The sequence below is a fragment of the Seriola aureovittata genome, chromosome 23 (genome assembly GCF_021018895.1).
Source record: "Seriola aureovittata isolate HTS-2021-v1 ecotype China chromosome 23, ASM2101889v1, whole genome shotgun sequence".
NCBI classification, from domain to species: domain Eukaryota; kingdom Metazoa; phylum Chordata; class Actinopteri; order Carangiformes; family Carangidae; genus Seriola; species Seriola aureovittata.
Window position 1 is genome coordinate 7,463,564 of NC_079386.1, and position 528,520 is coordinate 7,992,083.

Sequence of the window (528,520 nt, forward strand, 5' to 3'; positions counted from 1 at the left end):
TGTAAGTCCAATATTCACTCTCCCTTTAGCTATGATCGGTCTGCCTCCTACTTGGTGCTGGGCAGGTAGCATGCAGTGTAATTATCAGAGCTTTTTTTGCTTCAAACAGCTGTGTCTGTAAACGAAGTCAACGGGAGAGGTGAGACGAAGCTCAAAGTTGGGGTCAGAAAAAGAAAAAACAAATGAGCTTAAAGAAAAGTTTCATAGAGCTAAGGGGAAAAGTTGGGTGATCATTTTTAGTGGGTTTGTCACTACGTGGGGCCACCTTCACATTACACATATAGTTATTTAACAGACTTTAATATAAAAGATGATGGTTGCAGCTTTAAGTTTGCCTTCAGCGGTGACAAGAAGACAAAGTTTTATGTATTCATTACTATGCAGCATAAATTGAAAATTCTATAAAAATCCTGACAAACTTCCCAATTGGATTTCCTCTTCCTCTCTATTCCAACATCAGGCTTGGTCAGATGGCGGAGAGACAGGATTATACAGTCAATGCATCAATAATATTGTTATGACACAGCTCTTAACTGCTGATGGCCTCTACCAATTGAAACATGAAAAGCCAAGCCGTGGCCTCAGTCATCTGCTGAATCCTCCCTGAATCCCAGCGACACCGCTGGTTCCACACTGCTGCAGAAACACTCGAGAGTACAAACACTGGGATAACTTATCAGGGATAACTACTCTACTGAAGGGGCATGCATAAACACAACCATTCAGAACTTCTCCATTATACACCTTGGTATGTATGCAACACACACAGGGAGGCAAAAGTACACGTACACACCTCCCCTCCTTGCTCGGTCCTCTCTCTGGCCCCAGGATTAGGGCAGAGGATTGTGCACAGCTGCTCTCCAACATCCCTGATAAAAATCAGGCAATTTCACAGTCAGTGGCATTCTTTCATCCCCTAATCCACACCCCACATACAGTATAGATGAACCTCACCGCGATGAGAACAAGCTGCTCTGAGCTGAACCCGGTCAATGTGGACACCTTCGATAGGCTATAGACATTGAGACATTGACCGTCCAAACTGTAGGGTGCAGGAGAAAGAAAGAAGTGTCTGGTCCAATGCTGCATATTGACATTCACTTCCTCATTAGCCACCAATTAGATGTGTCCGACCTACAGGCATCAGCCTTGCAACCATATCTTAAAGCTATTAAAGAATAAAATAAGAAAATTGTGTGTTTCAGTTGACAATAGTGTCTGAGATTTAACTAATTTAACTAATTTAACAAAGATTTTTTCAAATCACTATCACCAATTGTTGCTGCTTCAAATGATTTTAAACCACTTTAAGTGGTTGATAATAGCTGATAAGAGCTAATTTCCTAGTGCACTTATATAAACAGCCCACCCCTAGTAACAGGCTTGACAGGAGTAGCCATCATTTACATAGATGTTATTTAATGCATTTCCTTATTCATTGCATGCCATTATTCTTTATAGTTTTTTCCCTTCTCAAGTCAGACCCTTTACCCATTTTGTCTGACCCCAACCCCCATTTGCAGAGCGATTCTTCACTGAAGTTCAAACAGGGGACAAAAAGGTACTTCACAGCAAAAAGAAAACGAAAAAAAAAGTATGAATCAAAAGGCAAGGAAATGGAATTCACTGTACAAACGTCGAGGGAATTTCAATGTCCGCTGAGGCACAGTAGAGCTCTGTTCAGTCCTCGCAGGCTGTGGGGTGAAAAGAGCAACAGCCACAGCAGGGTACATCTATTCTGACAAGTCCTCACACACACTGAAAAGCCCGAGCAAGGTTTGTTTGTTTAAAAGGCAATAGAGCCAGCTGAAGGATGCTGAAGCTTTAACACGATAACAGGATAATTTTATGGTTTTGCTTTTGGATGATTTGACGGAAAATAAATAAAATGGAATGTTTCCTGTTGCCTATTTAAGCATTAACACTTCAGGAAACTTCATTATAGTTTTTGATTTTATAAAAAACACAGAGTTGTGTCAAAACAAACACATATTAAAAACACAAACTTTTTTAGAGACTCAAATTCCACTGGAAATAAAGGTGATTGGACCAGACTTTAGATGTGAATGAGTATTCTGGCGAGATAGGAGCAAGCCTGTGTTCACATCCTGGGAGTAAAATGTTATAGCATGAGAAAACCACTGCTTTCTGTTGATGAATGACTTGAGAGCACAGAGTTGCCATCTTCTCCCTTCTTTTAATTCTGATTTATTCAGAGAGTTTGGAAGCTTCTCTCAAAGAGGGCAGCACCTTGACAATATTTCCAACACAAATTCCTTTTTGCACACATTACTTTGAAATGGTTGATGGATATAGATAATATTAACAATGTGATTCTTTTTCTTTATCTCTGGAGTGAAATTCTGGTTTCCCTTAAGCTCCTCCGCAAAGGTCAAAGGTCACTGTTGGATTCAAAACTGCACCCATGGGACTAGTAGAGAACTGGTCTTACTCGAAGACACCTCGTGAAAATGCTTTCTATTACCAGGGTTTAGAAATAATCAGATTACATTAGTATTATGTTACTGATGATAAAATATCCAGCCTACTGCGTATGAATTATATTAAATAAGACCATGCATGTAGTATAGATTTATTGCATACAAGAAATAAATTATTAAAAAGTTTTAAGAATTAAAATTAAGCCTCATTTGGTATCTACTTTTGTGGAGCCCCCTGTAATTTACTGCATTTCTCTGTGAATTATGTCTCTATGGTGTCGCCATATTTTTTAGCAGAGCAGAGGAATATTTCTCTAACTTTGTGTTGGGTGCCTGTGTAAGAAACTGTTGTTGACTGCTATCAGTTAATTGCATATAATGCATCTATATTGTCTGAGGCACGGAGCCCCAAGCCCACTGGTTTCTACTAGATGTGTAATTCTTTGAAAGGGCCTGCCAAGGACCCTTGTCCGTGGGGCCCCAGGCACCAGAGAAAGCTGACAAATATATAATGTCATTAAAAAGTTGTGTCCTAAACTGTAATTTTTAGCAAACGATTAAATAGTGCTTGTGTTGGGGACTATTTTCAGCCGCGGATTAATACACATAAACAAATATTCTGAATATTTACTTCAGCAGGGAGATGTATGTATGACTGAGTCAAAATAAACTACAGTGCCCATGTTCATCATAATGAAGAAACCCAGTCCAACAGTGTGGTTCACTGATGGGTGTTTAATAGTTTTTGAACAATGGATCTCTATATTACAGAAGAATAACACGGACGACACTTTATTTTCATTTTAGACTTTTCATGGGATTTGTTGACAGTAACAATATAGAGTATCACCAGACTCATGATTAAATGTGTATATCGCATTACATTCCCCAAATTATCTGTAAGATTAAACAAATGATAATACAGTTGCTCCCAAAAAGCCTCAGGGTTGTTCATTTCATGTCATTAGAATAGTATTTTTGTATATGAAAAAACAGGCACTGTTGGGAAGTGATCATTTTGTCCTGTTGAGCTCCAACAAAGACTGGGAAAAAAATGACTAAACACGCCTATTATTCTTCAATATTTGCTCAGACCACAAGCAAGTAAATGATTTACACCCATAATGTAGATGTTGTGCTGTCAAGTATTATCACTTCATGTATCAAGAGATCAAACTGATACTAGAACTATGTCTCTACATGATAATTTGAACAACAAAGACAACAGTGAAAGCAAAAGTGGTGCCACAGGTGTTGTTTATTCATTCACGTTGGGTCTTGAACACCAGAGACAGCTGCAGTGCTTTCAGATCACCTTCCATCTATCGCCTCTTTAATGATGGAGAAACAGCAGCTACATCCTGATTGATGTTGTGGAAGGCCAGCAGCACCAGGACTGATCCTCTCACCTCTCCCCGGAGCACGCCTCAGCCTGGCATCTGCTAAAGGGCACAGGTACACCGTCCTGTGCCCTTGTCCCGCCCCCGCCTATTTGATCGGGGGCCAAGAGTGACCCCGTGGAGCTTGCCAAGGACCCCTGTCTGTGGGCCCCAGGCACCAGACTCAGGGGCCCACACTGACTCCTCTGCTTTTTGAGGCTTTGGGAAGATTAATAGGCCTCCTCTGTAGAGCGCCTTTGTGAGGCAGCGCCCAGGCGTGTTCAAGCTGTTGGGTTTGCAGGAGACGAAAGGAGCAGCGGCTAATTCCTCTGCAGGTCAGTTTGTCTGTAGCTACTCTGCATTTTCAATGACTCGGAAAGGTCACATCCGCACTGGATAAGCCAGTGCGGGAGCCCCACAAACAGCACCAAGTTAAGAAACACACCCTGAGATCAGAACTGTTAACATTTCTGCTTGGTCTGATAGAGATAAGTAGAAATAAGAATTCTACGTCAGGAAACAGCAGAAATAAAATTCATCTTTATCAATCCTGCAGTCGTGACCCAAAGCTCCTTTCTGCACATATTAACCCAATGGATGATCCTGCAACCGCAGCTGAGCAATCAAACACACATCCACACAATGCTGTTTACCAGCAGTTTAGTTTGGATTATGGATTAATGGTCAAATGAATGACAACAAACATGCAAATGTACATATCATATTTGCACAGCCGTTTTCAGCAGGGGGTGCTAATCATACGCAAATACATGGGTCACCATGGTGAGTTGTGAGCATCACCGCAGCTTTGTCTGTCTCACACAAACTCGAGCCCTGCAGATTTCAGTCAGGAGGTTTTTCTCCTCACATATTCCCTCACACACCTGCTGCAAATACCAAAACCCAAGCCAAGAATTTTCTTGAATGTACGTCAAACTTTGAATTTAACAGCAGGAGAAAATGTTTTTTAAACTAAAAGTTTCTGGATTTTATGCAAAGGCTTTTGGCCTGAAACCATTTTAATGATTTTTCTTCTCACTTGGTTGCAGGTGAGGGCCTTTGATTCTCGTCAAGTCACACCTCCAATAGTGCAGCCACCAATAACAGCCTCTCTCACCCTCTTCCTCTCTCGCACCCACACACACATACATACACACACACACACTTCTGGCTGGTCCAGGTGCCAGGGTGTGAAGGGATCAGCCAATCCCAGCACTCGTCTGAAGCTGGATGGTGGCCATCATGTTATTAAAAGCTACGGGTGAGCTTTGCTGCTCGCCTCTCCTCTGCACTCCAAACACTTTATGAAAAAATACCTCATGAAACAAAACAGTGTTGGGTAGTGGGTAAGCTTCCCACAGGGAAAGAATAAATTTGAGTTTTCTGTTAGTTGTTTAATAAGCCAATGCACTGAATCATTCTTACCATGGATGAGCTGATAAGGAATCAATTTATGGGTCATCATTAAATGATTGATGTCTCCATCTCACTGCTCTCTGTGTCCAATGATAATCTTTAGTGATATTATTTCCATAAACATCATTATCAGATTGAGGCATACTATCTCCTCACTCAGGACTACTGGGAGAGCTGAAGTGCCTTTGATGAGATGAGATCACATTTTAGAGGGGGCTGCCTGCTCTCTGCCTGTAGCCAAAAACAGCCTAATTGTGTTTTGTCCCATATGTGAATTATTATTAACGACGATTCATTTACTACACTTCCTTTGCCAATTTCCTAAATTAAAAAAATACCATGTTGAGATTTACAGCGCACCCCCCCATTTTCAGCACCGGCTTCCAGCGTCACCATGGCAACTTCCAATCAGCAAGGATGCTAGAGCCTGCCGGCCGTGTGTTTGGCGCGAGGCTCTGAGAGGCGCAGGTGGAGCACATATGGAACAATGGCCTAGTGAAAAAAAAAAAAGAAACACCCTTCCCGCCTGTGTGCCAGCAGTGCCCATTTTAATCCCACCGTTACCTTCTAGTGCTCTCTGATGGAGACGTTCTGCTGCAATCACAGCCTAAGACTGCTGCTGGGCCCATGCCAGACTTCACTTGACAAAGCCAGACCCAGTGCGCTTTTGTAAAACAATGTCTCCAAGAGTCGTGGATGCACCATCTCTTGATCATTCAGTGTAATTGTTCCTTGCTGTTCTTCACTGAAACATCGCTGACCTTGGCTGATCTTGATGAAGAGAGATTTTTCTTCCAGATTCCAGTCCCATGAAGCTTGGTCATGTTTTTTGGAAGTTAATCTGCAGTGTAATAAATGTTTTACTGTATGTCAGTACATTTATGGCCATACATACATTGAGGCTGGCTGTTAATGACTTTTGTGCCTCATATGGCTAGTAATTGGGGTAGTAATGTTATGGAAATCACTAGCATGTGCAGTAAATAAATCAATCATCCAAGGGGCCTTATCTATCACTGCACATTTAAGCAGTCAGCTCCTATGTAGGTTAATTAAAGCACAATGGCCGAGGAGAGGACCTGGCACCCGTCCTGCTTATGTTTAAGCCTTCTCTAGGCCCGCTGGGCTGGAGCTTGCTACAGCCAGATGAAATTTGCCCATTTTATCCACCCCCATCCCCAGCTGAATACATAAATCATCTGTAAGGGTCTCAGCTTCGACCCTAAATTCCATGAACAATGACGTTTGTCCACAAATACCACACATAATTGCTGGATACTCTTCAAAGCAGAAATCGTGTTTCTTTGCACTTATCTAGGGGCATATAGCGCAGATTTTTGTGAGTCACTTCATCTGGTTTTGGAACAAATCAATTAAGATGTTGTGCAACATCCAGCATGGTTATTGGATAAAGTGTGCCACCACTGATTTGCTTTTATGTTTGGTCTGAGCTGTGAGATAAGAATGAATGGCATCTGTGTGTAGGGGGAGGTTGGTTGGGTAACATAGACATGTCAAAGTTCAAACAAAGGTATATTTCAAATCAAAGCTCAAAGTAACACTTTTTTCAGCAACAAGTAGTGAAGGGGATTACAATTTCAGATTTAGTATTTACATTACATTTACTTACCCCAGGTAATCCTTCATAATTTCAATATTTTGGGGGTTTTATGGATGATTGATCTGAATTTCACCTCTGTGCTTTCAGACGACAGACTGCTGCAAGAGGCATTAGCTTGGTGCAGGGGCTTGAGGTCTGGAGAAAAAAAGCGGGAAATACACTTCCTTGTAGCTAAAAATTTGTCTCATTTAAGCAACAACTTTTTAGTAATCTGCTGGCTAGCCCCAAGCAGCTATATCTACATGCAGCTGGTGAGTCTGTAGTCAAGAATTACGCTATTTAAGCTAACGTTTGCTGTTGACGGTCAGTAAATACCTTCGGCCTTCTTCTTAAACCACATTGTCTTGTTTTTTTTTTTTATTTCTTTATGTGTTAAATAGAGACAATGTGATGCGTAGGTCTTTAAAGGCACCTTTGACGGAGCTAATGTAACAAATGAATTTTATCAAGTAGTAAAGTGATTTAATAACTTTTTTTAAAGACTTTTGGTTGACTGGGTATACTCCATATCAAACTGCTAACAACTGGTCCCGTGAGTGTAATTGTAGTCAAAAGCAGGTTTGTCACCTCTTCCCTGACCCACTGGATCAACTGATTCTTTACGATCTGAAATTCATGTCATATCTCCTCTCATTTTATATTTAAGACAGTTAAATCATACTGTATGTTGTTTCTATGAAGACAAAATTACAAAAGGCTTCATGTCAACACTAGCATCATCCCAATCTCCTCTCTCACCCTGGGAGGATCAGAGCAGAGGCACCGGGCTGATACAACTCCTCGTGGCCCTCGGCTGTCACTGATAACAACTGTATCTCATTATCCTCCTTGTGGGGGCCACGAAGGTAGCGGCGACAGTAAACACCATCCTCCTATCCTTCCACAATGGGCTGTTCGCCGACAAAAGGCACTCTCGAAAGCTTGAACCCGAGCCAACAGCTCTATTCATGTTGCCATGAACAGCAGATGTCTCGGTGAGCCTATGGAAGGTTACAGATCTATGTCGCTCATACAGACAACTGCAACACAAGTCGGCGTCTTGAGGCATCTGCAGTGTGAGGAGTAGAGGCATTTTAATTTTTGGTATTGATATGGGTTTTTCAGTTTGTTTAATTAGTGAGTAGGAGTTGGAAGAGACAGTTTAAGACAGTAAAAACCTGGGCCTTGGTAAGAAAATCAATATGCCTTTCAGTCTATAATATCTGTCTGTGGCTGACTTGCAGACCTTTGGAGGGGTATTCAGTACATTCACATCACTAATTATTCTTTTTATAGCCTCCCATTGATTTCTTTAGCACATTACTCACTCTTTATTCAAAGACAAATTGTAAAATCACCACAGACTATTTACTTAATATTGCGATTCTCTTTCTGTGTGTAACTTTACTGTTGTTTTCTCTGCACATACAACATCCTCTGATGCTCTTCCTAAAAAAATTTTTTTACCCCATTAATGTTTTTTTGGAGGCAGTTTCCCCCATGTTGTTCGTTTGAGCTATACCAAGAAAATAACCATATACTTAACCAATTACAAAGTAACTAGAGAGCATCTTGCAATGCAATCACACCAGCTGCAACGCACGTCAACATTATGACGTTCTGACCCATGAGTACTCAGCAGTCATTACTACATTATTACATGGGCACTCAGTGGTCATGGGTCAGACCACATCCATCGAACCCAGCCTTCACTTCGAACACGTAAATATTTTGATCCCAACTACACACCTGTAAAGTTTTTGTGACTTAATCTTGCACGGGGATTGACGCTACCATGGTGCCAAAATCTATCCACAGACAGACCACATTTTGCCATGAGGACACACACACACACACATATACAAGGTGAAAACAATGCCAGCCCCACTGTCACAGCTTGTAATAAAGAGACTAACTGATAATGGAAATGATCATTCAATTAAATTAAAGAAAATGAATCTGTTATTCAGTATCCATTAATTTTCTTTACTTGCTTATTTCTGTTGAGGGTCACATGGGGTTGAGTGCATCCTGGGTGACAGTCAGGGAAACAGTTTCACCAGTACACATGCTGTGTATTCATCCAAACAAACGATGATTCCAGTTTCCAGTTCACCTAACCTGGATGTGTTTTGACTGTTCATAGCACCTGAAGAAACCTGCGCGCACAGAGAGAACAAGCAAAACTACACGCTACAATGATTCTTGCGTCAGTAACCAACTGAGACATGAACAAAAACCAGGATTATCTACCGGTCATATCAGAAGCTAAACTACAATAACAGTAGCATTAGTGTTTGGTGATGTGAGTGACAGCGTTCTCATCCTCCATGTAGTGTGGATGAGAACATTAATAACTGTATAAAAACACTGTTGAGGAAAATTCATATCAAGAGGTAGCAATTTATGAAATTCAGAGAAGAATAGCATCATGATCAGCACACAGTTAAACACCTTCGTCAACAGCTCGAGCCATTATTAAGAGAGTGGACAAATCAATCACTACTGAGTGTGGTACCCCTGCTTTCATTAGAAAATCATATAGATTAAATGTTAATCATAGCTAACTCTATACCAGTGGGCTTCTGCCAAGATGACAGATGGACCATTAATGAGAATAATGAGCGAATCTTAGTCTATACACGGATATGGAGATGCAACAACAAGAATAACACCACACTTGGCTTTCAAAAAACTGTTATTTAGACAGAAATAGAGGAGGATAATCAGTATGCACAAGCAGAATTGGTGTTTTCCCAAAGTCAAAGAGTATGTGTTAAAAATGTGTGAGATCACTACAATGTGGATGCACACGTGTTTTAAGATGTTTTCATAGTGGGCGCTGCCACAAGAGACTGAGGGAAATTGGTGGTAACACCTGTCACACACATTCAGCATCAGATATTAGCATCCGTCTCTTTAACTGGTCTGTGAACGATGAATAATTACTCTTGTTTAAAAATCTGCCTATTAGCACTAACCAGGTTATATTGGACATCTGTCTCAGAGAGCTGACTGATATAATTGGCTGCCATCATATTGTGCTGCACTATAGCGAAGAACACTGGCATGACAGGCGTTGAGAAGCGATGCTGCTGTTACACTCTGGCTTGGTGACGTAGCTCCCACATGTCAGTTTCACCAGTGAGTCAAATTAAATTGTACGAGATGAAAGTTGCGGAGAAAACAGAACACATATGTCCATGCGTGGCGCTCAGTGGCATGTTATTGGCACTGTGTTTTCATCAGGTCTGATAACATATGTTTAGAACTCAGGAGGCTTTGGGCAGGAGGGAATTGTGTGGTGTTTGAAGTCAACTGCCGCATTAAGCAGAGAAGCAGCACAGTAGTGTGGAGATGCTCTCTTGTTCAAAGGGATGGAAGGAACCGCTCCGGGGAGCGTCCAACATCAAGAGCTGACCCCGGCACTGTTTCCCGCTACCTTCTGCCATGCGTCCCGCCGCCGTATGCTGTGATTCCCAAAGACCGGCAGGCCTGTGCCATCTGGCCTCACTTCGGATTCCCCGGACACATATTGGGAATCCAAACTATGCCACCTCCCCGTCTCTCCCTTCCCTCTGCGCTCTCTCCCTCTGGGTCGTCTCTGCGCCTCCACTTCATCCCTGCTTGAGTGTTGGCTCAAGTGGAAGGGGTCTGCTCTCCAAGTGATCCCAGTTGCCCTTTTCCTCTTTAATCCCCTTCTGATGGGATCCAGTAGGAGCCCTTTAAATTCAGAGGGAAACGGTCGATAGTTTTTAAGATGAAGGAAAATCCCCTGAGGGATATCTACCTAGTTTACTCCGTCTCTGTCGTAGGGTGCTTGGTTCGTTATATTACCTTCAGATTGCTTTTACCTGAACTGCTGCTCTTTAAACACACCTAAAACTTCACTCCGCCTCAGTCAAAAATCCAAGATTCATACACTTTAACACCTCAGATTAAGAACCTTATGTTAGATATTGGGTTATTGCTATTCAAATCTTTACCAACTTTTCCATTTCAGAGGACTGATTGTGGTGTAAACGTGTTTATAGACACACACAAAGGAAGAAGAGGCTCCAGGAAGAGAGCAGTGGTGGGCTGTACAGTATGTTCTGTAGCACTGCCACAGATTTCACACTCTTTTTGTGTGTCTCTTTCTCTTCCTCTCCTCTGGGCGTCGCCTCAGTGGGGAATTCGATTCCCTAATAACTGGGGAATCAAAGTTGGACAGCACCACTGCTGAGAGTCATAAAGGAAGCAGTGGAGTGGCTGGCCATTCATTCATCCAGGCCCTTTACAACATATACCAGATGGACGCTGCACGTCACCGGGTGACATCTCAAGACAGCCGCGGCCGCCTGCCTGCCCAGCTTGGAAAAGATGAAAGTTATGAGGGAGACGGGAGGCAGGTTGCGTCAAACAGAGACAGATCTGATCAACAACTGCACAGAGATGAAATCAAAGTGGTTGAAGCATGTGGCGTGAGGCATCTGGTATTCTAGCAAACAGAAGCTAGCGTAGCTGCCAACGCTTTCGGGGGAGAGTTCCCTCCCCCGCTCAGCGGCCTCAAGCCAGTGGAAATGTAACCGGCTTGTGTTTTAAATCCACAAGAGGTGTGTTGTTTGGCTGTGTTTTACTAATGTTATTTTTTTGGAGGGGAAAGGAATTTTCACAGGGAGTACAGAGACACGAGACAGACGTGTAACGTGTAAAGGTCCTGGGCTGAATTCAAACCAGGAAGTTATGTTTACATGGTACACACATTTTAGACCACAATGCTGCCAGGACGCCCCTCTATGCTAAGTTACTAACACAACAAGTTTAAACAGTAGCTTATTTATTCAAGGTAAATCAGTAGCAAAGGTGACATTAGAAGTCTGGGCCTGTCGGAATGACGCCAACACATCTGCTCAAACCCTGGGCCATTTTCCTCATCTGCAGAGGCAGCCAAGATCTGATAACAGATTTTTTTAAATGCTCTTTTGGTTTGTTTTACATCAGCAAATATTACATTTTCATTAGAGATACTGGATTCTTACAAAAGACAAAATAAGGTATCTCAACAAATCAAAACAGAGTTTATGTAATGTGGGTTTATGTGCTGTGTAACAACATTATAAATGGTGTATCTATGTACATCTGTACGTCAGGTGTTAACAGCCCGTCAAGCCCTCCTGGCATTGATTTTACATTTCATACTACTTCCTGCAAAGAGTGCTGTGAGCATCTGATCCTCTAATCTCAGAATGCCAGCTTTCACTCAATGTCATCTGCCAATGAGCTGCAACCAGGCGCCCATCCTGCCTCTGGCACCAGAACTGCACCCATCCAGCTTGTGTGCTCTAATACCCACCGTTGCTAGGCTACAACGAGAGGAATCAAATTTAGGTGGCTTCCACAGCTGCGCTGTACTGTTGTGCACCGAGGGATATACATGGCAGCGTTCCCAGTATGCACCTGGATGGAATGAAACAGGAAGAAGTGGAGAACTCTAATCTACTAGGCACAGTAGTGGCTGTCTGTCCTGCGTTTGTCCCGAAAGTATGTCCGGAAACAAGAGGAAATCACATTTCACATTATGGATTTTCAGATTTTTTAAAGAAGCCATGCACTACTGACCAGGTAAATGTGTTTTACTGACAGCAGGAAGGTTAGCAGGGGGACTTAAAAGAAGACTATTGAGAAAAGTGGGGTTTTATCTGGAAATTGTCAGCTTCTGGTCTTAATGCAAGCAGTTTCAAAAATGGTGCAACAAGGTGCTTAACTGAGTCATGTATTCAACAGAAACATGTTTTTTTTAGTAAAAGTTGGAGGAATTTTTGATCTAAAACAGTCAGGTTTCCTCTATGGAGTCGTAATACTATTTTCAAGCTTTCACTTATCATACTTTACAAATGCTGTGATTTCAGCCTCTTTTAATCACTTCATTGCATCACTGAACTCTCTTTGCTCAGATCTGTGAAACAACAGAGTTTTGAACATTTGGCTGCAAACAGTCTCTCCAACATGCCAAAACCCATAAAGGGCTTCTCCACAGCTGACTTCCTGCATCTTAGTTACAATGTAATCGGCGAGCCACGCTGCTCAGACATTGTTAATTTCAGAGGGTTCACACAACTATAACAACATCTTAACAATCATGTTTCGAAAGAGTTGTGTGCCAAAGGCTGAATTATTACATCTTGGAAAACATGCCAGGCTAACATTAACAAGACACTTAAAGCAGGCATCAAAAAGCAGGCGTTAGCTGAAAGACATTAAACATCTTTGTGGAGCGTGGTGAGTTGTATCCATCACACATTATGTTGAAATTTCTGTACAGCTCAAAAACCTGTGCTTAAAGGAACACCTCTACATTTTGAGGAATGGCTTTCTTGATAAGAGTTTGGTGTGAAAATTGCAATGTCTCTTAATAAATTTGAGGCTACAGCCAGCAGCCAGTTAGCCTAGCTTAGCATAAGGCCTGGAAATAGGGGGGAACAGCTCACTACAGCAGCAATATGTTACTTAATGAACTTATCATGTGCTTGTATGTGGATTTTGTTACCATTTGACAGAGCCAGGTTAACTGTTTCCCTCAGATATTTGACATGTGACTGCATCATATCAGAGTGATGGCAATCTTCTGATCTAACTCTCACCAAGGAAGTAAAATAAATGTATGTCTCAAAATGCCCAACAATTTATTTAACATATAATGGCAAGTAAATGCAAAAGTTGTGACTAATACATAACTGTGGACATGCATCTAAATATAGGAGGTTCAACATAATTTAATTAAACTCTAATGTACCAACTCTGTCTACATACCACAAACTTTGCATTGAATTCTTTGTTAAAGCCACCATCCCTCAAGTTGCTTGTTTGACTCAGAGAAAAAATGAAAGTGACTGCAATCAGCGAGAGTGTATTCAATTTAGTCTTTTACTCTGCCTCGGCATATATGGACATGATTGGTAATCCTTTCACGTGTGACTTCAAAGCTGGACTTAACCAGTGGGTGGAGAGCAATCGTTTAACGCAGCCTGTCAATGCAGACTAATAAATGCATAAATACACTTTCATTTGAAAAAGATCCAAGTTTCTGGACTTTGGATCCACCCACTCTTGGATAGATATACACCTCCTGTGCTGCGTTTTCTGCACCCACACACACACACATACACACACAAACACACACACAAACCTCATCTTGGAGCTGCATTGTGGTATCAAACAAAGCACAGTCATTATTTTTGCCATCATCTCCGAAGGATCCAATCGAAGCAACATATCTAAACAATATTTTGTCCCAAAAGTGCTAAATACATCATTTCCTCCCCTCTGGCCCCTCCTTGCCACTGTGAGCCAGAAACAGATGCTGGTGCCACCATGTTGCCAGCTCTCCCAATGGCAGAGTAGATGACAGGAGCTGCCAAAAATTCAGTCTCCTTCAGTGGAAGAGGCTCAAGTGATGTTCAAGTGCATCCTCTCAAGGAATTGCCTCATATGTTAAATGAATGGAATATTAATGTGGACATATATGAAATAATACTTCTACATGTTTGGCATTATCATCAAAAAAGTCCTACTTTGAAAAGAATGTGATTCATTCCCTGCGTTAAGTTTATCCTCACCTCCCTCCTATCCTTGCCTCTCTGCTCCAACCTACTTTTAGGTAGAAGTTGAGTTGTCATGACCAAGGAGGAGGAAGTGAGAGATTATTCAGATACATGTGAGACCTTTCCTCTCATCTGCACCCGTAAGTAGGAGTGGGTTCTTTTTTAGCGTTTTGAATGGGATGGGTGAAATGGGCAGGTGAAGGAGAGCTGGCAGAAGGAAGCAGTGGGCTGATGTTTGCTCTGTTGAAATGTGGCAAAAAGGGAGTTATGGAATCAGTTCCTTGAAATGACTTGAAATTTATTAATGTGCATAACTATTTTTTTCCACACACTAAAGCAAACACCAGGAATAGAAAAACTGCATGTGTAATCAGACATAATTGTCTGAGGAGAACTGATGGGAAGTAACTAAGTAGTTTTACTGAAGTGCTTCACGTTATCTGACTACATCTATTTTCATTTTATGCTACTTTATAGTTACTTTCTGCTACATTTCAGAGCAAAATATTGTACTTTTCACTCCACTAAAATTATGTGACAACTATAGTTGGTAGTTACTTTAAAGATCAAAATTTTACCAAAAAAAAGGCACATGATTTGCTTATAAAACATTATGGATTATTATGGATTAAAATCACCAATAATATTTAAAAAAAAAACAAGTTGAAATTAAAATCACTTCATCAGACTGGAGCATAAAAATACATCAATACCATAAGTCTGATACTATAATATTTGCTGTCTAATGAGTACTTTTACTTCTTTCTGATACGAGTACATTTGTACCCCAATACTTTTTAACTTCTACCAAAGAATAATTATTGATGCAGTATCTTTGCATTGTGATATTGATACTTTTACTTCTTCCATCACTGCTGAAGAGTGAAGTGAAGAGTGGCCACACACAGTAGCACTGTGCTCTGGCCAACAAGATGGAGGAGGTGGAGACACTGGAGTGGTTTTCAACTTTAATGAAGCAAATCATAAACGTATGAAGTGTTCATAGTTTTACAAAAAACTGATGTATTTTTTGTAACTTCCTGAATGAAAATCAGGTCACAGGTTGCTCCCTGTTGGTCTTTTAAATTAAACAACACCTCAGCTTTTGTTTCAAACTACTCTAAGGCTGTAATACCAACTTTAAAAAAAAAACAAAATTGAACTAAATCAGAAGAATGAGGCAATCGGAAGAAGAAGAAAATCAAACATGGCTGAATGTTGTGGAGGGCGGAGGCATCTTTAACATACACTAACTGCTGTTGAAAGGCTTATGAAATCAAATAGCTATATATTGCCTGTGGGAACTGGCATATCTGAAGACCTACAAGCTTCTCATTCACACACACACACACACACACACACACACACACACACACACACACACACACACACACACACACACACACACACTCTGTCTCACGCCCCATGTGAACACTCATCTTTAACGAGGGGAGAGCTGAAACCATGCGTGATTGTTTTAGAGAGGCTGCCCTAAAGGCACGTTATCACTCAATGTGGGACTGCTTCTCCCAGTCATACATCCTCTCTTGTTGATTGTGCAGCGCAGCAACAAAGGCATCATTAGTGGGGCTTTGGTCCCCACCAGGCCTGGGCTAATTATGAATGGGGGGCCCGGTAATAATTCAAGGGCCCATCGGTGCAGCTTGAAACTGAAGAGAGAACTTCACAGATTCAGTGGTGGCGTATTCGGCCCATCTGCCTCCATTTCCCAGCCACCTGCCTGAAGATCTGACCCACGTCAGCCACGAGGATGGAGCACCATTACACACAAGAGAGAGGCACAGGAAACATATGGGATTTATACATCGCTTTAATGAATGATTTGCAGTGGTCATTAAAAGCTTTGGACAATTACCTGGTCAGAGCATGATGGCCTGCCTGGTAAACTGTCTAACAATGGTTCATTTTGCATTCTCTTTCCAGGATCTGGGGTTAAATTTTCTCCCTCCTCTCACATGCTGCAGCTAGGAGAATGGTGTCCACTGTTCATGTAGAAGCTTCTCACAAACTCTCACTAAAATTCAGCCATATGTGCAATTGAAATTATAAATTTTGGAAAAACAATATGGACAGAATCAAAGGAGAAGCCTGTTATTTTTGTATAAATCTGCACAACTTGAAAATTTTGTTTTTATTTTGTATTGCTCTGATTACTGTAGTAAATGTGTAATTGCTATGGATCCATAGGGAAGCGATCATTGTTTCTGCCAGAAGAGGGCAGTATCCATTTTCTTAATCACATCTCAAGTGATTTCCCCCTTGGCCAAAGCAAGCACAAACATTGCTCCAATTCCAAACCCACAAAAGGGGGAATTTGAAAGTAAACAAATGAGCCCGATGGGATGATCAGCATTCTCAGATTCGCAGCATAAACTCTTTTCCCATGGAGCTTTCTCATAATTTCAACACAAGCCTCAGATTTATCTCTCAGTGGTTGATTCATTTGGTGACGATGAAGCTCTGATTTAAAACGACTCTCGGATTTGACATCTTTTTTTTTTTTTTTTTTTTTTTTAGAGGAGATTGGGAAAGAGTAAAATGCAACTTATAAAGTAGCTGCAGGGTTGCGAGGAACCACAGTCACTCACATTATTTATAGATGCTGAAGTGTATATTGTATCATTTCACCGTCGGGTCAGACACTGAAGTAAGTTCAACTAATTTGAAATGTGAGCCATTTGGTCAAACTGAAGCCATAAAGTATTCATGAAATCATGATGTGAGGTGTAGCATAAAGTGGGGTGACTAGAATGCAAATCAAGGATATGGTTTTCCTTCCAGATGCTGATGAATAACATGGTCAAGCATACAGTATGTTCAGCGACTCTGGAGCGCTGCTGATGTGAAACCTGATAAAAATCTAAATGTCATTTTCAGGAAGTTATCATCCACTGAATCTCCCAAAATTAACCACAGTGCCATGGAGTTTTGATTATAAGCCATGATGGAAAGCCATCCAGCTCACTTTCAACAATATGCTCCAAATCAAATGTGAGTATGTTAAGTATTACCAGTCTGTCCAGGTCAGCCATTAATATGCAAGCTCTAATTTGGGCCTCCACATGTATTAGTCCTTTCTGAATGGAGCAGCTAATTTGAAAATAATCTAGAGTGGCATATAGCTTTTGTCAGCGATGACATCACCCTGTGGATTATTCACGCAGCTTGCAAAGAAAGTTTCCCAACGATGGGTTCACCGCCATTTATAAGTGCTGCCTTGAGGCAATGAGTCCCACTCTTTTGTTTTCTTTTGTTTTCTTTTTTTTTTCAAGTTCAAGTCCGGGATGTTCTGTAACTGCTCCTCTGTGCGTAAATACAACACGATTTTGTTATAAAAATTTAATACCTGAACACACACTATGTTAGGATGTCGTGCTCTGTACAAGACTGGCGGCGACTCAAAAGAGCTGGCCATATTTGTGGCTTATAATGCAGAGCTGCGGTGAGGATTTTCCTCCCGTCTCAGTTCCAGAAGCAGTAAGGGACTGATTGTGAAGAAAAGGAGAGCTGAACACTGAGTCACAAAAACATAGGGCTGGTTTTGATCTGGATTCAATGGCCTGGAATAACTGGCCCCTGAAGAGCTCTTGTGTCAAATGGTATCTGTGACAGGGAACAGAAAAGGGGGATAAACATGCTGCATTTAACATGTGGACATAACACCTCCCCCTCACACCATCTGGAAGAAAACAACCGCATCTACAACTACTGAAGAAGATCTTGTTTTAGCTGCATTTCATAATCTTCAACTTGAAACTGATTCTGATGCAACAACTGGTACTGACGGTTTCTGAATAAGGCTAATTTTCTGAAGGAATTGTTGCAAAAAGCTGCCGACGCCACAATATGAGCATCAAAATCTTCCCTTTTAACAACGGACATACTATCATACTCGCAGTAAAGACGCATCGACAAGTTGGCTGACTTCCCTCTCCCTTTGAATCGTCCTCTGCTTTGTAATGTGAGGGTGTTTGGAGGCAGGTCAAAAGGCCCTTTCAACCCAAGGCCTCACCTACTTCCTAATGAATTCCCAGGGTCCATCAACCTGCAGGCGCTCCCATACAAGCTAACCAATGATTACACCTTGAGGGGGAGAGGAGGCGGGTGGAGGAGGAGGAGGAGAGGCTGGTGAGATAGAGCATCCCCAGTACACACACAAACACACAAACACACACAACCTTGCAGACAACCACCACCACCACTACCATCACCCCCCAGATTGGAGGCAGGTGCAGCAGCAAATCAAGCCTCATTAGCTGCACCTTCTGCTAGCGTATACTGTGGACAGATGGAAGCTCGCCCTCACATGTTACCTCACATCAGATGGCAGTTGGAAGAGGGTGGCTAGGGGGTAACAGGGAGGTACACTTGCCCCCTTCTGCCGGCACTACTTCCTCCGAGTTACAAGATGCCCCAAAGCGCAGACCTAGCACCAGGATGCTCCTTAACCTTAATCCTGCGGGCAACTACTAGTTCCCAGAGAATATCTGACATCAGATCAGTTGTAACTTATTCCCCGTCAGGACTGGACCTGGTTAGAGAGGTGCATTCCTGGCCCAAGGAGGATTCGAGGACCCACAGAGGCCCCTGTGGCTTTGTTTCTGCCGAATACATGTAAAAAGAGCTGGGAGCGTGTATGCATTAGCATGCTCAAGCATATGATATGCTAAGACACACCATGGGGCCACCAGGTAAGTGACAGAGCCTCACCTGCAGGGTATCATATCACCCCCTTGTCCTCATGGCTCTGACATTAGATCCTGAGCAGCTAATTGAGGCAACGGTGCAATTCATTGGTGTTAGGCCCAGTATCAACACCTTCTTCAAGGTAACAGCAGATTTATCCCCATTCCACTAGGGATGTGGGCAAAAAGTGTCAAAGGGAGGTCATGTGCAAATTGATGCTGTCTGTGTGATAAGAAATATTGCACATGTGCTTTTCAACACAGAGAAAGGCTGTCAGAACTGGATGGGCTTAGGATACTGAACGTTCCTGTTGGGCCCCTGGAGGTGTTGTGGGTGTCATTCAGAAACATGCGTAAAGAAAGATGACAGACAGAACCCCACCACGATTTCCTCAAATATCAAGTGAGAGGGTTTCTGCTTAAAGGAGTCCAAAAATAGCTGGACAGACCAAAAGAAAGCATTATCTACAGAAACTTCATCAACTGAGAGTCGAAGGTGGAAGAAGTCACAGGACTGGACACATTGATTGGAAAGTGCAATGCATTAATACCACAGGTAACTTTTTAAGTGCATATCCAGATAATGAGGTCAGGCACAATTTTATGACTCAGATAAGTGGTGTTTTGGCAGCTCATTGTGTACAATGAATCAAAAATATATATTCTCAAATTTAAATGTGGGTTTATATGACTAAATTTACATTGAGGTTTGAAGGGGTGGGGATAGGGAAATTCTTGAAAGGGTGTTGGTGGTGTTGCAGGAAGAATAAGGGCAGTGGTACAATGGGTACTTTGTCTAGACTTGGTAGCTAGCAGAGGGAGGGGTCACTGCGGTGGGAATGGAGCTACAGCATTAATGGATTGAACTTAAGTAGATGGCTTGGAAGTACATGCAATCCTCAGGTTTTGAGGTCTTTCTAGCATGAAAAATACAGCTGGATATTTATTCCTTACAATCCAGAGAACCTTGTATGGCAGAATTTCATATTTAAAACGCTATATATCCTGGAAGATAATCTACCTTATAGCTGCTCTCAATATTTTTATATAAACAATGGATCAAATGAGCATGTCAAATGTAAAAGGTGCCACTCGTCAAAAACTCTGCAGTTCCCCTCAGCTATACAGAGTGTAATGTCTTTCAGCTCATTATGTTGGTTCTGTGTCCCGTGACTTTAATGTTAGTGTTCACTCAAAGAGAAGCTCTCATTAACCCACTGTATGCACCACTCAAAGTTAGTAAAGCCTGGAAATATAGTGGGGCATTCAAATGATGAAAAGCCAAACATTTCCCTTAGAAGTTACTGGTTCCCAAAACTGAGCTACATGGAAAGTGAATATTGAACTTCAAGTCATCAAGTGAAAATAAATATGACTCCAAGTGAATGCTAATTGCTAACATGTTTGCCATATCAATTTGTTAAAGTGATAATATGTCAAATTTGTGTTCACAGCTCATTGTGCTGTCCCTAAATATAAATGAAAACAGGATTCATTTTGAGTAATAAAAGGAATAACAGGAAATATCTAACTGAATTATGTTCCGAATGGATATACATGCCAGGAATAAACAGTTCCAAGCTGTATCTTGCAGTAAAATTCTCAAGGTCGTGTCAGGTTAGCTCTGCGTGGTGCTCACCTCCAATATGCCTGGAAGCCACGTTGTTGGACTGGTCTTAACACGCCCTCCTTCATCTCTTACCAACAGCGATGTTAGCTAGAAGGAAGGAAAGTGAATCTTTCAACTTGAGCTAAAAAAAACCCACATATATTTCATAAATGTAAACCTTATTTTCTAAAGACAATGTCAAGATCTCTGCGAACATTTATGCTTGTGATGTCAAGTCCTTGTGTAAATGAGCTGCATCCATCTTGACATTTTTAACCATATTAATTTCAATCAAGCTGCTGAGGAGGTACTTCTGTTTGGCTGGGAGCTAATGAAGAAAACAGACACACATATGGGACTTCTTTTTTTTTTTTTTTCTTTCCTCGTCTCATCCTTCGATCTGCACCCAGATCCATATGCCATATGGGAAAGTGTGGATGAGAAGATCCGAGAGCTCGGTGCATGTTCAGTCTCTTTCCAAATGCAGCTGAAAGAATCAAAAAGTCTCCCTCTCTTGTCTTGTTCGCTCCCCTGGGCACATGAAAGTGAAGGTTACACTTGCAGCCCTTTTAATGATGGTCCTTTTTTTTGAGGGTTTTTTTGTTTCATTTAGAGGAAATCTTCATTGTTAATCCATTGCCTGTTGCCAGGTTTGAACACAAAATGCCATATGTTGTATGCTGTCTCGCTACCTTACTTCTAAACCAAGGATTTCAATTTTGTCATTTTTGATGTGCTTCACAACCAGACAGCCTCTTCCAGGTGGGCTGATGGTGTTTGTTAATGTTACAGTTGCAGCACTAATACATTTGAAAACTAAAATGCAGCACTGAGAAGGGCTGGGGGACGTGTATGATTGAAACCCCGGGAGATATTGCCTTAATCTTGATGGTAAAAGCCTTTAGAAATGTTTAAAACGAGAGCACTCACACAGTATCAGTCTTACCTCAAACATACAGACATTTCTGAGGAGAAGTCGGACACGGTTTCGAGCTTCAGAGGAGAGTTCTCGCTCAATCATGGCGATGTGCTTCAGCCAAGACGAAGTCTGGAAGCTATTAACAGAGAGTATAGCAGTGCTTCAGCAGAAAGTACAGTAAATGTTAAGCAGGTGAGGGATTCGAAAGCTATAATGATGTGAATTTTTCTCATCAATCTTCTAGCAAAGATTTTGTAAAGTCTGCAACTTTATTTTCAAGCTTGGCACCATTTAAAACTTCTTTTTAATCTCACACACTGGAATATATCTGTTGACACTCTTTAAATGTTAACTGAAGCATGCTGCAGGAATGATGATCCTTGCCGGGTATGTGCACAGCGGCAGTACCGTATGGCAGTATGTGGCTATGTTTAGGGGGCTTACATGAGGCAGATGTTTATGGATACCATACTTAAGATACCAACACAGCACTGCCTGCATTATATAAATAAAGAGGCCTTTCCCCAACATAAACAATTATTCCAGCCAGTATTTTCACAGGTGGGAGCGCAATATTACTGTGCCAGAGTCTATACATTGCACCATTCATCACATAATTAGATTTCCATGAAGTAGATTGCCTCCTTATTGGCTGTCACTTCGACTCTATGCTGTCAATGAGAGAAGCCCCTCCTGTGGTCTGCTCCATCAGCCCCATCTTTACTTTGCATACCTGCCAACACAGCCATAAAGAAATTACCCTAATCATCACCGCAATTAACATCAATAATTATTGACAGTGCCACAGACGGGAGGGAATGACGGACAAAAGAGTTGTTCTCTTCGTTGAGCGTTTTGATGCCAGTTTCCTGGAAGTGGCATCAGTTTCGCTGCTTAAAAAGTCTGTATAGAGCGAGGTATAGCAGGCAGGTTGACATCATATACTCGCTAATGTAGAGTGCCAACCAGCAACAGCAGGTGACCCCCCCACCCCCACTCCTCCCTCCAGCCTCCCCCAATACACACACACACACACACACACATACACATGCACATGCACAGACACTCCAACACTGCCACCCCCCTGCATCTCCTCTCTGTTTGCCAGAAGTGCACCTGCAGCTTATTATCCAAGCCTTTAGCTTTATAATGTAGCGCAGGTGCTAAAGTGCCACAGCACCATTGTAACACACACACACACCCACGAGTCAACAAACATAACAGGCACCGAAATGGGCATACACACTTACAGATGTGCAATGATTAATTAATACTATGGTAGGTAAATCTGAAACATTGTTCCCTCCCTGTGTTGGGAAACACAGGGAGCACATATGAGAAGAGTCAGATTAAAGGGGAAGACCACTCATTTTAAGAATTTATGAATTTATGTATAATATTTTATTAGCTTCAAATTGGCTGTTGGAATAAGGTGATGTAAAAATTAAGAGATTCAAGTCTCGCATATAATGTCTTAAAAGTAGATATATTTTTGTTTTCTTCATTTGCATGTATATGCAGCAGTGGATATATTATGTATGAACAAAATGGCAGTGTATATTTTTACAAACTCACACATGCACTCTCAGGGAAGTGCTTAAAGAATGACTGATAATTTCACAGTGAAAAATCTGTACAGTAAATTCAGGAAATGGATTGTTTTGACCCTGACTAATGTGTTACAGACCAGGGAAAATAGTGTTCATAATTTTTTTTTGAGTAGTGACTTCCTCGTGTTACCTCCAAAGCTGTGTTAGCAATGAGAATATCATACTTTAGCAACTTTAAAACATCTTAAAATCACTTTATGCGCACCAGTATATACCGGCATACAAACCCTGTCCCTCTCGGTGCCTCTGTTGACCGAGGAGATGTCTCCTTTCACTCCTATACGTGTTTGTGCACACTACTGATAAACTGGTGATTTGATGTGGTTTAATGTGATATAAAAAAAAAATTTAAAAATGAGGGAAAACACTCACCTATTGTAGCGAGGTGTTGGCTCACAGGCAAACAAAAAAAAGCATTTGCATTTGTTTTAACTGACGGTAAAATTTCAGCAAACAGCCTTCTTCAGGATAGGAACAACACCTGATCAGCATTTACACTAACGAGGTCAGGTGTTACACAGCAAGGCAATCAACTGGAGGCCTATCAAAGACCTGACTATCTGAATATCCGTTCACATTATCAAGAAAACAACAAGCACAAACCAGCAAAAAAAAAAGAAAAAAAAAAAGAAAAAAGGACAAAAGTCAAAACAGCTTTCCATTCCCTCTCTTTCTGTGTGTGTGAAGTGATGTGATAATAAAACGTGGCACAAATATGGAAATCATTTGCTCTCCCTCGCAAAGAGGTCAAAGAGCAGACTCATGTCCAGAGCAGCAGCCCTCGAGCTGGCAGGGATGCATTGTGTTGCTCAAGGACACTTCAGCGGTGTGGATGCTTGAACCAACACAAGGGTGTTATGGATGGTTACACTGTTCTCTGTGACATTTACCTAAAAAAAAAAATAAACAAAGTGAAAAAAATATTTTTTTTTTCCTTCTTGTGAACTGGGCCTGGGCATATGCACATTATGGTGCTAAACTAACAAAGCTAGTAACTCCATTCATTGTCCGGCAACATTTTTACAACAGGTGACATGTCTGAAGTCTTTTCATTTCTAGCAGTTTCTTGATATTATATATGCTCAAGGAAATAGAAACGTACAGCGATTTAAAAAAAAAAAAACCACAGGAAGCTACAGACGGGCTGAGACACTGACCACAGGCACCCCGATCCAGACTCAGGGACAGACCTTGTGGTGACATCTGCTTTTACTCAGGGAGAGCATTCAGCACTTAATAAAGCATGTAATCACACTGTTGTAACTTGGGAGCAGACAAAGCAATGCAGGTGCACACGGAACGCTTCATACACCGACTTTTCCTTTTTCAGAGATGTCTGTTTCTGCTTATCTGATTTTAGTTTATCAGCTATTTTACATTAAGACACAAATGAAGACAAACAGCTACTTAAAGCCTTTATGATAGAGTACAGGCTTTTTACAGCACAAGCAAGAAGGCCATTTAAAAGCAAAAATACTACTAAAAAGGTGTTGGTCTCTTCTCCTACATACACCTGCATGCAATTTTCTACATCCTAGTGGACAGGAAAAAGGAGGGAGTTATAATTTTTAATCCATTGTAATTTAGGAGGGTGAAAGTTGCATGTCACAACTAACAAAAGGAGGTTTTGCGGGCGTCATGACAGCTGGGTTGCAGTTCTTTATTGTTCTCGCCCAACAGGATATGTTGATGAGGCGACATTGCCACATTGCTGAAATATTTTGCCATCCAAAGAGTAAAAAAAATAAATAAATCTCCCAGGTTGTCTCTCAGGTTTTGCACAGAACAAATTTTTAACGCTGCACCAGCTTTGCAGTGCACAGGCAGGCTAAACTGAAACTCACTTTGAGTGTGTTCTCTGCATCTCTTCTCATATTTCAGCTAAACTGCCTCCTCGCCAGGGCCAAGGAATGCATCAAGCGCCATAAATCAGGGGCTTGATAGGAACTTGGCGGCTGGACAACAGTGCAGAGAGCTGTGTTATGTAGCTACAGTACAGTAAAGATGTTTTAAGGTGAACATTACCATCTTGGAGGAAGAGAAAAACGAGGGGGAGGATACTTTGATTCAGGGGAGTTTTGTCCAAATGACAGAGCAATGAAAGCCCTTCTCACCTCCTTCAGCCCTGTGCATTCCTTTACTTGTGAATCACTATGATCACCGGGAGGAATACAGGCCTCAAACCCCAGTCTGGCGCTGCCTTTACATTTATTTATACTGTACAGTTTGGACTCAGGAAGGAGGTCATTTATGGTGAAAAGTGTGCGCAGGTGGGTTTGCTTGAGTTCTATATTGTGACTCTTTCTCATCATGGCGAGAAAGAGGGAAAGAGTTCATGTAAAGGAGGCAGCCGGTGCTGTGTGTGCCAGGTTTGTTTGTCACATCTCCGCCTGTCTGCGCCTTATGCAAATGGGCAGGGGGCTGGGAGGGACGGCTCCATGGGAAACTGCTGGTGCTAATCCAGCATGTTGAACAGGGGAGGAGAGGAGTACTTTTCAATAAAGCACCCCCACCCCTCTGTCAAGTCATACACACACACACACACACACACACACACAAACACACACGTACACATGCGCACACACATGAACGGCGTGTTCTCATCCTATGTGCGTGCGGACAAACATCACAGGGAAAACACAAAGACACACACATGAGTTCGCTCGCTCTCTCTCTCTCTCCCACACACACACACACACACACACACACACACTGAACACCTGTTTCTTTTCTGCGCATCCAAACAGACATGCTTTAATATGTGAACAAATCCCACGATCTTAAGACCCACTCTCAATCCACTGGGTGTAATACCAGGGTGCTTTCAATGAGATAACAACAACCCTCAGTGTGATCGGAGTGTACTACCACCTAACGATAGACTAATAACACGCTCCAGCCACAGTCCATGTCTTAGACTATGAAATGTATGCAAATTTGTGTGGGAATACGCAGAGCTGAGAGTACTATTTAAGGCTAGTGTGTTTTCAGACAGGCCTCTTTTATTCCCCAAGCTCTCTTCAACAACATTTTTGCAAACAGACGCAGGCTGTTGTCTGAGATCTTGCGTGTTCCTTCATGAAGGCTGAAATTTCTTGCCCATTATAAATCTCCAAAATCTCCAAAACCTCCAAATACATTTTAATAAAGCGCCGTCATCACTGTGTGATTAACTATTTGAAGAAACAGTTTGAGATGCTGGGAAACACACTTGTATTCACTTCCTTGCCTGGAGTTTGATGAGAGGATTTATGCTACTGTCATGTCTGTACGCTAAATATGAAGCTACAGTCAGCAGCTGGTTAGCTTAGCATGGCATACAGACTGGAAACAGGTGGAAAAGCTAGCTACAGCCGCCACAACTCGAGAATAGATGAAACACTTGAGATATAATGCGTTGATTATTGATGTTCAGAGGAGCTGCTGTAGGCTGAGTTGTTTCCAGCGGACACAACCTCGTCCTCATCATGAGATAAGCTGTGCTCTCTCAATTTTAGCTTCATATGTAACGGACAGATATGACAGTGATTTGTAACTTCTTGTCAAACCTTCAGCAAGAAAGCAAAATGTTGAACTACTCCTTTACTCCTGAAATATCTTCCTTTGTTGCTTTATTTTCAAAGAGAAATATGACAGATTGCATTTAATTCAAAAAGGTTTATGTTTTATTTCCTTTTTTTGTATTGAAGTCATGAGCTCTACCTTGTCTGCACCAAACACCAACAATATAAATCTTCCCCTTAGTCATAAACCAATGAAAAATCTGCACAAATTCGGCTTTAATCACTTCCTGCTAGATAAAGTGCATTATGTTCTGACTTTGATGCCAAAAGACGAAAAGGATCAGATTAATTCATTACCTGATTCCAGCAGCATACAAGATGAATATTACATTCCTCCCATAAAACTTGGGGGATGTGACAGAGCTCTTTGTGCTGGCATTGGCCCGTGTCCAACAGCCCAGTCCGGCCTCTGCACTCACAGGTTTGTGTGAGAGTACTCACTGTGCTTTCCCCCCTCTCTCCATCCTCTCTTCAGTACACAGTCAGACGCACGTCAGAGAACCACAAGGCGCCGTTACCTCTCCTGTATCCATACGGGTAGAAGAAGAAGAAGAAGAAGAAGAAGAAGAGAAGAAGAAGAAGAAGAAGGAAAAAAAAATAGACAAACACAAAGGCAATCAACAAATCCCCTTTGCTTGAGCCCTGCGAAACATAATAGGACCAAATCATCATCTATTTAGCTTCGTCAAATCACTGACAGCAGGCCTTGATAAAAGAGAGTGGAAAATATGTAGGTTACAAGACGCTGCCAAGACCCTCACCGACTGGAGCCCCCTATTGAAGCCAGATGTTGACTCAACTGGCCAATTTTGATAAATGGCATAATGATTACCATTATAGATCGGGTAATTTTATATCAGCGTGCCACATTGTTGGTCCTCTTTAATGATAGCCAAATGAACTCTGGTTTGTGCCTGAGGCCAGGTGGAGTTTTCTGTGTGTGTGTGTGTGTGTGTGTGTGTGTGTGCACCATGCAGTGCCTCAACCGGCCATTAGGAGGGCAGCACCCCTGCTGTGGACAGGGCACCTGGTCTTGTGGGCGCCACTGGCAGTGCCCATTGTTGTCATCAAGTTTCCTGCTGAGCCCTGAGCCCATCACGCAGATCCATAATGAGACTTAATTGGCGCTTTAGCCTGACTTTTGCCCCCTTCAATGTCCTCAATCCCATTAGAAAGGCTTACTAGATCAGAGCTTCATGTACTTGACACAGTGACCCAGATGGATGTTACCTCGTATGACCCTCCCAGGTCCCAGCAGACTGATGCTGCTCTGGTCCAAACACTGTAGTCTGTCTCCCATTCCTCAGGGATTGGGGTATTACAGTAGATTAGCTGGAGTAATACCACGATGGAGCACGGGTATGTGGGGTCATGAGATCACTCCAGGATATGAAAACTAATGTTTGCTTTCAGGGAAAACTGTCACAGACACACTTCTGAGAATCAACGAAATCCAATTAGTATAATACTTAAAGTCAAATAGTCGTCTTTCCTCTGATCTGACACTGTCCTTATTCCACCCCTGCAGCACTTTCTAAATTTGTTTTCCTCTTTCAGCCTGATTTCAGAGACTCTCCTGAGTGAGGTGATACTCCTGAATAAAGAGCTGCTGAGTTACACAAGCACAGGCGGCAGTTCTGTGACAATTAAGCCCAGCAGTATTTCCCCCAACCCATGCATTCCACTTGATAAAAACATAAATGAATTATATCAGATGATACTATAGCCTGATCAGATGACTGTCTGTCTGTCAAAATCAATTACATGATGCTTGATTTGCATGGCTGCATGTGCTGAAGATGTTTTTTTCCACTGTTACATATCGAATTGAAAGCCATCGTTGTGATGACACCATTTTATGTTTTTGATGATTTTCCTGTAATAAATCTCCCGAGGAAGAGCTGAAGGAGCCTTGAAAAGATTCATACACTTCACGAGGGAAGCGCAACTCTTCCTTTTCTCTGACCCACTGATCATTTTCTTAGTCCATACTATAACCCTGCAATTTCCAGTCAACTGGCTTCAACGCAGAAACCAGACAGTGAGGCAGTTTAGCTGTGAGTCAGTTAACAACACCTCAGACAGGAACCTTTATATTCAGGTTTCATTGCAATCATTTAAAGTCAAATACAAAAAAAAAAAACAACACAAGAAAGAGCCATAACATAAAAGTCCTTTTGTAGCATAGCTCATTTTATTGTTTAAACAGTTTTGCATAGGAAATATATCCACTTCCAGTAATTGACTGCAGTAAAAACAGCTGCTAGCAGTATAGGCTGGATATAACAGTAACAATCACAAAAAGTTGAGCCTTTATTTACACTGATTTTAATCTTGTGGCAATTTTAGCCCCTGCACCAAATGTAACCAGCTTGAAGGCATCGCCTAATGCTTGGCGTTTCTAAAATCAATAAAAGAAGGGATATCAAGGCCTTCGCTATACAGTTCACAATGGACACCTGTGACTCCTAAACTGTAAATGAAAAGATAAAAAAAAAAAAAAAAAAAAAAAAAAAAAAGGTTTCCAAAAGTCCTCTAAAACGTACATTCAGATACATACATACACCTTTGCACACACTTGCAGTGTAACTACGATCACTACTGGAGACTGTTTACATATTGTTTTGTTGGTGTTGTTGTTGTTGTTCGTTACATAGTAATTCCAACATGATTCATAAAGTAGAAATGTGTGCGCAGAGGGAAGTAAAAGTGCCACAAAAAAAATCAGCCCTGCAGAGAAAACTGGTGACTAATTTTTAAGAAAAGACATTATTTCATCTTTTCACTGCGCTTATGTAGCACTGACATCCACCCCCCCCCCACCCCCCACCCCTGCCCGACCCAGCCCCACCGCCCCGCTCCCCACTCCCCGGAAAAAAAGAAAGATGAACCTCAAACCTTTCCTCTCAGATTCTGAACAAGCTTGATGTGGGCATTGGGTGCTGACATAATTAGAAAATTAATAAATCACAAAAAAAAAAAAAAAGCTCCAGAAACATCAAAGAAGTAATTAAGAGCATATTTCCAGATGAGTTTGCCACATTCTGTTCTGTGTGATGCTGTTTGTTTTTTTTTCCTCATCACATATGAAAGTAAGTCTATCACATTTTACAATTATATACAACAGACACTTGGACAGCTTGAACAGGCACTGCATTGCTATCTTTTTGTCTTCTTTTGGTGCATGTTACATCCTGTAAAAATGCTGGTTTTCATGTTTTATAACAACCTGATGCCAAGTGACTAGCAGCTAGCCAAAAGTATGGAAGGTGTGTATTGCTCATGTAGGATGAAAACGAAAGTGTTAATGTTTCCTTAAAGTCTGCATGTATACACCCTCTTAGTCCCTACACCATGTGTGACATTCAGTTAAAGAGGAAAATCACACATATTGCATGAGTGCCACAGGTCCTCCTTGCATATAGTTGTTCTGTTTCTCAATGATCGTAGCGATCAGTGACATAATACTTTCTAAAATAAGGTTGTAGTGAGTGTGCCTTTAAATAAGGCTCTTGAAGCTGCTGATGGGTGGAATACTGATTCGAATTTCAAAAAGTTTCAAGAGCTTTTTTTTGACAGGCTACATTCACACCCTGCGTAGCAATAGAAACACGTAACCATGCTCAAATACACTACCTATTATCAGCTGGAAGGTACAGTACCCTATTCTGAAGCACCTGCAAAGTCATGTTTGTTTGTAGTGTGAACTGAGGGTTTCCTACAATACATCAGGCATGTGGAAAGTGCAAAATGAGTGATGCCTTGATGCTTTCACTGATCTTTTAAAAGATTAAGTCCAAGAAGAACAAAGTAGACGGCTCAACATTGGCCAGTCGAATCAGAAGTATGGCGAGATGTAGCACCAATCGTCTTGCAACATTTCCTCTGAAAAGAAGAAAACAAACAAAACAACAACAAAAAAAAAAAACAAAACAAAAAAAAACGATCTGATAGATCCATTGAGGACGTTTTGTCACTGCAGATTTTACCCTGCTTCTCTCTTAAGGTCAGGTGCAATCTGGGGCCTTTTCTACTGGTTAAGTGACATCACCTCCCAGCTGCTACAAGAAACACACTCACACCACGATCTTGTTGGACAAGAATTCACACCCATTTTCAAAAAAAAAAAAAAAAAAAAAAAAAAAATCACATCACACTCGCTATGGCCACACTAATGAAAGAAACAACAATTCAAAATATTCATGAAGTGTTTCCCAAATGTAAATATCTACGCAATAACCAAGTTCAGAAATAATAATATTAATAATAAAAAAAGCCTTCATTGTTGTTGTTTTTATATTTATGGATCCGTATAGAACATTTCCCCTCTTTTTTGACTTTACATACAGGAATACAACAACTGATGAAAACACTTTAGATTCTACTGCTCGGGGAAACCTGGAGAGTTCTAACTCAAATCCAGCTTCCAATACAAACAAACAAAACCCAAATTAAATTTGTTTTTCCTAAAATGGAATTGACTTCTTTTCCCCAGAATTGAAGATTTACAAATAAGGGCTTCAGAGAAGAACTCTCGACAAAGTTTACAGTGTACAAACTCCTGTCCTACGGCAGGCTTTTTTTTCCGATAGACAGACCCTCATCTTCTCTCATTGTGTAGTGTCAGAGGCACTCGATCACAAATTCACACACACACACACACACGCACACGCGCACACACACACACACACACACAAGCGCATGCACACGAACACTCAAGCTGCCAAAGCAGAGTTCAACCCCACAGACTACTGCTATCGACGCAATCAGGATATTTACCTTTATGTACAGTCTCCTATTCAAATAAACACCAACAGCACAGTGACCCTGACACATGTTTTTATCTCACACTCATCCACACACACACACACACACACACACACACACACACACACACACATACATACACAAACACGCACACAAACACTCACAAACACACTTGGGGACAATGCACTTCAGTGGGGTTTCCAATGGCCAAAGGCTGCAAAGCACTTGTAGTTTTTCTTTTAAGAGAAAATTTCCAAAAAAGAAAAAAAAAAGAAAAACAAAAAAAAAGAATAAAAAGAAAAAAAAAAAGACAGAACAGTGCACATAGAACGGGGTGACTTTTTCAGTATTTTTTTTTCCTGCATAAGAAATCTGGGTGAAGACGGAGAGATTGAGCTTGACTTGAGGATTATTTTTCAAAAATGTTTTCTGCTTCTTAGCCCTCTGCTCGCGTCGGAGAGAGCTCCCGTCAGTACCGTCTCTCCGAGGGAAAACGTTTCTTTCTTTCACGATTGTGGGGGAAAGAGTGCAAAAGGTGTCATAGCAGCATCAGAGATGCTGCTCTCTCCGTGAGAAAAGTCTTTTATTTTTTATTTTTTTTACATTAAAAATGATAAGATAATGATTGATATAAATAATGCCCTGTAATACGCCTGAGAGATTCCGTTTGTGACTAGGCTCAAAACACTGTATGGGGAAGAAGACGATTGCCTATGTGCTATTTAAGTGCTATATTTTTTTCTAGTGGGTTCTATTTAAGCCTCTACTGGACCGTTGGACATGAAGTAAGAAAACACCACGCTTCTGTGGTCTAATATTTACTTCTCTATGGGACTCTCTGCTGGGGAAGTATCTCAGGAATTGACATATGTGCATATCATATATACATTTATACAAATCTACTACTTATAAAATACTTTCTAAAGGCTTGCTTGAGCCTGTCTGGAACTGATTTGGACAGGTCTCACGAGCATTAGTCGGTGTGTGATTGTTGCGCAGGTCACAGGCCACTTCACTGATGTGTTTAAGGCATCTACTTGGGAATTGCATTCGGTGACGTCTACAATAGTACGGCGTAGGATTCGACAGAAGCGCGCAACGGTATCCGTCCTCGAGTCGCGGCTTCGAGGGATCTACGACAGGGTTGGGATTCTACGCAAAAATGATTTCTTAGAGTGATTGTCATACTCAAGTCAAGCCTTCTCTCCTGTGAAAAATTAGCTCCTTCAAGGTTCACATGCTAGCACCCCAAGTGGAAAGTTGAAAGTAAGAGTCACAGTAGACCAATCAGTGACTTTGCAGCCGTAAAAAGACCAAGGGTGCATTTTTTTTTTTTTATAAGTACTTCTAGAAAAATACCGCCCCTCCCCCTAAAACTCCCAAATTTAAAATACACTGGAACATGTCTCACCGTCATTCGGTAGGCCTATGAGCTAAAGAAAGAAAAAAAAAAAAGACCTTGTCATACACTGCATAGAAAGCAGTCCCCACTTTGGTCAATAAAAAAGGAAAACACCCACAACAACAACAACATCATCAACAACAACAACGACAAACAACGATATCAACAAAATAAATGCATTACAATATTGTCTATCTCCAAACTAGCCTCTAATAATTGACGCATCTATAAGCACTACCTACATAGGCAAAACTTGGTATTGCATAATTTTCATAATTCTGAATTTCACCCTCCACAATAGTAACTGGAAGATGAACAAAATGAGCACTGAAGAAATAAGGAAAACAAAAGATGACAGGTTATTTGAAAAACCACCAAAATACTGAGAAAAAAAAAAAAAAAAAAATGCTGGTTGATTACAAACTTTAAAACGGCAACTATACACAGCCTTGATATGCAATGTAACTGTGAGATAGAGTAGTACATGAAGTTAAAAATCAACAATTTCATTCAGAGTACAAAACAATTCTTATTCATAAAAATGTTAATTTTTTTTCTATAATGATAAATGCAGCAAAAACAAGTGTAGTGATGTCTCTATATTCAAAGGCAAGGCACGTAATGTGGACTATATGTCATCGTGCAAATTAAGAGTATTGGAGAGATTTTCCTTGTATAAATATGTCTGGACTGGAGAGGCAATGGCTGCGAACATGCCATGCACAATTCTAGATTTCAGGGATCTGCCACCACCTGGATCATAATTTCAGTTTTCAACCTCTTCCACTGCAGAGTTAACCTTGCACAAACTGTAGCTTTACACATAAGCCTGCTGTACATTTGCATGAATTGTACATTTCATGAATTAACACTTTGCATTCCATATATTTTTTCTGTAAACATAAGCTTTAGAAGCTGATGGCCAAATACATATGCTCTTGATCTTATCGTGAGCATTTTAGAAAATGAAATACCATTTTTTTTTTTTTTTACACACTATGTGTGTCTCATTTCTTTACTTATGTTTGCTTATTTTTTTTCCCCCAAAATAAATAAAAAGAAAACTCCCCATAATGACGGGAAGGGCTCAAAAGAAGTGCTGGTTTCGCTCAGCGCTGCACAGGTAGCTTAGTGCTTGCCTTCAAATGCCTTTTGCGCTTGATGTTTTTCTCATGTGAGGAGACGGATATGCAACTGAAATCAAATTCAAATGCTTTCTTAAACATTTTACCCATAAAACCATTTAATATTTATCCCCCTTCCTTTAGAGTCTTAGGGCTGACAGACTGATAGCTTCCCTTCAAAAATTCAATTGCACTTGCCTCTGTCGAGATTTTCTTTTTCTCCGTCTTTTTTAAATCCTTTTGTAAAGGAGTTGCAAATTCTTTAATGAGGGGTCCAATCTCAAGCCGAACTTTTAGTGTTTTTTGAAACCGCATTAAGAGTTCTCAACTCTTACCATAAGTGTTTACATTAATTCTTGAAGTAAGTAGCAGTAAAGAATAAACAAAGTCAACACATTTTCTGAACAAAGAGTCATATCACAGTAAACTGAAATCAAACGGAAGAAGAAACACTCTGAATTCACAATTTTTTGTTCCTATGGTGTACACAGTGAATCGTTTGACATGGGAAAGCCTCTTTTCAAGAGGTCTGAGTTGGAGAGCTTAGAGTCTCAGAGCCATCCACCAGGCAGAGGTTGTTGATGCGCAGACCTCTTCACTTGTGTGTTTGAGAGTGTGTGTGTGTGTGTGTGTGTGTGTGTGTTGTGTGTGTGTCCGTCCCCATTTGTCTGTGTGTGTGTGGATCATGATTTTACATCTTCCCCTAACATGGAAAAGTAGTAGGAATTGCCGCTAAGAGACTAGAATGTCATGCAATAAAACATTAAGGCATCTATACATCACAGTATTTGAATGGATTGAAAAGTTCTGCAAACACAACAACTGACTGGTGGGTGGTGGATGTGTGGGCTGGGCTTTTTCTTTTTTTTTCTTTCCTTTTTGAACCAACCCTCGTCTTCACTTCACGGCCAGGGTCCATCATGGGGAGGGACGGGAGTGGGGAGGGAGATGGAAGGGTCAAGATCTGGGTTGGGGGAGAGGGCCGGGTGAGGAGGAGGGGGGAGGGGGGAGGAGGGGGAACGATTGTGCAGCTCGTGCTGCTTTGCTGGTTTCATCCATGGCTGCGGACACCTGTAGTGCTAGCTCTGCACCACCAACACCCCCACCCACCCATTCACCCTGGGGGTCATCCGGGCCTCTGCGTGTTCAGTTCCCTGTCTCAGCGGGGACCAGGGGCTCACCAATGATGTTTATGCTGTAGTTCTGGTGGACATTTGTTGGCAGAATCGGAGTCCCGTTCGACACTTGGAATGGAACTAAGCTCGCCCAGGTACCAGGACTGCGTGAGACAAAAAAGACACAGAGAGACGGAGAGATTAGTCACATGCCATTAACTTGTTTGTGCAGCATGAAATAAAAATTAGATTCTTTCTTTCAATTATCCTGAACACTGAACACTAATGACCAGCATCACTGAACTGCTGACAGTCATCAAGGTTCAAGGTCTTATTTTTGTTTTGTTCAGACAAAGAAGAGTAAACAAAAAGAAAAATAGCAGCAGTAGCTCATTAATCTAAGCTGAGATGAATCCACTTGATTCCCAGTGAAGGACATCATGTGAGCGGGCTGTGACGCAGGCCCTCCTCTCTGCATTGATGGCAGTATAGAAAAGCACGGGGGGAGAGTGTGACTGGTGGTGGTGGTGGTGGAGGAGGGTGGATTGTGGAGAAAAAGTGGTGGCGGTGGTGGTGATGGGGGTGGTGGGGGTGGTGTGGGTCCCTACACAAAGCTGTCCCATCCCTATTCATCTCACGCTAATGGCAAAACAACACAGTGATTGTTCCTGGGGAGCAACGGTGCTAACTGAAAACGCGAGCGGGAACAAACAGCATGTTGTTCCCGAGGGGTGCTGCGCTACGTAGATGTCAGATAATTAGCCCACCACCCCCCACTTCCCTCCCCCTTTTCTCCCCCACAGGCCCCCAGCGTGCACTCATCTAAACACCCTCCCACCTCTCACATCACCGCCGCTAAGTCTGAGAATACCTGTGTCACGCACTCGCTATCTGATTTCACCGATACAAACTTTTCGCACCGTACCAAAGCGCGGTGCTGCAGCGGCTAAAACCTGGATAGAAGAAGAAGAAGAGGAATGAGGGATGAGCGTGGGACGCAGTGAAAGTGAGGACATGAAGAGGAAAGTGGACAAGAGATGCTGAGGGAGCAGATGAATGACAAGAAGCAGAGAAACAGAGGTGGAGCACAGACTCGACTCTTTGTGAAGCTTCACGATTAGACAACAATGTCTGCGTCCGTGAAAGCAACTCATCAACCAGTCTGAATTTTATACAAATCACCAGTCACTGCTCTTTTACTTAAAACAATGGAAGTGCAAATTCAATTCACCTCGTGGCCTAAAAGAGCCAGACACTTTGAGAAAGAGTGAATGAAAGAAAGACAGAGAAGAGAAGATGTGCTCAAAATAAAAACAAACATCATTCAAGTTTCAGATTTCAGTGTGCAAAGAGTTAAAAACAACCTCAAGGCTAAGCCTCTCTAGCAGATTTTTTTTTTCCTGTCCAATCCGTCCTCATGCTATCCTCTCTCCTGCTTTCTTCCCTCTCTCCCTCCCTCTCTCTTTCGCCCTGCCAAAAATCATCGGACAGGAAACGGGGGATTAAGTTTTTCCTACCTTGCTGAACAAAGAGCGCACAGAGCGGCCAAGGGCTGCAGCTTTTTCTTTTTCCCCATTCGCTTTCTTTCATTTTCTTTCTTTCTTTCTTCCTCCCTCCCTCCTTCCATCACTCTGTGTTTGTCTTTCCTTATGAAACTTCTCTCAGGTAATGGCTTACATTAGGGGGACCACACAGCTACAAAAGCGGACTCGAGGGCCTTTGTGCGCACTAAACCGGCAGATCGGTTTTAATCTTGTTAAAATCGATGGATGTCAGGACGTATCTGCATCCTATAACCTAAAGCTGCGCTCCGCTGGAGTTTTATGTAAAGAATACTTCTCTGATCAAGCTAAATTTACAAAGTGGGGGGGACTGAAACCATTCCATCACTGCTGAATAAGACTTGTAGATTAGAATGACTTAAAATACAAACTCTATCCGAGTGAGGGCCCCATTCAATGTGAGTTAGACCCACCAAAGATAAATATTTCAGGCTCTGTACGAGCCCTGCTGGAAATCCATTTTTGATGCCATATTACAGGAATTCTGAGTATTGTTGTTCAAATTTGTCAAACAGGTCCCTTTTGCTGTAATCTGGAGCTGCCAAGATGCGAGCAAGGCTTCAAAATCCCTCTATTTCCTCTCCTTACAAGTTTTTGCTTCATGTTTTTGCACTCGAAGCAGCTCTAAAAAACCTGACCTCCATCGCCGTATTTCCTTAGGTAACCTTCAAGATGGCCTCCCCTTACCCTGTCCAGCTCCCTAACCTCACTAATTCTACTCCCTGCAAGCACAGCCCGGGCATACAGCGTGCTTCGTTTAAGGATTAGCTCCCTAAATTAGATTATCTAATGGCATCTTAATGGATTGCTGACCCATTTCCTGCACAATGGCAACATGCGAGTCTGGCAGCGTTTTAATTTGGGGCTAGTACTGAAGAGGCATAGTGGAGCGCTCCGTTTAAAGGGCAAGCAAAGATAAAAGAGAAATCCGACTGATTTCATCTGTACGTTGAACGGTTTTGTGTGTATAATCCATCAAAGAGGAAAAAATATAATAGAATTACCATCCCATCCTTGTAACAAAATAAACTAAATCAGTTGGGGTCAATTTTATCTGTGCTCATTACTGTACACTCACATGGAGAGAAGTGGAGGAGTTAGCTGCTGTGTGAGTGGAATAAGAGACTTCGAGCTGCTGCAGGGGACATTTTTCTCTGCTACCTCCACTGGCCTATTAGGAGGCCTGTTGAAGGGGGTTCTGCTGTGTGCATGTGTGTTTGTAAAAAAGAAAAAAAGTCTGTAACTTCAGCGGGCGCAAAATGAGCTGTACACACACACACACATACACACACACACACACACACATACATACACACATACATACACACACACACACACACAGATGCTCTACACTTCCAAGGAAAAGGGGAAAAGGGAGACGTAACAGGAAAAGGCTTAGCTCAGCTTGCTCCACGGTGAAATGGTTCAGGTTTTTCCCCCAGAGAGGGGGGAGATACAGTATGGAGGCAGGGGGGAGATGAAGGGGGGACTTTCTGTAACTTTAAGTTAAGGAGAATAAAGCATGACTTCAGCACAAAATCAAACAAAGCTGAGCTTGTTCAAATGTGGAACGTAAACGGCTACAAATTCTGACCCGAAATTACTTTGATTCTACAAGATTAGACTTCATTTGTCCTACTTACCCTCACTGACGTTTGTATTATTAAATAAGAATATTGTGTTTTTGTTGCATGTGAATCCTTGAGGAAAGCTATGTTTCAAAAGCTTTGTCATCTTACGATAAAGAATAACAGAGCAATGAAATACAATCCTGATGAATTTGACTCAAATAAAGTTCCTATATTTGCTGCTTTCACCAGACAAAACAAGAAATATGAAGTTTCTACTTTCCGAAAGCAAGAGTTTAGTTTATTTTATGATGTATTTAAAAAAAAAAAAAAAAAAAAAACGCAATTCATACACACTGATAGCTGAAGAATTCTGTAACAGGATAGAGACAGATCAAACCGAAAATATAGCTCAACCAAATCTACCACAGTAAAAACTCTCAAAATTACTGGGAAAGGTGGGAAACAATTACAGAGAGGAAAGGACATGAGGGAACAAAAAGGACGGAAAATAAAACACCAGAGACACGAGGAAAGGTGTGTTACTTATATCAAAGAAAGGAATGACCCCATCTCAAAAGTCCAAAAGGTGAACTTGTCTGACAGACTACCCACTACAGGAATAACAGTCACAGCTACTGAGCATTTAATTACATTTATATGTAAAATGTGTGAATTTATTACATGTGAGAAGTAGACAATCAAGAAAATCATACATTATATGGCATTATCAATTGTTGAGCGTGTGTATCTGTGTTTGTGTGTGTGTGTGTGTGTGTGTGTGTGTGTGTGTGTGTGTTGTGTGTGTGTGTGTGTGTGTGTGTGTGTGTGTGTGTAGATGTCGTGTAAGAGAGACAGAGAGACTGCATGATGAAAGAATGAAAAGGTTACCTTTGCCAAGTAATCCCCAAAGTGTCGTCAGTGGCACTGGGGCCATAATGCCTGCCGTTTTGAGTCACGCTCCAGTCACACTTCCTCAGCTGTCAATTGAAACCTAGCAGTCAGATCACTGGGCCAAGACAACTTCCACTTCAGATTACACTACAACTCAACACTGTATACACACATGCATGCAGAAGAGCCTAGAGCAAGAGCAGCACAAATAAAAATGACTCCAGAATGAGTCCTAACTGTTACTGACAATATGAAAATAGTGAATGGAATCAGTAAATTATCAGTTAAATCAAAGCTATGGCAAAAACAGACACAAAGAAAAAGCATGCAATCACAGTTAGTGGTAACAGCTAACCTGAAAGTAAGAAGTAGTTAGTTAGAAAATGTGAGTGGCATCATATTTGTAGTTCATCTGTGAGTGGTTACTGCTTTTGTAGCTGGTTAGCCAGTGAAGCCATGCAATCCACTGGATGCATGCACCCTGTCGATAATCACTGCTTCACTGTGAGTGCACTTTCAGATTCAGGACGGACTACGCATGCCCTCAAGCATGCAGATTTTTTTTTTCATTAGCTAACTGTTTTTATTGATTAGGGGTCAAAATTACAATGAAGTTAAACAGCATACACACACACACACACACACGCACACACACGCACACATCCACACACATGCACGTGCACACAAACCCTTTTCCCCAGCTCTTAATACATGCCAACCTTACATACAGATTACAAATTACTGCAACAAAAAAGCCACACACAAACGGTGTCTCTCTTTGCATGCATTATGCGAGCGCACGTGTCGGCAATCCAGCTGAGAGCTATCTCTGCCAATACCAACCTAACCTTGCCCTGTGGTCAACACATTCATTTAGTAATGCATCAGGATAAAACTGCACTGTTAGCACTCTGCGTGCAGTGGCAGACGTTTTGCTGAGGCTCTTAAGAGGGATTTAATCAGATATACGCATACGCTGAATATTCAAAGCCATTTGCAGCGGTCAAGAAATGTGTTCTATTTCCTGCAATCACCTGGATGAACACATCAAGAGATGATGATGGTTTCCTTATAAAGCCATATTTAAATTCAGTGATTCAGTGTTTTTGTTATGCTCCTTGAATTTTTCTGGAACAAATGTGTAGTAGTGGCGGGAAACAGAGAATTTTAGGTGTAACTACCACAGAAAATGAATGTCAAAAGCTGTACAATGATGTAATAACCTTCCACATAATATATTAGTTTTATTTGATCAATTGCTTTGAATAGCTGCTGAACAAGAAGCAATGCATCTTGATCCTTCCAGTGTGTTTTCTCTGTATTTATCGAAGGCTGGGAGACTAAACCCCCAATGCCGCTCCCGCACTCTCCAGCCTGACAAAAGCTTGGAGAGAATGTGCGGGTTGGGCCAGACGCTCTGTGCCACCGCTCCTCGAGGGGCTCGCCATCTGTCCGCTGGCACCGGCACATCAGAGTGGCACAGGCAGCGGGGAAAAGGGGGACGGAGCCGGGGAACGTTAGCAAACAGATGCGGGCAGATTGTGGATTAGGATCCTTCCTTAGATAATACCAAATGACATCTGATCATGGATCTTTCCCTGCGGAATGCTAGATGGTGGCATTCCCTCGAGGGGTTAACCAAGGCGAGAGATGAATGGAGGGTTTTCACACATTCGCTGCCTGGGAATCGTAGAGCAGGTGTGGGAGCGTGTGGTGGTGTTGTTTTGTTTTGTGTTTTTGATTTCTGAAGCCTACTGTGTGTGTGTGTGTGTGTGTGTATGTGTGTGTGTGTGTATGTGTGTGTGTGTGTGTGTGTGTGTGTGTGTGTGTGTGTCCAGAGACTTCTATTCTAGTGGTGCCACATCTTAAAATAGGCTCTGCTCTGAAAAGTGGGTTGTTTTAAGCTTTATTACCAAATTATCAGGTGACTATTAAATCATTTTATAGTAATGAAACATTATAATTATCATTAATTATCGTTCATAGTTTGGAATTAACACACTGTAGTAGCAGTTAAAAGAAATCAAAGGTGGCTCTGACAGCAACAGAGGCAGATGCAGAGCAAGTCATGGCCTTTATCCATCACCTAAAAACAGACAGACAAAGAACAGTGCACCTCCGTGGTCCAGCCCCAGTGCTGACCACATTTTAAAAACCTCAGCATCAGGGAATCTCTCTACGCATGTGCGTGTGTGACATGTTTCCCTTCCCCTACCCAGCCAGGCGACAAACGGCTGCAACTAAACAACTAGAAGTGTCAGTAAAGCCTTGTGGATCCCACATAATAAACATCCCATCGCCAGATGAGGACAATGACAGAGTACTCAGTGAAAGTGTTTAGTCCTGAGGGACTTGGCTTGGTGTCAGTCCCGCTCCGCGAGGCCAGATCCCAGGCCGTTAAATCATACCACAGAAAACAAAAACAACCATGACAAGCAGAAGTATGATGAATCAATGTGCAGACTGTTTAGAGTTCCTTAAGCCGACAAGAACATTTATTCATCTGGATATAGCATGTAATAACCTTCTAGTGAGGTGTCACTGTTGTGCTTACAAATCTTTCATTTTTTATTTCACATTTAACGCTACTGTCTTTTTGATAAAACTCTCTCCACGCAGTGAGTCCAAAGATGTGTTCGTATTTCTTAAGCCTAAGATAATTTATGTTTTGCCGTGCAATAGGATCAGAAAAATATGTCTTCGGATAATTCAATTTAGGATAATTACAATTTAGCAAATAAAAATAACAGTAAATTGTTTTTATTATATCATCACACTGTTTCTTCTGAAGATATTTATATATCTGGCTGATTTACACCTCAAAATGTGGAACAAAGAGTCCTTATAGCCTCTGGGGGCCAAGCTTTGGACAAAATTCAGCGGGTCATGCAGCTACGCTCAGACTGCTGCTGTCTTGTGTAGTCACTTTGTGCCCCACTGAAAGAAGTAGCAGGGCTACTAGAAAATGTGGAAGACAAACTGTGCAACATCAGCCAAGTGAATCCTCCCTCTCCTCCTCCTTCTCCCCCTGAGTGGAATAAAAGCATCCCGCGACTTCTGATAAACATTTACATTTCTTTTTTTTTTCACCAACTCAGATCAGATTTTAGGGAAATGGGGAAAATGAAAGGCAGAGAGAGAAAAAGAAAGACAGAAAGAGGAGCGAGGAAACAGAGGCCAGCTTTGTCATTTTTACTAAACATAAAAAATAAAAAGCGAGCTGAGGAGAAACCCAACGATCATTATGTAGCCGCGTGCAGATGCATTCAATTAGTTGTGGTTGGAAAAGCCTTGGCCTCAGACCAGCGCTTTCAATAAGATGGGGTGGGGGAGAGCACTCTCTCCCGTCCGACAACACCGCAACACTCCTAACCTCGCAGACACACACAAACACACCCACACACACACATAAGACACACACAAGGTCACCACATCTGTCCTAAGACCACTGCTGGAGCAACCACGTGACGCCAACACTAAATATTCGGCTTGTGTGGCATAAATGAGGGAGTGTACTGATTACATGTGGTGTGTGTGTGTGTGTGTGTGTGTGTGTGTGTGTGTGTGTGTGTGTGTGTGTGTGTGTGTGTGTGTGTGTGTGTATGTGCGTGAGTGTTTCTAAAGTAATGTGCGAGGGAAATACGGTTGAGCACATTACACTCTCAAAGACACCCACATGTCCCATCCATCTTCTGAGTAGTGGCAACACAATGACAGTGAGTTTCCTGACACCTTCATTTCTTTCTTTAAAGTGACCTCAGGAAACAGATGCCTTTCTTTACTCTAGACTGGGATTTAACCTCAAACACACTCACTCAATATGATATCTTACATTTTTATCAAGGCTAAAATTTCAAGAGAAAATGAAGTAGCACTGTTGTTTTGGGATACATAATTTTTATCTTATTTTTATCTTTATTTTGTGTATGTGCTACTGACATGTGGTTAAATCTACATTGCTTACAAAGTGTATTTTTATCTATATACACTGTATGCAATCTACTCAAATTCAGCTAATGGACACTAAAAATAAAAACTGAATCAGAAGTGTTAGTAAGACTAAAACTTTAACAGCAGCATAAAGAGAACAACATGGTAGAATTTAAAGCAAAAAGGATTTGATAATCAGTAAGACTTGCTATCTTTAGCCGTGTTAAGCCTCAGTCCTTTTGAGGGCTCAAAAAAAAACAAAACAAAAAAAAACTCGATATGTTGGTAATTCTTTATGCCAACAGTGAGTGCTATGTTTGACCTCAGCGTACCAGAACTCTGATCTGATCTAAAAGTGCTCATGTCTAACATGACAGTTTAATGCTTCATACAAATCAAATTCAGAGTGTGACTGGCTCTTGCAGAGGGCAGGGACTGCAAATCTGATGTGTGGGGAGATGGGGTTGACAAAAAAAAAAAAAAAAAAAAAAAATGAAAGGATAAGAGTAGCAAGTGAGCTCAGTGCTGGAGGGAGGATAACTCACCTGTTGCTGGTGGAGGAAGGTAGGATCTCTAGGGCTCAGGCCTACAAAACGATTAGCCGTCGGGGTGCCAGGGGCTGAGTAGCCTGGGTAACACACCATCACAAAAACAGAAAGTCATGCTTGATTTACAATTAGCATTTCAGGAATTTACATGCAGCTGTTGCTCTTATCCACAGTGACTTACATTGACTATACATTTAAAGTCATTTATCAACATTAGACAGTGCATGTGGAGTCCCACAAGGTTCTATTTTGGACCCACTCACATTATTCAGTCATTTGGACATTTTGTCAACAAGCATAGTTTAATTTACTACAAATACTGTTTTTTTTTAATATTTTCATTTATGTTTTACACTGTAGATGTTAGAGAGCAACTTAACAAGAGCTGGAACTCTTGACTTCCAGTCTCCTTACAGCAGTGATGTGTACTCAAAGTGCTGATGGGTAGGGTTACAGAGTATACTTACGACCACCCAACTACACCCATCACTGGTGAAAACATAAGTGCAACAGGCTTGACACTTTTGACCAGTGAGGACACAAAAACACTGAAATACTGCTTTTTAGCACTGTATTAAATTACTCTTTAAACATTACTCTCCTTGTTATTATAGGAAGTTCAGATGTCTAGTGGTCTTACAAGAAATTTTGCAAAGACTGAGCTGTCATAGAGCATAAGACGTTAAAAAATGGCAAAGCAAACAATTCAAAATGTCTTCAATTGCAACTGTTAGAAGATGTAGAACTGAAGTTTGCTTGGTGTTTTGTGGATTGGGAGTGGTGGTGATTTGTAGTGGGTGTCAGTAATGGGGAGTAAGCACAACCACTCACCTTCTGCGGATGTGGTGATGGGCTTGGTGTCGGGCATGGAGAGCGAGACGGGTCGCACAGCGCTGTGGTGTGGGGAGGGAGCCAGGACTGGGGTGAAGTGGCCTGGAACCTTTCCTACCACCTGACCACTGCTGTTAGGCTGCAAGTGGAAGAACAAGAGGAAACACCATGTATTTTATTTCAGAGAATAATTCATTTTGTCCAGATTTAAGAGGTGTTCATGACAAACGTGTGAAGTGGTTTACTTCATTTCTGGAGTTTATTATCTTTTGTTTTGCTTTGTTTGGTAAGATGAGAACAATGCCTCGACTCTCATTTAAATCAACTGTAGTGCTGTGTGCTATTAGTGAGAACAAAATCCAGGAAAATGTGCAGGAAAGACCCCTTGATGTAAACTTTAATGGTCATAACTGCCAAATATTGACATCTGTCAGTGACTTGTGCTTGGAAGTCAAAAAAGCTGAATTAAGGCACAATCATGCTTTGCTAAAGGTGCATATACAAAAGCTGCATTTGTTTTGTCTCCCATCAAACCTCTAACCTCATGAGAAGACAGGCAAACTGTGTCCAGTGACTTAGTTTACAAGCTCTTGTAAATGTGAAAATGTGCAGTTGAGCAGATCTCAATAAACCAATACAAGCATGTAACAAACTACACTTTTCTAAAATGGTTAGTACTAAACAAATTGAATGTCCAACCACACCCTTACGTCCTCCTGTCCAACCCCCCCACCACCACCCTCTCACCCCCTTAACTGCTCTGTTTGCCCTCAAAAGCCCACTCACTCATACACTTAATGCTCTGCCTGAAGAAAAGATTTTAGTACTTGCAGTCGCTGTGTTGTCACAGTTATTACTAAAACTCTGGGGGGCACGAGCAACAATAGATCCTCAGTCACTGACGATGGATTTCCTACATGATTTTAAACAATGATTTTAATGGCACTCATAAATGAAATTTAAGAGGACGCGGGTATGAAAAGACAGAGAGAGCTGGAGAGTGACCTGTTACAATGGTGTGAATGTGTGAGTATAGAGAGCGCGGCAGAGAGACTATATATATGGAGAAAGAAATAAAGGAAGCTAGTGGGAGCTACTCTTTCAGACGGCAGGAGACTGTCTGGGGCGTTCATTTCAGGGCCGCCCCAAGTTCAAAACTCAAACAGGCCTTTTTGGAAAAGAATTGTGTCCACAGGGTTCCCTCCGATGTGAATAGAATGTTTAATTAGAGTGTAATATAATCTGCGTTAAAGCAAGCATAAAAACATTCTGGCACTCGTCCATGGGATTATAAGCGCTGTGTTATTTGCTGAGCACCCCCCCACCCACACACCCTGCCCTCCCACCATCCCCCCTCTTCCCCCAGCTGGTCTTCTAGCACTCTCTCTTCCCTACCAGACCCCCCCCCCCCCCCCCCCCCCCCCCCCTTTCTCCAGCACCCCAGCAGAGGGCCAGTTAATTCTGCACAAGAGCCGGGCCCCGGCAACGGCAAATATTTACAACCTTTATCATTCCCCGCGGTTTTTCTCTAGAGTAACAGTCCCCCCCAACCCCCCACCCCCACCCCCCTCTAACCCGCTCCCTGCTCTGGAGATGGAGCCGTCTACGAGGCCTTTGTTTACAGTGAGAACAGCGGGGATATAAAACTCACATAAATATCACACGGCTCTCTCATCTATAGAGACGCCTGCTTTCTCTCTCCAACACACTGGCCGCAGTGTGTACCCAGAATGTATAAAAGCCTGAAGCTATTTGATTTACTTCAGTGTCTTGATACAGTTTTGTATGTCACGTGTGACTGCAATTGCACTAGTTTGGTTGACTATTTTATGGAGTCATGCGGTCGTCACAAATACAAGGCTGGGAATGTACTACAACCTTCAACATGAGCATTATATCCTACAGAAAATATATGTTTCTGTGTCACAAGAAGTGGCCTGCAAAGTTCAGTCTGGGGTCGTCTGCAGTGCAAGTGGTGTAATTTTACTATGATTTAACTCACTGTAAATTATTCTAATAAATTAACTCCTTACAATGACTATTGTAATTTTAAGTTTGTCCCTGACCAATATTATATCGCCACATGAGGGGCAGGCAGCCGAGTGCTAAAATAAGGGGTACAAGGCCATTTAATGGTTCCCCTTAAGGGCTTAAAGTGTCTAATTTGCGGTATGTAATATGATTTTTTGGACTTGTTAGCACTGTGAAAATGCAGTTTTATTAAGATGTCACTGAACCTCAGTGTAATCCACACCATGAATAAAGAGAATGACCAGGAGCAGGTTTAAGATAAAAAAAAACAAACAAACAAGAAAAACAGGATGATGTTTCTCTACTTGCAAATGCACTGACGGGGCAGTAATGAAATAATGACAAATGCATGCTATAATTTATCTAATCTTTAATCTTCTGAGGTCAGATGGGAGCAAAGCCGAACAAGATAACAAAGAACAACCCGAGGCCATGAACGTCGTGCCAAAGCAGCCTCATACTTCTGGCCTACAAACCAGCTTCTTCAAAGACAAAAAGAGAAAAAAAAATAAGACTGACCTGGCTGCTCTGTGGGCTGGACGGGTCGTATGACGGCACGTAGCTCTTGAGGGGATCAGCAGGGTTGAGGTGGGGCGGGTAGCGGATGGTGGTGTGCGAGAAATAGGGCGACGGCGCCGGGGGCAAGATAGCCGAGGCCGAGAACTGCAGGGGCGAGTGTGGAGGGGGGCTCCTCGTCGATATAACTGCAAGAGAGACAGACAGAAGAGGAAGATAAAGACTGAGTGTGTGTGAGAGGGAGTTAGGATAAAGCGATCATCATTGATCTACGGGGCTAAATCAAGTATTGACATAGATTTTTCAACCGTGTTCATGAGGATGAAGTCGATTAGAGCTTTGGATCTCACAAGATGGGGGTTAAGGTTAAACTCACCACTGTGTCCTACACCAGTTAGGCCTGGGTGATGAGGCTGAGGGAAAGTGCTGAGTCGTGGTGAGGAGTCCTGCGGAGAGGTGGGGCTGAACAGCGGCTTCTCTGGCTTCTTCATGGTAGGAGAGGACATGTCTGCTAGTAGAAACACACACAAACACATAAAGGAAGAAATACAGTCAGAAAATGTATATATGCTTAATTAAATATTCTTTTTATTAACTTTTTTTTTGGGCAGACACATTGAAGTGAAGAATTTGTCTCAACGTTTATGTTTCATTGAAAGACAGGGAAGTGAAATCAAATGACTTCACTAATGCACAAAAACAAACATTGCAAGGTTATCTTTTTTTTCCTTTTAATGGTTTGTTGCTGAAAATGAATCACAGCATTTCCCTGTAGTTTCTGCTAATGCTTCCACTTCTCATGAATGAAAGGAATTGAGTGCCAAAACTGAATTACTGTTGAAATTCAGCAGAATTTGATCTGCATGGGATTAGTATTATCAGGGGACCTATTTCTTCTCCAAATGCAGCTGACAATGAAAAATGTACTTTGCAAATTACCGACACTGTAAAGGTTCAAAATCACATATAATCTCTGGAATCTTTACAAATCACTGGGAAATTTAAGTCTTGTGAAAATGTGGCTTTTGTCATATGTGAGCACACAATTAAATCCAGCCAACTGACACACAGTTGTACTATACCACGTACAGTTGGTCACTCAAAGAGGATTCGAGAATTTCAAGACCCTCACGTAATCTTAAATAGAATATAACTGTGTAACATCTGCTCGCCTTGGCCTTACACGCTGTCTGACAAGCTGCTGTAATTCCCCATGAATAATCTTGAAGGTTCAGCAAAAGACATGAAAATTTGTTTAGGAAATTTGTGCAGTTTTATAAAGTAAAAGTATGTGCACAAACTCTTACAAGTAGCTCATTATTGCTTCTCTACACTTTCATGAGCAATGTTCTGCTGTCACGCCTGCGCAGTTTTCAATTTTCCATGGCAGGACACAGTGTCTGAAGGGAACGTGATAACAAATAGATGCGAGGGGCAATGGCCTATGTCTGCTCCTGCTTCTTCTATGAACATTCATCAAGTGCTTTTCTGGTCTGTCACAGATTCTCGAGGTGTATAACTTTCAACTCATCCATCTCTTTCCCTCAGAATAAGCCATATAAACCCTGTTGTTGAGGCATTTCTATAGTATAAACCATCCGTCCTTGTGTTTTCCCACAACAGGGACGGATCCACCCGAGTGACGGGAAGAATCACTCATTTCCAGAGGAGAGAGCGACAAAGGTGGCTGGAATTCAGGGGGATTTCCCAGTCTGAGGTTGCAAGAGGATACAGGCTTAAGTGCTTTCATTTCTGTGTCAGAGGGAGAAATACCGTTGAGAAGATTGATATAGCTGCTTAATGTTTCCATGTAAAAGTAGGAAATATTTTCTGCGGTGGAGGTACTCGGCTTTTCCACTCTTCTGTTAATTAAATCCTTCAGAGAATCAACTGGACTGCCTCGGGGAAATCAAACTGGACAATTAATTACCAGAAATTAAACACTTTAAATACTTCAAATGAAAAGGTCAAATGCATCGAAATCAGATTAGTAGTCTTTTTGCTATCTGATTTATTTTGTATTGAATGGGAGAATGTGTAGCAAAACATAAAAAAAAATCCCACATAGAATTTTTTTTTTAAAGTGTACAGTACTTTCCCAGAGCAAAATACAAGAGAGAAACTATTTCTTCCACTACATTGTGAGGTTTTGTCGAATGACAACCATGTGCGAGAAATGACCGCCTGGCACTTGGGAGGCCTCATATGGGTTTAATATCACCCCACTTCTCATTTATTCTCTCCTGACAGAATAATGGCTGTCTTTGGAGAGTTTCCTACCCACTGCTTTCCCTTTCTCCTCGCCCCAAGTGTCTAAGTTTACGTAGAGCAATAGTCAGGCCTTGTGCAATGGGACATGCTGAAATTTCATGTACCCACATTGGGCTGTGGTTAAATCCCACTAGTGCCATGTCTCTTGTGTATCATCTGGTGTTTTCCTGCCTCAGCCTTTTCTACTTATTATATTAAAATAAAAAAGAGAAATGCAACAAAAGAGGTACGCCCTGCTGAGGAAAGGTTGGGACATTTCCAATCATCTTGTGCCTGTCACAGTCAGATGAAACCTTTCCTATCACCTCTGTCAGTTGGTGTGTGGAAAGAAGTCAGCAGAAAGTGAGAATGATACCGGAAACATGGGACAGTGAGGCCTTAATTAGAAGTGCAATGGGCTCTGTTCTCTGCACCAGGAGACGACATAATGAGACATGCAAGCTGTCCCGCGAGGATCTCGCTGTCTCACACGCACGCAAGGCGGCATGCTTGTTCCTCTGATACATGCATCTTGATCTTTTCATGTTTCCAGACCCAATGTATGAACTTGTTAGGCCAGATTTGTTTTTTGATGCCTGTCTAACTAGTCCTGTACAGTACAAATGTCACATGATCATTAATATTCTACCGATATGGGAATTTCTTTCTTAAGTTCAGCCAAGATGTACAATATAGCCCTATTTCCTGAGGAGAGATCATCTGACACATTTGCCCTGCAGGTTGAATAGCTCTACATCTGGAATTTCTCTAAAACAGCCACTCACAATGTGTTTCAGGTGTCTGCGTGTGAAGATAATCACACACCTGACATTTAAAAACTCAAAAAACGCAAAAGTTTATCAGTAAGTTAAATAATCAGTGACCTTATTTTTGGGACGCTAAGTGTTGAATTTAAGCTGGAACAATTTGTTCTCATTAAGGACACTCTGCATGGTGGAATACAATGTTTCCTTTGTCTAAGCAACAGGTGTGAGAGAATGCAGGTTTACATTCAGAGAGCGGTTCAAATGGGTTTAAACATTTATATGACTGGCGATGCCTGGGGCTATCTCTGTCATGGTATGTATTTTAAGAGGGTTGAACAGGTTCATGTGCAGATAAAACCAGATGCAGCTCATCCGTGATGAAACGGGCGGAGGCACTGACATACAGTAGCTTATGACACGGCTGAGAGTTAAAGAGAGTTCAGCTGCTGGTAAAGAACAATACGAGACGTTTACTTTGATCACATCTATTTGCCTGCGATGAGGACGGAAGATCTCCTACCCTTCGTTAAGTTTTGTCAACACCCTCTCGCGCAACACTGAGCCGTGCAAAGATCCACACTGCGTGTTTGTGTAGCTGTGTGAATGCAGCGCAAAGTGCTGCTTACAACGTGCATCCATGCCTGACATACCTCCCATAGGTAAATAAAGGTGGTCAAATAAGAACAGGAAAATCACCTCCGTCTCTGTCGTGCCAGTTTGCCCGACTGCTGGCCGGTGAGCTGGGTGACGAGTAGAAGTCAGGTCCTGTCGGGCTAGTGTCCATGTTCTCCTCCATATTCACTGTTTTGGGCCTTTTGCTGCAAACATGAAGAAGTGTATGGCTTTAACAGGCAGCCATTTTTTATATCACAATTGTCAAGATTGCGAGATAAAGTCTATTAATTCAGGACAGTTGGAGTTGATGTCTGTCACAGATTAATTTGGGCTGTGTAAAAGTTAAAGGAATAGTTTGACATTTTGGGAAATAATTTCTTTTTCACTTTCTTGCCGTGAGACAGATGAGAAGAATGATACCACTCTCATGTCTTTACGCTACATATGAAGCTAGACCCAGAAACCTGTAGCTTAGCTTAGTTTAGCATTAAAGCTGGAAGCAGGGGGAAACAGCTTGTCTTCGTTTAGTTAACTCTAAAAAATGTCAAAGTGTTTTCACTTTCACTTCAGCTTCATATATAAAAGATATCATGGATGTGCACTGATATTTCTGGGTTATTAATACCATAAAGGAGAAGAATATCATTGCTATGTTACAACAGAAGGACCTTTTCCTCAAACTTTGTCTAAAGAGCTTATTCTGTTGCTGTGGCTTCCACTGACCTGCCGGGAGGGGAGGACAGGGAGCGATGCAGCCCCACACTGGAGTTCAGGTCGTGGTAGTAGGGTTGGCTGGGCATGTCAGCCATGGAGAAGTTTACTGCTGCACCGTGGGTGATGGGCACTGTAGAGGACAAAGGGAAAAACAAAGCGAGACAGTTCATGCTGCAGTCACTGCAAAGAAGGAGTCCAATGTCAGCAGTGTTGTCAGACTGAGTGCAGTCTTTCCCTACTCTTGCATCTAGAGACGCACTATTTATCGCACAATAGCTTGACTAACTATTATTGATGCTTTGTGTTAAGAGGCACTGTGCATCAAATTAAGCGCTCCCTATTCACAGGTTAACTGTCTGACCACTGCAGGCGTTTCTGCTGAGCTCTCTGGTTAACAACTCACTTCTTTTCACATGGCTGTGGCTGCAGGGGAAACCTTTTACTAGTATATTACTGTTATCATAATTATCAATAAGTCCAATTTCAGTCATATGTAGCACTAAGAAGACAAACTGAATATGCACTAAACATGTACTGTAAATGTGCAGTGGTAAGACATGTATTGTTAAATGAGTTATCCAACCATTTGTTGCTCAATAGAATCATTTGTGATGCATTAAAAGTCAGATGAGCTCAGTAAACTTTCAGCTGAATTCACATTGCACTTCTCTGTGGTCCAATACAATACAATACTCAGCAGTTTCCTCACATAGTGATTTACAGTGGAAAAGGTGTTGTTTTTCTCACTGCGGTCAAGGTGAGGGATATTGTTTCAAGGGAGTCCGGGCCAATGTTTACAGAACAAAAGGAGTTCACCACCCATCCTCACTCTCTCCCTCTCTCTCTCTCTCTCTCTATGTCTCTCTATGTCTCTCTCGCTGCAGTGTGTGGCCCGCGAGGCAGCCTGCAGCTTGAGCGGTTGGTTGGTTTGGAGTCGATGAGAGGATGGAGTGTGTGGCGCCGTCTGTTGTGGTCTGAGGTTCACCACTGGCACGATCCCTCCGCCAGCCTCCGCCCTGGCAGCCCACTGTAGCCCTGGCAAAGGCCCCTACCCGCCACTACCCATACCGAGCTGTCTGTGGAGGAATGCATCCGGCCCGAGGACGCTGAATACAAGACCATTGTTTTGCTTTTTCATTCATGGCTGAGGATACCCCCAACCATCTCTCTCTCTCTCTCTCTCTCTCTCTCTCTCTCTCTCTCTCTCTCTCTCTCTCTCTCTCTCTCTCTCTCTCTCTCTCTCTCTCTCTGCTGGTTTCTCGCTTCTTGGCTCGGCACAATATTTGTGATGCCACTTGGCCACCCTGCCAATCATCTCATTTAATAATCTGGGCTTTGACTTTTAAGATCAAAAACACAGTGAATGAAACAATGATGCTGCAGAAAATACAATCTGCACAATGCCTCCTCCAGCAGATTACCTCATCTTACTATATAAGCAGATACGAGAAAATACACCGTCTTCACATATTTAGATCAGCAGTTTCATTTGCCCGTGCATGCCCACGTTTTCTGTTGACAAAATATTTTTGCACTTGGAGTCGAGGCTCCTGTTGCATTAATGAGTGTCCTCGTCGAAATGCTGCATTGCAAGTCAGCCTTGAACTCCGCAGCTCCCTTTGATGGACTTCAAAGAATGTCTCGAGAGCCTGGAGAGTTGGGAGAGAAGCGCGATGACGGATGAGCGGCTGCTTAGATATCTTCCCAGGGAGTGACCGGCTGAGTGAGTGACAATTCCTGTGCGTCCATCGACCTTTTTAAAATTCCAGCTCGACTTCAGTCGGCTTTAGTGAAACCGGGCTCGGTCACATGAGAGCAAACACACCAGCGCAGCGGCCATCTGGTCAGGGGGCAAATTAAACACTAAACAAAAACACAGCCTTTCAAAGGATATTCAGTCTCTGAGCAGTGAAACGAGCAGGTTCTGCCTTTCAGAGCGCGATGTACGAGGCGGTTAAGACGACCTGGTCCATGCTCCTACACTAGAAAGACTTTGATACAGTGGGTAAACAGAAACCAAGGTCGCCATTAAATAAAATTTGTGGCTCCAAATCCATTATACATGTCAACAGCTGCTTATTAGGATCTGTAAGTCCAAAGCAAGTCGACAGTTTAGAGGATGTTAGCTGCATAAAACTTGCACATGAGCAGAAAGTTTTACATTTTTATCCCTTATTTTAAAAAGAAATTAAAGGATAATGTTAATTCGATTATTATATATGATATATTTTCTGTTACATGTGACAAAGACGGAAGCAAATCCTCATATTGGAGAAGGTGAAACCGGAAAACTTTAGGCATCTTTGCATGAAAAATGGCTGAAACAATTCATTGATTATCAGAATAGTTGCGGATTAATTTTCCATCATTCAACTAATCAATTAACTGATTAATTCTTGCAGCCCTAAACTGTACTAGTTTTTATGACTGCAGGAATTCAAAACCAGCCTGAATCTAACCATAGGACCAGAACAACACACAGACAGCACAGTTATGTTTCTTTTAAACACAGGTTGTTGGGGGCGACTGGAGTTATTGCGCACCACAGGCATGTTACAGTTTAGCTAAGAGGCAGTACAGTGTCTCAGAGGGCCTTCAACTATCAGAGGGAAGAAGACTCCAGCTCCTGGAGGAACAACCGTCGACAGCTTTGCAGAGGGCAGACATGTCTATACAGATATACACAGGTTCATGCAGATGGCTTTGCAGTCAAGTATTCTCTCACTGCAAAGCAGACTGGCCAAACTGGAATTACCGCACTACAGTTGCATGGTGGATGTCAGTAAATACAGTAAACAGGTTGGGATTTGTGAAAAAAAAAAAAAAAGGAGCAAGTTAGAGAAATCTTTGTGAATTAAAACCAGACAACAGACAGCGTCACGTCACAGCTTCTGGATCGAGCCATAAAATAAGTTGGTGTCGTGAAATCGAAAAAAGTGTTTTAACCCTTATTTTGGGGCAAAGTCACCTAACTTTCTTTGCAGTTTTTATCAGATTTGATCGATGATTCTATACATTGGCTATACATGGCTCTCTCCCCATTCATTTCCCCATCAGATAGGGGCCTGGTCTTGTTAGCCAGAAATAACTGTCCGGGGACATCGCCAAGATGGCTGCTGCGTGGCAAGACTTGCCTAAAAGGACTTTGGTTGCACCTGTTAGATTAGGGAAACCTACACCTTCAACAGTCTTCTGAGTACATGGACTTTGGTGTCCTCATGTTATTCCCAGCATAGCTCCGCCCAGTTTCAAGCTGAGCTCAGGGCTAATCAGTGATAACTGAAAACATGTACTTACTTCTGGACACTCGCACCAGTTCTGCAACACTGAAGACTCCTGATTTGATGAAGCTGTCTTCCAAGTACACTGTAGAAACACAGAGGCAATAATCATGAGCTTGATCATTGGGTTAACAAATTTGAAATTCTTGTTATTTACTAGATGCACAATTAAAGTGTGTAGATTGTTGAATGTTGTGCATTATGTATTTCTTAGTGCGTTAAATGAAGAACAACATTGGATTAATTGCCAACCAAATAATCTCAAAAATATTGATTCAACATGGACGGGTTGTATTTGTTAATTTTCCATCACTAAATGTGTTTGTGCACGCTAAGAGAAAAAACAATAAAACATTTATCTTCAGCAGTAAAATTGAAAGTGACAGAGCCCCCTTTCAGTCTGAAACATACACAAACCTCTAATGACTTGTTTTCATGTTCTCCTTCAATCTGTCTTTTATTTTACTGAACGCTATTTTTATTTTTAACCTTCATGTTTTTTAGTAAACACCATGAGACGCAGAACCAAAACCTTATTTGATCTTTTCGTCATGATTTCCTTTTCTGTGGACACTTCATTTACTGCGCTTTAAACTAATGCCATTAAACCATTACGTGCAGCGCAGGACAAGAGTGACATGACAGGTGTGTGTGAGGAGGACGTGACATGCACATTGTGAGTCAAACTGCAACTGTTAGTACAACACAAGCGCTGAACTGCAAGGCTCTGCCTCGTCGATCAAACACACACATAAAACTTAATATCTGTCAATATTGACACTGGTATGCTGAGATAGGGCTAGGTCAAATTCTAAACTTTTATGGCATCAACTGAATTTCTACTATCCAGTGTTGAAAAATGCCTTGTCATTCGTTACCAATTTCAATATCTAAGGAAGAGCCAATAAGCAATCTCGTACCAAAGGGGTGACTGGCTGTCTAATGTAACATTACACAAACACGTCGTAGAGGCATGCAGGGAAAATATACATTATGCCGAGACAAAGGGCTTGCTTGTGTGTGTGTGTGTGTGTGTGTGTGTGTGTGTGTGTGTGTGTGTGTGTGCGTGGTATTTTGAGAGGCTTGACTACAGTGTGCGTTGCAAAGTAGGTGTAAATATATCTGACAGATCCAAAGTGTGGCTCCATGTTATCAGGCTTGATGCCAATAGTACATGCAAAAAGGACATACATTTTCATTTCTTGACAACTTCAGTCCGAAGTAAATAGGTTTATTATTTATGTGGTAAAATTGCTTTGAGTGGAAAAATGCCAAGGTGCTGAAACATAAAACTAAAGAGCTGCAGCAGACTTAAAACAAAAAACAAAGTTAAGTTAAACCACATTGTGATAAACAGGTTTATAATTTTTATGTTATGAAACTGCTGTGTGTAAAAATGCGTGGATAAGGAGCTGGAAAATAAAATGGAATGGTATTGGAAACGGTACCAGTATTGAACATTTTTGAAAGGTATCCAGCCCTATAGAAAGATACAGTATCACAGGAAGAAATATTCACTTTACTGAGACATTCACTGTAGTTTTGATATTCTGAAAATGTGCGATTGCTTCACTCTGTCCAGTGTAAGTAAACAGTTTTGAGACTCACTTGGAATCATGAATTGCTTGGAAGGAAGATGAGGTTGTTTCAGCATAGCCAGATTTTTTTTCTCCTGTTTTCAGAAAACTATTTTTAGACTCAACAAACGATGGCAATACCGTATGTTTCTTGTGGTGCCGAAGCATTCGGTGCATTCTGTGTGACCTGCCCAGGACTCAGCAACACTAATCACAGGCTGTCAGTCAAATAAAACAGCCAGACAAGTTATTGACACCCAAATGACTCCGGCTCGGCTTTGAAGCCATGCCAAGGACACTCGGGCCGTGCCAGGAAGATAGGCAGCTTGACTGGCACCTACAACGTCTAATGCCTCCAGTGAGCCAACGGCTTTTGAGGGGGAACTGTGCCACTGCCGAAGGCCTCCCAGGTCTGAGTCATTGGCTCGCTAGCATGTTTTCCTTGGCACTCATATCAGCAGAACCTGCTCTTGAGGTAGAAAACTAATTATACTTCTCAAACTATTTTCATACCAACATTGTGACGACACAGTGCAAGTCAGTCCAGGGGAACAACAGCGCTGTCAGAGAATATTCTCCTCAGCTCGGCTTTGCTGGCTCACCTTGATGCACTCCACTACCAGCCAATCTGCTGTAACACTTTCACGATCTTGCGTGTCTTTTTTTTTTTTTATTTTAATTTTACAGTGTTTGATGTTGCCACTGGGGTGATGACAACTGAAATTTAACGATCCAATCAAACTTTATTCCTCCTCAGTCCATGCAAAGTTAAAAACTGTGGCCTCAGCTAGTGGATGTCTTAATTTTACACCGGTTTAGATAATTTAGTTTAATAACTGAAGTGTTAACATAAACTGGACAGCCAATGTCCAATGTTTCAAAATAGCAGCTTTTACACTTGACAGTGCTGCATGTGGACTACGCCTAGGCTGACAAGCCTTTACTATTACGCAAGTCACAGCAGATCAACACTATTTAAATGAGGTAAGCTATGTAGCACATAGGTTACTGTACAGTAGGCGAGTGCAGAGGAACAATAGAGCAATGACAGAAGGGAGGAGGGAGGATGACTGGTACTGTGCATACCTGGAAGAGGGTTCTTGCCTGGCTCATTGTTACTGGGACTTCCTGACTGCTGCGAGTCTGCAAACACACAGAGAGGAGGGGGGAGGTTAGTATAGCACAAAAATATACCTTCCCACTAAAGCACGATTTTCTTGTCAGCATTGATTACTTCCAGCAAAGATACCAGTATGGTAACTTACAGTAAAAAAGTAAATCAGAAGTCTTACTGTATTTACTAGCATTTATTCACTCCCCAGGCATCTTGAAATAAAGAAATAACTCCTGTCAACACGCATAAAGTGCAGTTCAGGACTCAAGATATTTCCTTCCTGGGTGCCTAAATGTTTTTCCTTATCTACCAGTCACGGAGAGCATACCTACTGTACATTAAACAAGAACAGTTTTGTTTCAACAGCATTATCATTAATGGGAGGGCAAAGGGGAAAAAAAGCTCTGTGTCTGACACAGGATAGCCTAAAATTTTTTACCAGAAGACCTCTGGGTAATTTTTCAAAGGGGCTGAGGGAGTGTTGGGGGATAGAGAATGTGTTCAGTCCTGCTGTGCAAGGTACGAGCACAGAACAAAATGTGGAGTGAGGACAGGAGGGGCGGGAAAATACAAGGAAACATGAGTGGAATTCTTTCCACCGGCAACGGTGCACAGGCTGTGGTATGAGATGGCCCGGACTGACGTCTTTTACCTCAAAGCCTCTCTGGGAGGGGAATCTATCATTCCTCAGTAGCTCCTGCTCCGGTCAATCACCGACAGCCATGAAAAGCCTTTTATCTTTTACACCACGCAACACGAAAAGTTGTGAAACATCAAAATTAAGACTATAACTCAATGTCAGATTTCAATCCGCGCAAAGAGTGATGGTGTTTTTCAAATAAAAACAACTGGCTCAACCTACTGTAGCGAGGCCTCACACCCATGCACGGAGTGGCGCTGAATTGATGCCATGTCTAACAGCGAACGGCGGGGTCTGAGTGGACCCCCCATAATGACTCAAACTGGCCCGAGCCTACACATGCCCTGAGCAGAGAGGGCTCAATGAGAACCAGCAGGGAGATTATCATCTACGCCTTTAACACGAGAGAGCCGAGACAAGAAGCTCGAAACAGTGAACTCAGATACCCTCGCCTTGCAACAACACCCCTTTTCCTGCCACGGCTCTCATGAGCTGTGTTACAGAGGCAATGGAGAGAAGGAAAGAGAGGGGGGTGGGAGAGAAAGAAGAAAAAAAGTTGAAAGATTTATCCTTTTCTTGTTCTCTTTCTATGTCTCTCTCCCTCTCACTCTTGTTCCCCCTCTCCTAAATTTGACTATTAAACAGCACTGCAAAAACAGAATGTTCTTGGCCGAAGCTCAACAATGACAAAGTAGGGAGGGAACAGGACCATACGTTAAGGAGAAAAAAAATCCCCTCTTTTCTGAGTGCTTAGCCCTAAAAACGTACAAGAAATGTACAAGTCATGGTCTTACAATATTATCTCAGCTCAGCTTCCTAAAAAAGTAAAAGCTTAAGCCTGACTTGTCGGGTAGTCCTTCAGGTTTTAGGGGATCTCTGTACACACAGAACAGTTTGAACATGTTTATTTCTGTCTGTTTCTTCGTCTACAAATTGCCTGTCTCAATTTCCCAGAGCCCAAAGTGATGTCTTCAAATTGCTTATTTTGTCTGATGTGCGGTCCAAAACACAAAAGATATTCTATTTACAATGATATAAAACAGAGAAGAGCTGCAATTCTTTGAATTTGAGAAGCTGGAACAAGGCAGCGATTGGCATTTGTCCTTGTTAAATCACTTAAAATGCTAATCAATTACCAAAATTGAAGATTAAGTTTCTGTTAATCATTTCAATACTAACATCTGTGTTACATTGCAAGTTGTACACTCTTGAACATGTTCACGTCATCGTCTGGCCTCAGCGAAATACTTTCCCTTGCCTTGCACCAATAAGCGGCGAGTCCCTTTAGTTGCCCCCGACACACACACACACCACACACACACACACATACATATGCATGCACACAGTCTGTAAAGCAGCTTTTGTGGGTGAGCAGAGGTTTGTGTGGATTTGGCACAGCACATGTCCATAAAGTGATTGCAGGGAGCTCAGTGGCCTTGTCTTCCTGTCTTCTCCCGCCCCCATGCCATTTTCAGAGTCATCCATCAGTCTAGTTGTGACTGCCAACTCCACGTTCGCTCCCCGAGAACTGCTGAGAGGGAAAGAAATGGGCAGGAGTGGGGGGAGGGTGGGGGGGTAAGAGGCACAGGAGAGCGGAGAGGAGGTAGACGCTGAAAAAGGTGATGATGGGAGAAAAAGGGCGAGGAGGTGGAGGTGGGATCCGTGCGCCGGTACGTTCACATCAGATCAGAGTTTTTCATTTTCTTTTTTTTTCTTCTTCTTCTTCGGCGAGGGCTGAACAGGCAACCATGACAAAAAGAGCAGATGGTCGTGGCAATTAGAGATCCCAGGAAGCATCTTCCAGCATGAGGCCCCACTGCAGCACCAGGAGAGACCACCTGGATGACTCAAGGTGGGATGCAAGCATATGGCGCATCTGCCAGGCCTGCCCCGGACCTGGAAACACCTCCCCTATTGCATTACATTTTACCTTTGACCCAAGAAGGGCTGCTTCATGCTTCTTCTTCCAGTGTGATTTTATTATTTAGCACGTTGCGTGCACATTTGTCAGGCTGTGAGTTTGCTCTTTTTATCTATTTTAGACTTTATTTCAAATCTAGTCTGTTTTCTATCACAACAGGTATTCAAATAAAACCTATTTTATAAATTATGGGCAAGTAAAAAAAAAGATAATTCTGCATTACAGAAAGTTGGATTCAATCAGAGATAAATTGACAGTGAATTTTATTTTTAAAAAGGCACCTCAGAAAGTGCCTGAAATAAAGTTAAGAAGTGGGATCTGAGTCCTGGTATCTGTATCTGAAAGGTGTCCTGTGCAGAAGCCTGGTCAATCTGATAATCTTCAAATAAACACTAGTGTAACCTGTAAATAAACAGTTGTGGTCGAGGAGGCTGGGCTTTGCCCTGGAAGCTTGGCAGGGCTTGATCACAGAGCCAGACACCACACACACACTCTCTCTCTTACACACACACATACACACACACATAAACACGCACCTACACACACGGCCCTTTTCCAAAAACAACATTTCTTGGCACCGTCCGTCCCTGCCACTTGTTTAAATAAACAAACCGGTTCATGAAGGAAGTGAAAAAACAGTACCACATATGAATCAGGTCATCCGCTGTTACTCAGCAAAAAAAGCAAGTAAAAAAAAAAAAGCAGCAGAGGGGGCTTGTGGGTATTTTGGATGTGTCCACGAGTTCTTACACCTTCGTGTCCGGTGGGATACTTATCATACCACTGTAACGATTAGGGCAATTAGGGGTAATGGCAACAGAAATCTGGCTCGGGAAGAAAGTTTCTCAGTGCTCGTGAGGCGTCTCCACGCCCATGTGTGTTACTCGCCTGGATTTTATAATCACTTAAACACTCACACACACTCTCCCAAACCCACCCACTCATTTTTTGGCATGATACCCATACTGTTCCCACTAAATTGCGGAACACACATACACATACACATACACACATGCAGTGTGGATTAAATTAGCCACACAGTTTGGGAAACTTTCTTTTTTTTTTTGACAGCGGCGGTGCACGTTCCTAGCCCGCAAACACTTGCAGACACGTACAGATATCCTCCACAAAAAAACAGTGCGCACGCGCGACACGCACACCCTGCAGATGCATACCGCTGTCGACATTTCAGGAGGAGAAGCCTGTCTGGCAGCCATTTTATGCCGAGCGGGGTTCTGTGCACATGTATAGCACTCTGGCTGCCAGAGGCATGGGTCCCGAGCCAAGACGCATTTCAGCAGCCTGGGGAGGCAAGGGGAGGGGAGTGTGGAGGAGAGGTGGAGAGGGGTGGACTCCCAGAGAAGTAGGGAAACAGAGAGAGGGAGAGGGGCAGAAAATATCGACCTAATTACGGAGCAGCTCCGATGCGTAATGTTTCGACAATACAGCTGCTCCTGAGTAAATATTTGATGTGGCCGCGCAGCCTTACTGCTCAGTGTCCTCCTGCTTTTCTTTCCTGTTCTGCTGCAGGAGACTCCAGTTTGTCCTTCATTGAAAATGCACAGCCCAAATATGACTCTGTGTGTGTGTGTGTGTGTGTGTATGTGTGTATGTGTGTGTGTGTGTGTGTGTGTGTGTGTGTGTGTGTGTGTATGTGTGCAGCACAGGGTCATGCAAGTCTTGACAGTATGCATAAATGACTGTACATGTGCCGGTATGTAATGTGTGTGTGTGTGTGTGTGTGTGTGTGTGTGTGTTTGTGTATGTATGTGTGTGTACTTTGTCCCGTGTCCTCCTCTGCTCCTGGTTTCTATCATTCACAGCTTTGTCGATGACCTCACACCACTCGGGCTGGCTTCCAGCAGCCAGCAGAACCTGCTCTCTTCTCCAAATCTCTTTCTTTCTTCTCCTCGCTATCTGTCTATCGCTGTCCCTGTGCCTGCAACAGTATCCGTCCTCTATTGTATCTTTTCATACCCGCCTCTGTGTATATCTACTATTCAGTGTGTATCTGTGACGATATCATCTTATCAAGTGAAAAGTGCACACTATCTTTTTTTGGAATTTAATGATTTTTTTTCACCCATATCCTCTTTTCTTTTTTTAACACTTTTTCTTTCTTTTAATGTTTCCATCTGTGTTGGCGCTCTCCCCCCCCTTGCTGCCTTTTTTTAATGCCCCCTCCGCTCTCTCTCTCTCTTTTTACCTCTTTGTCTCTCTATCTCTCTCTTCTCTCCCTCCCTCACGCTTTGTTGTCTAAACAAAGTGGCCTTTATCAGGATGAGCCGCAACCCAAACAAGCCAAACAAAAGATATGGGCGAGGAAATCTGCCCGCAGAAGAGGGAGGATCTTATCGTGCCAGCCATTGTGTGCCAGCCTGCCAACTGGCGATGCCCCCCACTGCCGACCCCTCCCCGCACTCACACACACACACACACACACACACACACACACACACACCAAATGCTGGCATCTCAGCCCCCCCTCGACCCACCCACCCACCCACCCGGGCTCATGCGCTGCAGTCGGCAAAGGGCTGGCACCTGACCTGGCCGAAAAGAGAGTGATGTTGACGCCAAGGGTGAAGGGAAGAAAAACGCTGCAGCCAAATGGGACGCCATCTTGGGGTGGCAATGTCTCACAGGGAAGATGAGCTTTGACTATGCAGAAAACAAAAACTGAAATGCAGCTAAACTTCTTGGTTTAACTGTTTTATCTGTATTTGGTCGGGCTGGGAGTTGAACTTCAACGCTTTTGTTTTACAGCCTCTTCAATGCATTATTGTTGGATTTATAATGAGTGATACCTCTACACAGACAGACATGGATAGTACTGTTTTCCCTTTGACAAACTGTGGCTATGTTCCACCAGCGGTGCCCATACACTGTGTGACACTGTAATGATTATCTCATAATTGGAACAAGGCAAGTATTTCTTATTGGCTTAAAGGAGCACCTGGTAATCCGGATAGCTACCCTATCAAATGACCGCCACTGACGGGGGAATGCAGGTACAGTAGGATGAGTTACACACACACACACACACAGACACACAGACACACACACTCACACGAAAAATAAAGAAAGGCAGGGAAAAAGTGAGAGGGGCAAAGTTGAAACGTCTGCGAGAACAATGACATTTTGCTTCTTTTCTCCAAGACAGACACCACAGACTTGTTCAATAGAGCAGGAGGGGACACACACACAGACAGACACACACGCGCGCGCGCACACACACACACACACACACACAGACACAGACACACACACACACACACACACACACACACACACACACACACACACACACACACACACACACACACACACACACACACACACACACACACACAGTAGGACTGTCAGAGTTTTGAGACTTATGGAATCAAGTGGGATCCCAGCCCAGACAAGAACAATGACAAGCCATACAGTGTGTGTGTTAGTGTGTGTGTGTGTGTGTGTGTGTGTGTGTGTGTGTGTGTGTCTGTGTGTGTGTGTGTGTGTGTGTGTGTGTGTGTGTGTGTGACCCAGCTCACTTGTATCTCTCTGTGTGCGTGTGCTGCTGCCACCTCGATGTGTATGGGTGCGCGTGCATGGATCATCGGTGTGTGTTTGTTTCTAATCAGTGCATACTAATGCCGGTGAAGAGCGGGCCCTCTTTCTCTCCGCCGAGTCTCTGTGCCTTCTCCTCCGTAAACTCTCACGGCAGTGAAAAGAGGAGAGCATTTTAACCGAGCCGGGAGGACAACAGGCTCCTCATTGAGGTCACCAAACAGTGTGGACGGGGAGGGAGCGCATTCAGTGGCGAGTGGGCCTTGAACAAGGGACTGAATGGCCTGACGGATCATTAGCCACACCGGCCCGGGAGAGGAGAAGGAAGAACCTGGCAAGCACAAAGGGATACACAGCCACAAAACCAAAGATGCAGATGAGGGTTAAGCCATCTAAATTCAACTTCCCCACCTTTTAATTTGTGAAATAAAGTTTACCCACCTCGACACAGACGCACACATCACATGCATATACTGAGCATACAAACACGGAAGCTACAAACACTCAACAGTGTTCGTGCAGGCCTGCTAGATGTGCACACGCACACACATGAATTCACACACACTGACATACATTCGGGCACAAACAGGGGCACACACCCGGCGTCCCGCGGCGAGCTGATCTGTGCTGTACATGTGCGGTGCAGCCAGCGACCGAGGCGCAGGCAAGCTGCACGACACGACAAAGTGGCTCATCTGTCCCATGAAAAATGACCAGGCTGGCCTCCAATCAGCACACTGCGTCCCACTTAATGTTTCCACCTCCTCCCACTCTCTGTTTGTCCTTTTCTCACAATGTGGCCTTTTTTTATTACACTCCCTTTTTTCTTTGCCTTTTACTGTATCGCTTTTCATCCTTTCCTCTCAGCCCAAACTTGTCATCTCCTTTGTGGCACCTGGCACCATCCACTGCATTAAGTGTTAAGATATACCTTTATATCATTATCAAAATAACTTGTGCCAATCAATAACCAACTAGTGGATTGAAAGGAAATCAATTTTGATCATCTTCTTAATCATTTAAGCAATTTATTATTGCTGGTTTCAGCTTCTCCAAAGTGACGATTTGAAACTTTTCTCATTTCTTTATCATTGTAAAGTGCATCTCTTTGGATTTGCGACTGTTGGTAAGTCAAAACAAAAAATCTGGAGGCTTCACTTTGTGTTCTGGGAAACTGTTTTGACTATTTTCTGAGATTTTATGGACTAAATGATTATCTTATCAACGGGAAAACTGCATCAACAGATTCACTGATAATGAAAATAATTCTTAGATGAAGCCTTTAAATTGTTTACACTTATAAAAACCACATGGATTAGCTGGTTGTCCAAAAGTGTGGGCTCATCATTCACTAGTTTAATCAGCGTCAAGTCTGGCCTGTGAGAAAAAAGAACACTGCATCTGCGTTGAAACAATGGGCCCATCAATGGCCAACCTCGGCATCTTTCTGGTATGCACCAAACAAACAATTAGCTTTGTTGTGGCGTAATTGACTGGCAGGACCGGGTGGCATTTACATTCGCCCGCTGTTGCCACCCTGCCATTCGGCGAGACGGGGTTAAAAAAGAATAGGTCCATACGAGGGTGGAAGGTTGGCCACATCTCTCTGGTACGAAGACACTGCTGTTTTTTTTGTTTTTTGTTTTTTTTTTCCACGGTGGCAAACTTCCAAGCAGGAGCGTTTTTTTTTAATGCATGGCTGTGGAGGAAGGAGGGAAGGGAGGGTGGAGTGAGGACGAGACTATAGATTTCATTATGCATGCGTGTTTTCTCATTCATTGTAGTGGTGGGAAGGGGAGAGGGAGAGGGTAAGGGGTGTGTGGTGGGAGGGTTGGGGGGAGACAAACCAATGACATTCCGTCGTTGTAGTCCTCCTCCTACACACACACACACACACACACACACACACACACACACACACACACACACACACACACACACAAGGAGCAGTCTGGGAGCGAGCCGCTATAGGCTAATGAGGTGACACTCACCGTCTGGAGACTAGCCAAAACAGTCCATTAACTCCTAGCCAGTAGTTAAGAGGAGAAGAAGGAGAAAGGTGGTGGTGGGGAGGGTGGAGAGGAGAAAAGAGGAGGCGGATGGAGGGGGGGGGGCAAGCGGGTGAGGCGGGCGGCTAGCCGATGGGTTGGTGGGTGGAGCATGTGAGGGGGAGAAAAAAAAGAAGAGAGTCTGAAGTCTTTCAGGATGTGAGGGTGGGGGGTATTTCTGCAGTTTTGTAGTTGTGAATGAACCAGCGGGGTGGCTGGTATGGGGGGGGTGCTGTGCACGAGCGTTCACCGTCGGCGATTATGCTCTGTGGAGGCAGCTCTTGAGGAAAAGTAAGACTGTGTGTGTGTGTGATGGAGTAGAGGTGGTGGGGAGGGCGGTAGATGCCATGAAAGAGAGAGGACAAGGGAGATAGATCCAAAACCCCCCAGTCAGGCAGACAGACCTTTGACAGAGGAGCTCTGTGATTCGCCTCTTTCATCTTCAGAACCCCCCTATCCAGTCGGATAATTATGAGACAAATGCACCGGACCCCTGCTGCTTGAGTGGCAATGGGCATGGGAGGCCAGAAACACAGAGAGAGGGTTCAAACCTGCACGTCTCGACTGGTCCAGAGGGAGGGGGGACAGAGGGAATGAGAGATGGCGGGGGTGTTTAGGGGTCTGGGAAATTCCCCACTCTCCCAAGAGAGACAAGTTGGCCCACAGATCATAGTTCAGGGACAGCCTGGTTGTGATACTAGCGAGGCTTAACTGCTTTTAGCCACCAATTTCCTTTCAACTTCAACACACACACACATGCACGCACGCACACACACACGCACGCACACATGCACGCACACATGCACACACGCACACACGCACACACGCATATATATCCAGTTAAGAAATATTGTTTGGTTTTCAAACGTACTTTTCTGAAAATCATCTGAAATAAGCTTCCAGATTTCTGACTTGCAGCTGGTGGAGTGTGCGTCTGAACCAGTTCACAACATGTTGCTTTATTAATGTATTTGATGGTGCTCTGGTCTGCACTGATAAGGGAGCACAGTTACCTACATCTTTATCTCACACCAGCCATGCTTATACCCTGAAGCAAACAGCCTAGAAGAATTCAATTGTATTCAACAAAAAATTCCAGTGAAAATCAATTTGTAAATCTGTAAAACTGCTTTGAATTTAAAAGTGATTTATGTGAAAATAATTTTAAATTTTGCGGAAATAAGAGAAGAACAAGCAAAAAAGCAAACTCTTATTGATGTCAGTACTTTTCAGTTTTAGTATTTGCAGATGAAAATCATTTTTATTCCCTTTTCTTTTCTTATTAAAGTTTCAGAGATGAAGCCACTTAATTTTGACTCGGCCGTGTGTAATACTGTGTCTGTGAGTCATCTGCCAGTGATGTGTCAGTGATTGTCAGCGCTTACGACGGCGTCAGGCCTCAGCCAAGAGGAGTTCCCACTGGCTGAGAGCAGCAGGCCAAGCCAGGGCGACTGGGTGCTCCCTCACAGGGCAAAATGGCTCTCCTCCAGCTGGGCGAGAGGCCACCGAGGATCCCTGCCACCCATTGCCTCTGTTTGCACTCCCTGAGCTCTGCCAAGCGAGCAGCGGTATAAAAAAAATAAAAAAATAAAAAAATAAAAAACGCACACAAACACACACGCACACACACACACACCTTAAACTGGGGACGTGGAAGGAATTATCCGATCATAGAATGCCACCACATCTAAGACCAGATCTTGGCCCAAAACAGACAAAGAAAACAAAGTGTGCACTCATTCAGACGATTTTGCTGGCACTGCTCCCCTGGAACGGGACATAGGGTGGAGAAAGGGGGGAGAATCAACCACAGAGTTTAATGTGTCATTACAAGCATAAAAACAGACTACTGACATTGCCAACAGATGTCGAGCCAGTTTATTTTTGCCATTACAACTGCAGTAGGGAATAAAGCAGCAGGTGCAAAAGAACACAGTCTTGTAGCTTTCTTCTTTACTATCCAGGCTACTGTGCTGCTGCTGCATCATCATTTCTCCTGATCTGTTACTCAGACATGCATTATGGGGTTGGAGCTGGATATAAAACATAAATCCTTCTGTACCTAAATCAGTCCATAGCAGGGAACTGAAACCTGTCGAGTACCAAAAACTGGCACTGAATGATAGATTTGTGATCTTGCTTTCTTATTATTTGATCAAATATTTCCTATTTAAAGTTTCTTACAGGTGCTGAAACTCAAGTACTGTACTGATACCCAGTCCTACATGTGGATTACATATTACTTGTGTACCACATGGGTGAGGACAGTACCTTCTGGCAAAGTGTTGAACAATCTTCAAGAGCCTTAGCTCTAACATGCCCACACTTTTCTTAACTTGTGACTTCCAATAGAGCAGTAATGAGGGAAAGATGTTTTAACTCTTTAGGGTGTAAGTTGTTCAGATGTAAGAGAGGAGCTTGTTGGTGGTTTAAAAGCCGGCTGCCTGCCGCATGGCCAGTAAAACCCCTCCTTTCCTGTTAATGAGCCTGGAGACGGGGCTTTCTGAGGCCCCCAGTCAGAGCTGGCCCGAATCAAAGCATCCGTGGGGATCAAGGCTCGGGGCCAAGAGGGTTTCTTGTGGGAGTGGGCTTCGGGTGTCTCCACTGGCACAAGACCAGCGAGAGAAGCTTTTAGGGCAACAAGGGAAATTACAAGAGTAATTTCACTAAAACCACGATACTTATAAAGAATAGTGTTGGTGGTTCTCGTGGAATCACTGCACCAGGTAAGTGCTCATTTGGTGAGCCACAGTCTGATGCAGAGCAGCGGTTTGAAAAAAAAAAAAAAAAAAAAAACAGCATCATAAAACAGGTTCTCACATAAGTCAAGAGGAAGTGACAGCGGCTGTGCCCGCCACAAGGTCAGAGCGTTGGCAGTCATCCAGAGACGGTGGAGCTCCTCCGCTCCTCGTAGACCCTCCAACTGTCTGGAGATATCCAGCTAACAGCAGTGAAGGTGCAAAACCATCTTTGCTCTTTGTGGTTGTTGGTCCCAGATGCACAATTCAAACACAAACATCCAGAGACTCAATACAGTCAACAGCCCGTCACTTACCACAATAAAGCACCATATAATCATGACAAAACATCTTGGTCTTACAGGAGATCAAAATGCAAATCTAATCTCTCAGGGTTAACAGAGTATTCCCTGTGCCACACCACAAGCGTATGATTTATAAATCATACTTAAGTGCATGCTAAGCGAGATGTTCACAGCCAGAGAGAGAGAGAGAGAGAGAACTCTTCCACATTCCTGGCAAAAAAACAGAGAGCAAATCTGTTCTGTGCTACTAAGGCCTGCTGAGGCAGCCCCCTCTGCCACTGCAGCAATAACAACATGTGGTTTGGCTGCACAGCACCAGTTTACAGTGGGAAGAGGAGAGGCGCGAAATTAATTTCAGATTCTGTTGTTTGAGAGTCATAAACAATGTTTTTGCAAAGACGGCTACAGTGTTTGGTCACATGTTTAGAAGACATTAAATCAGTCGCTTCACATGGTTTTGGGGAAATATATTAGACGTATTACAGATCAAATTTACATAGCAAACTGTGGTCATATTGCACACACTGTATGTGTAGCAGGAATGAGCGCATGCTGTGTCCTCAGGCATCGCAAGCCTAGTCCTTCTTCACTATTTTGGGCGAGAATTAAAAAGGCTTTTGTTTCAAAATTATTTCTGGTTTGTTTGGCAAATCGCTGGAATGATACAGAGAACAAAGACATATGTCACCAGGTCTCACCTGGCAGGTTTCTGTTTGCATGCTGCTACCCTGAACATTGTGGTTTTGTGATTACATGCTTGCTCTGATACAGTTAAGAAGGGAAGGCTTTCTGTTAAAGCAAGTTTAAGTCGGGCTGTCCTCGGAGCTCTGCTTCAGCCTTTCCCACGAGGCTCCCAAACCATAATCTCTTGAAATATTTGCACAGATGACGGCAGCACTCGGCTGTTTTGACATGGAGCGGCATGAGCGAGATCTAGCACTCACTTTTTCCATCACTTTTCAGTTCAGGAACAGGAATTCCCCTTTTCCCGCTTTTCCCTGTTACCCGCTCGCACGCCTCCCACCAACCCATATAACCCTCCCAGCACTCCTTCCTCCACTTCCTCAGCCTGCTAGGATTTGTCCACTCAGGGCCACACCACAGGGGCCTTTACACCCGCCTCACAGCCAGCTCCCACTCGTTCAAGCATGTTGTTTTCACTTTATCTGAGATGCCAAAAGTTCGTTCACTGGGATCAGGGGTGGGTGGGAGGGCAAATAGGGTTAGAGTAAATGCTGCAGGGGGGGGGGTGAGGAGAGCAATGATTCCTGCTCTGCCTGGTCCAGTTCAGGAAGGCAAGCATGGCAATCAGGGCTGTACTGTTTATGTTTCATATGTCTGGCAGGGTCGTCTCTGTGCTGCGAGCAAGAAACTATAGAAGAAAGTGGGTTATGTTTGCATTTGACAGAGACTTGATTTTCTTGTTCATCACAACCGCTCACCCGCACACCCACCGATACTGGTTCAAGCAGCACAAAAACACACTGAACACATGCTCACACACGCACAGATTTTCCATTTTACCTCTCTTAAACTCTTAGTGGTGCCCCCTTAGGCAGTCAAATGTGAACAGAAATATTACACTGCTGTCTTATGCAGCGATGATGTTTGCCTCCAAGTGCTTTTCCATTATCTAAAGTCCAACCTGCTCAGCTACCCAGTCCTTCAATGTGATCTTTCACTTTGCTCCCTTCTTCCCTCCCTCCCAAAAATGAGTCAGACTGGTGACTTTTTTGATAACCAACCAAAAAGGACACTGTCAGTGCTACAAATATTCTATATCATTAGTTTACCCATTAACCTGTCAGTTTAATTTAGCAACAAGCAAACACATTCTCCCAAATCTAAATTCTCACTCTGCTAAATGCCAAACTATACATTATTCAACCTGAAAGTATTTGAGGATTTCAGTCACTTCCCTTTACTATAGTTGCACTGAATTTGGTGTGAAATCTGTCCAAAGGCCATAAAAACATAATCTCCTCATACTAGCCACACTGTTGCATCATGGGAACTGGAAAGAATATCAAAGGGCCACCGCTGGAGCAAACTCTATAATCCCCCTCCTGGCAAGCATCTACATATATACATCTCTTCCGCCTAAGTTTTTTTTTTTTTTTTTTTTTTTTTAAACCCTAACCCTGTGTGCATGTGCATGTAGAAAACCATATCTCTTTACTGACACTGACAGCACAACAGGCTTGTTGCAGTCACAGCTCTCGTAAGGTTGGCAGCCTTGCAGAAACACTTCCCATTTGCGGTGCGGGGCTTAGTCCAAGCCACTTGAACTTGGCAGAGCTTACCTGGAACAGCCTACCCGTAGGACTGCCACAGACTCTCCCCCCTCAGCCAAGGCAGGAGGCCTCACTGTAAACTACAACAGCTGAAGTCGGCCACACCTCCAGAAAACTGGCTACAACTGACTTCCAAGTATTTATCAAGGAAGAAGGAGGTGATAAGTTTTCATCAACCTTTTCCTGTTGAGCTGGTTGAACAGCTTGTTTTCAGCAAGTATTTTTTAATTAGATAATACATGAACTTAGACAGGACTTCCAAATATTATTAGCAGTACAATGTATCATAATTGCAGGAATTGTTTGTGACTGGAACAAAGTTGATTAAATGTACTAGACAGTACATACAGTACAGAAGCTACAGTACCTTTCACAAAGGACACAACTGTTCAAACAAGGTGACTTTCTTTATCAATTGAGAGAGAATTACACAGATCATATGACACCATATGGAATTCTTTTTACACATAATGTATTTCCTTTGCAGGCGCTGTGAAAGGCGAGGCCTACAGGGAGTCCTCTTTAGGAGGAGGGGAGGAAAAAAAAGCTGTATGTATGGTGAGGAGGGAGGGGGGGTGGGGGGTCGAGGGGTTTAGTGGGGCGGTCCAAGCACGCTCAGCGAAAATATGCCTCATGCACTCGTTGAACTTGGGGCCTGCGCGGGCTTCTCTCAAGGTTACAGGAGAGGCCTGTGCGGAGAGGAGCAGGAGAAAGAAACCATGCAGCAGCGGTCCACACGCAACAAGGTTTCCACTGCTTTCACTGTGAGAAACGCTTCATTGTCAGCTTCCCCTGAATGCGAAAACATGTAATAATTGAAAACTTATGTCACAACATTTTATCTAGTGAGTAGTGTCTCAACCACACTGAGTGTCACTGAGTCTTGCTGCGAGTGTCTGTTGCTCAGATAACAGAAGCAGCGAGCGATCGCCTTTGACACCAGGTTTCCTTCCCTCCTCAGAGCCTGCCGGGACCCAGGCCATGTATCCGCTGCCGCACCCCTGAGCCCTCGACCACACAAAGGTAGGAAGCGGCCGCCAGGGCAGGGCGCATTGTGGCGAGGCCACTAAATCACCTCTTGTTTCATCCACCGCTATTTACGCACGTTCCGCCAGAGGAAACCATAAAGACAACAAGGCTTAGTAAAGTGGTTTGCTGGAAAGAAGCGAGCATGGGCGATTAGCTAATTGAATGATATGGATAGTTATGGTTTTTGATGTGATACATCTATGCACAAAGAAAATGATACATTCCCAACACCTGCACAATGCAATCAAATGTAATCGAGTGTAATAGCACTGCAATAAATACAACTTACCAAGCAAACATTGCTGACTCACCCATATAACTTTTGAGTTCATCATTTTTAGTGATGCATAGCATTACATGTACACAAGTACATATTGTAATTTTCTTTTTCTCCATCATACAGCTGAAACAAAATATTAAATCCTCATTTAACACTTACAGTAAACAGTACAACCTCCAAAGTAAAAGCTCTGACACTGTCCCACAAAACAGTAATTCATGGATAAATTGTATTGGATTATACATGTGTTAATATAATGTGTCATTAGGAAATTATGATTTCATGAGTGTAAATCACTGCAATGCACAGTAATTACATATACAGGTTATATATGTGATGGTACAGAGCATTTAGGACTGTAAAATCAACATGTCAGGGAAGGGGTCAAAGGGCAATAGGTAGTAAACGTTCAGCTGAATGAATTGGTCACTTTGCCTTTCCTCAAGAATTAGCAGGCCATTAGCACCTCGTAAAAGGGCCACTTCTCTGTTTTACAACAGACTGGACCTGCTTCCATACAAACAGGCAAGCAAAGTGATTCAATCACATAGAGTATGAAAAACATGGTTCTGGCGTAAATAAAAGCAAAAAGCCACAGTGGAATTATGTCTACATAGCCTACATCAATGGACAGATATTACTTTGATATAAGCTTATTAAAGGGACCAAAAACATTTCTTCAGTCAATCCCGGATAATTTTCCAAAAAAAAAAAAACAAATTAGCATAAGATGAAGTGGGTCATTCTCATGTCTTGATTAAAGTAGGCCTCAGCTTTGCCCAAGTGGCCAAGCAGCAGACTGCAAGTTGGGCTGTGCGCGCTGAAGGCCTTATCGAAGCCGCTTTCATAAACAAGAGGAGGAGGGGAAAAAATAGCCCCATCGAACATAATAAAGGGAGCTTCAAAGCAGCCATAGAAGAGAATCAGTCGGAGTATTAGAAGCCACTTGGGGTTGTCAACGTGATGGCTTAGATGTCACTGGAGAACATCTTCATGGACGTAAAGCGGGCAAACAAATTAAGAGGGATGAGCTCACACTTGGTGGATTAGTTTTAGATTTACGGAGGCAACTTGGAGCCAATGCAGAGCAGAGAGAAAACAAGTCTGTCAAAGCTGAGGAGAAGTCCACATAGTTACAGTGACTAAAGCACCTTTGCATATATGTTAATACGTTACTGAAGTTCAAGCATGTAGCACTGTGTAAGATTTATTATTTATTTAACTGTGGTGTTGTTCCAGTAAAGAGCATCTGAGGTACATTACAAACCGGCTCGACTTGACAGAGCACTTCCCATTAAAGACGATTGCAACCTCATTTCCCTTAGTTAACCCTGGCAACTGTAGCACAGTCTGTTCGGTAAACACAACTGCAGGAGAATGACGGTGTGTGTGTGCGTGTGTGTGTGTGTGTGTGTGTGTGTGTGTGTGTGTGAGTTGTGTGTGTTGTGTGTCCTGATAGCAGGTTATGTGTACTGAGCAGTAGCCCTGAAGCTCATAAGCACTTTATAAAACAAGGGTGCGGTGCCGGTGCTATGCGAGGAGTGTGGTGGAACCTATAGACTGGACTTCAAAGGTTGAGGCCGCAGAGCATGTTTACGTCAGTCAGGAACAATTAACAAATTTTTAAGCTGAATGGCTGAAGGCGAAAAATTCATTTTCTCTGACAGAAGATGGGAACATCCCTCAAATGTTTGCAATGCCTTGACTATTTCAGCAGCTGAATTTCAGTCACGGCTGCAGGGACTAACACGGCACCAGATCCTGAGCAGCCCAAGACGCTCAGCTTCCCAAATGTGAGACGATGGGAAATGCACATGCAAGGGTATTTTTAGGTCAGCGCAATTTTCCTGTGACACATTTACTGCAAAGGACCTCAAGAGTGATAACATGCACAAACCACAGTGTGCTGAGGAGAGTGACAGCGATACTTGGAGCCACAGGAGAGACAGGCCAATTAATGCCAAGAAGTCCTCGGAGTACAGCCCTCTGTATAATCCCACAACCTACTTTATGGGGAACGCTCCCCTCTTTCGCTGATGTGTAGATCATTAATCACATTTCATATCAAACGCCTATCCCCTGCCACAAATATTCATTCCCAAAACTCAGAGCTATGTGTGTCAAATACTCCTCTTCACCAGAGCAAGCTACTCAAACTTTCCATGACCAGCTATCAAGAGAGAAGAGCTGGTTAAAGTGCATAAAATGTTTATTTTTGAAAAAACACCCAAATCTGGAGACATACTTTTTAGCTGAAGTACCTCCACACTAGTATTCCTTTGCTACCATGTGAAAAGACTGAAAATACACTTATGAAAGGAGCTTGCCAACATCATAAAAAGAAGAAAAAAAAAGTATGATGGTTTAAACTTCAATTTAACCAATTTCACTTAAAAGCCCAGCTCTCAAAATTCTCGCTCAGCACGCAGAACTGGCACTTGAGACATGAAAGGGCAGCTGTGACGTTTGGTTTACATTATATCTTAGTGGTTTCCACATTGTGGCCAGGGGATAAGCATCAGGAGAGGTTTATCTCTGTCACTGTGCTCTATGGAATATGTAAACACTATGTGTAATCAGCGCTGCAGTGAAATGGAGTGCAGGGGGGGTGTATGGGAAAGTGAAGTGCTTTAGGAATAAGCCGCCATCTTACTCCGCGAGCTCAGGGAAAGATAAGACACTGCAAGCAAAACTGCAGAACCAATAACAATGTATGTTGGGTTTTTTTTTTTTTCAGTTAGTACAGAAAAAAAAAAAATATTATGTATGATTTTTTTCAGTATTAGTATTGTTAGTAACTTAGGTGTTAACTTTCACTCTGCTGAAGAACTTCACTCTCCTCTGTCCTCATCTCCTCTGTCTGTTGGCTTAACTCTGTCAGAGTGTCTTTGTCCCCGTCACCCACCCTGTGAGGCAGCGCTGCTCCTTTTTGTAGAAGACGGGTGCTCGTTTTAGACGGAGAGGCTCTCTCCCGTCTAGAGCCCAAGTTTTAATATGGTGTCCAATCCAAGTGATTAAGCATTGCAGAGCACAAACAATGCTTTCCCTTAAATCTCTGTGAACCCTCTTTCACTGGAGCGAATGAAAGAGCACTCTGTCTGCAGCAGCAGATGACAGACGCGCGCTTGAAGATAAGTCTTCTCCATGAGCCCTTATACTACGAACACCCGCCGTCCGACCAAATAAAGAAATAAATAAAGAGATTACAAAACGGCAAATACAACAGAATGGGATCTCACCTTTAAAGGCATTGATGGGGAAGTGAAGGGTGCAATTTGCCAGTAAATGTTCCCTTTTACAGCAAAAGTGCCTTGAGATGATACCTAAAACCCAGTGGCACCAGAGAGGCCAAGCTGAGCGAGTGAGCCACCATGGATAACTCAGCTGAAAAGAATTCAGCGGAGTATAAAAGACAAACACAGTCATACATACATGCACATACAAACCACAGTGCAATGAACAAAAGCCCACAAGTATGAACACAACCTCCAGCAGTAAATCAGTTATAAAATCAACCTACTGAAGGACATTATATTTCGCATGAAAAAGAATTCTTCCAAAAAAGTAAAGTTGGTGAAATTTCCCACAAATCATCGCGTCTCACACATAAATTACCAACAATCACAATGCATGATGTATGCCGCATGTAACACAATACCCTGAACTAATGCATTAGATGCACGTGGTTCCTTACGGCAGCATGAAGATTTAAGAAAAGCTGGATACCGGGGGCAGCTAACTAACACTGTTCATATTGTGCCTTTTTAAAACGCCAAGAGCAAGAGCAGTGTTGCAGCTTACAATGACATGACGGCTGGACAAATGTCTCCTCATTAATATAGGATGAACATGAGACAGCGTCGCCTAAATACATGTTTTCACCTCCTGTAATGCAACCTTACATCTGCTGAGCTTCCATTTGTAGTTGGACTGACTGGGGGAAAAATGTGGGCTGAGTACGGTCAGGCCTGAGTTGATATTAGATGTTTAGTCTTCATAAAATATTACATATAATTTTGCTTCATAACATTTGCTTCCAAATAATTAAAATTGCAGCATCCAAACAGCAGTATTAGCAGGGATCTATTAGCCCATATGAGGCACTTAATAACCACATACACATGCAGACACTTTTACAAACTTGAAACAGAGAGAAAAGCAGACAAGCGTCATCACTCAGAGGTCATGAGAGGGAGGAGCTGGCGCTATGACAACAAGACATCAGCCGTCTGCAGCCTGCTGCCGTCAACAAGTCAGCATGAGCACTACCATCTGACTGGGCTTTCCTAACACTGCCCCCATGCACTCAGCCAAAACTAGCTATTGCTGCTGCTGTTACTGGCTCCTGCTTTCAATTTCACTAGAATGGGCCAAGTAATGGCTTCAGCATTTTGTGGTCTGCTGACACATATGGTCCATGTAGCTTTCTGGTCCTGCCCCCACCCCAACACCCCGCCCCAGCCCTTCCATCGATGGTTTTGGGGCTTGTGGGGAGATGTGGGCAGAGGGAGGCAGACATACAGCCCCAGGGGCTGGCCACAGTTATGGGGAGGCATGTATGGGCCTTGTTATGACTGCCATGAGAATTGGGCTCCATCGGGTCACCGCAAAAATCAGAGTGTGGAATCAACCAAATAGTACTTGTTCATTCATACCATCAAGTTCAGGTCTTTTGGAAATAAAATGTGTAGGAGGTGCTGCACTGAAACTCCTGTAATCTACAAAAAGGCCCCCAGTTACACAAGTCTACAAGTTACAAGTCTTACTCTTGGATTTTAACACCCACTGGTTGGTTGCAGAGTGAAAAGTCTTCAGCATCTTTGTGAGGGATACTTTAGTAGGTATGACCATATGAGGAACTGAACCCAGACCTTCAACCAAATGGAGAGAAGCTCACTAATAATGAGGCTAGCCCTCCATTAACCCAAACAGCCTCCAAGAAATAATGTTTACAGTATAACTTTTTCAACTCTTCATAGGAATGACCACATTAACCTTCTCTTTATCACTTACGTCACCACTAATGCCACTGCTGGTAGTCGCTGCTGTTGGCCCTATCTGGCTGCACGACCTAGATTAAAGGTTATTTGCTCAAGTCACAGAGGCAGCTCCTTTGGCTCGCCCTTGTTGGGTTTCCTTATCTGGTTTTGTCTGGACAAATCTTCGACACAAAGCACCCATTTTGTGCTCCTCTCTGGAGATCCTGTTACAATGTTCCAGACACGACGCAGTAAACCAGCAGTGCCTCTGGGAGCACAGCGTTTGGCGGGGTGGCGCGAGTAGCTGCTTCCTCAACTATAAGCATATGATACATGTGCACTCCTCTTACGTCTCCAAGCACGCTTTTGTGCCTTTACAGGGTAAAATGATCAGCAGTGGGGTCAAATTATGTCATACTGTGAGAATTCACATTTAGCAACCTCCCGTCCATGTTACCAACCAAAGAAAATATACAAGTGGATCCAGCAGTGCTTCAGAGTTCCCCAAAGTCCATGTTCTGATTGCTATAATAATTGCAATATTGCTCAAGCAATGCTTCAGCCTGTTACTACTTGAGATATAACAGGTAATTTTCATGTCAGTTTTCTGGACAGTTCAAGGTGGGATGACATGTTACAAAAATAACCCTAAATCAAAACCCGACATGAATGATTGCTGGATTTAACAGTACAATAACCCCCTTGTGGATACTAAGAAAAATATTAGCAAGTTGTTGTTTGTCAGTGGTCCTGCCGGAAACAACCAAGCCTCTCCACCCAGCAGCACACATGCCCGGTGAGCGTGTGCAGATGCCTTGAGGTTGAGCTAGTGGCATTACTCCTCCCATGCTCCAGAAGGACAAAGTACAACTACGAGAGCGAGCGAGAGAGGCAGAGAGAAAATGAGAGTGAGAGAGAAAAAGAGTAGTGTTCGCTGACCTCATTCTGACAACAAGCCCGGGAAGAGCCTTTCCCTGGAACCGTTTCGCAATACCACTGTTGTTTATACAGGTGGTGGGTGAGTCGAGCAAGATATGCAGAGAGCATGCATTTTGCAACACCTCATTATGAATACTAAACACATACAGCATGTCAAATCACACAGGCACACACATACACAAGCACTTTATCCCTCGTCCAAAGTGTGGCTCGAGTTTGATTTTAGTTGTGACATTTGCAGGCAATGCGTCATTTTTGCAGTGCTGCGGTCCATTCATCGCTCTCTGTTTGAATTTCAAAGTCAAGTTCCTTTACGCAATCCAAGAGCTGTCAAACACTACTATCCTCGGGTATCGTCCGGCGAGTGCTCGCCTCCTGGAACGGAGGCCTCTGGTTGGCTCGTATGTTTGGCTGCGGGGCCGTCTCCTGCAACAACATCCACTTGGCCAGAGTTCAGGCCTGTGGAAGGCTACAATAGCCCAAAGGTGGCTGCCCAGACCATTGTTTATGCAACAGCACACTACTGCCAGGTTAAAGGGAAAAGAGCAAGACAGTGAATAAATATGGAGGGCCCCTGCCTGAAACACCGTTATGCTTTCTCGTAATCTTTCCTGCACAAATACAGATTATAATCACATTGCACATTTAAAGTATTATCATCTCTTAAGTTTAACTGGGCATGTTGCTATCTAAGAATAATGTAGGGATCGACCGATTATCGGCCGGGCCGATTATCGCCGCCGATATTCAGCATTTTGACGCATATCGGCATCGGCCTTTTTTAAAATTCGACAGCCGATAAGAGATCAATTTAAAACTGGGTTATTTTGGCTCTGATGCAGCCGCGCCTCTCTGTCTGCTGTCACTACTCTGTCGCCAGCATTGTCCCACCCACAGCACCATCTGATTGGTTACAAGCAGAGCCACGGTAACAGCCAATCAGCAGTGTAAGCGGTGCATGAACAGTCCTTACACACACGGTGGAGAAGGTCCGGAGAGCAAATACTTGTTTTGAAGGTAAGTTAAGGCAGCAGAGTTTCCCGAAATTGTAATAAAAATCCCAGTCCTCTACAACTGACAACTACTAGTAAGATTACTGTGAGCCCATTAACGTTATATAAACATAAGCGGCAGCTCTGCTGCTCGCAGTCCCTCCAGACGTGCCTGTTAATCACTTGAAACAAGGTTGCTGATAATATCGATATGTCCGGTTTTATTGCAGGGAAGCCCGTCGAGGTGAAGGCTGGTTAGCTTTTAGCGTAACGTTAACCCATCGGTCCGCGGCTCTAGATGCTCAGCAGACTGTAGCAATGGGGAGACTGTCTGTTATGGTAGAGAAAAGTGTGTGTTTGTGTGGAAGTCACATGAGAAACTCTACAACTCACGACTACTAACGTTACTGTGAGGCCCAAGACGTTGGCGGCAGCTGTCTGTTCCTACGATAAACACTGATTATTAAAGTGAAGATGCTTTAGGCTATTTAGTGTTTAATCCCTTGAAACAAGGTTACTGATAACATTGATACTGAAATAGTTATAAAAGTAAGAAGTGTGTGTGAGAAAGAGAGACACAGAGAGAGAGAGAGATTGCAGGGAAGCACGTTGAGGGGATGGCTAGTGAATAGTGTGTGTGTGTTTGTGTAAGCCACATGAGAAGCTGCAGAAACTGACAGCAAGTACCGTCTGTCTGAGAGAAAACTGTAGGGCAATAATGGCTGTTTAACTACCAAGTACTTTACCTTTTTCTGTGTTGATTGAGAGATCCCAAGCAGCAGAAAATGACATATTGTTAGATGAAGTGTGTCCTGAAGCTGTCTTTGATAGTTTCTTGTAGAGAGGAGCAGGATATTGCTGTTCAAGACTTAAGACATAATGTAACTGCATCATAAAGCCTACATGAACTGCATTCTTCAAACTGCAAACTTCAGGAACTATTTATTTATTTATTTAAATTTTCAGTTAACTTTATAAGAGATACTGCTGACCCTGGGAACTCCTTGCACTTTTTGTTTTTGTTTGAACTTAAAACAAAGATAAGTGAAAGATTAACATTTCAGTTATATTGAAATTTTGGAAAACTTTATTTACTGTAGAAAACTTTAGTGAGCTATTTATTTGTTTAAGTTTTCATTTAACTTTATAAGACATGCTGCTGAGCCTGGGAGCTCCCTGCATTTTTTGTTAGAATTTTAAAACAAAGATATCTATTGTCTAAGAAAAAAAAACTTTAACATGTTGCAAATCTGAAAAGCTGTTAAATAAACATATGATTAAAGGCATTTGAACAAAGTTAAGTGGAATTTTTCCATTATTCAAAATTTTCACGCCAATATTTTCCCTTTTATTGCAAATAAATATCGGCTCCAAATATCGGTTATCGGCCTCCTTGACTACTAATAATCGGTATCGGTATCGGCCCTGAAAAAACCATATCGGTCGATCTCTAGAATAATGCTCTTCATAAATATTATATTGTAAGTAATGACCAATGATTTAGATTGTGTTTGTTTTGTAGAAGAAGTGGCACAATTTCCCAGTGAGACAAAATGGAAATCTGGCACCTTAACCAAAGCCATTTAACACTCACGAGATCTTAGCCAAACGAAATAGATTTTACGGTTATTTTTCTAACTGGTGAGTCCTGAATACAAATCCATGCACAAGTTAATGTAGCGCCTATCTTATTTTCCCACTAACCAGCGAGGTGAACCAAATCCATTATATCTTATAGAGAGATGTGAAAAAAAAGGATCCACACAACAGCTGTTTGGTAAACATACCAAAGTAATTGTTCCAAATGCCTTACTTTAACACAGATTAAATGCAATTAGAGGCTGTTTATCTAACCACAACAAGTCTCTCTGCCAAATGAAAAACCTCTGTCATTGTTTCTAGCAGTTCTGCTCAGAGGGATTACAGCTGGGAATAAGATGCCTTTTTTTTTCTAAACGTAGCTTCCTTATGTACAGGAAGGAACTTTTATACACAAACAAAGCATATGCTCTTTGCATAGGAAGACTATAGGGGTGGAAAAAAACTGTTGGTTGGCTACAGCAAGGGTCTTCTGAGGTGAATATGAGGAATTTAGGTCAGTGCAGCCGAGACGTTTAACCAGCTCAAGCCGCTGCAGCCTGGGTGGAAATAGCATGGGAGGCCAGGGAGAGGGAAACCAGTGCGTCACAGCTCCCGGCCCGATTCCAGGCTCCCCCCGACGCAAACAAGAGCCATGACTTCCCTAATGATCCCAGATCATGTACGCCTCGCACACGTTCCACCAATAGGGAGCGCTTCCTCCTCACCTTTGACCTTAAAGTGGGTGTGCCTACCTTTGAAAGTTCAGAATGTGCAGGCGTGGTGCTGGTGTGGTGGAGTGAATAGCTAACAAAAAAATTTATCTATTTGGTTTAAATGTGCAATTGTGAAAAACCTTTAATCCGAGTATATATAAACTCTTACTGCAACATTCCTAATATCTTAGAGAAATCCTTTTTAAGACCTGACAAATCTCTTAATATGTTTAATATTTGACAAATCTTGATAATCTGACATACTCTTTGCTTTGGTTTTCAGTTGCCCTGTCACACACAACTGCTCTGTGATTCAGAAGTCCGACACCACACACACTCACACGCACACACACATTGTAAACAGTCTTTATTGAGACGTGAGTGCTTGTATAAACATAGACAAGCCCTATTGAGGGTCCAGGGCTGGGTCGAACAATAAGAGGGGGAAAGTTGCTGGACGTTCCTCACAGACGGTGTGTACAAAATCCAATTATCAGAGCCACGGCATTAACATTCCAGCAGTCTGGCAGGTGACGGCTCCGTCTTTTCAGCCCCCCCTCCCCTACACCACCAGCATGGGATAGAGTCGCCCGGCAGCACCTCGACAATACACACACACACACATGAAGCCCTCTTCAGCTCCTCCTCCACCCCACCCCACCCCACCCCACCCCACCCCCCTCTTCTAAGATCCCCCAAGTATTGAGACATATATAGAGGGAAGAAGGCAAAGAGCGGGGTGGCAGTTGGGGGGAGTGGGGGTCCACCAGCGACACTGGTCTTTTCTTCAGGAGATCAGCACGACTGGCCTAGCAGGCAGTATCAGTCAATGGGGCATTCTTCTCCTTTCTGTCTCTGGGTGAGAACATGTTGATCGCTGATAACATTGCTTTGATTGCCATAATGGGGAAACCACTTTTTGTTTTGAGTGTTTGCCTCTAAACAGTGTGTGCTTTGTCAGCCCTGGGTGATGTTCATGGCATACAAGATGCCGATTAAATAAAGGTTTAACGGTAAAACAAAAACAATGTAGTTGTTCTTGGCTACAGGGCCAGTTGATAATGGATTAAAATAAATTCTGCGCCCACGGGCCGCTCAGTGACAAAAAGCAATTCAACTAACCCAGAGACCAGAACGCTGTACACTTCATTTTAACCCTGCATCCACTTAAAAACTTACAATACTAAAAATACTTTTAAAATCCAGACTTTATAGTCTGTGTTGTTCAATTATACCCTCTAACTCCTGCAATTAGCATATGTACTGTCTTCCAGCAGGCCATCTCAGGCCATCATGCATCAGTAACAGTTGTTCTTTGCTTTACATACAGCGCATATAGTCCTTATCTCTATGGGACGTGGTGTATGTGATATGTAACGCCTCTGCCTGGTGTCCATCCTTGTACCCTTGTCAGGTCCTATATATATATATATACGTACATCTGGCCCCCATTCTGTTTTTTCCATCATGTCATCCTGCCTACATACTGTAAGAGAAGGCTGTGAGAGATAACATAAGTACGGTACATCACGGTACAGTAGGGCTGGAACATATTATTGTTTCCATTATAGGATTTATTATTTTGTGACTGATTATTCTGTTAGACAATAAAAACGTCAAAAAATTGTAAAAAATGCCATAAATCATAATGTCCCACAGCTCCACATTACTTAAACCCAAACATATTCAATTCATAAAGATATAAAAACAGACAAAAAGGCAAATCCCCTCATATCTGATGGCTGAAAACACCAAATGTTTAAATGTTTGCTTCATTAATTGCTTTGACAAACAATCAGTTATCATAACTGAAATAGCTTTCCGTCAACCGACTGATTGATTCCTCAACTGATCGCATCAGTGCTACAGTATAATACATGATCCCTGCAGATTCCTGAGGCCCTGTCAACAAACAGCCTGAACGGGAATTAAAAGTTGAAAGTGTGTTTTTCCCAGGTGCAATGTGAGTGTGCCCATGTGTGTATATTTATTATATTATTCGCATTTCTGGGTAAAAGTTTTGTTTTATGTGATCTATAAACAATGAATATTTAACAGCCTTATGTGCAATTTGACTTTTTATTACTTTTCTATAATGAAGTGAGGAGGTTTTAAGAAACACCTTTTTTTTCAGTTTTTACTCCACTTTTGGTTTCACCTGCCCTCTTTTGAAAGCTAAAGCAGTAACTAAGAACTACTTTGTATTTTGTCCAACAAAACTACTTTTTGTTGCTTCTCTTTCCCCGCTTCTTTGTGTTTCACTGTCTTCCTCTGCGGTGTGAGATGTGAGTCAAGTGTCTTGTGGCTTTCTCCACCCTCACCAGAAGGCCTGCGAGCAGTTAATTATTCTTGGATGGTGGATGAAAAAACCGAGTTCTTTCTTTTTTTTTTTTTCATTAGCTCAGCAGCAGTTTTTCATTCATAATAGTTGGCACTGGTTTCGCACTGCCTGCCAGAGATCACACCCCAACCATTTTCATTTTCCTTCATCCATTTGTTTCATTCATGTCATAGATTTGGCAGGGTCCTGCACCGTTTTCCTGATGGCCGCCGACCCTTCGACACCCTTCTTTTGAGTCTCAAACTCCTGTTTGTGGCTTTGTTTTGCACCAGAGTAAAGAATATGTGGAAACAACAATTCACATTGGTTTGCATCCAAATGACGTCTTGAAAATTTTCGGCTTTGGAATTATCGATTGTAATCTAAAACTGAACTTTAGCAGGGCCACGTAAAACACTGCTGACATACTCTTGGACAGAGAGAAGGACTCCACACATTGAAATCTTTCCTGGGAAAGTGGATGGATATTGTTTGTGTATCTGAGTAGCAGTGTTGGGATTAATCCAAAGTTAAAAAGGACCATTAAGTAAAGAGTGTGGGTTAACATTCCCCTGCCTTCCTATGGTATATTATCCTATACGACTGTGGAGGAAGTGAATGCACTGTGTAAAGCACTCTCCCACACACTTTAAGTACATTCAGCTATCTGAGGCCCCAAGAAACAGCAGTTTATCATCATACAACTACTGGAAATATGCACACTGACAGGAAAGCTAGCTCACACATACACACATACATTCAAACGCACGGCTCCCACCCACCCGTTCAGCACCCACTTTGCTAAACCTATCAGCTGCAGCTGCGTGCATGTGTTTTAATGCATTCACACAAGCTGAATACACGTGAGTTCATAGGTGCATGTGAGTCCAAACGCTCAAATGTACTATGCACACTCTCAGGGTTGCAACCTAATCCCAGCGAACTCCAAAGTGACAAATAAAACCCAGGCTCTTAAACATCGGGGACCAGGATTCCCAACTTGGAAACAAACAAGGTGGCTACCGTGTCTCCAGCCCGAGCAGGACTTGTGGTGTTCACCAGCTCCCATCTGAATGGAGTTAGAGGTTGGCTAGCAGGAGTGCAGAGGAGAAGAGTCTCCTGGGGCAGTTGGCTCAGCAAGCGGGACCAGAGGATGGCTGCACCATGGATTAGGGCCCCACAGTGGTCCATTGTTAATTGGGCGCCATGTGTGAAAGCTACAGAGAGATTAGTTTGTACAGCTGCTGCCATTTGTCATAACTGCCCTTAACAAGACACACATGGCAACCCAAGTTACAGCCAGAGGTTTTACAGAGAAAGGGGAGAAAAAAACTCTTGTGAGCGTCTAATAGTTTGCGAAACAGACCTGCATAAGCAGATAAAGATGTTCCTGGGAAACACCAAGCAGACTCAGCTGGGATCCCATAAGAGATGATGAGCTTGAGCATTACTCATTTAGCCATCTGTAGGTCAACTGGGGTCATTATCATAACTGCTTAAAAAGCTATGTTAAGCCAGTAGAAATCCCAGACCACAGGTTGCAAACAACTCTGTGAAAACAATGAGGGAAGATCAGCTATTACATCATGGCCCAAATGGACAAAGTTCAAATTAGCCAGGGTCTGTGTTTTATTAGCCAAGCAACAGTGGGACACACAGACATGTAGTGACTGTTGTAGCCTGATGACCTCTTGTTGGCTTGATAATATAAGCTACACCATGAGACTTAAGGGATGGTGGAGTCGAGTTATTTTTTGGTAAGAATCCGCAGCATAATTGCAGGTTGTAGGTCTGCGCACATGTTTGAGGCCTAATTACAATCTTGACTTGGTAAATCCGGAACAAGCTTTTAAAGCTCTCTCGCTTTCAGTTTTTGCCCGACAAACGCTAGAGCACTGTTGTTATTGAGGAGCTGCAGTTCTTGGAATCTAAATGCAGTCCTTTGAGGTGAAGTGCAGGTGAGCAATAACATGGTGTATGTATGTGTGTGTGTGTGTGTGTGTGTGTGTGTGTGTGTGCAGTAAAGGAGTTCATGGTTTTCATGCCCATGCCATATATATAGGCGTATGAGTGTAAACATGTGTCCCCATGTGTGCATTTTTGTGTTCGCCTATAAAACTTTGGAAAGGTTTTCTAAAAGTCAGTGCAGCTAAACTACCAGCTGCAGCCTTGTGCCAGTGGAGAGAGTGGGCCAATTTGAGAAAAAATCGAGCTATCTGGAGCCAGATCATATAGGCTTTCAGAACACACCATGGTAACAAGCCCTGTTCTTCCCCAGTAAAAATAATGGGCTTCATTAACCATCCTTGTTAGTGCTGCAGCGGGCCTTAATCACACAGCCCAGACAGCACTGGACTAGCTTGTTCCTAACACAAGTAGTTGCACAGTGGCCAAACAGTTTCATAATTACTAAGCCCACAGAATCCAGTGTTTCCTAATAGATAAAAAATGATTCAAATATTGAAGTTCACACCAAATAAAATTTTGCAAAAGGCATGACAAAAGGGAAGTGACGGTATTGTTATATTTTATACTTCAGCTTAGAAACTAAATCAAAAATTTTCTCTTCCAGAAACTTTTGTTTTGGAATTTCAGATTACAGTTGTTTTTTGTGCATGACGTGTTTATGCCATGGCTAAATTCAATTCTCAAATATTTATGTGGAAATCTCTACAGAAGAAGCTGCATTGCTCGATTTTTCCATTTATTCACTGTGTCACTTCACTGTTTTAATGTAAAGAGACAGCGTGAAAAAAACAGATCTATCTGTCACAATGGAAGCAAGTCGTTCTGTAGAAAATCTGTAACATCTGCTGGTTTGGTGGTCCAGCGATATGAGATTTTCATGCTGTTCCAATCAACAAGGTGTCCATATTTTCTCTCCTCCTGCCATTCCCTCTGTACGGCTCACTTTAATCACATACAGCCCCACCGCTCTAAAATGCTGCCTTTCATAAAAGACAGCATGTTTATGTAAGTGCTAAAAATGTAAATCACAATTTTTCCTACTCCACTTGCCTCTTCTATTGTTCTATAACTTTTCTTACTATATGAGTCAATAAACACAAACAACCACGTTGGGGGTTGTATTGTTTATTACACTGAATATGTGCTGTCTTGTGCTGATCGGGAGTCGGTTTCTAAATTTAGGAGCTTTTTGAGAAGTGAACCTCACATATGTGAGGGAGGAGTGGAAGCTCTTTGGCTAGCTTTGACAACTCAATGGGGCGCTGATGAATCCGTCCCAAGCAGGCTATTCCCAAGCCCCAGACACCATATCCCCACTTTGACCCGCGAACTGACATTAGAAAGAAATCCTCTAGGGATTCACCCACCCACCCCCCACCCACCCCAAACAGCAACATGCCCACCCAAAAGTACATTTTGCACAGCGCTGCAATGGCAGGCCTTTCTTTTTCTGTCCCGCTCAGGTCTTGTCGAGCCGTCACAGTGATGGGACGTACTGTACCGCCAGACAAAAGAAGAGACAACCATCACTCTGGGCCACTGATCGGCCCTGTCTGGACTGAAAAGACTTTGATGGGGCAAAGCAGGCTGGGGGGTGCTGCACAGAGAAGTTAGTGTCTCCTGGGCAACCACTCTGATTGTCTATCCCTGCCCAAAGTTCCCCATCACACCCCACCTACTACCCCTTCTCATTTTTTTCTTCCCTTCATTGGTTCTTAACAAGCCTCCTTCCTGGGTAAAGGGGACTGGCTTTTACATGAAAGTCTCAGTCTGGTACTTGAGGGTGCTTTTCTCCTGGCTGACTGGAAAAAAAATGCAAGGTCAAAAAAGATCTTCACATGAATTCTCTATCTAAAACCTCAGTTTCTCCTGTCTGAACTTTCTCATCCTTCTTTCCACCACAGACCCTACTGTCTAACATGACCAGTGTAGCAAGCAGATGGGACAACTGTAAGTTTGTCTGGCAGTTACGCTCGTACGATGGCAAAGAAGAGAGCGCAGCCACTGGATGGAGAAACTCAGGCAGCAGGGAGAGCCTGCTTTGTAAGGCAGGACAGTGAGGTACAGTGTAGTGCCTGGGATAGGGGGTGAATGTACCCCATTTGTCTTCATTTGGGAGGACCGGCAGACAGGGTGGGGGTGGGGAATCTATCCGGGGAGGTGGGAGGTGCCGGTCCTCCAGTCAAGTGGCCTCGGGGGGATTTGAAATGCATTTGGGGTCCTCCCCGAAAGCCTGGGAAAGTGTGGAGAAGCTGAGATCTTAACCATAGACTAATGACACAAACTGCAGTCCTCAACCAAGTGTAGTCACAAACGCAAAACTGAGTCTCCTGCTGAAATACACAAGAAAAGCCTTTTCAACACAATGCCTGTGCCTCAGAATGTCAAAGAAAGGCCTTGTCTCATTTTTTGATGGATGTAACAGTGCAAACTGTGACACAAGCAAATTAAACACACTGTAGCAGAGCAAAAGAAAGTTGTAAATTTTGTTGAGAAAGAAGGCATCCACATTTCTCAGTGGCCTCTGCTCCGAGTTGCCTTGTTTCCATGGAGATTTATGTACACATGGCACACAAAAGAGGGCTAAGGAGGTAACACGGCCTGTTTAAGCCTTGAGGTATTTGCTCGAGCAAAACCCCGCTGCTAATAACACAAGCTTCATACTGAGCCAGGCAACCTGGCTGCACTGCACCCAGGTTAGTGTTTGAGAAAGAGCAGGAGGGAAAAGAAGGCAGAGGAGAATCAGATGGAGATCACAAACAACCAAAGATCGTGGGGAGAGAGTGAAGACATCATGACAGAAAGAAAGTAAGCAAGAAAGAAAGCAGGAAAGAATAAAAGAAAAAAGATGGAAAGAAAGCAAGAAGTAAGCAAGAAAGAAAGAGCACTGCGAAACATAAATAGCTCCTGGGTTAAGAGAAAAAGGATCGGGAAGACATTTAGTGGGAAGCGGAAATCAATAAGGCAAGCGGTGAAGCTGAGAGGGAGTTCTAAGTGGATTAGATTGAGAGAATGTGTTCGATAGGTTATGGCTCTGAGAGAGAGGTAGCCAGACACCGCAGGCTGTATTGCATACTAATAAGGGAGCCAGAATGGAAGCTAAGCACAGGGTTGTGCAGTTCACTCTGAAGAGTTTTTATCTATATGGCTCTGGAGTCATCGGTTAAGGTCTTTCCCAGGATTTGTATTTTACAGTCTTACTGAATTTGTTCTGCATGTACACTGTTAAAATTCATGTCCAAAAAATAAAATTCCACTCAACTTAGAAAAAAACTATTCCTGAGACTTTTTTTCCAATATCATCTCACTAGACAAACTTAAAATTAAAGCTGAAAAACTTGACTTAACCCAAAAAACAAAGACAAACAGTGGTGTCCTTAATACTGTGTGCTTACAACAAGTTTTGTCTCACACTTCTGGCACAAACCCAGCCACCCTTTCTCTGGCCAAGCGCCTGGGCCTGGGACAGCTGTCATGGTCGGAGTCTCGGGCTTGAGGGAAAGCCAGGGAGTGAGAAAAGAAAAGAGACCCGGAGAGGGAAGGAGTGAGAGAGTCATTTGGCCGGGCTGTGTGCCGCAGGGGTGATTCCTGATGGCAGAGGAGGATAAGGGGATGCAGGGAGGGAGGGATAGATGTTGTGCTTAGTCACAGACCTCCACTGTGACCCAGAAGGTCAGGCCTCCGCACTGGCCGCCTGACCAATGCCTCTGAAGCAGCTGGGCGGAAAACAAGATGCAAACAGCCACCCCACGCAGCGTGGTAAGCAGGCAACGGCCAGTCTTGAAGATAGGGACCAGCCAGACTACCCAGCCTGAGGAATTGGAGAGTGGGGGGTTAAGAGGTGTGGGGTGGGGGAGTCACTGGTGCCTACTCCCCCTCACTTAGGCCAGTGAACCAAGGGACCACCAGCCAAACCAGGAGTGGCGGGGGAGTGGAGAAAAACAGTTGCCAAGAGACCTCCAGTGATACTGCGACCGCCGCGGTTTGACCCCGATTGTGGAGGTCAACAAGGGGGGCTTACGAGCAGCTCCCCCACCTCCTCCCCTGACCACCACTCCCCCAGGCAAAAAGTCTTTCTCCTCCACATGCCCTGGGCCTGCAACGGCGCGTTTTCACTGATCTGATTTGCTCAATTAAACTTCAGAGGACACCCTGCCACATCTCTTTGCAAAGGTCACGACCCCGGGGGCAGAGGTTAAGTCTAGCGCTCGTAAAACAAGGTCTCCATTAACATGGCAGCGTGTATACAGAGGTAATCCGGCCATTTCCACAAACTCTCATGACGGCGTGGAAAAAAAAAAAGTTACGTTATTGGATGGGGGGGTTGTGTGTGTCAAGGTAATGATGTTTTATGGCTGTGTTAACTTTCAGCACCAGAGTAATGGGAAAGCTGCTTGACCTTGACTTCTTTAGTCTCCCACTGGACTACCTCAGCAGTCCCTTTCTGTCACTGCTTATGAGGTAATCCACTTCCCTTTCAAAATGCTAGGATTTCTTTACAGTCATTTCTATTCTCTGTTACCGTTCCCACTTTGTTCCTCTTGTTGAATCATTTACAATTTATGTCGTTTAGGAAAATATACGGCAGATGATTTACATAACATTTTCCAATATTCTTCCAAATTCATTATCTGGATTCCTTGTGTATCTTAATCACATATGTTTTTTTAATTATTTTATTTTCATATTTTATTAATTGCATGCATGCCTAATGAGAACAAGACATTTAAATATTCAAGGCCGAGAACTTTCAGTGAAAACATTACAATAACTACATTCCTGCATTTGTTGAGGAAGAAGTGATGAGCAGCTTAAACCAAATACAAACGAGGCCTGCCGTACTCGAGCATGTCCTAACATGATGATTGTCTACACGCTTTGTTACAACTATTCCATCAATCTGTCAGACTGGATCTGCAAATATGAACCCAGGTGGGGAGAGGCAATGATTCACAGAAGAAAAGAAAAAAAAGAATTGCACTTCTTGTTTTATCAGTTAAAGACTGATATAAGTGCACTGGAGTACAACAGCAGTGTGTGTGTGTGTGTGTGTGTGAGAAGCCAGGGCCCTGTATTGAACACAGCCTGCCAGTTGGCACAATGGATGCCACAACCCCCACTCCCAGCCCCCAGCCTACTTCCCAGCGGGCATTCATCTGGGCATGCACATGGGTGCTACAGTCCTGCCTAGCTAAATGCGTCTGTGCCCCAGAACAAGGGGGCTGAGTGCCCTCTCTAAATTCACCCAGCACACTCGCTGCCAACCCGACGACCTTTCTCAGGCAGCGACCCACCAGAATCAAAAACAAATACACTCAGAACTTTTTGATTTTTGCCACGTAAAATAACAACAAAAAAAATAAATACCGTCGAGTGAATTAACGGCAACAACAAATTTGATGTTACCCAAGCCACTGCCAGATAACAGGGAGAGCAATATCAGAAGCACAGTCCGGACCAATTTTTTCTAGCAGATTGCTCAAATACCAGATTCTGGTTCAGGCAGAGCTGTTTGCTAGTTTCTTTGTGTTCGATTGTATGTTTGTTTGTTTCGTGCAGTTGCAGCAGAACAAAGGCAGCGGCTTCCATTCTGCCACTGTCAAAAAACTTTCCAACGTGCCCACTGCATTGCGGATGCCAACCAACGAATCAAAGGCATGCTGCAAGCAGACAAAGAGGGTTTGATGCCAACCTCCAAACCTCTAACAACCATTACTGGTGATTTGCCTGCCTCCCTGGCACAGTGCAAAACAAAATGGCGCCATGCCGCACGCTACCACAATATGGCTGCATTGTCTGGAGATGGGCACTGCTTGGTAACTTAAAGAAAAGAAAAAGACGACGTAGCTTGCAAAAAACGAAAAGAAAAAAAAAAGCATCGCCGTCTCTGTGATCCCGGTAAAAGAATGCTATTTTGTATTTGCCAAAGTTTCAACAACAAAAATTTTGAAGACAGCGGCAAATAATCGCTGTGATGGCGACGGTGAATCAGCCTGAATTCATCCACCGACAAATGTAAACAGTATGTTTCGGCATCTATTTCAAACACTGAAATTAATCTTCCTGCCAATAATTTGCTCTCCCTCCAGAGCGGAGACATTTTTCTAAAATAAAAGCTGGTGAAATGTCCATCAATAACGTACAATACAGGCGCTAACTTACCATTTAAATGGTGTATATTAAGAAAAAACTGTACTAAAGAACCATTCTCAAGTTGGTGCTGAACAGTTAAAAATGCAGCAGATGCAAACTAGAGAAGCGGTGGCATCCTACAAAAGACACAAAAGAGGGTCTGATGCCAACCCCGGTGCCAGTGGCAACCATTATTGTCTCTGTGCTGTGCCTTCTGCTTTCCCTGGCACTTATCAAACACAAAATGGCGCTCAAGGTTTGATGATAATGAGCTAGCTATACCACCATTTCTCCCTCAAAAGCAAAGCGTTGGTGGTTATTCTGTGCTGCTGCAATAGATTTAATAGAGGGCAATACTATAGGAGGGATTCCTATGGTGACAGCAGATAAAGGGAGGACGTTCAAAACTATGAGAGACATGAAAGACTGAAATTGAATTATGTGCTGTGACAAAACTGAGACACACAATTTAATTTTGAAAGAGTTGGTGAAGGTGTTTAAGTTGCCTTCAATTCTGAAAAAAAAATCAATAGATCTGATGTCTAATTAAAAACTGCATTGATTAGGAAATTTACACCATCTATCTACACAATATTTTCTGCAGAACTTGTGTAATTACTGTTCCTCTTCTCATTAAACTGAATGTGAAATATCAGATTCAAAAGGGATGTTTCTGTCATCAAATACTGGTTGAAAATTCACAATTTCTTTTCTCTAGTTTACAGTTTGGAAAAGAAAAAGAATTTTCTGTGATAGATTTTTGGCTTAAATCATCTCAAATGTTTCAGTGAATGCCAGTATTTTATGAGTGTGCAGCATACTACTGGTTGTATGTCAAGGCAAAAAACAAAATTATAATAATTAATATAAAAAAAACACAGCCATTCAAAAATCTATTCCAATTTTTTTTAACCTCTTATTTCACACTGTGCTGAAAAAAATTCAGTTTTCACAAAGGCTTTCATCTAAAGAAACGAGCTTTTCAGGAATTAAAAAAAGACGCAGGTTTCTCTTTCAGCACAAACTCGCTCACACATTATAAGTATATCGTACATATACTTCAAAACTAACAACGGAAATTTATTGCAATTATTAACAAGGCCCAAAGTTTACTCACACATTCAATGCTGAGCTGTGATGTAACTTCGATGTTTGTGTATTTTTAATGAGGGAAATCTCATTTTAAAACAATTGTGTTCTTATGCGATTTTTGATTGACAAAAAAATTACATGTTACATTATATAATGGGAACTATGGGAATGAAGGTTGGGACGCTCCAGAATGAAGGCCATAATTTAACATAGTACAACCTCAGTTTTTAAAAATATACTGTCAGTATAAACAAATATTGAAATAAAGGAGGCTTAAAGGCAAAAAGGCTCAGTATTTGAAAAATATAAAACTAGTTGGTTCATTTTAATTTAACCACTCTATCCTGCAACTTTCCAATTAATCTCCAGGTGCACAGTGTGTGTGCAGTTGTAAAAGCCTGTGTGACTGTGTGTGTACGAGATAATACACACACTGTCCATTATGGTAGCTGAATAATTAGCGAACATGAGTAGGAGCTGCTACTGGAGAACAGCAGAGCAAGGACACATTTAAAACATGTTCTACATTCAGTATTGATTACAGTCTTTTTGTTTAGTAATGAGCCACATTTGAACCATATAAAATGTACGCTGCACATACACAGTGCTGACTATGATGTTTCTTATATTTATTTGTCTTGCAAATGTAGTGGTGCTTTCAGCCGGTCTCTGCAAGCCTGCCAAAAAGTAACACATGTGACCCTTGACCTTGCCAAGCCATCATTCACACATGCGCGTTAGCTCGCACACAAAGTGAAACAAACACACACAGTATGAGCTTGAACCTACCTTGGTCCTGGACATAGTATGCTAGAAACAAGTCCAGCTCCTTGACCGACACTGTTATGTGGTGTGGCTGGACACAAAGTGCTGGGTTGGTGCAATGTGGAGACTTGACAAGGCGCTCGCCATCTGTACTTTCCAGAGGGATGCCTTTGAAGAGGATGACCATCACCAGGTCCAGTCGCCAAACTTTGTCGGCCTGCCGCAAACAGTCAATCCGGCGGATCTTGCCCTTCTGGTCCGGGTTGGATAGCACACAGCACGGGTGCTTCTTGCCCGTCACACTGAGGACAAAGTCCTCCCGGTACTCCTGCCGAATGTCCTTACGCAGCTTGGCCAGCAGCCTGGATGCCCATTTTTGCTTAACCTCGGGCTTCTCGCTCAGAAGCTCGTCCTTCACCGCACGCTCCTCGTCCTTGGACATCCGCTTCTCGTGCTTCTTGAAGTACTTGCGTTTTCTGGCCTGGAGGTTGAACCATGTGTAGGCGATGGCACGGACGTGAGGAAGAAGTGCCTCGATGAAGGGATGAAATTCATCCTGGAGCATCCAAAGGGACACAGTGAGGAGAGGGGAAAAGAGAAGGAGAGACATATAATCAGAAACTCATGTCATCAAACACGATGAAGAAATATGGGTTTAGTCAGCTACTAATCTGAGACAGAAGGGAAGTCAGACCACAAACAAACAATCCCTCATAATCAGTCACATCACATCTTATTGGCAGTTTCAACAGCTTTGAGTCGAGAAGTTTCTCTTCACATAGCGACACTGGTTTTACCATTCTGGATGTATCTGGACGTAGTACAGGTATGACAAGGAAATTCCACTGTTTATATCAACTGCCAGCACTACAATAGCACCAAGCCCGGTGACTGAACACACTCGTGTCTCCACTCTCATTCCACGAGCATGCTCTGAGCGGGACTCCCGTGCTGCTGCTGCTGCTGCTACAGAGAGCATGCGCCTCTTACAGTTGCATATCTTTTATCAAACTATTCACACTGCAACGTGAACTTATCCCATGTCCATGAGGGATGGTGGATAAGCTGTAGCGACCTGGTGGGCCACAGTCACTAAATAGGAAGTAAGGAAGATTCCCATTCTCCAGTGCATATGCACAGAGCATCATAGGGCTGAATGTACAAAATGAGGTTAACACACGGAATGACACTTGCTCAGCTTCATTCCAAAACCCTGAGGTCAGACAGTGATATTAAAATACCGGCCTGCGTTAAATGTTTCATCTTGCTTTAAATTTTTAGTCTTCTTGAAACGTATTTTTCGGATAAAATGTCAGATATTCATGTCAATATTAGTGAAAATATTTATATGGGTTATCAGTTGTAATCAGTTGAAGTTTTCTGTGTAATTTGCATTAAGATGTAGTAAACTTTACACCACATTATCTTTAATTCTAAACTGAAAAATGATTGCATATATGCGTCAAAAAAGAAAAGTTTTGCAGTTCACATTTGACAGAATTCCTCTTGATCCTTACAACTAAAAAAACGAAACACCAATATTTCCACAGCAGTTCAATGGCCTGCGGGCTTTCACACCAATACCACTCCAGTAATTCTAATACAAATTATCATAATCACTTAATGCTTCTTCTTTGTGGGTGCAGGAATGTGGAGGACGGTGTGAAAGATTTAAGAGTCGTCAGAAATTACAGCAGCTGTGAGAGAGAAGAGGAAACATTAACTTATCTTTGTTTTAGGTCATTAAAATGTCAAATTTAATAAGTAGAAGCAGCGCCTTTTTTGAGCAGGTTTGTGAAGAGTTAAACCACATATTGTCCTTTTTTATAAGCAGCCAGGCAGACAGGCTATAGGAAACCACAGAAATCTACTCCCTATCTGTGACTGCCGCTGGTGCTCCTCTGAGAAGCCACATTTCTGGTCTGCACTTTAGGGCCAATAAAATCCTGCTCTAGTATACTGATGTTATATTATAATCTTTTAACATACAGCATGAATTAACATTTTATTCTCTACAGATTCTAGTTTTGAAATGTTTTATATTTACTATGTACTATGGATGCTATACATATCCACAGTCTTTTAAAGAGGTTAAAAGAAAATATTTCAGAGCTCCTTTTAATGTCACATCCTCACTATAAAGTTGCCAATTAAACTGACAAAAGTTAGCAGTAAATGTGATGTGCAGGAGCTGCTTCCGAAATCTTTTTCACTTCTGGTTTCCTGTTCAAAAACACTTTAAATATTCTGTTAATTTTTTTCAACCAGTCTAAAGCCAAATGCTTTAAAGATAAATGACTTGGCCAGGGCCTATGCAGTGCACTTCAGCTGGGGCCATAAAAGCACAATCCTCTTAAGTACAAACTAAACCACATCTCAGTCAATCACTTACTTATGCCAAGTAAAATATAAACAGTAAAACTGAGTCAGCCAAAACAGTCAGCTACTCTGTCCAAGCCTGAAACAACCTTATCATGCGTTTGATCTTCCTACAGTGAAAGTGGCTTTATCTCCTTCCACCTTCACTTCCCTAAAATATAGGGGTTTAACGCTAAATAAAAATATACACGTGGAAAAAAATATAAACACAGCTCAAGCAAGGCCAGGAAGTGTGTGTGAGGTTATTAGAGGACACAAATAACCTAATTAAGCCTGAGAGATACCTGCACCAAATACCCAGGACTATCAAGAACATCAAGTTTTGGAGTGCTATCTTAAAAAAAATATCACCTTTACGCACAACTTTACGCACACAAAGAACGCAGAGAGATTGGCACTTTACTTACTTTTTAGTTGTCTATAGGACTATTCAATTTTTTTTTCATTTTGACTTTCGGTGGAAATCTAAGATCTCGAAAAGTAAAAATCACCACAATTATGGCACAAACGTGCGCATTAAGGATTAACAACATAAATTCTGGTTCATTTTAACGCCATATTTTCACTCACATGGCAAAACTACGTTATTTGTAAGAGTTGTGAAAGTATTTCCCACGCACAGATGAAAACTACAATCCTGGCGCATACACAGAACTTTCTATTCCCTGACTGCAATTTCATTACAAATATGGAAATCGTAACAATTAAATGTATATTTAAAAAAAGACACAAATACCTGAGTAAGACAAATTGGAGAGTACATGACGAGACGGCTACACAGAGAGTGAATGTACTTGGACTGATTCCTCTGATCACTTTATCGCGCCATTCCTGGACCGATGTGCACCATGCAAGACTGTGGAGCAGCTATCCGCGTAAAACAAAAAGATTATCCAAGAACATCCATGGATTTTTTTGCGATCCAAAGATTGTCGTCTCCGCAGAGAAAATGAGATTTTATGCAGGAGATTTTTTTTAAAGTTGACATGCACAGCGAGCACTCGCAGATTCTACTCGTAGAGCCGGTGCAAACGGGGCTGCTGCGTACTCCTCTCTACTACACGGGCTCTTTGCGCGTCTCGGTGCAGTGATATCTCGTTCATAAAAGCATTGTGGGGAGCTTCAGAGGGCGCCGAGTGTGTGATGTTCACCCCTGCTTTAACCAAACTTGATATGAAATCGACCGGTGCACCTTCGGTCCTGCGCAATTCCAGCAAATCAGACCCAACTTTTTTTTTCTTTTTTTTTTTCACCCACGTAATTACACAGTCACACTCCTCCTCCTCCAAACACACAACCCCTATCTACCACACAGCACCTTCTTCTCCTCTTCGGCTATCTTAATACACAGCGTACAATTCATTTAGCCCCTCATTCCAGCAGAATTATTATAAGAGCCTCGGGGACTTTGGACCACAGCCTCGGTCACATAGACACGGAAAAGGAAAATTCCCCTCCGCGGATCTGGCACCCTTTACCCCCGAGCTCCCTGTCAACAACATGCGCTTACTCCTTTTCTAGTTTAGATAATTCAACGGGGTGTCTGTGGTTCACAGTAAAAACAAACAGTGGGTCTTTTGAGTTTAGTTTTGCCACATAATTGCAGGGGAAACATCATGAACTCAGGTTTGTTTTTTTTGCCTTTAGATTTTGTGAAAAAGTTCCTCAAATTAATTCTGATAAGATAAATAGTATCTAAGACAGAGGATAAGGCACATTTTAATACAAATATTAGATCTTTTTAAATCATTCATTTTATTGTTTACTGCAGGATTAAACTGTACTGTTGATTGGTAAAAAAAAGAAAAAAGAAAGGCTACCTAACTTGAAACTTTGGCACGTTACAAATACTTTGTATGTTTTTAGTTAGTTTTTAAATGACATTTTATGTCAGTGGGCCTTATAACCCTGCTCTACCTGAACACTTGAATGAGTTTTTTAGTGAGCTGTAAAACTCTCATGACTAAGCTGGGTGTGTTGTAACATTGCAGCTTTAATGCTGAAAGGACTGGAAGTTTAACATTGTTACTCTGTGGCTGCAGTGTGTGTGTGTGTGTGTGTGTGTGTGTGTGTGTGTGTGTGTGTATGTGTGTGTGTGTGTGTGTCCTACAGAGCTGTCAACAGTCCACATAGAGTTCATTTGCCAAATTAAGGGGAATGGGATGTTAACATAGGCTGCCGGAGAATCTGTGCCAAGTTTAGTACAATTTTGGCCCGACCGTGCCAATGTTGTGGTCCGTGTTAAGTTAACCCACTTCTCCACATTTCTCAATCGTCGCGAGGACAGGACAGTATTACAAAAAAAATTGGTATCACAAAGACCGTTATCACAACATTTGAAAGCAATAATAATCCATGTTCACGTACCATTGCACTGTACTGCATGGATTAATAGGGAATCCTGGAGCCTGGTTGAAACACACAAGCCGGTAGCTTCACATTTCTCACGTTCAACTTTGTGCTTTGGAGGGTTTTCTCTTGCAGTGCTCGCAAAAAAAGAAAAAAAGTCAACACCGGAAGACAATTCTTGGCAGATAGCGGTGAAAAGAAGTTAGGAGCACCTCGCGTTTTTTTCTCTTTTTTTCTTGTCTTCCTTCCTCTTCGAGTCTTACTTTTTTGGATCGTTTTTTGGGGTTGTTCAGTGAAGTTGAACGTGATCCAGAAGAGGCTGAGTTTTCGGCACTGGGTTGGTCTCCGCCTTCACTTTCACTGTCTGACTGACTGCCGCCCCCCGGCTCTCAGCAATGACTGTCAAGTTGAACAAACTTCAAATAACATCACTTCCGGTATGACTTTTCTAGATAAAAGTCTGTCAATGCTTGTGCAGCCTGTCAGCCAATATTAGTATGAACTGTTCACAGAAAGTAGCTTGGTGAACATTATGTGTAATAAATAGAAGAAAAAGATACAGTTTTTCTTAAATACTTATGTCACTGTCGAATGAAAACCCGACGTAAAAATATAAGCATTTCATGAAAAAGAACCTTTAGCCTTTAGCATTTTTATTTGATTGCCTAACTGAATGTGGTTTTAGACCGTTTTTAAAAAACGTGAGAATTGTCTAAACCCACAAAAAAGCAGTTAATCCTTTGGTTCAACTTCAAGCCTAAAAACCACCAAATATGGAGATAGCTAGCCTACATGGTTTCCATTGTTCAGCGTTTAGCTAGCTTAAAGTTTTTGTTTTGTAATGTCATATCTTAGTGTGGCTACTATCAACTACGTCATTAAGGGTTTACAGCTGTTATAACTTGAATAACGTCTACTGATACCAAAAATACTAATTTTAACCTCAACACATTAACTCTTATTTTGAATTTTCCCAACCACTTATCATGGGTATCATCTAGCTGTTTCTCTGTAGCTTGACACAGCTACATTTTGTAATAGTGTTTGCATTCTTGCCTCTCATTGGCCAGCAGCAGTGGCCCCGGGAGTCTGTACCCTGGGCCCCTCATTTCCGCTCCTCTTACGTGCTGTTTGGGGTTTGACAGAGCTGGACAGTCAATGCTGAATAGCGATGCAGCCACTGACTGATGGTGGAAATCACTACTCTGCAGTAATTATGGCTCTATAATATACAGTAAGGGAAATCAGATTATTATTATTATTATTATTATTATTATTATTATTACTAGCAGTGGCAGTACAAAGCGGAGAAGTGGCAGTAATAAGCTGCTACCAGTATCTGATATTCTCCTCACATATATTCTATTCTATGTACACCTGATCGCTACATTATCCCTATATTATGCTGCTAATTTCATTTACTTTTAGGTTCTCAGAGTATCATGTAACTGTCATTTCCTCAATCTGTCAAATATTAAAATCAGTTTTATAGTGCTAATTACATAATATAAGTAAAAGTAGTAGCAATAACAGTATTAGCAGCAATAGTGAGCAGTGTTATAATAGTAACAGTCATTGTGGCAGTACTGTAGTAAGCTATATAGTAATGGTTCAATATTGCTAGAGCAGTTGACTGATAGGATATTTAAATTGGGTATCCTTGCACTGAATAATCATTCACTGGGTGTCCATTACTGTATGCCATCATAGCAACAATAGAAAATTATTGTATGAATTGAATGGGTAGTCTGACAACAGTTTTTGCTGCTCTTTCATCGTTGTGATCATGACATGAACACACTATTCCCAATATCTAAAAATGTCATAATTGTCATGTTGTCATGTCATGTCCAAACGATTATAAAGTGCTACTCAATCATGGTTTCAAGGACAGTCTGATACCATTGGTGTGCCAAGTCTTTGAGTGACAGCCTTGAGGCAAAGCTATTCGTTGTGTGTAGGCTAAATAGATCTTGTTCTTCTGACTATTAAACCTTTAAAAACACTTATTTAAACCCCCACTAAATCGGAATTTAAAGTACATTCAATACATTTTTGGAATATTTTGTTCCACACTCAGTTTCTATTATCTACCTTTTGTTTTTTCAAGAAAGTTTTACTTTTAGACTTACATCATTTTACTTCATAACTGTTGTTAATGGGTGAGATACCATGTAAGGCTAGATCAGTATCACAAAACAATGACTCCATAATTCATCTGCTTCTATTTATCCAACATTATATCATACCAGTCCAATGATGCACATGGCATGAGCCCTCACAGCTTCATCCCTCTGAATGTGGATCTGCCGCCCCCATGTGGCTACAAACACAACTGCTAGTTGATGGTTTGGGACCCATGGAGAATTAAACCTGAGGTCCTGTACATGTTGAAGTTCTACCTTTAAAAGGTGGAGATGTTTTTGTGGCATATAGGCAGTTTACAACACAAGTTATACACATGCTTACAGGAGAGTCACAAAGTTCACTTTCTCTTTTTCTTTACTTGCTGAACACTTGCACAACTACAGTACTGTTGCAATCAGCATCAGGATGAATGAAAAGACCGGTTCATCCTATGAAGGTCCAGGATTCTTAACGTTGTAATAACTGGCAGAATAAGGACAAATCGCTCTTTAAAATAAAAAGTGCTATCTTATTAGCCAACATGTTAGAAATTTCCCTGCGAAATGAAAATATTAACACTGTTGGATAAAACAACATAATGACATCAGGCTGAGAAGAAAAATGTCATTGTAGGAAGGGATCAGCTGTTACTCTGTTCTTCAAGTGTCCCCAGTAAGACATGGCAGTGGGACAGTGAGCCAGCAGGTACAATAACTCTATTTTTTTATACCATTAGGTGGCAATAGACTAGAACTGCTACTGCAGGGAACACCTGTGTCATTTGGTTAGAAATCTATAATCTAGTACCATTTATTGTATCAGTATGTTTGACATTTAACTTCACAAATCAAAGCAAAGACTGGTCAGAGAATACAAGCTAATTTTAATTCTCAATTTTTTTTTTTTTTTGATGACAGTACAACTGCAAGGCTGCTGCTGCTGGTTTAACCTGAATGTTCTCCTCATGTCGAAATAGTATGTGAGCTAGATTCCCTTCTCCTTTAAGGTTACGTTGATAATTATGCTGTAGGTGGTTTAGTCTGTGTGATGCCATTTCCTACTGTTGCACCATTTCCTATAAGCTTTTCATAATGGCTGTGAGTAACTTTTCATAAGAAGACAGCAGATCAGCTAGTCCCTGCATAAATCCCTCTAATCTAACCTTTAAGATGAACTTTTAATTAACCACTGTTTCTGGCCATGATGTACTTCACATCATGTTCTGTCCCCTGCTCGCTGAAATTGCTCTTAAAATCCCCTCCTGAATTCTTGAAAGCACTAAGGGTCTGTCTTTATATGAACTGGCAGATAATCAGAGTTGAGGCTGATTCTGTTTTGCTCTGTGTCTTCCTTTAAAACAGCATCCGTTAAATGCCTTGAAGACACCACATTTAATATATGTAAACTAATTAATATCATTATAGCATTCAGGCATTGCCACCATGTACACACACTGACATCAAACATGACTGAAACCAGGACTAAATCAAGCAGCAGGTATCAGAGGAAACAGCCTGACCTGAGGAGAAAGAGTCATTTATTTCGGCTCATATGCATGGAGACAGACAGACAAACCTCAGCTCTAAACCCTGGAGATGGAGCACAATAAAAGTGCGCCTGTAGTCTGACAAGTAAATAAATATTCAGAGAGAAATGTCAGCCTGTGTTGCCTCTTCAGCATGGGAAAGGCGCGGGCTGGACAAGGGGTCTTTGTTCCACACTATCAAATCAACACTGCAGAGGGTGCACAGAGAGGTGCACTTGAGGAACGCTCTTATACTTAAGCCATACTGAATACTTCCTTTAGTTATTCATCTCTGTTAAAAATATATATATATATGTATATTATATTTGAAGTCCATTTTGATTACTCCTCACCTTCAAAATCCTCGGTTAACTGGGTTCAATGATCAAAGTTACAACCGCTGGCCTTAAGAATCACATTCCCTTAGAAATGAATGTGCAATGGACACTCTTAAAAATATTTCTAATAACTAAAACCTAAAACAAATAGCTCTTAGCACATAATAGCTAGCTAATTAGTGCTAGCCAAAATCATTCATTATGAAACCTTGTCCACATTATCCCTCACCAAAGCAGTTGTGGTCAGACATGACCTGGGCACGGACAGATATAGACACAAACCAAAGTCCCAAAAGTAATAAAACTGATGGTGCCTCAAGTAAATTCAATTTTGAGAGGGGCTATCAGAAGAATATGATATTTAGCTGATTCAGACAGGGTCACAGTTCCAGACGGGCCATGGATTTTCCAGACATATTTTCCCAAATATTGTCAAAAGTCTGCAACTGTGGCACCACAAAATTTTAGATTTTGTAGATTTATATTATTAGGTTATTACAAAAATAATATCAGCCCTTTTTTAAACAGATTTTTGCCTGATGGTGACGTTCACAACAAATGAAGAGAAGGAAGACATGACGAAAGAGTTCCACTTACCATCCACCACGTCCTGGCTGACATGTCATAACAAAGCTGCCATTTAATGGACCTCTCTGTCAGTTTCCCCGCCATCACTGTGCTCCCGGCTCTCATCGGATGCAGCCCGGTGGAAGATAAGACACCTAATCAAAGGGGCATCAGTGGAGGCATGCTGTGCCACATGAAGGCCAGTCCTTGACAACACTGCATTATGGGAAGAAAAAAAAAATCAGCAACAGCTTGACCAGGGACTTGAACCTGACTGTGGTAATTACAAGAGCCATGACCCTGCAACCCTCACCATCCCCCTCCTACATTAACCTCCTCCCCCTGCTCTCTCCCCCCTCCCCTCTCCCTCTCTTACACTTGTTCTACAAAGTGCTGGAAGTTACAGATGACTTGGAGATTCATTACAACATGGAAATACTTTTTGTGTCAAGAATGCAATAATTATCGTAATTTAGATCTAGGTTTTGTTCATTAAAGGGATTTGATGGACTGTAAAAGAATCAGGTTTTTCTGCCGAGATAAGTAATGTGATTAAATGAACACAAATGCACTCATCTCTTTTAATTTTGAAGTGCCTGAGAACAGGAGCATCATTCTTCTATAAGAGTCAGAGACAAGATGATTTTGGGTCAGTGGTGACGTTTGGCCTGTACCCATCTCTCTGTTTCAACCCTGTTTTTGAGTGAGTAATAAAACCTGCCAGTGCTGGGAATTATCCACTAAAGAGCCAGGGCAGCTTGGTATCACTGCACGGCACTGAACTAAAGGTCACTGAGAGCCTCTTGACTTCTGCATATAAAAAATGCAGTGGTGTGCGGATTGTGTTAAAGGATTATCTAATGTCACTGAAAATTATTGTTCTAATTCAAAGGGGGACTCACTCTATTACCATTCAACCAGTGGTGAAGATCAAGTAGTCATCAAGAGAACTGTTGCATTAAAGTCGCCCTCAGTGTCAGGGCTCCACTGGGAAGCGACTGTATTTTGATCCATGAATGAAGACGTTTGGCGTGTCCATGTAAATGTTATCTGAATGCCAGCTGAAAAGACCTTTTCTCTCCTGCCACATTCCAATCCTCCTCGCTGAGGCCGCTCGGTGGCAGCTGGATTTCCCCACAGGGACGGTGGGTGGACTTAGCAACAGTTACTTAGCATTACTTACAACAAATAGCTCGATGAATGAAAAAAACCAGTGGAAAGGAAGACAATGACTTCACTTGATCATACTGTAGTTTATGGCACAAGCCAGAAGTCACAATATTTTAGCACTTTGGGTTAAATCTCACACAATGCAATAGAAAATTAATTTTAAAAGTTGGATGGAAATGAAGCAGGACTAACTGAGCACCTATCGTGTAAACAACATGCTGTATGTTTGCCCTACATCTGATTGCACTGTATAGCTGCTTTCCATAAGTATCTGTTCAGCATTGACCTTTTCAGCACACCTGACTTTAATAAAGCACTAATTAGGAGCCTAATCAGGAGCTGGCTAATTAAATTGGTTCTTAGACACAGAGAACAATAAAACACTCCACACTCATCATGGAAGGCAAATATCAGCTGGTCACGACAGAGAACAGGTAAACGGATCTTATCTTACTCTAGAGGATGAAAGACAACAAGTGTAAGGTCTCAGTGAGCACTGTGGTTTACATTATCAGAGGGAATCTAAAAACCATAGGGAGGGCAGATAAAGATAAAGCAAAAATACTACAGGAGTTGTGTCTTTGGCGGAAGTCTGTATATTATTTTCAGCATCTTGTGAGACTTTAGGAACAGTTTACCCTGTAGTGGTCATGTGTTTTCACATGTTATTCCTTAACTAATACGTTATACAAGATTTGAAAAAAGTTTAATTTGCTCAAGTGTCTTTTTTAAAAAATGTGCTTTATCCATATTAACGCGAATCCTGGGTCCTCTTTAACAACTCTGAAAAACATACTTAACATTGTTTTTTATTACAACAGAGTAAACAGTAAAGTGCTGCATTAGTTCAGTAAAACATGGTTAAATACAATGGATTGCAATTATTATAAATTTTACACATACAGCTGTGGGGTATGTGAGACCCCTTACAATGAGAAATCAAAGCCTATCTCAACAACACATAAAGATCTACACAGTTTGAAGAATTTTATCACTTGAATTAAAAAAAAAAAAAAAGTTTAGCAAATTAAAGGAAAAAAAAAATTCTGATAGTATTCAGCTGATGCCAAACATGTGATCCACGATTTTGGAAAAAGGAAAATGTTCAGGGCCAAGCTCATGCACAAGAGCCGCATGCACCTTATTGATTTTGAGGGTAAAATCGATACATTTCATCGTCTTGATTGGATTAACTGTTTCAAGTTCAACTTTTAATTGGATTTCTACTTTCTACTATGAGAGCTTATTTGAAAATCAATAGGCCAATCAATACCTCCGTGTTCAGAAAGTTCAGCTCTGGAGCTGAAAATGGAGACAAGTAGCAAACACCTGCTACTGGCAACCTACTCACATGACTTATTGAATTCTGACAAATCTAATCTCACTTTTATGATACATTATATAATGTAAAAATATTAATTGAATCAAATTGTAATCAGAGATTCAGTAAGACATTTTAATCTTAAAGATCTAAAAAGAAGTTCAGATTGTCTCATGTGCCTTTTATGTATACAGAAAATTGGACAGCAACCACTACAACTTATTGCCAGTCGAGTATGTAGGATCTTTACACGAGCCCTACCTCACAAAAAAAAGGCATCAAAGCAAAATATTTTAATCCTGGGGATGATCTTAATCATCCAATCATATAGGAAAAATGGCCCATATGGATTGAAATCTAAAAATGATCATGCTACCCTTAATTAGTGAGGCGATAATAAACTGTATGTTATATAGCGTAGACTTAATCCTTGTCTAGGCTTGGCAAAATGGCAGCAGAACACGCCAAGCCACTAACTCCAATCCTAGACAGGTAAACAGCCCTGTACTTGAGAGATAACTCTTCCAAGCATAGTTTATGTTTATCAAGCATGTGGCTAATTATTTCTTTTGTTCAGCCAGATGTCATAGACCGTAAAACTAGCAGGTGGTCACTTATTTAATTAGTTCAGTTGACCAACCAATTGCCAGAGATTAAGAGCACATTCAACCCAGGCTGCTGCAGGCTGCTATTATCTAGACTGGACTCCTTAAATTTTATCATCCCAAAGCTCAAACTGACAAATTAAATTTCACCCCAGGCACATTTCAACATACTGGGGTTTGAAATGTGTTATTACAAACACTAATGCAGATATTAAATCTATACACAGAATATTTTCTCTTCTCCAGGATAAAGAAAGCACTGGCTGGGACTTTTAGAGTCAGCAGAGACTGATATTAAAACAGGTTGATGTTTAAAAACATGTAACCATTTTTGACAACACACATAGACCGCGTTCACGGATCATGCACACATTACATACGCCTCACTGAGACTTAAGAACTTTTTAGGACAATGGCCATTTGGTATGAGACAACTGAAGCAGCCTTGGGCTCTTATTGTGACACACAGTAATTGTAGTGAGAGAAACAAACAGCAAGTGAAGCATTCATGCAGTGTGACTTTGATGTTTCTGAGTCAGGCATTAACAGAAAACTGGCTGAAAATGTTTTGCTTAATTTTAATATAATCTTGTCAATGGAAGAAAACAACTGCTGTCATTACATAATATTTTACAGTGAAAATCTAACAGCTTATTTTGACATTCTGACGTACCAGGAAAAGCAGGATCATTTTACAATGTCTCAGTCAGGCACATTAATAATAATAATAATAATAATAGTAATAAATGAACTAGAATGATAATAAATCACAGGGGATGCCGAACCAGCGCTTGTGCTTTTGAAGTTTATTTTGCTGATAATATTTTATTTACACCATTGTTTATATTAAGAGATTGCATACTCTTAAAGTTGGGGAGGATTCATAACTGAACAGTGAGTCAAGGCATAAATGTGTGGTTTTGTTTTCTGTAGTTATGGGTATGGAAGCTGAGAACGGTCGTACTTGCAATTATTTTTTTAATGCCCTTATCTCGTAATCACAAATTAATTATTTTGTTACTTTGAGCTTTTTTTTCTTGTGATAAGAGGGTAATTTATCTTCCTATCTCAAGAAAACGAGGTTTGTTACCTTAAGTTAATCAACCCGTTATCACGAGAAAACAAAGGGTTGTTTCCTTTTATTATTCATAGTGTTTATCAGCAATCAGGAGTGCCATGCTAGCATGCAAATGGCATCTTGACAGCTGTGACTGATTTCAGCTAAAGATATCAGATCAAGGAGTAACTATAACTGCAGCAAACAAAACTGCCTTGATTTACTGTTCAGTTATGAATCCTCCCCAACAGTCATGACAGTGATCGTGAAGGCTGTGTGGGTGTGATCAAATAAACCAGACACTCATTTTCAAATTCTCCATAATTATCCTGTGATCTTATTAAAACGTAATAAATCATCTCGAAAAATCTGCCTTTTGTTTTCGCCAGTTGAGATAAATCAACTCATGATCTTGAGATAATGACATTGAAAAATAAATGAAAGTATGGCCATTTGAGGGTACTCCTTGATCTGCCATTTTCAGCTTAAATACACAGTTACTGTTGTCAAGATGCCATCTGTGCATGTGGGTAATAAGAGATAATAACAGGTAATAAGAGACTGTAATAAGAGGAAACAACCTTTTGTTCTCTTGCGATATCAGATTGATTACCTCGAAATGAGGTAGCTGAAAAGGCTGATGCTATAACTAGCCACACAGTCCTCTCAACTGCACACTTTTTATTATGAGCTGATTGGAGGTAGGTATAAAGCTAAAAAAATATAATATTTTCTATTTGTTTTTACACTCACATTTTAATTATTTAACTTGTCTGATAACCTTTTACTACATTTTGTCAGTCTCAGGGTTCCATATTGGTACGGTGGCAACAAGAATAAAGGTCCACTGCTCCTTCCCAGACTATGGTCTCACAGCTGAGGTCTCCATATAATAAAAGCGGTTGATGAAAATACTGACATCGCATGCTAATTTCTCTCTTCATTTCCATAACAGAGAAATAAAAGCTTCAGCTGCAGCCAAGATTTAAGTTGCTAAACAGCAAGTTGAAAAAAGAGAGAGGAATCAGCTCAGACTTATTCAGAATCTAATTTATTAGAATATGAATACCTTTATGATATTTTTTATAATCACAATTGATACACTTTTCTAAGATAATTAACAGATTTTTCTCACAGGGCTTTCTAGATGTAAATAAATGGGTAACATATTTATGGTTTATTAATTTAATTCACAAAACACAACTGTTCCAGTGTTTGAGGTCTGAATCAAACAAAATAAAGCTTGAGAACACATTCCAAAAAACAGCAAATGAACAATGTGAACAAAAGAGCACAGATCCAAACTGAGAGCCCTGTGGGACGCCAGATAGCGGCTGTGGAGGGAAGTGAGTGAGCACAGCTTCTCTGAAACGTTCACACCTCCAGTCTCCTGCAGCTCTTGATTCAACAAAATGAATTTGAGCTTTTCTGTTAGCCTGTTGCTAACAACATGAGGTCCTGTGGCTGACATGTTGTTCATTGGAAAAATGCTTTACAATTACACACAGCAGCTACAGTAGTATTAATCTTGGCTGAGGTTACTGAAGTATTGACAAACAATCAGTTATCACTGGTTAATGAGTCAAGAGTGAAACCCATCCATCCAGTTCATATACTTCACAATACGTATCAGATTTTCACTACTGTTGTAACAATAAAGGTGGCTTCACTGACACACAGCGCTTATTGCTTTCAAAAATTATATATAAAGAAATTCTTAATGAATTCATCAGTACCCCATTCTTTTACCACCAATCACACACATTTACCCACCCACTATCAAACCACAAAAAAATAAAATACAAACATCCAAGAACCTGAATCTGAGTTATAAAAACCACTGAGCAAGGATATCAACACACACTCATGCAAATGCAAACAATTTGATTAGAGGTATGAATTAAAAAAGGGATACACGACAAATAAAATTTCTTCATGTGAAGATTGCAGTGAAACAGACTGTGTGCTAATGCAAAAATCAGTGCATAATATCGAACCGCTACCTTCAGACATTTGGTGAGACATGCTTTTACTGAATGCTTGCTGACTATTGCAACATTTCCCCCGGTCTTTGGCTTGTATGGAGAACAACATGATGATGATGTACTGTGAGAGTAAAAAGAAGACCTCGACAGGCACTTAAAACTACTTGGATATTGTAATGTTTCCAGCACATGGCAAGCTTTGTTTACGTACAGCTTGAGCTAAGTGGCTGCCAAGTATTATAGACGGTGGCAACCACACTATGCTAGCATTGTTATGCACTGAATCATCTTCTTCAGTTAAAGAATTCAATAAATCTCTATTCAGTACCATAGATTTACAGCAAAATCGCCAGTGATGTGTCAAGTGTTAACTAGCTGTATGCCAAAAGTACGCTGATCTGCTTGTGTTTGGGTTGCTTGTTAAGACCTTACTATGTCAGCTGCAGCACTAACATGATAAGTATAAATCACAAATGATTTTGTCAGCAGTATAAAATGAACAATGTATTCAAAAGTCATTTGTGCCAATGCTTTGTAAGTGCTATGGTTGATACAGCAGGTTTATGCTAAACAGTCCGATTTTAAGGAATAGGACGATATTCTGGGAAAATACACTTATTCACGCTCTTCTCAGAATGTCAGACTACTCCTTTAAGATCAATAGAGAGGTTTAAGTGATCTTTGAGGACAGTATGTGAGTTCACAACATGTCATGATATTAATTGACTTTGTAATGTTTGTTATACGCAGAGAAACAACTTGATTATACAACAGATTTGATCACGACAGATACAGCCTAAGATTATTATTGTTGACTTGTTTCTAAATTTGGATTATTGCACCATGGTATCAGGAATTGTTAACTGTCTGCTTGTTATCACACATCTTCGTAACCGGTTGGTTGAGTGTCATCATTATTCAAGTTATCAACTTTGTTCTGTGGCCATGCTTCATAAAACATCACTTCATAGGTAAAACGATCACAGAACAAAGCAAGGAAACATTCATGAATCATCATATGATCACCATTTAAAGATCCCTTCACTATTCACATGAAATTTGCCAACTGGAAGATCAGCAACCAGAAAATATAACGAAAAAGCAATGCTCATGCGTAACAAATAAAAAAAAAGGACAGAGCTAAAAGAAACAAGGCACAAACTTTATACAAAAAATGCCTTTCTAACAGACACACTGGAGTTACCCTAGCTCTGTCTGTAGTTGATTAAAGGTCAGTAGTAAAGGCTCTTTTGATTAAAGTAACCTGAGAGGGGTCCCTTTTGCCAGCTGCTTTCAGGTGCAGACTTCCATCCTTCTGATGCACTTAGCCATTAAAAGTGTTTTCCAAATGCTGAAAGTAGCAGTCACAGTGAGTAAAAAAGCAACATTTTCCCGTCAATCCCAAAGGTGTTTCTTGACCCTGTTTACTGCCAGTCTGGGTCTTGTAGAGAAAGGCAAAAGAAAACAAAAATATTAAAATAAATAAAACCAAAAAAAAAAAAAAAAAAAAAAAAAAAGCTTCCAGTATCCACTGACAAACCAACACTGCTGCCCAGTTCCCATAGCACAAAAGAGGACGGTGAAGGCGAGCAGATGGATTCTTTAAGTGTGTATACAGTGTTTCATCATGGCAGCCCGTACCATCTGTGCAGGCAGGAGGTAGTGTAGCGCTACCGACCTACACGTGGGCACGGGAGTGGTGGCTGGCTTGGAGCGGCTGCCTGTTTCGGAGCGGGAGGAACCACAGGAGTTTCCAGCGAGTGCCGCAAACTTCAGCTAGTGCCCACTGCCAGGATCTCTTTGAGCCGTATCTGCAAAGAAGAGAGAACAGAAAAGGTAATCATTCATGTTGAAATGTGTATTATGCGAGCATTTTAAAGGAATAGTTCAACATTTTGGATGATATGCTTATTTTCTTTCTAGATGAAACCACTGATACCACTTTCATATCTCTGCTTAACATTAAGTTGGAGCCAGCGGCTGGTTAGCTTAGATTAGTTTAGTGTGAAGACTGGAAACAGACTGGAAGCACACTCACATTTCATTTGAGAACTGAGCCATTTTCTCAATGGTGGTAGTATCCTGTTAGGGGCAGAAAGCAAAGGTCAATGCAATATGGGTGGATCATTTCACCATCATGATGATTCAGGGCCTTGATTAAAGTGTCACATGATCAGCCAAAAACAGCATGCATTACATTTATGTGTTCTCCTGCCCCTGTTGACGGCTCCATCGATCGGAAACTTTTATCTAAATCAAAGTTTGCCGTTTCCCATCTGATCATGGAGGCTACGTACAGATGTTTCAAACATTACAGCTTTGCCAAAATGCTTGAAGAAAGCTTGTAAACTACTTTGGCTTATAATAAAACAATTTTGTTATGTCACCAAAGATATTATGAATGCAATTCTTCATATCTTGCAGGTAAATGTGGTCACTGACGGGATGTCCAAACACACTTGCACGCACACTCACACACACAGCCTGACCCCAGACTTTCTCTCGTTTCTTCTCTATTGATCCCTGCATTACTGGCATTGATTGTTTTATTTTTATGTCAAGCCGTTCTGACTGAAGGTTAGTGAGCTGCTGCCTTGCTTGTCTTTGAAAAGACAAAGCCTGCTTTAAACAGGACAAACATACTAAATGATACGACCATCATGCTTATGTTTCAGATCCTACAAAATGACATTAAACAGTTACATGAGCTTGGAAATGTTTGCTACACTCTGTTAAGAGAAGACAAAATTACATTAACATCATTGGAGCAGCAAATGTCATTTGAATCTAGATAATAAGTCCTCTGGTCATTATTCAGTACTCACAGACAGGATGCCCGTCATCTGTGTATAAAACAAGCTGGTCATGCCACCGAACATGACCACACCCATGAGCGCTGAGACTCGCAGCAGAGCCAGTTCATGGCGTGTCATAAACTTCTCCTGGCAGAGGAAGACAGAAGGACAACTCATTGATGTTCAGTGCTTTTATCTCAGTCAAATATTAACTTGTACATTTTACTAGTGCATTTAAAAAGCATTTAACACACGTATTGTGGCAAAGGTGACACATCAGCTTTAAGATAACCAAATAAAAACAGCAACAGTCCAAACTGCTACACACATGTACACAAATGTAGACATTTTTCTGTGAACTGAGGATATCTGTTACTTATATTGCAGTGGAACGTACCTGGTCTAGTCCTGTCAGTGGCTGGAAGTAATAGTATTGGCAGAAGTCCAACACCAGGGTGAACAAACTTAGGACCTGAGCGTAGAAACAGAGCTGCAGGAAAAGCCAGTGGTTGTCTTCTCCCACGCAGTTATTGATCCTGGAAATAAACTGATCTTGTATCAATTTTGTTAACATTCATATATGATATGATACAATATAATCTATCTGCATGTGCAGAAAAACAATATGTTGTGAGGATATTCATCTTTCATTCTGTCAATATTTGTGAAAAAATAATCAGTTTCCCACAATTATTGAAAACAAAATGGATAGCACAAGGTTCATTATACAAAGAAGAAGACAGGTCATTACTGGTGTAAACTAGAAAACGTCTCTTGATATATTATAAGCTACATTAACCTTACCACTAATTTGAATACAAGCGTGCAATCAGAAGCTGTGAGATGTGATATGTATCAGTACAGAGTATACTCTCACCAAGGACAGTGGTGGTCCATCCTGCGTACACAGTGGCCACAACGACTGCAGTGGTGGGACCTTTTAGGTCTCATTAAGTTGCACTTATTGCACAGCTCCCAGTGCTCTCGCTCTGTGACATAAAGACAAAGATGACAAAGTGACACAGTGATAATAACCTTTAAACGTATCGATGTCATCTAAGAATAGATGTTGCTGTTTTTTGAACATGTATGGACAAACAGTAAAAACATGCACTATCGGACACATTGGAACAATAATAGGGGACAAGTTTTAGCTTTATAAGAAGTGGTAAAGCAGTGAGGAAGTAAGGTGAGCTTTTCTGTTTCCGCACCAGAGTGAGGTATGTGGGGGTCCACAGGAAGACGCCCGGGATCTGCTGTCGAAGCTCTGACGAGGGCCGCTATGCAGAGTGCTGATGCTATGTAATAACCTGAGGAAATACAAAATGTTTAATTTACTTGAACAGTGTGATACACACACTTCCATCCAAAATCACTATACTGCATGTTTTAAAGGAGTACTCCTATAATAATTGTATTTTTTGTCTGTGGTTTTACCAGAAATTCTCATGACTTTCAGCAGCCCCTCAGAAATAGGTTAGACACTTCCTTTCTTAATCTCTCATGTGTCAACAAGGAATTGATCCAGTGGAAACAAGGACACTCACAAACAACTGTGGCCCAGGGGATGTGTCCTTCATTGTAGTGTGGAAGCAGAACCAGCTTAGGAATGAAGAACGTGTTGTACAACCAGATCCCAAATACCATGCTGATGCACAGCCAGCCCATGGGGTCCACCACAAAGTGCAGTCGAAGCTTCATGGCTGCAGGGACTGCAGGAAAACCTAAAGTGTACCAAACAAACACATACAGATCGAAATAACCGGTTGATGTTAGGTAAAATTAGTTTAGTTAAAAAAATTAGCTTAGTTAACGTACATACATGTTTTATAGTGGCTGTTGTCATATCTGCGTGTGAGTCATCAGATTCCATTAGTTTGTGGTTATTTAAAATGATGTGTTTCAAATGAATTCTCTATCACAAAGCAGTGACATTTTGCCTTAAGCACTGCTACATGACAGTAACAGATTTCATGTATTAATGACTGGCCGAAAGCAAAGCAGAATGACTGAGAACACAATTATCTGACATGTAGTGAGGAGGAAATATTAGGTCAGGTTTGCTGGAAATTGTCATGAGATTAAACCTTAACATGGGCCTAACTAGTGTGCTATACAGCAGGTGTCTGTAAACGAGCCCAGCATTAATTACCTCCACAAATTTTATATGTATTTTAACATGAGCAGTATCTGCTGATCTCATCCAGTCTAAATCAGTGCAAACTGGCTTCATATCTGCTATTGTGCACTAAAAACCTAGTTATTGTACAGCCTCGCCTGCTCCATCATTCATACAACTGATAACACTGACAGGCGTTACGGGCTTGGCTCTATAGCCTTGCTGTGTTGTTAGCTAACCTCAGCGGGCTAACCTGATTTAATTCACTCGCCGTCATATACAGATTAAATAATACAACGTACGTAGCGTCAGTCATTATTTAATCATTTCAAAATGAAAATATACCTACTTTTATTATCTGTCCTATTCAGCGCACGTATCAGTGGAGCCACTTCCTCATCCGAGCCTCTGTGGGCTGGACAGGACCAGTGTTTTGTTACCTGCAATGAAAAAACACATTTCCGGTTGATTTATTCTTACAAATAAAACCATTTTCAATGGGACGATAGCTTAGCAAAAAATAAATGAAAAATAAAAAATAAAAATTTTACATAAATATAGACTAAAGTATGTGCTACATAGGTACTACATACGAGTACATACATATTATCAAGTTTGATCCACTCATATTATCATCCAGCATTTATCTATCTAGCATTTATCTGTCTATACATTATCTGACATCTATCTGTTCATGAGGGTTCATGTAATAGGCCTAGTTCGTTGTGGACTGCCATATGATTATTTAAGGTCCACAAAGAAACACAATGTTTTAATACAGGTGATTGCTCCAGATGACCATTGCCTTTAGAATATAAAAATAGTGACCTCTTTTGGTAGGACATTATGGATGCAGAGATTCTTGTTTGTTATCACTGTACTCGTTTTTTCACAAACATATTTTAGGCTTTTATTTTATTGTCAACATTCCCAGTTTCCTGTTGTATTCTGCCTGTTTGTGGTAGCTTCATGCAGTGGTTGTGGACAGGTGGGCGGTGGACCCGCTTGGAACGCAGTGCACCACCGCCATCTGACAACCGTCTACTGCCGCCCTGTGGGGAAAAATTGTAAATACAGGCGTCGGCAGTCTGTTTCGTTCCCTTCTGTGATTTTTTGTAATTCTAAATGTATTTCTGAATACACATTCTCGATTGTAATGATTTGAACTTACCACTGCCCATATTTGATTTTAACGTCATGAACAACTATATAATTTGAATGGTGAGGTTAATGATGTGAGTGACGTATTTCAACTTCCGCTAGCATTAGCGGCCGGTGTTTGTTGACAGCAACGCCGCTTAGCATTACACCACTGCGGTAGTTTCGTTGTGTTGACGGGGGGCAATGGCATCATCTAACTCATACAAACTCAGGTGCTCCATCCCGGGCCATGAAATGGACGTTAGAGGACTAACAGCTGCTGTTTTTCCAGAGGGAGCTTTCGTGTCTGTCTCAAGAGATCGAACCGGAAGAGTCTGGGTACCAAACTCAAGGTAGCTAGCATTAGCCTGCTACTGGTTCACTGATTGTGTTGTGTTACGATTTATGCTAGTTTATAAGAAACCCTGTGCTCACGAAAAGTGTTCTGATTAAGAAAAGTAGCGAACCAAATAACAAACCTCACTGAAGTTATTTACTGTTTATAAAATCGTGTTAACATTGGTAGCTAAGTTAGCTAGTAAGCACATTGCTAACGTGTACTTAAATTAGCTTTGTCATTCATTCAGCTGTAACTCAGTTTACACAGCGCAGATGTTGAGTAACTGCTAAAGTTCACCAGATGTACAGTGGTTTATGTATTTTGTCTGGCATATAGTTACTGAGCCTTCTTACAATTATCAACCAGACAACAGTGTTGCACTTTTCCGACACAAGTAACTCTGCTCACTTAAGATGTCTTTGCTCTCTGTCCCCTCGACAGCCCAGACAAAGGCTTCACAGAGATGCACTGTATGTCTGGCCACTCTAATTTTGTATCCTGTGTGTGCATCATTGCACCCAGTGAAACATATCCCCGAGGACTTATTGCCACAGGTGGGAATGATAATAACATTTGTGTTTTCACACTGGACCAACCACAGCCGCTATTGACTCTCAAGGGTCATAAAAATACAGGTAAGCTGTGGTCTACAATACACTCTGAGGACATAAACACACCTATAAGCATCTTAATTGCTCTTAACATCACATCATGCATGTAAACAGTTTGAACAGTTTTCTAACTTTTAATCCTCGCAGTTTGTAGTCTGTCATCTGGCAAGTTTGGGACACTTTTGAGCGGCTCCTGGGACACTACAGCCAAAGTCTGGCTGAATGAGAAATGCATGATGACTTTGCAGGTATGTTGATATATCTGTGATGGTAAATCTTACCCTGATCTTCCGCTAGTAGAGTTTTTCCATAAGACGCAGTTAATTGGGCTTTCTTTGGCACAGACTGTAGTTGACATTTGTACTTTCACGATAATTGATGCCTTTTTCATCTATGCAACTGTAATAAGCAAATACATGATTAGGGAGTGTGACAGAGCATATTGGCTGCTTTTTAATTTCGCTACAGGGCCACTCTGCGGCAGTGTGGGCAGTGGTTATACTACCTGAACAAGGCCTCATGCTGTCCGGATCAGCAGATAAGACCATAAAGCTTTGGAAAGCTGGCCGATGTGAGACAACATTTACAGGTGAGTGTTTTCATTTGGTTAACATGAGTAAATATCATTTTTTGTCTTTGGTTTCTGGTTAGATCTGTGTGTGTTCAAAATTGTGACTGACTTTTGATAGGTAAAATTGCTTAGAGTTTTTCAGGTTAACTTTTTAAGTAAGTAATCGTGTCAACTTTGCCTCTGTTTGCATATCTGGTTATTGTAAGCACTGCACCCTCAAACATTTTAATTGATTTAAGCCAACAAACCTTGTGGAGTATGATAGGAAACAACAGTTATGTCAGAGCAAAAAAAATTAAAATGATAAATCACATCATTCTTTGGTAATAACTGGACATTATGTTAGCAAATCAGGTTAACTAGGTCAATTAGGTTCATCAGGTTAACACAGTCTTTTTTTCTCTTCCACTTTAGGTCATGAGGACTGTGTGAGGGGACTAGCAGTGATCAGCAACACTGAGTTCTTCTCCTGCAGCAATGACACCAGTATCAGAAGGTGGCTGGTGTCAGGCGAATGTGTGCAGGTCTACTACAGCCACACCAACTACATCTACAGCTTAGCTGTCTTCCCAAATTGCGAAGGTGTGTTCATTTTATATTAATAGTTAAAGGCTTATGAAAGATCCAAATGACAGACTTGTAATATGTGTGTAACCAACCACTGGTGCTTGATTATTTATTGAACCAGCATCCATCTGTTTTCCTGCTACTCCTAGCTCACCCTGACCACAGACTGATGTTTTTTTCATTAGATTTTGTAAGCACAGGAGAGGACAGGACTTTGAGGATATGGAGGAAGGGAGAGTGTGCTCAGACCATCCGCCTGCCTGCCCAGTCTGTCTGGTGCTGCTGTATTCTACCTAATGGAGATATAGCCGTTGGAGCCAGGTAACAAAAATGCATTTGGCATGCTTAGCCCATAATCATTTAGCTGATCATGTCCATTTTCCATTTGTCACAGCATAAATATTTAAACACCTTTTTCTATTACGACTGATATCAAATAGTTTTATGTTACAGCACATAACATGGTGTAGATTCTCAGGGGAACATTGGTATTGGAAGTAGTTTTATGGCTAACTTTGGATGCTGACCGTCTGCCCACAGTGATGGCATTATCCGTGTTTTTACGGAAGCTGAGGACCGCATGGCCAGTGCAGAGGACCTACAGGCCTTTGAGGATGAGCTGTCCAAAACCACCATTGACCCAAAGACAGGCGACCTTGGAGACATCAAAATGGAGGATCTTCCTGGAAGGGAACACCTTAACGAGCCTGGTAAGAAAATAGACATATAAAGATATGTGAAAATTTGCTGTGTCTGCTGTTACTGGTTCACACCCCTTTCTGTTTTATGATAAAGAGAAAGTAGCGTTTCTCCATCACGATGGTTTTGTTTGATTACTTCCTCCAGGAAATCGTGACGGACAGACACGGCTGATTAAAGATGGACAGAAGGTGGAGGCATATCAGTGGAGTGTCAGTGATGGCCGCTGGGTAAAGATCGGAGATGTGGTCGGAGGCTCAAATCAACAGACTTCAAAGAGTGTGATGTACGAAGGAAAGGTAAGGCCACAAGCTTAGTGATGAGGGAAGGAACACTGCACAAGAGCAGTCATAAATGACTCCCGATCTCCCCTCAGGAATACGACTATGTCTTCACCATTGACGTGAATGAGGGCGGGCCATCCATGAAGCTGCCTTACAACGTGTCAGAGGACCCCTGGCTGACAGCGCACAACTTCCTGCAGAAGAATGACCTCAGCCCCATGTTCCTCGACCAGGTTGCCAATTTTATCATAGAGAACACCAAAGGTCATGTGGTGGGACCAGCCCAGCCAGCTGGTGGTGATCCATTCACTGGTGAGGCAAAGACATAGTTACCTGGGCTTGTTTTTCTACTTGTGTCTTGTGCTTTCTATACTGCACATTCTTTATATTTTCCTTTCAGTATTTAAAGGTTATTGGACTAAATTATTCACAAGATTTTTTTGCCTCTTTATCTGACAGGAGGAGCTCGGTATATCCCTGGGTCTTCTGATGATAGGCCAGGCTTTGGAGCTGATCCGTTCACAGGTAATATCTTTACAAAAAGGTTTTCCACAATCTTTACATCAGCAGAGAGGTTATATTCACAGCTGTGTTTTTTATTACACAGGCTCTGGTCGCTACATCCCGGGGTCTGGCCCGAACACAAGTGCTCCTGTAGGCGTGGCGGATCCCTTCACAGGTGGGTTACACACTGAAGGAACCAATGAATTTTGCACAACGAAAGACACCACGAACAGGTGACCCAACAGAAAAGACCAATGTCAGTTGCGTGTCTCCTATCTGAGGCACAAGGCAGTTGTGATATGTTTTCAGTTCTTTAATGGTGAGTGTTCGACTCATTGGATCACATTCCTCTCTACCTGGCAGGTGGAGGTGCCTACTCTTCAGCAGCCCTCAGACAGACGGCAACCAACATCTACTTCCCCAAGACTGATGGTGTAACTTTTGAGCAAGCCAACTCCACACAAATCATTGGTAAGCCATTTATAGGCTGATGATGCACAACTGAAATCTACATAGAGCCATGCTGATTGAGTTGTAATGTAGAGTATCACCAAATCCATTTGTTGACCAAATTGTTATGTATTTTTATTTTACCAGCCAAGACAATAGAAACGTTTTCATTTGAAATCATGACGCATTCAAAAACACTTCACACTTATGAAGCATGTCCATGTAGATTCTTCTCAGTCAAAATGAAGCATCTAAATTTCCACTGGACATATAGATTTAAAGATGTGTTGTGCCACCTGACATAAGAACTATATCAGGACAGAATGACAGAACATCTTTAATAACTTTATTAATCAGTTTGGAGATCGTGGAGCCCTGCAAACCTTTTTCCCAGTTTTTACCATCAGTGATGGGTTCCTACATTAATATATTTTTTCTGCCAAAGTTGGAGCAGTGTAAGCTATGTCACATTGAAGATTTTTGTTTCTTTGTGCTCTAGTCGCTGGTTTGCACCAGTCAGGATTCATAGTATTTGGCCATCATATCTGATCCCACAACACCACATTCCTGATGAAGCAGATTAACTTTTTGAAAATGGATTTTAACTTTCCGAGGCTTTAAAAGTTGTGTTGATGAGGATATTGTAACTAAACACCTTTGACTTGGTTCATTAAAGTTTCCTACCTGTGTCAGGGTAAGTGATTTGTTCTTTTCTCACCAGCCAAGCTGAAGGAGCTTAATGAAGGTGCCCCTCAGGAGCACAAGCTTTCTGGGGAAATTCTGGAAAGCCTTGAAGGGCTGCTGGTGTCTGTCTGTGGGCCAAACTCCTCTGAACATCCTCCAAACATCCAACAGATCAACCTACTCTGGAAGGCCTCCCACTGGCCTGAAGGTACAGCAACAGCTTTCTACCCCAATTTATGATTTATTCTTTTTCTGTTCATAGTTCATTGCTTTTAAGTTTCCTACAAAGTTATGAACAATGTTCTCTAGTAAATTACTGTTCACTAACCATAGTACCCTTTGCTTTCCCTGGATTGTAGACATAGTGTTTCCTGTCCTGGACATTATGAGGCTGGCAGTGCGCCACCCGCAGGTTAACGAGAGCCTCTGTGGAGAGGCAGAGGGAGTCCAGCTGTGCAACCACCTGTTGAGCCTGATGAGGCCTGAGGGGCGTCCTGCCAATCAGATGTTGGCACTGCGGACTCTGTGTAACTGCTTTAGTGGCAGGCATGGCCGAGCCCTCCTCATGGCCCAGCGTGAAACGGTGCTGTCGCGTGCTGCTGACCTGGCCACCGTCTGCAATAAGAACATCCACATTGCCCTGGCCACTCTGGTGCTTAACTACGCTGGCTGCCTACACAGCCAACCCGATCTTGAGGCCAAGGCCCAGTGTCTCTCTGTGGCCAGTAGAGCTCTGGAGACGGTACAAGACAAGGAGGCTGTGTTTAGGCTGCTGGTGGCCTTGGGAACCACTGTGGCCTCAGACCAAACAGCCCAGGACCTGGCTCGCTCTTTGGGGGTCAACTCTCAGATTTCCAAGTATTCATCAGTGTCTGATCCATCTAAGGTGGGCGAGTGTTGCCAGCTGGTTTTAAAAGAACTACAATGATGCAAATGAATAGAAAAAAAGGGCACTTCTTTCATACTATTACTCTGTTCTGCTTAATCAGTTGTGGTGGAGACCTAAATAATTGTATGCTCTGCAATAAAAAAGGACAAATGAAATCTGCATAGTCTGTGTTTTTATTAATGCAACTCCATTCCAAAGTCCCTTTATGAATTTGTCAGGTATATGTAGGGTTAATGCTGTAACAATGATGCATAAATGTGAATGAAATGTTAAAAGCACATTATGTAGGGATAAATCTATGTCAAACCATTAACAAGTTTTATTATATAGCCAACTTTGTACCTACACAAGGTTGGCTGTCATGAGTCCTTGCATAAGAATTATACTAACAAGTAATATTTAGCATACAAGGCATATCACATATAAAACAACACCAAATATTAGAGGTAATTACCCGAAGTTCATAGCGTTATGACATTAGACATGGGGTTACAGTCATTGCTGTTACATTACCTTAGCGGAAGTACTTGTTAATAACATCCGGGTAACTTTGGAAAAAATTGGCGGTTTGTTTTTCGAGCTGTAGTGTTTCCTTGTTCCCGATAAGAATTATCTTTGAAATTTATTTTAACAAATGTTACCTCAGTCGTTACTACAAATGGGCAGAGCCTTATAACACTAGTAACTGCTCCATGGCAGTATTTAATTTGACATTGGGTTGTTAAGTGTATGCTGACAAATTCAAAGTTCGAAAGCTAAGTTGGCTAACGCTACCAGTAAACTTTTTGGCTAGCAGCAAAGCTAGCTGGCTAGCTGTTTAATATTAGCCAGGCTGGCTTTTTGAATCAGCACCGGACACTCGCATAGCTTCTACCTATCTCGGAATAATGGCGAACCCGGTATTTTTGCAGAAAAATAATGGAAAATATCTGTGGTTTTCTCTTCTCGGACTCGGATTTCGAACAGACACAGCAATGTCGTCTATCGCCGGCAAAACCAACATTAACGTTAAACACATCAACCTGGGACCGTGAGTCTGTTTTCATTGTTAACGTTAACAGATTTAGACCAACAGATATTAGCCACTTTATCAAGGCTTGTGCTGTTACTGTTAATGTACTATTACTTTCACTTTAAATGACATTAAAGTAATCATTCACTATATCTTCTGCCATGATTCTAAATGTTATGTAATTGCCAACAGGAGTATGTTTGATAGACCAAACAAAGATGCTTTCTACATAGTAACCCATTTCCTGTTGGAGAAACTCAATCCCACACGATATCATGAAGCATACAGGTAAATTTAGACTTAAGCATTTATTGCCACCTCTATAGAAACGTGTGTAAAATTCACTGTCATAAAAATGAAGCCTTTGTTTTTGTTTAGGCATTGCTGGCCTGTTTTAAACCATAAAGCAGATGCCGAGTTCCGCAAAGTTACCTGCGCTTGGCTGCGAGAAATAATGGTAAGAATTTGAGACTGTTTCACTATTCTTTTCAAAGTGCATTTCCCAGATTATGTACTTCAGTTATCTTTTTAAAAATGGGTAATTGTGTCCAACTCCTCTTAATTTGCTGATTCATTCCTTTTGGCTTTCCTTTCATCCTTATCAGCTCCTCAGTCTCCCATTCTCCGCACATGCTTACCATAAAGATTTGTATTTATACAACATAAAAGTGACAAATCTGCATCCAAGTAAATAGCAATGTCCTTCGTTTGAATCTGGTGGGATCCTTTAGTTGCACATCACCCCTTTCTCTCCACACATTTCCAGTCTGCTATACTAAATAACTTATTGACAGTCATGTTTTTAACTGTGTGTAGGATGAATCTGCAAATGCGGGATCCAAAGTGGTTGCTTCCTTGTTCCTCTCCCCTGGAGGCCCCAAGTTTATCAGCTTGATGCTTAATTTGGCCAATCATGTCATGCTGCAAGAAATGAAGACATTCACCACAGGTCAGTCTAGATAAGAAATCTCTTGTTTCTTTGCTACCAGCAGAAAAGTATTCACAATCTGGTCGCAATACTAAAGTGTAGAATGGCTCCGCAAAGGCCAGACTTTCTTTCATCCCATTTAATTGAATTTGTCATGGAGTTGGGATGCAAAAGATGAGAAATGAATCCTGAATATTATCGTTGTCAGATGACAGCTGGGTGCCTGAGGCTGCAGCGATGCCCGCTTCTTCTGTGGACATGGCAGTGAAAAGACTCAACCTGATCAGTAAAAGGTTTTTGAAAACTGCAGTGGATCAAGATCGTTTTCTCCAGGAGTACCAGAGACAAGCCCAGTAAGTTCAGGGCAGTCCAGTTGGACAGAGCTGGTTGTTGTTTATTATAATAGTTTGCTCCAATAAATTAAGGTAGTTACTTTAAAGGTAACACTTCAATGAGTGCAGATGTTTTTGTCATCCCTTTTTATGCTCTGTTGAGACTACTGAACATGTTGAAAATATGAACACTGTTGAATATTGCTTATTCAATAGTTTCCAGACTTAGTTAACTGTATGGCCTGTTACTTTTAGTATGTGGGCATTGTATTTCTATTATTTCTATTGCTTGTTATTCTATTCATGTGTGGTTTTGTTGCATGTCTTTTACCTTATTATTTACCTTATAATTATTTTCTACTATTGTAATTAACTTTCCCCAAAGATATTTCACTTTAACCGTAAGTTGTATTAAATACACTACTCTTGATGTTGCATGTGATTGGCTATTTGTTTCAAGCCCCATCTGTTTGTATTGACTAAGTGGTAAACCCAAGGTTAACAAGGCTAATTGGTGACTGCTGGAAGGTGTTTGCAATCAGTGTAATTAAAACCATGTGCCCAAACACCAACATTATGTTCTTGAGGTTTGCATTTTAAGCATGTATTTGCTGTGGAGGAGTTTGTTTTATGGTACTTTGCTTTGCACATGGAAGTTAGATTCCACTACTGTTGGTCATTTCTTGTTTAAGATGTTTTCTGTTGTTTTTCCTCTCTTGAAGGCTTCTAGTGAAGTCTGTGAAGGATATTGGAGAAGAGGGTACCAAGTATGACGAGCTTCTCAAGTATGTATGATTTGTTTTTCTCTGTCCTTCTGACATATGTTCCTTGGCAGTTTAAACAAAACGGATTATCTACTTTTAGGCGTCATAACAGTGATTCTGCACAGGAGGCAGCTCTTCCAGCTGAGAAGACCAAAAAGGTATCAAATTTATTTGCAAAAAAAACACTTACTATAAAACACAAGACATAATTTGTACTCTCTGTGTGTTAGTCATACATTGTAAGAGCACTGACCACAAGCTTCCTGCTGTTCCAAATTGCTTCATATTATTGCCAGAGGTATGATGGGGAATTCAATTTTAAAATCAAGATGAGTTTTAGAAAGATGTTGTTCTGAGCTGATATATCTGTTGAAAGAATTACAAAAGTACTTTGTTGTCCAAAGGTGCGCTCCTTGTGGTCAGCCATCGATGAAATGCTGTCGACAACCAAAGACGAGCAAAATTCAGTGGAAAGGGTTTTGAAAGGGGATGTAGACCAATACATCCTAGATGGGACCGATCGAGTCCTCAAAATTCCCCAGAGTCTACTGGAGAGAATTGAGCAGCTCCCACATCAGGTGAGAGTGAAGATAATGGTTTAATTCATTCTGTTCACTCGTGTCTGTTAACTTCTATATACAACATATTAGATTCTTTATTTGATTTTTCAGTCTATAGTTATGTTTGGATGCACAATATTTTTATCTAACCATCAAATGCTGTCATATCTTCACCTATGTCTAATTTGTCACTGTTTGTGCTGTCACATTGTATTAATAGGGAAGAGAAGAGAAATTCTATCTATTCTATTGTGACGGAAATTCTATCAATGCGTGACATAATCCTATGTATACACAAGAAATAAAAAGATAAGGTATAAGTAGTGTGGCAACGGGGATACACAACAGCCATTTTCAGGCTAAGCATAGATACACTGCAGTGTGAATCCATAAATCACATTGAGTCTCACAGTAGGCTGTTTTTGTGTATGAATGCCTTCCAGTTGAGCTCAGGGAATGTGTATGAAGTCGGCCAGCTAAACCTCCTGTGTGTGTTGGAGCTGGCAAACCACACGCTGCAGATCATCAGGGAGGAGCGTTGTCGGCTGTCTCATACCCCAAAGCCCCAGCTCAGTCCTCGGGACCTGCAGGTGAAATGTCAGCAGATGGCCCGTGTGCTGCAGGACCTCCAACTCATCAGGTATACATTAACCCACACTCATTTGATAGAGAATACTTTTTTTTTTAAGGTTAGAGCTATTTGTGGTTTGGAAACTTTGTTGGTAAATGGAACATTGGTTATCATGGGGAAGAATTACCTCAAGAATGTCTGCTGATTTAAAGTTTATCTTGAGTATCAGTGTATTCCCCTACTTTTTTCCCTCCTCAGACAGAAGATTTCCAAGGAAGAAATTCCTAAGGTCAGAAGTACCATCGGAGAGTTGGAGGCTGAGTGGGACAGGCAGTGGATAGATACCCTCAAAGTCACACCCCTAGTCTCTTTTCTGAATGAAGATCCTGTGAGTGGTCCTTGGAACTGCTTCAATCCTTGGAACTAGTTGCTTTAGGCAAAGTACATAGTACAAATGTGAGGCTGCTGAATTAGCATGCTTTATATAGGGACAGATGCTGTGTCTGTTGGTGGAGGTCATAAGCCTCACGACATTACCAAAATGTTTTCACTGTGTAGTTGCAAAGATTGATTTTTTTTTTTTTTTTTTCTCCTCCTTTTTTTAAATATATATATATATATATATATATATATATATATATAAATAAAAAATCTTTTTAGGCTCTTGGCTTCCTCTCACCAATGGCTCCACTGTCATTTGAGCCGGCGGTCGGAGCCAACTACAGAAGTAGTGTCTTCTCCCAGTATCCTGCTAAACTTCTTGGTAAGCAGAATCACATTTTGCAGTCTGTACATCAAGTTGGGTTGTAACTTATTTGTTAATTGTACTCAAATAATTGTATACAATTTTTCAGAGGAGAAGCTGAAAGAGAGTGAATCACACAAAGGCGTCAACCCAAGTAATTCTAACCTGAAAAGGTAACGTAATCTATCATTGGACAGCTAGTAAGGGAAATGTGAGTGTAATGAAGACATTTTCGTAGTGTATTTGAAGTGTTGTTTGGTGTATGCCTTGTGTTGGGAGGCAGATACCTGGACAGTCCTGAGCAGTGCTCTGTCCATCACTAGTCCTCCCTATAGCATCCATGCTCTCTGATGACCGCGGCGAATTGAGGGAAATCGCCATGGACAGATACGGAGCAGACACTATTTATTTCTGCATAACTTTAATTATGCAAAAGTTATGTAGAAACATAAAATGAGTTTGAATACAGATTTTAGAGCAGAGGGGAAAGAAAATACCAACCTCATTGACTGATTATGAAATGCTGACATCTACAGAAGACACATACAATAGATTTGTTTGTCATTTAATAAATTGTGAACTGTAAAGGACAATAGGTAAAGCACAAAATATGTACATGTATTTACTTGCATAAAACTAATTCAGCTTTTGTGTCTTTGAAGCAGCTCTTGCCCTGCAGCAGCTGAGAGGACTCAAAGTCCTGCTGTCACCACTGAGGCATCATCGCGAGCGAATACTTCTCTCGACTGGCTTTTTGACACACCTCCTTCCCCTCCTCTGAGGGCTACACCTGTGCCGCCACCTGGGGCTAGTCTTATTTTTTAGCTAACCTCTGTTTTGAGTTAAACTCCTGTTTATTGGATTCACCTTCTAAACCTGTGTGCACCAGATCTTCAGATAACAAATCTGTGCTTGTTTTTAGGCCAGTGTGAAGAAGATAAGTGTTCAGCCGAAGGTGGCTCCCATGAGGACCAAGACTCAGATACTAGACATGGAGTGTGATAACCTTGCTGATCAGGTATAGCAATTACTCTCATTCATGGAAACATCAAAGGCTGTGATACAGGAGCTAGCATTTTTTAATTGGTATCTCTGTTTCTAAGTCTGGAATAAGGGTAGGGAATGACCATGAGATGCATAAACTAGTGCCAGGATTCTAGAGACTCAATCCAGACTAAAATGTGTGCGTGGTGTGTGTTAGTTTGCAGATGCTGTAACTACAGAAGGTATGGTCAAAGGTGTGGACCTGGAGGGTCTTCTCAGCACTCTTCATGGAGATCCCTTCTCTACTCGAAAGCAACTGCCACGTACCCCTGAAAGCCTCAGTAAGTCATGAGCTGTTGTATTTACCTCATGTCCATACATTTGGTAAAAATTCTGTACAAACACATCAAATAGGAAAAAAGCATGAAGGCTGTTTATTAAGAATTTTATGATTGTGGGGTGTGTTCCTCTTTGTTTACACATGACATCACTTCTTGTAGTGAGTAAAATGACTCTTTTTTTGTTTCCTCAACAAGTTATGGATGTGAAAAGCTCATGGCGGAGAGCAATGGAGGAGGACAAAGCAGAGAAAATCAGACGGTCAGCAAAGTTTAATGACAGCATAAAGGGGCGACTCGCTTCCCCTGAGAATCCTCACGATGTGTTGCTGAGCTCTGATGTTCCCTCCCAGAGTGTCTCCTGCAGTATCACTTCTCCTGTCACAAACCACAGCAGCCCCCCTGTCTGCCAGCAGAGGGTCTTACTGAAGTCCTCTCTGTTGTGGGACACCTTCAACACTGAAGCCCTTGACAGCCCAAGTGGCACAGACAGCAGTGCCGTCCAGTTCAGTCTTGACCAAGAAACCCTCCCTGAAATGCCAAGCTGTGACAGTCTGCTGAGCCTTGACGATGAGGCAGTGGATATAAAGAGTGAGGAGGAGGATGAGCTCCTCATCCCCTCCCTGAAGACTGAAGTAAAACATTCGCCACTAACTATGGCTTTTCATCGGGGTCTAATCCAGAAGGCGTGTGATGACGGTTCCTTTATCAAAAGCAGAAAGAGGACACCAGAGTGCCTTGGGTCAGGTCACATGGTTTCTGGTTTGGACAGAGACTGGCTCATGGAGCCTGCAAAGTCAGTGGAAGCCTCAGACAAGGTCTTCTCACTGGACCTAGACACACTAGAGACACCCTCACCCCCAAACAAGCAGGAGTACAGCCTCCCAACACTGATCACATTCTCCCCGATAGATGACATGAAGTGTTAATTGCATTCATATCAAAATCACTTTACAGCCTTTGTCTTAAACTGTCTGCCTTGGTTTTAATAGATGTGTAATGTTACAAATATTTGTTCAAACAACTGTACATAGCTGTGAAATAACTTAACTGTAATATACTAATTTAGTTTTCTGTGCATGAGCTTATTGGTTTTAACTTAAAATAGTGATATGAACTGCTTGAATAAAATTGTTTAAAAAAAAAAAAAAAAAAAAAATTTCCACTAACTTGACAGTGTGGGACAGCATCATGGATCTCTGACTGAGCAGTTTCAAAACAGTTTATTGCTTATTCATTTGCAAGATCTGCTTGTCTGTTAACATAATGGATAGCAGCAGTGTTTTTGAGTGAAATTAAAACATTTACATTGCACTATTGGCACGTATTTGTATGATGCAGGATGCTAAAATGTTTTTTTCTAAGTATGTGACCACAGGAGGAACCGAGCTAAGTCAGGTTGATGAAAGTAGCGGAATTTCCTGAATGTTGGGAGGCAAAAGTATGTGTGCGAGAGGGAGAGTCATACATAGTTTAATATACATGTCACTTTGTTTTATCAAAGTGATAATCAAATGGTTAACTATAATGATTAAAATAAAATGGCTATAAGAAGCTTACAGATCATCCAAACATTTGTTTGTTCTCCTTGTGCATATTTTGGTTTAATTTCCATTTGAAATCAATTTTCTCTTTTCCACCAATTGTACCTGAATTTGTGAATCTGCTTTTCCTGATTGTTGTCATCCACAAACCTACATACATTTGAATTGCTAAAGCTAAAGGATTACCGCAATGATATAGATAATAATGGTATGATTGGAAACTGAAACATATATATTGTTGGTGGATCAAAGGATGAAGTTCTCAGTTGACAATACTATTAATACTGATGTACCTGCTGCAGGGATTAATCACAGAAAACAGCATAATGTTCAGCAAGTGTTAATGACCTGTATTTGAGTGTTAATGGACACATAGAAGCTCAACACCTAAGGATGAAACCATGATCTTTTTTTCCCCCATTGTCCTGTACAAGGTGATTTTTCTCTATAATCTTCAATCATTCCAAGGTGACTCTCAGCTACGGAGATAAAAGCTTTTTTCTCAACCCTGTCTGAGTCCTGCTTCAAACCAGAGCAAAACCAAATCACCTGAGCACTTTGACTGTTTAACATACAGAAATCAGGTTCCTAATAATAACTGGCCTTTTCAGCAGTGATGTGCCTAAAGATTTCTCTTGTACTCTGTGGCCACTTGTGATGTCCTCAGTTTACCAGTTTGTTGAAACAGGCAAGTGGTTGTAGAAGGTTGTAGGTTGATTTTTTATTTTTTTTACTTTAACACCAAACCAAACCCAAACAGGTGAACAAGAGGCTATGTGTGTTTATACTGTAAGTTTTTTTTTTTTTTACCAAAGTATTCAAAATACCACTGTAAAAACTTAACACTAATACCTTCATATGAAATGAAAAGCAACACAAATTAAATTACAATATTCACAATATTTATTTCTGCATAATACATGAAAGATTATACAATTCTGAAAGGTTTACATTAATTACATGGTACAACTGTGTTTACATCCATGTGCTATATAAAATGTGACAAAGTCTTTCTTGACTGTCTTGACTTCTGTACACAGGGAGGCAGATGATGAGTTTCCTGCGTGTCTGCGTGTGTGCGTGTCTGCGTGTGTGTGTGCGTGCGTGCGTGCGTGCGTGCGTGCGTGTGTGTGTGTGTGTGAAGAGCATCCCAAACCCACCAGCACAGAAGAAGCAGAAAGTGAAAATTTCCTCTGTGCGGGAAGGCAAGATGCTCCTCAGCCTCTGGATCGGTGGCTGGAGGGTTGGTTCTTGACTCACTGGCTCTGCAGATACTGTTTGTTGACTGGCAGTGAGTATGGTGCTGACAATGGTTCAGTGAACCCCTTTGGTGCTGCAAGAAATATCATCAACATATTACTGTTAACTTTAGCTCATCACCACTTTATGTGACTGTTGTTACCTGTCTAGTCTCACTGAGGGGATTACTTACTGAGCCCACTGAGACAAGGGCCACCACTCTTCACCAGCTGGTCCTGTGGTCATCCATCCTTCTGTCTGGTCTGGAAGTCGGGTCTCGGTCTTGGGGGAAGTGCTCCAGCCTCCACTGCTCCACCTGTAACAACTAAAAGAAACATCATCTTTGATGGTCAGTGCACTACAATAATTGCAAATGGTGGATTCAAGAGTACAAAAAATAGACCACAGAGAATGAATAACCTATGACATATTCTTACCACAAGTGGTTCTTAAAAAATACAACAAAGTTAGTAAAAAGAATAATCTATGTGATATTAATGTTGTCATTAACTTACCTTTATCTGGTATAGCCAGCTTCACCTCAAGAAGAAAAAAACATTAATTATGAGAAAGTCAATAAATAATCTTTGAATAATTAAATATGTGAAATTAAAACGTGGGAAACTTTTGTTAATGTAGTCATTAGTAAATAACTTCCTCTGTTTCAGACATTTACACTTTACCTATTCTTACTCTTTTCTTAAGAATTCATATTCTCATACTTATACTTAATCTTATACTTATTCTTATACTTACTCTTATTCTTATACTTACCATTATACTTATTTTTATACTTACTCTCATACTTAAATCTTATACTTATTCTTATTCTTGCCAACTTTGCCAGACGCAAGTGACAGCACTTGAAAAAAATGTGACGGATACAAGAAAGTCCTGGTGCAAGATGCTTCACAGGACATTCACAGCCCTGCCAGACGCAAGGGATACCTGGGGCATCATTAGCCCTATCACTTGCAAAGAGTGTCCAGGTTTTAATCCTGCTGCTTCATGTAGCATTCCAGGAGGACATCCCTAATTGGAGTCGCTGTCATCAAGCCACGATGGACAGTCAGCACGACTAAGCCAGGGTCTTCGGGGTGCGGAGGAGCTGAGGCCTGAGGTTGATGGAGCTGACTCCTGAAGGCTTCCATCTACGTCCCATCTGTGCCTCTTGTCACTTACCTGCTCGCTGTGGCTCTCCTCCCTGCTTCTCTTTGTAGAGGAGCTGTGGCCTGATGTTGAGGCAGCAGGGTCTTCAGGTCTTGAGGGTTCGGCAACAGAGCTGCAGGGACCAGCAAGGGGAAGCACCGGGGGCAGTCGCTCGTCAGGAACGTGTGGGTGGGCAACATCAGCAGGAAAGGGAGAAAACTCTTGTCGCCAGCCATGCCAGAACTCTTCTGGGGGGAATTCCTGGATGAGAGGAGAGAGACGTCCGATGTTGACATCGTCGTCTTCTAAGTCTTCCTCCTCCTCAGATAGGGTGTCATAACCAGAATCCTCACTGGTCCAGTGTTCCTCCTCAGACTCCTCCTCCTCGTCACTGCGGTAATCTTCCTCATCATCTCCATCCTCAATAACAATAACCACACTGTCCTCCTCTTCATCTGAAGAGATGACGATTGGGAGATCGTAGTCCACTTCACGGGGGCCATCTTCTGTGGGAGGTTGAATGCCTTCTGAGGGGAAAAAGTTAAAGTAATCTTGATTTCACAGCTTAAGAATGTTTCATATCAGCTCTTTTGGACGGAGTAAGGAAGTCACTCTATAACCATTATGTAAGTAGGACCGCACTACATGTGTTACAAGCTACCCAAAAGCTCCCTCAAATAAGACGCGCAAGTAGACCTATGCTATATGCATTGATCAGCATGCGTCATTACGCACGCTGATCCATGGCTACTAAATCATGCATAACAAACAACAAGGCTTCTCCAAAATAACCACAAAACGTCTGAGATTCTGCGCATACCAAACTATCCGTTTACTACCGAACACTCTCCCAGTTTACGAGAAAATCACGGTGCGCGCGGGAGCCGGTGGTGTCCAGGACGCGGAGCGCGCACATGCAGCGAGGTAAGAAATCACAAGACAAATCAACGTTTTCTCCCTCGCAGATAAACCACTAAATGACAAAGTAAAGCGCATTTCAGTGTGTGAAATACCAACATGTCAAGCACAAGCCCAAGTGAGATGACTAAACACAACAGCTCTGTTCAAGATCCAACAACATTCAGACGCACTTTTCTCCATCACTTGGATTCTTAACGTTGGTCTGTTGGTGCATTCTGAGGAATATTTGCGTCCTGACGTTCTAAAGCTAAAGGTTCCATCGTTTCCAAGGTGCACGAGAAATAGCATATTTTGGCATTTTATGAATTTTGGCCAAGTCGCCATCTTTTTCCCAATTGTTTGGGTGCAAAATTTGGAAAGTTTGATGCCCTCAAACCAAAATAACAGTGTTTTCAAATTAAAACACAGTTGTTAACACACTCCACACATCTCCCGCGATATTTAATACATTCTATCCACAAAACAACCAATTAACACGGAGAAATCGTCGAATAAAAGTCTACTTTCGCCAAATCTATGTTATTTCCAACAGGCCTAATAACATGGTGTCAACTGTCCACCTAAATCTAAAAAGTTTGATTTACTTTTTCGCTGAGGGAGCCTTAGATGATTTTAGGGAGATAAATTATTGACTTTGTAATAAAGATAACATGAATATATTTTTGTCTTACCTGCATGGTGGTCGTCCACCTCATGGGCGACTCCAGCCAGAAGAGGCTCCCCGGTGGGCAGCGGCCTGCTGTCGGTCATGGTCAGGGTGGTGGGTTGTCCTTGGTGGTTCGATGAGTGCGTAAGTCCAAAAGTTGTGTTTAGTTGTCTTCCAGTAGTAGTAGTAGTTGAATTCTCCAAGACTTAGCTTTCCAAAGGTTAGCGTCACAGTTTGTGTTTATTGCAGTAGGTCAACTCAGGTCAGTGTCCAGGTGCAAAGAGAGAGATGAGAATGGTGCTCAGAGCTTTTATAGGCTCGGTCTGGGTCAGGGTTCTGTTTCCATGACATTTACCGAGGTACGTCTGTGCGTCAGATTTTTCTCACGTTTCTTCTATTTTTTTCTTTATTTTCTTGATTTATGATTCTTTATTTGTTTTTTTATGTTAGCTACTATTAAATAATGTGCATTTTAATATATATATTTATTTTACATTAGTTACTATTTAATAATGTGCTTCTTTTTATTTTAGCTACAATATAATAATAATAATGGGTTTTTTTTTACATTCTGAGTTCTAAGTCTGCTAAAAGTCTAGTCTGCTAAGTTTTTCCTGAATTTTAGTCGCCACATGTGAAGTCCCTCTTCCTTCTGCTGTGCAGCCGTCAACAGGCCACACATATCTCCGATCAGCTGTTTGTACTCTGTTTCCCACATGGGAGAACTGGGTAGAAATTTCATGATAGGGGCACAACGTGAAAATAATGTTTCTGTGAAGGCTTCATTAGTTGTTGTCAATAAAAGTAACTCTTTACCATTTTAGTTTAGATATGATTGTATTTTTTTTTTCTTTTGCTCTTTCTTTTTAATTTAAAGTGTCTCACATAAAAGCTGCAGGTGAACATATGTATCATGACGATCGCTCTTTTTCTTCCCTCACACACACCCCGTGCTTATTTTGTTTGTTTATTTAGCTCAGGGCTCCAAGGGTCCATATTAAAATCACAATAACACATTTTCACAAACTGAACACGTCTCAGACGGTTTAACGACTACAGAAGAGGCACTGAATGGACCTATGGCTCCCGTGAAGGTTTTCTCACACCTGTTGCTTTCTTATTTCGGTGTAATTTCTACAAACTTAAGGTGGGGGGCGTTAGACGCTGAGCAAAACCACGGAACAAGAGAAACATTTGAGTCAAGCCAGCAGTCAAACCTCAGAGAAGGCGGGAAGTCAAGGCATTTCACCGTCACAATAAAAAGACAAAACAAAAACACAAGAAAACATTTATGAAAAAACAATTCGTTTTCTATTCAGTACAACCTTCGGTATGCATATGCCATACCCTACCAAAATAAAGGCTTAAACTAAGTCCAGTAACAAAGATATAGAAATATAGGGCACATTGGGCATTAAATTCACGATAAAGACCTGGACCCTTAATGACCTTCCCTACCTATATAAGGTCAGGGCTCTGAACAAGGCCCAAAAAATCCTGGCCAATCCGAGCCTTCCTTTATTCAGGAAGTTCAGACTGCTTCCATCTGGTCGCAGGTACAAAGTGCTAAGATGCAGAACCAATAGATTTAAGAACTCCTTTGTCCCTGCTGCTATTGGTTTCCTAAATAACTAATTGTGATTTTATTTGGCATGCATTACTTTTTACCAGTTGGACCATTGTGTTTATCCAGGAGTTTGTGGTGTCTGTTGCACTGGATTTCTTTTGTATTTGTTGTTTGGAGTATATTTGATGTGCTGTTTTTGTGGACGTGCTGTTTCTGCGGGTGTTTGTGTGAATCGTTGTTTGTAATCAGTTTGGCTACTACTGGCTGCACAACAATTTGCCCCTCTGGGATAATAAAGACATTTCATCCTTCAAAGAGTGAGACATCCAATACAGAAAAGAATTAAGATTAAGACATTACTTTATTGATTACCAGTGGGGAATTTCACATTACAGCAGCACATGAAGAAACCCAAATAAGAAATCAAACAAATTACTTACAAAAGCTGTGTACATATATTGTATATGATAAGTGCATTGTGTAAATAGTAAATATATATATGTTCAGAAATAATGAGTCTAGTAGTGCAACTCCACAGGCCTTACTCAGGTAGAATTGTGGCTCATCTTCATTCATACAGAGGATGTAGGCTAATAAATATGCAGTATATGTATGTATATGTAAATGTAACATACACAAAATAGTATTTAACATGATATGTAATAGTTGTGTTATGAAGTATGGTACTATTATTATTATTATTATTATTATTATTATTATTATTATTATTATAGTAATAGGAAAATGTACGGATAAACACTTCAAACACCCTTCAAGAGTAAATAAATAAATAGCTTTATTCTGAAAAAATGCAAAACTTTTTTGCCATTTACTTTGAAAAGACACACCGGAAAATGGCGGCCTCATGTGGTCAAGCTTCACAGTGCTCCCCGAGGCCAGCCTGTGTCAGTTGCGGTAGCCTCTCCTCTTCTCTGGGCGGTTCCAGTCTGAAAGAGACGTTTAGGGGGAAAGCTCACCAACAAAACTATTCGCTCAGACACAAACATGGCGCCTTCGTCCACCGACAACTTCAGATGAGAGTGTGGCGAAGAAGTGGCCAGCGAAGTTTCAAAGGAGTATTACGGAGTGGCTTTTTTTGTGCGCCGTCCTGGTTTAACCTGTTTCGGTTTGCACAAATTAAATAAATACGGAATATATCAAGCGGCTAAAAACAGCAAGTTGCCTACATGTCAACATTGTCTCTCGCTGCAGTGTAAACAGCTGGTAAGTGCTCATATTTTCGGGTATATGAATAGCTGAGACTAAGCTGAGTTTACTTTAAGAATTAGTAGTTGTAGTTAGTCTATTTTAATGTCACTTTAGCTGTGTATAAGGAAGGACAGCCGCTGAAAAATCCTTTTCCTGGTGTTGCGCTACTGCGGGGCTGCTTACACACTTTTCATCGTGTTATCCAACCGCGGAAAGAGAGACCGAGCCACGTATCACTGCACAGGCTGGTCACAGGAGGACATTTCTTTTGTTATGTCCAGGGCGAGGTGTATTTCCTGCATCAAAGTTGACCGACTTATGGGGTCGGATGCAACAGTTGGGAATATAACACCCCCCCCTCCTCTCCTCCTCCTCCTCCCCTCTCCTCCACGGGCCCTCCGTGACGCCAGATAATCAGACTCTGCTCTCCTGGAGCTAGTCTAACCTTGCAGGTGTCTGTCTGCTCCCAGCCGCACTCACAAACTGAATTTCCTGCCTGAAATAAAAGACATAGTTGGATAAACCTGACTTCAGCAGGGGGATTTTGCAGCTGAATAGACTCGTGATAAGGAACTGTTAACCTGACTTCCTTTTGTGCATGTGGCTTGCTTTCATCCAGGAACGTTCTGTCTGAGTTTGCTATGTCTGCGTTTTCTTTGACCCTAAACCTAGGACACAGTTGTGTAAGATGCTTCTGTTGATTTTGTGGCTCTGTGTGTGTGTGTGGTGGTGGGGGGAGCACGAATGCCACTGAATGCAATGCCAAGGTGCTCACATATCTATGCCTCAGCACTTGACTGTTTGCCAGCCTGCAGGAGTCTATAAGCCTTAAGGGCAGCAGAGTACTCCCTACTTCAGCTTCCTATAACCGTTTTGGTGATTCACGGCATTCATGTGAGGTTCCTGTTATGACAGCCGTGGCACAAGTCCCAGCAGCGCTGAGGATGTCACTTCCTCTGGTATTAGAGGAATATTCTAATTTAGGTGTTTTACCACCTGAGATGGCAGCAGGAATTGTCCGATTGTAATAGAACAATTGAGGCTTGTGGAGGGAGAAAATAGTGGAAATTGCTTTGGTGGAACTGCATCAACACTGAGCCGCTGACACGTGGAAACATAGCAGGAAAATCTCTTCCTTGACCTTGGCTCGGCCTGACAGCCACTGGAAAAGGGGAGTGGAGCAAATGTTGCCTCCTCCTAACGGCTGCAGGCAGAAGCTATAAAGTGGGTCATGGCAGCACTGTGGCTTGTGTACATTGAACTTGCACTTTGTTACTGCTGCTGCTCGGCCAAAGGCTCTGTCAGGTGACCAAGCGAATGAAGCAGATTGGTAAAGGGAGCTGCAACAGGCTGTTGAAGGACTGTGGGGCTGCCTAGACAAAAGTCAAATAGGATTTTGAGCAGTGTGAGAGAAGCCAGTAATCCATTCTGTGGCACAGTGTCTGAAATGTCTGCTCTGATACATTAGTGCAGATCTTTTTAGTAAAGTCAGTCAAGTAAGATCGCAACTGTTTTTATCTCTCACTCCTCAAATGACATTACAACTTCTCACACTCCAGGTTCAACACTAAAGCTGACATTGTCTTTTGCTTTATCCACTTTAACTGGTACTTATTTATTTCAGGACTTCCACTGGGACTGACATTTCAGCTCCTTTCAAAGCTTGAAGTCCCACAGAATCTTCATCTCCTTTCAGCACTTTTACTTGAACTGATTCTTCAATAAGTCTTCCTCCATAAGGAGGTCTGAGGTCACTGTCAGCAACACAATAGCATCCCCAGCGCTGGTAGGCAGTCAGTGTCTGCCTCAAGGACACTTCAGCAACCCTGATCATCTTTGTCAGCATTGCTTTTACTGCTATGTGTTTTTCCACATGGTGCTTCTACTTAAGTAGCCACAAATAACTGCAGGTTAGATGCAGAGACTACTGATAGCACACGTTCCTTTGCTTGCTGAGCCAACACTTACTTCAGACGCTGCAGTGCATTTTGTTTAACCGTCCATTTGCATGTCTGAACATACATTAACTCAGGATAGTTGTCTCTAGCCAAAGAGCAACAACAAGGGTCATGTAATACAGCCAAAATCCCTCTCAGGTGACCTATGTCCTTCCTCTGACTCTTGCACTTTGGTGTGATGTGCCAGTAGTGTTTTAGTCGTCGTCTTTCAGTAGGCCTGGGTCTCAGCTGGTCTAAGCCCAGCTAGTTAGTAAGGGCAATGAGTTTGCCCTCTCTCCCTTCTCCTCAGAGTGGAAAGAATGCTCTCTGTCTGCCGGGCTGTCACGCTCCAGGAGGGAGGCAGTCTTGTGACGTTTCTGCTGGGCCTAGCCTCGCTGCTCTGAGCTGCCTCTCGTAGTCCGTCTCCCCAGGTTGTTTTTAATTGAAGAAAGTCATATTTAACAGCAGCTCACTGTCCTTGCCTGGCCTTCTTGTCATGTTGTAGGAGGCATGACCTACCTGCTGCTGTAGGCTGTACAGGCAGCAGTTGTTTTTGACACGGTTCGGCAAACACGTAAAGTGTGTAAGTGTCTCTTGAACACACACCTTCCTCTTACATCAGGTTGTAGGTTTGTAGTGCACAACAGCAGACCCCCCCCCACACACCCCCCCCCCAAAAAAAAAAAAAAAAAATTCAGTTTTGGTTATTTGGGATTTGGGTTTGTGCCACCTCTGCCATGATTAAAGTCACCGGTTGCTGCTGCTCGCTTTGATGTTATCTTGATAAAACATTAAACAAGGATCCAGTGCAGTTAGATTACTGTTTTTATTAACAAAGATAAAATAGATCAAATACTAGAGGGGAACAGACAGTTTGAGCGAGCCTTCAGTGGATGAAAGTTTTGATAATTATGTAAGAAGTAAAAATATAAAACATTTGCAAGTTACAGCTTCTAAAATGCAGAAAACTGTTTTCATGTTTCAGTTGATGACAAATTGAATACTTTGTGCAACTTGCATAATTTCTAAGCAAGTTTAAAAATGTTTTTTTTTACTTAAGTAAATGGGTATTTGTCATTATTTTCAGTCATTTTTGACTAGAGCTGTTCTGATACTGTCACTAGTTTTGGAAATGCCTCCTGTACCTCTTAAAATACTGGATTGGGTATTCATGAGTACATGAGTCTATACACAAATCTAATGGCACATAGTTGTTTAATAAAAATGGTATCGGAACATCTGTATTTTAGTTATTTTAATTATTTTCATTCAAAATTGATATAGTCATTGATTAAAAATAATTTGCAGCTGTAATGTATTATTCCTCTCTTTCTTAATCTGGACATGTTTTGTTTTACACCCTGCAGATATCAGCAGTGTTTCGGTAAGATGACAGAAATGTTTCGCCCAGTCAGAGCTCAGAAAATTCAAACAGCCGTTGCCCACAGGAACAAAATAAAATAGCCCATTGGAAAACCGACCATCTGTTGATAGTCCGCTCAATCAGTTGTCAGTGGGATTTGGCAGAAAGATACATATTCTGAGAAGTGTGTTGAAGGATATTGCCAGCCCCTAAATTAATTTGGATTTAACATATTGTGTCTGTATTTAAAAAAAGAAAAAAAACAGCTGCCAGGGTTAAACAAACACGACTGAGGAACAGAGTTCACCGTTGGTCTGTTCCTTTGTTGAGGCCATGCAGAGCGACAGAGAGGTTGTTAGCATATGGATGTGATAATGCCAGAGTATCACACAGGCTTATCTGGAGCCAAAAGGCAGATAGACTGTGAATGCTCCACCTCTCACTCAACAGCAAATATTGAACAGCTAAATATATTTCCTGCCTTTGTTGAGTGCATTTGAGGATATTTTTTGTCGTTTTTCTTTCTTATTCTCTGTGTTGTAAAATGTGGCTCACTCGGCCAAGTAAGGCTGGTAGTCTCATCAGAACTTGATGTTTAAAATTAATTAGCAGGGTGAGGTATTTACAGACCACAGTTTAACAGCCACTATATGCAGACATACTCTAGCTTTCGCCGTATGAATTTAATCAGACAGCAACTGAACTGGCTTTCATTTGAGTTCATTTACCCTCAAACTCACACTCAATGTCAGAAACAACACAGAGCGCTGGTTTTTCTGTGGTCGTCGCCTTGTAAAATGGAGGTTTTGTCACTTCATTGGCACCTTGTACTCTGCCTGGCCTCCACCACCGACAGCACGCTGTGATGACAGGTAGTACAGAGGGCCACTTTGCTCTTCAGATCCTCCAAAGCCCAGAGCTACAGAGTGGCACTTGAGGGTGACACACATCGTGGCTCAGTGGCTACCACTGGAGCTGAAAGGCTAGTCTGTCGGAGGCTATTACAGCTGAAAGGAGATTACCTGTTCCTTTGACAATTTTTGCTTTTACAATTTTTTTGTGTCAGTAGGCATCACTGAACTTTCAGGAATTATTTTAAGTGCACTTCAGCTCTGATGCATGGAGATGAATAAATGGCACGTGCCGAAGCTCACATACATCCACACTTGTCACAGCAGAGGAGTTGACGTGAAAAATCGGCCTGACCTACTATTTATAAACAACGGTCGGTCTACTCATGAGTATGATCACTGCATCTCTACACGTGCTTTTTATTCGCTATTTGCTGTGTCCATGGCAAAGTACATGACAGATGTGTGTGTCATGCTCAGCTGCTGTTTTAGGCAAGCTGCGAGTGGATCTGCATAGCGGTACTCCTGAAATAACCGAGACAGACACAGCACTGTCTGTTGTCCAGCATTACACATACAAACACACACACACTTGTGCATGCGCAGACATGCAGGCAGGCTCTTTCACCCCTGGGGAACGAGCCTCCAGGCTCTTTTGTGTGAAAGGGATGAGATCATCGTGGGGCAGACCGTGGGGGGATGGAGTAAGGGGTTTACACGCTGTATACTTATATAGAGAAATCTTTCTTTCTATGTCTCTTCCTCTACAGCTATCGTAGCTTTGCTTAAATTGAATTAGGCACCGTGGATACTAAAGGGCTTGCCAGGTGAATGCCATTCACACCAGACAAGTGCGAAAAATGAATAAACATCAGGTTTGATACACAAGAATGTGAGGTAGGACCTCCCCAGTTTTATTTATCGCAGCCGAAGAGTTTTCCCCTGCCTTCAGGGGCTGTTGGGCTGCACAGCCAACCTTTGGCACGTTTGAAAGCAAGTTAAGACCAGTGCCACCGCAGAGGAACAAGACTTTCCACCGCAGGAAAACCTGAGGCCTTGAGGAATGGCTCAGTCAGGATTTTAGGAGTAAAAGCGATCACAGATTTAAATTTGATCACCAGGAGCTTACCTGTTTTTTTCATAGCTCACACAGAAGATACCTTTAATGGCACAGATTTGCAAGCGTTAATCATGTAACTGTCTATGTTGAACTTGCTACTCTGAAATGTTGATATATTCGTCTGTACTACGGGTGTAGTGATTTCCAAAAGAATACACTGTTGTACTTGAAGCAGTGACTCATTGCATCTTGTTTTATTGCATTAACCCTCCCAAAGCAGTTGTCTCGCTAAATGATAACAGAGCAGTTCAAATGATATTAGAAACACATATACCTGCTGAGCTAAAAACTGCTTCATGAGAGATGACGTTGCAGTAACTGTTGTCACTCCAAAGCACCTGGCCTCCAAAAGTTTGTTTCAGTTTAGAAAAGTATGCCAGTTAATTAACGGAATTAGTATTTTTTCAAAAGAAATCTGGCATCAGATACCCCTGTGTTTGATATCAGTCAGCAGTGATGGATTAGACAGTGAGATCATGATTTGAATGTTGTTTTTTTCCTAATTTTATCACAAATAATCAAGTCATATTGTATACGATGTCTTTGGAGTTTCTGTTTGATTGAGTTATGGTTCTGAGAAAGTGTGCAAATTTTTAAAATGCCATCAATGAAAGGTTTGAGCCATAGGTCAATCCTTCTAAAGTTAAACAATAACTAGATATGAAAGTCTGTTTTTCGTTAACCCAGCAAATGAGAGACCTTGCAGATCAATTGTGTAAAAATCCAGTGTAACTATTAAATATTTCTGCTCATTTTTTGAAAAATTGAAAAGGAAGCTTCAAGGGCTGCAGCTAGTGATCTTGATTGACTGATTTAAAACAGAATGTATATTACAATATACTAGGACACAAGTTGACCTTGTTAAATGTCTGGTTTTGTCCAGCAAACAGTCCAAAACCCCAAAATATTCAATTAGTTTCAATGTAAGACCAAGAAAATAAGCAAATCCTCACATCTGATGAGCTGGAATCATAAAATGTTTGTTTTTTTAGCATGAAGAATGACTAATCGTTGCCTCATTAGAGTAAATATCAGTAAATATCATGGTCGATACTATATCTCTCGTCACTCTAGCCAAACCTTCTTTGAGCTGATTGTAGTGATGAATCAACACTTCACACAGTTTCTGCTGTATCTCAAATACATTAAAACTGCAAGTGTGCTGGAGACTCACTTCACTTTTAGGCCTAAGAGTTCATAACAACAAGGAAACCGGAAGCCAGTTTCACAGTGAACGGTCTGTATATGTGTCCACTACAGCTTCATAGTACTTTTCTGTCACGGTCCGCAGTGACCTTACTCCCTGAGTGCAACCCAGACAAAGAGCGTGACACTCGATCATCGGGGCTCAGGAGTAACAGAGGAACAGGTTTTCACATGGGAAGGGAGGGGCAGAGCACAACCTTTAGAGGCAGGGGCTCAAGTTACAACACAGGACTTCATACAGTGAAAATCGAAATGGACTAGTAGGTCTGTCAGTTTGACTCAGTCATTTTAACATTTTGCCAAAGCTTTGCCAATTTTGTCTTGAGGTTTCCTGGAAGTGTTTGTCTGTCCTGCACGCTGTTATTAGCACAGAACATGAAGAGTAGTTACAACATGAAGGCTGAAATGTTATGTTCACTTCTGTTTACAATCATTTTAAAGCTTTTAGTCTAATTCCCTGTCAGCCCCGTCAGAGTTTATTGCCACTACCATGTTTTATTTGCTCACTAAACATAAAAGTGTACAATAAAACAAGCCTTTTCTGACATTTTATGTACTGTACGTCTAAAAATGAGACAGCGGACTTTACTCTGACGAGTCTGACAGGAGCCACACTAAATGTACCCTTGAAAGACTTAGAGATCAATTTCCTCAGCTAGAATGACAACATGTCGCAGCTCAGGGTCGCTCGCGCAGCCTGGCATTGTTTGGGCTCGGTTGCCATGGCAGCATCAATGTTTGTCTATCATGGGCTGTCACAAAGAGATATCTCTATGGTTGTGGGGTGGAGGCGGAGGGGGCTGCCACACAATGATCCAGCCTCCAGAGTGTGTCCAGACTTGTGTGCACACCTCAAGGCAATGGCCGTTTTAGTCTTGCAGGGAGATGTAATTACTCATTTCAGCATCAGTGATGGTAATTGTGACCCGATGGCAGTAATATGGCAGATATCAGCATTAAGATATCAAATGGCAAAGCATTATTTACTGTTTAGTGTTGTGTTCAGGTCCTTTTCTGTTGCACAGAAGTGATATAGCATGACGTATCACTGACTAATCCTACTTTTAATGGTAACCTCGCCACAACAAATAATGTGTTGTGTTGCTACTGTAATGCCTCGTTTTCAGAGTGAGAACAGGAACTGACACAAGAACCTTAAATATCTAATCTATGCATGCTATTCCTAGGTATCTAAAAACAGCCTGTTAACAGAAGTACCATTAATACGTAACGTATTTGTGTTTGGGTTTTTAGATTAAAAGCATGTATAAGGTGTTGTGTATCTGTGGAGGAGAACATCAGCTGCATGTATGTGTGAATCTAAATGTACATTTGTATCAGTTTCAAATAATTGAAGAATTGACCTGTATTTTGCAATTCTGAGTCTCAGGTTTAGGGAGATTGCTGTGTGTTTAATGTTCTCTATAAAGTACATGTTGATTCATCGGCTTGGTGAACAGTCTTAGGGCAGCATTCAAAGGCCAATCAGGACCAAACAGATCTGCGGGCTACCCAGAGTAGTGTTTGTTTTTCTTTTCTTTTTTTTTTCTTTTTTTCCGTTAACATCTCTTTGTTCCCTGCTGTGGCACTTTGTGGTGATCTGTGCCCATGCTGTTGGGAAGCTGTATGAGTCACAGACTTGGATGTTTTTCATACCAACATTACCGTTTTAGAGCAGATGAAATCAAGGGGCTAATGTTTATGACAGAGATTAAAATGTGCATGTAGCAGCAGCAGCAGGAGCAGACTCTTGTGAAGCAGTGTGAAGAGGCCTAGTGCCCAGTGTGTTGCACTGAACCCAGGAAGCCTTAAGGTGTTCTTGATGCTCTTGAAGAATTAAAAACTCATCACAGGAAAGAAAATGTTCTTCAGGCGCTCTGAGAACAAGGAGAGGAGATGTATTAAAAGCCATGTCTTCATCAGTCTGGAACAGATTCGACTTGACGAAGGGTGACCTGGTGAGGTAGCAACCAACATGCCTGACTAGTTAATGTCTTTAAATACATCTTCCCTGCTTGCTCTGCCTAAATATGCCTGAAGAATGTTAACTTTTCTTTTCTTCACCAAAAAATATTCCTTTTTTTCTGATTGAGGCACTGCACCCACACACAATCCTTTCCTGCTGACTTGTGACCTGCTAATGCAGAAGAATCAGGCTTAAAATTAGGCAAGAGTAATTTAATATTGAGTACTTTGTGAACAAAGGCTTGTTATAATGTTTCCTATATATTATCGCGATAGATATAGATATATTAGATCACAGATACTATGGAGTTATATTTAAGATAGAAGAAGTGTTTAAAAACTATTAATTAAAGTAAAAATAGCTTTCAAGTTCTCATTCATCACAATAACTACTTAAGAAAGCTATAAACAATTGTCACATCCAAAACAATACATTCAAAATTTCTTTGAATTTCTTTCTTTCTTTCTTTCTTTCTTTCTTTCTTTCTTTCTTTTTTCTTTTTTTTTTTTGCCTTATGTCTTTATCCTTGAATTTTTTGGCCTCAGGCAACCTTTGCTGTGGTGACATGTGTGGACTGGCCTGATTTCCTCTAACCTTTTAAAAGCAGCTATAATCAATATTTGTTATGTCAACAATGGATGAAATTAATGTGTAATGTGAAAGGTAGTTGCTCATAGTGATCCACAGACAATTATCACCCTTCCTCTCAGCTCTACAGAGCTTCATAGTGTATTTCAGCTCTTTGTTTTCTGCCCCCCAACTTTTCTATTTTGGTTCAAAAGCAATAAAAGCCCGCTGTATGGGATCAGCCGAGCACCAAACAGCACATAGACAGTGACAAGTCAGTGACTAGCTGGTGAACACAGTGGAGCATTTAGCAATTAAAGAGCCAGATAGGAGTTGGTGGAAAATGAAAATAGGCTAAAAGAAGAGTGAATAAAGTGGCCAGAAACGCACCACAAGCACACTCCAGATGAATGGTAATTAATGTTTTATCAACCTAAAAGCTGATAGAAAAAAAGTTTGAATGAGAGAATGAAATCGATATTCCGTATCCCTCTCAAAAAAAAAAAGAAAAGAAAACATTATTAGTGCCAGTGTCAGAAACAGGTGCAATCCTAGCAACTGCCCAATTTTGACACACTGCCTGACCCATACCCACGTCCTGTGTGCACAACCAGTCATAGGGACAATACAGGTCAGCAGTTTTGATGTAAAAGAGACACACTGAATGCAGGTCTTTAGTGGAACAGGTAGATTAGAAACTGGTACCCCCTTCCACATAGATGTCATACTTAGCTCTTGTTATAAGCTGAACATAACAACCACCTTTAAAATCTCATAATAATTTATTGATTTCCATAGGGTCTGGCTCAGTCACACTCTAGTGAAACTATATAATACAACAGCTGTGTGAGGAATATCAGTTTTGTTTTAGCTATAAAGAGACATTTAGAGAGTACATTTACTGGCCAGACTGGTGAGAGCATGTTTAACAGTGCAGTTTTTATAAAGCAAATGTATTCTGAAATCAGCTTTTTACTTTTCAAATATGGTTCGGGCCGGTGAGATGTAACCATGGATACAGTCCAGTAAATCTCTTAAGAGCAATAAGTGTTAACACAGCTCTGTGTCTCAGGATTGCTGTTGTGTATCTTCATACAATAAGAGCATGGGGAGCATAGTTTTTATAGGAGTGGGTCCGACAACATTATTCATTGTGTTGTCAAAACCCACATCTGGATTCATTTGGGCTTGTGCGAATTTTATTTACAAGAACAAATAAACCTAAAATCCAGTGACACTCCTCCCAGATTCATAGGGGGTGGTCTCCATTTCAAAAGTAAATATGTATACTCGCCACACCCACTCACACAGCAAAACACAATGCTAATCCCGTTTGAGATTTCTCTTCCTTTCCTTACCTTTCTTCATTGATGCACTTTTATTGCCATTTTTGTTTGTGGAAAGTTGAGGTCACCGAGCCTCTGACTGGACATGACATAAAACTGTATTGTTTTTGCTGCTTGAGGCTTGTGTTGATCCAGTTAGACTCTTTGCTCTTTGATTTGAGTGTTTTCCCGACATTGTTTTTAGAGGGTAATGAAAAATGGGCCACATTCTGGGCAAATATCCAGTTACAATTCTTCAGAGCTACCTGGACTGTGCGGCTGGGCAGTATACTTGAAAGAAATCGATTTTGGCATGTTCACATAGGCAAAATGCCAAGTTTAAGACAAAAAAAAAAAGTGCTGTAGGTATAGTTGAATCAGATATGGTGTGATATCCTGGTCAAAATAATGAAAGATTAATTTGTTGATTTTTCACACGCATCATGCCATTGTTGTGCAGAATGCATGCTGTATAGCTGATAGAAATCAACGTCTCAAAGTCTAGAAAGGGTTTGTTTTTTTTTTTTGTGCGTGTGTGGAAAATGTGTCAGCTGTTTTCTGTCTTTGCTGTAGCTGAGCAATTTTCCTCCCAGGCAGGTCAGTCTGCCTCCTACCGCCCCTTCCACAGCACAAGCCAACGGATGTCCTGCACTGTGGACACCACCATGCACTGCTGCCTCCTGCCCACAGATACACTGCACTGCTGGAAACAGCCTCACATATATTCTTTTACATTTTCTGAACCTTCTCTCACAGAAGGACTTAATGCCTGCGCTGTGGCTTCATAATGATGTGACATGGTTTTTGCAACATGTGGTTGTTGCATGGTTAAAATGAAAGTCCAGAATAGAAATGAAAGAACTACTGTGGCCGGTGTCAGTCTGCATCATGGAGTTCAGGGCTGTCTGTGCTTGTGCTTGCTGTGGCCTTACAAAGAGGCTCCTTTTTTTTTTTTTTTTCTCGCGCTCTCTCTCTCTCTCCTCTCACCACAGCTGACTCATTGCTGGAAAAACTGAACTTCCTATGTAGGTCTTAACAGCTCTGTAATGTGGACATATTTGCTTCAAGTTTTCTCTTTCTTCTTAAACAACTGGGCTTTGTGTCATTTTTGGCCCGGATTGTTAAGACAAGTGCTTTTCGTTGGCAGGGGAACGCATTTCCCTGCACCACAATATATAGAGTATAAATGATGAGCAGCCGTTTTAAATTTTACTGTCTCTCCCTTATTACACACTAAAAAGCATCTTTTAAATTCTTGTGAACTATTAGTAGGAATTAGACATTTGTGGTGATAAATAGTAGATACATTTCCAAATCCAGAAGAATTTTTGATACATTGATCTACTTCAGTCATACTGTTACTGTTTGTATCATCACTTTGCATCTTCACTGCATTCTTTGTTATTTCATGGTGAATAGATACCACTGCATCTTGGGTTGTAACTGATTATGGAGTCACTGACTTTTAGAAACTAAATTTGGTATCATGACTCAAACTTCTTCCACAGTAAATGACTGAAGCACATTTAGAGAGCGGGTGTCACTTTTTGAAAATATTTTCCATCACTCAAGCCAAATTTCCCACCATATTTCAAGTGTTTTACAGACATTGGTTTCTGCTTGATTTATGCTCCCGGTGACATTTCTGAGCATTCCTCTGGGCTCGGCGGCTCTCCCTTGGCTCTCTGTAGACACCAGAGCTTTAACTCTCTCAACATGTTTGGAGCAGTGCAGTGATATACAATGACAAGAGTGTTTGTGAATCTTGACAGTTCCTGTCCCTTCATTACCCCTTGTGTTTCCCCAGTTTGTTTGCTTCGTTGTCGTGCAGCAGTCTTAAAGGATCCTTTTATTGCCTTGGCCACAGTATTATTTAGCATTCTGGGTATGCTTGCATGCGTGGTCCATCCCACTATCCCAAAGTGAGACACAAGAGCTTGGCTTTCACTAACATGCAGCGTGCTTGTTGGCTATAGCCTAAGTACAGTATCTGTAGTGCTTTGCCAAATGCAGAGAATCGCTTAATATCTTCAATATACATGGTACAGGCGGGTTTATTGTCTAACTGAACAAATCTACTCTAGGCTTTATAAATATCTTTCCAAAATAATTTCATATCTCTACTTTCTGTCTTCCAGGTACACCCAGCCATGATCGAGGACAAGGGTCACCGTGTGACTGACTACTTTGTGGTGGCCGGGCTGACAGACAAGTCCACGCCTTTGGAGCAGGATCTGTCAGAGACCAAGTCCAGCGGGCCCAAAGCGCCCATCACAGACTTGGCCGTCATTAACAGGTCGGCGGGAGAAACGGTGCCAGAGGGCTTCACGTGTATCGACAGCACCTACAGCGGCCAGCAAGCCAACCTAAATCATGGCAGTCTGAAGAGTCCCGAGCTTTTCCTGTGCTACAAGAGGGCTCGAGGGAAGCCTCCTCTCATTGACATCGGGTAAGTCAGCACTTTGTTTATGGATTGTCCATATGCCTGCAGCAGCAAATGACTCATTATAAGTGGCTTCACTTATCAGTTTCAGAAAATATGTCCCAATGAGAGACCAGACTCTCCATATGTGTAAAACAAGTACTTGAATAACCAACTTATAACTGTTGATTACAGCTGGGTCTGAATCACTAATTCAATCAGCAGAAGATATTAGTGATAAAATTAAAATAGAGGTATTCGCTTTGCTAACGCTGGATTAACCTCAGCTAATTTAACCTGTTAACTCTGTGTTATTGTGATAAGAACAGGTTGGAAAAGGGAAGAAGCTTTTAGTGGGGGAAAAAAATCAACAATTAGCGCAGCAATTACACGTATGATTAAGTGTCCTCCAGTGCTAGCAAACATGTCGACAGGATTTCACATGCACCAAATCACCCTGACGAGGGGGACCTTGTTGGGAGCTCTGTCTGCATTTCTGAGGTAACTTTGGAGTAACTGTCAGTTTGTCACATTCAGCCCAACTTTCAACCAAACATTCTTTCAGAGGTGGAAGGAAGTAGGTGTATCGACTGTTTCATTCACTCGCCCCTATTTCGTCATGGAGTTCTCCCTCTCAGACACACCTCTTGGCTCTTGTCCATTGATAGGAATTTTCCTGCTTCCTTCTATTATCTTATAACAGGGAGCTCCATTTTGATTTATTTCAGCCAGTCAAGTAGGTTTAAAGGTACCGCGGCTCTTAGTTGCACACAGAGGAGACAGAGTTACCTTCCTTGCGTCAGCAGTGCTTTATACCTGTTACCTTGTGTGTAATAAATGAACAAGCAATATCACATGCAAGAATGTTTTATTGAGAACTATGATGCCACTGCCTGTGGCTCTTCAGATCCCCACACACCTTAGTCTTTGTCTAAACCTTTTTGTGTCTCCCGCTAACAAACTGGACTTTCCAGTTACAACTCATCTTGCTCTGAAAGAGTCCCCTTCCCTCTGCAAAGTCAAGTCTGTGAAAGACCTCAGTAAGAAAAAGACAAAGATTGTTGCTGTATATACAGACAGCCACACTTCAGACTCAGATTTTACTTTGTTGTGTGGTGAATTTGGTTCATTTCATGTGTTGTTAATGCGATTCCCTTCTGCTAACCGAAGCTTTTAACTGCAGAGCTGCATAAAACCCTCATGAAGCGCTGCAGCCGGTTGGTGCACTGAGCATAAACAGAAGATCGTATGTCGAGTAATGTTTCCTTTAAGAGGTTGTGCAACCCTGACATACAGGGTGGAGAAAATAGAAGTAAGCTTCTATTCGAGGATTCACAGTCATTGTCAGGCTACTATGCACTTTGTTTTCATATGCTGAGGCAACGAATCAGTCATGCAGTTTAATGAGGCTGAAGAACAGATTACACCGTCTTGTCTTCCTTTCTTGCTGCAAACATAGAAAATATTAAGAGACTCCTGATGTATCCTTCAGGACTGTTTCATTTGATAAGTGAAATAAAAGGAAGGTTATGTGTTTTATTAAAAATGCCATACATACATAATTGATGGAAATTTGTTCACTTGCTAATGGTCTTGTTTTGGTCGAACCATGAGACAGAAGGTCAGTCAAAATTTTTGGCTGTGTTGCAACACCGGTGTCTTCCTCTCTCATCAGCTGACAACCCTTAAACCTGCTAGTTGTCTTATTCCACTGAAAGAATAAATGAAAAACTAGCAACCTGTAAATCATTCATTCTTCCTTCTGCCTCCTCTGCTGCCAGCGAAGCCAGCATTCCCGGCCCCGAGGCTCCATGGCGTCACGACTCACTGTGCCCATTAAGACTCTGTTTTTGTCGCCTAAATGAGAATTTGCTGGCAACTGTACTCCTGGCCTCTTTAGGTTTGTCCTGTGCTCTTTTCAGAGCAAATGGAGTGTTTCAGGACTATTATATCTGCAGTGGCTGCCCTGTATCCTGCACAAGATTACAAAATGTGTTTTGGGGTCCGTTTTAGTTTAAAGGGGGCAGCAATCAAAGCTTCTGGCCTCCCACATGGTATTGTCCAGATGGAAAGGGAGGACATGGAGCATTCTGCCACAAAAGCCCTGCAGTCATGCAAAAAAAAAAGTCCAACACAGTGGGGCACTGATTGCTTTCCTCGGTAGAACTTTTAATTGTGTGATATCCCACAGCAGGAGTGATAAGAAAGCAAGAGGTCATCTTGTGCTAAGTTGGACGTTAAAGTCTTGATATGCTAGTTTCCCTTGTCTGGAATCTGAATGAGCCAGCTGGTAAATATGTCTGAATCACATCATCTATTGAAGAGCAGCTTCTCACTGAGGCCTCAAAGGGAAGCCAGAGCTTTAAGAAGAGAGTCAGTGCTGCCGACCAACCACACACTGATCCTCCCTGTAAAACAGCCGAACCAGAGATTATACTATCTATAGCGCCACAGTTCCACCTCTTGATTACTGCCGCACTTTGTTCCCACGTCAGACTGAGAATGGATTGATATTTTCACAAGGCAGAAATGTAATGCACACTTTCTTTATTGTTGTATGTTTCAAACTCATGGTTTATTGCTATAATTCAAACTTGAATGTCCTGATGTTTTTGCAGTGAGACTGTTGCATCATCACAATGTGACTTATTTGTCTTCTGGCAACAAACTTTGTTTAAGTAATGAAGTCCTGGCCTGACAGCAGAACTGATTCCAGAACAGCACTGTCTCTGAGCCACTTAATCGTCTGTGAGAGTTTTGTAACGTGTGGACGTGATGTCAGCTCTGCCATCTTAATTTCTCACTCTGAATTCAGACCAAAAAGCAGCTGTATAGACTTCCTATTGGGTTGTTTCTTTATTTCTCTCCTCTGTCCTTTTGAACATAATCCCATCTACATTGTTGACAGAGGCACAACTAAATTTTTTGCCTACTGTTTGTTGTTTTCCTCAGGGTTCTGTATGAGGGCAAGGAGCGCCTGATCCAGGGCTGCGAGGTCATCCAGGCCACACCGTACGGCCGCTGCGCCAACGTCAACAACAGCTCGGCCACCTCGCAGCGCATCTTCATCACCTTCCGCCGAGCGCCACCCGTCCAGCCTCAGAATTCCCTGGCAGTGACAGACATTTGTGTCATTGTCACCAGCAAGGGTGAGATACCCCCACATACCTTTTGCAAAGTGGACAAGAACCTCAACTGTGGCATGGTAAGTCTGATTTTTATTCCTTAGCTAACACTATAGCATCATCAGTCCTAAGAGAACACATGTGTAATGTCTACACAACCTTGTTTTTAGTGGGGCTCCAGTGTGTTCCTGTGCTACAAGAAATCAGTATCTGCGTCCAATTCCATCAGTTACAAAGCTGGTGAGTAAAGTCAAATATTTTCTGATGGCTCATATATCATCACATCTTCAGCTGTCATCTATTGTCTGTTCCTTCTGAGCATTCTTTGACTTTGTCTCCCTTTTATTATTTTTATTTTGTGGCTTACCTTACTCACTTAATATCATTATTCATTCATCAGCTCTTCCCTCTGCTGCCTTTCAGATGAATCACATGTGATAACTCTCAGTCACAGATAAGAGCGCAAACATTAGTGGATATATCTATGAACTACTTTATGGTCTTTTATTGAAAACAGAGTAAAAACATGGCTTCATGTTACCCAGATTTTATTGTTATTGCACGTTTGATAATAATCGGTCACTAATCCAATCAGTAATTAATAGTCATTATTTGACATTTGTGAAAACGAGTTAAGATAAAAGATAGAAGTGAACACAACGATAGAAGGTCACTGTGTATAAAAAGGGTGCAGTGAGTAGTAAAGTAATAATGTGTGCAGTCTGCATTGATAAGACATTGTGTCTAAAACCAAGAGGCTGTAGTTATGGGGGCCCTGGAAAAGAAAAATCTGTGAAAAAATATTTACCATAAATCAAAATTAAGAAGTAGTAAGCCTGTGAATATTCTCATTTGTCCAGGTCATAGTATCCTAAAGGAGTTTTAAATCGAAAAAACAACTGGACTTGGTTATTTGTCTGGGAAGACGTTTCACCTCTCATCCAAGAGGCTTCATCAGTTCATGTACGCATCTGACCAGGCTGGGACTGGTCCCAGCCTGGTCAGATGCGTACAAGTCCAGTTTTTTTTTCGATTTAAAACTCCTTTAGGAAGAAGTAGTAAATTAAACAGTATTGACTGAGTATTTCTTTTTTTATGCTTCAAACATCTTTTTTTTTTTTTTTTTTTTTCTTGGCAGAAATTGGCTGCCATACAAAATAATTATGATATTACCTGCTAGTATTATTCTTTTCACAATAATGCAGCCACGTTAAACAATGCTGTATCTTGATATATAAAATGTAGTGCAGTTAGAAATGGTGCAGATTCGTGTGCGTTCAGCCTCCGCTACGTTTTTGTCTCATCTCAAGCGAGCGGCACCTTCAGTGATCACGCTGTAGATCATAACAGTGTTATGCTGCTGACATTTCTGAACTGCTGTGTGGTATTTTCACTGACTGAATGCTTCCTTAACAACTTGGCCTTTGGAATAATTCATTGTGCAACACACTTATAATCAGTGCTCATATGAATGTGTGTGTGCGCCCTCTCACCCACACACACCCATGCAGACACATGCACAAACACACACACACACACACACACATACTGGCTTTATCTTTTTTGGCCGGCCTTTTTCCTGTGAAGCGACTGTTTATTCATCTCAGACAACAGCATTTCCTGCCACACCCGTTATTTGTGTGTCAGCAGTCTTGTTTGGGTATGCGCAGTATGTTCTTGTCAGAACATCATCTCCCCAAACAACAAGTCACACTGAGAAGCAGAACAGTTATTTCCTGAAAGTGAAACCAGAAACTGATGACCATGTTGACATCTGAACTGGAAAATACTGATCTCCATTTTTCTTTTGAATATGTCCTGCAGAGAAATAAAGCCAGAATTATTGACTGTCTGGAAGTTTGAGTTCCCTGGTCTTTAAAAGTTTGATGTCTTTTGTTTGATGCAGCTACACTTTTACATCAGTATAATTCTTAAGTTTACATTGATGTTTTCCCTCACTCTCCAGGTCTAATCTTTCGTTACCCAGAAGAGGACTATGAGTCTTTTCCTCTCTCGGAATCTGTCCCTCTGTTTTGTCTGCCTATGGGCGCCAAGATCGAGTGTTGGGCACCAAACACACGCGATCCCCTGCCTGTCTTCTCCACGTTCGTCTTAACCATCTCATCTGGTGAAAAGGTGAGACACACCAGAGTGCAATCTGTCATTGATGAAAAATTAACTTCAGCTGAAAAGGAAGATTGATTTAATTGATTTGCGCTTTCTATCGACTGAGGTCTAGCAAACCAAAAAAAAAAAAACCTAACGGAATTTGTCCATCTCTTGTCACAGGTGTATGGATCAGCCATCCAGTTCTATGAGCCATATACAGCGGATTTGTTGAGCGAGAAGCAGAAGATCCAGCTGGGCCTGCTCACCACGGTGGAGAAGAAGATGATCCCTAATCGGCCTGTAAACACCAACAAATGCATCTGTCTTCTCTCCCGCTGGCCCTTCTTTGAGTCCTTCCGCAAGTTCCTGATGTTCCTCTACAAACTTTCTGTCTCAGGCCCGCACCCACTGCCTATCGAAAAGTAAGAACCTCCTTGCAACCATAACTACTTCTAGACATTTCTAACTCATATTTTGATAAGCTGAATTTAGCTGCTGTGCATGTTTGAAACGAATTTACGGACATCTGACAACATTTTGCACAAGATATATTCAGTTGTGTTTGTATATTTCTCTCAACAGGCACATCTCACACTTCATGCACAATGTGTCATTTCCTTCCCCTCAAAGGCCCAGGATTTTGGTCCAGGTGATATTTTTCCCCTTGTTTCCTTCTTTATAGTTGCCAATCAAAAATATCCTTTTACTTTTGTTTTCATGTTTTCTCATTATTGAATTTCTCCTTCAGCTCTCAGCACATGACACCCTGAACCTCTCCCAGCCTGTGTGTACACCTTTACCCCTCAGGTACAGAGCAGCTACAGTGCTTAACAGTCTCTCAACAAGTGATATATATTCTGTTACTTTACTAAAGTACCTTTTCAGACATGGATTATTTACACTCAGATAGTTTTTGTTTCCATTCAGGCTAAATGTAGCTCTTGTCCTTCACTACATGTTCTGTACCGGTGAGCAGACTTGGAAAATAAAAGACCAGAAGGGTAGTTCCAGAAAAAAAAGCAAAACTCATTCATTCATTTTCATTCACTTCCAATCCTCACACTGAAAACAACCTTGCCCATGATTATTTTTTTCCATTGCCACATTGTATAATTTTGCCATGTTTCTAAAAGGTACAAGCAGTTTAAGCAGCGACTCTTATGTAACATTGAAACGGCCTGGTCTTTGTTAAAACTGCTAATTGATATTCAGCTTTAATATAGCTTCATGCTGCTCTGCTGCTGCCTATGTGATTGTGATGTCCGAGGGATATTCAGAAACATCACATGAAAGTGGAAATTAATTTTGAGCCTCAATTACAAAGGCTTTCATGATGGTTGTATTAGGTCCTGAAAACGTCTCAAACAACGTGACAGCATATGAAAACGGAAGAAAATTGCTTCAGCAAATAGAAAGAGTGGATCAAGTAGACTCTGGGCAACAATGAGCAGATGACACTTAATGGGATGTTGTCTTAACAACATTAGAAACTGCTGTGCCATCCTTATAAACAACTCAAATTGAATCAGTGCCACACACAGACTCAAAGGAGATTTCCTATTGTAAGCTTCACAACGTTTTTCCTTTTGCAGTCTTTATTAGCTGCCATTGTTTAGATGCATTTTAAATTACATGTGCCTGCATTTATGCCTTGTTCAGTTGTTTGCCTCTTACATAACTCATGTCTCACTCGAGTTACATGCCCTAGTTCTAAAGCCTTTACCCCATCAATTCAAACTCCTCTCTCCCATCTTCCTCCCACCCCTCGCTTTCCATGTTGTTTTCCGTTCCCCTTCCTGAACTCATCAACTCATCCGTCTCCTCTGTGCTCTCCCTCCCCGTCAGCGGGGCAGACTACGGCACTCTCCTGATGAACCTGGGCTCAGAGAACTGCGCCACGCTGCTGCACTTTGTCCTTCTGGAGAGCAAGATCCTGCTGCACTCGCTCCGGCCCGCTGTGCTCACCGGAGTGGCCGAGGCTGTGGTGGCTGTGAGTAGGCTGGCTGCTGCGTTTAAGTTTTACACAGTCGTACTTGAAAACATTCTGCAGAATTACCAGCAAGACCGGATTTTAGCAACGTCTGCTACTTTTTCATCTGCTTTAAATTATCAGTTCAATTCAATTTACTTTTGGAGCATGGTCTGTAGTTCAATAGAAGATTGGAATATTCTAAACTTGAACCACATGTCACTTAGAATTACAAAATTACAAAGATCTATTTTCCAAATGTGCACTTATGAAATCCTTTATTTTATCCGGTCTGCACATACAGTGCATTTTAGACTAAAGGTTCCCTATCCTTCCTGACATTTGAGTATGTTAGCACCTTCAAATCTCAGTACACAGAACGACATTCTCATACAGTAGCATTGATGGCAGGCATTTCATCATAAATCACTATCATGCCCTCAGTGAACTCAACATCAACAACAGTTAGTATTTTATATTTATACGTTTATATAAGCCTTCGGTTGCCACCATGACACAGCAGTGACATATGGACTGCAGAGTTCCCTTGTGTGATGTATGTTTCTGCATTTTTGCACGGTGGCATCTCTAGACAAATAACTGTTGCAAACAAAAATCATTTTCTGAAATATCTGGATTGAAATCCTCTGTAACAAACACAAGTTGAGACATTATCCTGAGGCACTAAATGTAGTCTGTTAAAATAGGGTTAGAGTTAGGCCAGATTCAAATAGCATGTAGATATTGGTAATAATACACTATCTATCATTCTATAATTATACCCACTCCATCATTATATCTCAAAGCTAAAGCCCTTTGTCACCATTCAATCTTAAAACATCAACAGTTACATCATAATTAGTGGGTACTGGACCGGCCTTACTTTCAGTCAGTTGTTGATTCTCCAGCTCCATGAACACAAATTGGTCAATCACGTCTCTTTGAATACACAGGATGTCACAATCGCCCAAAAATCCCTCAAAGGCATTTGAACTGTCACGATAAGTTCACAGTTCAGTTCACAATATAGAAGAACATTACATAACTGAGATTGTTGCCCAAGTTTATTTTTCCTGCAGCAGGTCTTTTTAAGTTCAGAGTAAACAGAACTCGGGTGCCTCTTGCCACCATTTTGGAACACCATAAAAGATAAGGATGGATGTTTGTTTTTCTATTTTAATTCGTTGTTTCTACTTGGAGAGGATGTAATTTAAAACCTCTCACCATTATCTGCCTGCCTGTCGTAATCCTGCCTCTCCCTCTTGTCTCTCCTCAGATGATCTTTCCCTTCCAGTGGCAGTGTCCCTATATCCCGCTGTGCCCACTCTCTCTAGCAGGCGTCCTCAACGCTCCTTGTCCATTCATAGTGGGTGTGGACTCCCGCTACTTTGACCTTTACGACCCCCCACCAGATGTTGTCTGTGTGGATCTGGACACCAACACTATCTACCTGTATGCTGTGCTTTGACACTGAAACCCATGTTACTGCCTGCCTTGTACAGTATATTCTCCTTTTTTTTGTGTGTGTGCAGACGTGCTGTTACTCACAGCTGAATAAGTCAGTTGTATTGTGTGTTACAGGTCTGATGAGAAGAGACACAGCAACTGGAAGAACCTCCCAAAAAAGCCCTGCAAGAGCCTCATTAACTCACTGAGCAACTTGCACCACCAGCTGGGCACCGGTACAAACAGCATCTTATTTCTTAAAGTGGAAATATTCTTAAAAGAAAGTTATCCTTTTTCTTGAAAGATGAAACTGAATGTGCTGGGAGTCGACACAATAACAGGAACACCTTACAATATAATCCAGCTTTATACAACAATACCGCAAAATGACTGTAGAGTTGAATCTTTATCGCAGTCAAAAAAATACTTGAATATTATAAGCTTCATCACTGTAGTTATTAATAGCAAGGCCTTGTATTGTTTTATTATACTGCAAGGTGCGCATGATATTTCTGCCTTAATGTAAAAGCAGAAAGATTTATTTATTTTTACAGACCACTTTAATTATTTAACCAATATTATTATTTAGTCATGTAATCAGTTATATTTTAACTTGTCTGACAACCTTCTACAACGTTTTGTCATTTTCAGACAATGTCAAGCAAATGAGTAGTTGACGAGTGAATGACTAGTAAAAATGCCTTTAAAATCAACTTGGTTTGTGTTTTAGTTTCAGTGCGTCAAACGACACAGGAAAGCTCAGCAGTGGACATGACCCCCATCGAGGCGGATTTCACCTGGCACAAGAAGAAGACGGCCCTGGAGATGGAAATCCAGGAGGCTTTCCTGCGCTTCATGGCCTCCATCCTGAAGGGCTACCGCTCCTACCTCAAACCCATCACCCAGGCGCCTTCTGAAAAGGCCACAGCTGCAGACTCTCTCTATGACCTACAAGGTAAACAAGTGATTGACAGCTTGCAGGAAATGAAGTTGTGTGAGAATAAAAGTCATATTGATAACGTGACAGACCCTCCAGCTGTAGGTATTGATCCTGTCTATGGGGCGGCCTGGTGCTTTAGAACCTGGATTTGTTAATAGCTTCCTGGCTTTGTAACCGATGCATAATTTACAGCCTTAATTCAGATAGCTTCACCTAATGTTTAGTTTTATTGGCATCTCTGTTTCAAGGAGCGTCTCAACTTAACTCAGTTTAAGTGTTTTAAGAGATCAATCACCTTTCCCATCGGCTGTAATAAGAGATCACTAATGCTTGTTGCTGGGAAACTGGTCTTTTACGGACCAATTTTAGACACAGAGTGAAGGAAAAGGCTTTTAACTCTGCGTATTTTAACACTAGTCCTAATTCCCTGCACATTGATTGATTGACCGGGGATAGTAAATACACTGAAGCCTAAAGGAGAACATTCAAACACAAATTTACACACAATTTCATTTACAGGTATATTTCTTTTCCCTTAAAGTGACTACAATCAATCAAATCTTTCAAATCAAGAATGACTGGCTTCCAGTTAAATTTGAGAAATGACACCATAAACTTGCCTCGCCTTCCTGCAGGGTTCCTCAAAAGCAGAGACCGAGCCCACCAGAAGTTCTACTCCCAACTCACCAAGACCCAGATCTTCATCCGCTTCATCGAGGAGTGCACGTTTGTCAGTGACAAGGACACCGGTTTGGCCTTTTTTGACGATTGCGTCGAGAAGGTGATTACCAACCCTGCGTCAGCCCCGTCTCACATATCTACATGTCGCACGCTGGTTTCATGTTGTTTTGTGTTTTCTCTTCCTATGGAGGGTTCTTTCCATGAACAAGTCTTTGTTTTATGTTGTTTTATTGGCAAAATAACGTTTGTCTGCTGGGAGACTAAGGAAGCCAAAATTTCCTCTGATTCATTCTTTTCCCTTTGCTCCATTTCCTCTTTTTGCAGCTTTTTCCCTCTGATAAAATCACCGACAAGGGCACCAAGGTAATCGCTTACACCGTGATCAGATTTCCTTGCGCCACGCTTTTTTTGTTTGTGTCTAACATTAAAGGGTAAATAAATTAACCATTTTCTCCCTTTGATAAATGTCTTCACCAAGGGGCTTGAACATTTCCTGCTTTTCTTCTATCCTTAAATCCTAACCACAATCAAATAAGCATGTTTTACTTCCAATTAGAAAAGTATAATAGAGTGTAATGTGCTTTTAGTTGTTGACTTTCTTCCATCAGAGAGAAAATGACCTTTAGTGTGTGCTATTTGTAAAACTCAAGACATAGTTTACAGTATCACTAATGCTCTGGATGTGATCCTCACTGCAGGTTGAAGGAGAGTCATCGGAGGACACACGACTGCTGGAGCTGGATGAGTCTCAAAAGAGTGAGCACACTGTGTTTGTTATGCCCCCTGAACCTCCAGCTGACGGTGGACCCGACCCCGCTGCTCGATACACGTAAGTCTTTTTAATCTCATGCTATTAAAAGTTCACTAAAAACTATGTATTTGAATATTCTCCCCTTGATTTTTCATCATATTTTTCATCCTCCAGCTATAAAGGCTTCCCCAGACTGCAGATGGATCTGTTTGACCGTCCGAGAGTGCTACGACCAGCACTTAGCAGCAGAGCAGCAGGGGCCAGTTTGTCCAGCAGCCCTGCACTACTGGCAAAGAGGACGAAGCAGGTGTGTAGATTCTCCCACAGTCACACTCAGCAGAAGAAGCAGCAATACCCTGTTCCTGTCACACCTCTGCATAAGGGGCTGGATGTTTGTTGTAACCTGTCACAACTGGACCTACCATGCTTCTCATCCTCTGTCAACAGCATCTTGTGCATCTGCGATGTTAAAAATGCTTTAAATACTACATTTCCTCCACCCGACAGGAGATCAAGCTAGCCTACAAGATGGCAAAGCGCTTCTATTCCAACCCTCCGCTGTGGGCGCGCTGTCTGTTCAGTCACTGCTACAGCCTGTGGTTCATCTGCCTGCCAGCAGCCGTGCGGCTGGCCAAGTCTAAGAGCCGTGCCATGCAGCAGGCGTACAACGTCCTGCTGAAGATGAGGACCACGGAGGTGGAGGTGCTGGATGAGGTGCGGTCTAATGATGTGTAATCAAATTCAAAGTTCTTCATCGATTGCTTCATTGTGTCACGCTGTGATGATAACTGGGAACTATGCCTTTCCAAATCCATGTCTAATGAATGTTAATGTTTCCATGTCTCTGGCTTTAGGTGTGTTACAGAGTGGTAATGCAGCTCTGTGGTGTGTGGGGTCTTCCTGTTATGGCTGTGCGAGTCCTGGTTGAGATGAAGAAAGCTGGAGTACATCCCAATGCCATCACATATGGATATTACAACAAGGTCATATTTCACATCACACTTGTATATTATGTTAAAATCAAATCTTTAGTTTGCAGAAGAGTACCAACAGATGAATATTTACCAGAAAAATGAAAGAGAAAGAGCTCAAAGAACCACGTGTACCAACATTCTCTTAAGTAACAACAATCTAAAAGCTGCCTTCCTGTGTCCTCTGCTCCCTCTGCAGGCTGTCTTAGAGAGCCCGTGGCCAAGCCGAAACCGCAGCGGCCTCTTTATGTGGACCAAGCTTCGTAATGTGCTTCGAGGAGTGACCCAGTTCAAGCACGCTCTAGACCGAACGACGTCCAAGAAGGGACCCGCACTTAGTACCACAGGTAGGGAATGGAACATGCAGTATGAAGCGGCTGCAGAATGGGAGAGATGTCTTCTTACAATGTCAAGATGAGATCTATCCCACACTCCGTTTTTCTCTCATTCTGTGTCTTGTTTTAACTCACTTTTTTTCGTCTGTCCCTCTTTAGCTGCATCAATAGGAGGCTCAACAGTCACTGATGCTGACCGCTTGAGTCACGGAAGCGCTGACAGCTCGAATGAGGTTAACGGTGAGGAACATAACCTATTTGCCCACGGCCACGGCATGGAAGACACAACAGAAAACCACTGTAGTGCAGGTACTGACTCCCCCGGAGCTGCAGGCCTCAAGCTCTCAAACCTGATAGTCAGAAAATGCAGCACTGAAATGTTTTCGAAGACCTGAACATTGCTGAGATGCCATGCCACCAGCAGTCTGACAAGTCCTGTATGTTGCAAACAAATTCTCAGTTCAACCGAGATATCTAAACCTGTCTAGAAGCTGAATGAACTAGATGGGTAAAATGTTAACTCCATCCAAGAGAGAAAAAGATAAAACTGTTCAAGTAAGACCCAGGTGGTGGGGGAAAAAAAGAAATGGATATATCTTTTAATTACATCCTCTTTAAAATGAATATTTATATTTTGAGTACAGCATGGTTTGTGTGATCCACAGGAAGGCAATCTGATCAAGGCTACGGCTCCAAGGATGAGTTACACCAGGAGCCGGCAGAGCCTTCACACACAGCTGTGCTTTCGGCTGAAGAGAGGAGCAACGTAAAAGCACAGCATAACGGTAAGAGAAGCTACTTCCATTCTCATGTGCCGTATGTGTATGAATACCCCGTGTCCTTCTTGCGCGTCGATGCCGATGTGTTGTCGATGTATTACTGTGTGTGACCAGGAGGCGACATTGCCGGCTCAGTGGACAGTGCAGTAGCAGTAGCAGAACTCCCCAGTCCTGTTGACGTGCTCCCACCTGTCCCCAGTATTGTGAAGCTGTCCACAGGGAGCTTCGATGGTGAAACGGGTGAGGAGGAAGATTTGGACTTTAATTTTAACTGAAAAAATAATAGTTTGTGATGAATAGATTCTTTTGTTTTGCGCTTTAATTATTCAACTTCAAGTTTAACTTTTGCAACATAAATTAAATAGGGCATTTCTCACACCTATTCTCCAGGTGCAGGGAAGCTGTTCAGGAGACACAGCAAGAACGATAATGTGTCTCTCCCTGATGATGATGCCTCACTAGCATCAGGTGATGTAGCCAGCCAGCCTCAACAGCAGCGGCAGAAATCCTTCGCCGAGCGCAGCTGTAGCTTCAGTGCTGAGACTCGTGCAGGAATGCTCCTCGAGAAGGGTGTGGACCACATGGCCAGCCAGATGGGAGCCGACGCTCGTATCCTGACTGCAGCGCTCTTTGCGGGCCAAAGTCCACCCCCCAGCTGTATATCCAAAGCACTTTTTAAAGATCTGGAGGAAGAGCCTGAAGAAGATCGGGGCTTGATACTTGGGAAGCTGCCAGCGGAAGAGGAGCCAGGAGCACTGGAAAAAGGGAAGGGAAATGAGAACGACGTGGAGGGGACTGAGGAAAAAATGGAAAAACAAGAGAGGAAGGAAAGTGAAGCAAACGAGGATGAGTCTGGGGTGCGAGGAGCGAGTCTGGAGAGGGCAGACGTGGAGATGGGGGCTGACCCACTTTCCCTCCTGATGTCAGAGAGCGAAGAGTCGGCCTCTGTTACCAGCCAGGAGCCACCACGCTCCGTGCCTGCTGTGGTGTCCCGCAACCTGGCCGAGGAGATCGAAATGTACATGAGCCTGCGAAGCCCTTTAGGTGTCAAGTCCTCCAGCATGGAGCTCCAGCAGTCGCAGGCAGATTCCACTGACGCCCCACAGCCCAAACAGTCTATGGAGCGCAGGTCCAGCCTCCCAGTGCCTCCTGTTAAAACCTTAGCTGGCTCTTTGGGTGACACACCCAAGCGTAGCCCCAACACTGTTACTCGCTCCAAGACGTTTGCCGCAAAGACAAAGACCCCCGGCAGCACTGCGGCTAGCCCAGGTGCTAGATCGTCCTCACTGACGGCGCTGGTCAAGTCCTCACAGGGAGGGTCTCTGGGCTCAGTCATAAACTCCATTTCAGGCATCAAGATGGACACTCTGTTGTCAGGACCTAAGATTGATGTGCTGAAGTCTAGCATGAAGCAGGCGGCAAATGTAGCCAGCAAAATGTGGGGGGCAATGGCGTCAGCTTACTCCTACTCAGACGATGAGGTCAGTGTCCTTCAAGGATAATTCCAGATATTTGAAACATTTTCTCTGCTTGATAATGAGCACAATTTACTGACTTCTAGCTCACAGATTTTTTCCTTAACCTGTAATCACAGTTGGTAAAATGCAACGTAATGTAGTCTCGACCAAGGGCTTCAGTTTTGGAGAATATGAGGCATTTCCCTCATTCAAACTGAGTCCTCTCACTTATTCTTCAGGACGAACAAGCTCAGGGTGGTGGTGGCTTCCCATCACGTCTGGATGAGCACATGTTTGCCGCACATGATGTCGATGAGAGTCCTGAAAGAGGCGCCATCCCAGGTTTGGTGGCCAATGGTTTGAACCAGAGCTGCACCAGCCTGGGCAGCAGCAGTGGCAGCAGTGACACAGGCCGAGGGACCCACCAGACACGTAAGCACGCACTCTTTGGTGTAAATACATGAGAGAAGTGCAAGAGATGGGCCTAATGCGCTTCTTCCTGAGGTCAACAGACCTGTGGTATCAGCTCTCAAAGTCTGATTGTGCATCTATCTGTAGATCCAACTCCAGGACGAGCAGGCAGGGGTCCTGACTCTGAGCAAGGCTCCTCACATCACGCCTCCTCCTCGAGCATCTACCAGAACTGTGCATTGGAGGTCAGACACAACATATACAACCAACCACTGCGGTGCTGCTGAGCTTGTGCTGCCAACATTTCATATGAGTAACTGGGAGGTTATATTTCCCTGCTGACAGGTGCTGATGTCCAGTTGCTCCCAGTGCCGCTCCTGTGAAGCTCTGGTGTACGACGAGGAGATCATGGCGGGCTGGACAGCCGACGACTCCAACCTAAATACCAACTGTCCTTTCTGTCGCACAGCCTTCCTTCCCTTACTGCACGTCGAGTTTCATGACTTGCGCACAATGACCGGGTAGGAATATGTTGTCGTAGTATTTCCTATAGATGAGTGCCCTAAAGTGATCTTAAGATGAATTATACATATCATACATATAACATACAAACTTCTTCTTGCTGGAAAAAGGGTTCTAACAAATACAAATTAACAATGTTGTGTGATTTTCAGGTTCTATATGAACCCCACTTCCTCAGGCGACAGTATCCACAGCACCAGTACCCAGCCCACAGCCAGCAGCTCAGCCGACATTAAGACCCCAGACCTTATCTCTTTCCCTGAGGAGGAAACTAGGGAGACTCCAGATAATCATCCTGGAGCACAAAAGAGGTACCTCTTCACGTGAATGACTTGCATGCATTAGTTACACTTGGATTGAACCTGCAGGGATCAGTTCACAGAGTATTCAAAAGAGAACCACCTTTTCCTCACCCGTCTTTGCCTTTTGTGTTTTTAGTCTGATTCGAGAGCCAGTGCAGTCCGACCCTCTGGGTCTACTGGAGCACCACGCGGCAGGGAAGCAGCAGAGATGCAGTGGGACGTCATTGACACGCAGCAACAGTGTTGGAGGTCCACTGCAGAGCCTAGACTACTCCCAGAGACCTGGACATGGTGTCTCCACAACCAGCCTGCCCTGCAGCCTGCAAGAGGTGTCGGTCAGTGCCACATACTATCACAAACTAGCCCTATAGCTTTTATATATTGCAGGTAATGTCATATCTGCAAAGCAGTGAAATTAGCTGAGGGAATGCAATATGTGTGTGATTGTCAGGATGGCATGGGAACCAAACGACCAAACCCCAAGCCTGTGTCCGTACCGTACCTCAGCCCCTTGGTGCTGCGCAAGGAGCTGGAGACCCTGTTGGAGAATGAGGGAGATCAGGTAAAGTACTCTAATCACAGACAGTCTGCTTTATAGCTTTATAGTCACACATGACTCAAGATCCTGAGACGTTTGTTCTCTGTAAGTCCAACTTCTCTTTGTCCATCCAGGTGATCTACACCCACAAGTTCCTGAGCCAGCACCCCATCATCTTCTGGAATCTGGTGTGGTATTTCCGTCGCTTGGACCTGCCCACTCACTTACCTGGTCTCATTCTTACCTCTGAACACTGCAACAATGGAGTACAGGTTGGAGACTTAATATGTCATCTATCATTATTGTGTTTTTCTCTTTCAAGATGACGTTTCTTTCTCTCTCCCATTTTTATTACATTCTTGGTCATACAGGTCTGAGGGCGCAAACATACTTTCCCACACAATGTCCTGTGTATTTTCTCTTTTAAGCTCTTTTGGTTAATAGTATCATATTGGCAGTAATATAACTGAAAGGTTTATCTTTGCAGCTTCCCCTCACTTCGCTGTCCCAGGACAGTAAGCAGGTATACGTCCAGCTCCTGTGGGACAACATTAACCTGCACCAGGAACATGGAGATCCCCTCTACCTGCTGTGGAGGACCCTGTGTGAGTATGCACACAAAGACACATATCAGGCCATAGTGTTCTAACCCCTCTAAACACTTTAAATAACACACACATAAAGATACTATACATTGAATTTGTATGTGATTATCACATCTTTTAACTTAATAGTATAATATAATAATATTATATTTTATAATATATGATAAAATAATATAACCTAATAGTAAAAGTTTTCATTTTACTAGAATAACACTACCACTGGAGGGCGACCAAGTCAACAATTTAAAATCCTACACATAGTGGTTTTAGTGTGCATTGTCCAAGGGAAAACAAACTTTAGTAACTTTTAGTGGTATGCATTGTTTAGAAATTCAAAATAATTTATCATAATGATTTATGCCAGTGTTTATACATATTTGCAATCATGCTAGACATGGCGATGATGATGTTTTACTCAAGTACACCAGATCCCACACATCTGCAAAATATCAAGGATAAGACAACAAATTTCAAGACTTTTTTCACTGTGGTCCAGGATGTAAAAAAACAGGATTGATGCAAGAGTACTGCAACATCACACTAACATCAAATTTGTATATGAAATACAATGTATATCTTTAGCAATAAAATTGGCAATAGAAACAAATCATTTGCACATATATAGAAATTACTTAGTTACACCAGAAAAGTTTCTCATAAACCAAAACTTAACTTCCATTCTAAAACGGTAGTGGTTATTAATTTTTTTTTTAATATACAGTTGTAACTTCCAGTTTCTTGCACCAAATAATCTAAAGAAACAACTGCCTATATTGGATCCTCGGCAAACACAGTTCGGCAACAATGCCTCTAATCTGAGTGTTGCTGCAACATTACAAAAGTGGTCTTTGAGATAATGAGGGGCCTTGTTGTTCAAATTATGAAGCAGACTGAGTTGTAGTTGTCTGGCTCTATCTTTCAAAGGTAACCACCCAAGCTGTTGGAATTGCTGTTTGCCATTTTGTGCTGTTGAGTTCACATCCAACACAACTCTCACTAATTTGTTTTGAGAGAATAAAGTTTTGCTTAAAGTGTTTTTCCTTTTCCTTCGAGCAACTCAAAACAAGGGATTAGCCAGCAATCTTCAACTTTCTTTGCCAATGAAATGATCTTTTCTTGCCAAAAACCTGATTCTGTTGTTCACCTTCCCCGGAGTCTTTAATACCATACTCTCTCCATCCAAAGTATTTTCTAACAAACTCTGAATAGCTAAAAGAAAATGTTTGGCAGGACTAGGGTTGCACGGTATACCGGTACCAGTATAGTACCGCGATACTAGAGTTTTGAAAACGGTACTATACCGGCATTTAAAAACAAACGGTACTTTTATTTCATTTTATTGAATGCAAATGAATTGGTAAATTGGAGCCTGTCTCTTTAAGCACAGCGAGGCCAGCGAGTGTGACGTAGTTGCCCGAGAGGATGTAAGCCGCGTCCCACGCGCACTCGCATGTTTAGATTGAAGAGGAGAGAGAAACGACAAGTCGCGTCTTAGACAGACGGAGCGGGTTGAAGAATATACCGTAGATAGAGATGGCAGCTGCAGAAAAGCCCGTACTTGTGGTCAAAATAGGGGCCCAAAGTTCGGTGTGGAAATATTTCGGGTTCAAACCGAACGATAAAGGCGAGCCACTGAACCCAGAGGCACCGCAGTGCAAGCGGTGCTACAAAGTGTGTCTTGCAGAAGGAGCCAACACTTCAAATCTGTCGAAACATTTAAAGGACAACCATGCGGACTTGTTCCGAGACTTCAGTCAAGAACGACAGGTGATAATGTTGTTCACCTGTTCACTGCACTGTAATGTCAATGAAAGAAGTACAAAGCCCCTCCCAGCCCAGTAGTAAACCTACAGTAGCCTGCAAACAGAGAGCTAAAACATGTCCATGGTTAATAAATACATAAAAAAATATATTTTTAAAAATTAAATTACATTCTTTAAATATTTAAATAACCCATTAAGGCAATACATAATATAATGAAATATTTTTTACAAAAAGTATCGAAAAGTATCGAAAAGTATCGAAATACATATTGGTATCGGTATCGAAACAGAAATTTGGTATCGTGACAACCCTAGGCAGGACAGATCTGATCATCTAAAACAATACTGGCTGAATAGAGTTAAATTAGCTGTGATTTTGATCCAAATAAAAGAATTTAAATTTTTGCGATAAGAAGAGAGAACAAAATCTTTACTAGCTAGTTTTTAGTCTTGTTGGGATCTTCACTCAGGATTAACCATCATTTGTTCTCATCCTTGTGTGAAACCAAAACCTCTGAGTCATCACCATATAAAAATACATTTTCAGTAAAAACGGACCTCAAATCATTTTCATGTAATAAAAACAAACGAGGCCCCAGAACACTCCCGTGTGAGACTCCACATGTTGGAAGTTGACTACTAGATAAGTGGCACTGAATCTCAATTCTTTATATTGAATGTGTGTGTGTTGTGTCCTAGTGGAGAAGAAGGGGACGTTGGCTCCAACAGACCACCAGGAGATTCGTACCCTCCTCAACACAATTGTTCGCAACATCCAGACCAACGACGTCTACGGACCAATCAACCTGCTGATCCGAGAGATTAAACGGCGTCCAGAGGGAGTCAAACGACAAAGGTCAGCTCTGTTCTTCCTTTTTACTTCACCCTTTACTTCTCTCTATTGGTTCAAAATATTCTTTGAATGTTTTTAAATGCTTATATTAATATATTGTCTGTGAAAACACATCTTATGTCTCATTTATGTGTTCTGATACTCTCTCAGGAGCATCTATAGAGAAATACTGTTTCTTTCACTGGTGGCTTTGGGACGGGAGAACATCGATGTAGGTGAGTGAACCTGTGAAGACCCACCACGCCGTTCTAGAGTCTGTAGTTTGTGAAAAAGATCGATATGTTCCTAAATGTTGTCATGCTGGTTTGATGCCTTGTGAATGCTGTTGCAAGCACCTTTGCTCTTCTGACTTTGCTTATCTCCGCTCCCTCTCTTTGTATCTGCAGAGGCCTTTGACAGGGAGTACCGCCTGGCTTACGACCAACTGAGCGCCGAGCAGCTCAAGTCTTTGCACCGCATCGATCGACCACCCACCCCCAGCATCCAGTGGTGCCTTAAAAGCTTTGGAGCTCCTGTCATTTGACCATGGACACCTGCAGTGAAGTTAAAAAAAAAATCTGACTGGTCACATGTAAGAGCAGGGGGGAAGGATCGGTTGTGTGGCCTGGGGTGTGAGCGAAAGATTTTGTAATAAAACACCTCCAGTTGTCCAAACATGGTACTTCTTCTTCTTCCCCCTGTCCTGGAAGATGCCCGTTGTCTGCTTTTTTTTTTTACTACCTTATTAAACTTTTGATAGGTTTCCAAGCAGCTGCCTGCAAATGGGACTGTTTCTGATATCTGCTTGAAGACTAGCAGTGAATCTTTTGGGACGAGCTGAGGTGTGTTTCTTTACAGATGGTGTATAGAATGATTAATCACTGTACAGAATGTATTGACTGCCCCTATGGTGTAGACATATCTGCTGTGTGTGTGTGTGTGTGTGTACATGTGTACGTGTGTGCGTTTGTGTGTGTGTGTGATCATGGCGTCAGTTCCCTGTCTCGTAGCCTTTTCCTCACTTTGCTTAAGTCTGTCCCAAGTGTTCCCAGATTACATCAGTGTGTGTTGTTTGAGACAACTGTTCCTTTGTGCACTTTCTAAAAAAAAACAAACAAACAAAAAAAAACATACAAAACAAAACAGGAACTCTAGTCCACCTGTCTTTTTGTACATATTTTTTACTTGAGGTAAATATAAAACCAGAGTAGCAGATTTTTTTTTTTTGGAGGCAACAAGTCTTGATGCCTTGACTGTTTGTGTGATCCAAGTCTTATTGAATGTTTCATTGTACATGTACAGGTTCAGAGTGAGGCTCTCTGTCTGTGTAAATACGTGCTGGTAGCAGACATGTAAACGGGAGAAGACTGTCAATGACAATCACTAATTATAATCACTAAAACTGATTCACAACATTCCACATTCCCTGCAATCAAAACAGGTCTTAAAGGAGTATTGATCTCTTCACCAACTCAACCCCATGTGATTAAAACCTGCTATTTGGAGAGAGAGAGAGAGAGAGAGAGAGATCATTTAAAAGAAAATCCATTCGTTGAAAGTGAAAAGGTGTGCCACACTACTGATTCCCACTCATCAAAATAAGACACGTTCTCCTGCAGGGGAACAGCAGCTCGGTGCAGTGCCTCACTGTCACAGTAATCAGTCCAGCTTGTGTTTTTAATATCTGCATTTTTAACAGTAACCCACTGTACTATTTCAGCTAATATGCCTTATTGTTATTATAAATTAGAACTGTAACTAACATGTATTTGGGCTATTCTTTACTCTAGCATAGAATGAACCAGTAAGGTGTTTTAAATTGGGAATATTGTTTGCTGACAAGATGGCTTTTATGGTTTACATACAGTAGCTTTGAATAATATTGGAAGCATTATGGGCTTTATACTGCAAAGGGCTTTCTGTACAGCTGATACTGTGTTAAGAAAGATCAACTTCAACATGACATTCCACTAAATGCTGAAACAGACAGGAAAAAAAAGTAAAGTGCTGTGATGAATTGTTGGGAAATGGGTGTAGATGGTCCCACTGTAGCCTTGGGAGAGTGACGCTGACTTGTACAGATGTAAAATATTCAGTTTGCACTGCATAGATTAAAACCTGACCTTAACCCGGGGTGAGGATGAGATGAGACCACCTCAGAAGATTAACAACAGACAATAGTTTTTCCTCCAAAACAAAAAGAAATTCTCAATTATTTATTTTTGTATTATTGACATTTGGATTGCAGACAGTAGTAGTTTAGCATTTTTATGACTAACAACCCCTCTTTCCCCTTTAATCTGTTTTAAGGGTTTCCACCTTGTACTGACTTTGTAAATTTGATCTCCTTATGGCAGAGGATGTACAGAAGAGACTGTTCTTTAACAATAGATTAAGTGATCTCTTACCGTCCTGTGGAAAGGAATTGAATGTCTACACTTAAGTGCGCTGCAATAAATGAATTTGTGAACTGATTGAAAATTAAATGTGTCTGTTTTTTGTCTCTGTTGATGGGGCATGGTGTTATTCACTGTCACATCAGTTATTGATTTTCAGTCCAGCATCAAATCCGTTTCTAAAGAGATTATCCTGTTCTTCCTTAAATGTATAACTTCCTCCATCTTGTTCATCTTGTCCTCCGTCTCTCCTCTATGGCCTTCACTGCCTCACCTGGGTTGACCTCAAAAGCATCACACCTGCTTTTACTTTAACTTTGTTTTATTATTATTTTTACTTTATTATAAGAAATTCTAGTATTATTTTTAGTTTTTGTATATTTAAAAGTTACATAGTTTGGCCTTGGAGCAGGAGTCACCTGTGAGCACCTAGCATTTTAATGAACACATTTATTTAATTTAAGGCATCTTCAGAGATGACTCAAAAGTCCAGTGAGTTTAAGCTAACTGTATCCTTCCGCCAAGCAGCATAGCTCTCGGAGAACCCCATGACTGAGTTTCCAGTAGGCGCATGAATATGTTAATTAAATGTGCAGCCTCAGGTGCGTGTTGTAGAGAAACAGGAGCGGCTGAGTCCGGGGAGGAGAGGAGAGGAAGACAAAATGCCGGTGAGACGGACGAGAAACGCAGGATATGCCCAGAGCAAAGAGCAGCTGAGCCGGGAGATGCGACTGAGCAGACTGGCCCTTTTCATTCAGCAGTTTGAGAAAGAAGGTTTGGTAGTTTGAGCTGGACAAATGCCATGTTTAACTTCACCTAGCGGTCCCCACCTTGGACCTAAACATGACGTTTTCTTTTTCTTTTCTCTTTTAACTTTCAGCGCAGGAACGCATGAACGAGCTGGCAGCTAAAATGGAGAACACGATGGCCACAGTTGACAAAATCTTTAAAGTGGAAATGATGAAGATGCCTCCTTCTCTTCAAAACACGCTCATAGGAGATTTAATAAGCGGTGAGGCTTTTTATTCATGAAATTAAGAGATTATACTAATTCAAAGGTGTCAGCTGAGATTCATACCTTGTTTATTTTTCTCTAACCCACTCACCCATCAAACTATCCTGTGTAATAGAGGAGGAAATCTCAGCAAGTGAAGTGTCAATTGCCATGAAGGTGAGCTGAGTGAGTAGTTTGTGTCCCACCTGTTTCTAATTACAACACTTTTAATTTTTATTTGTATAACAGACATAATTGTCACTTTTTGCAGAATGAGTCCCTCGAGATGCACCAGCCCCTCAAAAGGGTACCCAGTAAAAGAGGTGAACCACTTTTTTTTAAACCAAGATAGTTAATAATTAATCTCGACCATGCAAAAAGCACATTTGAAAAATCCAGAAAAAATGTTATCCTTTGAAATTAAATTTTAACATCATCTGTGCTTTTATTTTTGTAGTAAAATCTACATCAGTTCAATCTACCCCAGTCCAGAGGTCCTCATCCAAGACCTCTAAAGTAGGTGATGTAAATCCTCTACACCGCTGTGTGAGTTTGTGTTGGATCTCATTAAATGTAGTTCCTGGGAAGATTCTTTTGAGAATAAAAGTAGGGGATGTTTATTCTTGTCCCATGGATTTCTGTTTGGTTTCACACATTGATTTATTTTTCCGTTTAAAGATTGAAATGTTTGATTAATGGACAGAGCTGAAGTAACTTTACAAAAAGCAATGGCACTTCGAGCATCACATCCGGTCCTGGTTCTTTCAGTACAGTACCCATAAGTCATGTTTCATCATAACCAGCATGGTTTGTTTGTCTCAAGGTTGTCCATCTTTTGTTCTTTATTTTTAGGGAGGAAACGGGATAAAAAGGACCAGAACATTAGCTGGTAGTAACAGCACTGGAAATCTCAGGTAAGACTGGGGTGTAAAGTGAAGCAGTATGTAGCGTATTGAGTGTGAGGTTCATGCTGGCTTTGACGTTGCTGTTGGTTTTCTACAGGGGCTCCACAGTCACTGCCAAAAGAACCCAAAGCCGCTTGACCAAGACCAATGACCAGACTGTACCGACCAAACCTAAACTCAGGTTTAGGGGTTTGCATGATTTAACCTGCTCATATTTATACATGTTGCCACTACAGACAGTTTGTTGAAACTTCGTCAATAATGAGGAAATGATCCGTGGCTCTCATGCTGTTCCAGGTCTGTCGTCTCTGCTGGTGATCTACACTGTTCAGTGGCAGGCTCTGCTGCACACATCACTGTGACCACGGCACAGGGGCAGGTTCAGTACTGAGTGCTTTTTATCCTTATCTTCACACCCAAAGAGGCAGTTTCCCCACTGCCATGATTCAAAGTTTTGTACACCAGACATGTCTGGATCTACTGCTAATGTCTAGCTTTAGTGTTAATGCTGCACTGAGTTGTCATCAGATTCAAGGCTTGTATATATGTTTTCTACATGTGGTTCTCTCTTTCTAGACTGTCAGCTTCTCTGAAGAGACCAAGGATGAAATTAACCTGGACTTGTTGGATGACGTGGCGTGGTGTCAGATTCAGAGGCTGACGGTACAGTGCTCATGTTTAAATGTGACTTATTATTGTCAGTTAGTTCATTATCAGAGCAAGGGATTTGGTAAGAGCCTTTTGAAATATTATGTTAAATGTTTGAAATGTACCATTGTAACAAATGGTCGTCTTTTAATGCAAATTGGATTTTGGGCTTTCAGAGTTTGATGGAGTATCTGTCCAGGCGAGGTCCCTGCCAGCGATGAGTAAAGGTGTCTGAACATCACTCTGACTGGGATTTTTCTCCACTTACATTTAAAACTTTTTAATATTATGGCATTCATTTAAAGAAGTTTGGTTTAATACTTAACCAGATACTATAATAAGCAACAGTTATGCTTTGGTTGTGTTAAGTATTTTAAAAAATATATAATAAAGCTTATTTGTTATCCTTCATGACTGACTACAAAATGTTTGTCTGTAAAATGTGAAATCACAAAAGGCCTACAATTAAATTGGCGTAGGTTGACCAACGGTTCCAATGTCATTAATGTATTCCAAGGTTACTTTTTGAAATGACAGTTAGTAAAAGCAACTAGAGAGGGCTTTTACCTAAATTTGAGCCAATTTTTTGTTTAAAAACAATCTCTTACTTAACGGAATATTGATCATCCCTTTGTAAGAATTTCACAAACAAAAATTTAGCTTTCCATGTGTAGAAAAAAAGAGCCAATAACTACAAATAACTGGTTCCAGCAAAGTTTATATAGAACTAAGCACAGGGATAAGTTTTGACTGATTGGATTTTAAATGTCTCGGTTATAAAATTATAAAAGAACTGTCTAATCTGACAAGTGAGCTGATTACAGCAAAAATTACATTTTTAAAAAGTACAAAATGGCATTGTGTTCAACACAGAACTACATCAGAGCTTTACATCATAATGTGTTCAGCATCTTCAACATCAGGAAGTTAAATATTTGCCAGTAAAGTAATTACTGAAGTATTGCCACGGAAACGACTTAAAACTCAAAACATAAGGCTGTAATGGGTCACTGTTCCTGCTGGAAGGGTAATGACTTCATCTCAACTTCCATGGGCTCCTCCCTGCGGTGCTGGGTGGAGGGAGAGTTGGAGGACGTAGCTGGTGTGCTGCTGGCAGCGGAGGCTGGCGTGTGATTCGACTCAGGAGTTATCCGGGGGTAGAAGGGTCCGACCAGCCAGTTGAGCGGCGTGTTGTTGACAAGATAATCCATGACGGTGTCAAGAGACTCTTTAATTTTTCCCAGCTGTGCTTTGCTGTTGGTCAACATGCTGTCTGGCAGGTCTCCCAGCACCTTGGCCTTGCTGAAGTTGGTGTAGACCTGTGTGGCAGAATGGCTGAGGGAGAGTGCTTCCTGCTGGATGTTGTTGGGGAGGCCCTGCAGGCTGGAGACGAGGACCAGACATGTGGTCTGGAGCTGCTGGGTGAGGGAACGTGCAAGGGCCAGGGTGCGTGACTCAATTGCCTGAAATGAGGGGATGGACAGATGTAAATAACCTGTGATGAGATTTTTGTCCCAAACACACTGTATTTACGCCACATGTGCAGATGAAACAGACTGGAATCATTTGCTTGTGATTTCCTTGACACATTCAGCCTGTTATCTCTCAGCATATTTGTGTTTTCCACCTCCTTACCTCTGCCTCGTGACCGCTCTCCTGGTTTGGACCATTGGACTTCCATATCGCCAAAGAGCTCAGCTTGTCGTTTACCATCTGGTTAGCCCCGCCAATATTCCTTCTGCCGTATTCAATCTAGGAAAAACAAACACCTCAAATGTTTATTGCTGTCCATGAGCAGTAAAAGAAAGTATCTACCTTTTTAGGGCAGGAGTCTAATGAATCTTAAGGAATGTGACAAAGCAATTTAACTAAGCAGATGTTGACGGAAAAAAAATGAGACCCACCACGTCAACTGTGGAGTTGAGCTCAGAAATGAATTCCATGCTGCGTTGCCTGCCATCTTGGATTTTGGTTACAGCCCTGGTGTATGCCCGCTGCCTCAGCTTTGTGGAGAGGGAGCCCAGCCTGACATAGTAGCTCAGCTCCTTCTTATCTAAGCCTTTCACAGTTTTTGCCTCCAGCTCTGTCACAAGAGAGGGAAACATGAAAATGAGTTTGACTGCTTTGATTTTTGTCAGTGATCCTTTTAAGTGTGATGAAGTCTGCTACCGATTGCTATAGTGTTAGCGATTTGCATGTTAAAGTAGATTGAAGTTTTAAAGCCATGAAGAATGTAGTAATCTATGGGTTAATTCCTGGACAGACATCAATTTAACATAGCATGCGAGATTGTTTACTGTAAGCTCCAGCACACCACAGTTCACTCTAAACAACAACTCCTTTAATGATGGAGAAAAACAGACCACTAATGCATATTTAGATTCTCAGGAGTGTAATCTAATCTTTCTTTTTCTGGAAACTTGACCAAATCCATCGTTAACATTGTCCAGCTGCCACTGACCTTTGATACAGCTTGTTACAGATAAACAAGCTTAATCTCACTAACCTTGTTTTGTTTTTTATTTAAACACCATTAAAGCCAAAACAGCAGACAGAAATGTGTTTTAAAAAAATATTTTCAAAAGAGGTTTTATTCTTAGCAGTTATTAATATTTTGTGGCTGTTGCAGGATTTTTTATGGGATAGAAAAGAAACCATAGATATATATTTCTATTGTGTAGATTTTTATATTAATTTCAGATCTTTTTTTCTCTATGGGAAGTTATGAGTAAGTAGTATTTAGTATTTTGGCTCATAGACCTATATAATGACACAACCTATAAGAGAAGGCCTGTCTTTGGCTGAGCTTTTAACCAAACCTATCAACCTATATCATGTGTTTTAATGGGTTACACAAGCTAATTAGGATGAGATGCACTGGTTGTAACCGGTGCGCTACTCACCCAGCTCGTCCTCCGTCAGAGGCAGGTACTGCTCCACCAGGTTCTCAGATGTACTGAGAGCTGTGTCAACTCCACTGCTGACCATCTGGGCTACTCTGCTCTCCAGCACTGTGCTGACACTCCCACTGACAACAGCCTTGGTCTTCTCCATCCCATCCTGCACCGCACCCCGAGTCTTTTCCACCACACTGGTTAGGGTGTCTGAGACTGTGTCCTTGGCACTGGACACTGTGCCTGTCACAACATCTTTGGCCGTGCTTACCACATCCTTGGCATTGGAAACAATCTGGGCGGGGACAGAAACATGGACTAATAAATGTTTGTGTCCTCAAACTGATTGCAACAAAGGATGAGTGGTTTAATGAGCAGACAGCAGTTTAGAAAGACGGGACAGAGGTCATGGCTGAGCCCTCAGTAAGATTAGCCAACGTCGACTGTGAAATAGGACATTGTGCAACTTAGTTTGGTCATTAATCCAGTACATACCTGCTCAGAGGGCTGGTGAAGAATCGGCAAGGTTTTCTCAATCTTGTCCAAACCTTTACAGGCCAGGTCATTGGCAATCGCAACTATAGACAACAAAAGAAAAAAAATAAAGTAAATGATTTATTCAGAAACTACTTTGAGAATAAATGTTCCTTTCAGATTATACTGTACATCTTTTCCGTTCAGGCTCAATTTAGCCTGATTATGAGTAATAAGAAAAACTGGGTGAAAGATCACGATGAGTAAGAGCCAATAGCCTGAGCTGAACTTCCTGTTTAAAGTTCTGCCTGTGTGACTCAGATGGTCAGCACATAACTATCCTTATAGTTTCACTTCAGCTCCTTGGATTTCATTTTGACACCCTATCCACTTTGAAGCCATGTTTACATAAGGATGATGGCAAGTTATCTGAAGGGGTTCTTACTCTGAGGTTCCAGTTTGCCCATGATGGGTGAGGCAGTGGTGAGGGCCACAGAGGTGATGGTGCGGACTCCTTGCTCCGCAGCCTCACACACAGTCCTGATGTAAGGGTGGGTGCCCTTGGTGTTGGAGTAGACGTTGGACACCAAGCCGTAGGTGGAGCTCACCAGAGGAAGGCTGGTCACCCTCTCTACCACATTCTGAGGAAATACAAAGACAACAGTACAGTATTCAAATGTATAGTTCAACTGTGCTGTTCTATTCTTAAATTGGGCAACTAACTTTCAATGACTGTTTATATTATAAAATAGCATTAAGGCCATTATCCCATGTTCCATACTTTCACAGTCACGTTTTCTTTGAGTATTTTGTCAGTGTAGTTTTGTGGTCAACTCAAAATTAGCTCAATAACAAATATAAGTTTGTGTAAACACGGGTGCATGTCTTTCCTGTAGACTCACCTGATTAGAGATAACATCAGCTGCTGCCATGTCTGCTAAAACAAAGTCTGTGGAGAGGAGACACAACTTTTAACGGTTCTATTCTAAACAAAATGAACAGATATGTTTACTTCCGTATTACTGTAAAATGTGCTGATAGTTACACAATAATAATAAAAATTCAAATTAGGTCCAGTAAATTTGACTTTAACCTCGCTGTCACGCTGTTTAAAAAGTAACAGATACAATTTCCAGACTTACCGAGTGATACGTCTGTTTCCCAGATGTCAATGAGCTGACTGATACTGAAGTGAGAGGCTGCAGCAGCTGTATTTATAGTCGATAATTATCGCGAGATGTAGAGCAGCGCTCTGACGTCAGCGACAGTATTGTTTCCTGACTGTTTCTGGGGCAAAGGTAAAAGGAGTAAAAGTTTAGTCGGGGAATTCCTCTGTAATCAGCCGTCACGTGGTCAAGCTATGACATGTTACAATAGTTTGATTTCTCGTCGTTTCATAAGCCAGAGAGTCGTGTTTGGTCATTGGAGGGAGATTTTCTACAACGTCTCCAGGGCGTCTGGGTAAAGTGTAAGCCTAAATTCTGAAAAACACAACACAGTCTAAAACTATTAGTACATGTGCACACACACCTGAAGCCAAAATTTAGCAGAGGGCCCTCTATTTGACTCCCCTGATAGGCTACTATATCAGCAGTAGTGCACACAGTCCAAGAGTACATATGGAATTTCAATTACATTGTGCTTTTGCTTACAGCTCTAAAGACCAACCATTGCTCCTTATAATTTTGACTAGAGGTACATCTTCCCAAACAATTTTTGACTTAATCAAATTCCCAACAGCCACACAGTGAATCTGAGGCAGTTTCCAGTTTTGCAGGGTTGGTAATCCAACCTTAACTACACGGGCTCTGACAGGACTTAGCAGTTGGTGTCTATTCAGGCAAAGTGCTACAGCTAAGTGTCATATTTTAGCTCAAACCCATATGATTTATATGGTTCCTTAAGGGTTTGTAATGATCATTAGATAAGATGATGGACAATCCAGGATCAGCTCCCACCTGGATTGTTTATTTTTGCCCCAGATAAAGCCATGCTGGCTATGTCAGAATGTACTTTACATGCACTTGTATTATCCATCCAGATCACATATAATACACAAAACGAATCATTTTACAAGTGAAAAAGAAAAACATTTGAAACAGCCTTGTGTCATCTATTTTTTCCATGATACCAATGAAGATAATACCAACACAATGTTCAAGAATGAAACAATTTCGGAAGTTTATTCCACACAGTAATGTAGACCACTAAGTTTGGTATTTTCTGCTAAAGGGCAAAACATTGCCTCACGAATATTAACCTTTGGTTTAACTGGCAATCATGAGATACAGTAGCTTGCAGAAATCTGAATGCACACATGTGAGTCTGTATTAACAGTCTATGAAGATAATGGACAACAGTATATATAACATGTCTTTAAAATGTTCCAGCAATGTCTGGCTTTTTTCCCAGCAGACACTGTGATTAGTCACAGTAAGACAAACACGCGTGTAACTAATAACATTATCAATGGCTCCATTCTATTCAACTATCCCACTAATCAATGATGTGGTTTTGTAGTCTTGTGGTTTTGATCATCCACTGCAGTTGTTACCACATATGAATGTCTGAGGATAATGTTGAACACAAAAGTCTGCCCAGTTCATTTTATTTTACTGTTTGCTCACCCTGGGAGGAAGCCAGTGTAGCTGCACATTCGCTCTCAAGCTATTTTTTTGACAAACATTACGTGATATTTTAAATTAATACAAGAAATCTGACCAGAGTAACACCTTCCCTAATTCATTTCTGAACACTTGATTTAATGGCCTGAATAGTACCATACATCAGTGGTTTACCCACAGATCAACAGGTCTGTGTTTGCCAGTAGCTCATCAGAGCCAGATGTGTGGCCCTGTTTCTAATTTGAGAGCTTTTCAGTATTTTTTCTATGTGTCAGTGCTCATTTCTCTAAGGATTTTTTCTATGTGTTGTTAAAAATGTAAATAAAGTGTTAATTCAGTTTCTTTGGAAGCCAGATGAGGAAACATGGGCTTAGTTCAGATTCTCCACTTGGCTAACACATTGGGGCCCTGGATTCTGTAGATAAACCCTTTTGGGGCCCATTTATCAGTCCCTGTAGAACTCAAATAGACCCCATATGAAAATGTTGGCTGAAATGAACCACAGGCTCTTTTAGTTTTTCCAACTTGTTCAGATCTCGAACCAGTCATGTTCAGTGGAGTGGAACATCTGCAGAGTGTGTTGAAGAGGTGTTGTGTGCGTTTGAAGAGGTGTATGTTGGATATTTTTCCTGTTGTGTTTGTGTCTGGAACGTTTTTTAACTAGCTGAACAAACCTATTGTATGTCGACCAATCCTCCTACTGGTCCACAAAGCTGAATACAAGAGTGAGCTGCCCAGTGTTGGTCAAGAGGAGCATCATACCAACAGGAGCATTTAACTCACTACAGCAACAAACCTTTATTTGAGTTATTTTGACCCTTCCTTCCCGTCTTCCCTGCCTCCTTCACTGCTGTTTTGTTGCCTTCTCATGGGTGGAAAATGATCCCAAGAAATGGTGACTCACATTTGCATGTTGACTTGTTGTTCAGTCACTGAGGTCATGTTTTTTTCTGTTTCAGTTAAGCAACTGACACGTCTGATGTTCCTGTTATTGCTATTTCTGCCTGTGCATTAGATTGTAAACCTTCCTCCTCCCCTCTGCTTTTGACCTCCAGTGCCCTCTGTGCCAGCTAGCATCCCCTGTCTCTTGGCCACAGTTCAAACTAATAACCTTGTTTTGAATTTGATGATGATGATGACGCACAAAATATTTAAAAAAAATACTCAGTTTTCAGTTTTGGACTTATTATATTTAATGGCACAGTCATTAGAGCAAACAAACAGGATGGCAATCATGTTGTACATGACCTCACTCTCATATTGAAGTGGCCATCTGCTGCTGGTGTAATTAATTATTTTGAGAAGATCACTGCATTAACAACATGATGCTAAAGGGGCAAGAAGGCCAAAACTAAATATGGAACAAAACAGCTGTGCTCAGCTCCAATCCAAGTATTTAATGATAAAGCCAAGTTTATGATCGAGATAAGTGTTTGACAAATGAGAAACTCAGAGCTTATCTTTAAATAAAGTTACACTTACACTTTCTCATACAACTACACATGGGAAGTAGTCATTTTGAAGTACTTGTAATTCTTTTTCTAGTTTATTTAAGACTATTTAATACTTCTATTATTTGACAGTTACATTCATTTTGAGATTGAATTTGAGGTTTCTTTGGTCCATGTTTTTATTTTCATTTAAACAAGCTGTTTGTCAGTCTGTCAACATTCGCAGCTGAAAGTGTCTCAATAGTTCCTGTGAAGAATGACGGAGTAGACACTGCCTCTTACACTTGCATACACCCATTAGATGATGATACAGAGAACATGACAAACATCCTCCATAGGGATTATGGCACCATGACATTGATCTATTCCTCCCACTGTAATGGGATGAAAAGTCTGCTCACTCTGTTTATCATATCAGCAGCTGCTTGAAGAGACAAACCTCTTCACTGCGATGAAGAGGGGAATATTTTTGGCGTGGTCTTAACAGGTTTCAAAACTGGTCATTATTTCAGTTTCTTCGGCTTTTCACCAGTATTATTATGGCACCTACAGTATCCTCCGAGGGTATCGGTTACAGATCAAAGATTATAATTGAAAATGAAACTGGAATATTACAAGTCAGCTGTCTCTCAGACCCTTCTCTTCAAATCCATACTGTACACTCACCTGCCATTTTAAAAGGAACACCTACTAATGCTGGATCGTTCCTCCATTTGCCCTCTGAACAGCCTCAGTTCTTCGTGGCATAGATTCCACAGGATGTTGGAAACTTTCCTTTGAGATATTGCTCCATGTTTTGCATCATTTCTGCTGCTTTGTTAAGTGCACATTCATGCAGCCAATCTCCTGTTCTACCCACCAGGATTTGTTTGTTATGCCTGATGGTTATCTTCAATTTTTATTTTTAATGATAAAACATTGGTCTAAGCAGCAGGAAGCATCAATAATGCCAATCACAGCAGCTCCTCTCATAAATAACAGACAGTTTAATGAGCTAAAACTTCAGCAAGAAACTTTCTTCCAAAGATGGAAATATACTGCTCCCTAAATTTTACTTTACCTCACCCCAAAATGAGCTCAGCATGCCACATTGGTCATGCAGCATCTGTGGCCAGGGGCAGAGAAAATTTATTTTTCAGGAAACACTGAAATTGCTGTCAGTGTGCACATAACTCAGTAGACCATCATATCTGTGGGCTACATTTGCAGAATCAAGATTTGTGTCTGTCCGTTCAATTAATTCATAAGGTTGTTTTATCTGGTTGCATTTTCATGCTGAGCACAATGCTGCCACTGTAAATACTGTGTGTATATAATGCATAAAATGAGAACATGCTCATAGCTATCTTGCTGACATCACAGAATTGATTTGAATCATTCAGATATTGGGATTGAGGATTTGCTGTGAAAGTCTTATGATGTTTGATAAAGTTCAGTTTGAATGACCTGACTTGATCCAGGTTCAGGAGGTTTCAAGCTATGTCACGTTAAAGCCTGCATGGAGTTGTTTTGAATATCTGATCAGTCAAGGATAAAATGAGGCAAAATTTGTCATTCTGGGTACATACCAGATACCTGTAGCATGGCTGAGGTGTTCAACGTAGGAAAAAAAGCACTTTATAAACTCTACAAACAGTACTGGATGACAGTATTTGGAATAATCAGTCTTTAATTTAGCCCAGCACAGAATACAGTTGTATTTTGAAGGAAACGTTTGGTGGGTAGTTTTCAGAAAGAAAGGAACATAAATTGGATAGCCTGGATCTTATTTCAACAAATTACCTATCATTGCTACATCTATCCCCAGCTAGTGTCACATAATCCAAGTCCAAGTAAGTCCAAGTGTCAATCAGTCAGTCAGTCTGTCCATCAGTCCATCAATCCACTAGCTCCCTCCGAGGACTCTTGAAGGGTCTGAGTGTCTGGATAATGTCAGAAGCCCCTCTCTCCAGGGGACCGGGAATGCTGAAAACCCCTCACCCTAAAATACTGCACATCCATGGGTCCTCAGCGACACACCCAAGATTGAAGTCGATCGGATGAGCGGTTGTTGAGAAAATGGAAATGCAGACAGACAGATTCTTCCATTTATAGTCTAATTCTACAGGAAGGAAGTTCATGCCAAACATTTTACATAAGTTTTCATTTACTGAAGAATTCTAAAATTTAGACTGAATGACAATCCACTGAAAACGCACAGTAGGCCTATGTAAGCCTGCCTACACACACACACACACACACACACACACACACACACACACACACACACACACACATACACACACTGTGACAGATGCCACGTTGTACTGGACATTGATCTGATCATATTTTATTGTCCATGTCATATTCTCTTAATTACCTTGATCGGCCTTTACGTGATTTCAAGTGCAATCAAAGTGCAACCAGTTGATCATGACTCACCAGGGTGACATCATCAAATCAATAATATTTCTTGGCTTTAGGAGGTATAATGTCTTGTTCTAAAATGAATGGGCTTAAATGATGACTGCAGGCTCAACATTTTTTAAACCTGGAAATGTTTATAGTTTATGGAGCATGAAAATGATTCTGTGTGGGTGCTTAAAATCATGAGCTTTGAAATCCACGCTTTCAGTGAAGACATGTTTTAAATATGTAGAGTACTGGTTACAATATAATATAATTGCCTTTCAGAACAAGCTGTATGGGCTGTTTGGAGTGACTAAATGTTCAAGTTAATGAGATAGATCATTTCATTTCACCACAACAAGCCCATTAATGAAGCAACCAACAACCTGGACCACATGAAAAAGAATTCAATAATTTGTACAGTTCAAACTACAATGTGAACAGCACAGTTCATTAGAACTGCCACAGTTTAGTTGAGAACTGTTTCCATGCAGTGCTCTTTTCCACCTTCTGTAAATACACTCTGATTCAAAGTGACACAATAAGGCTCATTTTTGGTTCAGTGTCCTAATTTGACTTATTTTAAATTATGTGGAAATCTCTCTGTCAGATTAAGAGAAAAGTTCAATGGTTAAACTTTTAGTATGACATTGTTTCTGCACTCAGGGCAGATGATTTCACAACAGAAACACTAAATGTTGGGATTAATTTTTAACACATTTTGAATGGATGCCAAGTAACTGTGAATGAAGTGATACAGGATATTAATACGAGGACAGAAACAGAGTTGATCTGTTCAGCTGAGCTGTTTGAGTAGTGACTATTACCTCATTCTTCACAGACAGGAATATTTTCACCATTAGCTGGAGTCATTTAATTCCAATTCAAAGACCTGATTAAATGTGTATGACATTAAGCTCCTTTAAAATAATAAAAATCAAATACAGTATATTGAATAACTATGCACATGTTGTGACAGTATCACTGTTATGTGATCATCACTGCTGGGCCTCTTCCTGATTTTTTGTGATCTTATTTCCTAGTATTTACAAATTTCGGCCACTAGATGGCAGCAAAGTAGACAAAGTTCTTACTCGACTTGAGCATGTGGCATCACAGCCTGTGCATTGGTATTGTACTGGTGTACTGTATATCATACTGCTGATGATTCCAGCATGGTTACGTTTATGGGGTTGCAAGGTATTTTATTAGATGTGGGCAGCTCTGATTACATCTAGTACCTTTTTATTTTGTTAAAATGATTCCTGCACAATACGAATGAAGCATTAAAGTGACATACATGCAGTAGAAGGGAACAATGACAGGAGACAGAAAAAAGACAGAAAATGCAAATCAGAACACAATTAGATGAAAGAGTAAACATATCCTTGAATACAGCATGTGCACAGCTCCATAGAGGAAAAAGCCAGTAAAGATCTAAGGCCTTTTTATTTTTCTTCTCTCATTTGACAGACAGTCGAGATGAAAAGAGAGATCAGTCATGGATGCTCTGCTCTGCTCCGGTTCCCCTGGGGTCTGCTGGCGTGCAGGTGGCGGCGGGGTTAGAGATTCTGGCTGGACTGACGCGGCATCCTGCCATTGTGGCCCTCTGAGACAGGTAGGGCCGTGGGCAGCATGCCAAAGCTCCTGGCTGGGTAACAGATATCTGTGGGCTACTGGGAAAGTGTCACACCTCCGGATCACACACAGTCAGAGGCGCTGTGTGAAGAAAGAGCGCAGACAGGAGGAGAAAGAGGGTGGGAGAGTGACTGTCCTTTCATGCTCTTTAGATCATGAGGGAAGAAGGTCGAGATGTGGCTTTAGAGCAGGGGAGAAAGAAAGGGACGTGTCTTTGGTGCATCGGTATGCTTTGGTTAACTCTACCCTCAAACAGTGTCAGACAGTGCAGCCTCAGTGACAACTGATAGATGGCTGCACTGTACGTTAACAACTGTCAGTCAAACTACAGATACACCATAGAGTTCTCTAAATCGCCTGCTAAAGATCCTCTATATGTGATATGCAGCCTCTTATGGTCATGCTAACCTTGCACTTCCCACCTCTCTTTTTTGGAAACGCAATGTATGTCAGGGCATCACAGCCACCAAAAAACTTCCAAATAAACTTCAGCTTTACATACATTGAATATAGAGCATGACACAATTATTATTACAATAAGAACCCAGGCTGAAAACCTTTTTTCTTTAAAGGAGTTGACTTTTATTTTAAGGGCAGCCACACAGTCATTTACTAAAAGTTTAGTTTTATTTTGTGTTTAATATTTTCAAAAAGCTTAAATTAAAGGACGGCCAATCCAAGATAAACAGCTGAAGGTCAAATTCTTATAAGTCAGATAATATTTTTTTTTTTTGCGATCAAATTTTTATTTTCATTTCCATTAAGTCCAACAGAAATATTTCAGGGGATATAAGTCAGATAACATTTGTCTCTCTTTTGCAGATCTTCATTTGAGTCGTGTCACTGATTTGTTTACAGACATTACAGTCATGGCTGCAGCTGTTTGCTGAAAGGCACCATTATCTTTTATCACTGCTTGTGTTTACTCAGGTTAAAGCCTTTTTTTGCTGTATTTAAAAGTTTTTTTTTTTAAATCATATTTGCACAAGCAAAGCACTTAGTAACACGATACAGTATAATTATAGCAGTTATTACGGGAACAACCTGGAAAAGGACATGAAACGAAGAGCGCTGCCATCGTCAGGAAAGGTCTGGGTGTCATTTTGATCAAGTAGGGGTGAACTAACTATTGGCTCTGTTCTTATTAGAGGGAATTTACACCAGAATTTCAACATCTGGGGGCCAAAACAGCTACAAAAAGTCTTCTAGCCCTGTTGCCAAATTTGGAACTATTATTCTTCCCAGCTTCATCCCAGCAATGGAGCTGGAGAGGTCGTGCATGCAGAAATGAATTACATCTTAACAAGATGATGGCTGCCCCTCTTGAAATAACCATTACTTCAGCCTTTAATAAATCACGGATCTACACAGACAATATTTGTTTAGCAGGGTATTAACCATAGATTTGTAGCAACAACATAGACAAGAGTCTTGTTAAGCAGGGCTCTGTGCACCTGTCGGATATAATCCTCAAATAATGACTTCGGCTCATTAACTACAACATCCTAGTTAACCGTCCACATTTCCCACTGAGAGGATCTAGTCAGAAAATGAGTCAACAACTGTACAGGGTTAAAAGTGTGAGAGAAGGTCAGTATGTGACCAGTCTTGCTTTGAAAATGAGATCCTCCTCGCTCCTGCAGGACCACACCCTGACCCCACTTCCACCATGATGATGATTTTCAGTAATGATTTTCTCTGGAAGGAAAAAAACCAAGTCTCACATTGCATCGCTGGAAGAGCGTTGTTCTGGTCACTGACCTGTGAGGCACAGATATAATTGTGAGGGCGCATGCTTTGAATGGGTCAGATAGGAGGTGAGACAATGACCACAGAAGGCTTTCCCTCATGCGGCTCCAACGCTGTCCCACATGACCCGGCCGTGTTTCGACAATATCCCGTCACAGGCCATTTTCACAGAGCCGTGCTGGGATTAGCAGGCCGGCTGTTTGTCCTGGCAAAGGGGCAGCAATTCACAGCTATATTTTCTGGGTGCTGTTGCTGACAACCAGACCGAGTCCTAGTAATTATGATATAATTGAGAATGATCTAAAACCAAATGTCCGAGCTCTGCTGTCTGAGCCAGTGTTTACAGAAAACAGCTGCTTAAATAGGCACTTAGAAGGAATTAGAATAACATTTTTTATGTCCCAGTGTGTGAGTGTGTCTCTGTCTGTGTGCAAGTGTGCATATATGCGTGGGCTGGCTATTTGGGCACCTACACAGACAATCTCTTTGTTTTGGAAGTGTTCGCTTAAGTCTTTGGGGGTAGACAGGAGCCAAGAACAACGTGGGAAATGGGCCCTTGCTTCATTTCTGCTTTCTCTCCGGGCTTTTCGTTTGCAGCCTCTCTGTCAGACGGACATTCAGCTGGCCTCCAAAACAGTACCTGAGGCGTGCTGAAGTTTGGAGAAACCAAGGGAACGGTGCCTGGACATGAGAGAATCCATAATGGGAACCGAGTGGCAGCTGACAGCCGGGCCAAGCTGTCTGTCATTTCCCTCTCTGTCTTTCTCTTTCTTTTACGAACATACAACGTCATAAACAGAACACATGCACCGCAGCAGAGCTCTGCCCAGGTGGTCTCTATGGGTAGCCAGTGCAGTACAAGATGCTGAAATTTGAAGCGACCACACTGGCAGGAGCAGAATTCACTGTGAGGTCTGGTTCGATGTTGAAGTGTTGCATGACCCTCAATGCGAGCCAGTGCTTACCATCTCCATTCAGCAATTACTTTTTTTCCCCCCGATCCAGGAAATAAAAGAGATGAGTCATGTGAATTGTGATGTAGTGACACAATATCAAGTGCACATGTTTATCAGTATGCCCCAAAAGCTTTTCAGAACACCTGACTAATAATGAAATAATAGTCTAACCGATGAGATTCATATACAGGAAGTCGAGTCAAATGAGGGGACAAAGACGAAACACAGGAACTCAATATTTGTTCCAAACTTGGTTAAGATTTAAACAAACTTTTTGACATCTTTTTTACTACAGTATAAAAAAAAATATTACCATTAAATGATAGAAATGTGTAATTCTGGTCAGTTAAGGCTCACTGTTGCTAAAGCTGAACATAAATTTACTTACAGATTTACCCCTAGCTGTTACCTGTAATTGAAAAATATTCATTGTGATGAACTGACATCTTGGTAAATCACTTTGTAATTCCACATAACTAACTGAGGCAGTAACTACATCCAGACATGATGGCGAAAACAAAACCCGGCTAAACTCCTGCCAAAGCTAACTAACAATAGCTTAGCAGATCTCAGCAGCTGCCAGTTCAGCTTTTGACTCAGGATTTATGTGGTTCTGTTTCCTTTAAATCACTCATTTAAATGTATTAAATTGTAAATTAATGTTATTATTGATTTCAATATACATAGTAGACAGACATACGGATACATTTAATTCCTGTCGATGAGGTAAATAATATAAGTTTATTTTCTTCATTTAAAATTAAAGTGGACCAAAAAGCTGAAGCTGATTCCGTAGCACTGCTCTCTGCCTTTGCAGGACAGAATAATCTTCCAAGAGGACTGAAGGTGAAGGTGAAATACAAGGTGAAGAATGTACTCAGGGATTTGCCCAATTCTCGTGGATGAAACTGATCCCAGGGGATGTTTAGTTCTCTATGCCCTAAATTTCTCTGTTCAACTCTTCTGCCAGCAACCAGCCTGCAGCAGATTTACCGAAACAAAAGACACACTCATCTACAACATAACAGTGTCCTTTTTTCTGCTGCTCTGTCTCTTTCTTACTATAGCTGCTTGATTGTTTTCTTCTGATTTGTGCTGAGCTGTAATATCCACGGATACTGTATCCCAGGTTAACTTTAGTTAATAGGAAATCCTGGATTTGTGTCGTATGATGCCTTAATCTAATTGCATGGAACTTGAAGCCAAAGATTAGGCATATTTATGAATATTCAACCACCGGCATATTTGGTTTTAGCTGTAAGCGAGGATTTGTATGTAATTAGATACTTCCCTGCAGAAAGAGAGAAAAATTATACCCATGGGTTGTCAGACAAGCTGACCGATCACTGGCAACAGTGTGAAGAGTGTTGTGCCCACTGTCTACATATTTGACTGGTGGTTTGTGGCATGATGCCCTCAAACAGCATGCAGTGGATATGACATGCCTGATGGAGCGCAAAGCCTGCAGCTGAAACAGATCTGCGCTGACAGACAGACAGGTTACTGTACCCTTAGCAAGCCTGGCATTCCCGGGACACTGTGGCCCAGCAATGGCAAGAGCTTTCGTTTCCTCTGGAGTCTCAAGCATGAGCAGACACACGTACAAACACACACACACACACGTACAGATAGTGTGCCAAATTCCACAGAGCAGTAAAGGCAATCAGGGACAGATGAGAAAGGCAACCATGCGGTGGTAAACTGCATGCCGAGGGAGTGGGAGCTATAACAAGGTGCCACAACAGCACTCAAGGGAGTTTGTGTGCTTTATGTTAAAAGAGCACATTGAGTTTTGGGGGAATTTGCTCCACTTTCTTGCAGAGAATTTGCTGAAAAGATTGTCGCCTCTCTGATATCTGTCCGTTAGCAAATAGCCAGTAGGTTAGCTTGGCACAAAGAGTGGAAACACGGGCACGAAGCTAACCTTACTCTGTCCAAAGGTTAAAAAAAGCCCATCTAACAGCACCTCTAAGGCTATCACATGTTGAGTTAAACGTGAGTGAAACAATGAAAAATTATGGTTTTACAGGGAATTATGTGCATGACTATATCTTGACCAGGCACAGTAACTTCCTCGGTGTTATCATTGTGAGGTTGCCAGTGGAGGCTACATGAAATGACATTAATCAATTATTTAGCGAGCTTTAGAGGTGCTTTCAGGCTGGTAGGTTGTTTGTTACTTTAGGTGGCTGTTTTCCTCTGTTTCCAGGGTTTATGGTTAGTTAAGCTAAGTGTCACCTGGCGGCAGCTTTATATTCATAACAGCCAGACATGAGAGTGGTATCAGTTTTCTCATCTAAAGTCTTGGCAAGAAGGCGAATATGACTATTTCCCAAAATGGCAAACTATCTCTTTAATCACCAAGTGTCAGCTCTGGAGATGTTTGCTTTGGGAGCTAAATCTGTTACAGTGGCTGCCTCTTTAATGCAAAAACAAGCTAGCTGGTGTCCCGTGAAGGGCATTTTCTCTAGCTGGTATCTGGCAAATTCCTGCCCTCTCTTTGAACACATGTGACAAGCAGCGCTTTGACTCTCAGGCCAAATATCACTGATCAAACGCCCCTGTTTGGTGTCAGCTAAGGGAAACAACAAACTTACTCATAAGGGGGGCACTGACCTGCTCCGAGTATGTTTAGTTAGAAAACCAACACATGTAGTACTGTACATACTAAGGGCCTATTTTGCACTTGTAAAGTCATACTTGTATGCGTGTGTGTTCATGCAGAGTCAGACGGTAGTAGCTGGGCCTAGAAGCGTAAAGCAGTGTCACTGAGCGTCCAACATCCAGCCCATCATTGCATTCAAACAAAAGATCTCAGCTAAAAGACTGTCATTAGCTGCTGCCTCAACCCCTTATTTGTCTTCCCACACAGAAAAGTCCCTGTAAGATCGGTTGAGCAAACAACTGACAGATGCTATTTAAGCTTGTAGAGTCCCTAAAAATACATTTGTGCCCAGGGCAGTGATTTTGCAGCTCTGCTGATGGGAGCTTTGAGCGAGGGATCCCGCTGAACATGTCCATCAATAAGAGCAACAGCATTTGTAACATGAGGACGTGGCTTAGCTATGCACTGCCAGTCACAGTGAATGTAAACTATTCATGTCTTGAAGCATTATCTACTGCTTGCTCTGGGCTTTGTTGGGTGTCTGGGGTGCTCTCAGGGTGCCGGGGGTGGTCAAAGTTCAACAAGAGGCTCCCGGAGTCTTTCCTCTTTCAAAGACACTGGACTTTTCATGATGAGTGGCATGAGCAGGTAGGCTGTGAATGTCAAGCAGCTATTAAGGATGATAATTTAACCCTGCGGTGGAGAGGCAATGAATTCAACCCCCATCTCAGTGTTCAGGTAAAGATTGTTCCACTCCTGGGGAAATAAACATTTACATTCCTGTGTTTGTGTGTGTTAATAGAGATTAAGCTGAATTCAAGCCTGCGTGTCAGGCAGCAATTCAGGTAGCTCATACCGTACATACCTGTTCTATTGTGTGCCTCTCAAAGGGCATCTCCCTCAGCCCTTTGAGCTTGGCTGAGGACCGTTGACATTTTCTAGGAACATTGTTATTATGGTGGCCCTGGACAGCTTCAAAAGCGACAAGCAAGACCTAATGCCCTACCACTGAGGGCTAAGCTTCAAAGAACGTCATGTCTCTTAGTATAATAAAGGTATAGGATCAAAAGGAAGAGGAGTTGCTGACCCCATCTATCAATTATGATACAAAATCCCCCCCTCACAGAGAGTGGAAAATTGCTGTTGCGGTCATGTTAAATCAGTAAAAAAAAAAAAAAAAAAGAAAAGTTTATTCTTAAATATAACAGAATCTAAAAACCTCAAAATAAGTTTTCTGTTACAGTTTATGATTACAGTTCATTTACTAGACTCACAAAATTAAACATATCAGGTCAGGCCAACATTTGACCCTAATTTGAACCAACGTTTAGTGTGTGGGAGGCAGTCATGTCCAAAGATACACTGCAGGCCTTCATTAAACTGCACATAAAAATATGATCCACTTCAAAACAGAGGAAACTGCTATTTTTATTGAAGCCGCCAGGGAATGACATGGGTCTCATCAAGGTAAATCAGAAACAACAGTGGATTTCAATCATATGCCAGCAAAGGCCAGGAGTATGAATGTTTCATTCCATCCAGTTGATCTCAGTTCATAAGCAGTCAGAGCTTGATTCAGATAAAACTCTTCCTGACCTTAAATGGCACATGGTTGGCAGCATGGGCGCCTAACTTGAAAGACTAATGCATTTCATACTTGTGACTAAATCTAAAGCTGCGAAAAGTAGGCACAATCCTCAACTGATGCACAGCACACAATCATCTGCATCCATATGGTGCACACTCTAACTGCAGCCTATGCACATGATTCTGCACTGTCCACATGAAGTAGAAAGTGGGAACACCATTGGGTCATTATATTCATTTCTGTCTATTTATGAGTATGTATATGTGTCAAGCCCCTAGAATGCTTTTGTCAAAACCACAATCTTTATGAATATAAACATGAGTCAGGCCGCTGAGGTGAACAGTGTGTGCATGCCTTGTTTACATGTGTCCTGATCAAACTGCTCTATGCAAGGTCCAGTAAAAACAACAGAGCAGAATTTGAGCAGGGACAAGTAGCAAAATCAGACACAACCAGAAGTAGAAGTCTGGAACAATCACGTTGAGTGGGAACAGATTAAAAACAGACCGTTTCTGCATGAGAACCTCAGTAAACTACAAACAACCTCACTTCACCTGGCAGCCCTGCAGGTTATTTTGTGTGAATTGCTCCGCAAACTGTGCAAATATCAGCCAGTGCAGCCTTTCATTAGGATGAAAGTATGTCCACCGTCACCCACAGCCAGAAAACCACCAAGCATCACTGAAAACTCTGCCTGTCTCTGCAGCCTATCAGCGCGTAACGGCCCGGGAGTGTGTTTCTTTAAGAATGTAAGGTGGGTGAGCCCCTTTTTTCCTGACGCACGCCTGGTATGCAAACATAAATTTAGCAGCAACGTGTTTTGCTGGGGGAACAAAATATCTGGAAGCGACCGTGAAGTGTCATGTCGTCTCCGGCAGTTCTTGGCTGACTTTTGCCTTTTTCTCTCTCTCTCTCTCTCTGTGTAAACTGGAGCCGGAGCGCAGCGCAGAGGGGAGAGCGGACCCATTTCTCCCTGAGTGACTGGGCAGACTGGGACACACGGACAGATAGAGAGCGGGCAGTCAGAGTTGTCTCTCCACACTTTGATATCACACTGAACTTATCGGCGTCAGAGATGACAGGGGGCTGTTTCTACACGACTGGACTGGTTCTTCTTGTTTGCGTGAAGGTAAGCTGCCGCGCTTTCTTCCAATTAATACAACTTTGCCAGTCATTGAGAGGAAGGCGCGTCACTTCAGCTTGGGACAGATGTGTTTGTGAAGTTGACCCACCATGAAACTGTGATTACTTCACTTACATAACCGCTGGCTTCTGTAATTTTTAACTTTTACTCAATTTATTGAGAAAGAAACGAGACACCTGTTTCTTTTAATTTGAGCTTTCCTCTGTTTCTAAAGGAAAAACCTCTATGGTAGCCCAACAGAGACTGGGGTGCTTTGGTTTTAAGTGTTTTTTTCCCCATTACATCCATATATAATTTATTACATGATTGCTTTGATGCTCCAGATTTATACAGGAGCCATAACTGGGACCTAAATAACTTGGCACCAGGAAACTCTCTGAAATAGAGCCTGACATGAAGCCATCAAATAAAGATTTAGTTAACTTCGATTGATTATGCATAAATGAATGTTATGGATTAGATGTTCAGGGCTCTTCATCATCTTCCAGTGATGCTGGAACAAGTCCAATGCAGTTGCAGTGGATGAGATTAGGAAGAGTGTGCTGTTGTCGCAAGTCTGAAGTGATTATATGTCATAGACAACATTGGATTGATGGTAATGGACAATTTGAAAATACTGGAATGCTTTGATAATCAAATAATGTGTATTTAAATAATGTCACGTAGAAATTACATAACAGCCCTGTGAAGTGGAGAGGCAGACTTCATTTTGCCTTGCACTCACAGACCTGAAATTGAATAGATGGATCATGGGTCATCCTTCGAAAGGTCACAGCTTATCAGTCCTGGATTGAACAAACTTAAATCAGTGCACTCAGCTTGCACTAATCACCACTCGAGTGGTTTCAACATGTTATCTCCTACAGGCCTGTCATACACATGCATCACTAATGCAAGCCAAGTTGTGTAAAAGCTGACACATGCTGCATAACGGCACAGCAAGAGCTGAGCAAGAGTTTTAAGTGGAACACAAAGCAGTTGTTTGGCCTGGAGACAGACTTCAGGGCTCAAACAGAGGGGCGGGATGCCACTGTCAGCATGTGTAAATGACCACGACAGGTGCTAATAGCACTTCAAGGTGATTTGGGCTTTAGACACCCTGGCTGCCATATAGTCCAGCTGAGCACGTCCACACTGTAATCAGTGAATGTCAGTGACAGATAAGCACTTGAGGCTTTGCAATATTTCCAGGCCACTGTCCAGTGCTGGCCTGATTATGTTACAGTCTAAATATTGGGTAGAAAATCTTGCAATGGCACATTAATCGTCTTTGTATGCGTGCGAGCATCGGTGTAAAACTGCTGAGGGTCTGAAGTAGGATGTTTGACTGAGTTAGCATAGACTAGCCCTTAAAAATGATCCCTATTACATAATATTGAGAGCTAAATTAGATAAAAATGACATATGTGAAGTGAGTCACTTGTATGTTTCAGATGTTTTCATCATGTTAGTGGTACTCAGAAGGGTGTGTGTTAACTTTCTTACATTAAGTCTGCGATGAAAGTGCATTATAAATGATTGCTCTCAACAAAATGAGCTGTTCAGTTCAGTGTCCAGAATGTTTGAGGCGTTACGCCCTCAAGCTGACTTCTGTGTTACAAGTGGCAGTGGTCTGATTATTTTGCGTCTCTGTCACACAGCGAGACTGAAAAATGACTCAGTTGGGTTTTTGCTCAAGTGGTCAAGTGATTGCCAGCACATGACAAGATTTCCCATCTGTGCAAGGAGTGACTGTGCAGCGTGAGTCAGCACTGGACATTTATCTGTTCACACACACCAGAGTGACCCACTGCTTTGCTTCAGAGACCAGGGATCAACAAGTGCTGCCTCCCGGGGTCTTTGCTATGCGCTGGCCTTTTCTTTTCATCTTCACTCTCAGGTCAAAGTCTCTGCATTACCATTTGACAAAAGAATGAGACTCTATATTTGTGTGTATGGCTGTTGGAAGTTGTGTGATATGTGTGTGTGGGCCAAATGGCCCATGGCTCCAACCCTAAATGGAATAGACCTTCCTTTGTGGGTGACATAATGACATACCTCAAGTGATTCTTGGAGGGTCTTGTTGCTCTCACTCCATTGCCTTGATTTGTGCAGCAAAGTGGAACCTTCCAGAAACATTTTTTTTTTCCTTTTTGCTGGATGAGGATTTGAAGGTGGCTGTGTGTAGGAGGCTGTACCCTTAAAAGACACCCAAGCATCTCTGAGCACCAAGGTTGGTGGTTTTTAATAATGATTTGGCAGCTGCTAAAGCTACGGAGCAAAGCAAATCCTTGTTGTTCTGTTCTTTTGGCACATTTGCCTCTGTGCCTCTCATTGTTTGGCCCTTTTTGTACTTTTTTGTAAAAGCTGAATATTTCTTAAGTGTTAAAAATGTTGTCTTACAGATAGGGATGCATTGACCCAACTGTTGCCATACCAGTGGTCCTTTTTCAAAAATGTAAAATCTGTCTCTGTGTCAAATTTACTATTAGCTACAACAACATAGCTGCCCCATTTGCTAAAAGTTCATTGTTAAAAAGAAGTTAGTTCTTGTTTCATTTACCAAGTTTGGTTAAATAAATCTGATACCAGCGTTCTTCTTTTTCCAAACTATATAAAATCTGTAAACCTTTGTGTGCAAATAGGATGCACAAGCTAACGTGAACAAACAACGTAGCTCCTCTGTTCTGTTTGTTAACAGTTACTAAAATGTATGTTAATCCTTGTTTTCTTCTCCTCTTGTGAAGCTTGGTTAAACATAATACATTTATTTATTCTGTCCTCCTTTCAAATGAGATGACTACAAAAAGGGGAGAGAACATTCACAAATTTTAAACTAGCTAACGTTAGACAGCAAAGGCTTGCTGCTGCTTTCACATTAAAATGTATTTATCAATAAGCAAAAGCTGGACAAGAAATATCAGTGAAAGCATAATGCGCGTTAGCTTACCACTGCAAATAAACAGAGTGAAACAAAAACTGTATTTAATGTGTTTTGATGACTTGATCGCTTAACAAGGCCTTTTTTGGCACCTACTGACAGACGCTTAAATCTTAACAAAAATATTCTTTTCCCAACAAAGTTTCAGGTGAATAAATTAGGGTAAGTTTCATAATAACTGCAAATAAAACACAGCAGGCAAACAGACTTTGACAGTGATATCTCTATTGAAGCTGATGGTTATGCTCCTTTTGGGAGTTAGTGGAAAATGACATGTTTTACGGTTTTCAACATTTGATGGATATAAGTCAGCTGCCAGACTTCCTCACAGTGTTTGGCTGCCACTCTCGCTTCACTACATGCCTTTATTCTAATTACTCAGCTGGAATTCAAAAGAAAATTAGCCAAAAAACCAACAGTTTTTGATGTTTATTCAAGGAAATGGTCCCTCTCAGAGTCTTAATGCAGTCAGCAGTGTGTATTGAAGTCCTCAGGACGGGGAGGCCTGGGGGTCTAATGGCAGGATTAAGTGGGGTCACAGCGTGCAAATGGTCCCAAGTGAGCATCCGTCAACAACAACATCTCTTGTTCTGCGAAACACGCTCCCCTGCTTGATCGCATGATCATAAAGACCACAAACTATCCAATTAGCTTTCAGGAGTGCCTTTGTTGTGGACGCAAGTGGAATGGGAAGTGAATTAATTTTGAGAGGGATTGGTCCCACTTGAGGAGTAGAGGAAAAGGCTTCAGAGAACATCTGGCCAGTGATGGATGGATGGAGCAAGTTTTTGGAGTGCGTTAACAAGACCGAGTGTTTTTAGTTACGCAGCAAAAGCCTTCATACTCATCTCATTGTTCCCATCTGGGCTTAATCTGTGGAGTGAGACTGAGGGTTGCTTAGTGTGGAAGTGCGGAAGTGTGTGTGTATGTGTGCAATGTTGCTCATAGTCCAAGGCCAAAATTCACTGGTACTCATGTTTACATAAATTGCAAAGGTACCCAAGAATTATTTCACTTTTCATGCAGTGTCCTTAATGTTCCTGGCACAGTAGCAATTTTTCCGGTGTGTCCTACTCAGGTGTGTCGGGACACAAATCTTCCAATCCTGGAAACCAAGAGAGCAGGCATTCATCCCTGTAAAGCCGGCCCAAAAGGAAGTAGCTTCACACCATTCTCAGTGGGCCAATGAAGGAAAAGTCCTGCAGAACAGAACAAGAGATGGCAGCTTCTATTGAGTGTTGAGTCCCAAAGAAAAAGTTCAGTTTCTACAGTAATTTGCAATAAACCAATAGCGAGGCTTAGGTCTCACACTCATCTCCAATTTGTATTTTTTCTTTTACCTCATTGCAAATCCCAGCACTGCCAGTTCCTTCAGTTCAAAGAAGCCATTGTACAAAAAAAAAAAATCCCTAATCAAAGATTTTGCAAATGTGGCACAAATGGAGAAAGTATAAAATTAGACCTGGCTACAATTTTTCTGGGGGATGAGCTTGTCTCTGGTTTTGTAATTTGTAAAAGACCGTTTCCCCTTTTTTCATTATTCCAGTGATGACTTAGACTTGTTCCTATTGAAGAGGCAGATAAATGAAACTCGACAAATAGCTTTTGTCTTTAACTTCAGAACATTATTTTTAGCTAAAGGATTAGTCATATCTCATTTGTCTAATCTGTACAAAAATCAAAGTGTAAAAATGACATGCTGTGGTATGTGCCAACACAAGGTAACCATCTGCTGCTTCATATGTCGCGTACAGATATAAGAGTGGTATCGATCCACTCTAAACTCCCGCCAAGAAAGTGAATCAATGTAAATCTGTATTGCAAACTTCCTAACATCAGGAAATGATGAGTAAACAGGCCTTGTGAACATCGAAGAAATGAAAAAGGAGAATTACGGCTTTTGCTGTTTGTCCTCTCCAAAATCTTGTGGAACTTGATAGTGTTGTTTGTCTTTCAATCACTTGATGCTGAGTTCTAATAACATGCTGTGACTGACTGCCCAAAGCGGCCTGTGCCAGTAAATGGCATAACTCGCTGGAATCATGTTGCATTGCGTGTGCCAGAGTGTATGCAAGAGGGCATGTTGTTCAGGCTTCAGTATCAAAAAGCGAGGTTTTTGTGGTTTTATGTGGCTCTCAGGAAATGGAGTATGTCTCATTGTGCCACACGCACTAAAAAACTCAGATTTTATATCAGACTACTGTCACGCATTGATAAAGAACTTCCAGCAGATGGCAACATTACAGCAGACGGACCTTTTGTGTCCAGTTCAGCAGTGGTGGCCTCTGTGGCTCCCACGCCCATCACAGATACTCAGCTCTATTGTGATTTTGCAGGTGGCTGCCCTCCGTCCCCTCTCCGTTTCCTCTGGAGCCCATTGTGAATGTATTTGTTCCTTCATCATGAGGTTTATTTGTCATTGCCGAGCTTGAAAGCTGAGCCTCTGGCATCCTGTTCCTCTGATGAAACATCTTGGACTCCATCTGCGGCGAGCCCACGTCCCCTCCATCAGTGTGATTGAGTGTTGTTGTTTTATCCTGTTGTGTGTTCCTGGACGCCAGCTCAAACTTCATTTGCAGCAGCCGGGGCTCTCCGTGCATCATCTGGCCTCCACATTTTTTCACACACAGCCGATCTGAAAAGCCACAGAACCTTGCAGTCGAGCGACTCTGCCTTGGCTTGAGCACATATGTCTAGTTCTGTCGGTATCTGTTCTGCCCCGGCCTTGACCTCAGATCCGTCCCAGGGTGGGATTGCAGCAGGAGTGCCGGGGAGTGGTGTTAACGGGAGGGGAGAAGCAGTGCTCGGGACCCTCTCGTGACGCCTAATTAGAGGGGAGGGCAGGTAGGAGGTGTGTGTGTTTGTCTGTGTTTTGAAACGGTGCTTGGGAGGATTGTCAGGGGAGAGGAGGAAGCCAGATTGGACGCTACAGAGGGAAGGAGAGAGGAAAGAAAGAAGGAAGAGAGGCAAAAAGGTCAAGAATGGTAAAGGAACAGGACAGGAAAAAAACATCTGAGAAATGTGCAAGACAATAATTACACTTTAGCCTTTTAGCAGCAGAGTCAAATAAGAGGACTAATGGAAAAAATCATGTCATAAGTATTAGAGGAAGTGATGTGTTAATACAAAAAAATATGTGACTTACCAGTCGAAGCCAAGACCTTCATCATATGTAGCAGGTGAAAAAGAATAAAACTGAATAATATCTTTGTCAATGACAAGGGTTAAATAAAACACAGTAAAATACAACAAAATCATAACAGACTTGGAGAGGATGGAAGCAAGTGCCACGTTAGAGGATAGAAAAGAAGAGTGGAATATTTATGGAGTGATACTGATGTGGATTTAGGTGAGAGGAAGAGAAGAAAAGGACACACACAGACACAAGGATGTCTGTAAAAATCGGGGAGAAAAAAAAGAGCAATATTGATGGAGTGAGAGGGGAAGAGTTGCATGAAGCATGCACGGAGAGCAAAAGGCCAAGCAGGAGTAATGTAGAACAAAGCCACCAGCATGAAGTTGGAAAGTAAAACATAAATATTCAACTGTAGCTTGTTGGAGAAAATGGAGATGCAGTAATTCCAGATTGACTGACTGGTTGACAGGCATGAAAAAACAAACACACCAGTTATCTTTCTCACTGACCTCACTCTTTTTTTTTTTGGGAGAGGGGAAAAGGAGGTTGCATATGAGTGTGAGAAAGGTTATGTGTAAGGGGAAATGAAAGGACGGACAGCTAAATCCAGTGGAAACATGATTGACTGAGGAGCTGGAGTGCTGGTGTCTGACAGGATCTCCACGGCTGGCTGCAGCGAATGTTTGCAAGGCTAATGATGCTTCCTGGGGTTCTCACATCTGCTTCCCCCCGTGGCCACATGTGCTTTGAGTAAACGTTGCACCGCCATGACTAAACACTGGAAACCCCATTACAAATGAGGTGCTATTAGGATTACTATGCATACACCCACAGAAGCTGATTGATGAGCATGTAATCATGCATGCTCGCAAAGTAGGTGTGTGTCTGTTGCATCCAGCTTCCTGTAAGTGTGCATGCCTCAGTGTCCATGGAGACCTTTTCCATGTTCACCAGTAGTGTTCAGATCTTTAACTGAAGTAAAACTAGCAATACCGCACTGTAAAAATGCTGCATTAGAAGCAAAACTCCTGCATTTTTTAATATTATTTATGACTGGAATTTATTCAGCAAATCAGTGTAATAGTTTCACATTTGTCAGTTTTACATTGTTGGTGACCAAAATCAACCAGGACTGAAACCATAACCTTAAAAAAAAAAAAAACTTTTTGGGAAAGACACTAATTCGCTGTCTTGCTGAGGAGATCAAAACCATTTTTTTATGCCTGTCTGCTAAATATGAAGCTACAGCTAGCAGTCAGTTAGCTTAGCATAAAGACGGGAGACCGCACAGTGATGACAAGACTCCAGGAAGTTACTGCCACTGGCCAAGAAGTAGTCCTACACATAACCCCTCTAAAACTGCAAATTGCTAGTTTTCCACTTTGGGTTTTGTAATAGATTAAACAAATAAGAAATACTGTGTCTTAGTACTTTAGTGGTCTCTGCTAGGTGGATGCTAAGCTAAGCTAAGTGGCTGCTGGCTGTACAGGAGTTCAATATTTAATGGACAGATGTAAGAGTGGTATCAAATGCCTCATCTAAAAGTGTGTTTCCCAAATCATCAAATTATTCCTTGAAGTATCAAATGTTAGAGGGAAATAGACTCATTATGAAGCATGGCCCTTTTCAGAACATTATATTATTATAACTAATATATTATTAGATTATCATTATTAAGCAGCATTTTAATGTTGGAGTTTATCAATATAGAGCTGATTTTACGTACTTTAGTTAATATGTTAAAAAGCATCATATCTTATAAGATGATAACATGAATTGCATCTAACAGCAGTCTTCAGTGTAATGACTAACTGCAGCTGTGGCACTTCCTTACTTTCCACCACTGCAAAGGTGTGTTTCGGTGTGTGTCTGTAGTCTTGTGACTTCTGTGTATGTGGTGTGACCATGGGAGCCAAAGGTTCATCTGCCTTCCTCATTCCCAGGCTGCTCACAGGGATTACTCAGGCCACGGTGCCCTCTATGAAATTCACTTACACGCACTTCTCTCTCTCTCTCACACACACACACACACACACACACACACACACACACACACACACACACACACACACACACACACACACACACACACACACACACACGTGTCCTGGAGTGAGCAGTGAGACAGTACAGATGTAGTGGCCACAGAACAGACTTGTTGTCCCCTGTAAAGAGGCCGGGGTCTCCCCTTTTGAGGAAGCCCCTGCTTGTGAAATCTGTGTGGTCTTGGAGCTTGTGTGTGTAAAGTATTAAGTCCATCTGTGTGTTTTTGTGTTATTTCTAGCAGTGTGTGGATGAAATAAATTTGCACAGTTGCACATGTATGTTTGATGTTATTTGGTTTTTTTAAACTGTCTCTTCTGAGTCTGGAGGTGGGTCTGAACTAAGAGTGAACTTGACTGTGAACTTTAAGTGACCTTTTATTGAAGTTTTCATTTTTTCAGAAAGCCTGTACAGGCCTGTTTGTGTGTTATGCAGTGATTGATGCTTGACCTCTGAAAATAATTACCCTTATGAGAAAAATGCACCTGTAGGTCACTGTTGTATTCGGTCATCGGCCCGGGGACGGCCTTTGTCTCAACGTGGTGATGCATTTGAAGTGCCACCGTGGAATTTGGTCCCATGCATACCTCTGTGTGGTGACATCATCCAGATTGGTGTCTCGCTCTGATCTCAGTGTGGCGGGGGGGGGGGCGGGGGGGGCGGGGCGTGGACCACATGCAAAAACAGTCTCGCATGCACCCAGCTTGTTGGAATCTGTCGTCTTCTGGTCCGAATCCTCTCAGCACCCCCCCTCCCCTCCTCTCCTCCTGTCTCCATGATGACAGGTATGCAGCTTGAAAAGTATTTGGCAACCATGACCTGGAAAAGTGCACATTTGACATTGAGCATGTCACTCACCCTTCATTTTCCCCCACTCCTTCACTTCAATGGGACATAATACTCTCTTAAATAAGGCCTTTTGTGTTATCAGTACAGTTTCTTCTCTCATCTCAGCATGATTTGGTCCATAGCTGGAATAGTTGGGATTGTGGTCACCAGGTGGCCTGTGAAGCCACCTAGATGATATGACAGATAGTGGAGTCGGCTCCTGAACTGTGTTCAGATCATATAAGCTCAACGTTGAGAGACAGACGGACTGACAGACAAACAGAGAGACACGCAGACAGGCCGTTAACTAGCTGAGGGTAAGGTGCAGGGTTGGTGAAATCAAGTAGAGTATGTCTTGCTTCTTGTAGGCTGTTCTTACAATCATTGTCGTCACACTCTGCACACAGCATCTTAGATTGTTCTGTTTCAGTAACTGTTAGAGGTCCAGACAGATACATTTATCACGTATTTCGGTAAGTACAGTAAGTAAAGATTAGAGAATTGTCAAAAATAAAGAATCTAAATTTGAGTAACAGAACTTTTTTTCTTCTTTCCTGCCCCATTAATCATCTCAACACCCCTCAGATTTATCTCGCGACCTCTTTCGTGGGTCCCTATTGCCTGATTGGGAACCACTGATATACTGTATTCATGTCATGTCATATAATAACTGATTATTATTTTCATTCTTGATCAATCTATTGAATATTCTTTGATTTATATATTTATTTATTTATTTATTTCTATCTGTAAACTTGAGCAAGAGTTTGCATTAGAGCAACCACTAACGCTGCTTCAGCCACCGTCAGTTACCAGCAAACACACAACATAAACAAGTAAAAGCTGGCAGCTGTACTAACCATTCTGATACATCTGCTAGTTGCCGATTTTGGATGCACAACAGACTCCTCGTCTCATTTTGGCTTTGACTGAGGCTCAAACACGTGGAGGCTCAAATGTCTGCGATGTTTCCTCTAATGCTAACCATTTTTGATGCACTGCTCTTTCACCTGTCAACCTAGTGCGAGCAGCAGTGGCGCAGTGTCCTGATCCAAAATTTCTCAATGAGGAAGTAAGCGTATATGTGCTTCAAGCCCATTTTCAGACTTTTTTTTTTTTTACTTTTTATGTCAGAAAACCATGTTAACAAATATTAATCATAGTGTTTTTTCATACTAATACACATAACAGGTGTCTGGAGGGGAACTTCAATATGTTTTGCGGAATAAATTTCACAAAGTTCTTTTTGTAGTTGTGTATTTTTACTCTATCCCATAATTTTGTTTCCCATCTTAATCTCTCTATGCTAACTTGGCTTGATTTCTAAGTTAAAACTTAACCTAACATTAGGTCCATTAATCCTTCGATGACATTGTTTTGCTAAGAATCAAAAGTTTGACTCTGAAGATCTGTGAAATCAATGATTGTTATCATTAACCACATCTTATCTGATAAACCTGCTGACATTTACATTACTGCAGGGAAACATCTGTCTGTTCATCTGTCACACTCGATGTTTTGTACAATATTTGCTTCAGGTGTACAACACTACAACATCACACTACTGAGTGGATGCTGATAAGAATTTAATGGCCAAACAAGGGGACATATTCAGGAGTGTATTGCCTGGAGTGAACTGCACCACTTATCAGAGACTTTTAGTGTATTATTGATTTCTTTTCTTTGGAGGAAGGTGGAATGAGCGAGAGTCTTGCTGATCTTTGTCTGACATAGAGATGAAATAGGGATGTTTTCACTGATGCAAAATGGCAAACTGTGTGTGTATTAGTACAAAGAGAGAGCAAAAGCCATGTATGTGCGTCTTCTCAGTGCATCAGGAACAGAGAAAGTTGGTGAAAGATATATGTGTGTGTGTGTGTGTGTGTGTGTGTGTGTGTGTGTGTGTGTGTGTGTGTGTGTGTGTCACTGCGAGACAAGTGCGTTAGCTGACGTTGACTGGCAGGAGGGCGCAGCAGGAATGTGGCTGGCTGCAGCTCTCTGTGGGACAGGTACAAACCGCTCTATCATCGCATGAGAGAGTAATCGTTACGGGCAAATCATTACATGATCAGAGGAAACCAAGTCTGTGCCAAATATGCACCGCCCTCGAGAATATTGTGGAGAGGAGGAAGTCAGCAACAGTGAGGGAATGATGGAGAGAAAGACAGATCATAAACAGAGAGAGGATGTGTGATGCACACAGGATGAAGAATTTCAGATAAGATTAATGTGAAAGGAGGAAGGGAGGGGCCAGATCAGGAGGGTTTTTTGGGGACCTGTGGCCAACAGAGAAAATCAAATCTCAACTTTTACAGTCAACCCTCAGAAAAATAAAATGAACTATTAGTTTTCCACAATTAAAGCCAACCCATGTCTCGCCAGTTGCTTTCAATGTGAAGCAGCAGCAGTAAGAAATGCTCAGGTTACATTAGTAGGGACTTGATGGAGCTCTGATGTAATGTAAAGTGAGCGAACAGTAAACAGTGAGGCTGATGACAGTAAGATAAAGCTACATGTGTCGTTTCCTGTGAATCCCACTTAATAATATCCACTTAATGGCTATTGCTGAAGAAAATGGCTGCTATAAATAGTATCAATATAACATTTCTAATGGCAAATAGTTAATGCAGTGTAAGAGGGAAACATTTTCAGTTCATATCCTCCCTGCGTGATTAATCATGTACTCATACTGTGATCACTAATGTCCTGATTTTATCTTCTTACAAACAGACATACATACTTTGGTGAACTTGGTTTATGACCCGCTGACTTTTGTCTCTCAAACACATTTCCTGTGTTTATTAGCCTTGATAAACATAAGAATTTCTTCTATTTCCGTGTTCAATAAAATAAAAAACTTTCATTCTCACCCAAGGGTGCTCAGTTTAGTTAGACAATCTTACTTTTTTGTTTGACTGTGCAGACTGCAGAGAGGAGAAGACAAGTGGGTCTGTGTATCCAGAATAGGTGACATAAAACTTCCCATAACATAAAGTAGACAATGTAACCGCGAAAAATGCGTAAAAATGAGCAAGTCATTTTTCCCATAGCACACAGCATGTTAATCAGAAGTCAGCTCAGCGACAGTTGGTCGATCAATCAGCACGACATTTTGTCTGAGCACATTATAGCTCCACCTAAATGTAACTGGCAACGGATCGTTTTACATAACAGGTTTGGAATTTATTGCATTTGCCCAAAGCTAACAAAATGCCAGTCTCTCACCTCAGATTGAATGATGCTTACTCGCCCAGTGTTAATATTACAATATGTGGTTGTAATTGCAGTGGCTTAATCTATGCTGACAACAAATATTTTTGCAGGGGAATATTTTCCTTAAAACCAGACTGAGCTTGCAGACCGCTAATTTACACAGCAGATGTGGAATTGGGCAATGCTTACAAAACATTTAGATTTACAGATCACTATGATACTAGAAGACGGCTACCCAAGTGCTGCAGCATAGCACGGTGGAGCTTTACCTTAAAATGTAAACGTGTAAGACCTTTTTTATGAATCAAAGCATGGAGGCATACGTCTAAAGTTATTGTTTGCATGAAGCACCAGCTGTTAAGTAACCGGAGCTGCTGCGTGCAGGTGTGTCAGGCAGACACACTGCCTTGAGGTGCAGCAGAGGATGTAGGTTCATGTTCAAAAATGTGTGCCAAAACTGTCTCGCTTGTCTCTAACTTTTCTCTCTCCATCTTTTTTTTTTTTTTTTTTTTAATCTGTGCAACCATGTGTGTCTGTAATGCAACCTTAGGTGATTCTTGCTCCAACATGCCGTTATCTTTTGGGTCGTTCCGAAAGTAAATATGCAAGTGTGAACTTACATGTCTGTCTTTTCATCGTGTTATTCATCTTTTTATCTGCTCAACATGTTTGATTTATGTCCCTCTTTGTTTGTGCTTATTAAGAAAGCTCAGTAAGCAGCGTAAAGATACATTTACACCATAAATCCCTGTTTAATTTCCTCTTGTTGGTCTTTGTACACTCACAGCAGTTTAGGCTTAGCTCCACAGTGTGGCTTTGCATGCCCACTGACTGACTCACTTTGCTCCTGCTGGGCCCTGCTCCTCGGTCTGGGGGGTTCATCCACGGCCTCTCCCTTTTCCTGGCTCTAACGTACTTCAGCTCCCAGGCATCCTGCTCCTCACAGGTCAAACTCTGAGAGAGTATTAGTGAGAAAGGAGGAGACAGATGGCCAAGTGCATGCACTGGGTTGTCTCTTCCTCTGCAGGGCTGTGCAGAGTGAAGGTGTGTAGCAGGGCCACTGAGGACAAGATGATTTCCTCCACCGCACACAGACAGAAAAACAGAGAAATAGAAATATGGTAGTAGTTGCCCAGAGGTAAGCACATTCTCATGTCAAGTAAATGTTTTATTCCAAAGAGGGTGGGGAAAGTGGTGTAAGCATTCATGCTGATTTTACACCACCTCAGTCTTTGTGTGCGTGCGTGCGTGTGTGCGTGTGTGAAGTGTGTGTGAAGTGTCTGTGCACTTTAACAAACTTAACACCCTAATTTTATAATGGTATCTGATTGCAGCTGTACCCCCTACATGCACTGAACTAATTATTGACAAAGTTTCCAACTGTTGAGATAAATTTGGAAAGACATTCCCCTGCTTTTATGTGATGATCCAGGGCAAAGGATGGATTGTTTTTCTTTCCGCTGTACTAATCCAGGTTGTTGCAGAGGCTTGGCCAGTTAGTTCCCAGATTTAACAGTGCAAGTGAACCCACTAATCACATACACACATGCACGGGACAGCAAAACTCCCATGTAGGTAGGACTTTGTGACTGCCAATCACTTGTCTAACATGTCAAAGGCTGTATCGGTCAGACTCCTGCATCCGGCTGTGCAAGTGGAGGGCTTTTACTGTCCATAAGAAGCCAGCTTGGCTCCTGGACCTTCACTGAACTTGCATGCCCCAGTTATCTTGGATGACGCAAGTGAATCAGGGCAGATCCACCACTTGTGTCTCATTAATATCAGGCACACCCAGCTGTTGTCATAATGCTGCTGTGTGCACGGCCCTTTGAGCTTCCATCCTTTCCTGTTTCATCAATAACACTTGGTCGACTGCTCGGTGGCAGTAATCATCTTTTCTGTCCCTCTCTGTTAGCCTCACAGTTGTCGCATATGAGATTCATTATCATTCTTTACTACATTTTCTAAAGTAGTTTGTACCAAGGGTCAGGCAACAAAAATGCAATAAAAACAACCAAAACAATAAAAACAAAAACTTAACAGACAATGTTAAACACACAGTATTAAATCACATGCAGTAGTTGATGAGAAGTAGACTGGCTGTGCATAAAGTATATATTTAGCAGCACGCACATTATAGTGCAGTCCTGAAATAATAACAGGTTTCCCGGAGTAATAATAGTTTAAGAATTCAGAAACCAGAATCAGAAAATATCACAGTTTGTGGTTCCAAACTCACTACACACTTTATTAGACTTTTTTTTTTCATCAGATGGAAAACATTTTATTACTCTCAAATTTATTGAGCTCCTGATCCAAGAGAATGTGACCGCTGAATACGAGTTTAAAATGAGTTTTCTCACCATAAATGGTCTATTAACATTTCAGCTGTTGAAAGAAATGGACAAGCGTAGACAGAGATGTGAAAGTTTGAAAGCAAAATAACCTGCAAAGTAATTTTGAGAATGTAGGCTACAAAAAGCTCATGTCAAGATCTGTAAAGTTTGGGTTTCCCTCCAAGCCTCTCCCATGAATGCTGTGGTTGTTCTGCCACAGAGACCACATAAAACCAAGCACAGATGCTAAAGAGGCATTTCGTGTTGTATTTCCTCTGTCATGCAACACAACATAAACTCTGGATAGTACTAAGTAGGCTAATTCATGGCAATCAAAGGTAAATTATGACAGTCATTAACTAAATTGCTATTTTCAACAGTTTTAGTCAATAAAGCTCAAGACAAAAAAAATTTATGCAAGTTTGAAGCTTCAAATAGTTGAAATATGCCACCCCTACCGATAACCTATAAACACAAAAGATAGCTAACCGAAAGTACCGTTAGCATGACACCCACAGCCCTTGATAATGTTACGTTAGCATTAGCTTACATTTTTATAGATGTCGGTGTTGCATGTTTCTGTGGGTTTGTCCAAGCTGTCGTCTTGTCGCACAACTTTCAGTGTGACATGGATTCATTTAGTCAGTTACTTCTTCTCTTCAAAGAAACTGGTAACATTAGCTAATGTACAGTATTGACTGAAATACAAGATGCTGCTCATAGTGCAACAGAAAACAAGCACCTAACTTAACTTCTGAAGAAGAGATGGGACTGTGGGTTGTTTTACCACTGAGGGAGCACACATGTATGCAGCTTGTAATGACTGTGGTTCATTTGCCCATTTGTTTTTCTTTTAAATATTTCATCATAGATCACTTTCTATTTCATTTTTGTCTGTTCTTTGTAGTGAAAAGGGTTTTTTTTTTTCTTCATATTTTTGTTAAGGAAATTAATACTGACGATATTGTAGTTCTAGTGCCAATTGTGATTTGTGATAGTGTCAGGAATTAATATAACAAATAATCCACTGGAAAAGCAATGAACACTTTCACCCTCCATCATCACTGTAGCTGGTGACGGTGCCGTCACTCACAGCCCGCCCCAATGGCCCAGCACACATCTTTACTTCTCTGTCCTTTCCGTGACCCATAATTCCCTTCTTCCTGCCCACCTAACTCTTAAAGATTAACAGAGTGCTCACTACCTGTCCACCTGCTAGAGGCATCACATTTACGGGCACCAGGGTAATCTCAGGGGTCCAGTTGGTTTTCTAATCCTTGGAAACAGAAATTGAGAGCCCGGCCAACTGCAGGCTGTTCAATTTCCAAGGGGATATGTTATGGGAACTGCCATTGTTCAGCTTGGGAGGCCACCTGTATCAATATCAGAATTTACTGTGCCAGATGCAACTTATTTGGATATCGTGTTTTCTTGGCCTTACTAAGATGTTACATGATTTTACCTTGATTAATACTTCGATTTTTTTTCCAAGTGAAAAGACAAAAAAAAAAAAAAAGGCTGGCATGTGCACTGATTTGTGGCAATGAAGGTTTTTGTAGAGGTCATGCCCTTGTTCCAAAGCCCACAGGGGTGTTTGGTAGCACCACCAGATTACTATAAAGCTGCGCTTGAAGCTTTTGATTGGCTTCATCTCCCCTCCTAACCCCAGATATACCCTCAGGATCTCTCAGTGTCACCTGGATATCTGTAGCCAACGTGAAACCCGCAGAATGTGAAGCCATCTCTGTTACACACGCCAACAACAATGGAAGGGCTGCTTGGACCACATTTTGAAGGTTTTGGTTGCAGAGGCAATTTTGGAGCTATCAGATTGAAACTCAAGATGCCAGAGCAAGTCAATTCTGTCAGGAATTTCTAAGAGGGTTGTGCGCCTTTTCAAAGCTACTTTCTTAATGCAAGAAAAAAAGAAAGCCTTTCATGGCCAGAGAATCGCTATCACAATGGAGATGAAGATGCCACTATGAGGTTTTAAAGTCTCATATGTCTGCACTGTTTAAAGAGCTATGTCTTTAACTCTGAGGTTGTCCTTAACAAAGCTACTCAGGTATTTAGGTGGCCTGAATGTCTTTTGATAAGGAGCATGGTATTATATTTCCATAAGTAGATGAGTTGTTATGTTGAGGTGTAACACTATTCCATTAATTTTAGAGGCACTGTTATCTGTTCTGTCACTGAGCACAGTCCAAAACTTAATGGACCCTCTGATTTTCAGTTTTTAGGGTCTGGTAGCTACATCTCCCTGATGCACATTCATACTGTACTTTATTAACCTGGGATTCTTTTCCACTTCTGACTGCATGTATGTAACACAGTCTAAACTAAATGATTTATGTGATACGCTCCTGTCTTTGTGTGTGTGTTCGCACTGTAAGTCGAGCATGATATATCCCTCCAAAACTGTATTCCTGCAGGATGGAGGCTGTAAAGTGTGCAGATGCACTGTGCACTCATGACAAACCTGTTTCTCTTGACAATAAACCTTGATTCAGTGCCTCAGCTTGTGGAGGTTTTAGCGCTGCTGAGAGACAGCTTCCAACCACTTGGCTGTTCTTGGGTTTCATGCCACCAGGGGTTTGCTCTTCACTCTGAAAGAATAACATTTCTTACACAAACCGAAGCCACAGCCAGCAAGTTTTAAGAGACAGATCCCTCATGTCATAGGGTGAAACTTACCTGCTTTGCCAGCTAACCTGTCAAGTTTGTCCTATTTAGAGTGGAACTGTAGTCGCTCTTTGGGGAAGGCATCAGTACTGTAATACCATCACCGCAGCTGATGTCTGCACAAACAGTTCAAAAGAAATACTTTTCATATATTCAATAGCTATATAGAGTAGTGCATACACAAGAGGAGAAAAATGACATACGGTCTTCATTTCAGTATTTGCCATGCTCATGCTGTCTCCCATCAAACATAGGATAAAAACCAGGAATTGTCCTTTTACTCATCATTACGGTGGAAGAACAGCACAAGAGCCAGGCCGGAATGCCCAAGAGTTTGGATGGGAGAAAATAAAACCGTCTTCCCATAGTTGAAATTATGTTTTGTCAGTGGACTCCTCTGTGAGCCCTGTGCGTCCTGTACTCGCATGTTTCTGAAAAGGGAACGACAGGGAGAGGGAGGCGTCCAGTGATCCTTCAGTGGGCTTGTACTGTAGCTGTGCCCGGCAGTGCCAAACCCCGCTCCCTGCTGAGATGACCCTGGGCACACGCTCCAGCTGTGCAAACATAGCCACATTGCTGAGCAGACACTCACGTCCAGGCTGAGCCAAATCCAATTATTTGCCTTGCCTTGAGCCTCTTTTTTCGTTTAATTTCAGTAGCACATATTCAGGCGCCTTCGTCAGTACACATGAGCTGCGCCGCCAGGCTGAACAAGACTGACAAATGCACCTACTGTGGCTTCTTTCTCTTCTATATTTCTCTCGTGTGAGCATTCCCCCGGTTGTCAGCATAATTTCTCCACCTTTTGCTCATTTTTCTTCCCATAACTCTGCCGTGACAGTAGGTATCCATTTTGTTTGAAGGAGAACCACCAAAGTCAACAGGGAAGGGATGCGAGCCACTGGATCGTTGGCCAATTGAGACAGACAGCAGGCAAAAAATGTTTTTTTGTCAGGATGGTCCAGCCCATATGAACATAAGCATACAGCCAGTTAGGTTACACCCGCTGACCTTTGGTGCTTCAGGTCATCCCCCTTAAAGGATAATTCCACTTTATTGTACCTTGGGTTTTATGTTCATCGTCTTGACCGTCATTTCTATTGGTGATTGTGTTCACCAAGTTAACTGACATCAAACAGGTGTTTGTCTGCTCTAAAATGGCTGCAAATGTTAGCATGTCCCATTAACTGACAGTAGTCATGTAACCGAGTCACTTCCAAGGCCAATTAGCTTCATGAGGGTACAGGTTACATAAAAAAAGGTGCAGAATCTCATTATCCTAGATATTGTTATGTTCACCATTCACAATGGTTAGTCCTCATCCTGGAAGCCTTTACACATTGTTCAAAGTGAAAACATTCGGTTTTGAAATGCATACAATGAAGCATAAATTTAATCTCTGTGTTGCTTGTTCTAGTATGTCTAGTATGAAATAAGTCTAATTTATATTTTTCCTTATCACTATACTAGGATTAACGAGCTCTAGCTCTGTCCATGCCCATGTGTTCGATCATCTGGTGAGGATGTTTTTTTGCCCGGGACATGCAGCCTTTAGTAACAGTCTTGGAGCACAATAGTGTATGTAGTCATTAAGTGCATAAATAAGGCCATTTTTAAATTGTTATTTTTTTAAAACGAGTCGGCAGGAAACTCTTTATCAACCACCAACTCGGGCAGCTAACATTAGTTTAAGTAGCTAGCAATAGATGACAAAATTGTTTCAGCTAGCAAGTCAAAGGTCCAGAAATGAGAAGCCTGCTTTTCTTCTCTGTATGAAGCCAAGGACCCACTGTTTCAAAAAGAATTTCAAGTGGTAAATCTGCCACTGTTTTCACTGCAAACTGCACTAACTAATCCCCATGTTATCCATTAATTATTCTGGAAAGCAAAGGCTAATACTGAAGTTATCATCCAATCTCTTCACACACACACACGCACACACACACCAGTTTTCCTCTTTGATGAGATTTTTACCAACATCTTAAGTGGACTTGAAAAGCTTTTGGCTTGTAATTGGTTTGTAATTTTACTTCAAGTTTCCAACTTGTAACCTTGTAGTGCTGCACTAGAATGTGCTGCCAATTTAATACAATACAGCACAGACTTCCACTCTAAATGCTTCACAAGCTGAACTCAGACACTTGGAAGCTGCAACCCCACTCAACTGATAAAGTCATTAAGTAGATCACTTGTGTGCAGTTATGTCTCACTATGTGTAGCTGATGTTCATTTGATCTGTTCGCCAGTGTCTGCAGACAAAAGGCTGCTCCCTGCGTCTGTCTAGGAGAACAAAGGCAGTAGAAAAGAGCGGACTATCACATTGCTATCAGTTTGACAAGCGGAGAGACTGATCAGGCCGCAATGAGCTGACATCTTAATGGTTGCAACCTTGATTCCCAGTCTAACTTTCTCTCTTTCTGTTGTGTTAAATGTTGAGTTGAGAATATTTCCACAAGTATCTGATTCCAGCTACAAAGACACATACAAAAATGAACATATTTTGTTAAATAGTCAATGTGCTCCATGTGTCTGGTCCTCGAAGGCAACACATTTTGCATGCTGTAATTATCCACCCATGCAAAATTCCCACTGCAGTAATTCTACATTCAAGGCCAAGTAGTTAGAATTAGTCAAACACACAGGCTAAGTTGTGTACATAGAGGAACAGCACTCATTTCAAGAATGCTGAGTAAATCTCCTCACATATTTGGAAACTGTCACTCTGTGTGCACCACTGTTGGAACAAGTTAAGTGTTATCATAACTGACAATAGTTTGTTTGGGAAAGAATTTCTTCAATAGTTTTGGGTGAGATCAGTACAGTAACACCCTGACGACTGAATCTTTCCATTTCTGATGAACCGGCATGACCTTGCTTTATATATAAACTGACCATAGTAGGCAGCAGGAGAAGCTACTTTTGGCTCCGCTGTTGCTTTGCAGCTAAATGATTTTTCCTGAGATTACAGAGTGCATGTCGGCCGGGCCCACGGGGAGCCCTAATGCGAAAACAAACACATGATACGCTGTCTCTCAGTGTTGCTGGGCCTATATGCGAATGACCTCACAAGCGTTGAATACAAAAAAACAGAAGTCCGTGGAATTTTCACATATGTGTACATGGATGTAGAAAAACTGAGGAAAATGAAACAGGATTATAAGACTGCAACACAAATACCACAACAAAGCTGAAATCCCCTATAGGAATATTGCTATAGTTAGTGAGACCAAACACTGGACTGTTTACATGGGCAGGCACATATAGTGAGAAAACATACAGCACATAAAGTTAGACAAACAGAGGCCCCTCTAGTGGACTCATACATGGTGTCAAATAAATCTCCCATGGCGTGTTTAAGAGTTCAAATGGCGCCTCCAATCTGTCTCTTTAATACAAAGGGAATGTGGAGGGCGAAATGTGCCAACTCACCCCCTCACCCCCTCACCCACCCTCCCTTCCTTCAAACGCCACTTTGGCAGCATCCCAGATGTCAAGGACCTCATTCATCAAACTGCTCCCTCTCGCCAGCAATTACACAAGTATGACAGGGATGTTTGAATAATTTTTCTTGATCTGCTATCATTGTCGCATGTCTCGGCAATCATCCTCCATTATCAGCATTAAGATGCCGGTTTTCCACGTGTCTATCATGTTGAAATATATTTTTGTTTTCTATAAGATATTCTTGATAGCAGATTTGATCGCTCCTGAGAGTTTTTTTTCCTGCTCCTTTAGTTTTTTGTCTCTCAATCTTCTGGGATAATTGCATCCTTTGGAATCTCAGCATTACTGACAAGACAATGGATGAACAACATTAAGTTGTCACATTACGTTGACAGTGTCACCGTTGACTGATTGGGAATACATTATTGACTCTGATCTTTTGTGTGTGTCTCAGAAACAGTCCCCCGAGGTGATTGTCATATTGAGAGGACCCAAGACAAATCACTGGGTTTCCCCAGCTCATCTGTCAGAGCGATGATGATGTTGTGGTTTGTTTGGCTGCAGGAGAATGTTGAGTCAAGTGGGGATGTCTGGGAGCGTCTGCCAGACGGAGTCTTGGGCCCTTCTAAAAGTGAATCAAGTTATTGTCAACATTTGTTCTGGTACGGTATGACAATCTGGCTGTGAACAGATACGCAGCATTTTCTTGGCCAAATTTGGCTCTATTTAAAAAAAAGCCTCTCTAAATACAGATAACGTTAAACATAATTGAAACAGCATTAACATTAATGCTAGTCAAATTGCTCTGTGATGGATATCTAAGAATCTATTACAAATTAGTGATAAAACATGTAATATTGCTCTTTTAGAAATACTGGGGCTTGCCAGTGTAAGGAAATGCAGATTGATGTTTAAGTTTACAAGCAGGACTGTCATTTTATTTTGTGTTTTCTTTGTTCTTACCTCCTAATCATCAACATAGGAGTTAGGTCGGAGACAAACTGCTGGCTGGAATTTTAAAGTAGTTTTGCTCAGAATCGAAAATGCACTATTTTAGAGAGTCTAATCTTTTTTTATAAAAGTTAAGAAATCCGTCTACTTAGTTAGCTGATAAAGCTCTGTTCTGGGGCTCTGCAAGATGCACTCAGGAATCTGTCAAAACCTGTGAATAGGATTATGTAGACTTACATTTCTCTCTGCGGGTCTCCTTACACCTGGGGCCAGACGCATAAAACTCTGTCACTGTCACTCTGACTAACACTCTGTATGCACAGAGATAGAAATATGCATTCTTTCCGACCAATTACATAGCTGCGCGTCTGCTTGGTTCTCTTTTATAGATCTCATTCATTGTGGAAGTATGCCAACGAGGCTGATTCCCACTCCCACAGTTGATCAGGTATAGATGTCTGACATATCAATAATTCATTACATACACCTGTAAACCATCGTTGTTGATAATATCTCAATCAACAAAGACACATTTAACTAAAGATGATCTTATATTTATACCAGTTGTACTGATTGTACTATAAAATGTAAAGTTGTACTATAAAATTTATAGTATAAATTTACAAATATTTTCTAATATGAGTTGCAACAAAAACGAGGCAGGGTAACACCTAATGTAATAAAAAACAGAAAAAACAAAATGTAATTATAGGTTTACGAGCCTAAATGCCGCGGCCACAAATCATTCTCAAAGAAAATCCCTCCAAGCTATAAAATGACAGTTTGGGTTCCATAATTTATAATCATGTTTCATAATTCAATCTGGTGCATTCATATTAATCAGTTAACAGGGCACACACACACACACACACACACACACACACACACACATATATATATATATACACATAGCTACACATAGCTACATCTCCAGAGTGTTGAAGGATGTTGCCACTACCACGTGCACACTGTAAAGAGAAAGCAATTGAATATAAGTGTAGGTCTAAGTAACAGGCAGAAAACCTAGCTCATTGGTGAACATCCAAAATTCTTTCCAGTTTGTGCCCACTGTGCAGCTGGCTCCCAGTGTTGCAGAACACAACTGAAGAATGGAGTGTGGATTATGGAATGGACTGCTGGATAGTTAAAGATGCCACGCTACAGGCAGGGCAGCATTTCATTATTTGCCTCGCTGTCAGCCAGATGAGATCAGGGCTCGAGAATGCCACAGAATATGGAAATTAAGAGTGTTCAATGGTCAGGCAACTCCGCAAATGAGGGGCTTAATTTGGGAGCAGGAATGCAACAGCGATTCGTCAGTAACCGCAGACGGCGCTCTGGAGAGGAGCAAAGTTTTCATGGCGCATGTTGATGTCGGCGAAAACAGTTTAGGAAACTCGGCAGAACAAATTGGTTGGCCTTGGTTCGGCCTTAGTACGGTAGTGGGGTCTTCTCTCGCTCTCACATACGAGTAAAGACGTCATTTGCAACACCTTGCTGGACACCAGTGGGGTTTAATTTGTTTGGGCCTTTAGACCGACAGCTTGCCAGGTTCGTTCTTTATCTATTTCAAAGAAAACAGCGCTTACTGGATTGGTCTTCTGGGAGGTCTGGCACGGACGGCCTACATGCATCTCATGGACGGTTCCATGTTTGGGTCATTGCCACAGTCAATTCTGCAGAGACTTATAACAGGATGTTATATTGAATAAATGGATAAAATAGGGGAAAGTGTCCAGATCTCAGAGTGCTACTTGATTTTTGGCCCCTGAAAAACAGCCAAAAACAGCCTGATTGTGCTGCACAACGGGTCAATGTTCAGACACATTTTTTCCTGTGTTTTTTTTCATACTTTATACACTATAAACGCGTTTTAAAACTTATCAAAGGAAAATTAAAAAAAAAAAAAAAATAGGTGAGCAGCAGCACTCTTGAAAGACATCTTCGTATGAGATAGCATTTCTGTTTATTTTTTGAGGTCCAATACTGTAAGATGGTAAATTTGAGCTTCCAGGTCAGTATGAACTTGTTCATCAAATGAGCTTGTGGAGCGATCTCAGACGTACTCCTACTCATGTCTTGATGAGATGTTGCTTCCTGTGCAAAAAGTGCGGTTTGGCTCAAAACCATGACGCTGACCCTGATGAACTGGAGCTCTATATGTATGTTTATATTAAACTATGACATAAAAAAGGGGCTATAACATTTAAAACTTAATGGGGGGGTTGTGTGGTTAGTGAGAAAGACTTAAACCTGAATAAAAAGTTAAAAGAGAATTTCTGGGGCGCCACTACAAAAACCCATATAAACTGTTATCATCAATCACCCAGTGACAGTCACCTTTATGTGTGAAATTACCCTGGTGTTTTGGATCAGGCGTTGCAGGAGCACACATGCACTCAACAGTGAACTCGTTGGCCCGCTACGTGTGAAACTGTGTTGTAATTGTGCCACCGTGCTGCCAATCCTACGAATTGATATGATGAAGGAAGACAGATGTTTGTATTTGTGTGTGTGTGTGTGTGTGTGTGTGTGTGTATATATATGTGTGTGTGTGCGTGTGTGTGTGTGGTTATGACTGACACTGTGAGTTGAAATCCACTACTTAGTTATGGCTCTCTCAAAGATACCACTACACCATTAATCTTTTGTAGCTGCTTTTGTCAGGGCGGGCGGCCTTGTGTTCACACACTCGCCAACACACAGAGCTTCATCTGATAGAAGTCAGTGGTCACGGTTACTTAACGCCACTGGACGAGAGCCGCAGATGTGCCGATGAATCGATCAGACTAATGAAAAGCTGTGAGGAGAGAGCTGTCACACAGCTGCTGCAGAATCCCCTCTGTCCATGTCTGATGGTTGGACTGCTGCCAGCGTCGTGTTAATGTGATAGTATGCAGCGTTCACTCTCACTATGCAGCAGGGATGGTTTTCAGTGTATGTGTGTGTGTGTGTGTGTGTGTATGGTCTGGATAATGAACTTTATATCATTATATACTTATGTGCGCTTATGTTTTTCCCCAGTACAAGCAACATTTTCACATTATAGGAAGAAATTTTATTTTTTATTTAAATGAAAAAAAATTGCTTTAAGAAGCTTTAACGAAGATTAAAACACCCTCTCCTCTAGTTTCCTTTCCTCGTGTCGGTTGTATTTCATGTGCACAATAACTTTGACAGGTGTGAGTTTCCCTGAATAAATGTATGACACCTAAAAATGCGACTGCATGTATCACACAAGATATAATATTAAAATTGTGTGTAATTTAATCTTGTTGCACCACTGTAGTGAACTGGCCACAAATAGAATATCCTACTTCATATGATGCTGAGCCATTTATTTTTCTCAAATCTCCAAAGATAAGGTTGTACTTGTATCCCTGCCCAAAGTGTTTCTAAAGACCATCTATCCCCCCCCACCTTTTTGTAATTATTAACCTTTAGAAGCCCCTGTTGGTGGGAAAGTAACTGATGGATTTGGTCGGTCTTCTTTTGAGCCTCAGGTCAGTAAGCTAGAGGAGGAGAAGATGGATGATTTTGGGAAAACTAGCTCCAGTCTCATCATCCCATGAAAACGTGATTTGGTCATGATTGTCCACCCCTCGCTTGCTTGAATTTCACACTCTTATATAACCTTCCCTCCTGCGTTACATGCTGGAATCAGCTATAACAAAGGGCCAAGGCCATCCATCATGGGCCGGGGCAGTAGTCAGGAAAACAAGTGACTTTTTTGTGTTTAAGTGGGTGTGATGGAAGATGCGAACTGGGTGGATGTCCTGAAGCAGAGCTATTATGTCAAAGCTGAATCCAGCTGAGGTCTCTCAGCTGCTTCTTTTTCTTTCACTCATTGGACGGAGAGCTTGGCCCAGCAAAGTTAGACCACAGGGGGATCATGAAAAGAATTTGATGATTCAGGAACCAAATGCATGAGTGCTTTTCAGTTCTTTTATTTAATTTTAATGAACTTCTACATGTACATCGGTGCATTTAAATCATATAAGTGTCTTCTCAGCTACAGCACCGTTAAGTTTTAATTCAGTCCTGCTGTGACATCCCTTCTGTGCATGCTACAGAACTTGGTCTGTTACAGGAAGAACTGGCATGTATCAGCGAATGACAGGAGATGTGTCCGGATGTGGTCTTCCCTCGTGTGCTCCGTCACTCTGCCCTCACTGGCATCGCCGTGGGAACCCATGAGGATCTGTCAGTGTTTCCTGCAGCTGGTATATACTGTAATACCCAAAGGGTCAGGAGGGTCACTCCCTACTCAGACTCTTGTCATTGCACTTTGCTGTGTCTTTCAGCGGCCCTCTTGTTTTGACACAAGAGGAGCAGCAGCAGTCAGTCAGTCATCTGTCCATCTGTCCATTTTCTGGTGCTTATCCAGAGTCGGGCCAAACCAGGGTCAGACCTGCTCATGGCACAAGCCCTCCACCCTGCGGGCCCCCCACTTGTAGAGATAGGAATCCGGGTCGGGTGCTATGTAAGCTGGGTGGCAGGCAGGCAGTGCATAGTCTTTATTTAAATCTGCATCCATTTTTTTTTTCTCTGGCCATTTAGGGACAGAACTCCTCAACAAGTCGATCGTCACACACACATTTGATGTATTATGGCCTTATTTTATAGATATTGTGGACGTTTTAGCAAACAGCTGCCTCCTGCTGCTGCAGAACGTTTGATAAGAGCTCTGAGACTAAACCAAAAGTGTTGGTGCTCGGCCCAAAAACCAAAACCATGAGCTGAAAGGAATTGAACAGTTAATTTAATAGTGTCCGTCTAATGTGTATACCTGTCAGTCAAGCATTATTTTTCAAATTGCTCATGTTCCTCCAAGTAGCTTGAGTATTTTATATGGTGCTGTTCAGTTCCCCAAGGAAGCCTGTAACCACTAAATCAGAATTATATTATCTGCACAGCTGCTTTGTTTGTGTGTTTTCTTTCACCAGCTCCAAAGAGACCAAAAGGGTCTTTGTCGTCATATTATTTTCTCTATCAAATCAACACCTTCACCGTGGTGCTCCCACACTGCACAGGGACCCCACCGACTTTCCATTCAACTACCGCTGAGGGAGAATCATCAGTACTCTGGCTGTAGAATATGTATTGTATTAAGAAAAAAAAAAAAAAAAAAAGACTGTGATTTTGTGGTCGAACAGTATGTTCCGGTGCTGGCATTGTCACCGAGCTCCATGCTGTTTGCCGAGCTGTCAGAACTCTTCTGAGAGCCTCATTAAAAACCTCCACATTAAATATAATAGCAGTCGTTACCTGAGTGGAAAAAAACCACATGACGTCTGTTGCAGAGATTAATGTTAGTGGTGAAGCTATTTTTGAATTGAGACGTCTCCCTGCTGGCTAATGGGATACAACGGCGCAGTGGATTTCATTGCTCCATCTGTTTGGACTGTAAGTTGGGAGAAGTTTTGCATTGAGGTGTCCCCCACATTTCTACTAAAGTAGAAACCCCATGATGACTCCATGAGCCCGCGTGACCTCACACACGGTCAGCAGGTGGACTAACCTGTCTACTTAGCAGGAAATATGCTACCTGCTAATATTGCACGCTCTAGACTGGTCAAGCGCTCAAGTTGCAGTCAGCTTGTGGTCAGCTGGGGAGTGAGGAGCCGTGATTTATTGTAAGGGCACAGCCGGTGTGAGCATTACAGGGTTTAGTCTCTGTTTGTATTGCAGGCTGATATTTTTGCGGTTAGCAGCCATTCTCGCAAAAACCAGTGAATAGCTGAAGGAAAATGGATGGTGACAACTATGGTATAAAATGATCAATGACGACTTCTTCAGATGAGTTATCCTGTTGCCTTATACAGAGAAGCCATGGGACACAGTTAGTGGGCGTTAAAACACTGAAAAGAACTGCTGTATAATACTGGGGGGACTGTGTCTGTGACAATCTATTTTGCTCCTTCTCTGTAACTGAGGGTGAAGAACACAATAATCGAGAGCTACTCTATTCAATCAGGGAGCTAATAAAAGAAAATAAACCTTTGCTTTTATTCTTATTTGCTTTCTTGTCTGTAGTGGCACAAGAAGACTGATACTCTGATGTCTGTACTTTAAATATGAAGCTGTAACCTGGCAGCCATTTTATCTTGGTTTAGAATAAAGACTTAAAAACCACTAATACATTTCTGTGTGTGTTTAGATTTAACAAACTTTAATTAGTTTAAAGGTGCAGGTAGATGTACCTCTGAACTTTGGAGTGAACCAGTCCAGCTGTTTCCCTGTGTTTCCAGTCTTTGTGCTACTTCAAGCTAGGCTAACTGTGTCCTGGCCTCAGCTCTGCATCTAGTGCAGACAGGAGAGTAGCATCCATCTCATCCATCAGGGAAAAGCGTATTTCCCCAAATGCCAAAGTATTTCTGTTAACATTTAGGGATTCAAAAATAAACCCTGTTTGGTCCTTATGCCTTTTCAGCATCATAAATGAATGTCACTGAAAAGGATCACATTAATAATAACATGATTCAGGAATACACAAAATATATTTATTAAATACTGTGTATAAAAAGCTATATTAAATATTTACAAAGTCCACTTTATGTCGGAAATGTCATATTCCATGTCCATGTTTACTGTTGCTGTAACCAGCAGTCACAGTGGCAGTTTCTAATGGCAGGCAGTAACAGTTGAGTCTGTGAGGTGTCGATGTGTTGCTGACTTCTTTCCGTCAGATGACAAACACCTAAAGGAAGATAAAAACAGGAAAGCATAAACACTCAGAACTAATACATCTAGTTGTTGTGTAGTTAGTGTTTCTGCATTTTGCTAAGTGATGTTATATTGCAGGCTGAAGTCCAGCCATGAGTAACAGTCCTGGGCGAGTAAGCCGGATGTAGGTTTACTCACCCACTAAGATCAGTCAGGCACCCTTGCTTACGTCTGAGGTGTGACTTGCTTGCGTCTTTGAGAGACTTTTACTATCCCAGCATCGATAACAGTGGTGGTGTGAAATATTTTTGTTTTGCTCTGATAGAATAGTAATGGACCCTTGAATCACAACCTGCGTCACCAACACCTCCTCTACTTGTCAGTAACTTTTCAGATTTGCAAAAGGGGAATTTTCTGAAAGCCTTTTTTTTATTCTTTGAAATGCACATTACATAACAATAACATAGATTCTTAAGTGTTCTTAGGGTTAAATACAGTGTTTTGTGCTTCATGTGTAAACATTTAAGCACCAGTAAAGCTTCTTCTTTTTTTTTTTTTTTTTATTTTGAAAGAAAAACAATGAATAAATGAATGAATGAACTGTAGCTCTCACCTCTTTCTTCTCATTTGCTAACATGAAGATCAACAGTCAAATACATTCTCCATGTGCTGTATGTCGCCCCCAACTTCCTGGCAGGTGTCAAGTCTATCTCCATGACCAGTCCATTGAGTATTTTTGCCCTTTATCATCCTCCTGATGTGCAGACTCCCCCTCACGAGTTCCATCTCTGGAGGGTACCAGTCTTTGGAGCTCCTCTTCCTCACACTTTGATATTTTTGCACCTCTTCATCCTGTCTGCGCCTGCACCGGCCAGACGGGTGGCTGTGATGTTCAGGTGAAGTGGTCGATTCCACTGCCATGGCTTTCAACCAACAGAAGTAAAACCCCTCACATCCGATTGTGCTCTTGCTTGTGTCTGTTGTTTAAACAGGACTGTGCAGCCTGCAGTCACACGGTGTCTGGAGCGGAGTGAAGAAACTGCGTCGCTGCAAGCTAAGTGCTCAGTGGTCAAAGTCTTGTGTTTATTGCGTCTACTGACGCCATCAGCGTTCTTATCCTGTCTGTTTCAAGTTTATAAACAGCTGTGCTAGGGTCCAATAGAAGCACACCATCCTTCTGACGTCTGTTCTTCGATCAGTGACGACCATATTGGAGCTTTATGCACCCAACACATCAATATATGGCCGTGCAGCTATTTTCCTCATAAAGGCTTTACTATAAATGATTTTCTTTCTCCTCCTTCCTTGTATAAGCCATATAAAGCAGTTATGATTAAATAGGTGACCTTTTTTCGAATCATATGCAAAGTGAAGAATCAGAGCGAAGACAGAGTGAATTCTTGGCCTCACTGTTGCACCCAAGAGGCAATAAAGCGAGGAGACGCTAAGCATTATGAAGTATGGTGTTTGTTTCCCCTTTACAAAGCGAGACACCGTGAAAGATCAGGTTCTCTGCTTCTGCTGCCAAGGTGAACGTGCGACTCTAACTTTCCCATGGGTGTGAAAGTGAGTGTGACTGGCTGTTTTCTCTACATATGTTTAGCTCTGTGATAGACGACCTGTCCAGGGTCTACCCCATGCCTCTCACCCAGTGGGAAGTGACATGGGCTCCAGCCCCTTCTGACCCTACACAAGATAATTGGTGTAGAGTACAGATGGATGGATGAAGTGAAGTGTTAATAGATTTTTATTCTTAGCATTATATTGGATGTAATGTTTGACACAACACGTTTATCTCATAAGTCAGTGTTAGTTGCCTATTTACACATCCAGCAGATATGGAGCAACACTAGTATGTGGCAGTTCTATGCTACAACTGTTTAAATGAATTTTTCCCCCATCAGTCTACACTCAGGACCCTAATGACAAAGCGAAAACAGAATTTTAGAAATCGCTGCAAATTTAATAAAAAAGGAAAAACTGAAATATCACATGGATAAGTATTCAGACCCTTTGCTATTGAATATTAGCTCAGGCGCCTTCTCCATTTCTCTCGATCATCTTTGAGATGTTTCCACACCGTTATCGGAGTCCACCTGTGGTAAATTCGGTCCCCTCCCACGTGATGCTAGCACGCAAAGATTAGCCATCAGTTGAATCTTTCTCCTCCATCCGGTTTACGCACTCGACATGTGCCACGCTGTTTCATGAGGACTTTAAAAGGCCATGTCAGAGAAGAGCTCATGGATCATTTGGAAGGTGCCACGCATCATTATGAGACATTAAAACATGGGAGTAACAGAGCGTAAACACAAAGGGATGTGATGACAGTGCCAGGAAAATTGTTCACTTATCAAAGGTAGACACCCCCCCCACCCCCCCATCCCCGAGGCTTCTCATTCCTTGAGCCGTTTAAGGGGGAGAAGTGGTGGGAGCTGACGAGGGCAGCGATGGAGACAAGTTGAGCTCCTTGCCACTCGTCTCTTCATGCTCGCATCGACAGACTGCTCTTGGGAGACAGAGATCAGTAAATCAAGTTGAGAGAAATCTGGCAGAGAAAGTACATCTTCAAAGGCTTTCTGAGGAAGAACATTAAGGTAACTAAATAATCCATCAGGAATCAGAGAATGTGATGAAAGTGGTGTTTCGGTTTTATTTAGTTTCCCAGAGAGCTTAGTCATGAACTGTTGCTTCCCAGGTATCCTGTGTGAATGTCTAAAGTGAAAATTGTAACCAGGAGTGTTTTCTACTTTTTTTTTTTAAACTGATGGGTGTCTTATTGCCTGAGGGGAGCCAAGACCCTGTCATGGCCTGTATGACTTTTTACCTTTTATCAGTCCCAAAATCCTCATGTGGCCGAGGCCTTTGTAATGAGCAAATATTAAACTGAGCGCATCATTGTCCCACAGTTCCTTCATGGTGAGCGGAAAAATCCACTAATGGATCGATGTGTGGGGGGCCTGTGACGGATATATCCAAATTTCCTTGGATGAGAAAGAGTGTGCCCTTTTTTCCTAGCTTGTGAAAGAGGAGCGGAGGAAAAGAAGGCCACAATGTTTCCTCCTTCAAAATGTGTTAAGTGAAAGCTCACATAAATCCCCTTGAAAGTGGATTAGCAAAAATATCTTTTCCTCTTAGGTTTCATTCAGACAGGAGCCCGTCTTGAAAAAAAAAAAAAGGGTGTCCTTATCTAAACATTGGACGGAATCTTATTAATCAAAGGCAGCAGTGCGCAAAACACATGTCTGGGTTTTGGCCTAGTGTAGCATGGTAAAAGTCACTCACTTTTCACAGTTTCCACCCAAACAGTGGAAGCTGGCACCGCGTTATAGGAAAGCTCAATTATGATATCAGGTTGGATGTTATTACTGTTGATTATGCGCTTTTGAAGACCCGACTTGCCCCTGAGTTCACTTCCTCTCCTCTTCCCCGGCTGAGACGTGCTCTTTGAAATCCAAACCGCCTTGGAGGTTAATGAATCGCCGGCCTCGTTCCCTGTTTTACTTCCACCTTTGTCCTTTGTCACATTGACGCACACATACACGTTCGCTAAACACTGGATTTAGGCACCGCATGTATAGTTCTAGAGATCGGGGATGCCCGCTGGAGTCGGTTCTTTCAATCACTGGCACCCCTACAAAACCAGGAGTGTGTGTTTTCTTAACCCCTGTCATGTTCTTTTCAAATTAGCTTAAACATTGCCCGAGTGAGTACATGCTTGTACAAATTCTCCTGCACTCATTATATCCTATAGAGGAAAAAGACTCCATGTAGTGCATTGAAAGGGGACTCCCACCTTTTACCTATAATTCATAAAAATACCAACCATGTTACACTCAAACTACTTTTTTTGAACATTGAGCATTTGTATTAAACACACTGTACTGTATATCTGCAAACTGCTTGCTGTCAATGTATTTTTTTCTCCTACAATATCTGCTCTTGGCAGCGAAACCATGATTAATATTACATATGTTTAGACAATTCAAAGCACTTTATTAAACCTAGATTTATTACATCATTTGGTAGCAACAAACTATAAACACAACAAAGGACTCATTATCCCCTTATTAAGTTGTTCTGGCTACAGGAAGCTAACAGTAGCCTATTTACATGTCCAGCAGAGAGTGAGTAGCATTAGCGTTCATATGTTTCTGGCCACCTGACGAATGTTCACCGTTCTTTTGCCTTTATTTTGCTCTCCACCAACGTCTGAGGAAAATCTTTAGCAGCCAAACACTCCATGTTTACTTGCTAGTGGCTAGCATGCTGTTGTTTAGCAGGCATAATGTTTACCATGTCCACCATGTTAATTTCTAATTGGCACTAAATTAAACATTTCAAGTGCATTGTGGTTCTGGATTAAAAGTCAATGGATCACTGAAGTCATAGGATTCATCATCGGTGGACGTTGAATGTCTGTGTTAAATTTCATGGCAATCCATCCAGTAGTTGCTGAGATATTTAAGTCTGGACCAAAGTGGTGGACTGACCAGAGCCGCACTGCTAATGGAGGCTAATGAGAACGGCTTTAAAGTTGGGGAAAGATCATAGTTCTGGTTAAATGCTGACACAAGATATGTTTACTTTCTCAACATCTTTCCCTTAACTGTGAGTGTTTTGGTGCCCAAATGTCACAACATGAGGGACAGAGGACACAAATTCTGGTCTCCTGTGCCTTACCAGTGAATGAAATCTTTCCTTACATGATAGCATAACCCAGTACTTCAGCTCTCTTTGGAAACATCAAGTCCCCTGGTAGTTCCTTATGTTTTAGTCCAGTATGGTTGTGCAGGATGCTTGACACTGGCACTGAACACCCAGTTTGTTTTCTTAGGGAAACAAGTTTGATAGATCCCCCTTTTAAGACTCCAGCAAGGGAGAGTTTAGCTGTCATGAACCATTTGCCTGTAGCTCAGTCTGGTTCCAGCATATCCCACGTCAAAGGAGGATGGATGCAGACTCCAAAATGACAAGGAAATGGTTGCCAGATTTGTCTGGTGTTAAGACACTAAAAGTGTGTGAGAAAATAATTTCTGAGGACTGGGGAAAGAGATCTCTTGAGAAAGACACGATCGGCGTGTTCATCTCAACCGGGCCTCCATTTAGCCTTGAGCAAGGACATCTGGTCACTTAAGTGGTTTCCAGTACATCCTAGCTGACACACACACACACACACACACACACACACACACACACACACACACACACACACACACACATCAGCAAAGCTTCTCTTAATGTTCATATGCTTGACTTATGTTTGCTTTACCCCTGGCTTGTGGTTTTGCAACATTTTCATTTTCAGCATCGGTGGCAGAGAGGACATGCTTCAGCGCAACACTGTCAGCGGAGATATCATGTTGTATTCAGACATCCAATAGTAGGCTGTATTTTGATAAAACATAAAACTTTCTCATATCACTTATTCGGTTTCCCATACTAAATGCATTAAAGTGTCTGGGGTATATAGTTTGGAGCTCTCTAAACTGTTGAGACAATCTGAGAAACATGCTGTATTAAATTTCCCATAGTGTATTTCACCAGTTTCTCACAGGTATAAAAAGAGTTTTCATACCCATTCATCTAATTTCTGAATGACACCCCACCCCCCACCCTCGACTCTAAAACACAGCCACATTTCAGGTGCCTAATTATAAATGGTCCAATGCTAAATTTTTATCTTTCATTCATCTTAATAAATCAAAACGTTACATGTGGCCCAACAGCTGCAACATCTGCGGATCCATACCCACCAGAAATGTTCCTGTACATCATGATCTCGGTCATCCGAGGAGGCTTTTGCCCACATTTTACAGCAGTGACTTATGTGTTGTTACAGATGCCTCCACAGCATAAGTGACTGCGGCTAAGCAGTGCTGAGTGTGGGGCTTTAGACCAGATTTGATTTGTCTTATTTAAGAGTCCACTCTGTGGGTCTTTCCCACAGAAAGGTGGTGTAAGTTTTGCTGCAGTTGCTTAGCAGCACTCCCCCCCCTCCTTCCCACAGCTAAAGATCTTCAGCCCCCTACATTGCGAAGAACCTCAAGTACCTCAAACCCACATCCCCTGCTCTGCTTTTTGCGCTGCCTTGGCACAGGCCCAGGAGGCAGGCAGTTGACCTGGGTCGTTACAGGGTGTTTATGACCCACGGAGAGCAGCTGAGGGCCCCTGCTCTGTGAATTTGTGCATCCTCGAGAATGCGGGCCCTGCTGTGCTGCTAATGGGCCCTATCCAAGATACCCCTCACCCCCTATCCGTCTCCCCGAAGAGGTGGGTTACTGCGTCTTCTGATATCAGATCTTGTGTGCTCTGAATTCCTCCAGAGCCCGCAATGATTCCCATCATCAGGAGGGATGTTCAGTTGAAGAGCACAAACCAAAAAAAAAAACCCCCTCAAAAAAACACTCGGTGTTTAGGGAATGATTGCAAACAGAAACAGGAGTTTTACTACAGTTTACTTCCATTTCCCACCATCACTGTTGCTCCAGAGCAGAGTGGTGAAATAGCATGGTCTGGTGGAAACACTATGGTATGAATAACAAAGAGGTCGTTGCATCACTGGGCTCTGGTATAGTGTATCTGGTTCCTTCTTGTCTTTTTATGTAGCCCCATACAAAAGAATCCATATTCACTTCCCATGCAATTAAACAATATCCCACTTCAACCATGTGTAATTATTCCCACCTCTTATGACTTAAATACTTCTATTAAACCAAACTTTTCTAATGACGAGATTTCAAACATGACTCTGCTCTTTTTTTTTTTTTTTTTTTTGCTTCATGTTCACATGAAAAACGGCAAAGGTATTTGTGGAAGGAATGAAAAATGAGAGCTCTGGAGAGAGTTCACACCTCCATTGTCTGGACTTACAGGACACTTGTGTCTTAATTTTTCAGGTCGCTGTGTGGGCCAGTGACGGGGATGCAGTGTTCATTAGAGAATTCACTCTGATTCGACGAGACCACCTCCCCGAAGAGCCTCTCCATGACAGCAGCCAGAAAGCAGAAGACCCGGTAAGTGCCTGGTCAGAAAACACACTGCACTTACTGTACTGACATAATGGTGAATTCCCCCAGTCTGTGTTGTAATTTGAAAACATAAACCTCGTATTCCAACTTTCTCTCTCTTTTATAACTTACGTAGCAAATAAATTGAAATGTCAGATAAAACTAAATCAGCCAATAAATCTATCGCAGTGTCTTTACATAACGCGCCACACCAGAGGAGTGAAAAATCAGCCCTATTACACCTTAGTAATGAATACAAGTGAATGATGGTTGTGGGACATTGGGAGTGGAGGTGTAATCTGACTGGGCTGACGTAGCTTGATGTGAAACAGGGCAGCACATGCAAACACACAGACACTTAACACTCATGGTAATGCACACACGCACATGTTGCACGTTCCAGGGAGGGGAGGGTTTTTTTGCATCACATTACTCCCACTCTGTCATCGCCTTGTGATGAGACGCGAGTGCTGGACGTAGCAGTTTCTTTAAGCCGATCTCTCACCCAGATATTTTATCTAATTGGGCGGGAGGGAGGGTTGAGCCGCCTTTGTCGCAAAAAATGCTCGCCCGTCTCTTCATTCCTCTGTGATGGGTTTGGTCGTGGTGCAGTTTTAGAGGAATCTGTTCAAATTGATCAAAGGCTTTTGAACAGTATTACATCATCGCTAGCCTGAGGTGAATTTTACTGTAGCATTTTTATTTATTTTTTTTACGTGCTCTGAGTGCATTACGCATTTGAACTGACTGTACTCTGGTTTATATGCACTGACCCACATACTGTATTTGACCTTTCACAAGCTTTCACGTTTGAGTAAATCACCCTTTGACCTTAACACCCTCTGAATGCTGATCAAATACTGTGACATTTCCTTTGAAACAACAGATCTGCTTGAACTCGACATTTGATTTTAAAGCGGGATCAAGAGGGCTTATGCAAACATTCACATGTGCAGGGTAGACTTTCAGATCAGTGGCGGTGGGCAGGGGTCATTTTCAGTTTTAGGAGGGGATTAGAGATCATTCTGGACACACCTTCTTTCAAAGCAATTTTTTTTTTCTTATTAAGTCTAATTCATGTTAACTTTGCCCTACTTAGTATAATAAAATAATGTATATTTGAAAATAATTTTTTGGTTTTATGTCGCTTTTTACTTGCTCTTTTATATCCCAAAGGCAGACTTTATGGAAAAACCATATAAAAACTCTGTTAGAATTTAAATGTCGTTATACATGCTTACAGTACTGTAGTTAGAAACCACAAATAATTATGTCTACAGTATTTGGATTTCATATTGAAACCATGCGGCAGTGTGATTTATGATGCTCTGACCTCAAGCAAATTTTTGAATTTGCATCAGCTAGTTTTTGAGTGACTTTCAAACCAGACATTACAGAAAGGTTATTTATATATCCACTCCCACACACTGTATTCATGCCATCAAAGCCTCAGTTGCTCTTTATGGGTTTCATTAGAATGACTCTGGCTGCATGATTTTTGCCATCAACACACAGGTGCAAATAAGGTGCACTGGTAGTGACAGAACATCTAATTTTACTATAAATCAAACCAGTAATTAAACATTTTGCAAGAATAAGATGAGAGGAAAGTTGAATATGAAGCTAGAGCCAGGAGAGAGTTTATCCTAACACCTTTTTTAAAGCTCACTAATCAACTCATTGCACGATTTGTTTAATCTGTTCTCAGCCATTTAAAAACAAGTTGTGTTTTTATGTAGCATTATGTGCTGTAGTTTCTTTGCCAGTGACAATTACTTCCTGTAGTCTCGTCGTTGCAACCAGTGGAAACGCCGCTCTTGGAAGACGGATTGATTGCTGTTTGTCAGGCAGTAGTTGTGCCATGTAACTGCCTCTAAAATCGCTAATTGCCATTTTTATATTTCTGTTTCTGTTAACAACTGAAAGACAACATGTTATAGGAATTTTGGGTAAGAGCTCCAATGCACATTACTCCACATTTTTTCTTGGATGGATTGAACAATTTTCAGTCTTTGTGCTGAGCTAAGATAACCGACTGCTGGCCGTAGCTTTATATTTAATGACATATGAGTTCTTTTCGTTTAACTCTCCAGCAGAAAGCGAATAAGCTTTCTTTGGAGTTGTTGGAACCTTGGAGAGTGCCTGTTAACCCCTGCTTCCAGTCTTCAAGCCGGACTGATCACCTCCTGGCTCTCGTTCCTAATTCAGAGACGTGAGAGGTGGTATCAGTCTTGTCATCGGCAAGGAAATTAATCGGCATATTTCCCAAAATGTAGAACCGTTCCTCTAAGCACTTGCTAATTAGCTTAGATGTCTAGCTTTAACTAACACCACTTCATTTCAGCCTTCAAATTGTCGGTTTGCTCGGAAACATAAAAGAAAGCTGCAATTTGACCTTTTTTGAAATCTGATGCCATGACAACACAGGAGAGATGAAGATGGATGACAGAATCTAGGATGACTTTTGCCAGGATGTTCAGGGTCAGGAGACAATTACCAGCAGTTAAACTGGATGGAAGTGTTGTCTCATATTTATGTGAATGATAGAAAAAGAGACTTCTAAAGCTGAATGGTGTTCCCGTCCTCTGCTACATGCATGATGCTAACATCTCCTCACATGAGGAGCCCACAGACTCCCGGGAGCCACACTTGTGATTCCTTTCAGCGCTCAGCTGGTTTCGGTCTCTGTGCGCCTGTAGCACTGTTCTATGTTGGATCTTGGTTCAATATTAAGCTTGACTCGAAGCCAAGACAAGCGCAGCTTAATTAGCAAGCAACCCAGGACGCAGATCTCAAAGTGTATTCGCTTTCTCTTGTTTAACTTCATGAGCATGTGCCAGGGTCGGTTGGTGGGCAATAAGACTGACCTCCCCAGCACCCTTTTCCCCCATCCCCCAAGAGGGCCACAGATGAATTGTTCTCTCCAAAGGAAAGTGTTTTTCCTGGCAGCCTCAGCACAAGCTCCTTCGATGGAATAGAGCTGTCTAAAACAGCTAAGGTCTAACATACCTTTCTAAATTAACCCATATTTATTATACGATGGCAAGAGTACTGTAGGGGTTCAACAATGTCAGCATTTATAAACAAATATTAAATAAGTTTATTGGGCTGAGAAGTTCCTGAATCACAGTGTGCGGGGGGTCTGATGGCTGAAATGTTGGCCGCTGGGTCTGAGAAAGTTTTTTTCACTGTAACAAGACTGAATGAGTAAGACTGAGAAGATAAACAGAAAAGCTGCTCATAAATCTACCTACAACTATTCCCACTCATTGTTTGGCCATGAATGAAATTTTCCAGCATGTTAGTTTGATCTGCTGCAGAGAAAGAGAGAGAGAGAGAGAGAGAGAGAGAGCGCGCTGTAACTCATGCTCAACCTGCAAAATATGTTTTAAAATGGTGACAAACGCTTAGTTAAAAGTTTTATTAAATGATCAGATTCAACTGCAGCGAGAGAGAGCTAGTCTGTAATTGTTTACCTCTGGAAAATTGAAACGTTACATGGTTAAAGTGGAGTTTGAAACTCAATCTCTTGAGAAGTTTCTGTTCCAAAGGCGACGCACAGGTGGCAGCTATACTACGCAACCTCGGGGCTGATTGACAGAGAACGAGGGAAAGACAGGAGGACGGACAGCAAGTATTGTAAATTTCTAATCATTGTGAAATGGAGATTTGGGCTGGAAGAGAAAGAAACAGCCTTTGGACAAAGAGGAGAGAGGAGGTAGAAAGAGAGAGACACTCCACACGGTTTGTCTCCTCAGTCAGCTGCCGTCTAGACGGCAAATATGATCATCCTGTCAACAGGCAACTTTAAAGTGGGTTACTGAAAGGTGATCCTTCATTCACCAAATGAGTGAGTGTGTGTGTGTGTGTATCTGTCTGTCTGTATGTGTCTAGTTTCTAGTTTGTGTGATAGTGAAGTTTCCTACCGGCAGGACTGACGTCAGTAACTTCATGTAAGCTATTCCATGTATGCTATCTGCTTTAAACATGCTTATTTACACTGTGACCATCTGCAAAATCACAAAAGTGAAACACTTCACTCAAAAGATGATCGTTGACATGAAAACATATTTATCTCACTTCTTCGTCACAGAGATGTAACCTATAGAGTAAATCTAAACAAAACAGAAATGTTAGCTTTTATTTAAAGCTGCATCTTTAGATTTTTTTTTGGCAAACAGTCGCCTGTTCACACATCCTGTAGACGTCGCACCATTTATTCGGACTCGTGTTTCTGGCCACCTCAAGACTCTGCAGTGCAGTATTTGGTCTCCCTTTGGCTCTGCTCTGGTGTCCGCCAATTCTTGCGAGAGATTTAGTAGCTAAATGTTCCACTGTGTTCCCAAGGCAAGTGCTAGGTTTCCTGCTGTTTGGTGCTGAACAGGCAGCGTGCATAGGGTTTGTTGGAGCTTTTCACGCAGCTGGAGATGATGTTGTTGAGAGTGGAATACCAAAACAATAAGCTAAAAAAAAAAAAAGCTAAAAAGCTCTGTGTAGCTGAGGAAAATGGAATTCAACCCGGTCATTTGATCAGTTGTAGAATCAACATTGCAAGACCTTACTCGATCTCTAGTAATGACTTTGTTTCTACAAATCTGTTTACGCTAAGTAAAGATGTGGACACACAAAGTATTTATATAGAAGAAATATAGACTTCAACTTATAATTAGTTCCTTTGCCCTGTAAACCAGTTCATGCTGCACTCAGGGTCAGGATGCACTGATTGCTGCTCTGGGTCACATTTTGTGTTAACTACACCAAGAACAGCAAGGATATTATGGGTTGTGACAGTTAAGTGGTGGTAATGACAGTCATTAGAGCCCCACTCTACAGTAATGACCTGAGGCCCAGTGTGAGGACACTTCCACTTTGCCTGTCTTTACACGTTTCATGGAATGACGGTTTTCATGCTCTCGCGCTGTTGTTTTATTTTCTCACCTTTTTCTCCCTCTCATCTTTTTTGTTCGATGTTGGATGTTTTGTTAGACGTCTCTTCCTCTCTGCCCTCTGCCTCTCTCACTTCATCACATGCCAAGCAATCCGGGCCTTAATGTTTTTACATGCTCAATTGCACTTCAGGCAGCAACAGTCAGGGGCTTTTTTTTTTCCCCCACTCTTTTTAAAAAACCTTCAGGGTGAACAAGTGCCGAGACGGTTCTGCCTTCTGGCAGGGTGTCAGGGTTCGGAGTAATTGGGGTTGGGCGAGTGGGGCCAAGGGCCGGCCGGGGTGGCAAGCAGGGGGAGCACTCAGTGGCCGAGGCAGCGGCAGTTCCCAGAGAGAGAGGCCCATCGCTCAGCTGCACGCTAACTTGGCAGCTGTGTTTTGCATGTTGCGCCAGGTGGAAAGGGCAACGGTCTTGCACAATTGAACACTTCATTTGTCTTCATTAAAAGGATGGGCATGTTAGTTTTGGCAGTCGGAGAGGATGTCCAGGCTCAAACCTTTTTCCACTACGTGCTGTGCCCTCTGGTGTTAACGCCACTTAAAGTTAAAGCTTTAGCTTTCGCCCCGTGGAGTTTTTGACCACAAGTAGTGCTATTGAGCAAAGTTTTAAAGAGTGGCTCCTCAGTCTCGCTTGTATCTCTTGCATGTGCACATGCTTCCGCACTCTTCCACAGATTGACAGTTGGTGGCCTGAACACGCTTAGAAATATAGGAATGCGCCAACAAGATTTTTTTTTTAGGAAGTAAACATGGATGGTGTTTGGAAGGAAAGGACAAGGATATAAACCACGTTTGGTTTCAAATTTTTCCAAACTAATCTGCTCTGCAGATGTTTAATGAGGAAGGAAATAGACTAACTAAATACACACACTGTGTTTTCGTGAGAGAAAGTGAATGTTGACACAACTTTATTTGTTAACAGAAAAACACCACAGGGTACCTTTAAAGGGATGCTGTGACGTTTTGGGAAACATGCTCGTTTGCCGTCTTGCTGAGAGTTAGATGAGATGTCTGTACAGTAAAAAATGCAGCTGGATCCAGCAGCTTAGCATAGCGTAATGAGTGGACAGAGTGTTCTCCTTGTTACCAAAGGGAAAACCGAACCGCGTAAATGACAATTAAATGTTTTACAGGGGTTATGTGCCAAGCTGTTCCTCCTGGAGTCTCTGCTGGCTGTGTGGCAACTGGATGCAGACATAGTTGTCTTCCTTTGTTTTGATTCGATAACTCATCAAGACATTACACACAGGGACAGTAAAGCAGTGCAGTGGTGTATGATAAGAACTGGCACAGGCATGCGGTTCCCACTCACTTCTATCCAGTCTTAATAAAAAGCACAATGTGTCCCCTCACTATCTTTTGAAATCAGTTTCTGCTCGTATTTTTCATTATCTGACTTGAAATTAACGCCGCTGGATCCGTCCACACTGCGCTGACATTGACTGAGTCGTTTATTAGAAACATTGCCTCTATGCGAAGCTGCTCATGCTGTAGCTGGATTGGAAAACCTTGGATCCAAACAGCGAGTAATAACTGCTTTCGTGACGCCAGTTAGCCATGAATGCCAGTGTTTGTTTTTGCATAGCCAGCAATCTGAAAGATACCCTGACTCTGTTGAAATTAGTTTTGCGAGACGGGCCAGGACAACAGTTTGTCTTTTGCACTAGATGCGATGTCCATTGTGCTTTTAAAAGCAGGAGAAGGAAGGCCCGAACAGACGAGCAGTGAATTAGGAGACTTTCGCCTTCTTGACTTGTTCGCTTTGGCTGGCTGACTGCTGTTTGGCACATGCGAGTGCTGTTCGGAGCTTTGGCTCCAGTGCTCTTGAAGAAAGTGCTGAGTGCTGGTGAATGTGGTGTAAAGCCACGTGGCTTTGGACTGGGGATCTTTCTCTCACCCCTGTGTTTGTTCCATCAACATATGTGTTCAGTAAAGCCTTGGCCCTCACAGTGCCACAGCGAATATCTCCCCCCTGCTTGATGTGGTCTCACACCAGTGCACTGTGGGTACTGGAGTGGTGCTGCTGAGGTAATACCACCAGGGACAAGACCTCACCACAACACCCACATAACAAATGTGGGTCTATGTGCGTGTGTGTGTGTGTGTGTGTGAATGCATGCATGCAGTCAGTAGTGTGTCCCTTGCTGGCTACTGTTGCACGCACGCTCCCCTCTACAGAGACACTTGCACAGCGGACCCTCATGTTATTCTATAGTTGTTTGTATTTGCATGCTGGCATGTGCATGTACGGTGATGTGCAATACGGGAATCCATGTGTTTAAGATTACCGCGCCTTTGGCATTCAACACTATCACATGTCGCCTTGCACATGCACAGCATCCAAAACTATGTCTTTGATTAATGGGTGAACCCCCCCCCCCCCCCCCCCCCCCCCGCTCTCCCACCTTCTCTCACTCCCCTATCATCCCCACACTCTTCTCTCCTCACCTCTTGCAGTATCTGCCTCTCCTATGTGTGAAAGCACGCACACACTGTGTGGGCGACCGATTGATTTCTAATTGTTTAGCTTTCAAATTGCACTCCCCGTTGCAGATGTTTGTATTCTGCTCCGCGTTCAGCATGAATTTACACAGACATGCACAGACACAAACAGAGACACACTTGTACAATAGGGATGTGTTGATGCCAAAACGTTTCATCCAGGAATTTTTGGATGTCTTAGCTCTGGGTTTTGGCATTGCACTTACTAATTGCCTCCAAGTGTAGGCGATTGTTACTATTAGGCCTCTTTATTTTCTGATTCTGATGTGCGTATGGGCACGTGGGCGAAATCCTTCAAGGCCTTTGCCATGAATGTGGTTTCAGTCATGGTTAAATAAGAGCAACAAGTGAAATTAAATTTTGTCACAATTTTCAAAACAAGGAATATTGCAGCCAAACAATAACATCTGAGTCTAACAAGTTCTTGATCTTGACGGGAATCCCCCGCCCAGACTCTTGGACTTCAGGGCTGTTTTAAATAAATTCAGACACAGATGTTGATTTAAAATGAAAATGTGTGTAGGACACGTTGTGTTTCACCGTGTGGTTCTTGACTTGAAATAAATGGACTAGCTGCAGGATGGCAGTAACTTTAATAACTTCAGTAGCACTCCAATGTAAGCTTCTGTATGAGGTGTTTCATAGTGGCCACTTGGCTCCAGCAGCCTTTCAGTATGTAGCCAATCTCCAGTGTAAGCACCAGTGTTATCCTGAGTTAGAGCAGTAATTACCTGCTGCTGAAGGATCCCTGCCACCCATGCGGAGCAGAGTTTAGGTTAAGCACTGGGCAAGGTGCAACCTAAAACGGATCCCGCTCTTTAATGTGGGCTCTAATGGCTCTGTGTGGTGGTGGTTGGACATGTACAGTACAGTAGCAAAACCAACATATACATCTCCACAGTTTTCCTATCTGGAGAGCCATGTCCTGTTCTGCTCTCTGTACAATTGGCGCGCTGTATCCAGTACAGCCGTGTGGTTGACTGGAAGGAGGGGCTGCAATTTAACTTGATCCCTGAAACTGTGTCTGTCAACAGTCAAAGCAACAATCAAGGCCCTTTTGTGCTTATGCAGTGTTGTCTTGTGTCCGTCCTGTCTTTTCTGAGGAAAATTAAATCACTCATAGCTCAAAAGAAATGTTTCATTGGTCCAGTATTAAATGTAGGAGGCTCTTATAAAATGAAAAGTCTGGTTGAGCGTGACATCTAAAGGAATGAAAATATGACTTAAAAAGAAGTGAAAGTCAAATATTTCTTCTAGAGATCCAGCTCTCAGTCAATAAATCAATTATTTGATGAAAAGAAAAAATAATTTGGCAACTATTTTGGTAACTGATTAATTGCTTGAGTCATGTTTTTGAGTAAAAATGCCAGAAATGGTTCCAGCTTCTCAAATGTGCGGATTTGCTTCTTTGTCACATGTCAGTAAAAGTGAAATGTCTTCAGGCTTTGGACTGTGGGTCAAAACAATTAGTCAGTGCATTGAGAAAATAATAAGCTTATAAGTCTATAATGAAAATATTCATTAGGTGCAACCTAAATTACTTCATTGTGCACTCATTCCTTGTGCAACGTTTCAGGTCTGACAATAATAATAAGATATTTAACTTCAACAGTCCTGCATATGCTGCAACTTCAAATTACTTATTTGAGAAGAAAAGACAAAACCTCATCATCTTGGAAAATAAAGTTTTATCTCATTATGCATTTGATGCATGTGCAATAGCAGCCTTCGTCAGCACAAAAAAGGGCATTATAATTACAAACACTACATGGATTTTCCTGACCCATCATCCCGAGTTCTATTTTTGTCTTTTGAAATATGTACAAGCCATGTTCCAACAACTCAGCTAGTTTTCTGAGTCCAGCGGTAGCTTTATAAAAAGAGGTCTACATGTTCATGTTCTTCTCTCCAGGCCATTTTTTTTTTTTTTTTTTTTTTTTTTTTTTCCAGATTGTGCAGCATTATCAACCACGTCCTTCACCTGACTCAGTAAGTAGTTTTGGATGACAGCAAAAGCTATGTTTCCAAAATGTAATTTATACTCTTCAGAGCATAAAGCAGCGGAGCTTGTCTGTCTGGGATTTTAAGGTTCTTATAGGCTGGTGCTTAACTTGGCATCTCTGGTTGCGCAGGACTTACAGTATATTGAAAGAAGTGGTCTTGCTCTGCTGCATGCTGAGAAGCCATCACTGCGGATGGGTGTAAGTAACGTGAGCGTAAACACGAGAAAATCAAGACCATGAAGTGTATGTGTGCAGACCTACAGCAGGGCCACAAATACACACACACACACACACTCACACACACACACACACTCACACACACACACACACACTCACACACACACACACACACACACACATACATATACAACCTCGCGCTCCTCCTGTACACACTCACAGACAGATTTCACTCTCAGGGAGCCCGGAGAGAGAATGTAATCTGTTCACAAACCACAAAATTGAAAAATGACCCTGACACTCTTCCAAGCTGAAAAGTGAACAGTGCTTGCAACACAAGAAGGCATACTTATACCAAAGCTTTGCACAGCGCAGAGGTAAGCCTCTGACTTCAAATTAGCATAATTTAAGGATCTCTTAGGCGAAGAATCATTTGAGTCACTCTCTCTTTAACGCTTATCCTTACATACACACTTTAATCTTCTGCTGGGCATAAAGCAGCGGAGCCTGCCAGCGCCACAGATGTGTACTTTTGAAGAACAGACTAGGTATCTGGCCATGCAGCACGCTGGCAAGACACATGCACACACTCTTATTATTGTTGTCATTGTTTTTATTTAATACATGTTATGCCTTTATTGGAAAGCAATGGTACAGATGTGGCAGCAACAAGTTAAAATCTGGCTTTGAGAACTTTCACGTACTGTATGATGTGCAAGTAGTTTGCCGGGCGTGAACCTCATATTTAAGTGCTATTTCGAGATGCCGGAGTGAAGTTTTGAATAAACATATATTTAAAATGCATGTTTTATTTTGTACTTTGTGATATCAAAACTTCAGGTTCAGGTTCCAAAGTGAAATCCTGGTAGTTAAGACACATTTTAAGCCAAAAGTTCCCCAAAAAAGCAATGTACTTAAGCATATACGTCCTTTGAATTTACCACATGTTTAAAGTAATGATTTTGAATATATTAAAAACTCATTCTCCTCTCATTTCAAGGGGCCAGAGTTTAGTAAAAGATAAACTGATCCCGGCGGTGTTACTGCTCTCTGCTGCCTGATCTTACCTGATCATCAATCATCTTTATCTTATTATAGTTTGTTTAGTTTGTTTCCAATTCTGCAGACCTTTGAGTTTAACCACAGGAGTGGATGAAGGCCTATCCGCAAGGACTGAAAAGCAAACACTTTGCACTTTGAATTTGTTAGCTGTAGTTTTGCAATCAAACAACAGAAAAACCTCTGCCAAACAAATTGAAATCATCCAAAAGGACGGTTTGAGGGCAGATGGTATAATAATGACCCGCAGCACAATTCCCAGCAGCACTGATGAGTTTCCCCCCGGAAACATATCATATGTTTTAGATGACATGGCTTTGTGGTTCTTCTCCTTCTTAATCGTACAACAAGTTGCGTGTAGTTTGTAGCTTCATCGGTTTTGCCTCTGAGCACCGACACATGAGGTTTCCCCAAACGCTCTCAGGCTGATTGTGAGCACGAACCCGTTCTCCGATTCCAACACGAGCGCGGAAACCACGGAGGCTTCGAGGACCAGGGCCCTTTCTGTTCATCCGGCAAACGTGGTATTAATTCCTATGATGCTTCCCAGATGCATGCACAGGACACTGATTTTTGGAGAAGCTGATATGTTAAGCATAGCAAAAGTAGTCAAAGCCCGTATGCAGTGCCAAAGCCATTTTAAAGGATCAGGATTTAAGTGTGCATACGCGTTTTTTAAATTTTCATTTATTTATTTATTTTTTTGCTCGACCAGCTTAAAGAACCGAAAGACGCTGGGCCTTGAGCTAAGTTTCTCTTTGCTTTTGCCCATTCAGTCTTGTTTTTCTTTTTCATTATACTTACTCTAAACAGTAGGAATCTGAGATCTAGTTAGAGGTCAGAAGCAGAGAGCTACAGAGCTTTTACAAAAAAAAAAAAAAACCTATCTATAAGTGCAGCATCTGGCGCTTTAGGGGATGTGCATCCTCCCACAACATGCGTGCAAACTTCTGAATCCTGACCCAACTCCCAGTGAAAGGTGACCCAGTGGAGTATTGAAGCTTCCAGATTTATGAGCCCGTAGCGATATGAGGAAGGTCCCGCGATGAAAACATTGTCTGGAGGCCCTCGGGCCGAGAGCCAGGGTGTTAGTTGACTAAAGACAACTATTCGTGCTGGTGTTCCTTTGTCCCCCGATGAAACGTCTGCATTGTGTTGTTATACGGGGTGTCTGTAAAGAGAGTCCCGTCTATGATTTATGGAATTAATCTTCGCTTCGCTGTGGAGCCAAATGTGAATATCTGTGGTAACAATATAAAACCATCAATCATTTGATCACTGAAGAAATAATTAATGTTGTGCAGGGAGCAGACAAGAGCTCATCTCTAATCACTTACAAATGGAAAAATATTGAGACAGAATTTAAAAAAAAACCCATCTATTTCAGCATATTCCTACTGTCCTCTGTGATATTAAGCACTGTATTATTTCCTCAATGGTAAGAATGTGCTGTATGCTGTTAGGTTATGATTTGTGGCGCCTTGGGTTTTACAGGTTGAACCACAAGCAAATGAGCAGCATTTCTCACAATCACTTTTTCTGAGTGACCTCACTGGGATAATGACAGGGGATGAAGCGCGGCAAAGGAGCTTCTCTTCTGCTCCATCTCTCGCTGGGATGCCATCGGTGATGGAGTGATGGGAGGTGAAGGAGGGGGAGGTGGGTGGGGTGGGTGGGGGCAGGGGTGGTTGGGCGTACAACGGATGAGGGAGAGGTTTTAAAGCCTGGCGCTGTTTTGCCCTCAATTGCATGGCGGCATGACGCAAAAGACACCAATTAGAGGGAGGCGTAGAATGAAGCCCTTACTAGATGAGCTCAGCCTGCGGCTCCTGTCTGGCAAACACACACGCACGCACGCTCACACAAACACACACACACACACACACACACACGCACACACACACACATACACACTCACTCAAACAGGAGCCCCACCACTAGCTGCTTTTCTTTTTCAGGTCAGGTTGGCGTGTCCACACTTTACGTCTACGTTTGCAAGAATATGACGACGACAGGCCAGAAAGAGAAGAGCGTTGGGTCCGTGCCTGCTAATGATTTAAAATGTGTACATATGTGTGTGTGTGTGTGGGTATATATATATATATATATATGTATAGCCGTGTCTGCTCTCTCTCTCTCTCTCTATGGGTGGGAGTGCGGATTTATTTTAATACCCTCTTATTTTCTGTCTCATGCCAGAAGCTATGTGTTCGTGTAAACCTCTGCCGCACTTGAAAAAAAGCTTAGACCACCCCAAACACTGCAGACAGGTCTCATCAGTGCTCGTCAAACATCTCCTGTGGACTCTGTGTACTGTATGTAAACCGTATGTGCATGTACGTGTCTAAGGGGAGCTGCTGGGAACTGATATTTGAAACTTAGAGAATTGTGCTCTGTTCTGATGAGCTGTTGTTGCTCCTGCTGTAAGAAATGTCTTGCCTTCCTCTTGTTCTTGCCTCTGACTCTGACCTCTCCCTAAAGGTCAGGCGAATACTGTCAGCCACCTGTTTGGTTGGTCTCTCTGTGTCTTTTTATGGCTGATTTGGTGCTAATGTGCTGCAACCTGAATGGACGAGGCTGTTGAGGCTCAGGCTCAGAGATAAGCCTCAGAATGACTTGTAGTTTTGTCTCTCTGACACAAGATGCTGCTCTTGAGCTGTGAAGGCTGCAACAGAAATGATTCCTGGTGTTGAGAAGTTTGCTTTCTTCTTCTTCTTCTTCTTCTTCTTCTTCTTCTTCTGCTTTTGCCCCCCTCTGGGGTGATTAAGTTGAATACCTGAATGACACGCATTCAGCACCTTTTTGAGGGATATATCATTTTCTGTCTCTAACTCATGTGCAAATATCACAGAAAGTGTGGCCCCTTGAAAATAGTTTCCAATTAGGGTTCAGGATAAAAAGCTCCTTATTCCTCTCCTCTCCTCTCCTCCTCTCCTCTCCTCTCCTCTCACACCTCACTGGTTGGGAGTTCATTACAGTAGCATGTTTAAACAGCTGTAAGCCCCAAAAAAAGCTCCAGGGAAAACAGGGTAGAGGAGGTTTTTATGTGGGAGCAGGATGGGATGGGATTGGGGGGGGGTGCACTGATCCATTGCAGCTCTTTTCCTGTGCGGTTACTCTTCAGTCATGCATCCAAACGTTTCCTCTCCCCTCTCCATCACCTGGGCAACTCGACACTAACCTTAAAGGAGGACACGTGAGGTTTCTTTTCACGCGCGTGCGCTTGGTGATTTTATTTTGTAAACTGTGAAAGAGAAACTTGATGTACTTTCCACGTTTAAGAAACATAGCCCAAGGCGAGAGTGTATTTAAAGGAATGATGTAATGCTAACATGCAGGGTCTAGCTCTTGCACACTTAATACAGACACTCTCACACAGGTTCTTGTCACTTCAGCGTTAGCATGTGATGTTTTGAGACTGGCACTAATGACGGATGCTGTCGTCCTTCCCGGGAGGACAGGGTCGTCTCGCAATATTTCAACCTGAGAGTCAGAGAGGAAGAGAGCCCATACCAGTTAAACAGCCGAACGTCTTCTCCGCACTGCTCTCAGTACAGCGTTCACTCTGCACTGCCGATTCTCCTCTTCCAGTTGGCGAGGATGCCTCCCCTGTTTCATCTCTCGTTACATCCACAGCAGTGATGTCAGCTATTTTCTTTTGCCATTATCTTGCGGTCTCACTTCTTGGATTCAGAGTTTCCTGAAACTTGGCACCGCGTTGCTACAACAGCATCCTGTCCTGTTTTTTTTCTTTCCAAAGGAGCCTTTAAAGCTCCTCTTCACTGTTGCTAAGGAGTCTGAGGGGAAATTTGGAGGGAAGGACGGGCATTTGTTTGAGTCGTGTTTATCTTGAGGCTTTGGTGAAAAACCATAATATGTGTCCCGTGGGCCATATTTCCTTGTTGACCTACTAGTGAGAGCTCTGTATTTGATATGCCGGTGGTTTTGGAAAAGGAGGGCGGGGACGGCAGGCGTGTGAGTGCTCTTTTCCATATAGATCTGTGATCTGCTCAATAGGTTTAGACAGGCTGAGCTGAAACGCTATCCAGTAAATTTTATACAAGAAGGGATGGAAAGAGAAAAGACGACTTGATGGAGCGACAGCCTGAAAAAGAGAGCGGCGGATGAAATGGACGTGTTTGGCTGAACTGAGTCCTTTTCCACTGCTGTTCTTCCTGTTCTCTTTCAGGATCTGTCTCTATGTCACTTCCTAGTTTTTTGTTTGGTTTATTTAGTTTTTTTTCAGATTGTGCTAAGAAAGAGTTTCAAAATCAGGCCTGTTAAAGGATACGATGATCGGCCTCCCTGTGGCTTGTTGCCGTGTGGCTGCTGCATCCTCTACTTGTTTCTCAGCTGATTACAGAAGCATATGGGTGAGGAATGCTTGATTGCAGAGCCGCACCATGGAAGTGTGATTGATTGTTTCCTCTCTCTAGATGTGGGTGCTGCAGGACAAAGTCCAGTGGATGTGTTGAAGTGTGACTGCCTGACAGAGCTGTCAGCGCTCCCGGCACCATGGCAAGCTGTGGACAGAGCGGTGCATTGCATAAGAACTTATGTCATGTATCCTATATGAAATCAAAAAAAAAACAAAAAAAAAACAAAAAGATTTTGATCTTTTTTTGGGTTTGACAGCAAAAATCAAATTGAAAATGTGTGTGTAACGTGTGTAACTTCAGTGGCTCACACAGTGTGGGAACTTGGAACTAGGATCTCATCTGTACTCGGAGACATCCACCACAGCCGTCGTTGTTGTTCATTGTTCGAATTTCTTCACACAAACCTTTTTCTGCGATTTCCAGATTCTTTTCTACACAAGCTTGAAATGATTTCTAAAGCTCATTTCAGAAGAATCATATTGAGCCTTATTTGAGCCCACTTCCACTTAATCTTCATCATTTGAAGCTTGCAGGAACCATTAATATTTTGTTTTGATAACTTAGATTATTTTGGATTACTTTCTCTCTGTTTGAAAACCTCCATTGTGCCGACACTGAGCAGAAAAATCCGCATAATTTAACACAGAGTAGAAAAGACTGAGGTCCAAGGCAGTTTTCTCAGATTTAAAACTGGCTAGTTCATATTTGAACAATAATAAAAACCAACATGTTTCTGCCTGAGACCAGCCTTCAACCGAGAATGAGTAATTGCTTGAGAAGTATTTTGCTGAAAATCTAATTGCATGCGTATAAAAGATTTGGTGAATTTCTGTGTTTCTCAACGGGGGAATTGGAACAATGTGCTGGAGGTGTCATCTCTTTTTTTTTTTTTTTTCTTTCTTTAATCTTTTCCATATTTGTAGGTCAGATACAGGTCATCAGAAGGGACTGAGGCACACACGCCCCTTTGCTCTCCTTGTTATTGCATCATTATTTAACCGAGTGAAAAATGTCAGATTTCAGAGGACGCTCCAAGGGTTAAAGCCCCCTTTTGACCACCTTTATCATATTACTATCACTTTCTCTGATCGTCTCCGAGCCAAAGACAACACACAATACGTTTTCAGCAATGAAAAACACATGTTACTGATGTGACTCAATTTTGGGGTTAAAAACTGAAACCTTAGCTGTGTGTAGCGTATACGGGGGGATCAGGCACGTCTTCTTGTGGCTTGAAAAGCTTCGGCCCGCTTTGAGTGTAAATACTCCGCACTCGCACATCATGCATAATAAGCCGCTGAGACAAACCAGGTGCCTTTGTTATTTTGGAGTTGCTGCTCGGTGTCTGTGCTCATAAGAATTGCCGGTGAACTGTTGTGTCTCGTTTTGCAATTATGAACGAGGTTAACAAGAGATCCTGTTTCATGTCGGGAGTTCGGGAAGATCCGCCTCACGGCTTTGAACTTCGTTTCTCTTAACTCTCATGTCATGAATGCGGTAATCAGGCTAATCAGGATATTGACTCTGCGTCTCTTCTCTTCTTTAAATCAACTACTTGCTTTCAGAAACAGTTTTCCATGTTTTTAGAGGATTCTCTGATGTTATCCATTTAGGTTTTGGCACTAATAACCTTTCATTTCTCCTACAGACTGGTCTTTTTTTAATTTTTTTTTTTTATAAAATGCTGTGGATCCTGACATGATCGTGGATGTCATATTTACAGTTGTGAAATCCTGATGGAGGCTATTGCAGCCAAAAATTCTTTGGTTTCACAGTGTTGATTACTGCAAATTGCTTCTGCAAATGGCTGCAATATTTTTTCATTATAACTCAACGTTTCCCAGAAAGCGTCCCGAACGAGCTGTCCGAGGCTTGTATATTCATCAAGACTCAGAAACCGATCCTAACTACCTCGGAGTGAATTAAATGTGTTCGTCCTTTAAAGCGGAGGATTGAGTTATTGAGTCAACTCCTTAATGAAGAAAAAACATCCAGTGATGTTTAAGAAGAGAGAGCTGTTTCGGGATGCTAAGCGCAGTTAACAGGACGGATTTGGTCGTAATCCAAACTTTGATTGCCGTCACAGTGGCTGAACTATTCGGTCATTCTCAAAAGCGCTGCCAAATAATGAGCTTTGAGCTGTGACAAGTTTTAGTCCTGTCAAACTCCAGGAGAATCCCTCATCTCATCCTCACATGTATTGTGCAAGTAGTACATTAGAGAAAAGAACATTAATGTCTCTTGTTGTTCCCCAAACATATTTTTTCATTCTGGAAAGAAGAACTGAACTAAAAGAAGCTCTATGACAGGCACCCTCTGCTTTTTAATGTCAGATAAAACACAGCGAGCTGCTAAGCACTGACACTCATGTTTATCCATTGAATCTCCCACATTATAACTTCTGCTGCCACTGACTTGTAGCATTATGTCACAGATAGAAGCTCCTTTACTAGTGAGCAGGTCTCTATCTGGGCTTCATCTTCTCATCAGCAACAAAAAAAAAAAAAAAAACTAACCCCAACAGGTCAACTGCTTGCATGTAACTTAAGAGTAATTTATTTTGAAATGCATGAGGAAACCAAAACCAATTAGTCACTCAGACAGGAAGGAGTGTAGGGGAAAATGGGACGACAAGGCCGGGACGCGTGTCGAATGTGAACAGCCCCAGACGGAGCGGTGATGTCTTCTGTTCAATTTCACAAGACTGAGAGGGAGAGGATGTGCACTCACCGCCACCCAGCACACGGCAATGTCAGCCATGGAAATGAACTGCTTTCATTTTTGTTTGTTTTATTGTTATTTCACTTCAATTTAACGTAGCACCAGTAAATAATACATATGTAATATTTGAATTATTTAAACAGCATAAACCAGGTCAAATGAGAGGTTAAGTGAGCTCTCATGGGTATTTACAGTTACTTAACTCGCTAGAGTAAGTTTGAAATGTCGTCTTGTCCCACACAGTAGAAATGGATACAAATTCAATTATAGATCTGTAAGGCCAAACATTATAGTATGTGGTAGATTGTGTAAAGCAAGGGTCTGAATAATTGAAAACCAAGGTCATAAGGATACAGAACTTTGTATGGATTTATATGTTTAAAAAATTCAATATTCTTTTTTTTTTTTTTTTTTAAACATCTTTTAGCTCTGTTTTGGTCCTCACCAACTCCTGAGGGAAATATTTGGTTCTTTAGCTGCTTATGCTCGACGTTCTTTTATTAGAGGGTAACAAAACTTTCCGAGGGTTTTCAGGCCGCGTCTGAAAACATCGCACCGATTGGTGAACGGAAACAATAAAGTTGTCGACAGAAAGAAAAAAAAAAAGCTGAAAGATGTTAAAATGCTGCATAGAGAAGAAGGAAACCGCAGAGTCTGGCGATAATTCTCTGTGGGTTCATCACTTTGAGGAACCCCCTTTGCCCTAAAGTGCGGCACTGTTAATATAAAAAATATTGATTATTATCAGCTGGTATTATTGATTTGTGTTTTAAGAGTTTTCAGACAATTCGGTAATGTTTCAGAAAACGTATGTAAACTGTTGTGAAAAGCTACGATATCCAGATGATATGGCAATGTGGTCTCCATTTTGAAGCACAGGGGATCAGTCAAGCTTGATGCTGGCTAGGAGTCCATAAATAAGCCAAGGTGCTTAGCGTCTGCCCAGATCTCGATCCGCGTCCCACGCTCCCCGTTTCCTTCCAGCCCACCTTGGCGGGCCAGTTTAGCCGACTCCAGCGGCTTTACACGGCTAATTTATACCCATCCCCTCCTGTCATACCCTCTTTAAAACGCCGCAGTGGCCGTGGTTGGGTTAAGGAGGGAAGCATGTGTGTGTGTGTGTGTGTGTGTGTGTGTGTGTGTGTGTGGGTGGGGGGAGGGGGGGGTGTTGTTGGTGTAGTGGGACCCTGATGGAGTTAGCCTGTGCATTCACCAGAAAGCTGCTAAAACATATGAGCTCTCCTGGATGTGCTAATGGGAAAAGCTCTGTGTTGAGAGCGTATGAACGCAGTTTCAGGAAGCAGTAAATGTCACTGCTGATTCTTAATTACGTACCCCGATTCCTCCTCTGCGCTGCCGCGTGTGGAGGTTTACAGGCTTGCTCAGGTGGAATCAGATTGTGGTTACTGGCTTATTCAAAATGTCACCATAAACAGCACAGTAAATTATTATATATTGTTCTGGTTGCTTTTTAAACTAAATAAAATGTGTCTTGGCTCATATCATCTTTCCTCCTTATTGAGAAATAATTTGTTTACAGATAAATGATTTTATTTATTTTCTATACTGATGTCATAGTTGATCTCTCTGTATGTTCTTTGGCTGTTTTTTAGCCACACTAGCAGCACAGCTCTAGGGATGGCAATGTTAGTCTGACTTTAGTTTGGCTGGTTTCATCCAGACTGAAATATCTGAAAAACTCTGTATGGATTGGTGCGGAATTCATGTTCCCCAGACATGAGGTGTGTGTGTGTGTGTGTGTGTGTGTGTGTGTGTGTGTGTGTGTGTGTGTGTGTGTGTGTGTGTGTGTGTGTGTGTGTGTGTGTGTGTGTGTGTGTGTGTGAGTGTGTGTGAGTGTGAGTGTGTGTGAGTGTGTGTGAGTGAGTGAGTGAGTGAGTGAGTGAGTGAGTGAGAGTGAGATCATAGCAAAACTTTAGTGGGATCTACTACAGAGGTGGTTCTGAGGACTTTGGCAGGTGTTTGTTTGTCGACCGTTTTTGTCACCACGGCACAACCGTGCAAGATACAGTCACGGCATTTGCAGGTGTGTAGCTGAGATCAAAATGAAGGAGGCTTTGAAGATTGGTGCAGCTAACAATGCAATGCTGATTACTCATGGGAACGCCGACATTTTGACGGGCATCGCAGCTGGTGTGATCCCATTGCAAGATGGTTTCTAATTTTCAAAACTGATTGAATTCCCATCAGCTTCAGCTGTACTTTCCGTTTGTGTTACTGTGTTTGCTAAACATCAGCGTGTTAGCATTGTCAGTGTTAACATGCTAGCATGCTGATGTTAGCAATCCTCATTGCAATATTGCATCTCTCATCATTGCTATAGTAAGCAGATAGGCCTTAGCTAATATAAAACTTCTCCTCATCAAAGTAGTATCGGATTAATTTGATTCATTTACAAGATACTGATGTCATCGTTAACCTTGCTGAATGTTCTTTTACCTGCTTCTGTAGCAGATGTAAAATGTATTCACCATTTTAACTATTGAAACCTCCATTGTGAGGCCATCCGACACGACCTCGCTGGATGTTCCGGGGCGATGCAAGCTGACAAGAGCTTATTATGCTCCTGCTATTCTGAGAAACAAATCATTTTGTTTTCATTCATGCTGTAAAAAGTTCTGGGACCAATTTCCAGGCAGAACAAATGTCTTCCTCTGCAGAGCTGTGGGGAGTTACAGTCAGAAGGTCTACTGGACTCTATGCCAGCAGAGATGGGTCCGTTAGAGGCCAAGTTGGCGTTTGTCTTTCCCTTGAGCACATTATTTATCCCTAAAATGGCCCTGAACGCAGCACTGTTCTTCCTCCCACCTCAGCCATGATACAGTATCCTCAGAAGGTGTGTTTATGGCTCTGTAAATCTGTCATCTTCAGATTACCACCAAATACTGAAACCAAATATTGCTATCACTTGCAAGACTCAGCGATGCAGTTCTATATCAAGTATTGAATAGTAAATAATCACAATCAGGGAGTTAATAAAAGGAGCAGTTGGACTCCCCCCGGGATATGAAAGGAATAAAAGCTAAAAGGAACAAAACTTGAATGCTTATGATCAAAGACAAAGAAGAAAATATTTAGGGAGGATTTTAAAGGACATGTTTTAGCTGCCAACTTGTAGTTCACCTGCCATCTGGCTTAAATTGGTTTTAGCTGATTGTCAGGGAATTACATCTTTATTTTAATCCTCTGGTTTTGTGGAGACGGGGAAGTGTGGTTGATTTTCAGCTGCAGGTCGTAAAATCCCTGTCCTGGTAAAACATTTTATATTGTGGCCCAGAAAGCTTTTTAAACAATGGCTTTGGTGTAAATCATGCCTGGAGTACATACGTCGCTTGTGGAGGCAGTGGGAGGCTACCATTTATCCCGCCTGAATCACTTAAAGCTTCTCGTGGGAGCCAAAGGTTTGGACTCTAAGTGTAACTTAATGTCATTCCCTGGTAACCTTAGCTTCACCTGTCTCTCTTTCTGAGAGCCCAGGGCCTGTTAAGTCAGGACATCACCCCATAATACTGCAATCTTTTAATTTCACCCTTTATTCTGCATCAAGAGGAGTAGAGGAAAGGATCAGTTAAACTTCAGCTGCTTGGAAAGCCTACTTGGTGTCCCTTTACAAGACCCAGAAAACATTTCACTTTACATTTATGCCTTATTTTGCATGAGAACTTCTCTGGTGTCATTTCATTCTACATGGCTTCATTCTACATTTTGTTGAAATAACTGTCAGTGTGTGACCGTGGTCATTTAAAGCTGTGGTGCAACTATCTCCATTGTGGTCATTAGTTGACGGCTAATATCTCTGTATTTCTCCATTTCTATGTGAACTAAAAAACTGATTCTTTCTGATTGTTTCTTGGTGTTTTTAGCTTCTTGCTCAGTAGAAGAATATAAGCCTGTCCTTTTGGTTTGAATGAGTTTTAAACCATGCTAGCAGCGCCACTCTTTGGATAGTGGTGCTGCTCGGCTGGTTGGTCTGCAACTTGGGTCCAGACTGAAATATCTCAGAACACTGGACCATTGCCAAAAAAAACAGGTTCATCAGGTAAGACATGATCATTCAGAAGATCATATAAATTTCAAGCCCATATACAAATGTAATATACAATAAATATATATGTAAAAATGATATATGAAACCTATTAGAAATTGGAACAATTTCACATATTGACATGTACTGTATGTCTAGCCCATACAAATATATATTTTTATACCCAGCATGTGTGCTCATATTGTAGACATATGTTACATGAACATATATCCATCCCAAAGCCTGTCAACATATGTTGATATTATAGACAGTGGGTTCCAAAAGTCTGAGAGCACTTTCCCAGAATAAACATGTTTAAAATGAAAGAGAAGTTAATAAGAAAAACATGTGTAAGCATTTAGAAGTTTTATTTTTATGTTGTTTTAACAAACTTGCATATATAAATTAAATATATATCATTAACAAATATGGTCACAACATATAGAAATTCATCATATAGATATTTTATATGTACCATGGCTTTTTCATATGTTATAATATATTTTGATATAAGCAGAGGATGTATATACCATATGTTATGATAATATATCCCCTTATAGGTGACATGTATGGCAACATCACTCTTGATATAGGGACATGTATGTATATCCTATATCACATTTCTGTAACCCGAACAACCGCCCCAACTGTACAATTTTAACCCAAATGTTGATCAGGATTTAGAGATCACCCACCTGGTTCAAGTTTGAGCCGCTGCACTTACTGTGGCTGTGTTCACACACGGGTTGAGACACATATAAAGTGCTGTAGCTAATCTAGCTAAACTGTTGGTCAACCTGTCTGATCATCTGATCGCTTGCCCCATCAGGCCTCACTGATTTCACCTTGTTCCCAGATGTCAGCGATTAGTTTTGGGCGTACAGTGTTATCATAATTGATAGGGACAATGGCCAAAAGTACAGCAGCGAGAGTTATCCTTTAAAACACGAGAACATTTGTCGACGGACAATCAGTTCCCCTAATCCTCTCAACCACTTGCATGCTTCCCTCATGCAACCTAATATCCCAGCCTTCTTCTTGTGTGAAATAACAATGCACTATATCAATTTTTCTCACCTCATCATCTTCATGGATTATTGTTTAAACTGTGAGGAGACACCTCCAGCAATGTTGTGGTAGGGAACAGGCTCCAAGTGCGTGTCAGTCAAACACATTAATTTCCTCCTCGGGTGTTTAGGTTTAAACTCTGGGCACATCATCGATGCCACAGTTTATTTTCTGTAGTCGTACGTTTGCAAATATGAGAAGGATTTCTTCTGAAAGCAAATATCAGAAGGTTATGGATTAAGGGTGCACGGGGGTATAATTTCTGTGTCGGCCTGTGAAAACGTGCACGTCCACGTCCCTCCCTGCTGGCACCACAAAATACACCAGTGTTAAGTGGGTAGTCGAGTGTGTGTGTTTTGTGTTCATGTGTGTTTTTAGATAATTCCCCAATTCGCAGAATGTACAGACATTCCCCACTACCAAATCAAACAAGCCAAGTCCCAAGACTGTCAGCAGTGAGTTAAGACTCCAAAATGGCTTTGCTGTGTAGAACTTAAGTATAAGAAGTGTGTGTGTGTGTGTGTGTGTGTGTGTGTGTGTGTGTGTGTACTGGTTAAGTGTCGAGACATCCGCTCCGATGTTGTGATTAAGGTTGCTGACTGTTTGTTCTGGAGTGCAGCACATTCCTTGCAGCCTTAATTGATAGCAATTATGTGGTTTTTGATTTGGTGTTTGATTGGGAGGTGGATTTGAAGTCTTGATTTGACGGGCACAGAGTTTTTATTGTCTTTGGAACGTCAGGGTCGAATGCCTGAGTGATAGCCTACTACCTTGCAAGTCACATCAAGGGGCACCAGTGAGCTGACACTAACTTGGACCGCTCTGTTTCTTTTTTTAGCTCTCTGTTTCGAGCGCTTGTGTTTTGCCGTTGCAAAAGTAAAAGCTGAAAAGCTACTCAGTGTATAGTATATTCCCACTGTGCCAAGAGCTGTCCGTCTTAGCAGTTGTTTTTCTCCATAACCAGAGGAATTGTCCCTCCAGGGGACACCTGGCTTGTTCCCCACCTCCACGGAGCAAATGTTCACCGGCTTAAACTGCCAGATGTTATGAAAGGATCCATTGAAGTAGACCTTTAGGTCATAACGGAATAGAAAAAAGTCACCATGACTGAAAAGTCTATTCTGATACCGTCAGTGACCAGACTATGTCATCTGATTTACATGGGGCTCTCACATGTAACTTCTTGTGAAGCAAAACACAGTCAGGAGCCGGACATGAAGTCATGTGCTCCCAGATATGTGTCAGTTTTGTTTAGATGTAAGTTTGGAGTCAGCATTTCTGTGCATGCTTGGAAATTTGTGGGGTTTTTTTTTTTTTTTTTTTCAAGAGAGATACCAGAGCATTTTTTGATATTTCCAAAAGAGAGCTGCTGGCAATCCAGAGCTAAAAAAGAAATGAGAAACAGTGGCATGAGAGAGAGAGAGAGAGAGAGAGAGAGAGAGAGAGAGAGAGAGAGAGAGAGAGAGAGAGAGAGGAGAGAGAGAGAGAGAGAGAGAGAGAGAGAGAGAGAGAGAGAGAGAGAGAGAGAGAGAGAGAGAGAGAGAGAGAGAGAGAGAGAGAGAGAGAGAGAGAGAGAGAGAGAGAGAGAAAAAAATAGGAACTAGGAATATGAGAGACAGAAATTTGAGATATTAGGAGAAGAAATGGAAAGAATCAAAGGGGGAGGAAAATTGGTTTACAGTTGTCTGTCTGCCATTATTCCCACTCTATGACTGTCTGAGAGAAACACACACACACACAAACGCACATACACACACACACACAAACGTGTGAAGTTGCGAAGTTGCAGCTGGCCCAACTCCTTGTTTGAACTAGCATGCTTGACTGAGTCCCATTTATTGATTGGCTGGTGTGCCAGACCTGAGGACTCGCGGAGGAGCCCCCCCCCACCCCCTCTCGTTCACACATCGCACACACGAAAACACACACGCACTCTCCTAGCCCTTCCTCCCTCCCTCAACTTCCACAAGTTACTCCTGAGGAAGAACGGGAGTAAGTTAGAGAGGAGACGGCCGGCAGGCAGGACACACAGAGTGACCCAGAGAGGAGGGCAACACACACACATACAGACAGACACACACACACACACACACAGGCAGAACTGGAGTGGTTGGCTGACACACTTGAAAAGGCATGGAGCAAGATTTTTCATCTTGCAAGCTGCTGCTGACAGCTCTTCTTATCCTGGTACAGTAATGTTTTCTTTTTTTTCTTTTCCTCCTGTAAACATTCATTTCGACGAGTGATACTTTTGTAATTTATCTTTTGCTTCATCATTAATCTCCTTCAAATACTTGTCACACTAAATAATGCATCCAGAAAGCGTGAGTTCTAATAGATTTCTTTACTGTGCATACGTGTGTATATGCACAGTATGTATTTGATGACTGTGTGACTCTCCCAGCAGCAGTGGTAGTTAGTGATGTGACTCCGTGTCCTCGATCCAAGTCCCAAATAATAGTGTCATGCATGTGCAGGTTAGCAGGCTGTTTTGTCGGAGGTGAGGGCTGCCTGTTACATTGCACTGACTGCCTCGCGGCATGACGGTGAGTACAGTGCCGCGCAGCAGTGCGGAGCAGTCGACAAGAGATTCAGCAGATGTGCAAATATCGTGTGTCTTGCCGCCTGAAAAGGCCATCGTGTGTATATTGACACAGTCTGCAAAAGAAGGCACCGGAGTCAGGTTTCTTTTTCCCTGTCGAGGAGTTTTCCATCTTCAAGGAAAATGTCCTTAGACTCAGTTGCTGACAGGTGACTTAAATAGAATCTGTCCATCAGAATAACATATAATGTGGAGATCAGTGGTCTTTTATCGTATGCTCATTTCCTCTCTTACACTTGATGTGAAAACATGGGATGGTTGACAGCCAGGCTGCCTTTGCGGTCGTGTGTTTGCCCTGTTTTTCTCATAGTAACAGAGCTGGAGAACAAATATGTCTGAATAATATAATGCCTGGTTGTGTAAATGTTACTGTTAAGGAATCCGAGGTGGCATTGTGAGTCATGTGTGGAGGGATATGAAAGGGTGCATGCTCCCTCCATGAAGCCGTCCAGTGCAAATAAAACCCTGGGGGGATCAGAGCGGGAGAGGTGGGATGTGTAGTGATGGAGGGTTAGGAACACTCCAAGTGGATATCCGAGCCTTTTTATTATTGGATCCAAATCTCAGCAGGACGGCCTTGTGACCAGCGGAGCCTTGTGTTCCTCTGCCTTCATTGAGAACAATAGCAGCACAGTCAGCCAAACAACCTCCTCATCTCCATCCCTCCGTCCCTTCATCTACTTCCCCTCCTCTTTCTTCACCATCCTTGTTATGCCTCTGGCTCTCTTGGCCTCGCAACACACAGCTCTCAGCTGTAATTGAGTGCAAAATTCACTGATTGCTTTTCAAAGGAGAATTAAGGTGGTGCGCTAACCGGCTGCCCAGAGCGCAGCCTGTGTTTATTTACCGTGGATCCAAACATTGAAATAGTTGGCCCGTGCAGAAAGTCGTTCCGTTGCCGATATGTTTGGCTGTATGCTCCGTTGGCTGTGTGTTTAGGTCTTACCGTTCCCCTCTGCTGTTCCTCAGGCGTCATCAGCACTGACAGCCATTCATATCAGTCCCCATGCGCTTTTAATAATGTGAACCCACCGCCCCTCTCCGCAGCATATAGCATAGGTGTTTTTGCTACCGTGAACCAAAGAAAATAATCGGAGCAGTATTATTACCTTGTATCTGCTTTCCTCTACAAGATCATTCATCTTTGTAGACAAAGCACAATGCAACGTTGTTGAGGAAAAGGGGTCAAAGGGGTCAAAATAACTTGGCATACCTTGAGTTTTCCCTCTGAAATCTCAAGGCTGTGTATCTTAAACACAAAGCTGGACCTTCAGCTCAGTGAGCATAAATCTTTTTACAGCAGGTGTTACACACAAAGTTCTCATAGTCCCGGCCCCTATCCGTTGTGTGCAGAGTAAGTGGGCTTGTTGTGCCTCACATTTCTTTCCTAATCTGCAGGATTTGAGATTTTTAAATCACTGTCAAAAACTCTGCTGGATGTGCAAGCGCTGCCGCCTCACGGTGTATAGATGTCACGGTGGGAGTGCACAAAAAGTGCATTTCTGCAATCTTAAAATATTCTTTCATGGTTCACCAACAGCAGAGAGGCTGCCTCGGTGTTCAGCTTATTGTGGAAAATGATAATTTTCCTATTCATTGCTTTAAACCCTCCAGTGAATGGCAGATTATTTTATTGAATGTGTTTGCACCTCCAGTCCACTGAGTCACATTCCTGCTGCACAGAAGGTGGATGATTGGTCCCAGTGTTGGTTCCAAGTTCCAGGTCTTTTTTCTTTTCTTTTCTTTTGTTTTTTTTTCTTTCATTTTCCAGGTTTTCATCCATTCAACAGGTAGAGAAGCAGTTTTTCCTTCACCTCTTTCTCTCTGGCAGCTTTTGAGTAGCACCCCCACAACCCCCACCACCACCCCACCCCTCCCCCAAGATAAGCTCTCCTTGTTAGAGAGGGCAAAAGCAATCTATTCTCCTTTTCACTTCGCCAGGTATTTGGGCAGCGTAGCTCTCTAACTTCATTTAGTCAGCTCTGCAAAGCTCTGCCTACGTCTTTAATTGTTGTGTTGTGTCTGTTTTAATTGTAATGTGACTCTTTCTTTTTGTGCCACAGAACAGGAACCCGAGTCAGGCCAGTTTAGATGTAACATAGTGATGCTTTTAATTGTTTCCTGTCTGAATAAATGAATAAAATGGAAAAGGGCATGGAGAAGCGTGAGGCAGCTGAGTAAAACCAAGAGATATAAACATACCTCACACACAGCCATAGATGACCCACATCACGTGCCAGTGCCAGCCTTACAAATAAACATCTTCTTCAGAGCAAGGTGAGCCGGTCCAATTGAATCTGCATGTAAGACGTAAAAAGCCTTGAGAGGAGAAGATAGAGGATTGGAGCAGATCTTCATTCACTCTACATCTGAGATACGCATTGTCCTTGCACTCGAAAAATTCATCTTCTCATAATATTGATTTTGGACGCTGCAGTAATATCCATGCCTCTGCTGCCAAACACAGCAAGATGCAATTAACAGAGAGAGGAACGCAAGCGAGGCCTGAAGCTTAAGAGAGGACTAACACTTGATTACTTCCCCTTACCATCTGTCTTACTCTGTCACATGCACTCCTATGGTTTCGGAATATTCCTTAGCCATATGAGAAATGTAAGAAGTTAAATAAGTCACTTTTAACATGCGAAATTGTTTAGACAGACCAGTCCAGCACAAAGATAGCACTTGTGTATTGCACTGCACTGTGTTAAAATACACAGTGCAGTGCAATACACAAGTGCCACAGTTGCCTCGGGGGTGAAAGAGCTGATAATGAATGAGGTGACAACAGTGAAAAAGGGGAACTGGAGATGCTCACACCGTCCATGACAGATCACATAAACTTTCAGCTTCCTTTCTCTCGTCTCTCTTCTCTTCGGTTGTGTAGAGCTCGCGGACGGCCCGGTCAGAAGAGGACAGAGACACGCTGTGGGATGCCTGGGGCTCGTGGAGTGAGTGTTCCCGTACCTGTGGAGGAGGAGCCTCATACTCCCTCCGACGATGCCTCAGCTCCAAGTAAGGCTTTCCGCTCAGCCGGGTGTCACCTGAAAGCCTGTTACATACATGCAGTAATGTAGTGTAATGAGCAATTCTTCCTCACATTAGTAAGTGTCAGGTACATTAGCAGAACACATGCATGCTCCACACATTACCTACTACAAGATAATATGGCTCAGGAAAAGTAAGTTAATCTTGATAATTAATTGCAATAATTTATGCTAACACACTAAATTAAGATGGGGAACCTGTTAATCGGTATATCTGCTTAACATCAGGATGTTAGCGTTGTCATTGTGAGCCGATCAGCATGCTCAAACTGTCCTCTACAGCTTATATGAATACAAGAAGCAATATTTCTAATATGAGAACCAGAGGCATAAAGAGGAGTCACGTTTTTGAGCAGGGGACTCAGAGTGGTGCCCTGTAATAAATAAGTCTCAATCATTAGGAGATGCTTGCATCACAAGAGGAGAGGATATACAGCAAATTGAATATATATAATTTCAAGTTAGAGTCTCATTGACCTTCAGATAAATGGAAACATCCCGTGGGCAATTTGTAAGTGTGTGTTCAAACACTATCCAAGGTAATCTCCTCCCAGTTGGGAGGAAAGTCCCAACTGGGTTTGGACTGGTTTCCATTAAAGTGCCATATCGAGGCTTTAAGATTCAAGAGAGGGAAAAGGGGGGGGGGGGGTCTTTTTCTGTTGCTCACAGCTGCTCTGCCAAATAAATCCAGACAGCGTCCCTAATAGTGTGAGTAAATCTCATCAATCGCCCTGTTCCCATGGGCTGTAATGAGAGTGCTCAAAGTACATATGACTGGTTTGTGACTGTTAAATAGCCCTGAGGGGGTCATCCGAGATCACTTGCCCATCCACCTACGAAAGCTGTCTAGACGGCCATATGAGCCTAATTCTTGAATTCATCAATGACAGTGGGGATCCGATTTTCACTAACGTCCCGGACATGTTTCTTCACGAATTGGAGCATAACAGTACATGTCACTTTTAATAACTCTTTTCTCTGATAGAGTTCTCTGCAAACAATGAGCCCTCAATGGTTTGATTCCCACTGCTCATCATCTTGGCTTAAACTGGAGCTTGCACTCTGGACCTCTCTGTCCTTTCATCCTTGTGCCAAAGTCACCCAGTTGGTTAGACTTCAAGCTAACCCAGTGGGCTTCAAGATTAAAGCTGCGGGCCAAGGGTTCTGGGCAAAGTGGCCAATTGCAAATGGATTTGAGGAACAAGAGAAAAAAAGACTGAAGGAGGGTATGTTTTCCATAGAAATGTTGTCACATTTATAGACTGGGAAATAGCTGCAGGGTGACTTCACTGCATTCCTGTATTTTTACAGTTCCCAGAAAGTATCGCTCACTCTGTAAAGGTAGCCAGTGAGCTTTGCTGCTAAAGTCACCTCTGTTTCACTGATGGGGGGGCCTCAGGGGGGAGCGCCAGCAGTGACAGGAGCGGCCAGTGAGATCATAAAACAATGCAACTGTCCAAAGACATACTGAGAAAACAGCACAGATCATACTTGAGGTCATAACCGAGGTGTACTGCAAGGTGCTTCCAGCTCTCCATCACCATGAATCAATCTGCACTGGCACTGCAGAACCAGGCCAAGAAGCATGAGGCTGTCAAAACCTCAAACTCAAAGTGACAGACTCCCCCTCCCCGCCCTTTACTGCATTGTAAACACTGAGGTCAATGGCTTTTTGAGGAGTTCATTTCATGATATCAGCAGCTGCCATTTCTCTTTGCTTGCCCAGAAATTTTTGGTCAGGCAAACCTCAGATTGCTACTGGCTGTAAAAGCAATTGACGTTTTAAGAGGTGTTTGGGGTTTGAGCTCCGTGTGGGATGTCGGGGAGTGTATGTATGTGTAGACGTACATGCTCATGTAAGCCCAGGCGGGTAATGTTTACAAACCCGTGTGTCCTTTGGCGGTGGCAGTCATGTATGGGGTTCTTGAGCAAATGGAAGAACCCTCCGTCCCACCTCATCCAACCTCACCCCGCTATTGCGTGGGAATGAGGGAGCAGTAGCCTGGCCCCGGGTGGCAGATCAAACAGCGTCATTAAAAAGCACAGCACAAGGCCCCTTGTGTGTGTGTGTGTGTGTGTGTGTGTGTGTGTGACTCTTTGGAAGGAGCGGCTGGAAACGGGCCTGCAACACCCTCCAAACCAATACCATTCCAACTCTCTGACCTTTACACAAACACACACACACACGCACACGCACACGCACACACACAGGCACGTAGGACTCACTGCTACTGCAAAAACGCTTGACAACCTCCCAAACGGGCACATGCAAAGTACAGACTAAACACAGATCGCCTGGCCCTCATTAGTCGTGTCTCTCCCCCCCCCCCCCCCCCCCACCACCACCACCACCACCCGCCCCCGCACAACACACTTCACTTGATCACAAGCTCCATTATTAGCAACAGCATAGCTGGTTTGAAGCAAGTGTGGACATATGGATTGGGTGTCATGGCAAGAGAAAGCGCTGGTCTATTATTTATGAGGCTCATGGTTGGCAAACGCTTAAGAGATTTGTCTTTTTTGTCATTTCTTTTTATAACAAGAAACCTCTCTCTGCTTTATTTAGAGTTTGTTTAATAAGTTGAGAGTAAATTGTAAAAGAGAGTCATGTAACCCGTTGGTAACCTTCCACCATCAGGGAGTAAAGTTGAGCAGGACAGGACAGGGGCAGGGAACCAGTTAAGCATATAAGTGCTACAAAAAGCTTCTCATTCCTGATAAGGATGTTTCTAATATTCATTGTGTCACTGATTTGCTGAAATTACAGGCAGTGACATTAAAATATCTGTGGCATTTTGGAATTTCACCGAAGGCATCCCACAGCTGTGTTTAGTGTCTATGTTTAAAGGCTATAGTAGTTAAAAGTGAATTTTCTCCAAGGCAATGAATTGTCTAAGTACCCTGGGCCTGGCACCGTGTTCATGTCTCTGTCGTGACAGTGTAGGGCGACACCCTCTGTGTGGCCTGTGCAGTGCTAAAAAGGAAGTCGAAAACATTCAGTCATAATCCAGATTTTCAGTTGATGATAGGAATAGATAAACATTTGAGTTACATTTCTGAAAACCGAAAACTTCATGGAGGCGCTAAAAGAAAAAAATCAGCACACATCACCAAAGTATGTCGGCTTCGTCTTCAGGGGAAAATCATTGTCTCCAAATTATTCATGGCAATCTAACCGACAGGTGTTGAGATATTTCATTGTGGATCAAAGTGGGTATGAACCAAATGACTGACATTGCCACCCCCAAAGCCATGCCACTTGCATAGCTAAAAGTGTGCTTGTGTATAGAGACAGCCATTCGGCCATTAAAATCAAGAGTGTATCTTCCTGGGAGCATAAATGTGCTCAGCAACTTTCTTTGCACTCTCTAATCTAATATGTGAAGTTGACGTTTTGACTAGGGAGCATGAATGTGTGCAGTGAATTTCATACCAGTGTTCCCATTTAATTTCTATATTTCTTATGTGCAAGGGAAAATGTGTTGCCTAAAAGAAAAGTTGTCCAGGACATCACAAAAACATCAAGTTTCATCATCAGGGGAACGTGAATATCAAATGAAAATTGACTATGGCCATTACTTTTAAAAGACATATCTCCGTGTACATGACAAAGTGTTGGTCAATGACAGATTTTCAGCCTGATAGTGGCACAAAAAGGACAGATAAATATAAGGTCAGGAGATCACTAAAAACATTATGAACCACCCCCCTGGGGACCATGAAAATTTCAAATTTCATAACATTGTGGGCCAATAGTTTCAGAGACATCTTGCTGTGGACCAAGGAAGGACAAAGGAAAGAAGGAGCGCCTTTGTCTGATGTTGCGTCATCTTATTCAACTTTGTCCTGAATGCCCCTAAACTGATCAATACCAGAGCTCATAGCATCAGCATATTTTAGGCATTACAAAATCAGCCACATTTTCATTTGCCTACTTGCCTCAAGTGTATCAATATTATGGCAAAGGTTATGGAGCCGTGCTTGCAATTACTTTCAATCTAGCGAGACGAGTTGATGACATATATATGGACTTTATGAGCCAGACAAATTTTATTGCATATCCAACATTATACGAAGTTATTACTATGAATTTTTCATGGTTACAGTAGATTTTAGCTCTTTTCTTGTCTGAAGATGAGGTTATTGGCGTGCTATATGGTAATTTTACTCTATGTGGTGTCTTGTGTGTTGTTAGCTGAGCAGCAAACTCTGTGTAGTTGTGTCTTTTGTGTATATTTGGCTCAAAAGAAAAGGGTCATAGTCTGTGAGTTATGTGTTATGTGCTCCAGGAATTCTGATATTTCAACCAAGTTGTTTTTCCCTAACCTATGATGACGCCATGATGAATCCCAAGTCCAGGCTGTGCTTCTGCTTAGCCTCCACTTTGTAGCTTCCAAAGTCAAGAGGAAATGAAAAGGGAAATTCATTTTATTCCCTTTGCCTCCTTTTTTTTTTTTTTTTTTTTTTTTAACGTCTAGATTATATATTGCTCCTCCCAGCATGATTTTCCACACGGATCCAGACCTTTGCTACCTGTCTTTCAACTCTTGGTCTTTGAAAGTCTCTTGTTTGGGTTCAAGCCCCATGACCTGCTGTTTAGCTTGGCAGAGAGGACTGTCTGAATTTGTCACAGGGTCTAATGTTCTTGCCATGCCACACGTTCCACATTCACTCCCTCTGCTCTCTGGAATAATATTGTAAAAATCTTTAAGCCCCCGTTCATCCGTGAGTCCAAACTCTGCAACGTTGCCTCCAATCATGATTCCAGATTAGCTAAGGGCCTGTGACACTGGAATTCCTCTTAAGTTTCCAAACTCAAAAGAATATCCTCTGATTAGTTTCCACTGGGGTCTTGGATAATTGGCCTATCATAGTCACCATCAATGGTTTATCATCACTCGCCATCAAAGCACAAAGGAATCCTAATTTTCAGTAAGTGGTTAGCTCCATAATTTGGACAAAGACACTGCCGACTGTCATACACAGAGTCGTGATCCAAACTGCTCCAATCTGTTAAGCAGACACAGACTGGAGGGCTCTGCTGTGTCTGCTTTACTACTGTATGTGTGGTACTGCTGGTTTATAAAGCAAGGATTTGTTTAAAGACTGGTCACTATGACAAATGAGGGAGTATCTGAGTGTTTTCAGTACCTATCCACTCTTGTGTTCTGTTTTTCTTTTTCCTTTTCTCTAGTTTATCTTGAATTTTTAAAGCTTTAATTGACTTGGTTTTTCCTGATTTTGTTTTTTTGGGTTCTCATTCTTGTTACTAGCAGGCTATGCTAGATTGAAACCAAATGATCAAATGCTAAACTAAGATGGTGACCATGGTAAACATCATAATTGCTAAACATCACCATTTTAGCATGTTGTAGCATTGTGAGCGGGCTAGCATGCTATTGTTAGTCAAAGAGAATGCCGTGAAGGACAGTGGTCTTTGTAGTAAAGAAGGAAATACAACACTGTTCATCATAAATCAGGTTTCTGTTAAAGAAACTAAACCTGATTATAAAGTTAGTAAGTTAATAATGTAATTTTTGTGTTATACCACCATTGTTACACAAGGCACAATAACCATTCTTATCATAAATTGTTCTCCCCCTTCTGAAACCATATATGCCTTTGTATTTATGTATAGTCACACTGTGTGAATTAGACTTAAATCTAAACATCACAGATCCGTGTTTGTGGGCTGCCAAACCGTCGCTGCGGGATTGCAGCAATTCAAAAAGATAATGAGAGTCAGTGGTTGAAATAGCAGCCATTAAGTCGCTGGGGTGCATTGTGGTTTGTTTCATCATCCACCCACAAAGCCAGTACACCCACATTTTCATTTTTTCTTCTGCAGGACCTGCGAAGGGCAGAATATCAAATATCGCACATGCAGTAATGTGGTAAGTTTAGCAAACTCATCTTTATGTAATGGATGTCCATAGAGCTTTCAAGTGGTTTTCTCTTGAGATAAACTGATACGGCGAATTGTGATTGAGAAGTCAGTGAGGTGGAACTGTGAAAATATTACTAGGATTTATGGTTAAGGGGTGCAATTTTATGATCTAGGATCCAATGTTGTTTGAGAGAAAAGTGAGAAGTTGTGGTGGGAAACATCAAACTCCTTTTGTTTTCATTTAACCTGGGATTTACATGTAGCAATCACCAACCACTTCTCCCCACATGTAGTGCTCATTATCGATTGAGTGCGCAGATCAGAAAAGTATCTAAAATATTCTTGTCGGTGTTACCTTCAGGACTGCCCTCCAGAAGCTGGTGATTTCCGCGCCCAGCAGTGTTCAGCCCATGCAGACGTACGATACCAGGGTCAGTACCACGAGTGGCTGCCTGTGTACAATGACCCGGACAACCCCTGCGCTCTCAAGTGCAAAGCCAAGGGTTCGGGCCTCTTGGTGGAGCTGGCGCCCAAGGTGCTGGATGGGACTCGCTGTTACACTGAGTCCCTGGACATGTGCATCAGTGGAGTCTGCCAGGTATTAGACTGACTCAAAGACCGCCATTGTTTTCCACCACTGAGGAGTACACATTTATTTCATTTACATACAGGAACTAACACCAACCGCAATGCAAATCAACATGTTGACATTCCAACCCATTACTACTCAACAGCCATTACTACATCATTACATGAGTAGTCGGGTCAGAGCACAGTCATCTTACAACTTAGCCTTCGTTTTGATGTCAATGACACACCTGTAAAGTTAACTCCGTTTTACCCATTACTCAAAACCACCTCTGTGGTATTTCCCGCCACAGCAGGTGTTTCCAAAACCACATTTTGCCATGATGACACACACACACACACACACACACACACACACACACACACACACACACACAAACTGTGATGGGAGTCCCTGTGTGGGTGGTGTAGTGCAGCCATCAGCCAAAGTTCTGACGATTCCAATAGTTTATTTATAATGAATAATTAGCAATTAACAAGCCAAACTAATAATAGACCTCTACTATAAATACAACACAACTTGACAATAGTGATCTTGTACGCAGTCACAAAAATTTGTTCAGCGACTGACATATAAAACTGCGAAATTACTCACAACTGCCTCGGTGGTAGTTCCCGCTACAGTAGGTGTCTCCAGGACCACATTTTGCCATCATTACACACACACACACACATGCGTGACTGGTAATAAATCTGAGAAAACTCATACACAGTAGGTTGACTTATGCTAACACCATGCCATCTGCTTTACAAATGAATACCCAATGAGAATAATAGTAGAGACTGGGCTTTTGACTGACAGTCCAGGAAATAGTTTCGAATGCATTTTTTCCCGGTTGAATGGAAGTACGTCCCAAGGCATTGTGTGTGCAGAGACACACAGGGATTTTAATGTACTCTCTTACCATGCTAAGAATCACACTGTGGTTTTTGGTTTTTCTTACCGACACAGATTGCGAAAAATTCCATCAATCAACTACGGATGGTTGCAGATAATATTCAATAGAAAACAGTGGGGAAAGTTTTTTTTTGTAAAAACCATGATCAGCTCAAAGGGGATGTTTCATGCTATCTTAATAATACAAACAACAGATGTGGTATGAATATGGAAGAAACCAGAGGGTTGTTTGGATCATTTGATTATAACATTTACATGATATGATGAGGAAAGACATTCTTTTTGAATTTAAATTAAAGGTCTAACAGAACCAACATGTGTACTTTCACTGGGACTTTTCATTTTTCCCCGTGTTTCCTCTGTTCTTTTCATATTTTTGCATAAGACCCTGTCAGAGATTCATTTACAATCTTCTCTGAAAGCTAAAGCTTTCAAAGAAAAGTTGTTCCTTCAGACATCTGGTTGCTTGGTGAGTCTATTTTTTTGTATTGTTCTTTTGTTCAGTTTTCCCTTTGTGTTACAGATTGTAGGTTGTGATCATGAGTTAGGGAGCACGGCAAAGGAGGACAACTGCGGTGTCTGCAATGGAGATGGCTCATCCTGCCGACTTGTGCGAGGACACTACAAATCCCAGCATACATCAGGAAAAAGTAAAGAATCTTCATTCAAGCAGTTGTATTTGTTCTAATTTAAACACATTTTTTTTTTTTTTTTTTACTCGAGAGGCGCTACAAAGTCTACATAGATTCAAGGCAAGTGTAGGATTCAGTGATTTTGGAGCTTGATCCATACTAGACTGACTAAAAGTCAGGATACCTTGGCTTCCTCTTTCTAAAATCTGTTCAGTTGGAGCCAAGTGCAATAGTAAATCGCTAGAGTGACACTTTAAAGCTGCATTTTTAACTTGTTTTGGTTATGTAACTCTACTGTTGAAGTAAATTACAGTATACATTATATATATATATACTGTATATATACATATATACATTATGTTTGTTAATATAATGTATATGTACTTTGTATCTGCTGCTCTGCTTTGTTCTAGTCAAATCAGTCTGAGTCTGTTGCTTGCTTGTATAAGTTCTGATTAGATTCATCTTCATGGTCTCTCTCTCTCTCTCTCTCTCTCTCCCTGTCTGTTTGTCACACTCCAGCTGAGGACACAGTTGTTGTCATCCCCTACAAGAGTCGTCATGTGCGTCTGGTTCTGAAAGGCCCGGATCACTTGTGTAAGTCCTGGTAGGTCCAGGGTGCCCTCCCATCCAAAACAGTTAAACATGATATTTATATTTGGCAGTGTTTTTAAAAAAAAATGTATTATTATTATTATTGCCAAACACGGCAATTTAAACCCAAGTATTCTGCGTGTGTTTTACTGCAGGTCATGTTATGTTCTAATGATGTGTGATGCAAAAAGAATCTTACTTTTTCATTATACACGTTATGCTTGCCTGACCCCTAATAAACCTTTTTAATAAATATATCACCCAAATAACAATTCATGATTAACCTTTTACTCCTGATAATGGCCAAATATATTACATTTTCTCATAAAGGCTTTTTTATTTTTTTTAAAAAGTGGCTCAGGGCAGAATAACCAGAAGAGGTATTTATTTCTCCCCTTTGCTCTGGCTCTGAGAAGACACACGGCTTCCAGCAAATATCACTGATGTCAAAGTACTGGCACCAAACTCCCCGCTGAATCAAATCGATAACAAATGTTCCATCTCTGTACCTATCCTTTGCTCCGCGGTTATTTTACAGATCGCTTCCTGAGCCCAGCCAAAAAAGCGCTTCTTTTTCTGAATGGACAGATTCTTTCATTAAATATTTCCCTCCACTCTTTCTGGCCGAGGGCCCTTAAATTGTAACCATCTGTGGGCAGATGATGACGGCTGCTGGTTACCACTTATTCCTGTGTTTTCCCCCGTTGTTTTTGTTTAAATATCTTTGCTGGAATCACACACGACCTTGTTAGGCCCAAAGTTGAAGTGAGATCAAGCGGTGGAAAAGCTCTCTGCTGTGCTGGCCTGCCTGGAGGCCTACGCGAGTCTCCTGGCAGTGCCAAAAGTGGGTCTCTTTGTCTCCGAACACCACAGCCAGTCTGCAACTGGATCTGACTGAGGACCTGAGATAACTGGAAGTCATCCTTTGGGAATCTCGACGTTTGGAACACTTCTTCTCCCTCATTTGGTTAAAGTGCACAATAATGATGAAAATGTATGCAAGAAATGATTATGATAAATCAAAGAGAAACTAAAGTCTCATTGTTAATGGTGGGTTTTGATACCTGCTGTCCCTGCTTCCTCATTCTGACCATGATGTGTCCACTATGCTCCAGCTGTCTACTCTGTTTCCTCTTTAGATGTGGAGAGTAAGACTCTGCAGGGGTTGAAAGATGAACTGGTTTTAGATACATCAGGCCAGTACCACCTTGAGAACACCACCTTGGACTACCAGAAACTTTCTGACAAGGAGATCCTGAGAATCACTGGCCCACTAGGAGCTGACTTCACTGTCAAAGTAAGAGCTTAAATACATCAATTCAAGTGACTTCAAGTGGCGCTAATCAGTATTTTTATATTAACAAACTAATTTACTATTTGTAATTTTAAACAAGTTTTTTTTCTTGAGTGATGAACCCACACAGAATGATCACCTCACTGTTCAGCTTCGAGCTAAACGAGTGGGAATCTTGCACCAAATCATTGCTGATGTTGATCGTAACTGCTGGATGTGTGAATAAGAAACTATTTGGTGACAAGTTTATCATATTAGCGGTCAGTGTCTGCCTCCAAGTGGCCAATAAAAATCAGTTTTTGCAGGTATGATATCTTTTTTTTTTTTGTTTTGTTTGTTTTTGGGGGAAAGTGGTTACTTCAGCTACTTTTTTTAAATTTTTTATCATTTAACTGAAACCAGCAGCCTCCAGACTGCTTTCTGTAAAGGCTTTGCCTGCAAATGATCCCAATCAGCTTCACTCCTCTGAACATCTGACATCACAGGGACATTTTTGTTTTCTGTTCCGCAGCTTAACTCAAAACTGTATTTTTTGCAATGCAAAGCTCCGAAAATCGTGCGCTCCAGCCAAACTGCTCTCTGATAAGTTCTTGTTTCCATGAACTCCCGGTGAACTCAAGCGAGTCACGCAGAGTTCAAAGCAGATTTGATTTCGGATGTTTAGATTGAAAGATATCAGAGTATGTGTGAGCCAATTAAATATTAAATGCAAATGACTACTTTTTTTTTTTTTTTCTCTAGTTGCTTCACTCTGACAGTCGGTATATTTTTGAAGCAGTGTGTCATGCATTGATAACAGTAGTAGCATAAATTCAATTCATAAATTCAGTAGTGGAACATAGGATTTTTTATTATTTTTATTTTTTACAATGCTGTGACACAATGCCTACAACATCTTTTTCGGGTTTGTATTCTCTCACACGCACACACACACGCACGCACACACACACACACACACACACACATTCTCAGACTAGTGCTAGAGGGTGGACATTAAAAATTATACAGGCCTCGGACTGGGGGAACGCCTGTAAAAACTTCCACCCTCATAAACATGAGTCGGGATCGGACAATAAATAGGAAGTGAGGAGACAGAAATCTGAGAAGCTATAAATGCATAATTTTCTAATCTGTTACGAGGCGGACGGCCAGCTCATATCGCAGCACTGGAAAAAAAGTTTGGGCAAATGGAAAATTATATTAAAAAGTTCCCAGAAAGTTTTTCCACTCAAAACACATGAATGTGAATGAGTAGGAGTGGAGTTTGATTTATGTTTCTCATAGGTATAATCTGTTTTTGGGCATTTCCTCAAGAGGATGTTTGCTTAAATATTTATGAAACTTTACAAAATCTCTGTTGAAAATGGACCAACAATGTCTATAAAAGCAATCTGTATTCATTATTTAAGTAAAGCACTAAGAAACTGTCTACTGTCATACAGGAGATTATGATTATGATTATTATCACTCTCTCAGATATATCCTGCTGGTTGCTGTGTTTGTCCTTTGAATGTGCAGAAACTGACATTTCAGGTTTCTCAGGATCGAATTCCTCTGACGTGTGTGTGTGTGTGTGTGTGTGTGTGTGTGTGTGTGTGTGTGTGTGTGTGTGTGTGTGTGTGGAAAAAGAGCGTCTTTAAATAGTTTCCAGTGTTTTTCAGTCGTTTGTTGCCGAACAAAACGATCATACTTTCATCTCTATATCTCATATGGGAGTCGTGGGTGTCAAAGGGGGTGACTGAGTAATAACCAGCAGTGGCTGTGTGTTCTTCAAAAGAGGAGAGAAACCAGTCTTTTCTTTGTTGTGGTGTTTCAACAAACTGCTAGAAAACAATGTAAAAACACCTGTCCAAATGATGAATTTACTATAGCGATTAATCAAAATGGTCACCAACTATTTTTCTGATCAACTTATCAATCGATCGACTAATCATTACAGCTCTAATTATAATATTGATATAAATTAGCTGATGATATATTTGGTGGTCATGCCCTGATCTCTGTTTCTGTAGGTGCAGTTTGCCAGTGGAGCAGACAGTGTGATCCAGTACATCTACTACCAGCCCATCATCCACCGCTGGAGAGAGACCGACTTCTTCCCTTGCTCCGTCACATGTGGTGGAGGTAGGAGAGCAGTTGTTCTGCTGGCATTATAACAACCGACTTCTACTGCTTCACAGTAGCCAACAATATTTCCAGCCAAACGATTGACAGCTGTTATGCCGACAGATATTCCTCTTTTGCAGATAAAAGTTCAGTTTTGAACCGATGTTACCCCTGAATTTTTGTGTTGTTTCTTTCGGGATCTCTGACATTTTCCTCGTCTGTAGGTTACCAGCTAACCTCAGCAGAATGCTTTGACCTACGGAGCGGCCGGGTGGTTGTGGATCAGTATTGCCATTATTACCCAGAGAACGTCAAACCTAAACCCAAGCTGCAGGAGTGCAACATGGAGCCCTGCCTGGCCAGGTTAGAGACCAGACCTCAGATTTTGAGTGCAGACATCTATGTTTATGATGAGTCAGCAGCAGATTGTATGATCCTAAAGCCCGATTTCCTTGATTGATTCTTACAGTGATGGCTACAAGCAAATTATGCCATATGACCTCTACCACCCCCTGCCCCGGTATGTGCCCAGCTAGCGTGAGATGAAATAGTGACTCTGACATCTACCTCTATGCATCATTCTCTTCATGACATGTGACCTTTTACAATGCCAGATGGGAGAGCAGCCCCTGGACCGCCTGCTCCACCTCCTGCGGCGGAGGCATCCAGAGTCGCTCAGTGTCCTGCGTGGAGGAAGACATGCAGGGAACCATCACTCCCGCTGAGGAGTGGAAGTGTCTCTACTCCCCTAAGACGGCGATCCTGCAGCCCTGCAACACCTTCGACTGCCCCACCTGGCTGGCGCAGGAGTGGTCGCCCGTAGGTGGTCTTTGTGACTCTGTTTTAGAACAGTTGAGTCTAGTGCTGCAAAGCATCATCAGATTAGAAATGTTGAGAAAGTTCAGCTAAAAATACAGAGTGACCAAAAGTAAAGAGATGTTTCTTTGTGTTCTGTGGCTGTTACCACCTGGGAAGTCAAATGTTAGCAAACGGCTCATTTGTCTTGGTAGTCTGCAGCTCGCTACAGTGGGTCTTAATTAACCCTTGAGGTTAGAATGAATAAATAAAAAAAAAAAGATGATTCATTTTCTCATAGGGGAAACAAAAATATAGTCAGATTCTGTCACCTCTTCAGACGTCAAGCAGCGTCCTCAACATGAGAGCAACTCTTGCAACAGCTCAACTTAAAACACAACCTTGCAGTGCGTTTAAGAGAAACACTGCTAACCCCACTCTTGAGTGTCCTCCACCACCCTCGCCTTTGAACGCACCATCCAAAACATACAAAGCTTTAATAAGAACCTTAAAGTCAGCAGCACACATGGAGTTCTTTAACTTACCGTGTGCTACTCACATCCAGGCTGCTGCAGGATGGTGCATGTGGATCAATCTCCGGTTAACGTTCTTATTTGACAGACTTGTAGTCACTCAATGCCCCACATGACTTCCTCGTGGGGATTTTTCAACCCCACCGCTCATACAGGCGCAAGCAGAGGCCCAGGGAGTCAGATTTGTAGCCTCCTAAAAACCTGGGATGCTGTTTACCTAGCACATTCTTCCTTTGCCTTTAAATGCTTGTTTTGGCAGAGGACAGACAAAGTTCACCCCTGAGCAGTGAGCTTTGGAAGGTCTCCTTCTTTAACCCCCCCTTAAGTCAAAAGCTAAGGCTTTCTGTTAAACATAAGCAGAGAGATCTGGTCTTAGGAACAGGGCTCAATTATTATCAGTTGATCGGTTCTTGATAGATTATATCTGCTGTCATCACCAGTGCACGGTGACCTGTGGTCAGGGTCTGCGCTACAGGGTGGTGTTATGCATCGATCACAGGGGACTCCACGCTGGAGGCTGCAACCCGACCACCAAACCCCACATCAAGGAGGAGTGCCTGGTGACTGTGCCCTGCTACAAGTCCATAGGTTTTTTTTTTTTTGTATTTTTCACCTTTTAACCTCCAAACTTGTACTTTATATGTAAAAATAAAATAGTATTTCTCTTGTGATATGAAACCTTTGTCTTCTCTGGGTCATTTGCTGTAGATACGCTCCCAGTTGAGGCAAAACCTGTGTGGCATAAGCAGGCCATAGAGCTGGAGGAGGAGATCACAGTGACCGAGGAGCCAACGTAAGTACCCAGCACATACACACAAAAGGGATGCTGATAAGATCACACTGGTTTCATCTCTTTTTGTTGCTTGATTGTGTTGAATATTGGTAAGAATTATAACCACACATCCGTCTTTTAAATATCTTATTCTTCAACTGTACTGGCAGTCTACATTTAAAACATACTCTACAGCCTGGCCTGTTTACAAATCTCCACAGTTTTTCTTAATCCTAACCAACTTGTCACTGACATTACATAGCCTGTATGGAACCTCAGTAAACAGCGTCAGAGGTGAATATTGCACTGCTAAAGCTGTACAAGGCTCACAACCCAGAAAAATCAGGAACATTTTTACAGCGTTCATTTCCCCTTTTAAAGGATTACTGTCACTCTGCAGGGGTAAAGAAGCAAAAGTCAGGTCCCAGATCCACAGTTTTAACAACAGTTTTCTCAGTCCAGGTCTTAAGATTTACCTGGAGGTGAAATTGAAGTAGACAGGGCCCGGTGCTGCCAAGAAAACCGCCACTGTATCGTGGTTGTGTTCATGTCAACTGCCATTTTCGTCAACTTGGTGTCAGAATATACAGCTGTAGACCTGATTTTTTTTAAAATTTTTGATGACACCTTTCAAAATATGCACCAGTTTGAGTGATGTTCACACCTGCGGGGACCAAGCGTTTGTCAGATATGAACAGTTTCGCCAAGACGAGTAAAGACGAATTCACCCCTGCTTAAGATAGGTGTTAAAAGCTCTGATACTTCAATGAACGTGTGCATTTGTCAGGTAGTTTGCTGCATTAGGTTATTTAAGGTAAAAGGGGAACTGAATGTGAAAGAGAAAAAAAACATATTTTTGGAAACCAGTCACTAGCTACCAGCATTACCTCAGCAAGCGCTCAGATGTTCCAGATGTTCTTGTCCCACGTATCAACTGACTAATAAAGGCTGTCCTCTGAAGATGGACAACGTTTGGACTCTACCCAGTGTCTTGCATGACTTGTATTAGCGACCATGTTAGCCAGTTCAAAACATCTGTTGCTTTGACTTATCTTTGGAGCACGAGATTGGGGGAGAGAGAGAAACGCCAAAACATATGATTTTGCTCGAATGCAAAAAAAAAAAAAAAAAAAAAAGCATGTCTTTCCTCCAAAAGCACATAAATATCTGTGTATAATATGCAGTCATTCACAAGCCAACAACAATATCTGCCTACCATATGGGGCCAGGTTACGGATGTGAGAGGAAGGAGAAGGAAATTCCTGTGTTAGACTTATTGCACCTCCATTGCCAGGCCTTATGCCTGCCCCGAACCACCACTGCGCAACTGCTTGAAAAATTAAACCCATATATGTCCCACATCTTGGCCAAAAGTTTTTTGTTTTTTTTTCATCTCACCACTACCATGAGTAAATAAAATATTTCCATTGATGGAAATTTAATTGATATGATTAGAATGGGGCTTTGGCGGATATTACAAAAGTGTGCTGTTTCCCTCCACGAACGAAATCAAGATTGTTTTTGAACTGACAGATGTACTTTAACTACGCATGAAGATAAACATTTCTGTGGGTTCGCTTGTTGACTTTGTTGTTCCTGTTCCAAGGTCGAACTGCCGGTGATTCATTTGTTTGTCCAAAACACAATGAGTCCTTGAGTGCTCATAAAGAGCCAGGTTTGCTGTAATTATGAGCTCTTTATTGAGGCATCTTATAAAGCAGCAGGGCGCGCTTGTGTTGTGGTCGGACTGCTCAACCAAGGAAGAATGCTGCACGCTGGTGCACGCTGCCATGTTAGTGGTACCTTTTATGAAACACATATACATTGAAAGCTGTGCTGTAGAAAACTAATCTGGTACTTTTATAGACCCAGGAAGTGCAGTCACTCACTGGAACATCTGGGCTCTGGTAAAGATGGCTGTCACCGTCAGCTACACAGACCGGAATTAACTAACAGTACTTTCCTACTTATTATTGTATTAGAATTTTGGACGAGAGGAATACAACCGAGCAAACAGAAAATATCTATTTGTATATCCAACACCCTTAAAAAACACTAAAGGGACTAAGTGAAGAGCTACAGTGGTACGTTATTGTGAATGATGTAGAGATGGAGGTTATGAATTTAGCTGATTCCCATCGGCTTGTTCAGTCCAGCTCAAAGAGATGAATAGTCACTGACTAAGTAGTTCATTCATTTTGTTCTAAGCTAAGCACTTGCATTATCATTCAAATGTCCATCAGTAAGCGACTCCTCCATTAAAAACGGCAGGATCTTCACAGCACTGCTTCTAACTGTCTTCAGTTAGTTCAGTCTGTAGCTGCTTTGGAGTGATTTGTTTAGTTTTATTCAAAACTAGACTTATACAGCCACTATTTACAAGAGTAAAGGCTCGGCGATCATTTATCTGCAACTGAGTTATTATCATTACTTCCGTGGATTTCATGGTTTTTCAGACAACATGGGGGAAACTCCAAGGCCAATTCAGCATCTACCAATTTGGTCAGTGACTATTTTTAATTCAGCTTGTGGCTTTGGGGCTTAAAGATTCCTTTGTGCATGTTCTGATGTTTTGAAACTGCTATAAATATATTAGCTGAAAGAAACCAGAAGTGGTGAGCTCAGCCCGAAGCAGGACAGCTGTTGTATGGTGTAAACATCAGAGCTGCCATCTAACACCCTGTAGTCATGATCAGATACATACCTGGGTATAATGAGAACAAGGGAATGAAGATCATAAAACACAGACCCTTGTGCAAAGGGTCAATGTCTGACTCCCACCCCAACGAGCACTGCCATCTCCAACTCACAATGCCTGCTGTCAGCTGTGAATGTGTCACAGTATGCACATAGTGGGACATCCTGTTTCGTCTTCATATTTCCATATTTTCATATGAGAATTCCTCTGCTGCTGCATCAGCCCATGAGCGGTTAATGAACACAAGACTGACATCAAACAGCTTCTATGATCTCCTCAAACACCAGCTCTAAACATCAATGGAAACAGCGTGATGTAGATTTCCCCCTCCTTGATCCTTTATATAACTGAGCTTTTAATTTTGGCAAGTGGTTTTTATGTGCATTCCCCAGACAGTTTGATTCCCATTGAGAGTGTCAATTAAATGTGAAGATCAACTGGGATTCAAACATCTTTCTGTCTCACGTTTTCACGTTTTATTGCTCTCCTGCAAGCTGTTGGAAGGGGTGACACTTCCCTGACAGGCCTTGAGGCATTCATGAACACCAGTGATCTACAAGTATTTCCTTCACTGATCCGTTCTTCAAGATGAGGAAGGATGCGCGCGAAAGCTGTTTATCTAAGAATGGCCGACCTTAAGTCTTCACAGCTGTTCAATTAACCGCAGCAGATAAATACTGAGTCCTTAGTGAGTTTATGAACTTAGCTGCAAACGCATAAAATCTACACACGGGGGGAATGCTAAAAACCTGTTATCTTCAAAACTGCATTGAAACGCCGCTGCTGATGTGGAGCCAGTCTTTATCAAATCAAACTGTAACTACATTCCTCAGCTTGTTTATATAGGTTTCTGAGGAATACTTCCTGAGTGAACTGCATGCAGTTTATTTTAATATCTCTGTGATGAATCTGTTTGCTTTCTCAAACAACCCCTCCCCCCCCCTCTCATCTTCAGCTTCATCCCTGGTCCCTGGCAGCCCTGCAGCAGGACCTGTGGCTCCGGAACCCAGCACCGGACTGTCAAGTGCCAGGTGCTGCTGTCCTTCTCCCAGACTGTTGCTGACCTGCCTGATGACGAGTGCGAGGGGGTCAAACCTGCGACAAGTCAGCCCTGCTACCGTACTCCATGCACTGGTGTTTCGGGCCGAGGACAAGAAAGCAAAAAGGAGGGGGAGGAAGAGGAGGAGGAGGAGGAGGAAGAGGGGGGAGAGACGCCCGAAAGAGAGGAACTGCACGACTGGGAATATGAAGGCTTTACGGAGTGCTCGGAGAGTTGTGGCGGAGGTATGGATCATTACGGCTGGGAGCAGAGGAAACATAAGGGGGTCACCAAAATCAATAGGATTTATTCTATAGAGACTTTGAATGCCTGTACCTTATTTCATAGCAATCCATCCAATAGGTCTTGAGATATTTGAGATATTTCAATCTGAACCAACGTGGCTAATATTGCAACCAAAGAAACTCTTATATAAAAGTCAGTGTGATCTTACATTAAACCCACAACAGAATATTTTTTTATCATAAACATACTTAAAATATATTTCTTAGTTTGAATGCAGCATAAGCCCTGAAAGCAAACCTCACTCCATCAGCGTCATTGAATTTATCCCAGTTGTTATTCTTTAAAAAGACTGCGAAAAGTCACAGCTGAAACCGGTGACAGTGGATGACCGAAGCCATGCCATTGTGGGCTTTGAAGTAACTTATGATTATATTTGATAACAGACGAAATACCATCCATTGAACCCTGAAGGTCGTACGTCACTGACTCTCACAGCAGAAGCGAACGCCGCACCAGACACAGACAGCTTTCCCAAACATCCTGCCAACAGTCACTTTAATCTCCCCACCTCCACATCCAAACATGTATGCCTGCATTGTGTGTTCGGGTGTTAATGTCTGCTCGAGTGTGCACGTGTAACTTAATTTCTGCACATGGGCGTAGGCTTTTGTCAATGCCTGTGTGTATGTGCGCTCACCCAAACCCAACAAACTCCCATCCAGGGATGATTACAGGCCGGTATCAGATGTCACACACACACACACACACACACACACACACACCACACACACACACACACACACACCCACACACACCCTTAGGACTGCGCTCCTGTGGACCATCACACCACTGTGGCGTTTGAAGTGCCTGCCTCACTGTTATTGTCCCCAACATTAGAAGCAGACTCCCGAGATTTATATTACGTTGCTTTTAACATGACCTGACATCACACCCTTAAAGTTTATCCACAGTTCAGAAGTTTAGCCGGCAGCCGTACTGTTTCGTGACGTTCATCGTGCCCCATTAGATACAACCGCTGCTTGCTTTTATTGAGGGGCCCTAATATCTGGGTCGCTTCATTGCAGCGTCTGTTTGCAATATTCTATGCTTCCAAATGTGTGTGTGAATGTGATAATATGTGAGATGTAAGAGATGCTTAACAAGAACAGTATGAGAAATGGGACAGCGAGCGTGTGTGTGTGTGTGTGTGTGTGTGTGTGTGTGTGTGTGTGTGTGTGTGTGTGTGTGTGTGTGTGTGTGTGTATTGAAAACCCTTATGAATGATCAGTGCCCGTGGTTCTCATCCGTTGCGACCGCTCTGGTGCCCTCTAATCCCAGGTGTGCAGGAGGCTGTGGTGATCTGTCTGAACAAGCAGACCAGGGAGGCAGCCGACCAGAGCCTGTGTGTGAGCTCTCGTCGGCCCCCGCAGCTCCTCCAGGACTGCAAGACTCAACCCTGCCCACCCAGGTACCGCAAAACCCACAAATCAGACCTCCATCATTAAGACGTTGTTTAAATTGTTTGCGCATGAACATTAAAATAGACTTGATTGATGGATGCAGTAAAAGCGAGGAGGAAATGTGATTTGGGAAAAAGGAGTTGGCTGCATTCAAGAAGAAAATATTAATTAAAAACAGGACTAAAATCTGGCTCGGCTCTCTGTGAGTTTTCCAAGACTGTAACCCAGCAAAATATGCAATATAAGAAGCTGGGACATTCACATAGCATTTTCTAGAGCCCTGATGCACCCTGGGTCCCCCACCTGAAACTACTTAACTCTCATCAAAAAACGCACATCACTCTGGCCGAATCAATTAATCTCTGCTAATCACTGGTTGTCTACAAAAGAGATTTAAATCCTTCTAATCCGCTACATTATCCATCTTAGCTCAAAACCACTTGGACCAATTATAGTCACCATTTAGGCCACTTGTTTCAAAGTGATACTGAGGCAGAATGACAGAGACGGATGGCTGTATCACTGAGGGCAGGAAATGAAACCAGTGGGACAGCTGGTGGAACGTGGTCAGAATCAGACACAGTGCGGATCAGGTGTCGGTGGCAGCTATACCTGCTCAGCTCAGATGTGGAATTGTCCTTGGAAGAACTTTTAAAGAAGCCCTAAAATGTAGGAGGCCTCCTTCCTTATAAAAATGTGCTGAGGCAAAAAACACCTCCACTGAAGTGTGGTCACATTTGCTTAATATCAGTCATTTTTTTTGCATAAAAACTGAATCTTTGCCTGATAGCGGTGGCAGAAGAAGAGTCAGGCAGTCACCAGAAACATTAGGATTCATCCTCTGAGTATTGTGAATGTCCTTGGAAAATAAAAATGGATATCTGACAGTTAGTAATTGTCATAATCTTGTGTACAAAAATGACATGTATCTTTATAGTTAAGGTATAAGTATTAATAATGAAAAGTATTCAGCCTCTGGGAGATCTACACGTTAGAGTTTCCTAAATCCCGTTTAAAGGAAAGCTTTAGCCATTAGCTTTAGAGATAACCTTGTCACTTAAAAAAGTGGCAGTCATGGAGAAAGTTTCCTCTGGTGTGGAGCTAGACACACCATGTCAGGATTTTGAATCATCCTCTGGGGACCATGCATATACATGCTAAATTTAAAGTTGAAATGATTGAAATCCAACTATGAAGTTAGAGCTAATGTGAGTAGCGTCACGGTGTTTTAAGAATTTTAGTCAAAGTTTTGCAGCTTCCTTAGTTTATCCACCCATCATCCAATGGATGTCAGTTTGAAATACAGTGGATGAGCAGTCCTGAATTCCAAATTTGAAATTCCAAATGTTAACTGCCTTTTGTAAAATGAGCACCAGAGATTCATCAGGATTAAATACCAGAATGGTTAAACAGCATAATACCATGTTGTTTAAAATATGTGAGCCGTGGCTAAACGGTGAGTGGATTTCGCGGTAGGCCACACGTTTCAAGTTAACACCGTGTGCAGTGTCGGTATCCCACCACTCACACTCCGGTCTGAAAACTCAGAGGCTTGCAGCCTGCCCTTGACTGTTTTTCCAGGCCTTGAGTCTTGTTTTCAGGCACAACAAACGCTGTATTGGACTTATTTCCTTTGGCCCTTTACTCCCTCCCCGAGGCCTCCTCACCCTCCCATATTAAGCTACACTCTTTGGATACTGTTCCCTCTGAAGGGAAACAGCCATAAGATTTGGCTTTGGGTATAGTATCACTCCAGAAACAAGCTTCATTCCCAATTCTCCTCAGTCCCTGGACCCTTGAGTAAATATGAATAGATTTGAAATATCACCTAATCTGTCAAGCAAAAAGTAAAGTTGCTGCCATCTTGGTCAAAGCCAAAGCCTATAGATGCCTTTAAAGGCATAGCCACTAGCTACACACACTCCACATCATTTTCATGTTTGGAATAAAAATGCCAACGTAACTTTGATGCTGGATTGATCACCCTGTGTGAAACTGTGTCTGACAACAACATGAATATTGGTCCACATAGGTCTTTGGGAAAATGTGGGTGAAGAAATAATGCCATAGGATATCTCAAATATCACTGAATTCAGTGGGAGACTTAATGTATCAGCATTCAGTCCCATGAATCACTCTTTTTTGTTTTCATTCGTATTCACTTTCATGAATTTCACTTTCATGAAGTTACACATTCATAAGACTGCAAAAGTGTCCTCTCCTGGGATTAAATAAAAACTTCAAGGAGTCTGACTTTACTCCTCCCGACTACACTCTTTTATTAGTTGGGGAATTGGCTATATAGACATACACACAAAGGATGAAGACTGGTGATTAATCAGGGACTGTCACGGTTAAGAGCTGAAAAATCAGTGGCCCCACATGAAAGTTAAGTTGTGGTGCATTTCTTTTAAATTCAAAACTAACCCAAGTGTGTAATTAACAAGCAAATACAGGTCAGTGTTAAAATAGACAAACTATAAATCAACTGTATATCCGCCCGAAGAACGAGGGAACGTGTAATTTATTGAGTTTAATAATAAAAATTGTATTGACAGGTGGGAAACAGGTGAGTGGAGTTCATGCTCTGCTACCTGTGGGGTCGGTCTGATGACCCGCACTGTGGCTTGTACTCACCGGCCCTCTCGGGACAGCAACCGGACTGAGGTTTTGAGAGATGAAGACTGTCAAAATCCCAAACCCAGTCCTGTCCAAGCCTGCAACCGCTTCGACTGCCCTCCTATGTGGGACACCCCGGACTGGGGACAGGTAAGAGGAAGTTCACCAACTATAAATGCCCGACTCAGCAGTTCGTCTGACGCGCCTAGCACTTCAATATTTTTGTCTCTGCAGTGCTCCCAGAGCTGTGGTGGTGGAGTTCAAAGGAGGCAGATCCTGTGCAAACAGCGGCTGGCAGATGGCAGCATCCTGGAGTTACCAGACACCTTTTGCCCTTCCAAAAGCCCCGCGAACCAGCAGCCCTGTGCCAAGCAAGAGTGCCCACCTCACTGGGTCACAACCGACTGGTCCCAGGTAGGCTTTCCTCAAGACGCCAACCCTCTTTTTTTCTTTTTTAAAAGTACTGAAAATGTAATGCCATATGTACAGTATGCAGGGTATGATCATTTTCATATCTTACATATCATTTGTCCAGTGTTCTGTGTCCTGCGGAAATGGCATTCAGACTCTACAGACCATCTGCAGGAAGCACAGGGAGGATGGGAGATACTGGACCATAGAACCTAAGAACTGTTCCTTAATTTCCCGGCCCACCAGAATCCGGCCGTGCTCACTCAGGCTCTGTGAGAGTAAGAGACCCTCTGTTTAGTTCATTTGTATTACCAAGAGAGTGGAGATTGACAGAAAGATTTGATGCTGAGAAAGAAACTCAGTGGAAATTGATGGAAAATTGAAAAATGCACAAAAGTATAAGCAATATTTAAGCCGTTCGTCTGTTCTGTTAATTTCATCACAGATTCTCTCAAGCCTGAACCCACCATACTGGCCCAGAGGAAGGTCTATATCCAGTGGAGGAAGGGCAAAAAGTTACAGTTGTTAGTGGGCGGCTATGGCTACCTCCTGCCCTGGACAACTGTGGTCCTTCGCTGCCCAACCCGCCACTTCCGCAAAGGCCACATTCGATGGCTGAAGGAAGGGAAGCCGCTGGTCAGCCGCCCGCACCTCTCCATAACGCCACAGGGATATGTGAAGATTCAGCAGGTTCGTGCATCTGATGCCGGGATTTACACTTGCGTTGCAGGCCAAGCACAAGAACATTTTGTCCTGCAGATTATTGGCAGCAAGCAGAAGCTCTCCGTTCCTGAGTCATGGCTCCTCACAGATCGACAACAAAAGGTCGGGCAGCCAGATGTGGCCTCGACAGGAGAAAGATTTCAGGAGCTACCCATCTCCCTCAACCAATATGACAACATTGTTGAGCATTTGCTTGAGCTCAAAGGCTCTGTCCAAGATGAAAAAGACATTACTGGTAAACCACACTCCAGTGAAAAGAACAGGTCGACCCTGGAGGATGAGAGAGCAAGTGCAGAATTTTCCAGCCCGGTCGTACTCATTGCGGATACCCACAGGCTAGATGAGATCATGAAAAACCTCTCTGAAGGCCTCGGAGGACCACGGGAGGAACAACTCATCGCTCAGTTGCTCAGTGAGCTCACTATGACGCAAGGTGAAAGCAATGACTCGACTCTTCACCCTCCGGAAAGTGCGGAATCTTCCACGCAAGGGCCGCTTCTCTACAAACCGAAAGTCCACACAACCAGGCCTAGGAACCCGGTGATCATCCAACGGCCGAGGAAGGTTGGAGCGGCACCGCCGTCTGACATGCTAGTTCATGTGGGAGTGCCAGCTTTGCTGCAGAAACCAGTTGCTAGCTTGGAGTTGAGGTGTGAGGCATTGGGAAACCCTGAACCATCCCTAACATGGACGAAGAACGGAAAAGAGTTGCTCTACAACAGCAGGTTAGAACTACCCCTCAATGTGCATGAGAAAAATTACAGCTGACTGTTGTTTGACAGAACGGTCACATATTCAGTGGTTATTTTGTCTTTGTGTTGGCAGAGTAGGCCTGTTGCCCACCGGCTCACTCAGGATCCAGTCACCAAGCAAAGTGGACGAGGGTTTGTACACTTGCACCGCCAGGAATCGTCTTGGATATACATCTCTTTCATCTTGGCTGCAAATTACAAGTAAGGTCCATAAACACAGAACCTTGTAAATGTGTTTGAATAAACTGTAGTTCTTCCCAGGTAATGATGAGTTTTCCCTCTCGAGTGGTTCCGTGGAGCCATTCTGTGTCATGCAGATATATTGATATCTAGAATTAAGTTAACATTTTGGTAAATATGCTTATTCACTTTATAGCCGAGAGTTAGAGGAGAAGATTGATACCACGCTCATATCTGTCCGTTAAAAAGCTGGAGCCAGGAAATGGTGAGCTTAGCTCAGTGTAAAGACTGAAAACAGGGGGAAACAGCTAGTCCGGCTCTGTGCAGAGGTAAAAAAAAAATCAGCCTGCCAGTGCCTCTAAAGCTTCTTTAAGTGTTATACAGCTGCAGTGACGTTTCCATAATGAACAGATCATGAATACATTGCTGTGACTTTGCTGTTTTTGTAGCCACACATACAAACAATATAGTCAGTATTAACCCAAAGTCATGTTGAGTTTGTCCTAATATACTTTCATGTAGTCCAGATTACAGTAATTCGTATCATTCTTTTTGTGGTTCAGACTTAGAGATTCTGGGAAAGCATTCTTTTCAACTGAGAAACACGCACACCCAGGCATAACCACAGACGCAGATATACAGTAAGCTTTTTACGTACCCCAGTGGCTCATCTGGCTGAGTCAGTGATGGGGAATGTGTGGAGCGGGCCACAGCCCAGGTCACCTATGAGCTGCGCTGTCCTTCGTCTCCTCCGAGTACAATAAGTCGCAACCTTGCTGCATTCCCATCAAAAGCGCCGCCACTGTGGGTTTCCTGATGCTCCAGCACTTTTCCTCCCCATACGACAACAATTAGAGGTTCCAGGCAATGTTTCAAAGAGGATTAAGTGGGTGCACCCCACTCGCCTAATCTAAATGGAAAGGATAAAGAGACTTAAAAGTGCTGAAAAATGTCCAAACTGCTGTTTTGTTATATTTTAACCTCAAAGTCATTTAAAGGCCATGTCTGATGGGTGTTCTTCTGAAATCTAATGAATAGGAAGGGTAAGGGGAACTGAACTGTAAATATAATTCTTTCCCAAGTTTGTGAAAAGCACACTTTTTATTTCGGAACAAAAACGGTCAGCTTGCCATTTCCAACCATGACCCTCTTAATAAGGTCAAAGAAAATGTTCATAGCTGCTGTGACTGTAACTGGAGACATATTGAGACATACAGTAATTTGTGTTAGTGTTTAAAGGGCATTAACACTAGATTTTCAGTTACAACCAGAATGTTTTGCTCACTTGAGGGTTTATAACTATTAAAGAAGTGTCGACTGTTTTGATTTTTACTTGTATCCATAACAACTCGGATGTATTTTCTTTGCTGCATTTTCAGGTGGTAAAGGAAGAAGTTGTAACAGTATGGGATCAAATGGCCCTCTTTGCTCTGAGAGGAGAAACAGCAGCCAATCAGCAGAGCTGTGCCATGGACAAGGCTGTCCCCTCAGGTACCTTGCTGCTACTACATGGCTGTTCCCTCCATCTCTTTTACACACATTCACAGCTGAGATAATAATAATTTTTAGGAAAAAAAACACCAAAGCTTTCTCATAAGCTTATAAACTTAATAAGTTATTGTTCACTTTTTCTTCTGCGGATGGATTAGGTGGAGAGTGGATCCTTGGTCACCATGTTCAGCCACTTGTGGAGGTGGGTCCCAGACCAGGATTGTCCGCTGCATGAGGGGTCCTGAGGGCAGGTCAACAGAGGTGGAGAGCCAGCACTGCCTTGACACAGGCAGGAGACCCTCTGACAGTCGGGTATGCAACCTTCTGCCCTGTGCCAGATGGGCCACGACCTCTTGGGGGCCGGTGAGTTCGCTTATTATTGAGCAGATGCATTTCTCAAAAAGTGTTCACGGACTGTGTCAAGGCTGTTTACTTGTTCAAAACATGGTGACAGTTTACCTCAGAAGCAGTGCCAACTCTTGGTTGTTTAATGTGTGGTAGGTTCTTGACTGTAAAACTACTGGCACCTTTGTCGGTTCTGTTTTCCAAATTATTCAAGGGGGAAGCACATTGTTAACCCATTCTCATATGTTTGGAGCTTATTGTTTGTTGTCAGGGAAGCAAACTTTTTTTCTGTGTTAACCCTTGCACATCTTTCTCAAGTGTTTTTAGAATTTCAATCTGAAAAACTGAGTAAAAAGTGGTTAGTCTTTAAAACTATGACTTACTACTACTTTACAGTGTAGACTAAATGTGTAGCTTATTTGTTTTACTTTTCAATTTTTCAAATTTAGCCAGAGAAAGTAGGCTGAAAACACACTAAAAGCTGAGCTTGCTTGTATTGATAAATGTTTTCTCTTTTAGTGTCATGGTCAGTGTGTAGGTCCCAGTTTGGCCACGCAGCACCGCCATGTTTACTGCCAAAACACAAATGGTACTAAAGTGCCGTACAGGATGTGCAGTGGACTCCACAGGTAAATCTAGACATCACAATATGAATGAATGAATGTGCTCAACTGTTTTATTGTTGATGTGTTGAAAATACACTGATTCCTCATGTTTCAGTGAAAAGCCAGTCACAGTATTGTGTCTGATGAATGTGTTTGTATTTTTAGGCCCAGCTCTCTAAAGAATTGCTCCACAGAGGGCTGTGCCCTTCACTGGCATGTGGGGCCGTGGACTCAGTGCACTGCCACCTGTGGACGACATGGTTTCCAGTCACGCCAGGTGACCTGCGCGCACCGTCGAACTGGCAAAGCCACTCGTGAACATCACTGCATGTGGAGGCCTCGCCCTCCCAGCTGGCAGCGATGCAACATTTTGTCCTGTGGAAGAGGTGAGAAACAGTTGGATTGATGTCAAGTTGGAAACAAGTGGTTTTGTAACTGTGAGAAACAAAGTTGTTGATTTGAAAATGATCTTGACTTTATTATTCTAAACTGTTGTCTATCATATGTTGGTGTTGCTCTATGTGTACATTTCTTCTGATAAGCATATTTTAAAGGTGGAAAAGTAATCTCCATACTAGCCTTTTGCTGTCAGGCCCAGCCTATGACATAAAGACAGTATTTTTGTGGCCATGTCCTAAATAAATTATTAAAAGAATATCTTATATTCCCTTAATGGGAATGTAAACCCATAAATGTAAATAGTTTCAGTTTCATGTGCTGAGATTTGGAAGGATACACTGTCACTCCAATAGAAAAAAATTTAATTTGTCATACTCAAAGCCCTGAAAAATTACCTTGGAAAATACCACTTGCCTACATTATATTTGGACACCTGAAATCCTCTTAACATAAAACTAAAAGGATTTCTCCAGGAAAGTTTTTGTGGTTTAGATTTTCATTTTTCATTTATTGTAATAGCTTGATCCATGGCGTTTCCACTCACAGAATGCTCAGCGCTCTGTCTTGAAAAGTGATTAGGCCTACAGTAAGTATGTGTAGTAAACTGTTTCTTCTGTGTACTCCAGCAGGAGAGTGTCGAGACAGCACAAGGTACTGTGAGAAGGTTCGACAGCTGGAGCTCTGCCCACTGCCCCAGTTTAAGAGTCGCTGCTGTCACTCCTGCCGAAACACCTGAGACGGGAGACATGAGATGAGGGCTGTGGACAACCTGGATAGGTCAGGGAAGGTGCCAACAGAGACTTGAAACCTCTATGCCCCATCCTATCGCCAACAACTGTTTTCGATTAACAGTTTTGGATGGGGGATACCTGAGTGTAGAGGAATGTTTGGACGGTCATACCTGGAGTGGCTGTGATCCGCTTTCCTCAAAGATGCCATGTGTGGGTTTGAATTAGAAAGTATTGTTTTGAGAGGAGTGATGTGTCTGTTAATGAAGGCTTCAGTTTTACTTCTCTTTTTTTTATCTGAAGTTCATTTTCAACAGCTTTCCTAGTTTATGTAAAAGTGAGTGAGACACATTTCCATTGTGAGTAATCGAAACTTGTGGTGACTGCGTCACAGGGAACTATAATAATGAGGCGTTACACACGACCTGTCTGCACTAATGGTATGTGCTGTTTCAGGGTTTCCCTAAAAAATAAGCCACCATGTTCTAGTGTAGTACCAACACTTCTCGTCTCAAATAGGTTGCACATTATAATGCAACTAGCATGCAATAGCATAAGAATACAACACAGAAATAGACTTTTGAGACTGATACCCAGGGACTCTGGGTAGGCCGCTGAGTTTGTGATAACCACTGGATAGTTGTGCGTTTGCCTTTATTGCAATGATCTCTCAAAACAGTATTGTTAAATAGTTTAGATACTAAATGAGCTTTTATTAATGCGGTGTGGGTATACTCTTGTTTAAAACTACAATACAGCATAGCGCTGTATATAAATGGGAAGAAGCTAACATGATTAAAAGCCTGATATTTGGTAAATGGTATAATTTGGTATTAGCCACCTGGGAAATAGATCATGATCTGTGCTACCATTTTGGGTCATTTATTAGCATGTGTTGACAGCAGTGATCGGTCACGTCATTTAAAGAGGAAAGGAATTAGGATTGCAGATGTTTTTCCTGCATTTTTGGCAGAATAGAAAGTAGGACAAAGATTTATCTCGCATGGGTTGCACTAATGGAGGTATATGACTGAAGCAAGTCAATTTTTTGGAAATTTTGCACTCAACTCATCCAAGTCTTTGTTAAGAACATGGCTTGTAGAGTTTTTTTTTTTTTAAGGTTACATTGTTTATATATTTTGTCTTCTGATTTTGTTATTTCTTGTAAAGATATTTGTTAAAATGTCTCTTTAACCACTTTGCAACGTTACAGCACGTTTAAGCGTAAGCTAAGCATAATCGCCCCCTGCTAATTCATACTGTCCACCTAATCATATTTTTGCTCAGTTTGATGACATTTTAGGGAAAAAACTGAGTTAAATTTCAAAGTTCTTATGTAACTCTTCTGCTTAGGACAGATTTCAGTGTTTGAACTCAAGATATGTAAATATGGTCTCAGTGTCATATTTGGATATTGGTTAAAACAGTTGGCAACTTTTTAAAGATCATAATTAATTAACCACAATTACATTATTGCATTGGGTTTGCACTTTTGATATTATGTCCTGGGTTTCACAATGCTTCATCAAGTGCAACACATACGTTAAGAGACTACTTGGCCTTTCATTGAGGTGTGATTATTTGATCTTATGAGAGGAAAACATCATTAACATGTTACTTATGCTCTTAACTTATGTAGATATTTGTCTTGTCTTTTAACTATTTATTTTAATGTGTGTTCTTGTGCATACTTTTGTAAATAATTACAGGGGTGGGTTTTAAGTATTCATTTCCCAACAGCTGATAGTATTTCATGTGCATGTAATGGGGACCCTCTGCTGGTGACTTGATGTGTTGCTCTCTGCTCGTGCCTGGTTTATCATTAAATAAAACCAAATACATTCCTTTCATAATCTGTGTGTTGTGATTATCTCTTATTTTTGAAGTTGGTATGTAGCAGGGTAAGACTGGCCTTCGGGCATACTGGAACAAATCTCTCTGTGTGCCTGTCATTTAGGGTGCACATGAGAGTGTGTTGCATGCATATTTTGGGACTGGGCTCACTGGTCAATCACAACCAAGTTTCCACCCTTCCCATGGGGCTGTCCCATGGAACAGAAAATTCACATTATGCACTTTGTATAACCCGGTTTTGCACTTTGTATGACCTGGCTTTGTATAACCTTGGACATGAATCTGTCCTCACATGTATGCTCCTTACCTGATGCTGTCTAGTACAAACTAAGGAGTAGTTTGTCCTTGAACACGCAGCTGCTTCTTGACAGTTAGACAGTTTTGATGGCACCCAGAATTGTTCACACACACATCCTCACCCTGCCTCCTTCTCTCCTTTCTCTATAAAGTTCATGTGCCTTCTTTGTTCGATATCAGTCTGCAATTACACTCTGTTGTGACTGTACACTCATCCTTTGCAAAGCTCTTATTAAAATATACAAAGACAACTTGGTCATTTTGTCAACTTTTCATTTTCAGATTTCCATCACACCCAGCACATATAGTAAGTCCAGGGCTAAATTTCTTTCCCAGTCCGCCTTGGTCTATAGTAACAGCTAAAATTTCTGTAAGTAGTCTAATCTTTTAATTTAAGCTTTGGCAGAACATATAAAAAGTGCACACTTATGCAATTGGCGGTTCTACTATGAACCGGAAAAACAAGCCATTGTTGTGGTATTGCCTCACATTGTATCAAGGGGATTTCCTCATTTTGAAATTGCAGCATACAGACTTGTCTGCTCTTGAGGTGGGACATAAATTCATATGATCCTTCTGAACGATAAGCGTAAACAACATGAATCTAGAATTTATGATTCAAATTGACATCGTTAGCAGATCATAACAGGACTTTTGTGATTCGTGCTGGGGATTATTTCAGATTAGTTATGGTGGAAAGGGATGGTTGTAATTCTTGTTTGACAGCAATCAGGGTTCTGCGAGTTTCACTCGTGGATGAACTGGAAGGATGGATTGACTCTCTGCTAGAGATTTTAGTAAGTCGAGAGGTGTTCACTCGTGATGACCGTGAGGAGGTGTTGTATCAGATGGGGCCCCGGGCAAGAGTAAGAAAGGTGTTGGATATCCTGGAGTGTAAAGGCGAGGAAGCAGCCAAGATTTTTCTCTTCATCAGCAGTCATCATCAGCAAGAAGCAGAGACGCACTTTAGAGAAGTCAACACAGATCAACATCAGTCTGCAGGTATGTAGTCAAACCAAAGACATGTTATTAGTACATTTCCATTTGGAGTTAAAGTAATGCTGAGTCACAGTATGTATTTGGAAACGCATTGTGTTGATCATATGAACATACACAGCATTTTATGTAGTACCATCAAATGTTTTTACTAGGGCAGTCACGGTCTCAGATTTTCAAGTTAACGATATTATCAAGATATCATTAGAAAGTAGAATAATTATCAGTCAACAATCAGTCAAATTCATCTGTTACTTTGTTTATTGTGTGTCTTCTCTGGTTTTTTTTTGGCAGTAGACTAAAATACTAGTGCAGGAAGGTGGAGGGAGAGCACAAAAACCTACAAAAATATTTCATTTTTTGAATATCATATCATCAATACTGACACCCTTAGTTCACAGGCTACAATTATATTAAGTTTCTTTTCTCTTGCAGAGTACAGCAAAATCAAACAAAAGCACAAAGACATCCTCAGGCGCAGGAGTGAGAGCATGCTATTCTACAACACTCGTCACGGAGAGAAAATCCTTTTTTCCGAACATTATGTCAATCTCCTGTTAGTCGATGGACACCAGGGCTTGGAGATAAAAAGACACGAGGTGCTGACGTTTGGACAAAAGCGACTATCTTTGCAGCAGAAGTCAACTGTACACAGGAAAATTGCACCAGCTGAACTCTTTTCAAAAGCAAATGGTAATCGTCCAGTCAAGAAGGTTCTGGTTACAGGGGTGGCTGGTATTGGGAAAACTATCATGGTGCAGAAGATGCTGTTTGATTTTGGTGGAAACAAGAACCATCTAGCCTTTGACTTCATCATCCACATGAGCTTCAGAGACCTGAATCTGATCGACAAACCTACAAACTTCAGGGAGTTGGTCTTGCGAAAGAACAGACACCTTTCTAAAGTACTGGATAACATTTTAGCCAATGACAACAAACTGTTGATTATCTTGGACGGCTTTGATGAGTTCAGACACTATAGGAGCTGTGATGTAGATGTTTTTGTGACTGAGCCAGACGAAGATGCAGAGGTGGTGGAGGTCTTAGGGAGTCTGATGCAGGGTGAACTGCTGCCCAATGCCTCTGTCATGCTCACAAGTCGACCTGCAGCTATCAACCACGTCCCTGTGGGCTGCATCGACCGCTTTGTGCTCATCGCTGGCTTCTCCTTGGCTGAAGTTCAAGACTTCTTCTTACGTTATTTCCAAGACAGTGCCCTTGGTGACCGACTGTTTGCAGTGGTATCAGCAAATGAACTGATGTTAACACTGTGCTACATACCTGCATTTTGCTACATTGTGTGCTGTATCCTCAAAGAAAGCCAAGATCTCTGTGGAGACAGCCCCAAAACCATGACAGATATTTATGTGCAGTATCTGGTGGCTTTGATTCGCTCTCACACTCAGTCAAGGGCTGAAACATTTCTTCAAGAGCAAAAAGCAGGGGGTGTACAGCAGCTGTCTGACATAGTGCTGAAGCTGGGTCAACTCGCCTTCCAAAAGCTGATGGAGCATCAAACACTATTCTACAGCAGCGACAGAGATGTTGCAGCATTAGAGGGATGCAGCCTGGTTAGTACCTTCCTAGACAAGACAGTAGCACAAGAGCCCGGCTGTACTGAAGAGGTTTACTCCTTTGCACACCTCACTGTTCAAGAGTTCTTTGCTGCAGTTTACTGTGCAGTGACCGATCACCCTTTACCTGATGCACTTCAGCACACTGCAAGTCCTGGAGAGAGAACAAACAATGGCTATTTGGACCTTTTCAACCGCTTCCTGTCTGGAATCCTCTCCGAACGCAATGCCAATCTTCTGTCAAGGCAGTTGGGGCTGCGTTACCACAAAGAAAAGATGGACACCTATCGCCAGAGGATCATCAGAGAACTTGCAGTGCTCTGTGAAGACGGGGAAAATATCCTGAATCATTTACACTGTCTGTTTGAGCAGCAGGACCCCTCATTAGTCCTTGCCATGCAACCAAAGTTGATACGAGTTAACGTTAGTGATGAAACACTTTCCCAAATGGATTACAATGCCATCAAGTACTTCCTAAACCTCACAAAGGGCAAAATATCAGAGCTGGATCTGACAGGGACCGGAGTAAGCTGTGAGGCACTTAGAGATATTCAGCCCCTGTTGCAAAGATGTGAGAGACTTTGGTGAGTTCCAGATAAAAATTAGGTTGACATCATTTCATTCTCTGATCTCATCTATCTTGCAAGTTTTCTTTGTCTTATTTCTGAGTCTGTGCAGCTCTTTGTTGGTTACATGTCCTGCACTGAATGCATCAAATCACAGCCAACTGCATCTGTCTTCTCCTCTTTTTATGAAATGATTTAGAAGTGATGACATCATCAGACTATGAAATATGTAATACATGACTTGTGCACTAACATCACTATTTCACTTTCAAGGCTTGGAGAAAACAATCTGGACATAGACACAGTTCAGGTCATTGCTGATGTGCTGAAAGTGTCGGACAGTATAACCCACCTAGGGTAAGATATCTATTGATATTATTCTTTGGTTATGAAAAGAATCCACGTAATACTTGACAAATGAAGTATACAGCCATCCATTTCTTAAGAGCATATGTTAATTATAGTCCAAGAAAAACTCACCCAGAATGTGTCACACTTTCTGTTCTCCATTTTAGAATTGGATGGTCAAACCTTGGTGATGATGAACTACTGGTTATTTCTACTGCCATACGGATTCAAAAAAAGCTTGCAGAATTGTGGTAAGAGACACACGTGAACAGTATGTCACTTAAATATTTTGGGGAAGTTCAAGCGTGTCCACCCCAATGGTCATGATTGTCTGAATCATCAACAATTTAATATTTCAATGATTTAAAAGTTGACCAGGACAAAATGATGTATAACATACAATTCTATTATTTTTGCCAACTGTTCCAAAGGCAACTTTTATACCCAATCCAGTAAATTTACTGTTTGGTAAACTTTCCTCCAGTAAGCCACAGAATAGATTCTTTTTTTTCTTTGAAATGTTCTGTAACCATGGTCTCTCATTCTTTATTTCTTTTTTGAGTAGTAATTTAAGACTTTGTGGTGAGGACTAACTAAACTATTAAACATAGATGTATCAGAGAACCTCAATGAATGAAAATCTTAGAATTAAGTCAGCACTGAACACTATGTCTCTAGGAAAAATAAATTAATTTAAAAAAAAGTTATTGATTTAATACCAATTATAGCTAATTATCTATCCTTTTTCTATCAGCACTTAAGTTCACAGGCGAAGCAGGCGGTGAACATAGTTTCAAATTTCATGGTTTGCTGATTGTTCCAGTGTAAAACTTTTTTTTTTTAATTGTTCAGGACATATTACTTAAAGTTAACCTATGGTCTCTCACAGGATGGAGGGAAACCAAGTGAGCTCCAGAGGTCTGCTCTCACTCACTGACTTGACCCCATATCCTCTGGAAAAAGTTGTGTGAGTTTTTTTTTTTCTTCCAAAAAACAATTCAAACCACATTTCAACAGTTTAGGTTTTTCTGAAGCTTCTGTTGATTCCCTCTCTGTACAGCGCCATCTGGAATGACCTGCCAGAATCCGGGTGCACCCAAGAAAGCATTAGTGTCAACTTCACAGATGACGATATGTGGGAGGCGTGGGGGGAATGGGTCATCAAACGGTGTGAGGTCAGCAGCAACGAGAAACTAGTGATGGTACTCCATAAAGTGTGCAAGGTATCGGTCCATTGCTTAGAAGCCCACTGGGCAAAGACCTTCTACAAGCAACTATCACAGCTCATCAAGCGCAGGATTGAGTTCTGCACTGAGGATGACATATGCAAGAAGCTCAGAAAGTTTGAGAATGTTTTGAACCCCTGACAGAGAAAAATCTACACTCACCTCCAGTTGTATGGTTATATATGCAGATTAAATGTCTGTTTAATGCTGAATGCCTTGTGAAAACAATGACAAAAGGAAACAACTCCCATAGCATACTTAATGCAGAAATAATTTGCCTCATGCTTAATGCACAAAAATCATACCCACCCTGACCTCGGAAAAAAAAAAGGTTTCTTCTCAAAAACTTGCTTGGATGCATATAAATTGTGCATTTACACTACAATCTCTGGAAACATAACTGCTTCAATTGCTAAAGTGGCTGTAGCTATACAGACTTACAGACCTACAGACTAAATTGGGTAAAGTTTTTCTCTCCATAGTGATGCATAACGAACAGCAGAAAAAGTTCGTTAAGCGAGTCATGACGATATCTGTAGGAGGTGTGTATTAAGAGGGTCAAAAACAACGTGTGGCCCGTACGGGGATCGAACCCGCGACCTTGGCGTTATTAGCACCACGCTCTAACCAACTGAGCTAACCGGCCATTTACATGGGATCCATAGGACACCTTCAAAATCTTGCGTACACAGCTCCTCACTTCCACTCGTCGTTATGGATGATGTTGTTTGTATGATACAATAACGAACAATACACCGTGTTTGAATACTTGTTATTTTTTTTCAGTTCCTCCTTCTATTTAAAGTTCCTCTCCCTCATCTTTCCGTGCAGCTAAATACAACTAGGAAAGCGCTAACAGTGCCCGGATGTAGTGTTACTTCTCAAAGCTCAAATTATGTCACATGCAAGTTAACATTTTTTATGTTAAACGAGACACTGGATCAAATGATAAACCATTTACATTATTCGAAAATTAAGTTATTTATTGAAAACGTTTATTCGTGTAAATATTTTGGTATTGATTTTTTTCTATTTATTTTTATTTATAATATCAGTGCATCTTCTTTTTGCGAGGAGCATTGTATTCCGTTGCCATATTTGTAACATACTACTTTTACAAATTTTTATCGGACTTATTGTAAATTGCGAACAATTGTCAATAAAATATTGAAACTATTTTGAAATAACGCTCACGTATATTTTATTTTGGCACTTTATTTTGGACTAGTCAGCGGAAGTTGTGGGCTGTCCCTGTCGTATGACGAATTTACTCTGCGACGTGTGACCAAGCGTAGCCGGCAGGCTGCTGTTTTATGTTATTTTTGTGCGTGCTAACCATCAAGCTGGACTGTTTCCTCTTCACATATAGGGTGAGTTCTCTCAATTTTGATGTAATTTGGATTTTAAGCGTAGATTTGACGGATTTTGAAAGGCAGTGGGCATGACTGCAGCATTTTTAAAAATGTCACGACCCGCGAATTGACGTACCAACTTCGACAGCAGTTTGCTAAGGGTAGTAGTGGCTAAAAGAGAACTAGCTAGGTAAGCATGCACTGCTAACTTAGTTAAGAGCTGTTAAATATGAAGCTTAAGCTGTTTTTAATGTAAAAACGTTAATACAATATTTAAGGGGCGTGTTCATCTTTGACTTGTGTGTTCTTTATAAAGGTAAAGAATGCCTCATAGTGCCAGTAGTAGCTGTGAATTTGAATTTGAACGTTGTGTAAATTAGGGTTAATAATAGAAACACTACCACTTGTCTATCAGATAAAAACACCAGTAAAATAAATGGACACAAGTTAAGTGTTTACTGTTTCCAGTGCTGTTTTTTAATTGTGTTTCTGGCCTTTGTTTCAGTCCCACCCACAGGATGATTGACATAGAGACAGGAACTGATGATGCTGGTGCCACAGAGCCACGCAGTAAGAACAAGGAGACAGAAAAGAAGAAGCGGTCTCGAGTCAAACAGCTGCTGGGTGATGTGAAGAAGCAGGTGGAGTTCTGGTTCGGAGACGTCAACCTTCACAAGGACCGCTTTCTGAGAAAAATCATAGAGGAGTCGGACGATGGATGTAAGGGGCTATCAATAGCTCAGATGCACCACTTTATCCATATGTTGTTGAGTCTTTTAAAAGATAGGTTTGGATTTGCTCTTAATCTTAATACAATACTCACATGCAATATGTGCATTAAAAGAGTAATTGGTTCCTAAAATCACTCCTTTTTTCATGCTTGCATAATGAAAGGCTTTCAAGTGCAAAATACCCTCTTTGCATTTCCTTGCTGAGCTGCTGTGGACGGATAGGTTCCGGCAGCCTTACATAGGTTTGTTTGTGGGACACCAACATGGAAGTAGACCTGCCCACAAGCCAGCCAGTATGGACAGGAGGAATGATTTCAGTGACCAATAACAATCTAAACGTATGATATGATATGTGAGTCGTGTATTAAGACAGAAATCTTAAGCTATTCTTTAATGCAAGTGCTGACATGAAGTCATCAGATTTTGAATTGAACAAAGCATCTAATACAACATGTTTAATGTGTCTTAGATGTTGATATATCTGTGTTGGCGAGCTTCAATCGAATGAAAAAGCTGACAACTGATACCAAGCTGATTGCGAGGGCGCTGAAAAATTCGTCTGTAGTTGAGGTACTGTCTTTTTTTTTTTTTTTTTTTTTTTTTTAAACACCTCATAACTGTCCTACTTTCACAATGTTTGCATAATTTATGAAGTTAGGTTCAAATTGATGTACAATTCCAAAAAATGTTCCTATTTTTGTGTTTCAGGTTAACTTGGAAGGCAATAAAGTACGGCGTCCATTTCCAATTGGAAATATACCAAATGATACAGACAGCCGCACAGTCTATGTGGTAAAAAAATGTTTTCTGTTGTTTCTTTTATTCAAAGGGTTTACTTTTCACGGGGATATTTAGAATGGGAAACATCCCAGTGGTCAAATTTGGACCTATTTAGTAAAACTTTGCTCCACATTGTACCTGAAAGCACCATTTGAATTTATTTTGCATCTATAAAGGTTTACATTGAGCGCTTTTATGTGGCAAGACTCGCACAATTTTGATGGTTACTTTTCTGCCTGACAGAAAAATAGTTTTGGATCACAAAATAATACAATTCTTTCTTCCTTTCTTTTTTTTTTTTTTCAAGGAACTTTTGCCCAAGGATGTGACCCACAGCTGGATAGACAGAGTGTTCACAAAATGTGGGAATGTGGTGTATGTTAGCATCCCCAGATACAAGTCTTCTGGTGATTCCAAGGGTTTTGCGTTTGTTGAGTTTGAGAAAGAGGAACAAGCACAGAAAGCCATAGAGGTGAAAACTTATGAATATTTCACCATAGCCAGAAACATGTGACAATTGTCAGTCCAGTGTTTATTTTTGGCAGAAACAAAACCCAGGGGAAATTTTGATCTTTTTGAAACAGATGCTGAACAATCCCCCTGAAGATGCTCCCAGGAAACCAGGGATTTTCCCTAAGACGAAAAGTAGAAAGCCGATTCCTCTGACATCTGACAATCCTCCATCAGGTACAATCAATTAGAATCAAAAAAGTGATGCCCCCTTTTTTTTAACATCACTTTTTCTCTCTGCCAGCTAGAGTCCCTGATGCTGGCATAATATAAAAAATAAGGCTATTGCTGCGATTTGTTGAAATCATTTCCACTTCTTGACATTCATGTACTGTAGTTGAAGAAGAGGAAAAGAAAAAGAGAAAGAAGAAGAAAAAGAAAGATGGCGCCACACTACCAACGTCTGCAGAAGAAACCAAAGAGCAGGCGATGGAAGCAGAACCATCAGAGGAAAAGAGGAAGCACTCAGCAGCAGGTGATTTTGAACCAGATGTCGCCAGCGCTCAGAAAACACCTGGGAAATTGTCAGAGAAAAAAAGACGACGGTCACAGACAGTAGAGGGATCAGACAGTGATGTACCAGCTAAGATAAGAAAAACCAGCGAAAGTGAACTTGGAGAAAAGGAGAAAGCAAAGACTGGTAAGTGATCACAATGTCACTTTCCACTCTGGTTGTGTCTATTTTTCACAATCTAAAAATACAAAAAGTACGATGAGGTGTTCTCGCAGCAATGAAACCACAGGCTTGTTGTTATTGTGTTATTCCTCTATCAGATCCACCTACTCAAAGTGACACGGACAGAGGTGTTGAGGAAGGGAAAGAAAACAGAGATGATTCAACAGTTAAAGCAAAGAGGAAGAGAAAAAAGAAACACAAGGAGAAGCTGAAAATTGGAGAGGAGGTCATCCCATTACGAGTTCTATCAAAGTAAAATCTTACATCCCCTTTTAAAGTGACATCATCAGTATTTCAGAAGTAAGGGAATATCCATTCAGATCTACAATGATTTTAACACACTACTGGGCATCTTTCTTCCTCTTTTGTTCACGTAAAGGAGAGAGTGGCTTGAGCTGAAGGAGGAGTATTTGACCCTGCAGAAGCGCAGCATGGCGTCCCTGAAGAAGTGCATTAGTAAGATTGATCACAAGGAGCACACGAGTCTAATGGAGACAGAGGATGATCCTCAAGATGGAAACAGTGAGTTTTGTCTCCACTATTCCTAGTAATTATAGTTCAGATGGCCAAAGTGAAGACTGTAGAATTGGGTCAAACACCACTGTTGCTTAAACTGATGCACAAAATAAAAGGAAATTAAAATATGAAACAAAGTGTATAAAGTTTCTGAATAAAATGAAATTCTTTGACCTTTACCAAAAATTAAGTTCCTTGTGAACAAGTTAGAACAGTGGGTTTTTTTTTTTTTTAGCTTTCACACATTTGGTTCATTTCAATTGTAAAATATTGAAATATAGGTCTCTTTTCTTTCATCTAGAGAAGAGTAACAAGAGTGAAAAAGCAACTAACCAGGGCCCTCAGTTTACCAGTGGTGTCATCCTGAAGATCACAGACAACAAGCCGCTACCAGGGAGAAAGTTCATCAAAGTACAGTATAACTCAATGCACTCATCAGTTTTACTGGCAATTACCATTATCTTCTGTATTTGGTGAAGTTATCAAAGTCATTAAAAAAGGATGTTCCCCCTAGTGGATTAAAGCTCAGGTCTTTTTTTTCTTACTTTGTGTGTGTGTCTGTGTCTGTGTCTGTGTGTCTGTAGGATGCCTTGTGCAAAATATCACCAGTGGCGTACATTGACATCTTGGATGGAGATGCTGAGGGTCACATCCGTTTTCACAACCCAGAGGAAGCTAAAGCCGTTAGTGATGCCAGAGCAGAGCTACAGAAAGAGCACAGCTGGAAGCTTGAAATCCTGTCAGGTATGACTTTTTATGTCTACACACCAAGGTGACATTTTATTTTGTGTGTACTGCACTCCTGTGCAGACCACATGCAAACATACCTGTGGTCTAAATGAGCTGAGGACGTGGATGACTGAGCTGGCACACTGGTTTCCATAATTGATGATGGAGAGAATGACTTATTGAGACAGACTATCTGCTTGTCTCAAGTTCTGTGTTTTTAATAGTTCATAGTTGAACTTTGCTCAACAATTATTTTTGAATGAACTTTAAGTCAGAAAAAAATCTTTTTAACATTAGAGTCTGTGTTTAATTCCTTTGAAAGGTGACCATGAACAAAGGTACTGGCAGAAGATCCTAGTTGACCGCCAGGTCAAGTTGAATCGTCCCAGAGAAAAGAAGCGTGGCACCGAGAAGGTGAGATCACCCTTTAAATTTATAAAAAGAAAAATACATATACATACAGGTTATTTTGTACAATAATAAATTGTTGATCAGTTATTCCATTTTTAGTATGTAAACAATGTAAACAAGAGGCTGTTGAATGAAAGTTGAATAATCCCTTAAATTATGAGAAATCCAAATAATTTGGTATTTGGTGTGTTTTATTGACAGACATATAATAACACTTCATACACACTGTTATATATGGTGATATTCAAAGTGTGCAAAAAAAGACACATTTGTGATTGAAATTGCATATTTTGTAATCAACTTATTCTGAATACTGTCCATTTTTGGATCAGTCTACTATCTGGGACAATTTTGGCATATGAACACAGAGTCAGATACAACACTACATTTTAAATTGTGCCTCTATTTTGCTTATGTGCTATCACATGTAGTTTCTTATTTTCTTCTCACACTTCAGCTCATATCCAAAGCAGAAAAAATCATCATTGCGCGAGCCAAGGAGGCTAATAAGCACATCCGTTTTCAAGAAGACTGACACCTGCTGAAACTATATATATATATATATATATATATCGACACCCTCTTAAAATAATGGCCTAAGTCATTTTTTCAGGTTTTTCAGGAAACACAAAAAACTCAACAAAAGAGTCACACTTTTGGCATAGGCCATTATACAACCGGGGGTAGAATTGCATGTTCCCCTCAACTGAGGATTCAGGCGATTTTACCAGAGGTGGCCAGCATCATGAGGGGGTGATTTAGGCAAAAAAAACATTTTTGTCAAAACATGACTTAGGCCATTATTTTAGGAAGGTGACGATATATATATATTTTTTTTTTTTTTTTTACAACATTACATGTTTAAATCTCTACATTTCACAGGATGTGATTTGAAGGGGATAGTTGGTGTTAATGTGTATTTAGCTGGAAGAGAACTGAAAGAAGTAAAGTAGTTGAAATATCCCCTTGTTTTTTGTTTGCACTGGAGCCCCCAAGATAAATTGGAATGCTGCTATGCATATTAACTTTTTTTTTAATTGATAGCCTTTTTTTTTTTAAAGAAAATTCTGTATATGATGTAAATATAACTGTTTTGAAAGTTCTCCCAGTCAAGAATAATTCCTTATGCCTCTTTGTTTTTTTTTTTTAAATAAAATTTCATTATTTGATGAGAACAGTGTTTCTTGTTATATATCTAAAACACAGTTGTGCTTCTCATGAAGTTTGTGTCAAAGTAAAAATGCTTTTTAAAACAGAATAAATGAGCAGCAAATACATCTACCTTAATGCATTCAGTCTTAATAATACTATATAATAATTATGCTTTATATGGATGGTTCACCCCAGTTGAAATGTTAAGCTCAAAATATTTTAAGTAAATACAAAAAAACAGTTTAACACCATCGTCCAAGTTACTGACTAGCAGCTGTTTCGGTTGCAAAAGTGTTTACACACAATTAACTAGAGGATGTATGTTTAACTGTTATTTCGCATGCTATATTTAGCTGTTTAACTTATAAAAAAAAAATGAATATGAGTTGCCTTCAGTTTTGTAGATTACATAACACTCAACGTGAGATGAGTAGTAGTGTAAAAATAGCTGCCATTACATAATCTCAGTTCCATTTATGGCTTTTATTGGTGTAAAGGTAGAAACTACCTGAGGTAAAGTGTGGCAGCACCACACCCCGTCAGTGGCTTGGTCTCTAGGAAGCCTTAGCTTCTGTTAGAAACCATGCAGCTTATTGTTTCGTGGGGCTGAGATGGGTCATCACAAGTGTCACCATCAGGCCAAGGCGCTCCTCTGTCAAAAGAGGTGGACCAGTACATCCTGGATTCTTCAGGCCCCGTGGAAATGCATCCGAAGCCGGAAAACCCTCCATTCTCAGCAGGAAATTGAGGTTTCTCTGTGGTGTTACAGCTGGAATTACAGACAGCAGGCTCGTTCAGTTTGGGATGGGGGCTGCAGGGTTTCGGGTTTGTTTTGCAGTTCTCAGACGGCTTAGGTGTGCACACTGAATTTGGGGTTTTCATGGGCCATTCCATCTCTCCTTTGCGGACAATGGGCAGGCGTCGTGGTGTGCTCCAAGCTTTGTAATCCTCCTTCATGGTTGTCACTGAAGGAAATGGCTCCTTGCTTTTCTCACTGTTTTGCACAGATGGCAGGATTGGCTTGGTGCGCTGGCACTCGTGCGGTGTGTAGTCTGCGTGTGTTGTGGAGAGAAACACGTTGTGACCTGCTGGTGGACTGGACACTTTGGCTTTACCTTGGCCGCAGAACTTGGTTTCAAGAGACCAGGTCTTAAATTGCTGAAAGAATTCGCTGGCTTCATTAAAAACTTCCTGGTTCATTTGCCAAGCCAACTTTGGCCCGAAGGACTCTGTGTGCTCAGCCAGCAGACCTTTGTTGCTTTGGTTCACAGGCTTCTTCCTGCATGTCTTGGGCGGCATTGGATGGGTGATGTAGTCAGATTTGTAGCTGGTGGTCCTTTCAAATGGTTTTGGTCCTTCCTCCTGTTCCACTGGTTTGGAGTTTGCATCCACCTGAACAGAATCTTTCTCAGATTGACCTTTGTGAGCACTTTTTGTGACAACTAATCCTTGGTCGACCTTCAAGTTGTCGTGCAGCCTGTATGGCTGACGCTGGTTAGCTTTCCATGCTTGGAAATCATCTGAAAATACAGTGAGAGTGGATTTTAATCAGAACGTATACATTTGTTACTTTATATTTCTGCAATGTATGTCTCCAATATGATCCTTAAGTCGCTTACTTTTGTACACTGAGGTATAGTCCACCACCTTGGATTCCAGCTGGTTTGCTGCAGAGCAAGTATGATTGTGCGGAGCGCTGCTGCATCTCCGTTGGCCTTTGGGTGGCAAAGATGGCTGTGGGGCCTTTGGTGGGTTTTTCATCCATTTGTGGGTAACAAAGAATGACCTGAAACACACACACTTATGATGTGAAATTTGTTGAACTCACAAATATTGTAGCTTACAGTGTCTGGTTTATTCTTCTACAGGGATTCAAAACACGTCATACCCCAATATTCCTCCATACATCACACTCCACACCTCCAAAAACATGTATCTAGTGACAGACAAAGAACTTACCTAAAAGTGGTCATGTCGGCACTGGTCCCCTTCAGTGAGTGGTAAGGGTTTTTCTGTGTTGAGGTCGTGACAATCGTTGTGTGGCAGCGGGGGGGGAGGAACCTCTCTTGGTACTCTGTGGTCATGGAGGCCCGTGTCTGGGCTCTCTGCGGGCCGTAAAGCTTCCTGGACATCAAGGCAAATTTATATAGCATAGCATATAAGTTTAATTACCATTTCAACAAAGCAGTTACCTCCTTCCTTCCTGTGGCTATTCAGATAAACAATTCCTCAGCAGTCTGCTGTAGTTAAACAATTTTTGCAGCTTTCACAATCTACAGCCACCAATGCTAACGTAGTTTAAACGACTGTAAATCACTTACTGCTGCACAGCTCCATCAGTATACTGCTGTTAGTTTACTGCTGACCTACATTTCACTTTTCATTCACTTTACCTTTGCACATTAAGGTTCATTTACAGTTAAATGACTTTACCTACCTCTCAAATTACTTCTTGCACATTTGTATTCATGTACGGTGCATTTTTATCTATTATCATTACTATTTCAGAGTAGTTTCCTCACTGCTTGTTGAGCAATTGTAACAAAGCAGTTTTCTGATTGTGATTCTGATCAATACACAGGTTGTTAAAATGAAACTGAACTATAAAACATTGTCAAGTGACAGCATGTTCAACAATATTTCAAGTGCTTTTTAAGTCTTAGAACTTAGCACCTTTTTACCTTTCCACAAAGACGATCAAATATATGGATAGATAAAACAATATGAATACAGCAGGTGTTGTAATCATATTTTTTTTATTAAGATTTATTGACAGAGTTGACAATCTATAACATAACCTCTGCAGGAGTAACCCTGATCACACATATCTGCAGACAGGCACAGCAGACACTTACTGTAACTACAGCTCACATGATTCCATTGAAAATAATGTCAAATTAAAAAAAAACACACAACAAAGCACAAGCAGATCTCTGGTATTTTGTGTTTTTGTCTTGGAAAGCCCATCCAAAAAAAAAAAAAAAGAAAAAACAACCATCCCATCAAGAAACCATTAGCAAGAGATCAGCTCACCTCATTGCTGTGGCTTGTTGACCGCCCTTATGTTGCGTACTCTGCTGCCTCACAGCTTTGGGCTGCACCCCTCGTCCGGGGGTGCACCCAGCGCGTTTTGTTTGTACGTCCATCGGCTCAGCCTGCTCCCTGGCTCCTCGCTGCAGGCCTACAGCGCATGAATTATTGACCGGAGGGACGTGGGGTGTGTGTTGAAGGAGAGTAGCACGCAGCGGCCCGACAGCTTCTAAAAATAAACACGAGTGAATTATTCTCGGATGCAGGCCGTTGTCAAGGCGAAGACTCGGCTCGTGATGATGCGCTTTTTTGGCGCGTAAAGAAGATTCCAAAACTCCTGTAGGGATGTTACACGAAGTGGAGCGGCCACTTTTGAAAATGTCATTTTTAGCTGCACTATTAGATTGTTAAGCCAATGCCTGATTATGTTTAATTTTTTAATTTTATTTGCTGAATATGCAAAGTGCAGTTTGACTTGGCAACGTGACTTGGTCGCAGGACTCCATCTGTTACTTTGTGGTCATGTCCAAAAATAAAAAGAGAGAGAGAGAGAAAAGGGGTGGGGGACTGTCAGCCTACACACACACACACACACACACACACACACACACACACACACACACAACGGGGAGTCAAGGGAGTTGTGACCTTGTGACCTTCCGCTAGGTTTCACACACACAGATGTAGTCATGGGGATTCTTCCACTCACAGGTGTTAAATTATGGTCTGTTGGATCAATAGGTCAAGGGCATTGCCGTGTTTGTCCACTAGATGGCGTTCAAAGCTTTAAAAAAAAAAAAAGACTATTAGGTCCACATGACAATTTTGCTTCGGTGTCTGCTGCTTGCAATCTGGTGTTAGATTAGAATTAACTATGGTATTTATTTCATAATTTACAATTTCTTAGGCTGTTTTTTTTATTTGCACAAAGCTTATACAGCAGCATAAAACCAGAACAGATGTGACATGAGAGGAAGAGGCTGATACAGACTATGACCAGTATTTTGTAGGCCTGTTGATATTCATTATCCTTTGGTTAATCTAATTATTAGGCATATCATTAAATATGTAGTGAATGTTCTGTTTGCAGTGTAATAGGGTCTGTGAGCCAGTGCTTATTTAGACAAGAGACCTGCAATGATTTCCAGTTGTAGGGGGAATTCTGGCTCATTTCACTTCCTCTGGCTCAGCAGACTCATCTGTTCAGGTCGAAGTTGGGAATTAAATGAGGTCATATCTACCAATAAAAATAATAAAAGGGTAATCTGTCCTGTCCAAACAGGTGCAGAGGAGTTGACAGGAGAGTGAGGGAGATGCCAGTCAAGCAGTCTTTTTACCTGAAGAGGCCAAATCAGGTAAAATAATGAACCTGGCCTTTAAAGTATTTCGGGTTTCGCCTCATTTCGGTCTTAGTTTGGCACTGCAGCAAAACCACAGATTCAGTGCCTTGCTGTCATTGCAAACTAACTGTACAATGCTTTAGGTTTGCTTATGTTATTTTGATACTGACAGTGTGTGACAGCAATTCTAGCAATATATTATCTCTAATGGATGTGTGTTGATATTTTCTTTCACTGGATGTGACACATCAGAAGATCTCTGCACTGGAGAAATACATTTCCTGTAGCAGTGGTTTAATTGGCCAGGGAGGTTTTAATGTCTGATTTTATATAAAAAAAAAAAATTTTAAAAAAGAGCCAAAGAACTAATCTATAAATCAGATTAATGTAGAATATACTTGATTATTTTAGGGAAATAAAAGAGACAGAAACCGCTCTGATGAATGGTAAGTCACATCCACACTGGATACCTCAGACACCGCGTGCAGTTGTGCCTCTGGACCCCACCCATTCATTTGGAGCGGTGGAGACGTATTTTCAAAGAGGAGCATTAAAATGCAAAAAGGCTGGAAAGAGGAATCTCGGAATAAGAAGTCGGGAGTCAGGAGAGGTTTATGGATATTTGAAGTCGTTTTCCATTAAGAATTTCTGACTGCCTATGAAAAACCGACTTCTTTATTCAATGTCATTCAAATCACTCAGAATAGATCTTGGTCTCTTGAAGCGAGTGAACCGTGGAGGAAGACAGATGTGATGTTATTGCTGCTGATTGAATATAGTTTAAAAGTACCTCAAACTTGGAGCAGTACTATGCGCATCAACTTTATATTGCAGCCTCCAGAGTTAAAGCATCAGAGACAACGCTTGTATTGATGCTGATGTAAGACAGACGGTGGTGCCAAAGCCCAGTGAATAAACGGGATTATCACTGTGTCATTCAAACAAACTGCTCTATCGTGCAAAAAAAAAAAAAATGTTTGGAATCATTTTTCACCTCAGCATTCCCATTATTTTAGAGAGAAACCCTACAGGAATTTTCGAGGAATCGCCCTCTCTAACGTGAAATAGTCATCCACATTTCCGGTTTTCATGTTATTCGTGGTTTGTGCGCACTGTCTGCTTGTGCTATCACAATAAATCCACTAAATAGATACGAACTAAAATCTAATCACAACTCAATGCATCAAACAGTCCAGAAGGGAGACAGACTGTGGGGTTCACGCGACGCCACAGGCGCATCTCTGCCTGAGCGCTGTTGGGCTTTGTGGCTTTCTTCTCTCCACATGAGGTCTATAGAAAGCAGTCAATCAATAAGATATACTCTTTTCTCATAGTCTGACAGTTTATTCAGCACCTTTGCTCACCTAACCCCGCGAACATTTAAGATAGATTTTCATGCGTATTTACGCAGCGCCATGAACAAAAAAAACAATATGTTAACGTTGCCATACAGCGGTTGCAGTAAATGTTAATGTTTAATTTTAAACAAATAACAGAACCATGAGTGATTAATCATCTAAAACGTGATTGTTGTTTTATAGTGCCCTCACTCTGAACCGTGCATTTACAAAATGCAGCAAGAAGGCTAATTGCCTCTTTACGCAGCGTTCTGTTTTTGCAAAGCTGGAGATCTCACAGGAGTACAATCATTTCTCTTAATGTCAACTAATGGCAATAGTACTCAAGTGTAGGAGAGCGAAAGGAGCGGGCCAATAAATTATGTTAATCAGTCAGGACAGATTGGAGGCGTGTTTGTTGCTGTAATGAGGGGGAGCGTGCCTGCACCGTGGAAAAGCTCTGAGTGGTAATGCTGCCTCCACTACATGCGCGCTGCCTTCTACCTCCCCAGCCTCTCTTTCTACTTTATTGTGCATAATAGCGTTTTCCTCTGCACTAGACTACTGTGCAAGGTTCTGTGCAACAAGTTTGCAGGAGCCCTGACGCGCCGTCAGACAGGTTCATTTGCTTTAGCTGGAGCGGAGTGGGGCTCCACTCGTCTATCTGTCGCTGTCACCACAAAGTCACTGTACGTGAACGCCGCGTCGCAGGCAGGCAGGCACACACACGCACACATACACAGAGAGGGAGAACAGTGTGCCATAAATTCGTGACTCCGCGCCAGATGCAGTTTGCTCCCAACGGCGCGTGTAGTTCTAGTTAAATGGAGATCGCGGAAGCAAGAGGAGCATCCAAGTGCGTGGAAAAAATGGAGAAAGTGGCGCCTCAGAAGCGACAATACTGTCGCACAACAGTGCTGAACATAATCTCGTCTTTATGTTCAGTGGCGTCCATCGCCTTTTGCATTCTTCTGAGCATTAACACAGCTGACATTAAGAACCGGGTTGTGGATTTGGAGAGTGGGAATGGCGAGCACCCGTTCATCCGTGCCCCTGGCTACTCCCTGGATGATTTTAATTCATTGATCCAACAAAGAGTGGATGAGCTGCTCTCGCAGGTAAGACTGCCTCTTGCACTTGTTCTCCATGAGTTAATTGTTTTCAGCCGCTTAACTGCCCACGAACTGACACTATTTCAGTAAACAGCCACGCAATTTTCCCCCAAATAATTTATTGTCACTGAAATCATCACGTGCAGATTAATTTTTAAAAAAGCATTGTTTTAAAATTTCAGCGCTCCTATGAAAATTTTGTCAAGATTCGGACTGCCAGACAAACGTCACCTGAATGCAACTGCCCTCCAGGTAAACCAAACTACTTTTCCCAATACTGTGTGTGTGTGTGTGTGTGTGTGTGTGTGTGTGTGTGTGTGTGTGTGAGACACTGGATTTGAAGCTGCTTCACTCAGACCAGAGTTGATGTGAGAAGGAAGGAGATTTTTCTGAACAGGTCCTGAGTTTATTTCATTGAAATAAACTGATGACACATAACAGTTTGCCTGGATGGTGTTGATAGTTTGGGGCAGTTCCGCTGTGAAGGATGCAGACAGCTGAATGGCCATTAAGCTTAACAGAAAGAAAGGTATTTAACAGTGGTCTATACATAGAGGTGCTGAGAGGTTTGACTTGTGATGTTGCCTGTCCACTGAGGGAGGAAAAAAAAAAAGCCACATGAAATTCACATTTCCCACCAGTAGATGGAAACATTTATTCCTTCAGTGTGGGTCAGCATTCTGATCATTTTGGGATGGAGTCAAGGTTGGGTTAGTCTGTGCATCAGTGTGGGAGACTGTGCTGATGTAAGAGGGATGCTGCAGAATCTGAACTGTAGGATCAAATCTTCTCTGACTTTTAAATGTTGTCATGGTCGTCACTATTGTGAATAACTGGAGGGGAAAAAATGAATCATGTGATTGACAGCTGTGTGTTGACTGTGCAGGTCAGAGGAAAAGCATATCATGGCTGTTGATTGAAAACCAGGTATCTCCAATTTTGTTGAATTAATTAAAAAAAAAAAAATTTGAAGGATGAATTGTTCTTTAATGTGTTGAGAAAATTCTCCTCCAGTGAGAGCTAAATAAACCACATAAAAATCCACTGGATCATCTGAGCAATGTATTGTCACATGGCTTTAACTGGGGCTGGTTTTCTCTGCTCATAAAAAGCGGAGATGCATGGTTTTCACAGGACAGCAACGACATGCGAGTTCATGTGTGACTTTCTTTAGGATGCCACCAGACGTGTAGATTTCCATCATCTGCTCAAAGCCTTTTCCACCGTTTCATATCTTCATGTAAAATATTTTAAGAACTCAAATAGTGTCGACAGGTTTTGCCGCCAATCAGCTTCCAGAATTCCGAAGCTTTTGTCAGACAGGATCCTCAGCCCCTTGAGCCTCCTTGAAATCAGAATGAAGACTGCTCTCTTGGAAATGACATGTATTTCACAACTTTTTCAAAGTGTGATTAAAGAGGGATCTGCCCGCGCTGCAGCTTCAGTCAACCGCAGCTGGGAATGTGATCCAGGCGGTGTGAACACAGTGTAGGTGACCTCTCCGGAAAAGCCATAGTTGTGACATAGAGCAGAGTAGCCTTGTGGTTGGATCTCTTTAGATGGACAATCCAGGTGTCAGCAAACATCTGCCGATGCGTCCTTGAGCAAGATGCTGAATCCCAACTGAAGCCAGGGAGTCTTCTGCCGTTGACCTCTGACCTCTGTTGGAGGGAAATTAGGGGAAAAAAAAATCCCCCTCATGGATACATACACCGACAGATTATTACATCTATTACAATCAAACAGATGAAAGAAGAAGCAAGACCAGTGAAAGTGATAATCATGAATGAACGGCACAATTTCTTTAGTTTTCTCAAGTGGTTTATCAATTACAAATGAGTCATCTGCTGAGTGAAAAGGCCTGAATTAATGAGCCAGAAGTACTGGAAGTATTACCCATAATGAGACTCTCACAATCACGCTGCTCTCTGTTCTCAATCCCTATCATGTGTCTGCTGCTTTTTCCCTTTTTCCCTTCCGGCACATTTCTGTTACGGGCAGAAATAAAACAACGAAAACATTTCACATCAGATGAAGCACGGTGACACTAAAACCCGAACCAAGGCGGCACCGAGCTCGATCTCGGAAACTGGCAACTAGTCAGCCTCTCAAATCTGATTACTTTTTCCTTCATGTCCACTATTTATCCATTTCTTATTGAACTATAGTTACATACAAAACACATAAATCATAGTAATACTTTGAAGAATCTGGAGTGTATTTGACAATGTAATGCTCATGCAGTGTAAGTGTATTGTGCCATGCAACGTTAATGCTCTGTAGTGGGTGTTTTCAGGCCAAATATCTTTATACTTTATGAATGCTGAATGGGTTCTCTCAATATTTATCCCCTCCTCTGTCTAGAAGACAGCCCGTGGCTCAGATGTGGCTTTTTTTTTTCTCTTTCTTTTTGAGGGGAGGACTATAATGTGCTTTTCACAGTCTTCACTTTATTGCTGTCAAAGAAGATGGAGTGGTTGCATAGACAGAGCAATGGTCCATAGCTTGGGGATATTTTATAGGTTGCTCCTGAATCAGAGGGAGTTTGTGCCATCTTTATCAGAGGAAGTCTGTCGTGAACTTAAAGCATATTTTATTCACGCTCATGTACTTTTTAGTTAAATGGAAGTGAAGTTTTTGCTGGTGCCATTTTTCATTCTCGCACTGTCTGTTATCGCCGTCACTCAGGACTCAGTTATTAGCTTCTGTGTGACTGAAGGCTTTTTTTCACAGTGAGGCTGATAATGCGGCTCTTCACCTGAGACTCGGACGGCAATGTCAACGGCCCATCACTTTGGTCCTGGCTGCAATGTTGGATGGGTTGTCATGAGATTTTTATTGACTGTGGTGCTCCCTTAAATTATCCTCTAGCGACACCAGCAGGTTGACACTTGTTTTTTTTTTTTTGTGACATGTCTGAGCAGCTATAGGATGGATCCAATAGATCCTTCACCGATAACTTTTGTCATCCCCTCGTGCCGCCATGAGATTGAGCTTTGTGATTCGGAGTGAAATCTTAGTGTATGGTTTGCCATCAGGTCAAAATGTACAAAGTATTTTTGCTAATGACCAAATACAGAAGAAAATACAACGACTTTCCCACCGGCTTCTGCATTACCTTGTGTTCATTACGATGTCACTGTGAGCATGTAGCATTTACCTCAAAGTGCTGTTGTGCCTACTTAAGTACAGCCTCACAGAGCTGCAGACTTGTGTGTGTGTGTGTGTGTGTGTGTGTTTTCTATTGAATTTAATAGGGACACACACCACCATTTTCATGTTAATCCCTTGTCAGTTTTTCTGGACTGCACATTGGGTTTGAAAAGCTGCATTTAGTGGAAATAGTCTTGGGTCTAGGGGATAAGAAAAACCTGTCAAACCAACTTGATGTGAAACCGTCTACAGTCACACCCCCTCGGTGTGCCACTCTGTGAAGCGAGTCTCCTTCTAATAATTGTTTCAGCATTGGCGGGCTGTTTGTCTTTTTCATTTTTTTTTTTCGTGTACCTTCTCCTCCCCTGGGATCTGCATTCAAAGCAGGGCCTGTTGTTTAATGGGACTATAATAAAATGTGCATTCAGCAAGCACTGGTGCTTTGCTCTTTCCCTGTTTAATCACCCATACACCCACCCCCCACCCCCACCCCTCTCCCATACATCCCCTTTTCCCACTCTGCAGCATTTCTTGAAGTTAACGCTTCAAAAAGTCTGGCAGCTAAACACCAGCTGACGTGCCCTGGAGAAAACGGCAATATACAACTTGTAATGTGCTGGACTATGTTTTCCCCCACTAAACACCCAATACTGGTTGTCAAGGACAAGGGGGCAGCTGGGGGTCACATTAGCTGGATGGTGTGTCTTAAGATTTCAAAATAAAATCGTAAGCAGATGCAGTAATATCGTTTTTTCTTGCTTTGTCAAGTCCAGCTTTAATTCACTTCACCAGAGGCAAAACGACACACACACACACACACACACACACACACACACACACACACACACACACACACACACACACACACACACACACACACACACACACACACACACACACACACGAATTTCTCAATCTAGTCACTTCTGTTCAACTCTGTGTAGCCAAGCTGGGTTATGCTCCCCCTTTTCCGCCTCAAAAAGTGTGTAATCCCAGTGGCCTGATACAGTTACAGTTGTGCCAATCCCCTCAGATATCCTCAACTCGGTGGGCAACTGGTAATTAATCACCGACAGCTTTTGAATTAAACCCTCTGTGTGGTTTGGTGCTGGGAGGTGCCCTAATGGCCATGTAATTACTGAGTGCTAGGTAAAGCTAAGCAGACTTCCAGGTAGCCGCTGCGGCCAGCTGCTTTTGGTTAGGGGGAGTCAAGTTAGGCTGTCTTTGTGAGCAAGTGAGGCCGGAGACAAAAAGATGGAGCCCGAGAAGCTTCGCCTGGAGGCGACGGTGAATAGGCAATCAGGATTTTTGATTGCTGCTCAATCACTTTAAAGGGGATCCACATGTAAATCATGAGCGTAATGTACTCCACACAATGAATAACATCTTGCAGGGGATCGTTTCATGCATGAAAAGCTCGACTCATTCAGCTCAGGTTTTACATCAGTCCCAATAAATTAACATGACGTGATTTATCATGATGAATCATCAGAAGCGGGGCATTTGCCCTAATTTTCAATTCTCACACAAGGGTTATTATAAAGGGCAGGATGCTGGAAATAGCACAGATGTTCTCTTTATATCTTTGACACAGCAGTTTTTTTTTAATGGGAGATGATGAGGCATGCCAGATGAAAGCACTGGTAATGACTGTAGGGGTTGAAAGGGTGGCACACTTTTCTCTTTTTACTATGCATTAACCTGAGGGGACACTCTGAATAGAGAGGAGATGACATAATTTTTATGTGAGCGATGTCACAACAGTACTCTGCTGGAGAGTGAAGAACCTCAGGCTGGGAGAACAGGGGGACGGAGGCCAAAGGAATGGAGCAGAATTGAATTGCTCATGCCTAATGGCCCGTCTCATGTGTCCTTGAACATTTCCTGGCGGTGATCCTCAATCGTCATTTTGTGTGGGATTAAGTAGGAAGCTTGGAGATCCTGTCTTGGCTGCTCCTAAGGTTACTACTTGGATTTATATGAAGGGGTTTCCATCACCACAACATAACGGCACACCCCACAATTGAATAAAAGAATTGTCTCCAGTTTTGCATTTGCTCCAAAAATAGGCTGTGTTTTTAAGAAAATTAATATTTTCCGTCTAGGATTTATTGCAGTTTTCTACATCTCCCAAGCATAAAGTTGGACAATGACATTCAAGCTGTTAAAGGTGGCGCAGAATTCTTCCACTGTGGTTTCGTGCCCTCAGGATAAGGCTTCAATAAACCCGTTAAATGATTTCACCCAAGTTCTTTGATGACAGCTGAATAGTTTTCCTGCTGGATGTGCAGCTTTTAAACATCTCTCGGGTCTCTGTGTATCTACTCGGGCATGATGTTTGATGGAAGATATGCGACAGTTATATTTACAGTGTCTTCAGTTTGCTGTTTGTTCACGTAGATGTTCTCTTTTTATCCTGCGTGGAAGCAAATTTGTTGCTCAAATATTGGGCAAAAGAATTAAGAAGCATCGCATATGCAGTGCTGGCGACTATCTGGGTGCATGCGAGGGGCTCTTTTCTGCCGCTGATACAACATATAACCCTCTTCCTCCGTTTGCCTGGCAAACTCCCGCGGAGGAGGGAAAGTCGCTGCTGTTGGTCCCCTTTTTGATGCGCCCTCTCCGTGGCCCCCGGCGGCTCGACTCCTCTGCCTCTCTGTCGGAGCTGGGTGGCAAATCCTCCACAAAAGACGGCTCACAAACTCTGTCTCATCTGCCGGGTGCCCTCTGACACTGGGTATGAAAGTTTCACTCATCCTCCTTCTGAAGTCTACTGAAGTCTCCTTTGTGACGGCTTAAGTTCACCTCCCTTCATGCGCCCACATACTCATCCCTGACCCACCAGAGCTCAAAGAAAAGTTTAATAGACGAATGTGGCAGCCTTCAGGAACAGCTGGTCTACTGTTCGATATGGTGATTTCTCTGCAACTTTTAAGGCCACTATGATGTTAATGGCTTTTTTTAATGTCTATTTAAACTCTAATGATCTGATCTCATTTTAAGATTTTGTATTTCTTTTACCAGCTCGTCTCCTTCATAGTTTCCTGGTGAAACATTTGATTTGAAGCATTATTGGCACAATACTCTCTGATTTATAAAAAAAAAAAAAAAAAAAAAACCAACGCAGCCCCCAATGCCTTTCTCCATGAAATGATTCTTATTTCATTTGTTTTGATTGCAGAAATGATTTTCCAGTGTCTGTCATCAGTTTCAAATCACCAGTAATGCATGATGATGCCAGTGTTCACCCGTGTCATGGAAATTCTGGGCTCCCGACAAGTACAGAAAACTAGGAACCCCTCAGGCGCTCCCTTCATACCCTCCCGCCCCCACCCGTCCCACCGCCTGTGGCTTTATGCCCCAGGCCTCTCAGCCCTAGCAGGCATGGAGGATGAGGGGTGAGGGGCACAGATGCTGCTGCTCTGTTCTCCATCAGCCTAATAAGAACAGGCACTACAAATAAAACAGGCTGGTGTGCAAAAAAGAAAAGAGGGAAAAAAAAAAAAAAAGCACTGGTACGTGCCACGACAGGAAGCTGTAATTTCAACACTGTGTGCCTGACATGCAAACTATGGTTAATATGGTCTTACCACCATTCATGGGCATCCTTAGAGAGATTCGTCTTGAACACAATTCATGGCTAGTGTTTGCCGAGTGTCTTTTATTTTGTTAATAATGCATCATTTACTTCAGGCCCACAGACTAAGAGCAGCATTAGCTTAGAGCTCTTGTTATTCTCAGTTGTTCCAAAACAGCTTACCTTGACACCAAGTCATTTTTCATTTTTGCTCTAAACCTTTAAGGGACTGTACAAAAATGATTGATGTTGGGAAGCGGGGTGTACTTTATGTATCATGTTTTAAAAACTCAAGACTCCATATATTAGTCATATTTTCATAGTAAATATTCAAAATTTAGATGATATATACAAATGTAAACATTTATTATTTTAATACAACATAAATTGTCACGATGTGCGTCATCGATACGCACATTAGGAGTGAAAACTGGCACTTGCCCATTTTACAGCACACAGATGATGTATCCATTTCAGCAAATGTCCCACCCACACACATGAGCTTTTAAATGAACAGATATTGCCACTGTAGTGAAAGAGTGAAATGGGCCTAGGCACCAGCTCTGGCTCCTGTTGATTGAAAATGACACGTTCTTTGCTGGAGACAACACTCAATCACTAATCACCAGAAGAGCCATGTATTTTGAGATTCAGGAAAACTGAATCTCAAAAGCAAAGGCTGACATAAAATACAGGGTCAAAAACAAATGAAAAAGACTCTAGGCTGCTCTCCAAAGCAAGTCAGACTACCCTCACTTCAGCAGTTACCCTTACTTCCCTTTTTCTCACAACCCAAAAAATGTTTTTACAGTCCCTAACAACAAGTCCATCTTGTAGATGAATTTTCTTGAATTGGAATAATGGTTCTTTCATTGTCTTTTGTTTAATTTCCAGGGTTTAAAGTAAGATATATCAATCTACACCTACTGCTGCATTGACAGTCATCCTTTCAGAACGTTTATTTACAGTGGTTGCAAAACATTTATTAGAGCTAACATTTTGGAGTGCCCTCTTTTCAATTTTCAAACCATCTAGTCCCAGCAAAAACAAGCAAGCAATCCCTGAAGCTATCCAAAGACAGCAGGGATTCAGGCGATTTCTCAAAGTGGAAAAAGTGATGGAGGCAAGCAGGGTTTGCCCAGCAGCTCACCAGATGATGTATGCTCCCAGACTCCCCCGGGGCGCCACCAAGAGGTTAGACTCTAAGAAAATCAAACGGCCCAAACAGTTGGATCAGACTGTTTCCTGTCCTCTGAGCCACACATCACTAGACATCCAGTATTTTTGTCAGTTAAGGGGACGCTCTTCTTCCCCCTCCCGCCCGTTCGCTCTCCCCCCTCTATGCTCAGCTTCAGATTCAAGAATGTCTTGCTTGAGATCTTGTCGGCTTGTTCAATGCCCCCCCCCCCCTCCTTCCGCCCCACCACTCACCAGGGGACCGGCTCATCCTCTCTGAACATGTGCTAAATATGACATGAAATGTGAGTCATGCTGTAGATCTGAGAGGGTAATAAACATACCGAGCAAACATTTGAGCCCGTGTGCACTCACAAACAGGCTGTTGCACGTCCACGGACACAACTGGATTACAAAATATGCACACTTGTGAACCCACTCGCATACATCTAGAGAAAGAAACGTGCAGCCATGCGTGACACCCTGTAGTCCCTCGGTGTAGCTTTTGTAACTCAATCTATTACCAGTGGCAAAGGTTTTTGAAGTTATTGTGGTTTGGTTAATTTTATTTTCTAAATTTAAAAGAGGGAGAAAGCATGAAATAAATGGATTGAAGCCATTCATTCTCAATTTTCTCACCAAGCTGTGATGTTAAAAATGGCGTGGAACGCGGTTTTCTAATTAAGGCTTATGTAACCCTATTTTTCCTCTGTTTATGAATATGTTTTCCCCTTTAGCATGCAGTGAATCCAGAACATGCAATAAAATAATTTGGCTCAAGCAAACAATACAATTTAACAGTGCTGCACCAGCGTCAGTAATAATGGATTGATATGTTCAGAGTTGCCTCATGGTCTGGTCGTCGCACAGGCCGTTTCAGGGGCCCCTCCCGTTGTATCTGATGAAGAAGAGGGTAGAAACAGCTGTGTAAGCCACAGTTAAGGCCTGGAAAACCCAGCGGTGAGACAGACAACCCTATACACTTTAATTTAACTTGCTGGTCATATGATATGGGCCAAGCAGGCTAGACGGCTGGTTGAATTGTAATTTTTGACAGCTTGATAAACAGAGCTGATGCTGCGTATGGCAGCCTGAAAATAGGTTTGCCTAATTTCTCGTCTTAGATGGAGGCACTGGTTTGGGACACTGTGGCGTAAATACGTGACCTGTGCTTGTCTGCATACATCGAGCAGCTTTGAACTGTGAGAACATTTTTATAAACGTCCTTACTTAGATAAGTGGCAATTAGATTATGGTTATGTAAGGTCAGGCATGCAGTGTCTCCTTTTGTATATGTCATCACATGCATATTTAAGACCCTCCTACGGGGCTCTTGTTCAAGAGTGATCAGCTGGAAATGATACAAAGTAAATTGGAGATGGAGTTTTCAACAATCTCGGCGTCAACTTTCTAGCTAGCTACAGCTGATACAGCCATCACAGCCAACATTTGAGCTGTCAAAATCAAAGGTTGTCGGTTAGAAATGAGGGGACTGTTTTTGTCTACTTCAGTGTGAACCTCTGTGTATGAAAGACACATTGTTTCAGAAATTATTCTGAATTTTGGCTGAGAAATATGCAGCGCTACAATGGAAGGCTTTACAGGAGTCGCAGTAGTAACTGAGGGAGGTGGGACGTAGTGGAGGAGGGTCAGCTGAACCAGTAAAAGGTCATTATGCTAAATTCAAACATGTATTAAAGTGTGTGTGTGTGTGTGTGTGTGTGTGTGTGTGTGTGTGTGTGTGTGTGTGTGTGTGTGTGTTTGTGTGTATTCAGTATGTAGACAAGGACAATCTTAAAGTAAAGTATTTAAATACTCACACTCCTTTTGAAGGTAATGGCGCTCATGTTTTCCCTGTTCCTGTGCATTCCTATAGAAGAAAGATTATCTCAGCTGATAATGCCATTCATCTGGATTCGTGCTGTTGACTGTGAGGTTGATGAGTTGTTTGTGTGCATTCATGCAGTGGTGTTTGTTAGGTTTTAATGAATCAGGCCCACTGAGTGGAAATGTTGTTAGATGTAAATCAGAATACCTCATGCATATTTTACACATTTTCCTCGCAAACTCAAAACTACAATGCTCATTTATGCCGACTGTAACATCCAAATGATGCACAGACACACACACCAAAAAAAAAAAAAGTTTGTGAAGTTGCCTTTAAGGCGTTCGACGTTGTGATACTTACACAAATGCATTCATTTATATTAATATATTTTTAGGAAATGACCTAAATCCCCTGCTGTGGTGCAGATCACTTGTCTTTCTACCGGGTTTCTCTGTGCTGTTGAGTTTCTCTGGTCCATTTGTCTCAGACTGCGATTTGAGAAGTTTGAGAGAGTTTATGTTTTACCTGTAAAGCTATTCTACACATACTAGGGACTGACAGTGACGGCTACAGTGCTGTGAAGCAGACATAGCAATCAGTCGCTCTACATCAACTGACCTTTTTGACTCTCTACCAACCAACAGTGACGTCCTGTCGGCATCCAGGTTAATGAGCTGCCTCCCTTGAGCCGTGCTGCTATCTCAAGCAGTTCCACGTCTCGTGAGATTCTCATAACGTACTTGCTACTGCAATACAAAGGTCAAAGATTGACTGTGTCGGTATGTTGGCTTCCTTTGCCACGCAGAACACTGCACTTACCGCCTGCTGTGGCAGCTGCGGGGTGCCTCAGGTAGAGCCAATTCAAACACATGTTACAAATTCTATGCAAGCACCTGAAATACACAGTACAGTGTGCAAGTGTATCATTGAATGTTCTGGGTCAAGTTGGATTAAAAATATCCAATGTTGTGCTGTTTGTAGCTTCATTTATAGGTTTGGTGGAAGTTTATTGCCTTCTATGACAGACAGAGAAACTGTGAACAGATCAGAGTTTTAGTAAATCAGTTGCTTAATTGGAGCCATCCCTGCTCCTTAAATGTTTAGCGCACTGTAAATGTTTATGGTCTCATAATTAGGCCCCCCTAAGTGTTTTCAGTGCTTTTCTGCTGTCTGTGTACAGTGTGTTGAATGCTGATGTCTAAGTTAGACACCAGAGCAGAGTACCGGGTCAAAACCCACTGAAATCTCACAGGCGATTGTGATGGTTGACGGGGAAAATTGACAAACTGACTGTCTTTTTGCGAGTGATTATGACCCAATCCAGTGTGTGGTCAAGGTTATCACTATTGTGACTCTGACAAAAAAAAAAAAAAAAAAAAGGCGAGCGATGTTTCCTTCTTCGGTGATATACCAGGTGTCAGCATGACGGATCTGAAGTGGTTCTAGTAGAGATGATGTCTTTCTCTTTTTCTAAACAGCAAAAGATGAGCAGGGATCCATCACACCGCCCTTGACCTTCAAATCAAATTACATTCCCAGCATTCTCCCTGCCTCGGCTGCCACTGTTGAACATTAGAGGCTTTTTAATAGCCATAGGAAAAAATTATGGAGAGGAGACATGACTTTACATGACGTTAATGTCATCTGATTAAATGTGACCTGACATGCCAGCACTTTGAACTTGATACAGTATTTTTGGTACCCAGTGTAAGATGGTGACCAGATTAATTTGTCTTTCCCGTGCTGCCAAATGAATGCGTAATATCAATTTTAAGCAATACAGGACATTTTATAAACATTGTGACACCCAAATTAACCACTGGATTTCAGCCTTGGCATGCGTTTGCTGTCAGCTGCAGCATGCTTTTTCTTTTTTTCTCCCCTCATGCAGAATAATAAACGAGAGGGGAGAGTCGCGCACACGTGTGGGTTTGCAGTCAGATCCCCAGTGTAATACAGACTTGATCATACAGTTGTTATTCTTAAAGCAGTCATTCATGCACTAGTTGCTATCCCACCTATGAACTTGGGAGTTGCTTTTTGAGGTGGAGGTCAGTTAGCAGGAGCTGGCAGAGCGTCTGTGTTACAGCAAATGTCAGGTCCCAATAATGTGAGGGTGTAGGTTTCGTCTGAGCGAGAACGGAGAATAACACGACATAACTCAGTGCAACTCAAGATTTAAACTAAAGAAACGCAGAGTCCCACAGGAGTTCAGGCACTCTTGCTTGTGAATGTCATACCCATAAATCTACATTTTGCCAGCCCCGAGATCCAGTTGCAGTTTCAGATGATTCTCGTGAGTTGAATGAAGTTAATGAAATTTCATCGTTAATGTAGCTTATCCCCGCTGAAGTGGAAAAAAGAGAGTATTGCAGTGTGTTCTCAGCAAAATCCTTTGGCCTGTAATCACAGTGAATACACCAAGATGGCTGAAACTTATCATCAGCCTTGGAAAATCTCCAATACCGTGCTGGTGGTGGCAAAGCAAGACAGAATCGGTGGGCCGGATATGAAGCTACCTGTGAGAGAGGTGCCGCCTGAGGCAGGGCGCGGTGGTGACAGAGGTCAGAGCTGCAAAGTTTTAAGTTGCAAAGCTGCCCTGTTTGCACTGGCAGTAGCAGTTTGCTTGAGGAATGTGTTTTTTAAAGAAGCTTGCATAAGCTGTGTACATTAAGTCACTACATAAAGTGAATCTGATGGAGAACAGCGATGCAGAATTTTGCAGTGCTCCTGATAGAGGTTTGTGTTTGCGGTTCCATGCTGGCACACTGAGACGGTGAGAGGCTGAGATGTGCTGCAAGTGCAAAAGGCCGACGTTTGAGCGCTTGCAAGAGAAGAAAAGTAGGTTTGTACTACATTTTTCTCTTTATAGTTCTCTGACACTCTGCTCCAGGTAGACTGCTCCCCTCTGGCCTGTTCTCGGATTAGCGTGCGCTGGCCAAAGTCAACACGAGAGGAAGTGGAGAAATGACTTCCCTCATTCGCACCAAGACTGCTAATGCTTCACCAGATCTAGTGTCAGACAAGTCAATTTGTTTGATGTAAGACACATTTAAGTCTAATAAATCTGAGGAAAAAAAATGTATTCATTATTCTATATTCTTATTTATTTCTGTGGATTTGAGCACATTAAATGTTCTAAGGGACAAAACCGCTGCTGGTGCCAGTGTGTTTAAAAAATGAGAAATTAATTATTATCATTTTCTGTGTTTGTCCTTTAAGATTAGTATATTTGCAAGAGATTGCTAGAGAGGTAATTAAAGTTTTTGGAATAGAAACTGATTGCATCTTATACTTGGGCAAAATCCAAGACAAACCTATGGCTCTTTTAAAATGCATTTGGCTGCAAAGATAGAGCTGCAGGCAAATCATCCTGCAGTGAAATACAGTGTATTTGTCTGACCTTCATCAAGGGAAGTTATTGTAACACTGTACTAAACTAGGTTAGCCAGCTGCTGAGAGTGGTATAAATTCTCTCATCTCACTCTCAGCAAGAAAAAAACAAAAACAAACCCTAAAATCCAACAAATATGTGTCGATAAGATGTCATCCATGACATATGTTGAAAAGTCCTGTTCCTGAAAAGTTGTTGTGTTTCCACTAATCTTGCCTAAAAATATCAATGAAAATAAAGTGTTATGCTTGGATAAGCATTCAGAGCTTTATATCCACATGACAGAGGCCAAAACAGAAGGCTAATAAGCCAGAAAAGGAGGCAAACTGCTCATAAAACAGGTTACGCAAAAGTCACCAAAGCATCATCAGGCACTGCTCGCCACCTCTTCATGTCAAAATTGGGTCATGTGCAAAGCCCTTCCTAACCCACCCGTGTTTAATTGCCATGTGCTAAAGAATTTCCCATGTGCACACAAACCAGTCAAGTCTGGTGCGGCCTAATAATTGTTCACTTAAATCGCCTCTTTGTGCTGCTGTCTGCACTCGGGCTGCCAGGATTTTTTTTTTTTTTCTTTCTTCTTCCCCTTTCTGCTCTCTTCAAATGAGATCTCCCCATGCTTGCAATGATGGGACAGATCGAGCCGGAGCGAAAACATTCTCTAATTGACAGGAGTTATCTGCTCAAAAATCCTCTTCGCTTCCCTTTACTACCGTCAGCCACTACATAAAAGACATGTTTAGCTGTTTCAACCGGGAGCAAAGCTGTCTTTTAAAAGCAATCTCTGACTCACAAGAGACATTTATCCCTTCCTGTACCCGCACGGCCCCTGCTCTGCTCTGTCCAATCGGCTCTTTATTCTGCTCAAAGGCTCTCTCCAGTTTCAATGAGAGGAGCATGGGGAGGCAAGCTGTTTGGGGTCTATAGCCATTGACTGGATTTATCGACTAGGCGAGACAAAAAAGTGACCAAAATAAGCAGCAAATGACAAACACAGACTGGTGGGCAGAAAAAAAACGGAAAAAACCCCCCCACTTTTGTTTTAAGCGGAGCAGCCTGTGTGCGCGCTGCTGATATGGATCCCCCATGAGAAGGCTCAGGTCACTGAATCCCTCCTCAAACAGGCCTCAGAAAAAAAGAAAAAAAAAAAAAAAAGATTTATTTGGATTTTTTTTTTTTTGCTTCAAAGTTAGAGGGAAAACACAGGAAACAAACAGGGTTTTTAACATGCTCTCTGCAAAGCGGTTTTCTGTGACGCTTCAGAATGATAAATTATATAAATGTCTTTGGAGGCCACATTAAATGGTTCATGAAAATAGCAGGCCCTCTGAGAGTTTACTGTGCCTTCTCTGTGAAGCACGCTTTGATGATAGTAAATGGTACACTGTCCTATCTGCTGTGACAAAATGTCAAAGTCCTGAGAAGGTTTCATCATGAGTAATCCTCCCTCTGTCAGTGTGTTTTCTCTCCAGCGAGCACAGCGGTGTGGCAGTGTGACTTTTAATGATTGGTTTGGACTCATTGATGACACAGTATTGTCACGGATAGCTGGGATTTTATCTGCGCCCGCTGCATTCATTACAAGCCTCCGAAACTCTAACCGAGCCGCCGAGATGAAGCCGCTCAGGTTTTTGCCTCATATTGATGTCTTCAAATATTGAATATGTCAGTTAGGTCTTGTAGCTTGTTTGGTTGTTGTGTGTGTATAGGTGTGTGTTTGTGTGTGTAGAAATTCAAGCCCAAGTTAGACAGACTGTTGGCATGGCTCCTAATTCTCACCAAGAAAGCAGCCCCTGTCAGACTCCCCAAAAACCCTGGGCTGGAGATGAAACAGAGAAGAGTGTGTGTTAGTGTGTGTGTGTGTGTGTATGTACTGTGTATGTGTGCGTGCTGTGCATCTCTGACTTGCCTGCGTCCCACACTGACATTTCCAACTGGTGCTGGTGTAAACAAGGCCGCCAGCCACAGCAGGTGTGGGGAGCAGGACTGGGAGCAGGGGAGGTCTGCGCCCCTTCAACCCCAGGCCGCAGTAAAACCGTCCTGGACAAGTCAATATTTGCACTCGGTATCAAAGCCGACCCTGTTTTTGTATCAAAAACCAGGCTGTACAGAAGCAAGCCTGTCTGTGAATCCAGGAGATGTCAGGGATAAACGCATGCAACAGTTGCACTGGTGTAACACGCTTGTCATATTTTGTGGAATTAGCATAAACTCTCAGTAGATGTGTTTAGGACATAAATTGTGTCTTTGCTGTATTTTGAATGTTGTGGCAGTAGCATGAATTTAACCGCATCTGCTGTTTCTATTATGAACAACTGGTCAAATGACTAAATGAAATGTGAAAGGCGTCACTCGTCATGACAACAGACCCGACTGCATTTCACTTTAGCTCTGTGGAACCTTTTAGCCTGTTTCAGCTTATTTGTTTTGGTTTTACACCCAGTTTTTGGTTCGCTCTCAGAGCTACAGAGCTCCGTCTGATTCAAACAGAGCTACAAGGAGAGGGAATATTGGACTTAACACTCACCAGGTGGCTGGAAGCATGAATCAAAATGAATGGTAATGTTACTCCGTGTCTGCTGGAAGTGTAAATAGAAACTGTTTTCTAACACACTGAACAGCCTGTGGTGCTTTTGCTAAAAAAGAAGCCAGATCTTTGCAGTTATCACAACAAATAGAAAATTAGGGGCAAAAATACCAAAATATAACCCAACATGTTGAGATAAATCTGAAGGTAACTTTAATTTGTAAACCTCTTAGGCACCACACACACTGTGTCAGCTATAGTTCCAGTCTAATTTCAGTCTGTTGATCTGTTCAGTCTAATCAATATCTTCAAATAGATCTCCTCCTCTAGCTGCTCATCCCTCCCTGATTCTTTTACCATCAGAATATTAACATTTCTCAGTTTTTTGTTTTTTTTTGCACAGAGCACACGTTTCAATTTTAAGACGTTTCACAGGAGGCCAGACTGCAGTGGTGTCTGGGTCTCTCGAAAGTGTGTGGAAAAACACTTACATGGCTTTGCTTTGATTTGCAGTGTGTACCGAGGGGATTCCATTGCAGCCTCTCTCATGTGGTCCGCTGCTCCTGTCTGCTCACTGAAACCATCCTCTCTCACAGGGCTCCAGGACAAGACAGTGTCTTGACTCAATCGCAGACCATCGCAGTGCTTTTTTTTTTTCAAGTTTACACAACCTCAGTCTCAGCGAGGGAGTTTTTACAAATTTACTAAAGGAGGTACAGATTGGTTCGTTTTATGCCTCTAGAGCAACAAAGAGACACCAGTGAGGAAAGATTACACATCAGGGATGAGAGATGTGGTGTGTTGGAAAATGTAGCGGCACGCAGATTCCTAAAGTAAACAGGCTTTAAAAAGCCATTACACAATTATACAATTGTGAACAGACCACTTGAGTCACAGGCAGACGAGCTTTGGTTAACATAAGTGAGAGACTGCGAGGTCCAGTTTGAAATTTGGAGAGTGCACCACATTGGTTTTCGCACACCTTCTCGCATGCGAAGCAAATCAGCCACACTTGCGCTCTAAGGTTCCACATTAGCGGGAGCTTGCGGTAAACAAGCCAAGCAAGGCACTGCCAGCCTGGCTCTCCTGTGCTGCAGTCTTTTTTAGTGTCCTTTTATAGCCTCCTTCCTTCCTCCTCACACTCCACAGTCTTCAGAGAGGCCGTGCAGGCACACAGGGGAGCGAGGAAGTCAGCATGCTTCATTAAGTGAATGTGGCACACCACGCATGTCAGTGGAAACAACAGAGGCTCTGTTCAGGAAAGAAATGACACTTAGAAATAATAGTACGCCAGAAGCCGCCTTCAAGGGATGGCTGATGGTTACAAGGCCTCCAGCTGTGGTTCACAGATTTTTATTTTACCTTAGCGAACTGGAAGTGTTGAAAAAGGGCCTACTCCTTGCCACGGCACCCGTTCATTAGCTTGAACATGAATTCATTGACTTACTCTACCCCTGTGTTTTTTAGCTGTTGTTAACTTTATTTGTTTAATCTGCACTCAAACTGGAACATGGAGGCCTTTTTAATCTGTTACTATTCAGTTTGTAATTTCCTGATTTAGCTGAGATAAGGTTTGTCAGACTCACAAATTTTATCAGGCCAGTATTATTTTATAGGCAGGTAATAAATTTAAGTATCCCATTTGAATTTTGATCTACCCGGTCAAGTGTCAGCAAATATTTGAATAAGAATACCAGATTCCCCTGAAGAACAGGACAAACCTTTAGCAATCATTAAATAGTGGATTTAGCGTGGCACATGTCCAATGTATCTATATTGCTGCCAAGATAGGGGATTAACACCTTTTCCTTTAAAATTAGGTGGTGGTGGGGATAGATGTCCACTAAGCTGACACAAGCCCACAGCTCATACTTGGAATGTAGGCCAGTTGTCTTTAATGCTCCTCATACGTATTTGATACCACAATTATCAGAGCTCGAGTAAGTGGCTTAACTCTTTGAATTTGCACTTGAGGACCAAGATCGTTCATGAAAAAAACTGACAGAAAATAGTTCTACTGCTATTCTGATAACCTGTCAATTGTCTAAAGGTGCCCTATGGAGTTAACAAACCTACATTGTTACAGTAAAGAAGTACTGGTATTCAGCACTCCTCTCCCATGGTATTGTCAGACTCACAAAATATCAAAATTGATACAGCAGAACCAGAGATGGCATGTCTTTTATTTCATGCATTCTTCTGCCTTATCGAAAACTTTGTGCCTATGTTACCCGACCGTTGCATGTTATGCTAGTCGCTGCTAATGTAGCCTGAAGCCACTTGCCTCAAGCGGAGATGAGGAGCTGGCTACAGAGGTCTGGTGAACTCACGTCTTTGTTCAAGCTTGTAGTTGTAGTTTTCGGCATCAACTGATGACTCGAGTGACATCACTCGAGACAATTTGTCAGACTTCACAAAGCTCGCTCTGAAGTCTCAAAAGGCTTTATACACCTGGTTTTCACATATGCAGTAGTACTCCTCAAGACCTGAAAACAGACTTTGAAGTGTAAAATCAGTGGAGTTTCCCTTTAACATCCATGTTAAATAGCAGAGCAGTCCTCTTCTACCTTCCCTTTGTCAGTGCATGTCTACTGCTACCAGCTGTAGATGGGTGGAATAATGTGGAACCATTTCCAGGAATGTGTACAAAGTAGCATTGTCTGCTTGCTGGCATGTGTAATTGCACGTCCTCAATACAAACACAACAGATACACAACAGATACTCATAAAAAAACATTGCTCATAGTTGCCAGTGGTCAAATCTCAACAGGGGTACCCTTAAGTCATGTGTCAAGTAATAAAAGGCCAAAAATTCTCTCAAAAACCAACTTTAAAATGTGAGGACTTGCTGCTTTTTCAGTAATTCATAGTTGCAAATTGAATATTTGGGGTTTTTGGCTGTTGGCTGGACAAAACGAGCAGGAGGGCATTTTCATTATTCACAAAGTTTTCTGTAATTTTCATAGACTGAATTAACGAAGCAATTAATTGAACATTTGTTAGATTAAACAGCGATGAAAAATAACTATTTTTAGGATTAATTCATAGAATGATTATTGAATAAGCTCACATTGCATTCTCATATTATTTGTGAAGATGTTGTATCCATGCCTAATGAGGAACTAGGGGCTCGTACATGGATGAGACTGAATGAATCCCCTCAGACAGGTGCATGTCTGCGGCACCTCCGGGTTGGCTGTGCCAGGGGGGATTAGGGGAAGGTGAGAGTGCTGGAGCTCTGCTGCAAGGCCTGTCCCGGCTGCTGCTGTTTAGCCAAGAGAGCGCCAGCGAAACAGAAAACAGATGACGGAGAGAGAGAGGGGGGTGCCTGAAAGGCTGGCTTGTGTGTTCCTTCTGTTCTGTGTCTGTTTACCCTCGAGGGGTGTCAATAGGATATAGCTACCATATTGTGCATGGTGCGGTTCCTCCATTTGTCCTGCTTTGCTGGTTATTGTATCATCACTCTGAATGCAAGCTGTGAAATCCAATAATGACTCATCACCTATTTGTATTAAAACATGTTCAATGCACCCCTCTACACAGATTTTAAACCAACAACATGCGGCTTGTGTAGCATTTCTTATGTATTTCAATATGTAAAGCTACAGACTGGTGTATATAAAACACCTTGGAGAATTTAATCCTCACTCCATCCTGTGTAGATATTCTAGTCCATGTTCTACTTAAACAATCACCCCTGTGCTCGCTCAGGAAAGTTTGACAGTCCACTTGCCTTGCAGCTGTGCAGTGGTCCATTTCATAGTGGCTTTGGCAAAGCCTGACAGCCTCAATTAGGACTCCTGTGCCACCTCAGTTTTTGCACCGGCTAAACTAGTCCTTGCCCTAATCGTGGAGGATCATGTTGTGTTTTCTCTAAGGATTTTTCAAATGATTTTATATCATGGTAATTCTCTCGCAGCCCCAGAGCCAAGAATACCCTAAGCCCAATATCCTTGGAGGTTCTACTCCACTGGCTACAGAATAGTGTCAGGGTGTTTTCTTTCACCAACCTGAAACGGCATGGAGTGATTAATACCCAGGTTTCTTCCAGTGGCTTGTGAGTTTTGGCAACTATTGTAAATTTGGACACAAAAGGGAGTACTGCTCCATGATCAGTTTAACATAAAAATGTAATGTTTTTGGATACTGTGGCCTCTGATTGACTGTTTTCAAGCCCCAGGTAAGCATGCAGAGTATTACTTATAGTCCTGTGGATCATCAAACTTTGCGTTTCTTTGGATCAGACAGCACTGTGGATTTACCTTAAAATTCTGTTGCTCAAAGATTTATTTAAAATATGGCATACATCAGTGATTGTAGCCCTTTATACTGCATGGTAATTCTCAGCAAATGTGCTCATATATCGATTAACCAAGGTGTTTAATCAATAAAGCTCTCAAGTTGGTACTTCTGTTTGAAATGATGGGCTTTCACAAGATAAATGCGGCCTGATGGCTTAGCTCCAGGTTGCACTGACCTTAGGTCACTACACACACGTGCCATCACGTCAGCCACTCAGTGATGACAAGATTTGCCAAAGCATGGACATGCGCGTGGGTGGGTGGCCGGCCAGCCGGACTCTGCTGTCTGGGGCGGGCAAGGCTCAGAGACAGACGGCTGAGCCATGTACGCTGACTCCCCGAGCTCATCTATTAATCGCCACCTTTCCAAACCCTCAATGCTCTTTGGAGATGCCACAGATACCTCGCTCTGACGTCAGTGCTGACAAACAAAAGTGGAAGTTGAGAAGTGGCTACTCATTTGTTTATGGTCTGGTGCCCTCGGAATGGACAAGACCTTTGACCTTAGAGAGCTCTCGTCAGATTGTGAGGCAGGCAACAGAACAACACTTCAGACTAAAATAGTAACATGGGGGAAACATGAGATTTTCTGCCCATCTGTTGCTATGCTGAAGTCCCAGAGAGATGGTGCTGAAAGAAATGTTAACAATACTATTTGCAGTATCTTCATTGTAATACGTTATAAAGTAGATGAATCTGCATTGTAATTTATCCCCAGTCAACAGAGTTTGATTCCTTTTTTAATGAGACCAGCATAGAAGAGATAATGATATAGTTAGTATAATTCCTGTGTTTGCCAAAAGAGATGGTTGACACATGAGTGTATCAGTAACTGCAGGGAGCCCACATGCTATAGTCACTGCTCCATAAAGGTTTGGGGAACAAGATGCATGCCCAACAATCCACCCTTTACATTTCTTGGAGTGCTGGTGAGGTGGCAGTGTGAGAGAGCAGCTTAGTCTCCAGCTGGCTTCAAATCCCCAAAACAACCCAGGTCAACTCAGCACACCAGGTAATTTCGATAAACACTGATGTCAAATTTGTACCTTTATGACTGCGTTGAATAAACTGGCCCGCTCTACGTACACTTTGAATTGTTCTGGCTGGTGCACACAATATATAGTTTCTCCAAATGGCCTTAAATAAGCAAACTAGTATGAGATGCCAGTTTTTCTGTCTCCGTTGAGAAGTGCCAAGAGACCCAAGTGTCATTGGTTATATAGAAGATGAAGTGTTATTTAGTTTTTTGCCCGAAACCAAAATAGAACGTTTGCCGTCTTCGAGCATATTTTCTTTGTGTCTGTGGTACAAACCTTGGCCTTGAACACGTTTTGTAAATCTTGTGGAACTAGTCCATGTGCTGTGCTAGCTGCAGGGACACAGATTCTCTTCCTTCTCAACAGTCCAGCAGTTCCCCCTCCGTCCTCTTTTCATTCTCACTCTCATATTAACCAGAACCATCACGCCAAAACACACCCCTGGACCTGGGATTGATGGGTGCCAATGGCTGCCCCTTCTTCTGGGAAACATTTCCTTGAATGAAGGCTTGTGGTGAAATGTTTACAATGTGGGAACTATTAGCAACCACCAGGGAGAAACAACCCAACATGGTGTAATCAATACTTCTTTTGTTTGCTGAACCCACACACTCAAACCCTAGGGTCTTCAGCTCCTTGGCTATATGGCTCATGGTACATTTTGCAGTGAGGAAGCTGCTTTGTGTATCTGATGTCGTGAAGTGTAATACTAGACTTTTAAGAACATGTAAATGCGCTTATTGATGGTGTCTAGCTTAGCGCTGAGTGCACAACTGTAATAGTGGAAAGTATGAATTAGGTTCTTGTTTCTAGCACCAAGCTAACCTGAAAACTAACCGGAAAGACGGTACATATCAAAGCTTCTAGGTCTATAACTGCTATGGTGACTGACAGTATGATGCCTGTAGGCTAACTTTGTGCAAATCCATCCTCTGCAATAGAAGCCAGCAGGGAATATAAGCGATAATGGGAGAGATCAATGAGAAAACCTGTTGTGCAGAATTAAAATGAGCATTGGTATTTCTGCAGCCATCCCCGTGTGCAACAGCTGTACATGTGTACAACATACTCATTTCCGTGTGGGGACACATGCATCTAAGTCATGCGGTAAAGACCCCACAAAACCCTGGATACAATCGAGCGAACTGGGTCATTGAGCAACACCTGCTATTGGAATTTGAGGATCAACACTCACGCTAGCAGCTGATTACCCCTTTTCGCTCAAATCCCAAATGTATTGGGATGATTGATGAGTCGAACACATGTGGAGTAACTGTTTATCTCAGGCATCGTCTCACACCTCCTTGAAATTAGTCTCCCATGTACCTTTGTTGTATTTTGCGTAAAGCTTGCTCTCAGCTGCACCCAGTCCAGCAGGCATCCACAGTAAAAATTACCATGCACCTGTTCCCACTTTGGCTCCCTCCAAAGTCCACAACAACTGGGCTCCATGCCGAAATCTTTGGGGCTGAAATGAGATCAGTTTGCCAGCGGATCCCCTGTAGTTTTCTGTTTCACCTACCAAATATCTCTCAGCAAATGTAGGTATTTTCATCTGGTGAATAAACAACACCCAGGACCCAAGCTTGTGACGTAGATAGCTGAATTCTTCAAATTCAGTTTCACATGTTTAATTAAAATGCAGCCTTTTCACTGCGAGGGTGAGAAATAACCTCAAAGGTGTTTATAGAAGCAATTTCATGGAAAGGTGCAAGGGAGTACACACCTGCTGTTTGGTTTTCAGGTGTCTTCAAAGCGGGCAGATGGGTTATGTTTAATGAGGTAGTCCTTGATTTATTCTTGGCAGGAAGGTTACCTGCCTAGTTAGTGGTACAATTACTCAGAATCTGATTTTATTCATTCATTCACTTGCAAATAAAGCAACTGAGGCAAGGTCAAATACCATTTCTCTGTAAAATTGAAGAAGAACATAAATATACAAGTCTTTCTTGTAATAGGTCGGCCTGTTCTGTACAAACACCTCAAATATTTAAAAGGGTGACACTGTTCTTCATAGTTAATTAAATAGTAAAGTGTTGTGGTGCTAACCTTCTTAAATAATGATTTTTAAACCCCAGAACGAGGTCTGGAGGAGCTGTTATTGAGTTTTCAGAAAGGGGAGGGCATGTTGATGTCTGCCAACTAGGCGTGGACAGCTGTGAACATGAGAGCAACAACAGAAGCTGTGTACTTTTCCTTTTTTAGCAAACCCACTACAGTCGTGTGTGTGTGTGTGTGTGTGTGTGTGTGTGTGTGTGTGTGTTGAGAGTATGAATTACAGCCAATATTTCATAACATTTCCAAATGATCAGTGTGGGTCATCCAAGTTAGGCTATGATCTGATTATACTGGCTGTTAATCTGACAGTTATGTCGAAGGTAAGATGCTCAGTCCATGTATGCATTTCATATAGAAAGCAATAATGCATGATATATTTTAAAGCTGCGCAGTCATATTTACACTGTATCATGATACCGCACAGGGCAAGTCTTTAATAGTAGTCATTCAAATGCTTTTTGAATGATACATGCAATATATCTGTAGTCAAAGTCACATGTTGCTGAATGTTACTGTCACCACTGACCGTGGGCCACAAATCAATTTTTTGGAGTTTGCCAAATGTGTATCCATTTAACACACACATAATATATAGTTAGACAATAAATCAATCACAGCATCCACCTCATCACCACATACAAAAGAATAATCAAACTACCACTGACCAAGTCAAATCAATGCCAAAGAAAATATCCAGCTAAAAAGTAAATAAATCAATAGATCCATGCAGATACAAGATACAGATACATGCACTGAACACACAGCTCCAGTTTGTACAGTTTGGATCTGTACATGTGAAGCTACTGTATTAAACCAAGTGACAAAATAATGCAAGTAGACCATACAGTAGAGCACATTTGATATAGACGCTAATGCAATATGATTTTTGGCTCACCCACCACAGATGTTGAGTGATTGGTGTTAGTGCTGACTGGTTACTGCAAGCTGCTACAGCATCTGTTTATTTTTACATTTTATTAAATTTATTTCAAAAGGTTTGGTTGATAAAGGGAAGAATGTGCAACTGCTTTAACTCACTTACATTCCTGCCAGCCTGGTATCACCAAATGGCGTATGAATAACACGCAGATTTCCTTTAGTCATTTTGTGTGTTATCACTATGCATTTTTTTTTTTTTTTTGCATTGTCATTTCACGCCACATTATTTCTCTACTGACTAACCCCTAACCCAAACCAAAATGGCGTTAAATGACATGCGAAATGTGGTGTGCTATTTATATACAATCCCATGATATTGCATAGTTCCCGCATGCCCTTGGTTCACGTAGCGATACAAAATGACACACATTATGTCGCTGGTGTCAAACACTAAGTGGTAAAAACCTGAAGGGGACTTTTGGTTGATACCAAGAAAGGTAAATTTAGGAACAGGCACGGGCTTTGCTCACATTTGAAACTCTGCTTTGACATTTGTGTTTATTCCTCTATTTAAATTAATTGGGTAACATGTCTATTCTCCGTTAATGGTCACCTCACAGTATGGTTTCCCCTTGGTGTGCCCGTGCGTGTCTAAGCACCTGAACAGCCAAGGATTCGCCGCCTGGGGCACTGACATTGTTTTACGTACATCATTCAATGCACTTGACAGCTGCACTCTCCACTGCAGCAGTAGTATCATCTGTCAGTTACTTAACATCGTGCACTAATAATTGAAGCTGGTTGTGCGTTTGATCTGTGCACTGCAGCCAAATCAGTCTGCTGCCAGTTTACAACACCTTGCAGCTGCTGACAGTTGGTTGGCAGGTGAATGACCTGCAATTTAAAAGGACAAAGCACATGTGATTAATCTCCCAAATAAAAAAAGATTTGTGCTTGTTTGTCACTTTGCTGTAGACACAACAAACACACAGTACATCACCAAGAGAACGCTGTCAACTGTTAGCCTGAGCAACATGGGTACTTATTCTCATCCAACCTGCAAATCATACCATGAAATCCCCACGTTAAGCAGGCTGTGTTATGCAAATATTGATATTTCAAAAAAGGGTTTAAAATTTTTCCTAAGGGAACTTTAAGCACACAGTAAACAAGGTCAGATCAGTCTGGCCAGTTAGTAATAAACAAAAGTCGCAGCCTTTCGTCATCATGACATAAGATCGACGCCGAAGGCATTAGTCAATCCTGTCTGTAAACACTGGTGCTCCAGGACTGGACAAAGCTACGCTCTGACTCTTGAACCAGCTTAGTGTTGTGCTTGGATATAAAGTTGTATACCAAAGGCAACTGGAGAGAAAGTGCCTGCTGTCTATGACTGCATTGTACCACCCTTTCTCAGAACACTACCTCATACTGTGCACTGCTGCCAGCCACCATTGATACTATACAGTACATACAGCCTCTTGGTTTCTTTATTTGACCGAAATCATCAGTTGAAGCAAATAATGTGATGTTTTTCATTTGTGTCAGCTATTTAAAGTAATAGTTAGACATTTTGGATAATATGCTTAGTCGCTTTTTTTTTGCCAGGCATTAGATGCATTCACTCTTGGATTTTTAACCTTTCAGTATGAAACTGCAGCCAGGAGATAGTTAGCTTAGCTTAGCATAAAGACTGGAAATGAGGAAACAACTAGTTTGGCTCCGTCAGGATGCATATTTAGTGACCTTTAGAGGTGCTCCACCTTAACCTTAATTTACTGGACAGATATGAAAACACTAATCATCTTTTCATCTAACTCTTAGCAAGAGAGAAAATAGGTGTAGTTCACAAAATGTCAAACTGGTCTGACAGTGCCAGCCTTTGTCATATCTGTGAACTACCAAAACTGATTGTTTTGCTCTTTAGTACTGTGTATTGGTAGGCTACATGCTATTATGGGAAATAGTATGATTACCTATGATGAAAATAGTTGAGAAATTGCAGCTCACTAGTGTTGGCAAAGTTAATATAAATGAAAGAGAACTTGAGTGTGGGCGAAAGTCTTAGCGGGTAATGATTAAACTATTGGAGGTGGATCAAGGAAGCCTTGTATTTTTAAATCTTCTAAGTCTTGGCCAAGAAAAATCTAATCTGACAATGTTTCATCATATGAGATTATTGTTAATGAGAGACTTCTTTACCAGAGAGAGACAAAGTGAATATGGCTCAGGTCACTCTTGACTGCATGCTAATTATCTGCTCTTTGAACACAGTGGGATTTAATTACTTTAAGCATAAATATTTTGGACTTTTTGACCACCGAAACTTAGATATATATATATATTTTTTTTTTAATTCCACTCAAAGACTGTATAACACTCTTTCTTATGGGGACACCAACGCAACTCAAGAAATCCCCTATAGCGCTTGTCTTTCTAATTTCAAGAGAAAACACATTCTAGTATCACATTTTCATTAAGTACTCAATGTAATCTTTGTGTGGCATTTTAAAGCGTGGAGACAGTCGCAGTGAGGTCGGACACCAGGCTGTAAGGTTAGAAACAGTGCCTCGGGGACGGCACCGAGTTAGAACTTGGCGTTGATCATATGGAGCTCAGGTTACTACCAGCTGCCCACCCAAATTTGCTGGCAGGTTAAAGTGTCCAGAACCAAATCCTTGCCAATAGTGAGCTCAAGCCCAAGCCCTGAGGAGAGTATTGTGTCTCTGGCACAATCCGAGGTTCAGCTGCAGCAAAAGCCTTGACGGAGGGGAGCTAAGCGTTGATACTATGCCTAGGTTATGAAAGCCACAAATCAAAGGTACTCCGCCCATGGAAAGAGATGCCCCATAAAATACTGGAAAATGTCTGCATGCAAAATCAAATATAAACCGTGATGGAGAGTTTTTTGAATAGAAAACATCTCTAAAGATGCACTGGGGATTTTGGAATTTTGAAAAACTGTGTTTTTCTCCCTACACTGTAAATAATACAATTTATGTGCTGTTTCATTGGTCCTGTTGTGTATGTGCTTGTTGCATTGCGTCTTTACCGTTGCAGTGGCTGCTGTTTTTACAACAGATGTGTGGGGAGCTTTTTTTGGTCATTGAGAGTAATGGAGTTCCCAAGCAAATACACAGTCTGCCTGCACACTGGCATATTGACCCTGTATATGTGAAAACTAATAACTTAAACTTGGTGGACCAAGCAGCAAACCTTTTGTGATTTTAGAATTCCAGGATGCGTCTTCCATTAGCTTGTAGTTAATAGAGCTTGAAATTAAATGGTAAAACTGCAAGTGAACTACTTTCTCTTTTCATGATCTTTTGCCTCCCCTCTGCAATCCTCACTTTCCTTGCCTTCGCCTCCTCATCCAGCATTTCCTCCCTGACCCCTGCACTGCCCCTGTCCTTCATCACATTAATCTTTAATCCCAGTTAATGAAGCACATTTTCATTTGATTTTGATTTCTGGACAATGGCCTTATGATGGACCTCTTGTTGGGCATTGCTCGGTTTGTATTTTTACCACCATGGCAACGAGTTGAGGCTTGGGGTCCAGTGGGGGTGTGTGTTGGGTGGACTTTTGCCCGTTCCCATGCCCGTTCAATGAAAGGCCAACATTGTCAGCATCCCAAAGATCTCTTTGTGTGTGGACATGTTTGATGGGGGCCTTGTCATCTTCATGAGACAGCATGTTTGTTGACTCACGACGGGAGGCCTTTGTGAGGTCCTGTCACTACAAACGGCTGTTTGCTCCAGTGCCAGCTCCTCTGTCTCTTACAGTATCCCAGTCCAGTTACCTCAAATGATGAGCCATTACAATTATGACGTTTCTATACATGCCAGTGGCTCCATTTATGGTAATGTTGGTCATTCTACCACTTTGGTCTAGACCTCTAAAGCTCTAGATTGGCGTGAAATATTGTGCACACAGTCATGGTTCCGAAACAATGTATCCTAATAACTTTGGAGATTGTCTGACTTTTTCTTTAGCTCTTTTTTTTGTGAAATGTCTTAACATCCGTTTGGTGGGAACATCTGAGTGGGAATATCTGCGTTGCACACAAAATGAATCCCAATGACATTAATCATCTTCTGATGTTTCTTCTTGTGTCATATGACTAAATAGCTGCAAAACTAACATTCCCATCAGCCTCAGATGTGCATTTAATTTGGTGCTAAGTGTGAACACTATACCTGCTTACCATCAGCATGTTAGCATTGTCATCATAAGCATGTTAGCCTGCTGATGTTAGTGTAACAAAAGCTGGATGAACTGTAATCCCGAGAAGGCTAAATTTAAATTGGAGATTAAATTGCTCTCGAGTCATATTGTCAGATTGAAAGAAGACCCGGCCCTTAAAGAGGTGTCACAACCGTTGTGAGACAGTCTGTCTCACTTCCTGTCATCTGGAGATGCTGCCGAGAGTGAACAAGTGGCCACTGTGGAGTTGGGGGTCTGCTTGAATCACTCAAACCTTTGGTGGAGTTATTTGTGTCAGCCCTGATCCACCGTATTTGCAGCTTGTGGTATCAAGTGTTGTGAGTGTGTGTATGTGTGTGTAAGGGGTGGATTTGATAGGGAAGTTGAGATTTGGTGTATGTGTTTGCAGGGGGAGTTGGTCAGCGTTGAGGTACGAGAGCAGCTGGTAACTCCACTCTCTGTCTGAAATGTCTGGCGCTGGAGCTGGAGTGAGGAGTCCAGCCATTCATTCCCATCAAGAGCAAACACAGCCAGGTCAATATCTGCCATCATGGCCACTACACTCTTTTGGCCCGCGGCTCTCAGAGGAGGGAGTTTTTGACTGTCTAGTTTGGCAGCACAGGATTTTTGTTGAGACTAAGGCTGCCCATTGAGGGGCCTGTGGGCCAGATTTGGCTCCCAACAGAAGTTTTTGTTGGCGCTCCAACAAGTTTCAAAAAAGCGATATAGTAAGTTTTCTTCATGTGGTCGAGTTAAATGTAATTTAGCAATACGTGAGGTGTGTTTTGATTTTCTCAAGCATATTAACAAGCATTTTGGAGACCAAGGAAAATATTCTTATGTTTAAGATTATCAGTGACCAGTGGCGTTCTAGGCCCAGAGCCCACTTAAAATGTTAGATTTCAGTCTTTAGCCACCATGTCAAACCTGCACATCTCTGGTATAAACTGGCAGGATATTGTGCCTTTGTGCCCATTACCGTATTGGACATATGGACTTAGGCACTTTTGCCTGTTTGGCATTAGGGTGAGACAATGCATTTAAAGTTTAGTGTAGAAAGTATTTGACGCTTTGCAGCAGGCTTTAGATAGTAGGAAAAGAAAAGCTAAGAAAGTAGTGCAAAGTTTGAGCTGGCTGCATCCACTGGAGAGCTGGACTGAACCTGAGAGATGCACTAGCAGTCACATTAATCTCCATGATCAGTAAGAGTCTCCCCATCTGTCAGTCCATCCCAGGCTGCTGTGATTAATGGTGAGGAAATTAGCCACTGTTTGACTGAGTACACTGAAATTGCCTGATCGACTCAGGGCAGTGCAGAAGGCCTTTAACTAGTTTGTCTTGTGTCACACGCTAAATGAGGCAATTAATGGAAGATCCACATTACTTGTCCAGTTGAAAGCAGCCCAAATGGAACTTGTTCCACTCTTTTTAGTTTTCTTTTTTAGACTCTCTGTGAAACTCTGCTCTGCTGTTACCACCATAAGGTAATGTCAAATGATATCATAGGTCATGTTTCATTGGCTTGTGCAAGGCCCAAGATCTTATGAGAATTTGCAAGATGGTAAAGGATCCTCAGCCCTAAATCAGGCACAGGCACAGAACTCCCTTTTGCTCTTGGTTCGCTGAACAGATTCAGGAAAAAGGTCCTTTTTGAAAGGAAAATAAAGCAACAAGCCACCACCACTTCCCGTCATCGCCCCTCAGGCCAAGTGTGGGATTGACTGACAAGGTTTTCAGTTTCAGACCCCTCAAAGCTGTCAACATCAGGCCTCAACTGCCATTTGCTTACCACATGCCCTGTTCGTGAGGGCAGACACATTTCTTCTTCTCACCGCAAACATTACCTTGCTGTTTTGACCCCATTTTGTTTCCCAAAGTGCTGCTTACATGGGGCTCAGGAAGGGGGCTCATCCCACAATGTTTTAAATCTGACACAGGAGCCATTGTTTCAGACATTTTGTCCTCAAAGATCGGCACTGCCACCAACGAAATGCCATGAAACAGACATAAAGTCTCCCCATCTCGCTGCAACCACCTCTCTCTGGATTCGGTAGCAGTTACTCAGACTCACAGGACCAGGGCCATTAGTCACAAGTGTCACAACTGAGCCCAGGTCACAAACACGTGTCAACCGAGCATGTCACTCTGCCTGGCACCAGGATACCAGAGCTCCTGATCTTTTTCATCACTGCCACTGCTGACACCAACGGCTACCAGTCCTCAAGAGAACTGCTGGGTTTGATTTATGAAAAAGCGATTCTGTTACATAGGCTATGTTTGCAGCATGTATTTACTCTTCAAGTGCTGTTGCTGGATCTACATCAGAGGGTAGAGTATTGGAATAGAACAGGGAGGATGCTTCAGAGGCTGAGTCAGCCAGTATTCACACCTGTTATTTAGTGCCATATTAAATGCTTAATCCTCTGTACCATCATTACACAACATACCAAAATAAATCCGTGCATAGTTTGTTGATCGTGTTGCCCGAAGGACAAATACCAGCTCAGATAGAAAGAGTCATACACACATGCAAATTAGGTCACCCAAATATCTTCTTACATGTAGGTTCATCAAGCCAAAATCAGATTTTTCACATATTTCAAATTGTGACAAGATTTCTTATTAAACTGTCAAAATGTAGGTGAAAGTATGTGTCTTTTTCTCTTTTTTTTTTTTTCTTTTTGCACAACAGCACTTTTTTATTTCTGCCATTGTGGCCACTGGCAGGGCCTTTCACTTATGACATGTAGCGGACAGATGGTGAGAGTGGGTACAGATGATAGTAAAGGTTCCCATGTGCAAACCCATACGCTGTTATGCCAGCAACAGACAAGGGGATGTGCTGTATTTTACGGTTTAGGTGCCATGTCTGAATCAACAGCTGACCCGACCCCTCCAGTACATACTGTGTGTTGTGAAGACACGACTGTAGCACAGACGATTTCAACCATATATCTGTGTGACAGAAGGTTGTTATCACCAAAACAAAGATGGTCATTCACTAGTTTGACCTGTGGGGGAACGTTTGTGTGTGACTGTACTGCTTCTGTTTAGCTGGGTGTCCCTTCTTCTTGATATTTTAGCACAATGATACACGCTTTTAAGAGTTACTTCCACATTATTTCAGTAGTTAGTCGGACAAAACAAGTAATCTGAAGATGTCACTTAAACCACTTGGAAGTTATGATGTGATGTTCACTATTTCTTGACACATTATACACTTCAAAACAACCAATTAATTGAAAGAAAAAAACAATTTAGCAGATAATAGATAATGAAAATAATTATTAGTTGCAGCTATATCTATAAATGACAGTATATTACTGAGTCATTTGAGTGTGGGATGGAGATGCTTATCCAGCAATGTCAAGCCATTTTTTATTTCTCATTATGACTCACTCAGTAATGAAGTGCACTCTGTCATACATGCATGCTATGACTTAACATGCTTTTTAAGATCAACAGTAATCCAGTATGTTGTAATATTAAGTAATTTGAGCTGATCAAACTATGGTTCCTGACTTTGATAATGGACTTGTAGTGTGCAACTCTCTCTGTAGTTTTGTTCCTGCGCTCCACTGATGTCAGAGTACATCAGGGGATTGTGCTAGTAAGCTAAGCCAACTGCGGCGATACAGAAAACACTGGCAAGCCCTTACTAACCTGCCACCACTTATGACTAATACATAGAAATAAAGTTGAAAATCACTGAAGAGTTTCTTTTAAATTTCCAAATTGGATCTGCTGTACATGACTTTTAAGGTAACTGTTTGCATTATGACATTTTCAGGTCTCTTATGAGACTTTAACTTGGATAAGAGCTGCCTTGTGCACCAGAAAAACTGATAAATCAAAAAGGGAAGTCATTTGCAATCCTTCCACAAACACACACACCATCCAATTTCCTCAGCCGGTGTACTCACAGAGAGCACAGTATTTCCTCTCTATTTTTCTCAATATTTATTGAAAAGCACAGCATGACTGCATTTCATTTTGTCTAGAAACTGAAATGTATGCAGCTGAGTGACTTCTCAGAAATAAATGGATAATGCTGGGTGACAAGATGTTGAGTTTCTTTGCATCTCAGAGGTGGAAATAACTTGTCAGGGCCGCGACTCTTTTTCTTTTGAATTTCACCTATTCACAGCCACTATAATTCACGATACTTATTAGCGACAACCAGGCCTTCAGTCCTCTATGCTCTTTATGAACTGCATAATGAGTCTGGGTTTATTTCACTGTCTTGAGGAAGTCTCAGTATCTTTCCTCCAGTATCTTGGCAAGGACATTACAGTATATGTCTCATTTCCTTCCTTTTTACTGCCAGCATTCTAACTGTGATGCTCTATAGCCTTGTGAAGTAGAATAAAGTCAAACAGAGTCGGTATCTGCCAAATGTGTCCTTGAATGCCCTGTGCTCATCTAACTGTTTTCCACAGCAGTAGGTTGCAGCATGTTTATTACTGTATGAAAACCAATATCTGCCACCCAAGTGAAATTTAATGGAAAAAATGGAAGGGCAGTTAATTTGTGTTATTAAGCAAGTTTCATTGATATTGTCTTCATGTCAGTTATTTAGTTATAGGCTAAAATCAGTGGCAATTTCAACTTTGTTTATTGCACAGATTATATGCACAGAAAATATGTTATGTTAATATGAGTTTAGCTTAGCACAACGACTGGAATGAAGGGGAACAGCTAGCCTAGTGCCAGCGTAACTCTGTCATAGTTGCCTTGCAACAACTCCAAAGTAGCCTTGTATGTATCTTGTCATTAACACATGTAGAAAAACAAATAGACAAACTGTGGTTTACGGAGCAGTTAGCCTAGACTGTACAATCAGACCGCTTCAAATGTGAGGAGTCACTGTTTTGCTGTCTTGTTTGTTAATGATGCCTGTAAATCTAAATGAATTATACTTTTATACTCATGGTTTCTGTAAAATGAACTGAACAGTTGAACTGTGGAGAATCTATCTGAGCTAATGATGTGTAGCATGGTAGATACTGACAAAAGTTTAAACATTTATATCTTTATGCGTGTTGCTATGCTGCTTTGCATGAGCAAATGAACTGCTCGCCAACAACCAGGTGGGGTTTAAGAGGGCTCAGCCCTCTCAGTTGTATCTTTTGCTCCCACTGTGTAAGCTTAATGTAGAACAATAGGAAAAAACTAAAAAGCCCTGAATTGAGTCTCAGAAATGTGGGACAAAGCGTGTCCCCTATCAGTAAAACACGGAACACTTTTTTAGTTTCCATATATGGGCTGATTCTGTAGCCTGTTTTGTGGAAAAGTCGGCAACCCTACCAATTTTATCAGTTGGCCTTCACCATAGTTTATTAAGGTACAACAGGTCATAATACATGACACCTGGACTGTCCCTCCATTTAATTTCATAGATAAAAAACATTGGATATTTTAATGATATATTGAAAGTCAAACTGGAAATGCCCCTGCTTTTCATTTCAGAAATCTGGTCACCTTACTGTTTGTGCTAAACAGACTCTGGATCTTTATACTAAATGCACAAGGATGAAATTTATGACAGTCTTCATCAACCAACTCCTGGTAATACAACTTGAGCATATCTATATTCTTTTGAATGTAATTTTATTCATTTGAAAGATACATGGATCACTTAAGAGAATGAGCTGTAAACACAACTGCAGAGGTAGTATTACTCTGTGGATTAATGAGCGATGCAGCTTCCACATTAACCACACAGTCATTTGATCCACTGTTAACATAAAATATTGATTAGTGTAGTGTTGATTTAAGGCAGATTGCTGAGTGTTTTCAGTCTTTATATTTAGAGTGTTGTTGCTGTGGAACATTAATAAGTAATTTATCTATTACATCAGAGAAGTCCTTAGTCAACGGCTTTATTTTGATAGAACCAGAAGGCACTGAGGGCCACACAAGTGGATGCCTGACAAGTGCAATATAATGATAATAAACAATAATCCATGGTGCAGGGGATTTTCTTGCAGAAGCATTCCCTTGCAAAGGCAGTCCACTATCCACTTTTACATTTTTTGCAGGGACAGCGTGCAATTATTAAGTAATTGTACCAGTTGGTATCCAACTAGCATCTGTTGTCCCTTAGCAGGTATGTAAAAGACAACCACAGAGCAGCAAAAGCACTATATAAAACAGCATAATACATAAAAATCCATCACTGTGAAATAAATCAAATCACTATGATAAAAGCAATGAATACAATTGCCTTACTCTTAAGTGTTTCTTGAAACCTCGTACAGAAACAGTCACTTATATGTATTATATAATATATATATTATTAGAAAATATGTATTTGACTTGTGTTGTTTATCATTTAAATGTACAGTGTATGCACAGTGTTTCCAAGATGTCAGCCCTAACATGAATACAAAAGAAATATCCTGAATGATGCCTTCCTTAGAGTTGGGATGTGATGTTGTGCGTACCTTTTTAAAGACAGCTATTTCAGGGAACAGTTTCACCATATATGTGGAAACAGGAATGCAATCTTCCACCCTCCCATTTGGTTTCCCTTTACTTAAAGTAGAATCTGAAAGGAAATATCTGGGCCTTTGTGCCTCAGTTCAGCAACAAGGCGCAAGGACAGTCTGTACTTAAAAGACTCATCCTCAACATCCAAGACAGCAGCCAACATCTGGTGGCCTCACCCCCACATTGATGAGTAAAGGACTTTCAACCATGTGTTGTGGGAAACCAACATCTTGCAGCATCCTATTCTGACCAGAAAAAAAATGCACAGAAACAGCTGGATGAAAGTAGAGCTTAAAAAATGTGATTATGTAATTAATTTAACAATCACCCACCACATAAAACATTAATATATCTGATGAGTCATGTCATATTTTTAGACTAAATTAAAATGGAGCAATAGAAAACTGATCACCTTTTATAGTACTGGTTGCTGTAAAAAGTTACAATCTGTAACGAAAAGTTCCAAACTGCAAACAATAAATAATAAGACATGCACCCGTGCAGCTACAGTACAAATTTTAAAACTTAATTCTACTGCATGGCTCATAAACGTTGCAGAACTCCCCTTCGGCATTTGTGGTCAAACTGAGACAATGGATAGTATGAGTTCTCATCCACAACAGTGACGATGGTGAAGTTGGTAACTCTATCTGCAGTGTTATGGTTCCTGTAAAAAAAAAACAAAAAAAAAAAACAGCAACAAAGTGCAGTTCTGAAAAGTAATTCAATCTATTTTTGGTGGTAAAACCTTTTTTTTTTTTTCTTCCAAAGTGATTCCATTTGATGAGGAAACCTGACTTAGTTATGATAAAAGAGTTAAATGAAGGCGTCTTACAAAAGTATCTCCATCACATAAGCATGTCTTGTTTCTGCAAAGCATTAAAAAGAATTATGCATTCCCAAATATGCTAATCCAACAGTAATTCATTTAGTAACTCCTCACAATGTGACCATTACTCTCAGATTTCTTAGCATCCATCGGTGTCCTATGGAGGCCAGTGTCCAGCATCGGCATTAGTTAAACCACTTCTCTCCCCGTGTACAAGCAGTTTCACTTCCTGGAACATGTTTATGCTTTCTCCCTCCCTACTCATTACTTCTCCTGCACGCGCTTCCTGAGGTTTCTGCCTCATCCGAGATGCATGGGGCCTTTGTCTGCACCGTGCAGATGAAAGGTCCGCGGTGAAGCGGTGAAGCGGCAAACCGCGTGGAAACAAAAGGATTCTTTCTCTTGCGCTCACACATTGGAGCAATCTCAAAGACAGCTGTTCCCCTCCCGGGTGTCCCAAACTCTCTGACTTGATCTTTCTCTCTCTCTCTCTCTCTCTCTCTCTCTCTCTCTCTCTCTCTCTGTCTTACTCACTCACTCACTCACTCACTCACTATTCCATCTACCATGCTTGTTGCTGATTTCTGAAAATATCAAAAGGGGAAATGAAAGGGCCCACCAAAGTGGTACAGAGAAGAGACAAATTTAACCAACCCCCCCACCCCCCTCCTCCTGTTTACTCTGCCCTTAGCTGCTCAGTTACTCCATCCAGTTCAGATAACTGGGATTCTGGAGCAGTGGAGCAATCCAACAACCAAGGAGGATGCACTCGTGTCACAAGGTCCCCCGACTGATCAGGCCGGATGACTTTTCAGCGCCCACAAATTTAACCCAAGGTGGGTGGGGCCTGTGCAAAATGAAGGGATGTAAATCAAAGTGGTGGACCGTAGCTGCAACATGTGGGTTTGCGCTTAAAGGCAGAGGGCACTCCAATTACTGGCTCCATCACCCAGGCATGATGAAAGTCCTCTTAGCGTGGAGAGCTAGTCGCTCAAACATGAGACTCGTGCAATTCGAACCATGCGTTACAACTTGATCTAAGGAAGGGCTGTGAATTTATTTGAAAGAGAGAACAGGATTTTCATTCATCAGTTTTTATTGTATGTTATCACTTTTTCATCGCCTGCAGACGGGACGAAGGCTGACAGCCGTGATCAAATCCAGTCTGTGTGGTGGTCGTCTACTGAAAAGTGTCATGATTAACTCCAGAGAGAGAAGTGTCTGTGTGTGTCTTTTAAATTCTGTGACTGAACTGAATTGCATTGAATTGCATAGGAGTGTTTCTTTTTCATATTTGAAGCAGGATGATGTCCTGTGGCATGTCTGCGTGTTCATTCACTCTATTAAATTAAATTAAATGGAATTAAATAAGGACAAATTCAAGCATCTTGTGAGCTGAAATTGCATAGATCTGTTTTTAACCCAATGTGAAAAGACTCTGCATTGTGAATTCCAAAGACCCTACAAAATATGACATAATACAACCTTGGCAAGCACAAACAAGCTTACATAGTATAATAATGAAGCATTTAAACTCCAGCTCTGCGTAACGTTTTGCATTTAATCAGTGTTTTCTGCATTAGTTGGATTTCTGGATCCCATGCCTTACAAGAGTAAACAAAGAACCAGGAAAAATCGGGTCAAAGTCGGGCTCTGACCTGGCAGCCCACCACAAACCAGCTCTAAACTAAATGGAAATGGAGTGCAGAGCCACTTGCACCCTGGAGCTTGGAAAAAGGGCCAGCCTCCTTAGCAAATCCAAAGCATGGCAGGTTTACTGGTCATAAACACAAGAAAATATTAGGAATCCAAACATGGGATTTACAGTACTACTTAAAGGCATCTGGCACGGTTGAACTTTATGTGAAATGTGTAAACCCTTATGTAAAGCGTAAGAACTTCTGCAGCTAGTTGGTCTGTGCTAAATTGGTAAGTGCATGTTTTTTCTTTTATTGTGTCTTCCCACCGGCAGCATAACTCATCTGACCCCAAAGCATAGATCCAAACACAGACTTGGAAAGTCTGGACTTTTCTTTAAAAGTTAGACTGAATAACTGTAGCTCTTTCTCGACTGTATGAAACCTCAATTGTCATGAATGAGTGCTAGAGACGGTTCACTGAAATGTACCACAAAGACTCTGGGCAGTTTATTGTAGTCAACGGCTGCAAGTCCACTGAACCCGGGGCTGTGTTCACAAACGATTTAATCTTACCACTATAGAGTTCCTAAATGGTACACACACATACACAGATAGATAGTCATCATTTTAACCCACATATAGTAATGATATTATCAGCTAATCCACTTTTTTAGTGTCCATGAAATCCACTTTATTCATTTATTTACTGCAGTTGATCATTATTTCATGTGTCATTTTGAACAAACTTGGGGTCTGAAGGCTGCAGTTTTGGTTTCATGAATAAATCCGAGACTTTTCAAGTTCATCTGCAACCTCTGTTTTTCCAGAGTGTTTGCAAACCATCATCTCTAGTGTTGTTTGAATGCTTATATTTGCTGCTGAACTGATCAATATATGCTTTTTAATGTTTATTATTGCTGTATTCTGACGTGATGATGCACATCACCTGCAGCTGACTAACTCTGAACTGGTCTGGACTAAGTCTAACTTCTCTCAGTTAGTTAGTCATCTTTGCAATGCTGCCAATCTTTAACAATCTACAGTCTATGCCCCTTACTCACGCATGGAATAGCATTTGGAGCGTAGCATGTACAGAGTGCAGATCCCTGTGTAGACAACTGGCTTTTGCAGATAGCCACACTTTCATGAAAGCACAGCAGTACAAGGATCGATCGGCTTGCTCAGCCCACCGGAAAACTGCAGGGATTTGAAGAAAAACTTTAGCTAATCACTTATTGCAAGCATGCTTTGCCTTGTAGGAACAAACGTACAAAGACAAAATAATTAGGAATAAATAGGGCAGAATAAGCAGTAAATTAGGCATACGTGCACAAAATAAGTAGCTGTTCATTCAGCGTAATATTTGGACAGCCAGGAAGTGTATGTAGTGAGGACCTGTTTGAACAGTGCACACCTCTCACATTCACAGCTAGGTAATGAGCAGAAACACACAGTCTAGTCGATCGCCCTGACAAAGCACAGTCGTCCCCGCAGGGATCAGCTGAGAGGAAACGACCGCCCCGAGCTGAACAGAGAGAAAATTATAATCCGGAAAACACTGTCTTTGCCCTTCCAACATGTACTGTACCCTATGTCTGGCACTCATCAGACAGGATTGTGGGATTGTTTGTGTTTAGTCAATATCCCATGTATTTATGCGCGCTGTCAACAGCATGGCTACCAGGCCCTGGAGCAAGTTTAAAAAAAAAAAAAAAAAAGTGTCAACAAATCCATCTGGATAGTTTTCTCTGTCAGGTAATATTATCCCCAAACTGACACCCCTTCTCTTACCCCCCATGCCCCCACCCCCACCCCCCTACATATGCATACTGTAGCAACGAGTGAAGCAGATATTTAACTTGGAAGACTCATAGTTCTTATCTGTTATGACAGCATTCATAAAATGTCCAATTGTGATGAATTGAAGCAAAGGGGGGGGGGGGAAACAAGTGGTGTGCAATGGTCAAATATGAAGTCATGTTTTTTCCATTAGCTTTTGTGAATCCTCTCTTTGTCTCTTTGGAAAAGGATCTGAGAAGATGTAGTTTTGACTCCGGGTGTTTTTCAGACCCGTCGCCTCAAATCTGATCTCGCAGAAGGCCGGGGTGTTCCTACATGCGCTTGCACTGTGTTGACAGCTGAAGAATGTCGTGTATATGTTTAACTGACAGTTTGTTGCACACTCGCTGGTCTGAATTCAACAAGTCATCTTTTAAGTGATGCCGAAGCTGCTTGAGCATGAAATAAAAGTTTATTGAACTCCGAACATTACTGACCTTGCTCTGTTTCTCTCTCTCTCTCTTTCTCTCCGTCCCTTTTTGGCTGGAAAACCAAACCGCTTGTCTTGGATCACCTTGAATGACTTCAGGTATGTCAAATCACTTTATATCACTACCACAGTAACAATAATAAGATTAGCTCCTCTACCCGCTCTGCTGGCTTTCAAATGTTAGTTCAGTATATTTATGCACAAAAATATTTGAATAAGGAATCAACAAATGATACTTGACACAATGCACAAGTTGCGGTTCAGTCTTGCAAATGCCGCCGTCTACTGCCATCGGTGAAACTCTCCAAAAAGCTGAGCTGAGCATTTTGCAGTGCCTAGCTGTTATGTATATTAATATGTAATGCAAATAAACACATTAATTCAGATGAAAGGCCACTAAGTACCGAGTGGGGACACTAAATAAGGCTTTGAAGAGGTCAGAAAACCACAGACCTTTTTTAATGTTTTTTCCCCTGGGAGTGTTATGTACCCGTCGTCTCTCAGTCCTTGTGTTTTCATTGCAGAGATGAGGAGTCTAAGTCCCCCTTAAGCTCTTGTGTTCTGTATCTCTGTGTTGCGATACCGGCAATTTGCACCCCACCTCTCGACCGGAGAACAAGGTAGCAAAGTGTAATGTGCAACCGAAACTCTCTGTTTGCAACGCCCTACAGCACAGGCATGTTTTCTTAAATAAAATACCCGATTTATGCAATAACAGAGAGGGCCTGGGTTATATTGGATTTCCTTCAAACCGTAGGCATATTTCTCCTCCTGTGTTTCACTATGCAAAGGACCTGTATTTCTAATTTAGTGGGGGAGGAAAAAAAAACTTGGCTGCAAAGTCAAGTTGAAAAAACACCAAAATGGATAATGACAACATTTTGGGGGGGGGGAGGGCTGCTTTTAATGCTGATGAGAGACTAAGGGATCAATTCAGAAGACTTTTAATCCTGGGACTTAATTGCTGGGTTCTGGCAGCCATCTGAGGCAGCAACCAGCACCAACTGGGGCAATCAGAATATAATCTCATCAATCTGCTTGATATGGTCATTACAGTGTGGATTAGAGTAATGCATATGATCCCTACTTAGGTTTTTTTTTTTTTTTACTGCGTTATGCCCTCATTTAGTCTGAAATATAAAAGCTGTTGCTGCTCAGGAAAAAGCTGTCGTGATTATTCATAAGGTTTATTCGTTCCTTGTAAACTTCTAAAATACACATAATGGAAGCGAGAGTTTGTGTGCCGCACATGTCAAAGCAGTGACTAATTTGTGTTTGGTTTGAGTAATTAGCAGACAGAGCTACGGGCAGGGAGCAGGAGCTGTGCGCAGAGCAGCTTGTAGCAGTTAAGGACTGGTTGTTGCTAAATCTCTGCCTCCTCTCCTACATTCCTCCCCACCCCTCGCTCTTAGCATCACGTCTCTTCCCTGATTTAACCTCTCTTTACCTCATGCTGCTCTCTCCTCAAAATCTCCCCACATCATGCCACCCTCGTCTCTCTCTGCCTGACTTTCACATCCATTCTCTCCACCCCCCCCCCCCCCCCCCCCCTTCCTCCCCTCGACGACTTATATGTCTTACCTCTCCCAGTTCCTATGAGGACCTCTCCCTGCTTCACTCCTGGCCCCTTTCTTCATGCAGCTCACTATAAATAATGCCACCTGTTGGGCCGGGGCCTTCATTGCACTCATGTAACTCAGTGAGGAGGACCATGAAGGTACCATATACAGGCTCGGCAAGTCATACCACTGGCACGGAGAGCTATGCCTGGCACTCACTGACCAATGAATTCGCTGGTGAGGCCAGAGGGAGAATAGGTGGAGCAACGAGGCCAAGGTTAAAACAACTTGTGATTGCCTGCACATAGGGGGATTTGAGATGGAAACTTAAGGGCATTTATGATGATGAATACTGCCTATATATTTTGGCAGAGACATCCAACATGATCTCAGTGTTTTTAAAATGCAGACATGTACAGTATGTTGTAAGTGTGATGAAACTGCAATCCAATATCGCTTCTTAGAGACGTCTAAAGTAGCGGCGATGCTCAGCCGAGGAATTGGGTAATCGATACATGTTTCGCACTTTAAAAGCCGAGGGCACGGCGCAGGGGTTAGAGGGTCGAGCACTTGAAAGCACGCACAGTGGGACGTGATCGGGGTGTGGGCGATGGGGTCAGAGGTCGACTCTCTCAAATAGCCTCTGCGAGTACAACGGGCCTTCGGCTCCTTTTGGCTTTGAAATGGGAGGCGGCGCTGGCTGCTCTCATGCTGGACCGGCTCTCGGCATACCAGAGCCTGCCATCGGACACAGTTGTCGTGTCAGGTGTCCTCCTCCGAGAGGTTTATTTTTAAGATGATGAAGGAGGGATTTATGAGCGTATCTGACAATCACATGGTGTATTTGATGTACAATCAGCAAATTAGCAGTATAGTAAAGTGCATGAATATTAATTTGAGCTTTGTTCTGTAGCTTTTTTTTCTCTTTTCTTTTTTTTCCAAACAGTATATTTGACAGTGATCGTTTCTGCAAATGAGCACGCATGCACATGTGACAGATTTGACTTTGCCGGCTGGTAAATCATTTGAGTTACTAAGTATGAAGAAAATATGTCTGGTTAATTAGCTCTTGCTGCACATCCATATAGAAGAAAATGCCACACAGCTCCAAAGGACAAAAAATCACACTTTTCTCATGACATCTGTCTTGAGGGCGCTTTTGTTCGTCTGCTAATTACTGTCTGATACGTCTGCGAGGAACAAAACTGCCTCCCGTCCTCCTTCAAAGGGACTCACCACGTCATCCTGTTCTTTATGCCAAATCAATTAGTCATCAAAAGTCCCTCAGAGAAGAACAGTTAACCTTTATCTCCATCAATGTTTCATTAGTTTTATCCCCTTGCCAGCGCCACGTTTTCTCTCTTGCCGAAATAAAAGCAAAGCCCTGTGGTGGTTAATGTAAATAAAAACATAAATGTGGTCATTAGTATTCCCTCTGTTCTCTCACAGACATGTTGTTAGAAAAAAAAAAAAAGTTTTAATGAATGTCTCTGAGACACTTGCTTTCATGGATTATTCAGAAGGAAAAGAGGTTACACTTCTGACTTTGTATGGACAGTAACATCCAGCGGAAATGCTTCTGCGTTTCTCCTGCGAAGTCAGGTTCACACACATACAAATGAATTTTCCATGTTTAGTCCTGAAAAAGCAATAAGAGGATGTCCTCAGACTGACATGAATTCACATAGAGGATTGTGGTTTGCGAGATTGGTTCAAAGCCAAAATGATTAAACAAGACCCGTGTCCTCAGCTCTGCATTTCTTCACAGTCTGCAGAAGTAACATTATGAAAGTTGTGGAACTTTTGGATTGCTTTTGTTAGGAGTGCATTAGCTTAGTGTTGTCATTAGTTTGTTTGCTGCTGTCCTTTATAGAAACCACTGACGTTGCAGTTTGGTGCTCAACCAGAACTCCCCCTCCTCCTCCTCCTTAGATAGCATCTTTCGAAAGACTAGTTCCTTTTTCCCATTAAGGTTGATACCACTCTCACATCTGTCCATTAGATATAAAGCTACAGCCAGAAGATGGTTAGCGAAATCCTTCCAATGGAGAACCAGAGAATGTTTGATAATTTTGTTACTTTAAAAAAAACAAAAAAAAAACATCATCATAAAATTTAAAAGCCTTCAAAAGATGTTTAGTTAATGATATGCAAACACACACAAATGAGATAAGACACGGATATTGTGAGTATACAGCCAGTATAAAGCTTAATGACACCCAACATGAAGCTGGAGCACATTAACAAAGCTGTCTTCTCCTGTTGCCAGAATGCCTTTTTTCCCCTTGTGATCTCTTAATTGGATCCTGAGAAGGGTGATGGCTATGTGGGAACTCCTGCTGCCCCCCCACCCCCACCCCAGCCCACCCCCATTCACATAGTCCAATCTGCAATGTCGGCCTGGCTGTTGTGCCCCTGTCCCAATCCATTAGGAAAGAACTGACAGCAGGCACAAGCGACAGCTCCAAAGGGGAGGAACTGGAAGACTGTCTTCTTCTTCTTCTTCTCTCCGTCTAGGACAGAGTCGTTGGGATAGGTGGCAGCCAGACAGACGGCAGCTGGCTGCGCCTCAGCTCATCTAATCACAACTGTGCTCTCCCCGCTCCAGCACAGGCATGCTCTTATTTCCTATATGGGTTTTTCTCCAATGCCTGAAACCACTTATTGTTGACACATGACAGGGTAATATGGGTGAAGTTGGAGTCATTAATTCTGGCATTGTCAGCACCCACATAACAAGCTAAGCCAATTGAAAGGAGTCGAGCAACGGTGCCATCCGCTTCTATCAACAGAGAAACTGTCATCGTTAAGTTCTCCCGGAGAAAGCTTTTAGAAATGACAGCCTATTGTAAGAGTAGTGTTATTCCTTCATTAAGTACCTTAAAAGAAAAGTTTCTTCTGTCATTAATGTAAACGCTCTGTGCATTCGTTGTGATAACTGAGAGATCTGATTGATTAGGAGTTCATCTGGGTCCACTCCTACCTGCTCGGCTCAACAGCTGCTTTGTGTCCTTTTGTAGAAATCATTATTGTTACAAATAGCTTCAAGCATATACATTCATAAAATCAAGACCATGATTTATATATTTTTTTTTAAAAAGTGCCATAAATGATATGTTATGAAAATTGAAAAGTTTTTGTTATAGATATATTCATTTGTATAGTTGTATTCCTGCAATTTAGCTGCCTGACATTAACCATACACCACTTTATCCATGCAGCTAGCAGATCCAGATGTTTTTGAGTTGGTTTTGGACCCACTGATATGGGTTGTTTTGGAAAGTGATGATCTGCAGTTGTTTAAGTGTGAGGACTTTGAGGTTGATCTACTGTTTGAAACCCCTCAAAGTGTGCACTCGTAGCTCCTGAACTGCAGTTGTTTGTTGCATTACGGGACAGTGGTGTCCATGATTTTAGATTGTTGAATGGCATTTTGTAAAAAAAAAAAAAACAATTGTGTCAACATATTGCATATTCAAAAGACAGCCAGAATAAGCAAATGGCATTTGTGTTTATGTAACAGCAAGAGCTGCGATGAATTATCTCGCTGTTGCTGGTTTTGCTACCCTCTACCCTCTTGTCTCTCGACTCACAGATTAGGTCAAAAAATAGAAAAAACAAAACATTGGTGAGGTTGCTTTACTCTTCGCTGAAGAAAACTTATTTCAATTATAAAGTACGACCTCTGTGCCGAGAGGTGTCTTCCCTCAGGATGTCCTCCTGACCTCAGCTCTTAAAGATCATACTGTGGTCAAAAAAAGGAGCAAAGTTACAAAGAAATGCTTGTGCTCGGTATGAATTTTCTCTTCCTCTTTTATTTTGGTTTTGGGCCTGCTCCGACTCATTAGCAGCAACACAATTTACCCGGCAGAGGCAGTCATGCAGATGGGCAAAGGTTCAAACTGATGGGCTTTGTCACCTCACATTAATCCTGCCAGTGATGATTAGAAAGAATCCACCGCCCAAAATTCCTAGTGATCGGGATGCTCATCTTTATGAGAGAAGCCACTGATTGGTTCTTTCTCGCTTTCCCTGTTTGTTGCAATTGAAGATTCTTCCCAGGAAAAACAGTGTAGCATTAATGAAATGCCCACGGCAACAACGCAAGAAGCAGGGAAATAACTGTGGTCCAGTACAAGGCAAGATTAATGAATATGACCTTTCAATGAATCCCCAGTGTCGCAGAGTAATGATAGCACTTCTGACTGTCCCTGCCAAGAGTCCAGAGAATGGTTTTGATATAGTCTTACTGTTATGTAAGCAGCATGGTTTACCATGTAGTGGAAATCAGAGCTCATCAACCAAATGCCACAGAACTGTTTTTAAATATAGTGCAAACTGGTATAATTTAGCTATAGTTTGGAAACTGTAAACAATTCCCTGTGACGGATGCACCCCTCTATTTCACGCTCATGCTCACTTCTGTTCCTGTCACAGACAGAGCACACAGTGATCTCGTCTACCAGCGTGTCCCCCTGCATTTCAAACTCAACAAAGAAATTCACCTACCCCAAAATTGGAACCCGTCTCCAAAACTTGGAAAACACTGCCGTGCGCGCAAGAGTTCATTTTTCATTGTCAGCAAATCGGCCACTTCCAAAACAAAGCCCATCAATTTTTACAGTCATTTTTATGTAGCATGTTAACAAAAACAAGGTTTCATAGGAGGATAATTGTTTGCTTCCAGCACGGGCCTGTCAGCAGCTTTTTAGTTAGTTTGCTTTTTAAAGGAATCCTGAGGAGCTGGATGATGCTGCATCTTGCAGGGGTTCACACTGGGCTGGTTATTCTGGTGATTATTTGAGTAGATACTGATGCTTTTCATTAAAGTGAAGCTGTCCTCACCTCTTGCGGTCAATTAATTGCATTTTGAATAAACTGCTCATTAGGAGGAGCTGTCACGGTTCCGTTGGCAGCGAGACGCTCTGACATTAATTGTCTCCTAAGAATATTGTTTTGGTGGAACGTCCCCTTCTAATTGACTTGTAATTTATTCCCACTATGTGATGCAGCACAACACATGGTGCTTCAAGGTCTCTTGCATCTTGTGCTCTTTGTGGGTTTCACAGGAAACTTACAATTGCAGAGTTTTATTGTCACAAAATATGAAGGGGTTTCTTTGTTTAGTTGAACAAATAAATAAAGTAATAATATGAGTTATCGCGCTGTTGAAGCTGCAGGGAAGATAACGGGACAAATATAGGGTGTAAAGCAGTTACTGGAAGAACTGCGAATCATCGACAGCCTCTCATTTGGGGTTCATGAACGCGGTGTGGTGTATGATCAGTGGTGGGGAGCCGGTTCAGTGGGGTGCCATCAAGGGCCCGTCTGCTCTTATTTGAAGCCACCCCAAGTGATTCATTAAATGATATTGGTGACCCAAGCAGGCTTTGGGAAGGAAACCAAAACCGCAGGCATTCCCACCACCCATTCCCACCATCCATTCCCGGTTAGAGATGAGAAAGCAAGTCCTCTTGCTGCAGACACGCTTCGGTGGCTTTCCCAACTCTCCCTGTATGCTAAAAATCAAGCTGTAATCCAGTGTAAAAGAAGTCCCAGCTTCCCACAGACAAACATCTAAAGAAATGAAAATCAAGAGATCTGTCTAATAACTCTAATAAGACACTAAAATGTATTCAAACATGTTAATACGTTTGTCTCTTATTCGGGGCTTAGTTTGTGCTTTCGAAGTAAATGCTGCATCAGACCATGAAAAACCCCATCAGCAAAGTGGCAAAGCTGCTACCAGTCCCAGACTCTAATCTAGTTGTAACCCAATCCTTGCGCAGGGTTTGTGTGTACAAACGAGCCCCCGCTCAGTCACTTCAGCCCCGGAGCTTGTGGTCTGCATTCCGCCTGTCGCAGACACAAGCTGTCTAAATAAATGCTCGCTGTTGCTTCTTTATTCTGGTGGCAGCTTGTGCTCGGGGGGCCTCTGGCGCTTTTATGCCAACATCCATGCTGCACACATGCTCGTGAACATCCGCAGACCAAAACAGTGGCGTGCTACCGGGCTAACACATACAGCACACAGCATACACCAGCTGGGGACCTGTTAACAGCCCAATAGCATTGGTCTGTCAGTGAACAGCTTGACGCTGGTGGTGCCTGTTCAGTCTTGTGCCAAGCTGCATTGCTTACAGCAGTTCGGGGCTTTCAGTTGGCGCTGGTGGCTGGTATCACGTGTGCTGGGTGTCAGTGCCAGACCCTATAGCCATGTGCATTTTGCTAAAGCTATACAATTAGCATGGAGAGCCACTCCTCCAAGTGTGCAGACAGCATGTGCGGGGTGCCACAGGGGCTAAACTGTCCCGAAGGTTTTTAATCAAGCATTCGGTTTTAGTTGTTGAACAGTGCTTATTTTAAAGAGTTAGTCAAGTGAGTTAACCTCCTCAGTGTTTGAAATTGGATTTGAATGCTGCTGTTTCAAAGAATAAGGCTTCATTGTTGTTCGCAGCCCATATGTTTATATTTTGCACGAATCCTCTTCTTCACACCTCCCTGTGTGGCCTCCTTCAGTAACATCTCAGAGACCCCACCCCTCTCCCAAATGCCAAAACATGTCAAAGATGTAAAAGGCTTGTAACAGGAAAGCATTTTATTTCATCAGCAATAATTACACTATATTCCAGAAGAGAAGAGACCTTCATCCCTCTCGTAATGAAATAATGACGGAAAAAAAAAAAGAGCAAACCGAGCCATCCAACAGACACTGGATATGATTTTTTACAGATGTTCAGGTTTAAAAGTCGAGTTGATGATAATTTTCTTAAATTTTATCTTGGGCCCAGGAAACTATTTTGCAATTATTGCTTGGTAAAGTCACTTGCTACAATTGCAGGATGCAAAATTAGATTCCTGATAAGGTCAAGGGAAAAATCTACCTCAAGATAATATGTGACAAATAAGAGATGACAAAAGCATGTGCGGCTTATGGACAAGTTGTTTTTATTTCATACTGAGTCTCAGCCATGGATGTTCATGCATGAAATGTAAGGATTTATTTGTTTTAATGGAACACTCCTAAAGCAATGACTAGCTGAGTGACAATATGATTTAACATTTTCTATCTGAAGGATATTATGGTTTCTCTCTGAACCATTTTCTGGACTTTAATCCATCAATACCAGAGTCAGCTCTGCAGCGGTCCATGACATTTTCAACATCTCCTCCTGAAAATGAGGAGAAATAATGAACCTCCTGAGTCTGGCTACAATTTTGAATGCAGGAGTATTAGTGTTTGTAGTGATCTAATAATGTGGAAGTATCTGACAGTTTTGGCTTGCGCTGCTTAAATTACCAGCGGATATTTAGTATCTTTGACGGTCTTGGTTAGCACAGCTTCAGGATAAGGAGGATAGGACTTTCTGTGGAACCTTAAGAGTGCATTCAAATAAAAATGCTGCAAAAAAAAAAAGCTCCAAAAAGTTTGTTAACTTGGACTCTCCCCCATTCCCCCTCCTGTGTCGAACCACAGAAAGAGCCAAAGCTTTGGTGAATCAAAAGCACAAATTGACCCTGTTCCATCTCTTGTCATCGAGTCTCATTAAAGGCTCGGTTTTTGAGGCCACAAGCATCTGGATTTAAAAATAGGACCCTAAATTGCCTTGTTGTATCCTCATTTGGTTTGTTTATTTACTTCATGTAGGCCGTGCATCATGCAAAGCATTTTCTTGGGCGCCTTTTGTTCATTATGCTTGTTTGCACATTGTTGCACTTCGATGCAAATACCTTGATGAATCAGGCCCAGATGTCGGCGTTGGAATGCCAGAGGTAGGCCTTGGCAAACGCGCGCTGGCCACCCCTCAGCTCAAATAAATACAGTCAACACTGAGCACGTCAATTATTTCTGCCTCTGCGGCCAGAGTCAACAGCCACACATTGCACTGTCCAGCCATTACACATCTCAAAATTAATTTTATTACAAATCTTGACAGGGAAAATAAAACGGCAATGGTGCTGAGTTTTAAATGTGGCTTCTAATGACTTGTACCAGCATCTGCTTCAAAAACTGTCCCACTCCCCAACCCCCCCCACCCCCACCCCACCCCCTTCCAGACAGCAACACTTCAACAAGCTGCTTCAGGAAGTGCCAATTAAAATTCAGTAAATATCCTTTATGACACTTATTGCCGTGAAGTCACCACAAGGTCCAGCTAGCTGCAGTGATACTGTCAAGTAAGAGACGGAAACTTGGATCCATCTTTTCTTACTCTCTCACACGCATATGTATAAATGTCTAATATCTTTGGCGTGCGCCGTACAGCCCAGCGGGTGACAATGTGGGAGTGTTGGGAAGTTTTTTTTTTTGTTCTTTTTTTTTCAGATATCAGTTGTGACTTGTTTCACTTTGTGGTAATAAAAATGTTGGCCAGGGTGATTTGCTATACCCAGCATTTTCTATGTGGGAAATATTGATAATGGAAAAGAATCAAAGAAGAATTTGGCGCACAAACTCAAACAACCTTTTTTTTTTTTTTTCTTTTTCTTTTTTAGCAAGACATGCTTTTCCTGTAGTTGTGTAGGCCAAAAATGAATTTACGTCTGACAAATAAACAGCATTTAGCTTTTTCCCCGGCTTACCGTGCATTCAGATACTGCAGGTTTGCTTCTCTCTGTATACAAAGTGGAGTCATGCAGTTCAGAAAAAGCCACAAACTGTGCCTGTTGGTTTGTCCTCAGTCTTTGAAAGAATTTGCCATCCGGCACATGGTGGAAATCCCAAAGCTGATCAGTGTTTTTTGCTTCACTGCATCACTGAAATTTCTTGCCCAAGTTGAAGCGTTTTCAACTCGAAGGTGGGGGGAGGGGGCTGCTTCTTCCTCGTCGTTTTCCAGGCAAAGCTGTTTCTATTTGTACCGCTGACTTGGTGTACATCGCGCTTCTTTAGTCTTTAAAATTTTGTGAGTTAGACGTCGACACCGCAGACAAGGACCTGCTTTGCAAACCATATCGCAGGAATCCTGAATTTGAAATTCTAGGTGCCTGCTTCCTCTTCCCAGTGCATATCTTTTTATGCATCAGCAGTCTGATTTAAAAAGGGTCAAAGCTTGCTTGCCTCTTATGTCAAACACATTTCCCCAATCCTGCTTGGCTGTCTGATCTCAGCTGCCTTTTATTCAGCTCAGCATTTCTGCTCTGAGAAAACTGTATGAAAATGCTGCAATCCTTCCTAATATGCATGGAGGAGGCATATTACATATACAACAGATAGTTTTGGCGTGAATATAGATTTATGGTTTGTCACATGCATCAGACGTGTAGATGCAGTTAGGGTTGGGGTTTAGAGTTTGAATGGCATATGAGCCTCTGTGGCTGAATGTGAGAATCATTGTTTCAGCCTGCACAGGGTCAGAGGTCACCACAGAGTGATGTGAGGGTGATGTACCCCGGCTCAGGTTAACAATAGCCCAATTATTTGGTAATCAATAGGAAGTGTGACTCCCAAATTCCCTGTGTAGGAATGTATAGGTGAAGAGCCCTAATGTATGAGCACGCTGATGCACGTCAAAGTAGCAGTAATACAAACTCAGACAAACCAATACAATAATAACCAATAATAACAACTAAATTAAAGCTGGATGTTTACACTGATGCAATGTCTCTAAGTGTCACATTTGCCGATGAGTCTCAAGTTTAGACGTCTGTGCCACAGTAGCCGTGTTTCCATTAACCTACTTAATGCACAACTTGAAATTGCTAACTAATAAACGACTAATGGAAACACGTGAATTTCCCCCCCAAAAAAACTCTCAAATGACGCAAAAAAAAACATTTATACGCTCGCACGAGGTGGTTTTTCTGGCTATTCCACGAAGCAATATTTCCCAAAAGTGAAACGGCACTCAAGTGGTAGCGTCTGCCGAATCATGGCCCAGGGAGCCAGTTCCATCTAAGAGGCAGACTGCTGGAAATCTGTCGTCACGTTTAATTGGAATGATATCGCTAGAGGAGAAAAACCCAGCTTAATTCGCATAAGATCACTCAGTGGAAACACAGAGCATTCTCAATTGTGTTTTGTCGACTTTTCTAAAAAAAACAAAAAAACAATCACTTCTATTTTGAACAAAACTTCTCATGCAGTCAGCTGGAGCACGTCTGTGAACCTGGAAATCCCACATTTCAGAATGGAATGTAGCCTTTTCCACAAAGAACTCATTTGGTCCTTCTTACCGTTTGGACAGACAGATATATTCTCGTTTCCTCCCCCCTTGTGTCCATACAATGTATACCTACTCCAGACTATTACCTTAATGATCTGCAAACTACCCTGAATTTAAAGTAGACGCTGGTGCAGTCGCTGGGCCAGCATCCGAGTGCTCAAGGGCAGTCTGCACTCCAGCAGACCTGCCTGTCGATAATTTCCCAATCCCCGTCTCACTTTGCAAAGTAAACACACGTCTACTCTCCAATTAACCACTACAGTTCCTTGAGTTTCATTGGTGTGTGAGTACGCGGTGCCTACAATTATTTAGTGCGCTCACGGCATCGTTTTACAATAACATTTTTCTTTGCCGCAATTATCACGTTGGAGCGGTGAGAAAATTAGGATCTTTTTTGTATTGTGGGACAATTAACCCTCGTCTGGGTTGACCTGTCACGTTCCAAATGTGTTTGAAGAACCTTTTAATATACTTTTCTATAGAGTGAATGGGGTCTCGCCTCCGACGATCTCTGCTTTTGTTCAATTCGTCTTCACAGATATGTGGTCATATCTTATTATTATGCTGCTCTTGTTGTATTAAAGTGATAAACTGCTCCAGAACAAGCTACAGAGTGTAATGAAATGAGATGGTTTGTTTTGAATTGGCTGTAAAAAGCAGCTCTTTTACACTGATCCAAAGAAATAACATTGTGGGGTTTGTTGGATCGTAAAAAAAGTGCCAACACATTTGGAGTGATGTGGAGATTGGGCTCTTTTTTTTTTTTTTTTTTTTTTTTTTTTTTTTTTTTTTTATAGTTTTGCCTCTTGGCAGCAGTTTGTTAGGGATGCAGTGGTGTTTTTTAGTCAGCTGTCCTCAGTTCAGTTCAAGCAAAGTGGATGGTGCAGGTTTAAAGGGAAGGTGAAGTGAAATCAGTGGAATAGCTCTTCAGGAAAACCCAAATATAAGAGGTAACAGGAGGTTCTAATTAGCAAATTATTTTGTTTTTTTTTGTCGGGAAATGGTCACAAATGTGGTGCTTTATCAGGCCTGTTTCCTCTGTCTGCTGTTTCTGTGGCGCTCTGTCCAGATTTATAGCCCCACTGTAAGATTTTTTTTTTTCCTCTGTTTTCCTGTGTCAGATACAGACAGAAAAAGTCAGCCACATAATGAAGTTGTAGCGCCATCGTGGCGCTTTTGTCAAAACCTCCCTTACCATGAAATTTCACCTTCATGAATCCTCTCAACTTCTCACAAATCTCAACGTCTTCCTCTCAAACTTTGCGGTGTGAGGAAAGAAAAAAACGTTGCTGTGAATGTGCCATTGGGCGGCGCAGCACCTACGCTCGTCTTCAGTATCGCGGTTCTTCCTCCCCTCCACTCACCCATGCTTCATGTCATCAGCAGTATCTCCCTCCCCAACAGAAGGCCCTAGTTATCCTCTCTGGCTCATCAGCGTCCCCTCTGACCCCCTTGTTTACCCATCCTCTTCTTTCTGGAGGCTGGCACGGGTTGGTAATGATCCCCCCCACCCCCTTCCTCCTCCCTCCTCCTCTGAGGCTGCTCCTCTCAAATCCCTCACCTCCTGTTTGTTGTGGGCGGCAGGCTCAGGGAGCGCTCAAGCTTTTCTATCGCATATGGTAAACAAACAAGCAATTACTGCCCCAGTGACCATTTACAAAACAGTAATAGCAGTTTTTTGGGGGATTATTGCACTTCCAGTATGTCTCCTCCTTTTTTGCAGCATGTGGTCTTTGAAAGGTCTCGGTGAAGAAGTGCACTTCCCAAATGCACTTCCAAACTCTTAAACAAAAAAAAAAAAAAAAGATTGTAATTTGAAACATACACACAGCTATGAACAAAGACAACTATGTTCTCTTCTGCTGCACCGACTTCCCAATCATCACCGTAAAAGACGCTGCCTCATTTCCTCTTATTTTTCTCTATTAGTAATTCTGATGAAAGGCAGGGGTTGCTACTCCAAATGTGAGAGAAGGTCTTTTGGGGTTTTCCCTCACTGCATTCAACACACACACACACACACACACACACACACATGCACGCCTGGATTTAATCAAGCTTGCAATATTGGTGTTAACACCGCAACACTAATTGGCTTCCTGTACAGTAGACTGCACAATCTTAATCTTTGCTGGCAATCAAAATTTGCCAGACATTATTTAAGGGATGTCTAACCTAGTGCACGGTTACATTTAAGATCAACTGACAAAAGTGTCTGGCTTAAGTTTTAATCTTTCACAAGATGTGAAAAACAGTCGCAGAAGCCACCGCGCTGCTGAGAGATGGATGCTGCTTCTTCTATGACCTCAAGCCCCCAAAAGCAGGAGTCAGATTTAGAAGCAGTAGTAATGGGACTAAATATTCTTCATTGTTGGCTATAATGCCTGGATTGTTTCATATATATAATTATGATCTGCTCCTTCATCATATTCTAAGAGCAGGTTCAAGATTCTCTCCTCCCTGCATCTTATATCCAACCCACCCTCTCCAATATGGAGGTCTGTTTAAGTTGTCAGTCATGTGCCCACTCTGTTTCTGTGCCAGTGCTGCTTCTATTGCACTGCTCAGTTGCAAGCTCTATTGCTGTACTTCTGCAAGCTCCTCACAATGCGGCTGCTGCTCTTGTAGCAAGCTCACTTTCCAGCAAAGTCCATCACTGCTGCATTAAGGACAGCTTCAGTGGGAAACTGTGCAAGGCTCCGAGCTGCTGCTGCTGCTGCTGCTGTTGTGATTCTGCAACTGCACTCACTGCTGTTTGTTATTATCAACCGGGCCACAAAAGCCACTTCAAAGTGGAAGCTGTTCTCCTGTCTGCTCTGTAGGTGGCTCTGGAATCGTGTTGACTCATTCTTAACGATTCATTCTCCACTGACATCCCAAAGGATCACTAAGAGTTGCTGATTGTGGTGTAGTATTGTTTTTTTTGTTTTTTTTGCATGCTTGATAAATGTCAGTAAGGGCTGAGGCTTTGTTGTGTCAAGCAGCACAGGCTTCTAAACTGAGACAATTAATGATATGCTTATTTCATCTTGCAGATTTGCTCATTCATTCTAAGTGGACGACCGGCTCCGCCCACTGCATCTGTGTCTGCTTGTTTGAGCATTAGGGCGCTTCATGACGTTTGTTTTTCATAGTGGGTAAAAATGACATTTGTGTTTGTACTTAGCTACGGGCTGAATTGTTTCTTGTTGTGTTGCTGTTGTTTGGGAGGGAAGATTTCATGTTCAGGTCTCCTGTTGATAGTAATGTTGTACATTGGCTTTATAGATGTAAACACAACTATGGTTTTGTACACAGTGCGTTCTGAGTTATTTTCCCATTATTCTGGCTTCACAGCTTTTGTCACGCACAGGATAGATAATCACATTCACATTTTTTCCACACACGCTATTAGAAAAATGTTAAACAAAATGGATGAATGTGAAACTTTTATTACTGAAATCCTTTCTGCGCTTCATAGGATTTCATAAGAAATAGATGTATTTGCTCCAAGCCATGGACTTTTGTGATTTTAGCATTTCACATATCTCATCTCGTATAATTTGAGTTTATTAGCACCGCTCTCCAGTCTCCCTCCTCACTGAGCTCAGGTCTAAGCTTCCAGGAAGTGACAATGTCAGAGCCTAGAGGGCAAATATCAACTCCTTACATACTCTGGTTTCACCCCAGTGGAAATATTCATATCCGAAATATCCACAACAACAGACTGTGTTAATGTGCCGTTGCCCCAGCGTTCCGTTTGGATGAGGAAGACATTTTAGTCCTTGTACTGGGGAGAACAGGGAGGATGGAATACCTCATCTTTATTGTGCTCCAGATAGGCCATCCAGAGCTGCTTCATCTTCAAATTAATTTCTGTCAAAGTTATAATGTACAACCTTGGTATAATGTCATCTTATGCTTTGGTCTCTCTCGTTGCATTGGAAAGGATGGATGATTTGGCACGTTATTACCTCGGCTAAGGGAAGATCATGCCTTATCTCTGCAAAAGGCTGAGACAAAATACAGCAATTACCCCAGAGAATTGAAATGTCAGGGCAGGTTTAACATTTTCCAGCATTAGAAATTGGATTTCAGACATACTTTTAAGGTTTGATAAAAGTAAGATATTGAAGTCTGTATTCTTCTGCGTGTAACTGTCTCAGCAAGTTGGAAAACAAACAGCTCCTAAGCTCCTGATGCAAAAACAAACAGTGCAGCTTCGTTTACCATAGGCTGAAGTCATGTAATCAACTGTAATTCATCAGCTTCTGAATGACCTGATGAAACTTAAATGACCAAAGCCGTTTTTGGACATTAACTTCCTTTTTAATTAGTAATCAGAGCTGTGGTTTCGGTGGGTGAAAGGGCCGCAGAATGGGGAATAATGAATTTCTAATGGTTTGGTTTTAATAGAACACTTTTCTTTGCTATTTTATTAGGACAGCTATTAATTCCCCCAATAGCTGTAGAAAGTAATTTTATTTCATGTTGCCATGGTTCATAAACTGTCGGTGTTTGAGGATAAAGATAAGTCAGACAAGAGCAAATTTATCACTATGATGTGTATAAAAAAAAAAAAAGCTTAAGCTATGAGAAATAAAACCCACCACAGAGAGTGAAATAGAAAAACATCAGATCTGACATATATGGGAATAACCTGTCGGAAGCAGCACATTTTACAAGACTGGAGGAAATGAACATCATCACATGTGCGATTGGTCTGTTTAAAAGTTTGTCTTCAGAATCCACCCTGTGCCTCTCAGAGATTTGAAACCAAAGAAGAAGCCCCCTTTTTTGCTTACAAGCTGCTGTCACCACCTGCCAAAGAATTCAGAAAAGCAGAGTGGTGAAGTCAAAACAGCTCGTGACCTTGTCTGAAGCGTCTAACCCCTCTCCCGGTCTCTAGTGATATGCATTTTTGCACCATGGGAAGCACCTGTCTCTCCAGCTTCCTCTAAATACACCCAGGACATCACTCACTGCTGTTTAGTGAAGGAGCCTTTAAAGGTAGTCAAGAGGCAGGGAGCTCAGAGAGGTCTCTGCCTATCCACTTGGCACATGCGGAACCATTAGCGGACAAGACAGGAACAAAGTATTTACAGAGAGGAAAATTTAGAGGGGAAAAGGAAATGTTTCTGGTATGGGAAATGTCAGCTGTCTGACATCTGCTTCCATGAATGTGTCATCTGAGAGTTTGATGACTGAAAAAAGAACTTTATTCAGAAATATGATGAGGCAAATTAAGTAATTTCTCAATTTGGATTTAGATGCAAAAGTGTGATGCTTCCAAAGAAATAATTTTTCTATTTGTGAAAAATGTTAGAAAGTTATAAATTCATCCTTTGTCTGATAAAGCGGCCGTGAAAGAATAAGATGAGCCCCCCCCCCCCCCGGGGGGTTGCCACTCTGCAGTGATAAAAGACAGATCCATCTACATCCTCTTCTGTGCTTCCACATTGACTCCACAACCCCACTGTCTGTTGCGGGGGTGAACACTGAGTAAAGACAGGTTGCTAATGTTGGAGACTTCATATAGAGCTCTGAATTCCCACACCCTTCTCTTTCCCGCGCCTCTTTTTCCTTTGCATCATGCGCCTGGCACCGGCACAACCTAAAGCGAGGGCCCATGATCTGAGTCCAACTACCCACTCCACAAATCACACAACAACAACGGGGTGAAGGGGCTTTTCATGCCGGGGGGAGTACTCTTACCCTCTGCGGTAAAGTTTCACATGCGTAATGTCTTCTGGCAACGTCATGCTCATGTCCTCCGTCTTGTTATGTGACGGGATAACAACTGAGCTGTTTACTGATTGTACAACAACACTGAACAATTGCGCTATTGTGTAGCTTTTGACACGGCTTTTACAGTTTCACCGCTGCAATGGGAGCTGCAGACAAACGGTGAGGAGCTTTGGGTGAGTTTATCCCCGTGTCAGAGAAACCGTAGGGCTGACTTTGCATTAAACATCGTAATGTCTGTGTGGGGTTCGCCTGTGTTATCCATCAGACTCTTTGGGAACAGAGCCACTGATTCAAAGTATTTCAAAGCAAAAGTTCAACATTTTGGGAGATGCACTTATCTGCTTTCTTGCCAGTAGATCAATCCCACGCTCATAACTGTCAAGGAAATATAACGCTGCAACCAGCAGCTGGTTAGCTTAGCTTGTCTTAGCATAGCTTAGTGTAAAGACTGGAAACAGGGAGAAACGACTAGCCTGGCTCTCTGCAAAGGTAACAAAAAGACTCTAAAGCTCATAACAGGTAATATCAGGTTTGTTAAATCTGAGCAAAAACAAATAGTGGTTTCATGGGCTTTGTGTTTTGATTTAAGTTAAATTACTTTAATTATGTAAATGTAACAATTAAATAAAAACATAGTTGTGTCAGCAAACTTTTTTTCTAATAAGATGGCTGCTTGTGTCAGTTTTGTGATATATGATTTTTGTCACATTGAAAAGTACAAGCAGTCACATATAGGAACAGTGAGGTAAGCCTTGGCGAATCTCGCCAAGGGCCACTTATTAGCACAGTCCAAGCCTGGTCCTGCCCGTAAAGGCCCATTCAATCAAAAGTTATGTGGAAACCATTGTTACAGGATTATTGTAGTGTGGCTGTAAATTGTGTGTAAGGCTCATTATCAAAGGGGCCTCCCTGGCAGAGCTTTGGCACAGGGGAGCCCGACAAGCCAGGGTCTCACCATCTGTAACTGTAGTATGGAAGGGGGGGGGGGGGACTTGTGCTTCCACTGCATACATACATTAGCCCAAACTTTTCTCTTGGGCTGAGGCCAAAGCTCAACAAAGTTTCCCAAGCTTTATAGGGGAACGGTAAAATCTTTGAATATGGTGGATCAAGCTGCAGGGAGAAGTGAAACTACCAGTTATGGAGCAGAACGAGGCATATGGTGCATCAGAACTTAGGCTAGTTTTCCCACAGGGTCAGTAAAGTGTGGTGTGTATGTCTGATGCAGTACATTTTCTTAAGGAATATGATGGGATACAGTATCACAGCATACAGGCACTTTGAGTTCGAACACCGAAATTAGAGCAAGAGGGAGTTTTATATGATGGTGAACTTTAAAGAGTCTCTTCCATCACATCTATTATGCCGTCGTATTTGTTGACAGAGGGAAAACATTTATTTTATTAGTAATCCTTGGTTCTGTGTTTATGCAGGGGCTCAGTAATGCAGTCTAACCACAGCTGCAGCACCAAGGTACATATAGTTACTGCTCATGTTTGCTAATAGTGGCTGCAGGTGAAGAGGGGATTCGAGCGTGTCTGCTGCTATCTGGATATCTCACTGCCAAGTTTTCAAACTCAATTAGAGGAGCCGTTTCTATCTGTACGTTGTGATAATTCATTGATCAGAACAATGAGCTTATTAGACTCTGAAGCACAGAGAAAACCTGACAAAAAACATTCATAGGCCTCGCAACACTGGCAGAGACAATCTTATCAACTTGAAAGGAGTCCGTTGACAACCTGCAGTAAATGGCATCATTAGGCGCTAAGGATAAGGCTGTAACATTAGGATTTTCTAACACAGAGATGTCTGTAACTACGCAGCTGATTCCCTCATTGTCCTAATTCAGCCTGTCTGAATCAATGCAGCTGTGTTTTAGGCCTCCAGCCAGCCCCAGTTTGATTTGGCAAATTGTTGCACTCCTGTAATCAAGTTGTTAAGATGTCTTATCTTCCCTCACTGTAAAAAAAAAAAAAAAAAAAAAAAAAAAAAAATGCTAATCCAATTATTTTATCATCAGCAGGATTGAACATTAGAGCTAACCGAGCATATAGAAAAACAAAGTAAAAGTATGGAATCTGTAGGCTATGTATTTCTCAGATGATTTTCATTTATTGCAACTTTTAAAGGAATCATTATTTGCATTCTGTCAGAATTAGGAGAGATCAGTGTTGCCAATCTTACGTCTGTGTCTCGACCATATGGCCACAGCTAGCAGCTGCTTACATTAGCTTAGCATAGAGACTGGAAACAGGAGGAAACAGCTATCCTGGCTCCGTCCAACTTTACCAGGACCCAGCTACCAGAACCTCTAAAGCTCCCTGATTCAAATCTTATAATTTGTCTGTTTAAGTTTAAAAATTATAGTTTGCAGTTTTACATAGGCTGGACTACTTCAGGTGCAATTTGAATCCAGAACAGAAATGGCCACTAACATTGAGAACTACTATATAGATAGAGGTGGAATCACATAATGCAAGTACATTGAATTGGCTATTGCTGCAAAAATACCGACCATAAATATAATGGGTTTATATTTCTAGAAACATAATAACTTTTTAACTTTATTCCATTATTTATTAGATTTAATAACATATGTATATTCTGGGAAAGTGTGTCCAAACGTTTGCATGTAATGTACATGTTAAGTCACTGATGAAATACTATCAGCATCAAGGACACATTTGTCTTGTTCTGACCCCCTCACAAACAGATTTATACTTTTCATTATTAAATTTAGAATTTAAATAGGGAAAAAAATGTTAGTCTGAGATAAAAATATTCTCTCTTTGGACTATATAATTCTTTATGCCAGGACCGTTCCTCAGGATCAACTGGATTAAAATGATCATCGCCTGTTTTTAATAATCCCCATCTGCAAGCGTTCAGTGTTTACGTAAATCACAACTGCCTTAGCACGCACCAAATGATCCACCGAAATTACTGCAGAGGGCCTCTGTTTGGGCACTCTTCCAGTAATGATTGATAAAGTGGAGCTTGTGGAAAGTGCCGGCTGCCAGGGTAGGTGTTATATGTAAAACATCACAGGCAGTTAACCAAGCAGCACAAGCACATGACAACACCGCTCAGGCACAAGCGGTCGCTGTGCATGACAAGCGCTGTGAGAGCTGCGCATGTTGGACGGCAGATAGATGCAGCATACCACGGTTTCAGAGGCTGATAGATTTCAGAGAGAATTGTCAAGGATGGCTTGGCGCTGAATCTGGACCAGAACATCTTCACATGCAGGCTTCGAATAATTGAACCTCTCTTTAGGAGTACAGTAACACATTGCTCTCGGCTTTCATCTGCTTCCCGCAAGTGCAATGCAGTGACAAGTTCTCATGGAACATACACAGCAATAAACAGTGTAACATGGCATTTGTAATGTGAACAGTATGCTGCCACTCGCACAAGTAATTGACTTCAGCAGACCTACAATCAGTGCCCTGTTAGAAATAAAGGCCGCTACTTTCCTGTAAGAACGTCCACTATTAGGATGAAGTCTCTGTAAAATCTACTTAAAGGTAATACGATTTGGTCTCAGTCAAACAATACAAATTTTGACTGTCCTTTCTTAAATTGGCATGCTTTCTCAAACACAATTAAAGCAGTCAGCACAAACCATAGTCTAAATGTATTTCCTCTGCTTCGAAGAACAGGCATAGAAAAGCGTCGTGTGTTATCATTGCATCTCTGACGATGTCCCTCTTTATTAAAACGCTTAAAGCAAACGACCTTTTACGTCTTTTCGAATGGAAAGTGCACACATGTCACGTGTGGTCTCGCCGATGTTCCAGTGGTCCCCAACTGTAAGTAAGGAAACATGCACATGCTACTGTCTGATCTCATTTTCATTAGCATTTTGGAAATTGGAACTGCAGGCTACTCAAAAGAGATGCCAGTTACTTTATTTGGTCAGAAAACCAAATCTGATCTCCACCCAAAAAGTTTCTTTTTCAAGTTTCCTCAATGTCATCGTCTCTGGCCTAGTTCTGTCTTTTAATGAAACGACCAAAAGCTTTGTAGTTTGATTAAACAGAGACTTTGTGAAAGGTGACAGCAACATATATGTTCAATTCTCTGTAGACATGCAAGACTTATTTGGATGAAAAATAATGAAGCAGAACATCAGAAAAGCTTTGCATGTGCTGCTGAAGTAGAAAAATGATTTGCCTTTGTGTTTCTCCATACTCTATTCTTGTGGCAGCTTGTTATACCATGAAGGTAATACATAACAGAATGCGATCTTGGACACACATGAGCTCTAAATAAGAATAGATTTTATCACCGCCCCATCCAGGAACTCAATAGCTGCATTGTATGCTGAAGGATTTCTACTTTGGCTTGGACTGGAACAAATGGGTGGCCTGAAAATAGCATCCAGGTTCCTCTCATAAGCCATTTAACCAAAAGATCCTCTACTGCACTGCTGGTTTTGTTCACTGTTTATCTAATAACAATCTTGACTCCTTTCTTTTCGGCCATGGTTATTAGTTTGTTTGCCATTTACTGGTACAGCCTGCCTCCTCAAATCTCTTTGGTAAATACCTCTCTTACAGAGCTCAGGGTATTTGGGCTGGTGTGCAATTTCCGTGCTGCTAAGGTTAAGCGAGCAGGACTAATTGAATCTTGCATGTCTTCTTATGATTTATGAAGGAGTAGAATAGATTCACAGGCTTGATCTCCTATAATCTCTCTCATTAAGGGAGACGTAAGAGGAGATGATTGTCCGGCTTAATTTAAAACGTCTGCAAATTTCTCATAACCTCTTTGATGGTGTGGTATGGCTGCCAGCTGGACCCTGTGCCAAATAAGGTGCTCCCTGCCCCAAACGTTAAAATCTGTTTATATCACCAGCTCGTTCAGATGCTGCCGTTTAGCAGAGTGGCTGTAGTTGTTTAAGGGTAAAACATAACCATAAGGGACAAAAGATCAAATAATGTGAAATGTATTTTTCTCATGTTAGCTGGTTTCCCATGTCCTGATGTAGCTACAGTGAGAACGGAATAGAAAGTGGCTCCTCTCCTTCATCCTGCCTCCTTTAAGAATCATTTGAGGATGCAGGTCTAAGTTACCATGCAGGCTCATTTCCAGGACGTCTGAGTCACTTTCCGTGTTTACCATGGTTCACCTTGCCCTCCCTGCTCATGGTATGTCCTGTCCAAACAGCATGTTTTACTGGAAAAGTATTAGTATGGGAGTTGAACATTTGGAAATGCCATTTCATGGTGTCTTTAAACTTTTTTCTTACAATGCATTGAGCTGTGTAACTGTAGCAGTACGCACCATGATCATAATTCATGCATGTGTTTCTGTAAAGAAATAGTTGGAAATTTTGGGAAATAAGCATATTTGCTTTCTTGTATCTGTCCCGTAAAAATAGATCTACAGCCAGCAGCTGGTTAACTGAGCAAAATAAAAAAAAGGAAACCCATACATCACAAAATTTGACATAAGGAACCTTATTAGTACAACAAGGAATCTTTTTTACCTTTAGACTGAGCCAGGCTAGCAGTTTCCCCCTGATTTCAGTCTTAATGCTAAGCTAGGCTACAGGCTGCTCAATTCCCCACATTGTCGACCTTTTACTGTAGTGTAAAGGTAGGTGACTTTCACTTAACACTGAGGTGAGGTGCTATATATAAATATACATTTTCCCTCTTCTTCTTCTTGCTCGGTGTCAGCGGTTTGCTTTGTGATCTCACCTGTGAGCTGCCCAGTGAAACCACAGCGCTTTATCAGGCTGCGGAGGAGCTCCACCGGAGCGGTCAGAGGTTAAGTGTTTCGCTCAGGGGAACTTTGAAATTAGTTAGTGAGGGAGGGGAGAGTGTTACTCATTTATTTTCTCAGCACATACTGTATTTTCACAGACAGTCTGGGGATTTAAACTGACAGACTTCAGGTCACAAACCTGCATTTTATCACTTTTCCCCAAAACCCCTGTAACATCATAGGAAGGCTTACTTAAATATTTATAAAAGTACTTATATAAATATTATATATATGTAACACATATATTACTGCAGACTTATGTAATATATAAAAAGGGGGCGTATGTTTATTTCAAGGCAGCCAGTACCTCAGAGCTGAGCAGCTGGCCAGTTGTTGGCAAGGTGGTATTTGCGACTTCTTTGCTAAAACCCTTCAGGATCAAACCCGTAATGAGAACAGTGTGTACTGATGACGAGCCGGGCCCCACCACCCGCTCCACTGTGGCCATCTAACCACCTGAAACCACAGGTCAGGATTACAAATGATCCCAAGAGGCTCAGCCCCTCCTCCTCCTCCTCCTCTGACCTTTGACCTGGTCAGTTTGACTGACACACAGGGAGGAAACATGATGCAGAGGTACTTTGCCTGAACGCTTTCAAAACACATTTTGTTGTCTTTTCTGTGGAACTTCAAGGGATTGTGAAAAATCTCCTCCAGTTATTTTTCATCTGGCATTGTGTTACCATGTCTGGCATTTCTTTGTTAATCACAGAAAAAGTCATCCAACCCCCAGGTGTCACATGTGATTTGCATTTTTTACTCAAGCTTGATGCCATCACTTCTATATCTAACAATCTCATTCAGTACCAAATATTTTGTTTAATGGAATTACAGTAATGCTTTTGCTCATATTACGTTAAGCTTTCCAAATGTTTTGATTATATTTGCATGGTGGCGTGTGGCCTGTGTTTGATGTTTCTCGGAGCATGAAAACCGTGGTTCACGGTCTTTGCCGTTGGTTTTACTTACAGCAGTTTTGGGCCTTTGTTGCTCGGGTGATGTCAAACTCACAGCTGGAATATAAAAAGTCTTATGCTATGCTTTCTACAAGCTCTTTATTGTGTCTGCCTCAGAGGAGAAGATGAAGTCCTGGTTTGATTTGACAAATTGTGGTTGTGCATATATAGAGCGTTATGTGCTGGACTATTTCTTGGCCGGGTGCAGTGGCTCTCTGGAGGCATGTTGCCATAACAACCAGGAGAGACTCCAGGAAGTCACCGAATCCAATCAAGAAATAGTCTGTAGCTGTAGCTTTTAAGTTTTAGGGGTGCTGGGAGGTGGAAATTTATAAACTTTGGACAGAGGCAGGCCGGCTGTTTCCCTCTATTTCCAGTCCTTATGCTAGGCTAAGCTAAGCTAAGCTAAGCTAAGCTAACCAGCTGCTGGATTTACTTTACATCCATATCACAACAAGAAAGTGAAAAAGAATATTTCCACATTATTTCTTTAATAGCAATGATTCTGCCCCAAGAGGAAAAAGTGGCAAAGATGTATAAACTAACAACTGTTTGTCTGATATCAACAAAATTTCCAGTATAAAATCCTTCCGTCATTGACTGTTTGCTTGAGCAGTAATGTGTGTAGGTTATTGTGCAATTTCCGTGTAACAATCTGCTGAATAAATGTTTCATTTGAAACAAGGTGAGCAGAGTGAATTAACTTTTATACTTGTTTATAAGGCTCCCCTGACTGGATGCAGTGAAATTGCTTTTACGCCATGTACTGCAGTAAAAATGAACAAGGTGTATATAAAGCTTGTTGTGCTCGGCTATGACTCAGCTCCGGAGGAAGGTCCTGCTAGGAACTGTGATTGCTTTGTGAAAAAATTGCCCTCATTAAGAGGAATTAATGGCTCACAAAAGTAACTGAAGGTGCAGTAGTTTGTGTGTGTGTGTGTGTGTGTGTGTTTTTTTTTTGTTTGTTTTTTTTAAAAAGGAAAGATTGACAGAGGTTAGAAAAACGAGAGCCTTGTTCATTTACAGGGAATTTTGGCTTTCCCTAATTTATTTCCACTTCAAACTGCACTGCAGCTGCATGTTTTGTATTCTTGCTGTTTTTAACGTTTTCTTACAAGCCATCATTGCAAGTCCAAGTGGCAAGATTACCATATTTTGTGGTCTGAAAATAATCTTTAATAAGAGTGTTTCATTTTCATTTAGTACCTTTGGGGCTGACGTTTGGAAACAGGAGGCAGGACGCTCAAGTCTGAGAACCTTGCAGAGGGGTTTCCTAGGTCGGGAAAACAAACTGGGAGATGGCTGACTCTCAGTGAGTCTTGGGCTGACAGCCCCGATGATGACACTTTATTTTCATTTCCACTCGGGACCATGAAGGTTTGGGAGACACTCGCAGCATTCAGCATCCTCCCAGAGCTCATCTGTGCTGCTTTTAGTTTATTTAAGGTCTTGTAAAGGGATTTGTGATACATATGAGACATAGGAATCCTCTTGTTCATCCTGCCAGCACTCTCACCAACTTTGCATGTTTATATAGGTTTGTGAGAGGCAGACAGTCGTTTTGATATCCAGATGCTGCATCTGGTAACTGTACTCCTACCTGGAGCATCAGCCTCCTGTCTCAGCCTGTCAGCACCCACTGGTCTGCTGATATGAGGCCTCTCTGCAAGCTGGACTTTATATTTGCAGATAATACCACATTTGATTTGACATACTGCCCCAATATTTTATGTTTCGCTGGAGGGCTGAATTGAAAATTGGATTGTTTTTTTTTTTGCAGCCTGTGCCCAGCAGGGGGCTAAATTGGCACTTGTTTTTAGTGCAGGCAGTTCTGAGAGTTCAGTGGAGCATTTTCATTTCGATAAAATTCTTGTTTGAGACTTTAATTACGACATTCTTTGTCATTCTTTCATCTGAAATGATGAAAAGATCTTTTAGCTGTCATTCAATGTACAATGTACGCTGCTGGAGTGTAACAGCTGTAACATCTGCCCTGACTGAGGAGTTTTATATGAACAGTGAACTCAACAACAGATTCAAAAACGCTTCACCCTAGACTCTAGACTTTCCATTTTGCCCTTAAATCTTTCATCCCGTTTCTACTATGAGATCTTCTTCCCAGCTTCTCTTCCTCCCCTCTCCTCACAGCCTCTCTATCATACATTTTCCTTTACTGTTGACAAGATGGGGTATCTATGACATAAGAGCCTGTACCCGTCACGCTTGCGTGCTCAGACTGTTGCAGGAATAATCCAACATGGGTCATGCAATGCTCAAGTAAACACCAGCCTTAGACCACCAAGGCTGGTTGATAAGTGGAAAGATAATGAAAGTGAAGCCCTTGGGAGCCGCAGGGAAAAAATACAGTAAAGAATCCAGGGGGAAAAACAATATTGCACCACAATGTAGAGGGCAGATCAAAGGGGATGGAAACCTCAGTAAAACTGCAGGTTAGGTGGCTGATGTGAAAGACTGGAAACAGTATTAGTTTAGATTAAAGGTCAGTCCAGCCAAATTACACGGAAATCACTTCCTCGTTTACTCCTTCACCACTCCCTCAACAGGCAACTGACTGCGGTTCACTGTACAGTGACCAGTAAATTGAAATCCAAGAGGTCTCTTCAGTTCTGAATGACAGGTGAGGAGGTACTTAACCTCTGTGGGGTTGTTATCAAGGACATTAGTGTTACTGGCTGTTGTAACAACAGTTGTTACAGTATCTAGTAGTTGTCAAGCATCTACGACCAAGTCCAGTCCAGACCATGAGCTGGATGACTGACAGTCTTCACAGACATAAATAGGGAGTGATTTTGGACACAGCCAGTGAGTTGGAAACAGAAGTAAAAACGATTCCACAATTGTGTTTTTGATATTTCTAAATCCTAATTGGTGCATGGAAATCTGCGACATCACTTTTTTTCCCCACTGAGCCCCACCCACTTCAAACCAGAGAGACAAGCTGAGACAAAAACAGAACAGACTGAAATCTCTCCACTGAAATAAGCCAAAGTGCTGCTTTAACTGCAGCCGATTGAGAAAATAGATTTTCAGGGCCTTTAAAAATAGAACAGCCACATGTCTTTCCAGAAAGAATACCCTGGTTACCATGTGAACCGTTTTCATTGGAACTAGTTTTCTAGTAGATAAACAGTCTGCTGCTTTGAGCATCTTAAAATTCCTTTAACCTTCATTGTATTGGACTGGATGCAGAAATCTCAGAGCTGATAAAGGCAAAACTATCTGCATGGTTAGATACCTCCAGAGCTAAGTAAGCAAATGTGTGTTTTTTTCTGTAATTTGGGTGAAGAGACACTCTAATTATTTTTTTTCTATTTAAATTAAACACCAGGGATTACAATCAGCATAACAGATCATTGGAACACAAACAACAGGATGCAGAGTAGAACAACATAGCATATGGTTGGTAATTATATGCAGTATAATTTGAAAAATATATATTATAGGAATTTACATTGTGCAAGCTGTATATTACAGCAGTAAAACTCACAAAAAGATAAAGGAAAAACATGAAGAAACAGTCTGATAAAATATGAAATACATGATATTTGTTCCGCGTAATCCCAAAGAACAACCAGATGTAATAAATATTTAAAGATTTTGTTACTTTAGTTGACATTTATTCAGGTGGAGACAGTCTATTAAAATAGTAGGATTGAAATAACAGGATCATAATAACATTTTTGACTCGAGTACATTTGGCTTTTCTCCAGTGACTTCACCTTTTTTGAGGAGCTGCGGTGACTGTCCTTGAGCAGTTTGGGGCTCTGCGATCCACATTACACAGCCCTGCGTCTCTAAATCCATCCGCACATACACCACAGACACATACACACAGTGAACACTGGCTCACACGTCCCTGGTGTTGATAAGGTCAGCCAGCAGTCATGTCATCCGTTAGCAGCAGGTATAAAGTTACACATGATTTCAATGTGACATCCAATAGCCACAGAAGTCTTAAACACAGATAAAGTATTTCATTTGAACTTGAACAAGAGAGGGATCATTTGATGGAAATCATGCGCTGTATGTCCCATTTGCCTTCTGGCATCCTGCTGGACAGTTTCCTCCACTGACCAGAAATGTTCCTGCGACTATTTCAGCAGCTCAAGAACTCCACACACACAGAAGAAGACATGAACACAGACACACACACACACACACACACACACACATACACACACACACACACACACACACACACACACACACACACACAGGTCTGTGATGCTACGCATGTCGCCATCAGTATGCACAGTGCAGTATTCACTAAACACACCCCTGGTAAGCTTTAAAAGCATCCTCTGGCTAATCGTGAGCGTCCATGTGTCCTCACATTCTTCACTGATCATCTCATGAGTCACATTTTAAAAGGATGAATCAGGACTATGGCAGCCTGAGTGATCCAATCATCATCATCACTCATTTATCTTGTAGTAACTACTAAATTTAGCACACAGTATGTTTTTTTGCCTGCATCTGCAACGCAGCATTTCGTGGTCTAATTAGAGGTATTGATCGACTACCAGCGAACTCTGGTCAGAAACTTAAATCACTCACTGACTGTAGCTAATCAATGTTTGCTAGGTTGCTTTCCCTCCTTTGTGCATATGCTGAGTGGGTTAATTAACTCCTGGTCAATATTGGCCCCTTCTTAGTATGTAATACTGTTGCTTGCACAAATCAACACGTGTTGAAACCTTCAGTTCCTCATCTATTGGTTGCTCGTGTTTCAGTTGCAGCCTCTGTTAACAAGCCTTCAGCACCTATCAGTTCTCTTGGAGCGCAGGTGGAAGACGACACAGTTCAGCGCAAGGTGACGAGACTGCTGGCTTTAGGCGGCCACTTTGTCATGACAATTAAATTCGGTTTTATTTATCTGGTGGATTCCAAAGCGGCTAGGTATGCAGGGAGCGTATGCCAAGATATAGCTTGGTTAACACTCAAAAGAAACCATTAATTTCCACTGTGGATTACACCTCAGCCTAGCCAAGCCAAGCTGGGCTCATCCTAGTGTTTCCCTTTTTCATTCTCAAGATGTGAAACTTTTGGATTTTTCTCAATTTTTTAGTTAAAAGATTATAAAGTTACCCAACAGTAACACTCCCTCACATGCAAGCGTAGGTTATATTACTAGAAATGTCTACAGCGAGGCTTCCTGATAGAGTCGTCAGGATGGCCGCCTGTGCCAATTTAACTCGCAGCATAAAGTGATGGGACTTAGCCAATCGATTGGCTTATTACTGACCTCCCCTCATCAGGGAGTGTGTTCTGCTTCCATCTTTACCGCAGTCAGTACTGCGGGGAGGATAATTGCAGTGTGCAGTGCACGGGGTAGGTCTCAAGTATCCCAGCACTCAGTCTGTTGCCAGAGGAAAACACATTGATCTCTGAAGGTGATGAAAAGACTCTCTCAAAGGCCCTGCTTCCTCCTCAGTAGCGTTCCAGCCTTGACACTGAACCAGAGCAAAAGCATAGATGATCCATGCATGCCTGCCAGGCACAGTCGTATTCATGTCATTTGTCTTCTTCGGGTGTGTGTGCACGCACACGTTTGACAAAGGACAAGAAAAAAGCTGCTCGTTCTGTGATGAATTTCAATCCCTGAAACTGTGTGCTATCATGTTGGAGTAAGCGTGCATATTTGTTTAGGTGTTTGGTGTAATAGACAGGACCGTAACTACTTAATCAATGAAGAGATCCTCAAGTGCAAAATTTTTTCTGCACTGGGCGAGTCTGTTTTATTCTGGTGGTGCATGGAGAGAAAGATGCATTTTTAATACTAGTTTCAATCTGCTTGACGCAGTGTTAATGGAGCCTGCAGCAACAGACAAATTCCTCGCATCCTAATGGATTGACTCGTGGTTTAATGAACTGATAACTGGCATCTGGACAAACACAGCGCAGGACCCAACCAACACATAAAGACACACCAACTCGTGCACACACACTAAAATTGCCGTATTCATCAGGGATGGGTGGAGAAATGAATTCATTTCATTTTGTTGATAACAACATCCTATGACCACTACTGAGTGTACACATAGAGACATTCGCAGAAAGTATGCACCATTAACATTTTTTAATCAGTTGCTGCTTTCTGCATGATAATGAATGCTGCCTCGTGTAATTAGTTTCAGATTCCTGTTGGGTGATGTCTTGGGACTATCTGACATTAACAAGTGTCCTGTTGGTACTGTGAATTAGCTTTAAACTTTAACATAATGATAACACCACAAGCATGGACTCGCAAGTATATCAGAACTGTGTTTTGATGATGTCTTGTAATTGAAAACTGCAGAACTGAGTTTCATTAGAGCTTGTGGAGCAGGCGTCACTGTTCATTACCTCTCATGACTGTTTGTTAGATTTAATTCAGCCCCTAATCAGTGAGATGTCTTGCTTTACAGCTGTTGTACAAATCAAACTGTAAATTTCCAGCTTACTAATCACACTCTCTTGAGTCGCAATGTAAACACATGTCTGTCTACATATAACAGTACACTTATTAAAGAGAAATACAAAGATGTTCTTTAAAAAACTTGAGGAATTTGTCAGAGCCTGTTATATTTAATTCACTAAACAGAGGATCAATATTTAAACTGGATAAGACCAGTGTGTGGGTGTGTGTACACGTGCACTACAGAGAATACTGTTCATGATTTTATGTGGTGACAAAAAAAGTGGACCCCTGGAAAAAAACAAAACAATGAGTAAATGTAAAAATCAGACACAATGGTCTCCTTTCTGGGCAACAGATTAAATATAATTGCAAAGAATTATTTAGGAAATGGCTGTAATCATTATATTTATTCAGGAAATGGTTGCATTGGAGTTAAGTGCAGCTGGAAATACAGATAATGAAGATATACGCCACAGAATCAAGGAATAATGTGAAGTATCCTTTAGAACGGTGTTTTTCCAGGTTGGATTGGGATTCAAATGTGAGTCTTGGGGGTCTTAAAATAGGCCCCCAAATTCTTCTGCAGAATTTGGTGTTTATATTATGTTGCCAAAACCCTCTGTAGCAACACAGAGAACCGGATTTAATGCGAAAGGCAAGTAGCTTAGCACTCTTTAAACAGGTTAACAAGCTATTGTACTAGTCTGAATTACAATCCACAACTTATTTTTGAAAATGATCCAAACAGCACGGCCATTATTTAAAGGCATTTGAAGAACCACTGTTGTTAAACAAGGTTGATAGCAGGGTTGCTCTTTGAAATAGCTTAGCATTACAAGCTAGCCATGCTCTATTAGATTGCAGGCATTTGGAAACCTACCTCTAATTTCCAAAGGTTGAACTTCCATTGACACAAGTGAAGCTAACCTGCTTCTCATGTTTGCATTTAGACAAGAAAAATCCTACCAGTGTTGAAGTTCATGTTGTGTGTATCAGTGCAGCTTTTGTAAGAATCTAGACAACCTGAAGTTGACCTCGTCCAAAGTTGTGACAGCAATTAAACAGGTTTTGTGCTTTTCTTATGGTAAATAAGCACATGCAGCTCAATAGGGTCAAGTTCCTCTTTGAGAACAAACTCTTTCTTCTGCTCTCTGTCTACATCTCTCTTAAATCATAAGGGTCTGAGGAAGTTGAGGGATTAGTAAAAGTAGTAAAGAAGGCAGTCGGAGCACTACAAGGGCAACCCTTCCGGAGCCGCGGCCAAAAGGGACTTTCCTGTTTTTCTCAAATGTCCAACACAGATAACCTTAAGAGGAGTCTGAGGACTCCTTCATCTTGTTGTAGGCGACTCTTATCTGTCGGACTTCCCAAAGTTTTGAATCGGGTCTTTGTTCTGATGACACACAGATGCAGTTTATTTTAAAGTTCAACTTGATGTCAAAGATCTCAAAGGTCAGTGCAGTAGTTCAATAGACTGTACATATACTAAATGAGTATTTTTAGTGCATACAGAGGATAACAATCTACTGTTGTGACGTACCCCAGGGGTACGTTTGAAATTGCTTGGAGGTATGTGGAAGATTGACGAGTAGCTCAACTGAATTTGAAAAGATAAAAGTTTACAACATATTTATGAAGACTAGTTTTCTCATTCTTGTCTGTCGGGTTTTACAGTGAGCGCTTTAGTTTCTTGAGTGAAGTAAAATCCAACACTCTGTGTTTATAGCAAGTATGGCCTATTTTACTATATACAGTATATTTTCTCCTCTTCCTCTTACCTGGAAGAAGTGCTCATATTCCATAGTTGTTGTACTGGCAAGGCTCTGTGTTAGCTGTTACACTTTGCAATTCATATTTCGACAACAATACACATCCCAGTGAAGATGAAGAGAACAGTGACATTCAGGGATGAGGCTGATTGTAAAATTGTGGCTCGATTTCCATTTTTTCCCTTGGATAGTGGACACAATGTTCCGTGAATTAGCATTTTATGCATTGATTTATTCATTGTCATGCAGAGTAATAAGGATCTTGGATCAAAATTATTGTCCTCTTTGCCAGACGTTTCCACAAAAATGTACTTGTAAAGTAACAAATGATTGTACAGTAGAAAGCCAGCTTTTGTGCAGCCTTAGTTCCGTTGACCTGGATACCCAAGTGCTGCCAGGTTTAATAAACTCGTCCATCCATGTTGTGGGATTAAATTGACTATATTAAACTCTGTTTTGACTAAATCATCCCAAATCCTTGGAAAGCTTGCAAAGACATTGATCAACAGATTTTTTTGAAAAAAATTCTTAACATCAATCAACTAAAGTCCAATATCCAAGTTCACAAGCAAGTTGGAGCCTCCTTGAGATGCCCAGTATGTTTCACAGATGATCATTAAATTCACATTCTATCAAGCTGACTTGTGATATCAAAACCAGGTATTTTAATCCTCTTTTAAGTGATTTCTAAAAGATAAAAGACTGTTTACCTACACAATAGTGAAGCAGACTTGACCTGACAGTTGTGCAAACGACTGTACATTTTACACTGGGAATTGAAAGCCAAGTCAATTTATATAAATGTGTGCAAAAAGAAAATTCACAGTTCAGCTTTCTTCAAAATGGCTGCAGAACATCTTAAGAACCAAATCACTCAAAGACATTCTTTAATTTTTTTGCCTTGGAGGCACCTTCTTCCCTTGGTGTAAAATTGACCGTAACTGAACCAAACACCAGCGAAACAATTTCATGTCAGTATCTGAAAACATTGGTACTGGGAGTACTGGACAGCCATGACATTTCTCCCAAACACCCATGCAGGACATTGTATTTTTATGACTCATATATAAACAGACAGGTTGGCAGTGCTTTTTGGCATCTGTAAAATATGTTGGTTGTTTACAGTTCAAAGGGGAAAAATAGCTTAAAAATGAACCGTGGAAAATGTGTAGATGAATGAATCAAACATGGATTTCTTTTATGCTTGGCAGAAAGTTGATCTCAAGAAGTAGGTGTTTGTTGTATGGTCATTAGAAAGTGCAGCCTTTCTAAAGGCACCTTTTCTTACTTTCAAAATGTGTGATTCTAAGTTTTGTCCCCATGATCCTTTAACAGACACCATGAACATATTTGAATCATCAGTCCACAACAAACAAAAGTATATTTTTCTGTCTTCTTCCTCTGAATATTTCATTTCATTTCCACAAAGAATACTGCAAGTGTCTTTCTATTTGATTAAGGATCTCATCTCATATGCAGAAAACATCTGAATTTATTCACTTTACCCAGAAAGGTCCAGTTGGGCTTGCTGAGAAGTCTAAAGCCAATTCTCTTCAAACCTGATTTACTTTAGAGGTTGGAGCTGGTACCCAGTTTGCTATTTTTGGCACAAGTCTGACTTTTATTCTAAGGAATAGCTGCATCACTGAGACAGAGGCTTGAGTGGTCTGATTATGTATATCAAGCTCTGAGACAATGCTGGTATTGTAAATGAGTCTGGCCAGGGTTGGTTTACTTAAAACTGATTGATTTGAGGGAAAGAGAGAAATAGAGAGGTGCAGTGGTGTTAACTGTCCTGGGCCAATCAATATTTTATGGATGATGGATCGGGGTAAAATACAATTTTGTCTCGAATGCCTCAAGTATAAACAACGAGTTTATTATGTCAAGCAATGCGTAACTTTGAAATGATGTTGTAATGAAGAACATGAGCGAAAGTATTCAAAAACAATATAGCCATGCCTTAGAACAGCATGTTTCACAATACTGCCAATTACATGGGATTCCTTGGTGCCAAATAGCATTAAAATGACTACTAGTATGTATTTTGGACCAAAAACATTCTGTGGGATTGTAAAAATCTCATGTTGTTTGACTATTCCTGAAAAAGAAGAAAATGAATAAATTTTGAGACTTGAAAGCGTTGTGCTGATGGTTTCCTGCTGCTCTTACAGCTAACTTGGTGCCATTCACGTCACAACCTATTACCATCATATTTAAAGACACAATGACGATTTTTGAGAGGTTGTACGAGTCCTTGAATTTGAGCAGTTAAATTACTGCTCTCATATGAATGACCTCAACTGGTAATGAGATGAGTCGTGTGACAGTCTCTCATATTCACTGGTCAAAACAACAGTTAGCAACGAGTTGGGATATTTCAGTCTCCTTTAGTCCATATGTACATTTCATTTCTAACTTTGGCTGTTACCATGGCGCCCAAGTCACTGTGTACTTTTCCTGTGTACTTTCCTGTTAAACATGATGCTGCGCTAGTCTGCATTAAACTTTCAGGTTCAGTACATGCTGCTTTCTTTTGGTGTTTGGCGTTCAAATGTGCATATGTAGAGTTTCTTGAAGTAATTACATATGATAATATTTTTAACATGGTTGCAAATTTCCGTTTCCACTTGTTTAAGAGCCTATACAGCTCTGCTAGCAGCTATATACTTAGGCATGACAGTGCTTTGAGGTGAATGCTAACACCAGCATGCCAACATGCTCACAATGGCATTGCTAACATGCTTCTGTCCAACTTAGTTTAGCATGTTAGTGTGCTAACCTAGAGGGCAGGCCACCAACGTAGCTGCGCACTAATATTTGGTTTGTAGGTTGTGACGTCAGGTGACCAATATTTAATTTCAGGACAACATCTCGTGCCAAAGTCAGTTTGATGTAGAATACTAACGGCAGCTGACGTTTATATTTTGTTGGTTTTAAGTTGTGTTGTTAAGTAACCAAAACTTCTGCTAAGCATCTCATGCCAGCGTCACACTGACATAGAACATCAACACTCTAGTCTTGAGGTATAGTGACCAGAACTCAATATCTACTATCATCAGTTTCTTTTTGGGCTTTTGTGCCTTTATTGGACAGGATGGTGGAGAGAGACAGGAAATGGGGAGGCAGAGAGAGGGGGAATGACATGCAGTAAAGGCCGTCCGATGCGGGACTCGAACCGGGGCCAACTGCAGCGAGGACTGTAGCCTCTACACATGGGGCGCCTGCTTAGACCACTACGCCACACGACGCCCCTATCATCAATTTCCATTTCCAACTAAAATCTAACGTCTTTATTTGGTCATAGACCAGTTTTGTACAACTACACTTTTGATTTGATAACGGGCAGGATGAAGAGTTAAGAAACCATCCAACCAGTAGTCTTTTAAGACATGTAACTAAAAAACACAATATATTCATCATGGTGGAGCTAAGGGAAAAGTCAAGGGATCAGCAAGTCATTAGTCTGGGAGCCATGAATGTCTTCACAAAATTTCTTGGCGATCCATCCAATAATTGTAGAGATAGTTCAGTCTGGACCAAAGTGGGGGACCAACCAACCGAAAGACCAACACTGCCATCCCTAGAGCTGTGCTGCTGCGGGAGGCTAATAATAAAGCCAAATAGCACTTACATTGATGCCTTTTCTCTGTGGTCCTGCATTATAAAATGCCTTTCGGCTGTTTATTTTTTCAAAACAGAAAAGCCACCAAATAACACAACACAATATACATCACCGCAAGGGTTCATTTTGTTATGTCTGACCAAAATCCTTGAATGAACATCAAGTCCACTTCGATTTATTTCACTTTCAGAGTCAGAATCTGTGAAAAGGTTGAAAAGGTTTCAACAAATTGTTTATAGTTGTTGACCCTCATCATGAAATTCCACGCTGCATTTTTTCATAAGCCACTGTTCCATGACCGTAGTTGGGATGCTGTGAGAAAACACCAGGCCAGCACAATATTTCTGAGCAGGAATCATGTTTTTTTCCTTGACAGGCAGCTTAAGCCCTCTGGAACCAAGTTTGAGTCCTATTCATTTCATTTATAGCCCGAGGTCTTACAATACCTGGTCACTATTTTGTCTTAATTCATTAAAAAAAACCATCTGTAAAGCTGTTTTGACTGGGCCTGATGGACTTTGAAAAGTTATTCTTTCATTTGTGTTTTATAAACTGAAATGTCATAGCATTTTTGTTGGCTTTTGTTTGTCTTTTTTCAGTGTTCCTGGTACAGTTGGGTTGAATGGGAATCTCTCCTTACAGTCTATAATCAGAATGAAAAACTTTGTGATGAATATTGTGAATCCAGATGATAGCTGAAAATGATGTAGGGTATTTTGTCTGGACCAGCAACCCCCATGTGGGGAGAGTTTTCTCAGTATCTGTCAAAAATATACCACCGAAATCAGGAGGATGTTGTATCGTCGTACAGAATATTCCTCTCAAAGGTGTCAAGTGTCATTTCAAAGTGAGCAATAATGAAGCGACTGCCAAGTGCAGTAAACCCCCGTCTGTTTCTTTTAAAACCTTAGAAAACAAACCTATGGAGAAACCAGGGTTGATGTGAGCCATAGTAAAGTGAGAGTCAAACTCCACCTGTGGTTATATACTTTAAACTGAGCCCGGACCCTTCGCTGGCAGCGCCTGACATTATCCTGGAAACCGTCCAAAGGGAGCAGGGTTGGAGGCTGAAGTGGAGCCAAACAGTGGGATCAAATTGAGGACTAAGCATCATACAAAGAGTTGTGCAACATAATCCCGCATTTTGCACCCCAGTAACACATCTGGAGGATCATAAATCAGCCAAACGCTGCGTAAAAAAGATTGTTCTTTCTTGCTTTTATTTTCCCTTCCTTATGGCGGCACACAGATAGCAAAGTTTAGAAAGGCATGCAAATACGGAAAGGAAAGTGGATTACAAGAACGTGCTGAAATTTGAAAGCAGGTTTTCATACAGGCTGGGGTGGGAGGTTAGGTCAGGTTATTTGGACTAGTAATTAATCTGGTTGTTTTGTATTTTGAGTCTGTTTTTTTAGCTGCTGACAAAAGCTCAGTGTCATAAAGTCGTCCCTCAAAGCAACTTTTGACACCCGGGCAATTAATGTTGAGCTGTGCAGTCTGTTCCAAATCTTTCACCAGCCCCATTACAACACTGTAATTATCTTGAACTCCCAACATGACGACAAAATGCTATTATTTGGCAGTATAGGGGTCAAAAGAGATTTCAAAACGATTTGCATAATAACTCTTCACAGTGTTTTTGCTGCCTGAAATTGGATCTGGATATTTTCTGGGAAGATTGTTCCTCCTGGTTCCATTGACTGCCAATCTCTTTGATACCGACAGCTCGTTTCATGTTCAGTAGAAAGTGCAATTTTCCTTTTTAGATATTATTATTCCACTGCAAGTCGACAAGTCCTCCGCAGTGGTGGAGCGAGCCCATATACTACCATGGAACCGTATTATAAGAGCTCAACTTTTAATTTCCAGCCAGTCTAAAAGTTGTAGCCTCACCCTGCGGATAAATTGTGAATGCACCCAGTTTTTTTGAGCAGAGAGCAAACAAAATGCCAATGCTTGAAAATTTGTTTCCAGCTGCCAACCTCAGGAAAAGACTGCATGTGTTGCTGGTAGGAGGAGAGGGAGGAGGTCATTTTGGGATAGATTCTCCCAATTTCCAATGTTTTTTATTTTTTTTTACCTGCATACAATACAACCCAGTCAAGTCTTCAACACGTAAAACCTGACAAAGCGTGTAATTGTTTCACTCCTCCAGCTGAGCCTCAGCAGATTGATAGTGCTGGCAGGAAAATGGCAAACAGGAAAGCACGTCCAGATAAACAAGAAGATAAACTAATTAAACAAATTAAAAACGGAGAGATGGCGATGACAGGCTGAAGCGCGCTTTTGTTTGTGTTTCCCTTCTTCACCTCAGCTTACGTCTAAACACAGCCGCGGTGCTTAATGAACCTTGAGATTATGAAATGTTTTTAGTCCAAATATAATGTTTTTCAGCAGCTCTTCCTAATCCTGCCGTTGGGTGGTTTGACTGTGAGAATACTCAAAGAATCTGAAACCTATACAAACAACAAGACAATTAAATTACTGACTAAAATGTATTATATTCTTCTCTTTTGCAGGACCTCCGGGAAAGCGAGGAAGAAGAGGCCGCAATGGAGAACCTGGTATGTACATATGTGTGTCTGTTTTTGTGTGTGTGTGTGTGTGTTTGTGTGTGTGTGGCCAAAGATTGCCGTAGTCTCAATCCAGAAACGTTTAAGGAATAATTCAGTAGGACATCAGCAAATCATCCTGCACTTACAATCATGTAAAAGTACACTGTATATCTTTGGAGGCCAAAATAGGTTATAGATGTGTAATTTGTGGCCTGGTGGTTTCAGTGTTCGCTTGGATTGTTTCAGCTTCAGTTGCTATAGAAACACTAGATTTTCACAGTAAAACTGGGAGACAGTGCAGTTTGAGAAAGTAAAAGTGATGCCCAAAACTAGTTGAAGGTGATGACGTCCGTGTCTAAACTTTGAGACACTCCAACCCTTCCAGTGCTGATCCCAGACATGATGTAGTTATGTTCAGCTTCAGTATATATAATAACCCACGCTTGTTGGCCCCCGCAAATTCAGCAACAAGTTGTCTTAATGCATTCAGGATCTCCAATCTGTCTTCCCTCCTCCCACGCACACGCACACTCTCGAGCTGACTCAACAAACTTGGCCCAGCCGAGGGCCTCGAGTATCTAGGAAAAGGACATGTTGTGCGGTGACACTCCCACAGACGGAAAGTGTCGCCACAAATTGAATTCACAGTGAGAAGATGTGCTTGGCAGGGAGCTGCAGCCACACTCCAGCTCACCTGATAGTGAGAATGATAATGGGCTCTGGAGTGTGGCGGCGTTCCTGTGCTGAGAGCGCAGTGCAGCGGAGCACAGCCAGCGCTTTGGAACAAAAGTACTGCCCTTGTAAAAAGAAATTAGAGAGACAGGGCAAAGCAAGGTCTCAATTTTAAGTGAGGCAGAGCAATGAGGGAGCGGTTTGGTTTCACAGCCTGAGAAACAAACACTGTGTCTGTGTGGAGGGGAAAAAACACTGCTGGTTTCACCGCCAGATCCAGTCGCTACTTTTTAAAGTCACAGGAATATAACCGAATCAGTTGAGGTCTGTCATTTGAGTATCAAAGATTCTCTTACTTCCTTCATCTTTGATTTTGCCAAATTAATTTCTGATCCCGTTTTGAGGCCGAGTTCTGCATTTTGAGACATGTATCAGTGTGGTGTGGCTCTCCGCTCACTCTTACGTAATACTAAATTGATGCAGTGTCTCACTTGAAAGCCAGGGAAGATGGGGGGGGGGATAAAAGAGAAATGAAATGACAGATGGACAACAGTTCAATGATCCGGTTGGCTGCACATCTGAAATACCGCCACAGGCTTTGTTTATGTGGCGCTTAACTTTCCAACAAACATCTACCGCACCGCCAGCGTGTTTCACATGGCACCATTGTGCAAAAACAGTTTGTTCATTATCTGGTCAGCGAGAGAATGTGAGTGGCTTCCTCTCAAAAAGTCAATCGGAAACAAGAGAACAGTATTACCCACTTCCAGTGTCTGGACTGGAGTGGCACAGTGGTCTATCAGTGGGAGACAATAGGGAACAATTGCCACAACAGGCTTCAGCATTCTCTGTAATAGCCCCAAATTACAGACTACAGCTGAAGTGTGCTGTCAAATCAGAGATTTGGCTCAAGTTTGTCAACCTGAAATAGTGCCTGTTCAGAGAGTCTGTAGCAGTGTTCCCTGCAGCTTTTTATCTGCCTGTGACTTGGCTATGTGCAGCTTCTGCAAAAGAATTCATGGCATTTAAATAGCTTTACAAAAGTAAGGCTTAGGAAGTCCTTGTACAGGAAAAAATGCTCTAAAAGTGATTCTGCATATCGGCATGCAGTTATAGTTTTACATTTTTCTCCTACATGTACTGTTCCAATATGCTGGCGAACATAAAGTGGAGCCATATTCTCCGTGAAACTGACAGAGGTGTTAAAAACAAATAAATATGGTGGCACTGTGCTGCATTATTGGGAGCCATTGTCAAACTTTGTGTACCCACTCGACAGGAGGAGAAAAACAAAATTTCAACAGAAAAATTCTGTCCTTGACAAGCACAGACGAGCTGCATTCTGCACTGTAAGCCTTCTGCAAATCTAATTTCCCTCTTTTAAGTCCTCAACACTGGTGGTTGTTGAAGGGAAGCATATTTAATTCATGATTTGCTTTAACCAAAAAGTAACTAAGCCACTGCTGCAAGGTTCCCACAAATTCATAGGGAGGTGTTTGAGAGTTTACTCATCTACAAAGGCAAAAGGAAGCTTTCGCCCAGACTTGGCTGCAACTGAAGGAGAGAACAAATAGGAAAAAGACACGGTGATATTTACCTATGCGTTAAAAATGAATGGGATACTTCATTAGGATCTCTTGTTTGTTTACCGGTAACATATGGAAAAGGAAAAATGTGGCATGACTGTTTAGGATGAAAAAGTTTTTGTAGCAGTGAAAGCCACAGTCTCAAACTGTTCTAGCAGGTGGTCAGTGCTGGAAAGTGTTAGAAGTTTCCTCACATATTTTCCCCATGTGAATAACCAGTTCTTGTTACTCACGTACCTGCATTCACAAAAGGAGGAATTGATGCCTCAAATTGAGAAGCTTGAGCAATTTACCGTTACAGTGGTGCATCAGTTTCAGGTATGAAGAAAAGCAGCTTTTCCTCACAATAAATCCTCTTTTGAAACAGGAAAGACTATTAGAGCCCCATTGCAGCTGTGTGTCATCTTAGAGCATTATAACAACTCTCCATTATCACATGCTCCATACAGTACAATACAGGGAGCTTTACACTCACAGCAGGAGGGTGACAAATTGTGGAGGAAATCAGTAGAAGTGTTAGAAGAGAAAGTGAGACCTGAATGAGTGAGTGAGTCAGTGATGCTGGAGCTTTGAGGATAGATTATTTAACAGGCTGAGAATAACTATTTGATTTTACATGGATTTAATTCAGTCTTTGGTCTAACTGAGGCCATCAAGAATTCATAGTCCTTGAACAACCTCTAAAACCTTTGAGGTGCTCATTAAATGAAACGTATATTGCACGTTTTTCTCACATTATTTCTTCGATTTTCCCATCATTGGTAGTTGAAAACTTTGTACTGTTCCTATCGACGCAGTGGGACATGTCAAAAAAACAAAAAAAAAACACACCGAGTAGAGCAGGTTTATTAAAAGCTAAGTGGTCTACTGTAACTCAGCGATCCATAAAACAACGCTACAGAAGTGCAGCCCAGTGAGCCTCAAATATGGCTCCTTAAATGCCGCAGCTGCAGGAGCGATTTGCACTTTCCCCTGGTCATGAAGAAGAACAGTTCAAGGACATAGGACTTGTAAAGAAATTAAAAAAAAAAAAAAATAGCCTTTTTTCGGGGTTAAAGCAGCTGGGTACCTTTTTAATAAGAACCTAAAGACCTAAAATGATTTGCAAGGTTCAGGGGAGCCCTGAAATACGTTGGCACACAGTCCTTTGAGCTGCAGTAATTGGCAAAAAGACGAGTGTCACCTCACAAAAAACGTGGGGGGACTTTTTAACAAGCGCTCAACCCCTTGTAGTAGTGAAATTAGAGCCACTTACAAATGTAGAATGTGATCGCCAGGCCTGGTGGCCATTATTGCCACAACTGCATGGGAAATAGATAAGAATCAATGCTTTTGTTCTATAGCATAGGTGCAAAAACGAGCGGGTTGCTGAAACACAATGTCTGTCTCTTTGGTGTAGTCTGTGAATGCATCATGGAAGAGACGTATCTTTGTGAAATGTTCTTTCCCAAGGAAACGAATCTCAGCAAGAGCTCGCTTTCCCATCTGACTTATTTGGATATGTGGTTTCAGTGGAACATTGATGATCTGAGTCTGTTTGATCACTGATTGAAAACACACTAACCATGTATTTTTTCCTTTCTCTTTTCAGGACCTCCTGTAAGTATGCCTGTTTCACATCTTCCCCCAACTGTGATAGCAATGTGAAGGTAAAAACTCCAACCCCTCCCAACAGTAAAATTGTTGCAAGTTGCAAACATCCAGTAGTCAAGTCAAGACCAGTTTTCATGAAAGAAAAGAGATGGCATAAAAGCATGAGGTCACATTTAAAAGAGTCGTTTGACATTTTGACAATACACTTATTGGCTTTCTTGCTGAGAAAGATAGAAGACGACTGCTACTACTGTCATGTCTGTATGCTAAGTATGAAGCTACAGCCAGCGACCGGTTATCTTAGCTTAGCATAAAGGCCATATACATGCTAACAGGGTGAGGCTAAAGCGAGCAGGTAAAAAGCTGTCGAAACATGTAGACTCGTATTGCAGTGTAAAGCTAGTTTAAACAAGTGTTGAGGCAAAATTTCTCCAATATACAAATCCAGATAGAGCGGCTAACGTTGCTAACTCCGATAGCATCCAGTGGAACAAGGGGAACATTCAGCAGGTAATAAACCATAATGCAGACATTAAAGTACAACTTTATGTTTTTACATGACGTAGAAGACATCTAATTATGACAAATTTGCTACCAGAAATCTCGGTAGCACCACACACTCTGACTCTATTATTAAAATAATCTCTTCATCCCAGCCTTCCCCGAACACAGACCCTTTTCCCTGTCATCTGGTCAGTCTGGTTTGTAATATCCTTGCTACCAGCCTGCGTCCCTGCCAGCTCCCTGAACCCGAACAGATTATCTCACCTCATTATACTGCCGGGTGATCACAGATTCACTCCCCTGTACCAGATGGAAAACTTCAGAGTTTCCCCAAAGATGAAGACAAACCCATCCATACATAGGCACCGGGGGATTGTGACAGTTCCCTGTATAACCGGGTCAAGTGGGCACTGTGTGTGTGTGTGTGCACTCTGTTAAAATTATTTATAGTCCAGAGGCAAGTGTGATTGAATAGGTATAATAGCATGCGCCGACTGAGCTGTAAAAGTCGTAAGTTAATCCTCGGAGCCTTCTCAGACACTCGCTCTTGGGGTTCTGGGACGTAAGTAAGTGCAGGTGGTCTCACTTCTCAGCCTCTCTCGCCAGGCTTTACATCTGACAAATAAAATCATACTGTGAGATGTCTCAAGAGCCGACTTCTTGAATTCCAAGTGTTCTCTCTGAGGGGTTCATACAGTAGGAGAGGTTGGATTTGTAAATGTTTTGGATGCCTGTGTATTTGGTACTTTTGAGATTACTCCTTTTAGTATAACCCAGCACACATGCAGTAAGGACCTGACAGCAAATCACTCTGACAAAGTTGCTATAAGTCACAGAAAGTGCTGTAAATGCTTGGTAGAGATCCTAGTTTTACTGTCGGCAAAGCAAAAGCCATATAGCACAAAAAAAAAAAAAAAAAGAGGCTATAATTTACAATACGGACAAAAAAACTGAAGTCTGGGTGAGTTACTACATTTCTACAGACAAATCTTCAGAAACTACAATGATCTGACAGTGACTCACCCAATGGTCACCAAATCTGTTTCTAAAGTTAAAAAAAAAAGAAAAAAAAAAAATCCTGTGCCAGTTTCCTTAAAAAACAGAGGCAGTAGTAAGTGATCTTATGTGGTTTCTCATTTGGTATGCCCACCCGGGGGATGGCAAGGGATACGTCGCTATGAATATTCAACAGCTCCCCCTATAACTCTGGGAATACTGCGTAAATTGTACATAGCCCTCGGATCCAAACAAACCGACCGCTGCTGAAGTCATTACAGAACCTCTGCGACTTAATCGTTACCCAGCCGCTGATGAACGGACAGGGACCTGTGGTTGCAGAGACAGGGAGAGGATAGGCCTCCTCAATCAAAACTCATCAGGAAAAGATCTTCATCGGTGGTTCACAATTGGCGTTTAAACATGGAAAAGTGATTTGCTTTGTTTTGATTTCCCCCATCTTTTCCACTGCTTCAGTTCTTGTGTCCGTTTTCGCATTGGGATCACAGGGTCAGTCGTCAAGTGGTGATTGTTTGGATAGCGCTTCTCGTTCTCCAGACAGATCGGAAAAAATATGAATGGGGACATGATACAGATATGCACCGAGGTGATATTTAACTCTTACACCATTTACAAGAAGAGTAGTTCGACTCCTCTTTCCACTGACACCATATAAATATTTATTTTTACTGTAGGCTCCATAAAGGTCAGTTAAGTCTGTGAAATGACAGCTGGTGATCATGTGATCAGGTCTTTGCTTCTCATTTTTTATCTACTTTTCTCATCTTTCCGCGGCTCTCCAAGGGTGGTCTGTGTCAAAACATCAAGGCTGTGTGTGCACACCATTTAGCACTAATCAAGCATAAAACACCATCCCTGAGGCTGCACTCGAGTACCCACTAACACCACCCGCCGGCTGTACTTTTTTTCTTTTTTTTTTAGCACACACTGTATGCCTTCCTAAATTAAAATTATACAGAAAGACAAAGAAACGAGCATGCTTTGAAATCTGGTCAGAAGCAAAAGGGGGAAATATTTCAAAATGATACAATCTTGGAAATATCAAACCCACTTCAATCACTAAGCATGCCTCTGCACCACACTGGAGTCTCAAGGCAAGCCGGCCACTGTGCAGCACGAACCCTCGCAAGCCCGAGTTCAGTTATGTTAGCAATAAGGTAAATATAGCTGGTTATGTCTGTATCTGTATTTGACGAGTAGTTTCCACCTCCCATTTTCTTCATCGGCTGAGATTCCAGCGACGCAGGTTGAGGATGATCTGTCATAACATATGAATTATGCAGCTGCGATACAGGGATTAGAGGCAGTGTGGGGGTGAAGCAGAGGAGCCTAGCCGCCCTCTACCCTTCATCCTTCATCTGCAATGCACCGCAGCTCCACACCTGTTAATAAAACATATTCCAGCTGAACTTTGATCACTCTTGCCCCGCCGGAGGAGGAGAAGGTGCCAGTTTATCTAAAGTGAGACTCTAGTTGAAAGAGGCCCCCCGCATGCTCTGATAATGTGTTAATTTACACCTGTTTCTCGGTTGCATGTTGTGAGATTAAAACAGAAAATGCCCATTAACAGTTCCAGATCAGCACAGAGGACATCGGCGTGTACATGCATTCTCTGGCACTGAAGAGGCTGCAAGTGGATCTATCTGACATGACAGCGATTATTTGGGCTCATAAGGGCAGCAGTGCCTGAAGAGGCCTACTGGCACTAGATGTGACAACATTAAGAGTTTGACCTTTTAGATGTCAGTGCCCAGCTCACGCTGTGCCCATCAGCGGCGCTTGTCTGTCAGCACATGACGAGGGGCAGCGCTCGGGCCAAGCGTGAGGTTTACACACAGTGATTTGAGGCAGTCCGTAGTGCACCGTGGTTGGCTGAGAAGGCTGAATCCTCGCAGGGAAAACTGACTGTCACTACCTTAGAGTGGTAGGAGAATTAACACCGTATAAATGTAAGTTGAAGAGAAAAGTCGACATCTTTTTGATTGAGAGGAATTTTCCCTCAACTCATAACATCAAATGATGAGAAATGTAGAGCGGCCAGTATGTGGTTCTGATTGAATCAACAGAAGAAATACTTTTCCAGCTGGAACACTGTCCCTTATTCAACATTTCATATCCACGACAAGAATTTTGTGGGTCAGAAATTTGCTTACGTATTGCGCAGAAAAAAATGTCAGCTTCACTGTTTGGCTTTTTATGCCTACAATTTGGTTAAAGCCATTTAAACGTCTCCCCTCCTCAGGCATGACGAGACCTTCCCTGAACTGAGATTGTGAATAAAGAATCTCCTCCGTTCGTCTGGCCACTGCACTTGGACGACACACACACACACACACACACACACACACACACACACACACACACACACACACACACACACACCTATAACCAATCACACCACCAGTTTCACTTTCCTCCGTTCACAGCATCCCTGCTCCCACAAGAACATTAAACACATAACAACAAGCAGACACACACTCACAAACACATACATACACATTAAAGTCATTTTCTGCCGGCTAATTGTGATACACTGTGGATATGGGAACCAGATGCCATTCCCAAGTCAGTTTTCCAGTGTGGTTTTCCTATCCCTGCCTAACCTCTGCATACAGATTCCCCCGACGAGCACCAGCCACTTGTGGTCATCCGTTCCTGCCCATTCTGCTCTGATTACTCACATCCCTGTCCTCCATTAGTTTCCCGCCATGAAAAAAAAGTTCCCCCGGGGCCCATGGTAATATGATTGAGGGTTCCCATGCAGAACTAACAGATGGAGGTGTACATATAGATATGTTTTTACTGGATGTCTTTTACTCAGTTCCAGGGTTGTGCATGTTTGAAACTGAGTAGAATTCACTTCCAATGACGCCTGCAGGCGGGTTTTAGCGGCAAATGGAGAAATGTGTATCTTGCAGTCATTTCCGCTCTTTTCATTGGTGCATTTTCTTTATATTTTTGTATCAAGATGATATTTCAGTTTACTTACTCTATGACAAACATAGCAAGAGAATGGATGCTACATTATTTTCCCTGCATTGTGCAAAGAGAATCGCTCCTGAAAACTCATTGCTGGTAGATTGTAATCTTTGAGGAAAGAGTTCAGCAGTTTGGGAAACACATTCATTTGCTTTCTTGCTGAGTTAGGTACGGAGGTCAGTGCTACTCTGTAGGGTAAATATGAAAATACAGCCACAAACTGGTTAGCTTAGCTTAGCATTAAGACTGGAAGCAAGCAGATTAAACAAACAAAACATAACATGTTTATTCATTAGCTTTAGTGGTGTTGATAGTCGCCTGCAGACAGAGCCAGGCTAGCTAGTATCCCCTGTCTCCAGTCTTTATGATAAGCTAAACTAACCAGCTGCTGGTGGTAGCCTCATATTTACTGTAAACATTCATCTAACCCAGAGGGAAAGAAAGCAAATAAACGTATTTCCCAAATGTCAAACTATTCTGGTGTCAGTCAGGTCAAACTGATTCGAAGCTGTTGCGAGATCTAAATCTCCTTTGTATTCTGATGCATGGCAACATGATGCATCACTTTACAGCGCGAAGTGCGTAAGTCAGGGTTTAGGCCTTTCAAACCCCTTTACTTTGGCCGACTTCCCACATTTGTGGTGAGCAACACTCCTCACCTGCCCCCCTGTTCACTTACTCATTCCTTGTCAACACTTGGAGCCTGGAGGATTGCTTTGCTTAACTTCCTGTGTACACACATGTTTATTAATATTGTGTAGCTGTGTGAGAAAACCGTATGCTCATAAAGATGAGGTTGTAAAAGCGGTAGTTGTTGGCCTGTTGCTCTGAGATGCCAGTGCTCCAGGGTGAAGTGATTGGATCCATGTGGCCAGTTCGGGGCTACAGCAACTGCTGCCAGCCCAGTTGGCCCAGGTTCTCCAGCGAGGATGTGAGCTCTGTTTGATGGATTGATTTTCTGGACCTCCGCAGGTTTAACAGGTCGCTGCAATGAAAACGAATACAGCCGGGCCCAGACAGAGTTTACATGCAGATCCCACGTTCCTGCCTTTTTGCATCTCGTTGGATTAAGTGGATAGCTTCACGAGATCGTACCAGCAGCTCACAGCTAAAGCCACAAGAATTACTTTGCTCATGTCAACCACAGCTAGAGCAATGGATGTGAGCCAGCCTCTCTCCTCGCGCTGCACAGTCAGGCACGGCACTGTCTCGCTTTCATCCATCATGTTTCCAGAAAATTATAGGAGAGTAGGAATGTGAAAAATGGCTATTCAATGTCCTGACTTCTTAGTGAGACGATCTGAAATTAGGCTGACAGAAGCGAGGTACTTTTCAGCTGGTGAGTTGGTGTGAGAGTGAGGAGTCAAACCATTTCTCTTGGTTGATTACAGGCCTACAAAAACAGGACTTTATCCTAGGAATAACAATGGAAATACTGAATTTGTGTATTTAAATCAATCAGTCACTAGATCAGTTGTCTTTATTCGAGATCAGGCACATATTTATGAAAATAAAATATTTTAAATATTACAAACATCACAGATCCCATCATAACTTATCACAGATACATAAACATTACATATAGAGACCATAAATAAAACAATGCAAATAAAATCCCACTAAGGGCTTGATATGAGCAGCAGCTTAAGTTGAGTTCTGTCCATATTACATATGACATCAGAGACATAAGGATGGAAACCAAGTTGCCAAATAAATAATTTAGAGATCAGTAAATCTGTGAGAAAGCGGCATATGGTCACAATATGTCGCAACACTTTTAATCATCATTGCAGGAGCCGCATATGAAATGTCCCACAGTGCCCGGATCAGTTTATTGAGCATCATTTACTCTTTCCTTATAATATGAAGTTATTAAGCCAAACTTTCAAATATGAATGGCCATGTTCTCCGTGTTGCTTACGGATTTGGCTCCAGTTCCCTTTGCCTTTTTATATTTCCCTGCAGACCTTTCCATATTTCTCCCCCACTCTATTTTAAAGGTGGCAGGGGTTTCCTCTTTTCTTTTTTTTTTCATACCAACAGCTCATTCAGGCCATTACAGGAGACAGTGGTCACGGTTTGGCTTGGAATGAGAAGCTACGCATGTATCTGGATAGGAAAAAAACAAAATAGCTGCATCTTGATCCAGTGGTCCACCAACTCCACAATATCATGCACACAGGAAGTTCTGTTACAAATCAATTCATGATGGAAGTTTGACATAAGTTTGCCCAGCGTTAAGCAGCAGAAGATGTGAGGCTTACCATCAACCTGATGTGTGTCATTTTCAATAAGTGGATATGGGGCTTATGCTTTGGGGCGGCTGCAATTTGTTCATCTTAACACATCGGGAGAACATATTTGATATTTTGTAAGTCACCCACACTGGGACTAATTTTTAAAGATGTTTTTCTGGGAAAAACAACAGTGAAATACTTTGAGATACACATGGAAAAAGCAACAATATTCTTAGTTTCTATACAAATCTATTCAAGATATTGTTTGACATTTGACAAGTATGAATCTACTACCTGCTATAGTCAGTTAGCTTAGCTTAGCACAAGAACACAGAGGAAACAGCTAGCTTACCTCTGTCCACAGGTAACAAACCAGACTTCACCAGCACCTCTAAAGCTCAGTATTTAGCATGTAATATCTTAATATAACTCTTTAATTTTTACAAAAACTTCTTGGAGTCCCTCCTGGTTGCCTGGCAACCTTATGGCGATGACAAGACTCTATTCTCACGCTACCTGGATGCTGCCGGTAGCTTCATATCTTGGCATGCTTTTCAGAACATACATTCACGTGGCCACTCGAGAATCCAGTGTGATTTGAATATAAAGGTGCTGATGATACTATAGAGGGTTAATCATGTTCAACAAACCAACTCACTAATGCACCGTGAGCAGCCTGATGAGCCATGAAGCACCTGCTGCAGGGCTGCTTTTGAAAGAGAGCCAGAGCAGAAGCTGTAAAAAGATGTGAAAAGCATACACAGGTGCTGATGAGAAACCTTCCTCGAGGCAGACTGAAACCACAAAGCTGCGGAGACGGCTTGACAAATAGATACCCGCTGCAGTTCTGCTGTAGTACAGTTTGCTCCTTTTGAAATAGTCTTTGCAGGAGAGCTGTTTAATAGTCTCTATAAAAGACCCTCACTGTACGCACTTAAACCTTTTGGAAAAGCTCCAGTGGATGCCGTCTGTCCGAGTGATGTGCAAATGATGGGCCGTATAATGAGCAGGTGCAGGCTATGAAGTGAAATCATTGCCACATGCTTTACAACCAGCTAGAAGAGGAGGAAAATGAGCAAGATCTGAGCAAGATATGATTAGGTGTGTCAAAAGCAGCATTCCACTTAGTGTGAAGTACAAATCGGTAAATGCTGCTGAGTGAATTATAATTAGCAAGTCTTTAATTTATTGATACAGTTTAACATCTGTGATAGGAAAACATTTGTTGTATATCAAGCATAGATATCAGATATAGTGATTCCCAGCCAGCAGTACTTCTACCACAGGGGGTAGATCTGCAGTTGCTTCGCTCTACATATTTAGATTATGGAGAAGCTGAAATAATTTGAAAAAAAAAAAAAAATTTGAATTTGAATGAAAAAATATATCCACATACTGAGGCACTTGAGAGTGCATGAAAATTAGTTAGCGAACATGCAGAGAAGGTTAAACAGCTAAAAGCTAATTGATGAAAAGGTTGAAAAAAGATGGCGGCGATGAGGAAAGGGTGCTTGAGTTTATTTGACAGGGAATCACCGATTTAGTTCATCATTAATTTAGGATATCTACTGTAGAAATGTATCATCAGTTTCAGCTTGTTTGTTTCGCTCCTTATTTATATTTATACATTAGAAATAAAGCCTGATAGTATTGGATGAAAAAGGTGTAGGCTGAAGCTATAGCTCATTACGCCGACCCTGTTTATACAATGTTACATGAATCGGCAACCCTCTCACTACCAGCCAGTGTTAAGTCAGTATCTAACACCTGTGACCTTTTCTCATTTCTTCCCTCATAAACAAAATACAGACATGCTTTTTTGCCCTATTATGGAAGTTTAGCGGGGATTTGATCAGGTTTCACTAAGTTGCTGCTCTTATCTTGAAACAATCTGAATTTATTGAAATGCTAAATCCTATAAAACTGATTTTTTCATTTCTTTCCACAAACGTATGGTGCCCAGTCATTTAGCCCAGCAATTGTGCGTGCCAACTACATGTATTTTACAGTGCCAGACATAATACATTACGCGGGCTTGTGCAAAAAGCTGCATTGGGTATATTTATGTATTTCCTTGTTGCAGCCATTCATATGTTTGCAGTAACAGCTTGTCAATAACCTCCTATTGTCCAAAGGCAATTTTCCTTCACAACAAAAAAAAAAAAAGTAGCCTGGACTGATTTAGCTGCCCTCCATTTTCAGGAACACATTGGAAACTTATTTTGCCGCTCTGGAATGCCTCTGCGTCATTATAAAAGTAAAAGTCACGTTTGAGTCCAATATGTTGCCTCTGTTATTCCCCCCCAGGGAACCGCAATCTCAAACATTGTTTTCATAATGGCGCATTTTGTGTTTACAAGTGTGTTGTGGCTCTTTGTATGGCCAGTCAAGTAAGCAGCGGGACCACCTCCTTGGATGTGTGTGTGTGTGTGTGTGTGTGTGTGTGTGTGTGTGTGTATTAAAGCAGCATTTCCCCTCAGCTTTTTTTTTTTGCGGCTGTTGAAGCGAAAACATTTGCCTCCTATTTGAATCAATAGCGCGATGCACCAAGCGTGCTCGTGCTTGCGCGGCTATACATAAACAAAAAGCTACAGATGGTTAACTATGCATCAAAAATAATGTCCAAAGACACTGAGCAGGCAGAAACCTGGCTACAGCTCACTTCCCCCAGAGCAGTGTGGTAGATATTGGCTGAGGAAAAGTGCTGGACTACCTCTGAAGCATTTCACTTTCAGACTGTGCTATTATGTGCCAGTGCAGTGGAAGCCTGTCTGTGTCTGCAAGCCTGCTATTCTGGGTCACTGGCCCACTAACTCAGAGGAACAGCATCCAAACATTGGTCTTACCCTAATGTCATCAATCTATGGATTAGTGTCAGTGTTCTTTTTCTCTGTGTCTGATATCTCTGGAAACAAACCAGTGTGATCCTGGACAAGTAGCCGCTGCACAGCTGTTACTACAGTTGTGTTGGTGACAGCTGAACAACTTGTTCTTTTTACCTGAGCACATACCTGACATTTTGATTGGCAGCTAGAAAAGCAGTGACGAAGTTAGATGAAGACATGCACGGTTTTCCAAATCTTTGAAGTGACTAGAAAGGATTCAGATCTGGTCTCAAATACAAACTTTCTCTATGACCAGAAAAAACAAGTAGTCTCTAATAAATGTGTTCGACAGATAGTTTTTCATGAGAAATACAGATTAGCATTGGCACAACAGTCTCTCTCAGTTTCTCCAGGGACTCGTGAACATTGTTGCGAAGCGGGTGGTCAGTTAGTCACTCTGCTGACACCGATCTAATACTGATTTTTCCAAAGATAGCTTTTTCCAAAAGTCCGACCTCAAAGGAAGAAACAGAGCCCAACATACTGAACTTCATCCTTCCACATCAATGTTAAAAATACAGTTTTTAGAACACAAGCTCATTAGGGCCGAGGCGTATAGATGCACATCTCCTCGTCAAATCCTCTACTCCAACCTTGATCTGTTACTGAGCCCACCCAGGAGCCCCTGCCTGCTGATTGACAGACATTGGATGCAAAGCTGCCTTACAAAAACGGCTGCGTTTAAAAGAAAAAGAAGTGTTCCTTTCGATCGGGGCACTTCTTTTTTTTTTTTTTTTACAATGTGCTTTCCAATGCTTGGTTGGAGATTTCTGGATTCGATCCTCTAAGTAAACATGGACTTGATTTGGGCCTGTTTTTGGTTTTAATTGTATGTTTATATAAGCCCTGCTGTCTACAATGCATAAGGTACGAGTTCCCAGTCTTTGACAGGTCATTTTAATCAAACGATGAAAGTGATGTCAAAAAGTACACAATGATGGTTTCATCAAAACTCAATTTGTTAATCTTTTGATTTCAGCAGTTCCCTCAAAGTTCATGATGTTCGCGTCTTGTTTAGCCGCTCTGTTTGTTTCTTTGCTAACAATGATTGGTCACCCTGGTTTTTCACAGTTGGAGGATAGTATCTAAGCAAAGTGTGCCATGGCACCAGAACGATTACAGCTAACTGACATGAACCATTGTTTGACATTTTCTTGTTATTTTTGTGTAAAGTTTGAAACATCTTTTTTTCTCTCTTTGCAGGGTCCTCCAGGTCTGAAGGGTGAAAAGGTGAATACATTTTATATTTTGGTTGATATGACATTTGGATGACATTTTAGGAAATGTTCTTCCTTGCCTTTATGTAGAGAGAGTTAGTTAAAAGATTGATACCACTCACACTGTGCGTGCGTGTGCATGTGTGTGTGCTAAGCTAGAGTCAGTCTTTGTGCTAGCTTAGCTTAGCACAAAGGTAGGTTCCTGATTCCAGTCTTTTAGCAAAGCTAACTAGCCTCATATTCACTGTACAGACATGTATACAGACTGTACAGCAGTGTCAATCTTCTCATCTAACTCTTGGCATAAAGGTGAATGTTCTCATTTCCCAAAATGTTAAATAATTTCTTTTAAGAATCATGTGAAATTCAGTCTTTAAAATCTCACCCCTCAGACATTTTCACAGGTCAAGATAATAAAAGTCTTAGTTTTTGCTTTCCTCACACTTAATTTGTCCATAAAGAGTTTCATCTTGCAAGTCCTGCTGTAATTCACATTCAAGTCATCCTGACCCCAAGTCTCAGAGTCTGAATATTTAAATTCTCCTGTCGTTCACAAATCCACAGCACAGAACATTAATGACCGAAAGCCAGAGCCCAAGTTGAAGCCCTTAAATGCCTCGCTGAGCATTCCTCCATAAAACAGCAGTGGAGCATGCAAAATAACCACACTGTCTCTTTATAAGTCTGCAGGATTCGGGGACAAATGTGTGACCGTGGCTTTGCTGTGAAAGACTAAAAACCTGACATCCTTTAATTCACACCAAAGTTGATAAAGTCCCTGAATTCAGGTATAATGGAAACAAGTGGCTGTTCAATTTTAAAGTGCTTACTTCTAAAACGCTACTGGGGAAGATCAAGGCCTGTTACAACATAGCAATGAATAAATTTAAGTGTTTATTCACATTTTGTGTGAGGTTAGCAACAACTTGCGCAATAACACATTATTCACATTATTCAGATATAAAAAATGAGAAATAAGATGAAATGGCGTGAGAGTGCAAACCAGAGCTACACTTAAACACAGAGAAACTGATGATCTCGGTTGTCATCCGTGACAAGCTGCACTCTATGGTAACTGATGATTTCTAGTAATGTGGGGTGTGGAATGACATCGCTGGCAAACGTCGTGAATCAACAGTGTGATTTTTTTTTTCTTTTTTTTTCTTTTCTCAGTTAGTGTCCTTTAAAGCTGAAAATAGAAGTCATAAGTATGACTTACAAAACCAGATAAAAATGAATGTCGAGGGTCCGTTATGACCCAGTCTTCCTGATTAGATGCATGTTCATGCCTCTCATGTGAACCACTTCATCTGCAGTTTAATGAAATGAAAAACAACTGTGTTCATTCCTTCCCACCCAAGATGACTAAAGCGCGCATCAGCGTGGCCGTTCGCAACTGTTTTCCCGTTAAATCCGGTTCTGAGCGACTGCCCAATGAAAAATTACAAAAATTCCGAGAGCTGTTTTATTTGAAATTGCTCAGGCATTACATTGACGTTTGTTTGAGCAAAATTCCCATCCATGTGTGATAAGTTGTTCGGCTCGTTTTACTGCTGTGGCTAAATTGTAACTCAGCCAACAGGAGAGCGGAGCGCATCAAATCAGATGGTTTAAGGATGTTCAGTTATCCGATTCTAGACAGATTAAGGTCCAGCATTCGGTCTTCCTTCACTTATTTCAAACAAAAGTCTACTTCTGGTTTGGTTTCACTCTAATGTGATAAACCCACAGTCTTCACCATGCAGGTTCAGTCAAAACCAAAACGTTTTTTCTTCTTCAGGAACATGCTCCATCCGCAGAGATCTACCCCGAGAAAAGGCAGAAAGCCAAAGATCTCTGGGGCATAAAATCTGGCCTGGCAATGCAGTTCGCCCACACTCAGCCCCCCTCACCGAAACCCACCAAACCTCACACCGCCGCTCTCTCTCTCTTTCTTTCATACTCAATTCATGTCAGTCCCTGTTATCATAAGTGATTTTACTGTCAACCACAATGAATAGCTGAGGGTTCCTGTATTATTTTTCTTTATCAATGTGTTCTGAATTATGCCTCAGTGATTTCGGTGTGAGCCTCTGCTTATTATTGGCACCGTACTCGTGTCTGTCTGTCTGTCTGTCTGTGTGTGTGTGTGTGTGTGTGTGTTTGACCCTTGCATTTCAAGACATTCTTTTTTCTTGCCCTCTGCAGGGGGATCAAGGCGACCAGGGACCACGGGTATGCGGTTTACTCCAATTTCTTGTGATTAGCTGACGAATGTGACTGTGTGTGTCTCCCCCAGCAGAATTGTGGGCAAAAGGTTTGAGATGCATGAAATTCTTGGGATAGTGTTCTTCCCATCTAGCCAAATACAATAAGCATTTCAGCACTGCTTATTTCTACAACAAGAGTGGGCAGGCAAACGTGCAAGATACCTTGGAAGGCGCTGTGGTCTGCTTTTTGATATATGGAAAAACCTTTTTTTTTTTTTTTTTTTTTTTTTTACCTTTTTGTCTTCAAATTGAACAGCTTTTGCACACCAGCACAAGAAATCTGCTCAATCTCAACTATAATCAAAAGCCAACAAGCTCTGTCTGTATAATTACTGGTGATTCACTTCACTCCTCGACGTGACATGGCGTATTCAGAGCTTTAATCATTTCCAGCTCCGTAGTTTGACATTTCTATCAAAGTGCAGCTTCTAAATGATGATAATGTGAGTGCTTTTTCGTGCTCGACAGACTCTGAAATTAATTACTCTATCTCCACCGAACAGCCAGCGCAGCCCTCATTTTTCTCCAAAAATGTTTAAAAAATGAACTTTCTTTTCGAAAAAAAACAGAATCTGCCCGCAAAGGTTTGTTTAAACTAGATTGCATTAACCGGGGTCACATGTGCGCAGGCATACACAGACTTTTCACTTCCTCTGTGTCTGCTGTCGTCACCAAGAGTAGATCGTACAGAGTCAAAGTCGCTTTGAATGCCTGTAATTGATTTCCATGAGGGCAGAGAGCATGCAGAGGTTGGAGCACAAGGACAAGAGCACACAACAACACAGAGGTCCGTCTTGTCACCAGAATGCCAGCCATCTCCCAAGTGGATCTGATCCCAATTCAGTACTGGCGCCCACCCAGACGTTTTGCAGTTTGCCAATTAACTTTGTCAGCTCTCCTCTGGGCCATTTCTGCGCGTCAAAGCATCGCGTTTCTTATGATTTGGAAGTCAATACAAACGACCTTCCCTGTGAAATTTGATTAGTGGTCTAAGAGTGATACGTCTAATGTTACAAATGCGCCCTCCTCGAATGACAGCCAAGTTCACAGGGATCGCAGATCTCCGAGTGTTTTCACACTTTCAGAAGATCTGCAAACACATTTCCAGTTTTGTGATAACCTTAGTTAATTTTTAATGACATAAAAAGTATTGGATAATCGTTGTACTTGCAAGAGCTGATCTGCTGCAAACAGACAGAAAGGAAATATCTTTGGTCTCTTGTTGAATTGAATGAAAGTAAACCTCTCCCCTTTTGGATAGAATTTCTTGGGTTTTGTCCGTAATTTGTACCCTTTTAACCTCGGAAATGGAGTCATCTGTCTCTATCAGTTAAATGATTTATACTTTGGAAACAGCAGTGTGGCTGACAGAGTTGTAACAGGGACCAGCCAGGTCCTATTTGTCTTGCAGAGTAAATAAATAAACTGTCCACTTCAAGTTAGCGTTTCATTAATTTCCAATTACAGCAAAATTGTCCGCTAATCGGTACAAATTAACACACAGTCACAGTTACATATCAAGGACTGCAGAGGCATAAAAGCATTGTAGGTCACCACCAAATCATATTACCTCCCCGGAATGGCATATTGACTTTGCACATTAGATTAGCAGGTAAATGTAGTGGAACAGTATTAGGAAGATTTCCTTAATAAACGAAGGCATAACAGGACAAGTTCTGCCTGACCTTGACTCTATCTCTCTGGCTGGAAATGAAGCTCATTTCATGCCCAGTACTGGCTGTGTGTAGAGAGTTGATTAAACCCATATGGAGGGACATGTAAACAACAGAGCATGTGAAGAATATGTCCTCTCCACAGCGCAGTCTGCCAGATTACATCAAATCTAAACAGATTTAAATTTAGAATTGTTTCAAGGACCGACTATTTGTGTTTGCATGTATGTTTTCAAGGGGTCAAGTCAGAACCTCTGTGGCCAAAGATGTGTTTGGGTGTAAGAATCGCCACATGGCTGGCAGAATTTCCTCACAGACGCCACACATCCTCTGCCTGTTCCCCACATGTCAGGGTCAAGCATTTGTCGACCCCGAGGGTCAGTGGCCACATCCAAACGTCAAAGGTTAACCAAGCAACAAATAATAAATTGACCGGTTTTGACAAACAAATGTGTGGCCACCTTTCGAGCTCCACTGGTGGGATATAATTAACACAAGTTTACTGGCTTTGTGTATCACCAAGAAAGGTGTGTGTGGTCCTTTTGAGCAATGGCATTGGCTCCAGCTGTCAAGCAAAGGTTGGTGAATTCCTGGGTCAGTTACAGGAAAAATTCCAGAGATTTCACAAAAAAAAAAAAAAAAAAATTCTGCCCTTGTTTGTCCAGTGCTTTATTTCTCACATCTTGGGATTTGCCCAATTTGCCCAATGTCCTTCCAAAATAAAGAGTGTGGTTATGCAATTTCCAGCATTTGACTTTTCAGTTGTGAACAAAGAAGTGTTTTACAGTGTGCTGTTTGCACATGAAATCAGAAGCTTTAAATGAATTTCGCTTGAGATACATTTGATGTATCTGACTGATGCCAAATCTGAGGCTTCAAAAGACATCTGTATGCAGGGTTGGAAATCCACTCCACATATAGATATTCAGAAAATGCCACAGCCTGTAGTTGCTGGGGGTGCTTTGTGTGTTTGGTGTGGTCAGGGAGATGTTGGTTCTGGCCAGCGTCCTATAACAGCTGTTGCTGATTGTCTTCATATCTTGCTTTTTGTTTACTACAGTTGCAGGCATCTCGCTGCAGGCAAATACGTAGCCATAGAGCTCATCACCAAATAATCAACATCCGTTTTGGAGGAGAAAAGCAAAACACAGCAATCTGTGAATGGTTAGGCTTCTCTGTCAACCGCCATTATCGTTATCATTCTCACACATAGACATCAGCGCAGAGGCAATGCAGGGTGAGCATTAACCCACACCTAGTCCAGCTTTTCTCCTCTTTCTCTCATCTCCGGCAGAGACAGATCAAACCACTGGTTTTTGGTCAGATAACCATTCATTTTTTTTCCCCCCACATTTCAAACACACATTGGTCAGCGAGCTTGTCAACATGCTGTCGACCTGGCCGCAGCTTCTCTGCAGTCTCCTCCCAGCATATGTATCAGTATCAGATTGTAAAAGCAAGCATGCAGCAACCCAGTGAGCAGCGTGCCAGCCTGCAGATGCACCACACCACATTTTCATGCCAGGACTCTTTGTGTTGTCCGCTCCCCTCAGACCACAATCCAGTACTTGGTTTTCCTTTTCTGCCCTCAACATGGTTGAGGTTGTAAATAACTTGAGAAATATTTGCGCTTCAATCCCAGTTAAGCACAGAATGGCTATTGTCTGCAGTTTAAAAGTATCCATTGCACTGTTCTGCAGCAGGGCTGAATTCAATCAGCCTGCCTTGAAATCCATGTTCTTAATGAGCCATGCTTTTTGAATTATCTGTGGAAAACCAGAGGGATGGCACCAAATCCATGTTTGGATAGGCCAGATTTTATCTTAAGCTTCAATATAGAGGGAGATTGATCTCGTACAGGGCATGTTTATGTCAGTGTGCCAGTCTTTTGAGAGAAACTTTCATCAGCTCATTCAGGTTGGTTATTTACAATGGAGCGAAACCTGCAGCAGATAAACAAGAAAATATGCCATCACAATCAATTTTTGCTGGTTCTTCTTCTAAGTCCCGCCCCCTTTATTTACTGTTACTGACATAGTTTACAACAATACGGCCTCAAGATTAACCTCCTGAAAGTTTGTCTAGTTGACGAAATAGTCCTATTCCCAGCCAGCAACTGTTGCTTTTGCCATCTGCAAAGTCCGCTTTTCCTGACCCCATATTAGCTAATGCTAGCTAGCTAGTTAAGCAAACAGTATGACTCATTTTAAAACGGGGGTCTTGTAAATGAGGTCTTATGCACTTGACGGATGATACATAGATGATATTGTGGTAAAAGCTGCATGTCCCAGGCAAAAAGTCAATATTGTCACCAGCTGACGATCTGTGTGGAAGACATAAAATAATGGTATTGTTATTTATTGCAGTTTAGAGCTTGTTCTTCTAAGTATTCCTGGTATGATACAGCAAAACGTAAGGTCAGGCTGTTACTCCATTCTTAGCTTAAGTACTTGTTCATATTTTCCGACCATATGCTTTTAATTTTAACGTTACAGGGGAAAAGGGTTTTAGGATGAGGACGAACTTATGTGTTTGGCAACGTAACACTATCTCGGGAAAGGTTGGCTGAGGTTGCTGGAGTGTAAACTTCCCCAAATCAAATACAGAGCAGGACAGAGCTGCTAACATTACCCTAAACTCTGATAGCATCCAGGACCAGCTTCCACACAGTGAGGAAATGCTATACAGTGGATGTGCTAGTTGTGAACGGTGCTTTTGTTAATATCACCTATAACCCCACAAATGAATGTAGTTAAAGAGTTAGTTAATGGAGCTCAGTTACTACTGTATGTACTAAGCTAGTTAGCCGTCATGCTAATGATTGTGGCAATTGTGTGTAATTTTACATTACAGCAGACAAATGCACCGTTTAATCCACTTCTGCTATTTTTGGTTTGAAAAAAAAGACACCAACCTCATACACACTGCTTTGGCTCGACAGACCTCCCCACAACTTGAAAGACCTCCCTAGCTTATTTACCACTGCTAAGCTATTTAGCAAACAATCAATTCATGTTTCAGTGGACATTTATATGGCATTGTGACTGTAAAAGTCTATTCAATAAGGCCATGCAAGAAAATAAAAATGTATATGTCTATGTATGGAGAGTATCCCCCAAAAGAATAAAACTTAATGGGGTGCATTCATTTGAGAATAACATTCAAAACCATGTTTAGCTAACGACATGTCAGTGTTTCTGTACTCAGATCAAAGCTTATGTTCCACTATAAACCATTGTCTCCTCTTAACAAGCAGAAGACCCGATGCTTTCTTCTTTAATTCAGTTTTCATGAGCGGATCACATCTGTCATGACGATTGTTGACAAGGGAATAGGAGTTGATTGAATTTCCAGTGAACATTTCAATCCTGTGATGTTCCTCAAAACTCCATGAACAATACCACTCCTCAATTGACCAGCATATTGTAGTGCAGAGTCTGTTCTTTAATAATTATCTCAACAAATGTTCTCTCTGTATATTTGAAAGAAAACAACAGGAAATTGTTACTTAATTATGTAACACACTCTCTACACCACATGGCCCCAGTGCCATTATTTCACGTCAGAGCAAAACATGGACTTGATAAGTGGTGAATTTTGAAAATAAAATGCTGGTCGTGTTTATGTGTATATATATAATTGAAATGTCTGGTCCTCAAAACTAATTGCTTGACAGATACATTTGAGTTTGGCTTTTGATAATTAGAAAAAGAAGTTAGGAAATTATTTTAAATCCCACATCTTACTTGACAAATTTGTAACAATATTTATAAGCAGGATGCTTATCTTCTTCCTCCTTTATCTGTTTTTGTTCACCCAGTGTTTGAATGTCATGCGCGTGTTGTGCCATGTTCTGCTGTTTGTCCCTTTAGGGATTGCCTGGTCTCCCTACGCTGGCTGCTTTGCACAGCAATCAGATCCTGACTGTCAAGGTTTGTCGGTGGTGGTGCCGCCTAGCTGCTTAGTCCGACCCCTCTGCAGTACACACTGGGAGTAAATGAATCACTGTCGGCTGCTTTTCCTCAAAGCCCGATGATAGAGTAGACACAGGAAAAACCCCATCTAATTAATCACAGCCAGTCAATCGTTATCCCCTTCCTCAATGCCACTACCAGTCTTTCACTCAAGAGATTTCTGTTCCATGCTACATGCCAGGTCTCCCATTGAAAGCAAAGGTGGCCTTTTATAGCCAAGTAATATGTAGCGGACTGGAACAAGAATAAGCATCCAGAAACCAAGACATGGTCTGGCTTGTGTCCATTGATGCTAAAATGAATGGAAGGAACTCTAAGAGAAATACTCGAAGAACCAAAGTGGCAAAATGTTTTTTTTAAAGTTCATGCCCATGGTTCACCACAAATCCTTAAATCCACCAATTTGGCCTTCAGGATTGTTTCAGCGATGTATGAAGCCACTGAAACCAATGGACACTAGCAGAATAATGCATGCATTGAAAGGCACAAGGTTAGATATCAACCTCAGCTCAGAGGGTCATCCAGGCTGGTGTCAGTGCGTGCAGCTCCCGGGGTCTGATTTCGCAGCAGGCACGATGATGATGATGATGACAGCGCTTTCACAGAGGAGGAGAAATTCCCATTTTTCCAGGGACTGTGAGGCCGCCGTGGCGCCCTCGCACCCCTGAGGTGGTAATTATGGTCCCTGGCTCCAAAAAATAAGCCCAGACTTCCGAAGCAAACCACCTCTGTGCTGGAAAAGTGTGGATTTCTCCCCCCATGTGTGAAGGCGCTGGACCGGGGTTCATGAACACAGGCCTTTCTAACAAAATCTGTTTCTTTTTGCATTTGCCTTCCTCCTCCTTCTTCTTCTTCTGGGACCTCATCCTTCTTCAACCTTCTCTCACCTCTGACCTACGACCTCTTGACCTCACACACCTGCTCAGATGGTCTTCCCTAAGATCAATCATGGCTTTCTTTCCGCTGACCAGCAGCTCATAAAGCGGCGGCTCATTAAGGTAGTGGCTGTGTCCTCACTCGTCTCCCTGTCCACCGTGCCAAGTCTCACCGAAACACTTCTCTCTTGCCATTCTGCAGTTTGCATGCAAGCCTTCAGTCAGACCTGTCACATGCACTATTATAGTCCTTTTGGTTATTGTTGAAGGGAAAAATGGAAGTTTCTTTTTAGAAAACAAGGTTTTATTAATGTTTCATGAATTACTGTCCTGGCACTACTTAAAGCATTTTTCCTAAGTTAGATTGCTGAATATTTTCATAGAATTTCTTATAATGCAGTGTAATAATGGACCACACATTCTCAGTATATTTTTTTGCCCTGATTATTGTAGCTCTGCTCTGACAAATGTGATTTTCTTTTTCAGTCAAATCCTAATGCACAAGCCCTATTCAACTCGTGAGGTCCATTTAGGAATGCATGCATTTTAATGGATTAATCTTTCAGCTATAAATCAGAACAATTACAGCTCCATCCTTATTGTCGTATGCTAACTGTAGCCATAAGATCAAAAATGCAAACTCTCCTCCGTGTTTTGAATGGAGGCAGCCCATACCCACCCACCAGATCATTTCACTATTCTCTTCTTCATTATCATTTAACTGCCGTGGCTCCAGTCTCATTGGATCCAACAATATCACAGCATAATGATGTTGAAATGTGTTATTTTGCCACACAGGGAGATCAGGGGCAAGCAGGACCACCTGGGCCTCCAGGGCCACCGGGTCCCCCTGGGCCGAGAGGGCCTCCAGGGGACACAGGCAAAGATGGGCCCAGAGGTGTGCCTGGTCTCCCAGTGAGTATTGATCTTCACCTGATGTGGAAAATTTGTTTAGCTGAAGGTTTTCTTTTGCAGTCGTGTGTGAAAACGGAAATGACTCAGACAAGTTCTCCGGATTTCTCCTTTTAAAAAGAAAATGCACTGCACTGTTTCCAAACAGGTTAAACTCTTTTCGCACTCATATTGAAGATGGCTTTGACTCTGTGCCGGAAGGGTTTATCCCACTGAAAACTGATCTAACGAAGACTTGACAAGCTACATTGCAGTTCATTGCCCTGATGTCTTTAACTAAACATGAATACGCTCCCCAAGAAAATGCTTTACTGTATGGATTTACGTTTACTTGGTTGGTTTTCATTACAAAGTAATATTTTCCATGTCTTTAAGCCTGTCACTGGCATCATGCTAATTTATGTGAACTCTGCCTGTGAGAGAAAGAAGAAACAGAAAAGGCCTGTCAATTATGTTCAGCCATAAAACCTTCCCGAGGGCTCCAGCTGATCTTTATTGACTTGGCAGAGTTCGCAGTGGGAGTGCAAAAATATTAAGTGTTGTTTATCTGCTTCTTCCCAACTTTTTGATGATTATTGTTTTCAGTTCTTCCAGTTGCAGTTGCAATAGTTGTTTTTCCAAGAAATTAAACTTCCCTCGCTGCGGCACTGTATTTCTCTCATGATTTATTTCTCCTGCCGTGAAATACTCAGAAGGAGGGTGGCAAAGATTGTCTTGTAAATGTCACCAAGAGGCAAAAAAGGAATAATGTATGAGCAGGATTTTGGCATAGAAATCTGGACATGGCATATGTCTCATATCTACCGCAAAACCTGTAAGAACATCCAACATCCAAGAGCCAGGTCTGAACCAAAAGCGGAGACATAGAACAAGGTTGTTGGACAGAGCCAGTGAAGGGTGCAGGTGGCACAGCATGATAAATGCCTTCCAGCCAACTTGCTATATGAGCAGAACAATACTGAGCTCCGCTTGGCAACCTGGCCTCTATGCACCGAAGTGACTGCTGAACACTAAAAGAAATGGGGAATTCAACCATAATGTGGAAAGTGCTGCGTTTTGAACCAGACAATTGGACTTGTTTTGCTCTGAACACTGTTTATGATCATTTTAAAATTCCATGCGTGTTCTCAACTTCTCAAAGAAGACTTAGCTCACTGCTCTGACGTTAACTGACTGCTTTAAATTTCCTATAGGGTGATCCAGGGCAGCCTGGAGACACAGGACCCATGGTAAGCAAAAAGCCTTTTTTTCCTTTTGGAATCACATTGTCTTCACGGCCTGTGGCTCACCTTGGATTCTAGTTAGCAATTTAACATCATTAAACTGTTTGAAATGTCGGCTGTAGAGGGTTCACAGCTAGCTTGAACTCATGTCATGCAATTATGTTCTGCAAAACAGCCGTCATGTAGGGATGCTGCCACTTTTTTTTTTTTAAATGTGGATTTTAATTATGAGAAATTCATAAAGTGGTTTATGGTTACTATGGTGAATATTAATGACACATTTTATGATACCCTCCAAGAACGTACGCTTTCTCTCACAAAAGCCCTGATACAGTAGGGACAAGCTGTTCCAGTTAACAGCAACTGGATACCACTTGTGGTGTTCAGCAAATAAAGCATGTGATTAAAGTTTCCTCATAAAAGCTACATTGAATAGGTCAAGCCAAATTCCAGAGAAAGCAAGGTCTTTGGTGATGTCAGTTCTCACAAGTGCAAGGGAGGGTAAGTGAAGCTGACAGAGGAGGTGTTATCAAACGCTTTCATCTCTGATTCCATCTCCTCAGACCTTTTCCATGGTGTGGAAAAATTTGGTGCAGTGGAAAGAAATGGACAGAGAAAATAAAGGATGGCGAGTAGTAAAAAAAGACACATTAGCTGGAGAGTAAGCGGAGTTTAAAGCTAAGTTGTTAATCATTTTCAGGTCACTTAACGTGCTTATGTTTCATCTTTTGTTGGTTTTAATTACATGTTGGTTTTTTTTTTTGTTGGTTTTAATTATGTGTTGGTTTTTTTGTTGGTTTTAATTATATGTTGGGTTTTTTTGTTTTTTTTTTCTTGTTGGTTTTCATTATACGTTTTACCCATTATCAATTCACGTCATTAATGTCAGATTTGCAGTACATGGTCGCAGGTGTGCTCCCATAAGTCTCCGGTGCTTACACAGCTTCTCGTGGCGGATCGCTGGAGTATTTCTCCAAAAGATGAAAAGCGAATCCCACTCGAAATGAGCTCAAGAGTTGTGTATGAAAATAAAAAATAAAAAAAAGAGTTGCTCACTGTAATTCATGAAATAAGGCATACTATTTCACGAGTATATATACAACATGACGCTAATGTACTTTTAACAAGGAATAATGTCAACATTTGGAAATCAACCCCCCCCCCCCCCGTAAAATAGCATGTGATGAGCATATCCCAGAGGCTGTAAAAAGATGTGACATGGCCACTCAAACACAGTGGAGTTGCTTCTGTTTCCATCCAGCAGCAGCTTGTTTGCTGGATGGGCGTAAGAGGCTGGAGCAATGGGCTCCGCTTTGTGCAGCAAGCTGAAAGGACAAGCTGTGATCGGCACCTTTCAGATCTGCACAAGTGAGCCCAAGGTAGGGATGGTGAAGTTGCTCCTTAACACAACTACTTCTTCTTTTACGGTGCTCTAGGAGCAAGGGCCCACTTGACACAGCTCAGCGTTTTTGATGTAGATGCTATTGTTTAAGAGGCAAAAGTAGATTCCAGAGTTTTCCAGCAGCCTTCCAGGACATATGGTGCTGGTTAGAAGGATTAAACTCTTGTGGCGCAACAAGGAGGGAGGGGGAGGTGGGAAGAAGAAGAAAAAGAAAATATTTTCAGGACTTAATTCAAAATCATCAGTGCCATAAGGTGTCTCTGGGGTAAATTAAGGGGGTCTTCAGCTCTCGAAAGGTGGCTCGCAGCCTCGCACACAGTTTTCATTTGGAACTTGATTTTGCTTCAAAAAGACTAAATATGGAAGACCAGTGGTGTATTGTATGGAGTCTTCCATCCGTAACTGAAAAACCCCCTCCAGCTGCTTTATGCTGTTTTCAAAGCAGTTCCAATTATATTGCAGAAGTTCACTGATCCACTTTTACATCCTATTCATTCCATAACTACCCTCAATGTACCAGTGACTCACCTTCGATATTTTTTAAAATGCACAACAGGCATGCATGGAGGGATCTCATTTTCCTAATATGCCTGTATAATGAGGGCATACCTATAATATTTTGGTGTCCTTGACTAAGTTTTTCCTTTAATGTGAAGCCAAACATGAGGAGCAAAGATGTGGGTAAATGGCTTAGGACATGCTACGTGCTCTCCAACAATGTTGTGGCAAATGTCGACATCAATGGGTAAAAGCATTTTTGTATGGAACAACTCTGTGTTTTCTTAAAGGGAAGTTGTTGTTATTTTTTTACAACCTGGGTCTTATTGTCATAGTTGTGGGTAGTATACTGTACCTATAGGCAGGGCTGTAACCAAGATTTTATTACAGAAGGCATTAGGTGATGTTTATTGCCCAGGAAGTGCAGATAGAAAGTAGCTGGTGGCTAAATCTGGTGCAACACCTCTCTTCTATTTAGTTTTTTTTTTATGTTATACCACAAGTATTTAGTTATTTAATTTATTAATAATATGACAGAAGTGTACGCCATTTTTTCTACCAAATCTTCCATCCATTCCCTGGTGTAAGTTTCTCCATTGTGAGGACAATGGAAAAACTCTAGAAATATAATATATATGTAGAATATGTGTGTAGTTATACAACTCTAATTAAACCAAGGCCAAGACCTCAGAGTCCTGACCCTGCCTACATGCAAGCATAATATTTTACACACCTCTGTCTTTGTTGAACAGCAAAGGAATACAGTTTCCAAAAGTCTTACACAGTACACACAGTCTCATCTTAACAGACACACCGATTGCAGTCATGTGATGGTACAAATGTGTTTTGCATTTCAGAGCTACTTCTTGGCTAAACCCTAAGGTCAGATGGGTGGCCTACACTGTGTGCTGTATTCTGGCTAGCTGCAGTGCTGTTTACAGTTGTAGTAGCAATAAAGCTAGCGTGATTAAAAGGTCTTATAAAATGAAAGGTCATGAACACAGTTTAAATAGAGCACACAATGTCTACAAGTGCTGCAATAATGGCGACGAGCACAGTGCTATGCTAACCTGCAGCTACACTGGCCAAAATTAAGACAATAAGACCCGGGCTGTCAAAAAAATAATTTTCCTTTTTAAAGCTGAAAGCACCATAATTGAATGCAAATAACAGCATAATATTGTAAGGCCCCATTTCAAAGATGTTGCAAGTGAAGCAGGAGTTTGAACAGAAGCTCTTAATGTGTACCCTAAAGCTCGAACATGTAGCTTTTCTGTGCTTTGATCAACCCAAATATTTTTCCTGTAAATGCTGAGCAAGGGTTGCACGCTCTGGGATTTCCTCAAGTGGCTGAGGGTTCAACTACAGTCTGAGTGTGGGAATTGACCCGGCAGTCGCCTCAGTGTTTGTCATTTCCAAGTCATGAATGAAAGCACCAAACATTCAGCGCTTTGTATTTGCGCTCGGATGCTCGTCTTCAATAGGCGCCTTGTTGACATTGCACATTTATGGATTCTTACCCTTTATGAATGTTAAATGAGGGAGCGAAGGTGTGATATGCTGAGCATGCGCTGTCATGAACACTTTTAGCTGAAATAATAATTATCTTTTTCTTTTTTTTCTTTTTTTTTATGGAAATCTTGAAATTATCCTCAATTTAAATTTTCTAGCGATGTCAGGGCCCAAAGCTGAGAACAAAAGAAGCAGGACCAAGACTTCCTCAAGGGCTCTTGACTCTCTGAAAAATCTCCTTTTCAGCCAGTAGCCCCTGAGTGCTCTCAGATGTAGCCAAGCTAATTAGCGCTCAGGCGAGTGGCACATGCTCTCACATACCTAGTGGGTCATAAAGATGTTTACCAAACCCTACTGAGGATAGCTAACAAAGGCTTTTAAAGGCAAGCGGGAGGAAAACCTTTTTCTTGGTTGGCTGGAATAATGAAAGTTGTTCATTGAGGTTTTTGTTAAAAGTGCAGTTGGAATGCACAATAAATGAGCTGCAACTGTGTGGGCCTTTTCTGTAAATGTGAGAACTTGTTGCTGCAGCATTTTCACAAGCTAGTTTTTGTTTTAAAAAAAAATTGAAACTGAGAATTGGAAACTTTTAGCTCCGGTCACTTGGTGATCGCCTTGTTTCATCAACAGAAACTAGGCAAGATATGGAAAGCTCCTACAGTTTATTCTGAGAAAATTGGTAATTATTATGGTCCTTTTAGCTAAGCCAGGCATCCATTGGTGCTTTGGCCACAAGGCATATCTTGGCCGCCACCAAGCTCCATTTCTTCTTCACAAAAATTTGCACTGACAGTCAAACTTTTCAACCTGAGTGTGTCCTTGTTGGCTACTTTTTAATACAGGCACAAAAAGTTTTCACACTCATCAGGAGACCAGATCTTTAGTTTTGCCAATTATACTGCATCAACAAGACGCTAAGAAAGCTGTTGTTGTAGAGGTCTTGTGTGGCATAAGGTCTATCTGGCCTTGACCCAACTGCACATGATGAGCCAAATGGCTCCATTTACTGTGGATCCTGAGCCGACAGTGAGAAAAAAGCTGGCCAACATGAGGTGTCATAACAGCCAAGCGTAAAGGTGTTGATGAACTGCTGTGGGTACTGTAATAGTTCAGAGTCTGGTTTTAGCCAGCATGGAAGGAACTCACATTCAGCCTGATTTCTCATTTTATTCATAAAGCACTCCTGCTGTTTTTCGGAAGGTTCTGGTGGTGGAGGTTGAAGATGGCCTCCAGTTTCTCTGTGGTGTCCCATCAGCAGGTTTAGAATAGAAACTGTCCTCCCAGACACATCTATCACTTAAATCTCAGTCAGAGATGTGGCGCCTTTTTGCCCTGTCTAACTTATTAGCTTTTTAAGCCTTTCCAACTATTGGCCCACTTAGGTAATGAACCTCTCTATGTGTTGGATTGTAGACTTAGGATGTAGAACAGTCAAACGAGGCAAGATTTTACAGACGCTAAAATGATTAAAGAAAGAGATCAACATAAAAGATAAAACCATAAAAGATTTTGTTATTCATGGTCTCATTAGAGATTCATGTTTATGGTGCGGCTCAATGAAAATAAGGCACAGAGTGAGTTGATTTTCATTCTTTGTCGAAGAATGAAACAAGGGATTGATTGTGATTCTGTTCTGCCTGAAGGGTGTGTGCTCTCTGAATGAAATCCTACCAGAGCCTTTGCCAGTCTCTGTGCTGTGACCGTGTTGGCTGTGCAAATCATATTATTTCATCTGACGTGCACCCTTTTGTTCTATTTCTCTTCCACTCTCTCTCTCTCTCTCTGTCTGTCTTTTCTCATTTATAGGGGCCTGAGGGGCCACAAGGGCTGAAGGTGAGTTACAAAAAATCATTTCTTGTTCCACTGGTACTTCTTATTTTTCTTTTCAATTAAATAAAATGAGGTTATCGACTAAAAAAAAAACATCAAAAATACATTTCACACTGAGAGGTGCTTTCTCAGTTTTTCTTTTCTCTTTTATTCCTAATTTTAAAGTAAACCAACGAGGAATTTCTTTAGCATTAAGAAAAATGTTTGGGATTTGATAGCAACTGTGCACAAGTTGCACAAATGTCAGTTAGGGTGAATAAAGAGACAACATGAGGAGGGAAAGAAAAAGAGTGAGTCAGAGAAGAGAAAGACAGAGAACAGAGACCCCGGAGCTAAGTGCTGTGATACAGGCGGCGAGTCCCTGGCGGCGCTGATGTGAAGAACAGATGTAAACCTTATCCAGCCATCAGGTAGCTGCCAGTGTTTGTTCAGTGTAACCCAATCAGACACTTCCTGTCTGCGCTGTCATCTGTCGGCAAGGCCTCCCGTCGGTGTAGGAGGAGGGGTGTGTGTGTGTGTGTGTGTGTGTGAGAGTGTGTGGAGGGGTCAACGATGACACACCGCCGCGTTAATGGCTCATAAGCCAGGCCCGAGGCTACTCAATTAGATCTGCTGCTGGTGGAGTACCGTGTTCAGCAGAGGGGCCACGTCAACAATTATTCATGTTTCATCACCGTGGTGATTCATTTGTTGTCATTACATGATCTAAAGTGGAGAGGGAATCAAATACATGAACTTATCTCAATTGGAACAATATATTTTATGAACTTTACCATCTTTATGTGCTCCACTCTCTATTCTCCCTCATCCCAGGTTAGTCAATGTTAGGTTCACAGTTATATATTAGAGAAGACCCATGTTTTTCACTGGTTAAAGCCTGTGTATCATTGTTTTACCCATCTCTGATACATCTGTAAATGTGATCATGGTGATAGTGAATCACTTATATTATGAGGGAGCACGAATAGCCAACACAAGCAAACCGCTACGCAAGAGAGTAAGAGCTCATTACAACATGTTCGGTTCAACCTCTGACTTTTAATCATCTTGTTTTTATGAGCTAAAGGAGAACATGCAAACATGAGAGCTGCAGAATATATAAAAAAAAAAGAAAGAAAGGAAAAAAAAAAGCTCAACAGAGTTATTCTCAACACCCGTTCTTACCCTCTGCCTACCCAGCAGATCTTAAAAAAATGGCATGCAGTATTTATTCTGGCCTGGTTTTGTAAGATCAGCACACTCCCGGGCGTACATAGAGAAGTGGTGCCGGGAACAATAGACAGCCCAGGAGAACGTCTATAGGCCGTTTAATCCCAGATCCGTTTGTGTGCTGCGTGTTGTGTCAAACTTTGACTGAACTACAGTTTTGTTTTTGAGCAGATTTCGTAAATGATTTTATGTTTCCTTTGGGTGTTGGGTCCATTGGGAGACAGTTTAGACAAAGTGCATTGTCACATATATTTACCTAAATTTCTGATAATCCTAACTCTACAGTTTTTGTTTCTTTCCCAGTGAAACACAGCGCCATTTTTTTTTCTTGCAGTGACAACTAAAAGCCTTTGTGTTTATTTCCCAGGGTTCACTCGGGCCTCCTGGCGTCCCAGGTGTTGACGGACTGAAGGTGAGCACATATCAACAAAACAGTTGATGATTGTCGTACAAATTTCTACGCCTTTCGTCTTGTTCAGATGGATATTTTAAAACTGCTACAAATTCATAATGTTAAACTTTTCCATTTTAAATTGAGCAGCTCCTTTAAATTTAACCGGAACATGGCATAATGCTTCCCTCACAAAAACCACAAAAGAAAAAGTTCAGAGAGCCAACTTCCATCCACACCTGAAAGTATTTTATCTTCCAAAGGTTAACTTAGAGTTTTCATTAGTCTTTTTTGGCCATATGTTGTACTTTTCATATTAGAAAAGTTCTGCAGCACATTCTGACTATTTCAAACCGCTATCCTATTTAGGCGAAATCCCCTGGGCTGCATCTTCAACTCTTAACCACAAAGTACCGTTTGGAGCTGCCTGTGAATCTGCTCACACTCTCGGCTCATTTCTGCATTTCATTCTCAAACCGAATAAAGGAGACACAGTGCAGGTGTTTCACAATGGAGGGAAAAATGGAAAAGCATATTTATTCCAGAACAAACGATGGTACAAGTGACGAGAACGAATGAGGAGACGATTGGAGAGGCACCATCTTTCAAATCTCACGCGTGCATTTATAAAGATATGAGCGGAGAGGCACGCATGGCCGTAATAGGAACCAGAGTAAAGAAGTTTCATTTTGAAGTGAAAGCCATACTGACTGTGGAGACAGCAAAAGCTGAAGGCCTAATTCCATACTTGTGTAAGGAGTGGGCTTTGCCAGCACCCATGAAATAGAACTCCAATGCTGTGCAATGCAGTTATAAAACAGAATCTGTTCTGGTATGCAAGTGTCACTCATGCAGAAAGATGAACTCTGAGGCAGTTACGGCTGCCCTGCCAGCAGTGGCAGGTTGACTGGCAGACATCGTATTGATCTGACAAAGATATCCACTGAAAGGGGATGATCACTAATGCAAACCTTATCAGCCCCGGTTTAGGAGTTTTTAATCAGACTCCATCATCATTATGGCAATGAGTCCCATATGTGAGCTGATAGATGAGACTAGATTCCAGCATTTATGAAGAGTTGCGCCGCCAGTGTGTAGTATGGGTGTACATTGATCATACACACTGATATTCCCGTAATGCTTCATGCAGAATACATCATGAAGCATCAAAGAGTTTTGTTAAAAGACTCAAAATGAAAACAATAAGAAAGGGAGAAAAAAAAAATTAATGATATATACAGTAACCCTCATAATACTGAGAAGCCCATTCACATGTATTTTAATCCAAATATTAGATTGCTTTATTTTCCATCCTGGCTACATTAATCAGAATCATCCGATTAAAGTCGTGCGTCTGGGATGAGGAATAGCTGCAACTCCTCTAAAAGGCTAATGATGTGGTAGGTTTGCAGAGGTCGGCAGGTTAATTGTTCTTGGCAACGGATGAACTGAGGTTGGTTTCTCAGTCAGAGCTGCAGAGAACAAGGGATTCAACTCACACTAACAGCGAACTGGCATTCAACAGATGGACTTGGCTTTCTTCTTTTGCTCATGTTCAGAACCAAAGCGGAGATAATTAAGCTTTTAATCAGCTTGTTTATCCTCTCTACGTTCAGTTTGTGGTTTTAATATTTTATACTTTTGAACTTTTTTGGAATTTTATGGTATTTATTTAATCCTAGCTGTACATTAACAAGTGGAAAATCCACTCCATCTGTTCTGTCTACTGCTCGGTTATTGACTATCCTGCAAATGTCTACCTTTGTGACACGAACCTCACCCCTGTTAAGGTTAAAGGTTATCTCTATCCAGGGAGAAAACTTAAAGCTTTTTTTTTTTTTTTTTTTTTTCCTTGTATCTTCTGACCTTAAATCAGAGGTCACAATAGTAAAGCAGCACACTCAATACAGCCACTGTGTGTATGTTATGCTGTCCTTAGGGGGATGTTGGCATCCCAGGATTCGACGGTATCCCCGGAGTCAAGGTCTGGTGCACACATATTCTGTGTGCTCTTATTCTTTTAATTCATAGCGATCATATTTTTATTTTTGTAGTTTTTAAATAATTTATCATTTTTCATCCTTTCCCATCAAAGAAACATTGATTTCTCTTTAGCTTTTGGACACTTGTCGCCATTCATGCTTTTTTAATACCATTTTTTTCATTACACACAACAATTTTACATATTAGTTAGAAAACATGTATATCTTCTCATTCATTTTTGTTGGATATCATGTTCACATGATCTGTATTTGCCAGTAGATCAATAACAACAGGTCACCTTCATTTCAGAAATCTGTCAATCTACACATAGGTTTTATTCAATTAAATTGTGGTGGAATATTTTTATTGTTATTTTAGTCTGTTAATGTCGACAATTTATTGTAGTAACTACAAGTTTTGAAAAATACTTTAAAAGTTTTTTTTTAAAAAAGCTTTTACTTGAGGGTGTGTTCTGGGGAAAAGACGACCATAACACAAGAGAATTTCCATAATCTAACATGACTTTAACCCCAGATACAATCTGATCCTTAGTGGCTGCAATAATTCCCCAACTGAACCCAACTCCCCCTGAGCTTTCCTGTGTCTAACGCTCTGCTTTCTTTCCCAACAGGGTGAAATGGGAGAGCGAGGTGAAAAGGTAACGCACTAATTCAGATCACCAAACATTATTGTTAGCATCACTCTTGATATTCCACCATGTGTTAGAACAGCCGCCGTGATAAAATGACGGCAGCTCCGCCTTTACTTCTCACAGCTCCAGCTTGTTTTTCCAAAGGGGACTCCATTCTGAGATTTGGCCATCATTGAGTCAGTGAATCACCGAGTCAAAAAAATGAACACAATTTCTCCAACTCCAGGAGACCAAAAAAACTGAACCCGCACAATAGCCTCACTGAGGAAAAGCTGCCTTATTCCCTCCATTCCCTGATTTTGCTGGTGCCCATATTCACTGCAGTGGATGGGAGGTGTGAACACCGACAGATTCGAGAGTGAGGCAGCCTGGGAAAGGTGGTGATGACTCATTGTGCTTCATTGACCACAAAACCTGCCTTCAGGCAGTCGTTCTTAGTTGCTCTCAGTTTTTCTTCAAATCGGAGGCTTATTTCCTGTTATTAATACACCTGGTTCAGTGTCGTAATGCGGTTGCGCGGTCACAATCTCCTAGCAACCATTTTTCACAGCATCATAGGTGTCTGGTGGAGAATTAGCCACATGGAGATAATGGCTCAATATACAGTAATAGAAACTGAATCTAGGAGATTATTATGTTGCGAGATCAAGCCACTTCAATAAAGTGTTTTATAAAGCACTGACCTGACAAGGTAGACTGTCGCTGACACTGTGCTGCTCTGCTTTTGTCATTTAGTTTTCACTCTAAAACAGAGATCCTCCTCAAGATCCTTTTAAACAAAGCTATGCCGACTTATGACCCCTTGGCCTTGTCACAGCAACTCACAGACACAACCTTTCTCGCTTTTTAGAAGCGTAAAAAGGGAAAAAGTATCCAGTATTTTATAGTAAAGAAGCAGAAGCAAAGATTAGAGAAGAGGTAATTATCTTGAAACCTACTAGATTTATCCTGCGACCCCTCAGAAGGTCGTCACCCCCAGGTTGGGAATCACTGCTCTAAAGCACTATGAGAATTTATTGTGAGGCACGGAGGCGGAACAGTTGTGTTAACATGAGCTGCAGTTTTTTGGCATTGTTTGCTGACTAAAGAGCCAGCAGGCAAATTCAGGAGAGCAATTAATCCTGACTCTACGCTAGTAGTCGTTTTAACTACTAACATATAGAATCATAGATGGTAAAGTAAACAGCAATTCATCTCCTGACACATGCTTGATGTCATTGAAGCTGTTACAGTCATCTCATTTTCTTGACTTTCTTTTTTTTTAATGGTCTCCGCAAGGACAGAAACTTTGATTTCAAATTGGAATTGCTGTTCATTATATGAGCAAACTATTAGACTATCATTTACTCAACATAAAATCATGTGGGTTTATCAAAGTTAAAATTATTCCGTTCCTGCCAAAGACAGCACTGAAACTCACTCCAAAGGGCTATGAGCTTTTAATTCGAGAGGAGCCAGATATGTTAACATAAACTGCTGTTTCTGGCATTGGTTGTGAATTAAAGAGCCAGCAGGCACATTCGAGAAAACAATGCTAGCCTAACAGATAAAAAAGTGTTTGTATGAGAAGCACAGCGCCTCTTACACAACCCTTTATTTGAAATCCTTGGATTTGCAAGTCATCTTCAAATTAGGAACATGGAATTATAGAAGTGCAAGGATAAGTATTATATCAACAAGACTCCAAGAGACTGCAGCCACTCGAGAGGCTCTGTGTTTTAGCATACGAACATTTGCTAAGTAGCACTAAATACAAAGTTGAGCTGATATGAATGCCATTACTTATCTATTACTTAATGGCAATCTGTCAAACACTTGTTGACACATTTCAATCTTAAAACCACACATTTCAAGCTCATGGTGGCACTAGAAGAAAAGTCAGTACATCACTGAGTGAGTGGGATCAATTGTCCAGCAACCATGAATGTCAGTACAAAATCCAAAGGCAAATCCATCCATCCATCCATTCATCCACATGTGAAGACATTTCAGTCTGGACCAATAACTGTATATAAAGATACATCTTTATATAGAGTTACTGGTCTGGACCAATGACGAAGGCTGACCTGCCGACCAACATTGCCATCCACGGAGCCATGCTGCTCGCGTGACTAAACTCAGTCAATCTGTTCTGCAATCTGCAAAGATGGAAAAGTTTATTAGAATTTAGAAGTGAAGTTTTTCACAGTTGATGCCAGGAGTTTATGACCTCCATTATGCCCCACAGAGTGTATTACATCACCTGAAATCAGTCATATTTGAACTATGTGTAATGACTCAGCTTGTGACCAAAGTGAATTTTACATGTACATTAATGGCACTTCGTCTTTGCTGCAGTGCGCTTAGGTTTTTTTTTTTTTTTTTTTTTTTTTACAAGCATCCATTAAGCTATTTTACAGTGCACTCAATCACAGAAAGAGATTTGTCAAAGTCCTACTGTGTGTTATTTAAGTCCAATCTGGCAACCCTGTTGAAGGTCTTTGTCTGTGGATTTTAGATTCTCATCCGTCTCGGTTACAGTCTTGCAATCGGTAGACTTTATATGATTACCTCTGTGTGTTTTCATCACAGGGTGATATGGGTGAAGACGGACCGAAAGGTGATATGGGGGAGAAGGTATGTAAATTCCACTTTACCTGTCATTCTCTTTGTTTATGTCTTGGACCTGGCTCAGAGAAACAGCAGAGAGTCTCTCTGTGGCTGGAAAACATAAAAAAAAAAAAAAAAAGTTAATGTTAGCCATGTGAGAGAAGATCTGTGGAGAGAAGCGGAGGCAGAAGTAGCTGAGGTCAAGTGCCATCAGCTGCAGACAAAGCTGCACAACAGCAATCATCCTGGCACTTGATGCGTCCTTTGTGCTTAATGTGGACTTAATTGCTATGCTACGCTGACGCTACATTTTCTGGTTGGATTGCTCCTGCATTAGCTTGGGAGCATTTATCATCAAGACAGCTTGTCAGGTTGGGATCCATTTCCAACAAAAGGCAGAGTGAAGCTCATCTAGACAGATTGTTCAAGTAATAGATTTGTGTTTCTGTCCAGAAAGCTTTTGTTGTCGGGAAAGGTTTTTGTTTTGCGTTAGTTCACTGACATCAAGTCCAGAGGCAGATTATGCATCCCATCCAGAACTCGCCACGCTGCCTTTGCTGTTATTATATTATTGAAGCAACACTTACGAAAACAGATCACAGCCTTATTCGTATTGAGTGACCTCATGGCAAAATTTAGGCCTCCCTTTACCCTTCAGACTTGTTGCAAAGCATTTCAGAAACAAACCAATTATGGATCGGAATTAATGATTCATTCAAAATGTTGATTCAGCTTCTCACATTTCTGGGAAAAGGTAAAAAAATAAAATAAAATAAATGTTCCCAAAATTGCCAAAAATGGTAACACAGTTGCTGAGAGCAGACATCAGACACAAAATACAGTGATGTTTAATACACAGGAGATGCTTCTTTTTGAGCGAGTTAGGCATAAAAACAAATATTACTGATAGACCAGCAGCGGAGCAGAAGCAGTGTACTCAAAATGTCACTGCCAATTTATTGCTGTTGAGCAGAGGACAACTTTGATAACTTCTCACTTTATGGGTGCTCTGTCTTTTTTTTAAAGACTGCCGAACACAGCTGCCAAGAAAGACACCATTTGAAGGAAACAGATGCAGGATATCATCTGTGGAGAATGAGTGAACAAAAAGGAAAGTGGAGGCGATAAAACTTTGCAGCTCAAGCACAGCTTTGATCTGGTCCACCTCAGTGCTGTAAAAGGAGAAAAAAATGATGGGTTTTCGCCGCAGGAATGAAACAGAAAAAGTGGAATTGAGTACTATAGGAAGGCAGACTTCTGTAGCCAGTCACCTGCCATTCATTCTTCAAGAGCATAGCCATGTATTTGTAATAAAAAAAAAAGAGACAAAGCAGTGCAAAGGAAATAGTGAAGATTTTTTCATTATTATAGATAGGATTACCTCATCTTCTCAGATTGTCAGTGTCAGGAAGTGAAGTTTTTAAACATTCGGTTGTGGCAGCTATAATTGCTTTTCAATCAAGACATACATCCAGATGAGTATAAAATATACCAGATACACCAAGGACTGATTTATTTTTCAGTGCAAGTGCTCAAAGACACACACATGATCAGTCAGAGGAGAAAATTGCACATCACTCCACAAGCCGATCCCCCCCTGTCATCATGTGGACTGCAGAGTTTTGTGTCTGATCAATAGCTCATCCCTGATATTATTGTTTTTGCATGTAGAAGAAGAAAGCAGAGAATAGAGGGACAGCGGAGGGGAGGGAATCTTCAGTCTTCCAGGCTGAAGATGCCAAAGCTAACAATACACAGCACACACTGCGGGGAAAATGTGGTAACACGGGGTGAGAGGTGAGGCAGTGAAAGCTTCGCTATGGTGAGCAGAGAGACCTCGGGGAGTGCAAGGGGGGTGGCAACACAAGCAGCCGGACCAGACTTTACATGATACAAAAGGAGATTGTTATGACGGAGGGGAGGGGGTCTGCAGAGTGTGAAAGAGAAAAAATGACAGGACAGATACACTCACATGCGCGCTCACTCAAAGACACATGTTTAATCGCAGGCGTGCAAAAATCAATTTCTTTCACTCCTAAAGAGGGCAATCTGTTACACTCTGAGTCATGAATGAGAAAAACATCATATGTACCTGAGATGAGCAAAAAACCTGACACCATTCATTAATCTGATGCTTTGTGAATTCATGGTTGGGTGGGGAAAAAAAGTGTGAATGTGAAAGTCCTGTATTCAGGAAAAGTGCATGCGCGTTATTCAGAAAATGTAAGGATTAAAAGTATGTATCATTAAGCATTATATTATTGTATTATTGTTAGCAGCATTTTAATGTTGCAGTTAGAGCTACTTTTTACTTTACTATAGTATTTATATACAGATGCACAGCCTTGATCTGCTGAGTCACTATTAACTATAGCTATCAAATACATGTAGTGGAGTAGAGTATAAAGTATTTTAAAATTTTACTTAAAAACAGTATTTGAGTGAATGTACGTATTTTTTTCCCACCACTCTTTATTGTATATATTATGTGGCAGATTACCTGCTGTGTTGCTTTCATAAGCCGTCATCAACTGTGAAGAGAAATGTTTCCAACAGCCTCTGCATGTCCATCTCTGGCCTCCTTTAAAACAAATCATTACCACAGTTAAAAGCTTTAGTTCTAAACCATTTACTTCTGATGCATTCTGCCTAAGTATTTAACTAGGTGTGAAATTAACTGTGGCTCTTCTCATTGAAAAGTCGAAACTCACAGATAGGAAAATTCTTTAAAGGTTTTGAAAAAAAACAAAAAAAAAAAAAACCCTAAGTAAACTCTGGAATTGGCTTTGGGAAGTTCCAGGCTGTGAGCGCTTGGCTCTGGCCGATGTGGCACAGCGGTTGGTATAAATTTTGAATCCTAAGATCCGGTCCAAGTTCTTGTGAACTGGCCAGGTTTCAGCTGTTGGCAGTTTCTCTCTGTCCTGGGAGCCAATCATAATCCGTGTCGCCTCACATATATTCTAACTAAGTGTCAGAGGTCAGTATTCAACTGAGGCCGCTGAATTTGGTCATCTCTGCTAATGACCATAATATGAAGTAAGAGTCATGTTTTGAAGGCTGTGGTGCCATTTAATGGTTACATTTGTCACAACTCAGCTCCGGCTTCACTGCTCGCTGATTAATTCTCTCCATCTCATTCGCTCTCACCAGGCAAACATCTGGAAAAATGCCTGATTTACCAAGCATACATTATAAGATCTTCATGCTATTATCTTTAAATGCCAATATGCACTGACAGTTTTGGATGCCTGTAATGAAGTGGAGCTGTGGCGACAGCTCTCCATCCTGCTCTGCTCTGCGGTTAAATCACAAGTTGTGGCCTCACCGTGGTAATTGGCCCAGTTGGGACATTTCAGCACTCTGTGCCACACCTCAACTCACCTCCCAACTCCACCACTTTTTCCATCTCATACTACTTCATTTGGAAGAGATGAAACCAGTGAAAACTCTCACTTGGTTGCTGAACTTGGTGTCACTTGTGTTAGGTCTGTCATGACAAGAAAATGCCGATGGTATTTATCAGTTCAGCAGCAGGGGAGTGAAGTGTTAATTGCTTGTGTAGAATTCTCTGATACTTTTCTTCACATGGGGCGTGTAGGCTTTTTGATTAAAAGTGTGTAAATCATGCTGTAAATGGTTGTTTTTCACATTATTAGCTCCTTATGATCTCATCCTACTGAGATTTTTTTTTCTAAGTTAATTATGCTTACATATAGTCCATAGCTTGATTACGAGTTTAACAAGGTGAGATCTTTTGTATTTTCTTTTTTGTATAAGATGTAACAATTGAGTACAGATGTGAGACATTCTTTTAATTATAACCCTGCCAAATAACAACAGGTGTAAACCAGTTCTTACTTTGATGTTTGTTTTGTTGAAACAATTATTCAATCAAGACACAAAAACGCCAGAATAATGGGCCTCTGTATAAAGTTTCCTCTTTTGTAATGATTTTTATGTCAACCACAGCATGACATCCATGTTGTTTCTTTTGTATGTGACCAAAAACGTCTTTACTTTATGCCTTTCATTCGTCTCCTCTCACCTCAGCTGTACCCTTAATAAAATATATAAGGACTTGTGAAAATGGCCATATAAAAATCAGAACGATAAGTTTTAAGATAGGGATAGATGCAGTTGAGTATGCAACAAAACCCAGCTGTAAACAGTAACACAGTTTATTGTCTGCAGAAAAAAAATGTTGCAATTAAACATGCCTTGTGTGCTATGCATTGTAATGACTCCCATAAAAAGCTGAGGGCGAGAGGCATTCCTTCAGCAACTTCTGAGCGTGAGGCGTATGTGTAGTGAAACCACAGTCCACACCAGATCTACAGACCCCGTCTCCTTCTCCCCACTCCCTTTTCCCACCAACCGCCCATAATTACGTATATTGGCCTCTTGTTTTATGTCTGTTTTTACTGTACACTGCAGTAGTAATGCAACGCAAAAGAAAGGGCCTGGTTCTGGATGTCTGGATGACTTTGCTGGAAAAATGTGATTTAAGTAGCTCGGTCTCCTCTTAGTTCAATACCCTACCTGAAGAGATGCTTTGAAAAAAGGGTTTAAATAGCTGCTGTGAGTACAGTATATCTATCAGGCCTCTTACCTCCTGTACTGTTGTGGATTTCTTCTATAGTGTTAGATTTCACCCCTCATGTCATCACCAGTATGCAGCTGCACAGTTTGACAGTGTGAAAACGATGAAATGATTCCCAGCACTGCCGTAATGAAAATGCTCGCTCAAACTTTTGTGAGAAGGTACATTTAATCTGAGCAGAGCTTAGAGTAGCAGACAATCTTCTTTCTAATTAGATTTTCACTCAATTCTGTCCAGACAAATCAGTAAATGCAGCAGTTGCAAAATTATGTTCTGCATTGTTTAGTAAAAGAAGGCTTTTTTCATATTTTTGTAAATATAATTGCACAGTAATATTCATTCCTGTTGTGATTTTAGAGAAAGCCTCATTGAGTCTTATAATACCCTTTGTCATTTTTGGACAGTTTTCCAAGTTGTACCTCTCTAACTTTTGTTGTTTTTATCTTTTCCTTAGGGAGATGCGGGCTCCTCTGCAGCAGGCATCAAGGTGAGAGCTAAGCTAACACTAAAGGTTTTTCATTGTTTCTTGATGCGCATTAGGAGATAGTTGCACCAGCTGTTTGTAAGTTCAAACTTAGCCAAACAGCCAATTAAAAAGATTTGCATAACACAAACTAACTAGTTCTTACATAAAGATTATCTGTTGCTACATATTTACACAAAATAACTTCATCGTATAACACTTAGCTAACTCAACAGACTCCAAAACTAACATTAGCTTGCTAATTTTGCTAATTATGGTGAAGAGTAAGATTTATATGGTTGATAAATCACTATACTAATAATGCTATAGCCTAAATGACTGTTAGCTAGGTTAAGCTAGCATTCATCAAATGAAATTAGCTGGTAGCACTAAGCAGGACTGGGAGACTAGAAGTGCTAACAAGGACTTTACTCACTAACTTATTACCAGAAATGAAGCAGCTGAAAAAAAAACACTCTTACTATGTATTACAGGGCGAACCTGGAGAGCCTGGACGTAGTGGACAAAAGGTAATATTGCACTTGGCTCACATTGTTCTTGATACACTGCAGATAGATGATGGTAGCTTGATGGATAGAAATAGATGAATCAGTGATTGGTGATCATAAGGACTAACCATAGTTATATCCACTTGAATATGTAGTGTTTGCTAGTCTTAATAATGTTTTTTCTGTATTGATAAGGGAGTATAGTTGAAATATTTGACTATACAGTAAGAGAAATAGCTCAACAGGCAACAGCTCTCTTAAAACATTTCTTTACTTTTCTTCACTGTGACTACACTCACCTAAAAATTTTAATGGAAAAAGGTGAAGCTCCAGTCTGTTGCGCAAGATAAAATAGCTCAAGTTTTGACATGAGCATTTCAAACTCAGTTGAACCTCGCTGTTAAAAGTGTAATAAGGATGGTTGTACATGGGGGAGCAGAACCTGACACGTTCATCACAGTGCTCCGACTCATTTTACATTTACTTTGGCTTGATACTTGGTCTGAGCCTATGTAGGGTCCCAGGTATTTAACTAATACCTCTGGATATACTAAATCTTTTTGGATGTTTTTTGGATGTTTTTGCTCTATTTTATTGTGACCTGTACTCGTCAGAGTCTAGCCAGGTCATCCCATTACATTGCTTTGCATTCGTCCGACTACACACATTTTTTCCAGTTCAAGCAATGTTTGTTTGTTCAATCTCTTTCTCCCATCCAGCTTTTATTCTAGTGTTTGACTAAATTTCAAGCCAACAAAGGAAATCGGGGGAATACTGTTGAAGAAGCAGTTGCAGATGAGATACTAATAAAACAAGCATGCAGCAGAAGAGGAGCTGTTTTCCTGAAAATAAAGTACATTACTTGTCCCTGCTGCCAAGATTGCACCAGTGCCGCATTTAATTACACTTTTTAATCCCAAGTGCTGCACCCCATTAATTTTCCCCTCTCTTTTCTCTGTTTGGACAAACTGGTTCCAGACTGACAGAAGGGCTTTTAGCAAATGTCTTTTTTTTATGCTGTGCTGCAAAGAAAACACTTGTGGCCCAACTAATTTTTGACTGCTTTATCTTATCTCTCGTTTTACAGACCTTCTGCTTGTGCTGACACACTTACAAATCATATTTCTCATCATATCGGCCATCACGAGATTGAGTTGTTGTTCCTATTAGATATTACCATTTGGATGGCATTCAGCAAGTGTTGGTGATGTAGTAGTCCACAAGAAAGACTTTTATTCATTAGTTTTACAATGCTTTCATTAGCCACAATGGAAATTTACAGCCCTCTCTCTGATCCCCAGAGTGCCGTTACAGTTGATCATTCTCATGCGGCGCTAATCATTTCTTTTCATATGCCATAAATACAATGGTCTTAATAGAGCGTTAAATTATCCTGAGTCAGAAATTTTGTTTTGAAAGTCTCGCAGAGGCCTCACAAGGGACTTGACCTCTGATTTTTTCCACAGCTGGATTAAGTGACTGTGCGTTACTCAAACTTGTATGTATAATGGGAGTCTGGAGTTCCGACCTTGGTAACAGAGAAATAGGCCAACTCTCAACTTCTCGCACTGCCAAACTCTAACGACCTTGAAGCCACGGCAGCTCTCTCAATCAGCTTTTGCAACTTTAATCCAAAGTATCTCACAGTTTTTCCTTCCAGAAACTAGAACTTTTCACACCTGCCCAAACCAATAAAATCATAAAACTAAAACTCCATTGCACTTGTGGAGGGTTGAGTGTTATAACAAGCACTAATCTCGCTGTCAAGCCATGGTTGCATGAGTTGGTATGAAAGTGCATGTGCAGTACCTTCTACTAGTGCTTACCGCAAGCAAATGACAGTCAACATACACTCATGGACAGCAGACCACTTTTCGCAATTACAGCAGCAGATAGCCAGAAAAACTGTGAAGTGTAAAGTTAATAGAACCCCAAAGAGCCTACAGATGAGGCTTGACTCAGCTTAGCTTGGCTTGGCTGTAACATGTCACACTCTTCCTATGTAGGGAGAGCCAGGACTTCCAGGGCTGCCTGGACTCCCGGGGATAAAGGTAAATGCTTCGCTGTTTTTACCCCCAGTCATTCCCCCAGTGTTGTCCCTGTCCATCCGCTTCAGCCCGTCTGCAGCATAGTTCAGAGCGAAACTCAGCTGACCTATTGTCATGCGTTATGTATGACACATCAAGGTTTCATAATCTTGCTTTCCCTGCTGTTTGGGATTTGTACCGTGACAGCGAGGTTACATCTGCTGCGGTGACAGAGCCACAGTAATACCTGTACATTCAGTGCAGCGAAAAGTAAGGAGCTTAGGCAAACTGACGAAGCCAACCAGTCAATGCTTTGGATCTGAACGTGCCACAAGTCAGCAAGAAATCTGTCTCATTAAGGTTTGTGAATCCCATAGAGGTCTATGAATTAATGATCACACCACTGCAACCCTGGAAAACACTTCAGTCTACTTCCAGGAAGTGGCATCAAGAGGCTCGCTGCAAAATGTGTCAAAACTACTGCGTGTTAAGGAGAGGAAATTTGATTTTTATTTGATTATTTATTTATTTATTTTTCAAACTAGGCTTTTATTGTTTTCACTAAGGAGCTTGCTTTTTTTTTTTTTTTTTTTTTTTTAACTGTTTCATAAAAGAACAACAGCAGATGGTGAAACTAAAGGCACAAACGGCACATGATAATTCACTGCCAGAATAGCAACCACCTCAGTGTATTTCAGGATCATTAGCTTGAAATATAACATTTGAATGTAAGGAATGCTGAAACAAGCATGATGAGATGATGCTTGTTGCTGTTTTTGATGTTGGTTTTTCTCTTTTTGTATGCTTGTAATGTGCTGGCCTTGTAAAAAGCCCTTTCATTTTATATTTTATATACTCCTGTTTTTACTTAAAAGGCCTGAATGCTTGATGGATTCTAACAATATTTTGCTAACGCAGCACTCACGGGTTCTGAGCTTGGCTTGCACTTTGTTCTGCTCCACATTCTTCACTGTTTATCCAATCAAAATTTCAAAGTTTGTGAAGTAAGTGTTCATTACCAATCCAAAGGCTTCCAGAGCGTCTGAACTACTGTAGGTGGGAACTCTGGTTGCAGATGGTTTATTCATGTGTTTCAAATAAGTTATTTCGCAATCAACTGACATGTAAATCAAAACAAATCGTGCATCACACCCTCACACAGGAAGCTCACTCCTCAAACGTGAAAGTGCAAATGCAAAAATGTGAAAGCTTCTTCAAAGGTGGCAGAGAACCTGGATTTTGCTCACACTCAAGCAGAACACCTGTGTGTCATTAAAAGGAGTCATTAATGTTTGTAAAACTAGGGGATAAATTAACAAGCCACTGATCATTTGTGTTTATGTGTTTGATCTATGCATGTGTGTGTGTGTGTGTGTGTGTGTGTGTGTGTGTGTGTGTGTGTGTGGGGGTGAGTGTGGGGGTGTGTGTGTGTATATATGCGTGTGTGTTTGTGTGCACCAGCAAGTGTGTGAGCAGTAAATGCATGCCTGTCGTATCAAATATGTTTGCCCATGCATCTTGTGTATGTGTGCAGTGCTCAACAGCAGCGAGTGGAGCTGTCGCTACACCAAAAATACCCTCTGCAAAAATGAGTAATATTTGCTTCTTTTTTTTCTTTTTTTATTCAGGGTGAGCCTGGATTCCTCGGTCCCCAGGGAGAGCCAGGACTTCCCGGACTCCCAGGAACTAAGGTGGGTGATTTCAGATTTCCACAGTAACTGCAGAGATCGTATTTTTTGCAACAGAGGAAGTATTTTCTGCTCAGTGTGACCGGGGGGGAATTCAAGTCTGACAATGAGATGCAACAGCTTTGACACATCCCATCAGTGTGATCATCACTGAAGTCACTAATTCCTGAGAGTTTATGGTCTAATTATCCATTATTATCGTTTTACCAAGGTGATTAAGCCTCTGTTTCTTCTAAATGTCACTTGGAAGTGGTCAGAATGAGCTAATCCTTTGCCGCTCCCTTTGAGTCGTGACATTATCCCACTGTGGAGCCAGCGGTGATAATCCAGACACACAAGAATTACTGTTTGCATTGTTCCTTTGCATCAGGCTGTTTGTCGTGCATTGATAATCAAGATATATTCATCTTCCTTTTGTTAGGTTCTCCTGACCTGTTTGAGACGAGCAGGGTTTTACCTAATGTGTTTTTTTTTATTCAAAATGTTTCAAACTGTTTATTTTCAATGCTCAGTCTCTAAGTTATCATTACTGAGCAGCTGTTTGGAAAGAAAAAGACAAAGGTTTATTGACTCAACACTGCTGAATAATGATTGAGTCTCACTCGGTTTTAAGTATCAACAATGAAGTAATAGCGTGTGTGAGTTATACCACATCCCCATCTATTGGCTCTCTCCAGTCACTCCACATGAAGAGCAATAGCAAACAACTGTACAACAAAGGATTTGCATTTTTTCTTAAAAGATACAACTTAGAGGACAAAGAAAGTTTGATGCAGATGTTTGTTTGGGGTTTCTCTTCAAAAAAATACAGTTAACCTTGTCAAACGTCACAATCTACCAGCAGCGCAGATTGTGCTGAGTCAGCATAAATAGCCACAATATACAATGCAAATGTGTTGAGTAAGCAAACCCATGAGAAGGGCGGGATGTTCTTGTTGTAGATTCCTTAGTCATGTCAATACTGTATATCATTAAGGAAATTGGATCATGCCTGATGTTCAGAACATGCATCATAGCTCCTCTGCTGACAATAAAAAGAAACTGAGCCTCGATCAGCAGTTCTCTAGAACTCTGAGAAAATCCAGGTTGCAGGAGAACTGTGGTTTTACACACTTCAGTTGCTAAGCAGTTTATTCTTTTGTCTCCTCAGGGTGAGAGAGGCGACCACGGGCCACCAGGAAAGGGTGAGCGCGGAGAACTTGGACCCATTGGACCAAAGGTCAGTGATTCTTGCTCATATGTGCATGCATTCCCATATGTGTGCCCGTGTAGCAGTCTTTTCACCCATGTGGTTGACTGATTTTTTGCTGCCATCTAGAGCCTCCTTGCTCAAAGCACACATAAGAAAGTTCTCAGACTCATAAGCGAGAGTAAAATGCATTCCCAAAGCAATTCAATTCATCCAATATTCAGTTATGTTAACAAAAACAGCTGGCTAAACAATTATAGCCTGTAATAAAGTCAAGGCTTTCCCTGGAGTCTGTGTAAAAGTAAACCAAAAGTAAATGAGTTTACCATTGTTTATGTCTGGCGCTGACCCAGCAGGTAGCTTAAGCTCCAGTCTAAACTTAGACGACACAGAGTTCTGTTTCACATGCTATTAGAAACCCCAAAAGTGAAACCCCGACTTTATCAATGCCAGAGTTCAAATAAACACCTCCTCTATTGCCTGGCAGTAATGGCATATTAAAAGCTGGTTATTTTAGTGAAGCTGACTGTGTCGCGCTCTCGGGAGGAATAAGAGAGGCTGATGATATTTCCTTTGTGAAATATGAATTGCATTGAATTTTTTATGATGAATTTGGCTTGAACCTGTAAAGAGAGCTTCTTTTGTACTTTCAGTTTTCTGTTTATATTTTAAGTACATAGCTTTTCTTTCTCTTTTTCTTTTAAAATAATGTCCCCTAAACCATGACTCTTAGTTAATTACGTTTTCCTATTCACGGCAGGGTTCACAAGGAGAGGCTGGTACACCTGGTCCTAAAGGGTCAAAGGTGAGTGTGGCAGATATGTTTTCTTTAAATCTGGTGGACAGAGCATCTTGGTGTTAGAATCAGCTAATGAGATTTTGCAGGTGCTCCAGATCTTGAATTTCCACTGTTGGATGATCACTGGTTTGTTTAGTCTTGAATGCATTTACTTTTAGTTTTTATTTTGTTATTTAAAAGATAAAATGCTAAATCCAAGTAGTTAACAGATGCAAATCATATAAGCTGCAAGTAGGATTCAGTGCAGGTGGGGTCGTTCAGATTTTTGCCATAGTAGCAGTAGGATTATTGTAGTTAAATATTGTATCAGGTCTGTCCAATGTCAAAATCTGAATAAAATAAAGTTATATTTATTCTGCACTTCTGTCTTTATCTGAAAAATACTTAATGTTGCTGATGAAAAGACAGTATTATACTGTACATCATAGTACCTATTTGGGATCATCATGGTAGGAGAATGTAGCACAAGTAGTTCTGGTAGTTCTTGGGAGCTTTGAAGATTTTTGTTTGTCTACTCACATTAGGGAGAGACTGGAGATAAAGGAGAGTTGGGATCCGCTGGCCCGAAGGTAAGCATCTATATTAAATAAGATAAATGCCTCTATTCTCCCCTCTCTTTAATGCTATTATGATGTTGCATTCTGATTCATACTCAACAACAAAAAAATGTATTTCCCAGGAGCTGTTACTCTGCTGGCAGAAAGCCAGTTACTACTCCTATAAACACACACAGAGTACCACCAGGGGGCAGCATTCAATCCTGATCTTGGTCTTCCATTTCTCAGATGTTATGTACTGTATGAATCAAATGTGCAGTTATGGAACGACATGCAAAAGTGTTTCAAATGTGTTTCTTGATGTTAACCATGTGCAGGGCCCCCCTGGGCAGAAAGGAGACCAAGGAGCCACTGAAATCATCGACTACAATGGAAACATTCAGGAGGCTCTACAGGTCAGACAAGTCATTACTTCATGCAGCTCATTTCTCACATTTCTGTTGCTTCAGAGATGTATGTCACATTGCAGCTCTGCTTCTGTTTACAATGCAGGAAGGACTGCTAAATTCATTTGTTTGCAACTAGAGGTTGGATATCTAGTGTGGATGGTGGATGGGCATTTAAGCATTTGCTTTTCATCATTGATGTAGCTCTTGTTGATATTTCTGTTTTGTAATAATGACTAAGATAATGACTAAGATCTTTCTCAACCATACCCACATCTTAAATACTCCAAACATACTCCAAAATGCCAAATAGATGCTTACGACGTGTAAAAGATAAGGCATGCTAAATCTATTCCTTGTATGAAAGTACAATGCCATTCATTCAACATGATTCAGGTTCTGTCAGATAAAGTAAGGTAACAGCTGTTAGTTCATGAAGGTTTATTAAAATGTGCTGACACAAAGGTTTCTTTTCTGTGTGACCTCTGAAATCTTATCTCTCATCTCCTCCCCATTTCCACTCCTTTGGCCCACTGCAGAAGATTACCACTATTACAGTAACGGTAAATAGGCTCTGAGTATTCTGTGTATTGTGTCATCTCCACAAGTGATTCATCTTTGACCTCGCATGGGCCCAACCCAATCCTAGGCACCGGTTTGCACTGCCCTGTTGCGCTTGTGCTCCCTCACCCAGCAACATGTTTGCTTGACAGTGAATGAAACTGTATTCAGTGCTGCGTTTATGCTTCTTTGTGATCAGCCGTTCATGCTTCCTGTTTTGCTGGTTGTCTCCTTGAATGTCTGTTTTCCAAAATTCACTCCATCCACTTATGGTCAAAATCATAGTACAAAATAAGTACGTTGCAGTCATGACTCTTTTGTTTTAATTTAATTCAAATTTCTAATTTAATTCATTCTTTATTAGCGAAACTTGATGTTCTGCCGCCATGTGAAAATCTTTTAAATTTGAAGACATTTATTGTTATAGTATTGCATTTATAGTACTTGTTGCATATTCCTAAATGTATGTATTATTCCAGCAAAGAAAAACTGTATACATTGCAAAGAGAGGGGAAACAATTGGAAATTACCCCAGCAGCTCATTCACCCCCATCATGAATATAATGAAAATTCAGTATCTCATTTTAAGAATTTCACCTATTTCCCTGACATCAGCTAAGTTGTAAGCTAAGCTAAGTTCTATGTATATCATTTATTTTCAATGAAAAAAGCTGCACAGACATAAGCTAGGGGAAACTGTTGAAACTTTGCTTTCTACTCTGTGAAGGTGACACTAAAGTTTGTATACCAAAGTGATAAAAGCAACGTTATTGTATTGGTTAGCATGGTAGGAAATTAGTATGTTCAGAAAGTCTAGCATCACTCCAGTGTTTAGTTATAAGTCTTTTAGCTACATAAGCTAAGTGTAGCTATTGTCTCCTCTGTTTAGCATAGTAGGAAATTAACCTCTTTTAGTGGACCATGGTTAGTGTCACACATTCTAGCACCATTATCGTGTTTAAGCTACGTAAGCTAAGTGTAGCTTGGTAAAAAAAACATTTAAAATAATAGAAAATCATTTCAAGTCGACTGAGTTTGAGAAATCCCTCTTTATTTGTTCCTTACTCTGTGAAGGTGGTACTACAGTGATTAAAAACAACATTGTATATTGTTTTGGCTAACATGGTAAAAAAGATTAGAATGTTTAGCGTTTCTACAACTGGAATGAAATTTTTTTGAGAAACATCCTTGTTCTCTGAAACTGAATTTGTATTGCTACATTTGCAGAGTAGCATTTAGTACCAAATCACTGAATCTTACATGAGTTTACATGGTTAACTCCCATAACCCCCCCCCCCCCCCCCAAAAAAAAAAAAAAAAATCTTACTTCGGCTGTCATAGAACTGATGTTTTGTTACATGATCACCCTTGCATCCTAACATCAAAATATGTCATTTTGTCAGTGATAATAATCATATATCCATGTATTCCAGCTAACATGTTTCAGCATGTGTCTTTCAGCTGAGCATCCTGGTCAAAGTTCAGAACTGATTGCTAACATATTTTTGTGCTATTTGCAAATTATTTCAGTGTGATGGTCACTTATGTTGTTAATGAAATGCATCTTATTTTTTCCATGTCTGAATACAGTTGTAGTGTCATTCACACCAGAGTTTGATACTGACCTGATCATGCAGACCCATGCAGAAGTATAATTCAGATGTGATAAAATATATAAACTGTGATAAAATCTCCTTTTGCATTTCTTTCTGTGCAGGGTCCTCCTGGGCCTCCTGGGCCAATAGGACCAAACGGTATAAAGGTAAACAATGTTTGCTGCACTTTTTGTCATGATGATAATTCTGCTTCCCCTGAATCAAAATTATGTATGTTTCCCTTGTCTGTGAATATCACATTGACTTTTCTTTTGCTAACAAAGTCATAACGTAGCAGTTGCTAAGTCAGTTAGCCTTTGCATTTCATATTGTGTTTGTAAAAATGTTGTCATGTGTCACAGGGGGATCGTGGTATGCCTGGTCTCCCTGGACTCGATGGAGAAAGAGTGAGTTGATCTTATATTCTCATGTATAGATGAGATGATTTTGAATTGGTTTTTAAGACTATGGATTTGAGTCAAAATTACACTTAAAGGACATACAATATGCATTTGCTTAAATATCCACAGGGTAAATAATTAAAATAGTTCCTTTTTAATTGTCTGTGTGTACACGTTTGCTTTCTTCTCTTAGGGCTACAAAGGTTCAAAAGGAGACATGGGAATGCCTGGCGCTTCAGGGGAGAAAGGAGCAACTGGTTTACCTGGCCTACCCGTAAGAATTACAAATCTTCTCTCCAAATATTTTCTAAGACAACGGCCTTTGAGAAGTCTGAAATGTTTATAGTCACATGAAATGTTTGTCTATCTTAATAGATAGAAACTACACATGTGTCATGAAGCTTTTGTTCCTCAGGGTGTCAATGGGGTAAAAGGAGAAAAAGGAGATCTAGGTCTACCTGGTCCTCAGGGTCCTTCAGTAAGTCACATTAAAGACTCAACTTTCCATAAATATATTCAGTTGCTTGTTAGAGATTAGAGATGTTGTTCATTGCAAACTTGTAAAGTGAAATCCTACATCCTCCTAATATATACAGTATATAATACATATAAATATTATACACTAGTTGAACCATAATTTGGTACTAAAATGTATATATTGCAGATTATCGGCCCTCCAGGGCCTTCAGGGCCCCATGGACCACCAGGACCCATGGTGAGTTTTTAAAACAATTATCATCAGTGGACAATATATTGCAATAACCTTTGGCACATCACAGTACTCAATTAATCAAATAATATAAACTTAAAACTACAAACAGGGATTCATGACCATATTAGCAGGTGGAGCCCTCTGAGCAGCTTCCTATACCGTCAGTATAATGCTGTGTAATGTGTCACTCATAACATATTTACTCCCAGTCGTGAACAAGCCCAACCTGTTTATAGTTTGATGTTGTCTTTTTGTTTCAAGGATGAAAAGAGGCGTCACTGTGCTGGTGTTACATCACACTTACACACTCACACACAGACATATAGATCACTATGATTTATGTAACAATAAGTCAATTATAAATCTTTCCTTCACTTACTGACCTCAGATAGCTTCTAACAGTCAGGTACTGTTTACGTCTTTCATCTGAATAGTTGTGGCCCAGTATACCAGTTTGACTTGTGTTTGTTTTCACAAAGTCACCTAGGAACAAAAAACAAAAACGTAGAACATGGAGCAGAGAACGTATACTTGTGCCTGTGGGAAACTTCACCGTGCTGCACTTGTTCTAGTTGTCCCGCTGTAGAAAGTAACAAATATTAATAAAGGATGATTATCAATGAAAAGACCGACCAGGTGCTTTGCAAACTAATATTTTTCTGCCTTGTGATGTTTTTCAGGGACCCCATGGTTTCCCTGGACCAAAGGTAAATGTCAAAGTAAAAGTACAAGTACTTTACATAAAAGGTTGGAGTCAGTATGACAGTAATTAAACCAAGAAAGGCACTTTTCTGAGTTCCTTTGACCATTATCCAAATCCAGGTTTTGCAGAGACATGCTCTACGTGTTTGATTGATTTGATTTTTAAACAATTGTAACACCTTGTGCAGTTGCTAAATGCTTGATACACATTATAATATACTGTACTTGTTATCACATTTTAATGCATCTTTAAGGTACTTTGACAAAGAAATTCTCAACACAAGAAGACCTCAAAGTCATCTTACTTGTTGTTTCCAAAGCTTTTAATCGGATCTCATGGCCTTCCTCCTTGTGTTTTTTTTTCCAAAGTCAAGAATGAACCTTAAAGCTTCTCTTTAAAGCAATTTTTATAAACATTTGAAGCATTTAGATTAGATATCTGTATGTGGCAAACACTTTTCCTTTATCTTCAAAGACTTACCAGTCTATTAAATTCTCCTTTCTGCCACTAATGGAGACATAGCAGATATTAGGCTTTCACTGGTGAAGCAGCAGATAACAATTACAGCAGCTCAGACTTAAAGAGAGTAAATATAAAGTAAGCATATAAGCAAAGACCCACAGGGGAAGTCTTGACTGAAGGGTGAAGGATGAACCAAAGGAGTGAGTACACATACAGGTGCAACTGCAGGTACAGCAACTGTGTCACCTGTCCCTGCTTCCCTCGCCCCCTCACTTTCCTAGGGTGAACCTGGATTGCATGGTGTGAAGGGTATGCGAGGGGAACTGGGACACAAAGGGGATCGTGGACCTCTGGGTCTCCCTGTAAGTACAGCCATGCACCACAGGGTATCTACAGCCACAGAGCCTTTATTTCATCAGACATCCATATAAAACCCTTATTTCTATTTTAGCTCTGTCAGATTTTTGGTTGTGTGTTAGTGCACACAGTTGATTGTGTGTTTGCGTGTGTGTGTGTGTATGTATGTGTGTGTATGTGTGTGTGTGTCTTCTCCATTTTCTGTCCTCATGTCCATTTTCCTGGGCTGACTAGCTTCCCGTAACACACACATACACACACACAGTGTAATTTAGTTGTTGTAAACCCTGCCATCAACCTGTCCTAATAACAGTGTTCATCTGGTACTAATCCCGCCTTGTTCATGTCACTCATACCTCCATAACCACACAGGGAGCCTCCGGCTTGGACGGCAAGCCCGGAATTAGGGTGAGTGTCATGTGACCAAGAGGCTTCACCACCCAACTTCTCTCTACTTCTCTCCCTCTCACCCTCCATACAGTCCCCCTTTTTCCCTCAGACTTTTTACCCACGTCACCTCCTTTTATTGTGTTTCATTGTGACTGGAAAGAAAGTTACATAAGCTTCTGTTGGATTTTTTAGATCTTAGCAAACAAGCCACACTGAGTTTACTTCACAGGAATGGGGCCATACACAAAGCTGTTACAGCAGGCATTTCAAGGCTCTCGTTTGTCCCGTGTTGCATTAACTCAGCATTAACACACACTCATACATTAACTGTGTCAGCAGTGTTGTAAATGTTCTTTGTGGCCAATGCACGTGTATCAGCCGTAGCTCTGTGTGCTGGTTGTAGGTCAAACCACGTGGGAATATTGTACATATGTGGATGCTAAACATGATTCTTGCTTTCCATCTGCTGTTTGTTTGGAAAATCAACTTTATTTTGAAAGGCCAGCTATATTCCAATGATGTAAACTCACCATGACAACACCACTCTCTGCAGGGCATGGATGGGCCTTCAGGTCCAGCTGGTCCTGCTGGGCCAAAGGGTGACATAGTAAGATGGATTTCTATTTTTGACCTTTTTTTCACTGAGGATACAATATATTGTAACTTTTATTTTAGGGGTTAATAGCACTAGTTCATTTCAAAGTGATGGCGTTTGATTTATATTATTGTAACACTGATTCATTTGTATTAGGGTGAGAGAGGAGCACCAGGCGAACCAGGACCAAGGGGACCTTATGGACTACCTGTAAGTTTGATGAGGATATTATCATATCATGCAAATAAGTCAGCAGCACCTTTGATTCATTAAAAAATAGACTTTAAAAACCAACACTATTGGATCAAGAGGAGACCAAGCGATTAACATTGAGCCACAAACTCCTACCAGTTGAGCTAAAAATTGTTGAACAAAAGCAACAGCCACACATGTAGCGTGCTGCATTTTGAAGTTACTGACTAATAAAGGGTCTCATATATTAAATGATCCAGTCACACTTAATGTTCAGAGGCATTTCCTCTGGATTTTACTTAAAGTGGGCATCAGTATAAATCACACATCGCGAGCTGGCACATTCCCCACATATCGCAATGGCACACTTAAGTAAACTGACTTCCACACCACCTTCAGGAACACCTCTACCATCTTTGCTACAGTTTAAATATTGTCTCTAGTAGTTCTTGCTGTGTGACGATATGGCATATGTTGTTTATTTTCAGGGAGCTGCCGGAACACCAGGCTTGGATGTAAGTGTGTATAACTTTATTTGCTCAGGGCAGAGAGACAAAAAAAAGCCACCAGGATCAATGATGTAACAGTGAATCAAATGGCTTTTTCCAGTATAGGAATGCTTGGGGGGGGGGGGGGGATTTTTCTATCTATAAGCCAATTGCATTAACAATAGCAATTATTTCTAGTTGCACATCCATGCACTCATTCTTGAGCTCAGTTTATTTTGCTTTTCACTTTCCTTCTCTAAGCTTCGGATGTTTTTTCTTTAGTTTGATCCTGTTGTGTTTTTTTCAGCTCTGTAAGGACAGGAAACCCCTTTTCTGTCTTTGCTCAGTAGAGCCAGAGTAATTAAGTGGAGTTGTACCTTTGCAGGGGTTGCCAGGCTTAAGGGGAGAGAAAGGCGACGTTGGGGAAAGAGGAGAAAAGGTAGATGTAGATATGCTGTAGTGATTTGTCGATTAAAACCCTTAACATTACAGAGGACTGATGTCAATGGACAGTGACAGGAATTGTGGAGGGGTTTATGTAGTTTCTATACTGAAGTAGTTTGCGACACGTGGTGACATTGTAGCTGGAAGGAATAAACACTTAAATTATTTGAGATCTATATTTCTGCATCCTAATGAATTCCTTTATTTTTGCAGATATTTTGAACACGGTTCAAGTTGGCTTCATTTTAAGTTTGTTTTGTAGCAGCGGCGACTTCTCGATATTCTCACTCTCAAACCAATTGGAGCTTTATACAATGTAAAGCTGCTTTTGCATATAATATCATATCCAGCCCTCTCAAATCAGCTTTTGTTCTCCACCTTTGAATGATTTACCATCTCATTTCTCAAAATCAAAAGTCCAATGTCATTCTTTAGGCATCCAAAAGTGACTTCAACATGTTAGATCAAACAAGTCCATTGACAACAGGCTCTTAAAATTCACATTTGATTTTCTTCTGTTGTTCCCATGCATGAACATAAACTGAAACATTTCACTTCCTTGAATTCTTGAGCCTGTTGATAACTCTTCCCTTGCTTGTGTAAACATTACATTCTATCTTCCAATGCGTAATCTGTATGTCTGACATTTACTAACACTTTTGACGTGTTTTCTTAGATGTTTTTATGTCTTGGAGAAACTGTATCCCATTCCTTGGAACACACAGATAAACATACTTTGGTGTGAATCTTTGTATTTACCAATCATTTCAAAGCACAGAACAGATCCTATCACTGCTTCACTCAGGTATTTGGCAATAACTGGCAACGCTGAATGTGACAGATTATGATGCTACTTTTGAATTAACACAATAAACAGGCACTACTATAGCACTTTTAATAGAGTTATGAGTCCTAATATATGTTTTTTACAACACTTGCATGCACATATATATAGATATATAGATATATATAGATATATAAATATATCTATATATAGATATAGATATAATATAGTTACACTTTGCTGCACATTCATACCATTACAAGTACAATTATATACCGAACATTACCCACTTCATCTCATCATGGCTGAAAATGCTCCTGTGCTATTACTAAAATATTCTTCTCACATAATTTAATTTCAGTTTTCATTTATATCCACTAACATTTTGTAACCCGTCTTTTATTCTGAAGGGATACAGTTTGAACTTGTGAACAGTGTGTAGTAAATTTAATTTTGTCTTTCTGGAGGTTTTTTCCCTGCTGCTCTTTCTCATCCTTTGTGCCCTTGACACCCCTTTTGGCGATCAGCTGTTTTCCACTCCTTCCCACTGTATCATTCCCCTTTTTTGTCCTCTTCCTGTCCTGAGGAATGTTTTTAGAATACCCAGTACTGTCTGGTATCCCCTCCTATCTAACACTGACGATGTGTCCTTCTCCTTTGTGGACCATATTCTCCCTTTTTTAATCTCTCCCCTCCTAATAGCAGTGCTGTCCCAAATGTTCAAAAAATGATTTTAACTTGACCAAACCATTGTATCCACAGGGGGAGAAGGGAAAGAAGGGCAAAAAAGGGCCTAAGGGCGAGAAAGGAGAACAGGGTGCCCCTGGATTAGATGCACCCTGCCCATTGGTATGTCCCAATTGTGAGATGGAAATCCTCTCCCAGCCGTATAGAGCAGTCGTCCCAAAAGAGGATGAGCGCCCTGTGGCGAAACAGATACCTAGCTTCCATCAGACCACAGCAACTGAAACACAGAGTCTATTACTTTCCTGAAACTTTGCAATTCAGACACAGAAACATGCCATTAGAAACTGGAAAACATATAATTGGGCTGGATTGTGGTATCGGCAAGCTCACAGGGCAGCTCCTCTCACGTCCCCGCCCCTTGTGTCTGCCACAGTGGACAGATGCAGGGGTTCAGGGTCGTCCACCTCTCTCCCAGTAACACTCCTAGGTCATCTTTGCAAACAGGGTTTCCGGGGATTTAAGGGTGAAAAGGGGGAACCAGGGCAGCCAGGTCTGGACGGGCTGGATGCCCCATGCCAATTGGTACAGTATTTCTCTTTTTCCTGCTCCTCTTACCCATGCATGCCTCTCACCTTCAGTCATTACTGAAACAAAACCATGCATGACCGGAGAGCTCGCCAAGCATGAATACACCTTAGTTGAATTACGCATACAACTACAATCCATTTATTAAAAAAAAAAAAAAAAAAAAAAAACACACACCAACAATTACCTCACTAACTTTCTGACCGCAAGCAGCCTTTTTTTTAGATTACACACATTATCACAAGTCAAATATACAACATAAACATATGATTATAGATATAAGCTATATGTAATTCTATCCCTCTAACTGAATCCTTTCAATCCCTTGATTAAAACTGGAGAAAACATTCTGCTTAAAATCCCGTTTCCTTCTTGCTGATTCTTACATGGACCAGTTACCTTTTAACCTGATGCTAACACAGACTCCTTTACTGATAAGTTACCCATGCTACGGGCGCACGGACCCCTCCTTTACTATGTTAACTTCCCTTTTCCCTTCCTGTATTTGTACCAATTGGGCCAGACCATGACGAGAAGAGAGAAACCAAAGATTACATTTGCTCCAGATCTTTTCAGGCAGATAAAAATGAATTTGTGATTGGTTTTTTTTTTTAAATGATGTTTTCTGTTTCTGAATCAATGCTGTGTAATGCATGGAGGCTCTTAACAGTGTGGTTAAAAAATATGAGTAGTACTGAAAAAGTCTTGAAATACCATTGGTTGTAATTAGGCATACTGTGTGTAAACAATGAAATGAAAGAACCATAGTAGGTAGGTAAGAAAAACATTCACATGTCACAAATGTCATTTCATTAAATTACATCTTCATTCATTTACTTGACCCAGCTGCCATAACATTATATTAAGATAAACACCTGCTTTTGTTATAGCGTCCCCAAATCATATTACTTTTTCCCAGCTCACTTTGCTAATGTTCTGGATCTCATCTGTGGGGACACTAAAACAAAACCAACATATAGAATCAACATGTATTGCCATGCATGAGAAATACTTTGCTGTGCATTGCGTGCATGAATCACATGTCATTTTATACAAGTTGATCGTAACATTCACAGATACAGTCAAAAGCAAGTCAAGTGAAGTGACAAGTAAACAAGTAATCTGCACTGTTAATGCAGATACACAAACCAGCACAGTCACATTCACACTTTTATATCTCCTGGAGGGGATTTTGATTGAGGTCCCATTTCTAATACCTTGAAGGACTAAGTTAGTGCAGTTTGCATTTTGGTATTTCCTTCCCTAAACTGCTAAATGTAATTACATGTTAGATATCTCAACATAGTGATGTAAACAGTTCAATTAACGCAATGGACTTCAATGCCCAGAAATCCTATACAGTTAAACATTTGAGACGGCACAGAACTGCATTTCAACTGTAAAAGAAAGAGTATGATTTATATGAATGAATGAGAAAAACACCTTTTTTTAATTGCTGTTTTGATTTAATTGAAGTTTTGATTTGGCAATTTGTGCGGGTGCAAAATTTCCCTGCCAGGACACAGTTTGGAAAAGTGCAGTAGTTCTTAGTCTCAGTTATCTCCCAATTTGTGATTTGGGCATATGTATAAAAATCTGGCATTTCTTATGTGTACTAATATAAAATGCACTCATGTGTGATCTACATGTATTACTAACAGCAAACCTTCCAATTCCTCTTACAGTCTTACAGTTGCCTTTTTCTTCCCTGCTCCTCTTCTCTAAACAGGGCCCAGATGGATTACCAATGCCTGGATGCTGGCAGAAGGTAAGATGATTATATTCTGTCTTTAATATGACAGACTTCAATCATAGAACCGCAGTATGTGTAGAAAGATTTTGTTCACTCTGTGTCAGTTTTTTTTCATGTGGGTTTCTGCTTCTCTATGTCTGCATGGGTTTTCTGTCTTAATAGTGATACTGTTGTTTGTATGTGAAAAATCTCACTCAGATTGTACAACTCAGTCATGAAACCAAATGAAAACGTCTTCATCTTCATGTCGTTCTCTCTCCTGTGTTTTTCTTGCAGTGATCACTCTAACCTGAAACGCATGGAGTTTGTAAATAATGCTTCTTTTATGGTATTTATAGTTTTTTTTTATGGAAAAATAGTCTAAAAGAAACAAGAAGTCTATGTGTACGATGATACAAAAAGAGATAACCATCCCAAGTTTCACGCCCTAAGCTGCTTCTACTCACATCGCCGTGTGGAAAAAAACCGTGTGTGTCTGCTCTCTCACATCCACATCGTGGTGGAGTTCAGATCCTTGGCTGGCGGCAGAACTTGTCTCTTTAGTCTTTGCATGGCTCAGACTGGAGCGTCGCAGCCCGGCCAGATTCGCAGGGGTGAAAGGAGACGTGGGAGGAGGAGGAGGAGGAGGAAGTGAAAGGAAGGGGATCTGGACTGGCTCTCTAACACCAAACGCTAGGTGTTTTGTGTTTCGTCTCAACAAGCTCACCAACCATTCATGCAGCACCATTTTCTAGAAGACTAAAAAAAAAAAAACCAACAAAAAAAGACTGTGCCAAACAGAACATTGCACCCCTGACCCCTGCAAAAGCATGAGTAGTGTACTGAAACTATATTTATATGTGTTGTACATACATGTCACTGTTTTGTGGTTGCATCATGGCTTCTGCAGAAAAAAAACAGCAACACTAACATAAAAAAACAAAAAAAAACAAACCCAGAGCTCTGAATTAGTAATTTTTGCTTTCCTTTAATCTTCCCAAGGGAGTCACGCCATGGCTGGTAGCCTGAAAATCCCCAGAAAGTAAAGCTGTTGGTTATTGTTGCTTTATTGTGGTGATGCCTGCAGAGGGTATGATATCAGCAGGTTTTCACCGTTGCACTCGTGGCTCAGCATCATCAGTGTGGTGCCCCCAACAGCCGCACACGTCTCCAGACAAGAGGGGAGAACTTGGCAGGCTCACTGCACCGACAGGAAAAACAAATCGGGCTCGCAAAGGATTTGAGAATGGACAGCAGGCCTGCTCGGGACCCCCTCTGAGCACGGGAATGGATTCTGCAGGAGAGTCGCTCATCGATCTCCATAGAGATCAGCTGGAGCATCTGCCTCTCCTGACAGGCAACGCTTCAGGGTCTACTGAGAGCGTCAACAGAATGCAATCATATTTTTTTCTTTGTTTTATTTCTCTTTTTTTTTTGCTCTCATTCTTAAACATTGTTTGTATTTTGTGTATAATAGCCTTTGGTGCCTCAAGCTTTTATTCATTCCTTTATCAGAAATGTACAACTTTATATCATATTTTTAATTATTGGAATGGTGTTTATTTCAGAAGGGTTAAGCTGTGTTTGAGAGTATTGAAAAGACACACATCGCGCACTGTTTTTCACATGACTTTTTACAGGATGTTGAAATAGCATTAGGTTATAGCTTCGCCCGAGCATACAGTAAGATTGTGTCCACCTTGACTGTACAGCCTCTGATCTAACTCGTGGTTTTGAAGAAGCTCATTGTTCAGCACCGTAACAAATATGCTACTTGTTCATTCTGGACTTGTTGTATGGGATGTTGTTTGTACAGTGTTGTCAGTTCACTGCATGTACACAATTTATTACTTATGGATTTCTTAGATATTGAAAATAAGCATTGTTTTAGAGGAGCTGAACATCCAGCTTTGTTTCATGCAGGGTTTGGGGGGGGGGGGGGTTCATTCAGCTCTAACAAAGCAACAGTCAGATTTAGCTGAACACACAGGCAGATTTTGTTGAATAGAACAGTCTCAGTTGCGTTACACTTCTTACGTATTGTCTTAAACATAATGAAAACACGCTAATACAGTGCCAGAAAAGCTGAATTTGATAGACAATGTTGAGTCAATTTCCATTAATAAACCACAAGCTAACTGGTGGCCAGTTATTTCACATTCCATATCAGATGGAGCAAAAATAAATGGAGCAGTAGGTCAGAGCTAGGTTTCCACCACGGTTTAGTCATCTTTTCACATTACTTATATTCAAATTGCCTTCTGACATAGTGGGTGCTATGCAAGGTGATACTCGCAGTTCTTTTCTTCAACTTTAGGAATATGCATGAATGATTTACTGTAAGGGCAGAGGTGAAAAAAAAAAAACCAACAGTTTGTTGTGATGTAGCAGCAACCACAGGTGGACTCGAGAAGATTTATTCCCATATGGTTTCTGTTTGATTGTACAGTTCATCTCATCATTATAAAGAATGGATGCACATCTGTATAGATTATAATGGTGCTAACTGATCGTAGGTCATCATCAGCTCAGTTGATGTGCTCTACCAGTGGCAAGAACTACACAACAGGTTTCTTTATTGTTGTTGGGGTTTTATGTATGTAACAATTTAAAGTCTTTTTTGTGCATATATTTGTGTATTTGTTTCAAGTATTTTAAGTGGTACATTATTTATTTTTCTATAATTTCTTAAATGAAGGCATTTTGGTTCTAAACAGCATTCCTTTCAGTTGTTTTGGCTTCTGATGTCAGTTTCCGCTGCGTCTCTGTTAATATGAAGAATTTTGGATCATACTAAGGCATGTTATGCAAATGATACAGTGTGAAGGAAGTTGGTCATTTTACAAATTACAGTGTGTATTCACTTCAGATTATAGGCCTTACGATGGAATACATCTGCTTTTATTTAATTTAGTGTGTCAGAAAGCTAACTACGACAGCAAAGTACTGATGGCCTGAATGTTGACAGGCCCAGCCAATGCAACCGTGTTAAATATCACAGCTTTTTCTCATGCTTTCTCTTTTTTTTCTCTCTCTCTCTCTCGCTCTCTCTCTCTCTCTCTCTCTCTCTCTCTCTCTCTCTCTCTCTCTCTCTCTCTCTCTCTCTCTCTCTCCTCTTTGCATTGAATGTAGTTTGATATATGTATAGTGGATTATTAATGTACTGTTAAAATGTGTGCTCATTTGACAAGAAGTGCAATTTATACTTTGGTTAATGTGTGTAGCATCAAATGCAGCTGAAATATCACGTAACTGTGATCTCTATAGCTCCATTTGTTCAGTCATGCTACCCTGTATACCACTACCTGGAAAGAAAATGTTTATTTACCAGAAGACGAAGAAACAAATATAAACGCGGACCTTTCATTAAATCTCAATTTAGATTGGTTTATTTTCGCTTCAGAACTGTCCCTTCTCTCGTGTTTTAAAGTGTTATTTCCATTACTTAATATTTACTATTTCGTTTTTTGCAATGTTTTTTATTTTTATTTTGTGTTTTGACGTCCAGCCTTTGTTACAGTATTTGTTCTCACAAGGTGCTGTATCTTTAGCATGTGCAGCTAATTTTTTTATTGATTTCTTTTTTTTATTTGATTGATTTTTTTGTTTGTTTGTTTGATTGTTGTGTTTCCTTGTTAAAGTTTCAGATTTAGTTTTATTCTGCTATTAGCAGAAGTGCCAAAAGATTTCAAACATTTATTTCCATGTCAGTATTAGCAGAGCTGGTGAGGAGCTCCAAAATGACTCACTCATATCTGTGTGACATCTGTGTATTAGTTATAGTTACAGGAATGCCATGAGTCAAGTTTTCCTCTGAAGAAACATAGCATACACATGTTAATCACTGTTTACTCATCAAAACCTTTCAGAATAAAAGTATTGGTTTAGGTTCATTGACTAAGTCACATCCTCAGTATTCCTCTGCATTTTGCTGAAGGACAACACAGTCTCCTATGAGTACTCGTCTCTGTCACTTCTATACCCCCCAATATACTGCAGCCTTACTAAAATAATTATATTCCCACATACTCTCAAAAATAAAACACTGTCTTGGTACAGAAGCAAAACTGCAAAACAAAATCAACATCATGGCTTTTTTTTAACTGCAATTTTTGGTTGTGGTATTTGTTCAGTATATGTTCTGCATTTGTGTTACTCATTTTTTTACCCACTTGATTGACATTTCTTTGAATACCCTTGTGTGTTCACACAATACTATATTTCAAGGTGACATTTCATATGACTGTACTGTTGGAGCCAAATAAACACAGTCTTTCAAATACGTCATACAATAGGTTTGCCTTTATTGGTGGTCATAAATACTGCACACAGTGACTTACGTTTGTACACAGAAAGCTTGTATTTTGAACCCTATACACATGCAAGTAGCCTATTGCAGAAAATGCTCTTATATTGTATTTGAATATATTAACAAACATGATAAAACAAATATAGTTGACAAGATATATTAATGTCTATTAGTAATATATACTGGTACTATAAAACAGTCTTTGGGTAAATGCACCGAAATTCCAAAACTAAAAGTACACAGTATGTATTTTTCAAACAGCTGCAGAACAGGTGTTGAAACAACCTGCAACCATCTCGACACGTGACTGTCCTCGAGGCACCTGCACAACAGTCACAGCTGTGAAACGGAAACGCCGCCTAGGTGGCAGCACGAAGGAACTGCGCGAGCCTCTTCTGTGTGTGTGTGTGTGTGTGTGTGTGTGTGTGTGTGTGTGTGTGTGTGTGTGTGTGTGTGTGTGTGTGTGTGTGTGTGTGTGTGTGTGTTTCTCATGAGCGCGCGCGCGTGAATATAAAGCAGCAGTTATTTCTGCCGGAGCACATGTAGTTCATCTCCCAGTCAGTGGGGAGGAAAGTACGCGTCGTTCTCCAGCTGGACAACGTCAGGATGTCTTTGGAAAGGTTTGAGAAAAAGAAGACGCTAGACTTGAGGAAGAAGCACATTGGGTAAGATAACTGACATATTACGCCACAAAGTTTCCAATGAAGAAGGCAGTCGTTAACTTAGCTTCTCCATAACTTTATTCTACTGAAAACAGTGTCCTCCTGTAAACTACATGAAAGTCTGTTATCCAGACTTTTTCTACAGACACAGTTATGGAATAGTCGAAATTTCAAGAATTTGTTCCACAACAAACCAAAAATGATTTAGATTATATATTTTTATTAGCTTAGTAGTTTAATGTTTGATTAGTTAATACATTGGCTGCTACGCAGTAAATTCAATCGTTTTTACTTGATATATCCTACTTTATCTGTAAGATCCAGCAATCGTTTGCTTGTGTGCACTGTACTGTTTTTTAAAAGTATATTTATTATATTTATATGTGTATTTATCATTGTGTTACCACTATGCAACATAAAAACCAGAGAGAAGGGCACACTACACACATGCCAATGTTAATTGTAGCTCCTTTGCAGGCCATCCTGTAAGATTTTCTTCAGCCATGACCCTATCAAGATTGTGCAAGCCAAAGGCCAGTACATGTATGATGAAAAAGAGCAGAGCTACTTGGATTGCATCAACAATGTGGCTCATGGTAAACACTCATATACACACACACACACACACATGCACACATATGCTCTAAAATATTTAGCACGTTAGGTTTCTTCACCTCCATGAAAAACTGAGAAACTTATGAACAAAATAAACATGTTTCTCCTCCTCAAAGCTAATTTGTGGTACACTGCCATTCAGCTTTACAGAGCTGTCATGTAATTAAAACTTGATTTAAAATGACTAAAGCTGGGCGACTTGCTAACTGTGGCAGGAATGTAAAACAGAATGTCACACACTTTAATTTCAGCATATGGCCTCGTTATATACCTTTAATATCAGTTGTGGTGGTATATATTTTCTTTTCACCACAAATCAAAATCAGAATACTTATAATGACTGTTTTTGGTTAACCCTAACCATGAGGACCAGTTCTAATCCTGTGTGCATCCTCTCTTCCGTTTCTCAGTGGGCCACTGTCACCCAGATGTGGTGAAGGCTGGAGCTCAGCAGATGGAACTACTTAACACCAACTCACGTTTCTTGCATGACAACCTTGTAGTCTATGCCCAGAGGCTGCAGGCCACACTGCCTGAAAAGCTGTCAGTGTGCTACTTTGTTAACTCTGGGTATGTCTGCATTTTCTGACACTCCCCAAACAACAGAAACAACATGAAAGAAGATAAGCCAGACTTGTTTTTAGGGTGTGGATTGGTGAGGGTTCTTACGGGCACAGTACAGATAATGAAAGAGTTACTGAGGTGTACTATCTAGGAGCAGTAAAAGTTGCTCTGAAGCACAATGCACTGTAAGTTAAAAAAAAGGGTATAGTTCAAGCATGTATAGATATCAGGCTTACTGTTATCAGGGAAAAACAACTAATATTTTAAGATAGAAAAGACAGCTGGTACAGCTTTCTACTCATCTGGATTTTCAAGTCTGATATTGATACTAAATGAGAAACCTTAACAGCACATTGAAAGCTAAAAGTGAACGCCCTACATCAGTAACCAGAGTTAGTGTCTAGACCTCCAAACAAAAGAAATATAGCATAAATTATTGCATATTGAGCATTCTTGGTTTTGACACAGACAGCAAGTCATCCAAACGGACCAGTCTGGCTGGTGGTTATTTATTCACACCACTTACTGCAGTCGTGCAGTGTGAACGGGAATTATCTGATCTAGGGTAATAATGTTATACATAATGATCCATATATACTCATAACCAGACAGTTTTAATTAGTCACAGGGTAATAAATGCTTTGATAGAAGTTATAAACCTGAGAACACGAAGCAAAGGTTTTCAAAGGTCACCAGGCACCGGCACTTCCAAAATCACCTCCTATGCCCTTATGGAAAGTAAAACATGAAGCTGTGTCTGACGTGTGAGTGATATCCATGGCTTCACCTGTGTATTTTGTGGTGACTGAGTAACTCAAAGTAACCCTTGCCCCTTTGAACTTCAGTTCTGAGGCCAACGACCTGGCCCTTCGACTAGCATGGCAGTACAGTGGCCACAAAGACATCATCACATTGGAGAAGTAAGTGCTCATTGTTCGAAAACACCTGGTGCTGTGCCAGACGAGCAAAATGAAAGTATGTAAGTAATAATGAGGTTAAAGTCCTTTTATTTAGTGATTTTCTATGTTACACTCATAGCTCTGTCACCATTTATCAATGTTTTAATAGTGATGTTAATTGTCCAGATTATATTGCAATTGAGAGAACTGACTGATGTGGTGCATGACCTGTGTTTTCTTTGTTTGCAGTGCGTACCACGGCCACGTCTCATCGCTCATTGACATCAGTCCGTATAAGTTCCACCAGCTGTCAGATGCTGAGCAGAATCAATTTGTCCATGTGGTGAGTGCTTTGTCTCTCCCCGTCTGCACACTATTAAAACACCATGACTCTACTTGCTCTACTGGGCTTTGGCAGGCTACGGAGTCCTCACACCTTGCACGCACGTGGACATCAGTGTGTATGTGTGGATAAAAGTAAAAAGGATAAAAGGAGAGACAGTAAGAGACAAGTATGAAATACAAGTGCTTCTTTACGACAAAATTCAACAGGGCAAGATGTAACCAAAGTGCTCTTCAAGGGCGGTATTTTAGTGTTGGTGTCAGAGGCAAAGGTTTTAGTTTCTCTCTGAAAGCACTTCCTTAATCACAGAGGACAGAGATAGGAACGGCAAGACAGCAGAAAGGCAGGTTATTATTAACCAACAGCCCCATCCTACAGTGATGTGTAGGAGGAGCATCTCAAAAAAAGCACCAGCAGCTACTGCACCACCGTGATAGTTTCTGTTCTTTTTAGTTGAAAAATGTGACGCACAGAACTACCTGCACAGTCCGTGCAGTTCTATCTAAACAGGATGTTTAAGGCTTGGATCCACAGCAAATGTGCACCAACGTGCTTTCATAAAGTCAGCTGCGATGACGCAGATTCTTGTTCTTCTTTCCCAGCACCTTTGTTGAATCTGTAGCATTAATAATCATATGCTGCAATGTCAGTATTCACTGTGTCTTGACACTTTTGCCATTATTTCAAAAGGACACATTTGAAGATGTTTTGCCATCATAAGCTCATTTGAGAAAACCATAGAAACTCTGGAGTGAATGAAAACCTGTGACAGGAGAAGCTAAAAAAAATTCTACTGTATATCCAGAGCCCTCACTGCATTGTATTGTGTGATTCTGTTCCTTCATCATCACCATTGGTGTAGTTTGACATGGCAACTTGAGGAATACCCAGCTCTAGTGTTACATGCCAAAGGCGGGGAAGGTCGCCCGCTTGCATATTTTATTCATGATCGTAGACGATAAAGGAATCAAGCTGCGTTTCAGATGCTGGTCATTGAGGTCTTTGCTCGCCTCTTCACAAAAAGATAATACAATTCTTGCTCTCATACATTAAGCTCCTAAAACAGCTATGGCTGTTCATCACATATGTTCACATAAATCTCCAGATGCATACAAGCCTGGGTGGACAAGTGTAGCCAAATGTTTCAACATATGGTGGACAGATCAGTTAGAGGAAGATCTGTTACTTTCATATGTGATTCATTTCATAGAACAGCACGTGAGAACAATCGAATACAGTGAGGCCCAAAAGTCTGAAAGTGGTCTGAGACTTTTGGACCATACTGTGCTCTGAGACAAATATTAGGCTGGTAACATTTTGCATTTAATTACGTAGAACGCTAAGTCACAACAAAAGTTTTGCATGTTCTAATCAAAATCGACCCAAAACAACATCTTCTTACTAAAGGCCACGGAAAATATACTGTGTTACCATGGTACATACTGTGTAATGATCCTAGACTGTTTGGAGTTTTCAAGAATTTATTGTACTTACCGTAACAGTTTATTAGCAGGAAAGGTGTGTGCCAACAGTCAGTCATACTTTGTAAAACTACAATATATATAAAATCTGGAAATGTATCAAAGCAGTTGGTTCAAATGACTTATTTTGTTGTTGTGTTGCTGGAGCCATCCAGCTGTAATTAGCTCCTCTGTTTCCCTCATGCAGTGCATTTTCGAGTGCATCAAAACTACAGTTAAATATCAGGATTAATTTTACTTGAGCACTGACCCTTTTTAATGTTATTGGTCCATTTTTCGTTGTGAACCCACTGCACACTATAGGATTGGGATGCAACCTTGTTTCCTTGAATCTGCTTTAGTAATCATCTCAAATTCTTGCCTCCTAAACAGGCCCCGAGCCCAGATGTGTACAGAGGCAAATACAGAGCAGACCATCCTGATCCTGCAACAGCATATGCAGATGAAGTCAAAGATATAATAAACAAAGTCCACAAGAAAGGAGGCAAGGTACAGTTTGCGTCAGTATTGTTGTGTTATCAGATGTCACTCGACACAAGGTCAACCTAATGTTGCAACGATAACCTCAGGGATGTGTTTATCATATGGCTACAGATTGCTTAGTTGTCTTTTTTGGTTTTTTTTTAAGGATAATTCATTTTCTTTTGTAGGGAGAGGCCCTGGATAACAAAAAGTCTTATGCAGTGTTATAAAACTGGTATGCTAATGTGTTAGCATGCGCATAGGATTGAGATTTCTACTGTACTACAGTTTGTGTTGCTTCATTTAATATCCCCAAACTGTGGTGTGGTTCTTCAAGTGCTTTTCAGACTAGAAAAAAACTAAAAAAAATAGGAAAAGATTTTAAAGGTCAAATTTATTCAAGTATGACAGCAACATGGCAGTTTGTTATTTACATATATATATATATTTATATATATATATATATATATATATATGTATATGTACACACACACACACACACAAATGTCCAATGGTAGTTTCCTTGTTACTCCCTTTTATTTATTACTTTTATTTCTGGGTGCTCATTTGATTTTCCACCTTTTCCTTTCCCCCCCTTTTCTCTCCTCTTTCACTTTTTCTCATAATTCTCAGGTTCAGGCCAAGGACTGTGTCTTTTAGGGTCAAATCCCAGATCACAAGAACATGTGTAGCGGACTCTCTGTGTCCAAACTTGTCCACCTTTAATCCAATGTTTAAAAGCACAACCCGAGGGTATGTCCATGCATCCAGTGGTGAGAGGGACGTGTTGTGAGCCCAGAGATCATACAGAATACATGAAGCAGTTTGTAATGGATGTTTGTGCAGATAAGCTTCTACAGGACGAGACCAGCATTTTGTATAGAGTATAGTAACACATGGAGAGATACATGTATGTTATTATATATTGCACCCTGCTGATCTTATAAATTATACAACTGTTTACTTTTTTCAAGTGAATGCACTGCCAAGAAATTTTCATTTTTCGCTACAGTGATCTACGGTGACTTTCTGGCCAAGCATTGCACAAGTCATAGATGCCAGGACTCCTCCTCTTTTCCACTTTATCAGTCTGGCTTCAGACTGATAGAACTGGTGTGTTTTTCTCTTGCACAGATTGCTGCTTTTATTGCTGAGTCACTGCAGAGTTGTGGTGGGCAGGTCATTCCCCCTGTGGGCTACTTCCAGCAAGTGGCAGAGTACGTACCCAAGAGGCTGCAGAGATTCATTCATGTTCATACTTAGTGCCTCAAAGTAAATTTTAGAAGTTATTTACTGTTCAGAATCAGTTTGCAAACACAAAATATGTTCAGGTTTCATTCTGAAAGGATTAATTGACTGCAAAGTATCTTCAACATGTAGATGATTTTGAATCCTACAAAACATGGAGTACACACTGAAATGTACTAATTCTAGCAGGTGCACCAGAATGCATTTGATGATTAATGTATTTAAAATAAGATAAGATGGCCTTTGGCAACGCTACTTTATAGACAAATTTGTTGTGTCTTGTACTGTTGTATTTATTTGAGTGTCTGATTACATGAGTGAATCCCTGAGTCTGCCTCCACACCCATGGATTTTCCTGCCCCTGCACAGACATGTCCGTAAGGCAGGTGGCGTTTTCATCGCCGATGAGGTCCAAGTGGGCTTTGGGCGTGTTGGCACCCACTTTTGGGCCTTCCAGCTTCAGGGAGAGGACTTTGTGCCCGACATTGTCACCATGGGAAAACCTATAGGCAACGGTCACCCCATGTCATGTGTGGTGACGACCAGAGAGGTGGCAGAGGCCTTCATGTCAACTGGAATGGAGTATTTCAATACAGTAAGAGCACAAGATTAAAATGTATAAGTTTGATGTAAGTAATACAATTAATTTTTTTTAATGATTATTTAAAAGAATTATAAGAATTGGCAAATAACTGAGGCAGACAACAGAGGACACATGTGATCTTTGCTTTGTCTCCCAAGTTGACCAGAAATGGCACTGACCTGACCTCATCCTTGACATAGAGTTCCAGTCCATATTTGCAAAGCGTATCAACACATCTGTTTTCCACATTATGGGTGAAAAAAAAACATTCAAGCCAGATTTATTTTTCATTGACAGTCTCAGATTACAGTTATTTCCTGTGAAAGAAAAATCTCTCTTGTCATACTGAATGTTGTTGCAGTTTGGATCTTTTCCAGTCACACAAGATACAGTAGTTGAGTGTGTTTGAGAAAAGTATTTGTCTTTTATCAGTCAAACACAAAAAAAACACTATGATAATGGAAGTTTGTAATATATTTTATGACTCAAACTGCTTTGCGGTCCTGTTCTCAGCATATATAATCTCCCAGTCATCCAGCAGCAGATTTCCTCAGCAGTGTGAACCTAACCTTGGTGTAAACTTTCCTCTCTGTGTGGGGTTTTTAATTTCTCAGTTTGGCGGTAACCCAGTGTCATGTGCCATCGGACTGGCCGTCCTGGATGTGATTGTGAAAGAGGATCTCCAGGGTAATGCGCTGCGTGTGGGGCGATACCTGACCAATCTGCTGGAAAAGCAGAAAGAGAAGCATCCACTGGTCGGAGATATCAGGTAGGCAAAGACGCAGGCACGCAAACACGCACGGGTACAGTATGAGCAACAGCTGATTGGGTTTGTGTATATCCTGTAAAGCTGATCCCGAAGGCTGCTGATTATTTTCTGACCAGAGTTTTTAATACCAGAATATTTTTAAATCGTGATCCTTTAAATCCTGGTCCGACATGTAATTCAGTAACTTGACAGTATTTCTGGCTTCAGCTGTTCTTCCTGTGAGGCATTGCACTGCACTCCCCCGTCACTGTCAGTTAAACATTGTGGACAAGTCTGCAACATATTTACCTTGGACTCACGGTTGCCATTGTATTCTAAAGATAAACATTACAATGATAAAGTGGTTGATTTTTAACATAAAACACTTCTCATGATGTCAGATCACTTCCTGCGCAAGTATATTATTTCTGAGACGTAAGCAGATGTGTATATGATTCATTAAATCAAATGGTGTCACATCATGCAGGGGTTGTGGCCTCTTTGTTGGGGTGGAGCTTGTGAGGGACAGGTCGAAGCTCACTCCTGCTACAGCAGAGGCTCAAGAAGTCATATATAAGTAAGTATAAGTGTGACAGAAAGAGCTCAGATTAAAGTTGGATATCTTGTTAGTCATCAAAAAAGTACAATTCTCTGTCCTCTGGTGAAAACTGCAATCATGCTTCCACAGTTATGTTTTACTACAAACAGGCGACATCCCAGACACAAAGTTACAATAGCTTTGAAAAACACTAATCTCATATCTCACAGAGGGCTTATCATATAATAAAGTGAGATAGTTAAAAACTGCATCACACACACTTTTGTGTGTAACATATGAGAGTGAGAGCTCATTACCGCCTCCTCCTCTTAATCTATTAATGATATTTCAATTACACAAGCCCTTTCATATGCAGCCTTTGAAATCAATATGCTGCATATTACGCCATTTGTAATTATTATCATGACCTCAAACGATCTCAGTTAAACTTTATAATTACTAATTGATCAGTTCTTCCAGTCTGGTATTAATGAAATCACAACAGTGGGTCCCCTGCATTATGCATTCAAAAATAGACATAATGATAAAAGAAAGAGACACCATTCACAAAAAGAATTACCTCAAGATTTTACAGAATATTATTATAACAGAACTCCCATCTTAGTATGACAGATAATGCTGACTTATCGATACCTGACATTTGATTAAGGCAAAATATCAACTCAAAAAAATTCATGTTAAGATATTTTGCGACGGCAGGGAAAGCACAGGTGTAATTAATATCACTTATTAAGGATGCCTCCATTGAGGCCTGCCTGCCGCTGTGCGGCTCACTGGACAGAACAGAGCCATCGTTAGTGTCATTAGTTCCACCTGTGCTTTTCCTGCTATGACAAAATATCTGCTGGGAAAAGGGGCATTTTAAGTTACTCAGCTTCTTTATTTAAACTTATACACAGCTATAGAGTGCAAAATAATTTATATTTTGTGCCAGGCTGAAGCAACAGCACATCCTTCTTAGTGCTGATGGACCACATCGCAATGTGCTCAAATTTAAACCCCCCATGTGCTTCACTACGGACGACGCTGACCTGGTGGTGGAGAAAATGGACCACATTCTCACGGGTACTTAACATTTCCCTATTCATTTTTTTTTTTCTCTCTGTGGTGTTGTCTAGGACGGTGTTTCTAGAACATGTCGTCATCTTTCTGGCTTGTACATCATTTAAAAAGACCAAGGTGTGTAATCTTAGCCTACTATCACTGAAAGAGCTCTTAATCATGTGTGTTATTGTGTCTGTGTTTCCAGAACTTGAGGAAGCATTAGGCTTGAAATTGCCCAACACAGTGAATCCAGAGAATGAATGCAGTAAAAGAAAGGTAAGTGTGACTTTGCTGCACATCAAAACAGACTTTCTATCCTGTCCCATAGAGTAGCCTACGCTGTCTTTTTTTTGGGGGGGGGGGTAAAACATCTGTCAAATATTATCACATCTTTGCATGCGGACAGAACCTAAATAGCTGTTTTTTTATACAAAAAGTACAAAAGAGCTCTCTAAATTTCCAAATTTTTTTCAGCTTCATTGATTTTTAATCTCAACTTTATCTGTTCATGATTGTATCTCAAGCTGCCGACTGATGAAAATGGACACCAGTATCACAGTGGTTTAGTACAGAGCAGAGGAAGCAGTCAACAAACCAAACCCCTCACGACATAAAGCTTCTTGTGAACTCAACACTGTATCTTTTACATAGTTAAAGAACTGATAAAAGAAATACATTTTGGAGGTAGCAGAATTCTGGGGAATAAGTGCCTTAGCATTTAACCTAATAATGATGATGATAATAATAATGTACTGTATGTCTATGAGATTGCAGTGTCTTCTCAGGTATTATTTTTAATTAAACAAAGGGATGAAGCCACTTGTTTAGCATAGCATGTCTAATATAGTCTTACTGTAGTGCAAAAACTTTCCTTAATTGTGCAAGTTACGATACTACATGAGGTGTTTTTTGTTTTCATTTTTGCCAATATTCACATGGCCATGATTATCAGGGAATTATGGTTTTACTAAATCAAAATGTATATATGTATATGAAACATGCAATGGTGTCTTAATGTGGCTTTTGCATTAAAATACAGCTTTAATTACTGAACACTGATTGCTGTTTTTGAAAGTCTGGAATATCTGTATAGACCGTTGCATGTTCTGTGGAGAATCGGTCACTCTGTATTAAATAAAATACCGTATGTGAAACTTCATTGATCCACAGGGGAAATTGTAACCCTGACTTCTGCTTTCTAGGAGGGTCAGCTTGACTGAGTGCATGTGGAATATACTTGAAAGTGAAAACTAGCCATTCTACTCTGCCTCAGCCAAACAAACATGGACTCTGTTTGACAAGTCTGCATTTATTTACCAAAGCTCCCATGTTCTTTCTTAACGGCCGTTTCCGTGCTGCCCAAAGAAAAAGAAATGTGAAATAGTCTGTCTTTAGTGTTCATGAAAGATCATGGTCTTCTTCAGTCTCAGGAGGCTCAGGATTAGCCAAAGTCTGAGGCTATTCTCCAGAATGTGGAGGGGAGCTGATAAGAGGCAAGTGACCCACTCAACAAATTCAGTGGGGAGGAAGTGCCACCCAAAACACTCTACACTAATTTTAATGTTCGAGTTATTTATTTATTTTTCTTTACTTTTTTTCATTGAAGGTTTGTACTTGCATGAAAAATATAGGAAACTGAATACCTTGTACATAAATTCAAAAGCCACCGATAACAATATGATGAGATTATTTTCCACTGAAGAAGAGAAGTGCAGCTGTGGCTGCTTTAGTAATGATGAATAGTTTTAGTATTAGAAAGACTTCAAACTAAACTTTTTGGATATACTATTTAGGCTCCAGACAGTCTGTGGATTTAAATGTGTATTTTGACAGGAACAATGGACTTGATGTATTTGAGGCCTGCAGATACTGCACGTTATAATTGCTTTCCTGGTGGCTGTGTAATATTTCCCTTTCAATATTATCACATCCATATGATGTAATTCACTAACTACAATTTGCCATTGGCTTTCTGCATTGCTCAATCCTAAATTTTGTGATATGTGGTGCTTCTGTTGAACAGCATTTGAATCTACAGCTGTGAACTGCATTTCCCATGTGTACTTGCATGGCAGAGCACAGGTGCATGAGCCTTGGATTTCTTTTTTGCTTTAATGAAGGTCTAGTGTCCATATTTGGACTTAAATGCATTAAGCCTTGTTTTTTCCTCATACTCGTCTGTTTTGCCCTCGAGAACCTGATGAGTGGGAGGAACTTCATAGAAGGAATGAGTAATGTCTTCCTATCAAGCAGTATATAAAACTGCCTCGAATGATTTGTAGCATTATCTGGAAACAGAATGCAAATAACGTGAGTAATGGTTCCCAGAGCTATCTCTTATTATGGTATTGAGCTATTTTATACTGTTTTTTTTAATGTCTATCGCCACACAGCCAGAAAACTAATTTTTTTTATCATTCACAATAGAGAAGGATACCCCCCACACCCCACCTCGAGAATACAGGTTTAAGAGGTGCCACATCCCATTACCTTTGGTCATCAGATGGTGTTTTTTACTACATGCAGTGCTGAGCCAAATAGTAACAACTATGCAGTGGATCTGAATTCAAAATTTTAAACGAAAAAGGCAGACTAGAGAATTCCAGTCATTTCTAATGTGAACTTTGAACAACCCTACAATCTGTGGCACTCACTTAAAACGCAGTAATCATAGGAACCCAGTAAGTTCTGCACTCAGGACTAATATCTATGAATGATTTAGCTCTATAAAACATTGATATGAAAAAGCTGAGATGTTGAGGCTCTCTCTTTCCAATGTTAGTGGACTTGGTGGATCTATGACGCCACCTCCTGGACAGCAAAATACATTGCTTATGTGGAGTCCACATTTCCCTAATACTGCATATGCAAAGACGCCATAGAACAAATTAACTATATCCCCTACAACAGCTGGAGTCATGTTACTCCTTGCCCAGTTTAGTTCTAGTTACATGTAGTTAGACCTGTTAAATGGATGCTAAAAATGTTTGTGATAAATGACAACAAAGAGCTCTGAAAAGAAAGATTTATTTCACAACCTTGTACAAAAATGCAACTGTGGCAGGTTCAACAGGCTTTCTCAATGACTCCTTACCAAAAACAGACAATTTTTCAGATTATTACACCCCCCCTACATGATTCACACAGTGCTAATTGTGATTTCAAAGCAATGGCTCAATCCCCATAGTGTCCAGTAACTTCCTTTCAGTTTTCTTCTCCAGTGTCAGACATATTTCACCCGATGCAAAGTACTGAGTGAAGTGAAAGTCAAAAAATTCCTCCAGGTTCAGTATACTGAAAAATAGCTGACTTTTTACAGTTTTCCTAGTTTTGTCAAGAAAACATGAGAAAATTAGTCATGATGATGTGCCAGTACCAGGGGTCCATGTGCCAAGGTCCGCTAAAGAGACAAAGCATCTGTTGCACTAATTTGTTTGGAACACTGGAGAAAAGAGGATGAAAGAAAGTCACTGAACACAAATGAGACACAGCCAGTCAGACTGTCAGTGCAGCCAGGTCTAATTTCTTCAGGGTCAGTGCTTTCAGTCCTTACTGATTGTTGATTATAGTTTAACCATAATTTTGGCTGAAATCTTCTTACACCCACATATGTCATCTCTCCATCCAAATCTGTTTGTTAAAGTGGGCTGTCTGTCTCTTTAGCCCATGAGGTATCCTCTGAAAAGACAAAAGATAGATTTGTAAAGACGGTGACAATTTTCTAAGACAGACTGGTATGACTGAATGACAAATTTCATGTTCAGACTTACGGCAGCTTCATGCGCATGAACACTCTGGCCATGAAGAAGCTGAGGAGGACACTGACAAAGCCAATGAAGAGCAACAGGAAGCGGTTGAGTTTGGGAATGTTTGGTGCATTGGAGCGGTCCAGGATTATAAAGCCCAGACCTCCCATCGTGAAGAGGAAACTTGAGGCCAGCCCTTCCATGATGTACTGGCCATTTACCCTGGAAAACAAATGTGGCTGCATTACCTATGCTTTACTTGTACATCCCATGTTACTTTATCAGTTCTCTGCTTTAGGTGTGTTGAGATCTTGTAAATTGCTTAATCTGTTAATGATATGTTATGATTGTCATACCTGTATGCCAAAAAGGCAACTGGCCGCTGGTGTCCATGTTCATCAGTCATTGAACCCACACTGGGTGGCTCTACAATAACATCGTAGATGATACCTGTAGTGTGAACAAAATAGTTTGAATTAGCTATCAATCAGACCATAACACAAATTTAAGTGCACTCAGTGTGCGAGCTCATTAAACAGCCAATTGATCATTTTAAAGACAACAAAACTACTAAACCTACTTTAGAAATTGATCTTAACTACTACTGATAGACAATATTCACTTTTGTGTGTCAACAAAGATGCATTCAGTTAGTGTCTGGTACTAGCTTAGCCGGAAAATTAGCCTCACCTCTCCTACTTTATTTACGTGCATGCTTTCCCAAAGCTAATTTACAAACTCAACCAAAGCATACAATATCTGACATTATTTCAGCAGTACATGAAAGAGCACTGACATTAAATTATATGCTGATAAATTTAGCTCTTGATACAGCTAGCCGTCTGGCATAATTGTTAGCTTAGCAGATTCTTTTACCTCCTGTGATGAGAAAGTAGGACACAATAACGACCGCATACACAGTCATAGCAGACGGCATATGCAGCCATGACGGTTTCTTCAGCTTTATATTTGGACATTCAAGCACAGAAAACGGTATGCTGTATAAAGTCTCCATGGTTTGTGGAAATGGTGCCTATCACCACTGTACAGCTGCTGCCGCTGACTGAGTTCCGTCTGAGCAGCGACTTCGTTGACGTGTCCCGGAAGTACATGTTTTTTTCTACAGTCTGTTGCTTCTAATGACGATTTTTACTCATAGATTTTATTCGGCGATTTTAATGTGATGTTCCATTTTTAGCAAAATATTTCCCTGGTGTTTTATCTTAGCTTCAAGGTTGATGCTTGAATCTTTTAAATTTTGGTGCACAGCATTGGTACGGTCTGATCTGACGTAAAATTAAAGCGACAGTAATTAAGACAACACAGGTCAAATTTCAGAGGAAAAACATTATAATTGATTGTAAATTAACCGTGTCTGCCCCAAACTGTAATAGGTTATTCCCTGGCTAAAGCCCTGTCCCTCCACCAAGTTCGGTGCAAGTCGGTTCAGTATTTTTTGTGTAATCCCACTGACAAATATATAGACACAGGTAATTAAATCTAAGAAAATAACTCTTCAGTTTAACCTTGTAACTTCAGTCTTCACTTTGCTACATTCTAACTATGGCAGTCCTCACTTTGAGTGACCACCTTGATGGGTTCCCAGTTTAACTTTGATGAATTTTGACTTGGTCAAGTGTGGTACATGTAAATGTCTCATAACACTGTTAAGGCGTCAATTGTCATTTGTCAGTAACTAAAGTTAGGTTCAAGTAGCCTCTGATGTTCAGATGATTAATGACTATCTGCTTCACTATGGGAATAAGTAACATTTACCATGTTACTTTTGCACCAGGCTGTAGATTTAGCGAGTGGCTTATCCTAATGCAAAACACTGCATAAAATTTTGTTATAGGATGATGTATGAGAACTCCACTTTAATTTGTAGTATCTTAGCACTCTGAAAAGCTACATTCAACACCATGTCCCCCATTTAAAAAAGACATGACCTTTTAAATCAGTCATGCACCTTCGGAACTTGATGAAAGCTCTTGAATTTGATACCATTCAAAAGGCACTGTGTTTGCCCTAATGTAAAGCTGAATTCTTAAAGTTCAACAATCATTTTGTTATAATCTTACCATCTTCAAATACCTGTCCATTTTCAACTTGCAGTTATGGTATTCAACTGCAATGGTCCCATTTTATGTGCAAGATTTTCATAGATAAAAATTAACCCAGTAACGTATACCAAGGCATCACAAATCACAGCAAGAAATGGATTTGTTTGTCATTTTTTATTGTGGCAATACAAATACACATTTTACTTAGATTTCTGGCTCTGTGCCTGTGCCTTGAGCACCTTGACGACGATCTTCTGCTCCTCAATCAAGAAAGCACGCTTGATCCTGAGGATAAAAGCAAAAGAGACAGTTTAGACAAAATGCATCAACCATTTAAAACGTGCATCAACAGCATCCCTGAACACTCAATTTGATTCCCTTTTCTGTCTTTTCAATATAAAGTTTGTATGACTTCTGTCAATGTCAGCAAGGCAAAGTCTTCATCTACTGACTTCTCAGTTTGGGCCAGTTCATAAAAAGAAATACGTCTCTTACCTGTCACGCACACACTTGGCGCACATGGAGCCTCCGTAGGCCCTGCTGACGTGCTTCTTGGTCTTGGAGAGTCTCATCAGAACCTGAGGTCTAACAGCCCTTATCTGTAAAACAAAGAACACAGCCATGATGAGAACAAAGAAACACTGTCCCACACGTTCACAGCAGTGAAGCAATTTGATAGTCTGTATGCTGAAAAACAACCAGCTTCTGGATTGTAGGCTACTAAGTACAAAGGATAACTGACTACCCTGCTTTTGCAACAAATCACATAGTAAAAACTGTACAAGCAACTTGGAGGTTGTAGATTTAAGCAACTTGCCATGCCACTGAAAGAGATAGGCCTTCTGTCACCACAGGTAGTGACAAAAATATGCTCCATTTATTTATACAACCATGATAGTTCAACAACTGTATGATGATTTCATACAATTCAGACCACAACTTCAGTGGAACCATATTTGTATACTATTGTTCCTAGATAGACTGTACTGATCATATTTTGACTATGATCTTAAGAAAATGTCTATTACTTTGATGTGCACTTTTGCTTTCAGGTGTATAATACTACTCTAACTTTGGGTTTAGAGATGGATCTTAATTCCTCATCCTCCTTATATTCTGATTTGACAACCAAGATTGTATACTTGTATGCAAAAACTAGAAGCTGATGAATTCACATATTGAGGTGGGAGAACTTGTTCTTGTTCTCCACTGCAGTGCTTGTCTTGAGACCTCTCCCAGAGCCAACTTTTAATGCAACAGCTTTTGACTGGATCACAAACTGCCACACATGGGTCCCTCCAGCCACTTGATTCACTCTTTTCAATTCATATCACAACTCTTGTTAACTTTTCCCAAATTAATTCAAATCAATCCCTAAATTTCAGCTCATGTTCAGTAAGTATAAATAACTTAAGTTTACTAAAAATCCCAGTCCTGGGAGAATGACTGTTTCAATCAAAAGCGTGTGAATTAGAATTTCACCTAACATTACATTCAGCATCGACAGTCATAACTGTTGCCAAACGCCCAGAATGCTAGCAAAGCATTAAGTATTAAATTTACTCCAGCTTGTATCATTAAAGATACAATGACACAAATTCAAGGAAGCTACAGAAGACATCACATAGATCCTTCTATGAGGTTTGTGTCCATAATCTAGTTTGGAGGGTTCAAATCATGCAAACAACAGTTAAATGTTGATTCTTCTGGTTCCATGTGCAAATGATCAACAACACTTCCATTTTACATCTTGCTGACAGTTAATAGCAACTTCCCAGACAAATCAGAGGGACTGGGTCAAGACTGGAACAGCAATTCAAACAGGAACCAGTATCTTTACATGTTGTGGCAGGGTCACCCATATTTTTGCAGTAGATAGTTTTACTGGAGTTGTAGTCTAAAAAGAACAACCATCATGTCATATCCAGCACTAGTAAAGCTGACTGATGCAGGTATTTAGGCAGAGCAGAAAAGCGACACACACCTCAAAAACACACCAATGCTATAGAGGCCTCACATCTACACCATGATGGGCAAAACAAGGACCCTTCACCAAAACACAACGGTTATACTTACTCCACGCAGTCTTCCTGGGCAGATGCCACATGCTGACTTGGGGGCTTTGCCAACCTTCTTGGTGTACAGGTACACGATACGGTTACCAGGCGTCCGGGACCTGCAGGACAGCGCGGGAAACAAGGCAAAATGTGACAATTACACAGCTGGTTGATATTTTCAAATTGCAATGTTGTGTCCAACTTCACAAGCAGACAGCATAAGAGTTTCTAAAGAAAGCTCACTTACAGTCTGGTCTTGTTGGAGGCGGTGTTGTAGGACAACCTACGACGGTAAGTCAGGCGCTGCACCATCTTGAAGCTACAAACAGACAAAATACTCAGTTAAATTTGGAACATGATGCTCGGATGCTAACTCTGCTAGCCATGCTACCGATGTTACGGCTTGAGATGTTGGAGACTAGCCTCAATATAACTCATCAAAACATTGGCCAACTTAAGTTGCCCAACCGTGTTATTTCATGGAAATATTGTCTACAGTTTAACTGAATGTTGAAAGACAACAACTATCTATTAGTCGTTAGCTACGGCCATTTTATTAGTCCTATCAGTATTTAGACACCGGCCTTTTAGAGACCAAGGGACGGCATGTTTAAAATGTCCCACAAAACCCACTTACTACGGCAATTATCACATTATTGGAATCAAAGACTTGATATTAGTAGTGTCTTTCCTTTAAATAGAAAACATTTGACTCTAAAACCTAGGATTGCAGTGGATTATTAAACCATAATGTTTCGGAGGAAAGCAGGAGCCGCCATACCTGCTGTCGCCGTAACCGGAAGAGGAAGGAGCGAGGCTGATGATGAAGGTTAAAGTTCCTCCATACCGGCTGTTCACTGCTACTCCTGCCTATTCTGCCCCCTGCTGGCGTTTGGCTTTTACTACACACCAATGCTGAGGTAACATGCTACAATCATGTATGTATTATAAGAACTTATAATGTATTATAAGAACTTATAATACATCTATGGCTACAAGTTGTTAAGTAGAAACTAAGATTTATGAATTGCTCTTTAAGTTGCTTTAGCCAACAACTTACTTTAATTTTGAACTAAGAGTTTCCTTACCAGGAGTTCAACAAAGATTATTTTATCTGAAACAATTAACAAATGTGACGAGTAAAGTATAAAAAATGATATAGAACAAAATAAAACTGAATAAGATGGTACATACCCACTCAACAATGGACATACTCTCACAATTGGCAAATATAGTAACCTAAATATGTCCAATATTAAATTAAATCGCCTCTAAATTTCCAAAATACACTGTACAGTAATGCTGTTCGCGGCTTTTTCCACTTTGAAGTTTTTTTTATGTTGATTAGGTCAAGGCCCACATCCACCATGATTCAACTGTTTTCAAAATGATAAAAGGAGTGCAGGTCAGGACAACTCTTTGATGTCCCATAAATGTCGCTTTCTGGTTGGTTTAACCTCATTTGTATAAAAGTACCTTTGCAGTAAAGATGACACTTTTATCAGATAAATGGATGGCCTATTGAATCTGAAGTTAGACATACACACCAAACCCTGTTTATTTTTATTTTTTTTCTGGTGACTCGTCAGTGAAAATCTGAGCAGGATTCCCAGCAGGAAAAACACAGGTGTAATCAATTATGTTTACAAAGGCTGCCTCCCCTTTACATTTATAAGTTCCAGAGCCCTGTTGTACTTGTTGTCCTACTACATGCCCTGGCACAACTGAATGAAACAGTCACAATTAAAGTAATTAGTTGCACCTGTGTTTTTCCTGCCTGACAAGTCAATATATTCAACATGAAAAGGAGTTCATGCTGCCTAATCCTCAACTGAGTCCCACCCATTTCTACAAGCAAGGAGGAGTGGCAGTGACCAAAACCAAGTTATACATTTTTAAAGACGATACATATGTTGTCCAGTAGATGGCAGCAGTGGTGTAGATAGCTGAGAGGTTACAGGATTGCACAGAGTATGAATTCTGTTCTCAATCATTGGACCATAGTGCAAATATCAAATTATACTACACTGAACATACCTTTTATGCAAATGATTGCCCCAAAATAATGTAAATGTAAACATAATTCTTTAAAAAAAAAACCTTTTGTTTTTTTTATTTGCAAGAGATCTTTTAACTGTGGTGAATGCATGTGCATGCACATAACTTGTTCTGCCCATTTCGAGCTAAGTGAATTTAACTGACACAGTTTGACAAATCTTACATACTACTAATGTAAGAGCTCACTTAAAATTATGTTTGTGTTTTGTTTCTGTACAGGGTGAGGGGGCTAGAAATTTTCAGTGTGAATTGCACTGGAACTGCATTTACTAAAGATGCGGTTATCTACAAAAATAATAATGTAAAAACCATCAAAAAAATCATGTCGACGAGAAATGTAGTGATATTTCTATTTTTAGGTTTAGCCAAATGTAAAGTTGAACACCAAAACCCATGATTTAAAGCAGCACAAACATTTTTATCATTCCTCTAAATCCTTCTGAATTCTTGCAAAAATGTTTTCAATATTTTTATTTTTTAGTATCACCACCCTAGTGTTTCTTTTCCAAAAACGTCCATAATTAAGTCATCGAAAAAGTGTAGTAATAACAATAATTTAATCATTTATTCAGATAAGTGTTTTTCTAACAATCCAACTGATCACCCCTATGAATCTACATGGAGTGCGCCAGTGCCTTTTGAATGTTTCTTTATGAAACAAAAAGTCCATGCAATGCATGCTGACAAACAATATCCAGTTACTAGAATCTGCAGCCTACACACTCAATCTGTTAAAATGAGAGCGAAATAGCTAAAAATGTCTCCCAATCAAAGAGTTGCTGTGTCACAAACAGACATTTGCCAAGCTCAGCCAACAGATGGTGAGCTTGGCAACCTTTTAGATGAAGCATTTGGCGAACGCAAAGTTCAGTGACAACACAAGGCCCTGTACAGTGTGTTGGCACATTACACATCCGTTTTAATGGCATGAAACTAACTGTCTAGTTTTATGCTTTACTTAGTCAGTCCTCATGGGCTGGGTTTGGTTTTTCCTTTACAATAAGAAGTTAATTATGTTTGCACTGTGTTTAATCAATACCCATAGAAATGTTGTGTAATCATTAAACTAACAAATCTGATGTTTGAAATTCTACGTGTTTACAATAAGTGTCATGTTTTACAAATGGCACTATAGTCATTAGATTTTTGGTTTTGAGAGAGACAAAAGTCTTAGGTTTTGTCTAGATTATATGTGAGAGATACATATTCCAAGTTTGTTTTACATAGCAAGTTACGCACACGAGCCAGAATTCATTGTGGTACCTGGAGTTCACAGCAGAAAGCATTGGTCATTTTTTATGTCAGTTTGTGACAAGTATTAGAATAGCCCTCACTCCCCCCTCACACAAAATGTCAATGTTTCTTTCAACTAGAAACTTTTTATTACTGGTGACCTCCACAGGTTGAATCTTGTTCTACATGATCTGTTAAAGGATTGATTTGATTAAGTCCAGATGTGATGTGACCCGGGATTAACCTGTTCTTCATGAGAGGTTTCTTACAAAGGGTGCCAAGGAGATTTGTACCAACTCCAAGGGACACTGAGGCACATGCACTCACATCCAAATAATTAGTAACATCTGCAGGCACTCTGTCTTAATCTTGTCAAAAGTAATTATTAAGATTAATAAAACCATATCTCAATGTAACGTTAAATTTAGACCAATACATTTACGATGGTTAGCCTTTACTCTTTACACTTTGAGGATGCCTCTGATGCCCACGTCCCCTCCCTCTCACTCAGTCCTGACTAGTCAAAGATGAACCATATCACCTTAAGTGCACTCGATTATGCAAGCCTCTCCAACCCCCCCTCTCCACATCTCCTTGGGCCTTCTGTGTAATCTGCTGAGATTTAAACCTGCTGCTCCTGTTTAATAAATCCACTGCGATTAAAATAGGATTACAGCTCTGCTTTCGCCTTCCTAATGACATCAGAGCATGAAACATTTTTCAACTTTTTTTTTTTTTTTTTCAGTTGTGGGGTTTTTGCTGAAGCTCACTCATTCCTCCCTCCTACTTGTCGTAACCAGACAGGCAGCGATGATTTTCAACTTCTTCCCCCTCCAAAAACTCATCCCTGCAGCCCAGCAGGTCAGCCCATCTGTGGAGCTGTTGGCGAGGATTAACCTTATAATGCAGCACACATCCTGTATCAATGCTGTTCTCCTTCACATCAGACTCCTCAATGACAGATAATATGCAAAGAAAATATGCCTCAGTGTCAAGTTGTTGTTTGCTTGAACCATTGAAACCATCACACAAAATCAGCTGCACAAAACAACCCTCTGCTCCTCCAGTGCACCAGTCTGATCATTGCTTTGTGGCCGCATCTCATGGATGTAAAGCCATGAAATATTAAACACCATAGTCATCTACCAAAGGTCATAAGGACACACTGCATATGCTGTTTCTCCTGCTTTTAGTCATGTGAAATGAGGGATGTAGCGAACAGATCAATACAACTCTTTTGTCCTGTTTGTCCTTCCGTAGCATTGTCCTGCACTGGTTAAATGCTATAAGGTCACAAAAGGCAAAGACTGATTGGATTTTTACTTCAGCTAAGCTCATGACCCTAGCAGAGAAATCTATTTAAGATAATGTATTCTACTTTAATACTCAACGTAGCTTAACAGCTTTCAGCCAAACGTAAAATATTGACGTGAAATGTTCTGTTCTTTAGTTTCTGCTGAACTTCATGTGTTTACTGATGATATAAAAGTTACATGGAAACAATCAAGGTTTTAATTATTCCAGGTTTAGCATCCTGACAAAGTCTTGCGCACACACTCAAACTTACCTTGGCTAAAATACACTATACCTCCTCTCTCCAACAGATTAAAGATGAGTCCGCCATGTTTTATAAGCTCCAGACAGTGTTTACTGGGTTTTTAAGTGAGCAATTGATGGAAAAAGATTTATTTTCTGCAGTTTTAAATGTTGAGTCAAGTGTTGTGACTATTAATTGCCTCACAAAATCCAGAACAAATCTCTGCAAAATTGGTTGGAGACCACTGTTTCACTTGTTATTTACATGATTTATAATAACTGCAGCTACCTGAGTAAACCTATGTAAGACATGACACTGAGGTTATGTCTTCTATAGTTTCTTCTGGGAAGTTACACATAGTTTTTAGCCATAATAGCAGCGTGGTTCTAATGACGGCAATGTTGTTCTTTCAATCGGTCCACTGTATGTTTACAATAATAAAATATTCCAAAAGAATAAATACATGTATTGTATATTCCAATTTAATACAATAATACAGCACAAATAACACAAGGTACAGTAGAACCCATAAATGAATGGATGCATGGAAACTTATCCAGTTGAATACGATGAATGTAACTTTTCAGGTCTCTTCAAAATTACTTTTTTTAAGTTTTGGGTGGTTGTTTGGACTTACTACCTCAGTATTTCTGGCTGCACTATATATTTATATGGACCACCAGTGAAAGTAGGGTCTCACTTTCACACTGTGCGCTCGTGCCTAATCAGCTCCAGCACTTAGTGATCAGTCTTGCCTGTGGATTATCAATTCATTAATCTCTTTAGAGCTGCTACTGCTAAAATGATTATTCCCATCCAGCCCGTTTTTCACCAAAATGGTCTCTCCCATGTTATCTTTGAACAGTCTTGCTTTTGTGCTGTAACTCTGAGGCAGACCATTTCTTTTTTGGAATAGATTTACTCAGCTGTTTTAAGAGCCTCATTGATTCACTATTTACTATCAGAGCATCCCATTGGTGCCTGTGCCCAGTCTGTTTTGCTGACCGCATTTTCCTAAGGGGCAGGTGGTCTGTCCAAGCCTCTTTGTGCAGACTTGTGGTGGTGGTGGTGGTGGTGGGTGGGGGGTGGGGGGTGGGGGGGGGGGGTTGTTAATATGAGGCTTTCAACGTGTAATCCGGAGCAAGTCTAAGAAAAGTCTCTTATCTTAGGACTCTCCAATTTCACTGCTTTCCTCATCTACAGGACCAAAATCTTTTGACGTTAGTTATAAGTGAAAAAGACTTGTTTAATAGAGCTAATTCACTACATTGCTTCAGTCAATTGTCCTTCCCTCCTCACCGGAAAAACTTGCTTGGTTATCATCACCCTGTCTATCCCCCACTGCCCCTGCCCCATTGCTGACAAATCCATACAACTATGTGGGACACAAAGGCTTGGATTTAGCTGCTGGGCCAAAGCGAGGGTGGGCCGGGTGGGGGGCAGGGCCAGCATGGAAATTTCTGTTGTTTTTGTCCGAGCACAGATTTCAGACAAATCAAAACAACTGCCTCCATCACCCCTCCAAACCCCCTTCCTCCCCACCACAACCCACATGACCGGTGACCAGTCATCACTTTTATGCTGGAAATGTTGCCAGATCAGGAGTGGCCGGTGCGGTGGTGTGGAGGACAGGCTTGCGTATGCACCGGGGGCCATTGTTGAAAAAGAGCTGACAGTCTGGATTGGATCTCATTTGATAGGCAAAAATATTGACAGATCTAATTTGAAGAGCTGGGGTCACAGGCTTCGGAGTGCACTGTGTGATGATGATGTGTACTGATCAGTCCCATGTGCTCATACATGCATTTCAAATAAATGGGTCAGATATTGTGACAGCCCTCGTGGTACTGTACAGTCACTGACTTTTTTTTGATTTACTATCACATTACACTGAGGACAGGTTTACTGCACAGGCACAAAATACTTGAACTTAAACCCAACTTTGATTTTACGCAGCCTTTTTATTACTCAAATAAAAGACAAAAGCATATTTTGTCAGTACTCAGTACTAAGTCAAAATGTAATTTGCTCTAACTTCAAGTAGTATACTGCAGTCAGTATTGGACTTACATAAAGTTGGGTCACTTACAAGACACACAGATTAAAAAGCTATCAATACTGAAGCAGCTGGAGCTGGATTTTAGTTGTTTAGTATAGGCAATGCCACAAAAACTCTGGATGCAACATTTCCCATGATGCAACTCAACAGTACCTTTTTTTTTAATTAGACCCTTCCTGTCCTCTTAATCCTCAGTTAATTTAAAGCCCACACCTTAAAGTGAGAGGTAATAATTAAAAATCTGTTAATGTATCATGCCCAAGCTGAGATAACCCTGATGACATCACTATGACATCAAGGTTATTTTTTTTTAAACTTCAAAAAGCTCCCTCCAGAACCGCAGAGCACATTAAACGACTTTTTTCATCCTGGCAATAACCCTGCCCCACAATCCAGTCTCATCATCCCCAACCATCAGATCGATGTAACCTACTCAAGTGTCTATTCACCAATCGAATCCTCATTCTAATCAGCTTGACAGTGGCCACCATGTTTGTTCTTGTGGAAAAACTTGGGACTGGTTGGCAAGAAAGCCCAGTATAGCGATAACTCCTGTAAGAAAAGCAGAGTATTATGGAAGCAGAGAGGCACTCAAACTCAATGACTTAGCAAATTAATGAATTGGCTTTTGGCTCTGACAGCATTTCACTTGGAGGCATTTTGGTCCTGTGAGCGGGGAACATGAGTGACATTACATGAAGGAATTTAAGTCTTAGTGGTCAAACAGATAGTTTGACATTTTAGGAATAATGCTTATTCACTTTGTCAGGAGTTAAATGAGAAGATTGATACCACTCTCATGTCTGTCCGGTACATATGAAGTTTCAGCGAGCAGCCAGTAAGCTCAGCTGCTAGAAGTGCCTGCTCCAGGCCTAGACATAGTCTGGTACGTCAACAATCGCAAAACCACAACTTGTCTTTTTAACACACCTATCTTTGATTGATAGATGTAATTTATTGATCCTAAATTGGGAAATTCTTGAAACTGGTTAGCTTTTCCAGTGTGAAGGCTAAGCTAAACAGCTGCTGGCTATAGCCTCATATTTACAAGACAGATGTGAGAGTGGTATCAAGTGGTATTATGTAGTAAATACCAAACAGAATAAGAATATTCCCTAAAATGTCAAAATACTGCTTTAAGGTACTTAATGATAGAGGCATACATATCAAAGACCTATCTACTAAATCAGCTAATTTAGCGTAGTGGATAGTACTCCCAAAACATCTGACTATTGATAATCTGAGGTAACTCAAGTTAATGCTGTCGGCCTGTGTGTTTCCTGTTAGGTAACGAGAGACTGCTTCAGTGGAGGAGAGGAGAGCAGAGCAGAGGGGGAAATCAATGAGGTCAGTGAATCATGATTTATTATACAGCACCAGGCCATTAGTGTCACACATACTTTGTCACACTGTGTAGAGATTGCATGTCTGCTTCTGTCCAACAGAGTTTGACCTGTTGTCTAATGCTAAATTGTTGTGGGGCTTTATTTGACATTAGTGGAAACATTGCAACCTGGGGGGCTGTAAGGATAATGATGATGATGATGATTATGTCAGATGAAGACTTGGTATTAGTGGCATATTCAAAATGAAGCAAACTGGCACATAAAGGATGTGTGTCCTTTTCATGTTTACTATTTCAGTGGTCATTTAAAATATAAAAAAATGTAAAGAAATAGATATTGATATTAAATTAAATGCTCAACACTTTAGGAAATTTGCTTTGTAATAGATATGAAGCAGCAGCCAGCAGCTGGTTAGTTTGGCAGTGAGTTTGGAGACTGGGGCAAAAGCTAACCTGGCTCTGTCCAAAGGTAACAAATTCTGTCTAGCAGCACTTCTGAAGCTCACTAATGAACAGGCCATATTTCAATTTGTGGTAGACTAGATCACTCTCAAGGCTTTATGCCAGAGAGCTTTTGCATGTGGTTTCAACCCAAACCTACTGCATAAATGCAACCAAACTGCAACTGAAAACTGAAGTCTGCCAGTAACAATATCTAGTATAAAGCCCTGAAACTTTTGGCAAACTTCTCCCAACAGCGTAGACTCCAGGAAGTCGTAAACCCACAAATAGTCATTTTTATACTGTGGATGGGTGCAGATTAGTACCTTATGTCTGAATTGTATTATCAGTGGACTTAAGAAGTGCTGGTAGTTGGTGCTAAGCTAAGCTAACTGGCTGCTGGCTACAGCTTCATATTGGACACGCAGAACATGAGGATATGATTGTGTGAATTTCCCAAAATGTAAGAAAAATCCTTTCACTTCAAATATCATACTCTAAGCGTGAAGATGTGTCATTTGTGGGTAATAAAATATCAGTGATGCTGCACCTTGAGCTGCACCTTGCAGTGAAATATTTGATCCAGCACTTGCATATAACCTTGAAATGACCTAAGGCTTACACATAGATCAGCTGCTGAGCTGAAGCACATCCACCTGTTCCGTCATCATAGGAATAAAAAAATAAAAAATAAGCAGGAATAGTGTCTTTGCTGTGTAACCACGGCAACTCCTCCCTCAAAATGCAACATCACCAAAGCCCCCCCCCCCCCCCCCCCATGAGCTGAGCAGGAAAGGATGCGCCGTCTGCCGCTTACCTGGCTTTATTAATAAACCACCCGGTTCACGTGGTAAGCCCAGCCCAGCACAATATTCTGCCACATTAGCGAGGTATTTTCGACCGGGTGCTTTTTTTTTTTTTTTTCTCTCATCCGAGACGGGAGGGATGCTGCTGCTGCTGCCGCCTCTGCTGCTGTGAGGGAGAGAGGTGAGCGCAGTTGGAAAAGCAGTTTTTTTTTTCTCTCTCCCCCCCCTCCCCTCCAAAGCTCCTCCTCTGTCGTCGGAGAGCAGAGACCGGTCACATTTTGCTCAATGAGAGCAAGAGGGCACCGGAGAGGATTTCCTAATTTCAACCTGCTGCTGTGCCGTGCGGCTGTTTTCTTGCCTCTGTCAAAGGTAAGGCATGACACAGTCTGCAGCCTCTCCACGCGTCGTGCGCCTCGCCAGGGAAACTAATGTTGGGCTGTTTTGGTCGGGGACGATGGTTAGCTGTTTGTTGTGTGGTGATACCGCTGTGAAAGGGCGAAGGCATTATTGAAGGGCAGACAGAGTTGTCAGTGGAACTGGCATCTCAGACAAGCCGTTCAGCTGAAAGGCAGCAGGCTGTGCATCTCTGAAAAGTCAAACAGGACAGGATGTGTGTTTCTATCTGCTTTTCCCTGGAAGCAGCGTCATAGCGTTTACCGTTTTCCACTGACTGCAGCCAAGTGATGTCCGTAAACCGTCGGCCTTCACATTTCGTGATAATTTCCCAGGTAAAAACAGCAGATTTCACATTTTGGATGCAAGTTGTTTGTCCAACATCTGAATACATAGGATAATGAAAATGGTCAAACCAGCATCAGTCAGAATCATCTGCCCTTCTTACAAGTTTTTCGTGTCTGTTTGTGTCTCTCGTGGTTTCAATTTAACGTTAATGACTTGAAATTGTAAATGACTATATTTATATCTACATAGAGCTTTCGTGAGTCTATTAAGGACATACAGTGGCTGCGCATCTCGCTTAAATGTACACTAAGAGGATGAGTTGATGATCTGTCAGCACATTTAAGATGTTATACATTCTTGATTTTTAGTTTTCATTTCATATGATGTAGAGATTTACTTCAGTGAGAGAGAATGACAATGATTTTAAAACGGTAATCAGTATTTCACATTCCACATGTAGCCTAACTGGGGATTTAATATTTGACTAAATATCAACATGGATGATTTTTGTGGCAGTGATCAGGTGTAGATTAGTGCTGATTTGTAGCCAACTCAACAGCAACACTTGTGATTATTTGTCAATTTAGCCATTGTTTGAGCATTATTATTATTATTATTATTATTATTATTATTATTATTATTATTTTCATGTTTTTAAAGACATGTCAGGAAAGAGTTGTCCATCACAAGTTATGCTATTCACTTTGCAATTTTGTGAAAAAGCAGCAAAAGCTCACATTTGAGAATTTGTGTAAATTAAATGTTTCACGTGACAGATGACAATTATCAAAACTGAGTAAAGAATCAATTAATTAATTTCTATCTAATTAAATTGTTCACTTAATTAGCTAGTTTAAGCCAGTATTTTTTAAATAAATATGTGGTCTTAATATCCAAACCAGTTTTCAATTTTATTGTGTTTTGTTATTAATTCACACCCCTGAGTTTATGTCCTGGCTCAATAATATTTTTTTCTTCATTCTTTTGACATTTGCCAGCAGAGGCTAATATGAAGACATCATTTGGCAAACCAGACCCTGGAAAGCACCTACAATCTTCTCAACTCATTTGAAACTGAAGAGAGCACCATGCATTTTCCCCAGTAAAACCTGCTCCCCACTCTCCCCTCTTCCTACCTAACCACTGAGAGTGAGGACATCACGAGCTGCATAGAGATGGCTTCAGATCAACCCTGCATGGATACACTAGAGCGACGACCCATATTGGGTCCTGCCTGCAAGCGGCGGGGACACCGGTGTCTGCGTAAAAAGCTGAGGCCAGTGCGAATCTTAGGGTTCGTCTTCAGCATGGTGGCCGTTAGTGCCGTCTCCTTCAGTGCCTTGACCTGGAGCTCAGATGGTCTCAGTGAGCCAGTGCTCCCCCAGAAGAGTCTCCACCAGTCATCCCCCCACAGGACTCTACTTTTCACCCAAAACCAGAGGGACCCCAATGTCTCAGCAGACATGCCAATAGCCATGAAATCTACAGCAGATAGCAACGAGAGCCAGGGGGAGTACCCGCCAGATATTTTCACCCTTGAGGAGAGGCGCCAAGGAGCAGTGGCCCTTCACATGTTTGGCATGATCTACATGTTCATCGCCTTAGCCATAGTGTGTGACGAGTTTTTCGTCCCAGCGCTCACGGTCATCACGGAGAAGCTGACCATTTCGGATGACGTCGCAGGTGCCACCTTCATGGCGGCAGGCGGCTCAGCTCCAGAGCTCTTCACCTCCATCATCGGTGTCTTCATCTCACACAGCAACGTGGGCATCGGGACCATCGTGGGCTCAGCCGTCTTCAATATTCTCTTCGTCATCGGGATGTGCGCCATCTTCTCCAAGGAGATCCTCAACTTAACATGGTGGCCACTCTTCCGCGACGTCTCCTTCTACATCCTGGATCTGATCCTGCTCATCATCTTCTTCCTGGATAACTTCATCTCCATGTGGGAAAGTATCACACTGCTCTCAGGCTACGCCGCCTACGTGATCTTTATGAAGTTCAACAGCAAAGTTGAGGGCTTCGTCAAAAGTTGCATGACCAAGAATCAAGTGGTAGAGGTCGCAGTGCAGCCCAAGGTGAGTTGGCTTCTTGAACCGTATCACTTATTAATTTCTCCCACCTCCCACCACCATCTACTATACATCTAAAATACAATTCTATTTAAAATGTCAGACTGTGGAAGTTACAGCAGGTGTGCAGTAATGCGTCTATGATAGAAATTACTTTTGATATCTCCTCTTGCATGTACACACACACTTGTCGTTTTACACCTATCATGCAGCTGATTTGCTATTGTAATGAAGCCAGGCTTGCTTTTGATAATTGTTTCAGTTGAGCCAAAAATGAAAATGAAAGCAGTTTGTTAGTGGAGACATGCTTTTAATTCCACACTCCTTTTTTTTTTTTTTCTTGTTCTCATCAACCCAATGACCACTTTCAAATGAAACCAATGGCTCACAGATGTGCCGCACGCTTAGATCATTCAATATGCAACAACAAATGCCAAACGTATGGTTTATGAGACTGTTGTATATGTTCATTACTTCATGAGGCAAATAAAAGAAACTCTTAAGTCACTTTCAACAGCTAAACTGACCATTGTACATTAATATGGTTGAGGCAACGCTGCACAGCGCTGGCACCGTGGGATTAATAAAACAGAGTCAAATGTGTAATTCTGGGTTAAGCTCTACAAATTGTGTCCCGGTCTGACAAACAAATCCCTTGGAAAATCTCAGGAGCTATTTTCTTCCCAGTTAAAGATTTCCCACATAAATACTGTATCTAAATTGTTGCGTAAACATATAGCTTGGTGAGCTGAACCACAGATAGTAAGGAGTTTGATGGAAAATATGGAGGAAGGCACGGGACAAAAAGGATGATCGCACCAGGCCTTAGAGGAGGTTCTCTATGTCCAGACATTTGGTGCAGTATTTTACTATTTGCATAAACGTTCAATATTCTAACTTTAAAAATCATTGCATTACTTCACATAACATTCACCCCCTCAATGACACTTGAGGGCAAAAGACACTGCAGTGCAATTTGATACCGGTGTAGAGATTATCCAGACGGATTTAGATTTCTTTGTGACATGAGATGGAAATGAAATTTTGAGAAAGTTGTATTGTAAAGCTTTCATTAAACCGGGATTTATTTTAAGTACATAAAGGATATTTAAACTGCAGGTTGCACAATGTTGGGAGAAACTCTTGAGGAAGCCAACGGTGCCGTTTGCCATGCAGTGTGTGAAACCAAAATGCTAAAAATAACACCTCTTCATTTAAAAAGCACGAAAATAGTTATTTCTGTTGGTCCTCTTTGCGCTGTATTACTTTGATGTAGAGCTAACGAGCAAGAGGAGAGAGAGAACTGAGGTGCACAGGCTGAGAGCCAGAGAAGACTCAGGTGACCTTGAGGTGCAATGGATTCTGGGTACTTTGGCCAAGAGAGGTGCGTGTGTGTGTGCGTGCGTGCGCGCGTCACTATGTGTGTGTTGAAAAACAACTTTTGATGAGGGGAAAAATAGTGGAAGACAGATGAATCGATCAAACCCCGCCATCATGTTTCATCTCCCACATCGCTTACAGCTGATTTTGCTTGTCCTCTCTCTTGCATTGACGGTAACAATCTCATGGCTGCACCTCTCCGCAGCCTGCTTTCAAAACATATCAAACATAGAATACATGAAATGAAGGAATTAAAGGTGTACAAAATTAGTCCAAAGCCATTATTTTACCAGGCACACGCTGTCACCTAACCTCTTTTTAGTTGGCAGTCTGTGTCTACGGGGGTTAATAGAACTAGAAAGGTACAAATATTATTAGAATATAATCATCTAAACACCCTTTTTTAATCAAGCTTTGACACTTTGGGGACACGTGTATTTGAAGACACAAGTGTTATTTTGAGATTTAATTGGCAATTTAGCAGCCATGCGTGTGTCATACATGAACAGTGGAAAATAAGACAGGAGGGCAAGGACGAGGATGAGTGAGCTACCTCATAAAATTGTCCTACAAAATCTACGATCTGCTTTGTGTTTCTATTTCTTTTGTCTATTTTTAGCTGACATTCACTAATATAATAATCTATATTTATAGAGCACATTTCAAAACATAGCTACAAAGTGCTTCACAGTAAAAACAAGGAATACATTTAATAAATCAAAAACACAAATCTAAAACAAGATAAATAATTATACAATACAAGAATAATAATATAACAAAAAGCATCAGTAAAGAAAAAGCCGTTAGATAAAAGTGAGTTTCAAGAAGAGATTTAATAGAGACAGTGAGTTTGCGTAGATCCTCAGGCAGTGAGTTCCACAGCTGAGGGGTCACCTTTACTGACAAGCGGAGATTTTGGAACCATTAAGGCCCTGCCAGAGGATCTCAAGCAGCTATTAGACTCGCAGGGAGTTCATAGCTCACAGATGTAGGCAGGAGCCAAACCTTTTAAGGCTTTAGAAACAAGCAGGAAAATTTTAAAATCAATTCTAAGACTCACAGGTAACCAGTGAAGTGTAGTGTCAAAAGCCTGGCAGCAGCGTTTTGTATCAGCTGTAGTCTTTGGATGAACTGAGAGCAGCTCTTCTGTATGTTAATCATTTCACTGTTATGATTTAGCACCAAGGAGTCCTTAAATCCTCCATACTGTACTGTCCAGGTGTGAAGTTTTGCATTGTAAGGACAAGAGGGTGTCATTTGACGTTACGCCCTTGAACTAAACTTGATTTAAAATGGGCTTCCCTGAGATCTGAGATTACTTAATGCATTATTATATAGGGATGTCCCCGTTCTACGTTACATTGCTGCCACAGACGGACGAACAGGCAGTCAGCAACCTACAGACACCACAACACCACCTCTCTTCTGTGGCTGGGTCAGTAATTTGCAGTAGGCCATCAACAGTTTATGCCATAAATACCACGTAAATTATATTCTGAGAGGAACATTGACAGCAGTGTGATGTTCTGCATTTAGAAGTCATCAGTCAGTTTTGTACTGTCTGAGACTGCTGCCTTTCATCTCGTTACATAACTGCTGGTGCTGCGTTCTCTTTTCTTTTTTTGACATGAAAAGTTTCTTTTGTGTAACTTGTTTATTCTGCTGCAGGTAACATAAAAATAGATGGCTTTGTTTCTCTTATTTTCTAGAAAATAATGCTTTAGCTCCCAGGCAGAGCGTTAAATGTTGAGAGCAGGGCTTGCTTTTCGATCATTTGACAGATCAAAGGTGTCATGGGATTTTTTTTCTTTTTTTTTACCCCAGGGACGAGGTGTAACATTATCAATACAGTTCAAACGGAACTGTCAGATCTCAGCTCTATGTAGGGGATGTTAGGTCTATTTAAAGCCACTATTTTTATCAGAAGTTCAACGGTCAGCCTCATCAAATTTCTTAATCCAGTCAACACAACCATGAATGCTCCATAATGCTATGCATTTAGATTGACTTGGAATTATGGCAAAATAAGACAGTAGAGGTATTTTATATTCAGCAAGTTCAAGACCACACATACAGTAGTTAAGAGAGTGCTCTTTCCATGCTAAATTCTTGCCTGCAGAAATACAACCGCAGTTTTGAAATCCTCATGAAATCTATTACTGTAACTGCTTACCACCATCTATGACAACTTGACAACCTTGGCTACCAGTTGATGAATGAGTCAGTCTGAGGTGGAAAATGAACTCTGCTTGCACTACTAAAAAAAAAAAAAAAAAAAAAGAAAAGAAAAAACACAACCATCCATGCTGATCGTTTAAAAAAAAAAAATAGTGTTTACTGCTTAATGAAACTGACAACAGATTAAACCAGGCCAGTAGGGGGAAGCAGAAACAAGCTTCAATCAAAACACTGAAATATTATCACCTTCTACGCTGATATGGCTAACATGTTAGCAAACAGTTGCTCGTTTACACATGAAACAGACACAACATTAGTGTTCATTTGGGGTTGTGTAGCATGATGAGTGTAAGTCTATTATTCACTCTCCTTCTGGCTCTACTTTGCTCTCCACCAATCGTTATCGACATATATGTCATATATGTTTAGCTGCAGAATGCTCCACTTTGTCCAACAGATAGTTGTTAAGTTAGTTGTTGGAGCTTTTTGAAAACAGATTCCTGCTGCAGCAGAAATCGGGGCTGTTGAGAGTCAATCATAACAGCAAAGTTGCATTTCATAAAACCAAAGCAATAAGCTGAAAGAGACTAAAATGCAATGTAGAGTCGGGTGCGGTGGTAATTGCCTGTAGGTTTGTCATTGAGAGCAGTGGATTTCACATACAAACATTCATTTGATCCCTTAATGATATAAAAATATTATTAATAGCAGCTTTAATTTTGGTGACTTTGTATCTAAATTGGGAGAAATGATTAAGTATGCAGCTGTAATAACTATTAAAACTGGAGAGTTACATTTAAACAACTGACCTAATAGCTCAATAACTCAGATTCACATAATAGAATCATGTAATCCTGCTTGAGCTGAGTTGTCCGTTCAGTTGATCCCAGTGCATGATGTGATTTTATTTGTTCATCTTTGACCCCAAACAGATGTTGGAAGGAAGTGTTTATCTATCAATTCTGGCCTGATTGGTTCTTAATACCTTTGTTTACCTAATGAGTGCTTAGCCGCTGGTTAATCTTAAGTGCACTCTGCCTTAGCTCAGTGAGCTAGGTTGGCACCTCTGCTATCCGAACTCTTATGAGACACAACCCTGCAGCCTTCTTGTTTGAAATTGTAATATGTCTTTTTGGGATAGACATATGGAAGTTTTTTTTAATCAACTCAAAGCTCTTTACTAGCCAGAAGTGACACTGAAAAATGAACCATTATTGCTTTAAATATTGATTGTACACTGACTTCAGACATTAGGGCTACGCAAGAATGCCAGTGGCCTGTCTGGAAAGAAAATACCATTAACGCATTGCAGTGTAATATAATCCAATACAATATCGCTGCAACAAATATCACCTTGTGTAGCTTTAAATATACAATTTTCACTGGAAATTTTTGGGACTATACTATTTTTGTTGTGTTTTCTTGCAGTAAATGTAGCGTGCTGCTGTTATTTTGTCACATCTTCCACAAGTCAGCGTCCTCTGCATTCATGCCAAAGGGTGATTGATGTCACGCATCTTGGCCCTGTGAGCTGCAGCAGTTCACAGTTCAAAGATGGCGTCACTTTACTGTATCGCTGCCTTCTTAATTGTTGCACGTTTTGTTACAGTTAAGCTTCTCAGTCTGGTCGTGTGGTCAGTGACTTAACGGGACAGAGCTGGCTCGCGCCCATGCAAAAAGGTCTGATTACTGAACACTGGGTCACTCAGGATGTGCAGAGGGGCTGAAAGAGGTCACCAAATGCCTGATGCCTTTTCCGCCCCATCTGAATGCACACTCACACACTCAGTGGATCCTTACTGTACAGACTGTAGAGGCACAGTTCAAGGTCACAATAGTAGATCGTACTTACACCTCACAAGCTTCAATGTTCATGGCAGCACAAGATGGAGGAGTATGAATATCAGTAGCACTTTTCTCTGCTTCTTCCATTTTTCACTTGAGAAGCAATAGATGTGTGTGTACTAGAGTTGGCTTTGCATGCTGACGGTGTCCCACTGAAGCAATCATTTGTCCAACCCCTTTCTTTTTCTTTCTGTGTACAAAAAAATGGCCCAGTACGCCAAGCCAATCTGGCACCTCAACCACACTCCACAGTGAAAAAAGAAAAGTCTTATTCTTCCATTCCAATCTGCACCGTCTTTCCACTTTTTTCTTCATACAGCTGTTGTTATACATTTTCAAAACCTTGTGCATCTTTTAAAGAGGTCAGGTTAGCACTGACATGGCATTAAGTCAGATTTATTAGGAAGTGCAGTCCAGACAGGCTCTGGCTGTACACGGCATGAAAGGAAGGGTCTTCCGTCATCTACGCACAGCCTCCTCAGGACCCACCTCACCAGCCTGGCCCAGGCTTATCTTGTTATCTTGTGGCCTCTCTCATAGTTTGGCTGATGGACTGACTGACTGCTTTTGAAAAATACGGGCTCAGATCAGATTAGCCAGCACTTTGTGCACCGTGGCTTTATGAAAGACAGAGGAGTGACAAGCCCCACTTCTACTTGTTATGATCGTTGTGACACACCAAAAGTCAGTGTTTGTCAGTGTTGACAATGAAGTCATTTTAAAGGAAGAGCGCAGCCGCATCTCACAGCTGAACAGCTACTATCATTGTACCATGCATAATTAAATCTAAATTTTTATCATGCTAGCTCATAAATTGTCATGAATGTGATGTCAGTATCAGACTGAGAAAATGAAATGACTGATGAGTAATCACAAGACATTCAAGAAAGTGAATCAAACAAGAAAAAAAGTCTCAGATACTTGTTGAAATGAGAGTCTGCACTAAGATTCTGCATCCAACCACAACATTAGATGTCTGCTATCATCAATGGTGGATAAGCCAGTGTGTATCGAGGCAGATGTTGGTTCTGCTGAGATGGAAGGTGCGACCTCTGATGCATTACCAAGCTATAAATAGCGTCACGGAGGCGAGATCTTCCATCACGATGCGCTTCAAAGATCGGTTACAAAGCAGGTTCTGTGCAGGGAGCAGCACTGTTTGTGTTTCTTCCCTGTGGATTTGGACATTTGAGCACCAGCTCTGATGCTGTACACCTTCTGTTCACACATAAGAACCAGTTGTTGCTGGTTGTGCCGTTTTCCGTTTTTATCCAGTCCAAGCGAACGACAACGTCATACACCATAATATCAGGCTGCACGACATGAACTCTGTCACTCGCTGTTTATTTTGGTCGCGTGTGACGTGCTCATGGGATTATCTTCCATTATGAAGGATGTCAAGCTAATTTCCAGTACAATCCAGATGTGCACGGCTAAACTCCCACCAAATCATAAACTGCATCTGTTTCAGATTTCTTCTTTGAGCTTGAATGGATAATAAAAAAACAGTTGTCAAGCTAATTTCTAGGAAATCCTCTAGAAATACCCATTTTTAATTACTGTAAAAGTATTGCTTTGTGCAGTATCCAGAAACATTAACCTGACTTTTCAATGTAAGCATGTAGAGGTTGTGGACAACTATGAATTAATTTTTAAAAATGGAATCTCTTCTGTATGGTGTGTGACCTTGTCCTTGATTTGTACTGTGTATTTGTATGAAACAGTGAGGTATTCATGTTTTTATCCTTTTTTAAAAGAAAAGTTGTAGAAGTGACCTTGGTTTATACTGAATGTAGAATAATACCCGTGTGTGTGCAGGCACAAGGTCACTGAGGGGAAAATAAAAACAAATTACAGAAGCATAGTCTGACATGAAGTTGAGGGGAAAAATAGGTTCATTGATGGATTTAAGACTAAATTATTAAGCAAAGATTGATTGTAAGAAACCTAAACTGAGCTCTTTGTTTATGTGAGTTGGAGTTTTAAGGTTATATGCACACGCCGTTGCAAACATACAGTATATACCTGCTCACACACAAAGAGAGAGAAACAGAATAATTTTGGCGCTTGAGCTCAGCCAGTGACAACAGAGCCAGAGTCCAATAATTTAAAAATAGAAAGCCTGCGACTTTGATCTCACCATGACGATGAGGAGTCCAAGTTTTATCATCCGTTCCAGCTGTGGCTTCTTGTCTTAGGAGGCGGGGGGAGAGCGCTGCCGTAGAGCCAGTAATTAGTTTTCCTGTTTTAGAGGTTTTACCTTGTTGTTGGGCTGTTAGACCAGTCAATGGAGATAAAGGTATTGTTCAGAATAAAGTAATGGACCAATCAAAACAGTGTTGAGTTTTAGAAATCTAGAGCAGAGGTTGTATTGAGCCAGAGCTGCTTCTTTCTCTGTCTCTCTTCTATTGTCTACAATTATTCTGCAAGCTCTCTTGGCAGTGTCGTTGTTCCTCGCCGGCGTCCTGCTTTTGTCCAAATGCAATTTAATTATATTCAATGGTAATGGTTGTACAAATGAAGTTCTCGTTTGCATCACAGGTGCTGATGGCTGCATTTTATGCCGTCCTCAATTGTTTATTGTACTTTTTGGCTTCCTCCTCCATTCTTATCAGAGTGGACAGTCTGGCTCTTCACTGCCTCCTCAGTGTTGTTAATGGTTTGAAGGTCACCCTGTCAGTTATTACAGTTGCTGTGTAATTATCAAAAGCACAATGTAGTCTTTAAAAAAATGATTAAATAAAACAATGCTTTTTTTATTTTTGCGCCACAAAAGATCATCATACATTCGGAGTGGATCCATTGTGACTTGGTGCACTTCAGAGATGTTTACACAACCAATACAAATGTTTACATGCCACCTGATACCAATGGCTATGTTCATCTGAATCATTCGTCATTTAATTTAATCTCATTTTATGATGTCTGCATTAATTCTGCTCTTACTAAAGAGAGCTCTTTTATCGAATCTTCATGTACTTGATTGATTAGAATCTTGTGATACTGCTGTTGTCAGTTGCTATATGTGGATTTTTGACGCCGACATTCCCGTACTGAGATTAGAGCCGAAGTGATTCGGTGATGAAGCAATAAGTCGGTGGACAGAAAATTCATTCGCATCAATTTTCTAAGCGCTGGTGCCCCAAAATTCACAGGTCTCAACTTCTCAAATATGAATGTCTTGTTTTTCCTCAGTTGTCTGTCAAAGCAAACTGAATTTCCCCCAGCTTTGATTGTATATGTAAACTTGGGCTTTGGAAAACTGTGATGGCCATTTTAAAGTCCAATAAACCAAAATGATCGGCTGATTATTTAATGATGAAAATAGTCATTAGTTGAAGCCCTGACTGTTTAATTTATAGTATTTTAAACTGGATCTTTGTCAAAATACTATAGGTGAATTTGAGTTTGGTGGGGATGAGAAAGTTAGTAAGATTTAGGTTTGAAAGAAGGTTGTGATTGCTACCAGCAGCCACTATAAGCCAAGCAATCGGTTTCATTTGACTGTTTGACTTCATGCAGGTGGTAAAGCACTAGTTTGCAGCACCTTAGAGGCCAGCAAAACCCAGTGAGTAAATGTCGAATCAGGCTACTTGCTGTTAATGCTTGTTTTCTGCTCATCTCCAGTCACACTGAACCCAATCTTTGTCCTTGGTGCAGCACCATGGACAGCACCTCTCATTCTCTCTGGTCTTCAGCATCTACTTATCTACTTATAGCATCTACTTACTACTGTGATCTGCTGTAAGTAGATGACCCTTTCACATCCTTGTTTCAGTCCTTTTTATTTATTTATTTAGCTTTTTTTATGTGTTCAGTCTTTGTTAACGTGCACATGTCATGATTGGCATACCATTACATAGTTGAAGGTCTTTTTTTTTTTTTTTTATGGCCACTCTACACTTGAGGTAACTCTGAAACGGGGAAGGGTTAAAGAAGAGATTTGGGAAAAAACCCCAAGTGGAGGGTGGCTTCCTGAAATAGATTATGCAGACTGTTGTTCAAAGAGGGTGCATTCATCTGGCACTGCGGACCTGACAGAGACACTGGATCATTCAGAGCCGCTACATTTTATGGCCCACGCAGAGCAGTGGATCTCAGTAGGCTCAGTCATGAAACTATTTTTTTGAAATGGCTTTGACAGCCTGGAGAGCTCTGGCTCCAGCTTTAACCGCTGTGTTCACTGGAGGCCATTTCTATTTGATTTGTCCATTGTTTGGACCTTAGGGTAGTTTTACATCATCAGATATAATATGAGCTGATGTGGTCTGAGGGTCCAGGATATACTTTTTATTTATTTTTATCACTATAATCGGAATGAATGAATGACATGATTGTTTTCACACAAATCCCCCTCAACTATTTAAATCGGAATTATTCACACTGACCCGTCATGCAAAGAAATTCTTGAAAAGTTGAAACGAGTGTGGTTTTTTTTGTTTTTTTTCTGAGGGAGAGCCTGAAGGTTAAATGTTGAGGCTTGCAAGAAACTGAAAGCCTTATCGATCATGGGCTATTTTTGAAAGCGGGGTTGAATTAGCTAATGTAACTGCACTGTAAAAGCATCATGTGAAGGGCACCAAGATCCCTATCTCATGGGTATATGAAATGACAAACAGCCCAGCAAGATGGAAACGGTGCATATGGATGGATGTGGCTGAGGACTGGCGGGCCTTACATACTTAACTCCTTCCTTGGGGGTATTTTTGACCCTGAACATCAGCTTCACTAAGCTGCAGCAGCTGAACATTACATCAGCTCTGAGAGTTGTGGTTCATGTAATGCCCGTAATTTGTGAAATCCAGAGCGATGATGTCTGCTCATCATCTGGTGTATAGATCTCACAGCTGCAGACAGACCTGACATCACGCGGATAACTACAGAGAATTTTCAACCAAATTTAAGAGAGTAAACTCTTAAAATGGAAGTGATTGCAATCAGACAGTCTCTAATGAGCTAATTAGAAAACGCTCTGGGGCTCAGTGAATCTGCTGAAAGCCTCTCCTCCTCTGTTCTCATCTAAGAGGGTTAGTACTTATGTCCATCACTGGCAAACGAATGATGCATGAGGCTGCCCCCCCAACCCCACTCCATCCCCTCTCAAGCCCACCAAGGTCACCTGAAAGGGCTCTATCAGTATATTACCCTGTCCGTAATAAATGTAACAGGCCAAACTGACTAGCAAGTAGGAAGCTTCCTCTGCATACTTCCACCTCCAGCTCCTCTCTTCTGTCTTCTGTGTGTGCTCTTTGCCTCAGATGGGAGGTGACTCTGCTGACAATGCAACAAAGCAACAGTGCAACAAAGCAGTTGGTCAGGATTATATAAAGTCATAGTAGCCGCCTTGATGGGAAATTGGACATCAAAACAACATCTGCTGGTGATTTGTTCTTTACTTATTGATATTTAAGTGGGATTTAATTAACTCAACTAAAATTAAATTACATTGAGACATCAATTGCAATTTTCTTGACCAATTCGGATATCCAATTTTTTGATAATTGACAGCTACACAAGCATTTTGTGACTTTTCTTTAATGAACAATTCAGTTGTATGTTTATAGTAAAATTTTGACTATTAACTAACAAAAATCACATGACTGCTTTCTGATATAGACCTCTAAAACTCAACGATGGACGGTTATTATTATTATTATTATTATTATTATTATTATTATTATTGACGGCTATTATCCAACGCACAGTAGCAATACTGGCAGTGTGGACACAGATTTGTGACCCCCAGCAGCAGTTCAGCAGGTAGCCGTCATGTACAGGCGAGGTAAGCGGTGTGGCACTAGTTTTAGCAGCTTTGCCTGTGCTAGCTTCTCGAAATTGGTCATGTTCAGCCGGGTGATGGTGTTACAAGTGTCGGATTAAGTTTGTTGTTCCAAATTTTTTCGTGGTTGTTCCCCCACAGCTTACTTTGGCCTTATAGGTATTACAAATTGCAAGCTTTTTTTCTTCTTCACTTATGGTGAAGAACTTCTACGCCCGAGGGCATGTTTGAGTAGTCTGGCTGTGTACACGACATGAATTGTCGTGCAGCGCATGAGTGTCAATGTGACTGGCACAGAATCAGATATATGTGACACTGGTCCGCCAGTCACCCATTGGGGCCAGATTCCAATCGCCAGCTGATCAATCAGTGCATCTCTACTAAATTAAAACAGAACTAAATGTCTATTGATATTCTTTATTTTTCTTATTGTTATTGACCAAAACTGTCAATGAATTGATCCCATCAACAAGTGTTGTCCGTGTTGCCAAAGTTTATTCCTCTGTACCAGTACCAGTGCGCCACTGTGAAACTATTAAAACACATCACAGACTCACACTATTGCAGCTTCAATATTATGAACACTGCTGCCATAAATGTCACTAGAGTACCAAATGTGTCTTAATCCGCAACTGAAAATAGTGCCCAACACACTTTGGGTAATGTTCACTAAAATCTCTCTCTCTCTCTCTCTCTATATATATATATATATATATATATGAGAGAGAGAGAAAGAGAGATTGTTTGGGAGCCTTTTCCAAAGATCTACATTAATAGGAATGAACTGGTGAGGCAGTTAAACCTGGGGTGTCAAGACCTCAGTGACTGATAGCAATGGATAAACCACTGCCATTAACCTTTAATTTAAACTCTTTTCTTACATTGTCATATTTGTATTTTATCATTGGATATGTATATCTGTGATACCTCCTATAACACATAGTAAAAACATAACTCTGAATGTTTACTGTTTTCTAACATTGACAACAATCTCAGATCAAATCTTACCTTCAGTTATTGGATGGCGACTGAAATACAAATACTGCCAGTTGCCTCTACCTTTCAGCTTCTGGTCGCTCTGATTTGGCTGTCCCAGGTGGGACTCTAGTATTTCTAACTTTGTCTGTGTGTATAGAGCTGGAGTTTCACAACATGTTATCAAATGTGAATTTTATGTCCCCTGTGCATAATGCATTAATAATGAGAAGTCATGCTAGAGTAAGAGAGAGTGAGAGTGAGAGTGAGAGTGAGAGTGAGAGAGAGAGTGAGAGAGAGTGAGAGAGAGTGAGAGAGAGAGAGAGAGAGAGAGAGAGAGAGAGAGAGAGAGAGAGAAAAAAAAATATCAAACTCATAGTGTTTTAGGAAAACGTCATCAGTGGGTGCCAGACTAAACAAAGCTGTTACAGCAATACTCAGAAAGCAGAAAAGTACTGTGGATGCTACAACATGTTATCCCTATGACAAATAGCTGGAAAAAAGCAGGGCTGCCCAATTGCCTCAGGCCAACTACATTTGGACCACTATCAACTATTAGTTTGGTCTGGTTCCAACTGACAATACAACAGGATCAGTAGTGATACGTCTAAACTAAAACCACAGACAAAAGATAACTTTATGAAAAACTCTCAGGACATGCAGATAAGCTAAAAAAAAAATCTGGGGCAGAGTGTGCTGCAGCAGAAGCACAGTGGACACACTGCAGAATATAAATGCAGACTTTTGGAAGAAACTTTCCTTCATCATTGGCGACAGTCTTGAAAACAAAAAACCTGGCTCAGCCTTGTATTATTTACTGCATCTACAGATCAAAACCAGTTCTGAATTGACAGGAGTGACTAACTACAGATTGGATCAGGCTTGCAGGTCATTATTGCACCTCTTGTATTTATTTAGCTAAACATTACTTTGCGCAGATTCACTAACAAAAGAAAACGTATCCACTGTAATACAATGCATATAGTACCGACAGATGACAGAAAGTACCGGGTGCCTGTTCAAACTCAGCTTTGGGTGATTACATTTACTTGCAAAAATGACACAGCAGTTTTTGTTCCCCTATTTGTCTCCCAAAAGCCCAAGTCTGATTGGTTCATTGGAGGGGGGAGTAAGAGGAAGCAATTTTGGCTTAGTCCTGATGAGCACTGCCTTGTGGGAAATCAGTGTCGTGGCAGCTCCTGTAATTAGTTCTGCTTGTTAGAAAAATGAAGGGGTTACTAATTAGCAAGTGGATGGCTTCTTGACTTGTTGTGCATCTTTTCCCTCCTTTCCTTGAAGATCATCATTATCGTCTCTAGGCAAAATAGGAAAGAGAGAGAGAAAGAAAGAGATGCTGCTCAGTCTTGCTGCTCAACAGTTTAGCTCTAACACAACGAATCTAGATGGACAAATCTCGAAGGGTGTTCTGTCATGCTCTGACAGACAGGCTGCCTACTGTAAGCACGTGTAGGCAAACGCTTGGAGCTGTGCAAGATTTGACTTTTCAAGTTTGCTTAACAAGCCAGGAAGTCTGGTTTTCACAGATCTTTACACACACAGGCTGACTAATGCTTTGTTTATTGTATATATACATTTACTGCAGTTTCAATATGTGAGGATTTATTATGCACCAAATGCCTGATCTGCTGTAATCTATCATTTGTCCCAACAAGCCTGTCTGCCTGGCTTAATTTGTGGATTGTGTACTTTGTTCTTCGCATGAACTTGTGACAACCATTAAAATGCATTGTTAAGGCCCTGTTTGGGCATGTTTGTCATTAATAGCTGAAGAAATTGTAATTTTTTGATTTCACTGTTTGACTTGCACATTTTGAATTTAAAAAAAAAAAAGAAAAAAAAAATCACCCACTCTACATTGAATATGTACTTAGAGTGAGGGCTTGACTCAAAGCTTGATTTAATCACTAATTCTTAGCTTAACATAAACACTGGGGGAAGGGGGAAACGGCTACAGTAGTCTGGCTCAGTCCAAACACATCTGAAGTTCACTAATTAACATCATTATATACATTTGTTTAATCTGCACAAAACCCAAAATGTAGAAATGCCAATTTGCCATTTATATCTGCTGGAATATTTTGGATTATCTTGTTTCCTTTGGACAGAGCGAGGCTAGCTGTTTTCCCCCCTCTTTCCATTCTTTATGCTAAGTGAAGCTCACTTTCTCATTTTTAGCATCCAGACATGAGTGTTATTAATTCAGTCACATCTCAATCACAACTCTTAAGAAGAAAGCTATCAAACATACTCTGACATCCCAAAATTCCTTTAATCTAATGCTTGTGTTGATTTCTACATGGTGAAATAAGCTTATAAAAACATGCAGTCTGCTGGTCTTTGCTGCTGTAGCACTTATGAGCGGCTCCAGCCAGTGCAGTACTTGTAAGAATCACAAAACATTGATGTCATGCTATTGGAGTTTTGGAGGCTTAATCTAATACTGTGGAAATTACAGTATGTTTTGCACTGTAAAGTCTGTTGTGTGGCAGTTAGAAGCAGCATCCTCAGTGATGGGCCCTGCTTTCATTTGATCCACATTTGGATTTTGACTCCCTGCAAACTCAGAAAACCCAGTTGTACTGAAAAAGAAATGAGGTGTTCGTGATAAGGAAAGTGACTCATTAGATTTATAAAATGTAATGCTGATTGCTGGTACCATATTTTATAATATATCTTAAGGAGTAAATTAAGGACTTGAAGGATCAAGCACAGCTATGATGGATTTAATCAAACCCCACCATTGGCAAACTAGAAAGTGTGTAAGAAAAAAAAAAGAAACTTTTATTCTCCTTAGTAATGTGGCTTGGATGTCGAAGCATAAAAGGAAATGCAAATCAAATTCCTCTGGAAACAGACTCCTTTTGTGCTCTCAGATTGCACATGAGAAGATTTATAATCCGCCGCTGATGTTCGAAAGTCAGGACTTCCAGCTCTGCTTCGGGTGTTTCACCAGTGTGCTCAGATTCCTCCAAAAGTCTTCCGCCCCGACTGTCCCTTTTAAGCTGTGGGCAATTTGAGCGGTGAAAGCGGAAGTATTTGCATGATGTCACACTCTTCGTCGATAATTCTCCGTAACACGTCGTTACATGCATGCGGCTGCAGAGGAACATTTATCTCCCTCAGCTGATCCGTTTCCAAGAATGATCCTGATGTGGCATTATGTAAGAACTGAAAGGCAGAGCTGCTGGTATTAGAGAACACACAAACTCCAGAGAACATACTAATCTCCCTATGTGATTATTAGTCATAATATTTAACGCCGGCTTAATGATCGACCCATGGCGTAATCTCTATGTGGCACATTCACCTGTTCTCCTGTAACCCTACTGACTTGCCTTTGAGGATGGTGATAGGGAATGAAATGGAATAATTATACCTCGAGTGTGCAGGGAATTACCCTAAAGATATGAAATAGGGGAGAAAAAAAGAGGTTATAGTTGAACAGCTGTGTAGAAAATCTCAGGATTAGCTCAACTTCTGTTCATTATGTGGCAAATGTTTGATTTCAGCTCCAACATTTCTGTAATTATTGCGTGGCTGTGCAGAGGCATAACCTAATATATGGTAAATTATGAGCTGTTGAACTGAAACAGTGGGACACAGTGCTGGCATTCACGATGACTTTAGTGGTGGGTGTTTATCAAAATGAAGTCAGCTCCTAAGAAAAGTTCTTTCAAGTAAAGATGAATTTTATGACTTTTTTGAACCCCAAAACAATTTCATTCACATTTGAACATTTCATTCTTTTTTTCTTTTTTTTTCTTTTTTTTATAAAAAAAAGCTTTCACCTCATGAACTGGAGTTAGCACCACACTCCTCCTTCCTGCACATTTCAAAAGATGTGATATTCAATGCAATGCAGCGTCATTTAGCATGCGGATGAATCACTGTCATTATAAGCCTGAAGGCTATGTCTTAAAATTGTGATGTTTGCGCTGCATTTTTAAACATTCACAAGATCAAACTGGATCATTTTCTGCATTTTATTTGGTACTGTGCACTTTATCCATGAACACCAGTGCCTCCACGTTCTACACATTTCAGTATGAAACCCGTGGAGGCTGTGAAACAAAGCCTTGATATGCTAAGATCTGAACAAAAGCTTTGTGTTTGTTTCCTTTTTAGTTGAAAACATAGGCCTTAAGCTTCTGTTATTTCACACACATGCACACATGTTGTTTCGGATGAAGTGAGGCAGTCAGGCAGTTGGTGAAAGGCTTTTGTTTCAAAAATAGACTGTGCTACAGTACTGCACATGGCAAAAAAAAGGCCCGCCGAGAACGATGGCAGAGAACTGAGTGATTGTTAAAAGACTGGAGCACGATGTGGCACATACCACCTCTCAGAGGCAAAATTATCACATTAAAACTAACAGCACTGCACCTGCAAGGCAAAGCTTTAGAGTATTTATACCCCTCAGGTCAAGACAAAGTAGAAAATAAACTTATTCATGTCATAACAGTAAATATGAAGCTGAGTCAGTAGCCTGTAGCTTGTCAGCTTAGCTTAGCATAAAAATGGGCAGAAAGCCTGGCTCTGTCCAAAACCAATGTTGAGTACTATCACATTTAAATCTCACAAATTAACATGTTATGTTTTGGTTAATCCACTCAAATGACAAAGTGTAACAATGATTTTAAGGACAGCCTTTGGCTGGGCACTTCAGTTTTAATACATGTCTCAGGCTAGCTGTTTTACAGGCTAGCAGTTTCTTTGTGCTAAGCTAACCAGTTGCTCTATTCCCAAAACGTCAGACTGTTCCTTGTACTCTATATTTTGCAGTCACCCTCATCCCTCTTAGTTTGGCTCTGTGACGAAGGGGTATAAAATAATAACATTTAAATCTAATTATATTTCACTCAGGAATCTTTTAAAAAGGTGCTTGGCTTATTTTGTATTCACCACCATTCAGAAACATGAGTGATTTGTTCAAAACTGCAAGAGCCTCCACTTCAGTTGTGACAGATTTCAGATCTCTATCAATGGCATTAAAGAAATTGAACTGAAAATGGTTGATACATGACAGGAAGTGACTGGGTTAAAGGAAGGTTTTTCTGAAAGCTTATTCTTTCTTTCTGTAGTTGAGAAGACCAGTATGTCTGAATATGAAACAACAGCCAGCAGCTGGCTATCTTAAGATAACTTGTCAAGATAATTTGTCATGTTTACACTTCAATTGTTGTACCAATCAAAAAGAATAAATAAAAAAAATTTGGGAGACAGAGCCAGGCTAGCTCCCCTACTATTCAGACATCATACTGTTCTCAGTCTTCTCTTGGCAAGTGAATAATTGTATTTCACAAAATGTCAAACTATTGAATATTTTCAATGTTTTTCCTGCTCTAGTCAAAATCATAGTTCTATATTGAAAAAGTTTATTCTTTTTGTTCCTCTTCACCATTACTCTACTTTTACAGTGTGTAGCTACTAAGATATGCCAGGTATTCTGATATGAGGCGACATCCTTGAGTCAAATGATTGTAATTGAAATGACATTTTTGAATGAATTTCAAGGAAATTCAAGTAGACACAATCTAATCTTGCTCAGCTTGTGACTGACACAGTAGGCAGGCACAGCAGTGGGGAAGAATATGTCTCTCAAGTCTTGTCCACTCACATCACAGTCAGTCATCGCCATCACTGTAACTCTGTTGTAATGTCTCTCTTTATCATCTCTTCATCTTGTCTGTGTGGTTGTGTGCGGCATGCTTCACATCTATGTCCTGTTTTCTCTTTCTCTCCCTCTCCCCCCTTTTACTTCTTCTTCTCTCTGTATTGGATGAGAAGGCAAGTCCAGGGGCGCCAGAGGATGACGGCAAGTTGTCGGTAGGTCCTGTCTGATTGACACTCTTCCTGTCTGCTTCAGTGTTTGTCCCTGTTTCTGTGTAGATGTAGTAGCATAATGTTTTCTCACCATATTGTGTACAAGACATGTACACCTTTATCTCTAACCTTCAGCCTCACTGTATGCAGAGAGCACCTCTGTTTTCTCAAACCTTTTTTTTTTTTGAGACAGTTAGCCTACATTTTATACACAGCATGCAAAAAACAATTCGAGGAAGCAGCATGTGCTTAAGACTTTTCTAATGCTTCTATACCTCCAAAAAGTACTAAAGAATGTTAAGTTTTCATCCATATTGTAAAGGAAGCAAATAAACAGAGCAGCAGAAGGAGAATCTTCAGGGTCACACTGAGAAGCCACATCTCCGAGATGTTACACAAGCCCTGCCAGTCTACATGTCTCCCTTGCCTCCCGCTCTCACCCATATGGGCCTGTGAATTAGCCCCTGACATCTCCTGTGCCTGTGCATCACCTGTGGGCAACCAAAGGCGGACACACTCCAAACAGCTGCCGCCTGCAACGGTGCCTAATTTCCCACAGTTCTCAAGTTCAGCCTGAACAGCTGAAGCGACCTTGGCGAGGGTGGTTTGGGAAAAAGAACTCAAATGCTACTTAAACTATGAATGCTTGTCTCAACACATGGGGCTTATATTTTTAAGAAGCTGGGGTACTTCATGCTAGCTTTACTGGGTTGCAGGTTCCGCTTAGGGGTTTTATGCTAAAGAGGATTAGAGAATCATATTCCTACCGGTGGCATAACTGAAGGTGGTGGAGCATCATATATGCATGGAAAATTGTTGCAGTAACATGAATCCTTCTCTCTAAGCTTAAAATGCAGTAAATGCACAAGAATCAAACCCAAGTACTTGGAATCGTTCTTTATAATTTAAAATGAAAGAAGCTTGCAACACAGCATGGTTTCCTATGCTCAGTTAAATAAGCTTAGATAAGAAACAGCTTTTGAGAAGTGCTTACATTAGATAGACTGATGCATTTGCTTTATGACAAAAATAAGAACCAGTTACTGGACTTTGACGAGGAGAAAGCATGTCTTGCTTACAAAGTCCCATCTCAGGCAGCAGGATGTTTGACTCACACCTTGTTTCTCCTCTCACAGGCAAGGCCTCGGCTGCAGAGGGGGGGCAGTTCCGCTTCCTTGCACAACAGCTTGATGAGGAACAGCATTTTCCAGCTGATGATTCACACATTAGACCCTTTAAGTGAAGGTAAGAAAGTCAGACAAACTGCACACAGAAAACACAACTCTTCAGGTCTCTTAAGAGTCCAGAATGTACAGTACAGATGTTCTTCTTTACTGTCCACAGATGTGTCTATTTTCAGGTTGATATGATCTAGAACCTTTCATCTTTTCTCTTTCTCTCTTGAAATGACTTGTATCCTGTTTTCAGATGTAATGGAAATGTAAACAAGGAATTCAAGACTACGCTGTCAACCTTGAAGCAAACTTTACTGGAAGAAACTGTGCCATGAGCACAGTCCAAATTAAAATATTGGCTTTTATCTATTTTCAGCACGTATCCCCACATGTACCCCTTAAAATCCTGAATCTCCACGATTATCATGTAGAAATACTTGTTTAGCCCCCATGCTGTATGCCTAGACTGAATTGATCCAATTTTAAAAATAGTCCATACGAGACAAGGCGAGCTCAGCGCTGTGTCAGAGCACAGCTGAGGTGGAAGATCATTTTCCTTTAATCCAAGATGAAGGCCTATTAGCTTAGCTAAAGGAAACGTAAAACGGCAGTGTCAGTGCTCGGCGCAGGGGATGAATATGTTAATACAGCAAGGGAGGTGCAGTGTCATCCCATTTTGAACTAACCCTGAAAAAAAGATGAAGGAAGCAGAAAAGTCGTGTTAATGGGGACAAAACAGGCAACAGGGGTTTAAGGAAGGTTTGAAGAATTTGTCATTAAAGTGTCTTCTTTTTTTAGCTTTGAGGAAAGGTCTTTGAATCGGATGCGGAAGGAGTATCTCATGATGTGACGAATCCAATCCCTAGAAATGAATATTAATGTTAAATACTAATGCCAACTTATTGGTTCATGTCACTTTTCCCCCTTTTTTCCTTTAGTTTTCACAGAGATGTATGTATATGTTTTTTGATTGAAAACATCAGCATAAGTATTACTAGACAACAAAATGCCACATGGAAAAAGGTCCAAAAGCCATTTATAAGTATAAAAACAATGTCAGACTAAATATTTCCCCCTTTGGATGGATGTGATTGCATTAGCAGACAAGAGCAGGCATTTCAGCTTTCTCCGAAATGACTCTACATTCCTTGAAAGCCAAACCTAGAATGAGTCAGCTCAGGAAAGATTAATAAGTTGTACCAAGACGTGTCTTAAAATGCCCATTAACATGCATCAACTCATTGTTTGTACACTGAATGCAAGGCGTCCCATATCAGCGTATTCATCCTTCCATCTCAGTGATTAAAATGTAAATCAGAGCCTGCTGGGGGAATGGAAGTCAGTATGGTCGGTTGTAAATGTACAACAGAGGGTTCTACATACTCCACCCTGCTGCTCCTTGTGGAGCCTTTTGTCAGTTGGTCTTCTTAGGAACATCTAACATGCACTGATGACAGTAGGCTGAAATATTTACTGCTTGTTTGACGTCAGAAAAATTTATAGACTTGATTATGCATGCAAAAGACTGAAACCATCAATTTTTGGTTGGTGTTCTGGTCTTAGTCACTATGATGCATCTAATAATTTTTGTCCAAATGAAGTTTGTGTGTTACAAAACATGTTGTTTCTTATAAGTGGATTTAAGGTGGTCAAATGGGCAAATGTTGCGTCAGTGTGAATACAGTAGAAATGTGAGGATGTTAGTTTATCAGATGTTAGTTTATCAGATTTATTGAGTCTTTTGGCAAATTACTGATCTGGAATGAATGTACTGAAACAACTAGTGTGACATGAAATGACGATTGAATTAATTACCACAGAGAACAAAAACAACACTTCTAGCTTCAGTTTGATTTGAATATATTATTTTGACATTTCTATTTAACACACTGGAAAGTTTTCACCTGCTCCAGTGAACATGTAACGATGCACTCGTGCACTCATTATGTGCCTTATTCATTAAAAGTGTTAAATCATTTTATTGATTGCATTACGGTAAGGGTCCGCTGAAAGTCGACCCCGTTCAGAGATGTGCGACTGTGTTCTATGCACATTTACTGATAACATTAATGCAAGGCAGCACTTTGTTGGTGAGCTCGTGGCGTGGAGAGAGATGAACAGGTGCAGTCATCAAAGACAGAGGCTGTGCTGCTTGTCCTTGCGTGCTCTTAGGTTTTAAGTGTAGCTCTGCAGGGCCATGGGGAGCTAGCAGGACTCCGTCCATACATTTTTCATGGACATTTCTCAAAATAAAGTCTTCTGCGCTTCTGAGCCAAGCGAAAGTCTAAGGCTGTTTTGCTAGTGCTGGGGGCTGGTTACTGTTCACTTGTTAGACTTTAGAGCGGGGATAATTAAAGGTGTGTGTGTGTGTGTGTGTGTGTGTGTGTGTGTGTGTGTGTGCGTGCAGGTGCGCACGTGTGTGTGCTACTTTTACTGGTATGTGTTGATGTGTCGTGTTTATAGGGTTTTCCTGGCTTAAACACTTTTTCATTCCTTCATTGCTCCCTAGCTCCTGCAGCACTTAATCTGTATTGTGGCCAACCAACAAATTTAAATTTGCTTTTAATGGACAGCTATAATTAGAGTACACTGGAAACCACTCATAGTGATCACAGAGACAGCGATTGAGCACTTCTATAGATCAAAAAGCTTGGGACAGAATCATTCCTATATAAATGCTGCTAAGATAGGCTAATTCAATTATAGTAATCAAGTATTTTACATACAGTGTTAATTTTGGGTCTTTTCATACATGACAACATATGAAAAAAAAAAAAGAGAACTATTGTAGCCTATTACTGCAAGCTGTCATATGCTTACGCTCTCTACTAACTTATTCGTACAAGGTTTATAGACTGCCACATAACGACCGGTAACTGATCTCCCAACACAAGTTCACAGTGTGAGTGTATTGCGTGCGTGTGTGTATGCGCGCCTGCTGTGCGCACTCGCACGACATGTGATATGTTCGTCGCTGTGGCTCAGGGAGTTATTTTGCCCTCCTGTTTCCTGCCCTGCTCACGTTTTGGGACTTTTGCAGTGTGTAATTATCGTCCCCACTCTCTCACTGCAGCAGGTGTGTTACACGAGTGGAGTATAATGCTTTCACCCGGAGCATTCAGGCTAGGTTTGGAGCAGAAGACCACAGTGGAGTTTACTTTATATTCATGTGATATCCATATGAATGAATATAAAAAAAAGACCTGAGAAACGTGATCACTGTAAGCTGTTTCCACTGTATTATCCTGTGATTTTGTGTTCACCTAGTGCCACCACAGGCTGTGATGAATTTAATGCAACACAAGAGCGTTTGGTTATTGCAAACAGGGCCAGGTTTCGGCAAGGCAGCATGAAATGTGGGAAAGCTTTTAAATACTATATGCAGGAAAAACCCTGGTTAATGTTTATGAATATCTGATAGTATGCGTGTGGATGCCTGTGTGTCTCTCTTGAAATAATAGTTTGATATTTTGGGAAATATGGTTATTAGCTTTCTTGCACAGAGTTAGATGAAAGGATTAATACCAATCGTGTATCTGTTAATTAGGAAGCTAGGGCCAGGACACAGTTAAGCGGGGCTGGTTGTTAGTTTTTTTTTTAGCTTTGGACAAAGCCAGTCTAGCTGTATCCTCCTGTTTACAATCTTTGTGCTAAGCTAAGCTACCTGTCTCCTTGCCCAAACTTCAAATTTAGCTCTCAGCCAGAAAGTGAATAATCGTATTCCCCAAAATGTCAAATTAAAGTTCAAAAAATAGAATACATTTACCGTCATAATAAAATGGGCTGTTGACTCTTTTAATGTCAAATTAAACACACATTTCTCATCTTGAAATAATACCTCTCAATGATTAAATGTACCCTATCAAATTAAATATCATCTGGATTTATCTTTTCTCTGTTTCTGTCTTCCTATCTCTCTTTCTTCTACTGTCCCCTCAGAATTTGCTGACTCTGGTGAGTTACTCCTCTAATTTCTGTATCCCTCCCCCAAAAAAAACAAAAATCTGTTTGTTCTCATTCCCACAGCCTGGAGGCAATTCTCTTGCCCGACGTGTCCCATATGTATACATTTCCCAAGCGCCGCTGTGCTGTATGTCAACTCTGTACTGTCCATCCCTGCAGACTCCTTCAAATATCTCATTCTCTTCTGTGGATGTATTCTCCCTGGAAACCCTCTGTGACCATTTCTGCATTGTTTTCCCCATTATTCCTAATCCTCTCTCTCCTCTTATGAACTGCTTGTAGTTGTTCTAGCTTTGTGTTACTGCTCTCTGTGAGAAAGACAGAGGCCCAAAATGAGTGGTTTGTGTTTTCCTGTTAACGTTGACATTCAGCTCCATGTTTTTGAGGATTCCGGAGGGTCTTTTACACTGTGAAATATTGCGCTAGGAGGGAGATTAAGTATCATGTCCTAATTCTCTCAACTTGGGAACTTTGTGCTTAGTTCATGAATGTACTGGGAAGATGGAGAAAAGTTGTCAGCTGTTTCCCCAGCCTTCAATAAGAGTCAATAAGAGCTTGACAGAGCAATTAATGGCAATGGCGTTAAATCGAGAGATGCAGTAGATGTTTATTCATCATCCAAATTTTGTGCTGTTCTTATTAAAGTGAATGCCCTTCAGCTTAATAATAGACCTTTAATCCTGCATGTTTTTCGTCGGAGAGAACATCGTAATGGTCCGGTACAGTTAGTTCCAGGTACAAGTGCTGCATCTCTTTTTCCATCAGTGTGGAGCTACAAACAATATCGCTTAGGAGTGGCATCAAATATTGAACTACAAAGAGAGATTGGGAGGGAGAAGGGCAGAGTGGCTCTCACTCTTCTGTCTGAGCCCTCAGTGGATGACTGAAACAAGCCTCCCAAAACAGCACTCAGAGCTCAGGCTGCGTGCATGCCTTTGGCTCAAGCCCCTCAATAAGATTTGTCACCCTGAGATCTGAGCTCTGTGGTGACTCTGAATGACTGTATGTGACCACAAAACATTTAGTAGAGGTAAATTCATGAAATACATGCATTTTTAACAACCATCAAGGTGAAATGAATTACTGGTCTTGTTATATATTTCAAACACCGACAACCTCCTCTTGTTTTTACGTAACATCTCATCTGTGTGATGATGTAGTGCAGCACTATAAATACGGTGGCAGAGACCAGCTATCTCATCAGATGCTTCCCTGCAGATCATTATCTCACTCAGATATACTGGAACGATCGCTCACAGTGCCAATGTGGCCTTGAACATATTTGTTGACGTTAGGCCATTTTATTGAGCAGGCGTTGTACGTAGGCCCTCCACCAGGCTGGGCAGAGAGAGAGAGGAAGAGGTCATCTGGGTCAACCATGATACACCCATGTGAGAAGACAGTACACTTATTGGTTAAACTGGTGAGGCAGTAGAGGGTGTGGCGCACTGTTTCATTGGAAGTTGTTGATGCAGACACGGAAGGAAATACCACAAGGGTGGCAAAAGGGGTTTATTAGTGTACATCATTTTGTACACTAATGTCACCACCCTACCCCTGCGAGCAGTACTGTCTGTGTGGTGACCCAGGGCCCCATTGATCACATGGTTCAATAATGCACTCACTGTCACTGACCTCCCACTCACTGTACAGTGGAAATATAATTTCCATTTATGTAGATATAACATATTGACATTCTGCTTTAGGTTTTTCATTATTTGTTTTAGTCTAACACTGTTAAAAAACGTTTTACAATAGATTACATATGACACTGACACCAACATGATAAAGGCATTTGTTTGAAATGGAATCATCTTCGTGTGTATTGAAAAATGTAGTATACATATGATACTGTATTTACAACTATTTTTTTTCCATATGTTTACCGTTATTATCCGGATTAATAAAAGTAGGTGATGTCAAATTTTGTTACATATTATTATAAAAGACAGCGTAGGCTATTGTTCACATAATATTCTGTATATGACAGTCATTTTTAAATTAATAATTAGGCAGTAGGGGAATCGTTCATTTGCTTGAGTTAGAGGCAGATCGATATCTCATATCTGCACTGTAAATACTGTATGAAGCTACAACCAACAACCAGTTAGCTCAGCATAAAAACTGGAACTGGGGAAAGGGCTACCTTGGCTCTGTTCCAAGGTAACGACCAGCACCACATTGAGGTTGCCACACAATTGGCTGAGAAGTCACTGCACCTGCTGAAGAAAGAGGCTGCCCCTTAATTCATATATTATACATTTATGAGATTCTTATCAGTCTTTTCATTTACCCCTCAGCAAGAAAACAAGTACATGTATTTCTCAAAATCTGAAACTATTCCTTTTTATTCTGTATATTTAAATGTGTATAAGGATCCATCTTTTTTGAGCAGGTATTGCCTTAAAACCATGCCCCCCTTCATTTTGTTTTGATAGATAATCACACCTCCAGTATGTTATGTAACTGTGACCAGCCAACCACATTCATTAACCTATCATCCCTCCACTATACTCATACACCAACACCAACACACACACACACACACACACACGTCACGTCACACCCCCCTCCCGCGCCCTCTGAGCCACCCTGTGCCGGGGGGGTGAAAGAATCAATGTTAAAAGCCTTTTTACCTCAGCACAGACTGTGAATTTCCCTGACACCCCAACCCCCAGCAGACAGAACGGGCCTGCACACACACACGCTCTTGCACACGGCTCACCAGAGGTTTAGAGGTCACACCACAAGGACAAGAGGGCCCCTGGTAAACAACAACAAGCCTCCCTCTCTCGTCGGTTGCAGAGGGCGAACAGACGGCGACTGTGCGAGCGGTGATTGTGCTGTGGGTTAATTGCCCTCAGAGTAGCCTGAGTTAGAGGCCGGCCTCACAGTGATAGTGCACTTCAAACCCAAATCGTCTAATCATATGGGATTGAGGCACTTGTCTGGGAGTGCAGCAGATGAGCAAGACACTCTGCAATGGAATGTGTTTTCATCTCATTAGATTGTGTTTTCAGGGCTGCCAAGTCTTGCATTTGGCATGAGATTCGCACCATAATCCTCTCACATGTGAGTGGAGTGGTCGCCCACTGTTGCGCAGAGTTGGATATTAGTGTGAGTGCACGTGGGCTTGTGGGTGTGGGCATATACAGGACTTACTGTATTGTATACCTACTACATGTACGAATTTAGCTCGATTTTAAAAGTTAAATGTTTTATAACGTGGGTGTTAAATACGGTGTTTGGTATGAAGGCAGTGTTAAAATGAAGCTTGTCTTACAGTTTCACCAAGTACAGAACAGCCTCCTCGTGCCCCATCATCAGGATTATCCACCTTGATGATTTGTTGTCATGTCTGTTTAAAACAGGAGAAAGCTTTTTATTGAGGGAAACAGGAAGCTTACCAAGAATGGATTTTAAGATGAAAAGGTTATTTTTTATTCTGCCTCCACATTGTCGGTGAGGTCCATCCACTTAGCATAAATTACACTGATGAGTTCGTGACGTGTGTGGTTTTACCACCCTGCCCATTAGAGCTAAGGGATCTAAAGTCTGTTTGGAGCTGCGGTTGTTATATTTCCCAGAACATTCTGTCAAGCATTTTTATAAGGACTACTTTTTTGGTCAAAAAGTAGTTCCAAAGAAATCTGATCTGTGGGGACATTGTGTCCTGAAAAAGATACAGTTTTCTATCACCTCCATTGTTTTGAGGTGGAGACAAAAATCTCAGAGCCTGATATCTGAAAACTGTGGCAAATAAGGTGAGAAAAAAAATTAGCTCAGATGAGCTGACCCTTTAAAAAGGGCACTGTATTTTGCACCTGTGAAATAGTAATGATAATGTACAAATGAGACTTTATTTCGCCACTATTTGACAAAAAACCAAGCAGAATTCTCCTGTCAAAGCTGTGAACTACTTTTCCACGACAAGGTGCAGTATGGGAGGTGGAGTCTTGTGGTCCGGTGTCTTCTGTTCTGCTGCTTGACTTCAGCTGTTGCTGCAGGTTTGAATTCCCGGCTAATTCATCATGCAGCTGTGCTGACTTTCTTCTTACTGTGGCGCGAAGAACTGCTACAGTAAGGGAATCAAATTAATTGTTCAGGGTTCTTTGTGGAAATAAAATGCTGACTCATCAAGCCTTTGAATAAGCTTGCGTGCAGAGGAGAGGAGGACTCATCTTTTTGTTGCATGTTGACCCAGTAAATATTCTTCTGACTTTCCTGTTCTGTTTGTTTATTAAGATATCATTGTATGAATCTTTTTATTATTATTTTTTATAGTAGTGTTTTTATCGCCCCCTCCCCCTCCCTTTTTCTAGCAAATCTCTAATAGCCAGAGCCTGTGCCATTGGCAGAGTCTTTATCAGACTGAATTACTGTAAGACTATAATGTATTTTTTTACTTGTAATTCAATCCTTGCTGCTTTGTTTTGCACTTATGCAGTGATGACTCTGAGAGACTTTGTCTTTCTGTGTGTCACCTTGTGCCTGTGTGAGTGTTTGTACAGTATGATGTAGAACCAGCAGACCTGTCTTTGTTCTGTCATGTTCACTCTTTTCCTTTTCTCTGTGTGTTCGTTGCCTTACCTTTGTCTTTTGCTGTGATGTTGTAGAGCTTGGGACTTATGGGAAACTAAAATATTATCACTCAATGACTGAGGAAGGTAAGCCTGAAAGTTTTCACTACTTGATTCTTTGAGTCAGCTTCTGTCATCCCTCTTGGTTTTTCTCCATCTCGATCATGAAACAGCACCCCAGCCCCATTTTTTTGTTTGCTTGTGACATACAGTTTGCACAGTTTTGCTTTTAAGTTTGACAACCTCTCTGAGATTTCACTGACATAAGTGCAAATCATGGTAATCATGCCATTTTTTTGAATTTGCGTTGTACTCTCATTTTTATTTTTGGTTTATTTTTTATTTCAGCCCAGAGAATATGTACATACATATTGTGTATTAATGTGTGTAGTGTTTTTATGGATTTTTATTCAATTTATTAACAAGATATTTTAAAGAAATCATGCTGATGTTTGATTCTGTGAGAAAACCACAACTGCTTCTTTGGATTTTTGGACAAATTTTGAAAACATTTACTCTTCCTTATGCAGGCATGTAAAAACCACACACAAACACACATACAGATGCAAAGCATACCATTCCCGCCCCACACTCTCACACTGAGAAAACACAAGGATCAAGGTTTTTCTTTTTTCTTTTTTCTTTTTCTTTTTCTCTTTCTCTTTCTTTCTTTGGCCCTGTTACCCATCTGTGTCTCTGAGAAATACATCATTCATGCCTCAGCGCTCACTCTGAGGTTCCACTTGCACCAGCAGCGGGTGCACACACGTAAGACTTACGTTGCTGAATGTGGCAAACTGGAGTGACTCATCCACCCAGTGGTTGTGTAACAGGCAGAGCTGGCAGGGAAATGAGCGGCTGTATAAGACGGCGAGGGAAGGGCTTTGCTTTTGGTTATTCTTAAAGAGCTTCATCATTATGTAAATTTTGTGGTTTTGACAATGTGTGCACCTTAAATGGACCTCCCGGGATTTCTTTTTCCCATGCTGCACAGACTCAACACAGCCATTTAATCAAGAAAAACTTGATCTTAATTGGTTTTTAATGTTTAAGCTTTTATTTGAACTGAAACATTTGGGCCTTGTCCTCACTTTGATTAATGCACCTGAGGGAACTATGAGGTTGTGATGAGCTTTTTTTCTTTTTTTGTTTGCCCTAAAAACTAAAGCATGATGATATTTCAACGCTAACCCCACAAAGGCAAAACGCAGTAGCTACATAATTGAGACTTTAAACTGTTTTTCTAAAATTATTATGCAATGAAAAATGTATAATTTCTCTGGAAAGAAATTTGCAATAACTACAAAACAGAGCTAGAGGTTAGTAACTGCACTCTGGCTGTGTTTTGCTGCCCAGTCTTCAGTAACTAGACGGTGGTTTGGTGAACAGTGGACTGCAGAAGCTGCTGTTGCACACACAGAGAAATAACCCGAAAAACAACTAAAGTAAGAGCGCTGTATCAGGTGAAAGCCAGCCAGTGAGATTGCCATGGCTAGCCTTAGCTAATGCTAAAACTTTACTTTTACTTACTTTTACTTTTACTTTACTACACTTTTTGATTACCATTAAGTTTAGTTTGCTAGTCTGTACATAAAAAAAAAAAAAAAAAACATTTTAATTGATACTTTGGTAATTTAGCTTATCATTTCACATAATTAAAAGAAGCAGTAGCTACTAAATTGAGGCAGCTAAAACTAACTAGCTTAGCAGATCTCAGCAGCTATCAGCTCAGCTTTTGACTCTACTGGAATCCACATGTTTTGGTGTAGTTACGCTAGTCTTTAAATCACACATCTGAATGTATTAAATTATGAATTCATTTGTTATATTGATAGATTTAAGCTTTGGCTTGTAAATAATCTGTATTTTCCTAGGTGAGAAGTGGTAAAATAATTAGCATAAACAGATATAGATTTGTATCTGTTATGCAGTTTGCTGATCGGCTAGAGAACTTTAAACCCTTTTTTCTAACTTCTTTTTTAACTTCACTGTCTGTGGTTAATGCATTCTGCCTTTGTGGGTCTTTGTAGAAATGTTTTCACAGCTAGTACTGAAACCTCATGCCAGAGTGGGTTTCTTCAACATTAAAGACTTGTATATCCAAACAGAGACAATGGTGTCACACCCACATTTGTATCAAATGAACACACACAGACACACACTCACTACCATACACAACCAACTGACAGTGACCGCCTAAGGTGAGTGATGTCAAGGCAGTGGAACATTTGATGCCGTCTTGTGAAAATGTACAGTGTGTGTGTGTGTGTGTGTGTGTGTGTGTGTGTGTGTGTGTGTGTGTGTGTGTGTGTGTGTGTGTGTGTGTGTGTGTGTGTGTGTGTGTGTCTTTGTGTGCATGTGTGTGTGAAAAAGAGAGAGAGAAGGGTGGGGAAGGGCTGTGTGATGCCAAACAACAAAAAGACAAAGTAAGAGAAAGATGACGTTTGCCTAAGATAGATTAGTGAGAAAAACCCAAGCGATGGAGAAATGTAGAGTGAGGCCGAGGAGACAGGAGGAAGGCCGGCAGTGACTTGGGGTGGTTAATGATTTTGCCAGAAGGTCACAGACAGTGTTGACATGGCTGGGTGGAGTACGTATTGATGCGTCACTGTGTCAAGCACTGACAAATCAGCCATGCCCTCTAAAAATGAAAAAAAAAAAATCTTTCAGATTGATTGCAGTGGGCTGATTGGGACTAGGCAGGACAAGCATGCAAAGGCTGGCACGCATAGGAAGTCAGTGAAATTAAATATGGATACATGACAGCGACACGGTTAATGATGCGCAAGAGGTTTTACACCAAAAGAACTAGATGAGTCCGAATTTCAGTGTGTTGTTAAATGAAAACACTCACAAAATTTACAACAGCTGAATATGCCCGGCCTGCACAGCCATCAAGTGTTAATAACCTGCGCTACATGATTTTGAATCATAGTTCCTCTTGTCTCAGCACTGAATTGTTGTTCGTGTGTGTGTCGTTTGGGGATTTCAGGCCGCGGGGATTTCACGGAAAAGGCATTGTTCCACAAGCCGGCAGCCAGTCATCGCTAGTCATCGCAACAAGGACAGAATTGCCTTGCGTGAGCTGTTGTTTATTATGTCAGAAGGGCACGCTGCTTATGTAAACCACAAGGTTGTGTTGTTCAATTGATGACTGGTTTCAATTCAGTCTACTGCATCACAGCATCATCTCTCCTGAACGACTGAAGTTATGGAAACTATTAATATTATCATGAAACATTCATGCGATCTGTTCAAATTCTCTGACCAGCAGATGTGTCTCACATGCTACAGTATGCTACAGTATTTTTGTTTTCCTCAGGCTTTGCACACAAATAATGTGCTTAAAAACAGATGAAGCTAAAAGAGACATTATAATAATGATTAAATATATGAATTACAGCTATCATTGAACTGTATTAATTTGTGTATGATATTTTATATGCTGTCCCCAGCTAAACCACTGAGTGCTTTTAGTTCCCCACTAGCCTCTTACATCTCTTGTGAGTTTTTTATCTGAGAACTGAACAAGAACAGGAGTGTATCTGACCTCCAGAAGGCAGATCTCTTCACAATAGATTCTCTCCCTGCTGGTTTTGCCTCCACAAAGGACCAGGACATTGCAGGATCATCAATATATGATATGCTATGTCATATTGACTGTTGATTTTGTTTGAATGGCACTTTTGTGTACAGCCACTGCCTTGCCTGTACTGTGCTTTTTGAAATGTGACCTCTCTGGGGTCAAAGGTGACAGCGAAGGAGCTCTGACTGGGATGAGGCCGAGAGGCTTTGAAGATGCTGCAGTGTTCAGCGCTTTGTTCCTTGTTTGACCACTGCGGCCATTCTTTTGCAGGTAAATTTCGAGAGAAGGCATCCATCCTTCACAAGATCGCTAAAAAGAAATGCCAAGTGGAGGATAGCGAGAAGGCCAATGGAGTAGCAAGCCGTTCAGGTAAAAAAGGTCTTAGATACATTTATGTTCCTCCGATGTTAAGGGAGTAGTTTGCAATTTTGGCTTTCTTGCTGAGTTAGATGAGGTGATTAATACCTCTTTTGTGTTTGTATGTTAAATATGAAGCTACCACCAGCAGCCAGTTAGCTTAGCTTAGCATAAAGATTGGGAAACAGGCGGAAGCAGCTAGCCTAGCTCCGTGCAAAGGTAACAAAACTCAGCAGCACCTCTAAAGCTCACTAATTAACACGTTTTGTGTCATTTGTTTAGTCAGTACATAAACTGAAGTTTTATGCACAATACACGTCCACAAACAAGTGCAAAGAGTGCTTCCAGTTTCAACTCAAGTCATTTTTGTATATAGAGCCCATATATTCATATAACCCAGAACTGTCCCTTTAATTAAATATTAGATTATTATTCACAAATATCAGTTTCCTGTCACTAAAACTTCATGGCTAGACATTACCTGGCTTAATATTCCTTATACTGGCCGTTAGATTTGTCCATTGAAATAGTTAATGAGCATCACATACGATGTTAAACAAGCATGACATTATCAAGAACTGCCAAATTGATTGAAAGTGTTGTCTTCAAGCAGTATTTAAATCAATCACAGTCACTGGCAAGTGTTATTTATGTGTGTTTTTCACTTCAAAGAGCACCGGACCAAAGGATACACAGGAGGCCAGGGGAAGCGCTTTCATGACATCAGTGTAGTCAGAGCAGCAGAATCAAAGCGAGACATAGATGTTTATCAACAAGGCAAAATTATGCTAACGGAACCGCATTAACATATTACCATCTTAATCAAAATGCATGACTGGTCTTTCAGGCCTCACATATCTTAAATTTAGCCTGTGGTGTCTGTAGGAAAAGATTTACTGTCTGACTAGTTTGGTGTATTATGCATGTGATTAGATTCATATCCCATTTTATCTGTAATATCACAGCATCCAAGCAAAGGAGTGAGGTCGTGTGTTGGATGATAGTTGTATCAAGTCACATTATCTATCTGTGAATGTTTCTAATTGTGTGACAACCACACTCGGATTAAAGCAATTTCCACGGCAATTATAGTTTTATCACCTGATTACATGGCTTTCGGCTCTTTGTATTTTAATAAGGGCTGTTAACTAAGTCTGGCCTCAAATGAAATGGAGTCATATCAGCCACCAGGAAATGATGAGGGAGAGAGATGATGGTAACAGCCTCAGACAAGCACGTTCACGTTCATACACAGAGGGACATACACACACTCCTACCTCGCTGCACGTCATAACATCTCACACTCTTGTGTCTATTTGGAGCAATGACAGCTTTTGTTCCTTTAAATGCTTTTTGTTTTAATTGTTCTTCAAATGTCCCACAGACAAGAACCTTCCTAACAGCTCCAGTGTGGAAGTGGAAGTTACACCACCCATGAATGGAACGGCGGGGCAAGAGGGGGAGACGGTAAGAAATCACAGGAAATGAACATGTACACACCATGCTACCAAACTCTTTTTTTTTTCTTTTTTTTTTTTCCCCACCCAAAATATTCCCGAGCCAACGAACTGGCTCGTGTTATGAAAAGGCAACAAACCTGAGAGACTGGTATCTAAGTCAGAGAGGCATTTATGAATATTTTATGCCTCTCATCTGTGAATGTGTTTCACCTTGAGTGTGATTGATGCAAAGGTTGCGCTGACTATGACACAGGTCACTACTGCTGATAATTTCCCAGCATGCACTTGGGCGAGTTCCTCCATCTTCAGCCAGACCTGCCAAAGACCCGCCTACTCCCACTGAGTTCTGTAATCACACTCCTCACTCACCTGCTGCTCCCCGCTGCTGGGTGCTCGAAACAAACACACTCTCCCACATGCCCCAGCACAAACACACACAGTCTTTGACGTACGGCCAGGCACAGAGAGTCTTAAAACGGCCGCCGAAGCTGTTGTACTGGCATGAGCGATGAGGGTGGGACGCGGCGACCCGCCGGGCCAGCAGACGGTCCTGCTGCAAGAGGGCAGCGATTCAAAGTGGCACACTGAGAAGGAAGCAGGCAGAAGAGACAGGCGTGTTGGTCATTCTCACTCGTTACATTGCGATGACCAAGAGTAACCCCAAGACAAACTGGACCCTGCTACTCTTTTTCAACACTGTGAAAAGTTGTATTTTCATCATGGTGTTAACGCAATATCTCAGGAACACCTTGAGGGAATTTCTTCAAATTCAACAAATATTCATTTGGACTAAAGGATGAACTTATTACATTTTGGTGGTCAAAGGTCAAGGGTCAAGGTCACGGTGACCTCACTTAACAAGGTTATGGCCCTGTGAATGTGATATCTCTGTAATGCCTTGAGAGAAGCTCCTCAAACTTGGCACAAACATTCATTTGGGAGCCAGGACGAACTGATTAGATTTGATATTGGTGCTCAAAGGTCAAAGGTCACTGTGACCACACAAAACACAGTTTTGGCCCAATATCTCAGGAACTCCTCAGGGAAATCTTTTCAAATTTTCTGTAAAAAATACAACAGATGAAGATGAGCAACTCATGTAACTTGTGTTCTTTATAAGCTGTTCTTGTGCCAACGCAATGCGTGCATGCTACATCTTTTGTGAATCCCCCTGTGCACACCATTTGAATCCTGCATATGAATGTTAAACTTTGCCACATTCAGTGTAAACTACTATATAAAGAGGTAACTAAAGTGTGTAAATACATGTAAAGATTTTAGCAGAATAAATGCCAGGCGTAAATAGTATCACAATTAGGTTTGATGCGCTCAGTTGAAGATTTGAGATGCACAAATGCTGCCTCATTTTTCTTATAAATCTATTCCTCAGTATTTGAAATGATTTTCATCTTGCAAAATGGTTTTCAGCTCTGAGTTGTAGGCTCCCACATTTTCACAATAATCTTTCTTAATAAATTTTATAGACTGGGTTAATCTGATGCCGTTTACCTCGATTCAAGCTGCTAACTCGGTTTAATATCATTCTTTTTTTCTTTCGAATGATCTTGTGTTGCAGGAATTTGTAAAGGTTTTGCAAATAAACTGTAATGTGGCCAGTAGCTTTTCATCCAAAGGCCTCCACAATACTGGAGGGACAGGAGGTTTTTAATCTTGCACGATGCATCCTTGAATCAAAGCCCAGTCTATGAATATGACTTTTCTAGTACACTGTGTAGTCGGAACCAAAAATTCTTCAAAGAAAAAGATCTTTCTGCACTTACTTACTAATACTGTAGATTGACTGTAGCACTTTGAGGACACATATAGGAGGATCTCAGAATAGTCTGTACAAGAAACACCTAAAGATGAGCTCTGACTCGCAACATAGCCATGTGTGTATTGATTTATTCCATTGCACCAAGTTGTTTTCAGATTGATCTCGCACTCTTGGGTTAATAATAGTCTTTTCTGATAAAACTGTCATCACTCCCCTGAAGCTGAAAATATTTGTGTCTATAAAAACAAAGTAGGCAATGCAGACAATTTTTAGACTCGCTTCAAAAGGTGAAGGTGGAAAACCTGATAGATGGAACACAGAAACACCTTTTTCAGGTGGTGATTCACAGATTTTGGAGGAGCTGAACGCTTATTGGCATGCCAAATTCTCACATGCTGCTATTTTTAGAGGTCTGTCCCACAGTGCACCTGTCTGTGTCAGCCAGGAAGTAGCTGGAAACAGCTCACACCTTCATATGCCGCCAGAGGCCCCGTCATACTAATTGTTCAATTCCTCCTGGATGCCTTGGCAACCAAGATTGGGGAATAAGGGGATAGTTAAGGTCAAATTAAAATCTGCAGCAGACTTCTAGCACAATTTCCCAGCTTCATTTTTTTTTGTTAAAACCCTTGAGAGCTGTGCTGAGACAAATGATCATAAATTGTCATATTTCCCAAAACAGCAGAAATTAAGGGGTTTATTTTGAATAAAAGTGAATGATGAGCATATTCAGTCAATGACTTACAGCAAATTGCCTTTCTGTAAAAACATGTTCAGGATTTTCTACTTTCAACACACATTTTGAATATTTATGAGTGTGTAAAGCTCCTGTAATCATTTCTTGAAATAACATACTGGGAAACTAAAGGAAATCGTAACCGACAGGATCTTATGACTCATCCTACTGACTTTATCACAACTAAAAGGATTTGAAAAAACCTTGTGTGTATCATGTGTTTATCCTTTCTTTATGTGTTTGCTTTTCTTTAGCTAAATTGAATGAAAATTTCATATCCAGCTGGGGCCAAAAAAAATGAATAAAACAAAGAGATGAAACTGTCGTGTAAAAAATGTGACAAAAATAGTCTAACTATTAAAAGAAATGAGTCTAGTTAGTGGAGAAAAGCATCACAATCAGGTACATGATGAAAATTCAATGTTTTTTTTTCCACAAAACACACACAAACACTTAAAGGATCTGATTTTTAACTGTGTGCATCCTGGAGCGCTGCTTTCTATGGTCTCAGCTCACACCTGCGCTGTGTGATTAGCATATTGAGAAAGAATAGTAAGTCATTTCAGACAGATATTTGCTTTTGTCCATTCCATGTTACTACAAGTTGGATCAACAGAGTAATCCATCAGCCGCCTCTTTGCAGCTCTTTGGACATTTTTTTTAACCATTTGCACGCTTTGTTGCCTCACACCAGGGGCCAGCACCAACGCTTCCCTCCAGGTGGAAAAAAAAAATAAAGCAAATGTCACGCCTCCCCTTGCAGCTCTGTGGAGCCTGGTAAAAGTCAGTGCCTTTAAGCTTGGAGTTGGCAGTGTTGCCGACTGAGGCACCACAGGGCAGGAAGGGCCCCCAAGGGGCTGGCATTTGGGAACCAAGTCAGAGGAGTGAGTGCCAGCTCTATGGGGTACTTTAGCACAGAAAGCAAGTAAAGCAAATCATAAATAGACAACCGACAGACTTGTGGTGTGTGATGTCAGCCGGAAATACCTGGACTCACCTGCATGCAGTATACATACCCATGAAAGAGCGTCAGGGCAAACTGCAATATAATGCAGCTTTTCCTGTTAGCACATAAGAAGCTTTTGTTGCTATTAATATCTGGCAGACACTGGAATCAGTACATAGTAACACTAATGAAAACCGCATATCTTTACATCTCTGAAAAACACTGGATTAGGTTCAGAATCGATCTTCACAAAGCCTCAGGTTTTTGGTTTTAGGCCTCTTAACAGACAACAATACAGCCATCTGGATATTGAGAGGAGGAGAAATCAGGATGCTGAACATAAGTGATGCAAGCACTGCCTTTTGTTTGGCAGCTCTGATTACCAAGGTTACCAGGCAATACTCAACAGCAGTAGCTGTCACAGCAGGATAAGCTCCATATGATTCATGATTCGTGCAGTAGCCATCTTTAAAGACTTCTGCTTCACTCTCTGGGCACGCTTAGCTGACATGATTAAAGCAGTTAAGACTTAAATTATTTTCTTGAGAAAATGATTATTTACTGAGCAACATCTGTTATCAACATCTGTCCTACTTTTTGTTTTTCCTCCTACTGTATGCCTTTTGCACTGTTTTGCTGCGTGTTTTTTTTTTTTTTTTTTACACTTTGCTAATGTCACTGTCAAAATGACAAGAGACTAATTCTAGGTTATCAGTGTGTTCTGCTGAGATCTGCATGTGTGGACCTGTCCTCCACAGGTCCCCACGGCTCCTTAGCATCCTGTATAATTGGATACAAAGGGACCCAAGACATCTTTCCACTCTCAGTAGGCTTTGTTGTTGTACCATCAAAGTTTACAAGAAGCAGAGTGTTTGTTTGAGAGTCTGATTTTACATAAGTAGGCACAAAACCAAACAGGTATATGAAAAGATAATTCAGTTTTCTTTCTTTTTCCTTTTCCCTGTCAGACAGTGACAGCTTTTTGGGGCTGATCCAGAGAGGTGACAGTCTTTGGCTCACTTGGCATTCCAGTGGCAGGTCCAATCAGACCCCGGGGGTCTGCCGGTGCAGCCAGAATCAGCAGTCAGTAGTGATGAGCCCCTGATGACTGGAGAGGCAGAGCCCTTCAGGCTCAGTGCAATCTCCCAAATCACAGTCATCAGACTCCTCTGTCTTAAGGTCACAGCAGAGCAAAGGCACGTGCACAACCAGGTCCTGCCATCAATTTCTGCAGAACTCTGCTGTCTTCTCTCTCTTGAAGTGCTTGTGCTGCAAGAGTACCGCCTGACTCCGGATAGCTGCTATGGAGAGGTCTATCCCAATGAGACAAAATATCAAGCTAAACAGACACTTGGAGTGTAATGAATTTTTCAGACACTCCTGTAGGTACATGCAAAAAGCACGACTCAGCTCGGTGTTGCTCAGTGCTTTGCCTCATATTGTGTGATATTTATTCCCATATGGTAAATTAAATTATGTGGACACCCGAACAGGACATCCTAAAATAAACAAAGTGCATGCTCTAAGGGGTATTGCCCGTTCTGATCTCCTGACCTTTTTCTTTTCTCCCCTGTCCCCTCTCAGGCCGAGGATGAGGAGGAAGAGGACCAGCCTCTGAGCCTGTCCTGGCCCGAATCCAACCGCAAGCGCTTCACCTACCTCTTCATCATGCCTATCGTCCTCCCCCTGTGGCTAACGCTGCCTGACGTCAGGAAACAGGTGTGTGTTGCGTGTCATCAGTTTTATCTGGATGAGTCTGCATTTGCTGCTAAATTGACTATTCACTGTCTTTTCTCTTTGTCTGTCAGTCGTCAAAGAAGTTCTTCCCCGTCACCTTCTTGGGAGCCATCTGCTGGATTGCAGCCTTCTCATACCTGATGGTGTGGTGGGCTCACCAGGTACAAAGTTCTCAAAGGCCTGTTTACTTCTTAGGACATCATGGTATTGTAAAAATAAGTGAATGAAAATAAGTGTGATCATGACAGCAGTCCATTAGCAATAATAATGGTTTTATATAATTATAATCATTGTCAAAAAACAAAGGCAAGACGCAGCCGTCTTTTCTCCCAATTTCCTGTCCTTGACATTTAAAATGAAACCAATTCTATAATCCACCCAATCATAAATTATTATGAATATACTATACTATTATAGAAGTATTATAAATAATACTGTCTTATTCAAAACAGAGAGGCTGCAGTCAGTTTTGTCACCTCCATCAGCTCCCAAGAATCACAAGAAAATTAAAAATAGCTGGAACAAAAGATTAGGTTTTATTTACCCAAAAGCTTAGTTTCCTTTTTTTTTTTCTTTTTTTTTTTTTGCAGGTTGGAGAGACCATCGGGATTACAGAGGAGATTATGGGCCTGACTATATTAGCAGCTGGAACCTCCATCCCTGACCTCATCACCAGTGTTATTGTGGCACGCAAGGGGCTGGGTGATATGGCTGTATCCAGCTCCGTTGGCTCCAACATCTTCGACATTACTGTTGGGTATGCGATTTTGAGTCTGGTTACTGTTGTTAAAGCAAATTTTTTGGATTTGTAGTTTTGAGAGAAGCAGTGAGACAGAGCGATCATTTTTAACGGGTCTATACTCAGAGAGCTAATCCAGCATCATTTGTGCAGGCAGAATCGTTGTAGATCAACAATGTAAGAAGTATTTCGGTAATATTAAAGTTAGATGGATAAATGTATTGTACAAGATCTAGCTATATAGTTCTTTAATTATACACCCTATAGTGACTGTATTTACATAATAATAGGTTTTGATGTACATGCATATGCTCCAAAGATACGGCGAAACCCACACAACTATAAATTCTGCTTTATTAATAAAGCAAGAAGAGAGAAATCAAACCATCGTAGATCAGCGCAAACAGGATTCTCAGCTGTTGCCAAGTTGCTCTTTCATTTGGTTTTGTCTGATTTACAGATTTCTTTTAGTCACATTGTCTGCATATTAAATTATGCTCTAGGGAGTGTGAGCAACTTGAAAGTATTTACAATAAAAACTGTCTCAATATGTTGCCTCATTTGAGAAGGTTTGACGCCATAAAATCTTTAATAAGAGAGTAAATGTTGGCAAGTTACAAGCTGACAAGTATAATTTCCTAATGTAAATGGAAAATATGTGACAAGTGTTTGTGTATTTGCAGACTGCCATTCCCCTGGCTCCTCTGGTCCTTCTTCAACGCCATGAGTCCGGTGCAAGTCAGCTCCAACGGCCTCTTCTGTGCCATCGTGCTCCTCTTCCTCATGCTCCTCTTCGTCATCATCTCCATTGCCGCGTGCAAGTGGCGCATGAGCAAGCTGCTCGGCTTCATCATGTTCATGCTGTATTTTGTCTTCCTAGTGGTCAGCGTCATGCTGGAGGACAAGGCCATTAGCTGTCCGGTGTCCGTCTGAGGACCTTTGAGGACCTACTTCCTCTCCCTCGTCACCACCACCACCACTATCACCACTACAACCATCCTTATTGTCTGCCATCACTGTCACCTGACCTTTGTGATCCTTCACCCCAGGAATAAAAGAAGAACTGGACGAAAGAATGATATAAAAATATGAAAAAAAAAAAAAAAGGAATCTACTGATGTGTTCAGTGAGCAGGTGGTGGCGGGGAGCAGTTAAACAAACAAGGGCACGAGACTTTGGCTTGGCTGGTTAAGCACAGGCCGAACCTGAGTGGATTTTTATTTATGATTCTTATTTAACTGGCAGGTGAGGGGAGTTATAGGTGTATCAGCCAAATATAGAAACATTATGCATGCCATTAGTGTCATTATGCCATTAGATGAGCTGAAATCAAGACTACGCATGGTAGGTTGAGGAGAATGACCTCCTGTGAACTTTTGGGGGAAAAAAAAACTAAAGATACACTGAATAAAACTCTTAATAACAAATGCAGTGACTGAGCTGAAAATTGCAAGTATATTCGAACTAGTTCAACAGACTAAGATGCTGTCACCAAGAGCGAAGAGGAATTTGTGGATGGGGAAAAGGCAGACCGTGTGGATGAAGATTTTGTTCCCAACGTGTTTCTCGTCTGATGGTATCTAGCGAAAAGATTCTCTTGTGGGCTTCGCACCTGAGCAACAAGGGATTGCTGTTCTTGAAAGACAATTGCTGGGCAGACAAAATTCTTCTGTGTTATTTCCTTTTCTGTAAATTCATCTGTGCCCAGTCTGAGTGACGGGTTTAAGCTTCCCCTCTCCCCTGCCAGTTTTTTTCACCACTGAATGTTACTTCAGAGGATTCTTCTTTTTTAAAATTTTTGGATTCATTTTCATGAAATCTATAGAAGTAGCATTAGATGTACTGTAGCAGTATTAGTTGGTGTAGAGTCCTCTTGACAATCTGCTCCTCTTTTCTTTTTCTTTTTTTTTTTTCTTTTGCCACTGAACACACGTTCTAATTGTACAGACGTTCTCATGCTTCACACGCACCGACTGATAAAGGCAAGAAAAAAAAAGCCTAACTGAAGTTTAGCCTCTCAAAATATATGCTAGCCTTCAATATCTTTCACTGGTTGGGGAAAAAAAGCATGAGTAATTTAGGCTCATTAAAGTTCCATAATGAAGTCAATGTCAAAATAATACATTTGAAAAAACTTAACAGTGTTTAAGCGTCATGGTTGATTTAGATTAGTCAATGTGTAGTGCTTTGTTCACAGTAGAACTGGGCTCAACTCACCGGCTAGTCAAGCTCCTGGGGTAGTAGTTTCAAGGAGTCAACTGCATGTTAAAAAAAAAAATACACTTGCAGGTGAATAATACCAATCAACATTTAAGAAGTTGTATACCAAAATGTTTTCAAACATGTTTCATAACTTCTTAATGCAAACCCGTGTTCAGTCTCTATGTAGAAAATGTCAACATGTATGGTCAATGATATCTATCAAACTTGTGCAATTTCTTTTCGAATCAAAGGTGCTTTTGTGTGCATGTGTGCAAACTGCATTTGAAGTTATCACACAATGACCATTCCTTAAATTTATCTATGAATACAGGTAATACTACCAGTATTTTGCAACTAACTGCAAAAGAAAAATATACACCAATGTGTGTTTTATACTGGAAATAGAAAGCATAATCACAATCTCTCTTTAAGCTACATAGAATGTGGAAACCACAGATTTAACAGCAATATACCGTGTGTGTCACCGTTGAAAATTGCACCCCCCACCCACCCCTTCATGTGTCTGTCCCCCGCTGTCCTTCCTGTCCGACGTGGTCCAAAACCCCCCACGAGAAAAAAAAAAACGGGGGGACTATTTCTCCTAAAACTAACCTACAACCCCTTCCTGTTAGAGCTGGCCAGAAACACCCGCTTTACCTCAACACAGCCACTGTACAGCAGCTTAGTAGGAACTAACTGTAAAATAATAGTAAATAGATTCTCTGAATGTTTGAGGAAAAATGCATGCAAGGAATTTGGGCTGGTTACCCACTGACTGTACAGCTGAGCTTATCCAACTATATATGTTCACTTTTATGCATCAATTCAGAGAATAACACCAAGAACTTTACTTTGTAAATATGAAGTCCAGTTTTTTGCAATAACCAAATGGTTCACAAATGTATTTCATTCACTTTGATTTATATTTTTGCAATAGTGGATGGAAACAGACATAGATACTGTCTGCTGGTGGCCCCTTGTATCATGATATTACTCAGCAAAATAAGAGCATTTATTTTTAGACTACTCAAAATCTGATTAGCATACATTAAAGTGTAAACATGCCAGTTCAATTCAGTTTCTGGGAAGAAAATAAAGGCTTTAAATACCATATTGCCTCCTCGGATATAACAAATGTAGGACTTGTGTGTGATTTTTGCCACAGTGGTTTCTGACATTTGGTTCAGGTTGCAAATGCACAGGAAAAAGCAAAATATGATACCTGCATAAAGCAAACTCATATGTTAAACTGTTATGTGTAGCGTGCTCTCATATTGTACATTTTCACCACCAAGATTCAAAGATTCAATTTAAGGCCTCTATGATGACTCATGTACTTTGTGAAATTCTCCTGTGCACATTTGCCATTAAACTCTTCCTTCAGAGTGCCCACACACTGTCCTGAACATGATCACATCTCACCTCTAGTTTCTACTCGCCCCTCTCTTCGAAAGAACAGTTAAACATTTTAGGAAATGCACGTGTTCACTTTCTTGCCACAGGGTTGGTGAGAGGATACCATCTCTCTTATGCCTGTGTAGTAAATATGAAGCTAAGCTGGTTGGCTTAGCTTTGCTCCAAAAACTGGAAACAGGAGGAAACAACTTGCCGAGCTGTGTCGAAACCAACTAAATTTAATCACCAGAACCACTGAAGTTTCCAAAGCAACTTATGCTTTAAGTGGAAAAGCAACACGTGTGGTTCTATGAGGGGGTTCATTGTGAGCCGAGAAAGCCAAACTAGCTGTTTCCTTTCTGCAAAAGCTAAGCCAATCATTTGTTAGCAGAAGCTTCTTGTTCACCGTGCAGACATGACAGTGGTGCAAATCTTTTCATCTAACTCTTGGTGGAAAGTAATTTCCCAAAATATCGAACCATTGTGTAAACAGGTTAAGAGGTAATTTGCTTGCGTTTGACCTACCACTACGGTCACATGTGCATACTGTATCTATGCACTTTCAACCCTAAAAACCCTCCTGTCAAGACATGAACGTATTTATTTTTCTTTCCCCACAGCTCCCATGATGTTTTTTGTGAGAGCATGAATGAGCGTGAGAATGTAAAAAAAAAAAAACAACAAAGAGAAAGAACGGTTTGGCATGCAAACTTGGCATCGAAAGTGGTTTCCAGGGTAAGCCACCGTGAAAGTTGACCACTAATGAACATTCTTGCACTGTAAATGTTTTATTTCTTGGTGTTAATGTAAGATTTATTTAAGGTGTACATATATACAGATACAAATTAACCATATTATCTATATGTGTAAAAGAAATATGTCTCTTTATGTAAAAACACAAAGTATATAATAAAACAAATAAAGATGATAATTCAAATATGCAACAACATGTTTACTGGTTTTACATCACTATTAGTACAGTTAAATGTCATTTTTAATTACATTTACAAATGTGAATAAGTTTTAAAGTGTTTATTAATGTATCTATTAACAACTGTAACCCATCATTTGTTCATGTGTGTAAGCGCATATCATTAGATATAATTACAGCTAAGTTATACTGCATACATGTGGACATTTTCACACGTGAAATGGTTTTCCACCTGTGTTAAATGTGTTTCATGTGTGTGAGCAGTTATAGTTAATAGATACGTTAATAAACACTTAAAAGTCATATCTGTGGACAACTATATTACAAAATATAGACCATCTATTAAGAGTAAATAGCTTACTTAGTAATGCTAAATGGATGTTGCACTCTTTAACTTGTCTCTTATGAGTTTCAGTTACTGTAGCATTTAATTAAATATATATCAGATTATTTCCATTGCCAGTTAAGGTGAATTCCTCCAGTACACAGCCCCACACATGCAGTATATAAACAAAAAATATGTGTAGTCATGCAAAAATGTGTCACACGACACACGCCTGTCCAAGTCTTGATCAAGCTTTTGTCTTCTTTGAATCTTTCCATAAGAAAGAAACAATTCCTCCAGATGTTAAATGAATGCACCGCCACTGTTTTTCTCCATTGTCTGCTGCTGCCTTCAATTCCCATGGAGGATTTTAGTGAAAATCAATCACTTTGTTCGGATAATTACTTAAAAAATAATGGAGATCCCTATTAGTGAGAGGTTTTTCCCCAACTGTATTGAAAAAAGATGATATTCAGCATCATTCAGAAATGATCTCATACAGCAATCTGCAGTGTAAAATACAAGGGGAAACATCCTCCATATTGTGTTTCATCTCTCTACAAGGGCAGTGATTTGCTTCATATTCACTTCTCATGCAGTTCTTTATGCATGAAGACGAGTTGTGGAATAGGGCGCCCTCTTGAGATCAAACCCTGATACTTCATTGTGACTAAGAGCAATAATGACGCAATCAGCACTGTGACAGAGTCCTGTTAGTCCACCCACACACATGTGCTCCAGCAGTTTCAAAGATTTCTACTTTTGGCTTTCCATAGAAATGCGCCTCATAGTTTTCCTTCTACCTCTATGTTTATATGCTCTTATTTTCCTAAAATTAACTGGAAATATTTTTCATGAGTCAAACATCCCTAGCTTTACACAATGTCAACCAGCAGATGTTATGAGATAACAGAGGGGGTTTTCCGAGGTACAGCAGATACCAGAAACCCGGTGCGCTTGTGTGACTGACTCTTGAGTCAGTAGATATCAGGCTTTGCAACACTTTGACGTTGTTCAGATCACTGACTCTCAAAGGGCAGCCGGAGGCAAAAATTAAATAACATCAAAACCAATTAATCCCATCAGGCCACTGGTAAAATACTGGTGGAGGGGCAATGTTACACAGAAACCCAAAGGGGCAAGTAGCATGTGGGTGAGATTTTACATGGTGTTGGATTTCTAAACATGACAAGACATGCATGAAATTCCACAGACTGAGGTTAATAAATGTTTGGTGGTGATTTCCATGCTAAAATATTGCCCGTGGTGTTTGTGGCAATAACTCCTGCAGAAGTACAGAACAGTTTTCTGCTAACTTGGATCTTCCCTTGTGTTTTTCTGCACACTCTCATCACTGCGTATTCCTTAGAAATCATTTTGTTCATGGTGAACAAAAAATGTCTTCCCCACAGTATAGAGTATAGATTCACATGTTTCCAGATCAACCACTTTATCTGGATGTTATTCAATGACTTTCCAGACTTATCCATGTCTGATCTTTCCTCAGAAGTGTGTTTCATCCCTCCAGGTATTCACAGATCTTTCATGGTAATCCATGACTGCTCCTCTGCACCTTTCACTGGAAACTGATTGTACATGTCTCCGTCCACTGCTAACAGTGAGTCAATCTGAATCACCAAGGGGTTAATTCAAACTGCTATCATACACTTAAAAACCTTTCAGTGTGTAAAGAGGAAAATCATCAGAGTTGCTGTAATAAGCGTCACTGGTAGCACTGTGACGACTATTTAAACAAACTTCTTTTTCAAACTCCTGGATAACGTTTGTGGATAGACATGATACTTTGGTTTGGGGGACATGATAACACGGTAAGTCTGATGTAATCATGTAAAGGACAGCTTTTTCTTAGCATGACATGACAAAGTCAGTAAATAATATAGTACAGTATCTGGCCAAATACCCATGTAGACTTCACAGATAGGACCAAATGCAAATAATGAAAATGAAATGAATGCCCAAACAAAAAGTTTTGAGTGAAATAAATGAGAGATCTTGAAGGAAAATCAAAAGATAAAATAAAAAAGATATGTATATTTACACTTTAAAACCAGAACAATAGTTTAGTTCCTTGCCTTGAAATTGAAATAAGCACATGGTTTATGGATCATGTGTTCCTGACATTTGCAACTGGATGTCAAAAGATTGTAAAAATGACATGAAATGACCAACACTGAATTCAAATGAAAGGTTTATTTCTGAAGCCTCCACTACTAAAGCTAAGTCTCAAACTTAATTTTCTGACAAGCCAGAAAAAATATTTTTCTATGTAGATCATAGTATTATTTTTATATTATTATTATATTATACATTATTATTTTTTTATTTCATTTAGATATTTCTATAAAATTGTCATTGTCAATAGATAGCTGCTAACGGGGCTGCTTTATTGCATTATTTGTAAAATATTTCTCATAATTTTAGAATCCTTACACTTTTTCTTCATAGTGTTTTGACATGTCAAAATGGCTGCTGGGAAAAAACGACCAGAAGGGTTTTATTTCTGAACCCACAATCCAAAGAAGGATGTAAATAAGACATTAAATAAGACAACAACTGAAGGTCCAAATAGCAGCATCACACTGTCAGCAGGAGCTGAGGAATGTGCTGAAGATATTAAAAATAGCCTGAATGTCCCAGGAAGCCATAGCAGTGCGATAGTGAGCCGGCATGCTCAACACCAGGACCCTGAAACTGAAGCAGCTAAATGGAAGTCAGCTGTCATTAATTGGATCATTTAATCCTGTCTTTTTCCTACTGTGTCATGTTAATGTGTTTTCTTTCCTCACTGGGGTGTTATCAGGTTTTTCCTCTTCAGGCCTTTTAATTTCATACAGATCACTGTTACTGCTTCAGTTCAGTCAGTGTAGCTTTGGTAGTTTCCTTTTATTCTGTTTGCGCTGATTATGCTTTCTGTTATTTTGGTGTGAGTGGTTAACTTTAAAGAAAAAATCATTTATAACAGTATAAATGCTGACAGCAAGTGGAAGTAATAGGAGGTAGAAAAATATAATAGTAGCAGTCATACGCATGTGGATGCGAGGCGTACATGTAGTGGTCACAGTAAATAATGTTGCACAATAGAAGTGCTCCAGGTACATGCAGTAGTTCTGTTGTTAAGAACAAATTTGAGATACTTTACTGATATATTTACACTTCCTGTTACTGTGTTTGCTTACATTACTATATTTCTGAGGCAAAATTGTAATTCCTACTTCACTGCATTAATCTGACAGCTATGGTAACCAGTTTAGATTATGATTTGCCATCATATTTATATATATATATATATATATATATATATACGTATATATATATATATATATACGTATATATATATATATATATAATGTGTGTGTGTGTGTGTGTGTGTGTGTGTGTGTGTGTGTGTGTGTAGAAACTATGATTCATTGTTACAGATTAAGCTAAAGAAAAAACAGTAAATGAAATGCTGCTTCAGTGATACTAAAACAATTACATAATATATAAAAACATAACACTATGAAAAGGGCCATTCTGCATAATGGACACTGTTACTTCTACTACTTGAAGTACATTTTGCCGATACTTCTTCACTTTTACTTTTACTGTACCTTCAGTACCTTTTGTGACCTCTGGTGACTTTTCAGCTCTAATAGCAGCTTGTGTTTCTGTTCTGTCTTTATATAAGATGTGTGATATTCAGATATTATATTCAGTGATCTTGTCGACTATTATTGGATTTTCATCTGTGACATTTTGGTTCACTTATAACTGTACATTTCAGCTGCTTCATCTGCTCTTGGCAGATTAGTCTCAATGAGAAAATGTGTGTATAATTAGTATGAACTATAACAAGGCCTTTCCTTTAAAATATTTTTTATCTGAGAAACATAAATGACAGCGGTGATACAGCCATATTTAAATAAACATTAAGTGCAAAAAATGAAGAAATGTCAGCGGTGAATGTTCACTGAACAAAACAAAAATTAAAACATTTAATAGAAATTTTCATTTCTGTTTTAGACAGAAGTGTTTAAATGCTTCATTTTTATAACAGTTAAATAACTATTTTACATTTCCTTCCTTTTAAATTAAGATCCTTTAAGACGTTGTCTTGCTGCGGCCATTTGTACTTGCAATAGTGGTTTCCAGCATAAGTTACTAGGAGTTTCCTGAAATTCATAATCATGTTATTGTCTTTTGATACTTTTTCATCCTTTGCCCCCCCAAACATCACTGAATTGTACAGTATACACAGAGAGAGAGAGATTATTAGATACGAGAGACATTTCTGGTTTGCACTTCTGGCGCAAACTGATGAGGTCAGTTCAAGTGAATTTAGTAAGAGGGGATGTTTTGTTTTCAGAATCCTGTCCTACAACTTGTTATATACTTGGTAACATTGCATTCTGATAATCATAGCATATTGTGAAAGTGGAGAACTGCTGGGAAGTTAAATCACTTCTAATAGTCAAGTGAGTTCATGTATATTGATTCAGAAGACGATTGTTTTAAATTTGTGAGTCAATGCCAGTGTCACCAGAGTCTGTGGGGATTTTCCCTCATCCAGCTCACATTTTATAACAGGCCCACTCACTTACTAGCTCATCTGCCAGCAGTGAATAAACTCCACATGGTTCTGAGGGCAAGGTTAGTAGCACCGAGGGTGGCTTGTTCAGCAAGTCAGCTTACTATCGGCCAGACTTTGCTCAGTGACTTCATCCGCTTGCTGTTACAGGGTGTGCTTTGACTCAGCAAAAAACATCTCAGAGGAGGCTCCCGGCCAAATCCTGCACACTCACTCAATCCTGTTACAAGTGTGGTGGCAGGGAAGCTTGTCTGAGGCAGACTTTGGCTACAGAGTGAGAGGATAGTTTCAAAAAATATCTCAGACTCAGGCGAGTCATCACCAAAACTGCTCTGTTTAGCTGTTTTTGGAGGATTCATGTGGGGAGTTATTTTCATGACTCTTAAAAAAGAGGGGCCTCAGTGGACCTGAGACCAAATGATGACTCACAAGAGGGTCAGTGTTGATCTGAAAAGTAACTGCTGCACATGTGGCCGTGTGATTCAGCTGGAGAAGCGTCTGAGAAAAGGGTTTTGGTTTGCAGCGCAGAGAAAATGACCTACAATAATAACCATGCAAGTTGACAAGCATTGATATGTCATTGTGACGATTTAGCTACTGAGTCAGAGACAGTGGAATAAAACCAAATAAGGAGAAAGAACAGCAATCTGTCCAAACCTTTCTGAACAGATCTTTTAGACAACATTTTCACATTCATCATTATCATCACTTGATTTTTGGCTCTGGATAGTGTTCATCAAAAGTTAATCACAATACTCTCACCTTAGGCTAAAAATGCTTACCAAAGGTCATGCAAGGCAAAGCGATGCGCAACAACAGTCGTACAAGCTGACATGGATTAGGCTGTGGTTTTTTTTTTTTTTGAACAGTCAGAACCTGTGAAATAAAATTCAGTGCAGTATCCCCAAAAATCTTGTCTTCAGCCAAAAAAAGACTTCAGGATAAAACACACATCTGATCAGTGGATCGTTATGTAGAACCTCCTTGCCCACTGTAATAAAGCTGGATCCTGACTGGGACATGTTGAAAAAAACTTTTAAAGACGAACCAATCGTGTGCGATCATGAGTGAGCCGGTGCCTGTCAATGAGTTTTATGGTAATTTTATGGCATCAGTGTTTGTGTTTAGTGCTGCTTTGTGTGTGTGTTCCTGTGGAGTTGTGTGTGTTTGGTGCAACCTGTTTGGTGTGTATTCCCGGGCTGAGTTATGTGTATTTGTGCAGAAGCCAGTTTAGGAACAGGCAGTGCCAACGAGTGTAGACTATAAATGTTGCGGTATGTGGCAATGGTTTATACTTGTCCCTTATGAAAATAAACATGAAACAAATATGAGATATAAAAAGTTATAACATTATCATGATTATAGGTCATATGTCATCTTTTACATTAGGAAAATTAAAAAGGAGTTCATGGGTTTGCAAATGTCATACTTTTGACACCCACACGCAATCAGGCACACCTTTGCCCTGTAGCAAAGTCACAAGCGCCTGAAAACAAAAGGATTCCTTCAGCAGTTTACAGTAAGTGTCTCTTGTGTTTGTCACTTGCATGTTGTTGATTCAATCACTTTATTACATCTCTGCTGCGTATGCCTTTTTATATCAACTTCAATTTTGATTTGTATCTATTTTCTTTTTGTCAGTGAGTTCAGAGAGCTCGGCGTATTATTAGGCAAAGTTTCAAATGTATATTTAGTGCTATGGTAACATGATTGAAAAATGAAACCACACTATACTGTATGGCACAATTAAGTAGCACACAGCTCCATGTAAGGCGGATCTGTGGTGACATGCCGAACTGGTTTTTTTTTAGTGATGGCATAAATTCTATAGCTTGGTTTGACAGATTTAATAGATAAGTATTGGTTTATTTTTAATGATTACCCCGGCGGTATATGTCGCTTGACTACAGTTTCCATCTTTCCTGCTGACTGCTCAGAGAAAGGAGTGTCCTCATAATGGGCCTAGCTGTTTGAACGAAGACCAAGTTAAACTTCTTCACATTGATTACAGGCCCTTATTTTCTGTTTACAGTGTGGTTACCATGATAAACAAATGCTTTACTGTACGTAATGGAAACATTAACCCTGTCAGGTCCTGTAATTGTTTTCTTCGCTTTAACGTATTTGCTCTGTGGGAGTTGACAGGTGTGGCCAGTGTCGACACCTTAGGAAGTGAGTCATCAGAGCCAAATGTGTTCATGTCAATTTGAGGATTGTCAAATTGTTTGAAAAGAAAAATATATGTCTTTTTCATCAACTTAAATTCATGAATGAATTCACTGAATGTCTACTCTAGTTATTTGATATGTGTATTACATCTTTACATCACCGCAGTGTTTCGTTGATGTTTTAAGACAAAAATTAAGCTGGATTGTGTCTTCTCAGCGTAGTTCAGGTATCACAAGTAAAACGAATCATTCTGTGGAAAAAATGGCCCCGGTGACTGATATATTATGTTTTAGGACATTATTAGATGCCTGAGTAGCATTTATATGTTGGAGCTGGTCGATGGTGGAGTTTTAACTACTTTATATTTAATAAGTTGAGCACAGTGATTCCTAATCAAGGGACTGTGCTCCCTTCTAAGGGTCACAAAATAAATCTGAAGGGTCATGAAATACTTAATGGAGGAAAAGAAATGAATTCAGTTTCCTTTTTCTTCTTCCTCTTTTTTTTGGTATATTTTCAAATTCGAACTTATCAGTGTTATTTAAATGAATAAATAAATATGAGAGGTTTAGGGGAAAATGTGGAGCTCACAGACAACTGAAACATGACAAAAGGCCCCAATTAATTCATTTTTTGGAAGATTTTGCAAGCCAAGATTACATTTTTTTGAAAAGTAACTACAAACTAAAGCTGTCAGATAAATGGATAAGAGTACAAAGTGCAGTATTTCTCTCTGAAATGTTGTGAAGTAGAATTATAAAGTTGCATAAATTGGAAATATTCTACTGCCTCAAACCTCATACAGGGTGAAATTGCTTCCTTCCCCTGGTGGAAGGACACATGTTCTTTCTTTCAACTGGTGACCGTCCACCATCATGCATTAGTTATATACAACAGCTGTAATCCAGTGACAGTCTTCCATGGGGGGGGGGGTCAAATGTATCTTACAGACAATGACTGGCACTGAACATCTACACACTGTTTTCATGGAAGAGCTACTAATAGTTAAGGGTCGTAAAGACTTCTCCCATAAAATGATGTTTCCTGTCCTGGATAGCCACCACTTTCTGGTCTAGACGGATTTTGAATCATTCTCTGTGACTCATTAATGAACCAGATCCTGGAGTCATAGTTTAATTTGTGGATCAGCAAGTCACAGTTCTGGTAAACTGGGACTTTACAATTTGGCTTCATGGACGTCACTTATAGAGACCAACTGTGTGAGAACAGTGTCTTTTTGGCAATAAAAACAGAAGATGGCTGATTTGATAGAATATAACATTATTTTTCAAATAACATTTTTTGTTTGTAATTCGACAACATTTCCTTTACTGATCATTTTAATGAATTCCTATGTTAACTTATATTTCTATCTAAGTTCCTGCTTTGAAAAAAAAAAAAAAGAAAAAGAAAAAAATGTTTTTTTCAATTCATCAATCTTTCCCCTCGGAAAGGGTGGCCCACTTCAAATTAGGCCAATGGGATTCCTCGTCAGCGCCCAAAGGTACAGGAGGAAGCCGCGCTGCAGCTGGCCAGCCAACCCCCGAAACACACCTACTGTAGTGTAAAGTACGATAGTCATGCACTGAC

The 528,520-nt window shown here is 41.3% G+C and overlaps 17 protein-coding genes and 2 non-coding genes across 45 annotated transcripts; 11 read left to right on the forward strand and 8 right to left on the reverse strand.

The window, feature by feature from the left end:
* Nucleotides 1-29,686: 29,686 nt before the first annotated feature.
* On the reverse strand, nt 29,687-108,043 carry LOC130164650 (nuclear factor 1 B-type-like). Of its 9 annotated transcripts, none has more exons than XM_056369526.1 (12): nt 103,036-108,043; nt 93,745-94,276; nt 57,405-57,461; nt 54,758-54,826; nt 51,470-51,590; nt 50,828-50,949; nt 47,491-47,622; nt 47,118-47,302; nt 44,568-44,706; nt 43,734-43,816; nt 39,256-39,344; nt 29,687-35,398 (listed from the first exon to the last, which is right to left on the reverse strand). In XM_056369526.1, exons 1-12 carry the CDS (start codon nt 103,129-103,131, stop codon nt 35,266-35,268), a joined length of 1,758 nt encoding a protein of 585 aa, XP_056225501.1. In that variant the 5' UTR covers nt 103,132-108,043; the 3' UTR covers nt 29,687-35,265. The 9 variants fall into 9 exon arrangements, with proteins under 9 accessions (XP_056225501.1, XP_056225495.1, XP_056225496.1 ...); XM_056369520.1 differs by lacking the exon at nt 103,036-108,043 and adding an exon at nt 98,467-98,862 and having other exon boundaries at nt 47,491-47,625; XM_056369521.1 differs by lacking the exon at nt 103,036-108,043 and adding an exon at nt 98,467-98,859.
* Nucleotides 108,044-108,187: 144 nt separating this feature from the next.
* On the reverse strand, nt 108,188-114,511 carry zdhhc21 (zinc finger DHHC-type palmitoyltransferase 21). The gene is made up of 8 exons (XM_056369527.1): nt 114,407-114,511; nt 113,486-113,662; nt 113,150-113,248; nt 112,816-112,927; nt 112,336-112,474; nt 111,969-112,085; nt 111,182-111,225; nt 108,188-110,954 (listed from the first exon to the last, which is right to left on the reverse strand). Exons 2-8 carry the CDS (start codon nt 113,637-113,639, stop codon nt 110,822-110,824), a joined length of 798 nt encoding a protein of 265 aa, XP_056225502.1. The 5' UTR covers nt 113,640-113,662; nt 114,407-114,511; the 3' UTR covers nt 108,188-110,821.
* A 630-nt stretch (nt 114,512-115,141) lies between these two features.
* On the forward strand, nt 115,142-120,951 carry plaa (phospholipase A2-activating protein). Its single transcript, XM_056369516.1, has 14 exons — nt 115,142-115,550; nt 115,979-116,172; nt 116,296-116,396; nt 116,617-116,737; nt 117,134-117,301; nt 117,472-117,607; nt 117,827-117,996; nt 118,133-118,284; nt 118,362-118,581; nt 118,729-118,794; nt 118,877-118,948; nt 119,137-119,244; nt 119,945-120,115; nt 120,267-120,951. The coding sequence occupies exons 1-14, from the start codon at nt 115,402-115,404 to the stop codon at nt 120,833-120,835; spliced, it is 2,397 nt and encodes a 798-aa protein (XP_056225491.1). The 5' UTR covers nt 115,142-115,401; the 3' UTR covers nt 120,836-120,951.
* A 389-nt stretch (nt 120,952-121,340) lies between these two features.
* haus6 (HAUS augmin-like complex, subunit 6) lies at nt 121,341-129,080 on the forward strand. Of its 2 annotated transcripts, none has more exons than XM_056369923.1 (16): nt 121,341-121,826; nt 122,001-122,096; nt 122,187-122,265; nt 122,625-122,757; nt 122,945-123,089; nt 123,791-123,853; nt 123,933-123,990; nt 124,237-124,410; nt 124,836-125,032; nt 125,222-125,351; nt 125,624-125,726; nt 125,818-125,881; nt 126,371-126,515; nt 126,631-126,726; nt 126,910-127,033; nt 127,229-129,080. In XM_056369923.1, the coding sequence occupies exons 1-16, from the start codon at nt 121,684-121,686 to the stop codon at nt 127,957-127,959; spliced, it is 2,481 nt and encodes an 826-aa protein (XP_056225898.1). In that variant the 5' UTR covers nt 121,341-121,683; the 3' UTR covers nt 127,960-129,080. The 2 variants fall into 2 exon arrangements, with proteins under 2 accessions (XP_056225898.1, XP_056225899.1); XM_056369924.1 differs by having other exon boundaries at nt 126,374-126,515.
* On the forward strand, nt 125,982-126,112 carry LOC130165002 (small Cajal body-specific RNA 8). The gene has a single exon (XR_008826694.1). It is a non-coding gene; the product is annotated as a small Cajal body-specific RNA 8 (non-coding RNA).
* A 379-nt stretch (nt 129,081-129,459) lies between the features above and the next one.
* LOC130164927 (proline-, glutamic acid- and leucine-rich protein 1-like) lies at nt 129,460-132,962 on the reverse strand. The gene is made up of 5 exons (XM_056369925.1): nt 132,555-132,962; nt 130,996-131,489; nt 130,329-130,353; nt 130,007-130,138; nt 129,460-129,907 (listed from the first exon to the last, which is right to left on the reverse strand). The coding sequence occupies exons 1-4, from the start codon at nt 132,631-132,633 to the stop codon at nt 130,056-130,058; spliced, it is 681 nt and encodes a 226-aa protein (XP_056225900.1). The 5' UTR covers nt 132,634-132,962; the 3' UTR covers nt 129,460-129,907; nt 130,007-130,055.
* A 2,070-nt stretch (nt 132,963-135,032) lies between these two features.
* On the forward strand, nt 135,033-170,084 carry dennd4c (DENN/MADD domain containing 4C). 3 transcript variants are annotated; one of them, XM_056368343.1, is made up of 34 exons: nt 135,033-135,320; nt 147,779-148,089; nt 151,015-151,267; nt 151,358-151,427; nt 153,154-153,323; nt 153,477-153,718; nt 153,879-153,945; nt 154,045-154,103; nt 155,142-155,286; nt 156,542-156,717; nt 156,847-156,947; nt 157,442-157,666; nt 158,287-158,432; nt 158,657-158,695; nt 159,031-159,161; nt 159,258-159,390; nt 159,591-159,797; nt 159,938-160,066; nt 160,254-160,401; nt 160,549-160,629; nt 161,055-161,174; nt 161,283-161,408; nt 161,559-162,649; nt 162,865-163,057; nt 163,184-163,281; nt 163,382-163,557; nt 163,711-163,869; nt 163,997-164,195; nt 164,312-164,422; nt 164,533-164,670; nt 164,886-165,003; nt 167,466-167,622; nt 167,770-167,834; nt 168,006-170,084. In XM_056368343.1, the coding sequence occupies exons 2-34, from the start codon at nt 147,791-147,793 to the stop codon at nt 168,140-168,142; spliced, it is 5,709 nt and encodes a 1,902-aa protein (XP_056224318.1). In that variant the 5' UTR covers nt 135,033-135,320; nt 147,779-147,790; the 3' UTR covers nt 168,143-170,084. The 3 variants fall into 3 exon arrangements, with proteins under 3 accessions (XP_056224318.1, XP_056224316.1, XP_056224317.1); XM_056368341.1 differs by having other exon boundaries at nt 135,034-135,320; nt 160,549-160,698; XM_056368342.1 differs by lacking the exon at nt 158,657-158,695 and having other exon boundaries at nt 135,034-135,320; nt 160,549-160,698.
* A 117-nt stretch (nt 170,085-170,201) lies between these two features.
* Nucleotides 170,202-172,952, forward strand: cdca9 (cell division cycle associated 9). Of its 4 annotated transcripts, none has more exons than XR_008826539.1 (10): nt 170,202-170,768; nt 170,875-171,006; nt 171,125-171,165; nt 171,260-171,311; nt 171,446-171,504; nt 171,841-171,902; nt 171,991-172,082; nt 172,191-172,272; nt 172,470-172,556; nt 172,718-172,769. XR_008826539.1 is itself a non-coding variant. In XM_056368345.1 (10 exons), the coding sequence occupies exons 1-10, from the start codon at nt 170,657-170,659 to the stop codon at nt 172,760-172,762; spliced, it is 756 nt and encodes a 251-aa protein (XP_056224320.1). In that variant the 5' UTR covers nt 170,202-170,656; the 3' UTR covers nt 172,763-172,952. The 4 variants fall into 4 exon arrangements, 2 of the variants coding, with proteins under 2 accessions (XP_056224320.1, XP_056224321.1); XR_008826540.1 differs by having other exon boundaries at nt 172,191-172,268; XM_056368345.1 differs by having other exon boundaries at nt 171,991-172,074; nt 172,718-172,952.
* Nucleotides 172,953-173,239: 287 nt separating this feature from the next.
* plin2 (perilipin 2) lies at nt 173,240-177,100 on the reverse strand. The gene is made up of 8 exons (XM_056368344.1): nt 177,052-177,100; nt 176,812-176,858; nt 176,355-176,550; nt 175,931-176,013; nt 175,445-175,730; nt 174,446-174,624; nt 174,177-174,293; nt 173,240-174,004 (listed from the first exon to the last, which is right to left on the reverse strand). The coding sequence occupies exons 2-8, from the start codon at nt 176,839-176,841 to the stop codon at nt 173,549-173,551; spliced, it is 1,347 nt and encodes a 448-aa protein (XP_056224319.1). The 5' UTR covers nt 176,842-176,858; nt 177,052-177,100; the 3' UTR covers nt 173,240-173,548.
* A 14,614-nt stretch (nt 177,101-191,714) lies between these two features.
* LOC130164746 (ADAMTS-like protein 1) lies at nt 191,715-285,481 on the forward strand. 4 transcript variants are annotated; one of them, XM_056369683.1, is made up of 26 exons: nt 191,716-192,037; nt 227,171-227,287; nt 255,667-255,794; nt 261,678-261,723; nt 262,078-262,314; nt 263,726-263,852; nt 264,357-264,431; nt 265,568-265,725; nt 267,735-267,846; nt 268,053-268,191; nt 268,298-268,348; nt 268,443-268,647; nt 269,597-269,744; nt 269,865-269,949; nt 273,582-273,910; nt 275,250-275,379; nt 277,930-278,140; nt 278,225-278,404; nt 278,526-278,679; nt 278,847-279,849; nt 279,950-280,077; nt 281,436-281,547; nt 281,706-281,910; nt 282,412-282,521; nt 282,663-282,883; nt 283,526-285,481. In XM_056369683.1, exons 1-26 carry the CDS (start codon nt 191,984-191,986, stop codon nt 283,630-283,632), a joined length of 4,572 nt encoding a protein of 1,523 aa, XP_056225658.1. In that variant the 5' UTR covers nt 191,716-191,983; the 3' UTR covers nt 283,633-285,481. The 4 variants fall into 4 exon arrangements, with proteins under 4 accessions (XP_056225660.1, XP_056225658.1, XP_056225657.1 ...); XM_056369682.1 differs by having other exon boundaries at nt 191,717-192,037; nt 283,523-285,481; XM_056369684.1 differs by lacking the exons at nt 191,716-192,037; nt 227,171-227,287 and adding an exon at nt 252,155-252,364 and having other exon boundaries at nt 283,523-285,481.
* An 850-nt stretch (nt 285,482-286,331) lies between these two features.
* On the forward strand, nt 286,332-291,635 carry LOC130164802 (NACHT, LRR and PYD domains-containing protein 3-like). Its single transcript, XM_056369772.1, has 6 exons — nt 286,332-286,777; nt 287,207-288,929; nt 289,185-289,268; nt 289,427-289,510; nt 290,149-290,226; nt 290,320-291,635. Exons 1-6 carry the CDS (start codon nt 286,465-286,467, stop codon nt 290,624-290,626), a joined length of 2,589 nt encoding a protein of 862 aa, XP_056225747.1. The 5' UTR covers nt 286,332-286,464; the 3' UTR covers nt 290,627-291,635.
* Nucleotides 291,058-291,131, reverse strand: trnai-aau (transfer RNA isoleucine (anticodon AAU)). Its single transcript has one exon. It is a non-coding gene; the product is annotated as a tRNA-Ile (tRNA).
* Nucleotides 291,636-291,736: 101 nt separating the features above from the next.
* Nucleotides 291,737-297,245, forward strand: larp7 (La ribonucleoprotein 7, transcriptional regulator). Its single transcript, XM_056369773.1, has 13 exons — nt 291,737-291,855; nt 292,343-292,557; nt 293,038-293,138; nt 293,277-293,360; nt 293,656-293,820; nt 293,933-294,035; nt 294,196-294,498; nt 294,633-294,786; nt 294,914-295,056; nt 295,352-295,461; nt 295,635-295,794; nt 296,102-296,193; nt 296,648-297,245. Exons 2-13 carry the CDS (start codon nt 292,356-292,358, stop codon nt 296,723-296,725), a joined length of 1,695 nt encoding a protein of 564 aa, XP_056225748.1. The 5' UTR covers nt 291,737-291,855; nt 292,343-292,355; the 3' UTR covers nt 296,726-297,245.
* Nucleotides 297,246-297,806: 561 nt separating this feature from the next.
* Nucleotides 297,807-301,339, reverse strand: saxo2 (stabilizer of axonemal microtubules 2). The gene is made up of 4 exons (XM_056369775.1): nt 300,376-301,339; nt 299,302-299,466; nt 298,962-299,128; nt 297,807-298,862 (listed from the first exon to the last, which is right to left on the reverse strand). The coding sequence occupies exons 1-4, from the start codon at nt 300,486-300,488 to the stop codon at nt 297,907-297,909; spliced, it is 1,401 nt and encodes a 466-aa protein (XP_056225750.1). The 5' UTR covers nt 300,489-301,339; the 3' UTR covers nt 297,807-297,906.
* Nucleotides 301,340-301,475: 136 nt separating this feature from the next.
* LOC130164805 (collagen alpha-1(XXV) chain) lies at nt 301,476-446,930 on the forward strand. The gene is made up of 39 exons (XM_056369776.1): nt 301,476-304,167; nt 304,344-304,413; nt 382,045-382,089; nt 385,930-385,937; nt 396,757-396,783; nt 398,958-398,984; nt 404,565-404,624; nt 405,593-405,664; nt 406,340-406,456; nt 407,647-407,682; nt 412,895-412,921; nt 414,495-414,539; nt 416,458-416,502; nt 417,133-417,159; nt 419,725-419,769; nt 424,797-424,829; nt 425,300-425,335; nt 427,321-427,365; nt 428,970-429,032; nt 430,180-430,248; nt 430,979-431,023; nt 431,542-431,586; nt 431,892-431,969; nt 432,500-432,523; nt 434,239-434,283; nt 434,479-434,523; nt 434,711-434,791; nt 434,933-434,995; nt 435,182-435,232; nt 435,910-435,936; nt 436,676-436,756; nt 437,124-437,159; nt 437,695-437,748; nt 437,893-437,946; nt 438,417-438,443; nt 438,802-438,855; nt 440,407-440,493; nt 442,646-442,684; nt 442,946-446,930. Exons 1-39 carry the CDS (start codon nt 303,874-303,876, stop codon nt 442,946-442,948), a joined length of 2,130 nt encoding a protein of 709 aa, XP_056225751.1. The 5' UTR covers nt 301,476-303,873; the 3' UTR covers nt 442,949-446,930.
* A 524-nt stretch (nt 446,931-447,454) lies between these two features.
* On the forward strand, nt 447,455-457,218 carry etnppl (ethanolamine-phosphate phospho-lyase). Its single transcript, XM_056368325.1, has 13 exons — nt 447,455-447,622; nt 448,097-448,215; nt 448,645-448,804; nt 449,644-449,718; nt 449,947-450,040; nt 451,894-452,010; nt 453,118-453,200; nt 453,601-453,826; nt 454,429-454,583; nt 455,050-455,139; nt 456,056-456,186; nt 456,371-456,441; nt 456,690-457,218. The coding sequence occupies exons 1-13, from the start codon at nt 447,564-447,566 to the stop codon at nt 456,777-456,779; spliced, it is 1,470 nt and encodes a 489-aa protein (XP_056224300.1). The 5' UTR covers nt 447,455-447,563; the 3' UTR covers nt 456,780-457,218.
* A 1,958-nt stretch (nt 457,219-459,176) lies between these two features.
* ostc (oligosaccharyltransferase complex subunit) lies at nt 459,177-460,993 on the reverse strand. The gene is made up of 4 exons (XM_056369248.1): nt 460,788-460,993; nt 460,268-460,361; nt 459,936-460,133; nt 459,177-459,843 (listed from the first exon to the last, which is right to left on the reverse strand). Exons 1-4 carry the CDS (start codon nt 460,924-460,926, stop codon nt 459,825-459,827), a joined length of 450 nt encoding a protein of 149 aa, XP_056225223.1. The 5' UTR covers nt 460,927-460,993; the 3' UTR covers nt 459,177-459,824.
* A 1,136-nt stretch (nt 460,994-462,129) lies between these two features.
* rpl34 (ribosomal protein L34) lies at nt 462,130-464,885 on the reverse strand. The gene is made up of 5 exons (XM_056369328.1): nt 464,813-464,885; nt 464,279-464,350; nt 464,051-464,150; nt 462,470-462,573; nt 462,130-462,259 (listed from the first exon to the last, which is right to left on the reverse strand). The coding sequence occupies exons 2-5, from the start codon at nt 464,341-464,343 to the stop codon at nt 462,175-462,177; spliced, it is 354 nt and encodes a 117-aa protein (XP_056225303.1). The 5' UTR covers nt 464,344-464,350; nt 464,813-464,885; the 3' UTR covers nt 462,130-462,174.
* Nucleotides 464,886-473,565: 8,680 nt separating this feature from the next.
* Nucleotides 473,566-519,864, forward strand: LOC130164183 (sodium/potassium/calcium exchanger 2-like). 10 transcript variants are annotated; one of them, XM_056368726.1, is made up of 12 exons: nt 473,566-473,879; nt 475,193-476,269; nt 494,229-494,267; nt 495,401-495,509; nt 499,379-499,393; nt 504,019-504,069; nt 507,839-507,937; nt 509,310-509,392; nt 514,429-514,563; nt 514,653-514,742; nt 515,172-515,338; nt 516,004-519,864. In XM_056368726.1, the coding sequence occupies exons 2-12, from the start codon at nt 475,367-475,369 to the stop codon at nt 516,251-516,253; spliced, it is 1,941 nt and encodes a 646-aa protein (XP_056224701.1). In that variant the 5' UTR covers nt 473,566-473,879; nt 475,193-475,366; the 3' UTR covers nt 516,254-519,864. The 10 variants fall into 10 exon arrangements, with proteins under 10 accessions (XP_056224701.1, XP_056224698.1, XP_056224697.1 ...); XM_056368723.1 differs by having other exon boundaries at nt 473,567-473,879; nt 475,190-476,268; nt 494,219-494,267; XM_056368722.1 differs by having other exon boundaries at nt 473,567-473,879; nt 475,193-476,268; nt 494,219-494,267.
* Nucleotides 519,865-528,520: the final 8,656 nt, after the last annotated feature.

Bases quoted from the DNA above. Each gene is read 5' to 3' on its own strand.
- saxo2 (XM_056369775.1), bottom strand. From the start codon at position 300,488: ATGGACGTACAAACAAAACGCGCTGGGTGCACCCCCGGACGAGGGGTG. The intron at 299,467-300,375 runs GTGAGCTGATCT...CTTGATGTCCAG, and splicing joins CAACAAGCCACAGCAATGAG to GAAGCTTTACGGCCCGCAGA. The intron at 298,863-298,961 runs GTAAGCGACTTA...CTGTATTTTCAG, and splicing joins CTATACCTCAGTGTACAAAA to ATGATTTCCAAGCATGGAAA.
- zdhhc21 (XM_056369527.1), bottom strand. From the start codon at position 113,639: ATGAAGCTTCGACTGCACTTTGTGGTGGACCCCATGGGCTGGCTGTGC. The intron at 111,226-111,968 runs GTGAGTACTGAA...TGCCCCTAACAG, and splicing joins AGATGACGGGCATCCTGTCT to GATACTACCACCATTGAGAA. The intron at 110,955-111,181 runs GTGAGTGTGCTT...TCTTCTTTGCAG, and splicing joins GCTCAGTTCTCAAATGAAAT to ATACGGCTCAAAGAGATCCT.
- rpl34 (XM_056369328.1), bottom strand. From the start codon at position 464,343: ATGGTGCAGCGCCTGACTTACCGTCGTAGGTTGTCCTACAACACCGCC. The intron at 462,574-464,050 runs GTAAGTATAACC...TTTGTTTTACAG, and splicing joins GCCCAGGAAGACTGCGTGGA to ATAAGGGCTGTTAGACCTCA. The intron at 462,260-462,469 runs GTAAGAGACGTA...TTTTATCCTCAG, and splicing joins GCCAAGTGTGTGCGTGACAG to GATCAAGCGTGCTTTCTTGA.
- LOC130164650 (XM_056369526.1), bottom strand. From the start codon at position 103,131: ATGAGAGCCGGGAGCACAGTGATGGCGGGGAAACTGACAGAGAGGTCC. The intron at 94,277-103,035 runs GTAAGTGGAACT...TGGATGCTCCAG, and splicing joins CAGCCAGGACGTGGTGGATG to GATGAATTTCATCCCTTCAT. The intron at 57,462-93,744 runs GTAGGTTCAAGC...GTGTGTTTGCAG, and splicing joins ATACTATGTCCAGGACCAAG to ACTCGCAGCAGTCAGGAAGT.
- cdca9 (XM_056368345.1), top strand. From the start codon at position 170,657: ATGCCGGTGAGACGGACGAGAAACGCAGGATATGCCCAGAGCAAAGAG. The intron at 171,312-171,445 runs GTGAACCACTTT...TTATTTTTGTAG, and splicing joins AAGGGTACCCAGTAAAAGAG to TAAAATCTACATCAGTTCAA. The intron at 171,505-171,840 runs GTAGGTGATGTA...CTTTATTTTTAG, and splicing joins CCTCATCCAAGACCTCTAAA to GGAGGAAACGGGATAAAAAG.
- ostc (XM_056369248.1), bottom strand. From the start codon at position 460,926: ATGGAGACTTTATACAGCATACCGTTTTCTGTGCTTGAATGTCCAAAT. The intron at 460,362-460,787 runs GTAAAAGAATCT...TTCACACTACAG, and splicing joins CTACTTTCTCATCACAGGAG to GTATCATCTACGATGTTATT. The intron at 460,134-460,267 runs GTATGACAATCA...TTTGTTTTCCAG, and splicing joins GTTGCCTTTTTGGCATACAG to GGTAAATGGCCAGTACATCA.
- etnppl (XM_056368325.1), top strand. From the start codon at position 447,564: ATGTCTTTGGAAAGGTTTGAGAAAAAGAAGACGCTAGACTTGAGGAAG. The intron at 452,011-453,117 runs GTACAGTTTGCG...TCTCTTGCACAG, and splicing joins TCCACAAGAAAGGAGGCAAG to ATTGCTGCTTTTATTGCTGA. The intron at 456,442-456,689 runs GTAAGTGTGACT...TTGTATCTCAAG, and splicing joins ATGAATGCAGTAAAAGAAAG to CTGCCGACTGATGAAAATGG.
- LOC130164805 (XM_056369776.1), top strand. From the start codon at position 303,874: ATGGAGATCGCGGAAGCAAGAGGAGCATCCAAGTGCGTGGAAAAAATG. The intron at 430,249-430,978 runs GTCAGTGATTCT...TATTCACGGCAG, and splicing joins TTGGACCCATTGGACCAAAG to GGTTCACAAGGAGAGGCTGG. The intron at 435,233-435,909 runs GTGAGTTTTTAA...GATGTTTTTCAG, and splicing joins ATGGACCACCAGGACCCATG to GGACCCCATGGTTTCCCTGG.
- LOC130164927 (XM_056369925.1), bottom strand. From the start codon at position 132,633: ATGACCGACAGCAGGCCGCTGCCCACCGGGGAGCCTCTTCTGGCTGGA. The intron at 131,490-132,554 runs GTAAGACAAAAA...TTTTCCCCTCAG, and splicing joins GGTGGACGACCACCATGCAG to AAGGCATTCAACCTCCCACA. The intron at 130,354-130,995 runs GTAAGTGACAAG...TTTCTTCTTGAG, and splicing joins AGGAGAGCCACAGCGAGCAG to GTGAAGCTGGCTATACCAGA.
- LOC130164802 (XM_056369772.1), top strand. From the start codon at position 286,465: ATGGTGGAAAGGGATGGTTGTAATTCTTGTTTGACAGCAATCAGGGTT. The intron at 289,511-290,148 runs GTAAGAGACACA...GGTCTCTCACAG, and splicing joins AAAAAGCTTGCAGAATTGTG to GATGGAGGGAAACCAAGTGA. The intron at 290,227-290,319 runs GTGAGTTTTTTT...CTCTCTGTACAG, and splicing joins TATCCTCTGGAAAAAGTTGT to CGCCATCTGGAATGACCTGC.
- plaa (XM_056369516.1), top strand. From the start codon at position 115,402: ATGGCATCATCTAACTCATACAAACTCAGGTGCTCCATCCCGGGCCAT. The intron at 116,173-116,295 runs GTAAGCTGTGGT...TAATCCTCGCAG, and splicing joins CAAGGGTCATAAAAATACAG to TTTGTAGTCTGTCATCTGGC. The intron at 116,397-116,616 runs GTATGTTGATAT...ATTTCGCTACAG, and splicing joins AATGCATGATGACTTTGCAG to GGCCACTCTGCGGCAGTGTG.
- larp7 (XM_056369773.1), top strand. From the start codon at position 292,356: ATGATTGACATAGAGACAGGAACTGATGATGCTGGTGCCACAGAGCCA. The intron at 293,821-293,932 runs GTGAAAACTTAT...TTTTTGAAACAG, and splicing joins AAGCACAGAAAGCCATAGAG to ATGCTGAACAATCCCCCTGA. The intron at 295,462-295,634 runs GTACAGTATAAC...GTGTGTCTGTAG, and splicing joins CAGGGAGAAAGTTCATCAAA to GATGCCTTGTGCAAAATATC.
- dennd4c (XM_056368341.1), top strand. From the start codon at position 147,791: ATGATCGAGGACAAGGGTCACCGTGTGACTGACTACTTTGTGGTGGCC. The intron at 156,948-157,441 runs GTACAAACAGCA...TTTGTGTTTTAG, and splicing joins GCACCACCAGCTGGGCACCG to TTTCAGTGCGTCAAACGACA. The intron at 158,696-159,030 runs GTAATCGCTTAC...TCCTCACTGCAG, and splicing joins TCACCGACAAGGGCACCAAG to GTTGAAGGAGAGTCATCGGA.
- plin2 (XM_056368344.1), bottom strand. From the start codon at position 176,841: ATGGCAGCAGCTGATGTTATCTCTAATCAG. The intron at 174,625-175,444 runs GTGAGTAGCGCA...CTCTTGTGACAG, and splicing joins TCTGACGGAGGACGAGCTGG to AGCTGGAGGCAAAAACTGTG. The intron at 174,005-174,176 runs GTAAGGAGGTGG...CCCTCATTTCAG, and splicing joins AGAGCGGTCACGAGGCAGAG to GCAATTGAGTCACGCACCCT.
- haus6 (XM_056369923.1), top strand. From the start codon at position 121,684: ATGGCGAACCCGGTATTTTTGCAGAAAAATAATGGAAAATATCTGTGG. The intron at 123,991-124,236 runs GTATCAAATTTA...TGTTGTCCAAAG, and splicing joins CAGCTGAGAAGACCAAAAAG to GTGCGCTCCTTGTGGTCAGC. The intron at 126,727-126,909 runs GTATAGCAATTA...GGTGTGTGTTAG, and splicing joins GTGATAACCTTGCTGATCAG to TTTGCAGATGCTGTAACTAC.
- LOC130164183 (XM_056368723.1), top strand. From the start codon at position 475,367: ATGGCTTCAGATCAACCCTGCATGGATACACTAGAGCGACGACCCATA. The intron at 504,070-507,838 runs GTAAGCCTGAAA...ATTCTTTTGCAG, and splicing joins TCACTCAATGACTGAGGAAG to GTAAATTTCGAGAGAAGGCA. The intron at 514,564-514,652 runs GTGTGTGTTGCG...TTTGTCTGTCAG, and splicing joins TGCCTGACGTCAGGAAACAG to TCGTCAAAGAAGTTCTTCCC.
- LOC130164746 (XM_056369682.1), top strand. From the start codon at position 191,984: ATGACAGGGGGCTGTTTCTACACGACTGGACTGGTTCTTCTTGTTTGC. The intron at 265,726-267,734 runs GTAAGAGCTTAA...CTGTTTCTGTAG, and splicing joins GAGCTGACTTCACTGTCAAA to GTGCAGTTTGCCAGTGGAGC. The intron at 267,847-268,052 runs GTAGGAGAGCAG...CCTCGTCTGTAG, and splicing joins CTCCGTCACATGTGGTGGAG to GTTACCAGCTAACCTCAGCA.